The 559,410-nt window shown below is 38.5% G+C and overlaps 1 protein-coding gene and 1 pseudogene across 1 annotated transcript; one reads left to right on the top strand and one right to left on the bottom strand.

The window, feature by feature from the left end:
- Positions 1–59,847: 59,847 nt before the first annotated feature.
- Positions 59,848–60,920, bottom strand: LOC102265552 (glyceraldehyde-3-phosphate dehydrogenase pseudogene; annotated as a pseudogene).
- A 228,151-nt stretch (positions 60,921–289,071) lies between these two features.
- On the top strand, positions 289,072–554,159 carry CPNE8 (copine 8). The gene is made up of 21 exons (XM_005887727.3): positions 289,072–289,210; positions 289,614–289,784; positions 337,705–337,745; positions 339,384–339,430; positions 365,324–365,427; positions 377,309–377,348; positions 390,529–390,605; positions 413,500–413,563; positions 422,994–423,097; positions 428,641–428,745; positions 430,096–430,137; positions 465,200–465,275; positions 484,658–484,711; positions 485,302–485,363; positions 506,198–506,244; positions 517,011–517,192; positions 521,998–522,125; positions 534,020–534,122; positions 536,184–536,241; positions 540,964–541,037; positions 552,316–554,159. Exons 2-21 carry the CDS (start codon positions 289,651–289,653, stop codon positions 552,502–552,504), a joined length of 1,731 nt encoding a protein of 576 aa, XP_005887789.1. The 5' UTR covers positions 289,072–289,210; positions 289,614–289,650; the 3' UTR covers positions 552,505–554,159.
- The last annotated feature ends 5,251 nt before the right edge of the window (positions 554,160–559,410 follow it).

Raw genomic sequence — 559,410 nt, 5'->3', positions numbered from 1 at the left:
CTGAGTATAAACACATAAAGGAGCCTAAGTCTGGATCTAGTAGTTACCATTTTTTTTTAATTCTTGCAATTTAACTGACATATAATTGACATTTAGCACTGTGTAAGTTTAAGATGTAAGCATAATGATTTGAGTTTTATATATCATGGAGTGGTTATGACAGTTTAATGAACATCATCCATAATCTCGTATATATACAAAATTAAATAAACAGAAAAAAAATGTTTTCCTTGTGATGAGAACTCAGGATTTGCTCTCTGAACAATTTTCATACATAGCATATAGCAGTTTTAACTATCTGTTGTATATTACATCCCTAGTCCTTATTTATCTCATAAGTGGAAGTTTGTATATTTTGTACAAACTTTATCCAATTCCCCGTCTCCCTAACCCCACCTCTAATAATCACAAATCTGATCTCTTTTCTATTGTTTGTTTCGTGGGGAATATAATGACCTACAACACTATGGGTGTGTGCGTGCTAAGTCGCATCAGTCATGTCCAGCTCTTTGTGACCCCGTGGACTGTAGAGTCTGTCAGGCCCCTCCGTCCATGGAATTCTCCAGGCAAGAATATTGGAGTGGGTTGCCATGCCCTCCTCCAGGATATCTTCCAGACCCAGAGATCAAACCTTAGTCTCCTAAATATCCTGCTTGACAGGCGGGTTCTTTACCACTAGCACCACCAGGGAAGCCCCTACAATACTGTACTAGTTCCTGTTACACAGTATAGTGATTGCATATTTCTATACACTTCAGAATGACCACCACGATATGTCTAGTTGCAATCTGTCATCATACTAAGATATTACATAATTATTGACTATATCCCCCCATTATTATTTGAAATATTAATTTCAAATTAATTTGAAATATTATTTGAAATTAATGCGAAATTGGAAGATTATACCCCTTATATCTCCATCACCTATTTCTTTCCTCCCTGACCCACCTGCCCTCTGGCAACTGCATTTTTGTTCTATATACCTGCAACTGTTTCTGATTTGTTTTGCTTGTTCATTTGTTTTGTTTTTTAGGTATCCCATATAAGCAAAATCATACAGTACTTGTCTTTCTCTGTTTGACTTATTTCTCTTAGCATAATGCCTTCCAGGCCCGCTGAAGTTCTTCCAAGTGGCATGGTTTTATGTGGCGAGTGTATGTGTACACACACATATGCCATGTCTTCTTTACTCATTCATTTATCAAGGGGCACTACAGTTGCTCTCATATCTTGGTTACTGTATATAGTGCTGCAATGAACACCAGTGGGCATATAAATTTTCCAGTTAATATTTTCATTATCTGGATAAGTACCCAACGGAATTGTGGCATGATATGGTAGTCTTATTTTTAATTTTTTGAGCACCTTCCATACTATTTTCCATAGTGGCTACATCAGTTTACATTATGACCAAGCATTCCCTTTTTGCCACATCCTCACCAACCAACACTTTCTACTTGTTATCTGTTTGATAATAGCCATTCTGACAGGTGTGAGATCTCATATTGCAGATTTTACTTTACATTTATTTGATGATCATTGATGCTGAGTATCTTTTCATGTGCCCGTTGGCCATCTGTATTTCTTTGTCACAAAAATGTCTAAAAGATCCTTTACCCATTTATTAATTGTTTTTGTGATATTGAATGGTATAAAATTTTTGTATTTTTTGGATATCAACTCTTTATCATATATACTGTTTGTAAATATCTTCTCCCATTCAGTAAGAGGTCTTTTCATTTTGTTGATAGTTCCCTTTGCTATGAAAAACATTTTTTGTTCGATGCGTTCCCATTTTTTAATTTTAGTTTTTGCTTCCCTTGTCTGAGGAAACATCCAACATTGATGTCAAAAATATACTTCCTGTTTTCTTCTAGAAGTTTTATACTTTCAGGCCTTACATTTAAGTCTCATTTCATTCTGAATTTATTTTTGTGCATGGTGTGAGAGAGTAGTCCAGTTTGATTCTTTTGCATGTAGCAGTCCAGTTTTCCCAGCACCATTTATTGAAGAGACTTTCCCCATTGCCAGCCAACCCCACCAGTGGTGCAAGTGGTAAAGAATCTGCCTGCCAGTGCAGGAGACATAAGAGACACTGGTTCCATCCCCGGGTCAGGAAGGTCCCCTGGAGACGGAAATGGCAATCCACTCCAGTATTCTTGCCTGGAGAATCCCATGGACAGAGGAGACCAGAGGGCTACAGTCCAGAGGGTCTTGAGTGGCCCTACATGGCATGGCTCGTAGTTTCATTGAGTTAGACAAGGCTGTGGTCCATGTGATCTGATTGGTTAGTTTCCTGTGATTGTGGTTTTCACTCTGATGGAGAAGGATGAGGCTTATGGAAGCTTTCTGATGGGAGAGACTAATTGAGGGGGATATTGGGTCTTGTTCTGATGGGCAGGGCCGTGTTCAGTAAATCTTTAATCTAATTTTCTGTTGATGGGTGGGGCTGTGTTCCTTCCCTGTTATTTACCCTTCACTTTAATGTGATTGATTTCCTTTCTTTGCAGCTTTAGAAAAAAACTCATTTAAATTTTCAGATATATCTGAAAAATAGTTGCCATATCATGAGGTTATAATGTAAATTTTAAATTTTCATTGATTGAAAAGATTGACTATAGTATCAAAGACTGAACAAGGTGTTTTTTAAAAAATATTCTTTGGAGAGCTCTCTTCCTCCCATGTTCAAAAGAAACTAAGGTTGTGTTTTTCTAACAGTGAGTCCCAACACTTAGTGTATTCTGAAATAAGTTCAGTGGCTTGAAACCAATTTACTATTTTTTTAATGGATAATAAATAGTAGTTTAGAAAACATGAGAACATCTTTATTGGTAAGGGTAATATTTCTGGTGAAGTATGTATTTGGTTTTTTGCCTCTGAGTCCAGGTGACATGTTAAAGGTATTTCTCACAGTGGGTCATGATCAAAATTTTTGTTAAACTGTGGGCAAGAGGATACTGTGAATAGAACCAAGACAGAGATCAAACTACCTGGGACAAGAGGAAACTTAATCAGAGAAATTACTGATGATACATCTGATGAAATTAAGTTTCTCAGCTGTCTGGCTTAGAGAGTTAGGATCCTTAGTCAAGGGTCACTTCCATATCTCCGGAGTTGAGTTGAGACTTCCTTCTCTTATAGGATTTTCCTACTATAATCTGCACGAATGATGATACAAACACAAAGTCATATAGTATCTGTGCCACTGGGAAGTAAGGAAAACACTCTGATTAAACAAAAAATTGTAAATAATTTCTTAATTTACAATCTTGTCTTGTACAACAAGAAGCCTATTCAGAATTGAAAACAATAAAACTTGGATTCATGAAATCTTCAAAATATTAAAATGTCACCATGCAAGTAAATTATCAATGTCATACTCTATTAATGTTGCCTAGTTAACACTTGACATTCACCTGTGAATTTTGATACTCTTGAAAATTGTCCAGCACAGAAAAGAATATATATTCCTATCAATTTGTCATTTTATCAAAACCAAATAGTTCCATAGGAAAAGATACCAATTACATCTATTTTGTAGTTATTTAACACAAGAAAGAATGCCGGTGTTTTGCTGCTGAATAAAGATTATGACACAAGATAACTAGAGTGATACAGCGGCACCTCTGTATAGAGGACAAACATTATCATTAATTTTGGGTTTGTGTATTCTCTTATTTACGTTGTTATTTGAGAATACCCAGTATTTGCTTATTAAATTCTGCTGCTAAGATAATTTAGACATTGTATTATTGTATCTGTGGGAACTATGACAAGGTACATTTATCAGAGCTAGTTAATCTATTTGAGGCATCTTCTCCCTTTTGTAGCCTTGCTACTTATACCAGATGATAACCTTAACTGTAAGTGTAAATATATTAGGAGAACCCGATGATACTGATGGGAAACAGACCAAATACAGATCTGACCTTTGCATGGAGAGGTCTCCTGCTGGGTTAGAGTCAGGTGAGGAAGTATGTGAAATGTGAGCAGGGTTTCAACTCATTCATTTTATGGAGAATTCTTCTAAGTCAGTGTTGTCTGATAGAAATACAATGTGAGCAACAAACATAATTAAAAATTTTTAGCAGCTACATTAAAATAAAGTAAAAAGGATAAGTGAAATTAATTTTTAAAAAACAAATTTATTTATTTATTTGGCTCTGTTGGGTCTTAGTTGCAGCACGCAGGATCTTCATCGTGTCATGCAGGATCTTTCACTGTGGCATGCCATCCCCCACATTGCAAGGCAGAGTCTTACCACTGGATCACCAGGGAAGTCTTGGTAAAATTGTTTTTAATAATATATTTTATTTAGCACAATCTATCCATGGAACAACAGACTGGTTCCAAATAGGAAAAGGGGTATGTCAAGGCTGTATATTGTCACCCTGCTTATTTAACTCATATGCAGAGTACATCATGAGAAACACTGGGCTGGAAGAAGCACAAGCTGGAATCAAGATTGCCGGGAGAAATATCAATAACCTCAGATATGCAGATGACACCATCCTTATGGCAGAAAGTGAAGAGGAACTAAAAAGCCTCTTGATGAAAGTGAAAGAGGAGAGAGTGAAAAAGTTGGCTTAAAGCTCAACATTCAGAAAACAAAGATCATAGCATCTGGTCCCATCACTTCACTGCAAATAGATGGGGAAACAGTGTCAGACTTTATTTTGGGGGGCTCCATAATCACTATAGATGGTGACTGCAGCCATGAAATTAAAAGACATTTACTCCTTGGAAGGAAAGTTATGACCAAACTAGAGAGCATATTAAAAAGAAGAGACATTACTTTGCCAACAAAGGTCCATCTGGTCAAGGCTATGGTTTTTCCTGTGGTCATGTATGGATGTGAGAGTTGGACTGTGAAGAAAGCTGAGCACCGAAGAATTGATGCTTTTGAACTGTGGTGTTGGAGAAAACTCTTGAGAGTCCCTTGGACTGCAAGGAGACCCAACCAGTCCATCCTAAGAGACCAGTCCTGTGTGTTCATTGGAAGGACTGATGCTGAGGCTGAAACTCCAGTACTTTGGCCACCTCATGCGAAGAGTTGACTCATTGGAAAAGACTCTGATGCTGGGAGGGATTGGGGGCAGGAGGAGAAGGGGACGGCAGAGGATGAGATAGCTGGATGGCATCACCGACTCAATGCACATGAGTTTGGGTGAACTCCGGGAGTTGGTGATGGACAGGGTGGCCTAGAGTGCTGCGATTCATGAGGTTCCAAAAAGTCAGACAGGACTGAGCCACTGACTGAACAGAATCCAAAATATTATCTCAGCATATAATCAAAATAAAAAATTGATGAGATATTTTATATTATTTTTTCACTGTTTTTGTAAACCTAGGGTAATTTAACACTGATAGCATATCTCAATTCAGACATTAAAATTTCACTTTCAGACAGTAAATTTTTTTTAGGATTCTTATTGTAGAGACCATTTGAAGATGAATTAATTAAGGTGACTGAGGCTAAATCAAGATAGATACAATGTATGATTCTCCAGGCGAGAATACCTGGAGTGGGTTGGCACGCCCTCCTCCAAGGGATCTTCCCAATGCAGGGATGGAACCCAGGTCACTCACATTGCAAGCAGATTCTTTACTGTCTGAGCCACATGGAAAGCCCAAGAATACTGGAGTGGTAGCCTATCCCTACTTCAGGATATCTTCCAAACCCAGGAATCGAACCAGGGTCTCCTGAGGAACTTGATCGGCTGCAGTCCATAGGGCTGCAAAGAGTTGAACATGACTGAGTGACAGAATGATCTCTGTTCATTTCCAAGGCAAACCATTCAATATCACAGTAATCCAAGTCTATGCCCCAACCAGTAACGCTGAAGAAGCTGAAGTTGAACGGTTCTATGAAGACCTACAAGACCTTTTAGAACTAACACCCAAAAAAGATGTCCTTTTCATTATAGGGGACTGGAATGCAAAAGTAGGAAGTCAAGAAACACCTGGAGTAACAGGCAAATTTGGCCTTGGAATATAGAATGAAGCAGGGCAAAGACTAATAGAGTTTTACCAAGAAAATGCACTGGTCATAACAAACACCCTCTTCCAACAACACAAGAGAAGACTCTATACATGGACATCACTGGATGGTCAACACCGAAATCAGATTGATTATATTCTTTGCAGCCAAAGATGGAGAAGCTCTATACAGTCAGCAAAAACAAGACCAGGAGCTGACTGTGGCTCAGACCATGAACTCCTTATTGCCAAATTCAGACTTAAATTGAGGAAAGTAGAGAAAACCACTAGACCATTCTGGTATGACCTAAATCAAATCCCTTATGATTATACAGTGGAAGTGAGAAATAGATTTAAGGGCCTAGATCTGATAAATAGAGTGCCTGATGAACTATGGAATGAGGTTCATGACATTGTACAGGAGACAGGGATCAAGACCATCCCCATGGAAAAGAAATGCAAAAAAGCAAAATGGCTGTCTGGGGAGGCCTTAAAAATAGCTGTGAAAAGAAGAGAAGCAAAAAGCAAAGGAGAAAAGGAAAGATATAAACATGTGAATGCAGAGTTCCAAAGAATAGCAAGAAGAGATAAGAAAGCCTTCTTCAGCAATCAATGCAAAGAAATAGAGGAAAACAACTGAATGGGAAAGACTAGAGATCTCTTCAAGAAAATCAGAGATACCAAAGGAACATTTCATGCAAAGATGGGCTCGATAAAGGACAGAAATGGTATGGATCAAACAGAAGCAGAAGATATTAAGAAGAGATGGCAAGAATACATAGAAAACTGTACAAAAAAGATCTTCATGACCCAGATAATCACGATGGTGTGATCACTGACCTAGAGCCAGACATCCTGGAATGTGAAGTCAAGTGGGCCTTAGAAAGCATCACTACAAAAACCTAGTGGAGGTGATGGAATTCCAGTTGAGCTATTCCAAATCCTGAAAGATGATGCTGTGAAAGTGCTGCACTCAATATGCCAGCAAATTTGGAAAACTCAGCAGTGGCCACAGGACTGAAAAAGGTCAGTTTTCATTCCAATCCCAAAGAAAGGCAATGCCAAAGAAAGCTCAAACTACCGCACAATTGCACTCATCTCACACGCTAATAAAGTAATGCTCAAAATTCTCCAAGCCAGGCTTCAGCAATATGTGAACCGTGAACTTCCTGATGTTCAAGCTGGTTTTAGAAAAGGCAGAGGAACCAGAGATCAAATTGCCAACATCCGCTGGACCATAGAAAAAGCAAGAGAGTTCCAGAAAAGCATCTATTTCTGCTTTATTAACTATGCCAAAGCCTTTGACTGTGTGGATCACAATAAACTGTGGAAAATTCTGAAAGAGGTGGGAATACCAGACCACCTGATCTGCCTCTTGAGAAATTTGTATGCAGGTCAGGAAGCAACAGTTAGAACTGGACATGGAACAACAGACTGGTTCCAAATAGGAAAAGGAGTTCATCAAGGCTGTATATTGTCACCCTGTTTATTTAACTTATATGCAGAGTACATCATGAGAAACGCTGGACTGAAAGAAACACAAGCTGGAATCAAGATTGCCGGGAGAAATGTCAATAACCTCAGATATGCAGATGACACCACCCTTATGGCAGAAAGTGAAGAGGAACTCAAAAGCCTCTTGATGAAAGTGAAAGAAGAGAGTGAAAAAGTTGGCTTAAAGCTCAACATTCAGAAAACAAAGATCATGGCATCCAGTCCCATCACTTCATGGGAAATAGATGGGCAAACAGTGGAAACAGTGTCAGACTTTATTTTTGGGGGCTCCAAAATCACTACAGATGGTGACTGCAGCCATGAAATTAAAAGACGCTTACTCCTTGGAAGGAAAGTTATGACCAACCTATATAGCATATTCAAAAGCAGAGACATTACTTTGCCAACAAAGGTCCATGTAGTCAAGGCTATGTTTTCCTGTGGTCATGTATGGATGTGAGAGTTGGACTGTGAAGAAGGCTGAGCACCAAAGAATTGATGCTTTTGAACTGTGGTGTTGGAGAAGACTCTTGAGAGTCCCTTGGACTGCAAGGAGATCCAACCAGTCCATTCTGAAGGAGATCAGCCCTGGGATTTCTTTGGAAGGAATGATGCTAAAGCTGAAACTCCAGTCCTTTGGCCACCTCATGGGAAGAGTTGACTCATTGGAAAAGTCTGATGCTGGGAGGGATTGGGGGCAGGAGGAGAAGGGGATGACAGAGGATGAGATGGCTGGATGGCATCACTGACTCGATGGATGTGAGTCTGAGTGAACTCCGGGAGTTGGTGATGGACAGGGCGGCCTGGTGTGCTGCGATTCATGCGGTCGCAAAGAGTCGGACACGACTGAGCGACTTATCTCTGGTCTCATCTGAGTGACAACGCACAGCACAGAGGCTAAATCAGTGGTTGAGAGGTTACTGAGGGAAAAAAAGAAATCGAATAATAGGGACTAAGCTCCTCTGACCTTTTTAACTTGTAAGTTTCTAAAGGGTTAGTTTTTTGTTTTTTTTTTCCTGTTGAGCTTGCAGTTTTTGTCCTGGGGTTTTGATCTTTATGAGAACAGTCTCAGAAACAAATTTTAGTTTTTCCACCAGGGGGCAGTGATGTCCTCTACAATTTGGTGATTATGGGTGAAGAGCAATATTTATTTATTTCTGACTTGAAGTTGGTGTGAGTGGGAAAAGCTGATTAATTTTGACTGCCCATGAACCTTAGGGTGGATTTGGAACTGAATTCCAACAGAAGATAAGAGTGAGAAAGGTTAAATTGTGTCAACTACAAATTGGCTCTTGCCATCTACCTCTGTGCACGTGCATGCTAAGTTGCTTCATTCATGTCCAACTCTGTGTGATGCCATGTACTGTAGCCCACCAGACTCCACTGCCCTTGGGATTCTCCAGGCAAGAATGCTGGAGTGGGCTGCCATGCCCTTCTCTAAGGCATCTTCCCTACCCAGGGATTGAATTCATGTCTCTAATGTCTCCTGCACTGGCAGGTGGGTTCCTTACCACCTTACCTGGAAAGCTATCTACCCCATGTGCTGCTGCAGCTGCTGACCTTCAATACACCCTGAAGGGAGTTTAGGGTAGAGATGAGGAATGAGTTACACTGTGCTCTGGAAAACCAGCAGAACGGGTCTTCAGATAGTTAAGTATTTTCAGGAACTGATTTTATTAGATCAATTCTTGCTTGCCTCATATCTAGAACAGCACTAAATTCCTTTGTGGTGACATCTGCTCCTTCTGACTAGCAGAAATCTGCAAAGATATTATGCTTGATTGCATGAACTCCCCCTTCAAAATCATATATATATTGACGCCCCCCATCCCCCACTTCTTTGGAGCAGTTTCTCAGAGCTATCTGAGGTGCTGTCTCCTGGGCTGCAATCTTCATTTTGCCCCAAATAAAACTTAACTCACAACTCTCATGTTGTGCTTTTTTTTTTTTAGTTGACAATAACATTGGTAGAACTAGAGTCTTTTAAAATAGAATTACCACTTGATTAAAACAGTTGCCATGGTTAAATTGGGTAGCCATCTTAAGACAGAAAATTCATAATTTTTAAAGTTCTTATCTAGCAGCCATAGGAAATTTGAGGACTTTGATTTGGCAAGAATTATGTGCCCTCATGTCCTGGGCAGCCAGCGCCAAGCAGTGAGACTGCAGTGCCCTCCCACTCATGGGCATCTTCAACATCGGATCCAGACTTTCCAAGACCCCCTTCCCAGCAACTTCATCAGGACCTCTACCTTGGCCCCAAAGAGGACCAGCTGTGGGAAAACCAGGGCACTGGGCTTGTCATTCACCTTTGTGGAGTGACTGATGGGTATATCCCTGCTAGTCAGGGTCTGACAAAATGTGGTCAACTGGAGATGGAATTATCAAACCACTTCAGTATTTTTGCTTTAGAGACCCATGAACATTATGAAAAGGCAAAAATATATGACATGGAAGATGACCCTCCAGGACAGTAGGTGTCCAATATACTACTGGGGAAGAGTGGAGAAATAGCTCCAGAAAGAAGGAAGAGGCTGAGCTAAAGCAGAAACGACACCCAGTTATGGATGTGTCTGGTAGCTTCCCTGGTAGCTCAGAAGGTAGAGTCTGCCTGCAATGCGGGAGGCCTGGGTTCAGTCCCCGGGTCAGGAAGATCCCCTGGAGAAGGAAATGGCAACCCACTCCAGTACTCTTGCCTGGAAAATTCCAGTCTCTTCCAGCCTGGAGCAGGCTGATAGGCCACAGTCCATGGGATTACAAAGAGTCAGACACAACTGAGCAACTTCACTGGTTCACTGGTGGTGAAAGTAAAGTCTTATAAGACTGTAAACAGCAGTACTGTAAATGAACCTGAAATGTTAGATCCATGAATCAAGGTAAATTGGAAGTGGTCAAACAGGATATTGCAAGAGTGAACATTGTGTGACATTGTTCATGAGTGTCATTTTAGGAATTAGTGAACTAAAATGGATGGGAATAAGCTAATTTAATTTAAATGATGATTATGTCTACTACTGTGGGCAAGAATCCCTTAGAAGGAATGGAGTAGCCCTCATAGTCAACAAAAGAGCCCAAAATGCAATACTTGTGTGCAATCTCAAAAATGACAGAATGATCATTTGTTTCCAAGGCAAACCATTCAATATCACAGTAAACTATGTCTATGCCCCAACCACTAATGCCAAAGAAGCTGAAATTGAAGGATTCTATGAAGATCTACAAGACCTCCTAGCACTAACACCACAAAAAAATATGTCCTTTTTATCATAGGGGACTGGAATGCAAAAGTAGGAAGTCAAGAGATACTTGGAGTAACAGGGAGGGTTTGCGTTGAAGACAATGAAGCTAGACAAAGGTTAGCAGAGTTTTGCCAAGAGATCACACTGGTCATAGCAAATGCTCTCTTCCAGCAACACAAGAGATGACTCTACAGATGGACATCATCAGATGGTCAATACCCAAATCAGATTGATTATACTCTTTGTAGCCGAGGATGGGGAAGCTCTATACAGTCACCAAAAACAAGACCGGGAGCTGACTGTGGCTCAGATTATCTGCTCCTTATTGAAAAATTCAGCTCAAATTGAAGAAAGTAGGGAAACTCACTAGGCCATTCAGATATGACCTAAATCATACCCCATACAGTGGAGGTGACAAATAGATTCGAGTGGCTTAATCTGATAGACAGAGTGCCTGAAGAAATATTGAGGGAGGTTCATGCCTTTGTACAGGAGGTGGTGACTAAAACCATCCCCATGGAAAAGAAGTGCAAGAAGGAAAAGTGGTTGTCTGAGGAGGCCTTGCAAATAGCTGATAAAAGAAGAGAAGGGAAAGGCAAAGGACAAAGGAAAGGATATACCCAACTGAATGCAGAGTTCCAGAGGATAGCAAGGAGAGATAAGAAAGCATTCCTCAGTGATCAATGCAAAGAAATAGAGGAAAACAACAGAATGGGAAAGACTAGATAAAGATCACTTCAAGAAAATTAAAGATACCAAGGGAACATTTCATGCAAAGATGGACACAATAAAGGACAGAAATGGCAAGGACCTAACAGAAGCAGAAGATATTAAGAAGAGGTAGCAAGAATACATAGAAGAACTGTACAAAAAAGGTCTTAATGAGCTGGACAACCACAATGTTGTGGTCACTCACCTAAAGCCAGACATCCTGGAATGTGCAGTCAAGTGGACCTTAGAAAGCATTACTAGAAACAAAGCTAGTGGAGATGATGGAATTCCAGCTGAGCTATTTAAAATCCTGAAAGATGATTCTGTTAAGTGCTGCACTCAGTATGCCAGCAAATTTGGAAAACTCAGCAATGGCAACCATACTGGAAAAAGTCAGTTTCCATTCTAGTTTCAAAGAAGGGCAATGCCAAAGGATGTTCAAACTATCTCACAATTGTGTTCATTTCACATGCTAGCAAGGTAATGCTCAAAAACCTTCAAGTTAGGCTTCAGGAGTCAGTGAACTGAGAAATTCCAGATGTATAAACTAGGTTTTGAAAAGACAAAAGAACCAGACACCAAATTGTCAACATCCGTTGTATCATAGAAAAAGCTAGGGAATTTCAAAAACACATCTGCTTCATCGACTAAGCTAAAGCCTTTGACTGTATAGATCACAATAAATTGTGGAAATTTTTGAAAGAGATGGGAATACCAGACCACCCTACCTGCCTCCTGAGAATCCTGTATTCAAGTCAAGAAGCAACAATTAGGACCTTACATGGAACAACAGACTGCTTCAAAATTGGGAAAGGAGTACATCAATCTGTATATTGTCACCCTGCTTATTTAACTTATATGGAGAAATCATGCGAAAATGTCAGACTGGATGAAGCACAAGCTGGAATAAAGATTGCTAGGAGAAATATTAACAACCTCAGATATGCAGATGATACCACCCTAATGTCAGAATGCAAAGAGGAACTAAAGAGCCTCTTGATGAAGCTGAAAAGAGGAGAGTGAAAAAGCTGGCTTAAAACTCTACATATACACAATGGAGTATTACTCAGCCATTAAAAAGAATACATTTGAATCAGTTCTAATGAGGTGGATGAAACTGGAACCTATTATACAGAGTGAAGTAAGCCAGAAAGAAAAACACCAATACAGTATACTAACACATATATATGGAATTTAGAAAGATGGTAACAATAACCCTGTGTACGAGACAGCAAAAGAGACAATGATGTATAGATCAGTCTTGTGGACTCTGTGGGAAAGGGAGAGGGTGGGGAGATTTGGGAGAATGGCATTGAAACATGTGTAATATCATGTATGAGACGAGTCTCCAGTCCAGGTTCAGTGCACGATGCTGGATGCTTGGGGCTGGTGTACTGGGATGGCCCAGAGGGAGGGTATGGGGAGGGAGGAGGGAGGAGGGTTCAGGATGGGGAGCACAGGTATACCTGTGGCGGATTCATTTCGATGTTGGGCAAAACTAATACAATATTGTAAAGTTTAAAAAAAAATTAAAAAAAAAATCTACATTTAGAAAATGAAGATCATGGCTTCTGATCTTATCACTTCATGGCAAATAGATGGGAAAAAAATAGAAATAGTGACAGATATCATTTTCTTGGTCTCCAAAATCACTGAGAATGGTGACTGCAACCACAAAATTAAATGAATATTGCTCCATGAAAGAAAAGCTATGACAGTGTGTTAAAAAGCAGAGACACCACTTTACCAACAAAGGTCTGTATAGTCAAAGCTATGGTTTTTTCCCAGTAGTCATGTACAGATATTTGAATTGGACCATAAAGAAGTCTGAGTGCTAAAGAATTGATGCTTTTGAACTGTGGTGCTGGAGAAGACTCCTGAGGGTTCCTTGGACAGCAAGGAGATCAAACCAGTCAGTCCTAAAGGAAATCAACCCTGAATATTCTTTGGAAGGACTGCTGCTGAAGCAGAAGCTCCGATACTTTGACTACCTGATGGGAAGAGCTGACTCTTTGGGAAAGATTCTGATGTTGGGAAAGATTGAGGGCAAAAGAAAGAAGGGGCTGACAGAGGATGAGATGGTTGTATGGCATCACTGACTAAATAAACATGAGTTTGAGCAAACTTGGGGAGATAGTGAAGGACATGAAACCCTGGCACAGTGTAGTTCATGAGGTCACAAAGAGTTGGACATGACTTAGGGACTTAACAACAACAACAACAACAACATGTTCCATGAACTCTAAGGAGCAAAATTTGTAGAATAAATAGCAAGGGAGAATTACTTCTGAACTCGGTGAATTCAGCCTGCATCTTGTCACTAATTCCATCTTAGCTAGTTAGGGTGTTACTAAACACAAGTTCATGTGTCTGACACACAGTGAGGCTAAACAAACTGGAACATTAGAGTTTGGAGCAAAGAAAGATTTGTTGCAGGGCCAATTAAAGCAACAGGTGGCCTGTGCTCAAAACTCCTGAACTCCCAAGTGGTTTCAGGGGGCGGGGTGTTATAGACAAAATTTGGGGTGAGGGCTGCCTGCTGTGTGACTTTCTTCTGAGTGATTGGTGGTGAGGTAACAGGGCAGTGGCCCTGGAATCTTGTGCTCAGCTTGAAGTTGCCATCCTCCTTCTGGAGGGGAGCCTTAGTTCCAGCAGAAGAACACAAGATATTGTTACATATATATCCCTTGACGGAGAAGGCAATGGCACCCCACTCCAGTACTCTTGCCTGGAAAATCCCATGGATGGAGGAGCCTGGTGGGCTGCAGTCCATGGGGTCGCTAAGAGTCGGACACGACTGAGCGACTTCACTTTCACTTTTCCCTTTCATGCACTGGAGAAGGAAATGGCAACCCCCTCCAGTGTTCTTGCTTGGAGAATCCCAGGGATGGGGGAGCCTGGTGGGCTGCCATCTATGGGGTCGCACCGACCCCATAGAGTCAGACACGACTGAAGTGACTTAGCATAGCATAGCATAGCATAGCATATCCCTTGAAGAGGAACTAAGATACTGCTTTAATCATGGCACTATTGTTTCTTGATTGTTCCTCTTTTGTTTCTGCCTTTCCTTACTTCCCTGATCAGCAACTGTTTAAACCTGCCCTTTGGTATTCAGGGAAGGTTGAGGAGTTTGAAGCTTTTTTTCCTACAATCGAAGTAAGGTTATGGAGAGGATTTGTTCTCAAGAGGCCTCACAAGGTCCTGCTTGGTTTCAAGGAGATATTTGGTTGCTAGAAAAATAAGCTATGTTTCTACTCAGGTAGGTTTAATTGGCAGGGGCCTTAGCAAGACTGTAAGCAAAGATATTTGAATCCTGGTATAGCCCTTTTAATGACAGAGAACCATGACTGAACTATAATGGGTGTGGAGTAGGATCCCACAATCTGAGCTTTTTTCCTGGCTCTGCCACTAACTGTATCATCTTGACTAAGTCATTTGGGCCCTCTGCTCTGTTACAGCTCTTATCTGCAAAGTGAGTCACTTGGTCCAAGTGAGCTTCTGGATTCATCATAATTATAAAATTCTTAACTATATGAAAACACAAATCATTCACACTGTATGATATAGCTACCAGCTTAACAGCTCAGAGGAACTCTGGAAGAAGAGGTTCTTCAGCGTGATATGGAGGGTGAGTCCAACTAGTTTTATCTTGCAACACAGAATTTGAACTCAATTATAAAAGAAGAATTGAGAAGGTCGATGGCAACCCACTCAAGTACTCTTGCCTGGAAAATCCCATGGGTGGAGGAGCCTGTTAGGCTGCAGTCCATGGGGTCGCGAAGAATGGGACATGACTGAGTGACTTCACTTTCACTTTTCACTTTCATCATTGGAGAAGGAAATGGCAACCCACTCCAGCGTTCTTGCCTGGAGATTCCCAGGAATGGGGGAGCCTGGTGGGCTGCCGTCTATGGGGTTGCACAGAGTCGGACACGACTGAAGTGACTTAGCAGCAGCAGCAGCAGCAGCATAAAAGAAGGCTCCTTCTTGAATTCACTGGGCTAAGAGCTCAGAGAAATGGATCATATAAAGTTTCATTTAGAAAGCTTTTGTACTTTTATTTCTTCCCCATTACTTTACAGTTGAGGAAGAGGAGTCACAGCGAAATTCTTCAAGATTCATTCATGCAGATGCTGTTGTTAATGAAGATAGACAAAGGACATAAAGTCCCTGATCTCTTGAGTTTAAGTCTCATTTGGAGGAGAACTACCTGTATAGTGCTGTGGAGGATGGGAAATGGGAAAGTTAAAAGTAGAGTAAGGAGGAAAGGGAATCCCAGGTTTCCAATTCATTTATGTTGTCCAGGAAGGCCTCTCAATATATTTGAACAGAGCCCTGGGAATATGGGCTTCCCTGGTAGCACAGACAGTAAAGAATCTGTTTACCAATGCAGGACACATGGGTTCAATCCCTGGGTCAGGAAGATCCCTAGAGAAGGGAAAGGCAACCGGCTCCATTATTCCTGCCTGAAGAATCTCATGGACAGAGGAACCTGGTGGGCTACAGTCCATAGGATCACGGAGTCAGACGTGACTGAGCAAGTAACACCTAATTACTTATTAGGGAATACATCTGGGGAAAGATTGTTTCAGGTAGAGAGGACAGTGAGTGCAAAGGATTGGTGGCAACCCAAGAATAATAAGTAGAGCCAGGATTTGCATATTCACTTGTCCATTCATTTCAACAGTGCCTATTCTGGACTATGGACTGTTTCAGCTCCAAGTCTGGAAACTTGTTTAATTCTAAAGCATTTGTATTCAACTACTTCAAATGTTGCCTTGCCTGCAGAGTACCCTTTTTCTGAGCACCCACACTTTGGTAGGTACTTTTTAGATGTCTTATTGAAAGTAACTTTTATAACAACTCCATAAGCTTATTTCACAAAGAATAAAAAGAAACATGATACTAGGAAATGAAACCTAATGCCATTGATTTTGAGAAAGGAGATAGCTGGGCCCCCGACTGAGCAGTTGAAATTTACTCCTGTAGACACTTCAAGATAAAGATAAGGCAGGAGCAGAGAGGAGCTGGACCCTGTTTCAGTATAAGGAGGCCACATAATTATCATCCTTGGGGTTAAGGAGACCTCTCAGATCATACATACACAGAAAGGATCTTGAGGGGTCAGAGAATGGAGGGGATGCCAGCCCATAATATGTCCTGCCAACCTTCCAGAAACCCTTGTGCTAGAATCCATCTTAGCTACAAGATGCACATGCACATCAGGGAAGGCCCTGAGTAAAATCAAATATGGACACGAGCTGGAAAATTGGTCAGAGATAATCTGGAAAACTGTCCCCCTTATAAATGATTTTAACTACCCCATTGACTGTAGCCCACCAGACTCCTCTGTCCATGGTATTTCCCAGGCAAGAACACTGGAGTGAGTTGCTGTTTCCTTCTCCAGGGATTCTTTCCAACCCAGGAATTGACCCCAGGTCTCTTGCATCTCCTGCATTGCAGGTGGATTCTTTACCACTGAGCCAACAGGGAAGCCTCTTTGCTGAATTCTTTCTCAAGGAAGACAAGAACAGAGGTTCTGCTTCAAGTCTGCTGACCCTTGTAGTCCAGTAGATAGGATTCAGTGCTTTCACCATCCCAACAGGATTTGATTGCCAGTTGGGGAACAAATTTCTGCTTCAAGATGCTGTACCTTAAAGCACTCCCAGATCAATTTCAGTTCAGTTCAGTTCAGTTCAGTCGCTCAGTCGTGTCCGACTCTTCTTGACCCCATGAATCACAGCATGCCAGGCCTCCTTGTCCATTACCAACTCCCAGAGTTTACTCAAACTCATTTCCATCAAGTTGGTGATGCCATCCAGCCATCTCAGCCTCTGTCGTCCCCTTCTCCTCCTGCCCCCAATCCCTCCCAGCATCAGGGTCTTTTCCAATGAGTCAGCTCTTCGCATGAGGTGGCCAAAGTATTGGAGTTTCAGCTTTAGCATCAGTCCTTCCAAAGAACACCCAGGACTGATCTCCTTTAGAATGGACTGGTTGGATCTCTTTGCAGTACAAGGGACTCTCAAGAGTCTTCTCCAACACCACAGTTCAAAAGCATCAATTCTTTGGCGCTCAGCTTTCTTCACAGTCCAACTCTCACATCCATACATGACCACAGGAAAAATCATAGCCTTGACCAGATGGACCTTTGTTGGTAAAGTAATGTCTCTGCTTTTGAATATGCTATCTAGGGTGGTCATAACTTTCCTTCCAAGGAGTAAGCGTCTTTTAATTTCATGGCTTCAATCACCATCTACAGTGATTTTGGAGCCCCCCCCCAAAATAAAGTCTGACACTGTTTCCACTGTTTCCCCATCTATATAAATTAGATGGAAAGACTTACCATTTATCTTGTGAATAACTACTGTATTGTTATCTGAGTGACTCCATTGATAGTAAATTCACACGAGCATTTATTGAATTTATGGTTTGTGCCTAGAGTAGTATTATAAAGCTGTATAAAGTATGAAGTCACAAAAAGAGTTACATTGGAATTGATAAATCTTCCAAGTGTTAGGATGAACTCTAAGAGAATGAGCAAAGTGCCATTGATCTGAGTAAAGATCTGAGTTGTCCTGGGGAAGTCAGGAAAAGCTTTGTAAATTAAGACTTGGGCAGGAAGTTGAAGTTGTGCCAAGGGATCATGAACACACACCATGATCACAGCATGGAGCAGATATTTTAAAGGGAGATATTGGGAGGAATCTTAACAAGCAGAACATTAGTGGAGAACATACAAACTGCTGATTTCTCACTGACCCACAGTTCAGACCAAAGGGCTGCATATGTGATGGTGAACATTCAGACTGAAAGAGGTTCCAGCCCTGTAACTATGTATTTATAGGGTCAGAGGAGTAGCCTGCCACTATGTAACAAGTTGTAACATTGTTAGAAAGGCAGAACCTCTGAAGATTAGTAGCTGGTATCATCCAGGAGCAATTCAGACCTACTGACTCCTCTTTGCTAATCTAACCAAGGCAGAAGACATGAGCCTGTAGGCCCATCAGGACCTGTCTTTCTTGGATGGATGAGTAGGAGTTTCAGGGTGCTCAAAGGCATTCCAGATAGAGGGAACAGCATGTGGAGCTGGAGGGAAACCAGAGGTCATGGTGTGTTCGGATGATTAAAGTATGCAGTATGAGGGCAGTTGGAGATGGGCATCAGAAGGTGAGGGGACATCTGGAAGAGAATGATTCCAGAAAGGTTGCCCTAAAGATGCATAACTGTTAGATGACTTTGTATGTCATGTTAAAGTATTCAGATTTTGCTTTTAACAAAAAGTAAAATAACCAGTTATATAACCTAAGTGACTGACATGGGCTGGGGCTGGAGCTCAGGACACCCAGTCTATAGGAAGTAGGTGGTGTTTAGTTCCATGTGATGGCTATGTGGAAATGTGTGTCCAGTGTCACAGTTCCGTTCAGTTCAGTTCAGTCGCTCAGTCGTGTCTGACTCTTTGCGACCCCATGAACCACAGCACGCCAGGCCTCTCTGTCCATCACCAACTCCCGGGGTGTTACAAGACACTTGAATTTTTCAAGTGGAGTCGTAACTTTTGTACAACAAATATTCCAATTTTAGATGTTGAAAACTGTTTCAAATTTACTTAACAAATGTACGGGGCTGACTAAACATCGACTGAATTGATCTTTTGTTTCTAATAGATCCAATGGGAAGTGAAAGGGCATGCAAAACATTAGAAGGCATATCAATGTTACCAGATTTGCTTAGTGGAAGGATTATTCTGAATATGATGAGCAGAATAAATTGAAGGAGGCTAGAATAGAGTCAAGAAGAGTAATTACGATCCTTTTGAAATAAAAATTGAGAAGCTGAACTAAAGCAAGGTAGCAGGGATAAAGCACAGATATATTTAGAATTGGCAAGATCAGTAACCAGGGGGATATAGGTAGTGAAGAAAATTGAATGCAAAATGATATTTAGATTTATGATCTGGATGGCTAAGTAAATGATCATTCCAGTTATTTCACAGGAAATGAGGGGCAATGTTGTTTTACAAAGCAATATTAATAGTTATTTTTGTGTATGTTGAGTTTGAGGAATCTGCAGTACATCTAAATGAACATCTCATAGCCATTATAGTGAATCCGGAAGCTTAGGAAAGAAATCAAATTGGGACAACATACTGGGGAGTCATCAGTGAATGGCTGATATTCATTCTTTCAACAAATACAAATATTTTCTCACCATCTGACATTTTATTAATATCATTCACTAAAACCTACTTCATCAGAGTCTTCTCCACCTCAGCAAATGACAAATCCATTCTTCCAATTGCTTAGGCTAAAAAGCAGTAAGCCCTGTCAGTTCTACCTAAAAAGTACATCCAGAATCTAATTACTTCTTATCACCTCACTGCTACCACCTTGATTGAAAACTACTAATATTAATTATTTGGAATATGGCAATCCAAACTGATCTTCTTCCTTCAACCCATGAACTCCTTCATTCTATTCCAAAAGAGCAGCTAGAGTTATCCTGTTAAAATAGGTCTTACGTCACTTCTTTGTTAAAATCTCCCAAAGAGTTCTTGCCTCAATAGGAGTAAAAGAGAGTTAGTTATGTATGACTCTTTGTGACACAATGGACTATAGAGTCCATGGAATTCTCTAGGCCAGAATACTGGAGTGGGTATCTTACCAACCTAGGAATTGAACCCAGGTCTCCCACACTGCAGGCAGATTCTTTACCAACTCAGATATCAGGGAAGCCCTCCAAAGTTGATACAAGGTCTTATATAGTCTGTTCCTAAATACCTCATTTCACTCAATTTCTGTTTCTCTGCCCTGTGTTTGCTTGGCACCAATCACACTGGTCTTGAAGTTCTTCTAATATAACCCACACATTGAACCTCAGGGCTTTGAAATTATGTTTTCTCTGCCTGGATTGATCTTGTCCCAGAAATCTACATGGTTAACTCCCTAACTTCTTTCAGGATTTTCAGTTCAGTTCAGTCGCTCAGTCGTGTACTACTCTTTGTGATCCCATGAATTGCAGCCTGCCAGGCCTCCCTGTCCATCACCAACTCACAGAGTCTACCAAAACTCATGTCCAGACAGTCGGTGATGCAATCCAGCCATCTCATCCTCTGTCGTCCCCTTCTCCTCCCACACCCAATCCCTTCCAGCATCAGGGTCTTTTCCAATGAGTCAACTCTTTGCATGAGGTTGCCAAAGTATTGGAGTTTCAGCTTCAGCATCAGTCCTTCCAATGAACACCCAGGGCTGATCTCCTTTAGGATGGACTGGTTGGATCTCCTTGCAGTCCAAGGGACTCTCAAGAGTCTTCTCCAACACCACAGTTCAAAAGCATCAATTCTTTGGAGCTCAGCTTTCTTCACAGTCCCACTCTCACATCCATATATGACCACTGGAAAAACCATAGCCTTGACTATACAGACCTTTGTTGGCAAAGTAATGTATCTGCTTTTGAATAGACTATCTAGGTTGGTCATAACTTTCCTTCCAAGGAGTAACTGTCTTTTAATTTCATGGCTGCAGTCACCATCTGCAGTGATTTTGGAGCCCAGAAAAATAAAGTCTGACACTGTTTCCACTGTTGCCCCATTTATTTGCCATGAAGTGATGGGACAAGATGCCATGATCTTACTTTTCTGAATGTTGAGCTTTAAGCCAACTTTTTCACTCTCCTCTTTCACTTTCATCAAGAGGCTTTTGAGTTCCTCTTCACTTTCTGCCATAAGGGTGGTGTCATCTGCATATCTGAGGTTATTGATATTTCTCCTGGCAATCCTGATTCCAGCTTGTGCTTCTTCCAGCCCAGTGTTTCTCATGATGCACTCTGCATGTAAGTTAAATAAGCAGGGTGACAATGTACAGCCTTGGCGTACTCCTTTCCTGTTTAGAACCAGTCTCTTGTTCCATGTCCAGTTCTAACTGTTGCTTCCTGATGTGTACACAGATTTCTCAAGAGGTAGGTCAGGTGGTCTGGTATTCCCATACCTTTCATAATTTTCCACAGTTTATTGTGGTCCACACAGTCAAAGGCTTTGGCATAGTCAATAAAGCAGAAATAGATGTTTTTCTGGAACTCTCTTGTTTTTCCCATGATCCAGCGGATGTTGGCAGTTTGATCTCTGGTTCCTCTGCCTTTTCTAAAACCAGCTTGAACATCTGTAAATTCATGGTTCATGTATTGCTCAAGCCTGGCTTGGAGAATTTTGAGCATTACTTTGCTAGCGTGTGAGATGAGTGCAATTGTGTGGCTGTTTGAGCATTATTTGGCATTGCCTTTCTTTGGGATTGGAATGAATACTGACCTTTTCCAGTCCTGTGGCCACTGCTGAGTTTTCCAAATTTGCTGGCATATTGAGTGTAGCACTTTCACAGCATCATCTTTCAGGATTTGAAACAGCTCAACTGGAATGCCATCACCTCCACTAGCTTTGTTCGTAGTGATGCTTTCTAAGGCCCACTTGACTTCACATTCCAGGATGTCTGGCTCTAGGTCAGTGATCACATCATCGTGATTATCTGGGTCGTGTATTCTTGCCACCTCTTCTTAATATCTTCTGCTTCTGTTAGGTCCATACCATTTCTGTCCTTTATCGAGCCCATCTTTGTGTGAAATGTTCCCTTAGTATCTCCAATTTTCTTGAAGACATCTCTAGTCTTTCCCATTCTGTTTTTTCCCTCTATTTCTTTGCATTGATCGCTGAGGAAGGCTTTCTTATTTCTCCTTGCCATTTTTTGGAACTCCGCATTCCGATGCTTATATCTTTCCTTTTCTCCCTTGCTTTTTGCTTCTCTTCTTTTCACAGCTATTTGTAAGGCCTCCTCAAACAGCCATTTTGCTTTTTTGCATTTCTTTTCCATGGGGATGGTCTTGATCCCTGTCTCCCATACAATGTTACAAACCTCCATCCGTAATTCACCAGGCACTCTATCAGATCTAGTCCCATAAATCTATTTCTCACTTCCACTGTGTAATTGTAAGGGATTTGATTTAGGTCATACCTGAATGGTCTAGTGGTTTTCTCTACTTTCTTCAATTTAAGTCTGAATTTGGCAAGAAGGAGTTCATGATCTGAGCCACAGTCAGCTCCCAGTCTTGTTTTTGCTGACTCTATAGAGCTTCTCCATCTTTGGCTGCAAAGAATATAATTAGTCTGATTTTGGTGTTGACAGTCTGGTGTTGTCCATGTGTGGAGTCTTCTCCTGTGTTGTTGAAAGAGGGTGTTTGCTATGACCAGTGCGTTCTCTTGGCAAAACTCTATTAGCCTTTGCCCTGCTTCATTCTGTACTCCAAGGCCAAATTTGCCTGTTACTCCCGGTGTTTCTTGACTTCCTACTTTTGCATTCCAGTCCCCTATAATGATCAAATATCACATTTTCTGGCTGCTTTCTTTAAAATTACAACTCCAAACTGCCTGAACTCTTTATCCCAATTTTTCCATTTTATTTTTCTTATTCTTAGCCATTCTCATTTTATAGTATACGAAGTGTTTTACTTATTTCTCTATGTCCTTCTTTATAATGCAAATTCCATGAGATTAAGCATTGACTGTTTAATTTACTATTGTATTCACAGAATTTGTAAGCATCTGGCACATAATAGGATATCAATAATTATTTTTCAAATGAAAGAACACAGAGTTAGGGAACCAGCAAAAGAGCAACCCTTTCTAGGAAAATTCATTTTCAAGAAAAGAGTGGATAATAATCCTCAAAGTACAGAAACAATAAGAACTGAAAGATAAACTATATATTTGGCCAGTGAGAGGCCACTAGTAACTATAGTGAGAAAGAGTAAGGGAAGTGGAGGTTGTTAGAGTGCTACAAAGAACCAAACCAGAAAGAGTGGTGAGGAAGCAGCAGCAAAGTATGCAGACCTTGCTCATGAATCAGGCTGGGAATTAGGGCAATAGCTAGAGTGTTGTTAAATAGAACAGGACAGAGAGACTTGAGGTCTTAGTGTTTCTTTATAGTAGTGAGATGCAGTCTCTCAGATTTGATTGTGCTAGACTTTGTAATTTCCCAAGTTCTCCGAATTTTTACCTGTGATAAAATAAAGTGGGGTGGAATTGTTAAGTTCTTGAATACTTCAGAAATAGTTTCAAATGTCCCAGGTATTTTGAGGCTTGTTTGTGTTCAATCAGTGTTTAATCTTTGATTATCTTAGTTTTGTCAACATACAAGTATCTTTTCAATAATGTTGTTAGCCACTTATGTTATTTTGGTGTTTTCCCTGGTCAAAGCTTATGTGAATTGCCGCTAGACTTCTTTGTTGATTTGAAGGACCTGGCTTGGTTTGATTAAAAACCTAATTAAAAAAAATAAAATCCATTATTTACTGACAATTGTTTTTTAATCTCTTGTGACAGAGTATACTTTCTTCACCCTAGATCAATCATTAAAAGTCATTTTCTAAACTTTGATGTATTGAGATACATACAAAAATAAGATCAGACTACTTTTACAGTCTGTATTATTTTCTGTCAGAAAATATTATAAAATATTATAAGTATTATAAATATTTATATTATATTATAAATATAAAATATATTATAAAATACTTTGTGTCAGAAATGTCAGAATTTAACTGACTTTTATCTCTTTTTTGGGGGTTGTCCTGGTGGCTTAGACAGTAAAGTGTCTGCCTGCAATGTGGGAGACACGGGTTCGACCCCTGGGTTGGGAAGATCCCCTGGAGAAGGAAATGGCAACCCACTCCAGTACTCTTGCCTGGAAAATCCCATGGACAGAGGAGCCTGGTAGGCTATACTCCATAGGGTCGCAAAGAGTCGGACACGACTGAGCGACTTCACTTCACTACCTTTTTTGCTTTCTCTTTTATTTTTTTGAATGTTTAAGACCCTATCCATGGGTGCTGGGCTGTACTGCTTATTAATGTGGTTCAAGATAACAGAAACCCATTACATTCCTCAAAAAAGAAAAAAAAAAAAAAGCTTCTTTCTAAGGAGTAGAGGTGAACCCAAGTAGAAATTCAATTTCTGACTAAGAGTCAGCCTGTATTTTTTTAAGAAAGAAGAGGAAAATAAAAAGATAGAAAATTTGACCTCAGAATTACAATTTCATGCTTCTATATAAAATGAAACCCTTATGGTAGAAGACAAGTTGTCACTAATTCTATGGAACAGATGGATTTTTTCAAGTGACAAAAGAACCTACATCTTTATTCTTAAACTATTATGAAGTGGAAGAAAGCAAGATTTATTTTCATCATCATTTTCCATTTCACTGATGTTTTTTTAAAAATCACTAGGCATCAGCAGGAAACTCTTAAATAAATTAGCATTAAAACACAAAATTGTTGCATCATCCATTTTATAGGAAACACAGATATTTTTTAAAGTGCATTTACTCTTAGTTTGCTTTTTTATTTCTTCATTCATTTCCATTTTCTTTTCTCCTTTTCACTAATTTAAATTTTTAAATTTAATTCCATAAACAATGAAAAGCAATAAAGTCTTATTTACCCCTACCTATTCTTCAAACACATACTTTAGAAGTAAACTCTTTGGTAATTTCTGTTTTTGCCTTTTGGTGATTACTTCAATGAACCAGAAAATATGACTATCTTTCTATTTTTACTTCACCAATAAATAATTACCAATTTAGATGGAAGTGTAAAATAGATAACATTGATGGAAGTTCTGTTGTGAAAGATGAGGCTGTGGTTTCACTGACTCCTGTTTCTTTCTATTTCTTCCTGTCTATGTCTAATGGTTATATTACTCTCATATTACTCAGTTACTTAACTTGGTAATTTTAAATAGAAACTTTGATTGTTTCTTACTTTCTTTATTTCCATTGGGTGTTTTCACATCCCATTGTGTAAGATACATATATTGGCATCTTTCTCCTTTTGTCTGATCTTCCTCCCTTCTGTATCGTCTACTATAAAATCAATTAAGATTTTGCTTTATGTTATATAGGTTATTAGGAGAAGGAACTGGCAGCCCACTCCAGGGTTCTTGCCTGGAAAATTCCATGAACAGAAGAGCCTGATGGACTACAGTCCCTGGGGTTGCAAAAAGTAGGCCATGACTGAGAGACTGAGCACATTAAAGGTTATTAAAATTTGTTTTTTTGTTCAGAAACCATACCCAAATCTTCCAAGTTTTTTTCCATATATTAAATCAAATGTTGGACAATGGTATAGAAAATTATATTGCTATAACAAAATGCATAAAATTTAATTTGTGACCAGAGTATGCATTGATTACAATTCTTCTCTTCTAGTGTAAAGACATGAACCAATTATCTAAAATAATGCTGCATTTAATTTTGTTTTATATTTGGACCTTGACTTTTTGTAGTGCCTTTTTTGTTCCCCTTTGTTCTCTATTTTAGGAACTTTCTGTAATCAGTGTTCAGAACTTATTGCCAAATCCTGTATCTTTTTCCTTCGTATTATCTGTCACTTCTTTTTTGCTACATATCTTGGAAAATTTATTGGACTCTTTTACAGTATTTAAAAAAATATTTTTAAATTTACTTTGTACAATTTGTGGTACCAGAACTCATAATCATACAGATGTCTAAGAAGATACTGAGACTAGAGACCACACTCTCATTCTTCTCAATTCCCAAAATTAGCCATGTAGGTCCTCCCAAAACTAGAAGCCATTTTGGGAAACAGGGGTATGAGGGATATACTTTGAGAGAAAAGACAAAAATTTTGTGAGAAATTTTAAACTGTCACAGTTTTTAGCATTTCTTCAGAAGAGAAAGCATCCTCCCCTACTCATAGACATTAAAGCCAGAAGAAACAGAAAAAACTTTGTTAAATTTTCAGTAAAAATTAGGCTCTAGAACAAAATGATATCAACTTTAGAAACAAACATAACTACTTGATTTTGCACATGTGAGACTCATGAATAAATTTGACTCCTATATTATAATTTCTTTGAGTATTCGGTTCAGTTCAGTCAGTCATGTCTGATTCTTCGTGACCCCATGGACCACAGCATCCCAGGCCTCCCTGTCCATCACCAACTCCCGGAGTTTACTCAAACTCATCCTCATTGAGTCCATGATGCCATCCAGCCATCTCATCCTCTGTCATCCCCTATTCCTCCTGCCCTCAATCTTTCCCAGCATCAGAGTCTTTCAAATAAGTCAACTCTTCACATCAGGTGGCCAAAGTATTGGAGTTTCAGCTTCGACATCAGTCCTTCCATGAACACTAAAGATTCTTAGGATTGACTGGTTGGATCTCCTTGCAGTCCAAGGGATTCTCAAGAGTCTTCTCCAAAACCACAGTTCAAAAACATCAATTCTTCGGTGCTCAGCTTTCTTCACAGTCCAACTCTCACATCCTTACATGACCACTGGAAAAACCATAGCCTTGACTAGATGGACCTTTGTTGGCAAAGTAATGTCTCTGCTTTTCAATATGCTATCTAGGTTGGTCATAACTTTTCTTCCAAGGAGTCCATGTGTAGTCTTCTTTTATGCTGTTGGAAGAGGGTGTTTGCTATGACCAGTGTGTTCTCTTGGCAAAACTGTATTAGCCTTTGCCCTGCTTCATTCTGTACTCTAAGGCCAAATTTGCCCATTATTCCAGGTGTTTCTTTACTTCCTACTTTTGCATTCCAGTCCCCTATAATGAAAAGGACATCTTTGTTAGGTGATAATTCTAAAAGGTCTTGTAGGTTTTCATAGAACTGTTCAGCTTCTTCAGCATTACTGGTTGGGGTGTATACTTGGATTACCGTGATGTTGAATGGTTAGAGTACTTTTATATACTCTCAAGTTGAGAGTAAATCAGAATCTCTGGGGATGAGACCCAGACATCAGTAATTTTTAAAGGTCCCAGATCACTTCAATCTAAAGCCAAGTCTGATAAGTAGTGAAGTAGAATTGTGACAGATTGATATTTGTGAAGTGGTTTTGTTGGTAGTGTAATGCTAATGAGATATAGTTTTACCTCCAAATTTATTAAAACTTTGGAAGCTCGAAAATACACCTTGATTTGAAAAAGCTTTGCCAAAATCCTTCTTATATTAAATTTTATAGGTAGGCTAGGTGAGTTCAATGTTTGAGGATATACGTATAAACATCTGTAACAAGTTGTCTGAAGAACAATCCCAAAGTACATTGGGATTGAAGAACAATCAGTAATGGGCAAAAATAGAGAAAAAGTTTGTTCAACTTTCCTGTAGTTTCTATAAAGCTACAATTTATATTTTTTGCTTTGGAGAGTAAAATTGAAGAAATGTAATCACAGCAGCATGGAGGAGCAATAAGTGGTATTTAGAAACATTGTCTCAAAAGTTTCCATTGAACTGGGCTAAGATAGGAAACAAAGGGCTCAGCCAGTGTTTACAGGGCAGTGATTTCAGGGAAGTCAGCTCCTGGTGGTGATTCCCTGCCACCACTGAGCATTTTCTATCTTTCTATCTCCTTCCTACCAAACATCTTAATAGATACTGTTTGGCAGGCTTAAGTAACCCTTTCTACCCTGGATTTTTTTTAATGCATCAACATTTTAGGGTTATATGCCTTTTAACCTTAATTCTTGTTTTCTTGCTGTTGATCTCAGAATATGCAGTTGATGGGAAAGCTTTCTTACCAAGTTGCTCTGTGGTCCCAATTAACAAGCCACAGGCTAAGAGGAGTTTTAAGTGTTTAATGCTGAGCTCTTATTATATTTGATATATCAGTTTGGGTATCTGACTCCTATAGCTTTTTTAATATTTATGTACCATTGCCAAAGACTCACAGAAGAACCATCAGGAAGTGACTCCATTTCCTGTTTCTAGGTAAGATAACCCTTTTCTATACAAGTGATAGTATCTTTGTGTGTAGCAGGCAGTTTCCATAGTAGTCTGTTACAGTATTTCACAATTTAGCAACCACATCCCTAATGTTATATATCTATTTAACACAGCAAGAATTCTCATTTTCATATATTGTGGATCTTTTGAAAAGTCATAGTACTCTTTCAGTTAATTTATTTTCTTCATTTTCTCTTTTCTTTTGCTTGGCAGCATCATACAGCACATGAAATCTTATTCTTAGGCCAGGAATGGAACCCATGCCCCATGCAGTGGAAGCTTGAAGTCTTAACCACTTGACAGCCAGGGAAGTTCCTAGAGTAAGTTCTTGACTATTAAAATAATTGGCAGAATCTGTAAGCAAGAGAGCCAAAGGAAAACCCTAAGGAAAAATATAGATATATCAGATTACATAAAACACAGATATTTGTTGCCAAAAGATTCCACAAACAAGCTCAAAAGAGAAAACTTAGAATGGAATCCTTTATATATAAAGAAGGTAGGTAAATGTGGGGACTTCCCTGGCAGTACAGTGATTAAGATTTTACACTTCCATTGCAGATGGCATGGGTTAAATCCCTGATTGGGGAACTAAGATCCCACATGCCATGTGACATGGCCAAAAATAAATAAATAAAGAACAAGACACATCAAACTGATAATATTAGTTATTTCATGGAGATTGAAATTGGGGGTGGTGTTGGGCTAGAGACTAAAGATAATGGAAAATGTCTTCGTTTTTGGTCTGTTTTCTTGTTACAGTTAATTCATATAACTTTTATAATAACAAACCTTTAAAATAACATGTGTTAAAATGGAAGAGTTAAATGTAAAATCAAGCTATGGTACATATCAGAGTCTAAATGTGATTTGGAAGATAGACTATGACGTAAAAATTTCCTAGTAGATTTCTAGAAACAATAGACCATTCAAAGTGAATAAAACGGTTGGACAGTTAGGATGATGGAGTTTAGGAGAGACTTGAAAAGAAGTACTTCGGAGAGAGTTGCCCAAGGTAGTGGCTTTCCGAGTGGCTCAGTGGTAAAGAATCTGCCTGTCAATGCAGGGATGCAAGAGATGCAAGTTTGATCCTTGGATCAGGAAGACTCCCTGGAGGAGGGCATGGCAACGCACTCCAGTATTCATTCTTGCCTAGAAAATTCTATGGACAGAGGAGCCTGGTGGGATATAGTCCATGGGATCGCAAAGAGTTGGACAAGAGTGAGCACTGGGCCGTAGAGAATGACCAATCCTGCAAACAAGCCTAGTAGGGAATGGGGGCTTCAGTGGAAATCCTGAAGAGCTTTATGTGTGATCTTCCCTTCCTCCCTCCCATTTTTCAGGGCTCCTTGGCTGTTGTCTGATTTGTGCCTGGAGAATCTCATGGCCAAGAAAGAAGTTCCCTTTGCTTCCCTGGTGGCTCAGATAGTAAAGTGTATCCCTACAATGCGGGAGACCCGAGTTCGATCCCTGTGTCCGGAAGATCCCCTGAATAAGGAAATGGCAACCCACTCCAGTATTCTTGCCTGGATAATCCCATGGACTGAGGAGCCTGGTAGACTACAGTCCATGGGATCGCAAAGAGTTGGACACGACTGAGCGACTAACACTAACACACTTGAAGCCCAAGCAAAAGAGAGTTGCTGCTCTCACAGAGTATTTTGGTAAAGGATGGGCAATGAGATTCCAGTAGAGAGAGTTCCATGGAGTTGACTACTGGAAACCTGAGGACTGATAAGAGAAAAGCAAGAATAGAATCCATCAACAGCTTTACAGGAATTTCAGTCAGATAATTTTCCCCCAGAATAAGCATTATCATTAAATGGGTTGCCCAGAGATTTTGAGAACAAAGGCTTCTTATATTTTAAATGAAGTAAGAACTTTTTTACTACTCTTCAGAAACATGCCCAGGCAGCTGTGGAGGGAGGGGCTGAAAAAGGGATGTTAGTTTCAAATCAAGTGTGGAGTTTTGATTATTATCTAGAATCAAAAATGTTTATAAATGCTTAGAGACTATGTTGGTAATTTGAACTGGAAAATACTAGGGAGCCTGATGGAGAAATAACTCCAGTAGGAGATGTGATTTGAAAGTATATAGAAACTGGTCATTTAATTGAATCTTCTGTCCAAAATAACTGAGATGAGGCTAAAATATATATTCCTTTAATTAATTACATTATTATTTGAAATCTTTCTGATAGGGAACAATTATTAGTGAACCACTATGGTCATGAACTGAAGTCTATTCCTGAGAAATAAAGGGCTTTCTTTTCCTTAAAGGAGGTACTCAATGAAAAAATGATTACTAGTTCTAACACCCAGGTGTTTTAATGTCATACTCCTCAGGTGAGTTCCTATTTATGATGTCTCCTCCAACTCTCGGGAAACTGGCTGCATAAAAGTCCTAAAACCTTGGCTCCAGTTTACGAACAGATATCAGTTGTTGAGATTGGTGTCTGAATCACTAGCATCCAACTCAGGGAGACTGAATTCCTCTGTTCTCTAGGTCTTGATAGAATTTACTTCAAAAAAGCATAATGTTAGCATATTGCCAATAAAAATAACAAATGATTACATTAATTGAATTGGGTACATTTGTGACAGTTAAGTTTGTTTCCTCAACTCCTATTTTAATGTTAGTGCTAGTAGTACTCTTTCTGTTCCCTGTACTTCAAATTACTGGATCTCTATGGCTATTGATGAGAACTTCATCTAGCCTTTTCCTTAGGCTAACATTTAGGATCTGCTTTATGCTAAGCACTGTCTACAGACATTTCTTCTTGTACTCAGAATAAGAGATGTTAGAGTTCTTTAGCTTTCATTTCTGTTTTAGTTATGCTTATTTTTCCTTTACTTTTTTGAAAATATGGATTATATTTATAATACCTGTTTTAACGTCTTTCTTTACTAGTTTCATAATTGCTATAAATTCTAAATATATTTCTATTGATTCTTTCCTTCTCCCCCCACCATTTATGTGCCATATTTTCATATTCAATTAATTATTTTTTACTGCATGCTAGACATTGTGTTACAATATTCATTGCTGTATTTTGCTATATTATTTTAGATATGATGTTGGATGTCTTTCTGACATAAATTTTAGTTAATTAGAATCTGTTAGATCTTCTCAGGGCTCTTTTGGTGGCTCATTTGTAAAGAATCAGCCTGCCAATGCAGGACATATGGATTTGATCCCTGGGTTGGGAAGATCCCCTGGACAAGGAAATGGCAACTCACTCCAGTCTTCTTTCCTGGAAAATTGCATGGACAGAGGAGCCTGCTGGGCTATAGTCTACGGGATCACAAAAGAGCTGGACATGACTTAGCAACTAAACAACAACAAAGATCTTCTCAAGCTTTTTAAGCTTTATTAGGATAAGTCTTGGAGAAGGCAATGGGACCCGACTCCAGTACTCTTGCCTGGAAAATCCCATGGACGGAGGAGCCTGTAGGCTGCAGTCCATGGGGTCTCTAAGACTCAGCCACAACTTCACTTTCACTTTCACTTTTCACTTTCATGCATTGGAGAAGGAAATAGCAACCCACTCCAGTGTTCTTGCCTGAAGAATCCCAGGGACAGCAAAGCCTGGTGGGCTGCTGTCTATGGGGTCACACAGAGTTAGACATGACTGAAGTGACTTAGCAGCAGCAGGATAAGTCTAATGACCTTTTAAGTCTAGGGTCAATTTAGCCCATTACTATAGCTATATCATTTTTAGGATATAGTCAGTGTCTGATTCTGTGTGGGCTCCAAATGTTCTGCTGTTGCAGAAGTTGAGAAACAAAGCACTGCACTCAGAGAGTTGGAGAACTCAAGTTTATTACACTGGCGGACCCAGAGGAGTTAATACTCCAAGCTCTGAGCCCCGAACAGAGGGGTTACAAGGATTTTATAGACAGTGCATGACATCAGACTATAGTGGGCAATGCTAATTGTTAATAGGCTGGTTTAAACCGAGGGTTTCACGTGTGCGGGAATAGCAGTTAGGACACGGCGGGGAACGCCTGACCTTTATACAGACAAGCATAGTTAAGCAGGATTATAGGGTCTGGGCAATTGAAAAAGCAGGGCAAGGGTGAGTGAGATAAGCTTCAGTGCCTAGCATTGTTGTCTAAGTCTCCATTTTCTCAAGGTTAAGTGACTTTCCTAACGTTGGAAGGAACAAGTGGAGTTACAGAAGCAGAACGAGCAGGAAGTTATTGTAAATTTTAACTTTTCCTCTTCATCCCACACCACGCCCCCACCCCCCCCGCCATGCTCCTTAAATCTTATAAGGCATCAACCTCTAGATCTTCTTGGCTCAGGGGCTGATAACCCTTCAGGGCTAGGAGGTATGTGGTGGCCCTCCTGTCCGTGATGGTCTCAGGTAGACTGGAAATGGCCTTCGTGAATAATGACAAGAGGCAAGGTAAGAGGAGATAGGTGCCAAGGAGGAGCAGGACTAATCCCACTAGAGTTTTGAATATTCCTAGATAAGAAAACCATTCCCCAAATAGCTCTCCAGGATTGCATCCTTTCCAAGTCTGGACTGGGACATGAGCTCTGTTAGTCATCTTTCTGGTTATTTCTTCTATAACCTTGCCCTTATCATCTATCTGTAGACAATAGTTGCTAAGACTGAACTTTCCACAGACGCCCCTGTCTAGGTGGTGAACTTCTAACTAATTTTCACTAGGAGCAACCAGGGGTCAAAACAAATATATTGGCCTTCTTGTTGACAAATAGAATAAGTTGTTTTGTTATGTATGCAAGTTTCCTTGACCTCTCCTTGGCAAAGGAGTATGGTAAAGCAAGGTCCAAGTAACCCCTTGACCTGATCTAGTCACATGGATGCATGGAGTGCATGTGGGGTCTATTTTACTTCCTGATCCACGACAGCTCAGCAGGATATAAACTGCTATTACACAAAACATTTGATTCCACTTAACAATCCCACTACTTCTGGGTGGATCATAGTCAAAGTGACCTCTTGTATCTGACCCACAGAAAGCATTAAGGCCAGTGGTGCAACCAGTCTCTATTCGGCAGGCTTTCATCATAACCCTGATTCTCTGATGTCCCTCATCCAAGGGTGGGGCTGACTGGAGAGTGATTACAAGAGGCACCTGATAAGGATGATACTTCCCACTATGATGAGATAATAGACAGCTGACAGCAGCCTCTGACCAAACTCCATTTTGGGGTACAGCTGAGGCCAGTCCTATAGCAAAGAGCATGGCAGTAATACTGATCAGGGAAAGAGTCTAAGTGTGACAATGGTAGCCGATTAATATCTTGATAAACAGATCCTCAGGTTTCTGCTGTGCATCAACCAGCCAGCTGCCGGGATGTGGCTGGAGCACGGCCAAAGAATCCTCAAGCTTCTGCTGTGTGTTGACTAGTCAACTTCTGGAGTAACTAGAGCAGGGCTCGGAGTCCTTTGTAGGTGAGGGCTGTAGCTTTTGGATCCAGACTTTGAAAGGGTTCTTGGGGTCTTGAGCTGCCTTCCAGATGTCTTTGTCATGCTGCTGTCTTGACTCTGATGTGGTGGTCCAGGCATGATACCTGTAACTTTAACAGCAGTAGAGGTCACCAGGACTTCCATAGAGGGCCATCCAAACTGGCTGAGGTGGTTCCTTTTTCCAGTCTTTAACCCATACCTCATCTCAGGGCTGATGAACCCAGTTGCCTAAAGGAATGAGTGTCCTTTCTAAGGTTTCTTGGGTAATAAGGTGGAAGACTTTTCCCAGGGCCTGGAGGTGTCGCGACATCTCCACATCAGCTAGCTGTTGGAGGTCTCTGTTGAGCTTTCCTATCACTGGGGGCATTCTCCTGTATAAGATCTCAAAGGGAGAAAAGCCTGAGGACCTTGGGGTGCACTGGGCTCAGAGCAAGGTTAGGGGTAGCATGTCAACCCAAGGTAACTGGGTCTTCTGACAGAGCTTAGCTAACGTAATCTTGAGGGTCCGATTCATGTGCTCAGCTTTATGGCCTGTAGGCAGTGTGGAGCTTCCACTTAACTCCCAGTGTCTTGGACAAAGTCCAGATTATCTCCAACACAAAGGCTGGCCCATTGTCAGACCCTATGGAGAGAGGTAGCCCATATCTCAGGATTATGTCTCTTAGTAAGGTCTTGACTACCTCTCATGCCCTTTCAGTGCATGTGGAATAGGCCTTAGCCTGTCCCAAGAAGGTGCAGACTACCACAAGTAAAGGGTTTCCCTCATAGCTCAGTTGGTAAAGAGTCTGCCTGCAATGCAGGAGCCCTGGGTTCGAATCCTGTGTCAGGAAGATCCCCTGGAGAAGGAAATGGCAACCCACTCCAGTATTCATGCCTGGATAATCCCATGGACAGAGGAGCCTGGCAGGCTACAGTCTATGGGGTTGCAAGAGTTGGACACGACTGAGCGTGTCCAAGCACACAGCACCACAAGTAAATACATATAGCCCCTATAGGGCTTGACTTCAGTAAAGTTCACTTCTAAATCTTCAAAGGGCAGTGTCCCAACTGTCTGCACCCCTGGGTTGGGTCTTGGTCCTTGGCTGGCATCGTTCTGTGCACAAGTCTCACATCTAGCACTGATCTGGGTATACAGGGTTGGGAGCTTAGGAACGAAATAGTAGTGGCTCAGTAAACTTTCGAGTGCAGTTTTCCTAAATCAGTTGTCTCATGATGCTGTTTCACCAGATCGACTGCTATATTGCTGGGGACAAAGAGTCTTTGGTCTGGGAGCTTCCACCAGCCCTCTTTTCCTTTTGTTCCTCCATCATCTAAAGCCCACTGATCTTTTTCCTTGCTATATCTCAAGGACGCAGGCAATTCTGGTGCCAAGAGGACCTTAAAGATTGGCTCAAGGTCTACTGTGGGGCTCTGTTGGGTTGCTACCTCCTTGGCTGCCTGGTCAGCCAACCAATTCCCTTTGCTGACTGAATCAGTTCCTATTTGATGGTCTTTGCAATGGATGACTGCCACCTGGGAAGGCTTCCAGACTGCCTCTAACAGCTGAAGGATTTTTTCTTTGTTTTTGATCTCCTTTCTCCCTGCTGTCAGTAGTCCTCTTTCTTTATAAATGGCTCCATGAACATGTAAAGTAGCAAAGTCATACCTCAAGTCAGTGTAGAGGTTGACTCACTTTGCTTCAGCAGGGCTTAGTGCCTGGATATGTGCCCACAGCTCAGCCTGTTGGGCTGACCACCCTTATGGCAAGGCCTCAGCCTTCACTATCTTTGTTATGGCATAGCCTACCTTGCGTTGTCCATGTTGGATGAAACTGCTTCCATCAGTGAACAGTCCCAGTTCTGGGTTCTGGAGGGGAATGTCCGTCAGGTCTGGTCTGCTGAAGTAAATTTCAACTATGACTTCCTCGCTGTTATGATTGGGGGTTCCCACTTCCATAGATAAGATGGTGGTGGGGTTCAGCGTCTGCACAGTCTCAAGGCAGATCCATGGGTTTTCACAAAGCAGTCCCTGATAGTGTGTCATCCTGGTGTTGGTCAGCCACTTATGCCCCTGGATGTCCATCAGGGCAGTGCATGGGGAACTTTTACACTTATATTTTGTCTCAGCATAAGCTTATCAGCTTCCCTGACCAGGACCACAGTGGAAGCTAATGTCCAGAGACTGGTAGCCATCCTGCAGCCATAGGATCCAGTCATTTGGACAGATATGCGACTGGGCACTGCCATGGCCGAACTGTTTGCGTGAGGACCCACAGTGCAGTGTGACTTTTCTCATGCACGAAGAGATTAAAGTCCCATGTCACATCTGGCAGCCTTAATGCTGGAGCACTGGTCAAGAGGCTCTTTATATCGCTGAAGGCTTTTTCTTTTTTAGGCCCCCACTCTAGGGTGTCTTTACCAGAGCCTGCTGTGGCTTCATACAATGGCTTGGCAATTTCAGAAAAACCCAGTATCCAGATCTGGCAGAATCCAGCAGCTCCAAGAAACTCACGGACATCTTTCTTGGTGCTTGGATGAGGTGTTGAGCAGATGGCTTGTTTTCTCTCATATCCAAGTGCCTGATGCCATTTTGAGATGACAGACCCAAGGTACTTGACCTCCTATCTGCAGATTTGAGCCTTTTTCCATGACACCTTGTACCCCGTGGTAGAGAGTAGAGCCTGTAGGATTTTGGTGCCTTTCCAGCAGTCCTCTTGGGTGAGACTAACTAGCAATAGGTCATAAACATACCAGAGTAGGGTGTAGCTCAAGGTTTCTCCAGGGAAGGCAGAAAGATCCGTAGTCAGGACTTCACCAAACAGGGCAGGTGAGTTCTTGAAGCCTTGCAGCAGTCAGGTCCAAGTCAGCTGTGTCTTTCTCCCTGTGTGGGGTCTTCCCACTCAAAGGTGAACAAGGGCTGGCTGGCCAGTGATAGCTGGAGGCAGATGAATGCACATTTGAGATAGAGGCAGGTGAACCAGCTTGCTTGAGTGACTAAAAGACTCAGGAGTGGAAGGGTTCAGGACAACTGGATGGATGGTGATCACTGTGTTGTTGATGGTGTGGAGGTCCTGGACAGGGCAGTAGTCATTTCCTCCAGGCTTCTTGACTGGTAGGAGCCGAGTGTTCCAGGGAGACTGACACTTAGTTAGGATTTTGGCTTCTCACAGGCCCTGGATGTGGTCCTGGATCCCCAGGTGTGCTTCCTGTGCTACTGGATATTGTCTCTGCCTGCAGGACAGGCCCTGGCCTCAGGTCCACCACAATGGGCACATGGTTTTGGCCAAACCTGAGGGCCCCTTTTCTGCCTAGAAAGCAGGGAATTCTTTTAGCAGGCTGGTTGGATTTATTTGTTCTCTCTCTGAAGAATAGAGGTTCCATTCATCTTCCCTGGGCATGGTCACAGCCATCATCAGAGCTGATGGCTCCCCAGGGTGAGCTTGCAGGCTTCCTGGGGTGAAGATGATCTGTGCTCCCAGTTTTGTCAGTAAGTCTCTGCCCAGCAGGGGAATGGGGCATTCTGATGAACACAGAAATTAATAATTCACTATTGGCCCCCTAATTGGTATGAGTGGGCCTTGCAAAATGAGAGGGTAGTCACGTCCCCTGTGGCTCCAATGATAGTTGCTGTTTGGCCTGTGAGGGGAGCCACAGGTGTGGTTGCCACGGAGTGTTCAGCTCTGGTGTCCACCATAAAATCATTGACTGGGCCCCCTACTTTCATGACTGTACATTCCCTGGGGCCCAGGATCAGGGAACCCGGTCCTCCCTAATGGTTCTAGGCTGGAGTCTTGCTCATGAGGTGGCACGGGGGACATGGAGGGAGGTGGACTGTCCAGCAATGGATCTAACACTGGTTGTGCTGGAACCTGTGGAGCATGGGAATATATGGCAGGGGCAGCGGCAGATCTTCCACTGGGTCTCCTTGGAATATATATTTTTTCTTCTTCCTTCTTCTTTTTGAGCAGTTGAGCCGTAAATATCCTACTCTGTCTCGTCCATTCATGCAAAATCTTGCCTATGGGTTCTGTGCTCTTTGGAGCTAAGAGTCTATGTACAGAAATTCATCTGGATGTCCTGGTGCCTTGATAACTACCCAGTACACAGCTTGGATGGTGGGCAGGTCGAGGGTGCCCTCTGGTGGCCATTCAACATCAAAGGATGGTTATTCGAGCTCACGTAAGTTATGGAGCTTCCAGGGAGTCATCTTGACTCTGTAATCTCCTATGAAGCCCTTTTCAAAGTTACCATGCAATCTAAAATCGCTGGCCTAGAGAAACTTCCCCCACGCTGACAAATGTAATCTACCTCTTTGACGAGACAGAAGAAGGGCATGCACAGGAGGGGGCCTTATAACCTAGGTAACACTGATGTTGCCACTCCTGGAAGGCCCAGTATTCCTACACAGCATGATTACATGCCTCCTTGAAGATGGCCCTAATTGCTAAATGTCCCAGAGAGAGGGGACTGAAGGAGGTGATCCCTTGTAATGGGGTTTGCAGAGGAATAGCTTCAAGTGGGCCTCCAGAGGGGGTCTAAGGTGATTGACCCTCTTGAGGACACTGAGCAGGCAGAGAGAGCAGTATGCATACTCTTTACCTAGGTAAAGGGCCTGAAATGCTCGGGGAATCAGGGGATTATGAAGGAAAAAGGTGCCAGAGGAAAGCAGCCTCATAATGAGATTCCAAAAGTATGCAGGAGCATGTCAGAGTGTGCCAGTCCACACAGGCTGGCTCAGGCTGCCAAGAGAGAGGAAAATACAGATATACCTGGCAAGTTTTCTGAAGAAAGCCTAATTTCTCAATAAGGTGACTCAAGGAGTCAGCTGACAGAGGGGAGAGTGAGCCTTAAAAATTTCAAGAAAATAATTTTGGCGGAGGGCCCTAGGGCAAAAGTGCCGTTTGGATATACACAACTATTAAATCAAATCAGTAACCAACTGTCCCTCTTCCTGTGTATCCTGTCCTATGTCAGTGGTGCAAAGGCAAACAAGGGTGGTTGCCCCCTGAAAAGAGGAGACCATTCAAGTGCCCACCTGGCCACATCCCTATAGGGAACTTAGGTGCCTCTTAGCTCTGATGGGTCAGTATAATCCCCTGATCCGGATCTGACTCACAGGGATGGACTGGGTCCCCCAGAGACAGACATTGCTTTGAGCCATATGAGGTCTCCATGGAACCGCAGGTTAGGGCCCATGCAGACTCTGTAGCCACGAAGGCCGTGGAGCCACATAATCGAGTATGAAACAGGGTGCTCATTCACACACATTTGGACCAGAGTTTATCACAGTGTTTCTCCACTCTGGGAAGGTCCCTGACTGGTGGTCTTCTTACTGAAGACTAAAGAAAGTGATCAAACTCCTCTTCCATCTGGAGCCGAGACCTGACTGGGTTCTGTGCCCTGCGGCCTTGCCTTAAACTGTGACCATTCCTGGTGAGTTGGTCTATTCCTCCAATGAGTCCGATTGGGGCTTGGCTGTCCAGAGAGTCAGAACGCAGGTCTGAAAGAGAATCCGGAAAACCATTAGGTGGCACACCTCCTTGATTGTCTCAAAGTTCCTCTGCCTAGGCCCAGCCAAGCCACTGGTCCAGCAACTCAAGGGGCTGGCATGGTTGGAATCTTGCTGGGGCCTCCAGAAATGTTGCAGAAGTTGGACCATCAAAAAACGAAGCACCGGACTTGGAGAGTTGGAAAACTCAGTTTTATTACACCAGCAGGCCCAGAGGAGTTAACACTCCAAGCTCTGAGCCCCGAACAAAGGGATTACAAAGATTTTATAGACAGTGCATGACATTAGACTATAGTGGGCAATGCTGTTAATAGGCTGGTTTAAACTAGGGGTTTTGCACACATGGGAACAGCAGTTAAGACAGGGTAGGGGAATGCCTGACCTTTATACAGGCAAGCATGGTTAAATAGGATTACAGGGGCTGGGCAACTGAAAAAGCAGAGCAAGGGTGAGTGAGACAAGCTTCAATTCCTAGCATTGTTGTAAGTCTCCATTTTCTCCAGGTTATATGATTTATGTGACTTTAGAAAGAGCAAGCTGAGCTACAGAAGCAGAATGAGCAAGAAGTTATTTTAAATTTTCAAATTTCCTCTTTACTTCCTGCTCATTTTCACTGTGAAAGTGCTGCACTCAGTATGCCAGCAAATTTGGAAAACTCAGCAGTGGCCACAGGGCTGGAAAAGGTCAGTCTTCATTCCAATCCCAAAGAAAGGCAATGCCAAAGAATGCTCAAACTACTGCACAATTGCATTCATCTCACATGCTAGCAAAGTAATGCTCAAAGTTCTCCAAGACAGGCTTCAGCAATACATGAACCGTGAACTTCCAGATGTTCAAGCTGGTTTTAGAAAAGACAGAGGAACCAGAGATCAAATTGCCAACATCCATTGGATTATAGAAAAAGTAAGAGAATTCTAGAAAAACATCTACTTCTGCTTCATTGACTATACTAAAACTTTTGACTGTGTGGATCACAACAAATGGTGGAAAACACTTAAAATGATGGGAATACCAGACCATCGTACCTTCCTCCTGAGAAACTTGTATGCAGTCCAAGAAGCAATAGAACCAGAAATGGAACAATGGACTGGTTCCACACTGGGAAAGGAGTATGTCAAGGCTGTATATTGTTACCCTGCTTATTTAACTTACACATAGAGTGTATCATTCGAAGGGCCAGGCTGGATGAAGTACAAATTGAAATCAAGATTGCCAGAGAAATATCAATAACCTCAGATATGCAGATGATATTATTCTTATGGCAGAAAATGAAGAGAAACTGAAAAGCCTCTTGATAAAGGTGAAATATGAGAGTAAGAAACTTGGCTTAAAACTCAGTATTCAAAAAACAGAGATCATGGCATCCAGTCCCATCACTTTATGGCAAATAGATGGGGAAACAATGGAAACAGTTACAGACTTTATTTTCTTCAGCTCCAAAATCACTGCTGATGATGACTGCAGCCATGAGATTAAAGGACACTTGCTCCTTGGAAGAAAAGCTATGACCAACATAGACAGCATATTAAAAAGAAGAAACATTGCTTTGACCACAAAGGTCTGTATAGTTAAAGCTATGGTTTTCCCAGTAGTCATGTATGGATGTGAGAGTCAGACCATAAAGAAAGCTGAGAGCCAAAGAATTGATGTTTTTGAACTGTGTTGTTGGAGAAGACTCTTGAGAGTCCCTTGGACTGCAGGGAGATCAAACCAGTCAATCCTAAAAGAAATCAACCTTGAATATTCATTAGAAGGACTGATGCTGAAGCTGAAATGCCAATACTTTGTCCATCTGATGCCAAGAACTGACTCATTGGAAAAGATCCTGATGGTGGGAAAGACTGAATGCTAGAGGAGAAGGGGATGACAGAGGATGAGATGGTTGGATGGCATCACTGGCTCAGTGGACCGGAGTTTGAACAACTCCAGGAGATGGTGAAGAACAGGGAAGCCTGGCAAGATGTAGTCCATGGGGTCACAAAAAGTCAGACAGGACTGTGCCACTGAACAACAATAACAAAATTCTCTTTCAGATTATAATTTATTGCAAGATATTGAACATAGTTATTTGTGCTATAGAATAGGACTGTCACTGAGCCCAAACTTGCTCTACTCACTGCACAACAGGTTTATGAGTCTGAGAGATGAGGTCTTGAGGCAAGGAAGAGACTTGTTGTTTATCTAGTTTATGTATGGTAGTTTATATCTGCTAATCCCAAACTATTAATTTATATCCCCTCCCCATTTTTCCTATAAGCTTATTTCCATGTCTGTGAGTCTGTTTCTGTAGAACTTTTATAAACAATATTTTTCTTGTAATATTTTGACTTGGCCATGGTGTTGTATTCATGTCATTTTATTTTGCTTTCTATTTTTATTTCTTATACCTGGGGTACTTTGCACTGTCTTGGTGACTCAAAGCAAAATGACCAAAAAAAAAAAAGTTTTTTTCCCCCTCCCTATTATGTTTGTATCTTAATCATTTGATCAAAGCTCAACAGCTGAAGAGGAAGTTAAACTAACTTTATTTTTTCTCTATCAGGCTATAGATATTTCTCCATCCACCCCTGCTTGATATTCACATATACGTATTATTTGTACAGTGGGGAGTTTCACTGGAACCCAGAAAGAAATACAAATCCTATTAGATGAAAATCTTTTCTAAGTTATTGTTGAAACTCAGATGGTTAAAGAAAGTCTCTTGATTTTTCTTTAATAATACTGTTCCACTAAAAAATATACTTGCTATACATTAAGATTTTAAAAATAATCTATCATGAATATTAATAATGTGATTGATTTACATATATAAGATTGATTAAAATTTAATTCCTATAAGAATTTTTTAAAGAATAATACAGAAAATTGAAAATTTTAAGTGTATCTCTTTTCTCTACACTTAACCAGGAAGTATGCCTTTATATAAGAGCTGTTGTAATTATTATATGAGAAAAATAAATATTAACCATATATCTATACATTACATAGGAAAAATATTTGTTATTCCATAGGATTACTCTAATGAATGCCAAAGTCATAAAGCAGATATCACATATTGTTTGTATGAATTTTATGTGTCTGCCTATTTCTACAAGCTATATTCTTTTCATGTTTTTATTAAAGGATAATTTAGGTACAGTAACACTCAAGTATTTTACAGTTCTGTGAGTTTGATAAATGTGTATGGTTGGGTAACTTCCACAATGATCAAGATATACAGCAATGGTTACTCCCCCCAATTCCTTTACAAATCTTTGTAATAAACACTGTACACCACTTCCAGTACCCAACAGTCACTGATCTATTTTTGTCCTTATGAAGTTACATATTCTAGAATGTCGTATAAATGAAAGTAAGTCTTTTGGATCTTGTTCCTTTCATTCAACATAGTGCTTTTGAGATTCATCCATGTTTTTGCATATATCAGTAGTTCTTTTCTTATTAAGCTGAGTGGGTTCAATCCCTGGGTAAGGAAGATCCCCTGGAGAAGGAAATGGCAACCCACTCCTATATTCTTGCCTGGAGAATCCCATGGACAGAGGAGCCTGGTGGTCTACACCCCATGGGGTCTCAAGGAGTCGGACACCACTGAGCAACTAACACACAGACACAATATTCCACTGATGGATGTGCTATAGTTGATACACTCTCAGCTTTTTCTGATATTAATATAGGTAGTCTAGCTTTCTTTTGAGTAGTGTTTATATGTCTTCCTCCATCCATTTACTTTTCTCCTATCTCCATTCATGTAAAATGAGTTTTTTGCAGACGTCTCATCATGTATCTTTTAAAATTTATCTATAACTTAATTGCCATGTTAAGAATCCTTGTATTTAATATAATGATTGATATAATTGGATAATTAGATTAAGATGTACTATCATACCAAGAGCTCTTTCTCAAAAGGAAAGTAGTTCTCTGCAGAGGATGGCAAAATTTTGTCTCAAAATTGTAAGGGCCTGGGCTGCAATTCACAGGTAGGGGCCTACTAAAGCTTCCAAACAACAAACCTATCTGCCACTGACACTTCAAGGAGTATGTCAAGGCTGTATATTGTCACAGCCTTTAAATTTCATTAGATCTGGTGATTCATATTGCCCAAGTAGCAGAGCCAATGTAGCACCCAAATGAAAAATACATTACCTCAAAAATCCAAAGATTCTCACACTGAGCATCAGTTCAGTTTCAGTTCAGTTTAGTCACTCAGTCATGTCCAACTCTTTGCAACCCCATGAACTGCAGCACGCCAGGCCTCCCTGTCCATCATCAACTCCCGGAGTTCACTCAAACTCATGTCCATCGAGTCAGTGATGCCATCCAGCCATCTCATTCTCTGTCGTCCCCTTTTCCTCCTGCCCCCAATCCTTCCCAGCATCAGAGTCTTTTCCAATGAGTAAACTCTTCACATGAGGTGGCCAAAGTACTGGAGTTTCAGCTTTAGCATCATTCCTTCCAAAGAACACCCAGGACCGATCTCCTTTAGTATGGACTGGTTAGATCTCCTTACAGTCCAAGGGACTCTCAAGAATCTTCTCCAACACCACAGTTCAAAAGCATCAATTTTTTGGTGCTCAGCTTTCATCACAGTCCAACTCTCACATCCATACATGACCACAGGAAAAACCATAGCCTTGACTAGACGGACCTTTGTTGGCAAAGCAATGTCTCTGCTTTTAATATGCTATCTAGGTTGGTCATAACTTTCCTTCCAAGCAGTAAGCATCTTTTATTTCATGGCCTCAGTCACCATCTGCAGTGATTTTGGAGCCCAGAAAAATAAAGTCTGACACTGTTTCAACTCTTTCCCCATCTATTTCTCATGAAGTGATGGGACCAGAAGCCATGATCTTCATTTTCTGAATGTTGAGTTTTAAGTCAACTTTTTCACTCTCCTCTTTCACTTTCATCAAGAGGCTTTTTAGTTCCTCTTCACTTTCTGCCATAAGGGTGGTGTCATCTGCATATCTGAGGTTATTGATATTTCTCCCAGCAATCTTGATTCCAGCTCGTGCTTCTTCCAGCCCAGCGTTTCTCATGATGTACTCTGCATAGAAGTTAAATGAGCAGGGTGACAATATACAAACTTGATGTACTCCTTTTCCTATTTGGAACCAGTCTGTTGTTCCATGTCCAGTTCTAACTGTTGCTTCCTGACCTGCATACAAATTTCTCAAGAGGCAGGTCAGGTGGTCTGGTATTCCCATCTCTTTCAGAATTTTCCACAGTTTATTGTGATCCACATAGTCAAAGGCTTTGGCATAGTGAATAAAGCAGAAATAGATGTTTTTCTGGAACTCTCTTGCTTTTTTGATGATCCAGTGAAGGTTGACAATTTGATCTCTGGTTCCTCTGCCTTTTCTAAAACCAGCTTGAACATCTGGAAGTTCACGGTTCACACATTGCTGAAGCCTGGCTTGGAGAATTTTGAGCATCACTTTGCTAGTGTGTGAGATGAGTGTAATTGAGCGGCTGTTTGAGCATTCTTTGGCATTGCCTTTCTTTGGGATTGGAATGAGCACTGACCTTTTCCAGCCCTGTGGCCACTGCTGAGTTTTCCAAATTTGCTGGCATATTGAGTGTAGCATTTTCACAGCATCATCTTTCAGGGTTTGAAATACCTCAACTGGAATTCCATCACCTCCACTAGCTTTGTTTGTAGTGATGCTTTCTAAGGCCCACTTGACTTCACATTTCAGGATGTCTGGCTCTAGGTGAGTGATCACACCATCATGATTATCTGAGTTGTGAAGATCTTTTTTGTATAGTTCTTCTGTGTATTCTTGCCACCTCTTCTTAATATCTTCTGCTTCTGTTAGGTCCATACCACTTCTGTCCTTTATTGAGCCCATCTTTGCATGAAATGTTCCCTTGGTATCTCTAATTTTCTTGAAGTGATCTCTAGTCTTTTCCATTCTGTTGTTTTCCTCTATTTCTTTGCACTGATTGCTGAGGAAGTCTTTCTTATCTCTCCTTGTAGGCCTTCTCAGACATTCATTTTGCTTTTTTTGCATTTCTTTTCCATGGGGATGGTCTTGATCCCTGTCTCTTGTGCAATGTCATGGACCTCCGTCCATAGTTCGTCAGTCACTCTGTCTATCAGACCTAGTCCCTTAAATCTATTTCTCACTTCCACTGTATAATCATAAGGAATTTGATTTAGGTCATACCTGAATGGTCTAGTGGTTTTCCCTACTTTCTTCAATTTAAGTCTGAATTTGGCAATAGCGAGTTCATGATCTGAGCCACAGTCAGCTCCCAGTCTTGTTTTTGCTGACTGTACAGAGCTTCTCCATCTTTGGCTGCAAAGAATATAATCAATCTGATTTCGGTATTTGCCATCTGGTGATGTCCATGTGTAGAGTCTTCTCTTGTGTTGTTGGAAGAGGGTGTTTGCTATGATCAGTGTGTTCTCTTGGCAAAACTCTATTAGCCTTTGCCCTGCTTCATTCCATATTCCAAGGCCAAATTTGTCTGTTACCCCAGGTGTTTCTTGACTTCCTAGTTTTGCATTCCAGTCCCTTATAATGAAAAGGACATCTTTTTTGTGTGTTAGTTCTAAAAAGTCTTGTAGGTCTTCATAGTTGAATCGATTCAACTTCAGCTTCTTCAGCATTACTGGTTGGGGCATAGACTTGGATTACTGTGATATTGAATGGTTTGCCTTGGAAACAAGTAGAGATCATTTGTCGTTTTTGAGATTGCATCCAAGTACTGCATTTCAGACTCTTTTGTTGACCATGATGGCTACTCCATTTCTTCTAAGGTATTCTTGCCCACAGTAGTAGATATAATGGTCATCTGAGTTAAATTCACCCATTCCAGTCCATTTCAGTTCTCTGATTCCTAGAATGTCGACATTCACTCTTGCCATCTCCTGTTTGACCACTTCCAATTTGCCTTGATTCATGGACCTAACATTCCAGGTTCCTATGCAATATTGCTCTTTACAGCATTGGACCTTTCTTCTATCACGGGTTACATCCACAACTGGGTATTGTTTTTGCTTTGGCTCTGTCCCTTCACTCTTTCTGGAGTTATTTCTCCACTGATCTCCTGTAGCATATTGTTTAGACTGTTTTTTCTTTTTTGGCTACACTGTTGGCCACGCAGGATATTAGTTCCTGACTAAGGATTGAACCAGTGTCCCTTGCAGTGGCAGTATGTTTTCTTAACCACTAGCTCTCAAGGAAAGTCCCTTGATCACTTATCTTTACTTCACTTAGCTCTCTTGTGATTTATCTTGTTCTTTTCCTTTGTCTCTTCATCTTGCCAAATTCTCTGTGTTTATTCTCATGTATTAGATAGGTTGGTTATATCCCTGATCTTGGAAAATGGCCTTATTAGGAGACATTCAATAGGCCCATTAGCATCACCAGAGCTATATGCTCTATGGTAGCACCTTTGTGGGCTGTGTGGACCCTTCTTTTGTAGTGGAACCAACTATAATGGGCATACAAGTAGGTGGGGCTGACCCTGGCCTCATTGGTTGTCAGGCCTTGCCTCATCTGGTGGCTATTTGACCTGCTGATAGGTGGGGCCAGGTCCTGTGGCAGCTGTGTGCTCAGCCTAAGGAGTCCCAGAACCTATGCTAGCTCACTGATGGCCTGTAAGTCTTTGGCATTAATAGTATAGAGGGAGGATATTTAAGTGGCACTTGTCAGCCTTCATATCATCATAGTAAAACATGCTTCTAAAATTGACTGTGAGTGTTCCTAGGGGGATCCCATGCTCTCTTCTGCCTCTCTGGGATGTTCTCTAAGATCAACAAGTCTAACCCTGGTTTCTTTTACATTTCTGCCTCCACCATGGGACTCAGAGCCTGTGAGATTTTTGCAAGTGCCATTTAAAGTGGAATCTTTGTTTCCTACAGTCCTCTGGCTTTTCTGTTCACAAACTGTGCTGGCCTTCAAAGCCAGACTTCAAGGGACTCATCTTCCCGGTATAGGATCCCTGGCTAGGAATCTTAATGTGGGCCTCAGACGCCTTGCTCTTTAGGGGAACCTCTGCAATTGTGATTCTGTTCTCACTGATGAGTCACCTATACAGGAGTGTGGGTCTAGACCACCACAACTCTGCCTCTTCTACATATCTCATTGTAGCCCATTCTTTATATCATTAGCTGTGAAAAATCTTTTCTGCTAGTCTTTAGGTTGTTATCACTGATAGTTGCACTTATATAGTTGTAGATTTGCTGTGTCTATGGGAGGAAGTGAGCTTGGGATCTTTCTACTCTGCCATCTTGGCCACACCTCCCTCTTCATAATCTTGATATAATTTTCTTTGGCTTTATATTCACAACTGGCATGGCTGTATCATATGGTAATTCTATTTTTAATTTTTTGAGGAACCTTCTTAATATTTTCCATAGTGGCTGTGGAAATTTCCGTCTTACTAATAGTGCTGCAGGATTCCCTTTTTCTTTATAATCACTTCATCACTTGTTATTTTTTGCTTTTTTATAATACCCATTCTAATGGGTATTAGGTGATATTGCATTGCCGTTTTGATTTGCATTTCCCTGATGACTAATGTGGAGAAGGCAATGGCACACCACTCCAGTACTCTTTCCTGGAAGATCCCATGGATGGAGGAACCTGGTAGGCTGTAGTCCATGGGGTCCCTGAGAGTCCGACAGGACTGAGCGACTTCACTTTCACTTTTCCCTTTCATGCATTGGAGAAGGAAATGGCAACCCGCTCCAGTGTTCTTGCCTGGAGAATCACAGGGATGGGGGAGCCTGGTGGGTTGCCGTCTATGGAGTCGCACAGAGTCAGATTGACTGAAGTGACTTAGCAGATGATTAATGATGTGAACAACTTTTTCATGTATCTATTGGCAATTCTGATGTTTTCTATTAAAAATAACTATTTAGACTTATTCAGGGCTTTTGCCATTTAAAAAGTTAGATAACTTCTCTCGTGTTCTTGAGATGTATGAATTTCCTATACATTTTGAATATTAATTCTTATTTTCTCCCATCCATGGGTTTGTTTTTTCATTTTATTGTTTTGCTATGTATATGCTTTTTAGTTTGATGTCATCTCACGAGTTTATTTATTTTTTTGCTTCCAGTATTCTTTCCAGAAAAATCCTTACCAAGATAAATGTCAATGAGCATATTCTCTATGCCTACTTCTAGGTATTTGCATTTTCTCTGCGTTTTCTTCTAGGAGTTTTACAGTTCCAAGTTTTGCATTAAAATTTTTAATTCACTTCAATTTTTTAGAAGCAGATTCTCAGGATCTAATGAATCACAAACTCCTCTAGTTGTAGATTTTTGATAATTCACTGGAAATAAATGTGTAGAGTTCTGGAATAAGCCTTGGCTGGGAGAAGCATGCTGGCTGCGATGGACCATGCAGAAGCATGGCCTAGAGGAGCTAACCCTCGCCCAAATCAGGGGTGGCAGCCGAGAGGAGCTACCCCACGTCTGAGGTCAGGGGCTGTGGCCGGAAGGAGCTACCCCACGCCCAAAGTCAGGAGGGGCGGCTGTGAGGAGATACCCCTTGTTCAAGGTAAGGAGCAGAGGCTGCACTTTGCTGGAGCAGCTGTGAAGAGATACCCCACATCCAAGGTAAGAGAAACCCAAGTAAGACGGTAGGTGTTGCAAGAGGGCATCAGAGGGCACACACACTGAAACCATAATCACAGAAAACTAGCCAATCTGATCACACAGACCACAGCCTTGTCTAACTCAATGAAACTAAGCCATGCCGTGTGGGGCCACCCAAGACAGATGGGTCATGGTGGAGAGGTCTGACAGAATGTGGTCCACTGGAGAAGGGAATGGCAAACCACTTCAGTATTCTTGCCTTGAGAACCCCTTAAACAGTATGAAAACACAAAATGATAGGATACTGAAAGAGGAACTCCCCAGATCAGTAGGTGCCCAATATGCTACTGGAGATCAGTGGAAAAATAACTCCAGAAAGAATGAAGGGATGGAGCCAAAGCAAAAACAATACCCAGTTGTGGATGTGACCAGTGATAGAAGCAAGGTCTGATGCTGTAAAGAGAAATATTGCATAGGAACCTGGAATGTCAGGTCCATGAATCAAGGCAAATTGGAAGTGGTCAAACAGGAGATGGCAAGGTGAATATTGATATTCTAGGAATCAGAGAACTAAAATGGACCGGAATGGGTGAATTTAACTCAGATGACCATTATATCTACTACTGTGGGCAGGAATCCTTCAGAAGAAATGGAGTAGCCATCATGGTCAACAAAAGAGTCCAAAATGCAGTACTTGGATGCAATCTCAAAAATGACAGAATGATCTCTGTATGTTTGCAAGGCAAACCATTCAATATCATGGTGATCCAAGTCTATGTCCCAACCAGTAATGCTGAAGAAGCTGAAGTTGAATCGTTCTATGAAGACCTATGAGACCTTTTAGAGCTAACACCCAAAAAAGATGTCCTTTTCATTATAAGGGACTGGAATGCAAAACTAGGAAGTCAAGAAACACCTGGGGTAACAGGCAAATTTGGCCTTGGAATACGGAATGAAGCAGGGCAAAGGCTAATAGAGTTTTGCCAAGAGAACACACTGGTCATAGCAAACACCCTCTTCCAACAACACAAGAGAAGACTCTACACATGGATATCACCAGGTGGTCAACACCGAAATCAAATTGATTATATTCTCTGCAGCCAAAGATGGAGAAGCTCTGTACAGTCAGCAAAAACAAGACTGGGAGCTGACTGTGGCTCAGATCATGAACTCGCTATTGCCAAATTCAGACTTAAATTGAAGAAAGTAGGGAAAACCACTAGACCATTCAGGTATGACCTAAATCAAATTCCTTATGATTATACAGTGGAAGTGAGAAATAGATTTAAGGGACTAGATCTGATATAGAGTGCTTGATGAACTATGGATGGAGGTTCTTGACATTGTACAGGAGACAGGGATCAAGACCATCCCCATGGAAAAGAAAAAAAAAAACAAAATGGCTGTCTGAGGAGGCCTTACAAATAGCTGTGAAAAGAAGAGAAGCAAAAAGCAAAGGAGAAAAGGAAAGATATAAGCATCTGAATGCAGAGTTCCAAAGAATAGCAAGGAGCGATAAGAAAGTCCTCCTCAGTGATCAGTGCAAAGAAATAGAGGAAAACAACAGAATGGAAAAGACTAGAGATGTCTTTAAGAAAATTAGAGATACCAAGGGAACATTTCATGCAAAGATGGGCTCGATAAGGGACAGAAATGGTATGGACCTAATAGAAGCAGAAGATATTAAGAAGAGGTGGCAGAAATACACAGAAGAACTGTACAAAAAAGATCTTCACAACCCAGATAATCATGATGGTGTGATCACTCACCTAGAGCCAGATATCCTGGAATGTGAAGTCAAGTGGGCCTTAGAAAGCATCACTACGAACAAAGGTAGTGGAGGTGATGGAATTGCAGTTGAGCTATTTCAAATCCTGAAAGATGATGCTGTGAAAGTGCTGCACTCAATATGCCAGCAAATTTGGAAAATTCAGCAGTGGCCACAGGACTGGAAAAGGTCAGTGTTCATTCCAATCCCAAAGAAAGGCAATGCCAAAGAATGCTCAAACAGCCATACAATTGCACTCATCTCACACGCTAGTAAAGTAATGCTCAAAATTCTCCAAGCCAGGCTTCAGCAATATGTGAACCGTGAACTTCCTGATGTTCAAGCTGGTTTTAGAAAAGGCAGGGGAACCAGAGATCAAATTGCCAACATCCACTGGATCATCGAAAAAGCAATAGAGTTCCAGAAAAACATCTATTTCTGCTTTATTCACTATGCCAAAGCCTCTGACTGTGTGGATCACAAGAAAGTGTGGAAAATTCTGAAAGATGGGAATACCAGACCACCTGACCTACCTCTTGAGAAACATGTGTGCAGGTCAGGAAGCAACAGTTAGAACTGGACATGGAACAACAGACTGATTCCAAATAGGAAAAAGAGTATGTCAAGGCTATATATTGTCACCCTGCTCATTTAACTTGGGGAGAAGAAAAACTTCTAGATGTTCATTTAATTGGCTTTGGCCCACATTATAAACAGCTTATTTTATGTTGGGTATACCTTTCAACATTTCCTGCAAAGATGGGCACGACAAAGGACAGAAATGGTATGGACCTAAAAGAAGTAGAAGATATTAAGAAGAGGTGGCAAGAACACACAGAAGAACTATACAAAAAAGATCTTCATGACCCAGATAACCATGGTGGTATGATCATTCACTTAGAGCCAGGCATCCTGGAATGCGAAGTCAAGTGCATCACTACAAACAAAGCTAGTGGAGGTGATGGAATTCCGGTTGAGTTATTTCACATCCTAAAAGATGGTGCTGTGAAAGTGCTACACTCAATATGCCAGCAGTTTGGAAAACTCAGCAGTGGCCCCAGGACTGGAAAAGGATCAGTCTTCATTCCAATCCCAAAGAAAGGCAATGCCAAAGAATGTTCAAACCACTGTACATTTGTACTCATCTCATACACTAACAAAGCAATGTTCAAAATTCTCCAAGCCAGGCTTCAACAGTACCTGAGCCGTGAACTTCCAGATGTTCAAGCTGGATTTAGAAAAGACAGAAGAACCAGAGATCAAATTGCCAACATACATTGGATCATAGAAAAAGCAAGAGATTTCCAGAAAAACATCTACTTCTCATTTATTGACTATGTTAAAGCCTTTGACTCTGTGGGTCACAACAAACTGTGGAAAATTCTGAAAGAGATGGGAATACCGGACCACCTTACCTGCCTCCTAAGAAACCTGTATGCAGATCAAGAAGCAACAGTTAAAGCTGGACATGGGACAATGGACTGGTTCCAAATTGGGAAAAGAGTATGTCAAGGCTGTATATTGTTACCCTTCTTATTTAACTTATATGCAGAGTACATCATGAGAAATGCTGGGCTGGATGAAGCACAAGCTGGAATCAAGATTGCTGGGATAAATATCAATAACCTCAGATACACAGATGACACCATGCTTATGGCAGAAAGCAAAGAAGAACTAAAGAGAAGAGTAAAAAACTGGCCTAAAATTCAACATTAAAAAAATGAAGATCTTGGCATCCAGTCCCATCACTTCATGGCAAATAGATGGGGAAACAATGGAAACAGTGACAGACTATTTTTGGGGGGCTCCAAAATCACTGCAGATGGTGACTGCAACCATGAAATTAAAAGATGTTTGCTCCTTGGAAGAAAAGCTATCACCAACCTAGACAGCATATCAAAAGCAGAGACAATACTTTACCAACAGAGCTAGTTGGTAAAGTCAAAGCTATCTATCAAAGCTATGGTTTTTCTAGTAGTCATTTATAGATGTGAGAGTTGGACTATAAATAAAGCTGAGAATGAAGAACTGATGCTTTTGAACTGTGGTGTTGGAGAAGACTCTTGAGAGTCCCTTGAACTGCATGGAGATCCAACTGGTCAATCCTAAGGGAAATCAGTCCTGAATATTCATTGGAAGGACTGATGCTGAGTCTGAAGTTCCAATACTTTGGTTACCAAAGAACTGACTCATTGGAAAAGTCCTGATGCTGGGAAAGACTGAAGGCAGGAGGAGAAGGGGATAACAGATGATGAGGTGGTTGGATAGCATCACCAACTTGATGGACATGAGTTTGAGCAAGCTCTGGGAGTTGGTGATGGACAGGGAAGCCTGGCCTGATGCAGTCCATGGGCTCACAAAGCTCTGGACAAGACTGAACAACTGAACTGAACTGTTACTTTTCAAGCCCAGTTTTTTTGGTCTGTTTTGTCTTTATGGTAGTATTCAAAAGCCTTCTGAAGCTAAACTATTATTTATTACTTTTTTGAAACTGCTAAGTCAGCAAATAGACTAAGTAAAGAATAAGACAACTGTGAAAACACCTGCTAATTAACTCTTAATCATTTTCTACTCCTCTTGTGTTTAATCTCTAATTATGAGCTATGCTTATTACATTTTAGTCATGTAGAAAAATATTTTACTTTAAAAAATAAATTTATATGTTTCTATAATTATATACAATGTAAATATTTTAGATTATTTCAAGTGAGATCACTGAGCTTGTTCTATTGTTATTTACATCAGTTCTTCTCAAACCTTAATTTTCATAGGAGTCATCTTAGAATCTTATTAAAATGCAGATTCTGCATTTCTAACAAATTTCCAGATGTTACTAATGTCACTAGTTCATGGGGCGCACTTTGAGTAGCACAGATTCAGGTAAAATAGACTAAATTGAAATGCATCAATTCAAATGAAATGCATCAATTCAAAAAATATCCTATTTTGGAGCTATTTAAAATAATGAGGTTAAAAATGGAGAAATCTGAAAGGTGTACTGTTTATATGAAAAAGCTAAAATGAAGAACTCAGTGTGATTTTTTCCCATCTAAATATTTATAAGTTCATTGGTTTCACAAAATTTATTTTTATCCTTAGCACAATTCTAGGAGGTAGACTCTCTGATAATCATGTTTCATCAGAATTAAAATTTCATTGATTGTAACATGCATCTTTATTTTTATGTACCATTAACCGCAAAACAAATGTGTCAATTAAACCCTATCACAATGCCTTCTTATTTATTAGAACTAGCACTTTGTACTTATTGAAATTATATTTTCTAGGCTTATTTAGACTTTTTTGGTCATACATTATGTTGTGGAACAGAAATGGAAAACATGAATGAAATAAATTGGTATTACTAAAACTTTTTCCCAAAGTCCATTTCTTCTGAATCATTGGCCTAATTGCTTACCATGAGAGGCCCTAGCCTTGCATTCTAGGTCCTAAGCAAACAAGTAACTGCTGTAATTTAGAGTGGTGTAACTCCAATCGGAGAAGGCAATGGCAACCCACTCCAGTACTCTTGCCTGGAAAATCCCATGGGCGGAGGAGCCTGGTAGGCTGCAGTCCATGGGGTCGGAATCGGAGACTGAGAGACCTTTCACTTTTCACTTTAATGCATTGGAGAAGGCAATGGCAACCCACTCCAGTACTCTTGCCTGGAAAATCCCATGGGCGGAGGAGCCTGGTAGGCTGCAGTCCATGGGGTCGCAAAGAATCGGACACGACTGAGAGACTTCAGTTTCACTTTTCACTTTAATGCATTGGAGAAGGCAATGGCAACCCACTCCAGTGTTCTTGCCTGGAGAATCCCAGGGACAGGGGAGCCTGGTGGGCTTCCATCTATGGGGTCACACAGAGTTGGACACGACTGAAGTGACTTAGCAGCAGCAGCAGCAGCAGCAGCAACTCCAATATTGAAGTTATAGCCATTATCTGCTAATTTTTCAAGAAAAATTCCAAATGCTTTATTTATACTTCATTTGGTTTGTTGATGGTTGGCATGCCCCAACACATATCTTTCAGCTAAGGAATTATTCTATTTTTAGAGAGATGAATAAGACCAGGCCAACCAAGGCCTAGTCCAGAACTGTAAACCTTTATTAATATTTCCAATGAATTCTAAAAATCTACACCTGGATGAGCCACAGACTATTCTATCACAGTGATTTTCAAATTTCAGATGCTTCAGCATTATGTGTATTGCTTGTTATTAAAAAAAACAGGATGATAGGCTTATCTTCAGAGTTTCTGATTCAGCAAGTCCTGAAAATCTGTTTCTAAGAGGATAGAGGATATATTACAGATGACTCTGAGATTATTAAGCTTTCTTGATTAGCTATTAGGCCTCTTAAGCTTCTTATTTCTCCAAATTTTGCTTTTTTTCACAACTAATCAAATTCAATGATAGTTACTGCAATATATATACTGTGGTCATCAAATAGAATAATAAACATTTTCATGCAAATAAAGGTTTCTCCTTGTGAAATTGTTTTTCACGATTTCTTTTGAGTGATTATAGCTCTTTGCTTACATTTCCTCAGCATTTACAGAAATTCACAAGTGCTGTGATTCAGTTCCCACTGAATCATGATAAAAAGGAAGACAAAACTGAAAGAACAACACAAAAATTCTAAAAATGGTGTTACCATATTTCTCTCAGGCTTTTGGAGGTAAAGGATCTTCATCTCTCCTCATCAGGTGATACAAAGAAACAGGAAAATCTGATATGAAAGCTACCCTGTGCTTTCCTCAATAGAGTACTGAGCACAGGAAGTGAGGACCAAGAGAGATGGAAAGTCAGCTTAGCCATCTAAAGCAATGTGCTTAAACCTACTGGGAGCTGGGAGCCGAAGAAGACTCACCACTCACTCACCAGTGATCTCCAGTCATTCTTCTAAGAGGGTGGAAAGTAGGCTTTTGATGCCATCAAGATGATGTTAACTGCCTTGATTCTGCAAGATGGCCAAAATGGTAAATTAAGTAATTTAAAAAATTAAACAAGTTTTTCCTATGTGGCAGGAATTATGAATGATATTGGGATAAAATGAAGAGCAGCAAACCAACATGCTTCTCATCCTCATGAAATCTATAGTCTAGCAGGACAAAAGAGATGTCAACACTTAATGGTAATGAGTGGTAATGTGGAATAAGGGGAAAAGCACAGGTTTTGGAGACAAACATACTTGGATTGGGTTTTTGTCTCCGTCACTTGTCAGGTGTTTAAGGTAGAATAGACTTTTCAAAAGGCTTTTCATACTGGCATGCTGAGAATAAAAACTCAGGGAAACAATAGAAGTTTCCAGATTCTCAAGGCTATTTTTCACTGTCACAAAAATAACAAGGCCAATTCCATTTTTTTTTTGCAGGGGGTAGAACATTAATACAAAATGTCCAGATCACTCTGCCATTGTTTTCCATTTCTATGCACATCCTTCAAGTGGTTTTGACTTGAGTTGAAGATTTCATGACCAGATGAAAATTTTAGTCAAGAAGATATACATGGTAATGTGTTAAAGAGCTGTTTAATACATAAAAATTTAACCATTTCATTATATTTTGTTTTTATTTTTATTTTGAAGAGGACAATTTTGAAAACTAACTGACAATAGGTCAAATTTAAAATTTTCAGAATTAACTACTAAAAATCTTAGAGTAACTCATTTTCTTCATAAATAATCAAATAGAATTAATGTTTTTTTCACTTTATTCCTGCTTTTCTAAGTAGTTCAGAGCAATTTTGCATAAATGGGATGATTTACCTTCAAAACTTACTTAGAATACAACTAGGGAAATGCCATCATAATCTCAAGTTTGAATACATATAAAAAAGAGAGAAATTTATCCTGGACTAGACTTAGGTGCCCTAGTTCTTTCTAATTATCTTGCTCTCCTGCCAATGAAGGCTATTGGTTCAGCTAAAAATGAGATTTTTTTCCCCTGAAAGGCATTAACTGCCTTGATTCTTCAAGATGGCCAAAATGGTAAATTAAGTAATTAAAAAAATTAAACAAGTTTTTCCTATGTGGCAGGAATTATGAATGATATTGGGATAAAATGAAGAGCAGCAAACCAACATGCTTCTCATCCTCATGAAATCTATAGTCTAGCAGGACAAAAGAGATGTCAACTGATATTAGATCAGGAGATTAGAGGCAAGGCTGGACCAAAGATCTAATTTTGGACTCAATATAAATAGTAATTGAAGCTCTAGGTAAGAATGAGATTGGCTAGATGAGTATTCCTCAACACGTTATTGCATATTAGAGTAACTTAGGGAATTTAAAAAAATTCTGAAGCTTAGATTCTATCCTAGACCAATTAACTCAGGCCATCTCCTGGGTTTGCACTCCCATACTGGTATTTTAAAAGTTTCCCAGGTAATTGCTAATATGCAGCCAGAATCGAGAACCACTTGTCTAGAGAGGACAAAAGAGACACATAAAAAAGAACCTGTGGGAATGCATAAATTCCAGTTACTAATTAGATTCTTAAAAAAAAAATCTCTTTTAAAGAGGAGTTGGCATATCAAGTTCCTAAGTGCTGAGGAAAATGATTTGATCTGCATATGTGTGTAATTTGGAGTTTTGATGACTTTCCTAAAGCATCAGGACGATAAACCATTCTCACAGCTTCCCAGAATCAGCATCGTTTTGACAGCTGTGGAATTGGCACTGGGTGTGAACTTTGACCAATGAAAGAGTCAAAATAGACCTGGAAATAACATCTCTATGCTTGACCATTTCTGTTCTTCTACTACATAAAGATTTCTGGACTTATGTGTGTCTGATTATAATACATTATCTTCTGGTGTGTTTCCTCCTACCACACAATTCAGATTTTATACCATGCACAAAAGGCTTTGGTAGGTTTTTATTTCAGGATTAATAGGTATTATTACATACGTCCAAAATCCACAGTGTAACATAATTCGTGTCTGAATTTAAATAACTCCATGTTCAATTTGGTAAGTATCTTTTATTTTAGTGTTTACCACTGTAATAAGTTCAGGAAGTGGAGAGGGAAAGAAGGGCCATCTGACCCCGCATTCTCAAGGAGCTTACCAAAATGATTAAACAGCAGATAAGTGCCACATGTTATAATAAATGTGTTAGAAGAGTTATAATGTATATGAAGAGGGTATTTTTCCCTGTGCTGTGGTAACAACTGTGTTCAGAGAAGGGCAGAGATGGAATGTCTATCTTTAACTTTGGGCTCGACAGAGGGCTTAAAACATTTCATCTCCTGAAACAGTATGACTTCCTTTCTTCTGCTGTGTGCCCATTTTGCTTAATCCAATTACAAAGAACTCTGACTATTGCCATCTAGGATCCTGTCATTTTGGTAAAGTGTTTCTTCAAACCATTCCTTCAAAAACAGAAAGATTCCCTAACTTGGGATTCTACTTCACATAAGTACCAGCTCACTGTGTGGTTTATATGTTTTTCTAAATTGCTTTTCTCTCAATAGTAGGTCATGACATTTTTCTAACTAAATGCGATCACCACCTTTGCTTTGAGTTGTGAGTGGGCAGGATCCAGGTGTCAGGCAAACTGAAGGACAAAGCCAGAGCCCTAATAGATGGCTGAGCCTGGCATTCATAGTATAAATTGGGCAGGAAAATCCATCTCTTTGTCAACCTTACCAGGCATCAGGCTCAGTGCTTTTTACTTATTGTACCATCAAGTACTCTCATGATTCCTATTGAAAAGGCCCTCTTAAACTCCATCTTAAGCATGAGAAGTAAAATATCATAAAGAATAAGGTCCCATAAATTCTTCATTGCAAAGCTTAGATTTAAATCCAAGTCTGAGTCCAGAGTACCTCATACATCCTACAGTCAAAATATGTGTCAATTCAATATCTAGAAATCTAATCTGGGGATAGGAGACAGGATCCATAGCTGGAATTTGTGTTGCAATCTCAGCAAAGTGTGGGTGTTGTAAAACCCAACAGATATGGGCAGACAACTCTATACAATTAGTGTATGCCTGTCTTCTATTTAAAACACAAATATATTTTCCCCTGACAAATGAAAAACTTCTTTTTAATACTATCCTTTCACTCAAATATTTCAGAAAAAAAAAGGACAGACACATATATCCTAGTCATATAACACTTGGTAAACATGGTGCTCTTGGCTTAGCACTAGGGATAATATAACTTCAGGCACAGAAAAGAGAAATTTTCAAAAAATAATGACACATCTCTAAAGTTGAATGAAGAATGATAAAATGTTTTCCTAAATAATTATTTTTGTGGTAACTCAAGGAGTCAACTTGCCTAGAGATTTCCATGGACAGAGAAGCCTGGCAGACCACAGTCCATGGGTTTGCAAAAAATTGGATATGACTAAGTGACTAGCATACACAGTCTAAAGAATATTCACATGGAACTCAATGCATTCCTCACTAACAAGGACATGATTATGAAGGAAGATTGTCTTTATAGTAATCAGTCAGTATTTTACTACTCCTCAAATCTTGAGCATTTCAGTGATTATTTTAGCTTTGTTTCAAACACTAAATCATATATTGGCATTTTCCGTGGTGGTGATTAGAGTATATTTCATCATCAATAAACACAGCCTAGATAAGTTACAAAATTCTGGGACTTATTAGGTCTAATGTAAACAGAATGATTTTGGTTATATCAGCCTTCATAATCATGTCCTTGTTAGTGAGGAATGCATTGAGTTCTATGTGAATATTCTTTTTTATTTTATTTTATTTTTAAACTTCACAATATTGTATTGGTTTTGCCAAATATCGAAATGAATCCGCCACAGGTATACCTGTGTTCCCCATCCTGAACCCTCCTCCCTCCTCACTCCCCATAGTGAATATTTTTTAGACTATGTGTGATAGTCGCTTAGTCACATCCAATTTTTTGCAAATCTGTGGACTGTGGTCTGCCAGGCTTCTCTGTCCATGGAATTCTCCAGGCAAGAATACCATTTGTATTTGTAGGTTGCCATTCCGTTCTCCAGGGGATCTTTCCCATCTAGGGACTGAACCTGGGTCTCCTGCATCACAGGCAGATTCTTTACCATTTGAACCACTAGGGGAAGCCCAGAGTAAGATTTTATTTGAGAAAAAGAAAATCTATAGTAAAAAAACAAAACAAAAAAACCTCAGAAACTCACTAATATAGATTATACTGATACTTCCTCAGATCATGACAGTATTTCTTTTTCTTTTTCTTTTTTCTGGGTATAGGGTACTGTTATTGATGGTACATGACAAGGCAGGTCTCTCTAAGCCCCTCCCCTTCCTTAGGGCTTTGGGGATGGAAACATGTGGAGGTCAGAAGATTCTCAGTGTGGTGGAGGAGCGAGGTGGGGAAGGACTCCCCAGCAGCTGAGGAACTCTGTCTTCCTCTCATGCTCCTGCTGGGGCTGGGGGTCTGGGGACCTTACTCCTTGGAGGCCATGTGGACCGTGAGGTCCACCACCCTGTTGCTGTAGCCGAATTCGTTGTCGTACTAGGAAATGAGCTTGACAAAGTGGTCGTTGAGGGCAATGCCAGCCCCAGCATCGAAGGTAGAAGAGTGAGTGTCACTGCTGAAGTCGCGGAAGACAACCTGGTCCTCAGTGTAGCCTAGAATGCCCTTGAGAGGGCCCTCTGATGCATGCTTCACCACCTTCTTGATCTCATCATACTTGGCAGGTTTCTCCAGGCAGCAGGTCAGATCCACAGTGGACACTTTGGGGGTAGGGATGCGGAAGGCCATGCCAGTGAGCTTCCCGTTGTGCTCAGGGATGACCTTTCACATGGCCTTGGCAGCTCCAGTAGAAGCAGGGATAATGTTCTGGGCAGCCCCTCGGCCATCATGCCACAGCTTCCTGGAGGGGCCATCCACAGTCTTCTGGGTGACAGTGATGGCGTGGACAGTGGTCATAAGTCCCTCCATGATGCCAAAGTGGTCATGGATGACCTTGGCCAGGGGGGCCAAACAGTTTGTGGTGCAGGAGGCATCACTGACAATCTTGAGGGTGTTGTTATACTTCTCGTGGTTCAAGCCCATCACAAACATGGGGGCATCGGCAGAAGGCACAGAGATGATGACTCTCTTGGTGCCACCCTTCAAGTGAGCCCCAGCCTTCTTAATGGTAGTGAAGACCCCAGTGGACTCCATCATGTACTCAGCACCAGCATCACTCCACTTGATGCTGGCAGGATCTCGCTCCTGGAAGATGGTGATGGCCTTTCCATTGATGATGAGCTTCCCGTTCTCTGCCTTGACTGTGCCGTGGAACTTGCCGTGGGTGGAATCATACTGGAACATGTAGATCATGTAGTGAAGGTCAATGAATGGGTCATTGATGGTGACGATGTCCACTTTGCCAGAATTAAAAGCAGCCCTGGTGACCAGGCGCCCGATGTGGCCAAACCCTTTCACTCCGACCTTCACCATCTTGTGTCAGGGATGTGGCTGGCACAGCACAGAAGTTACAGCTATTTGTCGAACGGGCAGGAGCAGAGAGCCCATAACAGTATTTAATTGTAGTATTTCATATAGTATTTTATATTCATATAGCATCTCATGTGTCATTTATATGCATGATGTACTCTGCATAAAAGTTAAATAAGTAAGGTGACATTATACTGTCATGACATATTCCTTTTCCAATTTGGAAACAGTCTGTTGTTTCATGTCCAGTTATAGCTGTTGCTTCTTGACCTGCATGCAGATTTCTCAGAAGGCAGGTAAGATGGTCTGGTATTCCCATCTCTTTAAGAATTTTCCAGTTTGTTGTGATCCACACAGTCAAAGACTTTAGCATAGTCAATGAAGCAAAAGTGGATATTTTTCTGGAATTCTCTTGCTTTTTCTATGATTCAATGGATGTTGGCAGTTTGATCCCTGGTTCTTCTGCCTGTTCTAAAATCCAGCCTGAACATCTGGAAATTCTCGGTTCACATACTGATGAAGCCTAGTTTGGAGAATTTTGAGCATTATTTTGCTAGCGTGTGAGATGAGTGCAATTGTGCAGTAGTTTGAACATTCTTTGGCATCGCCTTTCTTTGGGATTGAATGAAAACTGATCTTTTCCAGTCCTGTGGCCTCTGCTAAGTTTTCCAAATTTGCTGGCATATTGATTGCAGCACTTTCACAGCATCATCTTTTAGGGTTTGAAATAGCTCAGCTGGAATTCCATCACCTCCGTTAGCTTTCTTCATAGTGATGCTTCCTTAGGCCCACTTGACTTCACACTCCAGGCTGTCTGGCTCTAGGTAAGTGATCACACCATAATGGTTATCTGGGTCATTAAGATCTTTTTTGTATAGTTCTTCTGCGTATTCTTGTCACCTCTTCTGAATATCTTCTGCTTCTGTTAGGACCAAACTATTTCTGTCCTTTACTGCACCCATCTTTACATGAAATGTTCCCCTGGTTTCTCTAATTTTCTTGAAGAGATCTCTAGTTTTTCCATTCTATTGTTTTTCTCTATTTGTTTGCATTGATCACTTAGGAAGGCTTTCTTATCTCTCCTTGCTATTCTTTGAAACTCTGTGTTCAGATTGGTATATCTTTCCTTTTCTCCTTTGCCTTTTGCTTGTCTTCTTTTCTCAGCTCTTTGGAAGGCTTCCTCAGAGAATCATTTTTCCTTTTTTACATTTCTTCTTCTGGGGGATGATGGTTTTGATGACTGCCTCCTGTACAATGTAACAAACCTCCATCCATATTTCTTCAGGCATTCTATCCTTTAGGTTCCCTTTCTCTCCTTCTTAAGAGTGAAGTACCAGAAAGTACAATGAAAGATCTATGATCTACAAGTGGGCTTCATTGCAGGATGGTCAGGCAACTTGCCAACCTTGGGGGACTGGTACATATCTGAGGTAGTTCAGTTTCTGAAAGAGAGAATGAGTCTGGCTCATGTACGTGTTTACAGTTTTCTGGGAACAGGTGTGAGAAGGAGGCTGAAATATTCACTGTTTATGATAGAAATACTCATTCCATATCCTTTTTTTCATCTTGTCACCTCATTTCAGTTGTAAATGCTGCCTGGAGTCCCTGGGCATGGTGATAAATTTCTAATCTCCTGTAGGGAATATGGGAATCAAATGGGGGGAAAGGAAGTTTCCCACATTTGAAAAAGCTGGGTACAATAACATGGTTGATAGGTGGTTGATGGATTCAGATATTTTCATTTTCATAGGTAAGAACTACAAATATTGGTCCTGGGGCCATATTAGTTAGTTGTAGTAATTAAGATGAAAGTGACTTTGGGGCATACAAATTAGAATTCATTATTCTATAATCATGACTTTTGTGTATGATCATTATCAAGAGCTATATGTTTGGAGAACTTCATAAATTTATTTTTTGTAATCAAAATGAAAGAGAAATAGAGCTTGGGACATGATTAAGGAAACTGATGCTGCTTATCCACCATTAAATTTTTGAACAGTATTATATTTTAATTTTTCATTTATTTGGTTTTGATTTATCTGGAAAGAATGATTGCAAACTTTGACTAAATATTCATACTAATAAAAACAAAAATGCTGCACAAAGAAATAGACTTGTCAATTTTATTTTTAGGATGAAATGATTTTATGTATTTGAAAGTTTACCACATGGAAATAATTTAATACTTTTTACTACACCATAAAAGACAAAAAGGCTATGTTTTCCATAATTATTTCAAGACTTTTCCATTAATATACTGTCTCAAGTTTTACAATAAAAATGCAAGAATCCTATTCCTATTTCCAACTCAGCATTAAAAATCCTCCCTTTAGACACCACTACTTACATATATGCTTTCCAAGTGAAGGAGGAGACAGACAGAACAGGCTCCATCTTGAAAGCAGGACTCCATCTTGGGCCACACTCTGGGCTTTGAGCTATGTGCCCAGTATCTATGGAAATGATGTACCAAGTGGAAAACCAGACCCCCTGGATGCAAGAGCCCCAGGGCTCATACCTTCACCCAAAAGAATACCTTAATTATCTGTGTAACCGAATAGAATCATAAATTCTATTATGCTTATTGGGGTATGACCACAGGCCTATTGATAATTGTCCACTATTAACTACCTAGGCTTAAGGCATACAAATCACGGGTTTAAGGCATATGAAACACAAGTTAACTTTAATTGTATCTTTCTCTTCCTTTGTTCAAACTAGTTTCAGAGAATTTGGGGAGGTGGGTTTGAACACGTACACTTAGGGTATATAAAGTTTTCACAAAAACTGGTTGGGGTCCTTGGCTAAGAGGAGACTCTGCCTTGGGCCCGCTGGTGTAATAAACTGCACTCCACTATCTGCATTGTCCTGAGTGAGTTTGTTTCCCAGAATGCGTACACAAGAACTGGCAATTATGTATCTGTAGCCAGTTAGAGTTCATAAATAAGCATGAACTCTTTATATGTGTATTTTTCAATTTGAAGAGGTATAATTCTAAGACTTTCATAAATTATGAGTAAGAATAACATTACTTTCAAAATCTGAACTTAATGAAATTAAAGTTACGAAAATTGCTTACTGGAAGACACAAAAATTAGATGTATCTTCACAAGACAAAATTTTCTTACCTACTGTATTGATTTTCTAGGGTTGTCATAATAAAACACTAGAGACTGGGTGGCCTAAGCAATGCAACTTTAATTTTTTTATTATTATGGAGGCTAGAAATCTGGAATCAAGGTGTCTACAAGATTGCGTTCTTCTGAGAACTGTCACTTAGCTATGCAGACATCCATCCTCTCCCTGTATCTTCACATTGTCTTTCTTCTGTAAGTGTCTATATGCACACATCACTTAAAGGCAAATAAGCTCATATAATCTGTTATCAAAACGACATGTAAAAAAGCTTTCTTGAACAGAAAGAAAAACCAAATCCAAGTCTTAGCTTACTCCCAAACCAGATTCGTTCACTCAAATAAATTCAACCTAGTTTTAGGAGATTTTGATTATGTGTAACTCTTCCATATTTTTCTTGTTGATAAATTTGTGACAAAATACTGCCTTATTTATTTTAAACCCAGGCACAATTGAAGTATTATATTTAGTATATATTTAATGTCTTGATGATTCAAGACATGTCTATGTTATTACTGTTAGATCAATAAACTTATATATTAATATCAGGTACTAATTTAATATTAAATATTTAATATTTAATTAAATTACACTAATTAAATATTAAATATTTCAGTTCATGTGAACCTGAAACTCATTTAATTTAATTTCTTTTGTATTAAAAAAATTTTTTTTTTGTTTGTAAGCACTTACTTTAATTTAAGCCAATCAAATAAAGCTCTTCTGCAAATTAACCATTGCAATGTGATTTTAAAAAAATCAGGACCTATATAGACACACAGTGAGGCCTCAGCTTTTATTTTGTTTCCATTCTGAGTCAGGTACAGTAATATAAAACTCATTAGTTTACAAAAAGTTTAAAGATTGGATTATAGGCAGATTTTTATTTTTCCTATTCTAAAATCGCATTCCAAAGGACAGCAGAGATGAGACCAGATAGGACATTTGCATCTCAAAGACATACAGAAATGTAAGTTTCTCTCTACAGAGTCTCCATACAAACTCACTGGGGGCTCTGTTTAGAGCATTTTTCTCTCTTCCCTCTTATGCAGTGGTGGACAGCACTGCGGTGCCCCTGGCAAGCCTCAGGTAGGGGGATGTGTGAGTTTCACTTCCTTACAGTCATTTCATGGATAGTGTGAAATGGAATATCTCCTGTCATATCAACAAAGATGTCACATCTATCTGTGATTCTGGCCTCCCCAGATGTAAGTTTCTGGGCTCTGTGGATAAACAGCAGAAGAAGAGAGGTGGGTACACAAAGACTTCGAGAATGTTACAGTCCTTCACAGGTGGGCAGGGTCAGGTTATCTCCCTGAGGCAGGCCCTTACGTATGTTTATAATAACAAAAGTGGCAAGATAAAGGTTAAAGTCACAGAAGCAGATCCAGGGTAATTTAAAATTAACCCTTCCTGGTTACTGGACAGTGTGTGCTGCTTAGGAGCTTACTCCTCCCGTGTTGTCCCAGAGTTTTTTCAGCCCTGTCTTATGTTCCTCAGGCTTCCCAGCGTAGTACAAGACTTCCATGAGTGCTCAGATCGTGGAATGGCTACCTCTTATGTGCATCCCTGGTTGAGCAGTTTGTTAATTAAGTGAATGGGTTTCCCTACAGGAGCAAGCTGTGCATGATGTTTTGCCTCCACCACTCCTGCAAGTTTCTCAGTAGCCTGAGAAAGCTCTTGCTGGTGAGGAGAGAGTCCCTTCTTTGGAGCACAAAAGCTCTCATGAGATTTCAGTTTTATTTTGACAAACTCCATTAAGGTAGCCAATTCATGGAAAAACGACAATCCAATCTTCCCCCTAATAACTCAGTCCCACTTTACTCAGTGTTTAACTGAGCAAGGTCTTCTCATTCTCTAAAGTGAGGCTATCCACTTGGTATCCTAACTAAATCTTCCCAGTGCCTTCTCCAAGAGTCCCCTGCTTGAGCAAAATCTTCCCAGTACATTCTACACTGAAGATCTCCTATATAGTCTAAACTGAGCAACCCAGTTTCAAGGATCACATTTTTCCCCCAGTGAATAGAACTTAGGATCATCAACCAATAATGGGAGATCCTAGAACCAGGAGAGACTCACTTAAGTCCATCTCGACTTCCTGAGGAGGTGGGAGGGCACAACAGGCCTCTGCTGGTACTAAGGTTCCAAATAGAGAGTTCAGGAGTGGAAGAGGAATTTGCTCTGGGTCCCATCATGCTGGTCACCAAACCTGTCAACTAAAATATAGTCATAACCTGGGAGTAAATAGTATTTATTTGGTGGGAATTCTTAGGACTTCAAGCCCAGGAGGCATTACTTTAGGTAAAACTGTTCCAAGGAGGCAGAGGAAGAAGTCAGGATATATAGAAGTTGGCAACAAAGGGGTCAGGCAGTCTGAATGTTGCATGGAGGAATACAATTTGGACTCCATGTTGGAAACTGTTTCTTTGACTTGCTTTTACTATTACAATCATACTCAGTGGCTTGCCTGGAGGACCCTGCCCTCTGCTTGACTGTAAACTAAAGTGCCTTTGTTCAGCTCATGGAGAGATAGTTTGTCCCTGCTCACCTGTGGATAGAAGAGATGAGCACACCCCTTCGGAAGGCTGGACATTCCTTTGGAGATGTTTTACAAGCCTGAAGACCCTTTCACTTTACTTCCCCACTGCATCTCCCTCTCTATACAACCTTTTGACTTTAGTTCCTCATCGCTTCTTTCTCTCTGATCTATAAAAGAACCTGGCAACCAGGCCCCAAAAAGATGGTTATTTTGAGGCACTAGCTTGCCGTCTTCTAGGCCTACCAGCTCCCTGATTAAAGTCTCTTCCTTGCCTCGGCACCTCATCTCTTGGATTCATTAGCCTGTCATGTGGCAAGCAGAGAGAGCTTGAACTTGGTAACAGTTTGGTAACAGGAGCCTTGCTACCCATGGCTAACTGGCCCCAGTCAAGGAATATTGGGGCAAGACCATAGCAGCTGCTGGGACCATTTGTTGTCCTGAGGGTCATTCCTTCAAAATTCCCTGAAGTGGCACCTGCTGCCCCCAGTGCTTGGCTGTTGAGACAAGAAACCAACAGACTTCTACAGTTGATGGACTCAATTTTGTTTGTCGGGTAAGTCTACCCAATTCGACAGTTGGTTCAGCCAGTTCACTTGTTTTGTGTGTCCTTTTGTGTTAAGAGCCGATGAGCTTAATTTTGGAGGGTAAGTCGTTCTGGAGTGCACACCAAGAATATGTTTTCCCCTCAGTTTGAGCTTTTCCTTTACAGGATTAGCCAATTTGGTTAGGTACACATTTGCAGAGGGGAGGTGTTGTTGGACTCTACCCTGGTTCATTGGGAACTAGTCTTCGTGGGGTGAGCCCACTCAAATTGGAATTAGCTCCTTTGTAAGGTAAATTTATTTACCTGATTTGGGAACTGGTACAGTTGGAACCAGTTCATTTGGGAGCAAGTTCTTGTGAGGGTGGGTAGCCTAGTTAGAATTATTTCATTTGTTTTATACAGTACATTTATTTACCCTAGCTGGGAATTGGTTTGTTTGGATGCATCAATGCTGGAATTTGTACAGTTTGTGTAGGAATTTGTCTGCTTCTTTTGTGTTTGGTGTTATACAGCTTATAAAAGTGGGAAATATTTCATCTATTCTGAGGAAAGATCTTTGGGGTACACATTAGACATGTTAAGGTCAGAAGAACAATGGCCCTTGAATGGCTCACAATTAAACAATCTGGCAGTCAAGGAGCACATTACAAGGCTCTGATAATAAACTTGCCCAGGGGGGCTCCCTTGGACTTGAGACATCCAATTCTAAATTTCCCTACAGGAGCCCCAGGTAATTTTGACAGTGGGAACAAGCTGACTGTCTCTCTAATAGACACTACTCTCCTTTGTAAATTAAATGCTCAAATAACCTTTTGCTCAGAATAGCTTGACATCAGGGTCCCACGGTGGCCTGTTTGACCCTGTCCAATCTGGGGAGCTTTGGCTCCCATCTGAGCTGCTTTGGCTCCTATTTGGGGTGTTCTCCCTGTGAAGGGAAACTCCCTTTATAAGGCACTTTGGAGAAAGGTCATCAGTCAAATGGGACTGGGAACCCATGTTAATGAGACTTTTCGGCTGATTGGGTTTTGATTTATTCTGATCACCTTGGTGATGTGCACACATGTGGTACTGCTTCCTGTAAGGCTTTCTCTATGGTTTTCTTCTTGTTTCTTTCTCCTCACACCCTCTGGGAATAGGTCAGTGGCTGTGGAAACAACTGAGAGATTCTGGCCAGAATCACCCTCAGACATATTCCAAAGGCCCCAGTTCTCACTGGGCCCCAGTAGCTACTGCCCAAGTGGGTGAGTGTCTATCCTTCTGACTCCTTTCTGAGGACTAGGCCAGTGGCTCTCAGGGCAGATTCCTCAGTCTTCCCTATCTTTCCTGTTACATTTGCCTCTTTTGTAGGAGGCTGAGTGTTGCCCCCGCGCCTTCCAGAGAGGCTTTCTCCCTTAGGCTAGAGGAAGAGAAGTGAAGCTTTCCAACATGGATGAATAGATGTGTCAATCCTTGTTGAGGCAGCCACCCAATTCTTTTGGGAAAGGAGGGAAAAATAGAACTGTCCTTGGCTTACAAATGTAGCCTTTTAAGGACCAGAAGCATGGTTCCAAAAATTCTTTCACCACTCCCAAAACCTCTGTTCATCTTATGAAGCTTATAACTACTAAGCAAAGGGGAAACAAAGCCATCCTAGAAAAAATTTGCCTGTATCTTTGAGATGAAAATATCCTCTCTGGTCATTCTTGGACCTTATCTCTGCCATCTTTTTGAAATGCAAATTTTAGAGAGGGTAAACTCTTGAGAGTCCCTTGGACTGCAAAAAGATCCAACCAGTCCATTCTGAAGGAGATCAGTCCTGGGTGTTCTTTGGAAGGAGTGATGCTAAAACTCAAACTCCAGTACTTTGGCCACCTCATGCGAAGAGTTGATTCATTGGAAAAGACTCTGATGCTGGGAGGGATTGGGGGCAGGAAGAGAAGGGGACGACAGAGGATGAGATGGCTGGATGGCATCACCGACTCGATGGACGTGAGTTTGAGTGAACTCCGGGAGTTGGTGATGGACAGGGAGGCCTGGCGTGCTGTGATTCATGGGGTTGCAAAGAGTCTGACACCACTGAGCGACTGAACTGAACTGAAAGTAATTTAGAAATTGGCTTGTCCAAGGTAATCAGAAATTGCTTTTTCTGCAAAGATAATATTCAGCCATCTAGCCAAGTGAGCCTGACTTGTTTCATCTGTAAGAACCCCAATTTTAATCCAACCTCTTTTGTAAACAGATGGGTTTGCTGTACCTGAGTCAGAAATGAAATCTTGAAGTAAGAACTGAGGCCTCACCATTTGTGTGTGTGTGTACCTATATATATATATATATATATATATAAATATACATATATTTGAATAACATTGCCCAAGTTGACTTGTAAAAACAGCTCTATTTAATTGGCTTATATAATAATAATAAGCACTTACAAACAAAACAATTCTAAATACAAAAAAATTAAGTTAAGTGAGTTTCAGGTTCACATGAACTGGGAAATATTTAATACTAAATTAGTACCTGGTATTAATGTTTTAGTTTGTTGACCTAATTATAATAATAAAGACTTGTTTTGAGTCATCAACATATCAAATATATAATAAGTATAATGCTTCCATTGTGCCTGTTAACATAAACAGGTTATTACACATTTTACAAATTTGACAGCAAGAAATGTACTTCCTTGTGGAAAAATCTTTAGGGAAAATAAGATGTGCTTTTAGTAGAAAAAGATGTGAAGAAAAAGAAATACTGAAAATAGTTATGCATGATCACAATTTCCTAAGACTTGGATTTGGCATTTTCTCTCTGTTCAGAGGAAAGTTTTCTTTTTTTAAGTGATTTATATTTGCTTTTGAGATCTCTTGTTACTTTGATTAAAGAATAAGTATTGTTCAAGTGTCTTTATAATTTATTAAATGCTTTGCCATGACTTTTAAGTTTTTTGTCATTTGTAGATACTTTTGCACTGTCATGCTATTACAGAAAGGGCTTCACTATCAAGGAGATTTACAGGAAGGCTATGAAAGCACTTACAGCAGTTCCACATCAAAATGATGGCTATGTGAGCCAAGATAGTGCAGTAGTCGACTTCCACTAGACCTTGAGCCTCAGTGTATGCTCTTTGTAACACTGAAGGAGGAAACAGAACAGGCTCTCTCTTGAGGGCAGGACTCCACCTCAGGCCTGACTAAGGACTTTGAGCTATATGCCCCATATCTATGGAAACAACGCGCCAACTGGAAAACCAGGCACCTGAAAAGAAGAGCCCCAGAGCTCTCCATCGCCTAAAAGAATACCCTAATTATCTGTATAACCGAATAGAATCATACATTCTATTGGCTTATTGATAACTGTCCACTGTTAACTACCTAGGCTTAAGGCATATGATCGCGGGTTAACTTTGATTGTATCTTTCTTTTTCCTTTGTTCAGACTAGTTTCAGGGAACCTTAAACACTTAGGGTATATAAGGTTTTCACAAAAACTGGTTGGTGTCCTTGGCTAAGAGGAGACTCTGCCTTGGGCCCGCTGATGTAATAAACTGCACTCCACTATCTGCATTGCCCTTCTGAGTGAGTTTGTTTCCCGGAACGCGTGACTACAACGTTTGGTGCATTGGCCGGGAAACTCCTCACTTTGAGGAGACAAGTCTCATTTGGGACTACTCCAAGGCCTTGCAGCTTGAAACTTCTAGAAGGGGGAAGGCCCCTCACTCTTCTGGAAGGATTCTGCTTCTCAACGCCTGGACCTTTCACATTAGCAGGTAGTGAGCAGCAGCAGGGAAACTGAGTGCTCAGGTGAGGAGGAACCCACCTAGTAGGGTGGAAGAGGGGGCCTGTGAAGGAGTCTTTTGGGCCCGGAGAAGAAAACAACAGTCTCAAAGGCCCTTGTTGAATTATCTAACTTCGGAGAAAACAAAACAGAACTTTAGGTCCTGCCCTGATGCTCCACGCCAGTTGCATCTATCTGGGACTTATCACTCCCTGTCCATAAACCTTCCACCCCCTACACCTGTCCAGAAGACTTATCACCTCCTGTCCAGAAACCTTCCACCCCCTACACCTGCCCAGAAGACTTATCACCCCCTGCCCAACTACAAATGCCATCACAACTAAAGAATACCTGAAATATCCCACCTGATGAACGTTTCCCTTATTGCTTCCACAAACCTCCCTATAAATATGGAACCTCCCTGATCCCTCTCCATGCTCAGCCTGGTCGTTAGGCCGACTGTTGCCCCTCCTTGCCTGAATAAAGGTAACCTACTTCTTTTTTTTTATTTTTTAACTTTACAATATTGTATTGGTTTTGCCAATGAATCTGCCACAGGTATACACGTGTTCCCCATCCTGAACCCTCCTCCCTCCTCCTTCCCCATACCATCCCTCTGGGTCGTCCCAGTGCACCAGCCCCAAGCATCCAGTATCGTGCATCGAACCTGGACTGACGACTCGTTTCATATATGATATTATACATGTTTCAATGCCATTCTCCCAAATCATCCCACCCTCTCCCTCTCCCACAGAGTCCAAAAGACTGTTCTATACATCAGTGTCTCTTTTGCTGTCTCGTAAACAGGGTTATCGTTACCATCTTTCTAAATTCTAAATATATCCGTTAGTATACTGTATTGGTGTTTTTCTTTCTGGCTTACTTCACTCTGCTTACTTCACTCTGTATAATAGGCTCCAGTTTCATCCACCTCATTAGACCTGATTCAAATGTATTCTTTTTAATGGCTGAGTAATACTCCATTGTGTATATGTACCATAGCTTTCTTATCCATTCATCTGCTGATGGACATCTAGGTTGCTTCCATGTCCTGGCTATTATAAACAGTGCTGTGATGAACATTGGGGTACATGTGTCTCTTTCAATTCTGGTTTCCTCAGTGTTAAAGGTAACCTACTTCTGTTGAGGTCTTCTTTCCTTTTTCTGCCTTGGCCTGAACTATACCTTACATTCTTGGTGCTGAAACCCAGGAAGGGGCAAGGTACTCATCTCACTCTCTCTCACTCTCCCTTCCTCTCATTGTTTTCCCTTTTCCCAGAGTCAGCCTGGGAGCGTGAACATCCACCGAGCTCACTTTTCTGCCAGGGCTCAAGTTCCCCTCGGGGACTCCTAATGCCTTCGTGAGGTGTAAGCCTTGTGCTAAGGCTTTATTGGTGCTTTGCGTACCCACAGGCTTCAGCTTTACCCCCTTTTCCTCTCTCTCTCTCTCTGATGACCTCCAGAATAGGGAACTCTTGCCATTCGACTGTTTTACATGCAACACTCCACTCAAGCCGGCCCCTAGATTAAGGTAAGATCCGGACGGTGTTCTAGAGGCACCCTAGAACTCAGTCCTCTCTGGGTCTGGGGGACCCCCAGCCCGGGGCTACTCTGTAGGCTACGGTGGGGGATGCTCCACCTCGACACAGAGCTCTCTTCTCATAACTCCTATTGCGACTACCGGTGATGACTCTAGCTCTCAATAGGAGCTGCTGCTTGCCTTTCAATTATAGGGTCTGGCCAATCTGTCCCACAAGATTCCCCTCTGACCTGTGTTCTCAAAAATCTCAAACCACTCTCACTCACTGAACTCAAAGCTAACCGTTTAAAACAACTCTGTACACAGATTTGGTCTCAATACCAATTAGATAATTAAGACCGCTGGCCTGAAGTCAGCACATTTGACTTTAACATTCTTCAAAATCTCTCCGACTTCCTTAAACGAAATGGCAAGTGGTCGGAGGTCCCATATGCTCAAGCCTTTTGGGCCCTTCAGAGCAGGCCCTCCCTATGCAAGGCCTGCTCCACCCACGAGGTCCTTCTATGCACCTTGCCTCCCAAGCAAAAGGGCTCTTCTTCCTCAACTAACCGCAGACCTCGACCTTCTGCAGACCTCGACCTTCCCGCGGACGAGTTCGACCCTGTGGTCGAGCACCCTCCCTACCCGCTACCCTGCCACCCCTCTCCTTCCCCTTCATCCAACTCACCTACTGGCCCAGAAACCTCTCCTGACTCCCCCTGCACCCCGCTACCCCATCTCCCTGACTCCCCCTCCCCCCTTCCTTCCCCTGCTTCCACACAGTCAGGTACCAAACACGTTTCCCCTGAGAGAGGTGGCAAGACCAGATGGCCCCACCAGAGTCCATGTGCCATTTTCATTGTCAGATATGAGCCAGATAGAAGAAAAGTTAGGATCATTTTCTGGAAATCCTACCAGATACAGAAAAGAATTCCTGAGACTCTCCCAGGCCTATAACCTCACACGGAGTGACGTATATTATATCCTAAATGCCACTCTCACCCCTGATGAAACAGACCATATCTGGCAAGCGGCAAAAGCCCATGCTGATCATTTACATGACCAAGACTGGGATAGCCCAGTTGCTGATGAGGCGGTGCCTCAGTTAGATCCCCACTGGACTTACCAGCCTGGTGACCCAGATATCAGGAGACCCAATAATATGATTACCTGTATTCTAGATGGAATGCATAAAAATACTCATATCCATGTCAATTATGATAAAGTCAGAGAAATCACCCAAGGGGCAGACGAAAATCCAGCCTTATTCTTGGCACGTCTCACAGAGGCAGTCCAGAAGTATACCAACCTAGATATCACCACCCCTGCTCAGTTACTCTACCTTCATGTTCAATTCATCAGCCAGTCTGCCTCTAACATCAGACGCAAGCTTCGACAACTAGAAAAGCGCCCTGAGACCCCCCCAAAGAGACCTTCTAGAAGTAGCCTTCAAGATGTTCAATAATAGAGAGGAGGAGGCTAAGAAAGAAAAAGAACGTGAGAGAAAAGCGAAATATGCCTTTTTGGTGGCAGCAATTAAGGGAAGAGATCAGCCTGGCCCAAGTTACCCCAGAACGGGGCTTAAGACCTGCCCCCAGACCCTGCTTCTGATGCAACCAGTCAGGACACTGGGCAAAGTCATGCCCAAACCCGCAGCCCCCCACAAAAGTATGCCCAGCCTGTGGCCAATGGGGACACTGGAAGATAGACTGTCCCCAGGGATGCCCTGGCACCCCTGGGGAGGTCCCCACTTCCCAGACCTGGAGAGTGGAATGTCCACAGGGACGCCTTGGCACCTCTGGAGAAATCCCCACTTCTCCCCAGAACCCCAGCCCAACCCTACGAGAGTTGTTCCAATGACAGGGCCTGGGTTCCAGCCTCCCAGCCCGTGTCCTGAACACGAGCTTGGAACTTAAGGTAGACGGGGTACTGGGCAGAAAAAAGACCTCTTTTATAGTAGACACTGGAGCCACTTTCTCTCTCTTAACTTCCTACTCTGGCCCACCTCAAGACTCAGAACTCACAATCAAGGGGGTCTCTGGAGTTTCCCTAAGGCCAAAAATCAGCTCTCCATTACTCTTTCAATTTGGAAAATTGACCCTTATACACTCATTCCTCATAATGCCTCAGTGCCTGATGGCACTCCTAGGGAGACATTTATTATCCAAATTGGGGGCCTTTATTACCATACCCCCTCAACACAGTCTCTATATTCTGCATGCAGATGGCACCTGGAAGGTCCCTATCCCTCACCCCTGACCTTCCCTTGGATCTACCCACCTTAGACCCCGAAGTCTGGGACACTGATCACCCATCCATAACCAAACATCATCCCCCAGTTCACATTACCCTAAAAGACTCCTCGACTATAATCACCCAACAACAGTACTCTGTCACCCCAGAGGCCCACAAGGGACTTAAGCCTATAATAGACCATCTTCTTCAAGCCTCTATCTTAATTCCTACCCTTTCACCACACAACACCTCTATTCTGGTAGTAAGGAAGGGACCAAACTCTTGGAGATTGGTCCAAGATCTGCGAAAAGTCAATGAGGCCATCACATCAACATTCCCAGCAGTCCCTAACCCTTACACCCTTCTGTCTACCATACCCCCGACTGCAACCCACTTCATGTTATTAGATCTCAAAGACGCCTTTTTCACCATCCCCCTCCACCCCCTCTCCCAACCCTTCTTCGCCTTCACCTGGCAAGACCCTGAGACTCACGTTTCCCAACAACTAACACAGAGAGTTCTCCCCCAGGGGTTCAGAGACAGTCCCCACTTTTTTGGACAGGCTTTACAAAAGGACCTACAGACACTCGACCTAGCCCTGAGTCATCTCCTCCAATACATAGATGACCTCCTCCTTTGTAGCCCAACCTGAAAACTCTGCCTCCAGCATACTCCCAAACTCCTTGGGGCCCTGGGATCCTGGGGTTATTGGGTATCCCAATCTAAGGCCCAAATAGCCCAGACAAACGTCACCTACCTGGGGCTCTCCATATCCCATCAACAAAGAACTATTCTCTCAGATAGAATCCAGGCCTTAATTAACTGTCCACTTCCAAAAACGAAAAGGGAACTCCTATCTATCCTTGGCCTCCTAAACTTTTTCCGTATCTGAATCCCTAACTTCTCCCTAATTGCAAAGGCGCTCTATGAGTCAACTAAAGGATGTCTGGATGAGCCCCTCTTTAATCCCTTCTTGCTGGCCAATCCTTTTCGTCAGCTTACCCGAGCCTCCTCCAACTCTCCACCTGCCAGATCACACCAGACCATTCTTTCTCTTTGCACATTCCAACCGAGGACAGGCCCTGGGACTTCTGTGTCAGCGGGCCAGAGACAACTGGGCTCCCATAGCTTATCTACCAAAACAGCTTGACATGGTGACCAAGGGGTGGCCTCCCTGTATACAGGCCATGGCTGCTATCGCAGCCCTCATACCCAAAGCAAATAAACTCTCTAGACATGCCCCTTTAATAGTCTGTTCTCCACACACCTTCCAAGACTTACTATCACATAGGGCTTTCCTCTCCCTTCCCCCTTCCAGGGTACAGGTCCTACATGCCTTTCTCCTCGACCCTCAGTTCTCATTCTCCCCCTGCTCTCCCCTTAACCCCACCAGCTTATTACCCATGTCCTCTACAACAGACTCTCTCCTACATAGCTGCAGTCTAACAGTAGGTCTTACCCAAACCCCTTCCAACATTTAACATATCAGCCCATCCTAGACCCAGATACCCCACACTGGTTCGCTGATGGCAGCTCTCAAAAATCCCCACCCTTTGCAGCAGGATATGCCATCATCCAGGGGGACCTTTGTCACAATCACAGAACTCAGACAATTGAAGCTTCATTTCTGCCACCTCACACCACCTCCCAATAGGCAGAACTGATAGCTCTCACCAGAGCTTTAACTCTGGCTAAAAATCTAAGGGTTAACATCCACACAGACTCCAAATATGCCTATAATATGCTTCACTCAAACATCCTAATGTGGAGAGAAAGAGGATTCCTAACCCAAAAGGGATCCCCCATTATTAATTCAGACCTGATCCACAAACTTCTATAGGCAGCACTCTTGTGAAACAAAGCCACCATCCTCCACTGCAGGGGACATCAAAAGGGAAGTGTCATATCAGCCTACAACAATGCTGCAGACCAGAAGGAAAGGAGATAGCACTGTCCCATCCTTCCCTCCAGTCCCCTGTCATCTTAGCTCTGACTCCACCCGACCCTCCCACCACCAGAGAAATCCTCTTATCTACACTCACTTTTTCATCCCTCTTCCAAGACACTCCAACAATTCCTCCCTAACCACTTCCCCATATCCAATGCTGGCCAACAATATTTAGATAAACTTATCCGCTCCTGTTAAACATGTCAACGTACTAACCCCAATTCCAACCTCAACTGGACATCCTTTCCAATCCATCAAATGTGAGGCAGCCTCCCAGGACAGGATTGGTAGATAGACTTTACTCAAATGCCCCCTGTCCAGAGAGTCAGATACCTCCTGGTCCTTGTGGACACCTTTTCGGGATGGGTGGAAGCATTTCCCACTACAAACAAAAAAGCCCAAATCCTCCTCACAGAATTATCCCCAGGTTTGGTCGGCCTTCATCCCTACAGTCTGATAATGGCCCGGAATTTACGTCCAAGATCACCCAACAACTTGTGCAATTCTTACAGATACCCTGGAAATTTCACATTCTATACCGTCCCCAGTCCTCAGGACAGGTAGAAAGGATAAATAGAATAATCAAAGAAACTCTTACCAAACTAACCCTCAAAGTACATCTGGATTGGACTAAACTTTTGCCAATTGTTCTCCTCAGAATATGGACTTTGCCCAGAAAGCCTCTGGGGCTGAGCCCCTTTGAGGTGATGCTTACAAATAGCTGTGAAAAGAAGAGAAGCGAAAAGAAAAGGAGAAAAGGAAAGATATAAATATCTGAATGTAGAGTTCCAAAGAATAGCAAGAAGAGATAAGAAAGCCTTCCTCAGTGATCAATGCAAAGAAATAGAGGAAAAAATAGACTGGGAAAGACTAAAGATCTCTTCAAGAAAATTAGAGATACCAAGGGAACACTTCATGCAAAGATGGGCTCGATAAAGGACAGAAATGGTATGGACCTAACAGAAGCAAAAGATATTAAGAAGAGGTGGCAAGAATACACAGAAGAACTGTACAAAAAAGATCTTCACAACCCAGATAATCATGATGGTGTGATCACTGACCTAGAGCCAGATATCCTGGAATGTGAAGTCAAGTGGCCCTTAGAAAGCATCACTACGAACAAAGCTAGTGGAGGTGATGGCATTCCAGTTGAGCTATTCCAAATCCTGAAAGATGATGTTGTGAAAGTGCTGCACTCAATATGCCAGCAAATTTGGAAAACTCAGCAGTGGCCACAGGACTGGAAAAGGTCAGTGCTCATTCCAATCCCAAAGAAAGGCAATGCCAAAGAAAGCTCAAACTACCACACAATTGCACTCATCTCACACGCTAGTAAAGTAATGCTCAAAATTCTCCAAGCCAGGCTTCAGCAATATGTGAACTGTGAACTTCCTGATGTTCAAGCTGGTTTTAGAAAAGGCAGAGGAACCAGAGACCAAATTGCCAACATCCACTGGATCATCAAAAAAGCAAGAGAGTTCCAGAAAAACATCTATTTCTGCTTTATTCACTATGCCAAAGCCTTTGACTGTGTGGATCACAAGAAACTGGAAAATTCTGAAAGAAATGGGAATACCAGACCACCTGACCTGCCTCTTGAGAAATTTGTATGCAGGTCAGGAAGCAACAGTTAGAACTGGACATGGAACAACAGACTGGTTCCAAATAGGAAAAGGAGTACGTCAAGGCTGTATATTGTCACCCTGCTTATTTAACTTATATGCAGAGTACATCACAAGAAACACTGGGCTGGAAGAAGCACAAGCTGGAATAAAGATTGCCAGGAGAAATATCGATAACCTCAGATATGCAGATGACACCACCCTTATGGCAGAAAGTGAGGAGGAACTAAAAAGCTTCTTGATGAAGGTGAAAGAGGAGAGTGAAAAAGTTGGTTTAAAACTCAACATTCAGAAAACGAAGATCATGGCATCTAGTCCCATCACTTCATGGGAAATAGATGGGGAAACAGTGGAAACAGTGTCAGACTTTATTTTTGGGGGCTCCAAAATCACTGCAGATGGTGACTGCAGCCATGAAATTAAAAGACGCTTACTCCTTAGAAGAAAAGTTATGATCAACCTAGATAGCACATTCAAAAGCAGAGACATTACTTTGCCAACAAAGGTCCGTCTAGTCAAGGCTATGGTTTTTCCTGTGGTCATGTATGGATGTGAGAGTTGGACTGCGAAGAAAGCTGAGTGCCGAAGAATTGATGCTTTTGAACCATAGTGTTGGAGAAGACTCTTGAGAGTCCCTTGGACTGCAAGGAGATCAACCAGTCCATTCTGAAGGAGATAAGCCCTGGGATTTCTTTGGAAGGAATGATGCTAAAGCTGAAACTCCAGTACTTTGGCCACCTCATGCGAAAAGTTGACTCATTGGAAAAGACTCTGATGCTGGGAGGGATTGGGGACAGGAGAAGAAGGGAACAACAGAGGATGAGATGGCTGGATGGCATCAATGACTCAATGGACGTGAGTCTGAGTGAACTCCGGGAGTTGGTGATGGACAGGGAGGCCTGGCGTGCTGCGATTCATGGAGTCGCAAAGAGTTGGACACAACTGAGCAACTTAACTGAACTGAACTGAACTCAACTGATGGAAGGCCCATGCTCCCTCCTGGACTGCCGCCTTGAACCTCCTCCCATAACAAGCTTCTTACACTCCCCTCTGCTGGCGGAACTCCGCAATGCGTCTGGAAATCCATCAACCACAACTTGCCTGTCCCTGACCCCCAAGCCTCCCTGCCCCCTTTACAAACTGGGGACATGGTCTATCTGTCTGATAATCCCCAGGGTGACCTAACCCCAAAGTGGCAGGACCATTCAAAATCATCCTCCTTAACCCGACTGCAAATAAACTCAAGAAGGTCACCTCCTGGGTATACCTCTCTCGCCTAAAACGGGTCACCTCCAATGCTGCGCTGCCCTCCTTAAATGACACCTATCAGGTCTCCCTCACAGCCCCAGTTCCTTAAAATTCATGCTGCGACAACCTCTGTCAACTATCCAAGAAGACACTGAATGATCTGGACTCTCTTTAACCTACGACTGTTCCTGACCCAATTACTACAAGACCTCTGGAGCAGCGCCCTGACAGGAACCTCCTTCAAAGACCTGACTACACTGGTGTCTCAACTGTGGCTCCAGGGAACCTTCTACAACCTGACTCCAGACGAAAATGATTTCTTTACTCTCGTTCTCTACATCATTCTACATCCTAATGAACATTGTTCCTCTTCAGATTCAAACAACCACCAACTTGGGGCCTTTTCCCCTCGCCCTGACTGGCTTCTCTCTGTCTCTCTAACTATAACAGCACTCTTAATCTTAATCCTTGCTATAGGCCTAGTAACTGTCTCCCCTCAGGACTGGCCACCTATCCTTCGTCTTTCCGTGGGTATCGCCTACGTTGCTAGCTGTGTTCTAGTCTTGTGTGCTGTTTCCTCTGGACTGCCTAACTAACAGCCCCATGACTCCTCTGTTCCTTATCCTTGCTGCACTCCCCAGCCTCTGGCTACTCCCTGCCCCTGCTCTGACATTTATTCCTATGTACATTCCTCATGTTATATACAGCTCCAAAACCATGTACCATGAACCTTGGGGGTGGGAAGTCCAAATCCCTACTCACTGTTAAAGTACAAAAGAGAGGGAGTTTCGTGAGTACCTGCTATAAGCCAAATGGAAGAAACATATGTTTCTATCCCATTACCCACTGGGGGTACTCAGACGGGGGTAGGGTACTAGATCAAAATCGGGAAAAGAAACAAGAACAAGTCATAAAGAACATAATTTCCCGGTTACAGGCAACCCCTGAGCCTTATAAAAGCCTAGATCTTCTTTTCCAATTACGACCTCTCCTAAAACCTCCCTCTGGCAACCAACACCTTACCCGCCTTCTCAACTCTTCCTTCCAATTCTTCCAGTACACACAACATCCCAGTGTTGGATACGCATGTCACTGTCTCCCTCACTACACATAGCAATTCCTTTACCTTCAACCTGGCTGTCACAGAGCAACTATACCTCCCCTTCCCAACAAAAAACTACACAACTCATTGGGCCAGTCTCTGACAATGTCCTACTCTCAGCCTCTTCAAAACTAACCTGTATTAACTACTCTAGTCCCAACTACACTGGTCTTACAAACTCCGCTCCCTCCTTCTGTTCCACTTGGGTTCTCTGGAACAGCACAAACAATTGCACCAATCCAGAAATCTTCATTCTCTGCGGGACCTATGCATATTCATGTCTCCCCTCGGACCCCCCTGGACCTTGCATCTTGGTCTTCCTGACCCCGGGCCTAACATTCCTCAAAGAAGAAAAGGTAGAACAAATAGTCTACCCCCAAGGGGAACTTTCCCACAGGAAAAGACGAGCTGTCATAGCCCCCGTCCTGATCGGGACTGGCATAACAGCAGCCCTAGGCACCGGGATTGGAGGCATCTCGACCTCTGCCCATTTCTGCTACAAGCTGTCCCAAGAACTTAATGAAGACATGGAGCAGGTAGTAGAGTCCTTCGTTTCAATCCAAAGACAAATTAACTCATTAGCTTCTGTGGCCCTACAAAATAGGTGAGCCCTGGACCTTCTCACCGCAGAAAAGGGAGGGACCTGCCTTTTCCTAGGAGAGGACTGCTGCTATTTTGTTAATGAAACAGGCATTGTCCAGGGCAGAGTCAAAGAACTTAGAGACAGAATTGAACGCCACAGAAAAGAGTTTCAAAACCTTTACAGTCCCCAAAGCCTGTTCCAACAGATCCTCCCTTGGTTGCTCCCTTTCCTGGGACCACTGGTACTTATCATTCTATTCCTCTTTTGGACCCTGTCTCTTCAATCTCTTTCAAAGGCTTCTCCAAAAATGGATTCAGGTCATCTCTCAAGATCAGGTCAAGACCATTCTTCTTCTCGAGAGCCTCACCCCAAGCTCAGAAAAAGGAGACCCTGGGCCCTAGGAAGATCCTCCATTCCAGACCTAAAATTGCCGCCCCTATCCAGCAGGAAGTAGCCAGAGAGATATGGCGCCCTTTCCCCCATTTTTTTATGATTTCAGGGTCTGGAATGAAGAAGTCTTTTGGGCCTAGAAAAGAAAACAACAGTTTCAAAGGCCCTTGCTGAATCATTTTTTTTTATTTTGTTTTTAAACTTTATATAATTGTATTAGTTTTGCCAAATATCAAAATGAATCCATCACAGGTATACATGTGCTCCCCATCCTGAACCTTCTTCCTCCTGCCTCCCCATACCATCCCTCTGGGTTGTCCCAGTGCACTAGCCTTGCTGAATCATTTAACCTCGGAGAAAACAAAACAGAAGTTTAGGTTCTGCCCTGATCCTCCAGGCCAGTTGCATCTATCTGGGATTTATCACCCTCTGTCTGGAAACTTTCCATCCACTACACCTGCCCAGAAGACTTATCACCCCCGGTCCAGAAACCTTCCATCCCCTATACTTGCCTAGAAGACTTATCACCCCTTGCCCAACTACAAATGCCATCTCAACTAAAGAATACACGAAACATCCTACCTGGTTAACGTTTCCCTTATTGCTTCCACAAACCTCCCTATAAATATGGAGCCTCCCTGACCCCTCTCCGTGCTCAGCCTCCTCGTTAGGCCGACTGTCACCCCTCCTTGGCTGAATAAAGGTAACCTATTTCTGTTGAGGTCGTCTTTCCTTTTTCTGCCTCAGCCTGAACTATACCTTACAGCCTGATCAACTCCTGGGAGGGACTAGAAGGGGCATGGACCCACAGAAGCCTCGAATAGGCAGTGGTTGCTTGGTACGCAGGTCGACGAACATGTTAGGGCTTAGGAAGGAAATTTATGAAGGTCATTTAGGAGATGTGTCCATGCCGTCTTGGGGAAAATTATTACCAAGCAGTCACCAGGGGATTTAAAGAAAACTTGGTCCTTGTGTGCTCGTATTCCACCCTCCCCTAGGTGTCCCATCTGCTGTGAAATTCTTGACCCCCTTGGAACTGTCAGGCTAGAAGGAGGGGGATACATACGTGAGTATGAGTTGGCTTTTCCAGAGAAGGCCTAGACCTGGGATATTTAACCCATCTGTGTTTTTATCCGCACCTATCAAGCCCACCAAGGAAGAACAGACTTTAAGGGAGAAACAGTCTTGGACCATGTGGTGTTCTGCTTCAGCAGTGCTGCCCCACAGGTGAAGACACGCCAATCCCCCGTCTCCCTCTGGGATCTGACAGGATTTAGACAAGGATGACCCGCCCCTCCCCCATACTGGATGATGATGCACCTGCCGCCCAGTGCTCCACCAGGACCGGAGGCTGCCTTAATGCCTGATCCTAGGGCCAGGTGAAGTTCCTACAGCAGCTGCTGCTCCTCTGCCAGCTCTCCCAGAGGTCGTAGAGCTGCCACCTCGGCAGGTGCCAATCCCAGCGGCAGAAGCCTCTGGCCAACACTTCCAGGATCTGGCTCCAGCCAAACCACCCAAGCTATACCTGCCCCCAGTGAGTACTGACAAGAAGGGGAAAGGAAACACCAGAATCAAACAGAGGCTGCACTCCACTAAGGAGCCAGAGGAAAGGGCCCCGCTACAAATGCCCCTCAGAGAGTTACAGCAGCTTCTGGTTCAGGGGGCAGATGGCCACTACCATCAGCCCCCCGTAGCCTATTATTACCAGATTAGGGTAATGGAGGCTATTTTTCGAACCCACTGCCTTACATGGGATGACATAATCCAACTTCTAGTCTCCCTCTTCAGCACTGCGGAGAGACACAGGATCCTGAGGCCAGAAAATGGTTAAGAGAAATGGCACCTGAGGGTACTGCAAACCTGCAGTGGTGGGCAGAACCAGCCACCCCCGATCAGAGGCCCAGCTGGGACTGTAACACAGAGAAAGAGAGGGGCCACCTGGAGAGATATTGGGCAGCTATTTTACAAGGTCTCAAGAGGGGGGCCCAAAAAACCCATGAGTAGGGCAAAACCCTCCAAAGTGATTCAAAGGGAAAGCAAATCACCCTCTGAATTCTACAAAAGACTGTGTGAGGACTATATACTTTATACGCCAATAGATCCAGAAGCTGCTGGGTCTCAGATGGTGATAAATGAAGCCTTTGTGTTTCAAGCCTACCCTGAAAATATCAGATGGGGGGACACCAAGTGACTCATGAATTTTTATACATCCCTGAATTCCCAGTACATTTGTTGGGAAGAGACTTGCTGCCTAAATTGGGGATACAAGTGACGTCCCCCCCAACCCCCCATGAAAGACCACTTTTTGAGTGGGCTCAACCACTTACTTAAGGATGAGGAGGTAGCACGATCTCCTGGAGGGGAAACCAGACAGGCTAAACAGTTGAGAGAGAGAGAGAGTTAACTCAACAATTCCCTGAGGTCTGGGCAGAAGACAACACTCCCAGGCTTGCAAAACAAGTCCCAGTGGGAACAGAACTCAAACCCGGTATAATTATGTCAGCACCCGCCTTGGGCCTGCCAGACCTTGCTAAGCCATTTACTCTTTACATGACTGAAAAGGACAAGGTGGCTATGGGAGTGTTGTCCCAGACTATGGGGACATGGGACAGACCTGTGGCTTATCTCCTTAAATGGCTGGACAATGTTGCCACTGATTGGCTGGGATGCTTATGGGCAGTTGCTGCTGTTGCCTTACTGGTCTGGGAGGCAAGCAAGCTGACTTTGGGCCAAGATTTGATCATAAAAGTCCCGCATGAGGTCAACACTCTCCTGCAAGGGGACCTCCATAAATGGCTGTCAACATCCTGGATTACTCAATACCAGGGCCTGTTATGTGAGAACCCCCATGTTACTACTGAGCCTTGTCAATCCCTGAATCTGGCCACTCTCCTCCCTGTGGGAGAAGGTGGGCCCTCACATCATTGCAAGGAAATCCTAGAAAAGTTTATGCCAGCAGACCTGACTTGCGAGACCAGCCAATCCCGGACCCAGATTGGGTCCAATACGCCAGTGGCACCAGCCTGGTAAAAGAAGGACAACGACTGTTGGGATATGCAGTAGTCATGGAAGAAACCATTGTTGAGGCTAGCTCTCTGCCATCACACTGGACTGCCCAAAAGGTCAAAATATATGCTCTAATCCGCGTCCTCCAGCTGTCAAAAGGTAAGAAGACAAACATTTACACAGACTCAATGTATGCTTTTGCTACTTTACATGTACATGGGGTTTTATATAAAGAGAGGGGTCTTCTGACAGCCAACAGAAAGGACATTAAAACTAAAGAAGAAATTCTGACCCTATTAGATGCTGTCTGGGAACCAAAAAGGGTTGCAGTGATACATTGCTGAGGACATCAAAAAAGGATACCCCCCAGGCTTGGGGAAACAAACTGGCAGATAAGACCGCTAAACAAGCAGTCAAGGGCTTGGGGGTGACCAGTGAAGCCCCTATTAAAGCTCTCGTATTGGTGGAGCTGCTTGAGCTAACGCTGGAGTCTCCAAAATACATTGAAGGCCAAAACCAACTAGCCAAAGTGGAAGGGGCCATCAAGACTAAAAAGGGATGATGGGAATTGCCAAGTGGCCAGTTATTGGTACTGGAGGAACTGGTACCCACTCTGGTAAGCCAAACACACCAAACGACCCACCTAGGCCATGATAAACTTGGAAGAGCTAATTCGAAAATATTTTTTGGTTCCCCGCTTCTCTTCTCTATGCAGGATAGAATCTCAGAACTGCACTGCCTGCTCACAGGTTAATGCTGCCTCTCAGCACAGACAAAAACCTCTGGGGATTCAGCTGAAAGACATATTGCCCTTTGAACACCTGGAAGTGGACTTCACTGAAATGAAACCTCACTGACACTACCGTTTAAACATCAAATGGAAGCTACGTATTGCATATAGGCCCCAGAGTTCTGGGATGGTGGAACAAACCAACCAGACACTTAAAGAGACACTCTCTAAGTGTCTCATAGAGACTGACTGCTCCTGGGTGGACTTGCTTCTGACAGCTCTGCTCAGACTCAGGATGACCCCACGGTCCCAAGGCTATTCTCCATACGAAATTGTGCATGGGAGGCCCTCTCCCATAATAAAACAGGTGTCAACAAATTTGCCTCAGGTAAAGGGAGATAGGATTTCTCAGCAGATGGAACTGGGTAAGGTAATAAATCAGGTAACTAAGTTTGTACAAGAAAAGGTGCCGTTCCCTCTCGGGGAACAGATTCATGAATTTACGTATGGTGACCAAGTATGGGTCAAAGATTGGAAACATGATTCACTAGCCCCTCGGTAGAAGGGCCCTTATACTGTTATTCTAACTACCCCTACTGCAGTTAAAGTTGCAGGTGTTGCTCCTTGGATCCATCATATGAGGGTGAAGAGATCATACCACGCAGACCCAGAAAACGTTGAGTGGACTGCACAGAGGGACCCCACTGACCCTTGAGAGACTAAGATCATCCTTAAGAAGAAGAAGGAAAAGAAGATCCCGGATGAGCTCCTTCGGGATGAAACCGCATAATCAACTCCTGCTTCTTGACCTCATCGACATGAACGTTCCTACGCCAACTTCCATAATACCTCCAACTGTTGGGTATGTGGGACAGTGCCTCTGCCTGTGATGGATGGACTTTCCTGGTGAGTGTCATCCCTCTGCCAAGGAGATTTTAAACCACTCTGCTCTTTTCTGGGACAAGAAAAAGAGACTTTCCTTTCTCTTGTCAATCATAATCTCTCCCTGCTCTCTTGGTGTAAACCAGACCTACAGTCAATAGACTCGGGTCGTGGGGTTACATATTGTGTAAATACCAGTTTCATAGAAGTAAGAAAAGAGGTAATTCAAAATAGAATGGTTTTGGACATGCTCACAGCTGCTCAAGGAGGGACCTGTGCTATAATTAAGGTTGAATGTTGTGTATATATTCCTGATTTATCTGCCAATGTATCAGCTGCTTTAGACGTCATGAAAAACCAGGTAAAAGCAATGTCAAATGAAAACATTCCTTTCTGGACTTTGGTACTTTGGTAGCTTGGGTGAAGGGTGATTGATGGAAAACTATACTTACCATTGTTATAGTTGCCTTGCTAGTTCTGCTCTGTGGACCCTACAATTTACAATGTATTATGAACTTTGTAACCCAAAGATTGGTGTCGTTCTCCAAAACTGGCTATTGGAGAGCCAGGGTGCAATATATACTTATGAATGATGCTCATACTATGAGTTAAGAGCATCAAGAGCTGGGAATGAAGGAGGAAACAGAATGGGCTCTCTCTTGAGGGTGGGACTCCATCTTGGGCCAGACTAAGGACTTTGAGCTATATGCCCAGTATCTATGGAAACAACATACCAACTGGAAAACCAGGCCCCTGAAAGGAAGAGCCCCAGGGCTCTCCATCACCTAAAAGAATACCCTAATTATCTGTGTAACTGAATAGAATCATACATTCAATTATGCTTATTGGGGTATGACCACAGGCCTATTGATAATTGTCCACTGTTAACCATCACTTCGTGGGAAATAGATGGGGAAACAGTGGAAACAGTGTCAGACTTTATTTTTTGGGCTCCAAAATCACTGCAGATGGTGACTGCAGCCATGAAATTAAAAGACGCTTGCTCCTTGGAAGGAAAGCTATGACCAACCTAGATAGCATATTAAAAAGCAGAGACATTACTTTGCCAACAAAGGTCCGTCTAGTCAAGGCTATGGTTTTTCCTGTGGTCATGTATGGATGTGAGAGTTGGACTGTGAAGAAGGCTGAGTGCCAAAGAATTGAAGCTTTTGAACTGTGGTGTTGGAGAAGACTCTTGAGAGTCCCTTGGACTGTAAGGAGATCTAACCAGTCCATCCTAAAGGAGATCGGTCCTGGGTGTTCATTGGAAGGATTGATGCAGAAGCTGAAACTCCAATACTTTGGCCACCTCATGTGAAGAGTTGACTCACTGGAAAAGACTCTGATGCTGGGAGGGATTGGGGGCAAGAGGAGAAGGGGACGACAGAGGATGAGATGGCTGGATGGCATCACTGACTCAATGGACGTGAGTCTGGGTGAACTCCGGAGTTGGTGATGGACAGGGAGGCCTGGCATGCTGCTATTCATGGGGTCGAGAAGAGTCGGACACGACTGAGCGACTGAACTGAACTGAACTGAACTGAACTATCTAGGCTTAAGGCATATGATCTCGGGTTAACTTTGATTGATTGTATCTTTCTTTTCCCTTGTTCAGACTAGCTTCAGGGAACCTTAAACACTTAAGGGTATATAAGGTTTTCACAAAAACTGCTCGGGGTCCTTGGCTAAGAGGAGACTCTCCTTTGTGCCCACTGGTGTAATAAACTGCACTCCATTATCTGCATTGCCCTTCTGAGTGAGTTTGTCTCCCGAAAGCATGGCTACAACAACATATCAGCAAGCTAACTGATGCACCCACAAGTAGATGGTGTCTCAATTCAATGTAAAGAAACTTCTCCAGATATTCTACAGCTTGATAGTTAAAATTGTGCTGAAATAAGTTGTGATGAAAGGTCTGTGGAAAATGGACCACCAAAAGGATTTTGTACATGATTGGTCAGGATTTACCAAGACTAAAATAAGTTTCAACTAGATTACAGCTAGTAATACTAATCATTGTTTAAATTTGTTCTTTGTTTTCAAATTGTGCTTTGTGTCTCCCTGCTGCACTATGTCATTGTCTGCATTATTTATATCCTGTTTAATTTTTAAATAAGATTTTGGTCTCTTGCAATAGCTAATGTGTAATCAGGCCTCCAACAAAACTTCTATTGCTAAATGTTTTGAGAAAATCGCATTTGTAACATAAAATAATTGCAGTAGTGTGATTCTAAATATGGGAAGAAGCAACAAGGGAATCTGTCTTCTGGATTTTAGTCAAAATAGAGAATTTTAATTATTGATGGGGCCTGGTCCAAAACTTAACACTTGGAGTGCCATATCAAGAATGTTTGACTGAACAGGGATGAGCCTCCCAGCGCTGCTGACAAAAGTTGATCATGAAATGTCTCCCAGATAATGGCCATTCATAGCCAAAAAGGGAAGACCTGAGGAATGGAATCAGTGGTTGCAGCCCTTCAATGTGAACCAATGAGCCCCGAGGAAGGGGAATACCTGCCACCTGGCAGTCATCCCACTCCAGCCACTCCCTATGGTGAACTCTGAGGAAACTCAGAATGCAAGATTACAGGCCCCAGATGGCTGAGGTTCATACCAAGGAAATTAAATTTTAGTGAACTCTGACTCTTGCATCTTCCCATATGTAGAAAAGCGCTAAATTTCTTAACTTGAGATCTTGTCTCATGGATTTGAAGTTCAGTGTTCCTAAGTCTACAGGTATAAAATAGACACTTTCCAAAAGAGGATCAAAAAGAAGACAAATCTCAATGCTTGGAACACTGGCAAAGATGGTGGACACTCCCAGAAAGATCCATCTGACTAAGCAGAAAGGGCATCACTCCCTTTTCCCACAAGATTGTGGAATGGACTTTGACAGTGTGAAATTGTTGCAGGGTGGAAGCCAGTTCTGACTCCACATTGGAAACTGTTTCTTGTTTTTGTTATTGTAATCATACTCAATGGCTTGCCTGGAGGACCCTGCCCTCTGCTTGACTGTAAACTAAAGTACCTTTGTTCAGCTCCTGGAGAGGTAGTTTGTCCCTGCTCCCCTGTGGATAGAAGGGATGAACACACCCCTTCTGAAAGCTGGACATTTTACAAGACTGAAAACCCTTTCACTTTACCTCCCCACTGCATTTCCCTCTCTATACAGCCTTTTGAATTTAGTTCCTCATTGCTTCTTTCTCTCTGATCTATTAAAGAAACTGGCATTCAGATCCTAATAAGATGGTTACTTTGAGGTGCCTGCCTGCCATCTTCTCTGTCTGCCAGCTCCCCGATTAAAGTCTCTTCCTTGCCTCAACACCTTGTCTGTCAGATTCATTGGCCTATTGTGTGGCAAGCAGAGTGAGCTTGGACTTGGTAACATGAGATCGGAATATTATAATTTAATAAAAATCAGATGTCTCAAGGGCTTTAGCTCTCTGAACTGTGGTGTTGGAGAAGACTCTTGAGAGTCCCTTGGACTGCAAGGAGATCCAACCAGTCCATTTTAAAGGAGATCAGTCCCTGGTGTTCACTGGAAGGACTGATGCTAAAGCTGAAACTCCAATACTTTGGCCACTTCGTGCAAAGAGTTGACTCATTGGAAAAGACCCTGATGCTGGGAGGGATTGGGGGCAGGAGGAGAAGGGGATGACAGAGGATGAGATGGCTGGATGGCATCACCGACTCAATGGACATGAGTTTGAGTGAACTCCAGGAGTTGGTGATGGACAGGGAGGCCTGGCGTGCTGCAATTCATGGGGTCGCAAAGAGTCGGACATGACTGAGCGACTGAACTGAACTGAACTGAACTGATGTATAGGAAGATGCAAACATCTGGACTCACTGAATTCATTCCTTTTATGTGCATCTCAGCTATTTGGGGCCAGATCCTACTTTACATCTTTAATTACTCATTTAGTCTAGGGAGTGTTGGATGTGGTGGATGACTGTCTCTTGTGCTTTCTTGCAAGCCTCTGAGCTGCTCACCTGGGGAGCACTTACTGGGGAAGTGGCTGATGGCTGCTGCTGCTAAGTTGCTTCAGTTGTGTCCGACTCTGCAACCTCATGGACTGCAGCCCACCAGGCTTCTCTGTCCATGGGATTCTCCAGGCAAGAACACTGGAGTGGGTTGCCATTTCCTTCTCCTGGATAGCCATTATTATTTTCTTGGCTCAGAAATTTACATTTAAAAGGCTGGAGTCCCTAATGACATCCTTGTGATTGCTGTGTTTACCAATATGGCAGGAAATATTCCATTTCACACCACACTGATAAGTTGATGTTCTTAAAATATTTTTCTGGAAGAATCACTGAATAACATACATTCAACTCATTGCTGTAAGTGTGTCCTGGGGTTTGTTATAACTTTCTTAAATTAACATTTGTTAAGTGGAACACAGGATGCCAGATGGTGAACCATGGCTCAACAACTGACAATAGAAATTCAAATAGAGAAATTTATTACTCATGGGTCCTGGAGGAAATACACAGCATGCCTGGAGGGCATCAGCTTATCAGTATAGTGTGAAATGGAATATTTCCTGCCATATCGGTAAACACAGAGGTCACAAGGATGTCACCAGGGATTCAAGCAGCCATCAGCCACTTCCCCAATAAGTACTCCCCAGGTGAGCGCTGAGGAGCTCAGAGGCATGCAAGAAAGCACAGGAGGGTACAGAGAGAGTATGGAGAGATATAGGACCTGGAGTCTTTGCCTTTACTAGGTCTACAGGTAGAGTGCTTCAGTGTTCCTGGGCTAGGGTTGAATTGATCTATTCAAACTAAAATAACAAGGCTTTGATAAACCCACAGAGGTCTTATCTAAGGTGAGCACAAGGCATACAGGTAGTGGGAGGCAGAGGAAACTGTAATCATGAGGGCTGTTGCAAAAATCATATTGTTACAGCAGGCAGATATCTAGATATGAGCAGAGAAATGGGGGCAAGCCCAGATGCTTGTATCTTCACAACTATATTTTTTTCATGTGAGAAATTTAGCTTTAACAGTAGTCTTTTAATATTCAGATTACCTGCTCCTCTTTGCAAAACTTGTATATAGCTTAGCTCCTCTCCTGTCTCCTTGGAGTCAGCTTTCTCAGGGTCACCAGAGATGCTGCCTTCTGGGCTCAAGTCCTAACATTTCTACCAAATAAAACCTAACTCTCAGCTTTTAGGTTGTGCATATTTTTCTGAGCCAACAATTTGGTGACTATGAAGGGACCCAGAGCAGACTTCCTTTTTTTCACCTGAACGCTGGAGGAGCTGGAGCCCTGGTACCAGCAGAGGCCTCTTGCACCTGTCTCCTCCCCAGTTGGGAAACCTGTTTCCTTCCTAGTTGGGATGAATTGAGTAAGTCTTTCCTGGTCTTTAGATCTTTGAATGTAAGCTAGGTAAGGACATCAACCATACTGGTACTGCACAGGGACACCTGGTGGGAAGACACCAGGAAATACCCACCTGGGGGCTAGATACTGGGTGGGGCTCAGTTGGAAGATACTGAAGGGAATCGCCACCAAGTTGAAAGACACTGTTGTGGGAGGGAGACAGTTAATGACACCCAGAGTTTGGTTGGAAGAAACCAGGGTTACTTGGTGCAGAACACTGAGTGGTCTGTGCTGGATAGTTAGATAAGAGGCTCATCTGACTCTTCCTCAATTCAGATGCATTAATAGAAATTGTTGGGATAAAAGTGAAGCTACAGATATTTACATGAGAGTCTTGCTCTGAAGAAAAGGTACAAAATTACTCCCAGCTGTAAAACATTACACATAAGAACTGGCCATTCAGTGACCTGAGCACCCACAGCAGTCTTAGACTGCTGGAGGGAGAATCTGATGCACCTAAGATGAGATGAAATGATTCTGGGATGACTCCTGGAGGAGTTAAGTTCACAAGAGGTCCACCACACGACTTCAGTAGTAAATTTTATTCCTGACAAATTCAACTTAAGATGGGAAATAGTTCAGTTCAGCTGCTCATTTGTGTCTGACTCTTTGTGACCTCATGGACCAGCACACCAGGCTTCCCAGTCCATCACCAACTCTTGGAGTTTACTCAAACTCATGTCCATCGAATTGGTGATGCCATCCAACCATCTCACCCTCTGTTATCCCTTTCTCCTCCTGCCTTCAATCTTTCCCAGCATCAAGGTCTTTTCAAACGAGTCAATTCTTCACATTAGGTGGTCAAAGTTTTGGACCAGTCCTTCCAATGAATATTCAGGACTTTAGCACCAGTCCTTCTGATGAATATTCAGCAGTGATTTCCTTTAGGATTGTTTAGTTGGATCTTCTTGCAGTCCAGGGCTCTCAAAAGTCTTCTCCAACACCACAGTTCAAAAGCATCAATTCTTCCATGCTCAGCTTTCTTTATGGTTCAATACTCATATCCATACATGACTACTGGAAAAACCATAGCTTTGACTAGATAGACCTTTGTCGGCAAAGTAATATCTCTGCTTTTTAATATGCTGTCTAGGTTGCTCATAGCTTTTCTTCCAAGGAGCAAGCATCTTTTAATTTCATGGCTGCAGTCACCATCTGCAGTGGTTTTGGAGCGCCATCCCCCGCAAAAATAAAGATGGAATGTAGAATCTTCCAAAAACAAAAGAAAGGGGCATCAGAAAGCCACCCTCCAACTAACACCCCAGCCAATTTCATGTATAATATATATGGAGCTCATACTTGCAAGTACTTAATTAAATGGGGAAATTTTAGTAAAAGAGATCTCAATCTAAAGTGGCCTAATTGGGATTCATTTGATATTACAAAGCTGGTATTTTTGAATACACAATTAGGAGAAGAAGAAAAAAAAAAAACAAAAACAACCATAAGATCAAACAGATTGAATGGAATGCTTATTTTTATTCGTATTTAGAAGCTTCTAAAAGAGGAAATGACAGAGTAACTTCTTTGCAGTAAACCAACCAAAAGGTTGCTTGAAACAGAATTTTTAAAAAGCCGCAATTGTTAACCCTGTCTGTCCCCCTATTCCTCCTTTATATCCTTATCTGAGCTTCCTATCCCAGAAGCTCTCTCTCTCTTATCCATCAGCCACACCTCCTATCACTTCCTCTTCCCCAGAAAAGGAGGTCAGAAAATCAAAAGTAATTGTGGCTCTCTTCAAGGAGAAATCTAATACAGGAAGGGGCCAACTGTCCTCCATTCTTACTTACACACCCTGGACCTGAACAGAACGTAGAGATCCGTTGTTGTTGTTGTTGTTGTTGTTCAGTCGCTCAGTCGTGTCCAACTCTTTGCCACCCCATGGACTGCAGGACACCAGGCTTTCCTGTCCTTCACCATCTCCCAGAGCTTGCTGAAACTCATGTCTATTAGTCAGTGATGCCATCCAACCATCTCATCCTCTGTCATCCCCTTCTCCTCCTCCTGCCTTTTCCAGCATTAAGGGCTTTTCTAATGAATCAGCTCTTCTTATCAGGTGGCCAAAGTACTGGAGCTTCAGCTTCAGCACCATTCCTTCGAAATGAATATCAAGATTGATTTCCTTTAGGATTAACTGGTTTGATCTCCTTGTAATCCAAGGGACTTTCAAGAGTCTTCTCCAACACCACAGCTCAAAAGCATCAATTCGGAGGAGGAGCCAAGATGGCGGAGGAGTAGGACGGGGAGAACACTTTCTCCCCCACAAATTCATCAAAAGAGCATTTAAACGTCGAGTAAATTCCACAAAACAACTTCTGAATGCCGGCAGAGGACATCAGGCACCCAGAAAAGCAACCCAACTCTTCGAAAGGAGGTAGGAAAAAATATTAAAGACAAAAAAAAGAGACAAAAGAGGGAGGGACGGAGCTCCGTCCCGGGAAGGGAATCTTAAAAAGAGAGGTTTCCAAACACCAGGAAACCTTCTCACTGCCGAATCTGTGCCGAGCTTTGGAAGCACAGAGGGCAACATAACAGGGAGAAAAAATAAATAAACAATTAAAACTCGCGGACTGTGAGCCCTACGGTAACTCCCCCAGCGGAGAAGCAGCGCAGACGCCTGCATCCGCCATTAGCAAGCGGGGGCTGGGCAGGGAGGCGCGGCGCGGGCTGCATCGCTTAGAGTAAGAGTCTGGCCTGAATACCCTGAGTGCTATCTGAGCGAAATAATTTGGGCTAGCAAACCAGACTGTGGGATATCTACCACGCAAAAAGCCAGCCCTAACCTAAGACCGCCAGGCCCGCGCACGGAACAAAGGACTGAACAGAGATAGCCGGCTGCAGACCTTCCCCCTCCGGTGACAGGCAGCCAGAGCCGGAAGGGGGCAATCGCAGCCCCAGAGAGACATTATCTATAAAACTGTAAGCAGGCTTCTTTGCTAACTAAAACTTCTTGGGGGTCTGGATGGTCAACATCTGCCTGAGAAGGTGTGCCGGTTTTACACCCAGATAACCAAGTGGTGGGGAGGCAATAAGTCACAGCATTGGCGCTCGCCAAACACCTCATCACCTGAGCTGCTCGGACCTGGGAAGAGCACAAAACGCAGGCCCAACTGAGTCTGCGCCTCTGAGGACTACCCGAGTGCCTGAATCTGAGCGGCTTGGACCTGGGAGGTGCATGCAACCCAGGGCCGGCCTCAGATTGTTCCCGGCGGAAGGCGGAACAACCTAGAGCCCGAGCAGTGTGGGCAGGGTGGCTACACGCGCCGTGAGCAGGGGCAGACCCAGGGTGGCTGAGGCACTGCGAGCCCACGCCAGTGTTATTTGTTTGCAGCATCCCTCCCTCCCTCCCCACAGCGCGACTGAACAAGTAAGCCTAAAAAAAAAAAAGTGTCCTCCACCGTCCCCTTTGTGTCAGGGCGGAAACCAGATACTGAAGAGACTAGCAAACAGAAGAAGATATAACAGAGGGAAACGCCTTGGAAGCTACAGGCAATAGATCAAAACCCTGTGGTTACTACGGACTACATAGGAAGGGGCCTATAGATCTTGAGAAATATGTCTGACCAAGGAACTAGCCAAAAATGAACTGAACCCACAACACCCACAACAAAACCAAGAAAGTCCTAGATATATTTTTATTATTTTTACGATCTTTCTTTTTTTAATTAAAAAAATTTTTTAAGTCCTCTATTGTTCCTTTAATTTTCTTTTTATAACCTATTACTTTGCAAAAAAAAAAAAAGACCCTATTTTTTTCTTTTTCAGCAAACTTCATATATATATATTTTTATAATTTTTTGACCTTGTTTTTTTTTTTTTTTTTTTCTTTTCTTTAACATTGTATTTTTTTGAAATTCCAAACTCTACTCTAGATTTTTAATTTTGCTTTTTGGTATATGTTATCAATTTTGTACCTATAGTTTTTTTATATAATTTCTGTGACTTTTTTTTTTTCTTCTCTGTTTCTTTCTCTTCTTCTTTTATATAACATTGTATATCTGAAATTCCAAACTCTACTCTAGATTTTTAATTTATGTTTTTTTGGTATTTGATATCAATTTTGTACCTGTATTTTCTTTATAATTTTTGTGACATTGTTTGTTTTTGTTTGTTTGTTTTCTCTTTATTTTTTTCTTCTTTTTTTTTTTAACATTGTATTTTTTGAAATTCCAAACTCTACTCTAGATTTTTAATTTTTGCTTTTTGGTATTAGTTATCAATTTTGTACCTGTACTTTCCTTATAATTTTCACGACCTTGTTTGTTTTTGTTTGTTCATTTTTTTCTTTCTTTTCCTTCTTCCTTTCTTTAACATCGTATTTTTGAAATTCCAAACTCTACTCTAGATTTTTAATTTTTGCTTTTATGTATTTGTTACCAATTTTGTACCTTTAAGAACCCAATATTCAGGACCCATTTTTCACTAGGGAGCGAGATTACTGGCTTGACTGCTCTCTCTCCCTTTGGACTCTCCTTTTTCTCCACCAGGTCGCCTGTGTCTCCTCCCTAACCCCTCTCTACTCTACTCAACTCTGTGAATTTCTATGTGTTTCAGACGGTGGAGAACACTTAGGGAACTGATTACGGGCTGGATCTGTCTCCCTCCTTTTCATTCCCCCCTTTTATCCTTCTGGCCACCTCTGTCACCTTCCTCCTTCTTCTCTTCTCTGTATAACTCCGTGAACATCTCTGAGTGGTCCAGTTGTGGAGTGCACATAAGGAAGTGACTACTGGCTAGCCCACTCTCTCCACTATTGATTCACCTCATCTCATTTGGGTCACCTCTAACTCCCTCCTCCCTCTTCTCTTCTCCATGTAACCCTGTGAACCTCTCTGAGTGACCCTCACCATAGAGAAACTTTTCATCTTTAATGTAGATGTTTTATCAATGGTGCTGTATAGAAGGAGAAGTTTTGAAACTGCTGTAAAAATAAGACGGATAACCGGAAGCAGGAGACTTAAGTCCAAATCCTGACTCCAGGGAACTCCTGACTCCAAGGAACATTAATTGACAGGAGCTCATCAAATGCCTCCATACCAACACTGAAACCAAGTACCACACAAGGGCCAATAAGTTCCAGGGCAAGACATACCAAGCAAATTCTCCAGCAACAAAGGAACACAGCCCCGAGCTTCAAGATACAGGCTGCCCAAAGTCACCCCAAAACTATAGACATCTCATAACTCATTACTGGACATTTCATTGCACTCCAGAGAGAAGAAATACAGCTCCACCCACCAGAACACTGACACAAGCTTCCCTAACCAGGAAACCTTGACAAGCCACCTGTACAAACCCACACACAGTGAGGAAATGCCACAATAAAGAGAACTCCACAAACTGCCAGAATACAGACACCCCAAACTCAGCAATTTAAACAAGATGAAGAGACAGAGGAATACTCAGCAGATAAAGGAACAGGATAAATGCCCACCAAACCAAACAAAAGAGGAAGAGATAGGGAATCTACCTGATAAAGAATTCCGAATAATGATAGTGAAATTGATCCAAAATCTTGAAACTAAAATGGAATCACAGACAAATAGCCTGGAGACAAGGATTGAGAAGATGCAAGAAAGGTTTAACAAGGACTTAGAAGAAATAAAAAAGAGTCAATATATAATGAATAATGCAATAAATGAAATTAAAAACACTCTGGAGGCAACAAATAGTAGAATAACAGAGGCAGAAGATAGGATTAGTGAATTAGAAGATAGAATGGTAGAAATAAATGAATCAGAGAGGATAAAAGAAAAACGAATTAAAAGAAATGAGGACAATCTCAGAGACCTCCAGGACAATATTAAATGCTACAATATTCGAATCATAGGGGTTCCAGAAGAAGAAGACAAAAAGAAAGACCATGAGAAAATACTTGAGGAGATAATAGTGGAAAACTTCCTAAAATGGGGAAGGAAATAATCACCCAAGTCCAAGAAACCCAGAGAGTCCCAAACAGGATAAACCCAAGGAGAAACACCCCAAGACACATATTAATCAAATTAACAAAGATCAAACACAAAGAACAAATATTAAAAGCAGCAAGGGAAAAACAACAAATAACACACAAGGGAATTCCATAAGGATAACAGCTGATCTTTCAATAGAAACTCTTCAAGCCAGGAGGGAATGGCAAGACATACTTAAAATGATGAAAGAAAATAACCTACAGCCCAGATTATTGTACCCAGCAAGGATCTCATTCAAGTATGAAGGAGAAATCAAAAGCTTTTCGGACAAGCAAAAAGCTGAGAGAATTCTGCACCACCAAACCAGCTCTCCAACAAATACTAAAGGATATTCTCTAGACAGGAAACACAAAAATGGTGTATAAACTCAAACCCAAAACAATAAAGTAAATGGCAACAGGATCATACTTATCAGTAATTACCTTAAACGTAAATGGGTTGAATGCCCCAACCAAAAGACAAAGACTGGCTGAATGGATACAAAAACAAGACCCCTACATATGTTGTCTACAAGAGACCCACCTCAAAACAGGGGACACATACAGACTGAAAGTGAAGGGCTGGAAAAAGATTTTCCACGCAAATAGGGACCAAAAGAAAGCAGGAGTAGCAATACTCATATCAGATAAAATAGACTTTAAAACAAAGGCTGTGAAAAGAGACAAAGAAGGTCACTACATAATGATCAAAGGATCAATCCAAGAGGAAGATATAACAATTATAAATATATATGCACCCAACACGGGAGCACCACAGTACGTAAGACAAATGCTAACAAGTATGAAAGGAGAAATTAACAATAACACAATAATAGTGGGAGACTTTAATAGCCCACTTACACCTATGGATAGATCAACTAAACAGAAAATTAACAAGGAAACACAAACTTTAAACGATACAATAGACCAGTTAGACCTAATTGATATCTATAGGACATTTCATCCCAAAACAATGAATTTCACCTTTTTCTCAAGCGCACATGGAACCTTCTCCAGGATAGATCACATCCTGGGCCATAAAGCTAGCCTTGGTAAATTCAAAAAAATAGAAATCATTCCAAGCATTTTTTCTGACCACAATGCAGTAAGATTAGATCTCAATTACAGGAGAAAAACTACTAAAAATTCCAACATATGGAGGCTGAACACGCTGCTGAATAACCAACAAATCACAGAAGAAATCAAAAAGAAATCAAAATTTGCATAGAAACGAATGAAAATGAAAACACAACAACCCAAAACCTGTGGGACACGGTAAAAGCAGTCCTAAGGGGAAAGTTCATAGCAATACAGGCACACCTCAAGAAACAAGAAAAAGTCAAATAAATAACCTAACTCTACACCTAAAGCAACTAGAAAAGGAAGAAATGAAGAACCCCAGGGTTAGTAGAAGGAAAGAAATCTTAAAAATTAGAGGAGAAATAGATGCAAAAGAAAAAAAAGAGACCATAGCAAAAATCAACAAAACCAAAAGCTGGTTCTTTGAAAGGATAAATAAAATTGACAAACCATTAGCCAGACTCATCAAGAAACAAAGGGAGAAAAATCAAATCAACAAAATTAGAAATGAAAATGGAGAGATCACAACAGACAACACAGAAATACAAAGGATCATAAGAGACTACTATCAACAATTATATGCCAATAAAATGGACAACGTGGAAGAAATGGACAAATTCTTAGAAAAGTACAACTTTCCAAAACTCGACCAGGAAGAAATAGAAAATCTTAACAGACCCATCACAAGCACGGAAATTGAAACTGTAATCAAAAATCTTCCAGCAAACAAAAGCCCTGGTCCAGACGGCTTCACAGCTGAATTCTACCAAAAATTTAGAGAAGAGCTAACACCTATCCTGCTCAAACTCTTCCAAAATTGCAGAGGAAGGTAAACTTCCAAACTCATTCTATGAGGCCACCATCACCCTAATACCAAAACCTAACAAAGATCCCACAAAAAAAGAAAACTACAGGCCAATATCACTGATGAACATAGATGCAAAAATCCTTAACAAAATTCTAGCAATCAGAATCCAACAACACATTAAAAAGATCATACACCATGATCAAGTGGGCTTTATCCCAGGGATGCAAGGATTCTTCAATATCCGCAAATCAATCAATGTAATACACCACATTAACAAATTGAAAAATAAAAACCATATGATTATCTCAATAGATGCAGAGAAAGCCTTTGACAAAATTCAACATCCATTTATGATAAAAACTCTCCAGAAAGCAGGATTAGAAGGAACATACCTCAACATAATAAAAGCTATATATGACAAACCCACAGCAAACATTATCCTCAATGGTGAAAAATTGAAAGCATTTCCTCTAAAGTCAAGAACAAGACAAGGGTGCCCACTTTTACCATTACTATTCAACATAGTTTTGGAAGTTTTGGCTACAGCAATCAGAGCAGAAAAAGAAATAAAAGGAATCCAAATTGGAAAAGAAGAAGTAAAACTCTCACTATTTGCAGATGACATGATCCTCTACATAGAAAACCCTAAAGATTCCACCAGAAAATTACTAGAAATAATCAATGACTATAGTAAAGTTGCTGGATATAAAATCAACACACAGAAATCCCTTGCATTCCTATACACTAATAATGAGAAAACAGAAAGAGAAATTAAGGAAACAATTCCATTCACCATTGCAACGGAAAGAATAAAATACTTAGGAATATATCTACCTAAAGAAACTAAAGACCTATATATAGAAAACTATAAAACACTGGTGAAAGAAATCAAAGAGGATACTAATAGATGGAGAAATATACCATGTTCATGGATTGGAAGAATCAATATAGTGAAAATGACTATACTACCCAAGGCAATCTATAGATTCAACGCAATCCCTATCAAGCTACCAACAGTATTCTTCACAGAGCTAGAACAAATAATTTCACAATTTGTATGGAAATACAAAAAACCTCGAATAGCCAAAGCTATCTTGAGAAAGAAGAATGGAACTGGAGGAATCAACCTACCTGACTTCAGGCTCTACTACAAAGCCACAGTTATCAAGACAGTATGGTACTGGCACAAAGACAGAAATATAGATCAATGGAATAAAATAGAAAGCCCAGAGATAAATCCATGCACATATGGACACCTTATCTTTGACAAAGGAGGCAAGAATATACAATGGATTAAAGACAATCTCTTTAACAAGTGGTGCTGGGAAACCTGGTCAACCACTTGTAAAAGAATGAAACTAGAACACTTTCTAACACCATATACAAAAATAAACTCAAAATGGATTAAAGATCTCAACGTAAGACCAGAAACTATAAAACTCCTAGAGGAGAACATAGGCAAAACACTCTCTGACATACATCACAGCAGGATCCTCTATGACCCACCTCCCAGAATATTGGAAATAAAAGCAAAAATAAACAAATGGGGCCTAATTAACCTTAAAAGCTTCTGCACATCAAAGGAAACTATTAGCAAGGTGAAAAGACAGCCTTCAGAATGGGAGAAAATAATAGCAAATGAAGCAACTGACAAACAACTAATCTCAAAAATATACAAGCAACTCCTACAGCTCAACTCCAGAAAAATAAACGACCCAATCAAAAAATGGGCCAAAGAACTAAATAGACATTTCTCCAAAGAAGACATACAGATGGCTAACAAACACATGAAAAGATGCTCAACATCACTCATTATCAGAGAAATGCAAATCAAAACCACTATGAGGTACCATTTCACACCAGTTAGAATGGCTGTGATCCAAAAGTCTACAAATAATAAATGCTGGAGAGGATGTGGAGAAAAGGGAACCCTCTTACACTGTTGGTGGGAATGCAAACTAGTACAGCCACTATGGAGAACAGTGTGGAGATTCCTTAAAAACTGAAAATAGAACTGCCTTATGATCCAGCAATCCCACTGCTGGGCATACACACTGAGGAAACCAGAAGGGAAAGAGACACGTGTACCCCAATGTTCATCGGCACTGTTTATAATAGCCAGGACATGGAAGCAACCTAGATGTCCATCAGCAGATGAATGGATAAGAAAGCTGTGGTACATATACACAATGGAGTATTACTCAGCCATTAGAAAGAATACATTTGAATCAGTTCTAATGAGGTGGATGAAACTGGAGACTATTATACAGAGTGAAGTAAGCCAGAAGGAAAAACATAAATACAGTATACTAATGCATATATATGGAATTTAGAAAGATGGTAACAATAACTCGGTATACGAGACAGCAAAAGAGACACTGATGTATAGAACAGTTTTATGACTCTGTGGGAGAGGGAGAGGGTGGGAAGATTTGGGAGAATGACGTTGAAACATGTAAAATATCATGTAAGAAACGAGTTGCCAGTCCAGGTTCGATGCACGATACTGGATGCTTGGGGCTGGTGCACTGGGACGACCCAGAGGGATGGTATGGGGAGGGAGGAGGGAGGAGGGTTCAGGATGGGGAACACATGTATACCTGTGGCAGATTCATTTTGATATTTGGCAAAACTAATACAATTATGTAAAGTTTAAAAAAAAAAAAAGCATCAATTCTTCAGTGCTTAGCCTTCGTTATGGTCCAACTGTCACATCATATATGACTACTACAGAACTTAGAGCCCTAACTAAGGGATTTCCCAAACCTAGCCAATATTCAGTGGAATTTACTAAGGAATTTGAGCTAACTATTCGAATCTATGACCTAAGGTACTCAGATCTATATCAATTAATACACCTATTAGTTTCTGAGAGTAAAACAAAGGAATGGATAGAGAAAACAGGATGGAAAGATCCTTTAGCAGATTTTGAATTATATAAACCACAGGATCAAGAAAACTGCAAGGAATTAGCCCATAAATTACTTAAGCTTATTCCAGAGCTTTTCCCACAAGTAGAAGATTGGTCAAAGATTCAACAATGCAAACAAAGACCAGATGAATTAATTCCAGATTACTATGAGAGGTTCAATAAAACCCTTAAACAATATTCAAGCATGACACCAAAATGACCTCTAACCACCAAAATGATTCTTTACTCAACTTTGCCTTTTTAGAAGGTTTGGGTGAGGATTTGGCTGCCCTAATTAAAAGACATAATTTAGGTTGGTCTGGATTTCATACAAATGCCCTAGTCACATTGGTAGGCAATCTTTTCAGAACCATTGAAAAGAAAGAAAGAATAAAAAGAAAATAAAAATTATAAACCTTCAAATGCACCAATTAAGTACTCAACATCAGGCAAAAGTTAATCACCTCCCATTTAATTTTCAACTTAAAAAAAAAAAAAAAAGAATGAAGGGTTTCTTCTATTACAGAAAACCAGGGCATCCAAAAGGGAACTGTTAGTTAAAAAAGTGAAACCTGGGGAGAGAACTGGATTTTAAGCCAGAATTTCAAGTTAAACAAGAATAAGGCTGCTCTGAGGGTTCATGAGGAGTCTTCCTGCTTCTCTGTTCTAACACTTTTGGAGAAGTGGAAATATATATATATATATATATATATATATATATATATATATATATATACAAGAAAAAGCAATTAAAGCTTTATTAATAGATACAGGGGCCACCTTTTCAGTTTTAAATGCTACCAAAATCAAAGGCTCCATCCCTCTGAGTAAAACTTCAGTATAAATGATGGGAATTTCCACTGTGCCCATTAAGGTATTTAAATCATTACTTTCAGAATTTTACTTAGAAGAACTTAAAGGAAAACACTCCTTTTTCTTAGTAGAAAGTACCCCATTCACTTGATAGGTAGAGATCTGTTAGAAATCTATGAAGCCCACATTTCTTTTACTCCCAAGGGAGAAATGTTTTTGGACTTGAAGGATCAGATTTTTTTTTTTTTTAATCACATAATGTTCTTAGTTCAGTTCAGTTCAGTCGCTCAGTTGTGTCCAACTCGTTGCGACCCCATGGACCACAGCATGCCAGGCCTTCCTATCCATTACCAACTCCCGGTGTTTACTCAAACTCATATCCATTGAGTCAGTGATGCCACCCAATAATCTCATCCTTGGTCATCCCCTTCTCCTCCAACCTTCAATCTTTCCTAGCATCAGGGTCTTTTCAAATGAGTCAGTTCTTCTCATCAGGTGGCCAAAGTATTGGAGTTTCAGCTTCAACATCAGTCCTTTCTGTGAATACTCAGGACTGATCTCCTTGCAGTCCCAGGGACTCTCAAAGAGTCTTCAACACCACAGTTCAAAAGCATCAATTCTTTGGCGCTCAGCTTTCTTTATAGTCCAACTCTCACATCCATACATGACTACTGGAAAACCATAGCCTTGACTAGACTCATGATAAAGAAAATGCAAAAAGGGAAAAATTGATAGACTTAGTCCCCCAAAATTTATAGGCATGTAATTCTACTGACATAAGGAGAATATATTCTACATCGCCCATTAAAATTACCATAGACCAAAATAAACTCCTGCCCAATATTCACCAATTTCCATTAGGGCAGAAAGTTATAGAGGGAATAAAACCCTTGATATCAGTACACATTAATAAAGGGCTTATCATACCATGTACTAGCCCTTGTAACATTCTCATTCTACCAGTTAAAAAACCTAATGGCAAAGGTTGGAGATTTGTACAAGATCTGAGATCTATAAATGCCATAAACCCCACACCTTACTGTCCTATATTCCTGAAAATAGTGACTTCTTTTCAGTGACAGATATCTGCAGTGTATTCTTTAGTATCCTTGTACATCCTGATTACCAATGTCTTTTTGCCTTCACTTGGAACGAATGGTTATATACATGGGCTGTGATGCCACAGGGCTACATTGAAAGCCCCACTTACATTCCTCAGATATTAAAGACAGATTTAGATGATCTAGTTTTTCCTCATAAATCAGTCTTGATACAATATGTAGATGAATTGCTATTGTGTTCAAATTCTTTAATAAATAATCAGCAATACACTCTGTACTTACTCCAGAAATTAGCTTCAAAAGGACATATGGTTTCCAAAAAGAAATTTTAATTTTGCAAATCCAATGTAAAGTACTTAGGATATGTGACATCAAAGGATGGGCTTTTAATTTATCCAGATGGAGTGAAGGGCATTTTGGCCTTCCCTACCCCAAGAACAAAAATATAGCTAAGAGGATTTCTAGGGCTCTCAGGCAACTGTAGGAATTGGATCCCAAATTTTTCATTAATACCTCAATCATCATATGATTTACTTAAACAGTATCAAACTGAACCTCTTTGCTGGGAAACAGAACATTCTAATGCCATGGAGACTCTAAAAGCTCTCCTGGTAAAGACCCAAGCCTTAGGGCATGCAAACTATGGTTTATCCTTTGTCCTCTTTGTCCATGAAAACAAGGGAACTGCCCTAGGACTACTAAAACCCAACAGCATGGTGGCTACTACACAGATAGCAGCTATGCTTTTGGAGTGGCACATGGTTTTGGTATGCTATGGAAACAAAGAGGGTTTCTAATATCCTTGAAGGAGTAAAACAGGCCGACAGATTCCATCTTGGAAATTAGCCTCCATCTTGAAACTACTGTGAACTTTGGACTACATGCCTGGGTGCCTTCCCCATGGACTCTGAACTATGTGTCCGGTATCCAGAGAGACAACATGCCGACTGGAAAACAGACACCCTAGATAACAGGCCTCCAGGACTCGTACCTTGACATCCTGTCGCCAAGGGAATGTACTAATCTACCCCAAAGCAAAACAAATTGCTATTTGTACAATGCCTATTGAGATATGTTACCCTGTTTAGCCAACTAAGACTTATTGCATGTGAATCATAGTTAGCCTTGATTGTATCTCTCCTTTATATTATCCAGACTAGTTTCAAGGAATTTGGGGATGTGAACTTGAGCATATACACTTATGGTATATAAGGTTGTCACAAAAACTGGTTGGGGTCTCTGGCTAAAGAGGAAACTCTGCCTTGGACCCGCCGGTGTAATAAACTGCACTCCATTATCCGCAGCGTCCTTCCGAGTGAGTTTGTTCCTGGAGAGCATGGCTACAATATCCTCAGGGCAACCTATCAAAAATGGAAAACAAGTAGCAGAACTATTGGATGCAACCCTGCTGACAAGTCCGCTTGCCATTAATAAGGTATAGGGCCATCCAAGGACTGACACTGCTGAGGCCAAAGGAAATTCTTCAGCTGATCACACTGCCAAGGCAGCAGCCTCTCAAATCATCAGTGACCAACTAACAGCTGCTTTTCCTGTCAGCCTCCCAGTAACCTTACTAACATGTTATCAAGATTTCAGAGAACAGCACCAGACAAGGAAAAAGACACCAGGATACAGAAAGGAGGAAGATTCAACTCTAAGAGAGAGCTGTGGGTAGGCCCAAATGGGAGGCCCATCCTTCCATTTGGAGCTCAGTATACTGTTTCACAATACATTCATAAGTTATTGCAACCCAGATAAGATGGTGTGGGGTAAACAACATATTTGGAAACCATCCTTTACTGTAGCTTGGAAGGTCTATTAAGGATGCAGTATGTGTCCAAAATATAATCCAGAAAGGCCATTGCATAGTTCTCAGGGAAGTGTTCCATTACCTGCAGGTCCTTTTGAAATATGACAGATCAATTTTATACAGCTCCCTCCCTTGCAAGGTTATCAACATGTTCTTGTTAGGAGAACGTATTGATGTTCTCCTGCATGTTTTCATACTGGGTAGAGACATTCTCATACAGAAGGGCTATGGTACAATCTGTAGGGAAGCTACTTTTAGAAAGAGTGATTCCCTTCTGGGAATACCCTCTGAACTACATCGTGACAGAGGAACTCATTTTACTGGACAACTTGTTAGGGAAATTTGTAAAATTTGGCTGATTATGCAACATTTCCATTGTGCCTATCACCCCTGATCTTCTGGGTTAGTGGAAAGGACAAATGGAACAATTAAAACACAATTGGCTAAAATTACAGATGCTTATTCCCTACCCTGGCCTAAAGCCCTTTCACTGATTCTCCTCAACTTCTGATCTACTCTTTTAGGCAAACATCTTTTGTCTCCCTTTGACATTATTATAGGGAGACCAGTGAGACTAGATGAAGGATTGCATGATCCTATATTACTAAAGGGATATATATTATATTATTACAAGGATTTAATAAAATTATTGGCAGGTCATTCTTAACTTGTCTCTGAAGCTTATTACAGTAATTTATCTTCAAATGAAGACCAGATGTCTCCTGACTTACAACCAGGAGATTATGTATATTGAAAAAGACACCATTTCAAGGACTCCTTCCAACCTAAATGGAAGGGCCCTTATCAGGTTCTTTTAACTAGCTCAAGAGCAGCAAAACTGAAGAGAACTGACTCTTGGACTCATATTTCCCACCTGTACCAGACTGGTCTATAGAGAGAACAACTGATCTCAAACTCATCTTAAAGCAATGCTCTGATAATAAGGAAACACCAACACCAGGACGAGAAAAAGACAACATTAGAGGTAGACAGCTGACCCAAGATGCTGGAGACCTGTATGACTGTTCATAGCATTTGTTTCTTGATCACTGGACTCTTGCACATGAATCAGATGCTTTTTCTATCATGGGCATGATCTTATGCAAATTTTAGAAATCAATAAAATTGTTGAGTTTGTGGTCAATTACCTGCATCCAGCACCTCTGGATGGTGGGTTTCTCCCCTCCAAGGCTCTGACTGGAAGGCTGTTAGAAACCTTATTTTAGAAGAAAGGAGTTAGAGTTCTGTCTGGGCTAGTACTGACATCACTAGATGGGACACACTCACTTGGCTAATCGAACATACTTATTCTGACGCTGGCCATAAATATGACATTTTCCTTAAGATTACTCTTGCTCAGTCAGAACAACAGGCTAAATTCCACTAAAAAAAAAAAAAAAGTGTAAACTCTAGATTATTAGGAGTGATGCTTCCTCAGTTATGGATGGATTTATCTGGCTAACATCAGGCTATGGTCATCTAAGCCCAAAGGCTCCCCTATACGGGGAACAATGGCACCCCACTCCAGTACTCTTGCCTGGAAGATCCATGGACGGAGGAGCCTGGTAGGCTGCAGGTCACTAAGAGTCAGACATGACTGAGCGACTTCACTTTCACTTTCCACTTTCATGCATTGGAGAAGGAAATGGCAACCCAGTCCAGTGTTCTTGCCTGGAGAATCCCAGGGACAGGGGAGCCTGGTGGGCTTCTGTCTATGGGGTCGCACATAGTCGGACAGGACTGAAGTGACTTAGCAGCAGCAGCAGCATGCAGGGAACAATTAAACAATACCAAAGATAATCAATCTAATAACACTAGAAAATTAGGCTGAGTGTCTTATAAAAATTGCTGATATACCATTTCTCTTAAAGACAGTGATTGGTATGGGATAGTTGAGTTAGATGACCAAAAATATACTGGCTAGCACCTAAAGGAATTCAATGGCTTTGTAGATTCAATTTATGGCCCTGGCTTCTGCCAGGATGACTCGGGGAGTAAGTTAGGGTTCCCTTGGGCTCAAGGTCACTTTCATGCAAGCTTAGATGTGACTCCAACAAATTTACCATCAGCACAAGCCTGATGGGGCAAGAGATCTGTATTTCATTGGTATGATCATTTAGCAGCTATTTTTGTGCCTTCAGTAGGATTGGAAAGTGTTATTTCTCACACTGAAACTTTAACAAAAGTCACTCAAAAGGCCTTAGATGATAGCAACAAGGCTATTAGCCTACTAAATTCTGAAGTCTTTGTGACAAGAAAAGCTGTCTTACAAAATTGTATGGTCCTTTAATATCCTTACAACATCTCAGTGGGCACCTGTGCCATAATTCAAACTAAATGTTGTATTTACACACCAGATGAATCCTCTAATATAACACATTTAATGACTCACATGAAAAATCAGACTGTTGCCTTAGATGAGCCACTACCTAGCCTTGGTGATCTTTTACGAAGTTGGTTTGGTTCTGGAAGTTCATCGCTTAATTATCTACTTGTAACTTTAACAACATTATTAGCTGTATTATTTGTAATCAGTTTATCTTATAAGATTGTTGTCTTTTGTATTACCAGGCCTCTGGCCAAATTAATGATAGCTAAACATATTAAAGAAATAGATTGTATTTATAACAGAATAATTGTGCCAGTGTGATTCCAGGTATGGGAAGAAGCAACAAGGGAAATATCTCCTCGATCCTATGAGGTTAGAAGATAGAGGACTCAGAAAATCTTTTATTATCTACCAATGGGCCCAATCTGGAAATTAACACCTGGGGGGACATATAAACAAAAAGCTTTCACTTGATCTGGGATAAGCCTCCCAGCAATTTGAGACAAAAGGAAATAGTGGTCATAAAATGTTTCCCAATATGGTTGAATTTCCCAAGGGGAGGGACTGTCAGATGAAATATTTTCTGCTCTACTTTTTACCAGGAAACAAGCCTCTTCCAAATGCAAATGTCTGAGCCCAGGTGAAAGAAAGCCAGCTATTTGGAAGCCATCAACTACTTCCTCCCTGGTAGCACTGAGGAAAGTGAAAGTTGCTCAGTTGTGTCCAACTCTGTGTGACTCAATGGACTATACAGTCCATGGCATTCTCCAGGCCAGAATACTGGAGTGGGTAGCCTTTCCCTTTTCCAGAGGATCTTCCCAACCCAGGGATTGAACCCAGGTCTCCTGCATTGCAGGAGTATTCTTTACCAGCTGAGCCACAAGGGAAGCCCAAGAATACTGGAGTGTATAGCCTATCCCTTCTCCAGTGGATTTTCCTGACCCAGGAATTGAAATGGGGTCTCCTGTATTGCAAAAGCATATTCAAAAGCAGAGACATTACTTTGCCAACAAAGGTCCGTCTAGTCAAGGCTATGGTTTTTACTGTGGTCATGTATGGATGTGAGAGTTGGACTGTGAAGAAAGCTGAGTGCTGAAGAATTGATGCTTTTGAACTGTGATGTTGGAGAAGACTCTTGAGAGTCCCTTGGACTACAAGGAGATCCAACCAGTCCATTCTGAAGGAGATCAGCCCTGGGATTTCTTTGGATGGAATGATGCTAAAGCTGAAACTCCAGTACTTTGGCCACCTCATGAGAAGAGTTGACTCATTGGAAAAGACTCTGATGCTAGGAGGGATTGGGGGCAGGAGAAGAAGGGGAAGACAGAGGTTGAGATGGCTGGATGGCATCACTGACTCGATGGACGTGAGTCTGAGTGAACTCCTGGATTTGATGATGGACAGGGAGGCCTGGCGTGCTGTGATTCATGGGGTCACAAAGAGTCGGATATGACTGAGAGACTGAACTGAACTCCTGTATTGCAGGTGGATTCTTTACCAACTGAGCTATCAGGGAAGACCCAGGACCTTTGTCAACAAAGGTCCATCTAGTCAAAGCTGTGGTTTTTCTAGTAGTCATGTATGGATATGAGAGTTGGACCATAAAGAAAACTGAGCACCAAAGAACTGGTGCTTTTGAACTATGGTGTTGGAGAAGACTCTTGAGAGTCCCTTGGACTGCAAGGAGATCCAACCAGTCAATCCTAAAGGAAATCAGTCCTGAATATTCATTGGAAGGACTGATGCTGAAGTTAAAGCTCCAATAGCTTGACCACCTGATGCAAAGAACTGACTCATTGGAAAAGACCCTGATGCTGGGAAAGATTGAAGGCAGGAGGGGAAGGCGACAAAAGAGGATGAGATGGTTGGATGGCATCACTGACTTGATGGACATGAGTTTGAGCAAGCTCTGGGAGTTGGTGATGGATAGAAAAGTTTGGTGTGCTACAGTCCACAGGGTCACAAAGAGTTGGACATAACTGAGCGACTAAACTGAACTGAACTGACCACTGAAGAGCTGGGGTGATGTGAGAGATGGACATCCACCAAATCCACCATTCCTTACAGTAAACAAGGAAGTAGGAATTTAACAATAAGGAAAGCAGGATTGGCCCCAGATAACTAAATGCATATGAAAAAAAAAAAAAATGATTTCAACAAGCCCAGGTGCTTGCATCTTCAGATACATAGAAGATCACTGTTTCTTTCCATGTGAGTAATTTAGCTTTTAACAGCAGTCTTTTAATATTCAGATTACCTGCCCCTCTTTACAAAACTTGTATATAGCCCAGATCCTCCCCTACCTCCTTGGAGTCAGCTCTCATGATTGCCAGAGACGCTGCCTCCTGGGCTCCAGTCCTAACATTCTCACCAAATAAATCCTAACTCTCAGCTTTTATGTTGTGCATATTTTTTCCTTTTGACACCCTCATAACTGACTTTCCAAAGAAACCCAGTGCGGCAGTTCCTCTCCTGCCTGCCCCCTCTCCCTTTGAGGGCATATTGTTGCTAAATAAACTTCTGCTTTACTTTCTCAACCTCTCTGCTTTGTCTCTGAATCCTTTCGTGATTTCAACTACAAATTGGCACTTGCCAAAGGCATTTGCCATCTGCCTCTGTGGAGATTGAATCCTGTGCTGCTGCAGCTGGTGACCCCCAACGTACTCTGAAAGGAGTTTGAGGTGAAGAATGAGGCACTCTGTACTCTAGGGAAACTGGTGGAACAGATCTTTAGATAGTTAGACATTTTCAGGACTGATTTCATGAGCCCAATTCTTACATCTCCTCATATCTAGAAAAGCACTAAATCCCTTAATGGTGACATTAGCTCCTCATAACTAGTAGAAAACTTATTGTAAAATAAATGCTTGATTTCACTGAACTCCCCCTTCACCAAAATCATATATATTGACTTTCCCCCATGCCTTTTTTGGAGCAGGTTCTCAGAGCTATCTGAGAAGCGGTTACAGAATGAGAGTGCTTCCCCTTTCCCTGGCAGCCATATTCTCCTAAAAGAAAAAGAAGGGAATGAAAGAGTTAAAGCTTAGGCAGGCAGTCCAAAGGGCTTTAAAAAGGTGAACATTCTTGCTCATGCTTTCCTTAAGCTATGTATAACAATGTATCTTGATGGAGAACTGGCCTTTCTTTAGGTCCCAACTAATGACTACCAGAGCAATGTATTACTCATGGAAATGCTTTTCTTAGGCTCTATGTTAATGATTATAATTGTAACAAACCTTGCCTGGGAACCTGTTTTTCAAGACTTGTACCCCTGATTACACAGCAACAGTGTATCTTGCCCAGAGACTGTTGCACAGAACCCACTCTCCCTGGCTAATCTTGTGCCAAAGTTATCTCAGGATGTGTGCCTTGGGAAAGGATCTGGTGGAATTTTTACAAATCTTGAGGCATTCTTATCTATTCTCAGTCACCAGTTGAGAAGTATATTACTTAAACTAGTGAGGGTGGGTACTGTCCTGCCCCCTTCTGATGTCTAGGTCATAAGCTTTTTCTGTCACTTTCACTTTAAATAAGATGGCAAGGTGAGCTGTGAAGACGTAAATAAACAAAGATGTATTAGAAGTTCTTTGAAGTCAGTAAATGACAGTTGAATGTGCTTTGGGAAAGTAATCCAAATTAGATGTATAAGATGATAGAGTCTTAAGAAATGAGGTTTTGTGCTTTGAAGATTTCATTCCAATGAACTACAGGTCAATGTGGTCCCCAGAACAGAGATAAAACAAAGCAGGGAATTATACCACAGTTTCTCCCCTATGAAATGTCTACCAAGGAATGTGAAAGCTTTTCAATTAAATGAGGGCAAAAGAAGGAGCGGGTAAAGAGACAGGATGGAGAGATGACTGAGCTTGGATCACACAAGCAGTTGAAAGTCTCGTTAAGATGTTTGGGCTCCTTTCTAAGATAACTAGAGGATAAGAAATTGTTTTATTAAACTTCAAAAAAAAATCTACACAAAGCTCAGAGTGACTGAAACTGTCTTTGGTCCTGGAATTAACTCTTCTCCTTCAGAGACCACAAATCTTGCAGCACCATTGCACCATTCTCCGTATGCTTAAGTATCATCACTATATTTTGCTGGGCATATTTCTGTCCCCAGCCTCACTCCCTAAATGCGGGCACAGTTATTAAGGAAGAAGGGTACTAGACTAGCAATGGCCACAAAGTACAGTTGGCCCATTAATAATTGATTCACTTACTTATCAAATATACATTGAGAGCCTATTATGTATGTAACAAGAGGTTTTCTGGATCCTGGAGATAGAACAGGAAACAAAACAGACACAGGTTGGCTCTCAAGGCTTTCATGTTATTATGTAGAACACTCATATTTGTGGGTTAAAAAAATGAAAAAAACCAAATATCAGAAATTTCATATGCTCTAATTTTCTAACAACTATGTATGCTCCTGGAATTGGTGATGGACAGGGAAGCCTGGCATGCTACAGTCCATGCGGTCACAAAGGTCAGTCATGACTGAGCCACTGAACTGAATGACTGATGTAAGCATTACTTACTATGTATAAATAATTATTTGATGATGATGCTTCTTTTTAGTAGAGCCTAGAAGGCATTTTAGTTTACAAAATAGACTCGTGATGAGTGCTTGATTGCACTGGGTATATAGACAGACGTGTTCAAACTAGTTTAAATAAAAGATTTGTTGTTTTTAAGAAAACACATGGACAGAAGGAATCAAAGCAGTCTCATGAAGATTAGTGATAGAAGATAGTTTTGAATTCAAGTTGGCTACAAAGAATTCAATGGCAATAATTTGTGAATATTTATTCTAATTTTTTCTATTAACTTTCCTTGGCCTATGCATTATGGCTTTACTTCTATTAGTATTTTCATATGAGCTGGATGTTGATGACTTTATTTTATTATAGTCTCTCTGATCTGCATTCTTCCTATTGGCATACTTTCCTTCACCTTTTCTCCCCCCTCCCCCCCCCACTTTAGCCAGTGGAATTACTGGGAAAAATAATATTTTTTCCCTGCATTCCTCACTTACAGACTAAATATTTGTGTTCCTCAAATTTCAAATATTGAAACCATAACCCCCCAAAGTGATGATATTAGGAGTTGGGCCTTTGGGAGGTGCTTAGGTCATGAACATGGAGAGGGATTAGTGCTCTTTTAACTGTAGCCCCAAAGAGGTCTTTTGCCTCTTCAATTGCATGAGAGGTTATAGCAAAAAGTGGCTGTGTATGAATCAGGAAACAGGTTATCATCAGACACTGAATTTACCAGAGCCTTGCTCTTGGACTTCTCAGCCTCATGAACTGTGAGAAATAAATTTCTGTTGTTTTTAAGCTACTTAGTCTATAGCGTTTTATTATAGTAGCCTGAACTATAAGACACTCATATTTCTGATTTTAAATTACTGAAAGGAAAGGATAACATTATTTACCAAAATCAGTTTTTTCTTTCTCCCAGGTTGCATATAGTTTGCCCATGGTTAGATTGCCTTTGGGTCACAAGTTCACCCTAATTTAATAACATGTCACCAAAGTAGAATTACTTGGTCTTATTTATAGCTGCTGCTGCTAAGTCACTTTAGTCGTGTCCAACTCTGTGCGACCCCATAGATAGCAGCCCATCAGGTTCCCCCGTCCCTGGGATTCTCCAGGCAAGAACACTGGAGTGGGTTGCCATTTCCTTCTCCAATGCAGGAAAGTGAAAAGTGAAACTGAAGTCGCTCAGTCGTGTCCGACTTTTAGCAACCCCATGGACCGCAGCCTACCAGGCTCCTCCATCCATGGGATTTTCCAGACAAGAGTACTGGAGTGGGGTGCAATTGCCTTCTCCACTTATTTATAGCACTTACTTTAATACTTCTTATACAGAGCACGGTTTTTTAATAATTAGATTATTATTAGTAACTGCATTACTTCATTTGGTGAGACATAATGCTGACACATAATGCCAGCAAATATGGAAAACTCAGCAGTGGCCACAGGACTGGAAAAGGTCAGTTTTCATTCCAATCCCAAAGAAAGGCAATGCCAAAGAATGCTCAAACTACTGCACAATTGCACTCATCTCACACGCTAGTAAAGTAATGCTCAAAATTCTCCAAGCCAGGCTTCAGCAATACACGAATCGTGGAATTCCAGATATTCAAGCTGGTTTTAGAAAAGGCAGAGGAACCAGAGATCAAATTGCCAACATCTGCTGGATCATGGAAAAAGCAAGAGAGTTCCAGAAAAACATCTATTTCTGTTTTATTAACTATGCCAAAGCCTTTGACTGTGTGGATCACAATAAACTGTGGAAAATTCTGAAAGAGATGGGAATACCAGACCACCTGACCTGCCTCTTGAGAAACCTATATGAAGGTCAGGAAGCAACAGTTAGAACTGGACATGGAACAACAGACTGGCTCCAAATAGGAAAAGGAGTATGTCAAGGCTGTATATTGTCACCCTGCTCATTTAACTTTTATGCAGAGTACATCACGAGAAACGCTGGACTGGAAGAAGCACAAGCTGGAATCAAGATTGCTGGGAGAAATATCAATAACCTCAGATATGCAGATGACACCACCCTTATGGCAGAAAGTGAAGAGGAACTCAAAAGCCTCTTGATGAAAGTGAAAGTGGAGAGTGAAAAAGTTGGTTTAAAACTCAACATTCAGAAAACGAAGATCATGACATCTGGTCCCATCACTTCATGGGGAAACAGTGGAAACAGTGTCAGACTTTATTTTTTGGGTCTCCAAAATCACTGCAGATGGTGATTGCAGCCATGAAATTAAAAGACGCTTACTCCTTGGAGGGAAAGTTATAATCAATCTAGATAGCATATTAAAAAGCAGAGACATTACTTTGCCAACAAAGGTCCATCTCTAGTCAAGGCTATGGTTTTTCCTGTGGTCATGTATGGATGTGAGAGTTGGACCGTGAAGAAAGCTGAGCACCGAAGAATTGATGCTTTTGAACTGTGGTGTTGGTGAAGACTCTTGAGAGTCTCTTGGACTGCAAGGAGATCCAACCAGTCCATTCTAAAGGAGATCGGTCCTGGGTGTTCTTTGAAAGGAACGATGCTATAGCTGAAACTCCAGTACTTTGGCCACCTTATGCGAAGAGTTGACTCATTGGAAAAGACTCTGATGCTGGGAGGGATTGGGGGCAGGAGGAGAAGGGGACGACAGAGGATGAGATGGCTGGATGGTATCACCGACTCGATGGATGTGAGTTTGAGTGAACTCCAGGAGTTGGTGTTGGACAGGGAGGCCTGGCGTGCTACAATTCATGAGGTCGCAAAGAGTTGGGCACGACTGAGCGACTGAACTGAACTGAACTGAACTGAATGCAGACACTAGTTGAATTTATGAAGAATTGACTGAGATATGAAAAAATAAACAATATTATCTGTGATATAGATGATTTTCATTGAACATATTGATTAGAGAAAGTTAAAGTTGAGTAAATATCACATTTATCACTGCTTCTCTCACAGTCTTATTTTCACAGGTCTTAGTTCCTGCAACACTTGGCAGGAGAGAATAGGAAAAGCATAACCTCCAGGAATACAAGAGTATTTCTGTTTCTGTTATCTCCTGTGTGATGAAAAGTTGATTCTTTTTAATATCTTAATGAAAATAATCTAGGATATGCAAGTGCTCATTTTTTTGTAATGGATTTCTCAAATGCCTCTTTTAATCAATGCTATAGCAAGAATATTGAGTAATTATTTCTTTAAACTTTTGTCTTTTAAATGGTTTGTCCCTCATTTAATGGAAAAAAAGCATATATATATATGTATATACATATACATATATATATACTAAATAAGCTCTTAGATATCATAACAACACATAACACAATTTACACAAAATTTTATTATTTTCAAAGAACTTTTGTTAACATTGCTTCATTTTCTCTTGAAAAGAATTTCAAGAGGTAGAAAGATGTTACTTATTTTTTTCTAGTTGGAACTGCAACTAAGAAAATTTAAATGATGTAAATAGGTTCATATGACTGGTGGTTGAGAGTAGTAAAGAATCCTTTTCATTTCCAGGCTTGTGCCTTCTTTACTACTCAAGGATCTCTTATAAACAAAGAGTTTAGTTATTTTAAGGACAGATCTTCTTTGGAAAAATAGCACTGAAAGTTTGTGTTTGCAAATATGTGCATCAGATAATAAGCAAGATAAAAGAGAGGGAATTTGATAAGCCATACAGGAAAAAAAAATACCTTTGCATTTTTGAATAACGTGTTTTCAAAGAAATACATTTAATGGGAATGTTCTGATTTTCCAAACTTTAATATTATACTGCACAGACAAGTGTTAGACTGTGTGTATCATTCAAACATATGGATAAGAATTTTCTGATGAATAATATCTGATGGTAGTAATATAAGTTAAATATTTTTTGAGATTAAATTTCATTCAAGGCTATATTCTATTGGTGAATTTATTTTCTCACTTTCCTTTTTTAGATTAGAAGGTGGTCAGAAATATTTTGGACTTGTATATCTGTTTCTCAGAAGCAGGCAACTACTCTTGAAAAAAGCTGTTTAAAACAAATCAGTGCAGAAACACCTTCACAGTTGTGAGCTAAAATGTTTGTGTATACTTCAGTATTCATCTTAATTCTGTCTTTTATTCATTACTCATATTCTCTGGCATTGTCACTTTTTAAAGGATTTGCTGGGAGTAGATTGGCCAAAAGCCCCATTCTTTGAGGCTGATGTCTGTGAAAGGATTCTGATAGTGAACACTATTATATTTTTTGCTTTGTGAAGTCAGTCTAGGAAGTCTATTCCATGAATGCTGTAGTCCTTAAGAGTAAATTAAGTTCTGGCTAATGAGAAACCTTTTAAAATCAATGAATGAGGTGTCAATCTCAGATAAATATATAGCTTGAAATCTTATCTTTACATCAGAATAGTTGTTTTTCTTTTAAGTTGAAGACACATCTGTGATTTTAATTATATATTCTCTGAATTTTAAAAAATAAATACCTACACATTATAAAAAGCAAATAATTCAGAAACCTTATGGTAATAAGTTACAATTTCTTGATCACTCCTCATGTCCATTCCAATGCTACAGTGAACATTTCAAAAAGAGCTCCATTTTTTAACATTTCTAGTGACTATTTTCTTTACTATATGTACTTCTTCTTTTTTTTTTAAATTTTAAAGAATGTTTGACTCCTCCACTGGAAAAAAATAAAGTAGTAGATTACTCCTATTATATCTTTACTCTTCCTCGGTATTTGGAGAGTAGCTCATTTTTAGTGGAGGTGTCAAACATTGTCTAAAACATTTAACATTTACATTGTGTTTGCTACTCCAATTGAGATGCTTTGTCAATTGATTGACTTGAAAGGTTGACATCTTGTAAATGAAAAGATGTAACAAAAGTCTTTTTCATTATTAAGGATTATGTAAATATCATTCACTGTCCTATGCAGTGCATCAGTGTTATATTTCCTTTACTATTGGCCCAATTTCTAACAAGGCAAATAGACTCTTCCTTCTTATACTTTTCCCATACATAAAATGATACTTTTGTTTGCCTTGTTCTTGAACCAGTTTTCTCATGACTGTTCAGCATGTTCCTGATGGTGAAATTTCTAATTGCATATTATCTAATTAATAAGGTCTCCATGTCTGCAATCATTTTTATTCTGTAAATTGTATGATGTATTACACTTAATTATTTGCCTGAAAACACCCTTTGTAAGTAATTTACCATTTCATACCAATCTTAATCAGTGGCCCAGCTATGCCTGCTACCTTGCTGTCTTAGGATTTAGGATGAATTTCCAGAATTTCCGGAATTGGGTCCTAGCTTCAATTAAAAAGATCTCTGCTGAAAATATTTGTATTTCTTTTATAAAAATTGAATTATTTTTATTAATTTATTTTCATTGGAGGATAATTGCTTTATAATGTTGTGGTGGTCTCTACTGTACAACATCATAAACAGTCATAACAATATATATATACACCCTCCCTCTTGAGACTCACTCCCATCCCCATCACATCCCAACCATCAAAGTCATCAAAGAGCACCAGTCTGGGCTCCCTGTGTTATATAGCAGCTTCCCACTAGCTATTTATTTTCTACATTGTAGTGTATATATGTCAATGCTGATTTGTCAATAAGTCTGACTGTCTCCTTCCCCACTGTTTCCACAAGTTTGTTCTTTACATCTCTGTCTCCATTTCTTCCATGCAAATAGGTTAATCAGTATCATTTATTCAATCCCATGTATATGCTTTAATATACTATATATATATTTTCTCTTTCTGACTTACTTCACTCTATGTAACATACTTTATGCTCGTCCACCTCACTACAACTGACTCAAATTTATTTCTTTTCATGGCTAAGTAATATTTTCTTGTATATATGCACCACAAATTCTTTATTTATTTATCTGTTAGTGGACATCTAGGTTGGTTCTATATTCTGCCTATGTGTCTTTTTGGATTGTGCTTTTCTCAGTGTACATGCCCAGTAGTGGGATTGCTGGGTCATATCCCAGCTGGGTAGTTTTATTCCTAGTTTTTTTTTTTTTTTTAAGGAATCTCCATACTGTGCCCCATAGAGTCTGTATCAATTTATATTCTCAGCAAGAGTGAAGGAGGTTTGGAATACCCTTTTCTCTACTTCTTCTCCAGCATTTATTGTTTCTAGATTTTTTTGATAACGGCCATTCTGACTGGTGTGAGATGATACCTCATTGCAGCTTTGATTTGCATTTCTCTAATAATAAGCAATGTTGAGCATCTTTTCATCTATTTATTTGCCATCTGTATGTCTTCTTTGGTGAAGTGTCTGTTTAGGTCATCTGCCCATTTTTTTGATTGAGTTGTTTGATTATCTGATATTGAGGGTATATGAGCTGCTTATATATTTTGGAGATTAATCCTTTGTCAGTTGCTTTGTTTGCAATTATTTCCTCCTATTCCTGGTGTTGTCCTTTCATCTTGTTTATAGTTTCTTTGCTGTGCAAAATCATTTAAGTTCAGTTCAGTCCCATTTGTTTATTTTTGTTTATATTTCCATTATTCTAGGAGGTGGGTCAAAGAGGATCTTGCAGTGATTTATGTCAAAGAGTTTTCTGCTATATTTTCCCCTCAGAGCTTGTACATTCTGGTATTACATTTAGGTCTTTAATCCGTTTTGAGTTTATCTTTGTGTATGGTGTTATGAAGTGTTCTAGTTTCATTCTTTCACATGAAGCTGTCCAGTTTTCCCAGAACCACCTATTGAAGAGGCTGTCTCTTCTGCATTGTATATTCTTGACTCCTTTGTCAAAGATAAGGTACCCATAGGAGCATGGATTTATCTCTGGGCTTTCTACCTTGTTCCATTGGTCTATATTTCTGATTTTGTGCCAGTACCATACTGTCTCATTAGTGTCTTATAGTTTTATGTGTATGGGTTTTTATCTCTTTAGGTAGGTTTATTCCTACATATTTTATTCTCTTTGTTTCAGTGGTGAATGGGATTGTTTCCTTAATTTCTCTTTCTGATCTTTCATTGTTAGTGTATATAGGAATGCAAGGGATTTTTGTGTATAAATTTTGTATCCTGCAACTTTACTAAAATCACTGATTAGCTCTAGTAATTTTCTGGTGGCATCTTTAGGGTTCTCTATGTATAGTATCGTGTCATCTGTAGGCTAGGACTTCCAAAACTATATGGAATAATAGTGGCAAAAGTGGGCAGACTTGTCTTGTTCCTGATCTTAGAGGAAATGATTTCATTTTTCACCATTGAGAAAATGTGTGCTAAGGGCTTGTCACATATGGCCTTTATTATGTTGAGGCAAACAAAACCATCACAAAGAAAAAGAAAAGCAAGAAGGCAAAGTGGTTATCAGAGGAGGCTTTACGAAGAGCAGAAGAATGAAGAGAGGAGAAAAGCAAGGGAAAGAGGGAAAGGTACATCCAATTAAATGCAAAGTTTCATAGAATAGCTAGAAGAAACAAGAAGGCCTTATTCAATGAACAATGTTTAAAGGGGAAAGACTAGAAATTGCTTCAGGAAAATGCAAAATATTAAGGAATTTTCCACCCAAAGATGGGAAAAATAAAGGATAAAAATGGTAGAAGCCTAGTAGATGCTGAAGAGATCAAGATGAAATGGAAAGAATACATGGAAGAACTGTATAAAAAAGATCTTAATGAACTGGATTACTACGATGGTGTGGTTAGTTACGCAGAGCCAGACATTCTGGAATGTGAAGTCAAGTGGGCCTAAGGAAGCACTGCTGTCAATAAAGTTAGTGGATGCATTGGAATTGCAGCAGAACTATTCAAATCCCTATAGGAGGATGCCATCAAGGTTTTGCATTCATTATGTCAACAAATCTGGAAGACCCAGCAGTGGCCACAGGACTGGAAAGGGTCAATCTTCATTCCAATTCCCAAGAAGGGTAGTACCAAAGAATATCCTAACCATCAGACAATTGCACTCATCTCACATGTTGGTGAGGTTATAACTAAAATCTTGCATGATAGGCTTCAGCATTATGTGAACCAAGAACTTCCAGAACTCCAACCTGGTATTAGAAAAGGAAGAGGAACTAGAGATCAAATTGCCAACATTGGCTGGATTATAGAAAAAGCAAGGGAATTTCAGAAAAACATATATCTCTGTTTCATCAACTACACTAAACCTTTGACTGTGTGTATGTGTGTCTGTGTGTGTGTGTTAGTCGCTTAGTCATGTCCGACTCTTTGTGACCCCATAGACTGTAGCCCACCAGGCTCCTTTGTCCATGGCATTCTCCAGGCAAGAATACTGGAGTGGGTTGCCATTTTGTAGATCATGAAAAACTATGGAAAGCTCTTAGAAAGATGGGAATATCAGATTATCTTAATGTCTCCTGAGAAACCTGTATGTGGGTCAAGAAGCAATAGTTAGAACCTTTTACAGAACAACTGATTGGTTCAAGATCGAGAAGGGAATATGACAGGGCTGTCTGCTGTCACCCTGTTTGTTTAAACTATACACTCACCACATCAATTCTGAAAGAGATGGGAATACCAGACCACCTGACCTGCCTTTTGATAAACCTATATGCAGGTCAGGAAGCAACAGTTAGAACTGGACATGGAACAACAGATTGGTTCCAAATAGGGAAAGGAGTAAGTCAAAGCTGTATATTGTCACCCTGCTTATTTAACTTATATGCAGAGTACATCATGAGAAATGCTGGGCTGGATGAAGCAAAAGCTGGAATCAAGTTTGCCAGGAGAAATATCAATAATCTCAGATATGCAGATGACACGACCCTTATGGCAGAAAGTCAGGAAGAACCAAAGGGCCTCTTCATGGAAGTGTAAAAGGGGGGAGTGAAAAAATTGGCTTAAAGTTCAACATTCAGAAAACTAAGATCATGGCATCTGGTCCCATCACTTCATGGCAAATAGATGGGAAAACAGTGGCTAATTTTATTTTTCTGGGCTCCAAAATCACTGCAGATGGTGACTGTAGCCATGAAATTAAAAGACGCTTACTCCTTGGAAGGAAAGTTATGACCAACCTAGACAGCATATTTAAAAGCAGAGACATTACTTTGTCAACAAAGGTCTGTCTAGTCAAGGCTATGGTTTTTCCAGTGGTCATGTATGGATGTGAGAGTTGGACTGTAAGGAAAGTTGAGCACTGAAGAATTGATGCTTTTGAACTGTGGTGTTGGAGAAGACTCTTGAGTCTTGGACTGAGTCCGACTGCAAGCAGATCCAACCAGTCCATCCTAAAGGAGATCAGTCCTAGGTATTCATTGGAGGGACTGATGTTGAAGCTGAAACTCCAATACTTTGGCCACCTGGTGCAAAGAGCTGACTCATTTGAAAAGACCCTGATGCTGGGAAAGATTGAGGGCAGGAGGAGAAGGGGATGACAGAGGATGAGATGGTTGTATGGCATTACTGACTGAGTGGACATGGGTTTGGGTGGACTCCGGGAGTTGGTGATGGACAGGGAGGCCTGGCATGCTGTGGTTCATGGGGTCGCATAGAGTCAGACACGACTGAGCCACTGAACTGAACTGAACTAATTGAGCACATCATGAGAAATGCTGGGGTGAATGAGTTACAAGCTAGAATCAAGGTAAGTGGGAGAAACATCAACAACCTCTAATGGCAGAATGGCACAAAGTGAAGAGGAACAAAAGAACCTCTTGATGAGGGTAAAGGAGGAGAATGAGAGATCTGGCTTAAACCTAAATATTAAAAAAACTAAGATCATGGCATTTCATGGCAAATAGAAGGGGAAAATGTGGAAGTAGTGACAGATTTCCTCTTCTTTGGCTCTAAAATCACTGCAGATGGTGACTTCAACCATGAAATCAGAAGACAATTGCTTCTTGCAGGAAAACTATGACAAACCTAGACAGTTGTGTTGAAAAGCAGAGACATTACTCTGCTGACAAAGGTCCATATAGTCAAGTCCAGTGGTCATGTACGGTTGTGAGAGCTGAACCATAAAGAAGGCAGAGTGCCAAGAATTGATGCCTTTCTGACTCTTTGTGACCCCATGGACCAAAGCATGCCAGGCGTCCCTCTCCTTCACCATCTCTGGGAGTTTGTTCAAATTCAAGTCCACTGAGTGGGTGATGCTATCTAACAATCTCTGTTGCCCCTTCTTCTTTTTCCTACAATCTTTCCAAGCATCACAGTCTTTTCCAGTGAGTTGGCTCTTCGTGTCTAGTGGCCAAAGTATTGAAGCTTCAGCTTCAACATCAGTTCTTCCAAAGAATATTCAGGGTTGATTTCCTTCAGAATTGTTTGGTTTGATCTCCTTGCAGTCCATGAGGCTGGAATCAAGATAGGCGGGAGAAACATCAACAACCTCAGATATATGTATGATACCACTCTGATGGCAGAAAGTGAAGAGGAATAAAAGAGCCTCTTGATGGGGATGAAGGAGGAGAGTGAAAGAGCTGGCTTAAGGCTAAATATTTAAAAAAGCTAAGATCATAGCATCTGGCCCCATTACTGCATGGCAAATAGAAAGGGTAAAGGTGGAAGTTCATAACAAATGTCCTTAGCAGCAGGCAGAATCAACTTTTTACCAATAGTAAAGGACTTCTTAGCTTTAGTAATGCAGTTAGTTACTAAGAATGATACTCTTAATGCAGACATATTTAATAAAGTGGTGACTTTCAGTAATTGCTTCTGTTCTTCGTGTTTATTTTTTTTTCTTTTGAAAAACTCCAAAGACTTGTCTTTTAATGTTGGGGACTTGGTTACTATGTGGCAAAGAAGTTTTGAAGGTTTTGTGGCTTTGTTGCATAGCCAGTTGCTACATGTTATACAGGACAGGCTTGGAGAATGCCAAATCACCTGTTGCAATAAACCCATAATGTTTATTGGGTTTATTTAAAGGACTCAGCATTTTCTTTCAAATGGCGCTTTCTTTTTGTTGGCAGTATAATAGAGCCTTCTGTCATCTCATCATTGCATCTTTTCCCCCTTTCCAAGAAGCTCTCCAGTGATGTTTGTTTTTCACTCTTTTTGGCTAGTATTAACTTGTGGGCTTGCCAAAACTTTGACTGAGACAAGTGCACAGTGTGGGAAAGAGGCACAGATGGAACTGGTAAATAAAATAACTGGCAGATCATATATAGACTAAAATAGTGTCTATTTTTTTAAACCTGCCACAACATGCAGCTATACAATTGAAGCACATCAACTCACTTGCCACTATAAAGCCTGCGATCAGATGCCAGTCCTCATTTGCCACTCACTGATATGGTTTTGATATGAGCCTGCAAGCAATCGATTTACTATGGTCTCTGTGCAATCAAACTTCTTGGCTAATGATAATCTGCATTTACAGTCACTCCCCAGTGGTATCATCACTGCCTCAACTCCACCTCAGATCATCAGGCATGAGATTCTCATAAGGAACATGCAACCTAGATCCCTCACATGCGCAGTTCACAGTAAAGTTTGCACTCCTATAAGAATCTAATGCTGCCACTGATCTGACTGAAGGCAAAGCTCAGGTGGTAATGCAAGTGATGGGGGGTGGTTGTAAATAGAAATGAAACTTGACTTACTCACCCATCACTCATCTCCTGCAGTGTGGCCCAGTTCCTAACAGGTAGTGGACTGGTACAAGTCTATGGCCTAAGTTTGGGGACCCCTGCTCTAGACCAATGACTATAAATATGAAAAGTAAAGATATGTACTGGCTCCACACTTGGAAGAAAAATGAAAAAAAAAAAAAGATTATTGAAAGTATAGACTACCTTCCCCTTTTATGGCTGTTAGTATTTACCATATATATTGGGGTGCTCCTATGTCAGGTGTACTATATTTACAATTGTTATATCTTCCTCTTGGATTGAGCACTTGATTGATTGATCATTATTTCGTTCTTTTTATGGCTGAGGAATATCCTATGTCCAATATATATGTATATACATCTACGTATATATACATATACATCTATTCTGCCATTGATGGACATTTAGATTGCTTTCATGTCCTATCAATTGTAAATAGTGTTCTAATGAACATTAGGGTATATATATATATAATTATGTTTTTCCCTAAATATGTGCCGAGGAGTGGAAGTGCTGAATCATATGGTGACTTTACTTTTAGTTATTTAAGTAACTTTCATACTGTTTCCATAGTGGTTGTACCAATTTACATTTCCACCAGTGGTGTAGGAGAATTCGCTTTTCTCCATGCCCTTTCCAGCATTTATGAAGTGAAGTGAAATTCACTCAGTCATGACCCCATACGACTCTTTGTGACCCCATGGACTATACAGTCCATGGAATTCTCCAGACCAGAGAGTCCTTCAGGCCAAAGGGTAGCTTTTCCCTTCTCCAGGGGATCTTCCCAACCCAGGATCAAACCCAGGTCTCCCACGTTGCAGGTGGATTCTTTACCAGCTGAGCCACAAGGGAAGCCCAAGTATACTGGAGTGGGTAGCCTATCCCTTCTCCAGCAGATCTTCCCGACCCAGGAATCAAACTGGGGTCTCCTGCATTGCAGGCAGATTCTTTACCAACTGAACTATGAGGGAAGTCCTCTAGCATTTATAGCTTTTATATTTTTTGATCATGGCCATTCTGACCAGATATGATTCACTTTTCTATACAGCAGAAATTAACACAATATCGCAAGTCAATTATACTCCAATAAAAATTAATTAACTAAAAATACATGAGAACATTTTAAAGTGCAGAAATATAATTTATGAATATAATTCATGTATCAGTCTCAGAAGTATTGTTCTTTAAGACAATACTTCTTCCTATTGTGGGTAATAATGGAATGAAGGAAAGGAATCTGTTCAGATGTATTCTGTTTTAGCTTGATAAGATTAAGTCCCCAATGAGCTTACCATATGGAGTTTCCGGAAAAAGCAGTCCTCTGACTTTTGACATTGTCATCCCAGCAGACATATTATTAAATTATCTCCTTGCGTCATCACCAATTCTGTTTTCCATTCATCACAACCTTCTCCAAAGTTGCTATGACAACAGTATGGTACTTATAACAAAGAGGTTGGTTAAGTCTATGCCTATAGACAGTATGAAAGTGCTAGTTACTCAGTGGTGTCAGACTCTTTGTGACCCCATGGACTGTAGCTCACAAGGCTCCTTTGTCCATGGGATTCTCCAGGCAAGAATATTGGAATGGGTTGCCATTTTCTTCTCCAATAGACGGTATGAAGCAATTGTAAAATATCATCATCTATTGAATTTCAAGAGCTTCTGGCTGTTTTAATAATTTTAATGAAGTTTACTGAAATCCAGATTGATTCTAGGATTGAATTATTTGAACCAAGGATGTACATATCACACTGTAGAAAAAGTTTAGTATTCAAATTCCTTATTGTGCTTAGAATCCAGTACTTTTATGGCACAGGCTATGGTATAGTTTCACTGCAGTGAACAAGGGAGAAAAGGGCAAAACAAATGATAATATTTTAAACTTCTCAAGAAGGTGATCAGGTTTTTCAGATAAATAACCCTATCCAATGTTTTCTGTCCTTAATTCATTCTACAAAATAAATTATGATCCCTCTCTTTCCATCTCGATGCGTCCATCTCTTACTTTAAGTAGCACAGAGGATAATTCCTGGAGCCAATGATGAATAAACACACCTCTCTTCACTCAAGAATATATAAAGTGTTCCTAAAATTTGAAGATACAATGGTAATCAAGTTATGATTTTGTCCTTTGAGAGCTTTGGTTCAGTTATTTACGTGAAATAAAGCAGAAAAAATGAGAAGACTGAAGGCTTTGTGTCAAACACCAGGAATCTTTTGTAACTTCTCAGATGAAGAGCCTGATTCTAAGTGACATTTTTAAGTTCCTGAAAGGGTAAATCATTCATCTGAAAGATACGGCCATAAAAGTGCTTCATGAAACTTTAGAAAATCACTTTGTACTGGAGAACATTTACAACTAATGTTAAGAAAAATGAACTTGTGAGGATGTGTTCCAAGTTCCAAGGGAAAAAGAAGATATAAAAAGACATCTTCATAGTGGTGGTCTTGCTAGCTTATAAATGGCACAAGCTAGTTCCAATCCCAAAGAAAGGCAATACCAAAGAATGTTAAAACTCTCGCACAATTGCACTCATTTCACATGCTAGCAAAGTTAATGCTCCAAGCCAGGCTTCAACAATATGTGAGCTGAGAAATTCCAGATGTTCAGGCTAGATTTAGAAAAGGCAGAGGAACCTGAGATCAAATTGCCAACATCCATTGGATCATAGAAAAAGCAAGAGAGTTCCAGAAAAACATCTACTTCTCATTTATTAACTATGCCAAAGCCTTTGACTGTGTGGATCACAACAAATTGTGGAATATTCTTAAAGCTATGGGAATACCAGAGCACCTTATCTGCCTCCTGAGAAACCTGTATGCAGGTCAAGAAACAACAGTTAGAACTGAACATGAAACAACGGACTGGTTGCAAATTGGGAAAGAAGCCGTATACCGTTACCCTGTTTATAAAACTTTTATGCAGAGAACATCATGAGAAATGCCAGGCTGGATGAAGCACAAGCTGGAATCAAAATTGCCAGGAGAAATATCAATAACCTCAGATAATCAGATGACACCACCCTTATGGCAGAAAGTGAAGAGGAATTAAAGAGCCTCTTGATGAAAGTGAAAGAGGAGAGTGAAAAACTTGGTTTAAAACTCAACATTCCAAAAAAAAAAAAAATCATGGCATCCAGTCCCATCACCTCAAGGCAAATAGATGGGGAAACAATGGAACAGTGACACACTTTATTTTCTTGGGCTCCAAAATGACTGCATATGCTGATTGCAGCCATGAAATTAAAAGACACTTCCTCCTTGGAAGAAAAACTATGACAAACCTAGATAGCATGCTAAAAAGCAGAGACATTACTTTGCCGGCAAATGTTCCTTTAGTCACAGCTATGTTTTTTCCAATAGTCATGTATGAATGTGAGAGTTGGACCATAAAGAAAGTTGAGGGCCAAAGAATTGATGCTTTTGAACTGTGGTGTTGGAGAAGACTCTTGAGAGTCCCTTGGACTGCAAGGAGATCCAACATGTCAATCCTAAAGGAAATGAGTCCTGAATATTCATTGGAAGGACTGATGCTGAAGCTGAAGCTGAAGCTCCAATACTGTGGCCACCTGATGCAAAGAACTGATTCACTGGAAAAGACCCTGATGCTTGGAAAGATTGAAGGTAGGAGGAGAAGGGGATGATAGAGGATGAGATGATTGGATGGCATCACTGACTCGATGACATGAGTCTGAGCGAGCTCTGGGGGTTGGTTTTGGACAAGGAGGCTTGGTGTGCTGTAGTCCATGGGGTTGCAAAAAGTCAGACACTACTGAGGAACTGAACTAACCTGATTTAATTTGAGAATAACTGATACCAAGAGCAAGGGCACAGCTAAAGCAGTGCTGTATACACTTTTTCATTAGAAATCACTAAAGTCCAAATCAAATTAATTTTAACAAAAGTGGAAAATTTGTTAGAATACTGGGATTTCTTATAAAGTTGAAGGAAGAATCACTGGAACATAACAATACCGAAAACCTCAGGATTTTGACATCAGAGTTGGCCTGAGGATTCTCCACATTTTGTCCTCCATTTGTGCCATTTCATGGATGGGATTATTATAGCCAGGAGCTACGTTATCACATTTGTATCCTTAGAAGGGAAGAAGGCTCTATTATTTCCACATAGAAAAAGGCTGTAGATTATCTCCAACTTGACCAAATTGTTAGCAACATGCTTGAGCCAATCACTGTTGTTAAAAAAAAAACACAACACATGTTCACTAATGCATGGAATGTGTGTGTGTCAGTTGCTCAGTCGTTTCCAACTCTATGTGACTTCATGCACTGTAGCCCACCAGGAGGGTTCTATTATAATCTGAGCAAGAGATTCAATTGCACTGGGTAGACAATACCATAATTGGTAGACTGTTGTTATTTGGTTGCTAAGTTGTGTCTCACTCTTTTGTGACCCATGGACTGTAGACTACCAGGATGCTCTGTCCATGGGATTTCCCAGGCAAGAATACTGATATGGATTGCCATTTCCTTCTCTAGGGGATCTTCCTGACCCAGGGGTTGAATCTGCATCTCCTGCATTAGCAGGCAGATTCTTTCCCACTGAGCCACCTGAGACGCTCCAATTGGCAGAGTAGTCCTATTTAAATTGAGGATATCTATTCTTAGATTATGTTTATTAAGGGCTTGAATAAAACTATTTTTAAATATGATGACTAATTTTTTGTCGGAAATGTGGAGGTTTAATTTTTAATGGGGTACATGTAGCTTTTCTGCTTTGCATTCAAAACTGGGAAAGTTGGTATAAGCTTTTTTATAATATATGTCGAAATGATCATTGTCAAATCACAATATCCTTACTTGCCCTCTTGGCTCCATCTCTTTTTTCAAAGAGAATCTTGTTCATGTTAAAATAGATCATTTCTTGAGGCTCTAATTATCTACAACAGAACACACAGCTATGAATTCATCATTGTTATCGAAACTTCCATATATTACAAGTGCACACTTACAGTGTTAGCTGCCTCACAGACAAAATAATTGTCAGTAATCTTGAATTTGAATATGTTTGCCACTGGCAAGGATAAATTTGTAGGTGACTTAGAGATATGCAGATATAGGTAGATTTAAGTTCATTTGAGAATGATGGTGATAATCCCAGAATCTTATACATACATCATTGGTCAGAAGAAACCCTTGGTAACAGATTTAGCCTAGGAATGCCCATGAAGATTTTATAAGGAGATAAAAACAAAAGATAAAAACATAATGCTAAAGAATTAAACAAAAGACAAAAAAAGTTTATCTGGAAATAATGTATTTTTCTTTAAAAAAAAAAAGTAAATTAATAAATAATTTCAAATTTCCCACACCTGAAATTCATTTCATATGGACAGAATTTGGAGGACTTTTCGCTGTTCTATGCAAATTATCACAAAAAAATATGGTCTCTGCTTTTCCAAAAAAATTCATAACATTACTTCAATAATAGCTGCAATTATTAAAGAAATCATTTAAGGGAGAAAAGGTAAATAAATCAATTTTATTTAACAATTCCTATATGCCACACATTCTGTCAGATACTTAGATTTCTTATCTTAACCTCTCATGTATCTGAAAAGTATATAATCATTCCCCTTTCAAGAATATGGGAATTAAGATTCCAGAGATTAAGCGATTAGCCAAAGGAATACACCTATTAATAACCAATATTTAAATCTTATCTGCAAATTATCTGTTCATTTATTGAGCCAATATTTACTGAGTATCAATAAGAGCTAGGAGTACAAGAGGAACAACAACAAAAGACTGGAACCACTTCCCAGGGGAGCTTAACTGAGAATGCCATGAATACGGCCTCAGCTGCGATGTCTGTCCAGTGTGGACACACATCAACCAGTGTGTCTGGTCCTTTATAGTTGAGCCTCTTGATTGTCATTGGATTATTCTGAAATAGAGAAAGCCTAGTCCCACGTCTTATCCTGCAATTCTATCTGACTTTATTGATCTCTACCCTAAACCCCAGTAAGGAGTGAGAGTGAAAATCATCAACCACCTATTTGGTCAAACCAAATTATATTCCTGTTTAGTATCTGATTCTTTTTTTTTTCTTTTTTTTTTTTTTTCTTTAGTATCTGATTCTTGATTCTGGTTTTTGTTTTTTGGCTTTTTTTGGTCCTAATTGCTATTTCTGTGAGTTCTATTAGAGTAATTTTAGCTATGATGAGTATATAAATCATGTTTAATTTCATAGATTAAACCTAAGCCGCACTTAATCTATTTTAAGAAGAGGCTGACCTTTCCTAAGGCAGATTGTGAGAAGAGGCCCTTTTAATTCTAGTGTAGAGTTTTCCCTTAATTTTAATGAAATCATACAGATGTGACTAAACCTCTGAACAGAATATGGATGTGGAGGAAATCTGAGATTGTTGGCCAATTCTGCCTTGGGGAGGAGGAAATCTTTCCTAGTGACAAATTTTAATGACTGAGCAGGTTTCTGACTATAGAGCAGGGTTCAGGGCATTCAGGCCAAGATGCCGAGGAGAGCCAGAGGCTCTGAACACTAAGGCTGGGGGTGGCGGGGGTGGGGAGGTGGGTCAAATTGGCTGATTTGAGGAACTAAATATAGAGAGGTTAAATTACCTGACAGAAGCCACTTGTTACAACCCAGTTTTTTATTTAAATTTAATGTTTGTTTTTTTTCTGATAAAGCATTCCTTCTTATGTTTTAAAAAGTATTTTAATGTATTTTATTCTATAGTGCCAATTTTAATAGGAATATAGTGTTTTTATTACCTGTTACCTGTCTCTGGTACCTTCCTGAGAAACATGTATGTTTCCTGAGAAATTGCTATGTGGGTCAACAAGCAGCAGTTAGAACCGAACATGAACAATGGACTGGTTCAAAATCGAAAAAGGAGTCCATCAAGGCTGTATATTGTCACCCTGCTTATTTAACTTATATGTAGAGTACAGAATGCAAAATGCCATGTTAAATGAATCCAAGCTGGAATCAAGATTGCTGGGAGAAATACCAACAACCTCATATATGCAGATGATAAACACTCTAATGACAGAAAGTGAAGAGGAGTTCAAGAGCCTCTTGATAAGGGTGAAAGAGGAGAATGAAAAAGCTGGCTTAAAACTCAACATTCAAAAAACTAAGATCATAGCATCTGATGCCATCATTTTATGGCAATTAGAAGGGGAAAAATTGGAAGCAGTGACAGATTTTATTTTTGGGGGCTCCAAAATCACTGTGGATGGTGACTGCGGCCATGACATTAAAAGACGCTTGCTGCTTGGAAGGAAAGGTGTGACGATCTAGACAGCATATTAAAAAGCAGAGACATCTCTTTGCAGACAAAGGTCCATACAGTCAAAGCTGTGGTTTTTCCATTAGTCATGCACCGATATGAGTGTTAGACAGTAGAGAAGGCTGAGTGCTGAAGAATTGATGCTTTCAAATTGTGGCAATGCAGAAGACTCTTGAGAGTTGCTTGGACAGCAAGGAGATCAAATCAGTCAATCCTAAAGGAAATCACCTCTGAATACTCATTGGAAGGACAGGTACTGAAGCTGAAATTCCAATACTTTGACCATCTGATGTGAAGAACTGACTCACTGGAAAAGGCCCTAACGTTGGAAAGATTGAGGGCAAAAGGAGAATAGGCAGCAGAGGATAAGATGGTTAGATAATATCACTGACTCAACAGACAGGAATTTTTAAAAATTATTTATTTTAATTGGAGGATAATTACTTTATAATATTTTGATGGTTTTTGCCACACAGTGACATGAATCAGCCACAGGTAAACTTGTGTCCCCCCCATTCTGAACTCCCTCCCTCACCATATCCCTCTGGGCTGTCCCACAGCACTGGCTTTGGGTGGAATGCTTCATGCATCAAACTTGCATTGGTCATCTGTTTTACATGTGGTAATATACATGTTTCAATGCTATTCTCTCAAATCATCCCACCCTTGCCTTCTCTCACAGGGTCCAAAATCTATTCTTTACATTTGTGTCTCTTTTACTGCCCTGCATGTAGTATCTTCATTACTGTCATTCTAAATCCCATATATATGTGTTAATATATAGTATTTGTGTTTCTCTTCCTGACTTACTTCACTCTGTATAATAGACTCCAGTTCATCCACCTCATTAGAACTGACTCAAATGTGCTCCTTTTTATAGCTGAATAATATGCCATTGTGTATATGTACCACAACTTCCTTATCCATTCATCTGCTGATGGACATCTAGTTTGCTTCCATATCCTAGCTTTTGTAATTAGTGCTGCAATGAACATTGGGGTTCATGTGTCTCTTTAAATTCTGGTTTCCTCAGGGTGTACGCACAGCAGTGATATTGCTGGGTCATATGGCAGTCCTATTCCCAAATTTTTAAGGAATCTCCACACTGTTCTCCATAGTGGCTGCACCAGTTTGCATTCCCACCAACAGTGTAAGAGGGCTCCCTTTTCTTCACACTCTCTCCAGCATTATTGTTTGTAGACTTTTTGATGATGGCCTTTCTGACTGGCATGAGATGATACCTCATTGTGGTTTTGATTTGTGTTTCTCTAATAATGAGTGGTGTTGAATATCTTTTCATGTGTTTATTAGCCATCTGTATACCTTCTTTGGAGAAATGTCTGTTTCATTCTTTTGCCCACTTTTTGATTGGGTTGTTCATTTTTCTGGTATTGAGCTGTATGTGCTGCTTGTATATTTTGGAGATTAATCCTTTTCAGTGGTTTCATTTGCAATTATTTTCTCCTATTTTGAAGGCTGTCTTTTCAATTTGTTTATAGTTTCCTTCATTGTGCAAATTATTTAAGTTTAATTAGGTTCCATTTGTTTATTTTTGTTTTTAGTTCCATTACTCTGGGAGGTGGGTCATAGAGGATCTTGCCGTGATTTATGTCAGAGAGTGTTCTGCCTATGTTTTCCTCTAAGAGTTTTATAGTTTCTGGTCTTATATTTAGATCTTTAATTAATTTTGAGTTTATTTTTGTGAATGATGTTAGAAAGTGTTCTAATTTCATTCTTTTGTGTGTGGTTGATCAGTTTTTTCAGGATCACTTGTGGAAGAGACTGTCTTTTCTCCATTGTATATTTTTGCCTCCTTTGTCAAAGATGATGTGTAGTGGACATGAATTTGAGCAAACTCTGGGAGATAGTGGAGGACAGCTGAGCCTGTTGTACTGCAGTACGTGGTATCGCAGAGTTAGACATGACTTAGTGACTAAACAACAGCAACAACAAATGCTTTTATTTGGCATCTTTAATGAGTTTGTTTTGAAACAATTCTGTATTGTACCAGATTTGATGATTATTGATACCATTTGTTTGGGTAACTCTGCCAACAGGGGACAAGTTCCATTTGATTTCAATTTGTCTTGCTGTATATATTGATACAGCAACCTGGAGAGTGGGTGTGTGCTCAGTCACTCAGTTGTATCCGACTCTGTGACCCTTTGGATTGTAGCTTACCAGGCTCTTCTGTTCACGGATTTTTCAGTCAAGAATACTGGAGCAGTTTGCCATTTCCTCCTCCAGGTAATCTTTCTGATCCAGGGATCACCAGCTAATATAGTATTATCATATTTGTCACGAGAACCAGTTACAACCTCTGGTGTCTCTGCTGTGTCATTATTTGCTGAATACTTTAAACTTGGAGATGACTTAGTGTGCTTTTTGTCAAGGGAAATGTCAAGAAGTTGAAGATGGAGCTGCAACAACTGTAGCTGGTTCTGTGAAACTCTTTTCCAGGTAAACTTGCCAATATTTTTAAAAATTGTAATAAACACATAATGAAATCTACCCTATTAACAGTATTATTAACTATAATCACAGTGTCATACAGCAGAACTTTAGAACTTATTCAGTTTGAATGACTGAAACTCTATGTCCACAGAATAACAACTTGTCATCCCTCAAGCAACCACTTCAAATGTAATTCTATTTTTTTCTGTGAGTTCCACCACTTTATAAACCTTATGTAAGTGGACTCATGACACCATTCTTCCCTATTTTTAATCAGGTTATTTTTTAGTTTTTAAAATTATTTTATTGAAGTATTGTTGACATACAATATTATTTAAGTTCAGTTCAGTTCAGTTCAGTCACTCAGTCGTGTCCAACTCTTTGCAACCCTATGAATCACAGCACGCCAGGCCTCCCTGCCCATCACCATCTCCTGGAATTCACTCAAACTCACATCCATCGAGTCGGTGATGCCATCCAGCCATCTCATCCTCTGTCGTCCCCTTTTCCTCCTACCCCCAATCCCTCCCAGCATCAGAGTCTTTTCCAATGAGTCAACTCTTCACATGAGGTGGCCAAAGTACTGGAGTTTCAGCTTTAGCATCATTCCTTCCAAAGAACACCCAGGGCTGATCTCCTTTAGGATGGACTGGTTGGATCTGCTTGCAGTCCAAGGGACTCTCAAGAGTCTTCTCCAACACCACAGTTCAAAAACATCAGTTCTTCAGCGCTCAGCTTTCTTCACCGTGCAACTTTCGCATCCATACATGACCACTGGAAAAACCATAGCCTTGACTAGACCGACCTTTGTTGGCAAAGTAATGTCTCTGCTTTTGAATATGCTATCTAGGTTGGTCATAACTTTCCTTCCAAGGAGTAAGCATCTTTTAATTTCATGGCTCCAATCACCATCTGCAGTGGTTTTGGAGCCCCCCAAAATAAAGTCTGACACTTTTTCCACTGTTTCCCCATCTATTTCCCATGAAGTGATGGGACTAGACACCATGATCTTCGTTTTCTGAATGTTGAGCTTTAAGCCAACTTTTTTGCTCTTCTCTTTTACTTTCATCAAGAGGCTTTTGAGTTCCTCTTCACTTTCTGCCATAAGGGTGGTGTCATCTGCATATCTGAGGTTATTGATATTTCTCCCGGCAATCTTGATTCCAGCTTTTTCTTCTTCTAGCCCAGCGTTTCTCATGATGTACTCTGCATAGAAGTTAAATAAGCAGGGTGACAATGTACAGCCTGACATACTCCTTTTCCTATTTGGAACCAGTCTGTTGTTCCATGTCTAGTTCTAACTGTTGCTTCCTGACCTGCATATAGGTTTCTCAAGAGGCAGGTATGCAATATAGTAATTCACAATTTTAAAAGGTTGAAATCCATTTATCGTTATTATAAAATATGGGCTATATTTTTTGTGTTGTATAATATATACTTGTATATATCTTTTGTCCCCTTCTCTTGTGATTTGATGACTATGTTCAGTGTTATGTTTGGTTTACTTTGTGTGTGTGTGTATCTATTATAGATTTTTGGTTTATGGTTACCTAGAGGTTTCTATACAGCAATATATATCTATTTCTCTATATCTATTTGTCTACATGATTGTTTTAAGTTGCTGATCTCTTCATTTCAAATGCCTTTTAAAAACCCTGCATTTGTACTCTCCTCTCCTCATGATTACTGCTTTCACTATCATACTTTACATCTAATTGTTCTGTATACCCTTTAACTGATTATTGTAGATATAGAATATTTTTTACTACTTTTCGTCTGGAACATATTTTTTGGTTACCTCATTTTGTCTTAATTTCAATTTATATTTTTATATATGTAATAGGTGAGTTATGTTTCTCAACCTTGGGCTTTCTGTAGCAGATCTCTTATGCATCCCAGCAGTACATTCTCCTCTCATGACCTAAGCTATATGCTCTAATAGTACCCCCTGATAAGGTTGTGTGGATCCTTCTGTTGTGACAGGCATATTGTGTGGGCAGTCTTCCAGACTTAGTTGCCCCCTGGCCTGTTCATTGCCAAACCCTCTTTGAGTGCCTGCTGGTTAGTGGGGCCTGGTGTTGAGATGGCTAACTGCAGAACCCCAGGGGTCCCTAGCTCAATGGTGGGTGGAGTCAGGATCCAGAAGATGCTGAATGTGTTGCCCATCCACTGGTAGGTGAAGCCAAGCCTTGTGGGTAGTGCTGGAATACTGGCAGGCAGAGCTGGGTCTTAGAGTCTGGTTGCTGGGCCTGCTGCTGCTGCTGCTAAGTTGCTTCAGTCTGACTCTGTGCGACCCCATAGATGGCACCCCACCAGGCTCCCCCATCCCTGGGATTCTCCAGGCAAGAACCCTGGAGTGGGTTGCCATTTCCTTCTCCAATACATGAAAGTGAAAAGTGAAAGTGAAGTCGCTCAGCCGTGTCCAACTTGTAGCGACCCCATGGACTGTAGCCTACCAGGCTCCTCTGTCCATGGGATTTTCCAGGCAAGAGTACTGGAGTGGGGTGCCATTGCCTTCTCTGGGTTGCTGGCCTAGGGATCCAAAAACTAATGTCAGATTGCTGGTGGGGGAAGGCAGTTTTTTACATAGTTGGGTATGGAGTTTGGAGTGTTCTGAAGATTATGTTGGGCTGCTAAGGGGGCAGTTCTGGGGCCCACTAGACCCAGGGTAGGGTCAGGCCTGCTATAGGTGGGCTGGGTCCACAGGCTTTGAAATTGTGATTTTCTTGCATTGAGTATCTAGACTGTGGTTGGGGAGGTTGGTCTAGAGGCCGTGCAGGCTTCCTGGAAGGCAAGGCTAGTCCCTGCCTATCAGCAGGTGGAGCTGGGTCCTGGCCCTCTGTTGGGCAAGGCCATGTCTAGAGGAAGCTGTGGGCTCAGGAAATCTTTAGGTAACCTGTCTGTTGATGGGTGAGGCTGTATCCCTGCCCAGTTAGTTGTTTGGCTTGAGGTGTCACAGTACTGGTACCTATAGGTTGGATAAGGTCAAGCCTTAGTGACAGTGAGCTTGAGGATGGGCCCCATGATGGCATCTGCCTATGGAAGAGCCCATTCAGGAGAAAGCTCCCAAATATAGCTGCTGCCAGTGTCCATGTGCCTAGAGAGAGCTATACCTGCCTCTGCCTCTCCTGGAGAAGCACCAAGACCAGCAGGTAGGTATGGCCCAGGCTCCTATTGAATTACTGCTTTTGCTGGGTCCTGGTGCTCATGAGATTTTGTGTGTGTCCTTTAAGAGTGAAGTTTGTGTTTTACCCAGTCCTTTGGAATTCTCCAAATTAAGCCTTTCTGGCCTTCAAAGCCAAATGCTTTTGAGGTTTATCTTCCCTGTTCAGGACCCCAGGCTGAGGAGACTGACATGAGGCTCAGAACTCTCCTGTGGCAGAACCTCTGCAATATAATTATTCTCTAGTTTGTGGGTCACCCACTAGGGGATATGGGACTTGATTATATTACTAGTCTAGCCCCTCCTACCTCTATTGATAGTTGTATTTCCTTCTTTATATATTTATTTGTAAATCATTTCTGATAGCTTCTGGTCTTTTTTGTTGATGATTGTTCTGCAGATATTTGTGTGTTCATGAGAGGAGGTGAGTTCAGGGTCTTCCTACTTTGTTATTTTGGCCATTCTCAATCTACTAGAGAAGCTTTCTGTGGAAAGAACCTTTCATGGTCTTGGGTTCCAATGAGGTGCAGACTTTATCTTGCCAAAGAGCTGCTTTTCCACAGGCCCAGTCTTTCCCTGTAGTCAACTAACTGATCATAGTCTTCGACAGAATACTTCTGAAACTCTAATCAGGTTATTATTATTATATTTTATATATTATTATTATTATTATCAGGTTATTGTTATTACTGCTATTATTTGTTACTATTGAGTTGTATGAGCTTCTTATATATTTTAGATATTAACCCCTTATTAGATAGATGGTTTACAATAATTTTCTCCCATCCCATAGGTTGCCTTTTACTCTGTTGATTTTTCCTTTGCTGTGTACAAGCATTTAATTTGGTATTATCCCACTTATCTATTTTTGCTTTTGTTTCCTGTGTTCTTGGTGGTATCCAAAAAATTGTTGGCCAGATATAGCTCTTTCAGTACTTTTCTTCTCCTAGTCTTACAGTTTCAGGTCTTGTGTTTAAGCCTTTAAACTATCTTGAGTAGTATAAGACAGGGGTCCAATTTTATTCTTTTGCCTATGGATGTCTAGTTTTCTGAATATCATTTATTGAAGAGAATATTATTTCTTCATTATATAGCTCTTCTGGCTATAGCAAGCTGCTCCCAACTCATGTTAGTTCTCAATGGCCCCTAGGTTTCCAAACTATGCTAGGTGTACCAGTGCTCTGAATATACTGCTAGTGTTATGTGAGGCAGAAAGAAACCAGTCCCTTAGGTAGCCTGTCAAAAAGCTAAAATATTGGATGTAAGCTCCTCTCTTTATTTTCCTCTCTGAGTGAGAAGTTGGGGAATTCTCTCCTGGTGCTAAACTATGGCAGGTTTGGGAAAGGTCTGTATGGGGAGAGAGCAAACTAGCCAAGATGATGTGTTCAGGCTCTCTCACTCCACGGTTTGTAAATAATGACTATGTAACAGCTAAGATAGTTTACAGCACTGCGCATGCACATCACAAGGTACTCTCCTGATGACAGGTTTGTGTGTGGTACACTTGTATAAATGGGCTTCCACGGTGGCTCAGCAGTAGAATCTGCTTGCAATGCAAGAGATGTGGGAGATGTGGGTTCGATTCCTGGGTGGCGGGGAGAAGATCCCCTGGAGGAAGAAATGGCAACACACTCCAGTATTCTTGCATGGAAACTCTCATGGACACAAGAGGCTGGTGGCTACAGTCCATGGGGTCTCAGAATTGGACAAGACTGGGCAACTGAGCACAGTACACCTGTATAAGCTTCACCTGGAAAAGCCCTGAAGGGCTGTATGCGATTATGTTGTGTTACGTTACGTCTGCTGCAATAACTGCTATGCCAGCCATGAGAGAATAAATGTGTCTGCAGTTCCTATGGCTCCTCCTGTCTTCTTCCAGCCTTTCAGCTCAAGCCTTGCCTACTCTGGGTTCAGTGAACAGTGCACACAGTGAGATATAGTGAGACAACTGGCATCACAAACGGGATCAGCAATATAATTGGCATAGTCGACAGGATCCCCAGCAGGTAGAAAAGCCTGAGGTTCCATTGGATGGAGAAAGTCAGTGGCCACCATACAGCATGTGGCACCGTGTGGCCACAGTCCTCTCAGGGTGGACTCCAGCGGAAGACTGGAAGGCAGTGGACAGGTCACCAGATAGCATTGAAAAGGTGTTATAGGTGGTGAGTTCCCATTTGCTGAACAAGGTGGCACAGACTGCTGCTGGCACCATGGGGTGGATTTTCCTGACTGCCCTGAAGGCAAATATGGATAGTGCTCTCCATGATGCCACACCAGCGTGCAATGTGCAGAGATGCTTGGAAGAACTAGAGCAATGAATATTGACATTAGAGCAAGAACCCCATGGCCCTGAAGAAGCCAGCATCTCTGACAGTAAGGTGCTAAGTGACGGTGAAGGTGAACATTATGAGACTGTGTCTACCTGCTTGGCAGCAAGGCCCATTGTGCAGAAAAAAGTGAAAACTGAGCAGCCTATGGCAGAGGTGGGGGCATCCTCAAGGAGCCCCCAATGTGTCTGAGTTCACGGTGTATCAACCATATACTCAGGAGGAAATGGTTGACTTGAGTAAGCAGTTTCAGCCAATGCACGGGGAAACTCGGGCAGCTTGGCTTTTGTGACTCTGGGACACAGTGTTGGGCCCAGCACCTGTGGGGGTTTTGCAGGTCCTCACTGAGACAAGCAGAGGCACGACACGTGAGACACCACTTTGAAAGTATGAAGACCCCAAAGGGGGCCTAAGCTGGCAAGGATCCCATCGGGTATGCAGATGCAAATGTGGGCTGATTTGTGCAGAGGTATTCTGTAAAGACTGTGTCCTATATTGAACATAGTACTGTAAGGCTGTGTCCTATGATGTAGATTTAGTAGAACACAGTATACTGTAAAAGCTGTGTCCTGTGATGTAGGTTTAGAACAGTGTACTGTAAAGGCTATGTCCTGTGATGTAGATTTAGTAGAACGGTGTATAAAGTCTGTGTCCTATTATGTGCTACTAACCTCTGACTCTCTGGCAGATTTAGAACAGTGTGAAAGCATTTGGAATCCTGTGGGTGGGCTGCAAATGCCACAAAAATTCCCTCCTTGAAGGGGTGAGCCTGGCACCTGTGGGGGCTTTTGCAAGGTTCTTAATAAAAAACTCCAGAGAGGAGGAGTTGCCTCTCTGGAAGCTTTCCTGCAATTTCACAAGGACAGACAGTAGACTGGACTTGGCCATGGAAGATAAAGGTACTCCAAGTGCAGTGGGTGGCTCTTCTAGCCCCATAAGGGCAAGGAGTGCAACATGAGTTCCAGGTGATACCTGGCATTGGGTTTTGTTGTGTACCGGGGTTGTAACTGTTTGTTGTTGTAGCTACTGCTGTTGCAAAACATAAATCCAAGGGTCAGTGTTACTCGCCAAGGGAATATTGCAGAAGATGGACTATGCAGAATGTGAGGTGAGAGACCATGAAGGGGTGGAGTGTGGTGAGAGAGGAAATTAGCCGAGATAGTGTGTTCAGGCTCTCTTGCTCCACATTTTGTAAATAATGACTGTGTAACAGCTGAAATCATTTATAGCACTGTGCATGGACATCATGAGGTACTTGCTTTTATGGCTCCCTGCGCCTTCTTCCAGCCTCTGAGCTGGAGCCTTGCCTACTGTGGGTTCAGTGAACAATGTGGACAGTGTGAACAGCAAGACAATTGCAGCTCTGAGCAGGATGAACTGCGAGACAGTGTCACAAACAGGATCAGCAACACAGGCTGGTCTCAGTGAAGTACAATTCCTCTTACCCATTTCAGTCTGAGTGTTCTAGATTTTTGCTCCTGTGGGATACTACAACTTCTTAACTGGATTCTAGAGATCTCATAAGGTATTTCAGCAGGTCTATCTTTGGTAAATCAGTGGTTCCAGAAGGAAATAAAGGCTGACTTTCTATTCTGCTGTCTTGCTGATATCTGTTTTTAAGTTTATATTACCTAGGAAATTATATTACAATGATAGGTAAATAGAGCAATTCCCTTATGTTCAATAGAGCTTCTCCAACTTCATCATAAAATTCTCAGATAAAGTGATAATAAGCTTACATGTTCAACAGGGTTTTACTTCATGTGGCTGTTAAGTTACTATCAAATAACTGCCAACCTCTGTAAAATATTTCTGAATAGACTATTTAAAATTTAGTTAATAAAATATTTAGACTTCCAGTACTAATGTAAGATAGGAAGTCTTTCTTATCAAGTGTACGGAATAAGTACAGGACTGTGAAACAAACTACTTGAATTTGAATCCTAGCTCTGACCTTTGTTAGCTTTTCAAATTTGGACTGGTTTTTTAACCTGTTTCCTAAAGTTTACTTGTAAAATGAGGATAGTGAAGCTACTTACTAACTTATATCATCTTGGGGATATTCCATACATATACAATATCAATATATGTAAAAATTTAGAGTAGTACATCAGATCAGATCAGATCAGTCGCTCAGTCATGTCCAACTCTTTGCGACCCCATGAATTGCAGCATGCCAGGCCTCCCTGTCCATCACCAACTCCCGGAGTTCACTCAGACTCACGTACATCGAGTCAGTGATGCCATACAGCCACCTCATCCTCTGTCGTCCCCTTCTTCTCCTGCCCCCAATCCCTCCCAGCATCAGAGTCTTTTCCAATGAGACAACTCTTCACATGAGGTGGCCAAAGTATTGGACTTTCAGCTTTAGCATCATTCCTTCCAAAGAAATCCCAGGGCTGATCTCCTTCAGAATGGACTGGTTGGATCTCCTTGCAGTCCAAGGGACTCTCAAGAGTCTTCTCCAACATCACAGTTCAAAAGCATCAATTCTTAGGCACTCAGCCTTCTTCACAATCCAACTCTCACATCCATACATGACCACAGGAAAAACCATAGTCTTGACTAGACGGACCTTTGTTGGCAAAGTAATGTCTCTGCTTTTGAATATGCTATCTAGGTTGGTCATAACTTTCCTTCCAAGGAGTAAGCGTCTTTTAATTTCATGGCTGCAGTCACCATCTGCAGTGATTTTGGAGCCCAGAAAAATAAAGTCTGACACTGTTTCCACTGTTTCCCCATCTATTTCCCATGAAGTGGTGGGACCGGATGCCATGATCTTCGTTTTCTGAATGTTGAGCTTTAAGCCAACTTTTTCACTCTCCTCTTTTACTTTCATCAAGAGGCTTTTGAGTTCCTCTTCACTTTCTGCCATAAGGGTAGTGTCATCTGCATATCTGAGGTTATTGATATTTCTCCTGGCAATCTTGATTCCAGTTTGTATTTCTTCCAGTCCAGCATTTCTCATGATGTACTCTGCATATAAGTTAAATAAACAGGGTGACAATATACAGCCTTGACGAACTCCTTTTTCTATTTGGAACCAGTCTGTTGTTCCATGTCCAGTTCTGACTGTTGCTTCCTGACCTGCACACAGATTTCTCAAGAGGCAGATCAGGTGGTCTGGTATTCCTATCTCTTTCAGAATTTTCCACAGTTTCTTGTGATCGACACAGTCAAAGGCTTTGGCCTAGTCAATAAAGCAGAAATAGATGTTTTTCTGGAACTCTCTTGCTTTTTCTATGATCCTGCGGATGTTGGCAATTTGATCTCTGGTTCCTCTGTCTTTTCTAAAACCAGCTTGAACATCTGGAAGTTCACGGTTCACATATTGCTGAAGCCTGGCTTGGAGAATTTTGAGCATTACTTTACTAGCGTGTGAGATGAGTGCAATTGTGTGGTAGTTTGAGCATTCTTTGGCATTGCCTTTCTTTGGGATTGGAATGAAAACTGACCTTTTCCAGTCCTGTGACCACTGCTGAGTTTTCCAAATTTGCTGGCATATTGAGTGCAGCACTTTCACAGCACCATCTTTCAGGATTTGGAATAGCTCAATGGTAATTCCATCACCTCCACTAGCTTTGTCTGTAGTGATGCTTTCTAAGGCCCACTTGAGTTCACATTCCAGGATATCTGGCTCTAGGTCAGTGATCACACCATCGTGATTATCTGGATCATGAAGATCTTTTTTGTGCAGTTCTTCTGTGTATTCATAGTATATAATAAATGCTATGAATTAATTATGGCTATTATCTGAATTTTATTAAATAAAGTTTAATAAAAGATGCCATTATCTTTTGTTTTGAGGCAACAAAGTCAGTTCAGAATCTCACATATTTTGTTAGAGGAAATCTTTCTACAATTTATGAAAATATTTAAATAAATTTACATGAACCAGTGAAACATAATAAAATATATGCAAGATAATAATGAGGCAGTTTTAAAAGATGAAAACCTTAATCATTTGGAGATAGGAAATTATAATTGACATCTAACAAAACTCAGTTTGTTTAATAAATCAGCAATGAAGACTACAGATAGAAAACAATAATCACTGGTTTGGAAGCATGGATAAAGATTTGTTAGACTCTGTATCTGAGACTGTATCAACAGAGATTGAAAGAAAAAAGGATTATTAATTTGTCATTAAAATTTATAAAATATTTGATATTGACATTTAAAGAATCTATAGAATTTTCTTTTCTTCATTTAAAATGGAAAGTGTATGGCACATTGATAACATTAAAATTATTTAAATTTCCCTCCATTTTGATCTTTCATAAGCATTCCTAATGCTAACTTACATGAGTGGCTCTGTTGAGGTTGAGAAATATATTAGACATTGTTGATTTCCTATGCAGCTACTCTTTCTATACTCAACCATTTTCTTCTTAATGAAATCTTGTTGTATTCGGAATATCAGGGACTCATGAATTTCAGAGGAAACTAGGCCACCTTTGATTTCAAGGGATGCATCTTGCTTTTTTATTCAATTTTTAAAAATCTGATAAAATACACATAACAAAAAATTTACCATCTTAACCATTTTTAAGTGTAAAGTGGAAACAGATACAGTCATGATGTTTTGCTATCATCAGTACCATGGAGGGAGGAATCTTGGTTAATCTAATGCACTCATGGAAATTCTAAACCCTCTTGTCAGAAATTGGTTTAACTATGAGCATGTGATGCAATTCTGGCCAATGAGATATGAAAAACAGTACTTCTAGAGGGCATCAGAAAGATTTCCTCATCCTAAAAATAAGACACAAAAAAGAGGTACTCTGTCTTCTAGCTTTCAATCATAAAAAGAAGTGTCTGAGGACAAAAATCAGCAGACCAAAGATGGCAGAAATAGAAGACGGAAAGGACAGGGGTCTATGATGAGGTTATAGAGTTCTTGAACTAGATTTCTCTGGAATCATCTAATTTCAGAATTTTTCTTTTTATGAGTTAATAACTGTCTTATTGTTTAAGGCTTTTTTAGTAGGTTTTCTGTTACTTGACACTGAAAATTTACTCAAGAAAAAAGGGAGAAAGGAGTATATGTGTTGTGCATTCAGTCACTCAGTTGTGCCCAACTCTTGGTGACCCAAAGGACTGTAGCCCACCAGTCTCCTCTGTCCATGGGATTTCCCCAGCAAGAATACTGGAGTGGGTTGCCATTTCCTCCTCCACAGGATCTTCCCAACCCAAGGACTGAACCCGAGTATCCTACATCTCCTGTGCTGCATCTCCAGGTGGCTGGATTCTTTGCCCCTGAGCCATCTGGGAAGCCCCATGAATGGAGTATATCTGCATGTAATAGAGAATGTAGTCTTCACCTACTAACAGAAGAAAACTTGTCATAGTTGAGAAAGAAAATTTCTCACTTTTATAAACTAAATGGGGTTTTTGGTGAAAAGAAACAACAAAACAATCACAAGACTTTTCAGGATCTTCTTGGTAGAAAATCTGTAGGTTTTATTATATAGTACAGTCTTCAATCTTATGGGAGCTTGCACTGAAGCTTTGGATAGAAACAATGACTATACCACTTACTTGCTGTGTCAGTTCAGTTCAGTTTAGTTCAGTCACTCAGTTGTGTCCGACTCTTTGTGACCCCATGGATTGCACCACGCCAGGCCTCCCTGTCCATTACCCACTCCCAGAGTCTACTCAAACTCATGTCCATTGAGTCGATGGACTCAACCATCGACTCAACTCAACCATCATCCAACCATCTCATCCTGTGTCGTCCCCTTCTCCTCCCGCTTTCAATGTTTCCCAACATCAGGGTCTGTCAGTCTCCGGGAACCACATTAAGCATTACTGACAAGGGTCTTTTCAAATGAGTCAGCTCTTTGTATCAGGTAGCCAAAGTACTGGAGTTTTAGCTACAGCATCAGTCCTTCCAATGAATATTCAGAACTGATTTCCTCTAGGATGGACTGGTTGGATCTCCTTGCAGTCCAAGGGACTCTCAAGAGTCTTCTCCAACACCAATTCAAAAGCATCAATTTTTCAGTGCTCAACTTTCTTTATGGTTCAACTCTCACATCCATACATGACTATAGGAAAAACCTTATAGCCTTGACTAGACAGAACTTTGTTGGCAAAGCAATGTCTCTGCTTTTTAATATGCTGTCTAGGTTGGTCATAACTTTCCTTCCAAGGAGTAAGCATCTTTTAATTTCATGGCTGCAGTTACCATCTGCAGTGATTTTGAAGCCCCCCAAAATAAAGTCAGCTACTGTTTCCACTGTTTCCCCATCTATTTGCCATAAAGTGATGAGACTGAAATGTTGTTGCTGAACTACAAAAAGATGCCAGATCCTTTTATCTGCTCTATTTTAAAAATAAACTTGTTAATAACTATGTATAATTATATATACATAGAACCCTGCCCCAAAGTGAGCACATTCATAAAATAATCACCCAGAACAAGACATATAAAGTAACCAGCACCTCATAAATTCCCCTTGTGCACTCATTGCCCCAAAGGAACCACTATCTTGATTTCTAATACCATACTCTTTTTTAAATTTATATGAAATTTATATGAATGAAATCATATAGTCAACCATCATGGCCTTATGTTTTCCTCAACTTGATTAAACTTGAGACAAGTTTCATTCTGACTCTAGGCCCCTAACCATCTTTCAGTTCAGTTCAGTTCAGTCACTCAGTCGTGTCTGACTCTTTGCGACCCCATGAATTGCAGCACGCCAGGCCTCCTTGTCCATCACCAGCTCCCGGAGTTCACCCAGACTCACGTCCATAGAGTCAGTGATGCCATCCAGCCATCTCATCCTCTGTCATCCCTTTCTCCTCCTGCCCCCAATCCCTCCCAGCATCAGAGTCTTTTCCAATGAGTCAACACTTTGCATGAGGTGGCCAAAGTACTGGAGTTTCAGCTTTAGCATCATTCCTTCCAAAGAAATCCCAGGGCTGATCTCCTTCAGAATGGACTGGTTGGATCTCCTTGCAGTCCAAGGGACTCTCAAGAGTCTTCTCCAACACCACAGTTCAAAAGCATCGATTCTTGGGTGCTCAGCTTTCTTCGCAGTCCAACTCTCACATCCATACATGACCACAGGAAAAACCATAGCCTTGACTAGACGGACCTTTGTTGGCAAAGTAAAGTCTGTGCTTTTCAATATGCTGTCTAGGTTGGTCATAACTTTCCTTCCAAGGAGTAAGCATCTTTTAATTTCATGGCTGCAGTCACCATCTTTAGAGCATTTATTTTGGAAAATTTGTGATTGTAAATTCTTTCTTTACCCCCTTAAAATGCATACAAATCTTCTCCCAACCAATTGAAACGTTGTTGAACCGTGAAAGACACCGAGATTCTTGGACTCTGGAGGACAGGAAATCAATCCAAAGCCAGTGAGGAGGCTTGATCGCTCAGAGCTTTTGTGTAATAAAGTTTTATTAAAGTATAAAAGAGATAGAAAAAGCTTCTGACATAGACATCAGAAGGGGGCAGATAGAATGCCCCTCTGCTGGTCTTTAGCCAGATGTTTTATGTCTGTTAGAAAGCTATTAATCAGATAAGAGAGACACCTCAAGGCTGACGGAGTTTCACCAGGCCCTTTTCCCACAATATGCATTTTTGAGACAGAACGGCCCTAGGGGTGTCATCCCCCAGTCATAAAACAATTGATATGAATACTGGTTTGTTGAGCTATTATCAGCCCAAGGTTTTAGAAAGGAAAAAAGTTAGTCTTAGGTGGAACCATTTTGAAGAAAGGCAAATTCCAAAGCAAATACACAGTTTCATTAACATAATTTAAGAAAAACATTTCCATAAGAAAAACACATTGGTTAGCTCAAGGTTTGAGAAAAGTTTAAGTTCAGATGTAATCAGGTGTCATCATGGCAACACAGAATTTTTTTTTATTGTTTCAATTATTTCTTTATTTTGCTGCATTGTTTCTCATTTTTCAATGTTTTCTCGTGACATACATGGAAACTGATATTTTGTTTTTACCTCCTTAATAATTTCTTTTCCATATTTTTAAATATTCCTCTTCAATTAAAGAATTTTTAAAAGAAAAAAATCTGACACTTGCGGTCTATTTCCTCAGTTTGGAGATCCTTGCCCTTCCTGCCTGTTGCCCTCTCACTATGACCAACTTTATGGTGCAGGAATATCTTTCCCAACGACCTGGGTGTCATCCCTTTGAAATGTACTCGTTTACCACAGATAGTCTAATCACAGAAAAACACATTTGCCCACTCAATATATTGGACACATCCCATTGATCAACCTCTCTCCTTGTTTCTTTTTTGTCCCATTGAACCAGTTGGAACTGCCAGTAAAATGTAGGATACAAGTTGTGAGATTAATTTGCCTAATTCCCAATGTCAATGAGAGAGATGTAAATATTTCACTGTTACATTTTATGTCTATTGTAGGCTTTTCATAGTACTCATATCAGAATGAAGTTCCATTCTATTCTTAATTTATTAAGAATTCTTTTCATCTGTACATGTTCATTTCTTTTCAAATGTTTTTAATTTGCAACATGTATTCATGTGATTTTTTTCTCCTTTATTCTGTTAAAATGGTGGATTATAATAGTTGATTTCACACCTTAATATCTTGCATTCTTGTAATTAAAACAACTTAGTTGTGAGATATTATTTTATTTTATATATCTCTGGATTCATTTGATAATGTTTTGGCTTAGTATTTTGTGTATGTTTATGAGACATAATGACCTGTAATTTTTTTACAATTAAAAAAATTTGATGTCAATTTATGCTGGCTTAGAAAAAATAAATCCAACTAGGAAATGTTCATTTTATATTTCAGAAAAAATTTGTGTATTTTTTCTGGGAAGCCATTACAGCCTGTAGATATACTTGTGGGACAATAATAGATTCACCTTCTGTAATATATATAGGAGAATTCTGATATTCTATTTCTTCTGTCCATTTCAGTAATTATGTCTTTCAAGAAATTTATTTCATGTAAATTTTATTTTTTTCTGATATAAAGTTGTTTATAATTTCTTATTTTCTTTCTAATGTTTTCAAGATATGTGATGTTATATTGGGAATGTCGGAAAAGCCATTTCTTTCCCATTGAGCTGTCTTGGGACCCTCTTGTAAAGTTAATCATAAATGGAAGAGTTTTCTTCATTCTACTGCATTGATCAATGTGTTTAGCCTTATGTCAGTACCACACTATCTTGGTTACTTAGCTTTGAAATGAGTTTTGAAATCCAGTTGTGAAGGAGTAAACAGACAGAATAGGCTCCATCTTGAAATCAGGACTCCATCTTGGGCCGGACTGTGGACTTTGAGCTATATGCCCAGTATCTGTGGAAACGATATACCAACTGGAAAACCAGACCCCCCAGATGGAAGAGTCCCAGGGCTTGTACCTAGACTCTTCTTTGACTAAAATAATACCCTAATTACCTGTGTAACCAAATAGAATCATAAATTCTATTATGCTTATTGGGGTATGACCACAGGCCAGTTGATAATTGTCCACTGTTAACTACCTAGACTTAAGTCATACGAATCACAGGTTAACTTTGATTGTATCTTTCTTTTCCTTTGTTCAGACTAGTTTCAGAGAATTTGGGGAGGTGGGTGTGGGCACGTACACTTAGGGTATATAAGATTTTCACAAAAATTAGTCGGGGTCCTTGGCTAAGAGGAGACTCTGTCTTGGGCACCCCTGGTGTAATAAACTGCACTTCACTATCTGCATTGTCTCTCTGAGTGAGTTTGTTTCCCAGGATGCGTAGCTACAACATTGTAACTCCTTCATCGTTTTTCTTTTTAAAGATTTTTGAGCTATTCTGAGTTCTTTGTATTTCCATATAAAGTTTAGTAGTAGCTTTTCCATTTTGCAAGAGAGGCAGCTGAGATTTTGATAGAGATTACATTGAGCTATAGATCAATATGAAGATTATTTCCATCTTACAATATTAAGTCTTCTTATTCATAAGTATAAGATATTTTGATCTTTAATTTCTTTAAAAAGCATTTTGAGATTTTCACCATCCCCTACAGATAACACTTCTGATGTATTGGTCACTATAGTAATGGAGCTGAAGTTGTTTTTCAGGAATTCAGAGTCAGCTTTTGTCCAGTTCAAGCTCGCTGAAACTGATGGCTTGGAGCACCAAGCCTAAAACTGGGCCTGTTCATTTGTCAGATGAATGGCCTTTTCATGGCAGAGAGTTAAAAATTCCTACCTCAGATCATGCTAAGTGCCTTCATTTTTTGAACATACTTCCTGTAAAGAAGGATGTCATTCAGATATGCTTGTACAGAACAATGATTACCTCATATTTTTCCTACCTCTGTTAAACTTTCACAACACCTACTCTTCACCCATAAATACGCAAAGGTTCTATTATTTGGGGGAGGTTAATTTGGATCCTAATCCCATCTCATTGTTTAGCTGTCTTGTGACAGCTTTCTCTGCTGCAAAGCTCGGTGTCTCAGTGTTTGGCTTTGTGTTTTACATTTTGGCTTAGTTTGTCTCATCTGTTTACAACTGACTGTCTTGTCTGCTAAGAACTGGCTATCTGGGGCTGAGTTTTTTGGTGGTCCTAGCAAAACTCCCCTATGAATCAAATTTATGAGGGTCTTTTAATTCCAAAGAAATAGGCACTGTTCTTCTCTGGTCTTTTGGGATATTTCTAGGCAACTGGGGGATTTAAGGATATGTCAGGCATCTGCCTGTGACATATAATGTCCTCACAGAGACCTCCTTGTAAGAAATCACATCTTTCAGGCCTTTATCATTCACAGCAAAGCAGTTGGCTATGGCAGCTCATGTAGGGCCGACTTTCATGGAATTTGTTGGCTCTGAATAGTTTCTGCAAACATTAGATAATCAGGACTTAATTGAAACCCTTAAAAGATCATATTGCTGTAGCAACCTGGAGGAAAACCCCTTCAAAATGGGAAATGGCATTTTGAAAGACTAACTGACACCACCCTTATGGCAGAAAGTGAAGAGGAACTAAAAAGCCTCTTGATGAAAGTGAAAGTGGAGAGTGAAAAAGTGGCTTAAAGCTCAACATTCAGAAAACTAAGATCATGGCATCTCGTCCCATCACTTCATGGGAAATAGATGGGGAAACAGTGGAAACAGTGTCAGACTTTATTTTTGGGGGCTCCAAAATCACTGCAGATGGTGACTGTGGCCACGAAATTAAAAGATACTTACTCCTTGGAAGAAAAGTTATGACCAACCTAGATAGCATATTGAAAAGCAGAGACATTACTTTGCCAACAAAGGTCCGTCTAGTTAAAGCTATGATTTTTCCAGTAGTCATGTATGGATGTGAGAGTTGGACTGTGAAGAAAGCTGAGTGCCTAAGAATTGATGCTTTTAAACTGTGGTGTTGGAGAAGACTCTTGAGAGTCCCTTGGACTGCAAGGAGATCCAACCAGTCCATTCTGAAGGAGATCAGCCCTGGGTGTTCTTTGGAAGGAATGATGCTAAAGCTGAAACTCCAGTACTTTGGCCACCTCATATGAAGAGTTGACTCATTGGAAAAGACTCTGATGCTGGGAGGGATTGGGGGCAGGAGGAGAAGGGGATGACAGAGGATGAGATGGCTGGATGGCATCACCGACTCGATGGACGTGAGTTTGAGTGAACTCTGGCAGTTGGTGATGGACAGGGAGGCCTGGTGTGTTGCAGTTCATGGGGTCGAAAAGAGTCGGACACAACTGAGCGACTGAACTTAACTGAACTGAACAGCTCCTAGATGGGCAGCCACTCACTAGAATTGCAATTGGCTTCATGCATAATTGATAGAGAACTAACACTTACAAGTACTTACATAATTGGGAACTGAAAGAACTCTCACCCTGAAAATGGCCAGATGGGGCTTCTTTGACATTCCCAAACTAGTCTCTGTATATGCATTTTGAGAAAGTTTTGATACAATACCTTTCCCAAATTATGAAGTTTAAGAAACAGAAGTATTCTTAGGAGACAATTTTAAGTTATAAGTTTTATGATCTTGAAATGCAAACACAGCCCACATTGCCTGAGATTACAGTCTTTACTCAATTAGAAGAACCTAAAACTGAATGACACCACCCTTATGGCTGAAAGTGAAGAGGAACTAACAAGACTCTTGATGAAGGTGAAAGAGGAGAGTAAAAAAGTTGGCTTAAAGCTCAACATTCAGAAAACGAAGATCATGGCATCCGGTTCCACCACTTCATGGCAAATAGATGGGGAAACAGTGGAAACAGTGTCAGACTTTATTTTTTGGGGCTCCAAAATCACTGCAGATGGTGATTGCAGCCATGAAATTAAAAGATGCTTACTCCTTGTAAGGAAAATTATGACCAACCTAGATAGCATATTCAAAAGCAGAGACGTTACTTTGCCAACAAATGTCTGTCTAGTCAAGGCTATGGTTTTTCCTGTGGTCATGTATGGATGTGAGAGTTGGACTATGAAGAAAGCTGAGTGCTGAAGAATTGATGCTTTTGAACTGTGATGTTGGAGAAGACTCTTGAGAGTCCCTTGGACTGCAAGGAGATCCAACCAGTCCATTCTGAAGGAGATCAGCCCTGGGATTTCTTTGGAAGGAATGGCGCTAAAGCTGAAACTCCAGTACTTTGGCCACCTCATATGAAGAGTTGACTCATTGGAAAAGACTCTGATGCTGGGAGGGATTGGGGGCAGGAGGAGAAGGGGACGACAGAGGATGAGATGGCTGGATGGCATCATCGATGGACATGAGTCTGAGTGAACTCTGGGAGTTGGTGATGGACAGGGAGGCCTAGTGTGCTGTGATTCATGGGGTCACAAAGAGTGGGACACGACTGAGCGACTGAACTGAATTGAAAGAAAAAAAAAAAGGTGAAAAGAGGCCTTTTAAAATCAAGTGAGTAAACTTAACTGATTCCAACTGTTATTTATAAACTAATGAGTTTTATATTACAATACCAGATTCATGACTGTCTTAAAAAGAAGCTACAAGATCTCTGATATTGTCTACCTTTATGTCTGTGTCTAAATTGCAAGTATGTAATATCTTAAACTCTGGATGATTTTACCAAAATTAATTTGTAAATGAGCTCTAATTGGCTTAAATGAAAATAAGTGATAGAGAAATTCTCGGAAATTTAAATAAAACTACTCTGAATGAATTTCAAGTTCACATGATCTGAGAAATATTCAGCATTAAATTGATATCTAGTATTAAAGTTAGCTTAAGTTTGTTGTTTTAATTACTACAGACATGTATTTAGAGTCATCAGTCTTAAGTATGATATTTTTATTTTGCCTACGTTTATGGAAAGACAGTAAGTTCCTATTATTTTTGCTGTAAATTTTCTCAGCAAGAAAAATAACATGATATGATAAAATTTTAAGTAAATAAAATGTAAATGAGATAATGTTTTTAGGTGAACTCTTTAGAAATGATTATGTTTTAGGGCTATCTTCTTAAAAATAGTTTTTTCAGATTTTTGATAACGTGAAACTTTAGAGTTTTGCTAAATTAAGTAGAAAGATGAGCATTCATTGAATATTCAGGTCATTCCAAATAAGATAAAACACTGGAACAATAATCACTAAACAGGTCTATCTCCTTTGTCTCCTTATGAGAGAGCAACTAAAGATGTTTGGTTTTATTATACACATATCTTGTACCACATTAAGGAAAGAAATTATGTTGTGAGAAAATGCATATTTCTAGAAGTTGTCATATATGTTCATAAGTTTACCAAACAGGAAATGCTAGTATGACAAACCATCAACAGTTATTTACTTCTTGGTTTTTGCTAGAAATTAAGGTTTGTGAGGGTTAAAAATTGTAACATATAATTAAGTTCACTAAAAATAGTAAGGGAAACATTTCAATATGCAAGAAAAGTAGGACATGTGTTTCAGTAAAATAAGGCATAAGGAATGAAAATGCACTTGTTAAAGGAAAAGAAAGTGATTTTTTAAAAAAGCTGGTTATTTATAAATGTGAAACAAAAAAGGGAGAAACTAATATGGACACAAAAAATTATAAAATTTGGTAGACAAGGAACCCTGAGGAAAAATGTTTTGTACATGGTCAGGACTGGCTAAGATTAGATTGAATTTAATTAAGTAAATGAATTTTGTTATTAAAAGTGAGCTGATCCAAGACTGGAGTTTGGTTTTCTCTCTCTGTTAAGAGATCTAAGTTTTCTTGGACTATTGAGCTGTTTTTTTATTACAGATTGTAAATTTCTTTACCTTTTAAGTGATCTTTTGTAACATTCTGTGCTTGCATTTCAAATATTTTATTGTCACTATGGTTGAGTGAATAGGTATTATTTCACAGTGACCTATGATCACATTTATCCAAATATTTTAAAGCCTTTTTGATATCTTTAACATACATCCCAAGGATTGAATTCAAATTGAAATTCTTGTGACCTCTAGCTAACTCTGGGATTCTTCAGAGGACCCCTTGGAGCATTTCAGAAAAAAAAAAAAAAAAACTGAACTAATTAGAAGTATTTTGTACATTAAATTACATGAAAAATATTATCACGGGGTCGTGATGAATCTTCTTTGGTTATCTTGTATGGTAAACGTCATAAATATTATGGAAATTATATGAAATTTGTAAAAATTAGTTATGTCCTGGTATAATGTGATAGTCATCTTAAAATGTATGTTACAGCAATAGCTAATTTTTTTGTCTAGTACGTTGTAATCAGATGTATCCTTTAGTCTTTTGTCATTCATAGACAGCTATTGTGTCACTGATGCTTTTACAAAAATGTTTTATCTTCAAGACATAACAATAGAAAGGACTTTTTGACAAGTATAGATTTCTGATAACTTTCATATCATATGGCTGAAATTAAAGAAATCTAATAGGTCTAAGGGGAACCCTGATGGCTTCATAAAACTGCCAAAAACTAAGATCAAGGATTAGTTACATATGGCCTAGTGAACTGATGAATATGATTATAGTTTTTATAGTTTTTGTCTGATATACTATGTTTTTTGGATATAAGGAAATGTCATACCTTAAGTAAATTATGACTTAGAACATCTTGGACCTTATACCTTTGTAACTAGAATTGAAACATTTATCTATTCTAACCTAGTTCTCCCAGAATATGGAAACTCCTAGTGAGTATTCTTATTTTCATGGATATGGTTATTTGCATGAGTTTAGAAACAATCTCTTCTCATTATAACAGGACACAGTGGAAATATGGGTATATTATCATGGCTTTGACTGAAAATGTCATATTTGGAAATATACATAAAATAAAATATAACCAGATAGTTTTAAAGAACTAAGGTGACTCTTTGGAGGTATAAAATTTCTTGGAAAGACAACCTAGTACCTACTTACAGAGTTCCCAGAAGGATTTCCTGGTAAGTAAGAAAAACCACTTCTTTGTAGGTACAGGAACCTATATATTTTGGATCCCAAGAAGAGAGGCAGTCACCCAAATCTATAGATATTGCAGGCAAAATCTGTAATGTTCTTGGCCTTGAGAACTCTTTTAAAAAATTCAACTTGAAATTCCTTATGAAAAGTCCTAGCAAAAACCCATTTTAAAAGAACCTATGTGATAAATTACACTTACAGAAATAATCAGGCAAAATTTATTGAAACCAGGTTATATTGTAAGCAAATTGGTCTTCATCTGACTATATTTGGTAGAAATGATAATAATTTATGGAAAGAAATTATGTTTTAATAATATACTTTTGTGGATATTGAGTTTTCACATACACTGAGGTTTTGCATTTATTATTGTGTATAAGACGGCTCCTTGTTGTTATGATACATGATTGTAAGGTTCAACTGAATTATTAAAAGGATGTTCTCAGCTTGTTTCTGAAGCTGATCATAATAATTTAGCTTTGAAGATCAGATGCCTAATGGCTGGCAACCAGGAAATTTTGCATATTGGAAAATAAATTACTTAAAGAATTCTCCAACCTAGATGAAAGTATGCTCATGAGGTATTCTTAAGTAGCTCATACACAGTGAAACTGAAGGTAATTTACTCTCCAATTCATATTTCCCACTTACGAAGGGTTTTGGCATTGGTCTAGTCTCTTACAAGGACTGTTGACCCCAAATGACATCAACACCAGGACGAAAAGATGACAGCAGTGGTAGACAATTAACTCAAGAATCTAGACTGGACCTGTAAGAACCATGCTTCTAATTCAAGTAAACTGTTACCAAATGTTTGTCCCTCAAACAAAATGTAAAGTTATTGTTTTACTTCTAATCATACTTTTGTCCACAGTGTTCAGGATGGAAAGAAAATTCTCTAGTGTAGTTGTCACAGAGTATAATCACTCATGACATGTACCACTGCTTGCGCTACATCTACTACTAATGGATTAAATGCCTCAACTGAAAGACACAGACTGGATGAATGTATTCAGAAACAAGACCCATGTATATGCTACAAGAGACACACCTCAGACTGAAGGACACATGTAGACTAAAAGAGGGTGGAAAAAGATATTCCATGAAAATGGGAATCAAAAGAAAGCAGTAGCAGCAATATTCATATCAGGCAAAATAAACTTTAAAATAAAAACTGTGACAAGAAATAAGGAAGGATACTATATAATAACCAAGGGATCAATCCAAGAAGATATAATATTTGTCAATATTTATGCATACAACATAGAAGCACCCCAATACAAAAAAGCACCCCAATACAAATACAATTGTTTTATACCAACAACCATAAAAGGGGAAATCACAATAATCATAGAGAACTTTAACACCCCAATTACACCAATGAACAGATCATCTGAACAGTAAATTAATAAACACAAGCCTTAAATCACACATTAGATTAGATGGACCTAATTGATATTTTCAGGACATTCCATCCCCAAACAGCAGAATGCACTTTTTTCTCAAGTACACATGGAACATTCTCCAGGATAGATCAAATCTTGAGTCACAAATCAAGCCTTTGTAAATTAAAGAAAATTGAAATAATATCAAGAACCTTTTCTGACCACAACACTATAAGATTACATATCAACTACAGGAAAAAGAAATGTAAACCACAAAAACACATGGAGGCTAAACAAGACACTTCTAGATAACCAACAGGTCACTGAAGACAACAAAAAGAAAATAAAAAATAATTAGAAACAAATAACAACAAAAACACAAAGACCCAAAACCTATGCTATGCTAAGTCACTTCAGTCGTGTCCGACAGCAGCCCACCAGGCTCCCCCGTCCCTGGGATTCTCCAGGCAAGAACACTGGAGTGGGTTGCCATTTCCTTCTCCAATACATGAAAGTGAAAAGTGAAAGTGAAGTCACTCAGTCGTGTCCGACTTTCAGCAACCCCATGGACTGCAGCCTACCAGGCTCCTCCGTCCATGGGATTTTCCAGGCAAGAGCACTGGAGTGGGGTGCCATATGGGAACAGCAAAAGCTGTTCTAGAGGGAAGTTAATAGCAATACAAGCCTACCTTAAGAAAAGAGAAAAACATCAAACACACAGCCAAACATTACACCTAAAACAACTAGAAAAAGAAGAACAAAAAACTTTGAAAGTTAGTAGAAGAAAAGAAATCATAAAATCAGACCAAAAATAAATGAAAAAGAAATGAAAGAAACAATAACAAAGATTAATAAATCTAAATGCTGGTTGAGAAGATAAACAAAACAGGCAAACTACTACTGAGATTCATTAAGAAAAAAGGGAGAAGAGTCAAATCAGTAAATTTATAAATAAAAAAGGAGATACAACAGAAAATGGGGAAATACAAATGATCATAAGGGACTACTATGAGCAACTATATGCCCCAAAAATGGACAGTCTGGTAGAAATGGACAAGTTCTTAGAAAAGTACAACTTTCCAAAACTGAAACAGGAAGAAGTAGAAAGGATGAACAACCCTATTTCAAGGACTGAAATCAGAAATGTAATAAATAATCTTTTGACAAACAAAAGCACCAGTCAGATGAAGTCATAGGGGAATTCTAACAAAAGTTTAGAGAACAAATAACACATAACAATATGGACATCACCAGATGGTCAATGTGATCATTGATGGTCAGTGTGGTCAAAGATGGTCAAAATCAGATTGATTATATTCTTTGCAGCCAAAGATGGAGAAGCTCTTTACAGTCAGCAAAACAAGACCTGGAGCTGACTATGGCTCAGATCATGAGCTCCTTACTGCAAAATTCAGTCTTAAATTGAAGACAGTAGGGAAAGCCACTCAATCATTCAAATATGATATAAATCAAATCCCTTATGATTACACAATGGAGGTGACAAATAGTTCAAGGATTAGATCTGATAGATAGATGCCTGAAAACTATGGACAGAGGTTTGTAACACAGTACAGGAGGTGGTGACAAAAACCATTCCCAAGATAAAGAAATGCAAGAAGGCACAATGGTTGTCTGAGGAGGCCTTACAAATAGCTGAGCAAAGAATGAGCCATGCAAGGCAAAGGAGCAACAGAAAGATATACCAAACTGAATGTAGAGTTCCAGAGAAATTAAAAAGGATTTATTAAGTAAACAATGCAAAGAAATAGAGGAAAACCATAGAATGGGAAAGACTAGAGAACTTTTCAAGAATATTGGAAATATCAAGAGAATATTTCATGCAAAGTAGACATCATAAAGGACAGAAATGGTAAAGTCTGAAAAAAGCAGAAAAGATTGAGAAGAGGCGGCAAGAATACACTGAAGAACTATTTAAAAAAAGGTCTTAATGACCCAGATGACCATGATGGTGTGGTCACTCACCTAGAGCCAGACAACTTGAAGGGTGAAGTCAAGTGGGCCTTAGGAAGCATTACTATGAACAAAGCTAGTGGAGGTGATAGAATTACAGGTGAGCTATTTAAAATCCTAAACAATGATGCTGTTAAAGTGCTACACTCAATATGTCAGGAAATTTGGAAAGTTCAGCATATCCACAGGACTGGAAACGGTTCCATTCCAATTCCAAAGAAGGGCAGTGCAAAAAAATGTTCAAACTACCACACAGTTTCATATGATAGCAAGGTAATGCTCAAAATCCTTCAAGCTAGGTTTCAGCAGTACGTGAACCAAGAAATTCCAGATGGACAAACTGGATTTAGAAAAGGCAGAGGACCAAGAGATCAAACTGCCAACATCCATTGGATCATTAAAATGTGAAAAAATTCTAGAAAAATATCTACTTCTGCCTCATTGACTACATTAAAGCCTCTGGAAGTGAAGATTACAACAAACTGTGGGAAATTCTGAAAGAGATGGGAATATCAGACCACCTTATCTGCCTAATGAAAAACCTGTACATGGATCAAGAAGCAACAGTTAGAATCAGACATGGAACAAAAGATTGATTCCAAGTGGGAATCCTTTCAAGGATTTCAGTATGTTAAGGCTGCATATTGTCACCCTGCTTATTTAACTTATATGCAAAGTACATCCTGTAAAATCCAGTCTGGAAGAATCACAAGCTGGGTTCAAGATTACTGTGAGAAATAACCACCTCAGATATGCAGATGACACCTCTCCAATGGAGGAAAGTGAAGAGAAACTAAAGTGCTTCTTGATAAGAGTGAGGAAGGAGACAGAAAAAAACTGGCTTAAAATTCAACATTTAAAACACTAAGATTACAGCATCCAGTCCCATCACTTCAGGGCAATAGATTAGGGAAAAGTGGAATCAGTGGCAGATTTTATTTTCTTGGGTTCCAAAATTACTGTGGATGGAAACTGCAGCCATGAAATTAAAAGATGTTTGCCCCTTGGAAGAAAAGCTATGACAAAACTAGACAAGCATATTAAAAAGCATAGACATCATTTGCTGACAAATGTCCATCTAGTCAAAGCTATGGTTTTTCCAATAGTCATATATGGTTATAAGAGTTGGACCATAAAGAAGACTGAGTACTGGAGAAGTGATAATTTTGAGTTGAGATTCTGGAGAAGACTCTTGAGAGTCCCTTGAACTGCAAGGAGATCCAACCAGTCAATCCTAAAGGAAATCAGTCCTGAATATTCATTGGAAGGACTGATGCTGAAGCTCCAATATTTTGGCCACCTCATGGGAAGAACTGACTCATTGGAAAAGACCCTGATGCTGGGAAAGATTGAAAGCAGGAGGAGAAGGGGATGAGAGAGGATAAGATGGTTGGGTGCCATCATATACTCAGTGGACATGAGTTTGAGCCAACTTTGGGAGATAGTGAAGGACAGGGAAGCCCTGTGTGTTATAGTCCATGGAATTGCAAAGAGATGGATATGACTTAGCGACTTAATAACAATTATAACAACATCTATCTTGCTCAAACTCTTCCAGAAAATTGCAGAGGGAGGAAAGTTCCCAAACTCATTCTACAATTCCAACATCACCCTCATACCAAAACCAGAAAAATGTATCACAAAAAAGAAAACTACAGGCCGATATCATTGATGAACATAGATGAAAAGTCCTCAGCAAAAAATTTCAGCAAATGGAATCCAACAACACATTAATAGTATCATACACCATGATCAAGAGGGATTTATCCCAGGAATGCAAAGATTCCTCAGTATACACAAATCAATATGATACTCCATGTCAACAAACTGAAAAATGAAAACCTAGGATCATCTCAATAGATGCAGAGAAAACTTTTGATAAAATTCAGCATCCATTTATGATTTTTAAAAACACTCCAGAAAATAAGCATAGAAGGAACCTACCTCAACATAATAAAGGCCACATACAACAAAACCACAGCAAACATTATTCTCAATTATAAAAAACCTGTAAGCATTTCCTCTAGATCAGGAAGAAGACAAGTGTCTCCACTCACCAGTATTATTTAATATAGTTTTGGAAGTCCTAGCCATGGAAGTCACAGAAGAAAAAAAAAAAAAAAGTTAAATCACCTTTTTGGAGCCTAAGAAAATAAACTCTGTCACTGTTTCCATTGTTTCCCCATCTATTTGCCATGAAGTGATGGGACCTGATGCCATGATCTTAGTTTTTTGAATGTTGAGTTTTAATCCTGTTCTTTCACTTTCCAATCTATATTTCACACCCTGCCCCCCGCCCCCACCTAGATTTCATGAGGACAAGGGTATGACATGAGATGGTTGGATGGCATCACAGAAGTGATGGACATGAGTTTGAGCAAGCTTGAGAGCTCGTGATGGGAAAGGAAGCCTAGCTTGCTGCAGTTCCTGGTGTCTCAAAGAGTCAGACACAACTGAGTGACTGAACTGAACTGAACTGGATTAGAAATGAAGTAAAACTCTCACTGTTTGCAGATGATATATTACTATACATAGAAAACCCTGAAGATTCCTCCAAAACTACTAGAGCTAATCAATGAATTTAAAAAAGATGCAGGATATAAAATTAATACACAGAAATCCCTTGCATTCCTATACACTAACAATGAAAAATCAGAAAGGGAAGTTAAGGAAACAATCCCACTTACCACTGCAGTAAAAATGATAAAATACCTAGGAATACACCTAAATAAAGGGACAAAAGATCTGCATGCTGAAAACTATAAGACACTGATGAAAGAAATCAAAGATGATAAAAATAGATGGAGACATATACGTGTTCTTGGATTTGGAGAATCAATATTGTGAAAATAAGCATACTGCCGAAAGTAATCTACACATTCAATGCAATCCCTATCAAACTATGCAGGTCAGGAAGCAACAGCTAGAACTGGACATGGAACAACAGGCTGGTTCCAAATAGGAAAAGGAGTACATCAAGGCTGTATATTGTCACCGTGCTTATTTAACTTCTATGCAGAGTACATCATGAGACATGCTGGACTGGAAGAAGCACAAGCTGGAATCAAGATTGCCGGGAGAAATATCAATAACCTCAGAGATGCAGATGACACCACCCTTATGGCAGAAAGTGAAGAGGAACTCAAAAGCCTCTTGATGAAAGTGAAAGAGGAGAGTGAAAAAGTTGGCTTAAAGCTCCACATTCAGAAAACGAAGATCATGGCATCTGGTCCCATCACTTCATGGGAAGTAGATGCGGAAACAGTGGAAACAGTGTCAGACTTTATTTTTTGGGGCTCCAAAATCACTGCAGATGGTGACTGCAGCTATGAAATTAAAAGACGCTTACTTCTTAGAAGAAAAGTTATGACCAACCTAGATAGTATATTCAAAAGCAGAGACATTACTTTGCCAACAAAGGTCCATCTAGTCAAGGCTATTGTTTTTCCTGTGGTCATGTATGGATGTGAGAGTTGGACTGTGAAGAAGGCTGAGCACCAAAAAATTGATGCTTTTGAACTGTGATGTTGGAGAAGACTCTTGAGAGTCCCTTGGACTGCAAGGAGATCCAACCAGTCCATTCTGAAGGAGATCAGCCCTGGGATTTCTTTGGAAGGAATGATGCTAAAGCTGAAAGTCCAGCACTTTGGCCACCTCATGCGAAGAGTTGACTCATTGGAAAAGACTCTGATGCTGGGAGGGATTGGGGGCAGGAGGAGAAAGGGATGACAGAGGATGAGATGGCTGGATGGCATCACTGACTCTATGGACGTGAGTCTGGGTGAACTCCGGGAGCTGGTGATGGACAAGGAGGCCTGGCGTGCTGCAATTCATGGGGTCGCAAAGAGTCGGACACGACTGAGTGACTGAACTGAACTGAAGCCAAAATTTTTTGCAATTTCTTTGGAAACACAAAAAACCCAGAATAGCCAAAGTAATTTTGAGAATGGAAAAAGGAGCTAGAGAAATCCACTTTCCTGACTTCAGACTATACTACAAAGCCACAGTCCTCAAAACAGTATGGTACCAGTATAAAAACAGAAATATAGACCAATGGGGCAAGATAGGAAGCCCAAAGATAAATCCACATACTTATGAGTACCTTATCTTTGACAAAGGAGGCAAGAATAATATACAATGGAGAAAAGACAGAGTCTTCAACATGGGGTGCTGAGAAAATTGGGCTGCTGCTGCTGCTGCTGCTAAGTTGCTTCAGTTGTGTCCAACTCTGTGCGATCCCACAGACGGCAGCCCACCAGGCTCCCCCATCCCTGGGATTCTCCAGGCATGAACACTGAAGTGGGTAGCCATTTCCTTCTCCAATGCATGAAAGTGAAAAGTGAAAGTGAAATCACTCAGTCATGTCCGACTGTTAGCGACTCCATGGACTGCAGCCTACCAGGCTCCTCCGTCTATGGGATTTTCCAGGCAACAGTACTGGAGTGGGTTGCCATTGAAAACCACGAAACTAGAACACTTCTTAACACCACACACAAAAATAAACTCAAAATGTATTAGAGACCTAAATGTAAGTTCAGAAACTATAAACCTCTTTGCAGAAAACATAATCAGTACAGTCTTTGACATACATCACAGCAAGATTCTCTTTGACCCTTCTCCTAGAGTAATGAAAACGAAAACAAAAATAAACCAATGGGACTTAATTAAACTTAATTGCACAGTAAAGGAAACAATGAACAAGATTAAAAAGAACCCTCAGAATGGGAGAAAAGAAAATAATAATAAATAAAACAACTGACCAAGGATTATTCTCCTAAGTATATAAGCAGCTCATGCAGCTCAATAACAGAAAAACAAACAGCACATTCAAAAAGTGAGCAGAAGACTTAAACAGAAATTACTACAAAGATGACAAACAGATGGATAATAAACATGAAAAGACGCTTGGCATCATTCATTATTTGTTGTTGTTCGTCACTCAATTATGTCTGACTCTGTGCTTTCCTGTCCTTCACCATCTCCCAGAGCTCGCTCAAACTCATGTCCATTGAGTTGCTGATGCCACCCAGCCATCTCATCCTCTGTAGTCCCCTTTTCCTCCTGCCTTCAATCTTTCCCAGCATCAGAGTCTTTTCCAAGGAGTCAGTTCTTCGAATCAGGTGGCCAAAGTACTGGAGTTTCAGCTTCAGCATCAGTCCTTCCAATGAATATTCAGGACTGATTTCCTTTAGGATTGACTGGTTGGATCTCCTTGCAGTCCAGGAGAGTCTCAAGAGTCTTCTTCAACACCACAGTTCAAAAGCATCAATTCTTCAGTGCTCAGCTTTCTTTATGGTCCAACTCTCACATCCATACATGACTACTGGAAAAACCATAGCTTTGACTAGACGAACCTTTGTCAGCATAGTAATGTTTCTGCTTTTTAAAATGCTGTCTAGGTTTGTCATAGCTTTTCTTCCAAGGAGCAAGTGTCTTTTAATTACATGGCTGCAGTCACTATCTGCAGTGATTTGGGCAAGCAAACCAAAGCTTAGTTTGCTACCAACTGGATCTATTAATCAGCCTGCTTTTTTGAATTTGCCTTTCAAAGCAGATTTTAAGTAAAAATATTTTTTAAAGTAGTGCCCCTACCCTGAAAGGCTAAAGTGGGAGCCCCAAATAGACATTATTGAATAGATTAGCAGCAAAGTGCCAGTGACATTTTATAATCAGAGCTTGCCAGTGTTCTTGAAATTCAAAGTGGGAGAAGAGGGAAGGATTAGAAAACTCTAATTTAGCAACACGCCTTTGCCCATCTCTAATAAGCTGCTTCCTTTCTTGCCTGGGAGTTTCCTAGGAAATAAGCTGCCTGTGACATAGTTAGGGCAACTTCAGTGGCTTTATTTTTTTGTCTCCTGATTCAATGAACAGGCAGTACACAAACCTATGAAGCTAGTCAATAATTTAATTTTGTTATCTAGCCTGGGAAGTTTACCCCTTGAAACTAAACTAAATCCTTTAAAATGATCATATCATTAATCAGCTACAGACACTGCAGAACAACCAAATGTATGGCCGTGGGAAAATCAGGCTTAGAGAAAATTCAGGGCTAAAGCAGGAAGAGTACTTCTTGCTTCAATTTTTACAGGTAAGTTACCAGTGAGGTGATTTAATAGTGTCTTCTTGCTCAGCTGTTGGAAGATATATTTTTATTATTCTTTCTCTGAACCAAAGAGCTTCCATGGTGACTCAGACAGTAAAGAATCCACCCACAATGCAAGAGACCTGGGTCCCATCCCTGGGTTGGGACAGTCCTCTGGAGAAGGGAATGGCTACCCACTCCAGCATTCTTGCCTGGAGAATTCTTTGGCCAGTGGAGTCTGGCAGGCTGTAGTCCATGGGGTTGCAAAGATATATTTTTACTATTCTTTCTTTCAACAAGTTACCACTGGGTTTAACAGTGCAGCATCACATACTATATATAATAATACCTTTTGTGAATGGATGGGAAAATGATGCTACCCAAAGTGGAGAGAGCCATCCAGAAGGACTTTGTATTTTTGGTCACTATTTAATCATTTTCTAAAATTAAGCAAGATGATTAAACCTAGATATGATTAATCATTCAGTCCATACAAAGACATAAAGTAAGGTTTCCATATGAGTGGATATTAAAAGATATATTTTCACCAAATCACTCTGGGGAATTTACTCAGAGGGAATGGGATGGAGTCCCACCTCTGCCTTTTACTGGTAGCAGGAACTTGGCTCTGTCTCTTTATCCTTGTTGGGTTTAGACTTCCCATATGCAGACAGGGATAATGATACCAGGCCTGCCTCCTCACAACTTTCTGTGAGCAACTCCTAAGAAAATAAATTTAAAAATCTTCTGGAAAGCACTGGGATACCACTGAATATGAAAGAGTAGTACTAATAATTTTATACTTTTTGCCTTAAAACTTGACAGCTAAAAGTGTATTAATTCTGTGTCAGATAAGCTGTTTTCCTTTGCAGTGTAAGCTGCTTAGTTAGTTCAGCTGAAACTGAACATAGATGTTTGTAAGAAATTGATTCTCTAATCCAAATGTCTTCCATCATTTATCTGTTGATTTCATAAGCTTCACAGAGTTGGGAAATATTTAATAATAAAATTCTGATATTGGTAGGGGTTGAGTTCCTTGGTTATATCATATTTTAGTTTGAAAAATCTTGATTATTTGCATATGATTTTTTATAGACAATTTTCTGGCTCAGAGGAAATTACAAACTTATTTTCTGTTTTCTACCCAAGTTCTGGTCCTATTTTGGTTTGACTGTAGCAGTTTGAACTTGTGAAGCTATAGTTTACATTATATGGTGAGAAAGCAATCAGCCTTGTGTTATCTGCTCTGTCCAGTTCTAACAAATGTGTAGTGTTGCATCAAGCTTCTCTGTAATTTAGATTTCCTGTGACTAACCAAAACCATTACTGTAGCTAATTTTAAAACATTTCTCCTAATTAGCTTTTTATAGCTCCCTCCTACATTTGTTACTAAGAAAAAATTTAGGCGAATATCATAACAGCGGCTTCCCAGGTGGCACTAGTGGTAAAGAACTTGCCTGCCAATATAGGAGATGTAAGAAAGGCTGGTTCAATCTTTGGATCAGGAATATCCTCTGAAGGAGGAAATAGAAATCCACTCCAGTATTCTTGCCTGGAGAATCCCATGAACAAAGGAGCCTGAGGGGCTATAGTCTATAGGATTGCAAAGAATTGGACACAACTGAAGTCACTTTCACTTTTCACTTTTCACTTTTATGCATCGGAGAAAGAAATGGCAACCCACTCCAGTGTTCTTGCCTGGAGAATCCCAGGGACGGGGGAGCTTGGTGGGCTGCCGTCTATGGGGTCGAACAGAGTCGGACACGACTGAAGTGACTTAGCAGCAGCAGCAGCAGAAGTGACTTAACACACATCATAACATCTTAAGTCATGAGTTATGTAACTCATTTGAAGTCTTTGAATTTCAAAGGAAACTTCAGAGTAAATCCATAGGTACAATCCTCCCTGAAGCTTATCAGGCTAAAAAAGTGAAAACCACTTACTCAGCTTTTGGGCTTTGCATTTCATTTCCAAAGTCTATACACTGCTGGTATGAGGCTCGCTGTAGCCAATTACAGAGGAAAGAAGAGACTTCTATTCAGCCCCTTTACTGACTAAATGAGAAGACAGAGCTCTGGAGAGATAAACTGGCTTGCTTAAAGTTACACAGCTGGCTCTGAGTACAGAGCTGGAGTCAGGATGCAGGTCTTCAGTACAGAGAAATGCTTTTTCCACTACTCTACTACTTCATGGAGCCTATCTAAATTCTTTACTGCTTCATGTGCCTTTCTATTGGAGAAGGCAATGGCACCCCACTCCAGCACCCTTGCCTGGAAAATCCCATGGTTGGAGGAGCCTGGTAGACTGCAGTCCATGGGGTCTCTAGGAGTCGGACACGACTGAGCGACTTCACTTTCACTTTTCACTTTCATGCATTGGAGAAGGCAATGGCAACCCACTCCAGTGTTCTTGCCTGGAGAATCCCAGGGACGGGGGAGCCTGGTGGGCTGCCGTCTATGGGATCGCACAGAGTCGGACACGACTGAAGCAACTTAGCAGCAGCAGCAGCAGTGCCTTTCTATAAGAAAGCTCAGAAATGCAGGAATTTTGCCTGTTTGACTACTTTATTTCCTGACAAAATCTATTTGACTACTATGGAAATGTTGATCAGTGGAGATGCAACTGAATTTTACAGCTTCCTGCTGTAAAATATAGGCTTTCTTGAAGTACAAACACAAATGGGAAAAGATAATCAAAACTTTTTAATTGTTATCAAATCAAATTATAAGAAAAGAAACTTTCCCACCTCAATGAACAACTATTCAGAGAAGCATCAACTTGAAAATACATTTCTTGATATATGAAAAGCAAATTAATTCTTCCTGCTTCTCAGAACTGATTTCTTTAACCTCTGTAAGTGCATCTAATTGACTTTGAGTAGAATAAATAATCTGATGATTTATTTAATAATAAGGAGAATTACCCATGTCCTCACTTAGTACTCAAATTCTTGCTTAGTACTAATGAGATTTTTGGTTAACAAGCATGTTTTACCTTTCTAGTTAATATATTCACATTTATGAGAGCAAAATTGTCAGTATTAGACTATGATGAATAATTCCTGAGCACTGAAATCTTTAACAGTCATCAGCTTTTTATTTACCATTAAGTTATGGATCAGGCCCACAGAAATTTGGGCATAAGAATTTTTCTAAACATACTGAAGGATTATTTGGAAGATTATTTTTTCTTTTACTTCTCTAGAAAGCATATATTAATAATGTGGGGATGTTTTTCTTGTTTAAAGATTAAGAAATTACTTGAAGTTAATTTTCAATAAATTTGAAATCACAGAATAATCTCATGTGATGAAACCATCATAGTGCAGTGGAAAGAGTAATGTATTTAGAATAAAAGCAGCTGATTCAACCTCTCATTGATTGAGAGATCAAGGGAAAGTTGTTTAAGGTTCTCATTTGTTCAAATTGAGGTAAAAATTCTTATTCAGAGTTGTTCAGACAATTGCATGAGAAGATTTTTTTTGAAAATAAATAATAGGACCTAGTGCATAGGGAATCCATAAATGAAAAATTATTCAATATAAAAAATTTAATTCAATGTAAGATAAAGTAAGGAAAGAGAAGTCATTAAAATAAAGTAGGTAGTGATGACAAGCTTTCAAGTTTATTTTTTATTTCTCAGAATATTTTGACATTTTGTTTTACTGAAGTTCTATTAATGTTAGAACTTATAACAGGATTAGTTTTCATTAGCCAAACTACTGTCTATTAAATTTTGTCTTTAATTAATGTCTTGGCCTGTAAGAGTGCTGAGTGCTGACTCAAACAGATCAAAAGGACAATGTTCAGAGCTGGAGTAAAAAATGAGGCCATTTAAACTATGTCATGTTCAGTTATACATGATTAGTAACAATTATCAAATGTCTAAAATCTTTCTTCAAAACAAAACTAAAATACTTGTTTAGAAATAAAATGTCAAAAAAACTTCTGTGACAGTGTCCAAGCTTTCTCTGCTCACCGCATGGCAGGCCAATGAATCCAAGAGACAAGGTGTTGAGGCAAGGAAGAAACTTTAATCAGGGAGCCAGCAGACCGAGAAGATGGCAGACTGCTGCTGCTGCTGCTGCTAAGTCGCTTCATCATGTCTGACTCTGTGTGACCCCATAAATGGCAGCCCACCAGGCTCCCCTGTCCCTGGGATTCAGACTAGCACCTCAAAATAAGCATGTTATTGGGGTATGGATGCCAGGTTCTTTTATAGATCAGAGAGAAAGAAGTGAAAGGTTGTTGTTGAATCACGCGAATACACCAGGATTCTTGGCCCTCGGAGGAGAAGAATTTAATCCGGGGCCAGAGACGAGGCTTGATCGCTCAGAGCTTTTGTGTAATAAAGTTTTATTAAAGTATAAAGGAGATAGAGAAAGCTTCTGACATAGGCATCAGAAGGGGGCAGAAAGAGTACCCCCCTGCTAGTCTTCAGCTGGATGTTATATAGTCACTAGCAGTCTGTTAATGAAAGAAAGGAATGTCTTAAAATTCAGAATGGCACCAGGCCCCTCACCCATAAGATGCATTTTGGGATAATCTTGGCACCAAATGGCTTATCCTGGGCCATAAAATGTTTAACTTGAATCTTGAAGAAGGGCAGACCACCATACAAATAGTTTCATTTACAATAGATTAGGGGAACAATATCTGAGTATAACATACTGGTTTGTCAAGTGGGTTCTGGGCCAAGAGGCGGAACCGACTTGGAGACAGAGTTTGGGGTAAAGGCATAGTACATTAGCATAGCTTAAGACAAACATTTCCATGAGAAAAAGGCATTGGTTATCTCTAGGCTCAAGAATAGCTAACTTCAGGCGAAACCAGGTGTCATTATGGCAACACAGTATTTTAAGAGAAACCTCCCTTTAAATTTATATAGAGAAGGAAAAAATATTGCTAGTTTGTTTCCTCCTGCCGCTTAAGAGAGATAAAAATGTCTGACACTTGCAGGCTATTTCCTCCATTTGGAGACCCCTGGCCTTCCTGCCTGTTACCCTATCATTTTCATCGACTCCAGTCCCCAGGTCCTGGTCTACAAAGACTGTGAGAAATTTGTCCTTTCTTCCTCCTTGAGAATTCCAGACCCCTCTCTCCTTGGGGACCCCTAGATTTCCTATCAACCTGCCTAGGAAATGACTCTCTCAGAAGCAATGGGGAACTAAAGTCAAAAGACAGACTAGAGAGGGAGATGCAGTGGGGAAGTAAAGTGAAAGGGTCTTCAATCTTATAAAACATCTCCAAGGGAATGTCCAGCTTTCAGAAGGGGTGTGTTCATCTCTTCTATTCACAGAAGGGCAGGGACAAACTATCTCTGAGCTGAGCAAAGGCACTTTAGTTTACAGTCAAGCAGAGGGCAGAGTTCTCCAGGCAAGCTATTGAGTATGATTATAATAATAAAAACAAGTCAAAGAAACAGTTTCAAACATGGAGTCAGAATTGGCTTCCACACTGCAACAATTTCCCACTGTCAAAGCCCATTCCACAATCTTGTGGGAAAAGGGAGTGACAACCTTTCTGCTTAGTCAGATGGATCTTTCTGGGACTGTCCACCATCTTTGCCAGTGTTTCAAGCATTGAGATTTGTCTTCTTTTTGATCCTCTTTTGGAAAGTGTCTATTTTACACCTGTAGATTTAGAAACACTGAACTTCAAATCCATGAGACAAGATCTCAAGAAATTCAGTGCTTTTCTACAAATGGGAAAATGCAAGAGTCAGGGTTCACTAAAATTATTTCCTTGGTATGTATCTCAGCCATCTGGGGCCTGTAATCCTGCATTCTGAGTTTCCTCAGGGTTCACCATAGGGAGTGGCTGGAGTGGCTGCAGTCCAATGACTGCCAGGTGGCAGGTATTCCCCTTCCTCAGGGCTCACTGGTTCAGGCTGAAGGGCTGCAATAGCTGATTCCATTACTGAAGTCTTCCCCTTTTGGTCACGAATACCATTATCTGGGAGACATTTCATGATCAACTTTTATCAGCAGCACTGGGAGGCTCATCCCAGTTCAGTCAAACATTCTTGATATGGCACTCCAAGTGTTACATTTTGGACCAGGTGCCATCGATAATTGAAATTCTCTGGATTCTAACTACAACCCAGGAGACATTTTCCTTTGTTGCTTCTTTCATACTTAGAATTGTTAGGTAGTTAGAATAGGAAAAAGGAGTCCAGAACGGTGGAGGCTAAAAGACAAGGAATGGAAAAGCCTATGCAAATAGAACAAAGGAAAGTCTGAGGATGGGAGTGAGGACCTCAGGTAGAACAAACAGCACTCCTGGCAATTTACATAGGGCAACCCCAGGGGGAAGAAAAAGGTGTATAAAAAGAGGAGCCAAAGGGCCGGGGGTCTCTCTCTCTCTCTCTTTTCTTTGAGTCTTTTGGTCAGCATGCCCTCACACCTCAAGGATGTATTTTCCTTTATTTTCTAAATAAATCTGAGCTGTAACACAGAGCTGTAACACTGATCTGTCCGAGACCTGTGACACAGTCTGTCTGAGGACTGTAATGCTGGTCCGCTGCTTCAAATTTTTGTTGTGATGAGACAGAACTGAGGAAATTACACACTCCTCTGACAGAATCATACTACTGCAATTTTTTATGTTACAAATGTGATTTTCTCAAAACATTTAGACATAGAAATTTTGGTGGAGTCCTAATTATACATTAGTTATTTCAAGAGACCAAAATCTTATTTATAAATTAAACAGGATAGAAGTAATGCAGACAATGCCAGAGTGCAGCAGGGAGACACAAAGCACAATTTGAAAACAAACAACAAATTTAAACAATGATCACTATAACAAGTGTAATCCAGTTGAGGCTTACTTTAGTCTTAGTCAATCCTGACTGATCATGTACAAAATCCTTTTTGTGGTCCATTTTTCACAAATCTTTCAGCACAACTTATTTCAGCACAATTTTAACTATCAAGTTGTAGAATATCTGGAGAAGTTTCTTTACACTGAATTGGCACACCACCTACTTGTGGGTGCATCATTTAGCTTGCTGATGTGTTACAAAGGGCATGTACCGAGACTTAAGGTTCAGTTGAGCCACTATCATGGCTCACATAGCCATCATTTTGATATGGAACTGCTGTAACTGCTTTCTTAGCCTTCCTGTAAATCTCCTTGATAGAGAAGCCCTTTCTTGATATCATGACAGTACAAAATAATCTACAAATAACAAAAAACTTAAATTCATGGTTAAACATCTGATAAATTGATAAAGACATTTAGACAATACTTATTCTTTAATCAAAGTAACAAGAGATCTCAAAAGCAAATATAAATCACTTTAAAAAAGAAAACTTTTCTCTGTACAAAGAGAAAAAGCCAAATCCAAGTCTTAGGAAATCCTGATCTTGTATAACTCTTTTCAGTATTTCTTTTTCTTCACATCTTTTTCTACTGAAAAGACGTCTTAGTTTCCCTAAAGTTTTTTTTCCTTAATGAAGAACATATCTTGCTGACATATTTGTAACAGATGTAATACCTTATTTATGTTAAGCTTAGGCACAATGGAAGTACTATACTTAATATTATATTAAATATGTTGATGACTCAAGATATGTCTATATTATTATAATTAGATCAGAAAACTTAAACATTAATACCAGGTAGTAATTTAATATTAAATATTTCCCAGTTCACATGAACCTGAAACTCATTTAACTTAATTTTTCTTATATTTAGAATTGTTTGGTTTGTAAGTGCTTATTGTTATTTAAGCCAGTTAAATAGAGCTCTTTTTACAAGTCAACTGGGGAAATTTTATTCAAATATATCTATATGTAGATACGGAAATATGTACACACACAAGACAAACAGTGAGGCCTCAGTTCTTACTTCAAGATTTCATTTCTGACTCAGGTGCAGCAAAGTAAAATCCATCTGTTTACAAAAGAGGTTGGATTAAAATTAGGATTCTCACAGGTGAAACAAGTCAGGCTCACTTGGCTAAATACTCTATTTGCAAAAAAAGCAATTTCTCATTATCTTGGACAAGCCAACTTCTAAACTACTTTACCCCCTTCTAAAATTTGCATCTCAGAAAGACAGCAGAGATAAGGTCCCAAGGAAGACCACAGAGGGTAGTTTCATCTCAAAGACAGAGGCAAGTTCTTCCTAGGATGACTCTTTCCCCCCTTTGTTTAGCATTTATGAGCTTCATAAGATGAAGAGAGAAGGTTTGGGGAGTGGTGAAAGGATTTTTGGAACTACCCTTCTGGTCCTGAAAAGGCTACAATTGTAAACCAAGGGCAATTGTTTTTTCCTCTTTTCCCAAAAGAATTGAGTGGCTTTCCCAAGAAGGACTGATACATCTATCCATCCATGTCAGAAAGCTTTACATCTCCTCCTCTAGCCTAATGGAGAAGGCCTCTCCAGAAGGCCTAGGGGAAACACTCAGGCTTCCACAGGAAAGAGGCAAAAATAACAGGAAAGATAGGGAAGACTGAGGAATCCATCCTGTGATCCACTGGCCTGGTCCTCAGAAAGGAGTCAAAAGGAGAGACCCTCACCCATTTGGGTAGCAGCTACTGGGTCCCAGTGAGCATTGGGGCCTTTGGAACATGCCAGAGGGTAATCCTGGACAGAGTTCCTCAGTTGCTTCCATAGCCACTGGCCTGTTTGCAGAGGGTGTGAAGAGAAAGAAATGAGGAGAAAACCATAGAGAACATCTTAGAAGAAGCAGTACCACATGTCTGCACATCACCAAAGTGATCAGAATAAACCAAAACCTAACAAGCTGGAAAGTCACATTAACATGGCTTCCCAGTCCCGTTAGACTGTTGACCTTTCTCCAAAGCACCTTATAAAGGAAGTTTCCCTTCACAGGGCAAATACCCTCTGTTGGAGCTATAGCCCGCCAGATGGGAGCCGAAGATCAGATCGCTCAAGGTCAAAAAGGCCACCATGGGATGTTGACGTCAAACTGTTCAGGGCAAAAAGTTATTTGAACATTTAATTTACAAAGGAGAGTAGTATCTATTAGAGAGACACTCAACTCCTTCCCCGCTGTCAAAATTACATGGGGCTCCTGTAGGGAAAGTTAGAATTGGATGCTGCAAGTGCAAAGGAGCCCCCGGGCGTGTTTATTATCAGCGCTTTGTAATGTGCTCCTTGAGTGCCAGATTGTTTAATTGTGAGCCATTCAGGGGCCATTGTTCTTGTGATCTAACATGTCTAATGTGCACCCCGAAAATCTTTCCTCAGAATATATAAAATATTTCCCATTTTTATAAACTGTCTAACACCAAACACAAAAGACACAGACAAATATCAACAAAAATGGCACAAATAGATTCTAGCATCAATGCATCCAGACAAAGTGATTCCCAGATAGGGTTACCCTATAAAACAAATGAATTAATTCCAACTAAGCTACCCACCCTCACAAGGACTAGCTCCCAATTAACCTGTTCCTACTGGACCAGTTCCCAAATAGGTAAATAAATACCCTACAAATGAGCTAATTCCTAGAGTGGGCTTGCCCCACGAGGACTAGTTCTCCATGAATTGGTACAGGGTAGAGTTCAACAACACCTCCCCTCTGAAAATGGATACCCAACCAAATTGACTAATCCTGTACAGGAAAAGCCCAGACTGAGGGGAAACAAATGTTCCTGGAGTGCACACCAGAATGACTTACCCTGCAAAATTAAACCCGTTGGCTCTTAACACAAAGGGACACACAAAACAAGTGAACTGGCTGAATCAGCTATTGAATTGGTTAGACTTAACCGACAAACAAAATTGAGTCCATCAGCTGTAGAAATTTGTTGGTTCCTTGCCTCAATGGCCAACCATTGGGGGCAGCAGGTGCCATTTCAGGGAATCTTGAAGGAATGAACCTCAGGACAACAAATGGTCCTGCCAACTGCTACAGTCTTCCCTGATTGGGGCCAGCTAGCCACAGGTAGCAAAGCTCCTGTTAGCAAACTGTTAGCAAGTCCAAGCTCTCTCTGCTCGCTGCATGATAGGCCAAGGAATCCAAGAGATGAGATGTCAAGGCAAGGAAGAGACTTTAATCGGGGATCTGGCAGGCCAAGAAGATGGCAGGCTAGTGCTTCAAAATAACCATCTTATTGGGCCCTGGATGCCAGGATGTTTTATAGATCAGAGAGAAAGAAGCAATGCAGAACTAAAGTCAAAAGGCTGAATAGAGAGGGATATGCAGTGGGGAAGTAAAGTGAAAGGGTCATCAGTATTGTAAAACATCTCCAAGGGAATGTCCAGCCTTTAGAAGGGGTGTGTTCATCTCTTTTATTCACAGGTGGACAGGGACAAACTATCTCTCTCTGAGCTGAGCAAAGACAGTTTTGTGCCTTTTGCAGTCAAGCAGAGATGCAGGGTCCTCCAGCAAGCCATTGAGAATGACTACAACAATAAAAGCAAGTCAAGGAAACAGTTTCCAACATGGAGTCAGAATTGGCTTCCTCACAGCAACACTTCTTTAAAAAATATAAAAATTAAACTCAGAAAATTAAGAAAAATTGAAAAGAAAATTAAGCTCAGAAAAAAATAATGCAACATTGATACAACTCAGCTGACATCAAAAGCTAATCTGCCATTATCAAGTGTGACTGCCTTGGGGGAGTTTTCCTTTGCAACAAAAACATGTGGCATGCAGTGAACCAGGTAACTTGTTGCATGTGTTCCAGCAATAGAATTTGTAATGGCCTCTTTCCTTAATATCAATTCTAAACATGTATGCCTAAATGCCACACCTCCAATACAAATTTACCTTTTATTATTTCCAGCCTAAATTCTCTACTTCTGTCTTTAGGCATGAATGTTACTCATTTCTGCCTGTTTCTCTTTGTACATTTCTGTTAGTTACCTATCTACCTAGGAAAAGCTATATTTTCCAGTGCTTCTATGACATTTTTTAGCTTACTCCAGGCTTTTCAAATCTTCTTTTTTAGCTCAGTCCTACTATGGCACTGATGGTGCCATATGGTATTTTATCTGTTCCAGACATTTTGGTACATGATTATCTTCTGACCAAAGAATTTCATATTTGTATATACACATATACATATATATACTTAATAGCAGACACATTAAAGGCAAGAATAAATATCATATATTTTATCAATACTTACTAAATTATTTTTTATTGAACTGAATAAACACTTGTATCTCAAGAATTTGGATATTCCTTATTGCATTTCTACCTCTTATTTACTTCCCAAAGTTCTAATATTTGAAAAATGTGTTAACTTGCAGTAATAATAAATAAGTTTTCTGTCAGAAATTGGAAATGAGAATCTTCTCACTTCTTACTGGAGGTAACCATACCATCAGAAAATAAAGATTTAACACAGGCTTTGTGTTTTCTTTTCTTTTTGTTTCTCTCTGTGTTCTTTCTATTCCATCTGCCATCTGATATTTATCATCCATCTACTTGTAGCAGGAGCTTCCCTTGTAGCTCAGCTGGTGAAGAATCCTGGGTTTGAGACCCTGGGTTGGAAAGATCCCCTGGAGAAGGGAATGGCTACCCACTCCAGTATTCTGGCCTGCAGCATTCCATGGACTGTCCGTTCACAAGTGTAAAGAAATATGATACCTAGTTGTTTGGGGCTTCCCTCGTAGCTCAGTGGGTAAAGAATCTGCCTGCAATGCAGGAGATTCAGGTTCAATTCCTGGGTTGGGAAGATCCTCTGGAGAAGGAAATGGCAACCCAGTCCAGTATTCTTGCCTGGGGAATCCCAAGGACAGAGGAGACTGGCAGGCTACTGTCCATGGGGTCTCAAGAGTCAGACACAACTTAATGACTAAACCACCACCACTTGTAGCAGGCACTATACTAAACAATTTATATGTATATCTCCCTGTTTTCTCCATTTTTTAAAATACAATGTCTCTAACATTCTCTGAACCTTGATTGTTCCACCTGTAGGATGGAAGTCATAGTATCTCACAAAGTTATAGAAGGATTACATGAGATCACGTCACACCTTGCACTCAGTCTATAAAATACAACCATCTAACTTATTATTCCATGATCCAGATAATCATAATGGTGTGATCACTCACCTACAGCCAGACATCCTGGAATGTGAAGTCAAGTGGGCCTTAGAAAGCATCACTACGAACAAAGCTAGTGGAGGTGATAGAATTCCAGTTGAGCTATTTCAAATTCTGAAAGATGATGCTGTGAAAGTGCTGCACTCAATATGCCAGCAAATTTGGAAAACTCAGCAGTGGCCACAAGACTGGAAAAGGTCAGTTTTCATTCCAATCCAAAGAAAGGCAATGCCAAAGAATGCTCAAACTACCGCACAATTGCATTCATCTCACACACTAGTAAAGTAATGCTCAAAATCCTCCAAGCCAGGCTTCAGCAATACGTGAACCATGAACTTCCAGATGTTCAAGCTGGTTTTAGAAAAAGCAGAGGAACCAGAGATCAAATTGCCAACATCTGCTGGATCATCAAAAAAGCAAGAGAGCTCCAGAAAAACATCTACTTCTGCTTTATTGACTATGCCAAAGTCTTTGACTGTGTGGATCACAAGAAACTGTGGGAAATTCTGAAAGAGATGGGAATACCAGACCACCTGACCTGCCTCTTGAAAAACCCGTATACAAGTCAGGAAGCAACAGTTAGAACTGGACATGGAACAACAGACTGGTTCCAAATAGGAAAAGGAGTACATCAGGGCTGTATATTGTCACCCTGCTTATTTAACTTCTATGCAGAGTACATCATGAGAAAAGCTGGACTGGAAGAAACACAAGCTGGAATTAAGATTGCTGGGAGAAATACCAATAACTTCAGATATGCAGATGACACCACTCTTATGGCAGAAAGTGAAGAGGAACTAAAAAGCCTCTTGATGAAAGTAGAAGAGGAGAGTGAAAAGTTGGCTTAAAGCTCAACATTCAGAAAACGAAGAACATGGCATCTGGTCCCATCACTTCATGAGAAATAGATGGGAAAACAGTGGAAACACTGTCAGACTTTATTTTGGGGGGCTCCAAAATGACTGCAGATGGTGATTGCAGCCATGAAATAAAAGATGCTTACTCCCTGGAAGGAAAGTTGTGCCCAACTTAAACAGCATATGCAAAAGCAGAGTTATTACTTTGCCAACAAAGGTTCGTCTAGTCAAGGCTATGGTTTTTCCAGTGGTCATGTATGGATGTGAGAGTTGGACTGTGAAGAAAGCTGAGTGCTGAAGAATTGATGCTTTTGAACTGTGGAGTTGGAGAAAACTCTTGAGAGTCCCTTGGACTGCAAGGAGATCCAAACAGTCCATTCTAAAGGAGATCAGTCCTGGATGTTCTTTGGAAGGACTGATGCTAAAGCTGAAACTCCAATACTTTGGCCACTACATGCGAAAAGTTGACTCATTTGAAAAGACCCTGATGCTGGGAGGGATTGGGGGCAGGAGGAGAAGGGGATGACAGAGGATGAGATGGCTGGATGGCATCACCGACTCAATGGACGTGAGTTTGAGTGAACTCCGGGAGTTGGTGATGGACAGGGAGGCCTGGCGTGCTGCGATTCATGGGGTTGCAAAGAGTGGGACACGACTGAGCGACTGAACTGAACTGAACTTTTTATAGTCTTCCTTGCTTACATAATCTTTTACTTGAAGGACAAATCAATAGTGCCGTAAAACTGCAGGCATCTAGTTATGGAAACATTTCTGTTTGTTATTTCAAAATTCCAGAGAGGTTTCTAAATGTGGTTTTTAATTAATCAACTCTTACAAGGATTTAGTATTTTGCATACAGAGACACATGTCATTTACACAGTGTCATTTTGTAAAATCAAATGTTGCGCTTAAGCTTATACTAAGGATATATCCTGTAGAAGTGACATGCTTATCTTTGTATTTTGAGATTCCCTCAGAGGATAGGTTGGATGAAATGGAATGTAAAATATAACTTGAGAATCCACTTTTTTCCTTCTTCTTGCATTTTAAATACTAGATTGATTTTAATTCTTTTTTTAAATGTTGTGTCCTCATGAGGGTTTGAATGTGAGGGCATTAGGGAGCTTTGGCATTTTGATTTTCCATCAATTTCACAATCAGGGAAGACAGGTGGAGTCATCCTTGTGTTTAAGCAATTTCTTTGCATAAAATTAGAATCTGTTTACATATCCCTATTAAATATTTCCACCCATAATACAACTCATCATCTCACTTTTCGTTAACTGTTGCAGTCAGAAAACCTTCATTTTGTGATATTTTTTCTATGCTGTGCTATAGTCCATTTATCTAGAAATATGGAATTTTTATTTTTTATGAGCAATAGGCACTTGATTTTATAAACACTCTCAAATTATTATTGTCCAAATTTCATAACTTTGACAAGTGAAAAAACCTGCCATAGCTCAGAACAAAAAATTGCTAACTTTATGATTTAAGAGAAGAACGTGAACTGAAAATCCATTTCTTTTTTCCTTTCCTGTCTCTGTTCCTACACTTTACATGTGTACTGAAGACAGGTTACTTTTCCTCCCTTAGTTTCAGTTTCATCTTTAGTAAAACTGGAAAGATAGCTTGTTCATTCCAACTGAATTTAGGTTTCACTAAAAATTTCCTTTTAAAATTGATCCTTTGAAAAGTTCCTGTAATTTTTATATTTTGTTAGTGTAACAGCAATGATTACCCAAACATAATGGTATTTGCATCCACCTTATTTTCAACTCTGCCCAGAAAAAAAATATAAGCCAGAGAAATATAAAGACATTGGAATTTTTTTTTTCTTTTCTTGGGTCTGGCAATATAGTGTTCTGGAGATGAAAATTTATCAGGTTCTGAGTCAGTTCTGATTCAAGGCTCAGTCAACTTATACAATAACTTTGACCAAAGATTTGTAACCTTTGATAATTTGTAACCAAAGATTAGATCCTTTGTGAACATCCTCACCCTAATATTTCTTTTGCATTTTTCAGCAGGCAGGATCCATGACTTTCATCAGACAAATCAAAGGGTCTATGAGATAAAACTTGTTAAGAACACTGTTTCCTGTGGTTTTCCAAATTATAGATTGCTTAGAAACTTCAGAAAGTGACAGTCAAAACACTAAGTTCAACAAAGCTGTTATAATAAAAGGAAAACAGAGTTGTAATTTTCCAGAACTTGGATACTGGAAACATTACTCTTCAGAGATGCTTCAGTATTATGAATAAGGATGTTTAGTGCTGAAAGTGAAAGTGAAGTTGCTCAGTCGAGTCCGAACTCTTTGCGACCCCATGGACTGTAGCCCGCCAGGCTGCTCTGTCCATGGGATTTTCCAGGCAAGAGTACTGGAGTGGGTTGCCATTTCCTTCTCCAGAAGATCTTCCTGACCCAGAGATTGAACCCGGGCCTCCAGCACGCAGGTAAATGCTTTACTGTTTGAGCAATCAGGGAAGTCCTTTTTAGTGCTGAGTGAGAAGGTAAACCTATGAGGATATAGCAGACCACAGAATAATGATTAGGAGCAGAACACCTTTCCTAAAGCTGAGAAACGGTAGCCTATCACATCATAGCTTGTGATATGTGTTGAATATGAGGCTGGTCTTTTTTTTTTTTTTTTACGTTAATCTCCCTTATTTTACCTAAAATATTATCATGGGATATTTGTTCTTTCTATTAAGAAGGCTGGCTTCTGAAAAAATTATATTAAAATATATGCATCTGTAAAAATGATTCTTAAAAGTCTGTTCTGGGAGGTCTATCCTAAATATATATTAATCACATTGTTTTTCAGTTACTAAGTCATGTCCAACTCTTTGCAACCCAGTAGACTGCAGCATGCCAGACTTTCCTGTTTTTCACTATCTCCTGGACTTTGCTCAGACTCATGTACATTGAGTCAATGATGCCATCCAACCATCTCATCCTCTGTTGCCCCCTTTCACCCCAGTTCTCAATCTTTCCCAGTATCAGGGTATTTTTCAATGAAAAATATTAGAGCATCAGCATCAGTCTGTCCATTGAATACTCAGGGTTGATTTCCTTTAGGATTGACTGGTTGGATCTCCTTGCTGTCCATGGGACTCTCCAGAGTCTTCTCTAGCATCACAATTCAAAAGTATCAATTCTTTGGCACTTAATCTTCTTATGTTCCAACTCTCACATCCATACATGGCTACTGGAAAATACATAGCTTTGACTATGTGCACCTATGGCAGTAAAGTGATGTCTCTGCTTTTTAATATACTATCTAGATTGTCATAGTTTTCTTTCCAAGGAACAAGTGTCCTTTAATTTCATGGCTATAGTCTCAGTCTGCAGTGATTTTGGAGATCAAGAAAATAAGATCTGATACTGTTTCCACTTTTCCCCCACCTATTTTCCATGAATTGGTGGAACCAGATGCCAGGTTTGAATCCTGGTTCTGGAAAATCCCCTGGAGTAGGGCACAGCAACTCACTCCAGTATTTTTGCCTGGAGAGTTCCATGGATACTGGAGCATGGTAGGCTGCACTACATACGGTTTTACAGAGTTGGACTTGACTGAAGCAACTTAGCATGCATGCATGCACATACACAACGGGACTGGACAGCATGATCTTCATTTTTTAAATGTTGAGTTTTTAAGCCATCTTTTCCAGTCTCATCTTTTACCTTCATCAGGAGGCTTTTTAGTTCTACTTCACTTTCTGCCATTAAAGAGGTATCATGTGCATATCTAAGGTTCTTGATATTTATTTCTCCTGGAAATCTTGATTCCAGCTTGGGATTCAGCAAGCCCATCATTTTGAGTGATGTACTCTGCATATAAGTAAAATAAGCAGAATGACAATATATAGTCTTTTTTTTTTTTTTTTTGCTCTTATTCTCTTCAATGACTCCTTTTTTTCTGTGTGTATTGTCTTGCTGTGTCGTGATCCTAGGGCTGTTTTGTCAGGTCACCTGCTTCCTTACTCCTTCTTGAGGTAGCCAGGCATGACAAAGGGAAGTCACTTAATAGTTTTTCTACCTAATCCTGACACCTTGTTTTTTAAAGCGTCTTACAAATGCTCCCACTTATCAGATCTGCAGGAAAGAGCAGCCCTTAAGCACTTGCCAATTAAATTTGGACTATTTCCTAGAATATTTCTGAGCTCCTTTGGTAGAAGGGGTTCTCTGTCTCTCAGCTCTGTTACATTTCACTCTTTATGTAGCCATTTATGCCACAAAAGTTTCCTGAACTCTGAATAATTTTTTGAGGTGGGTTTTCATAGCATGTATGACTTCAGTTTTTGCATTTGTAAGTCTTTTCTCCTTTGCAAGAAATATGGTAGAAAGAGTATTGTATTTTCTGAAAACAGACTCTTTTGAGACCCCATGGACTGTAGCCCACCAGGCTTCTCAAGAAATGTATATATACATGTATTGGAAAGGAAAATGGCAACCCCTTCCAGCACTCTTGCCTGGGAAATCCCATGGACAGAGGACCTTGTCGGGCTACAGTCCATGGGATCTCAAAAGAGTCAGACATGACTTAGTGATTAAACAATGACAATAACAAAAAGTATAACTCTTCAGCTGTTCCTTCTGCATTTCATTTTCCTATTCTGAGATCTTCCATAAAAATAATACACAAATTTGTCTATGTTTTCTATAAGCTTTGAGTGGTTGCTAAACAAATATATAGTCTTGACATAGTCCTTTTCCAATTTTGAACCAGTCCGTTGCTCCATGGTCAGTTCTAACTGTTGCTTATTGACCTGCGTACAGGAATCTCAGGAGACAGGAAAGGTGGTCTGGTATTCCCATCTCTTCAAGAATTTTCCAGTTTGTTGTAATCCACACAAAGGCTTTAACCTAGTCAATGAAGCTGAAGGGGATGTTTTTCTGGAATTTCCTTGCTTTTTCTATAATCCAATGGATGTTGTCAATTGATCTCTGGTTCCTCTGACATTTCCAAATCTAGCTTGTACATCTAGAAGTCCTCAGTTCATGTACTGTTTAAGTCTAGCTTTAAGGATATTGATCATTACCTTATTACCATGTGAAATGAGCACAGTTGTACAGTAGTCTCAACATTCTTTGGCATTGCCCTTCTTTGTTTGCAATGAAAACACTTTTATTAGTCCTGTGGCCACTGCTATGTTGGCAAAATTGTTGACATAATGAGTGCAGCACTTTAATGGGGTCATCTTTTAGTATATGAAATAGCTCAGCTGGAATTCCATCACCTCCACGAACTTTGTTTGTAGTTCAGTTCAGTTCAGTTGCTTAGAAGTGTCCAACTCCTTGTGACTCCATGAATTGCAGCACACCAGGCCTCCCTGTCCATCACCAACTCATAATCCACCCAAACCCATGTCCATTGAGTATGTGATGCCATCCAACCATCTCATCCTCTGTCGTCCCCTTCTCCTTCTGCCCTCAATCTTTCCCAACATCAGGGTCTTTTCCAATGAGTCAGCTGTTTGCATCAGGTGGCCAAAGTATTGGAGTTTCAGCTTCAACATCAGTCCTTCCAATGCACCCAGGACTGATCTCCTTTAGGATGGACTGGTTGGCTCTCCTTGCAGTGAAAGGGACTTGCAAAAGTCTTCTCTAACACCATAGTTCAAAAGCATAGATTCTTTGGTGCTCAACTTTCTTTATAGTACAACTCTCACATCCATACATGACCACTGGAAAAACCATAGCCTTGACTAGACAGACATTTGTTGGCAAAGTAATACCCCTGCTTTTTAATATGCTGTCTAGGTTGGTCATAACTTACCTTCCAAGGAGTAAGCGTCTTTTAATTTCATGGCTACAATCACCATCTGCAGGGATTTTGGAGCCCAGAAAAATAAAGTCAGCCACTGTTTCCCCATCTATTTGCCATGAAGTGATGGGACCAGACGCCATGATGCTAGTTTTCTGAATGTTGAGCTTTAAGCCAACTTTTTCATTCTCCTATTTTGTTTTCATCAAGAGGCTTTTTAGTTCCTCTTCACTTTCTGCCATACGGGTGGTGTCATCTGCATATCTGAGGTTATTGATATTTCTCCCAGCAATCTTGATTCCAGCTTGTGCTTCATCCAGCCCAGCATTTCTCATGATGTACTCTGCATAGAAGTTAAATAAGCAGAGTGAAATATACAGCCTTAGCATACTCTTTTTCCTATTTGAAATCAGTCAGTTTTCCCTGTCCAGTTCTAACTGTTGCTTCCTGACCTGCATATAGGTTTTTCAAGAGGCAGGTCAGGTGGTCTGGTATTCCCATCTCTCAGAATTTTCCACAGGTTATTGTGATCCATACAGTCAAAGGCTTTGGCATAGTCAATAAAGCAGAAATAGATGTTTTTCTGGAACTCTCTTGCTTTTTCCAATGATCTGGTGGATGTTGGCAATTTGATCTCTGGTTCCTCTGCCTTTTCTAAAACCAGCTTGAACATCTGGAAGTTCATGTTTCACGTATTGTTGAAGCCTGGCTTGGAGAATTTTGAGTATTACTTTGCTAGCATGTGAGATGAGTGCAATTGTGCAGTAGTTTGAGCATTCTTTGGCACTGCCTTTCTTTGGATTGGAATGAAAACTGACGTTTTCCAGTCCTACGGCCACTGCTGAGTTTTCCAAATTTGCTTGTTCCCTTGTTTGTAGTAATGCTTCCTAAGATCCACTTGACTTCACATTCCAAGATATTTGGCTCTAGATTCAAGCCAGCCAAGAAGTCCTTTGTCATGGTAATGTTCCATCATAGTATTAGTAACCTTCCATGCTACTTGAGTAGAATAATCACATACAGTGCTATTAGTATCATCTGAGCAGTTAGACAACCACCTACCATGGGGTCTCCAATCAACAATGGTGTAATTAAGCATTAATTTCCCTGATTTAGCTTGACATCTGTATATTCATATATATGAACAGGAGTATATTTAAAGTTCTTATATGTAAACACTTTGCATAATGATTTTTGTCCTTTTCTTAGAGTTTCAGTAGTGTTGACATGGTTCTTATAGAAAGAAAGGGCAATAAACAGTCCAAGCAATGTCCAAAAGTTCTTCTTTGGAGGCAGAACAAAAGCCCATGTTTGTCGGCTAACGTTAATGCATAATTCTGCTGGACCCATGCAGACACAAGGACTTCATACCCTAGAGAAATATTAATTATTCTCCCTTCTTCCTCAGGATGAAAGGGCCCTCCAAGCTCCAACGAGGAGGCATATGTACTGAGTCATTGGTGGATATGATTGGTCCTTTATCTGTCAATTCTACAACCTGCAGTAAAGGGGTTGGGTATATAGGCCCAGTTGCTGCTGCTGCTGCTAAGTCAGGTCAGTCATGTCCGACTCTGTGTGACCCCATGGACTGCAGCCTACCAGGCTCCTCCATCCATGGGATTTTCCAGGCAAGAGTACTGGAGTGGGTCGCCAGTGCCTTCTCCAATAGGCCCAGTAAGTATGATTAATTAATTCAGCTTGAGCAGGGAAGCAAAAGCAAGCAAAGCAACAAAAATATTTTCTGGATTCCAAGGCATTCCCTATTGAGAAACCAGATTCTCAGCTTGATTAGTAAGGGTTTTTATTTGTCCCCAAGTAGGGAGATCATGAGGTCGATGACATCGAGGGCAGTGCTTCTTGAAGATTTTTAGAGCCGCCATGACCTGTACTGGAATATTTTCCTCCTGCGGTTTTCTTTTTTGGTCTTTATTTTGAACACTGGACACTCCCCTGGGGCGGATCTTCCAAAGAGGAAGCCAACTGAGTTCGTTGGATACATCTGGAGAAATACAAGCATACCCCTTTACCTGTAAGATTAATTTCCCAGATTTCCATTGCTTAGTTAGCCCATCTTGATACCAAATGGGCAGAGGAAGAGAGGTATCCTTTAATTCCTTGAAATGTTTTTCTGCTCGTGTCAAGATATCTCCTTGTGGTAAGTTTAAAAAATTTAAAACAAATAAAGCTGTATTAACAATAGTTATAGGATTAGAGAGTATATAGTGTTGAGATCTAGTAAAATCTGCTCTGGATAAGGAAGATAGAAATGTTCCTGTGTATTCCCCCTTTTTAATTTTTTTTATTTGTAGTTTCAGTGTTTGATGTGCTTGTTCAACTATGTCCTGTCCTTGTGGATTGTAATGAATGCCTGTAATATGTTTAATAGAAAAAGGTTGTAAAAATTGTTTGAATTGCCTAGAAGTATAGGCAGGGCCATTGTCTGTCTGTTTTTATAGAGTTGGGAGTTCCCATTATTGCAAAACAATCTAATGGGTGGATTATAACGTGCCGTGTAGCCTCACCTGGAAGAGGTGTGGTCCATATAAAAAGAATTTGTGTTGATACAGACATGTAGGAAAGAAGATGGAGAAAGTTCAGGACAATGAGTTACATCCATTTGCCATAATTCATTGGGTTTTAATGCTCAGGATTAACATCCTGTGCAATGGGTCAAAAATGTAGGGGTCTACAAATAGAGCAATTATTAATGATTTCTTTAGCATGGCAGTATGGAAGTTTCTAAATTTGGTTTAAGGAGCCAGCATTATTGTACAATAGAGCATGTTGCTCCTCGGGAGTAGCAAAAGAAACAAGTTTATCAGCTTGTTCATTACCATGAGTCATAGGGCCAGGAAGGCAGGAATGTGTTCGAATATGGGTAATATAAATGCGGGAAGTCCAGTCCCTAATAAGAGACTGTAGTTCGAGAAAAAGTTGTTGAATAATAGGTGGATTGGAATTTATAATAGAGGTTATCCTAATATAAAAACTGAATATAAGGAGTCAGAGACTATATTAATAGGGTAAGGATGTAGGTGAATAACTTAAATAAGAGTATATAATTCGTTTTGTTGAGCAGAATGAAATTTAGTATAAAAGACTTTATATTCTTTGACAGACCAGAATGAGGCTTTGGTGTTTTTAGTCCCATCTATATAAAAAACATCAGCTTGAGGTATAGGTTGTAATGTGACAATGCAAGAGATAATAAATTCAGTATTTTCGAAGAAATTCCAGAGTTTGTTAGAAGGATAATGAAATGAAATATCTTTAAAATATTCCAGAAAGGCTATTTGGAAATTGGTAGACATTTGTAGTGCATTCTCAAATTGAGATTTATTAATTACAATTTTATGAGGATCGGAGCCAACTAGAGTCTTAGTTCTATTTCTCCCATTGATAATTATTAGAGCGATCAAATCAAGATAGGCCATAAGTGACCTTGTCCCTCTAAAATGGGTTTAGATCCATTCTACCGGGTGTTCTTGTTGGGCAAGAACTCCCGTGGGGGAATGGAGAGAAGGGAATATAAACAACTTGGGAGGTAATTAAAGTCTAATGAGTCAGAAACTGTTTCTGCAATTTATTTTGTATTAAACAAGGGCTATTTAAATAGGGATCTCCTTTCAAAGTATTCAATACATTAGTCAGTTGATCATTTGCAATGCCTAAAGTGGGCCTAATCCAGTTTATATCGCCTAAAAGTTTTTGAAAATCATTCAAGGTTGATAATTTGTCAACATGAATCTGTGTTAGTTGGGGAGTAATACGTTGTCTATTAACAACAGATCCTAAGTAATGGTAAGCAGTAGAGGTTTGAATGTTTTCAGGAGCAATGCTTAATCCAGTGTCTTTCAAGCATTGTTGAGCTATGCCAAACATTTGTTGAGTTTCTAATACAGATGGAGCTGAAAACAATATATCATCCATATAATGAATAACAAGAAAGTTAGGAAATTGTTTTCTCACAGGTTCAAGGGCTTTGGCTACAAATGACACATGGTGGGAGAATTCATCATTCCTTGAGGCAATACAGTCCACTGATGTCGTTTATTAGGCCCGATATGATTAGGATAAGGAAGAGAGAAAGCAAATCTCTCTGGGTCTAGAGGGTGTAAAGGTATAGTAAAAAAGCAATCTTGTAAATCTATAATAATAATATGCCAGTTTTGAGGGATAGTGGCAGGTGATGGAATTCCTGGTTGCAATGCACCCATGTTTCATAGATGTATTAATTTTTCTAAGGTCTGTTTAGAGATGCCATTTGCCAGATTTCTTTATTACAAAAATGGGAGAATGCCAAGGGGAATAAGATTCCTCAATGTGCTTTGATAACAATTGTGTATTGATAAGCTCTTTAGTAGCCTCCAATTTCTCTTTTGTGAGGGGCCATTGCTCTGTCCAAATAGGCTCATCATTCTTCCAAGTAATTTTAATAATTGCATTGATTTTTAAGTGAGCAGTGGCCCCTAGGAAAAATGTGGAATATATATTTGAGTTTGCCATTGCATAAGTAAATCTCTTCATATTAAATTAAGGGGTGTATCTATCACATAAGGTCGTAATGTTGCAGGCTGGCCTTTTGATCCCTCATATGGATATATTTGGACACTTTGATAAACCTCTTATACTTTGGTTTGAGAAACTCCTGTAATTTGGCAAGAAATTTTCTGTATAGGCCAAAATTTGGGCCCTAAGTGTTTGGAAATAATAGTAATATTGTATCAAGAAGACCAGAAAATCTTTTGCCATTAATTTTGATATTTATATTTGGTTGTGCATATTCATTACAAAAAAAGCTAGTGGAGGTGATGGAATTACCATTGAGCTATTTCAAATCCTGAAAGATGATGCTGTGAAAGTGCTGCACTCAATATGCCAGCAAATTTGGAAAACTCAACAGTGGCCACAGGACTGGAAAAGGTCAGTTTTCATTCCAATCCCAAAGAAAGGCAATGCCAAAGAATGCTCAAACTACCGCACAATTCCACTCATCTCACACACTAGTAAAATAATGCATAAAATTCTCCATGCCAGGCTTCAGCAATACGTGAAACATGAACTTCCAGATGTTCAAGCTTGTTTTAGAACAGGCAGAGGAACCAGAGATCAAATTGCCAACATCCACCGGATCATGGAAAAAGCAAGAGAATTCCAGAAAAACATATATTTCTGCTTTATTGATTATGCCAAAGCCTTTGACTGTGTGGATCACAGTAAACCGTGGAAAATTCTTCAAGAGATGGGAATCCCAGATCATCTGACCTGCCTCTTGAGAAACCTATATGCAGGTCAGGAAGCAACAGTTAGAACTGGACATGGAACAACAGACTGGTTCCAAATAGGAAAAGGAGTATGTCAAGGCTGTATATTGTCACCCTGCTTATTTAACTTATATGCAGAGTACATCATGAGAAATGCTGGACTGGAAGAAGCATAAGCTGGAATCAAGATTTCCAGAAGAAATATCAATAACCTCAGATATACAGATGACACCACCCTTATGGCAGAAAGTGAAGAGGAACTAAAAAGCCTCTCGATGAAGGTGAAAGAAGAGAGTGAAAAAGTTGGCTTAAAGCTCAACATTCAGAAAACGAAGATCATGGCGTCTAGTCCCATCACTTCATGGGAAATAGATGGGGAAACAGTGGAAACAGTGTCAGACTTTATTTTTGGGGCTCCAAAATCACTGCAGATGGTGATTGCATCCATGAAATTAAAAGACGCTTACTCCTTGGAAGGAAAGTTATGACCAACCTGGATAGCATATTCAAAAGCAGAGACATTACTTTGCCAACAAAGGTCCATCTAGTCAAGGCTATGGTTTTTCCAGTAGTCATGTATGGATGTGAGAGTTGGACTGTGAAGAAGGCTGAGCACCAAAAAATTTATGCTTTTGAGCTGTGGTGTTGGAGAAGACTCTTGAGAGTCCCTTGGACTGCAAGGAGATCCAACCAGTCCATTCTAAAGGAGATCAGTCCTGGGTGTTCTTTGGAAGGAATGATGCTAAAGCTGAAACTCCAGTACTTTGGCCACCTCATGCGAAGAGTTGACTCATTGGAAAAGAATCTGATGCTGGGAGGGATTGAGGGCAGGAGGAAAAGGGGACGACAGAGGATGAGATGGCTGGATGGCATCACCACTCGATGGACATGAGTTTGTGCGGACTCTGGGAGTTGGTGACGGACAGGGAAGCCTGGCATGCTGCGATTCATGGGGTCGCAAAGAGTCAGACACGACTGAGCGACTGAACTGAACTGAACTGTGCATATTCAGATACTATTGATTTCTATAAGGATTGTTTTTGATCTGTACTGTCAAATCCACCTGTCCATATGTCATTAGAGGAGTTAATAGAAATGTAAGTTAAAGGAAGTAGTTGGGCAGTTTTGTCCCCCTTTTTGCATTGTCATAGTATCTGAGATGACATCATAATTTGAGTTTTTCCCTTATAATCTAAATCAATTATTTTAGGATGAATAGTAATTTCTTTATAAGTCAAATTCGATCTGCCAAGTAAAAGGCTGAAGGTTTGTCGGGGTGGGGGTCCAAAAAGTCCTGTAGGTATTCTAGAGGGGGCTGCTTGAGGAAAAAGAAGAAAATCATTTAGGGGTGGTGTATTGATGGCAGCATTGCCGGATGTTGAGGGTTTGATGGAAAAGATGGAGTTTGTCCCTGGTTTTTGTTGATGGGGACCTGGGGAGTCCCCACATTGGAGTTTCTGGAAATAGGCTTCCCTTCAACATCATATTTAGATCGACATTCTCTGGCCTAATATATCCCTTTATGGAAACGAGGGCAGATTCCTGGAGGTTGTTTAACAGTTTTAATTTTTGTGTGTGTGAGTTTTAGAGCAATCTCTTTTATAATAGGTCTTGTGCCTACATGTAAAACATCCTTCATTTCCCTTTTTAAAAGAAGCAGCCATTGTTTCAGCTAACATTTGCATTTTCTGAGTTTCTGATCCTAAATTGTGATAAGACTTTAAATAATCAATAACAGTCCCAGTCTCAAGAATTGGAGCGATAGCTCTTTGACATTCCTGATTTGTATTTTTATAAGCAAGCAGTTTTCCTAGCTGCATTTTGGCCTTTTCTCTGATAACACTGTGGGAAATAGCAATTTTCAATCTAGTTAAAAAATCAGCTTAGGCTTCATTAGGCCCTTGGAATATCTTTGTATAGCTGCCTTTAGGCTCCCCTTGAGAAGTAATTTGATCCCAAGCTTTAAGGGCAACTTTTATCAATTGCTCAATGAGCCCCCAAGATGATAGCTTATGGTGAATGATTCTGCCAGATTAGTGGTCTCTGAAGGAGAGTTAACTCCAGGACTAAAGACAGGTCTCAGTCACTCAGAGTTTTGTGTGCAAAATTTTATTTAAAGTGACAGAACAGAGAAAGCTTCTGACATAGACATCATAAGGGGGAAGAAAGAGTACCTGCCTCACTAGTTTAAGTGGGACCTTATATACTTCTCAACTAGCTGCTGAGAATAGAAAAAAAGAATATCCCAACATTGTAAGAGTTCCATTAGGCCCTTTATCAAGATATGCATCCTGAGATAACTGGCACAAGATTAGCCAGGGAGAACAAGTGCCAGACAATATCTCTGGGCCAGATATACTGTTATTGTGTAATCAGGGGTACAAGTCTTGAGATACATGTTCCCAGGTAAGATTTGTTACAATTATAATCATTAACATAGAGCCTAAGGAAAGCATTTTCATGAGTAAGACATTGTGTTGTGTAATCATTAGTTCTGGACCTAAAGAAAGGTCAGTATCTCCGGTGTTGCACAAGGCTTAAGAAAAGCATGAGTGAGAATGTTTCCTCTTTACAGGGCCTTGGACTGCCTGCCTAAGCTTTAACTCTTTAATTTCCTCTTGCTCCTGAGAGAATATGGTTTCCAAGGAAAGGGAAGGAGAAATCATTCTGTAACTTCTTCCTGCTGGGAAGAGGCAAAGACCCTACATTGTTGAGGCAACATATTCTCCCTATCTTTATATTGAGGATCTCTGATCCAGGGGCCCTGAGTAATAGCTAGAGGAGCCAGTGGAAACTGCAGGAGCATGAACAATCACTTGTAACTTAAATGTCCAAGCCACTTAGATACAAAGTTCATTATATAGTTACAGATATAAAAAGCAAACAGCAAGAATAAGATGACTACAATAATTATAGTCAGGATAGTTTCCCACCAAGGAGGGCTTTGCATTTGAGCTTCTATAGCATCAAGTTGTCCTGTATTGGTTAAAATTTCAAAAGTGATTTAGTTTTGGGGAGCGCCAGCTCGAGCATTAGAATTGGCACGATCTTGGGCCACATCCTGAAACCACATTGTCCACTGAAGATATTTTCCTGGTTTAAGAAGAGCCCTTATCCAAAGTCTGTGACCAACCTGCTGCTGCGTTGCTTCAGTCATGTCCAACTCTGTGCGACCCCACAGATGGCAGCCTACCAGGCTGCTCTGTCCCTGGGATTCTCCAGGCAAGAATATTGGAGTGGGTTGCCATTTGCTTCTCCAGTGGTGACCAACCTAGACAGCATATTAAAAAGCAGAGACATTACTTTGCCAACAAAGGTCTATCTAGTCAAGGGTATGGTTTTTCCAGTGGTCATGTATGGATGTGAGAGTTGGACTATAAAGAAAGCTGAGTGCCGAAGAACTGATGCTTTTGAACTGTGGTGTTGGAGAAGACTCTTGAGAGTCCCTTGGACTGCAAGTAGATTCAACCAGTCCATCCTAAAGGAGATCAGTCCTGGGTGTTCATTGGAAGGACTGATGCTGAAGCTGAAACTCCAATACTTTGGCCACCTGATGTGAAGAGCTGACTCATTTGAAAAGACCCTGATGCTGGGAAAGATTGAGGGTGGGAGAAGGGGACAACAGAGGATGAGATGGTTGGATGGCATCATCAACTCAATGGACGTGAGTTTGGGTAGACTCTGGGAGTTGATGATGGACTGGAGGCCTGGCATGCTGCGGTTCACGGGGTCACAAAGAGTCAGACCTGACTGAGAGACTGAACTGAACTGACCTGAACTATCAAAAGTCACCAATCATAAGGAACAAAATTTCCAATAGAAGATGCCATAGCATTTAAAATTCCTTAGTAAAAGGCAAATGAGGGCCATACATAGTTACAGCTTTTTACATGTTGCATGTGAGAAAAATCAATGGCTTCGTATTGAGGTATTATTTGCCCTTGGGAGTTAGTATTCCTCAAAACAGGAAAAGCAGAGAAACCATCAGCCTCAGAGATTCGAGACTGCAAACCCAGTAACTCAGAAAGCCTTCGTCATGAAGGAGAATGAGTGGATAGTATTGTCTCATAAATACGAGTGCATGCCACAGGCTTATTGTTGTCATAAAGAAAAGTATTGTCAGCCTTACTGTCAAAAAGAACCTCAGAAGAATCATCGTCAGGGTCATCTTGTTCTTTTTCTTGAATTGAGGGGACTTTCGGTTTTGTGCCTGTTGCAAGAGGAGGATGAGGAGCACTTGGGGCAGGGCTGGTGGGAAATTTTTGAAATATTTTATGTTGCTTTAATTGAGCCTTTTGTAAAACTTCATCATCTAATTTATATTCATGTAACAAGTGTTGCACCTGTTGTCGAATATCAAGGGGGCTAGAATTACCTTGAAATGGCAAAATCACAGCTTTAATAAGAGCCCATTAGGGCCAGAAACCTATTGGAATATTTTTTCCCCATCTTGAGGCTCATTCAACATTCTCTTTAACCTGGTTCCAAATTTCTAAATCGAAACTGCCTTCATCAGGGAACCAGAGATTATGTTCAACTGTTGTTTGGAGATAAGCCTCTATTCGCTGATGGAAACTGAGTCTCTGAACTTTAAATAAATGAGGAAGTAAAGTAGAAAAGTGGTGGGACTTTCCAGCCATTTTCCCATATCCCTGCACTTACCGACCTCCGTAGATACACAGTCACTCCATCCGTTTGCCAAGGGTGTTCTTCAGGTCCCTGTTCGGGCGCCACTTGTTATGGTTTTTACAGACCAGGACCTGGGGACTGGAATCAACGAAAAGAAGGTGAAGAAAAGGACACGGGGGACCCAAGTCTCGAATAAAACAAGCGTACTTTATTTGCAGAAACGCATGCTTATATATCTTCAATAAAATGATTACTCAGCCATTAAGAATGAAATTCCATCAGTTGCAACAAAATGGATAGTCCTTTAAGTAAAAGGTCACTGAAAAGAGTCACTGAAGGGAATCCAAGCAGGTGCTCTTTCCCACGATCTCACTCCTGAGAACTGCATGCAGCTCTGCTCCTTCCTGTATTCCAGGAACTGATAAGGAACACAGAGTCCTTGAGAAATGGTACACAAAGGAAGAAAAAGCAACATATTGGATCCTTTAAAGTTGAACGTCCCCTGACAGTGCATTAAGACCTTTTTTGTATAGTTCTAAGTATCCTTGCTACCTCTTCTTAATCTCTTCTGATTTTGTTACTTCCTTGCCATTTCTGTCCTTTATTGTGCTCATCCTTGCATGAAATATTCCCTTGGTTTCTTCAATTTTCTTGAAGAGATCTCTAGCTTTCCCGTTCTATTTTTTCCTTCTATTTCTTTGCATTATTCACATAAGAAGGCTTTCTTATCTCTTCTTGCTATTCTTGGAACACTGCTTTCAGTTTTGTATATCTTTCCCTTTTTCCTTTGCCTTTCATATCTCTTCTTTTCTAATCTATTTGTAAGACTTCTTTATACAACCACATTGCCTTCTTTCATTTCTTTTTCTTTGGGATGGTTTTTGTCACTGCCTTCTGTACAGTGCTACAAATCTCTGTCTGTAGTTCTTCAGGCATTCTGTCTATCAGATCTAACCCCTTGAATCTAATTGTCACCTCCACTGTAGAGTCATAAGAAATTTGATTTAGGTGATACCTGGATGATCTATTGGTTTTCCCTACTTTTTTCAATATAAGCCCGAATTTTGCAATAAGGAGCTCATGATCAGAGCCACAGTCAGCTCCAGGTCTTGTTTTTGCTGACTCTGTAGAGCTTCTTAATTTTCAACTGCAAAGAATATAATCAATCTGATTTCATCATTGACCATCTGCAGATGTCCATGTGCAGAGTCATACTTGTGTTGTTGGAGGATGTTGTTTGCTATGACCAGAGAGTGTTCACTATTGTTATCATATACATATTATCAATTGACCTCTACCTTACAGAGAGAAGAGTCTAAAAGAGATGAAATATTTACATAAGCAAATTGAAGTTAGAGGGTAAAATTGGAAGTGCCATAGAAAATTATGGGTTAGAGTAGCAATATGGAAGAATAAGAAATTACTATCTAAGTTGTCAGTGGGATTGAGGTTTTAAGAGCAGGAATAGAATGGGGGTGATATTGGCCAAATAGTAGAAACTTTTAGTTTTTAAAATGAGTGACTTATTAGGAGCTAATATATAGCATGATGGTGCTGGTGGTGGTTTAGTCACAAGAAAAGTTAACTATCTGAGGTTATTCAGATCAGCTGAATCACTCAGTCATGTAAAATTCTTTGTGATCCCATGGACTGAGAATGCCAGGCTTCCCTGTCCATCACCAACTCCTGAAGCTTACTCAAACTCATGCCAATCAAGTCTGTGATGCCATCCAACCATCTCCTCCTTTGCCGTCCACTTCTCCTCCTGCCTTCAATCTTTCCCAGCATCAGGGTCTTTTCCAATGAGTCAGTTGTTTGCATCAGGCGACCAAAATATTGGAGCTTCAACTTCAGCATCAGGCCTTCTAATGAATATTCAGGACTGATTTCTCTTAGGATTGACTGATTTGATCTTCTGGCAGTCCAAGGGACTCTCAAGAGTTTTCTCCAATACCACAGTTCAAAAGCATCAGTTCTTCAGCACTCACCTTTCTTTATGGTCCAACTCTCACATCCATATATGACTACTGGAAAAACCATAGCTTTGACTAGATGGACCTTTATCAGTAAAGTCATGTCTCTGCTTTTTAATATGCTGTCTACCTTGGCCATAAGTTTTCTTCCAAGGAGCAAGCGTCTTTTAATTTCATGGCTGCAGTCACCATCTGCAGTCATTTTGGAGCCCCCCAAAAATAGTCTGTCACTGTTTCCATTGTTTCCCCATCTATTTGCCATGGAGTGATGGGACCAGATGCCATAAACTTAGTTTTCTGAATGTTGAGTTTTAAGCCAGTTTTTTCACTCTCATCTTTCACTTTCATCAAGAGGCTTTTTAGTTCCTCTTCACTTTCTGCCATTAGGATGGTGTCATCTGCATATCTGAGGTTATTGATATTTCTCCCTGCAATCTTGATTCCAGCTTGTGCTTCATCCAGCCTGGCATTTTGCAGGATGTAGTCTGCATGTAATTTAAATAAGCAGGATGACAATATACTCCTTTCCCAATTTTGAACCAGTCTGTTCTTCCATGACCAGTTCTAATTGTTGCTTCTTGACCTGCAAAAATTTCTTAGGAGGCAGATAAGGTGGTCTGGTATTCTCATCTCTTTAAGAAATTTCCACAGTTTATTATGATCCACAAAGTCAAATACTTTAGTGTAGTTAATGAAGCAGAAGTAGATGCTTTTCTCAAATTCTCTTGCTTTCTCTATGATCTTTTGATTTTTTCTAAGTGAGATTATAGATGTGTTAATTAATTTGATTAATCATTTTTCAAAATAAGATTATCCAATTATTACATTGTACACTACTATTATACACAGTGAATCATCTTACAATTTATTTTTAATCAGTGAAAATGATCTATTCAAATTAGTTATTTACTACACAATTTCAACACAGGAAAAGAATATTCAACATACAGCTATATATTTAAAATTAATTTGTTATATTAATATGCATATCCACCTTTTGGGAGTAGGGACAGAATAATCTCTAAATGAGGGTCCATGATGGTCTATTAATTGTCATATAGATATAGATACTTTCTCAGTTGCCAAAGGTTGAATAAAATATTTTTGTGAATTGGATCTGGTAGGTGGGCCTTCATCAGAGCAGAGATTCAACCTTCAAATGTTAGGAGAACTAAGAGATAACATGTTCCCACAATGAGAGCAAGTAGCATCAAACCATAAAAGCCCAGCTTTTATATTTCTAAAATATGATTCTTACACACACGGACAATGCCATCTCCATCCAAATGACTGTATGTTTTACTTACATAGTGGGGGAAATTGGTTTGCTCACCGTATGCAATATACAATTATTTCTGTTATTCATTTACATTTATATGGCAGAGATTAATAGTTATTTACATGTGTACATTGTACAAAAGTTATGGAAAGCAGGGTTCTGTCTTTGCACCCACAGACTTAATTGGTACTCTGTAGGAGTGAATCTTTATTGGTTTTTAGTCTATGGCTAACAGTTGGAGATACACATTGGGATTGCCAGTATTAATGATAGGGACAGAATGAAGGGACAAAATAGGTGGTTAAATAGTTAATTCCACTAGGGGAGTGTAAGTAGAAAACTGGGAGACCCCTGTTAGTTAATGATTACTCAAGAGAGCAGGTTTGCTTAACCACAAAATCAAGCAGGCTTGCTTAGCAACAAAACCATGCAGCAGAAGCACAGTACATACCCTATACAAAACAATGGTGACAGGAGACCCGTGTCCTGCCCAGTGAGCTCAGTAAAGTAATGATTTTCTAGGATATGCTTCCTATACAAAAAATCCAATATTTTGTGGACCTCGCTTTACCATGGAGGGACAAGAAAACTCCCCTGCTCAACCTGGAGGAGGAACTAATGATGAAAACACCTCTACTCAGGAAAGAAGATGAAGAAGGTCTTCTCCCCTCCTCACTTTTCCTTTGATTATAAAACTAGCCCACTAAGTTCTCAGGGTGTGGCATTTTGCGATTGCCTGCTTGTAAGCCTCACAAGTTTCCTGTTATATTAAATCACTTCTTATCTACCACTTTGCTCCCAATGAATTCTTCTCTGCACAGAAACATAAATGACTGTGAAAACCAGAGCTCTTTGGATTCCCCTGAAGTGACACCAATCAGTTTCATTGCCAGTTGGTTGTGAGTGAATTTTTAAATGAGATTCTGTTCAAAGGATTGTGAACAAATGATTAAAATTCAAATAGTTCATAAGAAATACAAGTTTCTGATAGGATAACATATGCAGAATGAGACTGGAAAAGATAACACAATTTTGTTCAGACAGTTTACAGTCATAACACATTAATTTAAAACATCTTCTGCTAGTGTGGATGTATATTTAAGGTCTTTTTCTTAACTCTTTTTTTTGTCATTAATACAAGAAATAAAATCTTTCATTCATTTAAAAATTTTTATTTATATTTTAATTGAAGGATAATGGCTATATAGAATTTTACTGTTTTTTGTCAAACCTCAACATGAATCAGCCATAGGTATACATATATCCCTTCCCTCTTGAACGTCCTTCCTATCTCCCTCCCCACCCCACCTCTCTAGATTGATACAGAGCCCCTGTTTGAGTTTCCTGAGCCATACAGTAAATTCCTGCTGGCTAATTTACATATGGTAATGTAAGTTTCCATTTTATTCTCCCCATACATCTTACCCTCTCCTCCCCTCTCCCCATGTCCATAAGTCTGTTCTCTATGTCTATTTCTCTATTCAGTTCAGTTCAGTTCATTTCAGTCGCTCAGTCATTTCTGACTCTTTGTGACTCCATGAAATTTGCTGCTGTACAAATAAATTCTTTGGTACTATCTTTCCAGATTCCATATATATACGTTAGTATACGACATTAATCTTTCTCTTTCTGACTTACTTCCCTCAGTATAATAGGCTCTAGGTTCATCCACCTCATTAGAACTAATTCAAATACATTCCTTTTATGGCTGAGTAATATTCCATTGTGTATACATATCACAACTTCTTTATCCATTCATCTGTTGATGGACATCTAGGTTGTTTTCATGTTCTAGCTATTGTACATAGTGCTGCAATGAACATTGGGATACATATGCCTTTTTCAATTTTGATTTCCTCAGTGTGTATGCCTAGGAGTGGGATTGTTGCATAATATGGTGGTTTTATTCCTAGTTTTTTAAGGACTCTCCTTAAGCATCTTCCATAGTGTCTGTATCAATTTACATTCCCACCAGCAATGCAAGAGGGTTTCCCTTTTCTTCACACCCTCTCCAGCATTTATTGTTTGTAGACTTTTTGATGATGGCCATTCTGACCAGTGTGAGGTGATATCTCATTGTAGTTTTGATTTGCATTTCTCTAATAATGAGTGATGTTGAGCATCTGTATGTCTTCTTTGAAGAAATGTCTATGTTCTTCCCACGGTTTGATTGGGTTGCTTGTTTTTCTGGTATTGAGTTGTATGAGTTGCTTGTATAATATAATAATTAATTTGGAAATTAATCTTTTGTCTGTTGTTTCATTTGCTGTTATTTTCTCCCATTCTGAGTGTTGTCATTTCACCTTACTTATAGTTTACTTTGCTGTGCAAAAGCTTTTAAGTTTAATCAGGTCCCACTTGTTTACTTTTGTTTTTATTTCCATTACTCTAGGAGGTGGGTCATAGAGGGTCTTGCTTTGGTTTATGTCATCGAGTGTTCTGCCTATATTTTTCTCTAAGAGTTTTATATTTTCTAGTCTTCCATTTAGGTTTTTAATCCATTTTAAATTTATTTCTGTGCATGGTGTTAGGAAGCATTCTAATTTCATTCTTTTACATGTAGCTGTCCAGTTTTCCCAGCACCACTTATTGAAGAGGCTGTCTTTGCCCCATTGTATACTGTTGCCTCCTTTGCCAAAAATAAGATACCCATAGGTGCATGGGTTTATTTTTGGGTTTTCTATCTTATTCCATTGGTCTATATTTCTGTCCTTGTGCCAGTAGCATACTGTCCTGATGACTGTAGCTTTGTAGTATAATCTGAAGTCAGAAAAGTTCATTCCTCCAGCTCCATTATTCTTCCTCAAGACTGCTTTGGATATTTGGGGTCTTTTGTGTTTCCATATGAATTGTGAAATTTTTTATTCTAGTTCTGTGAAAAAAGCCATTGGTAATTCGATAGGGATCACATTGAATCTGTATTTTGCATTTGGTAGTACAGTCATTTTCAAATATTGATTCTTACTACCCAGGAACATGGAATATCTGTCCACCTGTTTATATCATCTTTGATTTCTTTCTTCTGCTGCTGCTAAGTCACTTCAGTCATGTCCGACTCTGTGCGACCCCATAGATGGCAGCCCACCAGGCTCCGCCGTCCCTGGGATTCTCCAGGCAAGAAAACTGGAGTGGGTTGCCATTTCCTTCTCCAATGCATGAAAGTGAAAAGTGAAAGTGAAGTCGCTCAGTCGTGTCCGACTCTAGCAACCCCATGGACTGCAGCCTACCAGGCTCCTCCGTCCATGGGATTTTCCAGGCAAGAGTACTGGAGTGGGGTGCCACTGTCAGTGTCTTATAATTTTCTGTGTAAAGTTCTTTTGTCTCCTAAGGTAATTATATTCCTAGATATTTTATTCTTGCAATGGTGAATGGGCTTGATTCCTTATTTCTCTTTCTCAATTTTCATTGTTAGTATATAGGAATGCAAGTGATTTCTGTGTATTGACTTTGCATCCCGCAACTTTGCAAAATTTACTGATTAGCTATAGTAATTTTCTCATAGTATCTTTAGGGTTTTCTATGTTCAGTATCATGTCATCTGCAAACAGTGAGACCTTTATTTCTTCTTTTCCAATCTGTATTCCTTTTATTTCTTTTTCTTCTCTGATTGCTGTAGCTAAGACTTCCATAACTATCTTGAATAATAGTGGTAAAAGTGAACACCCTTGTCTTGTGTCTGATCTTAGAATGCTTTCAGTTTCTCATCATTGAGAATAACGTTTGCCATAGGCTTATTATATATGGCCTTTACTATGTTGAGGTAGGTTCCTTCTACACCCATTTTTTGAAGAGTTTTAATCATAAATAGGTGCTGAATTTTGTCAAAGTTTTTTTTCCATATCTACTGAGATTATCATATGGTTTTTATCACTCAATTTGGTAATACGGTGTATTACATTGATTGGCATATATTGAAGAATCCTTGCATCCTTGCAATAAAGCCAACTTGATCATGGTGTATGAAATTTTTAATGTGTTGTTGAATTCTGTTTGCTAAAATTTTGTTGAGGATTTTTGCATCTATGTTCATCACTGATATTGGCTTTCAGTTTTCTTTTTTTGGTGTCTTTGTCTGGTTTTGGTATCAAGGTGATGGTGGCCTCGTAGAATGAGTTTGGAAGTGTTCCTTCCTCTGCAATTTTTTGAAAGAGTGTTAGAAGGATAGGCATTAGCTCATCTCTGAATGTTTGATATAATTCACTTGTGGAACAATCTGTCCCTGGGATTTTGTTTTTTGAGAGATTTTGGAACACAGCTTTGATTTCAGTGCTTATAATTGGATTGTTCATGATTTCTGTTTCTTTCTGTTTCAGTCTTGGAAGATTGAACTTTTCTAAGAATCTATCCATTTCTTTCAGGTTATCCATTTTATTGCCATATAGTTGTTCATAATAGTGTCTTATAATCCTTTGTATTCCTGCATTGTCTCTTTGTAACCTCTCCTTTTCATATCTAATTTTGTTGATTTGATTCTTCTCTCTTTTTTTCTTGATGAGTCTGGCTAAGCATTTGTCAATTTTGTTTACCTTCTCAAAGAACCAGCTTTTAGTTTTATTAATCTTTACCATTGTTTCTTTCATTTCTTTTTCAGTTATTTCTGCTCTGATCTTTATATTTCTTTCCTTATGCTAATTTGGGTGGGTTTTTGTTGTTGTTGTTATTGTTCTTCTTTATCCAGTTGTTTTAGATGTAATATTAGGTCATCTATTTGATGTTTTTCTTGTTTCTTGAGGTAGGATTTTATTTCTATAAATTTCCCTCTTAGAACTGGTTTTGCTGAATCCCATAAGTTTTGAGTTGTCATGTTTTCATTGTCATTTGTTTCTAGGATTTTTTTATTTCCCTTTTGATTTCTTCAGTAAAATGTTCAGTATTTAGCAATGTATTGTTTAATCTCCATGTGTTTGTGTTTTTACAGTTTTTTTTTTTTTTTTTTTTCTTGTGGATGTCTTCCATAGCGTTGTGGTTGGAAAAGATGCTTGATACGATTTCAATTTTCTTAAGTTTATTGAAGCTTGATTTGTGACCTAAGATGTGGCCTATGCTGGAGAATGTTCAATGTGCACTTGAGAAGAAGGTGTATTTTTCTGCATTTGGATGGAATGTCCTGAAGATATCAATGAGATCCATCTTGTCTCATGTATCATTTAAGACTTGTGTTTCCTTATTAATTTTCTGTTTTGATGATCTGTCCATTGGTGTCAGTGGGGTGTTAAAGTCTCCTGCTATTATTGTTTTACTGTCAGTTTCTCTTTTTATGTCTGTTAGTGTTTGTCTTGTGTATTGAGGTGCCCCTGTGTTGCACAGATTTTTAAAGTTGTTATGTCTTCCTCTTGGATTGCTCCCTTGATCATTATGTATTGTCCTTCCTTATCGTTTGCAATACTTTTTATTTTAAGGTCTACTTTGTATGATATGAGGTTTGCTACTCTAGCTTTCTTTTGCTTTCCATGTGCATGGAATATAATTTTCCATCCTCTCACTTTCAGTCTGTATGTGTTTTTAGGTCTGAAGTGGGTTTCTTGTAGACAGCATATATATGGGTCTTGATTTTGTATCCATTTAGACAATCTGTGTCTTTTGGTTGGAAAATTTAATCCATTTACATTTAAAGTAATTATTGATATATATGTTCCTATTGCCATCTTCTTTACTGTTTGGGGTTTGTTTTTGTAGATACTTTTCTTCTCTTGTATGTCTTGACTAATAAATCCCTTTAATATTTGTTGTAAAGCTGGTTTGGTGGTACTGAATTCTCTTAACTTTTGCTTGTCTGAAAAGCTTTTGATTTTTCCATCAATTTTGAATGAGATCCTTTCCAGATACAGTAATCTTGGTTGTAGATTTTCCCCTTTCAGTACTTTAAATATATCTTGCCATTCCTGTCTGGCCTGCAGAGTTTCTGCTGAAAGATCAGCTGTTAAACCTCTGGGGTTTCCCTTGTATGTTACTTGTTGCTTTTCCCTTGCTCCTTTTAAGATTCTTTCTTTGTGTTTAATCTTTGTTGGTTTGATTAATATGTGTCTTGATATGTTTCTCCTTGGGTTTATCCTGTATGAGACTCTTTTTCTTGGATTTGATTGACTATTTTGTTTTCCTTTTTGGGGAAATTTTTAGCTATAATCTCTTCAAAAATTTTCTCATACCTTTTCTTTTCCTCTTCTTAATATGGGATCCCTACAATTTGAATGCTGGTGTGTTTAATATTGTCCCAGAGGTCTCTGAGACTATCCTCAGTTCTTTTCATTCTTTTTACTTTATTCTGCTCTTCAGAAGTTATTTCCACCATTTTATCTTCCAGCTCACTTATTCATTCTTCTGTTTCAGATATTCTGCTATTGATTCCTTGTAGAGTATTCTTAATTTCAGTAATTGTGTTTTTTGTCTCTGTATGTTTATTCTTTAATTCTTCTAGATGTTTGTTAATTGATTCTTGTATTTTCTCCATTCTGTTTTCGAGGTTTTTGATCATCTTTACTATCATTATGCTGAATTCTTTTTCAGGTAATTTGCCTATTTCCTCTTCATTTATTTGCACTTCTGTGTTTCTAGTTTGTTCCTTCATTTTTGCAGTATTTCTCTGTTTTCATTATTTTTTTTTTAACTTATTGTGTTTGAGGTCTCCTTTCCCCAGGCTTCAAGATTGAATTCTTTCTTCCTTTTGGTTTCTGCCCTCCTAAGGTTGGTCTAGTAGTTTGTGTAAGTTTCATGTAGGTTAAGATTTGTGCTGAGGGTTTTTTCTTTTCCCTCTGATGGGCAGGATTGAGCGAGGTAGTAATCCTGTCTATTGATAATTGGGTTTGTATTTTTGTCTTGTTTCTTGTTTGGATGAGGCGTCTTACACAGCGTGTTACTGCTGGTTGGTAGATGCCAGGACTTGTATGCAAGTGGTTTCCTTTGTGGGAGTTCTCACTATTTGATATTCCCCAGGGTTAGCAGTTCTCTGGTAGTCTAGGGTCTTGGAGACAGTGCTCCCACACCAAAGGCTCAAGGCTTGATCTTTGGCCAGGAACAAAGATTCCACAGGTGGTTTGTTATGACAGTAAGTGAGATTAACACAAATACCCAAAAATGAGAAATCAAAGATGAACCCCATACAAATGGCAGTTACAAAATCAGGCAAATAATAATTAAAATAATGGAATATACACATATACATATACACCCATAAGCAAAATCAAAACAGTCCAACAACAACAAAAAGTACAATAGATTGACCAGGCAAGCAAATGAAGCCAAAAGTAATACCTACCAGTTTGGTTAGTAAAACTAACCAAAGCACAAACTGGAAAACAAAACTAAAGCAAGATGTCAAGTGGGGAATAAAGCAATGAAAACAAAATGAACAAATATGGTGAGAGGAAATGAAAAAAAGAAAAGAAAGAAAGACTAGATATGCAAAGTTAAATAGAGGTAGATAAAGAAAATTTATATACATTAAAGATTAACTGCAAGAAGGAAAGAACAATAGGAAAATCAAACAAACGAATAAATGTAGAAAAAATAATAATAGGTTTTAATTTTTTTATTGGAATTAAAAAAGAGAGAGAAAAAAAAGAAAGGGAAAAAAAGAAAGAAAGAAAACTCCATGGGACTGGAAAAGACCAACGTAGTGGCAGATGTTTGTAACAACAGTAAAAAGTATGATTGAAAAAAAAGAAAAGCTCAAAAGCTTAATTAGATTTCAGATTGCTAATGAAATCAACAACTATAACAGAGGAAAAAAGAAAAGAAGAAAAAACAATCCAAAAGAAACTGCAGAACAAGTCAAAATATAAGAAAATAAAATATTTTTCTGGAGTCACTGCTGTCAGCATCCTTTCTCTTGCTGGGAGTCACAGTCCACTTTGCTCCCCTAGGGTGCAGTCTAACACTGCTAGTCTCTGAACCTGCTCTGGGGGCAGCTCGGACTCTAATCTGTTCTTACTCCTGTGTGTTCTTGCCTCCAATGTCCATAGCTGTCAGAACTAGTGCATTTTCTTTTGTGGGAGCTCTCGATGTCTTTTATATATTCCAAAGACACGGAGTCTGCCTAGTTGATCATGTGGACTTAATCTGCAGCTTGTACAGCTGGTGGGAAGGTTTTGGATCGTCTTCCTTTGCTGCACTGCCCCTTAGTTTCAATTGTGGTTTCTTTTCACCTCTGCATCTGAGTCATCCATTAGGGTTTGCTCCTGAGGCTTCCCTGAATGACTTGGGTCTGCCCAGTGAGGGCCAGGTGTGGAAGTGATGCAGCTGCTTGGGCTTCAGGGGTTCTGGCAGCACCAGGTACTCAGAGGAGTTGGCAGCTAGGGCAGCAGGAAATATAGTGCTCTAGAAGGCTATGACAACGAGTACTGGCCAACACATTCCAATATTCTTTCCTGGAGAACACCACGGACAGAGAAGTCTGGCAGGGCACAGTCTACAGGGTCACAAAGAGTTGGACACTACCAAAGAGACCCCACATGCATAGAAACAAGACTTTTTTTTTTTTTTTTTTTTTACCTGTGGCAGCTCTGCCCCAGTGAGGGTTGTGCATGAAGGTGGTGCAGCTGCTTGGGTTGTGCAGACCCTAGCGGCACCAAGTATGCAGGGACACGGACTGCCTCAGCCACAGGAGTTATGGCCCTATCAGAGTCTTTTTTTTTTTTTTTTGAGCCTTTGTTAGCTGGCAATCAGAAGGCCTCTTTGGCTAGTCTTTCTCTGTAACTCTGCCTATTCAAGCATTTAGAGAGCTCCCTTGCCTGGGACCCTTCTCTGTTGTTCAGTGCATGAGGCACATAGAGGGGTCCCCCTGGCTAGGGTCCAACTTTGTAGATTGGTGTGTCAGGCACTTAAAGGGGCATCCTAGGTGGGTTCCTACTCTGTAGCTTGATGTGTCAGGCACTTGATGGGCCAGCCTCTCTATTGTTCAGCTAAAGATGCTGGCTTATGAGGAGAGAGAGTCTATGGTGAGGGTTCCACCCTCTATGCATGACTCAGCAATATTGCCTTGCTTTCATGACTGCCTGGCTTTCTTCCACAAGCATTTCCTGCCACAATCTCTTACCTCATGTCCTCTCAGTCCATGTCTCTGCAGTCAACAAAAGCCCTTGCCCTGGGATTACTCCACAATCCATACACTACAGCTCCCAGTTGCCATACCTTCTATAGGACCTGTGTCCCTGTCCAAGGCATGTATGACTGTGGCAAGGACTGTCTGATTTTCATTCCATTTAGGTTGCCATAGATCAGTTGTTTCACTCTCAGCCTTAAATGTTTCTCCTCTGACTCAGAAATTTGCCCCAATATGGGGATCAGACCTCTGCTTCAGTTCCCGAAGCCACCAAGGGCAGATTCAGTCCTACAAACACTCCTGTTTTTCCCCCTAGTTCCTTTGCCCTACCAAATTTTGTGTGATTCTGTATATTCTTTCCTCATGATCAGGTACTCCTGGCCACTCTAAGATGGTGTTCTGCAAGAACTTTTGTGTCTGAATGTATCCATAGAGAGAGATGTACTCCTTGTCCACCTACTACTCTTCCATGTTGTTTTCCAGATATCTTTGTTTTTGAATACGCTGTCTGTTTTCATAGGTTTCTGTTCAAGGAGTAAGAGTCTTTTAATTCATAGCTGCAGTCACTGTCTACAGTGATTTTGGAAGCCAAGAAAATAAAATGTGTCACTGCTTCCATTTTTTCCCCATTTTTGCCATGAAATGATGGGACTGGATGCCATGATGTTTGTTTTTTGAATGTTGAGTTTTAAGCCAGCTTTTTCACTCTCCTCTTTCACTTCAAGAGGCTCTTTAGTTCCTCTTCATTTTCTGCCATAAGGGTGATGTCATCTGCACATCTGAGGTTACTGATATTTCTCCCAGCAATCTTGATTCCAGCTTGTGCTTCATCCAGCCTGGCATTTTGCATGATGTACTCTGCCTATAAGTTAAATAAACAGGGTGACAACATACAGCCTTGACTTACTCCATTCCTAATTTTGAACTAGTCTGTTGTTCCATGTCTGTTTCTAACTGTTGTTTCTTGACCTGTATACAGGTTTCTCAGGAGGCAGGTAAGGTGCTCTGGCATTCCCATTTCTTGAAGAATTTTCCACAGTTTGTTATGATCCAAGCAGTCAAAGGCTTTAGTGTAGTCAGTGAAGCAAAAGTAGATGATTTTCTGGAATTTTCTTGCTTTTTCTATCATCCAATAGATATTGGCAATTTGATCTCTGGTTCCTCTGCCTTTTCTAAATCCAGCTTGAACATCTGGAAGTTCTTGATCCACATACTGTTGAAGCCTAGCTTGGAGAATTTTGAGCATCTTTGCTGGCCTGTGAGATGGGTGCAATTGTGTGGTAGTTTGAGCATTCTTTGGCATTGCCCTTCTCTGGAATTGGAATGAAAACTCACCTTTTCCAGTCCTGTGGCCGCTACTGAGGTTTCCAAAATTGCTGGCATATTGAGTGCAGCACTCTCATCGCATCATCTCTAAGGCCCACTTGACTTCATATTCTAGGATGTCTCACTCTAGGTAAGTGATCACAACATCGTGGTTATCTGGGTCATTAAGATTTTTTTTTTTTGTATAGTTCTTCTGTGTATTCTTGCCACCTCTTAATATCTTCTGCTTCTGTTAGGCCCATACCATTTCTGTCCTTTCTTGCACCCATCTTGCATGAAATATCCCCTTTGTATCTCTAATTTTCTAGAAGAGATCTCTAGTCTTTTCCATTCTATTGTTTTCCTCTGTTTCTTTGCATTGGTTAATTAGGTATGCTGTCTTTTCACAACTTGTTGTTCTGTGGAACTCTGAATTCAGATGGATATGTCTTTCCTTTTCTCCTTTGGCTTTCACTTCTCTTCTTTTCTCAGCTATTTGTAAGGCCTCCTCAGATAACCCATTTTGCCTTTTGCATTTCTTTTTTTTTGGGCATGATTTTGATTACCAGCTCCTGTACAATGTTCTGAACCTCCAGCCATAGTTCTTCAGGCACTCTGTCTATCAGATCGAATCACTTGACTCTATTTGTCATTTCCACTGTATAATCATAGGGATTTGAGTTAGGTCATACCTGAATGGTCTAGTGGTTTTCCCTACTTTCTTTAGTTTAAGCCTGAATTTTGCAATAAGGAGTTCATGATCTGAGCCACGGTCAATTCCTAGTCTTGTTTTTACTGACTGTATAGATCTTCTCCATCTTCATCTGTGAAGAATATAATCAATCTGATTTTGGTATGACTATCTGGTGATGTCTGTATGTAGAGTCATCTCTTGTGCTGTTAGAGAGGGTGTTTGCTATGACTAATGTATTCTCTTGGCAAAACTCTGTTAGCCTTTGCCCTGCTTCATTTTGTACTCCAAGGCCAAACTTTTTGTTGCTCCAGTGATCTCTTGACTTTCTCCTGTAGTGAATAATCACCTTTCTAAAATATTGCTGTATATAATCTCAATAATATTTTTATATTATTTTCTAAAATATTATATTTTATTTACAGTTATTATGAATAATGGCTATATTCTCTATGTTTTACATATATATATTTGTATATATAATATATCCTTGAAGTTTATTTATTTTATATGTAATAGTTTGTACCTCTTAATCTATTCTATTTTTTACTTCTCCTGTTCCCTTTCCCCATTGGTAACCACCAGTTCATTGTCTATATTTGTGAGTCTTGGTTTTTTCTTTTTTTTTATTTACTCATTCCAATTTTTAGATTTCACATATAAGGAATATCATACAGCATTTCTTTCTCTGACTTATTTCACTTAGCTAGCATATTGGTTTCCAAGTCCATCTATGCTGTTAAAAATGGCAAAACTGCACACTTTTTAAAGTGAGGTAGCATTCCATTGTATATGCATACCACTTCTTTATTCTTCAATCTGTTGATGGACGATTAAGTTGCTTCCTTATCTTGGCTACTGTAAATAATACTGCTTTGAACACTGGAGTGCATGTATCTCTCCAAATTACTGTTTCTATTTCCTTCATGTATATACCCAGTGGGCTTCCCTTATAGCTGTTGGTAAAGAATCTGCTTGCAATGCAGGAGACTCTAGTTCAATTCCTGAATCAGGAAGATCCCCTGAAGAAGGGATAAGCTACCCACTCCAGTATTCTTGGGCTTCTCTTGTGGCTCAGCTAGTAAAGAATCTGGCTGCAATGCAGGAGACCTGAGTTCGACCCCTGGGTTGGGAAGATCCCCTGGAGAAGGGAAAGGCTACCCAGTCCAGTATGCTGGCTTGGAGAATTCTATGGACCATATAGTCCATTGGGTCACAAAGAGTCATACAGGACTGAGTGACTTTCACTCATACACCCAGCAGTGGAATGGAGGTATTATACAGTAATTCTGCTTTTAGTTTTCTGAGGAAGCTGAACTGTTTTACATGGTGGCTTCATAAATTTATATTCTCATCAACAGTGTACTACGTTTCCCTTTTTTTCACATCTTCACCCACAGGTGTTATTTATGATCTTTATGATAATATTTGTGCATTGATACCTCAATGAGGTTTTGATTTCCTTTTACGTGATGATAAATGTTGATTAAGTTTTCTTGTACCTATGGGGCACCTATATGTCTTCTTTGGGAAAATGTCTATTCAAATCTGCTCAATTTTTAATTGGGTGCTTTGTTTGACACTGAGTTATAGGAGTTTTTACATATTTTGAATATTAACTCTTTATTGATCATATCATTTGTAAATATTTTTTCCTTTTGTTTTGTCAATGGTTTTCTTTGCTGTGCAAAAGGTTTTAGGTTTAATTAGGTCTCATTTATTTTTACTTTTGTTTCCTTTCCCTTAGGAAACAAATCCAAATAAATGTTGCTGAAATTTATGTCAAAGACTGTTTTTTTCTAAGAGCTTTATGATTTGAGGTTTTACAAATTTGATCTTTAATCTATTTTTTGTTTATTTTTTCTATGGTGTTATAGAATTTCATTTCTTTATGTGTAGCTTGCCAACTTTCCCAGCATTATTTACTGAAGAGATTATCTTTTCTCCAGTGAATATTCTGGCTTCTTTTGTTTTACATTAACTGATCATAAATGCATAGGTTTATTTCTGAATTCTCTTTTGTTCATTGATACATAGATACTGTAATGTTTTTATTTTGTGCTATACTATTTTGATGATCAGCTTTGTATTATAGTATGAAGTCTGGTAGAGTAATGCCTCCACCTCTGTGTTTCTTAAGATTATTTTAGCTATTCAGCATCATTTGTGTCTCCATACAAATTTTAAAATTATTTGTTCTACTTCAGTGAAAAATGTCATTGGTATTTTGATAGAGAATGCATTGAATCTGTAGATTACTTGAGTAGTAGTATTTTAACAATATTTAATTCTTTGAATCTATGAAGATTGGAATGTGTTAATATTTCCATCTACTTGAATAATCTTCAGTATATTTCATCAGTGTCTTACAGTTTTCCCAGTACAAGTCTTTAATGTCTTTCAGTCAGTTCAGTTCAGTCGCTCAGTTGTGTCTGACTCTTTGCGATCCCATGAATCGCAACACGCCAGGCCTCCCTGTCCATCACCATCTCCCGGAGTTCACTCAAACTCACGTCCATCAAGTCAGTGATGCCATCCAGCCATCTCATCCTCTGTCGTCCCCTTCTCCTCCTGCCCCCAATCCCTCCCAGCATCAGAGTTTTTTCCAATGAGTCAACTCTTCACATGAGGTGGCCAAAGTACTGGACTTTCAGCTTTAGCATCATTCCTTCCAAAGAAATCCCAGGGCTGATCTCCTTTAGAATGGACTGGTGGGATCTCCTTGCAGTCCAAAGGACTCTCAAGAGTCTTCTCCAACACCACAGTTCAAAAGCATCAATTCTTTGGCACTCAACTTTCTGCACAGTCCAACTCTCGCATCCATACATGACCACTGGAAAAACCATAGCCTTGACTGGATGGACCTTTGTTGGCAAAGTAATGTCTCTGCTTTTCAATATGCTGTCTAGGTTGATCATAACTTTCCTTCCAAGGAGTTAAGTGTCTTAATTTCATGGCTGCAGTCACCATCTGCAGTGATTTTGGAGCCCAAAAAAATAAAGTCTGACACTGTTTCCACTGTTTCCCCATCTATTTCCCATGAAGTGATGGGACCAGATGCCATGATCTTCATTTTCTAAATGCTGAGCTTTAAGCCAAATTTTTCACTCTCCTCTTTCACTTTCATCAAGAGGCTCTTCAGTTCCTCCTCACTTTCTGCCATAAGGGTGGTGTCGTCTGCATATCTGAGGTTATTGATATTTCTCCCGGCAATCTTGATTCCAGCTTGTGGTTCTTCTAGACCAGTGTTTCTCATGATGTACTCTGCATAAAAGTTAAATAAGCAGGGTGACAATATACAGCCTTGACATACTCCTTTTCCTATTTGGAACCAGTCTGTTGTTCCATGTCCAGTTCTAACTGTTGCTTCCTGACCTGCATACAGATTTCTCAAGAGGCAGGTCAGGTGGTCTGGTATTCCCATCTCTTTCAGAATTTTCCACGGTTTATTGTGATCCACAGTCAAAGGCTTTTAGAGACATTAAAGTAGAAATAGATGTTTTTCTGGAACTCTCTTGCTTTTTCAATGATCCATGGATGTTGGCAATTTGATCTCTGATTCCTCTGCCTTTTCTAAAACCAGCTTGCTTAGGTAGGTTTATATTACATATTTTATTCTTTTTGATGTGATTATAAATAGGATTGCTTTCTTAATCCTCTTTCTGATAGTTTGTTGTCAGTGTATACAGTGCAACTGATTTCTGTATGTTAATTTTACATCTTGCAACTTTATCAAATTCATTGATGAGCTGTAGTAGGTTTTCGTGTGTGTGTGTCATTTCCTTAGGATTTTCTATGTATAGCATTATGTCATCTGTATGCCTGTACATGGTGACAGCTTTACTTCTAGCTTTTATATTTGATTCCTTTTTTTTTTTTTTCCCTTGTCTAAGTTCTGTGGCTAGGGCTTCCTACGTTATTGTTGTTTAGTCATTAAGTTGCGTCAGACCCTTTGCAACTCCATGGACCATATACTTCCAGGCTTCTCAGTCCATGGGATTTCCCAGGCAAGAATACTGGAGTGGGTTGCTATTTCCTTCTCCAGGGAATCTACTTGACCCAGGGATCAAACCTGCAATTCATGCATTGCAAGCAGATTCTTAAGAAAAGTGGTGAGTTGTTATCCTTATCTTGTTCCTGATCTTAGAAAAATGATTTCAACTTTCACCATTGAATATGATGTTAACTGTGAGTCTGTCACATCTGGCCTATGGTAAGTTATACTCCCTCTATGCTCACTGTCTGAAGATTTTTCATCATAAACAAATGCTGAATTTTGTCAAAAACTTTTTCTGCATCTTTTGAAATGATCATATGGTTTTTATTCTTCAATTTATTACTTCAATTTCTTATGCTTTGATTACACTTTGATTGATTTGCAGATATTTAAAAATTCATGCCTCCCTCAGTAATAAATACCACTTGATTGTGGTGTATTATCCTTCTGATGTATTGTTAGGTTTGGTTTGCTATTTTATTAAGGATTTTTGCATCTCTGTTCACTGGTGTACTGATAGGCAATTATTTTTTGTAATATCTTTGATTTTGGTATCAGGGTGATGCTGGCCTTATAGAATGAGTTTGGAAGTATTCCTTCCCCTGCAATTTCTTGGCAGTTTGAGGAAGATAAATGTTAGTTCTTTTCTAAATGTTTGGTAGAACTCACCTACAAAGCCATCTGACCTTAGACATTTGTTTATTGAGAGTTTTTCTATTACTGCTTCAATTTTATTACTGGTAGACTGCTCATATTTTCTCTTTCCCTGTTTTAGTATTGGGAGGTTGTATATTTCTAGGAAATTGATCATTTTTTCTAGTTTGTCCATTTTATTTGCAATATAGTTGTTTGTAGTAGTCTTTTATGATCCTCTATATATTTGTGTTTGCTATAACTGTTCATTTTTGACTTTATTAACTTGGGCCCTCACCCTTTTTTTATTGATAAATTTGGGTCAAAGTTTATTTTGTTTGTCCTTTCAAAGAACGAGCTCTTAGCTTCATTGATCTTTTCTTTCTTTTCTTTTTTATTAAGTCTCTGTTTCACTTTTTCATGCTCTGATCTTTATAATTTTTTTCCTTGCTGTAACGTGGGTTTTGTTTGTTCTTTTTCTAGTCCCTACAAGTAAAGATTTAGGTTTTTATTTGAGTTTTTCCTTGTTTCCTGAGGTAAGCTTTCATCACCCTAAACTTCCCTCTTAAAACTACTTTTGATGCATTCCATAGATTTTTGCCTCATTGTCTTTTTGTTTTCCTTTGCCTTCAAGTGTTTTTTGTTTGTTTGTTTGTTTTTAATTTCCTACCTAATTTCACTAGCAGTTCATTGGTTTTTTAGTAGCATATTGTCTAGCCTTCATGTTTTGTGTTTATTGCAGCTTTTTCCTTGTACTAAATCTAGAAAATTTCTAGTCTCATATCATTATGGTTGGAAAAGATACTTGATATGATTTTTGTCTTCTTAAATGCATGAAGGCTCCTTTTGTGGCATGTATATATATGTTAGAAATACATATACATATATTTGTTATATGTAATAAAATAAACATTTAGAAAAGAATATATATATATATGCAAATTCCTTCTAATCTAATGTCATTTATGTGCTTCCTTATTAATTTTATGTCTGGATGATCTATTTTTTTTTATGTAAATGGAGTGCTAATGTCCCCTACTATTATTTGCTGCTGTTGACTTATCCCTTTATATCTGTTGATATTTGCTTTATATGTTGGTGTGCTTCTATGTTGAGTGCATATTTGTTAACAATTGTTATATTTTCTTCTTGGATTAATCACTTGATCGTTAGGTAATATCCTTCATTTCTCTTGTAACAATCTTTAATGGCTATTTTATCTGTATAAATGTTGATACCCTGGATTTCCTTTGATTTTCATTCGAATGGAATACCTTTTTTTCATCTCTTCACTTTCCCTCTGTGTATATATCTTTATATATGAGGTGATTTTCTTGTAGACTGCACATATATGGGTCTTGTTTTTGTATTAGTTTTGCCACTCTCTATTTTTTGATTGGAGTTTTGTCCATTTACATTTAAAGTAATTATTACTATATGTGTTCCTATTGCCATTTTGTTCATTGTTTTGCAGTTTATCATTCATTTTTGTTCCTTTCTTTTGGTTTAAAGGCTCTCAGTAGGGTTATATTAGAATTCCTTTGTGTGTTTGTGTATCTGTTATAGATTTTTGGTTTATAGCTATCATGGAATATGTATATATATCTTATTTTTAAGTGTATTTAAAAACCTTGCATTTGTATTCTCCTCCCTTCATAACTACTGTTTTTGACACCATATATTATATCAGAATTTTTTGTGTATCTTTTAACTGCTTATTTTGGATATAGATGATTTTACCACTTATTTCTTTTAACTTTTCTACCAGATTTGTATGTGGATAATTTCCTAACTTTACTATATGTTTGCCTTTGTTATTGTTCAGCCACTCAGTTGTGTCCAACCCTTTGTGACTCCACGGACTGCAGAACGCCAGGCTTCCTTGTCCTTCACCATCTCTGGAGCTTGCTCAAACTCATGTGCATTAAGTCAGTGATGCCATCCAACCACCTCATCCTCTTTCATCCCCTTTTCCTCTTGCCTTCAATCTTTCCCAGAATCAGTGTCTTTTATAATGAATTGGCTCTTTGCATCAGGCGCCTAAAATATTGGAGCTTCAGTTTCAGTATCAGTCTTTCCAGTGAATATTCAGGATTGATTTCCTTTCGGATTGACTAGTTTGATCTCTTTGCAGTCTGAGGGACTCTCAAGAGTCTTCTCCAACACCATAGTTCAAAAGCATCAATTCTTCATCATTCAGCCTTCTTTACAGTCCAACTCTCACATCCATACATGACTAAAGGAAGAATCATAGCATTGACTATATGAACTTTTGTTGGCAAAGTAATGTCTCTGCTTTTTAATATGCTGTCTAGATTTTCCTTTACTGATAGACTTTACTTTCATAATTTTCAGAATTCTAGTTGTGTTCTTTCTTTTTCACTTAGAGAATTCCCTGAAAGGTTCTTGTAAAGGTGGTTTGTTGGTGCTAAACTCTTTCAGCTTTTGCTTTTATATAATTTTTATTTTCCCATCCAATCTTAATGAGAGTCTTTCCAGGTAAATTATGCTTGATTGTAGGTTTTCCCTTCATTACTTTAAATATATTGTGTCACTCCCTTCTGGCCTGCAGTGTTTCTGCTGAAAAATCAGAGGATAGACTTATTGGAATTCCTTGTATGTAACTTGATTTTCTCTTGCTTCTTCTAAGATTCTTTAATTTTTGCCATTTCAATTACAATCGCAAGATGTCCATTGTGTTCCTTTAAGGATTTTTCCTGTATAAGATTCTCTGCACTTCCTGAGCTTGACAGTCCATTTCCTTTCCAAGTTAAAGTTTTCAGCTATTATATCTTCAAGTATGTTCCCAGAGCCTTTTCTATCCTCCTTCTGCAACCCATATAATTGAATATTAGTGTCTTTGGTGGTGTTCCTGTTTTTGTTGTTCAGTCACCAAGTAATGTCCAACTCTCTGCAAGCCCATGAGATGCAGCAAGCTAGGCCTCCCTGTCCTTCACTATCTCCCAGAGTTTGCTCAAACTCATGTCCACTGAATCAGTAATGTCATCCAACCATTTTATCCTCTATCACCCCTTCTCCTCTTGCCCTCAGTCTTTCCCAGCATCAGTGTCTTTTCCAGTGAATCAGCTCTTCATATCTGGTGATCAAAGTATTGGGCCTTCAGCATCAGTCCTTCCAATGAATATTCAGGGTTGATATCCTTTAGGGTTGACTGGTTTGATCTCCTTTCTGTCCAAGGGATTCTTAAGAGTCTTCTCTAGTATCACAGTTTAAAAGCATTAATTCTTCAGCCCTAACCTTCTTTATGGTCCAACTCTCACATCTGTACATGACTACTGGAAAAACCATAGCTTCAACAATATGGACCTTTGTTGGTAAAGTGATGTCTGCTTTTTAATATGCTGTCTGGGTTTCTCATAGCTTTTCTTCCAAGGATAATTGGTAGGTTTCATGGTGTCACTAATGTCTCTTAAAAAAAAAAAAAACCTTCATTTTTTGGTCTTTTTTTTCTGTTCAAAATCAGTAATTTTCACACCTCTGTTCCAGCTCACTGATCTGTTCCTCTGTTTCATTTAGTTCAATGTTGATTCAGTCCAGTGTATTTCTCATTTTGTTACTGTATTCTTCATCTATATTTGGTTCTTTATATTTTCTTTCTCTTTGTGGAAACATTTTAACTTCTTTAAAATTTGTTGGACTTGTTGGGCTTTGTTGACCCCCAGTTCAGTTTGTTGTCATGTCATGCTTTATGTGGAGACTGTCAGCTACTGGTTGTAGGAACGGAGTCATGAGGCAGCTGACTGTGGAATCCTTGGAGTCCCTCAGCCTACAGCTGGATCACTGGTTGGTGGTATCAAGTCCAGGAAACCCTGGGGCTATTATCCACCCACAAGTGAAGCCAGGCCCTGTGCCTAGTGCCAACCTATAGTTGGGCAGAGCTAGGTCCTGTGATTTTTTTGCAGGGCTCAGGGATCCTAGAGTTCACGTCAGATTGTTTATGCTGCTGCTGCTGCTGCTAAGTCGCTTCAGTCGTGTCCGATTCTGTGCGACCCCATAGACAGCAGCCCACTAGGCTCCTCTGTCCCTGGGATTCTCCAGGCAAGAATACTGGAGTGGGTTGCCATTTCCTTCTCCAATGCATGAAAGTGAGAAGTCAAAGTGAAATCACTCAGTCGTGCCCAACTCTTAGTGACCCCATGGACTGCAGCCCACCAGGCTCCTCCGTCCATGGGATTTTCCAGGCAAGAGTACTGGAGTGGGTCGCCATTGCCTTCTCCACAGATTGTTTATGGATAGAGCTAATTACTGATATAGTTGTCATTGGGGCCATGTTATCTTGAAGCTTGTGTTGACCTGCTAATGTCTGGGACCAAGGCTCATCTAAGATCTAGCCGACTGTTGGTGGGCTAGTATCGTAGGCTGTGGCATTGTAGATTTCTTGTGTCTGGTATCTGCCCCTTGGTGGGCAAATCTCATCCAGAGTATAGAGAAGCCTTGCTAAGTGAATGGGGCTGGGGCCCAAGAAGTCCCATGGTCTGATCTATTGGTAGGCAGGCCAGTTCCTCAGACTGTGGGATTACAGTTTTCTTGCAACTGGATTCTATCTGCTGGTGGGTGATGCTTGGCCTGAGGTTAGAGCAGGCATAGGTGAATGAGGCTGGGGCCCAGTCAGTCTCAGTGCACCATCTGGCCTGCTGTTTGATGGACTAGATCTGAAGACTATATGTCTGTAGTTTTCTTGTATTTGGTTCCCTTCTCCTGATTGTTGGGACTGGACCAAATGCTAGAGCAGTCTCTGGATGGGAAAGCCAGGGCCTAGGGGATTTGGAGGCTGGTGCCTACCCACTGGTGTGTACAGCTGGGTTCCAGCATTTTCAACTGCATAGCCCTGGGGGTCTCAAGTCTAATGCCTACATATTCATGTGTAGGCTGAGTCTTAGCTCTCTGGCAAGCAAATACAGCTGTGCGCTCAGGGATTCTAGAAGTAGAATCTAAAGGATTCTGTTGATAAGAAGAATTGTGTCCCACCCCAGTTAGTTGCCTAGCCTGAGGTATCTGAGCACTGGCACTTACAGACTGTTGGGCCAGTGCAAGAAAGGGTCATGGGGCTGATCACCTAGGGAGAGGATTGCAAAACAGGGTGTGCTAGCACCAGTGCTCATGTGATGTGTCACATTCATTGATTTGCATATGTTGAATCACCCTTCTGACACTGGGATAAATCCAACCTCATCACAATAAATGATCTTCGTTATGTGTTGTTGGATTCAATTCACTGTTTTGTTCATAATTTGCATCTAAATTCATCAAAGATATTGGCTTATAATTTTTTTATAGTGTTTTTGTCTGGCTCTTATATCCATGTGGTGGTTGCTTCATAGAATGAATTTGGAAGTGTTCACTCTTTTTGGTATTTTGGAAAAATTGGAAAAGGATCAGTATAAGTTCTCATGTTTGGTAGAATTGATCAGTGAAATTATCTGATCCTGGACTTCTGTTTGCAGGGAGTTTTAAAAATTATTATTACAGATTCTATTTGACTTCTAGTGAATGGTCTGTTCAAATTGTCCATTTATTCAGTATCCCATTTTGGTGTGCTATATATTTCTAAAATATCCATTTCCTCTAGGTTGTCCAACTTGTTGCCATATAATTGTTTTTCAGATTCTCCTATGGTTTCTTTTACTTCTGTGGTACTGTTTGTTATTTCTCCCCTTTTGTTTCTTATTTTGTTTATTTGTATCCTTTCTTTTACACTTGGTGAGGCTGGTCAGAAGTTTATCAATTTTGTTTGCCCTTTCAAAGAACCAAATTTTGGTTAATTTTTTTTCTATTTTTTTAAATCTCTGTTTTATTTACTCACTAATCTTTATTATTTCCTTCCTTCCACTAAAGTTAGGCTTTATTTGTTCTTTTTCTAATTTATTTAGATGGTTGGTTAGGTTGTTTATTTGATTGATTGATTTTTTTTTTCCTTTGAGGAAGGATTTTATGGCTATGAATTTCCCTCCTAGGACTGCTTTTGTAGGCACCCTGTAGATTTTATATTGTGTTTTCATTATCTTTCATTTCAACTTTTCTTTTTTTTTCCTCTTTGATTTCATCATTGACCATTGGTTTTGTAGTAGCATGTTGTTTCTCCTCCAAGTAATCTTCTTTTTTCCTAATTCTTCTCTCTGTTTTAACTGCTAGTTTCACGACTTTGTGGTCAGAAAAAATGCTTGAAATCATTTCTATCTTCTTAAATTTGCTGAGGCTTGTTTTTGACCTGGTATGTCATCTATTCTAGATAATGTTCCATGTGCACTTGAAAAGAATGTGTATAGTGGTTGCTTTGAATGTAACATCCTGAAAAGATTAGTTAAATTATGTCACTTTGGAAAAGACTATGATGCTGAGAAAGATTGAGGGCAGGAGGATAAGAGGGCAACAGAGGATGAGATGGTTGGATGGCATCACCAGTTCAGTGGACATGAGTTTGAACAAACTCTGGGAGATAATGAAGGACAGGGAAGCCTGGTGTGCTGCAGTCCATGGGGTCTCAAAGAGTTGGACACAACTTGGTGACTGAACAGCAACATTATGTCACTTAGAATCTCTTTTGCTTTATTTATTTTCTGTCTGGAAGATCTGTTCATTGATGTCAGTGGGGTATTAAAATGTCCTATTATTATTATATCCCCTTTATTTTTTCCCTTTATGTTTGTCAGTATTTGTTTTAGGTTATTAGGTGCTTCTATAATCAATTCAGTTCAGAGTCGGTTCTTTGTATCAGGTGGCCAAAGTATTTGAGCTTCAGCTTCAGCATCAACCCCTCCAATGAAAATTCATGCCTGATTTCTTTTAGGATTGGCTGGTTTGATCTCCTTGCTGTCCAAGGGACTCTCAAGCGTCTTCTCCAACACCACAGTTCACAAGCATCAATTCTCCTATATTAAGTGCATATATGTTAATGAGTGTAATATCCTTTTCTTGTACTGATCCTTTCCTCACTATATAGTGCCCGTCTTTATTTTCCCTTATGACATTTGTTTTAAAGTCTATTTTAACTGATATGAGTACTGCCACCCTGACTAGCTTGTCATTTCCATGTACACAAAATATCTTTTTTAATCCCATCACCTTTAGTCTATGTGTGTCCTTCACCCTAAAGTGAGTCTCTTGTTTTGTTATCCATTCTGTCACTCCATGGCTTTTCACTGGAGCATTTAGTCCATTTACATTTTAAGCAATTATTAATAGGTATGTATTTATGTCCTTTTTAAACCTTGTTTTCCAGTTGATTCTGTATTTCTTCTTTGTTCTTCTTTATTGTTTTCCCTTTTGTTGTTTGATAGTTTTCCTTTGCATTTTGTGTGTTTGTGTTAGCCTCTTTTTGGTTTTTGCAAATCTACTGCATGTTTTTGATTTGTGGTTATCCTGTTTGTCATGTATGTCTACCCATTGCTATATCCACTTTCTTTAGATTGCTAGTCATATAGGCTCAGACACTTTCTTAAAAATCTGCATTTTCTTACTTCCCTCCCCCAACTTTTATGATTTTGATATCCTCTTTTACATCTTAATGTTTATTCTTTAGCTATTCATTGTAGTTATCATTTTCAAACACACACACACAATTGTTAATCTGTGTACTGGCTCTTTAAAGTGATTTACTTTCCAATTGTGATTTTTTTATTTCCTATAGATTCTTACTTCTTTTATATTTAAAGAGGATAGGTTTAGTATTCTGTATTCTTTTAGTATTTACTTGCCTTAGAAATTCTTAATCTCGCCTTCTTTTCTAAATGATAATATAGCTGGATAGAGTATCCTAGGTTGCAGGTTTTTCCCTTTCAGAATTTTGAATGCATCTTGCCACTCCCTTCTGGCCAGTAACATTTCTGTGAATAAATTAGTTGATAGTCTTATTGAGGTTCCCTTGTAAATAACTCTGGTTTTCTTTTGTTGCCTTTAGAATCCTGTTTTTATCTTTAAATTCTGCCATTTTAATTATTAATATGTCTTGATGGAGCTTTCTTTATCACGTTTGAGACCTCTGTGCTTTTTGTGCCAGATTATCTGTTTCCTTCTTTAGGTTTGGGATGTTTTCAGCCATAATTTCTTCAAATACTTTTTTAATCCCCTTTTCTTCTTCTTCTTCTGGGATCCCTATTATGCATAGATTGGTGCACTTGATATTATCTTATAGGTCTTATATATTGTTTCTATTTTTAAAAAATTTGTATTTCTGTCTGCTGTTCTGATTGGGTGATATCCATTAATCTGTCCTCCAGATCACTTATTTGTTATTCTGCATTATTTAATTTGCTGTTTATTACTTTTAGCTCAGTTTTCTTATTGGCAAATGAGTAGTATAATTTTATTTGACTACTCTTTGTAGTTTCCAGTTCATTTTTACAGTAATCTGCATTTCTATCAATAGCCTTTCTTAATTCCATCAATAGTTTTATTACTTTCTTTTGAACTTGGGGGTCTAGTAGACTGGAGTGGTCTGTTTCAGTGTTTATTCTTTTAGGGGAATTCTCTTGATTTTTAATTTAAGAATGGTTCCTCTTCTTCATTTTACTTATATTTCTCTGACTCTATGAGTTTAGAAGTTATCTATTGTGGTCTTGAACGATTGTTTTTTATGTAAGACTGTCAAGTACCTTGAATGAGCTTAATTTTTTGGCATGAAGGCTGTTTTTTATAGGGAAGATTTCCATGTCTTTCCTTGGTGTGAAATTGCTGTTGTATCATTGATAGGGGTTGTGATTGGTATTGTAGTGACCAGAACCTGAACTGAATATTGGATGGGGTCTCCTCTTTTCTCTGTGGTTGTCACGGCCCTATTGGCATGTGGTGTGCTCCCCAGTTGTTAGAGTAGAAGCTCCCAGACTTGTTTCCGAGCTGCAGTGTTTGGTAGGCAGGACTGGATCCCTCCCACTGAGAGAGGAACCCTTGAGTGTTCCTTTGTAGACGTCCACCAGAAAAGTGCACTCCATAGTGTTGCCTGTCACCTGTTGTGTGGGCTCACAAAGTACAGTTGTTGGCACTGTCCTCTGCCTCACCATATTCATCAGAATAAAAGCCATTGACCCATGTCTCACTCAAGTACTGACCTTATGAAACCAAAAGCAAAAGATCTGCAGAGGCAGATCTGCTGAAGTAGGCACTAAGACCACAGTAGTCATTCACCTGGACCCATTATATGAGCTACAGAATCAGTGCAGAGCCTGGCCCTGCATGCATTTAGGCAAAATCTGCAGCTGTTAACCCTGAACCCACCCCAACCATGGGAGCACCAGTAATCTGTCCAGACATCCTGCAGGTGCAATAGCAAAACACATTTGCTATTGGTGTGTAAATCCAAGGATTGCACATCCACTAAGTCATGCCTCAGATTTCATCCCTGCTTTCAAACTGGCATGTGGGGATTATCTCAGATTTTATCCCAGCCTCCACTCGTGGGTAACACAAAAAGGTATGTATCCTCCCAGAGCTTGCACCTGCTATGCATATGATTTTCCTTTTGTGCATCTGCCAAGAAGAGGGTTTTCATGGCAGACCCAGGCCCTGTCCTGAGCACATCACTAGCAGTGGCCCAGACCACATTCCAACCACCTCAGGCTCTCTTCATACAGCCAAACTCAGTCCTCTCCTTGAGTCCATCCACTGAACTTCAAGCCTCAGCACCCAGCCATTGCATGTACCTACAGATACACATCCCTGGCTAAAGAGTGTAGTGAAGTGGCCAGGACTTTTGTACTGGTCCCTCTCATTTCTGCTCACAGCAAACCAACACAGCACTGTTCTCTGGGCCACTAAACCTCCCATTCTGTCCCGACCAATCTCCCAGTCCTTAAAGGGGTCTCCCAGAGTGAGAGAACCCCTCCTTCTCCATAGTGCCCTCTAAGGTATACAGGACCCATCCCAATTCTCTTCTTTTTTTTCTTTTGTCTTACCCAGCCATGTGGTGATCCCTCTGTAACTTTGGTTCTATGAGATCTTGTGTTAGTGTTCAGTAGGCAACCTGTGAGAACCATTATACATGTAGAAGCATCATGATATATTTGTGGGAGGTGGCTGCTCCATGACCCTCCACACTGCCATTTTGATCTCCTCCATTAATAGCATTTATTATGTTGATATCTGTTCTCTCTATACAAACTTTGATGATGAGAGTTTTTATTATGAGTAAATGTTGAATTTGTTCAAATGCTTTTTTGGAGTCTATTGAGATGATCATGTGGTTTTTATCCTTATTTTTGTCTATATTGTTTATTATGACTATTGCTAACCCTACTTTCTTGTCATTTCCATTTCTATCCATGGCTTTTTTCATTCTTTCGCTTTCAGGCTTTGTGAATTTTTAGTTCTCAGGTGAGTCTCCTGTGAGAAATATATAGATGGATCTTGTTTTTCATTCAATCAGCCATCCTCTATCTTTTGCTTGAAGCATTTAGTCCATTGCCATTTGAAGTAATTATCGATAGGTATGTTCTCAATGCCTGCCATTTTATTACTTGTTTTCTGTTTGTTTTGTAGTTCTCTGTTCATTTTGTCATCATTACGTTTCTTCCTGTGGTTTGATGATTTTCTTTGGTAGTATCCTTGTGTTCCTTGCTTTCTAGTTTTAGCATTATCTATTGTAGGTTTCTGATTTGTGATTACCATGGGGGTTCATTGTGCTAACCTATAACTACATCTATTTGTTCTAAACAGGTAGTTGTTTAAGTTTAAACATATTCCAAAAGATCTACATTTTTTACTCCCTTCCCCCGTATTTTGAGTTTTGATTTTACATTGTCATGTTTACCCCTTTACAGATTATTATAATTATACTTGATTTTACATTTCTTGTCTTTGATAGTCATACTAGCTTATTTACTTTGACCACCTGATGTGAAGAACTGACTCCTTAGAAAAGACCCAGATGCTGGAAAAGATTGAAGGCAGGAGAAGGGGACGACAAAGGATGAGATAGTTGGATGGCATTACCAACTTTATGGACTTGAGATTGAGTAAACTCTGGGACTGGGTGATGGGCATGGAAGGCTGGGGTGCTGCAATCCATAGGGTCACAAAGAGTCAGGAATGACTGAGCAACTTAACTGACTGATCTTATTTAAGTGATTAATCCTCAGCCTTTACTATATATTTTCTTTTCATAGTGAAAATTTTGCCTTTCTTATGTATATTTACTTCTTATTATAACCTTTTCTTTTCCACTTAGAGAAGACTGCTTAACACTTCTTTTAGGGTTAGTTTAGTATTTATGAATGCTTAGTTTTTCCTTATCTTAGAAGTTATTTATCTCTCCTTCCATTCGAAATTATAATCTTGTTTGGTAGAAAATCCTAAATTGCAGATTTTTCCCCTTCAGCACTTTTAATATATTATGCCACTCCCTTCTGGCCTCCAGATTTCTCATACAAAAATCAACTGAAAACCTTATGGGTATTCCCTTAAATATGACTCTACTTTTCTCTTGTTGCCTGTCAAAATCCCTCTTTGTCTTTGTCATTTGCCATTTTAATTATATGTATTAGTGTGGGCTGTGCCTGTCTCAGGTCATTTTGTTTGGGATTCTCTGTACTTCCTGTACCTGGGTATCTGTTTCCCTCTTCAGGTTTTAAGAGATTTCAGCCATAACTTCATTAAATTAATTTTAAAATCACTTTTCTTTCTCTATCTTTTTAGAACCCCTATAATGCAAATGTTGGTTCACTTCCTGTTATCTCAAATATCCTTTAAACTGTTACCATTTTTAAAATTGCTTTTCTTTTTGCTATTCTGTTTGATTTCCAAAATTCTAAATCCCAGATAATGTGTGTATTTTTCTGTGTCACGTACTCTGCTATTCATTCCTTCTACTGTGTCTTTTGTTTTATTTACTATATTCTTATGTTTTGACTCATTCTTTTTTTATGTATTTTTTAGTTCCTTATTAAAATTCTCACTGTGTTTACCTCTTCTTTTCCCTAATTCAATTAGCATTCTTGTCTCTAATGCTTTGAATTCTTTTTCTGGTAAATTATCTATTTCTTTTTTATTAGTTCTTTTTTATTAGGAATTATCAGTTGAAATCAGTTTTTCACTTTCTTTTCATTTTGCTTAAACTCTTTCTGTCTCTATGAATATAGATGAAACAGTTACCTATGTCAATATTGATGGGATTTCCTGTTGGGAACATCCCTATATTGTCTGCAGGTGCTCAGTGGTTTTGTCGGGAGAGCTGGATTTGACATGGACAGAAGTCACATGTGCCCTCAGGTAAGGCTGGCAGCTATCACCTCAGTAGAAGATAGGGTTGGAGATGGAGTGGCTAAATTTGAGCCAAGTGTGAAATGGTGGCCATTACTGCCCCAACAGGGGTGGAGTCAGTGGAGTCAAGTCCCAGGGTTTTGAAGCAGAAGTCCTGAAGTTCAATTTTGAGTTGGCTCAGTTTCCTTTAAGGTGTGTTCTTCACTGCCCAAGCACCAGCACCTTCACTCTGAAGGGGCAGTGGTGGAGCACAAATGTCTGTTTTAGATATTCAGCAAGGTTTCAGGCACTGACTGTGGCAATCTAGTAGCCATCAAAGATCTGGTCACCTTCTGGTATGCCACTTATACAATTGCCAGTAATGGCTCCCCACTCCTGGCTAAGATGCAGCTTAGGGTTTGAGCCACCTTGAAGTCTCATGGCCAAGTTTTTTTCTTGATTGTGGTGGTCCTTGATCTACTGTGATACTACGGTGCTGAAAAGTAGGGCTGGAGCATTTGCTTGGCTCAAAATGGGGCACACCCAGGATAGTCATAGGAAACCAGACAGATACCCATGCAATTTCAATCCATCCATCTGCCATACTTCTGGAGCAAAGAATCATGTGTGTACTCCACATGAGTGGAGTACAGGCTTTCCACAGCCCTCCAATTAGTCCTACCAGCCCTCCAATCAAGTGGTCTCATCTTCTTTTTCTCAGACCCCAAAGGCTAGGGCACCCAACATGTTGCTCAAATCATTCACTCCTGAGAGAGGGTCTCCACCAGTGTAATCCTTTTTTTTTTTTTTTTTTTTTGAATCACCTCCCAGAGGAACAGGTCCTTACATGATTACTTCTTTTCCCTTCATACCGGATGCCATGTGAATGTTCCTTATTCCTTTGTTTGTACAAACCTTTCTCCTAGTCTCCAGTTAGTTTTTGGTGAGAATTGTTCCACATGTAGATGTATTTTTGATGAGCTCATGGGGAGGAGGTGCGTTCCACATCCTTCCATTCCTGCATCTTGATTTGAGTCCCACAGCATGATTTCTAACACAAATACAGATAAGCAACACAGAGCTCAATATATTGAATTTTCATTTCCTTTGTTAAATTAATAAATAATTGATAACAAAGTCATTTGAATAATAACCAATCAAAACTTATACTCTTATAATTGGACAAACTTTCTCTCTAGGGAATTTTGTTGAGTAAATTCTTTGATATCTTAATCATAATAATGATTCTTTACTTAAAGTTTTATCATTTACAAAGCACTTTTAACAACCTGATTCCATTTAATTCTCCTGGGAATATATCAATATGGTCAATATTATCATCCAGATTTTAGACAGTGAGAGAGTCATTTCCTAGGCAGGTTGATAAGGAGTCTAGGGGTCCCCAAGGAGAGAGGGGTCTGGAATTCTCAAGGAGGAAGAAAGGACAAACTTTTTTTTCTTTCTCCACATTCCTTAGGATTATATAACAATAATGTATCCTACTTAAGGACAGGTTTTGGACTAAACCTTCTGTTATCTTAAAATGTAAATTATGGGAGTAGACCTGGTCTTTACAAGGATGTATCTTGCCTGAGGACAGTGTTACCTTAAAATGTAAATTATGAGAGTAGGTCTGATGAGGTCTTTACAACCTCCAGACATTCTTTGGATTATATAACCTCATTGTTAACACTAGCAAGTGGGTACTCTTTCTGCCCCCTTCTGATGCCTATGTCAGAAGCTTTCTCTATCTCCTTTATACTTTAACAAAACTTTATTACACAAAAGCTCTGAGCGATCAAGCCCCGTCTCTGGCCCCAGATTGAATTCTTCTTCTCCGGGGGCCAAGAATCCCAGTGTATTCATGTGATTCAACAACAACCTTTCATCTTGGGGGCTTGTCCGGGATCCTTCAGGACAAGGTAAGGATGCTTGGAGCTTTAGTTCTTTGTTCTCTTAGCGAACACGTTTTCTGCCGTGCTTTACTAACTCTACGGTGTGCTTGAATGAATGAATGGCATGCCCTGCGTGAAGCAAGTAAGGGGCCCTGCTCTGCGGTTCCACGGTGATCTCATACAGCTTATGGCAGAAACCTGTCGGGGCGTTATACCGACCTGCCAATACCAAGAGGCACCCAGTGTCTCCTTCGGGAACCGACCAGAAATGGGCAAAGCGTGTGGACCAAACTCTCCTTTCTCGGTCAAAGTTTTCGGTCTCTTTGACCATTTCATAACTCCTTGGGAATTAGAAGTACTAACCTAATCTATCGGATCATAGACTTTCAAGGGACTTGTGACCTATACTCTTACTGTGTACTGTGGCTTAGGTCCCAAACTTGGATTGGTAGTCAAGAAAGTGTCTAGCCTCGCTAGGAATCGAAAGTTCGGAAGCTAGATGGAGCTCTAGCTCCCAGAACATCTCTGAGGTTAAAGGTTACTCAGATTGGGAGTGCAATGGGTTTTTTCCTTTGGTAATGCTGGCTCTTAGTGGATCAGAGGAGGCTGTTATACTGGTGTGGTGATGCTTGGAAAGAATATCTCAGTTTTATGTTCACGTCGGTCTTATTGTGGTCAAGAAATACTCAGGGTCGTGCACAGGCACTCAGGTGATGAATGTTTCCCTCGGTAGTCTTAGCTTGGGAGGCATTCTGGAAGGTTACTCTGATTCACCCCGGGTGACATCAGAGGCAAGCAAGGTTAAGGGTGAAGAGCTGGACGTCAAGTAGGGATGCTATCAAGTCTACCCCTGGTACGTCCCCACCCCATCTCGGTGGTAGAACCGGGAGGGACGAGTACGGCGCCTGCGTCGGTAAGGGACAGACTAAGTCCGACCAGGAAGGAAAAGCTTTTGGTGTAACGTCTGTCTACACCCCCATCTAGAGCAGGGAGGGACGCCTCCGGTAGAAAAAATGGTGCTGGTCGCTTTTTTTCTCTCTTACAGATGGGAGCTAATAATTCGAGCCTCACTCCTTTGAACTGTATCCTGAAAAACTGGGATAGATTTGATCCCCAGGGCTTAAAGAAGACACACCTGGTCTTCCTATGTGATACTGCATGGCCACGGTATCCATTGGAGGACGGCGAATGGTGGCCAGTTGGAGGGTCTCTTAAGTATAATACTGTTCTACTATTAGACCCGTTCTGTAAGGAACAAGGGAAATGGGTAGAAGTAGCATATGTGTTGCCCTTTTTCTCTCTGCGAAATATGCCAGACTTATGTCCTAAGGGTATAGATTTGGGCGTGAAATCTTCAGCTCCCTCCTGTCCTCTTACTTTGCCCCGTACCGGGAACTCCAAACTGGGATTCAAACTGCCCACATGGAGGTCCAAACAACTCCTGTCTCAGTACGACCTCAGACTACTCTGGTTTCAGTAGAAACTCAGACCATCGAAGTAAGAGATGAGATGGAGGACAGGAGACAAAGAGAAGAGGAAAAACAGGTTTCTCCTATCTATCCCTGGGATCATATGCGCAGAGCAGCCAGAAAGACTGAGGAACAGCCACACAAGCTGTTGCCTCTTTATGAAACACCCACCGGGAGAAATAATCAGTCTGTGAGAGTTAATAAGCCTTTTTCTTATCAAGAAATACAAAGAATCAAGGAGGATCTGGGAGACTATTTAGAGGACCCAGAAAAATATATTAGAGCTTTTAAAGGTGTTACTCTGCTTTATGACCTCACTTGGAAGGATGTGATGTATATCTTGGGACAAACGCTGACTCCTGAGTCAAAGACTTGAGTTTGGGGAAAAGCGGTTGCTTATGGAGATGAATGGCTTGGTAATGAATCAGTAGGGAAGAGGGAGAACGAGATAGCGGCCCTCCCCACTGGGAATCAGGCGGTCCCAACTATAGAACCAGACTGGGACTACAACACAGCTAAAGGAAGATGGGATCAGAGTCATTTTGTTAGATGTATTCTTGAGGGACTTAGGCAGGCGTGTTCTAAGCCTTTAAACTATGGCAAATTGGCAGACATAGAACAGGAGGAGAAAGAAGCTCCTGGTAAATTCCTAGATACACTGAGAGAAGGCCTCCACAGATTCACTGAGATTGATCCCGAAAGTGAAGAGGGAAAAGTGATCTTAAAGGATAGATTTCTCACTCAGTCGGCTTCAGATATCCTTCGTAAGCTATTAAAACAGGAGTATGGACCAAATCAGTCTTTAGATACTCTGTTACAACTGGCTCAGACAGTCTATTATGGTAGGGAATATGAGGAAAAGAAAGAAAGGCAAAAAAAGACAAAGGAAAAGGTGGAAGCCTTCGCCATGGCTATGAAAAACGTTCTTAAACAGCCTGAGAAAAATGCCCAGAGGGGCCCAGGTGAAAAGGGATGGGCTTGCTACTACTGTGGAAAGGAGGGGCACCTCAAGCGGGATTGCCCTCAGGCATCTAAGCCGCCCCTGGCTCCATGTCCAGTCTGCAAAGGACCACACTGGAAGAGAGACTGCCCCCAGAGGCGTAGGTCTCCCGGGTCGGACTCTCAAGACAATCAGGACTGAAGGTGCCCGGGGGTCCCCACACAAGCTCCCGTCCTAATTACACCTGAGGAACCCTGGGTATTAATAGTTGTGGGGGGCCAATCTGTCGATTTCCTTTTAGATACTGGGGCAACTTACTCTGTGCTTACTGAAGCCCCTGGTCCACTTTCTTCCCGATCCGCTTCCGTAATGGGACTGTCTGGACAAGCCAAAAGATATTATTTCAGTTATTCTTTATCTTGCAACTGGGATTCTGTGCTGTTTTCACACGAGTTTCTGATCATGCCAGAATCTCCCTCACCCCTTTTGGGAAGGGATATACTGAGCAAGGTCCATGCCTCTGTTTTCATGAATATGGAGCCCTCCCTTTCTCTCCCTTTAGTTGAACAAAATGTAAATCCTAGAGTATGGGCTGATGGAAAATCTGTGGGTCGAGCACAAAATGCTATTCCTGTAGTTGTTAAGCTCAAAGACCCACACGTATTTCCACATAAGAAGCAGTATCCACTGAAACCTGAAGTTAAGGAAGGGTTAAAACCCATCATCAAAAATTTAAAAGAGCAGGGACTATTAATTCCCTGTAACAGTCCTTGCAACACTCCTATTTTGGGTATAAAAAAATCGAATGGTAAATGGAGACTAGTTCAAGATTTACGAATAATAAATGAGGCTGTAGTTCCCTTACACCCCGTGGTGCCTAATCCTTATACTCTATTGTCTGAAATTCCTGAACGGGCCAAATATTTCTCAGTAATTGATTTAAAGGATGCCTTCTATTCAGTGCCTTTGGCGGAAGAAAGTCAATTCCTATTTGCCTTTGAAGACCCTACACAGCCAGCTTCTCAGTTAACCTGGACAGTTATGTCCCAGGGATTTCATGACAGTCCTCACTTATTCGGACAAAGTTTGTCACGGGATCTACAAAACTTTAATAGCTCTGAAGCAGTGGTGTTACAATATGTAGATGATATTTTGCTCTGTGCTGAGACAGAGGAAGCTTGTTCGCGAGCCTCAGAAGATTTCTTAAACTTTCTGGCAGACTGTGGTTACAAGGCATCAAGAGAAAAGGCTCAGCTTTGTCAACAATCGGTTAGATATCCGGGCCTAATCATATCAGAAGGGACTAGGGCCATAGGCCCTGAGAGAATTAAACCTATACTAAATCATCCCCTACCTATGACTTTAAGACAATTGAGAGGATTTTTGGGAATCACAGGTTACTGTCGCATTTGGATTCCGGGTTACGGGGAACTTACCCGGCCTTTATATAGGGTTATGGGGAACTTGCCCGGCCTTTATATAAACTTATAGCTGAAACTCAGCAGGCCAAAACCGACAAACTGGTTTGGTCTCCAGAAACTCAAAAGGCTTTTAAGGTTCTTCAGACTGCTCTCCTGCAAGCTCCAGCTCTGAGCTTGCCCACAGGGTCAGAATTTAATTTGTTTGTCACTGAAAGAAAAGGTGTGGCATTGGGAGTTTTGACACAACCCCAAGGGCCTCACCAGCAACCTATTGCTTATCTAAGCAGAGGATTAGATGTAGTTTCACGTGGGTGGCCCCACTGCCTAAGAGTAATTGGGGCAGCAGCTTTATTAGCACCTGAAGCTTTAAAAATAATTAATGGACGAAAACTTACTGTACTGACTTCTCATGATGTGAGTGGAATCTTAACTTCTAAGGTTAATATTTGGATGACAGACAGTAGGCTTCTTAAGTATCAGTCATTGTTGTTAGAAGGACCAATAACTAAGCTTAAAGTTTGTGGAAATTTAAATCCTGCCACTTTCCTTCCTGAGAAGGAAAATGAAACACCAGATCACGATTGTTCTCAATTCCTAACTTTAAATTATGCAGCTCGGGAGGATCTAAAGGATACCCCATTAGCCAATCCTGACATGGAAATATTTACAGATGGCAGTTCTTTTGTTCAGGATGGAAAGCATAAAGCAGGTTACGCCGTGGTGACTGCTGAACAGGTTTGGAAATAAAATCTCTCCCCCAGGGAACCAGTACTCAGTTGGCGGAGCTTGTGGCTCTGACCTGAGCTCTAGAGTTAAGCAAAGGGCAGCGGATGGGCCTGATAATCTATGTGAGTCTACTTCTGCTGACTCCAAATATCCTGAGTCTGCCGTTGGATCCTCAAGACAATGTATTCCTGTTCTGGGCTCACTCCTATGCTGCATTCCACAATCGGTCTAACTGCTGGGTCTGCAGAGAGCTCCCCTCTTCATCAGTGGAAGGCTTCCCGTGGTGGACATCCCCACTTCAAGGAAAAGACTTTCTCCAAGTCTGTGAATACCTTTGACAACAATCACATGCGATGCCTCTTCTTCATCTGATGACATTTACCAACCCTAAAATGGACTGGTGCAACACTTTGCACTTTAACTATAGACATGATGTGACTTTTAATTTTGATTCTGATTGTTTTGTTCTTGCTGTTTGCTCCCTGCATCTGTAATTGTATAACTGGATTTGTTTCTAGCCACATGAAAGCTTTTAAGTTACAAATGGTTGCTCAAACTCCTGCTACTGCTGTAGCTTCCTCCAACTACTATTTGGGGCCCCTGGATCATATATCCTCAATATGAGGATTAGGAGAATAAGTTGCCTCACCAATTTAGGGACAACGCCCCTTGTCAGCTCAGAAGTAGTTATGGAATGAGAACGACGCCCCTTTTCCCTAGGCAACATAATTCTCCTAAAAGAAAAGGGGGGAATGAGAGAGTCATTTCCTAGGCAGGTTGATAAGGAGTCTAGGGGTCCCCAAGGAGAGAGGGGTCTGGAATTCTCAAGGAGGAAGAAAGGACAAACTTTTTTTTCTTTCTCCACATTCCTTAGGATTATATAACAATAATGTATCCTACTTAAGGACAGTTTTTGGATTAAACCTTCTGTTATCTTAAAGTGTAAATTATGGGAGTAGACCTGGTCTTTACAAGGATGTATCTTGCCTGAGGACAGTGTTACCTTAAAATATAAATTATGAGAGTAGGTCTGATGAGGTCTTTACAACCTCCAGACATTCTTTGGATTATATAACCTCATTGTTAACACTAGCAAGCGGGTACTCTTTCTGCCCCCTTCTGATGCCTATGTCAGAAGCTTTCTCTATCTCCTTTATACTTTAACAAAACTTTATTACACAAAAGCTCTGAGCGATCAAGCCCCGTCTCTGGCCCCGGATTGAATTCTTCTCCTCCGGGGGCCAAGAATCCCAGTGTATTCACGTGATTCAACAACAACCTTTCAACAGGAAGAAACAATCTCTTTGAATAATCTTACAGTTAATAAGGAAGTGATAGAAATCCCAATCTGCCATTCCTTTTTCCTGTTTTCTGCTCTTTCTTTTTTTCTAAATTACTAGATAAACAAAAAGTGATAACTAGGTCAAGAAAGTGAAACCACCTTCTTTGGAAAATTAGTTCCATAAATTTTGGTTTCATGTATGTGTGTGGCTGATCTTGAACAAGAGACGAAAAATCAAAGAATGACTTGATAAAGTTCTGTAGGATACAACGATCTCTTGTATAAGGCGTTTAGTTGGAGGACTCTACAAATATATATTGTTAGCATGTCAATCACTTAACAACTGTACCTTATTCCAACTTGTGCGTGTGTGTATATATACATATATTATTTTATGATATATCTTATGCATATGTATTATTACATGTAAATGTAAAAGTTACCACTTAATACTTGGTAACATCTCATTATCTTTATAGCATCATAAGTTAATTGCAGTGACTTCAATTTTAACTGAAGTTCTTTACACTGATTTTCTTTTGCTTATTCATTTCCTCTCTCACCTGTTACAGAAAATCACTATATGTAATCTGCAGTCTTTTCCCAGGATCTGACTATTCTATTTGAGTACTGAAAATATTTTAAAAACAACCACCAAAACAACAGTAGTGAAAAGTTGTCTACAACAGTTAAAATTTTTGGAACAGTGGTTAAATTGCAGTTTAACTTGAACAGTAATACAATTTAAATATTCAAACTTGTGTGTTGTTTGTGTGATATTACTCAAATTTTCTGACAGTGTTTTTTACAAAAACTGACAAAATACTACACAAAACTGCCTCCACCTTGTAAGGACTGATATATATTGAAATGATGAACAGATAAGATTGTTTCCTGGTCTTCAAAACACGTCTTTGAAAAATGTATTGTGAAGTCTTTAGCTGAGTAGAATGTTTGTGAGTCCAATGAATTTCAGCTTCTAACAAAAGGTAACGTTTTGTAAATCCTAATTTTTAGCAGAAAAATGTGTTTCTTTTTTTAACTGGAAACATATATTTGATTTCCATTTTAGATTACATAAGTTTTCCCTTAGAAGTAAAATAATAAAATAAAATTTCTAGTTTTTGTGACTTGAAGAAATATCTGTACACAAATTTACTCATGGGAGTCAAGTGTTTCAAGAAACTGTTTAACTTTTCAAAGCACTAGCATAATAATTTATTGCATCAAGTTAACTATTCAATGGTGATTATGGTATTAAGGTAGGAGGAAGCCAAGAGAGATTCTCCTAAGAGTCAAGTGAAAAAAATCTTTCATGACTATCATAAAGGATATATGCCTCTGGAAAAAATGTGTGGATAAATTAAGTAAACAGGCTGTTCAAAAGTGACCATTGGATTGGGCAAGATAGCTTTTGTTGGTTAACATGACATGAGGGAATCAAGTGCACTAGAGTAGTTCTAGGAGAGTATATGAAGGAGGATTGAGTGTAAACAAATTATTTAGAGAAAGTTGTTAGGGGAAGCCAATATCAGGCAAAAGTTAGAGGAAATCTGGGTACAGGGTTGTTTCCATGCTTGTTTTTTAAAATGGAACTTTTTCAACATAACTGATAGGAAAAATGATATGAAAGATAGAAATAGAAATTAATAACAAGGATTAAGAGAAGGAAAACCTCAGGAGCTAAGTCTTTAAATAAGTGCAAGTAGATGAAATTTAATGGTCAAGCAGAGAATTTGGAATTAGAAACACAAAGAGTTCCTTCATCACCAAAGCATGGAAAATAGAGTGTGTGTTGGTGGACATATAGCTTGATTTGGCGGTGGGAAAGTGTGGACATTCTTTTTTTAATAGTTTCTGTCTTCTCAATTAAAGAAGAAGCAATGTCACCAGCTGAGAATGAGGACAGGAAAAGTAGAATTAGAGAGAAGGTGGGAGAGAAAGAAACAGTAAGTTGATGGAGTTATAAAGGAATTGCTTCTTATCACTAAGATCTCACTTAGATTGGTTGGTAATTTCTCCAGCCAAATTCAGCTGCTTGGATGCAAATGGGAACTAGCAGGAGAGTAGAATTTAACTGAGGCGGGCACTTTGTCAGGGGACTAAAAGGAAGGAGAGGGGGCAAAGAAGCTGAAGGATACAAGAGAATGATTATAATGATGGATCTGGAGTCCAGTTTGGTAAGGAAAGAAATGAGGACATACAGAATGTGAGGTACAAAAAACAGGGAGTGGGGAGTGGTCAATAGATCAGAAATCCCAGTAAGCTGGAGGAATTGTTGGGGAGGGTGGTTGGGAAGTTGGCAGTGGGGCAACGGGTTTCTTGAACTTAATTTTATGTGAACAGAGTCTATTATATGAATACTGGTCATATGTGCTGTATCTGTGTTTAGATGTTTCCTCTGTTTGAACTTGAGACTGTGATTAAAAAAAAAAATTCAAACAACAAAACCCACTACACACCTAATTGAATGGCTAAATTCTACTAAAAACTGCTAGTAACAGCTACTCATGAGGATACAGAACAATAAAAACCCTTATTTAGGACTGCAAAGTTGTAAAGTCGCTTTGGAAGACAGTTTAACATTTTCTTATAAAACAAAACATAGAATCACCATAAGTGACCCAACATTTATGCTCCCAGGTATTTGGGTTGGAGGAAGCACACGCTGGGATCAAGATTGCCTGGAGAAATATCAATAACCTTAGATATGCAGATGACACCACTCTTATGGCAGAAAGTGAAGAACTAAAGAGTCTCTTGATGAAAGTGAAAGAAGAGAGTGAAAAAGTTGACTTAAAGCTCAACATTCAGAAAACTAAGATCATGGTATCTGGTCCCATCACTTCATGGCAAATAGATGGGGAAACAGTGGAAACAGTGGCAGACTTCATTTTAGGGGGCTCCAAAATCACTGCAGATGGTGATTGCAGCCATGAAATTAAAAGATGCTTACTCCTTGGAAGGAAAGTTATGACCAACCTAAACAGCATATTAAAAAGCAGAGGCGTTACTTTGCCAACAAAGGTCCATCTAGTCAAGGTTATGTTTTTTCCAGTGGTCACGTATGGATGTGAGAGTTGGACTATAAAGAAAGCTGAGCACCGAAGAATTGATGCTTTTGAACTGTGGTGTTGGAGAAGAGTCTTTAGAGTACCTTGCACTGCAAGGAGATCCAACCAGTCCATCCTAAAGGAGATCAGTCCTGGGTGTTCATTGGTGAGACTGATGTTGAGGCTGAAACTCCAATACTTTGGCCACCTGATGCAAAGAGCTGACTCATTTGAAAAGACCCTGATGCTGGGAAAGATTGAGGGCAGGAGGAAAAGGGGACGACAGAGAATGAAATGGTTGGATGGCATCACCAGACTCGATGGACATGGGTTTGGGTAGACTCTGGGAGTTGGTGATGGACAGGGAGGCCTGGCGTGCTGCGGTTCATGGGGTCACAAAGAGTTGGACACGATTGGGCTACTGAACCGAACTGATTTACTCAACAGATTTGAAAATTGCTGTTCAATAAAAGCGTACATGAAAATATTTACAGCAGTTTTATTCATAATCACCAAGCCAGAAGCAACAGAGATATATTTTAGTAATCTTTCTTCTTTTTCCAGAACTTCTTTACTTTTTGGCATTATATTATACTCCAGATTATCTTATATATTTTCTGTCCCAGGCTTAGGCCTATATGTTCTCTAGATATATTGTGTTGAAAATGACACTCCACCCTCTGTTACTATTATTCCTCAAAACTTTAACCCTAGTCTAACTATGAGAAAAACATTAGATGAATCAAACTTAAGGGATATTCTACAAAATACCTGACCAGCACTCTTCAAAAACTAAGATCATTAAAACAAAAGAAAGTCTGAGAAATTGTCACAGTCTAGAGAAAAGAATGGTGACAAATGTCGTGTGATCATGTGTCATCGTGTGATGACAAATGTCATGTTAGATAGGCTCCTGGAAGAGAAAAATATCATTGAGGAAAAACAATGAAATCATATAAACTATTGATACAATGTATCAATATAGATTAATTAATTATGACAAGTGTACCATAGTGATATAATATGATACCAATAGGAGAAACTGGGTGCAGAATACATAGAAATGGTCATAATATCATTAAGACTTTTCTGTAAGACATTTTTTTCTGCAAAGCTTTTCTATTAAATATCCTAAAATAAAAATGTTTATTAAAAAAGAAAACATATTAAGTTTCACAAGAGTTCACATAGTTGCTAGAAATTTGATGTCAACTTCCTGGTAGGAATCACTCTGGTGGTGGTTTAGTCACTAAGTTGTGTCTGACTCTTGCGACCCCATGAACTGTACCCTGCCAGGCTCCTCTGTCCATGGGATTCTCCAGGCAAGAAAACTGGAGTGGGTTGCCATTTCCTTCTACAGGGCATCCCCAGGGGTTGAACCCAGGTCTCCTGCATTGCAGGCAGATTCTTTACCAACTGAGTTACAAGGGAAGCCCCAGATATCACTCTAGTCACTATTAAGTTATCTCTTCATGTTATAACCATTTCAGCTTCCCATTCAACATGGCATTTGTAATGAGATAATTGGTTACCTTAAGTTTGTGTACAGTGTAAAACAATTATAAAACTATAATTATATTTTTAAGTTCAGAAGCTTCCAGTTATATATACTATTTCTAATAAAACTTTATTGAAATATAAATTGTTCCAGTATTAAATTTATGTTCTACTTAGAATTAAAAAGATATAATAAATAAATGTGGATAGGGCTTCCCTGGTGGTTCAGATGGCAAAAAATCTGCCTGCAATGCAGGAGACCCAGGTTTGATCCCTGGGTCAGGAAGATCTCCTGGAGAAGGGAATGGTACTCCAGTATTCTTGCCTTGAGAATTCCATGGACAGAGGAGCCTGGCAGGCTACATACAGCCCATGATGTTGCAGTCAGACATGACTGAGTGACTAACACTTTCACTTTCACACTTAATGATACAGTTTCTGTCTTCTAATATGATCTTTCCAACCCAGGGATCAAACCTGTGTCACTTTATATCTCTTGCATTGGCAGGTTAATTCTTTACCATTAGTACCACCTGGGAAGGCCCACTGATATTGCCAGCATGGGCTAAATCAACTCATTTATTTATGAGGTCTGTGTCATGGACCTCATATGGGACAAGCATTTTGCTAACTGCTAGGGATACAAAGGGGAAAGACATTATCTCAGACCTTTGGTCTATTACATTTACATCCTCTTTAATAAAACATGTCAGGGTCAACTGGAAAGGAGAGTGCAAAGATCAAGCATCTTGCCAAATCCTTTAAAAGTCTCAGATGCTGATATTGACTCAAGATCCCCAGATTAAAAAAAAAGTCTTTGGGCAGAATCAGTTCAGTTCATTTCAGTTCGGTCGCTCAGTCGTATCCGACTCTTTGCAACCCCATGAACTGCAGCACGCCAGGCCTCCCTGTCCATCATCAACTCCCGGAGTACACTCAAACTCACGTCCATCGAGTTGGTGATGCCATCCAGCCATCTCATCCTCTGTCGTCCCCTTCTCCTGCCCCCAATCCCTCCCAGCGTCAGAGTCTTTTCCAATGAGTCAACTCTTCACATGAGGTGGCCAAAGTACTGGAGTTTCAGTTTCAGCATCATTCCCTCCAAAGAAATCCCATTTCCCAAAATCCTAGCAAGGACTCCTGCAGGTCAGGAGAGACAATGGGAGATTTTAAAAAGCTATTCAGGCTTTGATGAACAAGGGGAAAACATCAAATATTTATCACTGTTGAGGAACATCTTACCCTATAAATTTACCCCAGAGACATTTTAAATTTCAAGAACTTTTAAAGAACTACATAAAACAAATATTTCTTTTCAGAAGACACAAGCCACACCACTGGCAGCATGTCACATTCCATCAAAACATCACATCATGACTATCTCCCTGAACAAGCTTTCTGCTGTAAGAATCTTTGAAGTGACTCCATTGAATTCTTAGCAACATCATCAAATTTCTCTCATGCTACTCTTTTCAAAACAAATGTGATTTTAAAAAGAGGAAAAAAAGAAACGTATTGAAATGAATCACTTGACTATCACCTTTAAAATGGCTTTTGAACTGTTCTCTGCCACTTTGTTAAATCAATCTCCTTGCACTTTTAAAAATCTTAGATCACATAGAGCTGTCACAAAATCCTTTATGCAACATCCATTAATAAAGGTTTTTATGGTTTCTTTGTTTTTATTTCTACATGATATATAATATTAATGTATTTTACTAGAAACAAGCATTAAACAAAAATAAAATTAAATGAAAATATTATGACTGTCAAGCCTAACTCTACCAGGAAAAATGGTATTAATTTCTTTTCAAATATATTCTGAGGACTAATTACAGTCTGTATTGTTTTGATAGCACATATCGAAATAATATTTAGTTCAGTTCAGTTTAGTCGCTCAGTCGTGTCTGACTCTTTGCGACCCCATGAATTGCAGCACGCCAGGCCTCCCTGTCCATCACCAACTCCTGGAGTTCACTCAAACTCATGTCCATCGAGTCGGTGATGCCATCCAGCCATCTCATTCTCCGTCATCCCCTTCTCCTCCTGCCCCCAATCCCTCCTAGCATCAGAGTCTTTTCCAATGAGTCAACTCTTCGCATGAGGTGGCCAAAGCATTGGAGTTTCAGCTTCAGCATCATTCCCTCCAAAGAAATCCCAGGGCTGATCTCCTTCAGAATGGACTGATTGGATCTCCTTGCAGTCCAAGGGACTCTCAAGAGTCTTCTCCAACACCACAGTTCAAAAGCATCAACACTTCAGCACTCAACTTTCTTCACAGTCCAACTCTCACGTCCATACATGACCACTGGAAAAACCATCGCCTTGACTAGATGGACCTTTGTTGGCAAAGGAATGTCTCTGCTTTTGAATATGCTATCTAGGTTGGTCATAACTTTCCTTCTGAGGAGTAAGCGTCTTTTAATTTCATGGCTTCAATCACTATCTGCAGTGATTTTGGAGCCGCCCAAAAATAAAGTCTGACACTGTTTCCACTGTTTCCCCATCTACTTCCCATGAGGTGATGCAACCAGATACCATGATCTTCGTTTTCTGAATGTTGAGCTTTAAGCCAACTTTTTCACTCTCCTCTTTCACTTTCATCAAGAGGCTTTTTAGTTCCTCTTCACTTTCTGCCATAAGGGTGGTGTCATCTGCATATCTGAGGTTATTGATATTTCACCTGGAAATCTTGATTCCAGCTTGTGTTTCTTCCAGCCCAGTGTTTCTTATGATGTATGCTGCATATAAGTTAAATAAGCAGGGTGACAATATGCAGCCTTGACATACTCCTTTTCCTATTTGGAACCAGTCTGTTGTTCCATGTCCAGTTCTAACTGTTGCTTCCTGACCTGCATACAGATTTCTCAAGAGGCAGGTCAGGTGGTCTGGTATTCCCATCTCTTTCAGAATTTTCCAGTTTCTTGTGATCTACACAGTCAAAGGCTTTGGCATAGTCAATAAAGCAGAAATAGATGTTTTTCTGGAACTCTTTTGCTTTTTCGATGATCCAGCAGATGTTGGCAATTTGATCTGTGGTTCCTCTGCCTTTTCTAAAACCAGCTTGAACATCTGGAAGTTCACGGTTCACGTATTGGTGAATTACCTAAGTCCAATTTCAACCCCAGAACATGTTATCACATGGGGTGAGGAAGATGGAGGCTGTGTCACAAAGTGTAATTCACATAATGATTATGAATCAAATTTCTTTATTTGCTAGCAAAACAGGGCTCTCTGCTTATTTTCCTCAGTGAATTTACACAGAAGGCAAACTCACTCTGCTTTTCCACACCAAGGAAAACAAACAATACTGCAATTGGAAGGAAATTGGTAACAATTAAGACAATCGTGCAGCTGTGAAAGAGGGCATGTTTATGCTTAGACTACTGCCGTTATGGTATGCTTAATAATGGCAAGTCTAACAATATGATATATAAATCAGGCTTATAATTTCCCACAAAGTTTTAACTTTTATTTACCAAATGGTACTATTTTTATTCTGGCTCACAAATTGGAACAGATTTGTGTAAATTATTTAAAACACATGCTGTAGTGTTCATTGTGTTGTCACATTTTTCCATTTGCATTCTCTGTTCTGTCATTTTTTTTCCTCAGAGAATTCTGTACATGTTAAAATAGATCACTTGTTGTTAATTATGCATAAGAGAAGACCCAACTGTGAATAGATTGGCATCATCAAGGGTTTTACAGTTTTAGCCTTAAATCTTTTCTTATATGTGGTAGTATTCAGAGCTAGGTGGACACAAAATAATATCAGTAGCAGATCCTGCATTCTCAGATATTTTGTAGATGGATTTGTAGGCAACTTATAGACATACAAGAAAAAGGATTCCAAATAGAGAACATATGTGTATATAATTAAATGTTGCTATTGTTCAGTTGCTCAGCTGTGTTCGACTGTTTGCAACCCATGGACTGCAGCACACCAGGTCTCCCTGTCCTTCACCATCTCCCAGAGCCTGCTCCAACTGAAGTATTTCTGATTAAATATGCATATATATATATGTATAATTAAATACATATATATGATTAAATACTCATATTACATAGAAGCTAGTTTTTTTTTTTAAGTAAGCATGATGGCATTAACATAAAGTAACTGGCTTCTCTGATTGTTAAAATTTTTGTACATGAGAAAGAATTCAGGCTTCAAATGAATTTTAAAAGTGATCTTATTGGACCTAAGGAAGGAAATTGGAGGGATCATAAAGTATAAGACAGAAAGCACTTTCAAGGTAGAAAATGTTGCAAAGCTTTCTAAAAGGATGGAAAGTAGCTTATAATGTCACCTTTGAGAAGTTCATTTTAAATCAGATCACAATTGCACTGAAGGCATTCCTCTCAGTTGAAAGGGAAATAAAAATAAGACTGTGTGTTTTTGGACATAAGAGATTAGTGGCTTTACTCTCCCATCTTTAATAACTGAAAAAAACAAAATATATGAAACATTTTGCGGGCAGTGGAAAACAGGCAGTTCAGGACAGTAATCCTTGAGACAGAAAACAAAGGAGGGAAGTTTCAGGAGTACTCCAGAGTTGACTTCAAAAATGCACAACTTGAAAGTTGCGAGTTAAGTTGTATTTGGAGCAAAATGGGAACTGTAGCCTAGGAGATAGCAACTCAGATAGTTCTGAGAAACTGCTCTAAAGAGATGGGGGGAGGACAGTATATATGTGATTTTGGTGAAGGAAGAGTACATGCAATCACAGCACATATTCCAGAAGGTTTCTACTAGTGTCATGAAACTTTCTTTTACTTACAAGGAGCAGTTGTCACCATGAAGGATATAAAGAAATACAAGAGTTGGACTCATAAAATCAGCTCTTGAAAATATCTAACTATCTGAAGACCTGTCCTGAGGTTCTCCTCCACAGAGTGACTCATTCTGCTCTTCACCTTGAACTCCTTTCAAGGAGTGTTGAAAATGAACAGCTGTAGCAGTACTTGTTTTAATCCTTGTAGAGGTATATGGCAAGTGCCAGTAGCAAATGCCAATTTGTAGTCAACATCAGCTTCCTGCCAGGACAGAGTTTCTGGCCATGGCTCACAGAAGCAACTCAAACACAGCACAGCTGACTGCCCAACTCAGGAGACAGAGTTTGGAACCCAGATGCCAAGGCAGCTAGAATTTGTAGGGCAGAGAACCAGAGAGGAGAGAGCTGCTTTATACTTCCATGAAAGGAGTCTGAGATTGTCAAATAAATCAAATATCTTTTTTTTTAATTTTATTTTATTTTTACACTTTACATAATTGTATTAGTTTTGCCAAATATCAAAATGAATCCACCACAGGTATACATGTGTTCTATCATTTTTAAATTGAGTTCTAACCTATTAATCTAAAAATCTAATACACTAATTAAAGTGAAACTGAAACAGTCCTGGCATAAGTCCTTTTGAAGGACCTACCATAATTTGATCTCAGGCCAATTTACAGGCAGGGAACACAGCCCCACCCACCAGCAGAAAATTAGATTAAAGATTTACTGAGCATGGCCTCTCCCATGAGAGTAAGACCCATATTTCCCCACACCCAACCTCTCCCATCAGGAAGTTTCCACAAGCCTCTTATCCTTATCCCTCAGAGGGCAGACAGAATGAAAACACAGTCACAGAAAACTAACCAAATTGATCACGTAGATCACAGCCTTGTCTAACTCAATGAAACTATGAGCCATGCTGTGTAGGGCCACCCAATATGGATGGTCATGGTGGAGAGTTCTGACAACATGTGGTCCACTCAAGAAGGGAATGGAAAACCACTTTAGTGTTCTTGCCTTGAGAATTCCATGAAAAATATGAAAAGACAAAAATATGTGACACTAAATGATAAACTCTCCAGGTCAGTTAGGTGTCCAATATGCTATTGGAGAATGGTGGAGAAATAACTCCAGAAAGAATGAAGAGATGAAAGTAACAGTAATTAGTCCTCAGAATGTATTTGAAAAGAAATTAATACCAAAGTGAAAAAAAGACACAGTTGTGATGTAAGAGGTGATGGAAGTAACATCCAATGCTGTAAAGAACAGTATTGCATAGGAACCTGGAATGTAGGTCCATGAATCAAGGTAAATTGGAAGTGGTAAAACAGGAGACGGCAAGAGTGAACATTACATGTACTACTGTGAGCAAGAGTCCCTTAGAAGAAATGGAGTAGCCCTCACAGTCAAAAACAGAGTTTGAAAGGCAGTACTTGGATGCAATCTCAAAAATGACAGAATGATCTCTAGGCAAACAATTCAATGTTACTGTAATACAAGTCTATGCCCCAACCTCTAATGCCAAAGAAGCTGAAGTCAAACGGTTCTATGATACCTACAAGGCCTTCTAGAACTAACACCAAAAAAAGATGTCCTTTTCATCATAGGGACTGGAATGCAAAAGTAGGAAATCAAGAAACACCTGGAGAACAGGCAAGTTTGGCCTTGGAGTAGAAAATGAAGGGCAAAGGCTAACAGAGTTTTGCCAAGAGAATGCACTGGTCATAGAAAATACAACACAAGAGACTACTTGGCACATGGACATCACCAGATGGTCAATACTGAAATCAAATTGATTATATTCATTGCAGCCAAAGATGGAAAGTTCTACAGAGTCAGCGAAACAAGACCGGGAGCTGACTATGGCTCAGATCATGAACTCCTTCTTGTAAAATTCAGATTTAAATTGAAGAAAGTAGGGAAACCCACTAGATATTCATGTATGACCTAAATCAAATCCATTACAGTGGAAGTGACAAAGAGTTCAAGGGATTAGATCTGATATATAGAGTGCCTGAATTATGCATGGAGATTCGTGACATTGTACAAGAGGCAGTGATCAAGATCATCCTCAAGAAAAAGAAATGCAAAAAGGCAAAATGGCTGCCTGAGGAGGCCTTAAAAAAGTTGAGAAAAGAAGCAAAAGGCAAAGGGGAAAATGAAGGATATATACATCTGAATGAAGAACTCCAAAAAATAGCAAGGAGAGATAGAAAGCCTTCCTAAGTGATCAAGGCAAAGAAATAGAGGGAAACAATAGAATGGGAAAGACTAGAGGTCTCTTCAAGAAAATTACAGATGCCAAGGGAATATTTCATGCAAAAATGGGCACAATAAAGGACAGAAACTATATGTACCTAACAGATGCAGAAGGTATTAAGAAGAGGTGGCAAGAATACACAGAAGAACAATACAAAAAAGATCTTAATGACCCAGATAACCACGATGGTGTGATCACTCACCTAGACCCAAATATCCTGAAGTCAAGTGGGCCTTATGGAACATCATTATAAACACTAGTGGAGGTGATGGAATACCAGCTGAGCTATTTCAAATCCTGAAAGATGATGCTGTGAAAGTGGTGCACTCAATATGTCAGCAAATTTGATAAACACAGCAGTGGCCACAGGGCTGGGAAAATTCAGCTTTCATGCCAATGCCAAAGAAAGGCAATGCCAAAGAATGCTCAAACTACCACACAATTGCACTCATCTCACACGCTAGCAAAGTAATGCTCAAAATTCTCCAAGCCAGGCTTCAACAGTACATGGTCCATGAAGTTCCAAATGTACAAGCTAGATTTAGAAAAGGCAGAGGAACCAGAGATCAAATTGCCAACATACATCAGATCATAGAAGAAGCAAGGGAAGTCCAGAAAAACATCTACTTCTGTTTTATTGACTATGCCAAAGCCTTTGATTGTGTGATCACAAGAAACTGGAAAATTCTTCAAGAGATGAGAATACCAGACCACCTGACCTGCCTCCTGAGAAATCTGTATGAAGGTCAAAAAGCAATAGTTAGAACTTGACATGGAGCAACAGACTGGTTCCAAATTGGGAAAGGAGTATGTGAAGGCTGTAATTGTCACCTTGCTTATTTAACTTATATGCAGAGAACATCATGTGAAATGCCAGGCTGGAGGAAGCACAAGCTGGAATCAAGATGCTGGGAGAAATATCAGTAGCCTCAAATATGCAGATGACACCACCCTTATGGCAGAAAGCAAAGAGGAACTAAAGAGGCTCTTTATGAAGGTGAAATAAAAGAATGAAAAAGCTGGCTTAAAACTCAACTTTCAAAAAACCAGTATTATGGCATCCTGTCCCATCATTTCATGGTGAATAGATATGGAAACAATGGACACAGGGACAGACTTTATTTTCTTGGGCTCCAAACTCACTGCAGATAGTGACTGCAGCCATGAAATTAAAAGATGCTTGTTCCTTGGAAGAAAAGCTATGACAAACCTAGACAGCTTATTAAAAAGCAGAGACATTACTTTACCAACAAAGCTCTGTGTAGTCAAAGTTGTGGTTTTGCCAGTAGTCATGTATGAATGTGAAAGTTTGACCATAAAGAAAACTGAGCACTGAAAAATTGATGCTTTTGAACTGTGCTGTTTGGAAAGACTCTTGAGAGTCCCATGGACAGCAAGGAGATCAGCACATTCAATCCTAAAGGCAATCAATCCTGAATATTCATTGGAAGGATTGATGCTGAAGCTGAAGCTCCAATACCTTGGCCACTTGATGGGAAGAACTGATTCATTGGAAAAGACCATGATGTTGAGAAAGATTGAATGCAGGACTAGAAGGGGATGACAGAGGATGAGATGGTTGGATGGCAATACTGACTTGATGGACATGAGTTAGAACAAGTTCCGGGAGTTGGTGATGGAAAGGGAAGCTTGATATTCTGCAGTCCATGGGGTCTCAAACAGTGGGACATGACTGAGCAACTGAGTTGAACCAAACTCTAAAATACCCACATCTTTCAAATGCTCTTAAATGGTACAATTTCCAATCTGTAATAGTTTATCCTAAAATCCAATTCTGTCACAACCTTCCGCTGAACAGGGGTTATAATTTGTTGAATTCCTCACTCTCTTCTTCAACTCTTCAAACTTCAGCAAGAGGCAAGAGTGATCCTAGCTTTTGCTCTCCTGTTCCCTCCCTCTCCTCTCCTGTCACCCACCCCTCTAGATTTTTCCTACCCTTTCTCTATATTTTACAGTACAAAATCCCAACAGCTAGTATCTCTTAAAATTCTCTTTTAATGGAGGGGAAGATAAGTGGGCTAAGACAGATCTGAGCAGTACTGATAGAGCAGAGAGAGGGCAAGAAACATTTGCAGGTGAACAAATCCTGTCCCTCTCCTACAAAGATAAACTGTTATATATACTTCTTATTCTTTTTTGCATTTAAATAAATGACCTCTTCAATGGGAGCAGTTAATAATATTTAAGACTGAATACTGTGGTCAAGCAATTAATCACACATCTCCATAGTCTTTCTTGGGATCAAACTGGTGGGAAGGAATTTTTGGACAATTTTCAGGCTTCCCTTGTGGCTCAGCTGGTAAAGAATCTGCCTGCAATGTGGGAGACCTGGGTTTGATCCCTGGGTTTGGAAAATCCCCTGGAGAAGAGAAAGGCTATCCACTCCAGTATTCTGGCCTGGAGAATTCCATGGACTGTATAGTCCATGGGGTCACAGAGAGTCAGGCACTACTGAGCGACTTTTACTTCTTGCAAAGCCTAATAGTATTGAATCTATTTGAGAGAAATAAATTTACAAGTTGGAACAAAACTACAAGGTTATGTTTTTCCTTGAATAGCAGGTCATTTATATTAGCCAGATTCCACACATATATACAAAAATGCCAGGTTTTCCTCACATAGATTTTATCAGTAAATAGTGAAACTTTAAATAAATCTCATAATCAATTCTATCTGAAAATTTCAAAGGTGATAATGAGCAGACAGAATTATTGATATGATAAAAACCTATGAAAATGTGTTAATCTCTATTGAAAAGATGGGCAATCAAATGAGATAATTGTACATTCATGTACTCCAGCTGCCAAATCCTGAGTAAAATTCCTTGATCACAAATTTTGAAGCATAAGTTTGAAGCTTAATTTTATAACTTATGATAACTTAATCAGAAATCTCTTAAGGAAAAATATTATTAAAAAAGAAATATATGACTATCTTCATATTTAAATTCTTTGATTTAAATGGCACCAGCCAAAGAGCCTCATGGGATCATAATAACCTATAGCAAAAACTTTTTCTCTTCAGAACCTTGATTTTTGTCTTAACAACAAAGACAATTTTTGTTCCCACTTTTAGGATTCAGTGAAGTGTGTTACAGCATCTTACTACAGAAATAGTAAAGATAATTTATTTACATCATCTTAGGCACAATTAGTATCAGGAAAGAAATAGTACTTACCAAATGGAGGATGCAAAGATGCACATAAATGGAGACGATCTGCTCACCTACAGCAGTGAACAGTGTATGTCCTAGGCCTTATGTAAAGATTCTTATCTGTACTGGGAAAAGTCATGAGACATTTAGAGGGAGAGGAAATCAATTGGAGCTAAACAGAGACAGGAGAAAAGAGATGCCAGCATGACTAGGATTCACCATGTAGGAACTTTTATCATAATTCTCTGGTAATATTCCCAAATGAAATGAAGAAAAAAAAGGGTGCGGCCCCATATTGTAACCCCTCTGACATAGACCCAATGCCATTTTTATGGTACAATAAATTCCTCCTCATTATTTTCATATCACATAATTATATTCCAATACTGAAGAATCCTTACATGCCTGGGATAAAACCAATTTGATCATGGTGTATGATCTTTTCAATGTTTTGTTGGCTTCTGCTTGCTAGAATTTTGTTGAGAATTTTTGCACTTATGTTCATCATGATATTGGCCTGTAACTTTCTTTTTCTTTTTTTGTGATACCTTTATCTGGTTTTGGTATCAAGGTGATAATGGCCTGGTAGAATGAGTTTGGAAGTCTTCCTTCCTTTGCAATTTTTTGGAAGAGCTTCAGAAGGATATACATTAATTCTTCTCTAGATATTTGATAGAATTCACCTTTGAGATCATCTGGCCCTGGGCTTTTGTTCTTTGAGATATTTTTTATTACAGTTTTGATTTCAGTGCTTATGAATGACTTGTTCATAGTTTCTATTTCTTCCTCTTTCAGTCTTGGAAGGTTGAACTTTACTGAGAATCTGTCCATTTGTTCCAGGTTGTCCATTTTATTGGCATATAGTTCATATAACTGCTCATAATAGCCTCTTATGATCCTTTGTATTTCTGCATTGTCTGTTGTAACCACTCCTTTTTCATTCCTAATTTTGTTGATTTGATTCTTCTCCCTTTTTTCTTGATGAGTTTGGCTAATGGTTTGTCAATTTTGTTCATCTTCTCAAAGAACCACCTTTCAATTTAATTTGTCAATATTGTTTTCTTCGTTTCTTTTTTCATTTATTTATTCTCCGATCTTTATGATTTCTTTCCTTCTTACTAATTTTAGGGGTTTTTGTTCTTTTTCCAGTTGTTTTAGGTGTAAAGTTAAGTTGCCTATTTGATGTTTTTTTGGTTTCGTGAGGTAGGATTGTATTGCTATAAATTTCCCTCTTAAAACAGCTTTGTTGCATCCCATATGTTTCAGGTCATCATGTTTTCATTTTTTCCTAGGAATTTTTGGATTTCCCTTTTTATTTATTCAGTAACCTGCTTGTTATTTAGAACTATATTGTTTAATCACCATGTATTTTTGGTTTTTAGTTTTTCTTTTCCTGTAATTGATATCTAGTCTCATAATTGTGGTCAGAAAAGATGCTTGATATAATTTCAATTTTCTTAAATTACTAAGGCTTGATTTGTGACCCAAGATGTGGTCTCTCTTGGAGAATGTTCCATGTGCACTTTAAGAGAAAGTGTATTCTTCTGCATTTGGATCAAATGTCCTGATGATATCAATTAGGTTCATCTGGTCTATTGTGTCATTTAAAGCTTGTGTTTCCTTATTAATCTTCTGTTTTGATGATCCGTCCATTGGTATAAATGGGATGTTAAAGTCCCCTACTATTATTGTGTTACTGTCTATTTCTCCTTTTATGTCTGTACTCCAGTACTCTTGCCTGGAAAATCCCATGGACAGAGGAGCCTGGTAGGCTGCAGTCCATGGGGTCGCGAAGAGTCGGACACGACTTAGTGACTTCACTTTCACTTTTCACCTTCATGCATTGGAGAAGGAAATGGCAACCCACTCCAGTGTTCTTGCCCGGAGAATCCCAGGGACAGGGGAGCCTGGTGGGCTGCTGTCTATGGGGTCGCACAGAGTCAGACACAACTGAAGTGACTTAGCAGTAGCAGTGTTTGCCTTATGTATTGAGATGCTCCTATATTGGGTGCATAAATATTTACATTTGTTATGTCTTCATCCCAGAAGTCTCCAAACTTATCTTTTTAAAATTCTTTTCCTGTTGTTGTTCAGTTGGTGATTTTCACTACTCTATCTTCACTTCAGTTCAGTTCAGTCACTCAGTCATGTCCAACTCCTAGCGACCCCATGAATTGCAGCATGCCAGGCCTCCCTGTCCATCACCAACTCCCGGAGTTTCCTCAAACTCACGTCCATTGAGTTAGTGATGCCCTGCTTTGCTTTCTGCTATAAGGCTGGTGTCATCTGTGTATCTTGATTCCAAATTCTGCTTCATCCAGCCAGGCATTTCTCATGATGTACTCTGCATGTAAGTTAAATAAGCAGGATGATAATATATTGCCTGGATGTACTCCTTTCCCAGTTTGGAGCCAGTCTGTTGTTCCATATCCAGTTCTAACTATTGTTTCTTGACCTTCATACAGATTTCTCAGGAGACAGGTCAGGAGGTCTGGTATTCCCATCTCTTGAAGAATTTTCCACAATTTGTTGTGATCCACAGAGTCAAAGGCTTTGGGATAGTCAATAAAGCAGAAGTAGATGTTTTTCTGGAACTCTCTTGCTTTTTCAATGATCCAACAGATGTTGGCAATTTGATCTTTGGTTCCTTTGTCTTTTCGAAATCCAGCTTGAACATCTGGAAGTTCATGGTTCATTTGTTGAATTGTGGCTTGGAGAATTTTGAGCATTACTTTGCTAGCGTGTGAGATGAGTGCAATTGTGCAGTAGTTTGAGCATTCTTTGGCATTACCTTTCTTTGGGATTGGAATGAAAACTGACTTTTTCCAGTCCTATGGCCACTGCTGAGTTTTCCAAATTTGCTGACATATTGAGTGCAGCACTTTCACAGCATTATCTTTTAGGATTTGAAATAGCTCAACTGGAATTCCATTTTAAACTTTAGCATCCTAAATTCCTGCTGCTGTATTATCATAATTGCTTTGAATTTATACAGTAATTTCATAAATTTGGCTTTAATTTATTGACAAAAGTAAAATATATCTATTTAATTGAAGCTTCTTTTATACTATTCAATCAAATTCAATAGTTTTATTCCTAGAGCTTTTAGATAATTTTCATGTTTATTTTAGCTCTGGAAAAGGAAATTTAGAAGATGAACATAAATCTTATCTTTTCATACCACCAAGCAAGAAGCTATCAAAGAGTCATGTCAAAAAAGCTTAGGATCCAAGTTGAATAGGCTCTTAGGCTACAGATGAGAAAAAGTGGTTGCCAACCAAAGCAGTATCTTCAGTGGCTTTAGACAAGAATATTTTAAAATTGATACGTTCATAATAGTAGTAGAAAGTCATTTGTTAATTTTGAGATTGCTAATGAAAGCATTATTTGGAAAGCTAAGAGACAAAAGGAAAAAATAAGTCGTCATGCTTTTCTTATACACACTGTACTTCAGGTAACCAAATATTTAATGATGGATGTATTAATATTAATATTTAAAGAGACAAAGAGCCACTAGATCTATCAATTTCTAAGAAATACAGAGGGTAGAAGAATATGTTAATATATAAATCACAGATGTACTCAGCAAAATAATGACTGTAATAAACTCTAATAGGACAAACAACACAGTTGTTTAAAACACAATAAACCCTCTCCAGAAAAAAAGAAAAGTCACAAGAAAAAATATGCAGGGGAAAATTGAGAATAAAAGCGATGTAAAAGATTTATCAAACAACTAAACTGTATGTGTGTCCGTCTAGACAAGGCTATGGTTTTTCCTGTGGACATGTATGGATATGAAAGTTGGACTGTGAAGACAGTTGAGCACTGAAGAACTGATGCTTTTGAACTGTGGTGTTGGAGAAGACTCTTGAGAGTCCCTTGGACTGCAAGGAGATCCATTCTGAAGGAGATCAGCCCTGGGATTTCTTTGGAAGGAATGATGGTAAAGCTGAAACTCCAGTATTTTGGCCACCTCATGCGAAGAGTTGACTCATTGGAAAAGACTCTAATGCTGGGAGGGATTGGGGGCAGGAGGAGAAGGGGACCACAGAGGCTGGATGGCATCACTGACTTGATGGACGTGAGTCTGAGTGAACTCCGGGAGTTGGTGATGGACAGGGAGGCCTGGCGTGCTGCGATTATTGGAGTCACAAAGAGTCAGACACGGCTGAGCAACTGAACTGAACTGAACTGAAACACTAAAAGACAATGTAAACTAGCTGGATATAAAATAATAAAAGAAATGTGTTTCTTTTTAAATTGTATAGCAAAATTGAAATTATGTTTTAAACTTTATCCTGAACAAATATTGACCTTGTAGTCAATAATGTAACCTAGCTACATTTATATTGCTATATGTCCATTTGCTAAAGTTTTAATACTTTATCACTTTTCACATTGCCACACTCTTTTTTCTGAGTTTAGTTCAGTCGCTTAGTTGTATCCAACTCTTTGTGACCCCATGGACTGCAGCACGCCAGGCTTCCCTTTCCATCACCAGCTCCCAGAACTTGCTCAAACTCATGTCCACCGAGTTGGTGATGCCATCCAACCATCTCATCCTCTGTCATCCCCTTCTCCTCCAAGTGCCTTCAATCTTTCCCAGCATCAAGGTCTTTTCCAATGAGTCAATTTTCGCATTAGGTGGCCATAGTATTGGAGTTTCAGCTTCAGCATCAGTCCTTCCAATGAATATTCGGGACTGATTTACTTTAGGATTGACTGATTTGATTTCCTTGCAGACCAAGGGACTCTCAAGAGTCTTCAACACCACAGTTCAGAAGCATCAGTTCTTTGGCACTCAGGTTTCTTTAAATCCAGTAATATGCTGTGACTATAATAAGTTTAAATTTTCTTTCAGTACATTATTTTTAGCTTAATGCTTTTTATTTATTTTTTAATTTTATTTTATGTAGTATTCTACTCATTCTTCCCTCCCCCTCAGACATTAGTCATTTTTTTTTTGACTGAATTCAGTGATTCTCTTTCACAAGGTTGATTTTCCCTAAATTATTACAACTGTTTTTTAGAGTCTTAATATTTTAAATATGTGTGATTTCTAAGGTGAAATCTGACATACAGGTGAAAATTAGCTAGGTAAGACAAGGAGAAAAGCAGAGAGTGATAAAGTGAGGGAAAACTCAGGATGAATACAAAAATGTACATTGCTTAGTAGAGCTGAGATAAAATTTGTAAAGGGCTGTGATTATTATTTTGGGGGGGTAGGTGGAAATTTTTAATAAACAAGGGAACTTACATACAACGCTTGCCTTGGATAGCTACGGATAAGTAGATTTTTGCACCCGCCAGACAGGATCTCAATGTTTTTATAGAGGTCTTAATGGGGTATCCAGTCAGATAGAAATACCACATTTCTTTCTCAAAGCTGTATCCTCAGAACGCTTATGGAAGTGGAGAAGGCAAGCAGAAGGCACATTCCAAGCAAGGGAGGTGATAAGCTGCCAATTGCTGGGGTAAATGTGTGCAATTATGATAGAGTAGGCTAGAGAGTTAAAAAAAAAAAAAAAAGAAAGGCTTTATATGTAATGCTAAGACACTTTGGACTGTATTATACAATTTATGTGGAGTAATAATTGTGGCTTACAGAAATTACTTAGAATAAATTGTTTTCAAGGAAATGTAAGGCTTTTTTTTTTTTTTTAAGAGAATGAGATTTGAAGACAGGCTTGATTTGATAGCTAGCTTCACAACTTGCAAACTTCACAGTGTAAGGCAAGCTATATTACCATGCCTTGCTAAATTTCAATGCCTTTAAAAAATTTCAGCTAATAATACTCATCTCATGTGTCCTATAAGAATTAAGTTAGTCTTACATGGCACTTACAAAAATAATATACTAAGTTCTCAAGGAATTATGGGCTTCCTGGGTGGTACTAGTGGTAAAGAACCCATCTGCCAATGCAGGAGACATAAGAGATTTAGGTTCAATCCCTGGGAGAGGAACATCCACTGGAGGAGGGCATGGCAATCCACTGCAGTATTCGTGCCTGGAGAATTAAATGGACAAAGGAGCCCGGTGGAGTATAGTCCATAGGATTGCAAAGAGTTGAACACAACTGAAGCAACTTAGCATGGCACAGCAAGGAATTATAGCTATTATGATTATTATCATGCTGGTAAATCTTTCTGTAGATACTCTGAGTTGGAGTTGCTGTAGGTTATTACATTAGTCCCCTATTTACAAACCTTCAAGCTGTGTACTTTCAAAGATGTGGATGTGCCTTCACATGTCCAGTCACATAAATTAGTTCACACATCTGGCATACATTGCATGCACATACATCCTCTACAAATGGTTGTGCTTTTGTGTACTTTACAGTACTATATAGAGTACATAGCAGATTATCTTTATTTCAAGCCCAGGATGTCCAGAAACAGGTACAAAATAAGCAGTGATATAACTGGTACTGCTGAGAAGTGCCAAGCAATAACAATGGAAACAAAAGTAAAAATAATTGAAAGAGTGAAGCCAGGCAAAAGATGGTAGACATCACTCATTCTTACAACATGAATCTTTCAACCGTCAGCACAATTCTAAAAAATAAGGACAAAATCATGGAACACGGGAAGTTTGCTGTCAATATGATGTTGACAATAATAAAGAAGTGTGAAAAAGTAATGGAGGAGATGGAGAAATTTCTCAGTACATGGATGTAGGATCAGTATCCGCTTCGAGTCCCACTCAGCTTAGTGCTGATTCAAGAGAAAGCTAAAATCTTTTATGAAGACTTAAAAAAACACAGCAAAGAATCAGTGGACATATCTTTTACTGCTACCTATGGCTGACTTCATTGGTTCAAGCTAGAACCAACCTTCACAACCTAAAAGTAAGTGGTAAGGCAGTGAGTGCAGATATGGTAACTGCACAGCAATTTCCTGAAATGTTCTGAGAAACTATTGATGAAGGCACTCATTTACCTGAGGAGGTTTTTAATGTGGATGAGACAGGGCTGTACTGGAAGAGAATTCCAGGCTGAAGTTACCTCAGTAAGAAGGAAAAGTTGATTCCAGGCTACAAAGCAGCAAAGGATAGGCTAACTCTGTTTTTTGGCAGTGCTTCTGGCAATATGAAGCTGAAGCCTCTCTTAGTTTATCGTTCAGAAGACCCAAACCCATTAAAAACAAAGCCAAGGGCTCTCTTCCTTTTGTGTGGAAGAGTAACCCAAAAGCCTGGGTTCAGTTCAGTTCAGTTCAGTTCAATTCAGTCACTCAGTTGTGTCCGACTCTTTGCGACCCCATGAATCGCAGCATGCCAGGCCTCCCTGTCCATCACCAACTCCCGGAGTTCACCCAGACTCACGTCCATCGAATCAGTGATGCCATCCAGCCATCTCATCCTCTGTCATCCCCTTGTCCTCCTGCCCCCAATCCCTCCCAGCATCAGAGTCTTTTCCAATGAGTCAACTCTTCGCATGAGGTGGCCAAAGTACTGGAGTTTCAGCTTTAGCATCATTCCTTCCAATGAACACCCAGAACTGATCTCCTTCAGAATGGACTGGTTGGATCTCCTTGCAGTCCAAGGGACTCTCAAGAGTCTTATCCAACACCACAGTTCAAAAGCATCAATTCTTCAGCGCTCAGCCTTCTTCACAGTCCAACTCTCACATCCATACATGACCACAGGAAAAACCATAGCCTTGACTAGACGGACCTTTGTTGGCAAAGTAATGTCTCTGCTTTTGAATATGCTGTCTAGGTTGGTCATAACCTTCCTTCCAAGGAGTAAGCATCTTTTAATTTCATGGCTGCAGTCACCATCTGCAGTGATTTTGGAGCCCCCAAAATAAAGTGACACTGTTTCCACTGTTTCCCCATCTATTTCCCATGAAGTGATGGGACCAGATGCCATGGTCTTCGTTTTCTGAATGTTGAGCTTTAAGCCAACTTTTTCATTCTCCTCTTTCACTTTCATCAAGAGGCTTTTGAGTTCCTCTTCACTTTCTGCCATAAGGGTGGTGTCATCTGCATATCTGAGGTTATTGATATTTCTCCCGGCAATCTTGATTCCAGCTTGTGATTCTTCCAGTCCAGCATTTCTCATGATGTACTCTGAATATAAGTTAAATAAGCAGGGTGACAATATACAGCCTTGACGTAATCCTTTTCCTATTTGGAACCAGTCTGTTGTTGCATGTCCAGTTCTAACTGTTGCTTCCTGACCTGCATACAAATTTCTCAAGAGGCAGGTCAGATGTTTTGGTATTCCCATCTCTTTCAGAATTTTCCACAGTTTCTTGTGATCCACACAGTCAAAGGCTTTGGCATAGTCAATAAAGCAGAAATAGATGTTTTTCTGGAACTCTCTTGCTTTTTCCATGATCCAGCGGATGTTGGCAATTTGATCTGTGGTTCCCCTGCCTTTTCTAAAACCAGCTTGAACATCAGGAAGTTCATGGTTCACATATTGCTGAAGCCTGCCTTGGAGAATTTTGAGCATTACTTTACTAGCGTGTGAGATGAGTGCAATTGTGCAGTAGTTTGAGCATTCTTTGGCATTCTCACACAGGCCATTTTCCAGGACTAGTTTATCCCAGAGGTAAAGAAATATTGTTCGGAGAAAGACATCTCATTCAACATTCTTTTGCTCCTCATCAGTACTCCGGACCACCCAGGCATTCATGGATAACTTTCATCCCAACGTCAAAGCAGGGCATTTGCCACTGAATACTACCTTGTTCCTTGTTCATCCAGCCTATGGACCAGGGAGTTACAGTGACTTTCAAGAAATATTACTTATGTCACAATTTTTGTTAGGCAGTAAATGCAAGTAATGAATCAGGAATGGCTTTGTGATAATTGGAAGGACTATACAACTCCAAAGTTATAAAAAAAAAATCATTGACTTTGCTTGTCTTGAGATTATGGCCATCTCCATGAATGGGGTTTAGAAAAACTTTTGCCTGCAGTTTTTTCAGTTTTCATGGAATTGAGAAGGTGGATGAGGAGTCTGAAGAGGTCTTCAGCAAGAAGATGAAACTGGATCTACAAGAGGGCAACTTCACTGAGCTCCTTGCTCTGCAGCATGAGGCGCTTACTAACGAAGACCTGATGGAATTGAAGGCCCAGAGAAAGAATGAAGAAAGACAGAGGAAGAGGAAGTAACTGAACAACTGAAGAGATTCATGATACAAGAAATGACAAGGGGATTTTCTTCATTTGAGAAGATACTGTTACTTTTTGAGGCACAGGACCAGAATATAGAATGGCACACAAAGGTCGCAGCAGCTGTTCAGAATGCAATCTAGTGCTACCATGTCATCTATGATAAGAAATAAAAAGCTACTACCCAGACATCACTGGATAATTTTTTCATGAGTGTAGATAGAATTGAATCTAGTAAGGAACAAGCACCTATGCCATCATCATCAGGTATGAGTGAAATTGCAGCTAACCCTGTGTCTCCCATTGCTGATGATCCTTCAGCTCTACCGTCTGCCACATCTCCTTCCTTCTCCAGTCAGTAACTCTTCTTGCCTGTTCACTTGGTGCCAGCCCCTGAGGATCAGGTGTTGTACTTCCTACTGTACTTTTCAAGGTACTATACTGTAAGATTAAAAATGTTTCTGTTATTTTTTTATGCATTATTTGTGGGAAAGTATGAAACCTATTACAGTACAGTACTATATAGCCAATTGTGTTAGTTGGGTACTTAGGCTAACTTTGTTGGGTTTATGAATTAATTGGACTTAACAAATATGCTCTCAGATCAGAACTCAGTCATATGTAGGGCACTTATCACATTAAAAATCAAGGAGTTGACATTTTAATTTGGGCAGAGATTCTTAGTGCAAGCAAAATGTTCTATATTTCCTTGTGTCTCGTTCAGTAAATTTGGGGCCATTTAATTAGTTATAGCTACTGAAATCTGAGATGTGATATATGTCCATACCATAAAGAACTTATAACAGTGAGAGAATTTCTTTGGTATTGTTCTCCAGTGCACCCACCCACCCAGTGGATATGGAATTTGATTTTATTATGATTGCACCTGCCCCCCCACCACCATCTCATTGTGTCTTCCTTTGTCTTTAGACATGGAGTATCTTCTTCTGGTACGTTCCAGTGTCCTCCTATGATGGTTGTTCAAAAGCTAGTTGTGATTTCAGTGCTCTCGCGGGAGGAGGTTAGCACACATCCTTCTGCTTTGCTCAACGACGTCCTACTGTATGGCATAGGGAACTTGGCTCAATGTATTATGCCAGCCTGGAAGGGAGGGGAGTTTGGGGAAGAATGGATATCTGTATAGGTATGGCTGAGTCCCTGTGCTGTCTACCTGAAACTATCATAGAATTATTAATTGGCTATACTCCAATATGAAATAAAGAGTTCAAAATACACACACACACACAAAGACCTTATAGGTCATATGTTGCATATGTCATAGCTAAAATATAGAAGTGAGATACATGATTTACACAGGCATTTGATATTGTTGTAGCCACGCTTTCCGGGAAACAAACTCACTCAGAAGGACAATGCAGATGGTGGAGTGCAATTTACTACACCAGCGGGCCCAAGGCAGAGTCTCTTGTTAGCCAAGGGCCCCAACCAGTTTTTGTGAAAACCTTATATACCCTAAGTGTACGTGCCCAAACCCACCTTCCCAATTCCCTGAAACTAGTTTGAATAAAGGAAAAGAAAGATACAATCAAAGTTAACCTGTGATTCATATGTCTTAAACCTAGGTAGTTAACAGTGGACAATATTCAATAGGCCTGTGGTAATACCCCAATAAGCACAATAGAATTTATGACTCTATTCAGTTACACAGATAATTGGGGTATTCTTTTAGGTGAGGAAGAGTCCAGGTACAAGCCCTGGGGCTCTTCCATCAGGGGCAGTGGGGAGGGGGGGTCTGGTTTTCCAGTTGGTATGTCATTTCCATAGATACTGGGCATATAGCTCAAAGCCACAGTCCAGCCCAAGATGGAGTCTTGCTTTCAAGATGGAGCCTGTTCTGTTTCCTTCTTCAATATAAAGGAGAAATAAAACTTTGTTTTGTTAATTTTTGTTGTTTTGTTAAGTCACTCAGGTTTGAATGTTTACCTGTTACTGAAACCTATCTGATAGTACTAATAGTAAAATATGATCAAATTATAAATGGTAGAATGGGGGACCCTGGAGAAGGCAATGGCATGCCACTCCAGTACTCTTGCCTGGAAAATCCCATGGATGGAGGAGCCTGGAAGGCTGCAGTCCATGGGGTCGCTGAGGGTCGGACATGACTGAGCAACTTCCCTTTCACTTTTCACTTTCACACATTGGAGAAGGAAATGGCAACCTACTCCAGTGGTCTTGCCTGGAGAATCCCAGGGACGGGGAAGCCTGGTGGGCGGCCATCTGTGGGGTCGCACAGAGTCGGACACAACTGTAGTGACTTAGCAGCAGCAGAAGGGAGTAAAGTTTAGAACATAGTAAACATGTTGAAAGGGAAGACTCCAAGGCCCCAGTATAGATTTTCTGATTGAGAATTTGTTTAAGTGATAACTTAAATATTTCACAAGTGACTAAAATGAAATTTAATCTGTACTGTAAACTTTGATAGTCCCTGATCTGAAATATGGCTTTAAGACATTCAAATTACTAGAAGAAAGAATGCATGTGTTGACTGTAAAAAATAGTCAAAACCTAAAGTTGAGAGATATGTTTTATTTGGTGAGAATTTTTAGGACTTCAAGCCCGGAGACAGCATCTCAAGTGACCCTGAGAGAGGTGTTCTGAGGACGTGGGGGAAGGAATCAGGTTATAGAATTTTGCAGCAAGGTGCAGGTCGTGTGAACATCAAAAGCTTATTGTTAATTAAGGAAAACCATATAACCCAAGTTAAGAACTTTAGTACTTTTCTGTGCAGAAGCATTCAGAAGAGGCAAGAGTCTGGGCTTTCTGAAATCATTCCTGTCATATGCATCTCAGCTTTCTGGGGCCAGTTCTCACCATGAGGAGTGGCTAATGGTGCTACCTGAGCTTTTTTGCATCCTTGATGGCTTCTGGATATTCAGTATTGCTCTTCCTGGGCACAGAAATTCACATTGCAGGGCCAGAATTGCTGATTGCTGTGACATCCTTGTTTATTGATATAGCAGGAAATACTTCATTTCGCACATAAAAGTAAAATGGTAGAAGAGCTGTTGACTTAAAAAATAGTCACTACCTAAAAGTTGAGAGTTATGTTTTATTATGTGGATATTTTTAGGACTTAAGTCCGGGTGGCAGCATCTCAAGTAGCCCTGAGAGAACTGTTCCAAGGAACAAGGGAAGGAGCCAGGTTTAAAAATAAAATAAAATTTAAAAATAAAAATAGAAGATGTGGGTCAACATCAAAAAAAAAAAAAGAAGAAGAAGAAGTCTTACAGCAAAGGGCAGGTAGTCAGAACATCAAAAGATTATTGTTAATTAAGGAAAACTAGATATCCCAAGTAAAGGAATTTAGTGCTTTTCTATGTACATAAATATGCAAGAGTCTGGGCTCACTGAAATCATTCCTTTTGCATGCATCTCAACTATCCTGGAGCCAGTATCCTGTGTTTTTCACATTCTGAGTTTCTTGGGTTCAGCAAAGGGAGTGGCTGCAATCTGATGGCTGTTAAATAGTGGGTATTTTTCTCATTCCTGAGTGCCCCAGAGAGCTGGAATTGCTGATGACTGTAATATCCTTGTTTATTCATATGGAAGGAAATATTTCATTTCTCAGAGCTGAGTGTATATTTCTAAGATGTTTTGTGTTTAATTCTGTTTTAGACACTGGAGAAGATGTGGAGGTGTTTGTATTTGAGATGGGGGATAAAAGTGTCAGGCGAGTGTAATTTCCTCAGTTCTGTCTTGTCACAACAAATATTTGAAGTGACGGACATTAAAGCCCTCAGTGTATCACAGCTCTTGGACAGACCGTGTTATAGCTCTTAGATAGATCAGTGTTACAGCTCAGTTTTATTTTTAAAATATCAGGAAAATACATCCTCGAGGCATGAGGGAATGCTGACCCAAAGACGAGAAGAGAAGAGAGAGCCCCAGCCCTTTGGCTCCTCTTGTAATATGTTTTCTCCTCCCACTGGGCCTGCCTTATGTAAATTGGGCTATCCAGGAGTGCTGTTTGTTCTACCTGAGGTCCTCACTTTGGTCCTCGGGCATTCATTTGTTCTATTTTCTCAGGCTTTTCCATTCCTTGTCTTTTAGCCACCGTCATTTTGGACTCCTGTTTTCTATTCTAACTACCTACCAAAACTATGATAAAATTCTGATAGATGAACGTAGGCAATTCAGGTGAAGGAAATGATATAAGCCAAAGGACACTGATTCCAAACAGGAAAGGAGTACGTCAAGGCTGTATATTGTCATCCTGCTTATTTAACTTATATGCAGAGTACATCATGAGAAACACTGGTCTAGAAGAAGCACAAGCTGGAATCAAGATTGCCGGGAGAAATATCAATAACCTCAGATATGCAGATGACACCACCCTTATGGCAGAAAGTGAAGAGGAACTCAAAAGCCTCTTGATGAGAGTGAAAGAGGAAAGTGAAAAAGTTGGCTTAAAACTCAACATTCAGAAAACGAAGATCATGGCATCTGGTCCCATCACTTCATGGGAAATAGATGGGGAAACAGTGGAAACAGTGTCAGACTTTATTTTGGGGGCCTCCAAAATCACTGCAGATGGTGATTGCAGCCATGAAATTAAAAGATGCACACTCCTTGGAAGGAAAGTTTTGACCAACCTAGACAGCATATTCAAAAGCAGAGACATTACTTTGCCAACAAAATTCTGTCTAGTGAAGGCTATGGTTTTTCCAGTGGTCATGTATGGATGTGAAAGTTGGAATGTGAAGAAAGCTGAGCGCCAAAGAATTGATGCTTTTGAACTGTGGTGTTGGAGAAAACTCTTGAGTGTCCCTTGGACTGCAAGGAGATCCAACCAGTCCATCCTAAAGGAGATCAGTCCTGGGTGTTCTTTGGAAGAAATGATGCTAAAGCTGAAACTCCAGTACTTTGGCCACCTCACACGAAGAGTTGACTCATTGGAAAAGACTCTGTCCAGGTTCGATGCACAATACTGGATGCTTGGGGCTAGTGCACTGGGACGACCCAGAGGGATGGTATGGGAGGGAGGAGGGAGGAGGGTTCAGGATGGGGAACACATGTATACCTGTGGTGGATTCATTTTGATATTTGGCAAAACTAATACAATTATGTAAAGTTTAAAAATAAAATAAAATTAAAACAAAACAAAACAAACAAACAAACAAAAAAGACTCTGATGCTGGGAGGGATTGGGGGCAGGAGGAGAAGGGGACGACAGAGGATGAGATGGCTGGATGGCATCACTGACTCGATGGACGTGAGTTTGAGTGAACTCTGGGAGTTGGTGATGGACAGGGAGGCCTGGTGTGCTGTGATTCATGGGGTCGCAAAGAGTCGGACAAGACTGAATGACTGAATTGAACTGAACTGAAAGGACAGTAGGCAGCCCAGATGGTGAAGGATCACCTGCAATGTAAGAATTGAATCCAGGATTCAATGCCTGGATCAAGAAGATCCCCTTGAGAAGGGCATGGCTACCCACTGCAGCTTCTTCCCTGGAGAATTCCATGGACAGAGGAATCTGATGGGCTACAGTCAATCAGTTCACAAAGAGTGGGGCATGACTGAGCAACTAACACTTTGACTTTAGCTATCATTTTCAAAGGAGAGTAGAGGTAGATATTGAACTTGCACCAAAGGCAATCTAAAAGATAATCTTTGTAAATTGCTTACAAATTTTATGTCGAAGATTCTTAAAGATAGCTCTCCAACTTTGATTTCTCTCCCTATGTTGTAGCAGGATGGTAGCTAGGTATGGGCAGAAAAATGGGGGCAGGGGCCAGGTGGTGGGAAATTATACATCTTGCAAAAAGCTGGGGCCCATAGGCAGACAAAGGAAAGCAGGAACCTCCACACTGACAGGAAACCACGTATTTGGGGTGATAAGGGTTTAGGTAGCAGACAGAGAAAGGTGGCAAAGGGCAGGAATCTGCTGCATCCAAATGTAACTTGATCAGTTTGTTAGGGTCCATAAGTGGCTCATAGTATATTGTTTAAAAATGGCCCATTGTGGTGACCTGAAAAACAAGGGATGAAGTGACAGTGGTCACGTGGCCCTAATGGCATTCCATTTTTTCCTTAAGACGACATCCTGTTTCTCCATGTTGGTGCCAGTTTCTCAAGACTACATGACCACCCAACTATGAGACCCCTCTGAAGACATGATCATAAGACCCCAGCTGTGGGCTAAAGATAAACTAAGGCCCCCTCCCTTTGGGGCACAGTTTCCCATCAATAGGGTATAAGAAGTGTGACTGTAAAGGGAGAGCCCTGATTTTTCACTAAAGCCAGTCACTTTCTCTCTTCCTATAATAAATCCTTCTCTGCCTGACTGCCCAGCTTGTTCTCTTTTTCTCTGCTTTATGATGTTCTTATTGCAATAGAAATAACCTTACAGATAAGAAGTGCCCATCATGCACTGACATCATGACACTTTCTGATCTAAGCTAAATAAGGATAAAAATCCCTCCTCCCCTTGGGAAATTGGAGGTGGGATGAGAATCCTGGGAAGATGACCCCCAAACTCCTCCTTCCTTAGTAAATATTCTGCCCCTTCGTTTGTACATCCCTCATAACCAGCTTGCCAAAGAAACCTAGAGCAGCAGCTTCTCACCGGTCTGCCTGCTCTCCCTCAGAGAGCACACATATCCTTGCTTAAGTAAACTTTTACTTTGCTTTCTTAACTTCTCTGTTTCTTCTCTGAATTCTTTCATGATGAAGAACCTTAAATTCACTGGCAACATCAACATCCTGTTGCAAAGACAAAGGTTAGAGTTTCTGATTTCATATAGATATTTGATTTTACCTATAATACTTTAGAACTACCTTTTGAAATTGATAATTTTATAATTAAAGAAGTAATAATTTTCTGCTAATATTGTAGACTGATTTTATTATAAATTTATAATGCTGTAATAGCAAGACTTAAACTTATTACTTGTTTATATTTTTTTCCATAAATGGATGGATTACTAATCCTTCTTGCTATGACAATTGTTAAATTTTCCTAGCCCTTCAACTAAATAACAGTTTTTAGAACTCTCCTTAGATTCTGAGTCATGAAAGATCTCCAAGATGTGTTAATTAATGACTTACCATGGAAACAAAGAAGGAGATTGTGGAGGAGTGATTGATATTTACATCCTGTGGTACTTCAGTTCAATTATACCATTGAAACCTAGAATAATGCAATACTTTAAAGACCAGTTTTTTGCATTCTTAAATGTTCTATGCCTACTTATTCTAGAGAATTGTAGGTTATTTACAGGCTCTGGGAGGAAGGCCTTTGTGTTTTAAGCTAGGTGAGAACTCATTATTTGGTGTCTATTATTTTTTATGACACCTCATCATCAACGACTACTGCTAAGGCATTTACGCAACATTACTCTAACTCCTGTTTAGTGAGTTACTATAGAAACACATGTTCATGTAAAAATATCTCTTTTGACTTAAAAATTAAATTTTTGCTCAATTTACTACTTACTTGTTACATTCCTTGAGTCAAATGCATGGAATCCTTTGGAATAAGTGTCGTAACGTGAAGTACAATAGGAAATATATTTTTCTAAAGACGAATTCTCCATGTAAACCGTTTTGTGTTAACGTTTCCTACCTTTCAGCTAGAGAAAATGACTTGTGTTATTTCCTACAATTATTGGTAGGAACTGTATAAAAGCATACAATGAATAAAACTTTTCAAGTCACCATCTTGCAAGAAAAGCAAGTCTTGGAACAAGGCTCTTTCTGATCAAATTTTAAGTATAGTAACACAGTGCTATTTAATACCAAAAATCAAAGTAGGAAGTAAGGAGAACATGAAATAAGTCATCCCTGGTGTCAGCATTTATGGTTCACTTGGGTAACATTTCAGAATGCTGGTCTTGTGATATTAGCTTTTTCCGCCAAGTGGCACATAGTGTTGTGTTTTCTGGTCTAAATTCCAGACTTAGAATGAGTAGCTTAGAAACTGAGGCAAAAGGGTGCCTGCTAACATCTAGTTTAATTTTAGAAATGTTTTTAATTGTAGTCAGCTTAATTTTTACTAAGGATATGCATATAAAATAATGGAGGAGATGGATCAGTTCATTACTGTTGACATTGCACAACAGAATCAGTCTGCTAATGTGTTTCTTCTTTATTTATTCAATCATTAAGCACTTTTGAGTATTTATTTCTATGCCAAGATTACTATCAAAGTTGCTGAAAAGAAATAGAAACATGAATAAGGCATGGCTCCTGGCTTCCAGAAATCAGTACAGGCTAGTGAGAGTTTAATATTGCCCGTGCATGTATGCTGCTGCTGCTGCTGCTAAGTTGCTTCAGTCGTGTCCGACTCTGTGCGACCCCATAGACGGCAGCCCACCAGGCTTCCCCGTCCCTGGGATTCTCCAGGCAAGAACACTGGAGTGGGTTGCCATTTCCTTCTCCATTGCATGTATGGGGGGATTTTAAATTGTTGATCATTTAAATTAAAATTTGGCATTTGCAACTGACTAAAAATAGAAGAGCATAATTGGAAGAAGTTTATTAAGAGTTGCCAGTCCAGGTTCTATGTAAGAAACTGGATGCTTGGGGCTGGTGCACTGGGACGACCCGGGGGGATGGTATGGGGAGGGAGGAGGGTTCAGGATGGGGAACACATGTATACCTGTGGCGGATTCATTTTGATGTATGGCAAAACCAATACAATATTGTAAAGTTAAAAAATAAAATTAAAAAAATGGAAAAAAAAAAGATATTCTAAATCACTAATGCAGAGAAGGAGCAGATTTCTCATTCTATGAGACTCATATCCCTCTCAAACTGAGGTTACTCACAATCTTAAGTTCCTATTCTAATTAAGTTTACTCTTTAGGTAAGCTCAATCAATGTTTGGTATTCTCCTGTCCTCTCTCCCTTGGTAAGCATTTAATTTTCTTGAGGCTCACATAGCATCATGAGAGCATAAGGTGGAGGTAAGAAAGTTTGAATTCACTCATGCTTGATTCCTGTCCCTGTATTCTGGCCTCTACTTCATAGTAATGAAGATACATTCCTTGGATAGAAGTATGTTATATGGCATGCCATGACAGTGATTAATGTTTGGCTGTATGAGCACTTGATGCAGAATGCTTTCAACTAGTCCACACAGTAATGGTTCTTTTGAATTAGAGCTGTGTCTACCAGCTGGGAAGATGATTGTTATCTTGCTTTTTGAAGTTATTCAGTCAATCAGTATTCATGAGATACATATTTGTGATACAGTGAGTTGATGTGCATGGGTTTTCCTGGGTTTACCATATACCCTAACATTGAGAGAGTTTCCCTGGTAGTTAAGCTGGTAAAGAATCTGCCTGCAATGCAGGAGACCTGGGTTTGATTCCTGGGTAGGGAAGACCCACTGGAGAAGGAATAGGCTACCCATTCCAGTATTCTTGGGCTTCCCTGGTGGCTCAGCTGGTAAAGAATCCGCCTGCAAGGCGGGAGACCTGGGTTGGATCCCTGAGTGGGGAAGATCTCCTGGAGAAGGGAATGGCTAGCCACTCCTTATTCTGGCCGGGAGAATTCCATAGACTGTATACTCCATGGGGTCACAAAGAGCCAGACACAACTGAACAAGTTTTACTTTCACTACCACTGAGAAGCAGTTTGTCTTATAAAAGAGTAGAAAACTCAGGAACAGTTGGGAGTCAAATTCCTGTGAGGTTGTGAAGTGTTAGTCACTCAGCTCAGTGATGTCCAACTCTGTGATCCCACGGACTGAGGCTCACCAGGCTCGTCTGTCCGTGGGATTCCCCAGGCAAGAATACTGGATTGATTGCCATTTTCTTTTCCAGGGGCTCTTCCCCACTCAAGGATAGAACCCATGTCACTTGTGACTCCTGCATTGGCAAGTAAATTATGTACCACTAATGCCACCTGGGAAGCTCCACTTTAAAGATTATTGAGACAAAATTATGTTGGAATAAGAAAAGCCATGAGCATCCTCTAAGAGAGAATCTTGAAACAGATTACAGTAACTATTATGTCTTTGTGGTGGTAATGAGTGTCCATTTGATGTGCAAGGCATAGTTACCATGTGTTATATGTAATCATACAAGTGGGTATATGCATCCAAATACATATTTAGAAAATTTGTATTTAGAAATTCAGTGAAATTTGTATTTAGAAATTCAATGAAATACAAAGAAATTTATATTTATAAATGTCCTCAATATGATCTATCTGATGGTTAAAAATGCCCCCCTGTGGACTCACTTAATTATAATACCATCCTCCAACTAGACCTCTTTTGTAGATGAGAAGGAAAATGGTCAGAAGTCCCATATATACAGGTTATCTTTGTTTGGAAATAAAAAAACCTCTAATGCAGGAGTTGTGGGCTTGTTTCTTCTATACTCCCTATAATTTCCCCAAAACTTTCAGGTTCAAACTGTCCCCCTTATCCAGGGCTGCCCAAACCTAGCCCACAGGAGCCTCCACAATCTCTGGTAATGCCTCCATCATGAGCAGTAGCAGCTCCTATCCCAGTGGATCCTAACCCAACTCTGATAACCTCTAGGCTATATCCTTCTGTCCTTCCAGTACAGGAAGTTCCTAATGGGGACTTGGGATCCATGCGAGTCCATGTCCCTTTCCCCCTCCAAGATTTAAGACAAATTAAATTAGACCTAGGAAGCTTTACTGAAGATCCTGACAACTATAAAGTGTTTTCCAGGATCTAACACAATTTTTTGAAATGGCATGGAAAGATGTCATGCTAATCCTGACTAGCACCCTTACTGACAATTAAAGTAGTAGACTAAAAATGCCCAGTAATGGGGAGATGAATGGTATGCTACTAGCATGCAGGGGAGATCTGACAGTCAATCAGCCTGGTTACCTACAGGGTTCCAGGCAGTGCCCATCAGTTCAGTTCAGTCGCTCAGTCGTGTCTGACTCTTTGCAACTCCATGAGTTGCAGCACGCCAGGCCTCCCAGTCCATCACCAACTCCCGGAGTTCACTCAAACTCACGTCCATTGAGTCGGTGATACCATCCAGCCATCTCATCCTCTGTTGTCCCCTTCTCCTCCTGCCCCCAATCCCTCCCAGCATCAGAGTCTTTTCCAATGAGTCAGCTCTTCGCATGAGGTAGCCAAAGTACTGTAGTTTCAGCTTTAGCATCATTCCTTCCAAAGAAATCCTAGGGCTGATCTCCTTCAGAATGGACTGGTTGGATCTCCTTGCAGTCCAAGGGACACTCAAGAGTCTTCTCCAACACCACAGTTCAAAAGCATCAACACTTCAGCACTCAGCTTTCTTCATAGTCCAACTTTCACATCCACACATGACTACTGGAAAAACCATAGCCTTGACTACACGGACCTTTGTTGGCAAAGTAATGTCTCTGCTTTTCAATATGCTATCTAGGTTGGTCATAACTTTCGTTCCAAGGAGTAAGCATCTTTTAATTTCATGGCTGCAATCACCATCTGCTGTGATTTTGGAGCCCCCAAAAAGTAAAGTCTGACACTGTTTCCACTGTTTTCCCATCTATTTGCCATGAAGTGATGGGACCAGATGCCATGATCTTCGTTTTCTGAATGTTGAGCTTTAAGCCAACTTTTTCACTCTCCACTTTCACTTTCATCAAGAGGCTTTTTAGTTCCTCCTCACTTTCTGCCATAAGGGTGGTGTCATCTGCATATCTGAGGTTATTGACATTTCTCCCAGCAATCTTGATTCCAGCTTGTGCTTCTTCCAGCCCGGTGTTTCTCATGATGTACTCTAATCTTACTGCACTGTGGTCAGAAAGGATGATTGGGATGATTTCAATTTTTTGAATTTACCAAGACTAGATTTATGGCCCAGGATGTGATCTATCCTGGAGATGGTTCCATGTGCACTTAAGAAAAGGTGAAATTTATTGTTTTGGGGTGAAATGTCCTATAGATATCAATTAGGTCTAACTGGTTCATTGTGTCATTAATTTATTTATTTTAAATTTTATTTTATTTTTAAACTTTACATAATTGTATTAGTTTTGCCAAATATCAAAATGAATCCGCCACAGGTGTACATGTGTTCCCCATCCTGAACCCTCCTCCCTCCTCCCTCCCCATACCATCCCTCTGGGTCGTCCCAGTGCACTAGCCCCAAGCATCCAGTTTCGTGCATCGAACCTGGACTGGCAACTCATTTCATACATGATATTTTACATGTTTCCCAAATCTTCCCACCCTCTCCCTCTCCCACAGAGTCCATAAGACTGTTCTATACATCAGTGTCTCTTTTGCTGTCTCGTACACAGGGTTATTGTTACCATCTTTCTAAATTCCATATATATGCGTTAGTATACTGTATTGGTGTTTTTCTTTCTGGCTTACTTCACTCTGTATAATAGGCTCAAGTTTGTGTTTCCTTGTTGATTTTCTGTTTCGTTGATCTATCCATAGATGTGGGTGGGATATTAATATCTCCCGCTATTATTGTGTTATTGTTAATTTCCCCTTTCATATTTGTTAGCATTTGCCTTTCATATTGTGGTGCTCCTATGTTGGGTGCATATATATTTATAATTGTTATATCTTCTTCTGGGATTGATCCTTTGATCATTATGTAGTGTCCTTCTTTGTCTCTTTTCATAGCCTTTATTTTAGAGCCTATTTTATCTGACATGAGTATTGCTACTCCTGATTTTTTTTTTTTTTTTTTTTTTGGTCTCCATTTGCGTGAAATATCTTTTTCCAGCCCTTCATTTTCAACCTGTATGTGTCCCCTGTTTTGAGGTGGGTCTCTTGTAGACAACATATATAGGGGTCTTGTTTTTGTATCCATTCAGCCAATCTTTGTCTTTTGATTGGGGCATTCAACCCATTTACATTTAAGGTAATTATTGATAAGTATGATCCCGTTGCCATTTACTTTGCTGTTTTGGGTTCGAGTTTATATACCCTTTCTGTGTTTCCTGCCTAGAGAAGATCCTTTAGCATTTGTTGGAGAGCTGGTTTGGTGGTGCTGAATTCTCTCAGCTTTTGCTGGTCTGTAAAGCTTTTGATTTCTCCTTCATATTTGAAGGAGATTCTTGCTGGGTACAGTAATCTGGGCTGTAGGTTTTTCTCTTTCATCACTTCAAGTATGTCCTGCCATTCCCTCCTGGCCTGAAGAGTTTCTATTGAAAGATCAGCTGTTATCCTTATAGGAATCCCCTTGTGTGTTATTTGTTGTTTTTCCCTTGCTGCTTTTAATATTTGTTCATGTTTGATCTTTGTTAATTTGATTAATATGTGTCTTGGGGTGTTTTTCCTTGGGTTTATTCTGTTTGGGACTCTCTGAGTTTCTTGAACTTGTGTAACTATTTCCTTTCCCATTTTAGGGAAGTTTTCAACTATTGTCTCCTCGAGTATTTTCTCATGGCCTTTCTTTTTGTCTTCTTCTGGGACTCCTATGATTCAAATATTGGGGCATTTCACATTTTTCCAGAGGTCCCTGAGGTTGTCCTCATTTAATTCTTTTTTCTTTTTTCCTCTCTGCTTCATTTATTTCCACCATTCTATCTTCTACCTCATTTATCCTATCTTCTGCCTCAGGTATTCTACTGTTGGTTCCCTCCAGAGTGTTTTTGATCTCATTTATTGCACTATTCCTTATTGATTGACTCTTTTTTATTTCTTCTAAGTCCTTGTTAAACATTTCTTGCATCTTCTCAATCCTTGTCTCTGGCTATTTTTCTGTAACTCCATTTTGTTTTCAAGATTTTGGATCATTTTTACTATCATTCTTCTGAATTCTTTTTCAGGTAGACTCCCTATCTCTTCCTTTTTTGTTTGGTTTGGTGGGCATTTGTGATGTTCCTTTACCTGCTGAGTATTTCTCTGCCTTTTCATCTTATTTAGATTGCTGTGTTTGGGGTGGCCTTTCTGTATTCTTGCAGTTTGTGGTTCCTCTTTATTGTGGAGGTTCCTCCCTGTGGGTGGGGTTGGATGAGTGGTTTGTCAAGGTTTCTGGTTAGGGAAGCTTGCGTCTGTGTTCTGGTGGGTGGAGCTGGATTTCTTCTCTCTGGAGTGCAATGAAGTGTCCAGTAGTGAGTTTTGAGATGTCTATGAGTTTGGTGTGACTTTGGGCAGCCTGTATATTGAAGTTCAGCTATGTTCCTGCTTTGCTGGAGAATTTGTGTGGTATGTCTTTCTCTGGAACTTGTTGGCTCTTGGGCGGTGCTTGGTTTCAGTGTAGGTATGGAGGCTTTTGAATGATCTCTTATTGATTAATGTTCCCTGGAGTCAGGAGTTCTCTGATGTTCTCAGGTTTTGGGCTTAAGCCTCCTGCCTCTGGTTTTCAATCTTATTCTTACAGTAGCCTCAAGACTTCTCCATCCATACAGCACCAATGATAAAACTTCTAGGTTAATGATGAAAAGATTCTCCACAGTGAGGGACACCCAGAGAGGTTCACAGAGTTCACAGAGTCATGGAGAAGGGAAGAAGGAGGAGGGAGATGGAGGTGACCAGGATGAGAAGAGGGGGAATCAAAAGGGGAGAGAGCAATCCAGCCAGTAAACAATTCCCTATGTGCTCTCCACTGTCTGGAACCCTCAGAGAGGTTCATGGAGTTACACAGAGAAAAGGGAGGAAGGAGATAAAGGTGAGGGGGAGAAAAAGGGGAATCAAAAGGAAAGAGATAGATCTAGGCAGTACTCTGTTCCCTAAGTGTTCTCCACAGCCTGGAACACACACAGAGATTCACAGAGTTGTGCAGAGAGGACAAGGGGGAGGGAGGAGATAGAGTTGACCTGGGGGAGAAAAAGGAGGGTCAAAAGGGGGATAGAGTAATCAAGCCAGTAATCACACTCTTAAGTAAAAATGGGTACTGAAGATTGGATTCTTAAATGTACAATATTGATAACAAATACCAAAAAGCAAAGATTAAAAATCTACAGTAGAGGTTAGACTCTCAAAAATACAATATTAAAAAAAATCACAAGAAGTATAAGAAATATATATGAAGTTTGCTTTAAAAATAGGGTCTTTTTTTTTTTTTTTTAAGATAATAATAGTAGATTATAAAAATGAAAATTAAAGGAGTAATAGGGGACTTTAAAAAAAGAAAAAAATTTGATTAAAAAAATGATAATAGTAAAAATATATCTAGGAATTTCTCTGGAACTGTTGCGGGCAGTGTGGGGTCAGTTCAGTTTCAGATAGTTCCTTGTTCCCGCTTATACTTCTCAAAATCAATAGGCCCTTTCCAGTGTAGTCAGTGTTAACTACAGGGATTTTAATCTGTTGCACCTGTCACTTCCAAAGCGGTTGCCTCTGTTTATCTGGCTTCTTCTGTTTGCAGGTCTCTTCAGTGTCTAATTTCTGCCCTGACACAAGAAGGTGAAAGTGGTCTCTTGTTTAGGCTCACTTGTTCAGTCGTGCTGTGGGGAGGGAGGAACACTGCAAAAAAAATATCACTGGCATGTGTGGGGAGTGTTCGCAGTGTCTCAACCGCACTAGGTTTGCCCCGGCTCATGGTGTGTGTGCTTTCCCAGTCTATACTGCTCAGGCTCCAGGTTGCCCTGCAGGGAGTGGGCCCTGGATTGCGTGCACTTCCCCACTCTAAGCCACTCAGGTTCAGGTTCTTGGGAAGTCCACAAAGGCACAGACTCAGTTGGGCCTGTGTTTTGTGCCCTTCCCAGGTCCAAGAAGCTCAGGCAACCAGGTGCTTGGTGAGTGCACTCTCCTCAGGTGGCGAGTGTGTCTTATCACCTCCCTGGTCCCAGCTGCTTGGTTTCCTGGGTGGCAGTGGTGCACCCATCTCCAGTGTGCCATGTGTCTCTTCGGGGAAGCTGAGCTCTGGCTGCGACCCTCCCGGCGGATGTCAACAGTCTGGAATCCCAGGAAGTCTTGGTTAGAAACCGGAAGCCTGTTCGCAGTTTGGTAGGGAATGCCATCTCTGGGGCCAAGTTTGCCCCTTTCTGGCTATGGCTGGTGCCCATCTGCCCCCTGCCTCCAGGGGGGTTGGACTGGTCCATAGCCTGCTAGCTCTCCTCTGGTATTCATTCAGTCCTTTGTTCTGTGAGAAGGCCTGGCAGTGCCTTAGGTCAGGGCTTTTGCAGGATAGTTCTGTCGCTCTCTCTCTCTCTCTCTTTTTATCCGCTCTCTCTCTCTGGCTATCCCACAGTTTAGGTTGCTATCTCATGTTAGCATTCAGGCCCAGTCCTTACCCCAAGCAATGCAGCCTGCTCCTCCATGTTCAGCCCCCTCTTGCTGGTGCCAGATGTGAGCGTCTGGGGTACTTCTCTCCTGGGAGTTGCCATTAGGCACATAATCTGTGGGTTTTATTTATTTATTTATTTTTCCTCCTGGTTATGTTGCCCTCTGAGATTCCAAAACTCCCCACAGACCCGCCAGTGAGAGGGTTTCCTGGTGTTTGGAAACTTCTCCTCTTTGAAGACTCCCTTCCCGGGATGGATCTCTGTCCCTAACTCTTTTGTCTCTCTTTTTATCTTTTATATTTTGTCCTACCTCTTTTCGAAGACAATGGGCTGCTTTTCTGGGTGCCTGATATCCTCTGCCAGCATTCAGAAGTTGTTTTGTGGAATTTGCTCAGCGTTCAAAAGTTCTTTTGATGAATTTGTGGGGGAGAAAGTGGTGTCCCCTTCCTATTCATCCATCATCTTAGGACCGCACCCCCCCAACCACACACACACACACACACACACACACACACACACTCCAGTATTCTTGTCTGGAGAATCCCCACGGAAAGAGGAGCCTGGAGGGCTATGAATGGTCCATGTGGTTGCAGAGTCAGACACGACTGAGCAACTAAACACAGCACAGAGATATATAAGACTTTGTAATCCTATATATACAAGATAGAATAAATAAGAATCATAGAGTCACTACTCCTATGGAAAGCTACTACAAATAACAGTGTCTCGTGGGCTGTTTAAATTCCTGTCGTATAATATGACACTAATAATTTATGAAAAGGAAACAGAAGAAGGCAGAAAGGAAGGAATGGCTAGACAGGAAGTTAGAGAACACATACCTTCAAGCAACTTGCTTTTGTGGTCAGTGGAATTGGAAAGGAGGCCAGCCAAGAGTGAAAAATGAATAATAGTTGGTACAGTCGAACTGGCTGAATCTTTTCCCAAAGATCTAAGAAACATTTATAAAATATTTAAAGAGGTAAAAGTTTTAGCTAACTGTGTATATCATAAAATAGATATCCTTTAATTGACTGAGGTCTAATGATAGTCTTTATATTTCAAGGTTGGAGGATATAATTTTCTGGTGCCATGAAATATTCCTCCACTTAAGAGGCCTAAATCTTCTTGTTTTCTCTCTGTTATTCATGTCATTTATTCTCTTGGGTCTACTAGTACTTTATTTAGCTAAAGTCTATCTACATGATGAAAGTGAAAGAGGAGAGTGAAAAAGTTGGCTTAAAGCTCATCATTCAGAAAACTAAGATCATGGCATCCAATCCCATCACTTCATGGCAAATAGATGGGGAAACAGTGGCTGACTTTATTTTTTGGGGCTCCAAAATCACTGCAGATGGTGACTGCAGCCATGAAATTAAAAGATGCTTATTCCTTAGAAGGAAAGTCATGACCAACCTAGATAGCATATTCAAAAGCAGAGACGGACCTTTGCCAACAAAGGTGTGTCTAGTCAAGACTACGGTTTTTCCAGTGGTCATGTATGGATGTGAGAGTTGGACTATGAAGAAAGCTGAGCACTGAAGAATTGATGCTTTTGAACTGTGGTGCTGGAGAAGACTCCTGAGAGTCCCTTGGACTGCAAGCAGATCCAACCTGTCCATCCTAAAGGAGATCAGTCCTGAGTGTTCATTGGAAGGACTGATGTTGAAGCTGAAACTCCAATACTTTGGTCACCGGATGCAAAGAGCTGACTCATTGGAAAAGACCCTGATGCTGGGAAAGATTGAGGGCAGGAGAAGAAGGGGACGACTGAGGATGAGATGGTTGGATGGTATCACTGACTCGATGGACATGAGTTTGGGTAAACTCCGGGAGTTGACGGACAGGGAGGCCTGGCATGCTGTGATCCATGTGGTTGCAAAGAGTCGGACACGACTGAGTGACTGAACTGAACTGATTTTATACTAGCAGACAATGAACTAACTCTTTAATATGCCTACCTAATATTCAGTTGTGAAACATGATTTATTTATCAAGATCCTTACTGGTGAGCATTTCACTTATTTACATTCTTTTGGTATTATTAACTGTGGTATAATAACTTATCATGGGAAAATATAATTTCACACACTTGTAAATACTGATTTTTTGTAGAATAGAATAGATTTCTGAATTGCAATTTCCAGGTCAAATGGTATATGCATTTTAAAAGCAGCTTTATTGAGGTTTTATTGACATACAATAGACTATACATGATTAAAGTGTTTGTTCAATTTAATAAATTTTGATGTATATGTACAACCATGATCCATGATCACAATCAAGATTATGAACATATCCATCTCCTGCCAAAATATATTCATGCCCCTTTGTATTCTGTCCTAGTCTGTCCTTTTGCCCAACACCTTCTGGTTCTTAGGCAACCAGTGATCAGCTATATTTCACTGTGGGCTAGTTCTAGTTTACATTTTATAAAATTTTATGTAATCAGAATTATGCAGTATGTAATCTTTTGTTTGGAGTTCTTTCATTGGAATAATTATTTTGAGATTTATTTGAGTTGTTGCCTCTATCAATAAACCATTGTTTTTATTGTGTGCCTGTCAGCATATCTGGAAGTTCCAGCAGTGGCACAGGACTGGAAAAGATCAATCCTCTTCCCAGTTTCCAAGAAGGGTAGTAGTAAAGACTGTTCAAACCATCAGACAATTGCACTCGTCTCCCATGCTAGTAAGATCATGCTTAAAATCTTACATGCTAGGCTTCAACATTGTTCAAACCAAGAACTTCCAGACATCCATGCTGAGTTTAGGAAAGGCAAAGGAACCAGAGATCAAGTTGCCAACATTCTCTGGATCATAAGCACGCAAGGGAACTCCAGAAAAACATCTACCTGTGTTTCATCTACTCAGCTAAAGCCTTTGACTGTGTGGATCATAACAAACTATGGAAAGCTCTTAAAGAAATGGGAATACCAGACCATCTTACCTGTCTCCTGAGAAACCTGTATGTGGGTCAAGAAGGAACTGTTAGAAACCTGTATGGAACAATTGACTAGTTCAGGACTGAGCAAGGAGTACAACAGGGCAGTCTGCTGTCATCCTGTTTGTTTAACCTACATGCTGAGCACATCATAAGAAATGCTGAGGTGAATGAATTACAAACTAGAATCAAGATAGGTGAGAGAAACATCAACAACCTCTAATGGCAGAATGGCAGAAAGTGAAGAGAAATGAAAAGAGCCTCTTGATGAGGGTGAAGGAGGAAAATGAGAGATATGGCTTAAAACTAAATATTAAAAAAACTAATATCATGGCATCTGGTCCCATCACTTCATGGCAAATAGGAGAAAAGTTGAAAGTAGTGACAGATTTCCTCTTCCTTGGCTCTAAAATCACTGCAGATGGTGACGTGACTTCAGCCATGAAATCAGGAGATGATTGCTTCTTGCAGGAAAGCTATGGCAAACCTAGACAGTTGTGTTGAAAAGCAGAGACATTACTCTGCTGACAAAGGTCCATATAGTCAAGGCTATGGTCTTCCCAATGGTCGTGTATGGATGTGAGAGATGGACCATAAAGAAGGCAGAGGGCCAAGAACTGATGCCTTGTCTGACTCTTTGTGACCCCATGGACCGAAGCATGCCAGGTTTCCCTCTCCTTCACTATCTCCGGGAGTTTGTTCAAATTCAAGTCCATTGAGTGGGTGATGCTAACTATCTCACCCTCTGTTGCCCCTTCTTCTTTTTTGTTCAGTCTTTCCAAGCATCACAGTCTTTTCCCTTGAGTTGGCTCTCCGCATCTAGTGGCCAAAGTATTGAAGCTTCAGCTTCAATATCAGTCCTTCCAATGAATATTCGAGGTTGAATTCCTTTCAGACTGACTGGTTTGATCTCCTTGCAGACCATGGGACTCCAAGAGTCTTCTCTAGCATCACAATATGAAAGCATCAATTCTTCAGTGCCCAGCCTTCTTTATGGTCCAACTCCCACATCCATACATGACTTCTGGGAAAACCATAACTTTGACTATACAGAATTTTGTCAGCAAAGTGATGATTCTGCTTTTTAATGTGCTGTCTAGGTTTGTCATAGCTTTCCTTCCAAGGAGTAAACGTCTTTGAATTTCATGCTTGCAGTCAATATCAGCAGTGATTTTTTAAATGTTTACCTTTTTTTAAAATAGATGGTCAAATTATTTTGTCTATATTTTGCTATCTTATTAATATATTTAAATTGAAACATAATTGATTCACATAATTATATTAGTTTCAGGTGTACAGCATACTGATTCAATAATATAATTATACTCCTCTTAAAATTACTGCAAGATAATGACTATATTTCCCCATGCTATATAATGTATCCTTGTTGCTTATCTATTTTACAAACAATAGTTTGTGTCTTTGAATCCCATGTCCCTGTCTTGCTCCTGCTTCCCATCCCCACTGGCATCTACTAGTTTGTTTTCTATATCTGTGAGTCTGTTTCTGTTCTGTTATATGCATTCATTTATTTTATTTTTTAGATTCAACACACAAGTGATAACATACTGTCTTTCTCTGACTTATCTCACTAAGCATAATAATATCTAGGTCCATCCACACTGTTGCAAATGGCAGAATTTCATTCTTTTTAATGGCTAATTAATATTCCATTATGTGTGTATATATGTGACATTTTTCTTTATCTTTTGATGGGTACTTAGATTGCTTACATATCTTGGCTATAGTAGCTAGTGCCGTTATGAGTATTTGGATGCATGCTTCTTTTTGAAATAGCATTTTCATTTTCTTTGGATATGTTCCCAGCAGTGGAAATGCTAGATCATATGGTAGATCTCCTTTAATTTCTCTTCCTGTGTTCCATACTGGCTGCAGTAATTTACAATCCCACCAACAGTGTACTAGGGTTCCATTTTGTCGACATTTTCATAAACATTAGTTATTTGTAGACTTCTTGGTGATAGCCATATATACAGGTATGAAGTGATAACTCACTGTTGCTGTTTTATTTTTTAATCTGTGTATCTCTGATAATTAGTGATGTTTTACTTTTTTTTTTCATGTACCTGCTAGCCATCTGTATATATTCTTTGAATAAATGTCTACTTATTTCTTAATGAGTGTCTTATGAGCTGTTAATATGTGTTGAATATTAACTACTTGGTCATATGATTTGCAAATAATTTCTCCCATTCAGTTGGTTACCTTTTCATTTTATTAATGGTTTCCTTTGCCACACAAAAGTTTTTAAATTTAAGCTGGTTTCACTTGTTTATTTTTGCTTTTACTTATTTTGCCTTAGGAGATAGATCCAAGAAAATATTGTAATGGTGACCTTACAGAATGAGTGTTTCTGAACAGATTGGCAATGGGTATTAGATCTTCTTTATATGTTCCATTGAATTCCCGTGTGAAGACATTTGGCATTGAACTTTAAACAAAAAAGTTTTGTCTGCACTGTTTTTATTGCAAAGCACAGGCCCTTTGTTGATGCACATGGGTTTTCTCTAGTTGTGGGACATGGGCTCTTGAGTGAGTGGGCTCAGTAGTTGAGATGTGTGGGCTTTGTTGCCCCATGGCATGTGGGATCTTAGTTCCTTGACCAGGGATCAAACTTGAATACTTGCACTGGAAGGCAGACTCTTAACCACCGTACCACCAGGGAGGTCTGTAGTTTTGAACTTTTGTTTGCAGGGAGATTTTTGCTACAAATTCAATTCCACTACTAGTGATCAGTTTGCTCAGATTGTTTATTTCCTCCTGATTCAGCTCGAAAGGTTGTATGTTTCAAGAAACTGCCAGTTTCTTTTTGGCTGTACATTTTATTGGTATATAACTTAAAAAAATTCTTATTGCAAAAAAAATTTTTGGCAAAACTATGTTAAATCATAGTTTCCTTTCATTTTTTTTTTTCTCTCTCTATGGTATTGGTTGTGATTTCCCCTCTTTTATTTCTTGTTTTATTTGTTCAGGTCCCCTCTCTTTTCTTCTTGATGAGACTGGATATAGTTTATCAAATTTGCTAATATTTTCTAAGAAGAGCTCCCAGTTTCTTTGATATTTTCTGTTGTATTTTAGTCTCTATTTTATTTATCCCTCTCTGATCTTTATTTTTCCCTTTCTCTTGCTGACTTTGGGCTTTCATTGTTTTTCTTTTCCTAATTCGTTTAGTTGAAAGGTTAGGTTTGTATGGTGGGTTTTTTCTTGTGTGAGGTAGGCCTGTAGTCACTATTCTAAAACTTCCCTTTTTGAACTGCTTTTGCTGCATCCCATTTTTGTCTTGTGGTATTTTATGATTTCCTATTTGCTTCCTTATTGCCCTTTGGTTTTCTGGCATTTGTACTTTTCCCATTTTCTTTCCTGTGATTGATTTCTAGTTTCACTCATTGTAGTCAGGAAAAAATGCTTGATATAATTTCTGTCCTCTCAAATTTGTTGAGATGTGATTTGTGGGATAACATATAATCTATTCTGTAGAATGTTCCTTGTGCACTTGAAAAGAATATGTATTCCGCTGGTTTGGATCAACTGTCTTATAGATATCTATTAAGTCCACTGGTTTATTATGTTATTTAAGACCACTGTTGCCTTATTGGTTTTCTGTCTGGGTGATATGTAGATTGAGGTAAGTGGGTCATTAAAGTACCCTTCTCTTAATGTATTGTTTTCAATTTTCCCTTAATGTCCATCAGTATTTGCTTTATATATTTAGGTGCTCCTTATTGGGTCCATTTATATTAACCAGTGTAATATCCTATTTTGGTATTGATCCTTTCATCATAGTATAATACTCTTCTTTGTCTTTTGTTAAAGATTTTGTTTTAAAGTCTATGTTGCCTGTTATGAGTATTGCTAATCCCACTTTCTTGTTATTTCCATTTCCATCTAATGACTTTTTCCATTCTCTCACTTTCAGGCTCTGTGAATCCTCAGTTCTCAGGTGAGTCTTCTGTGAGCAATATATAGATGGATCTTGTTTTTCATTCAATCAGCCATCCTCTATCTTTTGCTTGGAGCATTTAGTCCATTGTCTTTTAAAGTAATTATTGATAGGTATGTTCTCAATGACTGCCATTTTGTTACTTGTTTTCTGTTTGTTTTGTAGTTCTTCTCTGTTCATTTCTTCATCATTATGTTTCTTCCTTGTGGTTTGATGATTTTCTTTGGTTGTATGCTTGTGCACCTTTCTTTTTCATTTTGCATTATCTATTGTAGGGTTTTGATTTGTGATTACTATGGGGTTCCTTTAGTAAGTCCTAAAGGAGATCAGTCCTAGATGTTCTTTGGAAGGACTGATGTTGAAGTTGAAACTCCAATACTTTGGCCACCTGATGCAAAGAGCTGACTCATTGGAAAAGACTCTGATGCTGGGAAAGATTGAGGGCAGGAGAAGAAGTGGAAGACAGAGGATGAGATGGTTGGATGGCATTACTGACTCAATGGACATAGGTTTGGGTGAACTTTGGAGTTGGTGATGGACAGGGAGGCCTGGTGTGCTGCAGTTCATGGGGTCGCAAAGAGTCAGATACAACTGAGTGACTGAACTGAACTGAACTACTATGGGGTTCATTATGTGGACCTATAACTAGATTTATTTGTTTCAAATAGGTATTCCTTTAAATTCAAGCACATTCCAAAAAAGCTACATTTTTAACCCCCTTCTCCTACATTTTGTGTTTTGATTTTACATTATCATGTTTATCCCTTCACTGATTATTGTAGATATACTTTATTTTGTATTTTTCTTTAAACTTAATACTATCTTATTTAAGTGATCAATCTCCAGCCTTTATTATATATTTGCCTTTCATAGAGAAATTTTGCCTTTTCAATAGATATTTAACTCTTATTATAGTTTTTTATTTTCCACTTTGAGAACGGCATTTAATATTTCTTTTAGGGTTCTGTGCGTGATGTCACTTCAGTTATGTCCAACTCTTTATGACCCCATGGACCATAGCCTGCCAGGCTCCTCTGTCCATGAGATTCTCCAGACAAGAATACTGGAGTTTTTTCCCACGCCCTCCTCCAGGGGATCTTCCTGACCTAGGGGTTGAACCCACATCTCCTAAGTCTCCTGCATTGCAGGTGGATTCTTTACCACTGAGCCACAAGGGGAGTCCATTTTAGGGTTAATTTAGTATTTATGAGCTCTTAGTTTTTCCTTGTTTGAAGCTGTTTATCTCTCCTTCAGTTATCTGTCTTCCATGGTGGCTCAGACGGTAAAGCATCTGCTTACAGTGCGGGAGACCTGGGTTTGATCCCTGGGTTGGGAAAACCCTCTGGAGAAGGAAATGGCACCCCACTCCAGTACTCTTGCCTGGAAAATCCCATGGATGGAGGAGCCTTGTAGGGTACAGTCCATGGGATCACAGCAGAGTATCCTAAATTGTAGGGTTTTCCCTTTTGGCACTTTGAATATATTATGCCACTCCCTTCTAGCCTTCAGATTTTCTGTGGAAAAGTCAGCTGATAGCCTCATGGAGACTCCCTTGGATACAACTTTTTGTTTTTCTCTTGCTTCCTGTAAAAATCTCTCGTTATATTTATCCTTTAGCATTTCAATTATATATATCAGCAAGGGTCTGTCTCAGTTCATCTTATTTGGGACCCTCTGTGTTTCTTAAACCTGGATATCTCTTTCCTTCTTCAGGTTGAGAATTTTTCAGCCATAATTTCATTAAATTCATTTTCAACTCCCTTCTCTTTCTCTTCCCTTCTAGAACCACTATATTGAAAATGTTGGTTTGTTTCCTGTTATCTCAAACATCATTGAAACTGCTATCATTTTGTAAAGTTACTTTTGTTAGTACTATTCTGATTGGGTGAATTCTATTATTCTAAATTCCAGATCATTTGGGTGTTGTTCTGTATCACCTACTCTGCTGTTTATTCCTTCTACTCTGTTTTCCATTTTACTTACTGTATTCTTCAATTCTGACTTATTCTTTTTATGTTTTTTTTTAGCTCCTTGTTAAAATTCTCACTGTGTTTATTTATTCTTTTCCAAAATTCAGTTAGCATTCCTGTTTATGAGAGGGTTAACAGGTAGGAAGGCCAGAGGTCGCCAGGCAGCAAGAGGAAATAAACTGCAAGTGGCAAACTTTTTCTTTTTTCCTTCTCTATTGGTTCAGAACATCTGGTTCTGTATGAACTTAAATTTTCTCAAACCTTGAGCTAACCAATGCATTTTCCTTATGAAAACATTTTGCTTAAGCTATCTTAATGAACTATACAAAAAAGATCTTCACAACCCAGATAATCATGATGGTGTGATCACTCACCTAGAGTCAGAAATCCTGGAATGTGAAGTAAAGTGGGCCTTAGGAAGCATCACTATGAACAAAGCTAGTGGAGGTGATGGAATTCCAGTGGAGATATTTCAAATCCTGAAAGATGATGCTGTGAAAGTGCTACACTCTATATGCCAGCAAATTTGGAAAATGCAGCAGTGGCCACAAAACTGGAAAAGGTAAGTTTTCATCCCAATCCCAAAGAAAGGCAGTGCCAAAGAATGCTCAAACTATCACACAATTGCACTCATCTCACACACTAGTAAAGTAATGCTCAAAATTCTCCAAGCCAGACTTCAACAGTACATGAACCATGAGCTTCCAGATGTTCAAGCTGGATTTAGAAAAGGCAGACGAACCAGAGATCAAATTGCCAGCATCCTATGAATCATTGAAAAAGCAAGAGAGTTCCAGAAAAATATCTACTTCTGCTTTATCAACTACGCCAAAACTTTTGACTGTGTGGACCACAAGAAACTGTGGAAAATTCTGAAAGAAATGGGAATACCAGACCACCTGACCTGCCTCTTGAGAAACCTGTATGCAGGTCAGGAAGCAACAGTTAGAACTGGACATGGAACAACAGACTGGTTCCAAATAGGAAAAGGAATATGTCAAGGCTGTATATTGTCACCCTGCTTATTTAATTTATATGCAGAGTACATCATGAGAAACACTGGGCTTGGATTCCAAGTATCCTTGCACCAGAGGGTAGCAACGCTGCAGTAAGAGAGGTCCACGTGGGCTTTTGGCTTGTAACAGGACATGGGCTGTGACGGGCTGGCCTCAGACAGAGGTTTGCTCTGCCTCTGTTGTGCAGTCTGTGCAACCACCAGCAATGTCAGACCCACTGTATCTGAGTCTCTTTTATATCTCACAGCTGTTGACCCCAGCTTCCAGTGCTCCCACTCCTTTGTGGCATTGATCTCTAGGGCATGCAGGGTCTGTGTGGGCTCTCAGAATGTATGTGGTATGAGTCCTGGCTGTCTGGATGCTGTCAAAGTTTGGGACCATCTATAAACTCTATCTGTGCAAGCAACTGCAATGGCCACCTGCAGTGTGTTCAGATACTACCCCTAGTCCAATTCACCTCTGAGTCCCATAGTTGAACTCTCACTCAGTTTAACTATAGGCACACATAGGAAAGTCATGGGAAACTAGGCAGTCACTGGAACAGTCCTCAGTCTGCCCTCTCTCCTCTGCCTCAGTGGCAAGCCAGTGCTCATATGCTCCTCGTGAGCAGAGCTCAGGATTCCCAAAGCCCTCCTGTTAGTCTAAGTTTCCCTCCAACAAACCATGGGGGATCCTCTTCCCTGTGTCTGACTTCAGGGCTGGCACACCCAATATATGGCTTATAGCTCACTCCCAAGGGTAGACCTCCACAAGTGTATTTTCCCCTTTACTCTGAGTCCTCTCCCAAGGACAAAAGTCCCAACCCGATCACATTTATTCCCTTACTATTCAATTCTGTGTGAGTATTTCTTACACCTTTGGTTATAAAGGAGTCTTTCTGCCAGTTTCCAGTTAGTTTTCAGTGGCATTTATTCTACACATAGATACATTTTTGATGTGTTCACAGAGGTAATTGAGTTCTATGTACTCCTACACTACCATCTTGGTCAACTTCTCTATGTCGAACTTTTAAGGAACTACCAAACTGTTTCCCAAAGTTGTTATATCATTTTATGTTCCCACTGGAGGTATTTGAAAGTTCCAGGTGTTCTAGACCCTTGTCAATGTTATGTATGGTAAATCTCTAACTTCAACATTCTAACAAATGTGTAGTGGTATCTCATTGCGATTTTAATTTATAGTTTTCTAATCAATAATGTTGAGCATTTTTTCATGTTCTTATTTGCTATTTGTAATCTTTGGTGAAGTTGTTAGTTCTTATAGATTTTGAGTGTTCTTTATATATTCTGGGTGTATGTTATTGATCTATATATATTTTGTAAAATATTCCCCCAGTGGGTGCTTTGTCTTTTTATTTTCCTTATAATATCTTTCAAAGAAAAGGAAAATTTTAATTTGAAGTTCACTGTAATAGTGTATTCTTCTATGGATCATGATTTTTGTATTATATCTATGAAATCTTTGCCTAACTCACATTCATAAAATTTTTCTCTTATGTCTTTTTCTAGAAATTTTATAATATTAGGTTTTATGTTGAGATATATGAGACATTTTGGGTAATTTTTGTATATGGTATAAGGTATGGATTAAATTTTATTATTTTTTCAAATAGATATCCAATTAAACTATTTTTCACATTGTTCTCTTTAAGGGTCATACAATTTAAACTTCTAACAAAAATGTATGAGGGTGTCTCTCAGTCTGACAATACTTGTATACTAGGAAAGAGTAGTATCTTCATCTATTGTTGAATTGCTTTTTAAAATTGTGAGGTTAAGCATCATTTTTTATATTTTAGAACTATTTCATTTCCTTTCTGTGAACTAATTATTTCTGTCCTCTGCTCATTATTTTCTATTGGGATGTTGGTCATTTTTTTCTGTTTTAGGAAATTAATTTAAAATGTTGAATTCTATTTGATTGCTTTTGTAAAAATAAAATAACCTTCAGAGTATAATACATGAACACTGAGTTTGTAAAAAGTATTTGAACTTTTAACACTCCAAAATAGTGTTTTTAAAGGGCATCTCAAACGGTTTCATTAGAAAACTATTACCGAGTTAAATGTAGGACTTTGTAAGATTCAGATCTCTTCATTCACCAAGATAATTTTCAGTAACATGGACTGATTAAAACAGCATTTGAAAAGTCCAGAGACACTGTGAGGCCATCTAAATAAGCTGCTTTGACTTAAACGGGCTATTGCTTTACTGTCTATATTTGCAAAACAAGACCTCAAAATAAAAAAGCCTGACTCCAGTCAATAAGATGTGTGGGTCTCAACTGACTGATTTCCTACTATGAATCTCTTTAACAGCATCAATATTATTTGGCAAATATATCTATGGGGCTTTGGTCCCTCAACATCCATAGGCAAAACAGGAATATATTATGATGTTAAAACATTAAGATTTCTTGGACAGCTGTTGATGGATGAATTTTAACTAAGGAGGAACTTAATAAATGCCATAAATTATCTTTCATTAAAGCAGAAACTAAACCGCAACACATTTTCATAGAATAAATAACTTAGGTTCTTCTTCTTAAAACAAAATCATCATTCTCAGTGTCTATGTAAACTTTTTCTGAGCATCAAAAACTAAAATCCATGTTTATTTCTATTAACTTACAACATTCTAAGAGACTCACTTGAGAAACATAGTGATTTAATTATTTGAATTTGAATAGAAAATACCCCATTTAATGTGACAAATCATGGTAAATTTAACAGCAATTGTTAAGGTATGAGACAGTTTTGTGAATTACAGAATTTTGCCCAAATCTCTTGAGCATTAGGGGAAGTTCCATTGAAATAACTATTTTAAAATATATCAAAAAAGGTGCTAAGTGTTAATATCACTAAATTATTAAATATGTAAAATTTATATACTTATCTTGTATGCTTCTCTAGTTTCCAATAAAACTTTCATTTTAATGCACCTTCTAATTGTCCAAGCAGGTAAGAAACCAGAGTATACTCTGACCATATACTAATTAATGCTTATCTGCCCTGCTCTAAGAAAGGTCTAAATAAGGTTTAAAAATTAGGCATTAGCTCCTTACACATTATGCCCATAAAATGCCAGAAAGCTTGTTTCTGTGTGAGGTCCTCAGCAATGCAATTACTTACTCGATGCGTAGCTTTTGCACTAATGACTTCCAGAATGGGGTGGGCTTCATGCTCAAGGCAGTAAAATGGGGCTAGAGGTGAGCTTCCTGAAGCATTTCAGCAGAAGAATCTGGAAAATAAACCTGGAATAATAATTGAAAATCTTTAGTATTTTGTAATATCAGTAATTGTCCAAGTAAGAGAATGAGGCAAGTGCAGCATCAGAAAAACACAAGGCAGTAATGTGACCTCTGCAGGATCTGCTACAATGATCCTGTTGGTCTTTTTCTCTTGAGAGCCTCTTCTTCCTTTTCCTTAGTATCTTTGTCTTGTTTTCTTTTTTCTTTCCTATTTGTTCAAGTGCTTCTTCCCTACCCATTTATTTGGTGGGATCCTTCTTTGTCTTTCATCCAGGGCAGATACTCATCCTACTTGATTCTTATTTTCATATTTCTTTCTCCTTTTTTCCCTGGAGTGTTCACCCATATCCTTGGATTCAACTCTAACTCTAACCCATTGACTCCAAGCTCAGCAATCCTATTTCTTCACCATAGCTTCAAAAGCCTCTTGTACTTTTCACCTGAGTGTTCAGCTCTCATTTTAACTCAATGTAGCAAAGCAATTTTGACACATTCAACAGTTGCTGGCCACACAGCACCTGAATCACATCTTCTTAACTCCATCATTTAGTTCAGTTCAATTCAGTTCAGTAGTTCAGTCTCTGTCATGTCCGATTCTTTGTGACTCCATGGACTGCAGCATGGCAGGACTCCCTGTCCATCACCAACTCCCAGAGTTCACCCAAACCCATGTCCATTGAGTCAGTGATGCCATCCAACCATCTCATCCTCTGCCATCCCCTTCTCCTTCTGCCCTCAATCTTTCCCAGCATCAGGGTCTTTTCCAATGAGTCAGCTCTTCGAATCAGGTGGCCAAAGTATTGGAGTTTCAGCTTCAACATCAGTCCTTCCAATGGACACTCAGGATGGATCTCCTTTAGGATGGACAGGTAGGGTCTGCTTGCAGTCCAAGAGACTCTCAAGAGTCTTCTCCAACATCACAGTGCAAAAGCATCAATTCTTCTGCATTCAGCTTTCTTTATAGTCCAACTCTCATGTCCATACATGACTAATGGAAAAACCATAGCCTTGACTAGATGGACCTTTGTTGGCAAAGTAATGTCTCTGCTTTTTAATATTCCATCTAGGTTGGTCATAACTTTCGTTCCAAGAAGTAAGCATCTTTTAATTTCATGGCTGCAGTCACCATCTGCAGTGACTTTGGAGCCCCCAAAAATAAAGTCAGCCACTGTTCCACTGTTTCCCCATCTATTTGCCATGAAGTGATGGGACCGGATGCCATGATCTTCGTTTTCTGAATGTTGAACTCTAAGTCAACTTTTTCACTCTCCTCTTTCACTTTCATCAAGAGGCTCTTTAGTTGTTCTTCACTTTCTGCCATAAGGGTGGTGTCATCTGCATATCTGAGGTTATTGATATTTCTCCTGGCAATCTTGATTCCAGCTTGTGCTTCATCCAGCCCAGCATTTCTCATGATGTACTCTGCATATAAGTTAAATAAGCAGGGTGACAATATATAGCCTTGACATACTCCTTTCCCAATTAGGAACCAGTCTGTTGTTCCATGTCCAGTTCTAACTGTTGCTTCCCGACCTGCATACAGATTTATCAAGAGGCAGGTCAGGTGGTCTGGTATTCCCATCTCTTTCAGAATTTTCCACACTTTCTTGTGATACACACAGTCAAAGGTTTTGGCATAATCAATAAAGCAGAAATGGCTGTTTTTCTGGAATTCTCTTGCTTTTTCAATGATTCAGAGGATGTTGGTAATTTGATCTCTGGTTCCTCCGCCTTTTCTAAAACCAGCTTGAACATCTGGAAGTTCACAGTTCACATATTGCTGAAACCTGGCTTGGAGAATTTTGAGCATTACTTTACTAGTGTGTGAGATGAGTGCAATTGTGTGGTAGTTTGAGCATTCTTTGGCACTGTCTTTCTTTGGGATTGGAATGAACACTGACCTTTTCCAGTCCTGTGGCCACTGCTGAGTTTTCCAAATTTGTTGACATATTGAGTGCAACACTTTCACAGCATCATCTTTCAGGATTTGAAATAGCTCAACTGGAATTTCATCACCTCCACTAGCTTTGTTCGTAGTGATGCTTTCTAAGGCCCACTTGACTTCACATTCCAGGATGTCTGACTCTAGGTGAATGACCACACTATCGTGATTATCTGGGTCATGAATATCTTTTTTGTACAGTCCTTCCATGTATTCTTGCCACCTCTTCTTAATATCTTCTGCTTCTGCTAGGTCCATACCATTCCTGTCCTTTATTGAGCCCATCTTTGCATGAAATGTTTCCTTGGTATGTCTAATTTTCTTGAAGAGATCTCTAGTCTTTTCCATTCTATTATTTTCCTCTATTTCTTTGCACTGATCATTGAGGAAGGCTTTCTTATCTCTCCTTGCTATTCTTTGGAACTCTGCATTCAAATAGGTATAGCTTTCCTTTTTTCCTGTGCCTTTCACTTCTCTTCTTGTCACAGTTATTTGTAAGGCCTCCTCAGACAGCCATTTTGCTTTTTTGCATTTCTTTTTCTTGGGGATGGTTCGTGATCCCTGTTTCCTGTACAATTTCATGAACTTCCATCCATAGTTCATCAGGCACTCTGTCTATCAGATCTAATCCCTTGAATCAATTTCTCACTTCTACTGTATAATCCTAAGGGATTTGATTTAGGTCATACCTGAATGGTCTAGTGGTTTTCCCCACTTTCTTCAATTTAAGTCTGAATTTGGCAATAAGGAGTTCATGATCTGAGCCACAGTCAGCTCCCGGTCTTGTTTTTGCTGATGGTATAGAGCTTCTCCATCTTTGGCTCCATCATTACTTAGTCAAATTTCAAGCATCCCTTATGGCCTATATGTGTCCAATAAATACCTTTGCATTGTTTTTAAATAACTAATCTGACAGGACAACTTTATGCATACAGAAGAATCAAAGATGAAATTCTATGATTCTTTTATCTAACAAGAAAATGGCAGTTTACATTTCTTCTAGAATTATTGATGTTCATCTGAATATGATTATCTATCTAGTGATAACTAGCCAACTTTAAGAACTTTCACAGAATAAACCCTACGTTTCTTGAAATACTTAAAATGTCTTTAAAAGATGCTTTAAGAATTTTACAAGAACATGTTTTCATGATTACTAAACACAGAACAGGTCTTACATTTATTTCTTCAATAGGCTTCTATAAAAGTATGGTTAGCTTAAAAAAATATACTTAAATCTCTTTCCCAAAACTAATTTTGGTAGCACAGTGGAAATGTCTAGAGTTTTAGGGCATGTCCAAACAGGGAAAGGGAAAGAAGAACAGAGAACTTTTAACTAACTAAAGGGTGACAAGTGCTGGGTGGGGGTGGGGGGTGAAAGGAAAGGAAACCAAGAATGGAAGGTAGGAAGGATTCTTGGGAGCATAAAGCCTCAAGACTGCACCCACACATCCTCATCTGCAACTCTATAGATTTTCTAGTCAGGTGGCTCCCAGTTGTATTAAAATATTACAACGTAGGGCAGGTCCTCAACGACGAAAACGGTTTGCCCCCTGAGTCAGTCTTGCCAGCTGGTAACTCAGTTATTGGTGTTATAAAGGAAGATGGATATGTCCACACTCATTGTCCCTCCTCCAGTCCCCGCCCCTCTCCTGCTTTTGCAATACTCCGAGTGCTGATCTCTGTCTCCCCCTGGTGGCAACCGTCCAGGGACAAGCAGGCGCTCGGGCAAGGCAGGAGGGAACATGCCTATAATAAAGATCGCGGCAAGGGAGCTGGGCGGCGGGTACCTCCTTTTGCAGCTTCTGCATACTGGTACAAGTCTGGCCTTCCCAGAAAACAGTTCCCCAAAGGTGGCGCTCACTCCAGCTTAGTTCTGTTTTTATCTGTCCAGCTTCATTCAGGTCTTACCGGTTGAGAGTCCTATTTTGTCGTGACTGTCAGGTTTTAGGGCGTAACTTCCACCCATTTGGAAGCGAGGGGGCGCAGGAGAGTCCAGACGGTAAAAGGATTATAGACATTAGCACCCCCCGCCCTTATTTCGAAGAACTGAGGGAAGAGGGAAATCAGATTGCTCCCTTAAATTCCAAATAGTACCCCCTCCCCGCCCCTCGCTCCACCTTAGGTTTCCCCTGCTCTCGGCTTGTTCCATATATTGATCTGTTACTTTACCACTGCTTGGAGAAGGTTGGAGATCGTCTCGAAGCCTGTCTCATTGTCCTCAACCCTTAAGTGGCCGAGAGTGGGCAGTCCAGAAGCGAGGATTCGGCTCATCTGCTGTAGGGCACAGTGTAGGGGAGGACCTCCGTGGACTCCGAGGGCGAGATGAGGATCACCGGTAAATGGGAAGGGGTGGGTTTATGACGCGGGATTTAGGAACAGGCGTGGGTGTAAAGAGGCGGAGATAAAACACAAACCGCTTGCCAAGCCGGCCAGGGGTTGTTCTACTAGACGGTTGGGGTCTGTGTCTGATGCCCCCAACCCCGCTAGGCTGCCCAGTGGCTCCGCCGAGCCTGAAGCCTAGAGCGAGTAAAGGATCGCGGAGTGTCCTCAGCTCGGGCTGAGGGGGCAGGGAAGCCGAAAGCCCCGTGCGCCACTTCCTCAGCAGCTTCAGCTTCTGCGGGCCTGTTCCCTCGCGGCTTTACCCTGAGATCCGCCTCTTCTCTGCCTCCCCCTTTCCGCGAACTGCCTCCGCCTCCTTCCTCTGCCTCCACCCTCAATCCCCAACCCTGTTTGTCTAGAGCTGGGCTGGGAGCCCTCAGTCGGCCAGAGCTCTGGATGTGGGTGCCAGACAATTCTACGGCGCCTCTCAAGATGGACAGCCGCTACACCAGCTCCGCGGGCCTCGGGGATTTAAACCAGCTGAGCACGGCCATCCCGGCCACGCGAGTGGAGGTGTCCGTATCTTGCAGGTGAGGACGCAGCCCTTCCCCTCCGTCCTTTGCCCCCACATCTACTGGGTCGGTAGCGTTTGGAAGCGCGCAGGGTACGCCGAGGCTCCGCGAGGGTGAGAAGTTGCGCCATGAGTGGGAAATAGCTCAGTCGTGGGTCTCGAGTCACCGCCGGGTTGAGTCGCAGAGCGAAGAGCCAGAACTAGGAGCGAATAGTGGGATATGGGACTGAGACTTTCTTTCTGGGAAATGCTGTAAAAGTTGGCTGGGCTGTGACTCAGCGGCGGGAACCCCCGGCCGCCGCCCACTTTACGAGCCCTTTTTCACGTCCCAAACTCGAGCCGTGGGGTTGGGTGATGACAGGAATCGAAGGGCATAGCATTGCCAAAGCGCTTGTGGCCAATGCGCGCAGTGGCCCAGGATTCCCTCTGCTAGGCTATGCAAACCTGAGGTTGGCACAGTTGGCTCCAAACCGGGCAGCTTCCTTCCCACCCACTTCCTGGAGCCATCCAGCTTGCTTCCCCGCCTCCTCGCCCTCACCTCCCCCGGGGGAGCCTTTTTGCCTTTGACCTACTACGTAGAGATTTCCACCGCAGCCTTACCTAAACTGTGGGAAGTCACGACTTTGTGCCTGCAAGTGGATACATTTGAGTGCCTGTAAAAACCTACACTCTGCTGTACATTTCAAACTCCTTTGGCTGACGTTCTTTGGGTCAGTTTGCTTGTAAATAAAGTAGCGTAATTGCTATATCGCAGATGATTTTAAGATGACAACACTGAATGGAGCCCACTCCCATGTTTGCAGCCTTTGATCTTTCTCAGTGGAAAACTCTTAACCTGAACACTTTTCACTTGTTTTTAAAGCCCTCAAATCCTTTCCTTCCTTTTTTTTTTAAGGAAAAAAAAAAAAGAAGAAATCTTGAAGAAATCTAATAAACATGGTTAAGTATCGATGTAAATAAGCACCTAGGCTTAAAATACTATCAATCTAGTGATATTTAATTTTGCATTGTCACAAGAGTAAACCTGAAAGCCAGAAGAATGATTTCTTAAGGCCGACTTCAGACCATTGAACACTAATGCTGATAGTGATAGCTAAATGCTGCCTGAGATTTCTGTCAGTTGAACAAGTGAAACTGTATGGAAAATTCTTCTTAGACATTAATTTCTAGATCTTTTTCTCTTTTCTGAAGCTGGCTTTGGATGCTAGGGGGAGGTTATCAGTATTTAACAGGTAATGAATGCGTAGCCTGAAGTCCTACAATAACAGCATTTTCTAGAGTTCTTATTTTCTGCTGAAATCCTATAAATCTGAATGGCATGTGGCCTGTATGAGGAATGAATACAAATGTCAGTCAAGTCTGAGTTGCCTATAAACTTTTTAGGGGTTGTGGGGAAATGATACTTTAGTCTTCCTGCCAATAAGGTCCATATTTAACCGCTCTCTCTCCCGCCTCTGATGCTTGTTTGCTGTGGTGCTGGCAATCCTGGTCAACTGGCTTTAATCCAGTTTCTTTCAGCTTGCTACCTCAGAACCTGAAGATCCCCTTGTTTCACCCCCTTTTTTTGATACCATTGATTTCATGTATTGTTTTTAATTTTTCATGTTCAAATAAAAAAGTTTTGGAAGAGAACCCAAATACTTGTAGTACTTATCTTATTGATAATTGAATCTTGTGATGATAGATGATGGTGTCCCTGGGGCTTTGGCATAAGAGATCTGGTTATACATTCTGGCTTTATATATATTCTGATGTCTAAAATGAAGATAATTTGGGCATTTATCTTATATAGGGTGTTATCAGAGTTTAATAAGATGATATCTGAAAAACACTGACAATGTAGACATGAAAGAAAGGGTTAAAAATATTAGCTATTATTATGATATTGGAAATAGTATTTATTGAATCAGTATATTGCATATGGTTCAACTATGGAATTCTGTAAATAGTCCTTCTCTTTTGAACTTCAATAAATTGGTTAAAGAAGACACAGATAGAGGCAGCCTCAGGATATCTGTTCTTTCTTTCTCTTTCTTCTTTGATATATATATAAAGAGCATATTTCCTAGATTGCCTGTGGGGATTTTATCTAGCAGCAAGGCACAGTTGTAGGTCCCTTAGCCTTACCATGGGCAAGCAGAGCAAGGAATCACCTTGCTTTTTTATATTGAAGACTTCTGATGATTTGCTGATGACCTTTTTGATAACCTCCTTTCATTGTGCCCAGCCTAAAATTTTTTAAAAGCTTTATGATGTTTGCATCTTCATTTTGAGTGAGGTGAGAAAATCAACAATTGAAGCTTGAAGTAAAATATAATTTGTGGAAATCATTTAGTCTATTCACTTAAGGAAGTGTTTGAGTGTCTTTAATGCTTAGCACTATGCCATGTTCCATGAGAAATGCATGAGAAGTTCTCTAAAAAAGTGAAATCTTCTTGGGAGATAAATATTATATAACACATAATTACATAGGACTAAATCCAAAGATGAGGTTCATGAAGAGGAATGGAACATATCATTGTGAAACAGAGTACTTGGAATGTGCTACAAAGAGGAAATGGGGCATGAGGGGAGACAAGACAGATGACATGGTTTTATGAGAAAAAGAGCAGTGGAGTTTCTGTAGTAGCTACAAAGTTGGTGTGTTAAAGTGACAAATATTTTCTAGCTATATTTATGCAGAGATAAAGCTCCAACTCTTTAACTTAACTTCTACTCATTATTCAGCTCTTCTTGCATTCATTTTTAAATTTTGTGTTAATTTGTAAATTTAAAGATTTTTAAATTATTGAGTTACCTAATTAAAATGTCTATAGATGAAATGACACAACCTTAGAAACATAAAACAACATTCCTGTTTTATTCTGAAAACAGATTAATATAAAATAAAGGTAAAAACAATGGGAAAAGTAATACACAGTAATTAACTGTTTTCCCTGAGACCTTGGTTTGTTGCACTGTTTCTTACACATTGTTTTGATGATTTTGTTATTGTCATGTCATTTTGATAAGCCAGTGAGAAACTGGCTTATCAAGTATAAAAGCAGGGATAGCAGTCTATATTTCTAGACTTTGTAGATTAGATATCACAAATGAATCTTATTGAAGCAATAATCCTATAATGGTAATAAAATTAATTTTAAAATCTAGTGTGGAAGGAAGAATACAAAGTGGAAAGTAATGAGTGCCTATTTTGTACTCAGTTCAGTTCAGTTCAGTCGCTCAGTCGTGTCCGACTCTTCGCGACCCCATGAATCGCAGCACGCCAGGCCTCCCTGTCCGTCCCTAACTCCCGGAGTTCACTCAGACTCACGTCCATCGAGTCAGTGATGCCATCCAGCCATCTCATCCTCTGTCGTCCCCTTCTCCTCCTGCCCCCCAATCCCTCCCAGCATCAGAGTCTTTTCCAATGAGTCAACTCTTCGCATGAGGTGGCCAAAGTACTGGAGTTTCAGCTTCAGCATCATTCCCTACAAAGAAATCCCAGGGCTGATCTCCTTCAGAATGGACTGGTTGGATCTCCTTGCAGTCCAAGGGACTCTCAAGAGTCTTCTCCAACACCACAGTTCAAAAGCATCAATTCTTCGGCGCTCAGCCTTCTTCACAGTCCAACTCTCACATCCATATATGACCACAGGAAAACCATAGCCTTGACTAGCCGGAACTTTGTTGGCAAAGTAATGTCTCTGCTTTTGAATATGCTATCTAGGTTGGTCATAAATTTCCTTCCAAGGAGTAAGCGTCTTTTAATTTCATGGCTGCAGTCACCATCTGTAGTGATTTTGGAGCCCCCAAAAATAAAGTCTGACACTGTTTCCACTGTTTCCCCATCTATTTGCCATGAAGTGATGGGACAGGATGCCATGATCTTTGTTTTCTGAATGTTGAGCTTTAGGCCAACTTTTTCACTAGGAATTCTATTTTGTACTAGGAATTCTATTTTGTACTAGGAGTTCTAAAAAGCACTTCCTGACCTGGCTTTAGGAGAAGACAATGGCACCCCACTCCAGTACTCTTGCCTGGAAAATCCCATGGACGAAGGAGCCTGGTAGGCTACAGTCCGTGGGGTTGCTAAGAGTCGGATGTCACTCAGCGACTTCACTTTCACTTCTCACTTTAATGCATTGGAGAAGGAAATGGCAACCCACTCCAGTATTCTTGTCTGGAGAATCCCAGGGATGGAAGAGCCTGGTGGGCTGCCGTCTACGGGGTCACACAGAGTAGGACACGCCTGAAGCGACTTAGCAGCAACAGCAGACCTGGCTTTAGCTGTCTTGCCTAATCTCCCACTACTCCTCACATAAGCTCTATGACTGAACATAGTGTCGACTTAAAAAATAGTCACAACCTACTAGTTGAGAGTTATGTTTTATTTGGTAGGAATTTTTAGGACTTCAAGCCCAGGAGACAGCTTAAGTGACTCTAAGAAAACTGCTCCTAGGAGGCACAGGGAGGAGTCAGGTTATATGAAAGTTTGCAACAAGAGGAAGGTAGTCTGAACATCAAAAGATTATTGTTAATTAGGGAAAACCAGATATCCCAAGTTAAGGAATTTAGCACTTTTCTATGTATGGGAAGATGCAAGAGTCTGCGCTTACTGAAATTATTCCTTTCATATGCATCCCAGCTATCTGGGACAAGGTGCTCACCAGGGGAACTGGCTGATGGCCGCCGGATTGTTTTTCTTGGGTGCCCTCTGGGCTCAGAAATTCACATTTGGAGGGCCAGAATCACAGATTGCTGTGATATCCTTATTAGTTGATACAGCAGGAAATATTCCATTTCACAATAGCCTGACATCTATGTGCTTAGTATATGCAAAAGTTGGTGCCAGATAAAAGTTGACTACAGAACAGTACTAAGAGGTACAGTCCCAAAGCATGTTCTGTTATCCTGTTGAACCAAACTGTCTTTGCGTGTGTGGCTGTGCACATGCTTTTCTCTGACCTGAATGTCCCTTCCTCCACTCTCTTCCTTTCTTGATTAGCATTGTCTCCTTCTTCCAGACTCAGATATAACATAATTTTCTATCACGATCCTCTCCCAAGCTGTATTTTGCTATATTCTCAGTGCAGCTGGAAATGGCAGCCTGCTCCAGTATTCTTGCCTGGGAAATCTCATGGGCAGAGGAGCCTGGCAGGCTACAATCCGTGGGTTGCAAAGAGTCGGACATGACTCAGCAACTAAGTATTCAAAGCAACTAATATGTACCAATATCATGGTTATAATTACTGGTCTATGTAGTCTTCTTGGGGACAAGTTTTGTCTCTTTCCTGTCTGTGCATTCTGAACTTGGCACAGAATAAGTAGTCAATAAATGCTAGATTCTGTAATTCTCTGAATGAATCATCTGGCATGGGATAGAGGTTTGCTTGTTAAAATATAGACTCAGATTCCAAACTAGATCTACTGAATGAAAATGCCTGGAACTACGGCCCAGGAATCTGTACCTTTAGCATGTTTACCATGTGCTGGCTACACACATTAAACTAAAAAAAAATATTGGTGGAATGAACAAATCTGTGAATAAATCAACACTGAACCTAGTAGTCAGAAGTTTCTGTTTGCTTTGTATAGTGTCATTAGTGATTCATTCTCAACTTGTACCACACGCCCCAGCAAGCTGACAAGATGTCAGGCTCTCTTGGCACTGCATTCTTCTCAGACACCTCATATATACATATGTTTTAATTGGAAGATAATTGCTTTACAATGTTATGTTGGTTTCTGTTATACAACAACTTGAATCACCAGAGAGCATGGAACTTAGTCCCCTATATTATACGGCTGCTTCCCTCTAACATCTATTCTACACACGGTAGTATATTTGTCAGTGCTATTCTCTCAGTTCGTCCCACTCTTTCCTTTCCCCACTGTGTCCACAAGTCTGTTCTTTACACCTGCCGTGCAATAGGTTCATCAGCACCATTTTTCTAGATTCCACATATATGTGTTAATGTATATTTGTGTTTCTCTTTCTGATTTACTTCACTCTGTACAACAGGCTGTAGGTTCAGCCACCTCACTACCACTGACTCAAATTTGTTCCTCTGCTGGCTGCATGATATTCTATTGTGTACCACAACTCTTTTATCCATTCATCTGTTGATGGATATATAGGTTGCTTCCATGTCCTGGCTATTGTAAATAGTGCTGCTATGAACATTGGGGTACATGTATCTTTTTGAATTATGGTTTTCTCCGGGTATATGCTCAGGAGTGGGATTGCTAGGTCATATGGTAGTTTTATTCCTAGTATTTTAAGAAATCCATATTGTACTCCATAGTGTTGTATCAGTTTACCTTCCTACCAGTAGTGCAGAAGGATTCCCTTTTCTTCATCCTCTCTAGCATTTATTGTTTGTAGATTTTTTGATGATGGCCATTCTGACTGGTAAGAGGTGATACCTCGTTGTAATTTTGATTTGCTTTTCTCTAATATGTGATGTTGAGCATATTTTCATCTATTTGTTGGTCATCTGTATGTCTTCTTTGTCAGACACCTCATATTACATAAAGCTTATGGATTGTCTTTGGAAGTTTTTTATCAGACTGTTTTTTTTTTTTTCTTTTACTATTTCTCTCTACACCAAAAGTGTTAATTTACTAATTTGATGAGTTTATGTCTCTATGACTATAGTTACTTGGTTTGGATGAACAATACTGTCGATTAAAAAAGACACACATGCAACCTAAAAGTTGAGAGTTAGGTTTTATTTGGTGAGAATGCTAGGACTCAAGCCTGGGAGACAGTATCTCAGGTGACCCTGAGAGACACTGACTCAGAGGAAGCAGGGGAGGAGCCAAGGTATATACAGGAGGGGCAGGTAATCTGAATATTAAAAGATTACTGTTAATTAAGAGAAAGTTAAATCTTTCAAGAGATTTAGAGGTTAAATCTAAAGAGATTTCGTGATCTAATGAGATAAAGTGATCTTTTATGTATAGGAAGAGATTTAGTGAAAGTGAAAGTGAAGTCGCTCAGTTGTGTCTCTTTGCGACCCCATGGACTGCAGCCTGCCAGGTTCCTCTGTTCATGGGATTTTCCAGGCAACAATACTGGAGTGGGCTGCCATTTCCTTCTCCAAGGGATCTTCCCAACACAGGGATCAAACCCAGGTCTCCCACATTGTAGGCAGATGCTTTTACTGTCTGAGCCACCAGGGAAGTACATAATGCCAGAGATTTAGAGATCTTCTAAATAAAGAGATTTAGTGATCTTCTATATATGGGAAGCTGCAAGCATTTCGGCTTGTGAAATCATTTCATTCATATGCATCTAGCTCTCTGGGGCCAATCCTGCTTTCTTTATTATTCACATACTAGTTCCTTGTATACTGTAAAAGATGGTGAATGTGGCAGATGGTCACCTGCCTCTCACTTCCCCCTAGCTCCTGTGTGCTCACTGGGGAGGAAGTAGCTGATGGCTTTCAAATAACTGACTTTCTTTCACCTGAGCTCAGAAATTTGCATTTGGAAAAAACTTTTTTACTGGTAGAGCATAGAGGAGAAAACATTTCATTTCATAGTCTCTCCCCATGGTTGGAAATTCGACCATATTGGGAGATATTTCATAACCATTGTTTCTTTTGTCCCATGGTGTTGGGAGACTGATCTTAGGTCAGGTGGAAATTTTTTGTTGGTAAGTCATTCCAGGTGTTAATTTCTGGATTAGTCCCATTGATGGATAATAAAAAGATTCTCTGAATCCTCTATCTTCTAACTTAATAGGATCCAGGAGATATTTCCCTTGTTGTTTCTTCCTATACCTAGAATCACACAATTGTAGTGTAATCACACAATAATTGTAATGTAGAATATTACAGTTATTCTACATTATAAACGTGACCTGTTTCTTCAAGCTGTTTAACTGTCATTAATTTGGCTGGGGCCTGGTTATACATCATCTAATACAAGAGACAACAATCTTATGAAATAAACAGATTACAAGCAATATAGCTAATAACTTGTTAAAGTTACAAGTAGGGGTTCAAACCATGAGCTTCCGACACCAAACTGTCTTCCTAAAAGATCACCAAGGCTAGAAAGTGGATCATCTAAGGCAGCAATATAATTTTTCCTGTGAGTCATTAAATGTGTTATATTAGAGGATTCATCTGGTATGAAAACATAACATTTAGTTGAATTATAGCACTGTTGCCTCCTTGAGATGTGCTAAGGATATCAAGGGCCATACGATTTTGTAATACGGCTTTTCTCCACATAGAGACTCAGAATTTAGTAGGCTAATAGCCTGGCTGCTATCATTTAAGGCCTTTTGAGTGAATTCTCTTAAGGCTTCAATGTGAGAAATAATGTTTTCTCACATTGTAAAGAAGGTGCAAAAGTAGCTGCTAAATGATCATACCAGTGAAATACAGATCTCTTGGTTCTTCAGGCTCATATTGGTGGTAAATTTGCTGGAGTTACATCTAAGTTGTACATAAATGGCCTTGAGCCTAAGGGCATCCTAAAGTATACCTTCCTGGCCCTCTTGGCAGAAGCCAGGGTCATAAATTGGATGCACAAAGCCATTGAGTCCCATTAGTTGCCAGCCAGCTTATTTCTAGTCTTCTAAGCCAATCTATTCCATATCAATCACTGTCTTGAAGGACATAGTACACTGGCAGTTTTCATAAAATACCCAGCCTAATTTTCTAGTTTTATTAAGTTGATTTTCTTTGGTATGGTTTAATTGTTCTAAGCATAGGGGGAGCCTTTAGGCTTAGGTGACCATAGCCTGGTGTTAGCAGATAAAGCCATCCCATAACTGAGGAAGTGTCCCTCCTAAAAGTCTAGAGTTTACATTGTTTTGTTTTGTTTTTTTAGTGGAATTTAGTATGTTGTTCTGACTGAACTAGAATAATCTTAAGGGAAAATTCATATTTATGGCCAGGCTTAGAATAAGTGTGTTTGACTGGGCAAGTAAGTGAGTCGCATCTAGTGATAGTAGCCCAAGCCGAAAACTGTAATTCCTTTCTTCTAAAATAAACTTTCTAAGAGCCATCCAATCAGAACTTTGGAGGGGAGAAACCCACCAAGGTAAACCAGAGGTAATGGACGCAGGTAATTGACCACAACTGAACAATTTGATTGATTTCTAAAATTTGCATAAGATTTTGCCAATGATAAAAAAAAAAAAAAATTGATTTACATGCAAGAGTCCAAGAGAACAAGAAGAAAACATAATGAACAATCATACAGGTCAGGTCTAGGATCTCGGTTCAATTGTCTACTTATGATGTCATCTTCTTGTCCTGGTGTTGGTCTTTCCCTGTTTCAGAGCACTGCTCTAAGGTGAGTTTGAAAGTCAGCAGTTCTCTTTATATACCAGTCTTATGCAGGAGGCCTTTTTAGGTGAGAATTATGAATTCAAGAGTCAACTCCCTGTCTCCCAGGCTCGAGTTCTAACATTCCCACTGAATAAAACTTAACTCTCAACTTTTAGGTTGCACATGTTTTTAGTTAACAATACCTTCCTCAATAGGGTGTTAGAAATATTCTTTTCAATGACATGCTGCAACTGCTTTAATGGGATTGAAATAATTTATGTGCTGGTAGTTAAACAAACGGAGAAGGCAATGGCAAGCCACTCCAAGTACTCTTGCCTAGAAAATCCCATGGATGGAGGAGCCTGGTAGGCTGCAGTCCATGGGGTCGCCACGAGTCAGACGCGACTGAGCGACTTCACTTTCACTTTTCACTTTCATGCATTGGAGAAGGAAATGGCAACCCACTCCAGTGTTCTTGCCTGGAGAATCCCAGGGATGGCAGAGCCTGATGGGCTGCTGTCTATGGGGTTGCACAGAGTCGGACACGACTGAAGCGACTTAGCAGCAGCAGCAGCAGCAGTTAAACAAAATGATTGTAAAAATGTAAGTTATATAAGCCTAAAGTTAAATAGATTACAGTAAAACAAAGTTAAGGCATACTCAAAAGTTATTACTTTCTGTTTTAGTAACTACATTTTGTTAGACATCTAGATTCTTTGCTATCATCTTTGCTCTACTTTTTTAATCTGTGGGTTGAGAATATTATGCATTCGTGTGCTACTGCTCATCTCACTTCAGTCCATGTTCAGTGACATCACGATTGGTGGCTTGAAATTGACCATAGTGGGAATATTTATAAGTGACAAACACTGCAAATCAGAGTTTGAGTTATTGTTTTGTTGTTGTCTACACATAAGACATTCTGTGGGAATCAGTTGGCTCCACAGAATTTATAAGAAAAGTATTATATATATTATTATTTGTAAATTGTGTGCTCATCTACACATACTTTATATCAATAAAATTTATAATAAATTATGTACACACAGCATGTACATGCATTTAGCTTTTTTGGGGAAAACCTGTGGTTAAAGATATTTGCACATCACTGTTTATAGGCCTTTTATAAAACATACAGCATATACAGGGGGAAATTATTGCTTTTGTTAGATTGTCACTATTAGAGATGGTGATATCAAGTTTGGCTCTGTCTCTGGTTTTACTCTTTACTATAAGTGGGGTTGTGTGGTCTTTTATAATCTATGAAAATTTTGGCCGCCTGCAAGTATCAGTTCAGTTCAGTCACTCAGTCGTGTCCGACTCTTTGAGACCCATGAACCGCAGCACTCCAGGCCTCCCTGTCCATCACCAGCTCCCGGAGTTCACTTAGACTCATGTCCAAAGAGTCGGTGATGCCATCCAGCCATCTCATCCTCTGTCGTCCCCTTCTCCTCCTGCCCCCAATCCCTCCCACATCAGTCTTTTCCAATGAGTCAGCTCTTCACGTGAGGTGGCCAAAGTACTGGAGTTTCAGCTTTAGCACAATTCCTTCCAAAGAACACCCAGGGCTGATCTCCTTTAGAATGGACTGGTTGGATCTCCTTGCAGTCCAAGGGACTCTTGTGAGTGAAATAAGAAGATGATTGAAATTTTGTATACTTTTTCCTTTCTTCTCCTTTTTATGTGGTCCTTTCTGTATTCTTATTCTTCTTTACTTTGAAGAGTTTTTTGTTTCTCCATCTACTAGTGGAATGTACTTTGCAAATTTAGGTGTTACAGTTCCAGCTCATTTAGTGATTCACTGACCACTGGGGGAAGCAAATTGAGATTTGAAGAGACAGAATCTGATTGGGCCAGTGAGAAATGGTCTAGTTTGAAACAGATGCTGATACTGTTATGAAATCTTTGGTGAAAGAGAATCAAAGTGCTCAAACACAATTGGCAGCTCCACCCCAGTCCATATTGGTTTATTTCTTAGACACACTTTACCATTCTTTTGTCAGACAAGATGTTTGATGTTAGCATGTAAGTAGTGTTTCAAATGATCTGAGCTAGGAAAATAAGTATAATGTGGGAGTTGCCTAGGTATATCTCAGCAGAGAAAAGCTTTGCTCATGTTCTGTCAGTAGTTTGGTCCACCCTGCATGTATGTATGTATGTGTATATGGACATATATAGATATATTAATGCTAATATATATATATATTAGCACTTGAAATGTTCAAAACAGCCTTGTGATGTCGAGAATGTACATCTAGAAGCAATTCACAAAGCAGGGCCCCATGAGAGAGGATGCTAAAGCTGTGCCTTTTTAGGTATGCTGTTTGTGGCATAACAGTCAGAAACCTGAATTCCTCACTTGATTTTAGTCAAGTCAGAGAAGAAAAACAATTCCTCTCAAAGAAGTTTTATTCATTTGTTAGCCTGTTTTATAACAATAGCCAGCTTGCTTACTCTTGAGGAGCATGGGTGTGGAACTAGACCACATGAACCTCTTTGTTTCCCAATTTCTTCATTTGTAGAGTGCAGATAACAATAGTCCCTACCTCTTATATTTGTTTTGAGGGTTACATAAGCTAATGCAGCTACATGAGTTAAAATAATGTTTGTCATATAATTGCAAATAGACATAAGCACAAAATAAAAATCACTCAGTCTTTCATCAAACTATATCCGTTTAGTTCATTTCTCTCTGTTAGGAGGTGAAGATGTTGAGTAATAGCCTCCGAACTGAGAAGGAATTTTGAGACTGAAAAAAGGAGCAAGCAAATGAAGTTTCTATTATGAAGTTTACTGTGGGTAACATATAGGCAGGAAAGATCTGGTGGACAGAAGATCCAGTGGCATTGACAACTGTACTCTGTGCTGCCAAAGGGGATACAGGGGGTTCTAAAGGAGCCAAAGGTAAAAACAGAATCTGACTACCAAGTGAGAAGCATATCCACAGTCTAGAACTGGGGGCACCCACCCTACTTAACCATCTCAGCAAAAGGCACTCTTCCAGCTTTCACTTTAAATGAAGGCAAGGGTAAAAGGGAACTCAGTCTGGCTTGAGTGCATTAGTTTGTGAGTTAGGCTAAATCTCAGTCAGGTGGAAAGGACTGCAGACCTAGATGGAGCTGAAAAGGTGGAGCCAGAATGGTTCAGCTACACACTCCACCCCCACCATCTATATGGCCTATCTTTATCCACCATTCTTCCAAGAATACTCTAGAGCCAGATAGGAGGAGTTTACCTGCCATCCCCACACATTGTCCCCATGTCATAAGGTTGAAGACAACGACCCCGACATTACTTCAGGAGTGGACATTGGCAGCAATCTATACACCTGTAAGTCAGAGCAATTGTGGATGTCAGCATAGGTGGTGGCCCAGGGCAGGAAGGCAATAGTGGAGGTATGTGGCACTAATCCTAGAAGGAAAACGCTAAGGATAATAAGTGTTTTAAAGGTTGTGCTTGCCTTAGTTGTTCAACCATGTCTGACTCTTTGCAACCCCACTAGGCTCCTTTATTCATGGGATTCTCCAGGCAAAAATACTGGAGTAGATAGTCACTCCCTTCTCCAGGGGATCTTCCTGACCCAGAACCTAGGTCTTCTGCATTGCATGCAGATTCTTTATTGTCTGAGCCACTGGGGAAGGTCTTTTAAGGGTAGCAAGAAAGACAAATCTTCATTCAGAAACTACGCTGTAGTTTGTTCTCCATGAGCCAGGATCACCCTGGACTTTGGCACTTTTCCCATGAGCAAATTCCTTTACATTAGAACCAGGCAGGGAGATATTATATGTGGGGGCTTTAGTAGGGCCCATAAAAGAAGCCCTATTTCAGTCTCCCATTTGATTTCTATATGGGAGATCACCTTGGTTATTCTGGGCCTTCACTTAGAAAGATTGAGAAATTACTATGTCAAGGCCTAGCCTTGCCCTTGTCCCCAAGGTAAAAGAATGCCAAACCCCTATGAGGGGTATACCATTACATCTCCAATCTCAAATAATCTTCCCAGGTAGAAGGTTGTGTGGCACTCCTAGGATAAGACCTGCATCCCACTGGATAAGTCTCAGTCCTTCTTCTAACACTTGAAAATTTAAGGATCTAGTTGGTAGAATAGGTACAGTCAGCCTCTCAGAAGCAGACATGTGGCCTGCTGTGGTTTGGTGTTTAACAGTCAGATGGCCTCTAATAATAGTCAAGATAGCCTCTTAAAGACTCATCTGGAGAAAGTTTCTTCAATGTCTCTTTCAGTTCTTTCTACCAACCCTGCATCTGTTGGGTTATATGGCAGATGGAAGGTCTATAAAACCTCATGGGCTTCAGCCCATTCCTTTATGTCATGCCCAGTGATATGGGTCCCTTGGTTGCTATCTATATAAATGGGGACCGGGTACATATTTTCTAACTTGGTCAAGCCCCTAATAGTGGCTTTTTGATTTGCTCTTCTACTAGGAACAGCTTCTATCAGTCAGGTCTCTGTATTTGCACAGGTCAATCACACTTGTGTCCTTCTGATAAAGGCAAGGGGTTGATGTAGTCCACTTATCCTCTGGTCACTGGGCTAGTGGCTAATCTGATGTGACCAGGAATATGTCTCAAGGGTTGTCACCACAAGCTACAGTGGGGCAGTCCCTGTCAAATGCCTGCCTGTCAGTGTATTTGATGTAGAGGTGGAACCTCTTGGCTATCTCCCAGATGGTTTTGGGGCCTCAGTGTCTCATCGGTTTTCAGTGAAGCCACTGTGCCATATCCAAGGAAGTCTTTAAGTCTTCTAGGAGAACAGCTCCTGCCTTGGCTAAGGTGTCTGCTTTGTGGTTCCTGGGTAGTGTAGTTGGAGAATATGCAGAGATGCGTCTTACCTTGATGGCAGCACTGGGTCGTGTGCACACATCCCGTATGTCCCTCCATAGGTCAGCTCCCCACAGGGGCTGTCACAAGATAGTCTAACTTTTCTGATATGTTGTGGCATCCACATGGTCAGACCCTTCACACAGTCCACCTGTCTGTGTTTGTGTACAAGGGCATAGATTCCTGAGTTACCATAGTCCTTACTACCCTCAGTTTAGCCCATTGCCTGCTGTGCTTAATGTCTTCTTCAAACCAAGTGACACTGAAATCCAGGAGAACTGCTGCAGTGGGCCAAGTGTAAGTATTGCCTTGACTGCTGCCATTGTGAAACAGGTCTCAGAATGGAGGGAGTCGTAATTCTCCTTTTGACTTGGCTGAGAAGGGGAGAGATGGGTGGTGTCTGAGTGGCCATATCTGGATGCATGTAAGACACTGGCCCAAAGACGGAATGTAATCCCATAGACGGCAGATTTGAATTGTGCACATTACCTTGTTGCAGATACGGGTACCACTTTTGCAGTGTGCTTACTTGGGCACAGTTACTTTTTGGTTTAAGAACTTACTGGCAGTAAAGTTTGAAAGTTGAAATCAGTCCTGGGTGTTCATTGGAAGGACTGATGCTAAAGCTGAAACTCCAATACTTTGGCCACCTCATGCGAAGAGTTGACTCATTGGAAAAGACTCTGATGCTGGGAGGGATTGAGGGCAGGAGGAGAAGGGGACGACAGAGGATGAGATGACTGGATGGCATCACCAACTCGATGGATGTGAGTTTGAGTGAACTCCGAGAGTTGGTGATGGACAAGGAGGCCTGGCGTGCTGCGATTCATGGGGTTGCAAAGAGTTGGACATGACTGAGAGACTGAACTGAACTGAATAGGTCAATGGTGAGGCCTGTTTGCTGCAGGGCCAGGATGACTATCAGGAGCTGTTTTCCAATAGAACTTTACTTCACTTGGGGTCCCTTCCACAACTGAGACTAACATCCTAGTGGGATGCGTTTCCATTCCTGCCTTTCCCACAGACCCTAGCCAAAATTTCTAGATACAAGCTTACATCTAATTTGCAGACAGCATTCCATATACATATGCCCAGAGCTTGAACTTGTTTTACTACAATTTTGGCCTTTTCAAAGGCTTCCTAATGGTGGATGCCCTAATCCCATTTTTGCCCCTTTCTAACCAGAGAGTACTATGTGAAAAGAATGTCACTCAGTTGTGCCCGACTCTTTGTGACCCCATGGACTATACAGACCATGGAATTCTCCAGACCAGAATACTGGAGTGGGTAGCCTTTCCCTTCTCGAGGGGATCATCCCAACCCAGGGATCGAACTCAGGTCTCCTGCAATGCAAGTGGATTCTTTTTGAGCCACCAGGGAAGCCCAAGAATACTGGAGTGGGTAGCCTATCCCTTCTCTAGTGAATCTTCCTGACCCAGGAATCGAACCATAGTCTCCTGCATTGCAGGCAGATTCTTTACCAACTGAGCTGTCAGGGAAGCCCAGAGAGTACTGTAGGAGCCAAATTATTTGTGCCAAATACAGTATGGAAGGATCACATTCCTGTGATCCCAGAAAGGATTGTAATTCCTTGACTGGCTGGTGTGGCTAAGGCTTGAATTTTATTGATAACCGAGGCTGGGATAACTTTTGTCCTAACCTGACCAAATATCTCCCCAAAACTTTACTTACTACCTGGGTCCCTGGATCTTGTCAGTGTTTACTTCCTATCTTTGGTTCTGTAAATGTGTCTATAAAAAGGCAGCAGTTTGGGAGAGAAGGGACAAGTCATCACAGGTTAACAGTGACATCTATCTAATGAAATAATTCCAACTCAGGGTGGGACGTTCATCATATATCTAGGTCCTGACTGACCAAACTATAACAAATGATAGGATTGTAAATAACCCTGAGGCAACGCCTGAAAGGTTCACTGCCTCTCATCCCAGATGAAGACAAATTGATCTTGAAAGCTAGCACCCAAAGGAATGTTGAAAAAAGGGATTACGCAGGTCAAGCACACAATGGAAAGTTTTCAGTGCAGAGAAGAGCTGTTGTAACATAGCAGCAACATTGGAGACCTCCACATGAATGAAACAACACTGGTCAAGAATCAGCAATTAGAACCCTGTATGGAACAGGGTTCAGGACTGAGAAAGGAGTACAGCAAGGCTGTTTGTTTTCACCCTGTTTGTTTAACTTATATGCAGAGTACATCATGTGAAATGCCAGGCTGGACGAGTTAAAAGCTGGAATCAAGATTGTCAGGAGAAATATCAACAAGCTCAGCTATGCATATGATACCACTCTAAGGCAGAAATCGAGGAGGAACTAAAGAGCCTCTTGATGAGGGTGAAGGAGAAGAGTGAAAAAGCTGACTTAAAACTCAATATTAAACTAAGATCATGGCATCTGGTCCCATCACTTCATGGCAAATAAAAGGGGAAAAGGTGGTGGCAGTGATAGATTTCCACTCCTTGGGCTCTAAAATCACTGCAGATGGTGACAGCAGCCATGAAATCAGAAGATGATTACTTCTTGGCCAGAAAGCTATGACAAACCAAGACAGTGTGTTAAAAAGCAGAGACGTCACTTTGTCGACAAAGGTCCATATGGTCAAGGTTGTGGTCTTTCCAGTAATCACGTACAGATGTGAGAGCTGGACAATAAAGAAGGCAGAGCACTGAAGAATTGATGCTTTTGAACCGTGGTGCTGAAGAAGACTCTTGAGAGTCCTTTGGAAAGAAAAGAGATCAAATCAGTCAATCTTAAAGGAAGTCAACTCTGAATATTCTTTGAAAGGACTAATCCTGAAACTGAAGCTCCAATACTTTGGCCACCTGATATGAAGAACTGTCTCACTGGAAAATACCCTGATGCTGGGAAAGATTGAAGGTAGGAGGAGAAGGGGATGACAGAGGATGAGGTGGTTGTATGGCATCACTGACTCGATGGACATGAGTTTGAGCAAGCTCTGGGAGTTGGTGATGGACACGGAGGCTTGGCATGCTGCAGTCCATGGGGTCACAAAGAGTGGGACACAACTGAGCAACTGAACTGAACTGAAGGTTTACTCAGCTGTGGTGTCTACAGCGCTAAGATTTTTTGTTTCTGCTTAGTAAATCAATCAATAAATCACCACACAAAGCAGAGGGCAACATTGTGCCAACTCCTGGTTACTCTGCATGTAGGGAATCTACTCTGGGGTTCTACTTCCAGTGATGGGACTCTGGGACACATTGCCACACATTTATGGTCAGTAGACATAGGAGTGAACTGTCTTTTGTTAGGGCTTTCTGCAAAGATAACAGGACTGAATTATGTGGTTTATCTGTCTTCTTTGGAGTCCTTGCTACTAATAATCCTACCAAATTTGTTTCCATGTCAGCTGTGTTGGTCCTTTCTCTGTTTTTTCTCCATCCTTTGTTTCACCTTTCTTTCTTTTTTTTTTTTAATTCTTTTTTTTAAATTAATTTTATTTTATTTTTAAACCTTACATAATTGTATTAGTTTTGCCAAATATCAAACTGAATCCACCACAGGTATACATGTGTTCCCCATCCTGAACCCTCCTCCCTCCTCCCTCCCCATACCATCCCTCTGGGTCGTCCCAGTGCACCAGCCCCAAGCATCCAGCATCGTGCATTGAACCTGGACTGGCATCTCGTTTCATACATGACATTTCACATGTTTCAATGCCATTCTCCCAAATCTTCCCACCCTCTCCCTCTCCCACAGAGTCCATAAGCCTGTTCTGTACATCAGTGTCTCTTTTGCTGTCTCGTATACAGGGTTATTGTTACCATCTTTCTAAATTCCATATATATGCATTAGTATACTGTATTGGTGTTTTTCCTTCTGGCTTACTTCACTCTGTATAATAGGCTCCAGTTTCATCCACCTCATTAGAACTGATTCAAATGTATTCTTTTTAATGGCTGAGTAATACTCCATTGTGTATATGTACCACAGCTTTCTTATCCATTCATCTGCTGATGGACATCTAGGTTGCTTCCATGTCCTAGCTATTATAAACAGTGCTGCGATGAACATTGGGGTACATGTGTCTCTTTCCCTTCTGGTTTCCTCAGTGTGTATGCCCAGCAGTGGGATTGCTGGATCATTTTTTTTAATTCTATATTTCCCTGGTGGTGGACTCTCTCTGTTTCACTGAAATCTGCTATAATTGCAGCTATCAGAGCTACTGACCATTGGTGCCAGGACTGATAATAAGCTGCCACACCAAACACCAGGAGCAAGACTGTAAGATGCAATCCTTCATGTGTGTGTGCTTAGACGCTCAGTCATGTCCGACTCTTTGCAACCCCATGGACTATAGCCCACCAGGCTCCTCTTACCATAGGGATTTTCTAAGCAAGAATACTGGAGTGAGTTTCCATGCCCTTCTCCAGGGAATCTTCCCAACCTAGGGATCGAACCCAGGTCTCTTGCATTGCAGGCAGATTCTTTATCATCTGAGCCACCAGGGAAGCCCAAGAATATTGGAATGGGTAGCCTATTCCTTCTCCAGGGGATCTCCCTGACCCAGGAATCGAACCAGGGTTTCCTGCATTGCTGGTGGATTCTTTACCAGCTGAGCTACCAAAGAAGCCTGAAATCCTTCATACCTGCTGTAGATAGCTATTTATCTGGCCCCTAAAGTTTTCTGCGTATATAGTATGTCTCATTGGAGAAGGCAATGGCACCCCACTCCAGAACTCTTGCCTGGAAAATCCCATGGACGGAGGAGCCTGGTAGGCTGCAGTATATGGGGTTGCTAAGAGTAGGGCATGACTGAGCAACTTCACTTTCAGTTTTCACTTTCATGCATTGGAGAAGGAAATGGCAACCCACTCCAGTATTCTTGCCTGGAGAATCCCAGGGACAGAGAAGCCTAGTGGGCTGCTGTCTATGGGGTCGCAGAGAATCGGACACAACTGAAGCGACTTAGCAGCAGCAGCAGCAGTATGTTTCATTCTCAATTCTCTAATGAAGTCATAATTCTTCTATTAGAGTTTTACCTGAGTCCTAATTCAAGTAACCAATTCAGCTACCCATCCTCAGTTTGTCTCATTCCAGCAGCATATGACCTTTACCTCAGGACTGGCTATTCTTTCACTGAGGCTATTTGGACATCTCTAGGTCATTTAGTATGAAATTGTCTCCATCCTTGTCCCATAGGCAGTTGCCATGCAGCTACTTCTTGCCTCGTCTCTTTTTGAACTTAGTGTCAACTTAGCTACTTCTGCAGAGGAGTATTTCGTCATAGTTATCTTTTGGCTAGTTATTATCTGTTGTTGATTCACAAATTACCTTAGTCTTTGTTTAAATGAGGGAGTGAACCCTTAGGTCATTTTTTTCTTCAATAATTTTATCTTCCTACTCAGAGGAATCATTATACCTTGGATCCACTATTTGGGATTCTGGTCTTCCTGTGTTCACTTTCTTGGTGAATACAGGTGCTGTATATGTGTTTAGTTGCTCAGTGGTGTCTAACTCTTGGCGACCCCATGGGCTGTAGCCTGCCAGGCTCCTCTGTCTGTGGGATTCTCCAGGCAAGAATACTGGAGTGGGTAACCATTCCCTTCTCCAGGGGATCTTCCCGACCCAGGGGTTGAACCTGGGTCTTCTGCATTTCAGGAGGATTCTTTGTCATCTGAGCCACCAGGAAAGCCCAAATACAGGTGCTACCCTTGCATTTTTAGTATGGCTTCCAGGTGTTCTTGTTGTTATACCTTTTTGGCTAGTAGATCCCATCTAGAGGAACAAGCCACTTGTAGATCTTATTCTCATGCCAGAGCTTCTTTAGATTTTTCTAGTTCCTACCTGAGCTGGAGCTCATTTTCTCTATCAGTTGCAGGACCCAAAGCAGAGGGCATAACCTACCTACTTTCACACCTTAGTTTCTTTTTCCCTATTGTTTTGGTTAGAATGTCTAGTAACTCTTTTGGTGTTTTCAGGGTGTCCTCAAACTCATGTGACTATCTGGAGCATTCCAAACTTGGCAAGATATCCCTACATGGAGGAAGTTAGCCATCCTTGGATTTCCACCAAGGACAATGGGCTTTCCCTCGAAACAGTTTCTTTACCTATGCCTGTTTCATTTTTGGTCTCTGGCTGGCTTGCCAATTGTTGGGAGGCTGAGATATTGAATAATATCTCCCCAAATGAGAAGGAACTTTGAGACCAAAAAACAAAGCAGGCAACTCCATAAAGCTCAGTGGATGGAAGGGAAGGGAGTAGGCCTGGGGGCTTAAGATGGAGCTGACAATGGAGCCAGTGTGGTTCAACCACATACTGTCATTTATAGTATCATATTTATACTCCCTCTGTCTGTGTTATTATGTGTATGTTCACACACATTGTATAGTGGGATTATACTATAATTCTATATAATATATCTTTTGCACTTCTCTATTAATTTTATGTCATGAAGATGTTATTAGTTCTTTTGCAAATACAACCCTCTATACCTGTGTTGTATTCTGTTATTTGGGTGTACTGTATCAGGGCTATGGTTTTTCCTGTGGTCATGTATGGATGTGAGAGTTGGACTGTGAAGAAGGCTGAGCACTGAAGAATTGATGCTTTTGAACTGTGGTGCTTCTGAACTGTTGGAGAAGACTTTTGAGAGTCCCTTGGACTGCAAGGAGATCCAACCAGTCCATTCTGAAGATCAGCCCTGGGATTTCTCTGGAAGGAATGATGCTAAAGCTGAAACTCCAGTACTTTGGCCACCTCATGCGAAGAGTTGATTCATTGGAAAAGACTCTGATGCTGGGAGGGATTGGGGGCAAGAGGAGAAGGGGACAGCAGAGGATGAGATGGCTGGATGGCATCACTGACTCGATGGACGTGAGTCTAAGTGAACTCCGGGAGTTGGTGATGGACATGGAGGCCTGGCGTGCTGCAGTTCATGGGGTTGCAGAGTCGGACACGACTGAGCGACTGAACTGAGAACTGAACTGAGTATTTATTTAACTTATCTCTTATTTTCCAAAAGTTACTGTTCAAAATATGCTTCAGATGAGCATTCTTAGTTATAAACACATGAGTACATTCTTTTTTTCTAGGGAATAATTTTCTAGAGCTGAAGTTATTGATAAGCTATCTCCTCAGGGGGATTTTAATAGCTTTTTTTGGTTATTTCTCCCTATTCCTCTTTTAATAAACAGAGCCAAGTATAAACTTCTTGCTGTACCTTTCTAAATGCTTTCATTCCCATGAGTAAATTGCACTTAATGATTAATGAGAATTTGGGGCAGCAGAGCGAAACAGCAAGAAAATTGATTTAGGGGTCAGAAGGTGTCTTTAAATCTCATTATTATCAGTTTTTGTAATGTTATTTTGGATAACATTTCAACTTCTGGAATCTTATTTCCCAATCAGTAAAATTGAAATGCTTAAAAACCAAATTAGTAGGATTATTGGGGAAGTAAATGAAGTAAAGTCTATAAAATGCCTAGCATTTTATAGCCACTGAAAACTGTTAGTCTTATGTCAGTTTCTTATCAATATATTGCCATGTGGCATACAGGCAATAGGGCTTCCCTAGTGGCTCAGACAGTAAAGAATCTGCTTGCAATGTGGGAGACCTGGGTTTAATCCCTGGGTCAGGAAGATCCCCTGGAGAAGGGAATGGCAACCCATTCCAGTATTCTCCAGTATTCTTGCTGGGAGAATTTCATTGACAGAGGAACCTGGCACAACTGAGTGACTTTCACTGTGTATTTTTCATTTCAGTTTTTGTGTTCTTTATCTCTGTTTGGTTCTCTTTTGTATTTTCTAATTCTTTGTTTGAGCATTCTTTGGCATTGCCTTTCTTTGGGATTGGAATGAACACTGACCTTTTCCAGTCCTGTGGCCACTGCTGAGTTTTCCAGATTTGCTGGCATATTGAGTGAAGCACTTTCACAGCATCATCTTTCAGGATTTGACATAGCTCAACTGGAATTCCATCACCTCCACTAGCTTTGTTTGTAGTGATACTTTCTAAGGCCCACTTGACTTCACATTCCAGGATGTCTGGCTCTAGGTGAGTGATCACACCATCATGATTATCTGGGTTATAAAGCTCTTTTTTGTACAGTTCTGTGTATTCTTGCCACCTCTTCTTAATATCTTCTGCTTCTGTCAGGTCCATACCATTTCTGTCCTGTATCGAGCCCATCTTTGCATGAAATGTTCCCTTGGTGTCTCTGCTGCTGCTGCTGCTGCTAAGTCGCTTCAGTCGTGTCCGACTCTGTGCAACCCCATAGACGGCAGCCCACCAGCTCCCCCGTCTCTGGGATTCTTCAGGCAAGAACACTGGAGTGGGTTGCCATTTCCTTCTCCAGTGCATGAAAGTGAAAGTGAAGTCGCTCAGTCATGTCTAACTCTGTGCAACCCCATAGACGGCAGCCCACCAGGCTCCTCCGTCCATGGGATTTTCCAGGCAACAGTACTGGAGTGGGGTGTCATTGCCTTCTCCGTTGGTATCTCTAATTTTCTTGAAGAGATCTCTAGTCTTTCCCATTCTGTTGTTTTCCTCTATTTCTTTGCATTGATCGCTGAGGAAGGCTTTCTTATCTCTCCTTGCTATTCTTTGAAACTCTGCATTCAGATGCTTATATCTTTCCTTTTCTCCTTTGCTTTTCACTTCTCTTCTTTTCACAGCTATTTGTAAGGCTTCCTCAGACAGCCATTTTGCTTTTTTGCATTTCTTTTCCATGGGGATGGTCTTGATCCCTGTCTCCTGTACAATGTCACGAACCTCCGTGCATAGTGATTCATGGGGTTGCAAAGAATCGGACACAACTGAGCGACTGAACTGAACTGAATTCTTTGTTGAAAATCTCCAACTTCTTGCTCTATGCCTCTACTCTCAAGTTTTTCAAACATTTTTATGATCATTACTCTGAACTCTTTCTCAGGTAGATTGACTTATTTCCACTTCATTTAGTTATTATTTTGAAATTTTATCTTGTTTCTTCGTCTGGACTTTATCCCTCTGCTGCCCATTTTGTCTAAGTTGTTATTTTTATTTTTGTATCTGTGGTGTCTTAGTTATGTTTCTTGACCTTGAAGAAGTGGCCCTCTCTAGGAGACATCCAATGTATCCCAGTGATCTACTCTCTTATTGCCCAAGTTATATCTTCTAGGGAGAATGCTGCATAGATTCTTCTGTTATGGCAGGCTATGAGGGAAATTAGATGGAGGTAGTCTTGTTCAGACTTCAGAGACAAAGAAAGTAGAGCAGGCCTCTGACCTTGCTTCTGACCTGCCTGGATACTGCCCTGACTAAGTGCCTGCTGTGAGTACAAGCAACATGGCACCACAGAGAAGATAAGGGAAGGATCTTGAGATTGTTGAGACCCTGGAGCGGGTCTGGCCAACCATTCTAGAGGCTTAACAACACTCCAAGATTTACAAAGCAAAGCAAACAGCATTAACATGAAACCAGAGCTGCAATTTGCTCACAAGTTAATGAGGATATCATTTTGAGGCCTGGGATTATAAATGAGAATCCTCAAACTGCAATTTTGAGGTCTCACCTGTGGAGTGGATGTGCTGCCCAGCACCTTTCCCAGGTAGAATTCTGGATTGCTGTGACACAGAGATTTCCCAGTGCTGTTTGAGTTCTACATGTTGGTCAAAATACAACTTGGTGAGGTTGTCTGCTGTTCTATTTCTCTTTCCTTTTAATGATTGTTTATTGAAAGTAAGTTAGATAATTCTCTATTAAATATTAGAATTGTTTATTTGTGTGTAACAAGTGGTTTATTTTCTTAACAGATCCTTTGAACCTGAGATGAAAGTTAATAGAACTTTGGAGAGAACACAGGCTATGTGGGTAGTCTGATAGGCTTGGTTGGTCCCTAGTCTGATTGGTTGCCAGATCCTGCCTTGTGCAGGTGCTGCTGGATGCTGTGGTCACAGAGTGACTGAGTTGTAGAACCCTAGGAGGTCCTAGGGCTACTGCTGGCTCACTGATGGGTGGAGTCATGGTCCCACAAACTGGGGCCCACCACTGGCAGGTGAAGCCAAATTATGGGGTTAGTGCTAGCAGGCAAGGCCACTTCCTGGAGTCTGATTTCAGGGCCCAGGAATCCCAGAGCTCATTTCAGTTCATTGGTCGGGGAGGGTCAGTTCTTAACATAGCTGGGTATGTGGTCTTGGGTGTACTAAAGGTCATATTGGTCTGCTATTGGGCAGGGTCAGGGACCAGCTGGTTCTAGGGTAGGGTCTGGCTTGTGTTATGGGATCATAGGTTTCTTGATTCTTGCATCTGCCCCTTGGTGAGTGAGGCTGGTCTAGAGGCTTGTGCAGGTTTTCTTGAAAGAGGGACAGTGCCTGCACATCAGTGGGTGGAGCTGGGCCTTGGCCCTCATGTAGGCAGGGTGGTATCTAGGGGCATGTCTGTAGGCAGCTGTGGGCTCAGGAAGCCTTTAGATATCCTGTCTGCTGATGGGTGGGTGGGGCTATGTTCCTACCCAATTAGTTGTTTCCCCTGAGGTGTCTCTGCACTGGAGCCTATAAGCTCTTGGATGAGGCCAGGTCATCTTGCTAATGATCTAATAGGTCCGCCTCCAGAAGTATTCATCTGGTTGAATGTTCCCTAATATATGTGTCACCCATGTCTGTCTTCCATTTAGCCACAGCTGCCCACTGCCTCTCCAGGAGACTCCTCAAGACCAGCAGGTAGGTCTGGTCCAGTGTCTTATCAAGATACTGCTTATACTCTTATATGAGTCCCAGTGCAAGTGAGATTTTGTGTTTGCCCTTTAAAAGTGAGATCTCTGTTCTCCCATTCCCATGGGACTAGTGAAATTAAAAACCCTACTGACCTTCACAGACAAGTGCAGTGGGGGCTCATTTTCCTAGTGCTGGAGCCCCACACCAGATGCTCAGAACTCTCCTTTGGGAGACCCCCTGCAATGTAATTATTCTCCAGTTTGTGGATTGTGCACCCATGAGGGATGGCATTTGATTATATCACAAGTCTGCCCCTCATACCTATCTCACTGTAGTTCCTTCTTTATGTCTTTAGCTCTAGAAAATCTTTTCTGCTAGGCTCCAGTCTTTTTTTCTTCCTTTTTAAATCAATGTCCATTTTACAGATAGTTGTGATTTTGGTGTGCTTGTGAGAGATGAGCTCAGGGTCTTTCTACTTCACTCTCTTGGTCACTCTCCCCTTTGATTTTAGTTTGACTTTTCATTTTAAAAGTATGTCTATAATATCTTTATTTTAGGATTTAAGGGTAGAGGTGCTTCCTATGAGAATTTAGGTGTTGGTGACTGAAGAGAAACCACAAAGCTGGGAGAAATCATTATAGTAGATGATTATCAATACTATCACAAAGGGATGTATGGAATTCTTTTGTATTTTTTCCATCATCACTTGGTGAGACTATGGGGAGAACAATTCAAATGAGTGACAAACTTTGATAATTTGAGTTTTATTTCCCAAGTATTGATTCTTACCTTTTTTCACTGCTGAGTTACCTAATGAAGGAGAAATTAAGTAAGGAGAGGACTATTTAACTAGAAACCAAAAGGCAGGGTGAGATGAAAGCTAAAAGAGAAAGGTGATGGAGTGGGCAAATGAAAAGTGTAGGAATATTAATTGAATTATTCTTCAGAATTCAATGTAAATAAAATAATTACTTAGATTTTGAAAATGTCACTATAGTATTATGACTGAGTTGTGACATGAGTTTATAAAGTCAGTATTTTCTATGTTGCTAATTAGCTGCTCTCTTTCTTTGAGTCTATATGTGTGTGTGTGTGTATATATATATGTATAATGTATATACACATACACAATATATATATTTATAATATGTATATAATAAGTACAGACTTTATTTTCTTGAGCTCAGAAATAACTTTGGATGGTGATTGCAGCCATGAAATTAAAAGATGCTTGCTCCTTGGAAGAAAAGCTGTAAGAAGCCTAGACAGTGTATTGAAAAGCAGAGACATCACTTTGCCAACAGAGGTCCATCTAGTCAAATCTATGATTTTTCCAGTAGTCATGTATGGATGTGAGAGTTGGACCCTAAAGAAGTGCTGAACAATTGATGCATTTGAACTATGGCTCTGGAGAAGACTCTTTAGAGTCCTTTGGACTGCAAAAAGATCAAATCAGTCAATCCTAAAGGAAATCAACCCTGAATATTTATTGGAAGGACTGATGCTAAAGCCCCAATACTTTGTCCACCTGATGCATAGCCGACTCCTTGGAAAAGACCCTGATGCTGGGAAAGATTTAGGGCAGGAAGAGAAGGAGGCAACAGAGAATGAGATGGTTGGATGGCATCATTGACTCAATGGACATGAGTTTGAGCAAACTCTGGGAGATAGTGAAGGACAGGGAAGCCTGGTATGCTCCAGTCCATGGGGTCACAAAGAATCAGACACGATTGAAAGATTGAACAACAACAACAAATATAATAAATAACAAGTGATGCATTAGTTTTGTTAAGGTGGTAGTGGTGGTTGAGTTGCTCAGTCATATCCAACTCTTGTGACCCCATGGACTGTAGCCCGCCAGACTCCTCTGTCCATGGGATTTACCAGGCAAGAATACTGCAGTGGGTTGCCATTTTCTTCTCCAGTTTTATTAAGAATGATCTTAAATGTTATTAGAGAATGTAATGAACCAGATATGTTTATATTGTCATAAATGGTTAAAAACAACACATTTCTATAGTGATTTTAGAATCATTTTGAGAAATTTGTTCCTCAATGTGTATTACTCTGTGAGCATTCTTACAAACTTTAAAAAAAAAATCTAAATGAACTCCCATAAAGGGAGTATCATATTATTTATGGTTTTCTGGGTAATTGAAAGCTCAGTTGTTCCTCTTTAATGTCTTCTGTCAGTTTTAATGTTTCTCTGCTATAAAGCAAAGAATATAAAAGCTAGAGAGAGAGCTAGTAGAGTGAGAGCTACCGAGACTAATACTTCAGAATTGTATCAGAAATAATACGTTTATTTGCTAAGCACTTCTAAATGATCTAAAGCTATTTTGAACATAGCTTATTTTCTGACTTTCCTTGATATCTCAACTTTCAAATTAATCATGAAAGCAGAAATATTAAGAAAATTGATTGCAATTGATTTTTATGCTGGTGGTTTCATCTAGTGGGGTTTGGTAGGCATTGGGAGACGATATATCATCAATATTAAGTTATTAGTGAAAGCTTTTCTTAATGGTAAGTTCAGTTAGTAAATTGAAAAATATATTTTGGGACTTCTCTGGCTTACCAGTGTTTAGGACTCTGCCCTTCTAATGCAGTGGGCATTTGGATTAACCCCTGGTCGAGGAGCTATGATCCAATAGACCTCACAGCATGGCCAAAAATTAACTAAATAAAGTACAAAGTCATACAACATATTTTTAAAAATAAAAATATATTTGTAGTGAAGTTTGAACTATACTTTTAGCTAAAAGATTGATTTTCAACTTGATATTTGCATCATGGGGTTCTCAAAGCAAGAATGCTGAAGTGGTTTATCATTCCCTTCTAATTGGGAAAGGAGTATGTCAAGGCTGTATATTGTCACCCTGCTTATTTAGCTTGTATACAGAATACATCATGCAAAATGCCAGGCTGGATGAAGCACAAGCTGTAATCAAGATTGTTGGGATAAACATCAATAACCTCAGATAAGCAGATGACACCACCCTTATGGCAGAAAGAAAAGAGGAACTAAAGAGCCTCTCGATGAAGGTGAAAGAGGAGAGTGAAAAAGCTGGTGTAAAACTCAACATTAAAAAAAAAAACAAAACAAGATCATGGCATCTGGTCCCTTTTACTTCATGGCAAATAGATGGGGAAACAATAGAAACAGTGAGAGACTTTATTTTCCTGGGCTCAAAAAATCACTGTGGATGGTGACTGCAGCCATGAAATTAAGATGCTTGCTCCTTGGAAGAAAAGCTATGACCAACCTAGACAGCTTATTAAAAAGCAGAGACATTACTTTGCCAACAAATGTCTGCATAGTCAAAGCTGTGGTTTTTCCAGTAGTCATGTATGGATGTGAGAGTTGGACCATAAATAAGGCTGAGTGCTGAACACTTGATCTTTTGAATTGTGGTGTTGCAGAAGATTCTTGAGAATCCCTTGGACTGCAAGGAAATCAAACCAGTCAATCCCAAAGGAAATCAGTCAAGAATATTCATTAGGACTGATCCTGAAGCTCCAATACTTTGACCACCTCGTGTGAAGAGCCGACTCATTATAAAGACCCTGATGCTGGGAAAGATTGAAGGAAGGAGGAGAAGGGGACGACAGAGGACAGGATAGTTGATGGCATCACTGACTGAATGGATATGAGTTTGAGCAAGCTCCAGGAGATGGTGAAGGACAAGGAAGCCTGGCATGCTGCAGTCCATGGGGTTGCAAATAGTTGGACATGACTAAGCAACTGAACAACTGAACAGCAACCACAAAATTTGCCTCATAATTTAAATTAAATGGTTTCAGTTTCTTTGTTTCACTTAAGTCATTTTGCCATTTTAATGTCCTTTATATGACATTGTTTCCTCACAGAATATGTCAGCAAGTACAGTGGAAATCTCTGAGTTTTCATTATGTTTCTGACACTGGTTTTATGACCTTTGACAATCTCACCACTTCTTGGGTATTTGTTCCCATGGAAGCTTGAAATCTTTTTCTAATTGATTTGATATGTCACCTGGAACTTAATAATTATTAATAATAACATCACATGCTTAATAATAATAGCATCTATAATTTTAGATATGGGAAATTGTGTGTTTTAGTCACTCAGTCCTGTCTGATTCTTTGCGATCCCATGGACTGTAGCTCACTGGGCTACTCTGTCCATGGAATTCTCCAGGCCAGAATACTGGAGTGGGTAGCCTTTCACTCCTCCAGGGGATCTTCCCTATCTAGGAATTGAACCCAGGTCTCCTGCATTGCAAGTGTATTCTTTACAGTGTGAGCCACCTGGGGGTATCAGCCAGAAGAGAACCTTGAAACAGAGTGTAAACATGCTCTGTTTTAAGAAAATGTGATCGTCAATGCACATTTGAAAACTTAGGCTTTAATTCTAGTGTCTGAGTCTTTAGAGGAATATTTTGGTAGATTTAGAATAATGTTAACTACTTTCTACTTCAGAGCCCTCATTTTACTTAATATTCTCCCTCAGGGATGCCAAGTTCTGTTGTTGCTGTTCTAGTTTTTCCTCTCAATAGGGATCTACAGCTAGCTTGCTTCATCATGAAAATGAATGTTTGATATTAATAGATATCTGTACCTTTTTGCAATTTACTTTTGTAATATGTTACCATTTTCTCTCTCCCCTCACCATTTATATCTCTGTGGCAAATCTAGGGCTTATGGTGGAGAAGGCTGAAGTTGCACCTAGAAGGGCTTTTGAGGGAGTATCTGGGCTTTGTGGGAAAAAATGCAATAGTTGACTTTTGAAGTAAAGTAAATGTGGCTTGTAAACTATTGCTTTTTATTCTTAACCTTTGATTTACTGACTGATCGGTCACTGAAACTTGTCTATTCAGCAGTTTGGAGTATCTGTTGCTTCCCTCCGTTTCTATTTCTGCAGTCACCATTCTTGTTCAGGAAGTTGTCACCTTATCCCAGACTACTAGAATGTTTTCTGAATTATTCTCTGTGACAACAGAATTCTTGTCTTTGATGTGTTTTTCACATGTTGTGTAGTTAGCTTCTCAAGCAAACATTGAATTGTGTGATTTTTCTTTACAGAAACTTTCCAGTGTTTCCCCTTTGCTTACAGAATGGGACCCAAGCACCTTAACATACTGTTCAAAGTCTTTCCTCATCCTGACCACATGACCCTTCCAGTCATGTCTCAGACATGAGATCTAGCAAAAGTGGAGTATTTGCTAAATGCCAAATCTCGTGTGTGTACGCTCACTTCCCACTATTGTTGGTACTTTCCTTTGGGGTGAGACTTCACCTTCTTCCTGGCAATTTCTGTACCTATCCTTGCTTATCAAGGTTAACTCATGATGTTTTACTGGATTTCTGAAACTGGAAATAATTTTCCTTCTTTGAGTTCTCACACTACATTTCCTGTAAGTTCAGTTCAGTCACTCAGTTGTCTGAATATTTGAGACCTCATGGACTGCAGCATGCAGTTCCCTGTCCATTACCAACTCCCAGAGCGTACTCAAACTCATGTCCATCACGTCAGTGATGCCATCAAACCATCTCATCCTCTGTCATCATCTTCCCCTCCTCCTTTCAGTCTTTCACAGCATCAGGGTCTTTTCCAATGAGTCTGCTCTTCACATCAGGTAACCAAAGTATTGGAGTTTCAGCTTCAATATCAGTCCTTCCAATGAATATTCAGGACTGATTTCCTTTAGGATTCACTGGTGGGATCTCCTTGCAGTTCAAGGGACTCTCAAGAGTCTTCTCCAACACCACAGTTCAAAAGCATCAATTTTTTGCCACTCAGCTTTCTTTACAGTCCAACTCTTACATTCATACATGACTACTGGCAAAACCATAGCTTTGACTAGATGGACCTTTGTTGGCAAAGTAATGTCTCTGCTTTTTAATAAGCTGTCTAAGTTGGTCATAGCTTTTCTTCCAAGAAACAAGCACCTTTTAATTTCATGGCTGCAGTCACCATCTGCAGTGATTTTGGAGCCCAAGAAAATAAAGTCTCTCACTGTTTCCATTGTTTCCCCATCGGTTTGCCATGAAGTGATGGGACCAGATGCCATGATCTTAGTGTTTTTAACGTTGAGTTTTAAATCAACTTTTTCACTCTCTTCTTTCACTTTCATCAAGAGGCTCTTTAGTTCTTCACTTTCTGCTGTAAGGATCGTGTCATCTGCATTTCTGAGGTTATTGATATTTCTCCCAGCAATCTTGATTCCAGCTTGTACTTCATCCAGCCCAGCGTTTCTCATGATGTACTCTGCATATAAGTTAAATAAGCAGGGTGACAATATACAGCCTTGACGTACTCCTTTTCCTATTTGGAACCAGTCTGTTGTTCCATGTCCAGTTCTAACTGTTGCTTCCTGACCTGCATACAGATTTCTCAAGAGGCAGGTCTGGTGGTCTGATATTCCCATCTGTTGAAGAATTTTCCACAGTTTGTGGTGATTCACACAAAGGGACTCAGGCATACATATATGTGTATTCTTTCTCCCCCAAGTCCCCTTCCCATCCAGGCTGGCACATAAATTTGAGCAGAGTTCCATGTCCTATACTATAGGTCTTTGTTGTTTATCTGTTTTGTATATAGTAGTGTGTATTGACCTTTTCAAAGTCCCTAACTATCCCTTTCCCCCAGGCAACCATAAGTTTGTTTTCTAAGTCTGGGAGTCACTTTCCCTTTTGTAAGTAAGTTCATTTGTATCATTTTCTTTGGGATTCCTCATATAAAGGATGTCATATGATATTTTGCCTCTATCTGATCTACTTCACTCAGTTTGACACTCTCTAGGTCCATCCATGTTGCTGCAAATACATTATTTCATTTATTTTAATGGCTGAGTACTGTTCCATTGTAATTATATACCACATCTTCTGTCGATGTACATCTAGGTTGCTTCCATGTTTTGGCTCTTGTAAACAGTACTGAAATGAACACTGGGGTGCATGTATATTTTGGGCCTTGTTTTTCTATAGATATATGCCCACAAGTGGGATTGCAGGGTCATATGGTACTAATATATTTAGTTTTTTAAGGAATTTCCATACTTTTCTCTATAGTGGCTGTACCGGTTTACATTCCCACCAACAGTGCAAGAGAGTTCCCATCCATCCACATCCTCTATAGCATTTGTTATTTGTAGATTTTTTGATGATAGGCATTTTCACCAATGTGAGGTGATATATCATTGTAGTTTTGATTTACATTTCTGTAATAACTAGTGATGTTAAACATCTTTTCATGTGCCTGTTGGCCATCTGTGTGGCTTCTTTGGAGAAATGTCTATTCTGGTGTTCTGCCCATTTTTTGAGTGGGTTGTTTGTTTTGATGCTATCATCATAAGCTGTTTGTAAATTCTGGAGACCAATCCCTTATCAGTCATATCTTTTGCAAATATTTTCTCCCAATCTGTGGGTTTTCATTTCCTTTTATTGTTTCCTTTGCTGTGCAAAAGTTTTTGAGTTTAAGAAGATCCTTTTTTTTGTTTTTTGTTTTTTTTTAATTTTTGCTTTCATTTCCATTTAATTTATGGAGATGGATCAAAAAAGATACTGTTGTGATTTATGTCAGAGATTGTTCTGCCTCTGTTTTCCTCTAGGAATTTTGTAGTGTTCAGTCGCACATTTAGGTCTTTAGTCCATTTTGAGCTTATTTTTGTGTATCGAGTTAAGGAATGATTTGGTTTCATTTTTTAACATGTGTACTCTATGTGCACTATATTTTTACCCTTGCATTATATGTTAAGAGACTATTTTTCCAACATTGTCTTGCCTCCTTTGTCATAGATTAATTGACCATAGATGCATGGGCTTATTTCTGGGTTTTCTATCCTGTTCCATTGATGTATATTTCTGTTTTTGTGCCAGGACCATACTGTTGTGATGACTGTGGTTCTGTAGTATAGTCTGAAGTCAGGGAGCCTGATTAGAACTGCTTTTGCTGCATCCCATAAATGTTGGATTGTTGTGCTTTCATTTTTGTTTGTCTCTAGGTAATTTTTTAATTTCTTTTTCAATTTCTTCAGTGATCCAGTGGTTGTTTAGTATCATATTGTATAGCTGCCACATGTTTGTGTTTCTTAGAGGGTTTTTTTGTAATTTATTTCTAATCTCATAGAATTATGATCAGAAAACATGCTTGATATGATTTTGATTTTTTTAATTTACCAAAGCTTGCCCGCCCTGTGGCCCAGCTTGTGGTCAGTCTTGGAGAATGCTCCATGATCGCTTGAGAAGACTGTGTATTCTGCTGCTTTTGGATGGAATGCTCTATAAATATCAGTTAAGTCCAACTCATCTAAAGTGTCATTTAAGGCCTATGTTTCCTTATTGACTTTCTTTCTGAATTATCTGTCCATTGATGAAAGTGGTAAAGTCTCCCATTATTATTATATTATTGTCGATTTTGTCCTTTATGTTTATTAGTATTTACCTTACATACTGAGGTGCTCCTTTATTGGGTGAATTTGGATTTATAATTGTTATATCTTCTTCTTGGATTGAACCCTTGATCATTATGTAATGTCCTTCTTTGTCTTTTATAACAGTCTTTGTTTTAAAGTATATTTTGTCTGATATGAGTATTGTTCCTCCAGCTTTCTTATGATTTCCATTTGAATGAAGTACCTTTTACCATTCCCTTACTTTTAGTCTGTAAGTGTCCACAGGCCTAAGGTGGGTCTATTGTAGACAATATATGTATGGGTCTTGTTTTTGTATCCACCCTTCCAGTCTATGACTTTTGGTTGGTACATTTAATCCATTTACATTTAAGATAATTATCGATATGTATGAACCTATAGCAACTCTGTTCATTGTTTTGGATTTGTTTTTGTAGATTTTTTCCTTCTCTTGTGTTTCCTGCCTATAGAAATTCCTTTAGCATTTGTTGAAAAGCTGGTTTAGTGGCGTTGAATTCTTTTAACTCTTGCAAGTCCTGAAAGTGCTTAATTTCTCCATGAAATCTGAACAAGAGTCTTATTAGGTAGAGAATTCTTGGTTGTAGGTTCTTCCCTTTCATCACTTGGAATATATCGTGCCATCTGCTTCTGGCATGTTGTTTCTGTTGAGAAATTGTCTGATAACCTTATGGCGTTTCCCTTGTATGTTGTCTTTTTGTCCCTTGTTGGTTTTAATATTTTATGTTTGTTTTTAATTTTTTCAGTTTGATTACTGTGTGTCTAAGTTTGTCCCTCCTTGACTTTATCCTGCTTTGAACTCTGCCTTCCTAGACTTAGTTGACTATTTCCTTTCCTATATTGGGCAAATGTTCAGCTATTATCTCTTCAAATATTTTCTTGGGTCCTTTCTCTCTTCTCCCTCTGGAACCTCTATATTGTGAATGTGCATTTAATGTCATCCCAGAGGTCTCTTAGGCCGTCTTCATTTCTTTTCACTTTTTTTTTTTCTATATTCAATTTTGCAGCATATGCTTCCACCATTCTGTCTTCCAGGTCACTTATCCATTTTTTTGCCTCAGTTATTCTGCTATTGATTCCTTCTAGTGTATTGTTCGTTTCTGTTTGTTTGTTCTTTAGTTTTACTAGATCTTTGGTAAACATTTCTGTAAATATTTCTGATATCTTCTCCATCCTAGATCATCTTCGTTATCATTATTCTGACTGCTTTTTCTGGAAGGTTGCTTATCTCCACTTCATTTAATTGTTTTTCTGGGTATTTATCTTGTTCCTTCATCTGGAACATAATCTTATTTCTTTTCATTTCTGTAAGGTTTCTGTGATTGTGTTATTACTGCTGGAGGCTGCTTGGATTATAATTCTTGTTTCTTCTGCCATCTCTGGATGAGGATAAGTGGCCTGTGTGGGCTTCCTGATGGGAGGAACTTGCTGTGGGGAAACTTGTGGGCAGGGCTATGCTCAGTAAAACTTTAATCCAATTGTCTGCTGATGGGTAGGGCTGTGTTTCTTCCCTGTTAGTTGTTTGCCCTGAGGCAACCCAGTCCTGGAGTTGCTAACTCCAAGAGGGCTTAGGCCTGATAGGTACCTCCCAGGACTGTTGCTGCTAGTGCCCCTGTCTCCATGGTGGATCACTGCTGATCCATGCTTTTGCAGGAGACTTTCAAACACTCATAGGTAGGTCTGGTTCAGTCTCTTGTAGGGTCACTGTTCCTTTTCCCTTGGTCCTGGTACACATAAGATTTTGTTTGTGCCCTTCTAGATTGGAGTCTCTTTTTTCCCCAGTACTGAGGAAGTAATATAATCAAATCCCACTGGCCTTCAAAGTCAGATTCCTTGGGGATTTCCAGTCCATTGGCTGGATCTGTAGGCTGGGGAGCCTGATGTGGGGCCTAGAACCTTCATAACAGTGCAAGAACTTCTTTGGTATTATTGTTCTCCAGTTTGTTGGTCACCCATTTGGCAGGTATAGGATTTGATTTTATCGTTTGTGTCCTTCCTACCATTGTGTGTGTGTTGGGGGAGTGTTCCACTGTGCGGGGAGAAATATCAGTAACCTCAAATATGCAGATAACACCACCCTTATGGCAGAAAGTGAAGAACTAAAGAGCCTCTTAATGAAAGTGAAAGAGGAGAGTGAAAAAGTTGGCTAAAAGCTCAACATTCAGAAAACTAAGATCATGGCATCCAGTCCTATCATTTCATGGCAAATAGATGGGGAAACAGTGGCTGACTTTATTTTTGGGGGCTCTAAAATCACTGCAGATGGTGATTGCAGCCATGAAATTAAAAGACGGTTACTCTTTGAAAGAAAAGTTATGACCAATCTAGAGAGCATATTAAAAAGCAGAGACATTACTTTGTCAACAAACATCCATCTAGTCAAGGCTATGGTTTTTCCAGTGGTCATGTATGGATATGAGAGTTGGACTATAAAGAAAGCTGAGCACGGAAGAATTGATGCTTTTGAACTGTGGTATTGGAGAAGACTCTTGAGAGTCCCTTGGACTGCAAGGAGATTCAACCAGTCCATTCTGAAGGAGATCAGTCCTGGGTGTTCATTGGAAGGACTGATATTGAAGCTCCAATACTTTGGTCACTCTATGTGAAGAACTGACTCATTTGAGAATACCCTGATTCTGGGAAAGATTGAGGGCAGGAGGAGAAGGGGACGACAGGATGAGATGGTTGGATGGCATCACCGATTCAATGGACATGGGTTTGGGTGAATTCCGGGAGCTGGTTATGGCCAGGGAGGCCTTGCGTGCTGCAGTCCATGGGGTTGCAAAGAGTCGGACACAACTGAGTGACTGAACTGAACTGACTGTCTTCCTGTCGATGGTTGTTCAACAGCTAGTTTCGATTTTGGTGCTCTGGCAGGAGAAGATGCCTAACTGATTTTTATCTTGATGATCTCTCCACTGATGTCAGTACGGTGTTGAAGTCTCCTACTTTTATTGTATTGTTGTTGATTTCTCCCTTTATGTCTGTCAGTATTGGCTTTATATATTTAGACGCTCCTCTATTGGGCATACATATGTCAGTAAGTGTCATTTTCTCTTCTTCTAGCAATCTTTTTATCATTATACAATGCTCTTCTTTTTCTTTACAGTATTAATTTCAAAGTCTGCTTTGTTTGATACAAGTATTGTTTAGTACAAGTATCCCTGCTTTCTTGTTATTATTTATTGTAGGTAAAGTGTTGAAGTTTTTTTTTATTTTAATCTAATAAGACATTCTATATTTTTTGATTGGTGCATTTAGTTCATTGGTATTTAAAGTAAGTATTGATAGTTTGTATCTATTACTATTTTTATTCCTTATTTTTCAGATTTTTTAGTTCTTTGTTTTAGTTCTTTAGTTCTTTGTTTTGTTTTTTTCTTTCTTCTTTGCTTTTTTTTTTTTTCCCATTGTAGTTTCATAATTTTCTGTGGTAGTATGATTGAGTTCCTTTTTTTTTTTGGTTTTCTTGAATATTGAGGTTTTCAATTTGTGGTTACCATGGAGTTCATGTATCTTGACCTATAATGATATGTACTTCTTTAAATTGATTATCACTGATGTTCAACACATTCGTAAAGTTCTACATTTGTTACTCCACTTCACATTTTGTGTTTGATGTTATGTTTTCATCTTCATGCTTATCCTTTTACTGTTTATTGTAGCTATCGTTTTTACAATCTTTTTTTTTTTTTTTTTAATCTGTGTACTGGCTTATTTTGCTCTTCCCCCATGGCTCTATGATAAAGAATCTGCCTCTAATGCAGGACTCGGGATTGAACACTGTCTTGGGCGGATCCCCTGAGAAGGAAATACAACCCACTCCAGTATTCTTGCTCGGGAAATTCCATGGACAGAGTAGGCTTGCTACAGTACGTGGGGTCACAAAGAATTGGACATGACTTAGCAACTAAAGAACAACAATTCAAACTGGCTTATTTAAGTGCTCTTCAATTCTTACCATATACTTGGCCTTCCTGTTGTGGATTCCTATTGGGATTCTAGACGCTTCAAGATTTCTTTTAGGGTAGGTTTGAAATAGCTGAATTCTTTTAGTTATTGCTTGCCTGAGAATTCTTTTCCTTTGCTTGTATTCTAAATGATAAAATTTTGTGGTAGAGTATCCTAGGTTGAAGGCTTTTCTTTTTCAGGACTTTGACTATATTCTGTGACTCCCATTTGGCCTGAAAAGTTTCTATAGATAAATTAGCTGATAGTCTTATCCTTTTATATAGAGAATGCCCTATATGAGTGGTTTTCTCATGCTTCCTTTAGAATTCTCTACTTTTAGCTTTTGCAGTTTTAATTATATGTCTTGGTGTGGGTTTTTGTTGTTGTTGTTGTTGTTCTGGTTTGGGAGCCTCTGTGCTTCCTGAACTTGGATATCTGTTTCCTTCTTTAAGTATGAGAAGTTTACAGCCATAATTAATTCATATACATTTTATTCCTTTGTCTCTCTTTCTGGAATCTCTGTTATATGTAGTTTGGTATGTTTTGTATTATTCCATAGATCTTGTATGTTGTTTTGTTTTCACTTTTCTATTTGCTGTTCTGTTTGGGTGATTTCCATTATTCTGTCTTCCAAATCACTTTTGAAAACTTTTGTGTCATTTATTTATAGTTTGCTATTCATTGCTTCCTGTCTTAGAAATTGAGGTATCTATTTTTATGTCACTTTTATAATTTTTAATTCCTTGTTAAAATTGCCATTCTTTATATCAATAAACTTTCTCAATTCATTTAGCATTTTTATTACTGACATTTTGAACTCATTGTCTGGTAGACTGATTATCTCTGTTCAATATTTTTTCAGGGGTTTTCTTTTGCTGTCTCAGTTGAGAATAGTTTCTCTGCCTTTTTATTTTATTTAACTTTCTCTGTGAATTCACAAGAAACAGTTATCTTTTGCGGTCTTAAAATGTGTTTTTATGTAGCAGCATCCCTGAGCAGGCTGTGTGTGTTCAGTGACTTTCATATGATGGGTGGTTTTGATATGGACGCCTGTCATGTCTTTCCTTAGGATGTGCTGGCCACTGTCTGTCACTGCCCTATCAGAGGGGGGTGTTCTCTGCAGTTGTTTGACTAAAAGCCTTGAGGGTGAAGGTGATCAGGTATTATTAATCTTTAGTGTCTGTCCTGTACCAACAGAAAGGATTGCTGAGGCAAGTCCCATGCACTCACCAAGGTCTAATGTGCTACTTATCTAGGCATCTGCAGGTCTTCATCCTTGATCTAATACAAGTCTATGGCATGGAATGGATTGGTCTAGAGCATTTGCTGGACTAGATTTGGATTTTAAAAGTCCAAAAGGACTGATGCTGAAGCTGAAACTCCAATACTTTGGTCACCTGATGCAAATAACTGTCTCATTGGAAAAGACCCTGATGCTGTGAAAGAATGAAGGCAGGAGGAGAAATTTTTTAAATTCATGAAAAATTTTAAATTCATAGCTGCAGTCACCATTTGCAGTGATTTTGGAGCCTAAAAAAAGAAAATCTCTCACTGTTTCCGTTGTTTCCCCATCTGTTTGTCATGAAGTGATGGGACTGGATGCCATGATACTCATTTTTTGAATGTTGAATTTTAAGCCAGCTTTTTCACTCTCCTCTTTCACTTTCATCAAGAGGCTCTTTAGTTCCTCTTTACTTTCTGCCATCAGCATAGTGTCATCTGCATATCTGCAGTTATTGATATTTCTCCCAGCAGTCTTGATTCCAGCTTGTGCTTCATCCAGCCAGGCATTTCACATGATGCATTTTGCATATAAGTTAAATAAGCAGGGTGACAATATACAGCCTTGATGTACTCCTTTCCCAATTTGGACCCAGTCCATTGTTCCATGTCCTGTTCTAATTATTGCTTCTTGACCTTCACACAGAATTCTCAGTAGGCAGATAAGGCTGTCTGGTATTCCTATCACTTGAAGAAGTTTCCACAGTTTCTTGTGATCTACACAGTCAAAGGCTTTGGTGTACTGAATAAAGCAGAAGTAGATGTTTTTCTCATAATCTTTTGCTTTTTGTATGATCTAATGGATGTTGGCAATTTGATCTCTGGTTCCTCTGCCTTTTCTAAATCCAGAGTGAACATCTGGAGCTTCACAGTTGAATACTATTTAAGCCTGGCTTTGAGAATTTTGAGCATTACTTTGCTAGCATGTGAGATGAGTGCAAATGTGCAGTAGTTTGAACATTCTTTGGCATTGCCTTTCTTTGGGATTAGAATGAAAACTGCCATTCTACAGTCCTGTGACCACTGCATGGTTTTCCAAATTTACTGGCATATTGAGTGCAACACTTTCAAAACATCATCTTTTAGGATTTGAAATAGCTCAATTGGAATTCCATCACCTCCACTAGCTTTGTTCGTAGTGATGCTTCCTAAGGCCCACTTCGCATTGCAGGATGTCTGGCTCTAGGAGGGTGATCACACCATTGTAGTTATCTGGGTTGTGAATTTCTTTTTTGTATAGTTCCTCTGTGTATTCTTGCCACCTCTTCTGCTTCTGTTAGGTCCATACCATTTCTGTCCTTTATTGTGCCCATCTTTGCATGAAATGTTCCCTTGGTATCTCTAATTTTCTTGAAGGGATCTCTCGTCTTTCCCATTCTGTTGTTTTCCTCTATTTCTTTGCACTGATCGCCGAGAAAGGCTTTCTTATCTCTCCTTGCTATTCTTTGGAACTCTGCATTCCAAATGGATATATCTTTCCTTTTCTCACTTGCTTTTAGCTTCTCTTCTTTTCTCAGCTATTTCTAAGGCCTCCTCAGACAACCATTTTGCCTTTTTGCATTTGTTTTTCTTGGGGGTGGTGTTGATCACTGCCTCTTGTTCAATGTCAGGAACCTCCGTCCATAGTTCTTCAGGTACTCTGTCTATCAGATCTAATCCCTTGAATCTATTTGTCACTTCCACTGTGACAAATTAGTGCTTTGTGTTTTTTTTAGGTCTTGAACATAGAGTAAGTATTTGCTTGACAAATACTTGCAATATAACATTGAAGTTTAAATGGAATTGCTATTTTCCTATTAGAGAAAAAGAAGCCTCAGATGTCGCTTTTAGGGGCTAGTTGGCTGTTCAGTCTTGGTATGCCACTTAAGAATAAAAACTCTAACGGTCAAGAAAACTGTAATATTCATCTTGGCCACTCCACACAGTTCTGTGCTAATATCTGTATGAGAAGCTATCTTAAAATTGGCAGGTGGCTTGTTGAGCCTAAAATCAGAGTAAGCAAGGTTGTCTAATGAGGTAACTGGCTATTGTCATCAAGGGAAGGTCGCTATATGCATTGGTCTGTTTTAAGAGACTAGTATCAGTGATGATTGAATAATAAAGGGAAAAGTCAGGGAAGCTTTTCTCCTGGATGGTGCTGGAAAGATGTTACTAAACTCTTGCTTATCTTTTCCTATTTCAGGCTTCATGCAAAATATGCTCTAGCATTAACCTAGTATTTCTTCATACAGGTTAGAGTTTAATTCATTAGGCTTCAGCTTTAGTTGTGCTGTTTCAACCATACTCTTAAGTCCAGGCATTTTAATTGCAATTTGAGATGAGTGGTTACTGGAACAACTCATGCAGTTCACAGATCAAAGTTTTGATTAGGTTACTTCTTCAGGTAAGTTTTCTAACTCATACACTCTATTTTTCCATAATTTCTTTTCAGGAGTTTGTTCTCTTCCTTGATTTATCTACATCAAGATTTATAGAATAGAAGGGGCTGTTCAAGATTTTAACTTAATGTTCAGTTCAACTTCACATTATAAAATTGTAGGCATAATATTAAAGGCATCCTAACTCAAGCAAATAACAACACCATGGAGGGAAGTGTATTTAGCCTTCCTATATAAGAGCTGATGAGGAGTGGTATGTGTGTGTGTTATTTTTTCTTAAGAACTGTTTTATGTAGAAAAAATAATATTTTTCTGCAAGTAAATACAGTTATGTTTGGCTTCCTATCCTAGTTCTGTTTGTTCATTGCATAGGTGGCATCTCTCTTCTCATTAGTCTATAAACAATATTGTATGTATACTCTTTTGACACAACCAAAAGGTATAAGATGAAACCTTTCCTTTCACAATTCCAACACTTGTAGGAAAACAGGTGTTTCTCTCAGACTTCTCCAGACAATGTAGCATTTTGTAAAGTTGAGAGAAATTGGGTTCCAAAAGTTGACTTCTTTGGAATATTTCATACAGGGCTGTGTGCTCTTATTCATTTACTCAATTTCTTTGAGCCTCAACTTAGTTTCTATTTCTTTTTTTTTTTTTTTAATAAAATAGCCATTGGAATAATACTTCTTGTTTAACTTAATGTGGGTGTTTTGCATCTATATTAGGGAGAAAAAAATTGTTGCATTTCTGTCATCAATCCAAACTTTGTGATTCATTTTGATAATCACTGGTCTTTTGCAGTGTGTATAGCATTTAAGAATATTTGTCTTTTCCAAACTTTAAAAATCATACAGTTCAATTAGTTCAGTCACTCAGTCATGTCCGACTCTTTGTGACCCCATGGACTGCAACCCGCCAACCTCTCTGTCCATCACAAATACCAGAGTTTACCCAAACTCATGTCTATTGAGTCGGTGATGCCATCCAACCATCTCATCCTCTGTCATCCCTTTCTCCTCCCGCCCTCAATCTTTCCCAGCATCAGGGTCTTTTCCAATGAGTCAGCTCTTTGCATCCGGTGGAAATGTATTGGAGTTTCAGCTTCAACATCAGTCCTTCCAATGAACACCCAGGACTGATCTTTACAATGGACTGATTGGAGCTGCTTGTAGTCCAAGGGACTCTCAAGAGTCTTCTCCAGCACCACAGTTCAAAAGCATCATTCTTTGGTGCTCAGCTTTTTTTATAATCCAACTCTTACATCCATACACAACTACGGGAAAAACCATAGCTTTGACTACATGGACCTTTGTTGGCAGTGAAGTCTCTGCTTTTTAATATGCTGTCTACGTTGGTCATAGCTTTTCTTCCAGGAGCAAGCATCTTTTTATTTCATGGCTGCAGTCACCATCTCCAGTGATATTGGAGCCCAAAAAATAAAGTCAGCCACTGTTTCCACTGTTTCCCCATCTTTTTGCCATGAACTGATGGGACTGGATCCCATGATCTTAGTTTTCTGAATGTTGAGCTTTTAGCCAACTTTTTCACCCTCCTCTTTCACTTTCATCAAGAGGCTCTTTAGTTCTTCACTTTCTGCCATAAGGGTGGTGTCATCTGCATATCTGAGGTTATGGATATTTTTCCCAGCAATCTTGATTCCAGCTTGTGGTTCCTCCAGCCCAGCGTTTCTCATGATGTACTCTGCATTTAAGTTAAATAAGCATGATGACAATATATAGCCTTGACATACTCCTTTTCCTATCTGGAACCAGTCTGTTGTTCCATGTCCAGTTCTAATTGTTGCTTCCTGACCTGCGTACAGATTTCTCAAGAGGCAGGTCTGGTGGTCTGGTATTCCCATCTCTTTCAGAATTTTCCAGTTTATTGTGATCCACACAGTCAAAGACTTTGACATAGTCAATAAAGCAGAAACAGATGTTTTTCAGGAACTCTCTTGCTTCTTCGATGATGCAATGGATGTTGGCAATTTGATCTCTGGTTCCTCTGCCTTTTCTAAAATCAGCTTGAACATCTGGAATTTCATGGTTCATGAATTGCTGAAGCCTGGCTTGGAGAATTTTGAGCATTACTTTACTAGCGTGTGAGATGACGGCAATTGTGTGGTAGTTTGAGCATTCTTTGGTATTGCCTTTCTTTGGGAGTGGGATGAACACTGACCTTTTCCACTGCTGAGTTTTCCAAATTTGCTGGTATATTGAGTGCAGCACTTTCACAGCATCATCTTTCAGGATTTGAAATAGCTCAACTGGAATTCCATCACCTCCACTAGCTTTGTTGGTAGTGATAGTTCTAAAGCCCACTTGACTTCACATTCCAGGATGTCTGGCTCTAGGTGAGTGATCACACCATCAGGATTATCTGGGTTGTGAAGATCTTTTTTGTACAGTTCTTCTGTGCATTCTTGCCACCTCTTCTTAATATCTTCTGCTTCTGTTAGGTCCCTACCATTTCTGTCCTTTATTGAGCCCATCTTTGCATGAAATGTTCCCTTGGTATCTCTAGTTTTCCTGAAGAGATAACTAGTCTTTCCCATTCTATTATTTTCCTCTATTTCTTTGCACTGATCACTGAATAAGGCTCTCCTCTCTCTCCTTGCTAGTCTTTGGAACTCTGCATTCCAAATGGGTATATCTTTCCTTTTCTCCTTTGCTTTTCACTTCTTTTCACAGCTATTTATAAGGCCTCCTCAGACAGCCATTTTGCTTTTTTTGCTTTTCTTTTTCTTGGGGATGATCTTGCTCCTTATCTCCTGTACAATGTCATGAACCACCATCCATAGTTCATCAAGCATTCTGTGTATCAGATCTAGTTCCTTAAATCTATTTCTCACTTCCAGTGTATAATCATAAGGGATTTCATTTAGGTCATACCTGAAAGGTCTAGTGGTTTTCCCCACTTTCTTCAAGTTAAGTCTGAATTTGGCAATAAGGAATTCATGATCTGAGCCACAGTCAGTTCCCAGTCTGGTTTTTGCTGACTGTATAGAGCTTCTCCATGTATGGCTGCAAAGAATATAATCAATCTAATTTCATTGTTTGCCATCTGGTGATGTCCACGTGTAGAGTCTTCTTTTGTGTTGTTGGAAGAGGGTGTTTGCTATGACCAGTGCATTCTCTTGGCAAAACTCTATTAGCCTTTACCCTTCTTCATTCTGTACTCCAAGGCCAAATTTGCCTGTTACTTCAGGTGTTTCTTGACTTCCTACTTTTGCATTCCAGTCCCCTATAATGAAAAGGACATCTTTTTTGGGTGTTAGTTCTAGAAGGTCTTGTAGGTCTTCATAGAACCATTCAACTTCAGCTCCTTCAGTGTTACTGTTTGGGGAATAGACTTGGATTACCATGATATTGAATGGTTTCCCTTGGAAACAAACAGAGATCATTCTGTTGTTTTTGAGATTGCATCCAAGTCCTGAGTTTTGGACTCTTTTGTTGACTAAGATGGCTACTCCGTTTCTTCTGAGGTATTCTTGCCCACAGTGTAGATATAATGGTCATCTGAGTTACATTCATCCATTCCAGTCCATTTTAGTTTGCTGATTCCTAAAATGTCCTTTTTCACTCTTTTTTTTTTTAAATTTAACTTTATTTTTATTTTATTTTTTAACTTTACAATATTGTATTGGTTTTGCCATATATCAACATGAATCCACCACAGATATACACGTGAACCCATCCTGAACCCTCTTCCTTCCTCCCTCCCCGTACCATCCCTCTGGGTCATCCCAGTGCACCAGCCCCAAGCATCCAGTATCGTGCATCAAACCTGGACTGGCGACTCGTTTCATATATGATATTATACATATTTCAATGCCATTCTCCCAAATCATCCCACCCTCTCCCTCTCCCACAGAGTCCAAAAGACTGTGTCTCTTTTGCTGTCTCGTACACAGGGTTATTGTTACCATCTTTCTAAATTCCATATACATGCATTAGTATACTGTATTGGTGTTTTTCTTTCTGGCTTACTTCACTCTGTATAATAGGCTCCAGTTTCATCCACCTCATTAGAACTGATTCAAATCTATTCTTTTTAATGGCTGAGTAATACTCCATTGTGTATATGTACCACCGCTTTCTTATCCATTCATCTGTTGATGGACATCTAGGTTGCTTCCATGTCCTGGCTATTATAAACAGTGCTGCGATGAACACTGGGGTACACGTGTCTCTTTCCCTTCTGGTTTCCTCAGTGTGTATGCCCAGCAGTGGGATTGCTGGGTCATAAGGCAGTTCTATTTCCAGTTTTTTAAGGAATCTCCACACTGTTCTCCATAGTGGCTGTACTAGTTCGCATTCCCACTAACAGTGTAAGAAAGTTCCCTTTTCTCCACACCCTCTCCAACATTTATTGCTGGTAGACTTTTGGATCACAGCCATTCTGACTGGCGTGAAATGGTACCTCATAGTGGTTTTGATTTGCATTTCTCTGATAATGAGTGATGTTGAGCATCTTTTCATGTGTTTGTTAGCCATCTGTATGTCTTCTTTGGAGGAATGTCTATTTAGTTCTTTGGCTCATTTTTTGATTGGGTCGTTTATTTTTCTGGAGTTGAGCTGTAGGAGTTGCTTGTATATTTTTGAGATTAGCTGTTTGTCAGTTGCTTCATTTGCTATTATTTTCTCCCATTCTGAAGGCTGTCTTTTCACCTTGCTTATAGTTTCCTTTGTTGTGCAGAAGCTTTTAAGTTTAATTAGGTCCCATTTGTTTATTTTTGCTTTTATTTCCAATATTCTGGGAGGTGGGTCATAGAGGATCCTGCTGTGCTGTATGTCAGAGAGTGTTTTGCCTGTTTCCTCTAGGAGTTTTATAGTTTCTGGTCTTACGTTTAGATCTTTAATCCATTTTGAGTTTACTTTTGTGTATGGTGTTAAAAAGTGTTCTAGTTTCATTCTTTTATGAGTGGTTGACCAGTTTTCTCTTGCCATCTCCTGTTTGACCACTTCCAATTTGCCTTGATTCATGGACCTAACATTTCAGGTTCCTATACAGTATTACTCTTTATAGAATCATCCCTTGCTTCTATCACCAGTCACATCCACAACTGGGTGTTGTTTTTGCTTGGGCTCCATCCGTTCATTCTTACTGGAATTATTTCTCCATTGATCTCCAGTAGCATATTGAGCACCTACCGACCTGGGGAGTTAATCTTTCAGTGTCCTATCTTTATGGCTTTTCAGTGTTCATGGGGTTCTCAAGGCAAGAATACTGAAGTGGCTTTCTATTCCCTTCTCCAGTGCACCACATTTTGTCAGAACTCTCCATCATGACCTGGCTGTCTTGAGTGGCCCTACATGGCATGGCTTAGTTTCACTGAGTTAGACAAGGCTGTGGTCCATGTGATCAGATCATGGTTTCAGTCTGTCTGCCCTCTGATGTACTCTTTCAGCACCTACTGTCTTACTGGAGTTTCTCTTACTTTGGACTTGGGGTATCTCTTAACGGCTGCTCCAGCAAAGGGCAGCCACTTCTCCTTACCTTGGTTGTGGGGTATCTCCTCTCCACCGTTCTCCTGACCTTGGATGTGGGGTATCTCCTCTTGGCCACTTGCCACTCCAGCACTGCACAGACACCTCTCGCCACTCCAGCCCCTTGTAGCCACTGCATAAATTAATCTTTGGGGAATTAAATCTAGTCAGAAGTAGCCTGTTCCATGTTGTTCATATGATCAATGTATAGCTGAAATTTATTATCAAAGAGCAATGAGAAATTCAAACTGCAAAGTTTAGGGACTAAGTTATGAAGAGTTTATGGAGTTTTTTTTCTCATATTATAAAGGATCTAAATTTTTTGTTTGTTTTTGACCTTACCACTATATGTTATGGATCCTAATGGCTAAAAGAAATAATGTTCAAATAAAGTTTATGATTAAGAATATTTATCTTTATCGTTGTTAGAAATCCATGATAACCCTGTGTACGAGACAGCAAAAGAGACACTGATGTATAGAACAGTCTTATGGACTCTATGGGAGAGGGAGAGGGTGGGAAGATTTGGGAGAATGGCATTGAAACATGTAAAATATCATGTATGAAACGAGATGCCAGTCCAGGTTCGATGCACGATGCTGGATGCTTGGGGCTAGTGCACTGGGACGACCCAGAGGGAGGGTATGGGGAGGGAGGAGGGAGGAGGGTTCAGGATGGGGAACACATGTATACCTGTGGCGGATTAATTTTGATATTTGGCAAAACTAATACAATTATGTAAAGTTTAAAAATAAAATAAAATAAAAGAAATCCATTATTTTCTGTTTGTGGTTAAAAATTGTATGGGTTTTTTTTTAAGATAAGTAAGGTACTAGAATCACATTATTTTCATTTATATGTGTATAACACAGTTTTTGAGTTCTAAGCTCCCTGCAATATTTGTACTGTCTCTCCTTGATTTTTATGATCTCTGAAAGAAAGAGCTGAATTACATTTTTTAAGGACACTTAATGAGCAAAACTAGACACAGGGAAAACTAGAAAATTTCCACTTAAGTGGAGCACTTCCTTTTTAAATATATAACAAAGTATATTCTCAAATGGAAATGTTTTAAAATGTTACTGTTTTTTCAGTCACTGCTGAAGTCATAGTGTCTGCTTAAGGGACAAGTGGATTATTTTAATTTGATTTCTGACTAGTGGTCTTTGAAACTACAGTTCCAAATACAAACATTTCTGATAGTTTCTTTTCTTTTTGAGAATATTTGAAGATGTAGTCTGATTTTCTTTTTTTTTTTTTTGGTGTGTGCTGTTCTGTTGATTGTATTTTCTCAGTGTATCATGATTCCATGGAAAGAGTAATTTTTAAAAACCTGGAATATGAAAGTGTATCAGGTTGATATAAAAAAAGCATTTCAAATATTAAGCATGGTACTGATAAATGCACATGGGTGGTACTCTTGGTAGAAAAATAGGACAGGGTAAACATGAGATTTTTTATTGTAAGTATTAAATATAAAAATGTAAAATAGCTTTTATAAATCATTACCAGTTAGTGGAGGATGAATATCCAGCACAAATTTAAATTTTAGAACTTGTAAGTCATTACATTACATTTATATGTTTATACATTTATATAAATATTTTGATATTACATTTATCTAGTATTTTCTTTTTTCTTCAACAGAAATCTTCTGGACAGAGACACGTTTTCTAAGTCTGATCCAAGTAAGTATTTAACTTGCTTTTTGAAATAGTCTATTCAGGAGGAGAAGGGGGCAACAGAGGGTGAGATGTTTCAATGGCATCACTGACACAATGGACATGAGTTTGAGCAAACTCTGGGCGATAGTGAAAAAAAAAGGAAGCTTGGTGTGCTGTGGTTCATGGGGTCAAGAGTTGGACACGACTTAGCAACTGAACAACAACTTATTTTACTTAATTGATTTTGTAAAAAGTTGTATGAAAATTATAATTTTTACTTAAATATTGTCTTAAAGACTAGAAAGTAAGGAGGAATATGGTCTCAGGCCCTGCATTCTTATCTACGTGGGCAGTACTCTGGCTAAAGAGAGGGAATTGCTTAGCACTTAGAGACTAAGAAGAAAACGCAAATGACTCCAATGCAGGACAATTCATTTTGAAATTAAAACCTCGTTGTAAAGCCATATGGTAGAAATTATATTTGAAAGACAGCTGTAATGGGCCATAATTCTAAGTGATCAAGTCACAGAGTAACAATTTTCCTTTTTTTGTGAATAAAGGAAGTATATAAAGTCATGTATAACCAAGTGAATTATATAACATCTTGAATGAGTTGAATTTTTTTATTACTAATTACATATATATTGAAAACTGGAGATGAATTGTACAATGAAAGCCAATTTTAATTAGAAAACAATAGAAATAATGTATAAGTCAAAAAAAGAAGTTGATATCTAGTTGCTCTCCATCTGTACAAATGTATGAAACTGTGTGGTTTAATGACGGGAGAGAGGTGTTTTCAGTTGATGAAAGAATTCTTGAGATTATCACTGGAGAAAAGGCATTACAATTGTGAGTATTTAAAGTTCCCAGGACTCATTAGTAAGTGAATGGGATATTTTTATCCCTTAATCTTTACTCTAGACTCTTAATCTACTCTTTTTGGACTTCTTTTTGTGGTTGATAGGATTTCTTGTTTACAAACATTGAGGATAGGAGTTGCAGATATTAAGTTTAGCATTTGATTTGGTGCAGATTTTCCTTCCTATGATGCTTCTGAGGATTTTAAGCATCCTAGGAAGAGCGTGACCTATGACTGGTAACATACTGAAATACTTCAAAACTGTTTGCGTGTGTGTTAGTTGCTCAGTTGTATCCGACTCTTTGAGACCCCATGGACTGTAGCCCACCAGGCTCTTCCATCCATGGAATTTTCCAGGCCAGAGAACTGGAGTGGGTTGCCATTCCCTTCAATAGGGGATTTTCCTAACCTAGGAACTGAACCCTGGTCTCCTACATTGCAGGCAGATTCTTTACCAGCTGAGCCCACAGAGAATTCACAAAACTGTTTTACCTTAGTTTTTAAAAAAAATCATCTACATTTGTAGCATAATGTAATTGAAGATGTTAGCAAATAACTATTATATTTTTGTGCCAAGACCTATACATGTTAAGATCTAAAGACCTGTTATAGTTTTTTTGCTTATTTACAAAAATTTTAATCATGTGATGATTTATTAGCAATTTTCCTGCCAGAGTAAGGTGAGGTATTAAGAACTAATTTTAACATACCTGTTGGACAGCGGAAAAATAAATTGGGTTTGTTCACTTGATATTTATGAAAAATGTTTAGATATATTTATTTTTTTCATCTTTTTATAGTTTGTGTCTTATATGTACAAGGAGTTGGAAATAAAGAATGGAGAGAGGTAAGAATTGGAATTTTAAAAATATGATTTTTATGCTGTAAGACATGGCATAAGTTACAATGTAATCAAGATGATACTTTCTTGTTTTTGGTTATTTTAAGTCATCTTCAACCCAAAGATTGAATTTCTTTTTAATTTTATTTCATTTTAATTTGATGAAAGCAATTTTGTTTTGTTTTATTTTATTTAACTTTACAATATTGTATTGGTTTTGCCATATATCAAAATGAATCTGCCACAGGTATACATGTGTTCCCCATCCTGAACCCTCCTCCCTCCTACCTCCCCATACCATCCCTCTGGGTCGTCCCAGTGCACCAGCCCCAAGCATCCAGTATCATGCATCGAACCTGGACTGGTGACTCATTTCATATATGATATACATATTTCAATGCCATGTGTTTTGTTTTTAATAGTCTTCAATGTTTAGCTCATTTATGATCTTTCTGTGAAATAATCTAGCCTTGATTTGTGTTCTCCTCAGTCTTACATAAATTTAGTGTGATCCAATTCTTACACAGTTGAAGTGTGGGTTCAGTCTCACTTTTTGAGGTCAACTGCTGATTTTATAAAATATTGCTTTAAAGGATTTTAAGTCTGGTGATTGATATCAATTATCTGCCCTTTGACAGGTAGTAACTTGTTATTTGAAAATAAAGTAGAAACTCAGTTCCCTATTGCTGCTGCTGCTGCTAAGTTGCTTTAGTCGTGTCTGACTCTGTGTGACCCCATAGACGGCAGCCCACCAGGCTCCCCCATCCCTGGGATTCTCCAGGCAAGGACACTGGAGTGGGTTGCCATTTCCTTCTCCAATGCATGAAAGTGAAAAGTGAAAGTGAAGTTTCTCAGTCGTGTCCGACTTTTAGCGACCCCATGGACTGCAGCCTACCAGGCTCCTCCGTCCATGGGATTTTCCAAGCAAGAGTACTGGAGTGGGGTGCCATTGCCTTCTCCTATTAGGTTGGTGCAAAAGTAACTGCAGTTTTGTGTTGTTGAAATTGGCCATTTGATATTGGAATACATTCAAAATAAAGGTTATGTCATGCATCATTATAATGGGCATTTCTCTATTTTTTTGCTAATGACTTATTGCTTGGTGTAATATTATTACTTGTTTATTTTATATTTATTTTAAACCATGTAAGTGATGTTAGACAAATTGCAAATTCGGGCAATTTTCTTATTTGAGTACAAAAATGGGTTGTAAAGCAGCTCACAACATGAACAATGCATTTGGCCTGGGAATTGTTAACAAATGTACAATGCAGTGGTGGTTCAAGGAGTTCTGCAGAGGAGGCAAGAGTCTTGAAGTTGAGAAGTGTAATCACTGGCTATCAGAAGTTGAGAACAACCAATTGACAACCATGATCGAAGCAGATCTTCTTGCAACTAAATGAGAAGTTGCCCAAGAACTTAACATCAACCATTCTATGGTCATTTGGCATTTGAAGCAAATTGGAAAGGTGAAAAAGCCTGATACATTTATCATGCCTCATGAGCTGACCAGAAATCAAAACAAGCATTTTTGAAGTGATGTCTTATTTTACACAATAATAATGAGGCATTTCTTAACTGGATTGTGATCTGTGACAAAAACTGGTTATTTTTGTGATGACTGGCAATGACCAGCTCAGTGCTTGGATGAGAAGAAGCTCTATAGCACTTTCCAAAACCAAACTTGTACCAAAAAAAATCTCATGGTCTGCTGCTGGTCTCATCCACTACAGCTTTCTGAATCCCAGTGAAATCATTACATCTAAGAAGTATGCTCAGCAAATTGATGAAATGCATTAAAAACTATAACGCCTGCAACTGGCACTGGTCAACAGAAAATATCCAATTCTTCTCCATGGCAAACCTGACGGCATGTTGCACAACCAAAGCTTCAAAAGTTGAACAAATTAGGATATGAAGTTTTACCTCATCCACCATATTTGCCTAACCTCTCACCAACCACCACTTCTTCAAGCATCTCTATAATATTTTGCAGGGAAAACACTTCCACAACCAGCAGGATATAGAAAATTCTTTTCAAGAATTTGTCAAATCCTAAAACATGGATTTTTATGCTACAGGAATAAGCAAACTTATTTCTCATTGGCAAAAATGTGTTGATTGTAATGGTTCCTATTTTGATTAATAATGGTATATTTGAGCTTGGTTATAATGATTTGAAATTCACAGCATGAACGCATAATTACATCTGCACCAATCTAAATACAAATTAGGGAATATTTCATGCAAAGATGGGCTCACTAAAGGACAGAAATGGTAGGGACCTAACAGAAGCAGAAGATATTAAGAAGAGGTGGCAAGAATACACAGACTGTATAAAAAAGATCTTCACGACCCAGATAATTGCAATGGTGTGATCACTCACCTAGAGCCAGACATCCTGGAATGTGATATGGAATGGAATGGAATGGAAAGTCAAGTGGGCCTTAGGAAGCATCACGATGAACAAAGCTAGTGAGGTGATGGAATTCCAGTTGAGCTATTTCAAATCCTGAAAGATGATGCTGTGAAAGTGATGCACTCAATATGCCAGCTAATTTGGAAAACTCAGCAGTGGCCACAGGACTGGAAAAGGTCAGTTTTCATTCCAATCCCAAAGAAAGGCAATGCCAAAGACTTTATGGCCAAACTACCACACAATTGCACTCATCTCACATGCTAGTAAAGTAATGCTCAAAATTCTCCAAGCCAGGCTTCAGCAATACGTGAACCATGAACTTCCAGATGTTCAAGTTGGTTTTAGAAAAGGCAAAGGAACCAGAGATCAAATTGCCAACATCCAGTGGATCATCAAAAAAGCAAGAGAGTTCGGGAAAAACATCTATTTCTGCTTTATTGACTATGCCAAAGCCTTTGACTGTGTGGGTCACAATAAACTGGAAAATTCTGAAAGAGATGGGAATATCAGACCACCTGACCTGCCTCTTGAGAAACCTATATGCAGGTTAGGAAGCAACAGTTAGAACTGGACATGGAACAACAGACTGGTTCCAGATAGGAAAAGGAGTACGTCAAGGCTGTATATTGTCACCATGCTTATTTAACTTATATGCAGAGTACATCATGAGAAACGCATTATTTATTTCAGTATAGTTGATGTGTAATATTGTATAAGTTACACATGTACAATATACTGATTTGCAGATTTTAAAGGTTGTACTCCAATTATAGTTATTATAAAGTATTGACTAAATTCTCTATGTTTTGTAGAATATCTTTATAGCTTATTTCATACATAATGGTTTTTACCTTAGTCCTTAGTTTAAGGATCTTTTCACTTTAGTCTTGGTTCTCTACCCCTGAACTGCCCCTCCCACTCTCTCTCTCCCCATTGGTCACTGCTAGTTTCTTCTTTCTATCTGCGAATCTTTTTCTCTTTGTTATATTCACTAGTTTGTTGTATTTTTTTATATTCCACATATAAAGTAGCTTATTTCACTTAACAAAATATTCTCCAAGTCCATTCATGTTGTTGCAAATGTAAAATTTTATCCTATTTATATGGTTAATGTGCCATTATATGTATGTGTGTATATATATATATAGAGAGAGAGAGAGAGAGAGAGAGATACAGATATAGATATATCTGTATATATCTATATCATGTCTTCCCGTTCAAGAACATGGTGTATTTTTCCATCTGTTTCATCTTCAGTTTCTTTCATCAGCATCTTATAGTTTTCTGTGGATAGTATCATTTCAACTACAAACAGTGACAATCTTACTTCTTATTCCTTACCAATTTGGATTTCTTTTATTGTTTTTTCCTGTTTACTTTCTGTGGTTAAGATTTCCAGTACTGTGTTGAGCAAAACTGGTGAGAGGGGGCAACATTTTCTTGTCCCTGATCTTAGAGGTAATTCTTTCAAATTTATACTGTTGAGTATGATATTAGCTATTGGTTTTTCACATATGGCCTTTATTATGTTGTGGTATATTTCATCTATGCTCAGTTTCTAAAGAGTTATTATAATTAATGGATATTGAATTTTGTCAAAAGCTTTCTTCTGCATTTATTGAGATGATCATATGGTTTTTAATCTTTAGTTTATTAATGTGGTGTATCACATTGATTGATTTGTGGATAATGAAAAATCCTTGCATTCTTGTCATAAATCTCATTGGTCATGACGTATTGTCCTTTAATTTATCATTGGAGTCAGTTTGCTAGTATTCTGTTGAAGATTTTTGAATCTGTTTATCAATGATATTGGTCTGTACTTTTCTTTCTTTCCTTTTTTTTGGTCTAATATTAGTACAAAGGTGATGCTAGGTTCATAGAATGATTTTAGAAATATTCATTTCTTTGCAATTTTTGGATATATTTTTAGAAGAATAGGTGTTAACTCTTCTGTAAATGTTTGGTAGAATACACCTCTGATGTCATCTTCCCTTGGACTTTTGCTCATTGGGAGTGTTTTAATTATTGATTCAGTTTCAGTACTGGTTATTATTCTGTTCATATTTTCTATTTCTTCTTGGTTCAGTCTTGGGAGATTATATGTTTTTAAGTATTTGTCTGTTCTTTCCAAGTTTCTATTTTATTGCCATTTAGCTGTTGTAGTTTTCTTGTGATATTTTTTAGTAATATTTCTCTGGTATTGGTTGTAACTTCTCCTTTATTGTATCTGATTGTAGAGATTTTATTCCTCTCCCCCTTTTTCTTTTCTTGTTAAGTCAGGCTGAAGGTTTATCAATTTTGTTCATTTTCTCAAAGAACCAACTTTTAGTTTAATTGATTTTTTCTATGGTTTTTTATACTCTGTCATTTATTTCTTCTCTGATCTATACTTTCTCTCCTAGTAATTTTGAATTTTATTTGTTCTTTCTCCAAGTTCTTTAGGTGTAAGTTTAAATTGTTTATTTGAACTTATTCTTAAATCCTGATGTAAGCTTGTATTGCTGTAGACTTCTCTCTTAGAACTGCTTTTACTGTGTCCCATAGGTTTTGGATCATCATATTTTGTGTTCATTTGTCTCCAGGTATTTTTGTTAATTTCCTCTTTGACTACTTCAGGGATCTGTTGGTTGTTTAGTAGCGTATTGTTTAGCATCCACGTGTTTGTGTTTTTTTGCAGTTCTTTTCTTATAGCTGATTTCTAATCTCAATCACTGTGGTTTGAAAGATGTTTGATATTATTTCAATTTTCTTAAATTTCATAAGGTTTGCTTTGTGGCCTACTATGTGATGTGTCTGAGAGAAGGCTCCATGTGCACTTAATAAGGATGTATATTCTGTTGCCTTCAGATGGAATATCATATATATAAATAAATATATATATATTTATGATTTATCTGGTTTAATGTGTTATTTAAGGCAAGTGTTTCCTTATTGATTTTACATATGGATGATCTGTCCATCAATATAAATGGAGTTTAGAGTTCCTTACTATTGTGTTACTGCTGTCAACTTCCTCTTCTATGTCTGTTAACATTTGCCTTATGTAATTTATTAATAGGTTCAGCATATATACTTATTTGCTGTTTAGCAATAATAAGTTCATATATATATATGATCTGTTAATATATATACTTACAGTTGTTATATCCTCTTGGATCTATTGCTTCATCATTGTGTAGTGTCTCTCTTTGTCTTTTGTAGCAATAATTATTTTATAGTCTATTTTACTAAGTATTACATCTTTCTTAATTATTAATCTTTCTTTAAAGGTTCTAATTTCTCATTATTCTTCTGAATTCTGTGACCATCTTTACCATTACTACCTGAACACTTTCTTGAGTAGATTGCCTATCTCTATCTCACTTAGTTCTTCTGGAGTTTCTCTTTACTTTTGTTCCTTCATCTCATACATATTCCTTTATTGCCTCAGATTTCCTAAGGTGCTATTTGTGTTTTCATGTTCTTAAAGTTCTGTTATGTTTCCTGACCTTAGAGAAGAGGGCTTATGTTGCTGCTGTTGTTGTTCAGTCGCTAAGTCGTGTCCAGCTCTTCGTGACCCCAGGTCACAAGTGCAGCACTCCAGGCTCCCCTGTCCTTCACTGTCTCCTGGACTTTGCTCAAGCTCATGTCCACTGAGTCAGTGATGCTATCCAACCATCTCAACCTCTGTGACCCCCTTCTCCTCCTGCCCTCGGTCTTTCTGAGCATCATGGATTTTTCTAATGAGTCGGCTGTTTGCATCAAGTGGCCAGAGTGTTGGAGCTTCAGCTTCAGCATCAGTTCTTCCAATGAATATTCAGGGTTGATTTCCTTTAAGACGGACTGGTTTGATCTCCTTGCTGTCCAAGGGACTCTCAAGAGTCTTCTCCAGTACCACACTTTGAAAGTGTCAGTTCGTTGGCATTCTGTCTTTTTTATGGTCTAGCTCTGACATCCATACATGACTACTGGAAAAACCATAGCTTTGACTATACGGACCTTTGTTACCAAAGTAATGTCTCTGCTTTCTAATACACTGTCTAGGTTTGTCATAGCTTTTTTTCCAAAGAGCAAGTGTGTTTTAATTTTGTGGCTGCAGTCACCATCTGCATTGATTTTGGAGCCCAAGACAATAAAATCTGTCACTGTTTCCACATTTTCCACTTCTATTTCCCATGAAGTGATGGGACTGGAGGCTATGATCTTAGGTTTTGTAATGTTGAGATTTAAGCCAGCTTTTTTTCCGCACTCTTCTTGCACCTCATCAAGAAGCTTTTAGTTCCTCTTCAGTTTCTGCCATTAGAGTGGTATCATCTGCATATCTGAGGTGGTTGATATTTCTCCCAGCAGTCTTGATTCTGCCTTGGGGTTCATCCAGCCCAGCATTTTGCATGATGTACTCTGCACATAAGTTAAATAAGAGGGTGACAGCATACAGCCTTTTTGTTGTATTCCTTTCCCAATTTTGAACCAGTCCATTGTTCAATGTCTGGCTTAACTCTTGCATCTTGACTGCATGCAGTTTGCTCAGGAGACAGGTAAGGAGGTCTACCATCTTAAAGGTCCTATCTCTTTAAGAGATTTTCAGTTTGTTGTGATCCACACAGTCAAATATTTTAACGTAGTCAATGAACAGGAGTAGGTGTTTCTCTGGAACTTCTTAGCTTTCTCAATAATGCACCAGATGTTAGCAGTTTGATCTCTGCTTCCTCTGCCTTTTCTAAACCCAGCTTGTACATCTGGAAATTCTTGGTTAATGTGCTACTGAAGCTTAGCTTGAAGGGTTTTGAGCATTACGTTGCCAGCAGGTGACATGAGCACAGTTGCACGGTAGTTTGAACATTCTTTGGCACTGCCCTTCTTTAGACTGGGATGAAAACTCACCTTTTCCAGTCCTGTGGCCACCACTGAGTTTTCCAAATTTGCTGACATATTGAATATACTACTTTAACTGGATCATATTTTAGGCCTTATGTAGCAGATGTCATCTTTGCCCCACAAGCACATTCCTCTTTTGTCACCCAATATGTTTGCTCTAGGAGTTTCCTCTAAGACAGCTATGTGCATCCTTTTTTGGTTAACTGACTATGTGTGACCCCAGGGACTGCAGCACTCCAGGCTTCCCTGTCCATCAGCAAATCCTGAAGCTTGTTGAAACTCACGTTCATCAGGTTGGTGATGCTGTTGAAACATCTCACCCTCTGTCGTCCCCTTTTCCTGCCTTAAATCTTTCCCAGCATCAGGGTCTTTTCTAATGAGTCAGTTCTTTGCATCAGGTGGTCAGAGTACTGGAGATTCAGCTTCAGCATCAGTCACTCCAATAAATATTTCAGGACTGATTTCCTTTAGGATTGACTGGTTGGATCTCCTTGTAGTCCAAGGGACTCTCAAGAGTCTTCTCTAACACAGCAGTTTAAAAGAATCAATGCTTCAGCACTCAGCTTTCTTTATGGTTCAACTCTGATATCCATACACAATTCCTGGAAAGAAACATAACTTTGACTAGATAGACCTTTATTGGCAAAGTATTGTCTCTGCATTTTAATAAGCTGTCTAGGTTACTCATAGCTTTTCTTCCAAGGAGCAAGCGTCTTTTAATTTCACGGCTACAGTCACCATCTGCAGTGATTTTGGAGCCCAAGAAAATAAAGTCTGTCACTGTTTCCATTGTTTCCCCATCTATTTGCCATGAAGTGATTTTTCCAGTAGTCATGTTTGGATGTGAGAGTTGGGCTATAAAGAAAGTTGAGCTCCAAAGAATTGGTGCTTTTGAACTGTGGTGTTGGAGAAGACTCTTGAGAGTCCCTTGGATTGCAAGGAGATCCAACCAGTCCATCCTAAAGGAGATCAGTCCTGGGTGTTCATTGGTAGGACTGATGTTGAAGCGGAAACTCCAATACTCTGGCCACCTGATGTGAAGAACTGACTCATTGCGAAAGACCCTGATGCTTGGGAAGATTGAAGGGGGGAGAAGAAGGGGATGACAGAAGATGAGATGATTGGATGGCATCACCCACTCGATGGACATGAGTTTGAGTAAGCTCCAAGAGTTGGTGATGAACAGGGAAGCCTGATGTGCTCCAGTCCATGTGGTCGCAAAGAGTTGGACATGACTGAGTGACTGAACTGAACTGATGGAACCAGATGCCATATTTGTTTTTTGAATGTTGAGTTTTAAGCCAACTTTTTCACTCCCCTCTTTCACTTTCAAGAGGCTTTTTAGTTCCTCTTCACTTTCTGCCATTAGGGTGGTGTCATCTGCATATCTGAGTTTATTGATTTTTCTCCCGGCAATCTTTATTCCAGCTTGTGCTTCATCCAGCCCAGCATTTCACATAATGTACTCTGCATATAATTGCAATAAGCAGGATGACAGTATAGAGTCAAGGCTTTGGCATAGTAAATAAAGTATAAATAGGTGTTTTTCTGGAATTCTATTCCTTTTATTATGATCCAACCGATGTTGGCAATTTGGTCTCTGGTTCCTCTGCCTTTTCTAAAGCCAGATTGAACATCTGAAAGTTCTCAGTTCACATACTGTTGAAGCCTAGCTTGCAGAATTTTGAGCACTACTTTGCTAGCATGTCAGATGAATGCAATTGTGTGGTGCCTTGAACATCCTTTAGCATTGTCTTTCTTTTGGATTGGAATGAAGACTACCCTTTTCCAGTCTTTGGCCTCTGCTGCATTTTCCAAATTTGCTGGCATATTGAGTGCAGCACTTCCACACTTCAAATATTTTAGGATTTGAAATAGCTCAGCTGGAATTCCATCCCCTGCACTAGCTTTGTTCATAATGATGCTTTCAAAAGCCCACTTGATTTCACACTTCAGGTTGTCTGGATCTAGATGAGTGATCTCACCATTGTGGTAATCTGGGTCTTTAAGATCTTTTTTGTACAGTTCTGTGTATTCTTGCCACCTCTTCTTAATATCTTCTGCTTCTCTTAGGTCCATTAAATCTATACCATTTCTATCCTTTATTGTGCCTATCTTTGCATGAAATTTTTCCTTGATATCTCTAATTTTCTTGAAGAGATCTCTAGTCTTTCCCATTCTGTCATTCAGATGGATATATCTTTCCTTTTCTCCTTTGCCTTTTGCTTGTCTTCTTTTTTAAGCTATTTGCAAGGCCTCCTCTGACAACCATTTTGTCTTTTTGCATTTCTTCTCTTTGGGGATTGTTTTGATCATCACCTCCTGTACAATGTTACGAACCTCTCTCTATAGTTCTTCAGATATTCTATCAGATCGAATCCCTTGAATCTATTTGTCACTTGCACTGTATAATCAAATTGAATTTACTTATCTTCCACTTACTATATGACTGAATTATAGTAAGACACTATATGATTAAGGCTACAATGGTTCTCTAAGAGATCAAAATACCTTTTTAAGAATAAAAAAACTGGTAAGTGGCTGGTAAGTAAACTCCTACATTATAATATTCTGTAAAGTTTATTGCAGAAGACCAGCTGTCAATGGGAAAATTGCCAGTGGGATTTATTTGGCTTCAAACCTAATATGATGCTTTGGTGTTACATAGCTGTTAAAAAAGCTAATGGGATTGGAGAATTTATTGAGTAATATTCAATACTTACATTAAGGAACATAATGCTATTATGCTGAACTGTATGAAACTGTCATTATTGTAGCTCAAAAATTGAGTGTTTGCAATTTCGTGTGATTTCAATTAAATACCCTTATATTTTGCTCTGGTAGAAGCAAATCTGGAGTGTTTGTTTTCATTTCTCCATTTGAGATTATTGAATGCCAACTATATATCTGAGGAGGGCCACCATCTTAAATAAAGTGATAGATGTAATATGAATGAAGGAATGTTTAACCTGAAAAATGCAAAGTCTCTGAATAGGCATAATAATTGTCTTCAAATTCTTATAGTATTTTGCTCTAGACATGGGGGTACAGTTACTTGATGTTGAGACAAGAAAGCAGAAAATAAAATATAGGCTCAAAGGATGAAGAGACAGAGCTGCATTATTTTGTTCACTACAGGGAAGACATTTGTAACATTTAGAGTATCTCATGGTAGAATGGATTTCTTTGAGTAGTATTCTGGAGCTAGAACTATAGTGGGTGCCCTGTGTTCAGTCTGGGGTTGGACTAATTCATCAGGAAAAAATAATTGAACTTGTTTAGTTCTAACTACTTGCAAGTCTAATATTATGATGCTATAGAAGTCATAGTTTTGTATTCTTATCAATTTTCTCATTATCTGTTAAGTATTGAACATTATTTTACAAAATAATAGCAAGAACCACCCTTTTCTGATCTTCTGTTTGTGCTAAGTCCCTTCAGTTAGTGTCCAACTCTTTGCAACCCTATGGACTATAAATCGTCAGGCTACTCTGTCCATGGGATTCTCCAGGCAAGAATACTGGAGTGGGTTGCCATGCCCTCCTCCAGGGGAATCTTCCCAACCTAGGAATCGAACCTGCATCTCTTGTCTCCTGTATTGGCAGGCCGGTTCTTTACCACTAGTGCCTCCTGGGAAGTCCCCCTTTGATCTTAAAACATTCATTTCTCTCATGAAGGAGTTATTTAAAAAACAAAATAAACAGCTAGAATTTAGAGGGGATGAAGTTGAACAAAGGAGTGAAATAACTGTAGATGTTCTACTTCAAAAATTTTCTGACATCTGAGCCAGAGGACTTTCTGCATCTATCAGTGACTTCCTCTTTATGTGTCACAGGAAGAGTTCAACATGCGTTACTAAATCCATTATATTTTAAGACCATTTCCAATAGCTGCTACCATAAATGAAGAAATCCATTTATTCAAGGTTACTTATGGAGAATTAATCACACAAAAAACCACTCTAATAATTACTCTTAGTATATTTGGAATTAGACAAGTAAAATAATATTATAATATTATAGATACTTTGTTAAATAGTTTAAAATATCTATGTCAGTAATATACTGGTCATGTTTTTATTTGAATTTGGATGTATCCTGGAAAATTATGTATTAACTAGGCACATGATTTTATTTCTGTGATGAATTACTTTTATATAATAAGGAGGGGAAAAAAAGGAGCTTAAAATATGTGGAGACAAATGCTCCAAATAAAGTTGTAAAATTACTTAAAATTAATCTGTAGTTGAAATCTGCAAATTAAAAATTATATCTTACACTATTGCAATTACCTGCATATCTTCAATAAATTCTAATGATTATGAGTTATCAAAGTAATTGATCTTTTAAAACTAAAATGTTATTTCAGTGAATAATAATTTTGGAGCTAGAAATGATGAAGTGACATGGATTTTAAAAATATGAAAACTCTTAGTGGCAAATGGAAATAGCAAAATATCTCTAAAGAGGCACACGTATTTGGTTTTGAGAGTTTCTGAAAATGTTAGGATTAATTTCTTTGAGTTAAATTTGAGTCATCCATAGGTCATGTATTTTGTGAATTCTTTTAAACACTTAAAATTATAGAGTTGGTTCCCAATTCCCTAAGTTTGTGTGTAATGAAGCAACCTGAAGTTGTTTATAACACACTTTGTGAGTGTAGTTTGGAGGCAAATCTACTGCCAAATGCTGATTACTGAATTTTGACATTATCTCTGTTCTGCACCATTCCATTGACAGTGAGCTGTTTTAATATTTATTCATGTCCATGCTGAATAATATATGTATAATACATAAATGCACACATATTCAGAAAGGATTAGAAACTTATTCATAGCTCACCTTAAATGTTACTTTACCCATTAGTCTTTTCTAACCTTCACAACTAGAATTTCCTCCTTTCACCTTTATGAAATACCATAACTTAAATAACTTTCTTATGGTCCTTGTCACCTTCTACTTTATATCATTCAACAAATATCAAAGACTTTTTTTGAACTTATTGTCCCTTATGTCTTAACTTCACTTCTTAATTCAGTGCTGTTTAAAGGTCAATCTTCTCTGCTACAGCATTTAGGATATGGCTTTTGTTCTTAGAAGATGCTCAGTTAAGATTTGTTGAAAGGATACATTTGAGGATACCCTCAAATATGGGCTAACACTTAACAACTGTCCTTTCAGAAATTATGAGTTGCAGGAATCATCTGTAGATAATTTTGTACCAGTGTTACATTTGTCAGATGAGAACATTTGTGTCGCATGCTAAATAAGTTATAAGAGCTCAGTGCTTATTCTGATGCTTTTTGTCATAACTTTAACTACATATTTAGGAATTTGAATTATAGCATCTATTGAAAAACATGCTTTTTACATCTTAAAGCTTAGGCTTGAAAGCTCATTTCATTCTATCTTTTTGTTCTATGAAAATTATAGAGGGAAGCATCTGAAGTTATTGATACAGCAAAGAGGAAATTCCCCACAGTCTTTGGGCAATCACGTGTTGCTAAACTGTTACGTGTCCTGCATTTTTACTGACACCGTCTTCACTATTGGATTCATGCTGTAGAGCATCTGAATATTTTTGTTTGGTTTGCTTTTACTTTCTGACTCATAAAAGAGATTTTAATTACAATATACTGCAGAACATTCAGTCTATCGATACTATATTCCTGTAGTAGATATTTGAAGGTTTCTTAATGTATGTATCATGTCTCCATTACTGTAATTGAGGGGATCTTAACAGAAGAGAATTGATGAGAAGCTGTGTGGCATGTGGTTGAAAGAATTTCATAAAAACAACATTTTCTGTGGAAGATATAGTCAGTTTTAAGGCATTGCTGTTTTAGTTTCTTTTTCCCCAAGAAAAGGAAATGCAAAAAGGCAAAATGGCTATCTGAAAAGGCCTTACAAATAGCTGAGAAAATAAGAGAAATGAAAGACAAAAGAGAAAAGGAAAGATATACCCATTTGAATGTAGAGTTCCAAAGAATAGCAAGGAGAGATGAAAAAGAGTTTCCTAAGTGATCAATGCAAAGAAATAGAGGAAAACAATAGAATGGTAATGACTAGAGATCTCTTGAATAAAATTAGAGATACCAAGGGAATATTTCATGAAAAGATGGGTACAATAAAGGACAGAAATGGTATGGACCTAACAGAAGTAGAAGCTATTAAGAAGAGGTGGCGAGAATACACAGAAAAACTATACAAAAAAGGTCTTAATGACCCAGATAACCACAATGGTGTGATCATTCACCTACAGTCAGACATCATAGATTGTGAAGTCAACTGGGGCTTAAAAAGCACTATTAACAAACAAAGCTAGTGTAGGTGATAGAATTCCAGGTAAGCTGTTTCAAATCCTAAAAGATGATGCGACTAAAATGCTGCACTTAATATGCCAGCAAATTTGGCAAATTCAGCTGTGGCCACAGGAATGGAAAAGGTCAGTTTTCATTCCAATCCCAAAGAAGGGTAATGCCAAAGAATGTTCAAACTACTGCACAACTGCACTCATTTCACATGTTAGCAAAGTAATGCTCAAGATCCATCAAGCTTGGCATCAGTATTATGTGAACGAAGAACTTCTAGATGTACAAGCTGGATTTAGAAAAGGCAGAGGAACCTGTGATCAAATTGCCAACATCCATTGGATTATAGAAAAAGCAAGAGAATTTCAGAAAAACATCTGTTTCTGCTTCACTGACTAGGCTAAAGGCTTTATATATGTTCCTTGTGCCAGAGATTATTGTAATCAGGTGTGTAGGTACTTCTAAAAATTCAGTATTGTTGATATTCAGAAAAAGATGTTTTAGGATACTGGTTGCATTTTTTTTAAGTAGCTGTTTCTGGTTGTATACAATTACCAAATATTAATATTTCTCTTTCCTCAAATTGTAACTCTTTGTGGCTGCTGTCAGGGAGTGTTTAACAGGAGGATTCCTATGTGCTGTTTCTCACAAGTCCTTTGTTTCTTTTCAGATGGAGCAGCACGCTGCTCCCAGGAACCAAGGTCGTTGTGTGAGACAGGCTTGAGTCTTCTTTAGTAAACATTCTCGTTATGACAAAACTGCTTAGTCTCGATCCCCTTTCTTGAGATATGGATGGTCTTCTGACTTTGTGACCATTATTAATCCCTTTTTCCCTTGGTAACGGTTGCTGTACGCTGGGTTTTCTGATCTTTATCATAGTCATAAGAAACTTCTTGTACCACAGCTTATATATACTCATAGAAAAATCATTAAAGCACCTTTGCTCCATCAGAGCTTAGGTCCCCATGTCTTTCTTTCTTTCTTTCTCTCTCTCTCTCTCTCTGGCTGATTCCTGATTCCTTGAAGCACAGAGACCCGTCTTGCTCACTCTCCTTCCCGGGCTTCTAAGACTCTCTCCAGAAGGTGCCCTGTGCCTTCACCCCACCTCGAGAGGGCGCCCGGTGCCTTTGTGAGAGGCGCAAGTCCTGTGTCAAGGACTTTATTGGTTTTCTGCGTAAACAAGGGAGTATCAGCCTCTTTCTCTCTTTCACTTTCTTATGGTCGCTTCTGGACTGCCAGGTCCTGGTCCATTAAAGGACCCCAACAGCCTGCACAGAATAATATGCAGCTGTGCATTTTCCAAAGAATTAAAAAATTTTTATTTTGTGATTTAAGTTATCAGCTAAGACCTAAACTTGAGTTTGAGCAAACTTCAGGAGATAGTGAAGTACAGGGAAGCCTGGTATGCTGCAGTCCATGGGGGTTGTAAAGAATCAGACACGACTTAGCAACTAGACAAAACAACAACAACAACACAAATTTTATTTAAGTCAAGAAGATTAATCACTTGGTTGATAGTTAATTCCACCCTCTGGGTAAAAATTAGCATTTTTTTCTGTGAGATGAATTGTCATAATTTATCTGTAAATTTCTTATTATGCCAGTTTGCACTTTTTATGAGGAAGCTTCCACAAACCTCTTATCCTTATTCCTTAGAGGGCAGAGAAAATGAAAACCATAATCACGGGAAACTAACCAAATTGATTGCATGGATCACAGCCATGTCTAATTCAAATGAAACTGTGAGCTATGCCATGTAGGGCCACCCAACACAGATGGATCATGCTGGAGAGTTCTGACAAACTGTGGTCCACTCGAGAAGGGAATGGCAAACCAGTGTTCTTCCCTTGAGAACCCCATGAGCAGTGTGAAAAGGCAGAAAGATTTCACTCTGACACCCCAGGTTGGTAGGTGCCCAATATACACTGGGAAAGAGTGGAGAAATAACTCCAGAAAGAATGAAGAGACAGAACCAAAGTGAAAACAATGCCCAGTTGTGGATGTTTGGAGATGTTTGGAAGATGGATTGGAGATGGAAGTAAAGTCCGATGTGTTAAAGCCGATGTGTTAAAGAACAATATTGCATGGGAAAACGGAATGTTAGGTTCATGAATCAGGGTAAATTGGAAGTGGTCAGACAGGAAATGGCAAGAGTGAACATTGACATTTTAGGAATCAGTGAATTAAAATGGACTGGATTGGGTGAATTTAATTAGGATGACGATTACATCCACTACTGTGTAAGAATCACTTAGAAGAAAAGGAGTAGCACTCATAGTAAACAAAAGAGTTCAAAATCCAGCACTTGGGTACAGTCTCAAAAATGACAGAATGATCTCTGTTTGTTTCCAAGGCAAACTATTCAATACCACAGTAATCCAAGTCTATGCCCCAACCACTAATGCCAAAGAAGCTGAAGTCAAATGGTTCCATGATGACCTATAATATCTTCTAGATCTAACATAAAAAAAAAAAAAAATGTTCTTTTCATCATCAGAGACTGGAATGCAAAAGTAGGAAGTCAAAAGATACCTGGAGTAACAGGCAAATTTGGCCTTAAAGTACAGAATGAAGCAGGGCAAAGGCTAACAGCCAAGAGAACACACTGGTCATAGCAAACACTGTCTTCAAAAACACAAGAGAAGACTCTACACATGGACATCACTGGATGGTAATATAAAATCAGATTGCTTATATTCTTTGCAGCCAAAAATGGAGACGCTGTATATATTCAGCAAAAACAAGACCAGGATCTGATTGTGATTCAGATCATGAACTCCTTATTGCCAAATTCAGACCTAAATTGAAGAAAATAGGGAAAACCGCTAGGCATTCAGGTATGACCTAAATCAAATCCCTTACAATTATACAGTGAAAGTGACAAACAGATGCAAGGGATTAGATCTGATAGATTGTCTGAAGAACTATGGACAGAAGTTCATGACATTGTACAGAAGGTGGTGATCAAAATCATCCCCAAGAAGAAAAAATGCAAAATGGTTGTCAGAGGAGGCCTTATAAATAGCTGAGAAAAGAAGAGAAGTGAAAGGCAAGGGAGAACAGGAAAGATATATGCATCTGATGAGGAATTCTGAAGAATAGAAGGAAAGTAAAGAAAGCCTTGCTAAGTGAACAATGCAAAGAAATAGAGGAAAACAACAGAATGGGAAAGACTAGCGATCTCTTCAAGAAAATTAGAGATACCAAGGGAATATTTCGTGGAAAGACAGGCACAATAAAGGATAGAAATGTTATGGACCTAACAGAAGCAGAAGATATTAAGAAGAGGTGGCAAGAATACACAGAACTATACAAAAAAAGATCATAATGACCCAGATAACCACGATGGTGTGATCACTCAATTAGAGCCAGACATCCTGGAATGCGAGGTCAAGTGGGACTGAGGAGGCATCACTATGAACAAAGCTAGTGAAGGTGATGATATTCCTTCTGAACTATTTCTAATCTGAAAAAATATCCTCTGAGAGTGCTCCATTCAATATGCCAGCAAATGTGGAAAACTCTGCAGTGGCCACAGGACTGTAAAAGGGCAGTTTTCATTCCAATCCCAAAGAAAGGCAATGCCAAAGAATGTTCAAACTACTGCAGAATTGCACTCATCTCACACACTATCAAAATATGCTCAAAATTCTCTAAGCTGGCTTCAACAGTATGTGAACTGAGATGTTCAAGCTGGATTTAGAAAAGGCAGAGAAACTAGAGATCAAATTGCCAACATACGTTAGATCATAGTAAAAGCAAGAGAATTCTGGGAAAAAAAAAAAAAAACCCACACATCTATTTCTGTTTTATTGACTACATGAAAGCCTTAGACTGTGCGGTCACAGCAAACTGGAAAATTCTTCAGTTCATTTCAGTCACTCAGTCATGTCCGACTCTTTGTGACCCTATAGACTGAAACACTCCAGCTTCTCTGTCCATCATCAACTCCTGGAGCTTGCTCAAACTCATGTCCGTCGAGTCAGTAATGCCATCCAACCATCTCATCCTCTGTCATCCCCTTCCCCTCCCATCTGCAATCTCTCCCAGTATCAAGGTCTTTTCCAGTGAGTCAGTTCTTTGCATCAGGTGGCCAAAGTATTGGAGTTTCAGCCTTAGAATCAGTTCTTCCAATGAATATTCAGGACTGATTTCCTTTAGGATGGACTGGTTGGATCTCCTTGCAGTCCAAGGGACTCTCAAGAGTCTTTTCCAACATAACAGTTCAAATTCATCAACTCTTTGGCACTCAGCTTTCTTTATAGTTCAACTATCCCATCCATACATGACTACTGGAAAAACCATTGCCTTGACTAGATGGACCTTTGTTGGTAAAGTAATATCTTTGCTTCTTAATATGCTGTCTAGGTTGGTCATAACTTTTTTTCCAATGAGTGAGCATCTTTTAATTTCATGATTGCAGTCACCATTTGCAGTGATTATGGAGCCCCCAAAATAAAGTTACTGTTTCCACTATTTCCCCATCTAATTGCCATGAAGTGATGGGACCAGATGCCATTATCTTAGTTTTTTGAATGTTGAGTTTTAAGCCAATTTTTTCACTTTCATCAAGATGCTCTTTAGTTCTTCTTCACTTTCTACCGTAAGGGCGGTGTCATAATTTTCCACAGTTTGCTGTGATCCACACAGTCAAAGTCTTTGGCGTACCCAATAAAGCAGAAATAGATGTTTTCTTGGAACACTCTTGCTTTTTTGATAATGCAACAGATATCGGCATTTTGATCTCTGGTTCCTCTGCCTTTTTAAAATCCAGATTGAACATCTGGAAGTTCGTGGTTCATGAACTGTTGAAGCCTGGCTTGAAGAATTTTAAGCATTACTGTGCTAGTGTGTGAGGTGGGTGCAATTGTGCAGTAGTTTGAGCATTCTTTTGACATTGCATTTCGTTGGGATTGGAATGCCAAACATTCTTTGTCATTGCCTTTCTTTGGGATTGCATTGGAAAATTCTTAAAGAGATGGGAATACCGGACTACCTTACCTGCCTCCTGAGAAATCTGTATGCAGGTCAAGAAGCGACAGTTAGAACAGGACATAGAACAATGGACTGGTTCCAAATTGGGAAAGGAGTATGTCAAGGCTGTATATTGTCACCCTGCTTATTTAACTTATATGCAGAGCACATCATGCAAAATGCCGGGTTGGATGAAGCACAAGCTGGAATCAAGAATTCTGGGAAAAATACCAATAACCTAAGACGTGCTGATGACACCACCCTATGTCAGAAAGAACTGGGATTGTAGCTGTGGTATAAAATAAATATTTCAGTTTAAATGTTAGTTGTGAGGACCCCATAAGAAAACCACATGTATAAGTCAACAAGATAGTTGTATGCATGAGTCTTTGTTGTTGTTGTTCAGCCACCATGTCATGTTGTGACCCCACAGACTGCAGCATGCCAGGCTTCCCTGTCGCTCACCACCTCCTGGAGTTTGCCCAAGTTCATGTCCCTTGAATCTGTGATTCCATCCAACCATCTCATCCTCTGTCACCCTCTTCTCTTTCTGCCTTCGATCTTTCCCAGCATCAAGGCTCTTTAGTTCCTCTGCTTTCTGCCATGAGAGTGGTATCATCTGCATGTCTGAGGCTGTTGATATTTCTCCCTGCAATCTTGATTCCAGCTTCTGCTTCATCCAACCTGGCATTTTTGCATGATGTGCTCTGCATATAAGTTATCTAAACAGAGTGACAATAAACAGCTTTGTCCAGTGGTTTGGACATTTTTTAGTACTGCCCGTCTTGGGAATTGGGATGAAGATTGAACTTTCCATTCCTGTGGCCACTGCTGGGTTTTCCAAATTTGCTAACATATTGAGTGCAGTGCTTTAACAGCATCATCTTTTAAGATTTTAAATAACTCAGCTGGAGTTCCATCACCTCCACTAACTTTATTGGCAGCAGTACTTCCTCACACCCACTTGACTTCACACTCCAGAATGTCTCGCTCTGAGTGAGAGATCACCATTGTGGTTATCCGGGTCATTAAGATCCTTTTTGTACAGTTCTTCTGTGTATCCTTTCCATCTCTTCTTGATATCTTCTACTTCTATTAGGTCTTTACTGTTTTTGTCCTTTATTGTGCCCATCTTTGCATGAAATATTCCTTTGATTTTTCCAATTTGCTTGAAGATATTACTAGTCTTACCCTTTCTTTAGTTTTTCTCTGTTTCTTTGCATAGTTCATTGAAGAAGGCATTGTCTCTCCTTGCTATTCTGTGGAACTCTGCATTTAGTGAGTGTACCTTTCCCTTTCTCCCTTGCTTTTTGCTTCTCTTCTTTCCTCTGCTCTTTGTAAAGACAACTAGTTTGCCTTCTTTGTCAGACAACCACTTTGTTTTCTTGCATTTCTTTTTCTTTGGGATGGTGTTGTTCACTGCCTCCTCTACAATATGATGGACCTCTGTCAGTTCTTCAGGCACTCCGTTTACTAGATCCAATCCCTTGATTATATTCGTCATATCCACTGTATATTTATGGGGGATTTTATTTGTCATATCTGACTGGCCTAGTGGTTTTCCCTGCTTTCTTTAGTTTAAGTCTGATTTTTGCTGTGATGATGATCTGACCCACAGTCAGCTCCAGGTCTTGTTTCTGCTGACTGTATACAGCTTCTCCATCTTTGTCTACAAAGAATGTAATCAATCTGATTTCGGTATGACCATTTGGTGAAATCCATGTGTAAAGTCATCTCTTGTATTGTTGAAAAAGGATATTTGCTATGACCAGTGTGTTTTCATGGCAGAATCCTGTTAGCTTTTCCCCTGCTTCATTTTGTACTTTGAGGCCAAACTTGCCTGTTACTCCAGGAATCTCTTGACTTCCTACTTTTGCCTTCCAATCCCCTATGATGAATAGGACGTTTTTTGTTTGTTTGTTTGTTTGTTTGTTTGTTTTGCTATTAGTTCTAGGAGATCTTCTAGGTCTTCATAGAAGTTATCAACTTCAGCTTGTTCTACATCCATGGTTGGAGCATAGAGTTGTATTACTGTGATGTTGAATGGGTTGCTCTGGAAACGAATTGAGATCATTCTGTCATTTTTAGGGTTGCACGCAAGTACTGCATTTCAGACTCTTTTGTTGATTATGAGGGCTACTCCATTTCTTCTAAGGGATTCTTTCCCACAGTAGTAGATATAATAGTCATCTGAATTAAATTCATCTATTCCCATCTACTTTAGTTCACCGATTCCTAATATGTCGATGTTTATTTACTCTTGCCATCTCCTGCTTAACCACGTCCAATTTACCTTGATTCATGATCCTAACATTCCAAGTTCCTATGGAAAACTCTTCTTTTCAGCATTGGATTTTACTCTCATCACTAAGCACATCCAAAGCTGAGGGTCATTTCTGCTTTGGCCTTGCCACTCCATTCTTTCTGGAATTATTAGTTGTTGTTCTCCGCTCTTTCCCAGCAGCATATTGGACACCTTCCAACCTGAGGGACTCATCTTTTAGTGTCATATCTTTTAGCCTTTTTATACAGTTCATGGGGTTCTCATGGTTAGTATACTGGAGTGGTTTGCCATTCCCTCCTCCAATGGATCACGTTTTGTCAGAGGTCCCTGCTATGACCCATCCATCTTTACTGGGAGGAAAATCTGAGTTGATGATATACATTTGGAATTTATCATCATGTAGATGGGATTTAAAGCCAAAGAACAGAGTAAGTAATCTAATATAAGAGTGAAGATAGACAGATGAAGAAGGCCTGGAATTGTACTGATGAGAGATTGCATATCTCAGAATCTAAGAAGAAGAGAAAAATGGGGGAATGTGGTGTCAAAGAATCAGAAGAGGCTGCTTCAAAAAGGAGGAAATGGGCAATTCTGTTCAATGCTGCAGAGTAGTCTGATATAATGAAAGCTGAAATGTGACCACTTAATTTAGCAATATGAAGGTGACGTTGTTAAAAGCAATTTCAGGGCTATGTGTCAGGAGGCATATTAGATGTTCATATTTAATAGATGCTTAGCTAAAATTTTAATGGCTTCATGTTAATTTTCTGTTGAGATAGCAGAATATACTCAGCCACCCATATTGCTGAAAAGCCATTGTCCATTAAGACAAACTTGTTTTAATGGCTCAGAGGCCCTTCTTCCAGATATTCAAGCTGAATTTAGAAAAGGCACAGGAACCAGAGATCAAATTGCCAACATGTGTTGGATCATTGAAAAAAACAAGAGAGTCCCAGAAAAATATCTACTTCTGCTTTATGGACTATGCCAAAGCCTTTGACTGTGTGGATCACAACAAACTGTGGAAAATTCTTCAAGGGATGGGCATACCAGACCACCTTACCTGCCTCCTGAGAGATCTGTATGCAGGTTAAGAAGCGACAGTTAGAACCAGACATTGAGCAACAGACTGGTTCCGAATTCAGAAAGGAGTACGTCAAGGCTGTATACTGTCACCCTATTTATTTCACTTATATGCATAAACTTATATAAGTTTAACTTATATAACTTTCATCATGTGAAATGTTGGGCTGGATGAAGCAGTAGCTGGAATCAAGATTGCTGGGAGAAATATCAATAATCTCAGATATGTAGATGATACTACCCTTATATCAGAAAGCGAAGAGAAACTGAAGAGCCGCTTGATGAAAGTGAAAGAGGAGAGTCAAAAAGTTGGCTTAAAACTCAACATTCAAAAACCTAAGATCATGGCATCTGTTCCATCACTTCATGGCAAATAGATGGGGAAACAATGGAAACAGTGACAGACTTTATTTTCTTGGGCTCCAAAGTCACTGCAGAAGGTGACTGCAGCCATGAAATTAAAAGATGATTGCTCTGTGGAAGAAAAGCTACGACCAACTTAGACAGGATATTAAAAAGCAGAAGCAGAGACTTGACTTTGGCAACAAAAGTCTATCTAGTCCAAGCTATGGTTTTTCCAGTAGTCATGTATGGATGTGAGAGTTGGACTGTAAAGAAAGCTGAGCGCTGAAGAATTAATGCTTTTGAACTGTGGTGTTGAAGAAGACACGAGAGTCCCTTGGACTGCAAGCAGATGAAACCAGTCAATCCTAAAGGAAACCAGTCCTGGATATTCATTGGAAGGACTGATGCTGAAATTGAAGCTCCAATACTTTGGCCACCTGATGTGAAGAACTGTCTCATTGGAAAAGACCCTGATACTGGGAAAGATTGAAGGCGAGAGAAGGGGATGACAGAGGAAGAGATGGTTGGATGACATTACCATCTTGATGGACATGAGTTTGAGCAAGCTCTGGGAGTTGGTGATGGACAGAGTAGCCTGGTGTGCTGTGGTCCATGGGTCAGAAAGAGTCAGACACAACTGAGCGACTGAACTGAACTGAACTGAGGCCCAAATTGCTTCCTTACATGCAACTCAGTCAACCTTACCATGAGAATTCCACACTATCTTCTTCTTTCTGAGTGAGAGTTTGTGTTAAAATCCACACGAAGGATTGGAGTGCTGAGGAATATGGGTACTGGCTGAGTTTCTCTTTGAGAGTGTTATACATTTGCTCATTTGATACATTTTGCTTTGGTCTGAGAACCATCTTGCCTCCTGGCAGGACAAAGGCTGGGAGGGCCCTGATTCTCTCTGATTCAGATTTTTACTTCTTGACCTCTGCACTGCTTTTGTTGGGTGTGTGGGTTCTCCTGGGTTATTTGGTACATGTCCTTATTCCCCTTTCTTTAAAATTAAAGACCAAGGATAGGCTTATTTTTTAATCTTCCCAGGGCCTAATATATTCTGTGTTGAAATAGAGAAGAGTCCTAGAAAGAATGAAAGTAAATTTTGTAACCAAAGTGGGTTAGGTTGGGACACTATATATCAATTTTCTCATCTTTAAACAAGAATACTAATACCTACCTTGTGGAGTTATGATAAAGATTTAAAATAATGTGTGACAAGTGCTTAAAACAAAGTAAGTGAAAGTGTTAGTCTCTCAATTGTGTCTGACTCTTTGTGACCCCAGGGACCATAGTCTGTCAATGGGAATTCCAGGCAAGAAAACTGCAAGGGGTTGCTGTGGGGAAAGAGCAAATTAGCCAAGATGGCTGTTCAGGCTCACTCACCTCAGGTTTTGTAAATACTGTGTAACAGCTGAGGTCATTTGTAGCACTGTTCATGTGCAACATGAGGTACTTGTTTGGTCACAGGCTCCTTTGTGCTGTAATATGTGCACACCGATATATGAGTTCCACCTAAAAAGCAGTGGGCATTACTGCTGCATCACAGCTGTGTCAATTGAGTCAGCCAGGAGAAGAGAGAGTATAGTGTGTCTACTGCTACAGCTGCTGCATCAGCCAGCAGTGAATACTGTTATGGCCTCTGTGCCAGCCAGGAGAGAGGTTTGTGTTGTGTTAGGTTATGCTGTGGCTGCTGCTTTGTCTGCTATGTCAGCCAGGAAAGGATAAATGTGTCTGCAGTTCCTACCTCTCCTCGAGTCTTCTCCCAGCCTTTTACTTCGTGCTTTGCCTGCCATGGGTTCAGCAAACAGTACAGACAGTGTGAATATCAAGACAATTGGCACTGTCGGTAGCATCAGCAATACAGTTGCCATTCCAGTATCCAGGGGATCTTCCCAAGCCAGGGATCGAACCCATGTCTCTTACATCTTTCACATTGGCAGGGAGATTACCGTCTGAGCCACCAGGGAAGAACAAAGTAGAGTACTCAATAAATAGTGACTGTAATTACTATTATTGTTCAGATAAATGTTTAATATTTCTGAAATGAATTAGTTACCTGGTTTATGATTGCCTTTATGATTTTGGTCCAAGATATAAAACATTGCCCAATGCATAAGCTTCTGCAACCTAGTTCTTTTTTGGATAGTTAGCAATAGCCATAATGAATCTTCATCATCAATTTTTCTATCATAGTTTTATTATCACAATTTATGTGATAAACTCATGACCTTTACTTTATGATGGATTGATAATTTTCTTGTTGTTTAGTCACTAAGTTGTGCTGGACTCTTTTGTGATCCTATGACTGTAGCCTACCAGGGTCTTCTGTCCACGGGATTTCCCAGACAGTATTCTACTGGAGTGGGTTGCCATTTTCTTCTCCAGAGGATTGAACCTGGGATTCAGTCTTCTCCCTGGGATTTCCGGCCCAGGCACTGAACCTGCATCTTTTGCATTTGCAGGCGGATTCTAGTTGTTTTATTATTCCTAATAAAAAGTTTTTCTTTGAACTTTAGTAAGTTAGTTCTCTGATAAGACAGCATGATTAATATTTTCATGGGGTTCTCAATATGCAAATAAATGACTCATTGGGAAAGACCCTGATGCTGGAAAAGATTGAAGGCAGAAGAAGAAGGGGATGACAGAGGATGAGATGGTTGGATGGCATCACTGGATGGATATGAGTTTGAGCAAGCTTCAGGAATTGGTGATGGACAGGGAAGTCTGGTGTGCTGCAGTCCATGGGGTTGCAAAGTTATGGACATGACTGAGCCACTTAACTGAACTGAAGTGAACTGACAATATTGTTCAGAACTAAAGATTAATATTCCCTCTTTAGAGTTCCATGGCAGTAGAAGGGGAAGAAGGAAAGCCAAATACAAAAAAAGAGATATGAGATTTGCATTTTTGATCATCTTTGAAAGCAGTGCAGATGACCTTCCTTCACATTGCGAAGAAAGAGTACTAGATATGGAGTTTTGTTTATTGGTTTCCATTTCCCCTAAGATGGAAAAAAAATTTTTTAAGCAAAAATAATACAGTAGCTTAAAAACATGCAAGAATCATAGGTCTCATTGTGACTCTCTAGATACTTTAAGAATTAAAAGAGAAGGAAACAAACAAAAAAAATGACTGAAGTGTGTAATATATTATAAGAAAGTTCTTCCCAGAACATAGCTAAGAAACTATTCTATGTAGAGGACTACTTGATTATGAACTGAATATGAACACGGTGCCCTCCAGTTGTAAGAATATGCATTGGTTGGCTTAGTTATGCACTAGGTTAAGAAGAATATTTGTGATAAACTAAAGATAGAAATAACTTCTTTTGAATGGAAAAGGATTTGGCTTTCAAGTGGGGAGAAAAGTGGAGGAAGTATACAGTTGTTATGTGAATTTTCAGAAGCTGCTTTTCTAATAAATTTGTATGAACTCAGGGCTCATTTTCTGAATTCCCTGAGTGTTGAAGAGGGATGATTTTATCTTTAAAACCTTTTCTGAAGGGCTTTATCCAGCATTTGAATATTTATTGTGTTTTCAAGGAAATATATTAAGTTCTATACTGCAATAACTAACCATGCAAAGCTTGATTTTAACCTCTCTTTTTTTTCTCAACAGTTTGGAAGGACTGAAGTAATTGATAATACTTTAAATCCTGATTTTGTAAGAAAATTTATTCTGGACTACTTTTTTGAAGAAAGAGAGAATCTTCGTTTTGATTTGTAAGTTCCAGGAAAACTTGTATTTGGGGAAAAAAAGATTTTTAAAGACTACATTCATAACATGATGCTGGGTGCTACAGTTGTACTAAATAGATATTAGCAGGAAATTAGATTAAATCTGCTTAGAGTGTGGCCTGAGCACTGTCCCCAGCACTGCTTTGCATATTATAGATTATTTGCTATTTATTAAAAATATATAAAGTAATTACTTTACCTTGTTGAAATGCTGGGTGGAATATATGGGCATTCTTTCAAATCCTCCTGTGGAATAGGTGTCTTACAAATTCTGCATATACTCCAGAAGGATCCTCATATATTTCCATGGCTGACTTTCTCAGATCTTTAGATTTCTCTCAGTTGTTTCTTTGTATGGTACATGGTGTGTGTGTGTATATTTGTGTGTGCATACTCAGTCATGTCTTGACTCTTTGCAACCCCATGGACTGTAGCCTGCTGGAGACTGTAGCCTCCAGACTGTAGACTGGAGCCTCCTCTCTCCATCAGATTTCCCAGTCAATAATACTGGAACAGGTTGGCATTTCCTCCTCCAGGGGATCTTCCCAACCTAGGGATTGAACCCACATCTCCTACATCTCCTGCATTGACAAGTGGATTCTTTACAACTGAGCCACCTGGGAAGCCCCATATTACATGGATCTTTACCTAATTATGGCTCCCTTTATTTGTTCATGGACTCATATTTCTAAGCTTAGGCTGCCAAAGCTAAAATTTTTAATATTCTTGTTATTTTGATACTGAATCAGGCATATTAAACTATTATCTTTAAATTCAACTCCCTGTCCACAGAGAATCTGGAGTCACTCTATAACTGAATTATTACACTTCTGTTCCCCAGACGTGAACTATAGTGATTGTTGAAGGAAATCTATTGAAAGGGAAAACTATAACATGTATTACAGTATGTGCTTTATATATAAAAATAACCAGAGACTTTTTGAATATCACAAGTATTTAAAAAGAAAAATGTCTTAAGTAGCTGAAAACAATACAGTATACATGCTGTAACAGCTTATAGATATTTTTGATAACAAAAGCTATCAGTGTCTTATTTGAAAATGCTATAATTTTCCTCCTAATGAAAAACAAAAGTTCTTTGCTTTTAGTAGTCTTTCTCATTTTCTTCTAAAATGTGTACAATAAAATAACCTGTAGTGTTTCTGTTTAAAAAAGGAGAATCTTAAACCACTCCCTTTCCTCATGATCTATAGGAGTTCTAAGTATTTATTATTTTATCAAACAAAATTTATTAGGCCTCATTTATTTCCTTGAAACACTTTTCCAAATAATAAAAATGAGGTTCTTGAGAAAAAACTTAAAAGTGGAATGTAATGATTCCCTGACCTTATTTATCATGGTGATTGCATACAGTGTTACTATTTAAAAATCATACAGAACACGGTTTCATTCTTCCATTGTTCAAGGCCTCCATAGGAATCGTTTTTAAGAAATTTCCTTCTTTCTCAGAATGGTACTCCCTTAATTTTTAACAGTTACATTCAGATCTAACTTTATTATGTTAGTCAGTATTTCATGATTCTTTATTCTCATTCTTTATTTTCCTTTCTCTCTTATTTTCTTTCTCAATTATCTGTATTGTTTTCCTGCATTTAAGAGAAATACATTCTTATTATAAACTTTAAATACAGGCATTTATAAAGTGAAAGTTCCCTGTAACCCCAGCACCAAAACATACACATATGCACAAACAACCAAAACTGTAAATGCATTTGCAGATCCCTTTTCTTTAAATATATCCCTGTATATGGAATCTCAATATTTTGAATATCTCAAATACTTTCTAGTTACTTGTATTATTTAGACATCTTTCTATGCCACTAAATATATAGATATTCTTTCATTAATTTAATGATTGCATAATTTTCATTATTCAAAGAAATGCGGTTTACTTATCCAGACATTTATTGATGAACATTTTGGCTGGTTCTATTTTCACTATTACATGTAATCCTGCAGTAAGTATTTTTTGCAGAAACATTTTGCTGTTTTCTTGCCTTTTCAGAATATATATTACTCAGTAATATTTTAAAATGAAATGATATGGCCAAGACTGCTTCTAACCTTTGAGACCATCTTAAAGATCATATGTGCTTTGTTGGTTCTTTAAACTCTTTGTCTAGATATTTGCTCTGATTTTCAGAACCATCATTCTGTTTTCTTTTGGTTACTGTCTGTCATCAGAACCCTGTCATCATCATGAGCAGCTGCTGCCAGGGGACTCTACTCACTCATTTTTTCCACAGTGTCTCCTTTTGCCCTCCTTTTATTGGTTTCTTAAGTTCATGTCATTTGACATTCATAATTGTGGCTATTATAGAATTGTATGAGTAGAATGAAAAGAAGGAAAATGTTGGTCTCAAAAGGATGATAGCAATCAAATGCAAGTCAGTAGACTAGAGAGCAAAATTTAAGAGCTGGGCAGGTCATTCTGGAAAGAAGTAGGTAAAGAATGATTTACCTGAACACAGATGGTGATCACATGCTCATCTCTACTGAACTTGAGATGAAGGAAGCTAATGTATTTTAAAGAGTTTCCAGTAAGAAAATAAATTTCACTGAATTCAGTGTTGGTTAGTCATTTAAATATTATGCCTGTTTTGCTAAATATCATTTCAAGAGTTACTTTCACAAATTAATGACTCAAATGAGAATATATTAGGTTTAGGAAGCACCAGATACTTGTACCATGTTTGACAGGCTTACTTAGGTATCCTTAGCATGGACAAAGAAGTCTTAAAGGTAGGAAGGAAGTTAGGGCATTGATAGAACTTAATATACATCTGTAGTATTTTGTCATAAATCAGTAATATTGTTTAACTTGACTGTACAAGATTCAGGGAATTAAAGAAAACAAAACTTCAACACACTCACTGATGGAAATATAGAAGAGAAGAATGATTGGATGGATTAATATGTTTGTTACTAATATCTTCCAGTTATTTTTAAGCTAAAATAATTATAGAAACTCAATGTAGTTTGAGGGTTAGTATGTAAGTTCTGTAAGTACCAGACAAAAAGATGTGGTGTGTGATAGTAATACTACTGCTATTGTTTACAGTTTGTAGTAGAATCATTAATATATGTACATAGATTTAACCAACCCAATAAATTTATGAGGCAGAGTTATCCCATTGTTATAAAAGAGAATACCAAGGCCTGGATAGGGGTTTAACTTGACATGCTCAAGGGTCTGAGCTTTCCAATATAGAGTCAAATTTTGCATAAAAATAGTTAATTTTTTTTAATCTTCTTTGTCAATTGGCAGAATCAATCATCTTTCTTATTTACTTTTGGTTGTCCTGGGTCTTTTTTGCTACGTGAGGGTTTTCGCTAGCTGTGGTGAGTGGGGACTACTCCTTGTTGTGGTGTGTGGTCTTCTTATTGCAGTGGCTTCTCTTCCTGTAGAGCTCTAGGCATGTGAACTTGGGAGTTGTGGGTATGCAGGCCCTAGAGCATAGGCTCAGTAATTTTTGTGCACAGGCACAGTTGCTCCATGGCATGTGGGATCTTCTCGGATCAGGAGTCAAATTCAATTTCTCTGCATTGGCAGGTGGATTCTTAACCATTGGACCACCAGTAAAGCCCATGCCTGAAATAGTTTATAATTTAATGGTACAAAACCTGAATTTCTAAAACTTTATGGAGAGTAAGTAATGCCTGAACTATGTAATTTTAATTTTCCTCTTGGTTATCTAAAACAAATGAAAGTATTATGGTTGAAGTGTTCTACTTTACTCTGAATATAACAACAGAATATATTTACTCTAACTATGCAAAAGTAGGAATATGTAGGAAAGTAGTATGTTTGATTAGAATGGAAAATATTGTATTATTTTATCATAGTGTAACAAGAATAAAGAAAGTACCAAAGCAGTGTACATGAATGATATATTTTAACTTCTTCAACTTTTTTCTTTTTTCCAAAAATAATATAGTATTTCTCATAGAAATTGTATAATGTTTGAAATGTGAGAGCATGTTGTAAAATGTAATTAAGCATCAGTAAATACGTATCTGTAAATAAGCAACTGATGTAAATAAGCATCAGTTAGAGGAGGACATAGCAACCCACTCCAGTATACTTGCCAGGATAATCCCATGTACAGAGAAACCTGGTGGGTTACAGTCCATGGAGTTACAAAGAGTTGGACACAACTGAATGACTGGGCATTTCAAGCGTCATATAAACTTTTGAAGGTAATTGGTTAATTTCAGAAGTTTGAGTCAAGTAATATTATCTTCCTCCTTGGAAGAAAAGTTATGACCAACCTAGATAACATATTGAAAAGCAGAGACATTACTTTGCCAACAAAGGCCGTCTAGTCAAGGCTATGGTTTTTCCAGTGGTCATGTATGGACTGTGAAGAAAGCTGAGCGCTGAAGAATTGATGCTTTTGAACTGTGGTGTTGGAGAAGACTCTTGAGAGTCCCTTGGACTGCAAGGAGATCCAACCAGTCCATTCTGAAGGAGATCAGTCCTGGGATTTCTTTGGAGGAATGATGCTGAGGCTGAAACTCCAGTACTTTGGCCACCTCATGTGAAGAGTTGACTCATTGGAAAAGACCCTGATGCTGGGAGGGATTGGGGGCAGGAGGAGAAGGGGACGACAGAGGATGAGGTGGCTGGATGGCATCACTGACTCGATGGACGTGAGTCTGAGTGAACTCCGGGAGTTGGTAATGGACAGGGAGGCCTGGCGTGCTGCAATTCATGGGGTCACAAAGAATCGGACACAACTGAGCGATTGAACTGAACTGAATATTATTTGAATTTTATATGATCTCTAAAACATTCAGAAAATTAAGACCTGATAAAGGGATGCCTAGATAAGATTATCAAGAAAAGTAACAAATATATTTTCTTAGTTTATGCACTATTTTTGGTATCACTTTAACTTGGAAGGAAAGTTATGACCAACTTAAACAGCATATTAAAAAGCAGAGACATTACTTTGTCAACGAAAGTCCATCTAGTCAAGGCTATGGTTTTTCCAGTAGTCGTGTATGGATGTGAGAGTTGGACTATAAAGAAAGCTGAATGCAGAAGAATTGATGCTTTTGAACTATGGTGTTGGAGAAGACCCTTGACAGTCCCTTGGACTGCAAGGAGATCCAACCAGTTCATCCTAAAGGAGATCAGTCCTGGGTGTTCATTGGAAGGACTGATGTTGAAGCTGAAATTCCAATACTTTGGCCACCTGATGCTAAGAGCTGACTCATTTGAAAAGACCCTGATGCTGGGAAAGATTGAACGCAGGAGGAGAAGGGGATGACAGAGGATGAGATAGTTGGATGACATCACCGACTCCACGGACGTAGGTTTGGGTGTACTCCAGGAGTTGGTGATGGACAGGGAGGCCTGGCGTGCTGTGGTTCATGGAGTTGCAAAGAGTCGGACATGACTGAGTGACCAAACTGAACTGAACTAACAATTTCTTCTAATTATCCATTTATATAAGTATACAACCTGTGAGAGCAGGCTTTCTTTCTTTTTCTAACACTGATTTTTCTACCATATCTATCTAAATAAATGTGAAAAGTAGTGTAATCTTTCTCTAGTTATGAGTACCTATTTATCCATTGTTCCTAACTGATTAGTTTTTACATTTTGTCTTAGCAATGTGTTGCTTCTAGGAAAAAATATTCATTGCTGAAAATGTGGAAAATTAAAAAAGGATAAAGTAGTTAATGAAGTTACCTGTAATCCCAACCTGGGGCTTCCCTGGTGGCTCAGTGGTAAAGAATCCACCGGCCAATGCAGGAGACAGGGGGTCGATCCTTGGGTTGGGAAGATGCCCTGGAGATGGAAACGGCAACCTACTCCCAGTATTCATGGACAGAGAACCCTGGTAGGCTACAATCCATGGTGTCACAAAAAGTCAGACATAACTTAGGAACTAAACAGCAACAGCAACAACAATCTCAACCTACCTCACTCAGAGCACTAATGGAAACACCCTGACATACTTACAGTAGCATGGCCTTTTGAAGGAGCAACAGTGTTGAATAATACAATAGTCTAAATTGGACAACATAGATGTAATTGGTTTTCAGAATTGTTTTTTATTTATTAACCTTTATGTTAATTTTACAAATTTCTATTATTTTTTTACTGAAAAGAAGCTTTTCAGTTGCACATTATGGAAGGTTTGAAAATGGCTTTCAGAAGATTTTTTTAGTTAACTTTTAATGCTGATGGAAAATTGCTATCAGAGAGAGAGAGAGAAAATGAATGAATATATATTTCTGGCAGCACTGGCCCAAATTCCAGTAAGTTCTGATTAATCCAAAATTATTATTATGGTGATTTGGTTGAGATATTTTAAGGTTAGTTTGTCAGCTATGAGTTGTAAAATTCTCCTGCCTGTTTAATTTGATGTAGCATTCAAGAGACATGGTTTCTGTTATTATGCTGTTTTATCACAGTGCTATGCTTTATCACAGATAAAGTCATAACTTTAGCATTCATTTATTTTGTTATAATTGTTACATGTGTAATAGTATTGATACATTATAATTCTCCTTGTTGTCATAATTGAAAACTTTATTATTGGTAGAACAGTTGTCATTGAGAAAGAAATGTGGATAGCTGTTTCAGTATGTAGTATTTTCTGAAGAATACAAGAAATCATATATAACTACTTATGCTCTAATTTTTCCATTTGGGTACACCAACAAGGGAGTTACAGGTCTAAATCTGACTTAGGTGAAAAGTGAAAGTGAAAGTGAAGTCATGAAGTCGTGTCCAACTCTTTGCGACCCCATGGACTGTAGCCCACCAGGCTCCTCTGTCCATGGGATTTTCCAGGCAAGAATACTGGAGTGGGTTGCCATTTCCTTCTCCAAGAGATCTTTCCAACCCAGGGATTGAACCGGATCTCCCACATTGTAGGCAAATTCTTTACCATCTGAGCCACAGTAGATGATTTCCCTCCTTTGTAAATGAATGGTGATAATTATGGAATTATCAAAATTCAGTTGAAGCTCAAACTCCAATACTTTGGCCACCTGATGCAAAGAGCTGACTCATTTGAAAAGACCCTGATGCTGGGAAAGATTGAGGGAAAGAGGAGAAGGGGACAACAGAGGATGAGATGGTTGGATGACATTACCTACTTGATGGACATGGGTTTGGGTGGACTCCGGGAGTTGGTGATGGACAGGGAGGCCTGGAGTGCTGCAGTTCATGGGGTCGCAAAGAGTCGGACACGACTGAGCGCCTGAACTGAACTGATAATTATGGAATGCATATTGTTATTGCAATCTATTTTTGAAGATTCTCAACACTTTGAGGGAAAATATGTTCCTTTATTTCTTCCAATAATTGTCCCAACACCGCCAATTTCGGTTTCTCCAATTGGTTAAGTGTCGTCTTAACAATGCCAAGGTCTAACTGCATGACTTTTTAGTCACTTTGTATATTAGAACTATCTCATTTGTTAATAGTTATATAGTATTCATTTTAAAACTTTAATCTCACACTTAATCCAAAATTCTTTGCTTTCTCTCCCTTCAGTTGGAGATACTGTAATAGCTACTTACAAGAGAGAAGGGGGTTGGGATAGCAGAAAGGTAGGGGAGTTGGGAAGCAGATAAGTGTGTCTTTCTCCTGTGTTCTGAAAAACCTAGGCCTTAGAGTATACTGGCCTCAGGGGATACATATCAAACACTCTGTCCTCCTCACTGTGGAGGAGGAACTAAAAAGTTGTGCATCAGTGCTAAATCAAATCTCAGAGGTATAGTTTTGGATGAAGTAGAAAAAAAAAAAAATAGCTTTATTGCTTTGCCTGGCAAAGGAGGACACAGCAGACTCCTGCTCTTGAAAACTTGTGTCCTATCCTGGGAAGATGTGATGAGGAATTTTATAGCAATGGTTCAAGGGTGGTGTTGTTGATAAGACTAGGGTGTGTGAAGGGCCTGTACTCTTCTAATCTGGTCTCAGGTCATCTCTTGATTTGCTTCTGTAGTTCCTTTAGTCTGGCCTTGGGTGGTATTCTCTGGGAAAAACATCTTCCATTTGTTGAAAATTTTACTTCTATAAAGAGCTTAATGATATTGTTAAGTGGAATCAGCACCCTGCTCCAAGGCTTCACTATTGTTTCTTGGCTGCTCCTCCTCTGTCTTTGCATCCCTTCACTTCCATGATTAGCAACTGTGAAATCTGCAATTTTGGAACTCAGGAAAGGTCATGGAGGTGAGAGTCTGTTCCTTACCAACAAGAAATAGGAGACATGGAAGGCTTCCACACCCAGGAGCCTGACAGGTCCTGCTTGATTTCAGAAAGACGTCATTCTTTGTACGTCAGCTTTCAGAAGGCACTTCCCAGCATTGTCAGCTAACATTCTCTTCCACTGGCAGCCAAGGATGGACCTATTGTTGTTGTTCAATTGCTAAGTCGTGTCCAACTCTTTGCAACTCCATGACAGAGGGCTAGATGCTATCCTCCCCTTCACACAATCATCCTAGATTTTGGAGCTCCCCTTCACCTTGCTTTGGGGAATGGAAAGAACCTCCTCCTGCCCCTTCAGAGATAGTGAATAGCCTGTCACTTCATGAGTAAGCTTTGTAGAGAAGGGTTTGACCCTAATGAGAGTGACTTACTGGCAGCTCTGAGCTAAGCATGAGAAGGAACTTAGTATCTCTTGTTTTCAGCTTTGGGCCTTAGTTGGAATTTCAGAAATACAAGAAAAATTCCAGTCAACATCTGTTACCCTATATTAGAAAACATAATCATTAGAAGTCACCCAAATCAGTTACTGCCAGTTCAGTATTTTACTAAGATTTCAACAGCAGAATGAAGTGGTTTACAAAATTCCTGTTAGTAAATTTAGGCACAAGTGTACAATCCTGGGGATAAACTACTGAACTTTTGCTTTGCAATATATCTTTTCTTATTTAGCGGGATTATGGTATTCATAAACATAGATACACACCCACACTCACACTCCCCAGCCCCATGCACACAGATATATTTTTACCATTTAGGATGTAGTGTTTATGTTCTGACTTATGAGAGTTAAAGCCAGTGATATTTTTAGAAAGTTAGAAGGAAAATTCCCATAAAAGAAAAATCATGGTAATTTTGAAAGCATTGTAATACAACATATTACAATGGGAATTACCTATTTTTGAGATAATAGCATTATAAAGCTTTGTTAAAGACAATTAAGGAGGATTGTATTTGAAAATACTTAAATTCTTTGTGATGAAAACACAAACACTTCATTTTTGCTTATTGAATTGAACTAAATATACCATGTTCATTTCTGTTCAGTTCAGTCGCTCAGATTTCCCCTCCTTCAGATTTCCTTTTCCCTTTAGGTTCACCACAGAGCACTGAATAGAGCTCCCTGTGCTATGCAGTATGTTCTCATTCAGTCCAGTCGCTCAGGTGTGTCCGACTCTTTAAGACCCCATGGACTGCAGCACGACAGGCCTCCCTGCCCATCACCAACCCTCGAGTTTATTCAAACTCATGTCCATTGAGTAGGTGAGGCCATCCAACCATCTCTTCTCCTCCTGCCCTCAATCTTTCCCAGCATCAGGGTCTTTTCCAATGAGTCAGTTCTTCGCATCAGGTGGCCAGCGTATTGGAGTTTCATCTTTAACATCCGTCCTTCCAATGAATATTAAGTACTGATTTCCTTTAGGATGGATTGGTTGGATTTCCTTGCAGTCCAAGGGACTCTCAAGAGTCTTCTCCAACACCACAGTTCAAAAGCATTAATTCTTCAGTGCTCACATCCATACATGACCACTGGAAAAACCATAGCCTTGACTAGACAGTTTTTGTTGGCAAAGTAATGTCTCTGCTTTTTAATATGCTGTCTAGGTTGGTCATAAGTTTTCTTCCAAGAAGTAAGCATCTTTTATTTCATGGCTGCAGTCACCATGTGCAGTGATTTTGAAGCCCCCCAAAATGAAGTCTCTCACTGTTTCCACTGTTTCCCCATCTGTTTGCCATGAAGTGATGGGACCAGACGCTGTGATCTTAGTTTTCTGAATGTTGAGCTTTAAGCCAACTTTTTCACTCTCCTCTTTCACTTTCATCAAGAGGCTTTTTAGTTCCTCTTCACTTTCTGCCATAAGGATGTTGTCATCTGCATGTTTGAGGTTATTGATATTTCTCCTGGCAATCTTGATTCCAGCTTGTGCTTCTTCCAGCCCAGCGTTTCTCATGATGTACTCTGCATATAAGTTAAATTAGCAGGGTGACAGTATACAACCTTGCTGTACTCCTTTTCCTATTAGGAACCAGTCTGTTGTTCCATATCCAGTTTTAACTGTTGCTTCTTGACCTGCATGCAGATTTCTCAAGAGGCAGGTCAGGTGGTCTGGTATTCCCATCTCTTGCAGAATTTTCCACAGTTTGTGGTGATCCACACAGTCAAAGGGTTGGGCATAGTCAATAAAACAGAAATAGATGTTTTTATGGAACTCTCTTGCTTTTTCAATGATCCAGTGGAATTTGGCAATTTGATCTCTGGTCCCTCTGCCTTTTCTAAAACCAGCTTCAACATCTGAGAGTTTATAGTTCACGTATTTTTGAAGCTGTCTTAGAGAATATACTATGCTATTTCTCTCCAATCCACACTAAACCCTTTATAGAAAACATTTTCCAGGGATGATACTTGAGAAGGGTCCAGGAGAGTTATACTTTACATATGATATTGCTACAGTTGCTAATTTTAATCTTACCCTCAAAAATTGTCTTGAATAAGAATTTTTTTTTTACTAATATTGTAGGTCTTTAGTAGATGTTGGCAATTTGCTGATTCAGAACTCTAGTTTACAACTGTTGAGAGTGATCAAACTGCCCTGATATGAAGGAAAGTAATGTGTAACTCTATTTGTAATTCTTCTGAGACTGTCATTTGCATCACACAAATTTAAAGCCAGTTTGTGGCAAACATTCTTTACTAGGGAGTAAGCGTACCTGTGCCAAGAATCAGTATACACAGTGAACTCTGTTTCTATGCTTTTTTTTTGACTGAGATGCTTTTCTTCCTCTGGGAAAACATTCTTGTTATGTGAGATGGAAGATTTTAATGAGCCATTAAAAAAAAAAAAAGTTATTTTTTTGTAGGTAGCTATGCACAGTAATGTGAAAAGAATATGATTTGGGAGAAAGATTGGAGCCAGTACAAATATTTTCCTATTCAAGAATTCAGCAAATTGAGGTTGATTTAAATGTTAGCAACCTTTCTGCTTTAAAAAAAAAAAAATTAAAACGAGGGACTAAGTGATAGTGAGTGATATTTTCCCAGGATATCTTCAAAAAATAATTTGCTTCCAGTACCAACTAATCAAAAATAGGAAAATAGTAGTCTTATATAAACACATTTTTCTTTCTATAAAATACATGTTTTCCCTAAATCATATGATTGGAGAAAATTAATTTCTCATTACTTTTGCCAATTTCAAAACTAATAAGAGTATTTAGGATATTAAATAAGAATTATTATATATACAAATGACAGCCTGTTATCAGCACTTTTTTAAAAGAGAAATTTCAGTTTTTAGGGAGGATTATGAATCTATTGATTCACAGAAAAGGGAAATTTTAAAATTTTCTTATCAAGAAGAAGAGTTGATGACTGTGAAAGTATTAAAATTAAGACTTCTACTTAAGTGGTAGAAATAAAAGGACCCAGGGTTTATGAATTCTGCCTTTAGTATGTAGGCCAGAGTTTATGAGATATTTCTAAATTTGCTAAATTTTTCTCTGTATCATATACTTTTGATTCATTTTTTTATATCATTTGTATTTTGGGGAAACACTAATGTTTTTCTCTAGCTTCACTTGTGGAAATAATTTAAAGTGTATATTTTAATTTTTTAGGTATGATGTTGATTCGAAGAGTCCCAACCTGTCCAAACATGTAAGTTTATACCTTTATGTTTTTTAAGATGATTAAAAATTAAATTCGTGTATCATGATTTCACTGGTATTTATGTTAATTGAGTCATATTAAAGTTGCATACAGAGAAGGCAATGGCAACCCACTCCAGTACTCTTGTCTGGAAAATCCCATGGACGGAAGGGCCTGGTAGGCTGCAGTCCATAGGGTCGCTAGGAGTCGGACATGACTGAGCGACTTCACTTTCACTTTTCACTTTCATGTATTGGAGAAGGAAATGGCAACCCACTCCAGTGTCCTTGCCTGGAGAATCCCAGGGATGGGGGAGCCTGGCGGGCTGCTGTCTATGGGGTCACACAGAGTCGGACACGACTGAAGTGACTTAGCAGCAGCAGCAGCAAAGTTGTATGTCCACAACTTACCTAATAATTACATTGAAAATAAATAACATTTTATTTACATTTAATTTTTTTAATTAGACCATAGTTACTTTGCAATATTGTGATGGTTTTTGCCATACATCAACATGAATCAGCATTAAGTATACATATATTCCCTCCTAATTCAACACCCCCTCCCACTTCTTTCCCCATTCTGCCCCTAAGGTCACAGAGGCTTTTGGTTCCCTGTCCCATGCAACAAACTCTCATTGGCTATCTGTTTTACATATGGTAACATATATTTCAATGCTATTCTCATATACCATGCCACCCTCTCCTTCCCTCACTGTGTCCAAAACGTCTGTGTCTCCTTTGTGCTCTGCAAGTAAGATTTTCAGTACTGTCTTTCTAGATTCCTCATACATGTGTTAATATATGATATTTGTCTTTCTTTTTCTAACTTATTTTTCTCTGTATAATAGCCTCTAGATTCATTCACCTCATTAGAACTGACTTAAATGCATTCCTTTTTATAGCTGAGTAATATTCCATTGTGTACATGCCATAACTTCCTTATCCATTCATCTATTGCACATCTAGCTTGCTTCCAAGTCCTAGTTATTGTAAATAGTGCTGCAATGAACATTGGGGTGCATGTGCCTTTTTCACTTATGGTTTCCTCCAGAAATATGCTGAGCAGTGAGATTGCTAGGTCATATGGTAGTTTTATTCCTAGTTTTTTAATGAAATGTCTATTCTCTTCTACATAGTGGCCATATCAGTTTTTATTCCCACCAATAGTATAAGAGAGTTCCCTTTTCTCTACAACCTCTCCAGCATTTATTATTTGTAGACTTTTTGATGATGGCCATTCTGACCTGTGTGAGATGTTTCCTCATTATAGTTTTGATTTGTATTTCTCTAATAATAAGCAATATTTAGCATCTTTTCATGTGTTTATTAGCCATCTGCATGTCTCCTTTGGAGAAATGTCTGTTTATGTCTTCTGTCCACTTTTTGATTGGATTGTTTGTTTTTCTGATATTGAGCTGCTGAACTGCTTTTTGTATTTTCTCCCACTCAAGGCTGTCTTTTCACTTTATGTATAGTTTAATTTGTTGTGCAAAAGCTCTTAGATTTAATTAGGTCCCATTTGTTTATGTTTGTATTTCCATTACTCTAGGAGGTGGATTATAAAAGATCTTGTTGTGATTTATATCAGAGAGTGTTCTGCCTATGTTTTCCTCTAAGGGTTTTATAGTTTCTCATCTTCTCTTTGGGTCTTTAATGCATTTTGACTATATTTTTGTGTATAGTGTTAGGAAGTGTTCTAATTTCATTCCTTTACAAGTAGCTGACCAGTTTTCCCAGCACTGCTTGTGGACAAGAGTATCTTTCCTCCATTATACACTTTTTGCCTCCTTTTTTAAAGATAAAGTGTGCATAAGTGCATGGGTTTATCTCTGGGCTTTCTATCTTGCTCTATTAGTCTATATTTCTATTTTTGTGCCGGTACTATACTGTCTTGAGGACTGTAGCTTTGTAGTATAGTCTTAAGTCAGGAAGGTTGATTCCTCCAGTTTCATTCTTCTTTCTCAAGATTGCTTTGGCTATTCAGTATCTTTTGTGTTTTCATACAAACTGTGAAATTATTTGTTCTAGTTTTGCAAAAAATACCTTTGGTAGTTTGATAGGGATTGCATTGTATCTAAGTTGGTACTATAGTTGTTTTCACTATGTTGATTCCTCTAGTCCAAGAACATGGTATATCTCTCCATCTGCTTGTGACATTCTGATTTCTTCCATCAGTGTCTTACAGTTTTTTGCATACAAGTGTTTTGTCTATTTAAATAAATTTATAACTAAATATTTTATCTTTTTGTTGCTGCAGTGAATAGGATAGTTTTCTTAATTTCTCTTTCTGATTTTTCATTGTTAGTATGTAGGAATGCAAAAGGATTTCTGTATATTAATATTATATACTGCAAGTTTACTATATCCATTGATTAACTCTAGTATTTTTCTGGTGGCATCTTTAGGGTTTTCTTTGTAGATATTCATGTTTTCTGCAAACAAAGTTTTACTTCTTTTTCAATCTTGATTAATTTTATTTCTTTTTCTTCTATGATTGTTGTAGCTTGGACTTCCAAAACTATTTTGAATAATAGTGGTGAGAGTGGGCACCTTTGTCTTGTTCCTGATTTTAGAGGAAATGCTTTCAGTTTTTCACCATTGAGTATAATGTTTTCTGTGGATTTGTTGTGTATGGCCTTTACTATGTTGAGTTGTTTCTTCTTTGCCTACTTTCTGAATTGTTTTTATCATAAATTATACTGAATTTTGTCAAAGTCTTTCTCTGCATTTGTTGAGATGATCATATGGTTTTATCTTTGAATCTGTTAGTATGGTGTATCACATTGACTGATTTGTGGATACTGAAGAATCTTTGTATCCCTGATATAATGCCCACTTAAGCAATGGCACCCCACTCCAGTACTCTTGCCTGGAAAATCCCATGGATGGAGGAGCCTGGTAGGCTGCAGTCCATGGGGTCGCTAAGAGTTGGACACGACTGAGCGACTTCACTTTCACTTTTCACTTTCATGCATTGGAGAAGGAAATGGCAACCCACTCCAGTGTTCTTGCCTGGAGAAACCCAGGGACAGGGAAGCCTGGTGGGTTGCTGTCTCTGGGGTCGCACAGAGTCGGACACAACTGAAGTGACTTAGTAGTAGTAGTAGTAGTAATCATGATGTATGGTCTTTATAATGTGTTGTTGGATTCTGTTTGTTAGAATTTTGTTGAGAATTTTTGCACCTATGTTCATCAGTGATATTAGCCTGTAATTTTCTTATTTTGTGGATCTTTGTCTGGTTTTGGTATTATTATGATACCAGGGTATAGAATGAGTTCATGAATTTTCCTTCCTCTGTGATTTCCTGGAAGAGTTTGACTAGGACAGGTGTTAACTCTTCTCTAAGCTTTTGGTAGAATTTGCCTATGTAATCTGGAAAAGGAAATGGCAACCCACTCCAGTGTTCTTGCCTGGAGAATCCCAGGGACGGGGGAGCCTGGTGGGCTGCCATCTATGGGGTCGCACAGAGTCAGACACGACTGAAGTGGCTTAGCAGCAGCAGCAGCCTATGGAATCATCCACATGTGTGCCAAGTTGCTTCAGTCGTGTTCAATTCTGCAACCACACGGACTGCAGCCTGCCAGGCTCCTCTGTCCATCGGATTCTCTAGGCTAGAATACTTGAGTGAGTTGCCATGCTGTTCTCCAGGCGATCTTCCTGACCCAGGGATTGAACCCGTGTCTCTTATATCTCTTACATTGGCAGGCAGATTCTTTACCACTAGTGCTGCCTGGGAAGCCCATGTAGCCATCTAGCCCTGGGCTTTGTGGGAAGATTTTTTTATTATAGTTTTGATTTCTACGCTTGTGATTGGTCTGTTTGTATTTTCCTTTTCTTCCTGGTTCAATTTTGAAAGATTATACATTTCTAAGAATTTGTCGATTTCTTCCAGGTTGTCCAATTTTATTGGCATATAGTTGTTCATGGTAGTCCCATGGGCCTTTGTATTTCTGTGTTGTTTGTTGTAACTTCTTTTTCATTTGTAATTTTATTGGTTTGTGTCTTCTTCCCTTTTTTCTTGATAAGTGTGGCTAACGGTTTTATAATTTTGTTTATCTTCTTAAAGAACCAACTTTTACTTTTATTGAGCTTTTCTAGAGTCTCCTTCATTTCTTTTGCATTTCTTTTGCTATGATCTTTATGATTTCTTTCCTTCTACTAACTTCAGGTTTTTGTTGTTGTTGTTGTTTGTTTTGGTTTGTTGTTTTTGTGTTTGTTTTGTTGGTGTTCTTCTTTTTCTAGTTGCTTTAGGTGTAGTATTACATATATTTGATGTCTCTTGCTTCTTGATGTAGAATTGTATTGCTTTAAACTTCCCTCTTAGCACTACTTTTCCTGTGCCCCATAGATTTTAAGTTGTCATGTCTTTGTTGTCATTTGTTTTTAGCCATATTTTCATTTCCTTTTTGATTCTTCAGTGATCTGATGGTTCTTTTTAAGTGTATTGTTTAGCCTCCATGTGCTTGTGTTTTTCATAGGTGTTTTTTTTTTTTTTTCTATAATTGCTATCTAATCTTACAAAGCTGTGATCAGAAAAGATACTTGAAATTATTTCAGTTTTTAGAAATTTACCAAGGCCTGATTTGTGGTCCAGGATGTGATCTAGCCTAGAGAATATTCCATGTGCATCTGAGAAAAAAGTGAAATCTATTTTGGGGGGTTGAAATGCCAATAGATATCAATTAGGTCCAACTTGTCCTATGTATCATTTATAGCTTGTGTTTCCTTACTAATTTTCTGTCTGGGTAATTTGTCCATTGATGTGACTGTTGTATTAAAGTCTCCCACTATTATTGTGTTACTGTCAATTTCCTCTTTAATAGTTGTTAGCATATGCCTTACATATTGAGGTGTTCCTATGTTGAGTGCATGTATACTTATAATTTTTAGGTCTTCTTGGAATGATCCCTTGATCATTGTATAGTGTCCTTTGTCTCTTATAACAATCTTTGTTTTAAAGTCTATTTTATCTAATATGAATATTGCTGCTCCTGCTTTCTTTTGATCTCTGTTTGCATGGAGTATCTTTCCAGCTTCTCACTTTCAGGCTGTGTGTGTCCTTAGGTTTAAGGTGTTTCTCTTGAAGATAGCATATATAGGGATCCCCCTTTTGTACCATTCAGCCAATCTGTGTCTTTGGGTTGGAGCATCTAGGCCATTTACATTTAAGGTAATCATTTATAAGTATGATCCTGTGAACATTTAATTTATTGTTTTGAGTTTGTTTTTATAGGCTTTTTCTGTCTTGTCTAGAGACACTCCTTTAGCATTTATTAAAGACCTGCTGTGGTAGTGTTGAATTCTCTTAGATTTTGATTGTCTGTAAAAGTTTTGATTTCTCTTCCAAATCTGAATGAGATCCTTGCTCAGTAGAGTAATCTTGGTTGTATGTGTTTTTTCTTTCATCACTTAAATATATCCTGCCATTCCCTTCTTGCCTGCAGAGTTTTTGTTGAAAGATCAGCTGAAAGATCATTATGGAAATCCCCTTGTATGTCATTTGTTGGTTTTCCTTGCTACTTTTAATATTTGTTCTTTGTGTTTAATTTTTGTTAGTTCGATTAACATGTTTTTTGGCATATTTCTCCTTGGGTTTATCATGGATGGGACTCTCTGGGCTTCCTGGACTTGGGTGGCCATTTCCCTTCCATTTTAGGGAAGTTTTCTACTATAATCTCCTCACATATTTTCTCATGCCCTTTCCTTTTGTCTTCTTTTTCTGGGACTCCTGTGATTTGAATGTTGGAGCTCTTAGTGCTGTCTCAGAGGTCTCTGAGGCTGTCTTCATTTCTTTAACATATAAGATAAGACACTTTTGGATTTTATAATGATGCTCAAAATGAGCATTTGTACTGACCAAGAATGTAAAGCAGTTTGGGAAAGAAAATATATTATTTTATTCAGATATTTATAATATTTCCAGTACTATAATCTAGTGGCTAGTGGAACGTTTAGAGCATATAGTAATATTCTTTAATTCCAGGAAAGTAGGGAAAGAGAGAGGAGGCATATTTTTATTAAATACTTACTATGTTCCAGGTATTTATTCTAAGTGTTTTGAATATGTTATCTAACTTGGATCTCCCAACAATTTAATTTGTAAATATTATTTGTAAAATTTATTTTATAGATTAGAATACTGAAGGTAAAGGCTTTAATAAATCTTTCAGTCAAAATACAAACACAGGTGGTCTAGGTTTGTTCAATATGGTTTACAGACATTTCAACAGACTTCAAAACTAAGTTCTATCCATATATTATTTAGACTGTAAAATAATGATGAATACATTTAACAGATATTTGTTGACCTCCTGGTCAGTTTTTTAAAAGTCTTATAGTTAATATGTTGAAATTATTTGAAGCATTCTCAATTGCAAGGCAATGGCAACCCACTCCAGTACTCTTGCCTGGCAAATCCCATGGATGGAGGAGCCTGGTAGGCTGCAGTCCATGGGGTCTCTAGGAGTCGAACATGACTGAGCAACCTCACTTTCACTTTTCACTTTTATGCACTGGAGAAGGAAATGGCAACCCACTTCAGTGTTCTTGCCTGGAGAATCCCAGGGACGGGGGAGCATGGTGGGCTGCTGTCTATGGGGTCGTACAGAGTTGGACATGACTGAAGCAACTTAGCAGCAGCAGCAGCAGCAGCCACTCTAAAGTGTATTTGGTCTATGTGTTTGTTAGAGTTCTAGTAAAGTACTTGGATTTATTACTGGAAATTCTATTATGATCTAATTATAGTGGCTCATCAACTGAAATGCAACACTATAATAAGAAACAATAAAGCGGTTTCTATTTTAGCTAGTCTTTATTTCTCTATCTAAATACAGAGCAAATATCTAAAAATATCCATTAAGGGACACTAATATACTACTACTTACTTAGAGTTCATTATATCTACTACCCATTATATCTACTACTGTGGGCAAGAATCCCTTAGAAGAAATGGAGTAGCCCTCAGAGTTGACAAAAGAGTCCGAAATGCAGTACTTGGGTGCAATCTCAAGAATGACAGAATGATCTCTGTTTCCAAGGCAAACCGTTCAGTATCACAGTAATCCAAGTATATGCTCCAACCATTAATGCTGAAGAAGCTGAAGTTGAAGAACTCTATGAAGACTTACAAGACCTTCTAGAACTTATACCCCAAAAAAGTTGTCTTTTTCATCATAGGGGACTGGAATGCAAAAGAAGGAAGTCAAGAGATACCTGGAGTAACAGGCAAATTTGTCCTTAGAGTACAAAATGAAGCAGGGCAAAGGCTAGCAGAGTTTTACCAAGAGAACACACTGGTCATAGCAAAGATCCTCTTCCAATAACACAAGAGAGTCTACACATGGACATCACCGGATTCTCAATACCTAAATTAGATTGATTATATTCTTGGCAGCCAAAGATGGAGAAGCTCTATACATTCAGCAAAAACAAGACTAGGATCTGACTGTGGCTCAGATCATGAACTCCTTATTGCCAAATTCAGATTTAAATTGAAGAAACTAGGGAAACCATTAGACCATTCAGGTATGACCTAAATCCAGTCTGTTACAATTATACAGTGAAAATGACAAACAGATTCAAGAGATTAGATCTGATAGACAGTGCCTGAAGAACTATAGACAAAGGTTTGTGACATTGTACAGGAGGCAGTGATCCAGATGATCCCCAAGAAAAAGAAATGCCAAAAAGCAAAACAATTGTCTGAGGAGGTCTTACAAATAGCTGAGAAAAGAAGAGAAGCAAAAGGCAAGGGAGAAAAGGAAAGATATACCCATTTGAATGCAGAGTTCCAAAGAATAGCAAAGAGAGATAAGAAAGCCTTCCTCAGTGATCAATGCAAAGAAATAGAGGAAAACAATAGAATGGGAAAGACTAGAGATCTCTTCAAGAAAATTAGAGATACCAAGGGAACATTTCATGCAAAGATGAGCACAATAAAGGACAGAAATGGTATGGACCTAACAAAAGCAGAAAATATTAAGAAGAGGTGGCAAGAATACACAGAAGAACTATACAAAAAAGATACTCATGATCCAGATACCACGATGGTGTGATCGCTCACCTAGAGCCAGACATCCTGGAATGCAAAGTCAAGTGGGAATTAGAAAGCATCACTAGGAACAAAGCTAGTGAAGACGATGGAATTCCAGTTGAGCTATTTCAAATCCTAAATGATGATGCTGTAAAAGTGCTGCACTCAATATGCCAGCAATTTTGGAAAACCCATCAGTGGCCACAGGACTAGAAAGGTCCGTTTTCATTCCAGTCCCAAAGAAAGGCAATGCCAAAGAATGTTCAAACTACCACATAATTGCACTCATCTCACACACTAGCAAAGTAATGCTCAAAATTCTCCAAGCCACACTTCAGCAGTACGTGAACTGTGAACTTCCAGATGTTCAAGCTGGATTTAGAAAAGGCAGAGGAACCAGAAGTCAAATTGTCAACATCCACTGGATCATCAAAACAAGAGAGTTCCAGAAAAATATCTAAGTGTTAAGTGTTAGTCACTCAGTCGTGCTTGACTCTTTGCAACCCCATGGACTGCAACCCACCAGGCTCCTCTGTCCATGAGATTTTCCAGGGAAGGATATTGGAGTGGGTTGCCATTTCCTCCTCCAGAGGATCTTCCCAACCCAAGGATCAAATCCAGGTCTCCTGTACTGCAGGCAGATTCTTTACCAACTGAGCTACAAGGGAAGCGTCATAAAAATATCTACTTCTGCTTTATTGACTGCGCCAAAGCCTTTGACTATGTGGATCACAGCAAACTGTGGAAAATTCTTCAAGAGATGGGAATACCAGGCCACCTTACCTGCCTCCTGAGACATCTGTATGCAGTTCAAGAAGCAACAGTTAGAACTGGATATGGAACAATGGACTGGTTTAAAATTGGGAAAGGAGTACATCAAGGCTGTACATTTTTACCCTGTTTATTTAACTTATATGCAGAGTACATCATGCGAAATGTGGGGCTGTGTGAATTACAGGCTGGAGTCAAGATGGCCAGGAGAAATTTCAATAACCTCAGATATGCAGATGACACCACCCTTATGGCAAAAAGCAAAGAAGAACTAAAGAGCCTCTTCATGAAAGTGAAAGAGGAGAGTAAAAAATTTGGCTTAAAATGAAACATTAAAAAAATGAGGATCATGGCATCTAGTCCCATCACTTCATGACAAACAGATGGGAAAACAATGGAAACAGTGAGAGACTCTTTTCGAGGGGCTCGAAAATCACCTCAGATGGTGACTGCAGCCATGAAATTAAAAGACATTTGCTCCTTGAAAGAAAAGCTATGACCAACCTAGAGAGCATATTAAAATGCAGAGACATTACTTTGCCGACAAAGGTCCATCTAGTCAAGGCTATGGTTTTTCCAGTAGTCATGTATGGATGTGAGAATTGGAGTATAAAGAAAGCTGAGTGTGTAAGAATTGATGGTTTTGAACTGTAGTGTTGGCAAAGACTCTTATTGAGAATTCCTTGGACTGCAAGGAGATCCAACCAGTCCATCCTAAAGGAAATCATTCCTAAATATTCATTGGAAAGACTGATGCTCAAGTTGAAACTCCAATACTTTGGCCACCTGATGGGAAGAACTGACTCACTGGGAAAGACCCTGATGCTGGGAAAGATTGAAGGCATGGGGAAAAGGGATCAACAGAGGATAAGATGATTGGATGGCATCACCAACTCGATGAATATGAGTTTGAGCAAGCTCTAGTTTTAGTGATGGAGTCACAAAGAGTCAGACATGACTGTGACACTAAGCTGAACTGCCTGAATGAGTTACTAGTATTGTGTAAAATGCATAGGGAATGTAGACCATTGAGCTGACTTGTGGTCTTTACAGACCGGGACCTGGGGACTGAAGTCGAGGAAAAGAAAGTGATGAAAAGAAGGACGTGGGGGACCCAAGTCTCGAGTGAAACAAGGGTGCTTTATTCATGGCAGCATGTGTGTATATATTGTTATACAAGGAAGCTTTAGGCAAAAAATAAATTTGAGCAAAAACACCGAAACCAGATGCATAACTACAGTGACTAAGCGAATAACAATCGTCACAGGGCCATGACAACAGTAACTAGTGGAATAACAATCGTCACAGGGCCGGAAGACAATCCATGTCTTGAGAAATAGGAATATGATTAAGTAGTTTTACAGAAAAGTAAAAAGTTACTGAAAGGAATCCACATATGCTTTCTGTCTCATGACCTCAGTCCTGAGAACTGCGTGCAGCTCTGCTCGTTCCTGTTTTCCAGGAACTGATAAAGAACAGAGGGCCCTTGAGGAACAGAAAACAACATACAGGACTCCTTAAAATTAAACATTCCCTGACACTGGCTGAAAAATGGATTCAGTAGACCTTTTCCAACACAAGGAGTAGTTGACAAATATTAAATATTATGTGCTGATTTTTGCATTATGAATAGCACATGGATTGTATGCATATCACGACTACACGAACATAGGCAGATGTAAAACAATTACATAAGTACCATAATATTTAGGGGCAGAGATTGCAGTAGCAGTAGCTACTTTATTGCAGTAGCAATAAAATGTTTCAGTCCACACTGCATCTTTTTGATGCTCATTTTATTGATTTTATTATTTTTATTTCCTTTTAGTTCAGTTATGATGGTATGCATGTGTTCTATGCTAAATTATATATGTGGACTCTAATATGGAATGTTCAATATATCTGTTCTGTTTTCTTGAGTTACTACAGCAGTGAAAAGCTTTTAATGAGACTTGTTCTTTTATTGACAAAATCCATTTAATATGCAGAATGAGCAGCTGCCCATCAATATTAATATCCTTAGAAAACAGTTCTAGAATCCCCATGTATATTTTGCTGCTGATCTAGAAGACCAATGACATTTCAAATCTTTAGTATCAAGCTCTCATGTACAGTGTGACTTAGAAAAAGTTATGTTTGTTTTTAAAAATCCATAGACACTTCTGTAAAGTCTGTTATGAAGTTGGCAAAGACATGTTATTTTTAAGGATATTTAGTTTAAATGTGTCGGGCCTTTATCTGAAGTACATTTTACTTACTTGAAAGCAAAATTTAAAATGATTTGCAGTTTAATGAAAGTATTGATATTCTGTCAGCAATCAAGATCCAAATCCAGATTTATTTTCTTTCTCCCTCTCTTCATTGCCCCACCCCCACTATGTACAAGTATCCATGTGCTAAGTCACTTCAGTCATGTCTGACTCTTTGCAACGTGCTGGACTGTAGCCCTCCAGGCTCCTCTGTCCATGGGATTCTCCAGGCCAGAATATTGAAGTGGGTTCTCATTCCCTTCTCCAGGGAATCTTCCCAACCCAGGGATCAGATCCACATTTCTTATGTCTCACTGCATTGGCAGGCAGGTTCTTTACCCCTGTTGCCACTTGGGAGGTCCAAGTGCAAGTACAGTTTACACCAAATCCTGACATTTTTCTGCACATTTCCCAAGTGTCTTTTACAACTTTAGCTTGAGACTTAACACTTTGCTTCTTATTAACTACTGTAGCCTTTTGATTGATCTGACTTTCAGATTTTTCTTCACTTCTCAGTCCTTTCTGCAAGTTGGTAGCTAAGTAATCATGTGAATCCATTGTTCTAATGGTGTCCCTGCTTTGCTGAAAGGTTGCTGAAAGGCTGCCAATTGCTTCTAAGGCTTTTTTTTTTTTTTTTTGGCTTGGCCAAGAGGGCTCACCACAGTATTGGTTCTTCATCTCTGTTTCTGCCCTTTATTTAAGGTCTGCTCTTTTTTTCATAGTACTCTTGTCTGTTATTCTGATTTATTCTCTAGGACTGCAATGCTCCAACTTTCCTATTCATAGTCTGAATCCTATATGGCTCTCAAGGCTTATGTACTTTGGAAAAATATTCCCTTGATTGTCCTAGTCTACAGTGACCTTTTTTTCTCTCATGAGATTTAGGGCAGCTTCCTGTGAATAACACAGTTTTTACTTTTGTGGCTTGTTATGTACTTTGGAAAAATATTCCCTTGATTGTCCTAGTCTACAGTGGCCTTTTTTTCTCTCATGAGATTTAGGGCAGCTTCCTGTGAATAACACAGTTTTTACTTTTGTGGCTTGTTAGGTATTTAAAAGTTTTATTTAGTAAAACTTAAAGCAGCATTTTGTTTGCTATCATTCTTTCTTAGGGATTTTCCTAGGCCAGTTCACAGTACAGTTTAGACAGATCTCCCACTTTCTCCTTTAAGGCAGCTTGGGATCATACACAGGCAATGATATGCTTCTCCCTGAACCACCTCTGTTTTCTTGACGCACATATCTGGATGGTGTTGGAACCCTTATTTTATTAACATGGGGAGTTGCACTGTATTTATGATATTCAAATCTTTAGGCAGTATTTCAGTCTTGAATCAGAATATCTGGGTTAGTTTTATCTCTGCTATTCATTGACTGCTTAAAACATGAAGGAAAACCTCTTAGATGATTAGTTTCTTTATATGTGAAATTTATTAATAGTATTAGTAAGAAACCTCTCATTTTGCAGGATTATTCTGAGTCTTGAAAATAAGACTTAATATTATACTTAACCCATTTGGGGGCACTTAGTATCTACAAATATCATCTCATGCAATAATAACTCATTGAACTCACAATAGCTCTTTAAGGGGGCAACTACGTGTTTGAGGAAACTGGACAGCATAATAACTGCCATTTCATAAATGGTCAGTGGTCGTGCTGGAATAGACATCTGGCAGTGTGACTCTGGATCCTGGTTGTAGCCGTGCTATCACACTGCTTCTCTGTAACCAGTAGCACTGTTAGTGTTAGCCACCACTGCCCTGTGCGTTTTTGATTTGCCTTCTCAGACAAAAGTTTAGTAATTTCAGGGACATCTCAAGTCAATTCAGTTGTGAATTCAAATCCTGGAACTTGTTTTCCATTTTCATTTTAATTTAAAAAGAGAAAGAAAGCAAATACAATGTCTGAGCACTCATAATAACAAACTAACTTAGTGATTAAAAGAATAGAAGGCTGTGCAAACTTAGGGGACAATCATATGCTAAAATCCATGCATTTTGAACTCATTTTGTTTATTATTGGAAGTTAGAGAATTCAATATCTTAACAATGAAAACAATGCAGATATGATGTACAGAATACGTAAAGACAGTTTGGGAACTTAAGCGCCTTAATCTTTTTATCTATTTTAGGACTTTCTGGGACAAGTGTTTTGTACATTGGGGGAGATTGTTGGTTCACAGGGAAGTCGCCTGGAAAAGCCCATAGTGTAAGTATTTTTTTTTAATTTTAGACAATGAAATGTTAACTTTTCATTTTCTATTTTGAAAGTTTGGAATTGATGAATATGTGGTTGTAGACCAAAACTGTGTTTTAAAATCTTGAGTTTTTTTACCTCCAACAAATCATTTTGACATTTTTGTAAAGGATAATTTGTATTTCAGCTGTCATATGCCATGCTACAAAATGTTCACAAAATGAAATGAGAAAATTTAAGCAAGAAAACATGTTGTCTTCCTTTTGGTTTTAATATTATTTCTTAGATACAGTACTTTTTAAAGACAAGATTTTACTTCTTTGGGCCAATGAGTATATGTAGTACCACCTTTTATGTTTAATAAATGCATGTTTAGTGATTGAGATTTTAATAATAATTTTTACTGAAAAATTTGTCTGAAAAGAAGGCAATGTATAAATGTTAAGAAAAGGTGTTCACTAAGAATTATATTTTTCATATTCACCTTCAGTTATGGAAATAATGTTTATTTTCCAGATTAATTGCATAGGCTGATCTATTTTCTCTAGTTCCATATAAGACAGTAAACAAACTATAGACATTCTCCCTAATCTTTTCCTCTTCTCTTCATCCTTCTTCTCCCATCCCTAAATTTTGATGTTTTGGATTCAGTTAACTGTTTTTAAACATCAAAAGATCTAGGAAGATCTAACGCAACTGCAGACTGAACCACAGTGTCTAAAGATTTGGGGAGTTTTGAAGTCTCTATTTCACCAATCTTTTAAGAATCTCAAACTCATAATATAATGATGTCAAAACCCATCAAATGTATTCACCTTTGACATCAAAAATTGAAATGATTAAAGTGTCATTCTCACATTCCCTGTATATAATGAAACGTTATACTTAATGTGTTTTTCTTAGGTTAATAAGAAGTCTATAAATTCTAACTTCTTTTATTTATAACTTGATTTTCTTAGAAAATTATTGTGAAATATCAGTAAGAAAGCTTTTGCATACCAACTGCCTTTTAAACATTATTTTCACATATAATTTGTTTTTTATATCACTGTAGGATTTGGAAGGATTATAGGATTTGGTTCACATATATTTATGCTCACTTAAATAAACCAATGATAAATAATCTATAAAGAAAATATAAATATTTTTATTAAGCATATGTAATTCTTATTGCATTGTCTAGACTAGTGAGATAGGCCCATAAGCATTCTTAGAAAATTACTAAAACACCCTTTCTTTTGCTAAAAGAAATAATCAGTATTATCTATTCAATGCCACCTTAACTATGCCTTTAATATTCTCTGAGAGAAAACAAAAGAAGTAAAAATGTAAAATTTTTATTTCAGAGTAACAGAACAGAGATTTTTAAGATTTCACTCATATTTTAAAATTGCTAATTTTATTAAACAGTTTTATTTCATTTTATTTTTTCCATAAAAGGAAATCATAATTCATTTCAGAAAACTCTTAAATATCATAAAATTTTCCCAGTGGAAAATCAGCTTTATGTTAGTCTTCAGTACAGTTCAGTTCAGTCGCTCAATCGTGTCCTACTTTTTGTGACCCATGGACTGCAGCATGCCAGGCTTCCCTGTCCACCAACTCCCAGAGCTTGCTCAAACTCATCTTCATCAAGCTGGTGATGCCATCCAACCATCTCATCCTCTGTCATCCCCTTTTCCTCCTGCCTTCAGTCTTTCCCAGCATCGGGGTCTTTTCCAGTGAGTCAGTTCTTTGCATCAGGTAGCCAAAGTACTGCAGTTTCAGCTTCAGCATCAATCCTTCCAATGACTATTCAGGCCTGATTTCCATTAGGATTGACTGGTTTGATTTCCTTGCAGTCCAAGAGACTCTCAAGAGTCTTCTCCAACACCACAGTTCAAAAGCATCAATTCATTGGTGCTCAGCTTTCTTTATAATCCAGCTCTCACATCCATACATGACTACTGGAACAACCATAGCTTTGACCAGATGGAAACATGCAAAATATTAGCCTTGAAAGATAAATAAATAATAAAAAATGTTAGTCTTGAAATGTGCAAAAAGTTGTTATTATATTGACTGGGGTATGTCATAAATAGAATGTAGTATAAGATGTGGTCCTTATTCAACTAATTCAGTAAGTTCTACTACACAAGACCAACAGAAGCAAATTCATGCTATGGAGTGAAGATTCCTGGAGTAATGATTGGCAGAATATGCCAATTGTAGGGAGTATTTGCCCACAATTGAGTCATAATGATTTTACATAATCAGAAAGGATAAAATGCTCTTTAGATTTTTCTAAGCTTCTGCTGAGGCTGGAGTAGCACAAATGAAGCAAAACCTTGGGAACCTTTTCAGACAACATGGATCATTATAACTGCATGTTTTATCTATAGGATATTTTGTAATTTAGTCAAGTTTATCATAAGTGTTAATATTATACCTTATTGAAAAAGATGTAATTCATTCACTTTTTAAGTATGTGTAACTAACCTTATATTCAAAGTCTCCCTTAGGCTTTATTGGGCAACTTTACCAGATACATTCACATTAAGGAAGGGGCTGAAACAATAAGGGCTTATTGTTAAAATTGTGGAAAATGTTTTGATTTTCTAAATAAGTTTAGCTAGGCAAGTGTTAGTACTAAATGGGTAATGAAGTGTAGAGTTTGAGTATAGCAAATAAATTGGCTACCAAAAGAACCAAAGAAGAAACTATAAGAATTGTAGAGTGGTGGCCTGTTACATGAAGGAATTAAATTAGATACTTGAGATAAAGAGAACAGAGGAAAGGGATGAGAGGATTCTGAGGAGATTAATCAGAAATAGGACAGTACAACAGTACAAGTGAATACATTTAGCTTGCTAGCAGAAGGATATTTTGGACTTACTCATCAAAACATCAGGTAACATGTTCTCTCACCTGAGCAGTTACTCCAACCCAGGTGGATACTGGATTAGATAAAACACACAAACAAATATTTTGTAGTCACCCACCCTCTTACTTGAGAAAATACTGGCTTTTATTAAAAACTCTGTGTGTGTGTATCTGTGCTAAGTCATGTATGGCTCTTTGTAACCCTATGGAGTATAGCACACAAGGCTCTTCTGTCCATGGAATTTTCCAGGCAAGAATACTGGAGTGAGTTGCCATTTCCTACTTCAGGGGATCTTCCTGACAGGAATCAAACCCATGTCTCTTGTGACTCCTGCACTGGCAGTTGGATTCTTTTCCACTGTGCCACGTGGGAAGCTTTAAAAACTCTAGCTATGGTGCACTGAGATAACCCAGAGGGATGGTACGGGAGGGAGGTGGGAGGGGGGTTCAGGATGGGGAGCACGTGTATACCTGTGGTGGATTCACGTTGATGTATGGCAAAACCAATACAATATTGTAAAGTAATTAACCTCCAATTAAAATAAATAAATTTAAATTTAAAAAAATAAATAAAAATAAAAGCTCTAGCTATGAGAAAGGTATTTGTCTAGAGAAAGGGGAACATGTGAATTAAAGAACCAGGTACACTGGCTAAGCATTCTGTCCTGGGTCTTGGAAGTTCAAGTTCTTTGAAAAAAGATACAACTTCTATTCAAATGGCATGCCACCTCTTTACCTCAACTTCAAATGAAAAGCAATCTAAACTATTCATAGTTTTTGTTTGAAAGAGCATGGTTTGCTGGTTGAGGACAAAAGTGAAGCTGTATTGCTCATAGTGTCTAAGTAAGGCTTCATAGCAGCTGGTGCCCTCCATGGATGTGTTCAGATTCCACACTTTTTCCTGCTATCTCCTGATCAGTGCCACCTTTTTTCCATGTATTTGACTATTTTGAACAAATCTAATGGATAGATGGTAGGGAGAGATGGGAAGATTGGAAGATATGGCATTTCAGTGCAGAAGGGAATGGCTTTGGAAGAAAAGATAGAGCCAGGTTGGGTACTGGAGTTGATGCAAAGTCAGGAAAGTATTTTCCCTGATAACTTCTAAAGATTTCTTGTTTTATCACATGATATATAAAAACAGTGGAATAAATGAAAGCCTGGTAGAAATGATGAAGTTCATATTGGACAAATAGTATAATATATATTTAACATGCAGATCTTAAATCTATTTCTCATAGTCCGTTTTGCTTTCTCCCATCTTTCATCTCCCTTGTGAACAGCTCTAGCCAGACTTAGCTGTTTAGGGCAAAGATAATATTGCAGGATGGTCATTAAAGATGTTTTCATGGTCTATTTCTCACAGCTGGAGATAGAAAATTTGTAAACTCTCCTGCAGCTATTACCTTTGGCAATTTTGTTCAAGAGTTAGGCAATTTTTTGTGTGTGGTTAGGTATAGACTTAAGAATAGTAGCACAGGACACCCCCTGAGGCAGATAATCTACCTGCAATTAATACAAATGGCTCATTGTGAACTTGTGTCCCATATATTATTTATCTTAACATGATTCAAATGATTTAGTGTTTTAGATTAGAGTTTTGTTTTCCAAATAGTATCTCATTTATAAGTTATTAAAAATATTCCCTTGTTTTCTTCTCTATAAATGGCCTAGTTTAAATTATTTTTGGCTAAGGTATTGAGAAGAATGTCTGTCGCTTCTTAGTTGCAGTTGTGTGATAATATACCCTCAGAGATGGCCTTTTTAAAAATGATGTTAAATGTGAAACCTGGAATTTTAGTATGACCAGTGCCAAGGGACTGCCAAATTGCCAAGGGAACACACTGGGTATAGCAAACACCCTCTTTCAACAACACAAGAGAAGACTCTACACATGGACATCACCAGAGGCTCAATGCTGAAACCAGATTGGCTATATTCTTTGCAGTTGAAGATGGAGAAGCTCTATACAGTCAACAAAAACAAGACCAGGAGCTGACTGTGGCTCAGATCATGAACTCCTTATGGCAAAATTCACACTTAAATTGAATTCAGTAGGGAAAAGCACTAGGCCAATCAGTATGACCTAAATCAAATCCCTTATGATTATACAATGGAAGTAACAAACAGATTCAACGGATTAGATCTGATAGAGTGCCTGAAGAACTATGCAGGGAGGTTCAGGGCCTTGTACAGGAGGTGGTGGTCAAAACTATTCACAAGAAAAAGAAATACAAAAAGGCAAAATGCCTGTTTCAGGTGACCTTACAAATGGCTGAGAAAAGAAGTTAAAGGCAAAGGAGAAAAGGAAAGATATACCCATCCGAATGCAGAGTTCCAAAGAATAGCAAGGAGAGATAAGAAAGCCTTCCTAAGTAAACAATGCAAAGAAATAGAGGAAAACAATAGAATGGGAAAGACTAGAGATCTCTTCAAGAAAATTAGAGATATCAAGGAAACATTTCATGCAAAGATGGATTTGGACAGAAATGGTATGGACCTAACAGAAGCAGACGATATTAAGAAGAGGTGGCAAGAATACACAGAAGAACTATACAAAAAAGATCTTCATGACACAGATAACCACAATGGTGTGATCACTTACCTAGACCCATACATCCTGGAGTGTGAAGTCAAGTGGACCTTAGGAAGCATTACCATGAACAAAGGTAGTAGAGGTGATGGAATTCCAACTGATTTATTTCAAATCTGAAAAGATGGTGCTGTTAAAGTGCTGCACTCAATATGCCAGCAAATCTGGAAAACTCAGCAGTGGCCATAGGACTGGAAAAGCTCAGTATTCATTCCAGTCCCAAAGAACGGCAATGCCAAATAATGTTCAAACTACCACACAATTGCACTCATTTCACACGCTAGCAAAGTAATGCTCAAAATTCGCCAAGCCAGGCTTCAAAAGTACATGAACAAAGAACTTCCAGATGTTTAAGGTGGATTTAGAAAAGGCAGAGGAACAACAGAATCAAATTGCCTATGTCTGTTGGATAATAGAAAAAGCAAGTGAATTCCAGAAAAACACATGTTGCTTCATCGACTACTCAAAATTCTTTGACTGTGTGGATGACAACAAACTGTGAAAAATTCTTAAAGAGATGGGCACACCAGACCACCTCACCTGCCTCCTCAGAAACCTGTATGCAAGTCAAGAAGCAAAAGTTAGAACTGGACATGGAACAATGCACTGGTTCCAAATTGGGAAAGGAGTACGTCTAGGTTGTATATTGTCACCCTGCTTATTTAACTTATATGCAGAGTACATCATGTGAAATGCCAGGCTTTATGAAGCACAAGCTGAAATCAGGGTTGCTGGGAGAAATATCAGTAACCTCAGATATGCAGATGACACCACCCTTATTGCAGAAAGTGAAGAGGAGCCAAAGAGCCTCTTGATGAAAGTGAATGAAGAGAATGAAAAAGTTGTCTAACAACTCAACATTCAAAAAATGAAGATCATGTTATCTCGTCCCATCACTTCATGTCAAATAGATGGGGAAACAATGAAAACGGTGACAGACTTTGTTTTCTTGGGTTCCAAAATCACTGCAGTTGCTAACTGCAGCCACACAATTAAAAGATGCCTGCTCCTTGGAATAAAAGCTGACCAACCTAGGCAGCATATTAAAAAGCAGAGACATCAGTTTGTTGACGAAGGTCCATATAGAGTTGGACCATAAAGAAGACTGAGCACTGAAACATTGATGCTTTTGACCTGCAGTTTTGGAGAAGACTCTTGAGAGTCCCTTGTACAGCAAAGAGCTCAAACCAGTCAATCCTTATTATTCATTAGAAGGACTAATGCTGAAGCTGAAACTCCAATACTTTGGCCACCAATGTGAAGAGCTGACACATTAGAAAAGACCCTGATGCTGGGAAAGATTGAAGGCAGGAGAAGAGGTTGACAGAGGATGAGATTGTTGGATGGCATCATTGACTCAATGGACATGAGTTTTGAGCAAGCTCTGGGAGACGGCGAAGGACGGGGAAGCCTGGCATGCTGCAGTCCATGGGGTGGCTAAGAGTAGGACATGACTGAGTGACTGAACAATGCTGCTGCTGCTGCTGTGTGACCCCATAGACGGCAGCCTACCAGGTTCCCCTGTCCCTGGTATTCTCCAGGCAAGAACACTGGAGTGGGTTGCCATTTCCTTCTCCTATGCACTGAACAATGCTAGAGCTTTAAATTATTTATTATTAATCAAGACTTTGAAAATTGTTATGTTGACTAAAAAGGAAAAATGGTTTCTTGGACATAGCTTGATAACCTATTAAATAATCAGAATTTGAATATAAACTTATTCAACTTATTCATTTTCTGTGTTTTAGTTACTGCTGTCACTTTTAAAAGTAGATTTTTCTCATTTTTATGAGAATAAAATTAATTTTTAGCATTTTATAGGAAATTTTATTTGGAATTTTTAAAAATTGGTGTTGAAGAATTCCTAGTATCTCATAATTTTCATAATTTCCAACAGTGTTTCCTGTTGGATTCATGTTTAAGCAAACACATTTTTTACATTTCTTGTATTCCATCCTACACTTGAATCTTTTCTGTGAACTCCTGAAGTGAGTCTTGTGCTGCTTAATTTATCTGCAACATTTACTGTGTCTTCCTATGACTCATCCACTTTACGTCATCCCTTTATTATGTACCATTAAACCCACTCAGCAGTGTGTTTTCTCATGCTGTGAGATTATAGCCAGTTTTCTTCAGAGAAATCTGTCAGAGAACCTCTATCTTTAGAGATCTCATTCATGGTACTGCAAAACCTTCCAAAATACTAGCATCAGCACCAGTTTAATAATGATTGCCATTGTCTCTCTGGAAGGAAAGCATTTATTATATTTATAATGTAATATACCTGTTTGTTCCTGTTACTCACATCCAGACTTGACTGATTCCAAATAAAAGAATCAAGTAAAAAGGTAGGGACAAGTTGTGGTTAGAAAGAAGATTCTTACTCTGGGGAAGACGGGAAATTCCAGGGGTTATGGAATCAAGAGCTCTTTTGGCTACAGGGAAAGGTTATGTTCTTTATAGGTTGACTATAGCAGCTTGTGACCTGGCAATGAGTAGAAATAAAGGAGGGATCCAAGAGGGATTCATGAGTGTCCTAAGAGGTGTGAAGAGTACAGAGATAGGAACTTGAAGGCAGGTGATAATTGGAAGAGTAGCTTTTAGTTGTCTGATTGATATTGGAATCTCAGTTCTAACATAGAGTTCAAGGGTGAAATGAAGTGAAAGTGAAAGTCGCTCAGTCGTGTCCGACTCTTTGCGACCCGTGAACTAGTCCACGGAATTCTCCAGGCCAGAATACTGGAGTGGGTAGCCTTTCCCTTCTCCAGAGATCTTCCCAACTCAGGGATCGAACCCGGGTCTCCCGCATTGCAGGCGGATTTTTTACCAGCTGAGCCACATGGGTAGAGCCCATTATATGCTTAAGTTCAACAGGAGAAATCTGGGAAGAGGAATAAACCAGAAAGAGAGCTTGAAAGTAAGGCAGAAGATTCAAATAAAAGAATAGGGCTTGAGGGAGACCTTAGAACCTTAAAGCGTTGGCTTAGAGATCTGTCTCAAATGTAGCCTTGCCCTGAATGCTATGCTGAGGTGGTAAGTGTATGTAAAGGTCAAGAATCAACATGAGGAAGAAGAGGAGTACAAAGAAGGATAGAAGAATGGTTAGTCTTAAAGGTGAGCCACATACAAATTTACAATAAAGCAGTGCATGTCTTTATTGTGCAACTTTTGCATATGAAAATATAGTCAACTTGGGATGAAATTTTGACTTTCAAAGTCTTCTTGATTTTATTAAGTTCTCTAAAAATTAGATTGATACAGTTACTCTGTCTGGTTTATTTTGTTAGAAAAAATATGGGTCTGGGAATCAGATGATGTTTAAAATCCCAACTCTGCTACTAACTTGCTATGTAATATTACAAATTGATACATTTGTGTTTTATATATATATATATACATACACACACACACATATATATATGTCACATTTTTAGTATGAAGAATTTAGTCTCGGAGAAGGCAATGGCACCCCATTCCAGTACTCTTGCCTGGAAAATCCCATGGACGGAGGAGCCTGGAAGGCTGCAGTCCATGGGGTCGCTGAGGGTCAAACAGGACTGCGCGACTTCACTTTCACTTTTCACTTTCATGAATATGAGAAGGAAATGGCAACCCACTCCAAGTGTTCTTGCCTGGAGAATCCCAGGGACAGGGGATATGTCACATTTTTAATATGAAGAATTTAGTCTATAGATAAGTAAATAGCCACCATAGTGAAGTTGATAATACATAAACTTTGGGGGCAATCAGACATGGGTTTCATAGATATATAATTCGAGGAAATTACTTAAAATTCCTGAGCTCCAGTTTCCTCATCTGAAACATATGAATAATACACTTTCAAAAGGATTGTTGTTAAGAAGTAGAAATACTTAATATAATACATTTGTCATGGATAACACTGGAATTTAATAAACACTTAATAGTGGTTATTATTATTGTTTTTGTCATTATTAAATATAGTCAATATCTTTTAAGAAAAGTCTCTTAAATTGACTCACTCAATAATCTTCCTTCCATGCTGTCTCATGGAGTGTTCCATTTAGTCATTGAAAAATAATGACAAATAAGTATAATTACATATTGATATAAACTATGAAACAGAGAAGGGCATGGCAGCCCATTCCAGTATTCATGCCTGGAGAATTCCATGAACAGAGGAACCTGATGGGCTTTCAGTCCATGGGGTCACAAAGACTGAGACATGACTGAAAGGCTATAACATGCACTTAAGCTATGAAAATTAAGGTACAGACTAAAAATTAGGCTGTTTTTAATACTTTGAATTTTATCATAGATGCAGTTGAAAAATTCATGATTTTTATTCAAAGATGTTCATTCCCTTCTTTGTAGAAGAAGATTGTGGGTGATTAAAAGAATTATCAGCTATTTAATTATTGATGAAATAATCTAGTTTGGAGAAGACAAGTACTCCAGACTAAGAAGATAAGGAGAAATGAACAGATTAAAAACATACTTTGAAGGCTGATTTTTTTTTTTTTTTTGTCATGCAAGTTGTTTTTAAGAATGGGCTTTGTTCCTGAAAAAATGATGGAAATAATATCATGTATGAAAAGTTAAATATTGAAGAATTATCCATTCCAAAGAACATTTTTTGCAACTTTTTTATTGTGGTGAAAAAACTATTTTTCTAATTGTGAAACATGAGAACGGCTTAAGACTTTTCCACAAAAGTAATTTGTAACTGTATTCTGACCAGGTCAGATATTCTGTATTCTGACCTGGTCAAATAAGCGTTATTTGAGTTCTCCATTGATTACTCTTTATAGCATCATAGCCTTGATTGTTGATAAGTTGATAGTCTTGGTTCAAGAGGAAGATTTCAAGGATGACTTTCAGATTTCTTATACAAGTAACTGAGTGGATAGATGTACCATATTCTTACAAAGAAAGGATCATCCATTTCCAGGTTGAGTGGATGGGTGTACCATATTCTGACAAAAAGAAAATCATTCATTTCCAGGTTTATCACTGATCAGTAAGCTTTAGGAGTGATGGGTCATTTCAGTCTTCTGTTGTAGATGCTTGTGTTCACCTAGAGTGTAATCATCTACAAAACTTTGCTTCTGTTTGTATTTGCCTAGTCTTACTGGGTTGGGCTGATAACCTGGTGGAAAATCCTAATGGAACGAAAGAAATGATGAGACATGATCTGTGTTATTTTGAAAGTGTGTGTTAGTTTCTCAGTCATGTCGCACTCTTTGCAACCCCATGGACTGTAACCAGCCAGGCTCCTCCATCCATGGGATTTTCCAGGCACGAATACTGGAGTGGGTTGCCATTTCCTTCTCCATTATTTTGAAAGATGGTTTCTAAATTATATAGTACCTGCCTTTATTGAATAAACATTCTTAGTTTTACTTAATTTTAATTTTGGGTGAGTTTCTAAAGGGTAACTGCAATGACAATGTTTAGATACCACATTGGTGTAAATCTTCCAAAGAAATCAGTTTCTTCTTCTTCATTGCTCCTTTCTTCCTACTTCCCTTCTGTATATGGTCTTAATTTGCTAATTCTGGAGTTGAAAAATGCAGGCTTGGAATATTAGTTCTACAATTAAGCAAGGTAACTGGTGCCTTGCCCATAAGCATCTTGGTCTAAATTCTAACATACTGATGAAATCAATGTTTGGAACAAACATGTGGGGATTACCTCAGTTCCTGTGCTTAGACTCAATAGGTTCTTTATCATGAAAGCAAGTGAGATGGAGTGGTGAATTGTTTTATTTTAAATAATATCAGGGCCTAACTTGATTGAGTTCTTAGTTTAATTCAGTTCAGTTCAGTCACTCAGTCCTGTCCAGCTCTTTGCAACCCCACGGACTGCAGCACACCAGGCCTCCCTGTCCATCACCAAGTGCCGGAGTTTATTCAAACTCATGTCCATTGAGTTGGTGATGGCATCCAACCATCTCATCCTCTGTTATCCCCTTCTCCTCCCACCTTCAATCTTTCCTAGCAATAGGGTCTTTTCAAATGAGTCAGCTCTTCGCAGCAGGTGGCCAAAGTATTGGAGTTTCAGCTTCAACATCAGTCCTTCCAATGAGTATTCAGTACCGATTTCCTTTAGGATAGACTGGTTGGATCTCCTTGCAGTCCAAGGGAATCTCAAGAGTCTTCCCCAACACCACAGCTCAAAAGCATCAATTCTTTGGTGCTCAGCTTTCTTTATAGTCCTACTGTCACATCCATACATGACTACTGGAAAAACCATAGCCTTGACTAGATGGATCTTTGTTGGCAAAGTAGCATCTCTGCTTTTTAATATGCTGTCTAGGTTGGTCATAATTTTTCTTCCAAGAAGTAAGCGTCTTTTAATTTCATGGCTGCAGTCACCATCTGCAGTGATGTTGGAGCCCCAAAAAATAAAGTCTGACACTGTTTCCACTGTTTCCCCATCTATTTTCCATGAAGGGATGAGACTGGATGCCATGATCTTCATTTTCTGAATGTTGTGTTTTAAGCCAACTTTTTTACTCTCCTCTTTCACTTTCATGAAGAAGCTCTTTAATTCTTTTTCACTTTCTGCCATTAGGGTTGTGTCATCTGCATATCTGAGTTATAGATATTTCTCTTGGCTATCTTGATTCCAGCTTGTGCTTCATCCAGCCCAGGGTTTCTCATGATGTACTCTGCATATAAGTTAAATAAGCATTGTGACAATATACAGCCTTGACGAACTCCTTTTCCTATTTGGAACCAGTCTTTTGGTCCATGTCCAGTTCTAACTGTTGCTTCCTGACCTGCATACAGATTTCTCAAGAGGCAGGTCAGGTGGTCTGGTATTCCCATCTCTTTCAGAATTTTCCACAGTTTCTTGTGATCCACACAAAGGCTTTGGCATAGTCAATAAAGCAGACATAGGTGATTTTCTGGAATTCCCTTGCTTTTTCGATGATCCAGTGGATGTTGGCAATTTGATCTCTGGTTCCTCTGCCTTCTCTAAATCCAGCTTGAACATCTGGAAGCTCATGGTTCACATATTGTTGAAGCCTGGCTTGGAGAATTTTGAGCATTGCTTTACTATGGTTTTCTTATTTAGTCATTAGTTATTCTGCCAGCTAATACATATAGTAATTTCTCTCATAGAACCATTATGAGGTTCATTAGAAGATGCACTGAAACAAGGACTCTGGTGAAACTAACATACAAATAAAGGTTAAATATGCACATCTGATATACCTATCTGAATGCAGAGTTACAAAAAATACCTAGGAGATATAAGAAGACATTCCTAAGTAAACAAAGCAAAGAAATATGGGAAAACAATAGAATGGAAAAGACTAGAGATCTCTTCAAGAAAATTAGAGATACCAAGAAGACATTTCATACAAAGATGGGCACAATATAGGACAGAAACGGTATGGACCTAACAGAAGCAGAAGATACTAAGAAGAGGTGGCAAGAATACACAGAAGAACTATAAAAAAAATGATCTTAATGACCCAGATAATGACAGTGGTGTGATCACTCACCTAGAGTCAGACATCCTGAAGTGTGAAGTCAAGTGGGCCTTAGGAAGCATCACTATGAACAAAACTAGTGGAGGTGATGGAATTGAAGCTGAGCTATTTCAAGTCCTAAAAGATGATGCTGTTAAAGTGCTGCACTCAATATACCAGCAAATTTGTAAAACACAGAGTGGCCACAGGACTGGAAAAGATCCGTTTTCATTTCAATCCCAAAGAAAAGCAATGCCAAAAAATATTCAAACTACCACACGGTTGCACTCATTTAACACTCTACCAAAGTAATGCTCAAATTCTCCAAGTGTGGCTTCAACAGCATGTGAACAAAGAACTTCCAGATGTTCTAGATGGATTTAGAAAAAGAGAGGAATCAGAGATCATATTGCCCACATAATTTGGATCATGGAAAAAACAAGAGAATTCCGAGAAATCATCTACTTCTGCTTCATTGCCTATGCTAAAGCCTTTGACTGTGTGGATCACAACGAACTATGGAAATTTCTTAAAGAGTTAGGAATACCAGACCACCTTACCTGTTTCCTGAAGAACCTGTATGCAAGTCAAGAAGCAACAATTAGAACTGGACATGGAACAATGGGCTTGTTCCAAATTGGGAAAGGAGTACATCAAGGCTGTATATTGTCACCCTGCTTATTTAACTTGTATGCAAAGTACATCATGAGAAATGCTGGGCTGGAGGAAGCACAAGCTGGAATCAAGATTGCCAGGAGAAATATCAATAACCTCAGATATGCAGATGACACCACTCTTTGGCAGAAAGTAAAGAGGAACTAAAGAGCTTCTTCATGAAAGTGAAAGCGGAGAGTGAAAAAGCTGGTTTAAAACTCAACTTAGAAAAATGAAGATCATGGCATCTGTCCCACCACTTCATGGCAAATAGATGGGGAAACAATGGAAACAGTGACAAACTATTTTCTTGGGTTCCACAATCACTGCAGATGGTAACTGCAGTCATGAAATTAAAAGACACTTGCTTCTTGGAAGAAAAATTATGACCAACCTAGACAGCATATTAAAAAGCAGAGATATTACTTTGCCCACAAAGATCCATCTAGACAAAGCTATAGTTTTTCCAATAGTCATGTATGGATGTGAGAGTTGGAACATAAAGAAGGCTGGGTGCTGAAGAATTGATGCTTTTGAATGATGGTTTTGGAGAAGACTCTTGAGAGTCCCTTGGACTACAAGGAGATCCAACCAGTCCATCCTAAAGGAAATCAGTGTTGAATATTCATTGGAAGGACTGATGCTGAAGCTGAAGCTCCAATACTTTGGCCACCTGATACAAGGAGCTGACTCATTAGAAAAGACCCTGATCCTGAGAAAGATTGAATGCAGGAGGACAAGGGGATGATAGAGGACGAGAAGGTTGGATGGCATCACAGACTCAATGGACATGAGTTTGAGCAAGCTTCAGGTGATGTTGAAGGTAGGGAAGCCTGGCGTGCTGCAGTTTATGGAGCTGCAAAGAGTTGGACAGAACTGAGTGATTGAACAACAATGACAAAAGGTTGTTTGATTTCTGAATCCATGCACTTCACTGTAGCCCTGTATTACCTTCAACAAATGGATATATCTATGTGTAACTTTTAAGTAAATTTTATTATTACTTTTTTTAATACAAAAGTAAAAAGTGTCTCTGGATGGTGAAAAGAGCTTTGAAGGGACACCCATTCTGACCCAGATCATTTCAAGGATGAAGTCCTTCTCACTATTTCTCAACCACACAACTCTTCTACAATCATAGTCTAATGTCCAATTTTTCCTTGAGGTAAACAGTACACATCTCTCTAGCAGTTTCTCCTTCTTGCACCTACCTGGGTATGAAGACTTATCTGCTATTGATTAGTCTTCCTTAGGATGTGCACTGAAACTCTTTCTTTCCTGTGGCTATTAAGAATGTGGCTTCCCAGTGCCCCCAGTCTTCACTCTAGGGGGACAGCAGTAACTCTTTCTGTGGTCAACTAAGATTAATGTACTCTTCTCTAGAGGCAGTGTTAAATTTTCTCAGAGCCAACACAGTCTTAATAGGAAGTTCATAAGTTGGAAATAAGAAATCCATATCTGGTTTTAGATAGTAGTAAGTAAGTTTATCAGTTTTTTTCTGCATCTTCTGGAGAATCATTCAGTTTGAGTTCACAATGTGCTAACAAGTCACTACATGATGTTCTTTCCTGGTTACTTCTTCCATTCAGTAATGGCAGATGACTTGCCTCCATTACTAAAAATATTGCTTTCTTCCTTTTCGAAGTTTAAAAAGGAGAGAGTATTAAACATCCTGTTAGTGTTTCCCTCTCATCCTCCCTCCTTTCTTCCCTTCTTTTTTTTTTTTTTTTTTTTTTTCAGAGCAACTTTTGTGAATATTTAGCTTTGATTAGGCCGGTTTCATTTTAGGTACAAGTAGATTCTCATGGCTTCCCTGGTGGCTCAGATGGTAAAGAATCTGCCTGCAATGTGGGAGACCAGGGTTCCATCACTGGGTTGGGAAGATCCCCTGGAGAAGGAAATGGCTACCCATTCCAGTATTCTTGCCAGAATTTCATGGACAGAAGAGCCTGGCGGGCTTCAGTCTATGATGTTGAAAAGAGTCAGACACAACTGAGCAACTTTGAGAGAGAGAGAAATTCTCATGGTTGCCTTGAGAATAAGTTCTTTGGTTGACTCTGATGAAAGACTAAACACAGAAGATGATTTAGTAAACTGACATTTCTACTAGATCTAGATCCCAACATATATTAGCAGTCACTTGCATGAATTTATTGTTTTTTTAAAAAATATACCGATTCTAGCTAACTAAATAGCTTCTCCCTTCACAGGTTGTTTTGTCCCTCTTCCTTTCACACTATTTTTGTTTGTTTGTTTGTTTTAAATTCTTTATCATCCTTTCTTATTCAAGTCCATTGGGGGAAAAAACAAACAAAAAACACCTGATATCAAGAGCCAACTCACTGGAAAAGACTCTGATGCTGGGAAAGATTGAAGGCAAAAGGAGAAGGGACTAGCAGAGGTTGAGATGTTTAGATAACACCATCAACTCAATGGGCATGAATCTGAGGAAATTCTTGGAGATAGTGAAAGATAGGGAAGCCTGGTGGCTGCCGTCCATGGGGTTACAAAGAGTCAGACATGACTTAGTGACAGAACGGTGCTCTGATTGATGTGAGGTAATACCTCATTGTAATTTTAATTTGTATTTATCTAATAATTAGTAGATAAGGAAATGGATCTTATAATTAGTGGATAAAGAAATGGAGAAGGAAATGGCAACCCCCTCCAGTGCTCTTGCCTGGAAAATCCCATGGACAGAGGGAGGAGCCTGATAGGCTACAGTCCATTGAGTTGCAAAGAGTCAGACACAACTGAGCGACTTCACTTTCACTTTGAATAATTAGTGATGTTGAGCATCTTTTCATGTTATTTTTTACTATCTCTATGTGTTGGAGAAATATCTATTTAGATCCTTTGCCCTATTTTGTTTAGGTTGTTTACTTATTTGATATTGAGTTGTTTGAGCTATTTGTGTATTTTGGAGATTAATGCCTTGTCAGTCACTTTGTGTGCATATATTTTATTTTATTTTTTGATCCACCTCCTAGAATAATGATAATAAAAATAAACGAATGGGACCTAATTAAATGTAAAAGCTTTTGAACCTCAAAGGAAACAGCAAACAAAACGAATATCTTTCTTATAAGCATATTCTCTTATAGAATCACAGTTCAATAATCAAAATCAGGAAACTTTGCAAGAAAATAATGAAGTTATATACTCCACATCTTATATTCAAATTACACCGTTTGTCCCAATTTTTATAGCTATCATTCTCTAGTCTAGAATTTTAGTCAAAAATTGTACATTGAGTTTAGTTGTCCTAATTTTTGTCACTTTTAACCTAGAATACTCAGCCTGATTTTCTTTTTTTACCTTGCCTTGTTTTGAATAAGAACTTTAGCCTTACAAAAATGTTGAGAAAATACGGCAGAGAATTTTGCATATTCCTCACCCACTTTCCTTTGATATTCATATTTTGCATTGTGTGTGTATGTTCCTTGCTTAGTCATGTCTGGTTCTTTGCAACCCCATAGACTTGTTGCAAACCAGGCTCCTGTGTCCATGGAATTCTCCATGTAAGAATACTGGAGTGGGTAACCATTACCATCTCTAGGGGAATCTTCCCAACCTAGGAATCAAACCCAGGTCTCCTGCATTGGATTTCTTTACCCTCTAAACCACGAGGGAACCCCATGTTTTACATTACTGTGATATGTTTGTCACAATATACCCATGTTGCTACACTTCCCTCATAGCTCAGTTGGTAAAGAATCTGCCTGCAATGCAGGAGACTGGGGTTCCATTCCTGGGTCAGGAGCATCCTCTGGAGAAGGAAATAGCAACCCACTCCAGTATTTTTGCCTGGAAAATCCCATGGACAAAGGAGCCTGGCAGTCTGTAGTCCATGGGGTTGCAAGAGTCAGACATGACTTAGTGACTAAACCAAACTACAGACTTTATTAGAGTTTCACTTGTTTTTCCATGAATGTCATTTTTCTATATCAGAATTCACTTCAGGATTCCTTTTTCCATGTAGTCAGCCTCTCTCCTACTATTCTCTGTTATGTGACAATTTCTTAGTCTTTCCATGATTCGGACATCTTTGGCAGTTTGAGGAGTACTAGTCAGATATTTTGTAGAATGTTTTTCAAATTGGGATTGTCTAATATTTTTAATATGTCTAGATTGTGGTTATAAATTTGAAGGGCAAGATTACAGTGGTGTAATGCCCTTCTTAGTACATCATATCAGTGTTACATGATGTCAACGTGGCTTATCACTTGTGATTGTTAGCACTGATCACTGACCAATGTGGTACATACCAGGGTAGAATTGCTCAGCATAATGGTATATCTGCCCTTTTGTTTGTATGGTCAGTTCTTAATGTATATTTCATAGATGCATGCAATACTGAGATTGTTGTATCTTCCTAATCGATTGAACCTTTTATTATTGTACAGTGATGATTTTCAGATATGTTTACCATTAATGTAGATACACTGGTTTGCACTAGTTATTTTTGTTTCCTTTAGTGTAACTTTCCATTTTTTGAATTTTCTAGATTTTTAAATTTTAATGTCTGTTTTAAATAGCTATGTATGAATTTTATTCTTTATATAGAATGACAGTTTTTGTTTTTAATCTGTAGCATTTAGTTCAACAGCTTCCCTGGTAGCTCAGTGGTAAAGAATCCACCTGCAATGCAGGAGTTGTGAGTTTGATACTTGTCATGATCATCTTGTCAGGAAGATCCCGTGAAGAAGGAAATGGCAAATCACTCAAGTATTCCTGCCTGGGAAGTCCCATCAACAGAGGAGGCTGGCGGGCTACAGTCCTATGAACAGAGGAGCCTGGCAGTCACAAAGTCAGACATGACTTAGCAGCTAAACAACAGCAATGACAGCATTTAGTTTATTAATATGTATTTTTGTAACTGTTTCTCTGGATTTAATTTGATCACTTATTTAGTGCTTCTCATGTGCTCCACTGTTTTTTCTTTAGTGTCTTTGGAATTGCTTATATTTTTAAAACATCATTCCACAATCTTCCTTATCTTTTAGATATAAAGTCCTTAAGAATTGTAGTTTCCTAAGAGTTTATAAATATTTTTATGTAACTTATCAAGTTCTATTTACTTTAAAGCATCTTGTACTTTCTTCCTGAATAATAAAAGTACATCAGGGGACTTTAACTTAAATTCTCAGTTTCCTGGTCAATGCTATCATCATTTTCATTTATTTGTTTTTAATATTACTATTATTGATTTATCAATAATATTAAGATTTAAAATATTATATTTTTCATATTTACAACTTCCCTTATTATTTCTTTATTCATCTCATGTTTGGTTATTCTCCTTCATCTTTCAGAAATTCCTGAACAAATGTGCTTGGCTATGTTTTTGTTGGTTTTTAGTTGCTAAGTCATGTTTGACTCTTTTGTGACCCCATGGACTGTAGCCCTCCAAATTCCTCTGTCCATGGGATATTCTAGGCAAGAGTTCTAGAGTGGGTTGCCATTTCCTTCTCCAAGGGATCTGCCCAACCCAGGGATTGAACTTATATCTCCTGCATAGTGAGGCGGATTCTTTACCACTGAGCCACCACAGAAGCCCATTCTTGACTATAAATTCACTCAATTCTATTTTGTTTAAAAATCTGAGGTGCATACTTGTTCTTAAAAGGGATATATACAGTCCTAGGGTAACAGTTATTTTCTTTTGAAACCATTCAAGAAATTTTTTCAATTGTCTTTTATTTTCCAATGCTCCTTCTCAGTAGTCAGCTCTAGTAGTCCTATTTTTTCTCCATATATTCCTGACTATTTTTATAGTTATTTGCTAGTTCCTCATATTTCCATTCTTCTCTTTACGTTTTAGGTATAGTATACATACTTAGAAGCTTCCCAGGTGGTGCTAGTGGTAAAGAACCTGTCTGCCAATGCAGGAGACATAAGAGACTCAGGTTCCATCCCTGGGTTGGGAAGGTCCCCTGGAAGAGGGCATGGCAACCCACTCGAGTATTCTTGCCTAGAGAATCCCATGGACAGAGGAGCCTGGCAGGCTATAGTCCATAGGGTCACAGAGTCTAACAGGACTGAATGTCGTGTATATTATGCATAATATTTTTAGTGTTTAAGTCTGTGTTAGATTTTGTAGCCTTCTTTCTCTGGAGACTCTAAAATATGGTACATTTTTTCTTTAGAGTTTTGAGATATTTTTAAATGAGCTCACATATATTTTTACACTTTAATGTGATAGTATTTTGAGATGTGGTTTGAATGCAAACCCTTCCACAGAGATTTTTCATTTACCAAGTAACTGTGATCACTTGAATTAAGCCAAATTCTCAGTTTAAAGTTTGTCACTACTCTAGTAGTGAAAATTAAGATGGCAAGCCTGATTGAGGTCTGAATTATTAGGAGACATTTTTTCTGTTTCATTAATCACCACATTTTAAGGCATGGATTTATTTTGTAGATCCTGTCAAAGAGAATGTTTATGTCTAATTCATGCTACAATCAGGCAATATAGTCTTCATGATCCAAGCTTTATGCTGTGAAATTGCTTATTTATTGAATTTCCCACCTTGTGAATCCTTACTCACCTTTTGCCTGGGAGGAGGGTTCTCATTTTTATGCCCTAAGGAGCCATAAAAAACAAGCATAAGAGTAAACACTCTAGGGTTTACTTCTGTTCATCTTTCTGGCTTTACATCTTCAGTTTCTGATTAGTCCTTACTTATTTTGATGGTTTTTCCAGAGCATTTATAAATACTATTTGCAAATTTTATTCAGCATTTTAAATTATTTTCAGGTAGATGTTCAGTCAAGATGCTTTAGTTTGCCATAATATTGAAAGTATAAATCTTGTGATTCACAAACAGAGAAAGGAATTTTTTTTTAATTCAGCAGTATTATAAAAATTAACTGATTACTGATGATGGAAGGATACTAAAAATGATGTTTTAATTATTCTAAGAAAAAATGTGCAAGGATAAAGTAACTTACCTTTTAATCATAAAGATCTGGAGAAAATGTCACATGCAAACTGGCATAGATTTTTAGAGATGAATCATATTTTTGAAGACAAAAACACTCATTTTATTCTAATTCAATAACCTATAGTTCCCTAGAAAAGCAGAAGAGTCTGGACTATGATTTGTGACAGGAAAAAAGAAACATGAAGTATACCTTTAGATCATTAGGATTAGTCTTTGAAAGATTCCCTCAGGTAAAGCAGGGAACTGTGAACATACCTTGCATTCTCCTAGTGCACTTTGCTTTTGGTGTCAGCAAGTTTTTGAGCATAAATATTATATGCCATAGACATATAGAAAGAAAATTGAGTGGAAGTATTGCTTTGCATAATTTTGCTTATGTATTATATACTTTCCTAAAACAATGAGTGCCTGTTATTAACAGATATTTAAATCTGTTGGTTTACAAGGGATTTATAGGATGAATTTTGCTCTAATAGAGTTTATAATCAACTTGAGGAAAGAGGGTTAAAAACATGGTATTGTAATAATTTAGGAAAAATTAAATGCTCAAGTTATGGAACTGGCTTTAAATGCGATAGAAATGCAGAGAAGGCCAAGTTTTGTGTGAGGTTGACTGGGATAAAGTTTCCTGGGACAAGTAAAACTTCATCTGGGATGTATGGAGTTTGAGGCAGAATAGGGAAGAGTTTATTCTTACCATCTTCTGCTTGACCACGTTCAATTTACTTTGATTCATGGACCTAACATTCCAGGTTCCTATGCTATACTGTTCTTTGTAGCTTCAGATTTTACTTTCATCTCCAGACGTATCCACAACTGGGAGTTGTTTCTGCTTTGGCCCACACACTTCATTCTTTCTGGGGCTATTTGTAGTTCTCTTCTGCTCTTCTCCAGTAGCGTATTAGACACGTTAAGACCTGGGGGACTCATCTTTTGGTATCATATCTTAGCAACAGTTAGAACCCTGGTATGAAACAACTGATTCAATATTGAGAAAGGAGTATGAAAGGGCTATCTGCTATCACCCTGTTTGTTTAACCTATACACTGAGCACATCATGAGAAATGCCAGGCTGGATGGTTACAAGCTGAAATCAAGATAGGCAGGAGAAACATCAACATCCTCAGATATGCAAATGATACCACTCTAATGGCAGAAAGCTAAGAGGAACTAAAGAGCCTCTTGATGAGGGTAAAGGAAGAGAGTGAAAGAGTCAACTTAAAACTATTAAAAAAACTAAGTTCATGGCATCCAGCCCCATTACTTCATGGCAAATAAAGGGGGAAAATGTGGAAGTAGTGACAGATTTCCTCTTCTTGGGCTCTGAAATCACTGCAGATGGTGACTGCAGCCATGAAATCAGAAGATATTTGCTTCTTGGCAGGAAAGCGATGACAAACCTAGACAGTGTGTTGAAAAGCAGAAGCATTACTCTGCCAACAAACGTCTGTATAGTCAAGACTATAATCTTCCTAGGGGTCATGTACGGTTGTGAGAGCTGGACAATAAAGAAAGTGAAGCACAGAAGAATTAATGCCTTCAAACTGTGGTGCTTGAGAAGACACTTCAGAGTCCCTTGGACAACAAGATCAAACCAGTCAGTTTTAAGGGAAATAAACCCTGAATACTAGTTGGAAGGACTGATGCTGGGGCTGAAGCTCCAGTATTTTGGTCATCTGACTGGAACAGCTGACTCATTGGAGAAGTCCCTGATGCTGGGAAAGATTGAGGGCAGAGAAGAGGGCGTCAGAGGATGAGATGGCTGGATGGCATCACTGAAGCAATAGACATGAACTTGGGCAAACTTCGGGAGATGGTGGGGGACAGGGAGGCCTGGCGTGTTGCAGTCCATGGGGTCACAAAGAGTCAGACATGACTAGATGACTGAACAACAACAGGGAAGAGTTTTAACACACTGTAGTATGCTAAGGTGTAGGAACCGGCACAAAGGAAAAATAAGCCCAAATAAATAACCATATTGAAAGAAGAAAGAAATATTGAAAACCAAATTAGGAATACATTGTAATCACATAATAGATGTCTTAGAAGTCATGGGAGAATATTTCTCATAGATACTGTGTTATATTGTATTAATTATCTATTAGAAACAGTATGAAGCTATTGGAGATTCCTGGGCAAAGTACTGAAATGTTGAAAAGATTTATTAGTAAGTGTGAATCTATTAGTAAGTGTGGATCTATTAGTAAATGTGGTTTTATTAGTAGTAGGATAAACTCAAGTTTGAAACAGGATATATTTTATTAGAGCACAATTATTAGTAGTATGCTTTTTTTTGTTTATATAAAAATAGCATATATATTTAATATTAATTTATTTTCTATATATAGAAATATCATTGTGTTTAAATATGCTTTTTTGTTGTTTTAGAGGAATTCCAGGGAAGAAATGTGGTACAATCATACTTACAGCAGAGGAATTAAACTGTTGCAGAGTAAGTAAATATTTCTTTGGATTAGACAGTAGTTCCAAAACTTCTTTGAAATGGTATTTCTCAAACTATATTTAAATGATTATTCTTGAGTAATTTTAGCAAAAATAATTAAAACTAAATTATATAATTCTATGATTCATAAAAATATTATTTTAGGTAGTACTTTAGCTAGAGAGGCTACATTCTATAGTCCAGTTTTAACAGTCTTTTTAATGAATAGAAATTGTTAAAATAAAACCTAATATCATTTTGGGGTGGCTAATCAATTGTATTAGTTAAATTTTTGTAAAAATTTGAAGATTTTATGTGTGACCCTGAAGAAATATTTCTAGTCAATTGTCTGTAACCATTTTGTGTAACATACTTGTTTTTCTGTATTTCTGACTGAATTAATTCAGTATTTATATGTGGGGTCATATTTTCTTAGCTTGGGAAGCCCACATTTATAGAAATAACCAGCTACCACTCCAACTGAGTGTAATAACATAGAGTGTATATTTATTAATCTTAGAAAATGACTAGTTTTAGTTGTGATTTGTGGACCTCATCAGCTTTCATACTTCTTGTCTCTGAATTTGTATATGTGTATGATAATCTGTGTTTATATGATGAAGGATACATATTCTTTATTGTGACATTAAAATGCTATTTTGACAAAATCTTGATATTATTTTGTATAACTGTGCTAATGAACAAACTGTTTTAAGTTCTGTTTTGTAATAGGTGTAACATATCAAGGGCATAGATTGAGAGTATTGCCAGTCTGCATCTTAAACATATTTTGCTTTCAATTCTGTTGTTTAATTTGGAGAAACAGAAAACTATAAAGCTTCCATGCAAATGAAGTGGAATATGTTATTTAGTGATCTAGAGGCATTTTCACCACTCTTTATGAAAATAAAGCTTTAAAACATCTGAAATTTCCTTTCAATATATTTATTAATAATACTAATTATTTTTTACATATTTCCCATACTTAAAAATTATAGATCTAGAATTTTTTAATTTTTAGGAATCTTGACCTAACTTCACATATGCATCTTACATTCTTATTCTTAGCTAAAGACACTGATAATCAGCATCAGTGAAATAATATAGCTGTGCTAGTAGAGTAGAAGAAACAAGTGTGTTCAAAGCAGTGATCATAGTTAACTTCAGAAGTGAGAATGTGTTTTATTTATTTTTTTAACTTTTTATTTTATATTGAAGTATAGCCAATTAACAATGTTGTGATAGTTTTAGTGGACAGCAAAGAGACTCAGCCATATATATAAATGTCGCCATTCTCTTCCAGACTTCCCTACCATTCATGCTGCCACATAACGTTGAGCAGAGTTCCCTGTGCTACATAGTAGGACCTTGTTGATTTTCTATTTTAAATATAGCAGTGTGTACCTGTTGATCCCAAAATTCCTAAATGTCCCTTCCCCCCACCCATCCCCCTAGCAACCGTAAGTTAAGTCTGTGAGTCTGTTTCTATTTTGTAGATAAGTTCATTTGTATTATTTCCTTTTAGATTCCACATATGAGGGATGTCATAGAATGTTTCTCAGTCTCTGTCTGACTTAGTTCACTTAGCATGACAGTTTCTAAATTCATCCAAGTTTTAAGTATTTTATGGTACTTTAAAAGTATCAGGCATTATCAATTAAAATTTGTCATGAAATAATTTTATTTCATATTAGAAATTATCAAATTGACAAGTACTTTCTTGAAAACACATTGCCAGTTGTTAGCTTGAGCATACAATGTAGAATCAGGACACCTAAATTTCAGTATGTCTCTTTCACTATTTGGCTGAGTGAAAAGTTTTGGAGCTTTAATTTCTACATTTTTAAACTGCTAAAAGACTTCATACAGGTGCACTTCATTTTATTGTGCTTCACTTTATTGCATAGTGCATATATTGTATTTTTTGCAAATTGAAGGACTGTCGTAGACCTGTGGTGAAAAAGTCTTTTGTCACCATTTTTCTAGTAGTATTGCTCGCTCTAATCTCTGTGTCACATTTTATTAGTTTTTTCAAAATATCAAAATTTCTCATTATAACGTTTGTTATAGTGATCTGTGATCAGGGGTCTTCAGTGTTGCTATTGTAATTGTTTTGGGGCACCAAGAAATTAATAAAAGTGTCTGTGCTGCCTGCTCCATGAACTGGCCATTCCCCCATCTCTCTCCCTCTTGCCAGGCATCCTTATTCTCTGAGATACAACAATATAGTAATTAGGACAGTTAATATCCCTATATCGGACACAACTGAGCGACTTCACTTTCGCTTTTCACTTTCATGCACTGGAGAAGGAAATGGCAACCCACTCCAGTGTTCTTGCCTGGAGAATCCTGGGGACCGGAGAGCCTGGTGGGCTGCCGTCTATGGGGTTGCACGGAGTCGGACACGGCTGAAGCAACTTAGCAGCAGCAGCAGCATGCTCTATTAATGAAACAATAAGGCCTGATTGACAGCATATCTGTTTACAACATGGTTTACTGAATTTTATAAATTAATTAATTAATTTTAATTGGAGGATAATTACTTTACAATATTATGACAGTTTCTGCCAAACATAAAAGTTTCAGCCACATGTATACAGTTGTCTCCCCATCCTGAATCCCTCACCAACCTCCCTCCCCACCCCTATCCCTCCGAGTTGTCCCAGAGCACTGGCTCTGGGTGCCCTGCTTCATGCATCAAACTTGCACTGGTCATCTACTTTACATATGGTAATATAAATGCTTCAATGCTATTCTCTCAAATCATCCTACCCTCGCCTTCTCCCACAGAGTCCAAAAGTCTGTTCTTTACATCTGTGTCTCTTTTGCTACCCTGCATGTCAGATCATCACTACCAAATTTCTAAATTCCATATATATGTGCTAATATACAGTATTTGTCTTTTTCTTTCTGACTTTCTTCACTCTGTATAATAGGCTCCAATTTCATCCACCTCATTAGAACTGCCTCAAATGTGTTCTTATTTATAGCTGAGTATTTAAGCCCATGAGCTTCCCAGGTGGTGCTAGTGATAAAGACCCCACCTGACAATGCAGGAGACATAAGAGATCCAGGTTCGATCCCTGGGTTGGGAAGATCCCCTGGAGAAGTGCATGGAAACCCACTCCAGTATTCTTGCCTGGAGAATCCCGTGGACAGAGGAGCCTGGCAGGCTACAGTTCGTTCATAGGGTCATACAGAGTCGGACATGACTGAAGTGATTTAGCACAGCACAGCACATTTAAGCCCACTGTTGTGACCTATTGCTCAGAAAAAAAAAAGGTTCCTTTCAAAATAATACTGCTTATTTACAATGCACCTGGCCACATAAGAGTTCTGATGGAGATGTATGAGTTTGATGTTATTTTCATGCTTACTAACACACTAATTCTGCAAACCATGGCTCAAGGAGTAAGTTTGACTTTCAATTCCTGTTACTTAAGAAATAATACATTTCATAAAGTTATAGCTTCCACATTCCATAAAGTTATATGAAATAATACATTCCATAAAGTCATAGTGATTCCTCTAATAGATCTGGGCAAAGTCAATTGAAAATCTTCTAAGAAGAATTCACCATTCTAGATGCCATTAAGAACATTCATAATTCATGGGGAGAGGCATAGATATCAACGTTAACAGGAGTTTGAAAGAAGTTGATTCCAACCCTCACAAGAGGATGACTTTGAGGGGTTTAAGACTTCAGTGGAGGAAGTAACTGATGATATTGTGAAAATGGCAAGAGAATTAGAATAGAAAGTGGAGCCTGAAGATATGACTAAATTGCTGAAATCTCATGATAAGACTTGAATGGATGACAAATTGCATCTTATGGATGAACAATGAAAGTGGGTTCTTCAGATGGAATCTACTGGTAAAGATGCTGTGAAAGTTATTGAAAGGACAACAAAGGTTGTAGAATATTATATGTACTTAGTTGACAAAGCAGCAGCATGATTTGTGTGGATTGACTTTGGTTTTGAAAGAAGTTCCAACTATGGGGAAAATGCTAGCAAATAGCTTTGCATGCTACAGGGAAATCAATCCTGAAAGGAAGAGTCAATTGATGGGGCAAATTTCATTGTTGTCTTATTCTAAGAAATCACCACAGCTACCCCATACTTCAAGAACCATCACCCTTATCAGCAAGCATCTGTTGACATCAAGTCAAGGCCCTCCACCAGCAAAAATATTGTGACTTGCTGAAGACTCAGATGATAGCATTTTTAGCAATTAAGTATTTTTAAATCAAGGTATGTATATTGTTTCCTTAGACATGTGCTACTGAACACTTAGTAGACAAAGTAGTGTGAGCAATAACTTTTATGCGCACTGGGAAAGCAAAAAATTGATGTGACTTGCTTTATTGTGATAGTCACTTTATTGTGGTGGTCTGGAACAGAATCCACAATATCTTCGAGATGTGTATGTATCTCCCACAGGTGGTACTTTGCAGAATTAAAAAGGGACTGTATTTCTTTCTTGAGAGAGGAAAAGAGCTGGAGGAATCAGACACCCCAAGTTCAGACTATGCTACAAAGCTGTAGTCATCAAAACAGTATGGTACTGGGACAGAAATAGACATAGAGATGAATGGAACAGGATAGAGAAAACAGAGACAAACCAACACACCTGTGCCCAATTAATGTATGAGAAAGGAGGAAAGACTATGCACTATGGGAAAGACAATCTCTTCAACAAATGGTGCTGGGAAAACTGGACACTTACATGTAAAAAAATGAAATTAGATCATTCCATATACAAAAATAAGCTCAAAATGGATCAAAGACCTAAATGTGAGACCAAACACTATGGAGTTTTATAGACAGAACACTCACTGACATGAATTGCAGCAGTATCTTTGTCTGTATCCCAGAGTAATGGGAAAGAAAACAAAGATAAACAGATGGGACCTACTTACACTCAAAAGCTTTTCACAGCGAAGAAAACAGTAAACAAAATGAAAAGATAACCCACAGATTGGGAGAAAATATTTGCAAATGAAATGACCCACAAGAGATTAGTCTCTAAGATTTACAAATAGCACATGAGGCTTAACATCATCTAAGCAAAGAACCCAAACAAAAAACACACAGAAGACCTAGATAGCCAACAGGCAAATGAACAGATGTTCAACCTTGCTAATTATTGAAGAAATATAAATCAAACTTAGAATCAAAATGGATATCTTAAAAAAATCCACCAACAGTAAGTGCTAGAGAGGGTGTTTCAAGAAGGGAACCCTCCCACACAATTGGTGGAAATGTAAATTGCTACAGCCATTATGGATAACAGTATGGAGATTCCTTAAAACACTAAATTTAGAACTACCATATAACCCTGCACTTCCATTCCTGGGCATATGTCCACAGAAAAACATTATCTGAAAAGGTACATATACTCCAATGTTCATCTCAAAATTTCTACAATAGCCAAGACAAGGAAACAACCTAAATGGCCATCAACAGAGAAATGGATAGAAAAGATATGGTACATATAAACAATGAAATATCACTTTGCTATTAAAAAAAAAAATGAAATAATGCCATTTACAGCAACATGGATGGATCTAGAGAGTGACATACTGAGTGAAGTCAGTCAGACAGAGAAGGAGAAATATTGTATTACACGCCTTAGTTGTGGAATCTAAAAAGAAATGATACTAATGAACTTATTTACAACACAGAAACAGACACAGACTTAGAGAACCAACTTATGGTTGCTAGGGGAGAAGGATGGAGGGAAGCAATACTTAGAGAGTTAGAGATCAACATGTACATACTACTATATTAGAAATGGATATCCAACAATGTCCTACTGTATTAAAAAAGGGGGCATATTAGAGAAATGGATAAATTATAAATTTATACAAATGTTTACTTGTAGTGTGGCAATCCTAATTATTTCAACTTAGTATTCCATAGTTTATTTCAAATGCAACTCTTGTGATATATCTTATCAAATTCTAGGATAGATATTAATTTTGAAGTCATATTGGAAATGTTTCCTCACTCAGTATTTTTAAATAGCTTCAAATTGTCCATAAATAATGTTTTTCATTCTGATTGATTTAACAATATTCACAAAATGTATAATATGCTATTCCATGGTAAGGAAGCTTGTAATAGAATGGCAAGAAAAATAACAACAAGCAACCTCTGTCCTTTTATTCAACACACATGTATTTTTTGAAAACAATATACATTAATCAGATGATTCTGTAGGCAAATATTGATTTTACCATGGAGAATCTAATTTATATTGGGTGGAGGTAACCAAGACTCTTTGAGAAAATTCCTTTTTAGCTTCAGTTCAGTTCAGTTCAGTTGCTCAGTTGTGTCCGACTCTTTGCGACCCATGAATCGCAGCACACCAGGCCTCCCTGTCCATCACCAACTCCTGGAGTTCACTGAGACTCACGTCCATTGAGTCAGTGATGCCATCCAGCCATCTCATCCTCTGTCGTCCCCTTCTCCTCCTGCCCCCAGTCCCTCCCAGCATCAGAGTCTTTTCCAATGAGTCAACTCTTCGCATGAGGAGCCCCAAGTAATGATAAAGATTTCCAGCAGTACAAGCAACTTATATTGGGCCCAAAGAGGGAAAGAGTGTATCCGGTGTGTGTCAGCAAGGGGATGGGAGTTGGGGAATGACTGAAATAAAACTTTATCAGATGAATATGGAAAAAGTTGGTCAGAGTTTTTTTGGTGTTGAGCTTTTGTAGACTATGTTAAAGATTCTGTGCTTATCCAAGGAAAGGCTTAAATAATTTTAAGTTATGAACAAAATTATTTATTTGATGTTTTAAGTCTATTATTCTCCCTGCTGAATGGAGAATCGATTGGATAGGTCCAAGAGCAGAAGAGGGAGAAGTGAACAAATGCCACTGTGCATATCCAGGTGATTGAAGATTTGATAAATGTTTTAGAGATAGCATCTTGCAACTTGGAGATGAACTAGGTAAGAGGTCAGGAAAGAGAATAGGCAAGGACAACTTCCTTGAGCACTTTGAGCGGATGACGAGTCACTCATTGAATCTGGAAAAATTACAGAACATGTTTGGTTTGAACTTGTTAGAACTTGTTAGAAATGTGAAACATTTAAGTGCATTTCTTCATTAGGAAGTTTGTTATATTAGCGTGGAGTGTTAAAGAAAGTCTTAAAATTCTCTCAGGGTGCATTAAGCATAAGAGTTTAGAAAAATGTAATGATGTTCTTATATTTCTAAAAGTAAGTGAATGCTTGTGTTTTCCCCAGAAATTAGATTTCGTGTTTGATATAGATGGAATCTCTCCTGTTATTATCCTGAGTAATTCCAAAAATATTTTCCACAAGTTTATATCATTTGGTGCATTGAAAGCCATATTTTATTTTGAGTTATTCATTTTCCAAGCCTTATGAAATATAATTTGAAAAACTACAATTTGGTATTACATTTACCAATGATCGGGCTTCCCAGTTGGTGCTAGTGGTAAAGAAACCCCCTGTCAATACAGGAGATATAAGAGACGTGGGTTGGATCCCTTTGTTGGGAAGATCACCTGGAGAAGGAAATGTCAACCCTCTCCAATATTCTTGCCTGGAGAATCCCATGGACAGAGGAGCCTGGTGGGCTATAGTCCATGGGGTTGCAAATAGTTGGACATGACTGAAGTGTCTTAACATGCATGCGCACGTTAACAGTGATCATATGAAAATTCATTTTACTCTTTGAAGTGTAATTCACCATCCATTTGAAATATACACAGTTCAGAATTCTACTGTGTATTTTAAGTGCATCATAATATTTTTTTGGTAATTTATGTTTTGTTTTAGGTGCTTTGGAAGAATGTCTTAGAGAAGTCATTTATTTCTGTGGCAAGACTAATGTCTTTGTCCCATGTTCTTGGAAAATCACCTCTCTCCTAAGGGCATTTTAATATATGTGAAGATGAGAGGGAAAGAAAAGAAACAGAAAAGTAAAACCAGTCCTTCCTTTTCAATTTGCCTTGATTTTATGTTTTATTTTCAGGGTGACTCTATCATTATTTCCTTAAAGAAATTTTTGATTTTTTAACCTCAAATTGATCATGGTTGCAAAGTTTGAGTTGATGGTGATATCCATATTTTTATTTTCTCTGTTCTTTCAGTTTTCTTGAAAATATTTATTGTTACTATGCCAGCTTAGGCATGTATTTCCTTCCCTATTATGGGTGTTCAACTGGTAAAGTTGAACTTCTATATGACTTCTATATGTTAAATAACAAAGTAAAATAATACCCCCCAATGCTTTTGAAATCCAGAAATCTGGAGTTATAAACTTCTCGGAAACCATCTCTTCATTCCCAGACTCTAGCCTAAGCATTCCTTGAGAAATGTTTGCTGAGTAAGAATATGAATGGATTAATCAATGAAAAAGACAGATAGCATCACCTCTTGAATGGAGTTCTGGAATTGCTGAAAGAAAATAAGGAGAATTAGGTGGATGCTTAGTAACTTTTGTTGAACTCTGCAAAATGAAGCAGTGAATGAGAGAGTGCCTTTTTAATCTTTGTCAACATTTTCACCAAGCAGTATTTAAAAATGTGACCTTTTGATTTAATATGAATTACTTTGACTCTTCCATCTTCAAAAATTAACATCTGCTTTCATTTAAAGAAAAACAAATCCAGAATACCGATTTTAATTTTTAAATTACTATATAATTTATACCTTTTAAATATGTTTATCATCACTGAATAATGTTTAACTTCCTTGATTTATGATACCTCGCCTTGTTTAAGTTAGTTATGAGGATTATAAGTCCTTGAGTATATAAATTGATAAAAATATTTGGTTTTATATAATAATTAGTATAGAATAAGTGATTTAAATTGGGGTGAAATGAAAGTGCTTAACTAAAAGCCCAATATAATACAAATTATTTTTAAATGTAGCTATGGAGAAATTGTGGTGCACTTTTGCTTAATTAAGAAGGAACCTTATCCCCCATTTAGATAGCAAACTATGTTGTCAGTCTGGATCTGTCTTATGCTTCATCTAATCATCTGATACATCTCAATATCTAATACATGGTAGATAATAGTAGATGCTTAACAAATATTTCCTGAGGAAATTAAAAAAAAAAAAAAAAAACTTCTAAAAATGTGTACCTGAATAACTGAAGATGTGAATAGAGATCTTATAATATTGGCTACACAGAGTTATCTAACTTACTAGGGCAGGAAAGGTTAAAGGATTTTAATAAATAATAATTCTGTGACTAGAACAAGAACTTCCAAGAGTCAATTTTTTAGTCTTATAGTCCCTTAAAATGTAATTTGATGTTTTCTGGAATTTTCCCACATTTGGCCATTTGTATGAAAATGGAAAATTTGTTTGCTTGTCAGGTCTTGCTTGTGATCTGCAGTTTCTAGTTACTTATAACCCAGGTTTTGAGCTTTTATATTAATTTTGTTTGTAGGATGCTGTTCTAATGCAATTTTGTGCAAATAAATTGGACAAGAAGGACTTCTTTGGAAAATCAGATCCTTTTCTTGTATTTTATCGAAGTAATGAAGATGGCAGGTAGATTTATCTTTTATGCATTTTAAGTCTATGATAAGTATGCTATTTAAATTATCATTTTTTCTAGAGAAGCTTATTAAATTGATAAACAGTACAATATTTTGGTATTCACAAGATTGATAGGATTTTTTTCATTTCAATAACAATGTATAACTTTATAAGCATTTTATATGTTTTGTTTGATATTTATAATGAATGGTTTTCAGCTTCATAGAAATATTTCCTCTTCTATTGCATTAATAGTATGGAAGTTTTATTTTTTTGTAGAAATCTGAAATGCTGAAACTAATGTATTTTGTTAATAGAACTGAACTCAAGCAGATTTCTTGGAGAGAAACATGGATTTTTATTGGTTGCTTTTTATACTACATGGTTTTTTCAATAATATATGGCATTCAAGAAAATTTTTCATTTTATTCTAGTAATTTGAATATTTTACCAGTTATGATTAGACTGGTTTCTATGTGATTTGAAAATATATTATAATTTATTTTAATTTTTATTGCAGTATTGTTGATATGTAATATTATATGTTACAGGTGTGCAAAATAATGATTCACAATTTTTAAAGGTTGCACTTCATTTATAATTATTATAAAATATTGGCTGTATTCCCTGCATTGTACAACATATCCTTGTAGCTTATTTTATGTGAAATAGTTTGTACCTGTTAATCCCTTCCAGTATTTCTCCTCCTATGTCCTATCTCCTATCTCCTCACTGATAACCGCTAGTTTGTTCTCTGTATCTGTGAGATATTTTATATCTGTATCTGTGCTTCTTTTTGTTATGTTCACTAGTTTGTTGTATTTTTTAAATTCCCCATATAAGTGACATCATATAGTATTTGTCTTTTTCTGTCTGACTTACTTCACTTAGCATAATACCCTCCAAGTCTATCTATGTTGTTGCAAATGGCAAAGTTTTATTTCTTTTTTCATGACTGAGTAGTATTCCGTTGTGTAGAGTATAATTTAATACATATGACTTTACCATGAAATACATTTGTATTAGTTTCTGTGATTCTTACTGTATTTTAAATATTAAGGAGAAAGTTTAATTGTTAAAATTATGAGCTAATAAAGGTTCTACTGCCTAGGTGTAAACTGTGACCCTGCTACTTAATAGTTATGGGACCATAGGCAAGTTTTAAAACTCATGTGGGGCTCATTTCCTCATGTGTAAAATGGGTTAATAATCATAGTTACCTCCCAGGGCTGTTGAGAGTATTAAGTGCATTACTACACAAAAATCATTAAGAGCTTACTTAACGTAAGAATTATGTTAGCTGTTATTATTATTTTATTATCTTATGGTATAATGTTTCCTGTTTTCCTTAACTATGCATAATAAAGTAGTAGCTAAAAAGAAAATGTCATTGGGAGATTAAAATGAGAGGAATTGGCTGTTTTAAAAAAAAGGTAACCTTCTATACTTATAAATGAAATTATACATGTTAATGTTATGTAATAAGTATAAAATAGTACATAAAAATAGAAAGTTTGCTATTTAAAGCGAATATACCAAAATATAAAATGATGCTTTACAGAGTGTAGAATTTTTGTTGATGCAATCACTGGGAAACTATTGATTATTTTTGTTATGGTATCATATTGTTAGATTTTGCATGCTTCTTTTGTATTTCAGTGGTAAAAATGTTAGAGTAGCATTTACATCTGAACACTAATTTTACCCATGTGAAAAATATTGGACAGTGAAGACAATAATCATATTTTTCAGTTTTTTGCAGAGTTAAAAATAAAAAACTAAAAAATCATTCAAAATTTCTTGAATAACAAAGAATAAAGTTCATGTTTACTCTTGTCTGAACAACCTATTTCCTGAATTTTCTCTTTTATTCTTACTTCTTTACTTACAAAATTAGTTGCACAATTATAGAGTTTCAGTCCACCACACATATAATGCCACTGGTAAGAGAATATTACAAAATTTTGTTATGCTTGTAAAAATGGTATTAACTTATTTATTAAATAAAATATGAATATTGAGTACAACTAATCTAAAAATCTAAAATCATTTAAAAACAACTCAATGTATTTTAATACAGGTTATTCAATAAAAATATTTTTCTTATAACACTATTTGTAATAAATATATACACATGCTTATATGTATATAGCAGTACTCCTGAATATTAGCACTGCAGAGACTCCTGTCAGAGTTTTCACTAGTGACACTAGTGCTGGAATTATTAGTGACTTTTTGTTGCCTATATACCATATAAGTTCAGTTCAGTTCAGTCGCTCAGTCGTGTCTGACTCTTTGCAACCCCATGTACCACAGCATGCCAGGCCTCCCTGTCCATCACCAACTCCCAGAGTTTACCCAAACTCATGTCCATCGAGTCGGTGATGCCATCCAACCATCTCATCCTCTGTCGTCCCCTTCTCCTCCTGCCCTGAAACCCTCCCAACAATGAGGGTCTTTTCCAATGAGTCAGCTCTTCACATCAGGTGGCCAAAATACTGGAGTTTCAGCTTCAACATCAGTCCTTCCAATGAACACCCAGGACTGATCTCCTTAAGGATGGACCAGTTGCATCTCCTTGCAGTCCAAGGGACTCTCAAGGGTCTTCTCCAACACCACAGTTCAAAAGCATCAATTCTTCAGTGCTCAGCTTTCTTTATAGTCCAACTCTCACATCCATACATGACCACTGGAAAAACCATAGCCTTTACTAGATGGACCTTTGTTGACAAAGTAATGTCTCTGATTTTAATATGCTGTCTAGGTTGGTCATAACTTTCCTTCCTGGGAGTAAGCGTCTTTTAATTTCATGTCTGCAATCACCATCTGCAATCATTTTGGAGCCCACAAAAATAAAGTCAGCCATTGTTTCCACTGTTTCCCTGTCTATTTGCCATGAAGTGACTGAACCGGATGGCATGATCTTAGTTTTCTGAATGTTGAGCTTTAAGCCAATTTTTTCACTCTCCTCTTTCACTTTCATCAAGAGGCTCTTTAGTTCTTCTTCACTTTCTGCCATAAGTGCTTTACAAATGAGAATGACAGATGACTACTTAGTTTATAAGTAGCTCACTAAGAAGGTGAGTCAGTTTATTAAGAGAAGTTTCAAAGTAATTTTGATTAATCCTTTAGAGTTTTCTCTATCATTTATGTTTCTTTTAATGTTTTTTTGCCCTGGGTGATTCCTATATTGCTTTGGGTGATTCAACTTTGAGAGCATTTGACCACATTATACAAACACATATTCTCTTGAGCTCTGTCAATTTAGTAACATGAGTTTCTTTCGACAGGTAAGGCTACTAACAGGAAGAGTGTAGTGCTAACGCCATAAATCTTAAACTGAAAACATGATCCATTCACATTATGTTTCTCTTTGATCTCGTAATGAAGAGAGACCCTTTCTTGACCGTGAAGAGGAAAATGGACTCAGTGCCCTTTCAAAATGGAATTATTTTCTTATAGGGTCTAGTTGCAATATGTTCATCATGGTGTAGTTATATAATACTCTCATGATCATGACTATACGAGGGATCCCTGCATTTAGAACACTACATGCCTAAGGGTTTAGTGAAAGTTGAATTTAGGTATTGTTCTAACCAAGATCATTTAAAACATTTTATAGCTCTTGAACTGCTGCATAAATTTGCATTGCTGCTAAGTAGCTTCAGTCATGTCCGACTCTGTGTGACCCCATAGACGGCAGCCCACCAGGCTCCCCTATCCCTGGGATTCTCCAGGCAACAACACTGAAGTGGGTTGCCATTTCCTTCTCCAATGCATGAAAGTGAAAGTGAAGTCGCCCAGTCGTGTCCGACTCCTAGCGACCCCATGGACTGCAGCCCACCAGGCTCCTCTGTCCATGGGATTTTCCAGGCAAGAGTACTGGAGTGGGGTGCCACTGGCAAGAATATTACCAGGACCTGATTGATGTCCAGAGATTAAATGGCTTGGTGGAAACAATACTGAAATTTGAATCAGAAAACTAGTTTAAGGTTTCATGGATTCTACTGCTTATTATATATTCTTTAATTGCTATCTTTCTTCCCTCTAGGAATAAGCAACAGTTTAGATTTAAAAAAAAGAACCACATATTGAATGGTCTCTACTATAAATCCATTATGTTAATCTTAAATAAGCCTTTGACCCTCCTCAGAAATCATTCCTTTTTCTTAATCCATCAATGTTCCTCTCTCCCAGACAGTTATGGACTTTTTCCCTCTTTCTTATTTACTGTTTATCTTGTTTCCTATTTAATAAGACAATGCAAGCAAATGGAGAAATTCCTTAAGATCCCATCACAATATCTACCCCTGTGTTTGGTCTTCCCAAATGCTCTGCAAAATGACTATCCAAGTGCTTCCAAGGCCTACTACTCCATTTTGATGCCCTCTGTCCTATCCACTTCCATCTACTTCAGGACATTACTCTAGCCTTCTTCCCCTTTCACTCATACATCACAAATAGTCTTTTCTCTAATGTATTTTTCCTTTAGCATACACGCTTGTTGTTCTTAACTTCATCTTGAAAAAAAAACTAAAAAGTGACAAAAAACACACCTTTCACTTGACTAATCTTTCCCCTTTAAGTTATCCTCAAGTTCTCTTTTTTCTTATTACAGCTAAACTGCTCAAAAATGTTTACACATTCTGCCTGTTTCTCTTCTCTTTCTTAGACTCATTCTAACCAGATTTTTGTGCCCAGTATTCCAATAAATTTCTCAAAATTACTGATAACCTTCATGTTTAGTGACTGATAGATACTTTTCACTGCAACATGTCACTACAATTTTTATAGAGATTATTTACACAGCAGTTTTAGGATTTATTGAATGTTCAGGTCATTTTTAGTAAACTCATTGCACAATTGCAATTTTTAATTTTTTTAATATTTTTTCATTTATTTTTGGCTGTGCTGGGTCTTTGTTGCTACACGTGGGCATTTTCTAGTTCCAGAGACCAGGGGCTATTCTCCAGTTGTGGTGTATAGACTTCTCACTGTGGTGGTTTCTCTTGTGGAGCCCGGGCTCTAGGGCATGCGGGCTTCAGGAGTTGCGGCACATGGGCCCAGTAGTTAATAGTTCAAAGGCTCCAGAGTGCAGGCTCAGTAAGCTGTGGTGCATGGGCTTAGCTGGCCCATGGCAACGTGGGATCGTCCCAGACCAGGGATAGAACTGGTGTCCCCTTCATTGCAAGGTGGATTCTTAACCACTGGGCCACCAGGAAATTCCCTCATTGCTTTATGTTATGATGCTGCTGCTGCTGCTAAGTTGCTTCAGTCGTGTCTGACTCTGTGCGACCCCATAGATGGCAGCCCACCAGGCTCTTCTGTCCCTGGGATTCTCCAGGCAAGAATACTGGAGTGAGTTGCCATATGTTATGATGAGCTAATCTTTAAAGTTTTGAAACAGCAAATCTTTTTATTGACTGATATAACAGTAACAGAGGGACAGGCAACCTGTATTCTGAACAAAATATAAAGAAAGAAATGATTGCTAAGGCATATATTAGAACTAAATCATGAAAATAACTGGAAAACTTTTTTTTTTTTTTTTACAGTTTTACAATCTGTCATAAAACAGAAGTTGTCAAAAACACTCTAAATCCTGTATGGCAAGCATTCAAGATCTCAGTAAGAGCTTTATGTAATGGCGATTATGACAGGTAAAATAAGTGTCAACTTGTCTGAGAGTTTTAATCACTGTAGATTTTGTATCCAATAGTCTAAGTTGAATTTTTAAAATTAAGATGGCTTCTTTGCCAATGTAAATGTGTATTTACCAAAGCATAGTTGACTTATTAAGAATTTTTTAAGTAACATTTTTTACCCATAATGATATGGGCAAGAGGAATAATTTGACTAATTAAATTTTGATTTGACTGAATTTTCAAAAACAAAAATGTGCAAAGTGCTAAAAATATATTGAATATTTGTTTATTTTAACATATGCAAAAGTATCCCATAATTTTTATAGCCTCAGAAAACTTTTATAGGTTTTCATTTGGTATTATCTTTCTAGAAAGGAATAAGTAAATATACAAAAGATGTAAAATTATTATTATGTATGTTATCAACCCTGTTTACTCCTGAGAATCCTATTTGACATCATCATTCTCATGGTCACTGAGTTATAAAAGTTCTACAGATCTAGAACAGGGAGATTCTGGTGTTTTACAAATAAGTAGGTCATGTGGCCCTAAAGATCTTCCCACAATATACCTGAAGATTTATTCATATCAAAGTTTTTTCTTTTTCTTATGAAGATGGATTATAAGATTACTATATAAAAACCCCTTCTCACCCCAAAACATATTTTATCTTACTACTTGTATATTAGAAAAACGAAAATTTATTCTATTAACTAAAATCATAGGAAAAACTATCCATTACCAATATGTCATTAGATGTTCTTAAAATGTATTATGCTACTTGCCTGTCACTTTATTCATTTAATAATGTCACAACTTTATTTAATTGGACTCATTCTTTCTAAGACCATGATTTGTATAATACAGTTAGCAGCATCAGCATCACCTGATGAAACTTGTAAAAATTCAAGTTCTTGGGCCCACCCCCGGGACTACTGAACCAGAAACACTTGGGCATGAGGTCACATAATTCACATTTTTACAAGCCTTCCATGTGATTCTAATATATGCTGAGTTTGAGAAATACAAACTCAATGTCAAAACACGAAGTCAATGGTTTTGAAGACTGGAAAAGTAGCTCTATGCTCCTCATTGAAGAGCTGTGTCAAACTATAAATGGTTTTCCTGTTTAATTTCCTATTCTGTTTAAAGAATTTAAAAATCTATGTGATTTTAAAAACCTATTTTAAAGTAAAAATTGAAGACTAGTATTAAAATCAGAAAATCAGCTTTATTTTGTAAAACTTGAAAGTATACAATATTTTATCTAAGAAAGTCTATAACTTATTTTTTAACTTTCAGTCATATGTTAATTTGATCTTACTAAATAACTTTACCCTGTGTGTATGTTTTCACCATGGACAGAACCGTCAAAGTAGAGGTGTATGACTGGAATCGAGATGGAAGGTAAGACATTGTCTTTTGTTTTGTTTTTGCTTTTACAAATTAATATGCTTTAAGAAGCAAATATACTGAAATGACCACATTTTCCCATTTTAAATTTTGAATTGTGTATTTTTGTCTTGTTTTTCTGTTACTAAAGTGTTCACATGATATTTTAAGAATGAGTGTATTCAATTTGCAAAATAAAATAGAGGTCTTCCTCTATTTTTAATAGTAATAAAAATATAGTAATTTTAGAAACTACTAAAATTGCTAGTAACATATTAAAGATTACTAGTAATATAGTAAAGATTTTCAACTTGGACTTGATTTCTCATTGTGTACAATTTATAGACATCTAGTTTTATAGCTGTAGAGTTGTGATTCTCAAATTTCTGCATCTCATAATCTCTCTGAAGATTTCTATAACCTTTCTACCGCACATCATCCATGGGAACACATCTGAGCTCCCCTTCCACAAAAAAGGAGCACATACCTCACAAACAAACAATAAAACAAAACTCTAGAATTATGTCTGCTAATTGCCAATAAAAATAGGTAAGCAGAGTTCTGAAATTATGGTTTCCCTCTGCATAGCGCAACATGTTAATAAGTAAGAGAGGAACACACCACTGTTTTTTCTTTAGATATATTCTCACTATTTCTAATGTTTTAAGTAAGACTGATATTGAGGTGTGTTTTTAAATTTATTTATTTTTAATTGAAGGATAATTGCATTACAATATTGTATTGGTTTCTGCCAAATATCAATATGAATCAGCCATAGCTAAACCTATGTCCCCTCTCCCTTGAGCCTTCCTCCCGCCTCCCTGTCCATCCGACCTCTTTGTTACAAAGCCCTGGTTTCAGTTCCCTGAATCATATAGCAAATTCCCATTGGCTATCTATTTTACATATAGTAATACATATGTTTCCATGTTACTCTCTCCTTACAATGCATCCTCTCCTTCCACACCCCAGCCCTGTGTCCGTTAAGTCTGTTCTCTATCTTTAGGCCTCCATTACTGCTCTGCATATAGGTTCATCAGTAGTCTTTCTAGATTCTACATATATGCATCAATATACAATATTTGTTTTGTCTTTCTGACTTATTTCACTCTGTGTGATAGGCTCTAGGTTCATCCACCTCATTAGAACTGACTCAAATGCGTTCCTTTTCAAATGCTAAGTATTTAAGCCCATGGGCTTCCCAGGTGGTGCTAGTGGTAAAGAACCTGCCTGACAATGCAGGAGACATAAGAGATCCAGGTTCGATCCCTGGGTTGGGAAGATCCCCTGGAGAAGTCCATGGCAACCCCCAGTATTCTTGCCTAGAGAATCCTGTGGACAGAGGAGCCTGGCAGGCTGCAGTTCATAGGGCCACACAGAGTTGGACATGACTGAAGTGACAGAGCACACCTAAGCCCACTGTTGTGACCTATTGCTCAGAAAAAAAAAAAAAGGTTCCTTTCAAAATAATACCTATTTACAGTGCACCTGGCCACACAAGAGTTCTGATGGAGATGTATGAGTTTGATGTTATTTTCATGCTTCAGATCAGATCAGTCACTCAGTCGTGTCCGACTCTTTGCGACCCCATGAATCGCAGCATGCCAGGCCTCCCTGTCCATCACCGACTCCCGGAGTTCACTCAGACTCACGTCCATCGAGTCAGCAATGCCATCCAGCCATCTCATCCTCTGTCATCCTCTTTTGCTCCTGCCCCCAATCCCTCCCAGCATCAGAGTCTTTTCCAATGAGTCAACTCTTCGCATGAGGTGGCCAGAGTACTGGAGTTTCAGCTTTAGCACCATTCCTTGCAAAGAAATCCCAGGGCTGATCTCCTTCAGAATGGACTGGTTAGATCTCCTTGCAGTCCAAGGGACTCTCAAGAGTCTTCTCTAACACTACAGTTCAAAAGCATCAATTCTTCAGCGCTCAGCTTTCTTCACAGTCCAACTCTCGCATCCATACATGACCACTGGAAAAACCATAGCCTTGACTAGACGGGCCTTTGTTGGCAAAGTAATGTCTCTGCTTTTCAATATGCTATCTAGGTTGGTCATAACTTTTCTTCCAAGGAGTAAACATCTTTTAATTTCATGGCTGCAGTTACCATCTGCAGTGATTTTGGAGCCCAAAAAATAAAGTCTGACACTGTTTCCACTGTTTCCTCATCTATTTCCCATGAAGTGATGGGACCAGATGCCATGATCTTCGTTTTCTGTATGCTGAGCTTTAAGCCAACTTTTTCACTCTACTCTTTCACTTTCACTCTCCTCTTTCGAGAGGTTTTTAGTTCCTCTTCACTTTCTGCCATAAGGGTGGTGTCATCTGCATATCTGAGGTTATTGATATTGCTCCCGGCAATCTTGATTCCAGCTTCTGCTTCTTCCAGCCCAACATTTCTCATGATGTACTCTGAATAGAAGTTAAATAATCAGGTTGACAATATACAGCCTTGATGTACTCCTTTTCCTATTTGGAACCAGTCGGTTGTTCCATGTCCAGTTCTAACTGTTGCTTCCTGACCTGCATATAGGTTTCTCAAGAAGCAGGTCAGGTGGTCTGCTATTCCCATCTCTTTCAAAATTTTCCACAGTTTCTTGTGATCCACACAGTCAAAGGCTTTGGCATAGTCAATAGAGCAGAAATAGATGTTTTTCTGGAACTCTCATGCTTTTTCGATGATCCAGTGGATGTTGGCAATTTGATCTCTGGTTCCTCTACTTTTTCTAAAACCAGCTTGAACATCTGGAAGTTCACAGTTCACGTATCGCTGAAGCCTGGCGTGGAGAATTTTGAGTATTACTTTACTAGCGTGTGAGATGAGTGCAATTGTGTGGTAGTTTGAGCATTCTTTGGCATTGCCTTTCTTTGGGATTGGAATGAAAACTGACCTTTTCCAGTCCTCAAATACTATAGGTGTATCATTATTTAAATTGTATATCTAAGTGTATATCAGTGCTTTTGATTCCTCTTTTTAAGGAAGAGTATTTGCTTGGTGGATTCCATCATTTTTTTTTTTCCCCTTTTTGACAGCTCAACTTAGTTTTGATCACTGGAAATACAATGTTAGTCACATATGTATTTCAAATTTTCTAGTGGCAGCATTAACAAGTGTCAGTGTAAAAAAAATAGTTACAGTTTAGAAGTTAGGAGTTATGTTTTACTTGGTGGGAATTTTTAGGACTTCAAGCCTGAGAAACATCATCTCAAGTAATCCTGAGATAACTGCTCCAAGGAGGTGGAGGGAGAGGAGTACGTTTATATAGAAGCTCATAACAAGGGGCAGATAGTTTGAACATCAGGAGATGATTGTTAATTAAGGAAAACCAGAAATCTCAAGGAACTTAGTGCTTTTCTATGTTTGGGAAGATGCAAGAGTCTAGGCTTGCTGAAATCTTTCCTTTCATATGCATCTCAGCTAGCTGGGGCCAGTGCTCACCATGGGAGTTGGCTGATGGCTTCCAGATAACAGATATTGTTATTCCTGGGCTTAGAAATTCACATTTGGAGGGTGGGAATCCCTGATGGCTATGACATCCTTGTTGATTGATACAGCAGGAAATAACTCCCTTGCACAGAAGTAAAACTAAACCAGTGAAACTTATGTACATATTAATTTTCTAGTGTCAGCATTAACAAGTAAAACTCAACCAGTGAAATTGATGTAATATTTAATTTTATATGTGCAAAATGTTTTTAATTATGCAATCAATATCAACTTATTACAGAGAAAATTTTAAATTTTTATACTAAGTCTTTGAAATCTGATATGGTATTTCATGCTTATGGTACATCTCAGTTGAGACTGGCTACAATTCAAGTGCCCTATAGCAACATCTGGTTGTCAATTGTCATATTGGATAGCACTCTGTAGAGTGTAATAAAATTATTGACCTGAAACAAATAAGCTGCCAAATATTCCTTGACCAAAGAAGGCTTTATCTTTGATTAGTATAGAATCTCAATTCAGAGACTGTGACCAGGACAACTCATGTGCAAGTCCCTGCAGGCAAGTGGAGGTGCTGATTTATAGAGAAAAGGGAGTTGGGAGGGCCATAACAATGAAAGAGTCTGTGGCTTTTGATTTTCTGAGTCCTTGTCAAGAAGGAAGAGGAAGTTTCTTCTGCTTTGCATGTATGTGCATGCTCAGTTGCTTCATTCATGTCCAACTCTGCAACCCCATGAGCTGTCATCTGCCAGGTTCCTCTCTCCATGAGATTCTCCTGGCAAGAATACTGGAGTGGATTGCTAGTTCCTCCTTCAGGGGACCTTCCTGACTAAGAGATCCAACCCGCATCTCCTACAACTCCTGCATTGGCAGGCAGATTCTTTAGCACTGAGCCACCTCACCTCGGAAGCTCTTATATTGTTGGAGCCCTTCTATTGTTACAGGGCAGGAGAGCTCCCCCTGTTGGTCTCCTTGCTGTATTTATTTGAGGTTTCTGTTTTAATAAAGTTCATATACAGTGATATAACTAACTTTATATCAATTGTCTTATTCTTAAATCAGTTTGATTTTCTGAATTTGATACAAGTTGAGAGTTTTCCCTTATAAAGTGGAGAAAAACTGGTCAGACATATGTATTATTTTGTCTATAAGTTTAATCATAAGAAGTAAATAGAGTAATTTGATGTTTCAATCCAGAAAGTATTTCAGTCAAAAATTGAAGTGAAAAATGTGTGATAGTGTTACATGCTTATATTATATTTTATTTGCTAAGGTGCATTATATAATTGAAGTGTTAATAATATTCCCTGATTGTTCTATATAGCATCAGGCTTTGCTTTCACCACGAGACACAACCACAACTGAGCATCATTTCCTCTTTGGCCCAGCCTCTTCATTCTTTCTACCCTGCTTTTTCAGTAGCATATTGGACACCTACCAACCAGGGGAGCTCATCTTCCACTGTCATAACTTTTGCCTTTTCATAGTGTTCATGGGGTTCTTGAGAAAAAAATACTGGAGTGATTTCCAGTTCCCTTCACCAGTGAACCCGTTTTGTCAGAACTCTACACTATGACCCATCCATCTTGGGTAATCCTGCATGGCATGGCTCATAGTTTCATTGAGTTGCATAGGGCGGTGATCTGTGTGATCATTTTGGTTACTTTCCTGTGATTGTGGTTTTCATTCTGGAGGCTATGGGATTGTAGTTCTTGCTTCTCCCAGAGATGACAGAGTAGAAGGACGTGGGCTCTTCTTCTCCTTCCTGTGAGTGTTTGAAGGTCTCGGGCAGAGGCATGCATCAGCAATGTCCTGCAGCAGGGACAAGGGGACTGACAGCTGCAGTTCTGGGAGGTGCGGGTTGGCATAAGTCCCTTTGAAGATTGCCTTTAGACCTACCATAAAGCCTATAGACTCTAATATTGTGTAGGAACCTGGAAGGTTAGGTCCATGAATCAAGGAAAATTTGACATGGTCAAGCAGGAGATGGGAAGAGTGAACATCAACATCTTAGGAATCAGTGAACTAAAATGGAAGGGAATGGGAAAATTTAATTAATTTGATCATTTTATCAACTACTGTAAGAATCCTTTAGAAGAAATGGAGTATCCCTCATAGTCAACAAAAGAATCCAAAATGTGGTACTTGGGTGCAGTCTCAAAAATGACAGAATGATCTTGGTTTGTTTCCAATGCAAACCATTCAACATCAGAAGAATCCAAGTCTGTGCCCCAATCACTAGACAGTTCTATGAAGATATACAAGACCTTCTAGAGCTTAAAAAGAAAAAAAAAAAAAAAAGATGTCCTTTTCATCATAGGGGATTGGAATGCAAAAGTAGGAAGTCAAGAGAACCTGGAGTAACAAGCAAGGTTGGTTTTGGAGTACAAAATGAAACAGAACAAAGGCTAACAAGTTTTGCCAAGAGAACACACTGGGCATAGCAAACATGCCCTTCCAAAAACACAAGAGATGACTCTACACATGGACATCATGAGATGGGCAGTACTGAAATCAGATTGATTATGTCCTATGCAGCTGAAGATAGAGAAACTCCATACAGTCAATAAAATCAAGACCTGGAGCTGACTGTTGCTCAGATCATGAGCTCCTTATTGCAAACTTCAGGCTTTCTTGAATAAAGTAGCTAAAATCACTAGGCTATTCAGGTATGACCTAAATAAAATACCTTATGATTATACAGTAGAGGTGATGAATAGATTCAAGGTATTAGATCTGATGGACAGGATTCATGAAGAACTATGGATAGAGGTTTGTAATATTCTACAAGACCCTGTGACCAAAAGCATCCCAAAGAAAAAGAAATGCAAGAAGGCAAAGTGATTATCAGAGGAGGCCTTACTGATAGCTGAGAAGAGAAGAGAAGTAAAAGGCAAAGAGAAAGGGAAAGATATTCCCAACTGAAAGCAGATTTATGGAGAATAGAAAGGAGAGATAAGAAAGCCTTCTTATATGAATGATGCAAAGAAATAGAGAAAAACAACAGAATGGGCAAAACTAGAGATCTCTTCAAGACCATTGGTGATACCAAGGGAATATTTCATGCAAAGATGGCCACAATAAAGGGCAGAAACAGCAAAGACTCACCAGAAGCAGAAGAGATTAAGAAGAGGTGGAAAGAATACACAGAAGAACTAGGAAAAAAAGACCTTGGTGGTCTGGATAACCACTCTGGTATGATCACTCACTTAGAGCCAGATATACTGGAGTGTGAACTATAGTGAGCATTCAGTTCAGTTCAGTCACTCAGTCATGTCCGATTCTTTGTGACCCCACGTACTGCAACACTGCAGGCTTCCCTGTCCATCGCCAACTCCTGGAGCCTTTTCAAGCTCATGTCCATCACGTTGGTGGTGCCATCCAGCCATCTCATCCTCTGTTGTCCCCTTCTCTTCCCGCCTTCAATCTTTCCCAGCATCAGGGTCTTTTCCTATGAGTCAGTTCTTTGCATCAGGTGGCCAAAGTATTCTGCTTCAGCATCAGTCCTTCTAATGAATATTCAGGACTGATTTCCTTTAGGATTGACAGGTTGGATCTCCTTGCAGTCCAAGGGACACTCAAGAGTCTTTGCCAACACCACAGTTCAAAAACTTCAAGTCTTCAGCACTCAGCTTTCTTTATAGTCCGACTCTCACATCCATACATGACCACTGGAAAAACCATAGCCTTGACTAGACAGATCTTTGTTGGCAAAGTAATGTCTCTGCTTTTTAATATGCTGTCTAGGTTGGTCATAGCTTTTCTTCCAAGGAGCAAGTGTCTTTGAATTTCATGGCTGCAGTCGCCATCTGCAGAGATTTTGGAGCCCCAAAAATAACATCTCTCACTGTTTTCATTGTTTCACCATCTATTTGCTATGAGGTAATGGGACCAGATGCCATGATCTTAGTTTTGTGAATGTTGAGTTTTAAGTAGTGGGCATTATGAAGCATTACTATGAACAAAGCTAGTGGAAGTGATGGAATTCCAGCAGAGCTATTTCAAATCCTAAAAGATGATGCTGTTAAAGTGTTCCACTCAATATGCCAGCAAATTTGGAAAACTCAGCAATGGCCACTGAACTGGAAAGGGTTAGTTTTCATTCCATTCAAAAAGAAATGCAATACCAAAGAATGTTCAAACTACAGTACAGTTGTGCTCATTTCAATGCTAGGAAGGTAATGCTCAAAATTTTTCAAGCTGGACTTCAACAGTATGTTAACTGAGAACTTCCAGATGTACAAACTGAATTTACTAAGGACAGCAGAAACAGAGATCAAATTGCCAACATCCAAGGGATCATAGAAAAAGAAAGGGATTCCCAGAAAAGCATCAACGTCTGCTTCATTGACTATGCTATAGCCTTTGACTGCATGGATCAAAATAAAGTGTGGAACAATTTTAAAGAGATGGAAATACCAGACCAGCTTCCTGAAAAACCTGTATGCAGGTCAAGACAGCTAAAACCAAGCATAGAACAATGGACTGGTTCAAAATTGGTAAAGGAGTAAGACAAGGCTATATATTGTCACCATGTTTATTTAACTTGATGCAGAGTACATCATGCGAAGTGTCAGGCTGGATCAGGCACAAGCTGAAATCAAGATTGCTTGGTAGAAATATCAACAACCTCAGATATACAGATGATACCACTCTAATGACAGAAAGTGAAGAGGAACTAAAGAGCCTCTTGTGAAGGTGAAAGATCAGAGTGAAAATCTGGACTTAAAACTCACATTCAAAAACTAAGTTAATGGCATCCAGTCCCATCACTTCATGGCAAATAAATGGGGGGAAAGTGGCAGATTTCATTATCTTGTGCTCCAAAATCACTGTGGATAATGATGGCAGCCATGAAATTAAAATATGCTTGCTCCTTGGAAGAAGAACTATGACATATTTAGACTGTGTATTAAAAATCGGAGACATCACTTTGCCAACAAAGATCCTAATGTCAAAGCTTTGCTTTTTCCAGTAGTCATGTACAGATGTGAGAGTTGGACCATAAAGTAGACTGAGCACTGAAGAAGTGATGCTTTCCAATTGTGATGCTGGAAAAGACTCCTGAAAATCCCTTTGACAGCAAGGAAATCAAACATGTCAATCCTGAAGGAAATTAACCCTGAGTATTCATTGGAAGGACTGAGGCTGAAGCTGAAGATCCAATACTTTAGCTACCTGATGTGAAGAGCTGACCAGCTGGAAAAGACTGAGGGCAGGAGGTAAGAGAATGACAAAGGATGAGATGGGGATAGCATCACTGACTCAGTGGATATGAATTTGAGCAATCTCTGAGAGATGGTAAAGGACAGGGAAGCCTGACATGCTGCAGTACATGGGATTGCAAAGAGTCAGACACAACTTAGTGACTGATTAACAGCAACAATAATATTCACTGATTAGGAACTTCAGGAATTTGTGTGATCTTTAATTTAGAAATCTGATGCTGTATTTGTCTGAAAACATATACTTGAAATTAATTCTGTAGCAAATATCTTGTGCATCTATGAGACATACAAAAATGTGATAATGCTGTTGAGCAAGCAGCCATCTGACATTAAAATGTGTATTCTGATCTTAAAATAAAAGAATTATAGTCATTGGTACTGTTTTTTAAAGTCTAAACACATTAAAACACATTAACAATGACCTGTGAACACAGAGACATTGCATCACCTTGGTATGATTATTTTAACTCTGATGCTGGGAGGGATTGGGGCAAGAGGAGAAGGGGACGTCAGAAGATGAGATGGCTGGATGGCATCACTGACTCGATGGACGTGAGTCTCAGTGAACTCCGGGAGTTGGTGTTGGACAGGGAGGCCTGGCGTGCTGCGATTCATGGGGGTCTCAAAGAGTCGGACACGACTGAGCGACTGATCTGATCTGATCTGATCTGATGTACTTAATTTCAACCAGTTATACCACTTTTCTAAAATCATTCCCATAATTCCTACCATATCTTCAAATCATGTGAGGGAAGAATATTTAAACCTCATTTTAACAATTGAAAAGCTGAAATGCTGAGAAACTGACTTGTCTAGATTACAGAGCAATCAGTAGTAGTATCCTTAAAATGATTCAAATTCTTCCAGTTGCTTCAGCTGAGTTAGTAGCTTAATTTGAAATTCAGGGTGCATTAATGGGACAGCTCTGCCTTAAAACCATGTGGTTCCAATGTAGGACTGATTGTAAAAGACTCACTGAGTAATTTGCTATCTCCCAGAAAATGATTTGATGAAACAGTTGAACTAGTGAACTTCCAGTCATAAAATCCTGGCTTGTAGTGTCCTTTGAACAGAGAGCAAAAATTTCATTTTTATTACTGTGCATTTTATCAAATGTAGTCATTTTAAAAAGTGATAAGACTTTTCTATACATCTGTGTCTCTTTTGCTGTCTTACATACAGGGTTATTGTTACCATCTTTCTAAATTCCATATATATGCATTAGTTTACTGTATTGGTGTTTTTCTTTCTGGCTTACTTCACTCTGTATAATAGGCTCCAGTTTCATCCACCTCATTAGAACTGATTCAAACCCAGAGGGATGGTACAGAGAGGGAGGTGGGAGGGGGGTTCAGGATGGAGAACAAGTGTACACCTGTGGCAGATTCATGTTGATGTATGGAAAACCCAATACAATATTGTAAAGTAATTAGCCTCCAATTAAAGTAAATAAATTTATATTTAAAAAAAAGAAAATAAAAAAATAAAGTGATAATACTTATAAATAAATAAATCTGTAAAATGCTATCCAAATGCTATCAGTCTCTTGTATGTCGCTTTTGAAAGTAATATTTGTTAAATGTATTTGATGTTTTATACACATAATTATAGGTCATCATGGTATGAAATAACAGTGATTCCTGGTTCAGTGCTTCATTCAAGAATTTAAGTTTTCTGAGTCATTATAACTCATTTACAAGGAGCCTTTTATATATACCTTTATATTTTTCTGATTTATTTTAATTTCCTCACATATTCTGATTAGTCTTTTTCTAGCAATAGACTTCAATTTGCCTGCAATTAATCTTTAGTGCCCTAAACACATATTTAATGATGGGATCAGTATATTTTCTTATTCCATTACCTATCACTTACTTGAAACTTTTAAAAATGCTAATTGTTTTTATTTATTTATGATCCAATTAATTCTATTAATTTTAGAATAAATTATTATTGTGTGCCAAACAGGTTACCATGTGATTGATTTAACAAAACACTCCAGTCTTTATGCAACAATATTTTAATTTTTTGTATTTTCATATTCTTTCACTCACTTTGATTATATATTCTCTCAGATGTGTATTTCAAGGAAAAAATATTTTTCTTATTTTCAATAAGATTTTAAAGAAAATTATATAAACATTTCACATTGGTGCTTAACTAAAAGGTATATGCAAGATAGATCTTGGGAAGTATAATTCTAATAAAGACTGGTTCCAAATCAGGAAAGGAGTACATCAAGACTATATGTTATCACCCTGCTTATTTAACTTATATGCAGAATACATCATGAGAAACGCTGGGCTGGAAGAAGAACAAGCTGGAATCAAGATTGCCAGGAGAAATATCAATAACCTCAGAGATGCAGATAACACCACCCTTACGACAGAAAGTGAAGAACTAAAGAGCCTCTTGATGAAAGTGAAAGAGGAGAGTGAAAAAGCTGGCTTAAAACTCATCATTCAAAAAACAAAGATCATGGCATCTGGTCCAATCACTTCATGGCAAAACAATGGAAACAGTAAGAAACTTTATTTTCTTGGGGTCCAAAATCACTGCAGATGGTGACTGCAGCCATGAAATTAAAAAACACTTGCTCCTTGTAAGAAAAGCTATGACCAACCTAGACAGCATATTAAAAAGAAGACACATTACTTTGCCAACAAATGTCTGTCTAGTCAAGGCTATGGTTTTTCCGGTAGTCATGTATGGATGTGAGAGTTGGACTATAAAAAAAGCTGAGCACTGAAGAATTGATGCTTTTGAACTGTGGTGTTGAAGACTCTTGAGAATCCCCTGGACTGCAAGGAGATCCAACCTGTCAATCCTAAAGGAAATCAGTGCTGAATAGTCATTGGAAGCACTAATGCTGAAGCTGAAACTCCAATGCTTTGACCACCTGATGGGAGGAACTGACTCCTTGGAAAAGTCCCTGATGCTGGGAAAGATTGAAGGTGGGAGGAGAAGGGGACAACAGAGGATGAGATGGTTGGATGGCAACACCGACTCAATGGACATGAGTTTGAGCAAGCTCTGGGTGTTGGTGATGGACAGGGAGGCCTGGCATGCTGCAGTCTATGGGGTTTCAAAGTCAGACACAACTGAGCAACTGAACTGAATTGAGCATTGAAAAACTGATGTTTTCAAACTGTGGTGCTGGAAAAGTGTCATGAGAGTCTGTTGGACAGCAAGGCAATTGAACCAGTCAATCCTAAAGGAAATCAACCCTGAATATTCATTGGAAGGACTGATGTGAAGCTAAAGCTCCAATACTTTGGCCATCTGATGCAAAGAGCCAGCTCATTGGAAAAGACCCTGATGCTGTGAAAGATTGAAGGCAGGAGAAGGGGACAACAGAAGATGAGATGGTTGGATGGCATCACCAACTCAATGGACTCGAGTTTGAACAAGCTCCAAGAGATGGGGAAGGACAGGGAAGCCTCCAGTTGAGACCACTGCTGTACTGGTTCATAGTGTTTCTGGCACATTTTTTAGGTGCCACATGTTTGCATTTTTCCCATCTTCTTTCCTTCCTGCCTTCCTCCCTTCCTTCCTTCCTCCCTCCTTCCCTCTCTTGCTCCCTCTCTCCCTCTTCCTAGCTTCCTCCCTTCTTTCTGTCTTCCTTCCTTTCTTTCTTTCATGGTTGATTTCAAACCTCATTTTTTTGTGACTAGAAAGGATACTTGATATTATTATTATTGTCTTAAATTTATTGAGATTTGTTTTGTGGTCTAGCATGTGATCTATGCTGAAGAACATTCCATAAGCTCTTGAAAAGAGCATATATTCTATTGCATCTAGATGTAATGTTCAATTTGTATCTATTAGTCCATGTGCTCTAAAGTTCAGGGTATTTTCATAGTTTTTCTGCATCTCTCTGTCAATATAAATGGAATGTAAATTCTATTATTATTGTGTTACTCTCAACTGCTCCCATTATTTTTTTTCCAAACTTTATTTAGATATAATTGACATACAACATTGTGTATGTTTAAGGTGCACAACATGATGATTTTTTAAATTATTTAATTTATTTTAATTGGAGGCTAATTTTTGTAAATATTTGCTTTATCTATTAGGAACTTGTCGGCTGGGAGAATATGTATTTATAATTGTTATATCTTCTTGTTGGATCAGCCCCTAAAATTATGTGATGTGCTTCTTTGTCTCACTTTATAATTTTGTTTTAAAGTATCTTTGGTCTGATATATGTATTCATACCATAGCCTTTTCTGTGTGTTTTGTTTTCATTCACATAAAATACCATTTTCCATCCTATCAACTTTCAGACTGTCTCTTTAAATCTGAAATGAGTCTCTTGTAGGCCACATACATATGAGTCTTGTAATTTAATTCATTGATCCACTCTATGTCTTTTTAATTGAAGTTAGTATCAGTTTGCATCTTTTTTGAAGTATAGTTGATGTATAATATTATATAAGTTACAGATGTACAACAGAATAATTCATGATTTTTAAAGGTTATACTCTATTTACAGTTACAAAATACTGACTATATTTACTGTGTTGTAGACTATATCCTTTTAGCTTATTTATTTTATATGTCATTGTTTCTACCTCATAATTCACTGCCTCTATGCTGGCCCTTCTCCCCCGCTCCCCGATAACCACTAGTTTGATCTCTGGATCTGTGAGTCTCTTTCCTTTTTGTTGAATTCCCTACTTATTTTTTAAGATTCCATACATAAGTGGTATCATACATTATTTGTCTTTCTTTGTCTGATTTATTTCACTTAGCATAATGCACTGTGAGTCCATCTATGTTGTCACAAATGGCAAAATTTCATTGTTTTTTGTGCAGTATTGCATTACAGATAGATGCTACATTTTTTATCCATTCATCTATTGAAAGACACTCAGCTTGCTTCCGTATCTTGGCAGTTGTAAATAATACGGCTATGAACATTGGAGCTCATGCATCTTTTCACATTAGTGATTTTGTTTTTCATTATACATGCATGAGTGGAATTGCTGGATCATGTAATAGTTCTATTTTTCCTTTTTTGAGAACACCATACTATTTTTCACATGATGGGCACCAACTTACATTCTCACCAACAGTATAAGAGGGTTCCTTTTGCTCAACATCGAACCACCAACATTTGTTATTTGTGCTCTTTTTCATGATACCCATTTTGACAGATGTGAAGTGGTATCTCACTCTGGTTTAGTTTGTATTTCTCTAATGAATAATGATATTGAGCATCTTTTCATGTACTTGTTGGCCATCTGTCTATATTCTTCAGAAAAAAAAATGTCTGTATAGTTCTTTGGTCCATTTTTTAATTGGTTGAGTCTTTTTGATGTTGATTTATATGAGCTCTTTATATATTTTGGATGTTAAGCCCTTATATTAGAAAATATTTTCTCTAATATTTTGTCTTTTCATTCTGTCAATGGTTTTCTTTGCAAAATTTTTTAAGTCTAAGTCCCATTTGTTTATTTTTGCTTTTATTTCCTTTCCTTTCAGGAACAAATCCAGAAAATATTGCTATGATTTTTGTTAAAGGGTGAACATGTAAAAGGGTCCATGTTTTCTTCTAGAAGATTTAGCCTTTCATTTATGTCTTTATTCCATTTTGAGTTTATTTTTTATATGATGTAAGGAAAATGTCTGGCCTCATTTTTTATATGTAACTTTCCATTTTACCAGCACCACTTATTGAATAAACTGTATTTCCCCCATTGCATATTTTTATATCCTTTGTCATAGATTAAATGACTGCTAATGTATGGATTTCCTTCTGGGCTCTCTGTTCTGTTGAGCTAAGTGTCTGATCTTGTGACAGTACCGTACTGCTTTGATTATTGTTCCTTTGTACTGTAGTTTAAAGTTGAATGTTATTCCTCCAACTCTATTCTGATTTCATAAGATTTCACAAGATTTTCAGTCTTTTGTGTCTCCATACAAATTTTAAAATTACTTGTTCTACTTTTGTGAAAAATACCTTTGGGTTCACATTAAATCTTTGGATTGCCTTTGGCATTATTGTCATTTAAACAATATTAATTCTTCCAAATCATGAATGCAGTAAATCTTTCCATCCGTTGGTGTCATCTTAAGTTAGTTTCTTCAGTGTCTTATAGTTTTCAAAATACAAGTCTTTTGCCTCCTTAAGTAGATTTATTCCTTGGTAGTTTATTCTTTTTCATGCCATTGGAAATGAGGTAGTTTCTTTAATTTCTCTTTTTGATAGTTTGTTGTTATTGTGTAGAAGAGCAACAAATTTTTTTATATTAACTTTATATCCTGCAATGTTACCAAATTCGTTGCTGCACCCTAAGTTTTCTGGTGGTATATTTACAATTTTTTATGCATAGTATCATATTATCTTCAAACAGTGAAACATGTACTTTATCCTTTGCAATTAGGATTCATGTTATTCACGTTCTTTTCTGATTGCTGTGGCCAGGACTTACAAAACTATGTTGAACAAATGTGGTGACAGTGGGAATCCTTTTGTTTCTGATCAAAGAGGGAATGATTTTACTTTTTCATTGTGAAGTATGATGTTAGCTGTGAGTTCACCATATATGGCATTTATTGTGAACAACTATTTGCCAATAAAATGAACAACCTAGAAGAAATAGACAACTTCTTAGAATTTGCTTTCTCCCAATATTGAACCAGGAAAAAAAGTGGAAAATATAAAGAGACCGTTGATGGAGACCAGTATGAAATTGGATCAGTAATCAAAACACTCCCCACAAACTAAGTCCAGGACCAGATTACTTCACAGCTGAATTCTAGCAAAAATTTTGAGAGAAGTTAACATCTATCCTTCTCAAACTTTTCACAAAATTTCAGAGAATGGAATGCTCCTCAACTCTTTTGTGAGGTCAGTTTCACCCTGATACCAAATCCAGAAAAGATAACACAGAAAAAAAGAAAATTAATGGCCTATATCAGGGATTAAAATAGGTATACACATCCTCAACAAAATATTAGCAGCCAAATCAAGCAATACATGAAAATGACCATAAAGCATGATTAATAGAATTATCCCATGGATGCAAGGATTTTTCAGTATCTGCCAAGCAATCAGTGTGATACACCCCATTAAAAAATTGAATAATAAAAACCATATCCCTTTCCCAATAGGTGCAGAAAAAACTTGCCATACTTCAACTTCCATTTACAAAACAAACTCTCCAGAAAGTGGGTATAAAGGTATCATACAATGATGAAACCAGATGAATAAATATACCACAGTCTTCAATTGGAAGAATAAATATTGTGAAAATGAATATACTGCTCAAAGCAGATTCAATGCAATCCCTATCAAATTACCAGTTGCATTCTTCTCAGAGCTAGAACAACAACAACAAAAAAAGTTGATTTGTATGGAAACACAAAAGACCCCAAATAGCCAAAGCAATCTTGAGAAAGGAAAACAGAACTGGAGGAATCAGGCTCCTTGACTTCAAACTATACTGCAAAGCCACAATAATCAAGACAGTATAGTATTAGCACAAGAACAGAAATATAGATTAATGGTACAAGGATAGAAAGCCCAGAGATAAATGAATGCACCTATGGACACCTTATCTTTGACAAAGGAGGCAAGAATATATAATGGAGAAAAGACAGTCTCTTCAGCAAGTGGTGTTGGAAAAGTTGGACAGCCACATGTGAAAGAATGAAATTAGAACATTACCTAAGACCATTCACAAGCATAAATTCAAAATGGATTAATTAGCTAAATGTAAGACCAGACACTGTAAAACTCTTAGAGGAAAACAAGAAAATCACTCTTTGACCTAAACCATATCAAGATATTTTTACACCTACCTTTTAGAGTAATGAATTAAAAACACAAATAAACAAATGTAACGTTATTAAACTTAAAAGGTTTGCACAACAAAGGAAACCATAAACAAGATGAAAAGACAGCCCTCAGGATAGGAGAAGATATTTGCAAATGAAGCAATGGACAAAAGATTAAACTTCAAAATATACAAATAGCTCATGGAACTCAATATTAAAAAACCAAGCAACCCAATCTAAAACTGGAAAGAAGAACTAAATATCTCTCCAAAGAAGACATACAGATGCCAAAGAGGCATATGAAAAGATACTCAGGCTTACTAATTATTAGAGAATTGCAAACAAAGTCTACAATGAAGTATCCCCTTACACTGGTGAGAAAGACCATCATCATAAAATCTACAAACAATAAATGCTGGAGAGAATGTGGAGTAAAGAGTACCTTCTTGTATTGTTGGAGGGATTATAAATTGATACAGCCACTGTGGAGAACAATATGGAGTTCCCTTAAAAAGCTAAAAACTACCATATGACCCAGAAATCCCTCTTCTGAACACACACCTGAGAAAACCATAATTCAAAAGGTCACATGCACCCCAGTGTTCACTGAAGCACAATTTACCCAGCACATGGAAACAACCTAAATGTACAATGACAGATGAATGGAATAAAATGTTTGTGTGTGCTCACTCAGTCGTGTCCAGTTCTTTGTGAAACTTACAGAATGTAACCCACCAGGCTCATCTGTCCATGGGATTTTCCAGGCAAGAATACTGGAGTGGGTTGCCATTTCCTCCACCAGGGGATTTTCCTGACCAGGGAATCAAGCCACATCTGCATTCCCTGCATTGTCAGACAGATTCTTTACCACTGAGCCACCTGAGAAGCCCTAAAGATGTGGTACATGTATACAGTGAAATATTAGCCACTAAAGGGAATGAAATAGGGTCCTTTGTAGAGATGTGGGATAAACCTAAAGTTTATCAGGTAGAGTAAGTCATAGAGAGAGGAACAAATATTGTTTATTAACACATATATGTGGAATCTAGAAAAATGATACAGATGAAACTATTTCAGGGCAGGAATAGAGATACAGATGTGCAGAATGGAAATGTGGATACAGAAGTGAATGGGAAGGTAGAACAAATTGGGAGATTAGGATTTTCATATATACAGTACCATTTGTATTGATAAAATAGGTAGCTAGTTGGAACCTGCTATAAAGCACAGGAAGCTCAGCTTGGCGTTCTGTGTTGACCTAGATGGGTGGGATGGGGCAAGGGAGGAGGAAGGACTAAGAGCAAGAGATATACGTATACATATAGCTGATTCACTTCATTGTACAGCAGGAACTAACAAAATACTATAAAACATTTAAATACCAATTTAAACAAAATCAAAGAAAGCAAGCAAGCAAGAGAAAGAGGAAGTGAGGGAAGGAAGAGAGAGAGAAAGAAAGGAAAGAAAAAATGAAAGAAAGAAAAAGTAAAATCATTTGTAGATATATACTTACTGTCATTTTGTTCATTGTTCTCTATTTGGTTTTGTTGTTCTTTTTTGTTTCTTTTATTTTGCTATCTTGTGATTTGATGGCTATATTGTGTTATATTTGAATTCCTGTTTCTTTTTTGTGTGTTTTTGGACAGGGAGGCCTGGCGCGCTGCGATTCATGGGGTCGCACAGAGTCGGACACGACTGAGCGACTGAACTGAATGATAATTTTTTGGTATGCGACTATATATGCTGCTAAGTCGCTTCAGTCATGTCCGACTCTGTGCGACCCTGTAGACTGCAGCCCACCAGGCTCCCCCGTCCCTGGGATTCTCCAGGCAAGAACACTGGAGTGGGTTGCCATTTCCTTCTCCAGTGCATGAAAGTGAGAAGTGAAAGTGAAGTCGCTCAGTCGTGTCCGACTCTTCGTGACTACATGGACTTCAGCCTACCAGGCTCCTCCGTCCATGGGATTTTCCAGGCAAGAGTACTGGAGTGGGTTGCCATTGCCTTCTCCGTGACTATATATATTCATATGTAAATGATTATTTTTGAATGATAGTTTTAAGTTCAAATGCATTCTAACAATCACGTACATTCATTTTACTCCTCACCCTGCCTTGTTTAAGATCTTGACATCATACTTTATATCATTTTGTTTCATATCTGTCTCATCAGTACTTGTTTTGGGTATAGTTGATTTCACCACTTTTGTCTTTTAATCTTCCTAATGATTTTATTAGTTCTTGATCTAATTACCTTTAGTGTATATATGCTGTTACCAACAAAATTTTCCTTTCATAATTTTCATATTTCTAGTTGTGGTCTTTTATTTTCCATTTAACATTTTTTTTTGTAAAATCATTTTTGATGTGATAAACTTTTTTAGCTTCAATTGCCTGTAAAATTCTCTCCTTGAAATCTGAATTGAGCCTTGCCAGACAGAATATACTTGGTTGTAATTTTCTTCCTTTTATCACTTTATATATATCATTCCACTCCCTTCTGTTCTGCCACATTTCTGCTGAAAAGTTAATTGATATTTTTACAGAGTTCCCTTGTATGCAACTAGTAGCTTTCCTTTTGCTGCTTCTAAGATTCTCTCCTTATCTTTAATTTTTTCTCATTAAAAAAAATTATTTTGTATTGGTGTAGTGTTGATTAACAATGTTGTATTAGTTTCAGTTGTATAGCAAAGTGATTTCATTATATGTATACATGAATCTATTCTTTTTCAAATTCTTTTCCCATTTTATTACAGAATATCCCACAGAGTTCCCTATTACCTATTTTAAATATAGCAGTGTGTACTCGTCAATCCCAAACTCCCAATCTTTCTCTCCCTGACACCCTTCTCTTCTGGTAACCATATGTTCTTTCTCTGTGTTTCTGTTTTTTAAATAAGTTCATTTGTAGGGCCATCTGTGACAGTACAGTGATTAAGAATTTGCCTTCCAATGCAGCAAGTACAGACTAGATCTCTGACTGGGGAATTAGGATTCCACATGTAACATGATTTGGCTGAAAAAAAAAGCATAGTAAATAAGTTTATTTGTATTTTTTTTTCAGATTCCACATATAAGAGGTATCATATGATATTTGTCTTTCTGTCTGACCTAGTTTGCTTAGTGTGATAATCTCAAGGTTCATACATGTTGCTGCAGATGACATTATTTCATCCTTTTTAATGGCTGAGTCATATTTTATTGTATTTTTGTACCATATCTTCTCTATCCATTCATCTGTCTATGAACATTTAGATTGTTTCCATGTCTTGGCTTTTGTAAACAGCACTTCAATGAACATTGGCATGCGTGTACCTTTAAAACCATGTTTTTTGCTGGATATATGCCCAGCAGTGGAGTTGCTAAATCATATGGTAGCTCTATGGCTATTTTTTGAGGAACATGTATATTGTTCTCCATTGTAGCCGTACCAATTCATATCCCCAGTGACACTGTAAGATGGTTCCTTTTCTTCATACCCACTCCGCCATTTATTGTTTGTAGATTTTTTGATGATGGCGATTCTGACCAGTGTGAGGTAATATCTCATTGTAGATTTGATTTTCATTTCTCCAGTAATTAGTGATATTGAACATCATCTTATATGCCTCTTAGCTATTGATAAGTCTTCTTTGGATAAATGTCTATTTAATTATTCTGCCCATTTTTTTAATGTTCTTTTTGGTTTTGTTTTATATCGACTTGCATGAACTATGTTTGTAAATTTTGGAGACTGATCCTTTGTCATTTGCTTCATTTGCAAATATTTTCTCCCATACTAAGGGTTGTCTTTTCATTTTCTCTATGGTTTCCTTAGCTGTGGAAAAACTTTTGAGTTTAATTATTTGCTTATTTTTGTTTCTAGTCTCATTACTGTAGGGGATGGATCCAAAAAGGTATTGCTATGATTTATATCAAAGAGTGATCTATGTATGTTTTCTTATCAGTTTCATAATATCCGATTTTATACGTTTAGATCTTTAATCCATTTCGAGTGTATTTTTGTGTATGATGTTAGGGTGTGTTCTAGTTTCTTCTTTTTTACATGTAGCTATATAGTTTTCCCAGCATCACTGGTTGAAGAGACTCTTTCCTCCATTGTATAGCTTTGCCTTCTTTCCCATAGAATAATTTACCATAGGTGACTGAGTTTATTTCTGGGCTTTATATCCTGTTCCATTAATCTATATTTCTGCTTTTGTGCCATTATCATAGTGTTTTCATGACTGTAGCTTTATAATATATAGAGTGAAGTCATGGAACCTGATTCCTTCAATGCCGCTTTTCAAGATTGCTTTTGCTATCCAGAATCTTTTGTGTATCCATGCAAATTTTAACATTTTTTTGTTCTAGTTCTGTTAAAAATGTCGTTGATAATTTGATAGGGATTGCACCAAATCTTTAGATTGTCTTTTGAGTAGTAAAGGCATTTTTAAAATGGTGATTCTTCCAATCCAAAAACATAATATATGTTCTATTTACATCTATCTGTCATCTTCAGTTTCTTTCATCAGCATCTTACAGTTTTCATTGTACAAGTCTTTTGTCTCTTTAGGTAGGTTTATAACTAGGTATCCTTCTTTTTGATGTGATGGTAAATGGCCATTTTGTCTGACTTACTTCACAATGGTATTTTTTTTTTAACTTCTCTTTCTGATGGTTCATTATTACTGTGTAGAAACACAAGAAATTTCTTTGTATTAACTTTGTATCCTGCGTCTTTACCACATTCATTGGTGAATTCTGTTAGATTTCTGGTTTTCTTTAGGGTTCTCTATGTATGTATGTATAGTATCATGTCTTCTGCAAACAATGACAGATTTGCTTCTTCTTTTCCAATTTGGATTTTTTTTTCTTGCCTTATAGCTAACACTTCAAAATTATGTTGAATAAAAGTGAAAAAAGTGGTCATCCTAAATGGTTCCTGATCTTAGAAGAAATGCTTTCAGCTTTTCACCATAGAGTATAATGTTAGCTGTAAATTTGTCATATATGGCCTATATTACATTGAGCTATATTCCCTCTTATGCTCACATTCTGTACACATTTTTATCATAAATGTGTGTTGAATTTTGTCAAAACCTTTTTCTGCATGTATTGAAATAATCATATGGTTTTTATTCTTCAATTATTTAATGTGGTGTATCACACTGATTGATTTGTGGAAAATGAAAAATCCTTGCATCCCTGGGATAAATCCCACTTAATTATGGTGAATGCTCCTTTTAAAGTATTATTAGGTTCAAATTGCTAGTATTTTGTTGAGTACTTTTATGTATATTCAAAGGGGATATTGGCCTGTTATTTTCTTTTTGTGGTGTCACCATCTGTTTTTTGTATGAGAGTGATAGTGATCTCACAGAATGCATGCAGTCATGTACATGTGTATCCATTCTCCCCCAGTCTCCTTTCCCATCCAGACCACTACATAACATTGAGCAGAGTTCCATGTGCTATACAGTAGGTCCTTTTTGATTATCAATTTTAAATACAGCAGTGTGTATATGTCCATCCCAAAGTCCCTGTCTCTTTTTTAAATCACACTTTCAATTTCAGTACTGGTAGTTGGCCTCTTTATATTTTCCAAGTCTTCCTGGTTTAGTCTTGGGAGATTTTTATAATGCCCTTCTAAGAATTTGTCCATTTCTTCAAGTTTGTCCATTTTATTGGCATACAGTTGCTTGTAGTAGTTCTTTATGATCCTTTGCTTGTCTGTGGTGCTCACTGTAACTTCTCCTTTTTCGATTCTAATTTTATTGATTTGAACATTCTCCCTTTTTTTCTTGATAAACCTGGCCAAAGGTTTGTCAATTTTGTTATGCTTTGAATGAACCAGCTTTTACTTTCATTTATCTTTTCTATTGTTTTGTTCATGTCGATTTTATTTATTTCTTCTCTGATCTTTATGATTTATTTCCTCCTAATAGCTTTCTATTTTGTTTGTTCTTCTTTCTTTAGTTACTTTAGGTGTAAGGTTAGGTTATATGTGATTTTTCTTGTTTCTTGTTATAAGATTATATTGATATAAACTTTCCTCCTGGAACTGCTTTTGCTGTGTTCCATAGGTTTTGGGTTGTCATGCTGTCATTTTCACCTGTCTCTGTGTATAGTTTTATTTCCTCTTTGATTTCTTCAGTGATCCATTGGTTCTTTACAAGCATATTGCTTTAGCTTCCGTATGTTTGAGTTTCTTACAGATTTTTTTCTTATAGTTGATTTCTAATCTCAGCATTGTGGTAGGGTAAAAAATTTGATTTCAGTTTTCTTAAATTTACTGAGGCTTGCTTTGTGGCCCAGTATTGAATCCTGGAGAATGTTCCATGTGCATTCCAGAAGAATGTTCCCTTCTTCTTGAGAAGAATGAGTACTCTGCGGCTTTCAGATGAAATGCTCTATCAATATCAATTAAGTCCATCTAATCTAACGTATCATTTAGGGCCTGCATTTCCTTTATGATTTTGTGTCTGGACAATGTGTCTATTGATACATGTGAGGAAGGTTTAAATTGCCACACTATTATTGAGTTACTTTAGATTTCTCCTTTTATGATTTTTAGTGTTTACCTTATTATATTGAGGTGCTCCTAATGTGAGTGCTCCTATAAATTGTTACATCTCCTTGGATGATTCACTGATCATTATGCAATGTCCTTCCTTGTCCCTTGTCTATTTTGTCTAATATATGTATTGCTACTCTAGGCTTCTTTTGATTTCCGTTTGTATGAAATTTCCCTTTCCATCCTCCCACTTTCAGTCTGTATGTGTCCCTGTATCTGAAGTGGTTCTCCTGTAGGCAATATATATGTGAGGTGTTTGGTTTTTTTTTTAATCCATTGAGTCAGTCTATGTCTTTTGGTTGAAGCATTTAATCTGTCTTCACTTAAGATTATTATTGTATATATGTTCTGATTGCCATTTTGTTGTTTTTTTAGTCTTTCTTCTTCCCTTCTTCTTTTATTCACTTCTCTTATGATTTGATGACTAATTTTTGTGTTGTGGTTGGATTCCTTTTTCTTTTTTGTGTATGTATCTCTTATAGGTTTTCAATGTGTGCTTACCCTGAGGTTTTGTTATAGAGGTCAATATACAAACAAGATTGTTTTAAATTTCTGTTCTTTTAATTTCAAATGTATTCCCAATATCTTCCATTTGTGCTGTCCTCAAAATTGCTGGTTTTGATATCCTTTTTGTGTGCAGATGATTTTCTACCTTTACTGTGTCTTTACTTTTACATCATTTTTCATTCATAATTCACTTTTTTCAGGTAGTAGCTTTTTATTTTACATTTAAAGAAGTTCCTTCAGCATTTGTTGTGACGCTGGTCTGGTGGTGATGAATTCTCTTCACTTTTGCTTGTTCGCCAAGCTGTTGATTTCTCCATTGAACCTGAATAAGAGTGTGCTGAGTAGAGTACTTTTGGTTGTAGGTTCTTGCCTTTCATCACATTAAATATATCGTGCCACTCTTTTCAGGTCTGCAGATTTTGTGCTGAGAAATCAGTTGATAACCTTACCTGAATTCTTTTGTATGTTATTTGTTGCTTTTCCCTTGTTTCTTAAAATTTTTTTCTTTCCTTTTAATTTTTGTCAATTTGATTACTCTTTGTCTCTGCATGTTACTCTTTGGGTTTAACCTGCCTGAGTCCTCTGTTCTTCCTGGACTTGGGTGACTGTTTCTTTTTCCATATTAAAGAAGTTTTAGCTATTATCTCTTCAAATATTTTCTCAGGTCCTTTCTCTCCCTCTTCTCCTTCTGGGACCCATATAATGCAAATGTTGGGTGCATTTAATGTCCCAGAGATCTCATATACTGTCTTCATTTCTTTTCATTCTTTTTTTCTTTATTCTCTTCTGCAGCAGTGATTTCCATCATTTTGTCCTCCAGCTTACTTAACAATTCTTCTGACTTAGTCATTCTGCTATTGACTCCTTCTAGTGTATTTTTCATTTCAGTTATTGTATTATTCATCTATATTTGCTTGCTTTTTAGTTCTTCTAAATCTTTATTAATCATTTCTTCTATATTCTCAATCTGTGCATTCCTTCTTTTTCTGAGATCTTGGATTATCTTTATTATCATTACTCTGAATTCTTTTTCAAGTTAATTGCCTATCTCCTTTTCATCTAGCTTTTCCTCAGATTTTTATTCTGTTCCTTCCTCTAGGGCATATTCATCTGCTATCTCATTTCCACAGGCTACAGGATTGTAGATTTTCTTCCTTATGCTGTCTGCCTTCTGGTGGATGAGGGTGAGCAAGAGGCTTGGGAATGCTTCCTAGTGGGAGGGACTGGTTCCTTCCCACTGATGGAAGCTGATTCTTCTGCCTCTGGTGGTCAGGGACATGATCAGGAAAAATCATAAGCAGGCTTTCTGCTGATGGGTTGGGCTGCATTCCCACCCTGTTGGTTGTTTGGCCTGAGATATCTCAGTGCTGGAGCCTACAGGCTGATGACTTGGTCTAGGTCTTGAGGAAGAGATTGTGACCTTCAAGAGGACTCCCACCAATGGATACTCCCCCAAAGTACGTCTATTCGTTCTTTGTCCCTGGAGTGAGGGCACAGTCACCTTCCACCAACAGGAGACCATCCAGTACTGGGAAGTTGCTGTTCAGTTGCTGTCATGTCCTGCCCTTTGCAACCACGTGAACTGCAGCATGCCAGGCTTTGCTGTCCTTCACTACCTCCCAGAGTTTGTTCAAGCTCATATCCATTGAGTCAATGATGCCATCCAACCATTTCATCCTCTGTTGCCCCCTTCTACTCCTGCCCTCAATCTTTCCCAGCATCAGGGTCTTTTCCAGTGAGTCAGCTCTTCGCATCAGGTAGCCAAAGTATTGGAGTTTCAGCTACAGCCTCAGTCCTTCCAATGAATATTCAAGGTTGATTTCTTTTAGAATTGACAGGTTTGATCTCCTTGGCTGTCCAAGGGACTCTCAAAGTTTTCTCCAGCAACACAGTTTGAAAGCACCAATTCCTGTGGAATTTCTGTGATTAAACCCCACTGCCTTTCAAAGCTAGATTCTCCTGGGGCTCCTCCACCCATGCCATGCCCCCATGCTGGATAACCTGACATGGGACTTAAGACTTTCACTCTTATGGAATAACTTCTGTGGTATAATTATTTTCCAGTTTGTCCATCGCCTACTTGGCAGATATGGTTGATTTTATCATAGTTGCTCCCCTATTACCATCTCATTGTGAATTCCTCTTTGTCCTTAGATGTACGTATCTCTTTTTTTTGGTACGTTCCAGCATATTTTGTCAGTGGTTGTTCAGCAATTAGTTGTGATTTTGATATTTTGTGAGAAGGGATAAGCACATGACCTTGTACACTGCCATCTTGAGCTACCATGTCAATTACAGTGTATCTTCTTGTGGACCTCTTTGGGTTCATCTTGTTTCAGAGGCTGTGCTTTTAGTCCTGGATATATGTTTCCTTTTCCAGGTTGGGAAAGTTTGGAGCTTATTTCTTCAGTGAATTTCTCTGCCTGTTTATCTCTCCTTTTTTCTTCTTGTATAAGTGTTGGTACACTCAGTGTTGTTCCAGTAGTCTCTTTAAAATGTCCTCTATTTAAAAAACGTTTTTTCCTTTTGTTCTATTCATCATGGATGTTTTTCACTACCAGTCTTCTAATTTGTTGATTTGTTCCTCTTTATCATCTAATCTACCAGTAAGTCCTTCTAGTGAGTTTTAAATTTCAGTTTTTATATTCTTAAGATTTGTTTGGTTCTTCTTTATATTTCTCTGTCTTTATAAACTTCTCATGGCATTCGTACGTCCTCTCCTGAATTTGTTGAGCATTTTTATGATCATTGGTAGTCTTGAATTCTCCTTGGTACTGTTCTGTATTCCAGTTCATTTTTTTTTCCTGAGGTTTTGTCTTACTACTTCATGTGGAACCGATTCTTCTCTTTATTTTGTTTAATTCTCTGTGCTTGTTTTTATGTTTAGGTAGGTTTGTTATGTTTCTCAGTCTAGAAGTGACTTTATGTTGGAGACATCCTATGGAGCCCAGTAGCCTACCTCCCTCTGGTCACCATATCATTCTTGCAGATCCCCCCTGTGAGCAGTGAGCAGGCCTTTCTGTTGTGTCAGTGCCGACTGCTGGAGCATGTTGGTGGGCAGGGCTGACTCCTGTCCTAGCTGCCTGCAGGCCCTGCTTTGTGTCTTGACTAGTGGCCTGCTGGCAGGTGTAGTTGAGTTCCAATACTGGTGGTTGTCTGGCCTGGAAGTTCTCAGGATTGGTGCTAACTGCTGGTGATGGGGACTGGGTCCTGGTCTTAAGAAAAAATGTCAGCCATATGTAATAAAATATCAACGTTATAAATGAATCAGTTTGGCATACCAACTCGCCACTTCCACAGAGTGACTGGATAGCTCAATTCCTAAACCAGTTCATACTTCTTTATATGTGGAGTTAAGAGACAGATGATTAAGTCAGTAAGCAGAGATTTTCCTTCTGGGACAGATACACAGTGGAGGGTATGTAACAAAGAATTCTATCTAGAAGATCTTTGGCAATAGATGCAAATTTAAGTAATAGTAGTATGATTAACTGTTATTAGAAAATGTGGTGTCTTTTTACTGAGTTACAATCTATTATTCTCTCTCAGTTAAGTCCAGAAAAATCTGGTTGCTTCAGATGAGCTTGGGAAGATCCAAAAGATGGAATTCTGTATTCCAAAAATAAATACTTAGGCTTCCCTGATAGCTCAGTTAGTAAAGAATCTGCCTGCAATGCAGGAGACCCTGGTTCAATTCCTGGGTCAGGAAGATCCACTGAAGAAGGGATAGGATACCCACTCCAGTATTCTTGGGCTTCCCTTGTAGCTCAGCTGGTAAAGAATCCACGTGCAATGAGGGAGACTTAGGTTTGATCCCTGGGTTGGGAAGATCTACAGAAGGGACTCTAGTATTCTGGCCTGGAGAATTCCATGAACTGTATAGTCCATAGGGTCGCAAAGAGTCAGACACAACTGAGTGACCCTCACTACTACTACAGTAACTACGTTTTATCCTGCTTCTCTTTATCTCTCTCAAAAATGTATTGCTTAATACACAGATTTTGGCATTCAATGTATTTCCTTTTCTCTTTCCAACCCCCACTTCCTCTTTTCAAAATTATAATCCACAGTGGAGACATGCAACAGGCTATTAGAAATATGAGACTAGGGAATTGGAGAGATGTTGAAATATAAATTAAAGGTATAAATTGGAGAACCTTATACTTTAAAAATTTGTTTGAAGCAATGTAAATATATGTGATTGCTTCATGAATGCTTTGGGAGAAAATTTAAAGCCAGTTCCTTTTTGGCTATAAAGAACTTTCAGTTAAATGAAACTTCTAGTTGTACGTGATGAAGACTTTTTGTTAATAATGATGCTGGTCCTTTATACAATATGATGATTATTGGTATGTAATGGTTACCTACTATTTTCTCTGTGATTCTAAACACCAAAATAATTTGAGATTATGTGTTAACAACATGTGTTGTGTAGCTCTGTGCTTGTCAATCATCAATTAGTGTTCCAAATACACATGAAATTAAACAGCAGTAAGTAAGTCTTGTAAAAACAGTTTATTAAAATTCAGCCAGTGAGAAGTTCACTCTATAGATTTGCCAAGTACATTTATTTTGTAATAATTTTAATATTCCATTGCAATTGGTTAGTCAGAAAGAGAGAGAAAGAAAATAGAGACGGACTAAGAATGGGAAAGAAAGAATGTTGTGGTGTGGTCTTTTTGTTGTATAAATTTCTCTGACAGAATAGTTTGATAATCCCAGTTCATTATTATTCAAGTATAAGAGTTTTAAATTTTGAAATTCCAAGCAATTGTACCTAGCCATCTCAATTGTTTTACTAACTATATAGAATAAGATATTTAATACGTAGAAAGAGTTGGCCATATATGTATTACCACTTTAGATTACATGCTAGTATATTTGTATATATTTCAGCACAGTTTAAACAAGCAAATGGATTATAGGTATTATAAATTTATATTTAACCTCAAATTAATATATTGAAACTGTACACATATGGCTATTTTTTAAGATAATACCATTCTTCCAAGAACCCAAAATATATTTCTGGTGTTCTGTTCAAAACAACTCACGTTAATCAATTCAACTTTTTTTAATGTGGATGCTGCTGCTGCTGCTGCTGCTGCTAAGTAGCATCAGTCATATCGGACTCTGTGTGACCCCATAGGTGACAGCCCACCAGGCTCCTCCCTCCCTGGGATTCTCCAGGCAAGAATACAGGAGTGGGTTGCCGTTTCCTTCTGCAGTGCATGAAAGTGAAAAGTGAAAGTGCAGTCGCTCAGTCGTGTCTGACTCCTCGTGACCCCATGGACTGTAGCCCACCAGGCTCCTCCGTCCGTGGGATTTCCCAGGCGAGAGTACTGGAGTGGGTTGTCATTGCCTTCTCCGTTAATGTGGATGAGAAAATATATTTTATGATTTTGAGTGGTGAAAAAATTTTACTAGAAAGCTTAATGATTTGCCTAGAGTCAGTAGAATTCAAAGGTAAAATCGATAGGCAAACACTATTCTTTTTTAGTTCCATGGATAGTTCTTTGCTTTCCACTAAGAAATTCACAGATTTTTAGGATAGGTTCCAAGGACAAGGTTCCTACTGTGCTTATCGCTAAAGAAGAAGGACTTCTATAAATGGATAATATATGTAAGCATAAGTACACTTGATACTTTTTATGTTGCTTAATATCTTAGATCTGTGTTTCTTGAAAACTCAGATATTCTGATATTTTGCTTCATAGTCTTCTGGAGTCTTATATTGTTAAAAATATATTAACTTATTCAAGCATCTAGCCAAAGAATTTTTGTGAGATATGTCATTTCCATATTTGAATATTTTGAAGATATTTAGGCTGTTAAAACCATTATCATAAAATGACACTGCTCTGAACATATAAAGAATTATTAAAGTCTCCTAAAATACCTAGTTTGTTTCTCCATAAGTAGTGTAGGAAAGTAATATAGATATAAAAATAAGCACAAGACTTTCTGAAGCTGAAACTCTTTCAAATATGCAAGTTCTGAGCTGCCATATGAGATCTGTGTTAAGGATTACAGTAAACTGTCAGTTTGTGAAATTTCATCAAAGTGGGATGATAATTTTCTAAATTTATAACATGTACATTTTTTTTGCTGACAATGCCTGACCTAAACAGCACAAAATAAAAGTAAATTTTTTAAATTGCTTGGTTTTATTTGAGATAAATATTCTAGGCAATTTGGATGACTACTTTCAGATTTGAATTATCTGAATTATATATACATATTTATTAAAAACTGTATCAATAATTTATAGTTTTCTACTGACTAAACACTTTTTTTAGCTTATTATATATATAGTATTTATATCTTTTAAAAATTCTGTCTGTATTAGAAATGGATCAAGGAACAGGTGTGAATCAGACTGATAAAATTAGCCTATTTCTCCTATAAATTGTTAACATTTGAGAGTAATTATACCACTTTCTTTCTTGGAGGCTCAGAAATGTAGCTGTAATCTACAGAGGGGTAAAGAAAATGTAAACTTTTTGAAATTACTTAAAATTTCAGTAAAAATAGAGATAAATAACTTCTACATTAAACACTTTCATTTATATGTTATATGTGATCATTTCTACCAGTAAAAGCAAACCAGGAAAAACAATTAGTTTTTCAGAATGTGCTTACAATCTCTGTTTACTGAGGAAGAACCAAGATAGTTCTTTAAATTTAAATTTAGACCAACTCATAATTGAATAATATTTAAAAGCATATTTCTGAACTTTTTAAAGGAAACTAACTTTTTTTCAGGACTTAAGGAAATTAAAAGGATAAAAAAGACTTGATTTTATTGAAATTTTAAGAATAAAGGAGGGTAGTGTTATGGCATGGATAAAAATGTTCCTAAATGCTGAAAAGTTATGTTAAAGTCAAAGTTTTGTCTGGAAAGAAAAGTAAAGAAATAAAAGCAAAATCAAGGACAACTGGTACGTTGTTAGCTGGACTTTTGTGATGATCATGGGAAATCAAAATTCTCATGATACATTTTACCTACAATTATGGAATTAATGTCTTGACTTCAGTCACCTCTGGGGAAAAAAAAACCCACTGCTGCTCTTCTCCTACAGTAAAAATAATATAAATTATTCTTAAATATAGCTATTGAGAAATTGTGGTACACTTTTGCTTAATTAACAAGGAACAGTAAAAAAGAAAAAAGAAGGAAACTTATCCCCCATTTAGATAGCAAACATGTTGTCAGTCTGGATCTGTCTTATGCTTCATCTTTTCATCTAATACATCTCAACATCTAATACATGGTAGATACGTAGTAGATGCTTAATAAATATTTCCTGAGGAAATTAAAAAAAAAAAACACTCTTAAAAATGTGTACTTCAATAAAAAGATATGAATAGAGATCTTATAATTCTGACTTCCAAATATCAATTCATAAGCCTGTTACCTCTTCAGATATTATTTTGATTAAAGCTTCTTTAAGACACATATAGGTATCTAGAGTCATATTACTTAAAAATCAGAAAAAAATGTATTTTAATAATGACTTGTATAAGGAATTATGTGCCTTTCACAGAAAAAAAAATCAAATGAATTATCTAGATTTATTTTCAAAACAGTAAATAGTCATTGCCTCCAATTTTTAGATGAATACATAAAGATCCCAAAGTGACTTACTCAAGACAACATGATGATAGAAAAGGGTAAGATAGATTCAGTATGTATTTGCTGTTTCTACATATATGGAATATTAATTTAATGATTGCAAGGAAAATAGGCATCATCCATTGTGCCTAAAGTAGGATTTCCTTCAGGAAAACCATTGGAAATGCCTAGAAAAGGCAATATTCTGTCTCTTTTTTTATATCTTTTGTGTGATAATGTGGGTGCATTTTTATGGGAAAATAACAGTTATCAGTTACCCTCAGAGAGAGTTGTTTCAAAGGAATAGAGTAGGAGTGGCTAATATGCTCAACATTTGTCCCATTCTTTTGTACTAATGATAATTCACGTGAAGCAAAACTGTTAATATTACTGGTAAGGTAAGATTACAGCATGATTGTGACATTGCCTTGAATATATTTGCAACATTCAATAATGCCTATGGGTTACCAGGCACTGAAGTAGATCTGAGAATATGGAGATGAAATTAACATCTTTCCTTTTCTTTTAATTTATTTGTCTGTTTTGTGATCTTTGATCTTCATTGTGGCATTTAGGATCTTTTTCTTAGTTGCAACTTGTTGGATCTTTAGTTGTGACACTGGACTCTTTGTGGCATGTATGTTCTAGTTCCCCAACCAGGGATCGAACCAGGGCCTCCTACACTGGGAACAGAAAGTCTTAGCTTCAAGACCACCAGGGAAAGTCACTCAGCTTTCATAACTTTGAGTATGTTATAAAAACTAGAAGGGGAGATTTTTAAACAACAGCTATTATACAATATAGGAAGTGTGTGGCAGATTCATTTTGATATTTGGCAAAACTAATACAATTATGTAAAGTTTAAAAATAAAATAAAATTAAAAAAAAAAAAGAGAAAGCACATAAAGGAGGAGAGATTTCTTAGAGGAGATAATACTTAAGCAGTAGTGTAAAAGGTAAGTAAAAGAAGATGTCAAAAATGGGAAAGATGGACACTTTGTTAAGTAGGGACTGTCTTACAGATTTCAGATGTAAATATAAATATGCAAAATACTCCTTTTCCACTATTAATAGAGTATAGAAATACTTATAATATTCAAATTTTATTCAAAAATCAGTCAGTTTACTCTAGACATTTTGAGAGTTGACGTACTACCTATAATATTAATCAATTTGTTCTCAATATCTGTTTATTTCTTCAGATTTTAAATAATATATTTCAATTATAAAAAATTTTGAAAAAATTAGAAATGTAAATGGACACAAATCAGATCAACCACCGTGGAGTAAACTTTATTTTGTAAATGCAGAGAGCTTTGAGACTTATAACACAGAATAATTATTTTAGTTAGAACTAAACTAACAAGAAATATCAAAGCAGTATTATTGAATCTCAGGAAAACTGTTGATTGTAACATATTATCAGAGTACTTTTCATCATATTCCTCTGTGTAGTGAGAATTATTTCAATATTTTTGTATTGACAACTATGAACAGATAAAATATTAAAATAAATTACTTTTCTTTCTTTTAATCTTAGTAAAATCCAGTAATAATTAATGATAGGGGAAAAGATAAGAATAAATCAGTGAAGAGCACCTTCAATACTTTCTTTAAAGTACTTATTTATGATTTAATATACAGTATTTGGATTACAGAAGTTCACAAAGGAAACTAAATATTCTCATTCATTTCAAGAGATCTGTAACAAAACTGACCCGAGAATTATTCACTTATGCACCTAGATTCTTGAGATGTATTTTTGAGACAAAGAACCTTATGTCTAGGCTTGGCTGTTATATTGCTGTCGCCACTCACTGCCTTGTGTTTATGACTAGTGTGGTGAGCTCTGGTATACGAAGCTTGTCCACACTTAACCAATATAAAATATTGCGTTTGAAGTGCTTTAATAGAACCTTTTCTTGGTGACCATTACTTAAGATATCAAAACACACACAGCAATGAAGAGAATAGATTCTAAGCAGAGTCTCAGAGATTTCTATAAAGATATCATGGTTATAAGCTTGCACTTCTGAAAGTCAAAGAGATTTATTTTATTTATAAGAAATATGTAGCATGAAATTACTGTTTTGTAATTTTCCCCATATAAATTGAAAGAGCAAATGCTGAGGGTTTTGGATTCACAAATACAAATGTATTTTAAGTATGGTCTTCAATCCTCTTTTCATTTACTAATTTCATGTGTGTACATCTGCTTTTAAAACAACTGTAGAAGAGGTCACGGTGATACTGGGATAAAGAGAAATGCCCTATATAGATTATTGTCATAAATGTACAAGATGTTTAAAATATGGGAGAACTGGGAAACCAGATATCTAGATGAGTTGTATCTTACATCCTAATTTTTAAAAATTTATTGCAAAAACACTACTTAATGACCACTAGTTTTTTTTTCTTTGAAATCCCAACTTTAGAAATCAGTTGTGGTTGGCTAGCAACAATTTGCTTATTGCTTGTTACTGGTTATCAGATCTATGGATTTTAATGACGCAGAGTTAAGCAAAAACCTGCCTGGATTTTGGGGGAAATATCTGTTTTTGTGGTAACACCTCATATTTGCAAGCAAATGGGCCGAGCTTAAATTCTAACACAAATAACAGCAATATCCCTTTTTGTTATACTAATTCAGCTCCTACACTCTTTTATCTTCCTCCCCTAATCTATTACACTTCAGCATTGCACCAAATACCAGCATTTTATGTTTATGTCTCACTGTGTGTTCTGTGTGTGTTCAACCTAGTTTTGCCCATAAAATTAGTGTGTGTGTGTTAGCTGCTCAGTTGTGTTTGACTCTTTGCAACCTTACACATCCACTCTAATCTGCCGAATGCATAACACTTCTTTTACAGTTGCATAAATCAAGCTCAGTAATTACATTGTTAAGTATTTTATAGTGAAAACAAACATATGCTTTCTCAATCTTTACCCTTCCATGTCTAAATTGAGAAGGCACTTGTAAAAGTTCTACTTTCTGAGAAAGCAGTGATGATTGCTTTATGGTAAAGTTCAGATTAACCATGTTTGGTATTATCAATGTACTTTAAAATTATTAGTATAAAGCTTAGTGACTATTTTCTGTCAGGGGAGTGTGTAATTTCCTCAGGTCTGTCTCGTCACAACAAAAATCTGAAGTGATGGACCAGTGTTACAGCCCTCAGATGGACCAGTGTTACTGCTCAGTTTTACTTAGAAAGTAAAGGAAAATACATCCTCAAGGTGTGAGGACATGCCAACCCAAAAGACACGAAGAGAAAAGAGGCGCCCAGCCCAATTTTGGCTCCTCTTTTTATATGGCTTTTCTCCTCCGTCTGGGCCTGCCCTATGTAAATTGGGCTAGCCAGGAATCCTGTTTGTTTTACCTGAGCTCCTCACTCCGGTCCTCAGACCTTCCTTTGTTCTATTTTCGCAGGCTTTACCCTTCCTTGTCTTTTAGCCACCGCCATTCTGGACTCATTTTTCCTATTCTAACTACCTGACATTCCATGTCAACGTGGGATTCCCTTTTAAAAATAGTGATCTATTACATACTGGTGATTGGAAGGTTTGAAGATTTTGTATATTCATGATTATTGATATGTATGGTAATAAATTTTGTGTGTCTTAAAATTTCATCCTAGTTAATGGTTAATCATTAGGATAGCATAGACAAAATGCTTTTGAAATATGAGTTATTGACACTAATAAACCTATTTGAAATACTAACATTGGTGTGATAAATGAAATATTTTTGAATACTAACAAAATTTAATTTGGGATATACATAACAAAGTATCAATGTGTTTTAAATTATCATATTAGTATTATTTTCATAGTAATATCAAGAATTTTTTCATGATAAGAATATATATTTAAAGTTTTAATATAAAATTAACAAATGTCTGAAAGCTAATACTATATGTATTTTCTCCTTAATTATAGTCATGATTTCATTGGAGAATTTACAACAAGCTACAGGGAACTTTCTAGAGGGCAATCACAGTTCAATGTATATGAGGTAAGAGGAATTTTACTTTATATTTTTCTGGAATAAGTACAATTATGCTTTTAAAATATGGATTTTTACAAAAGATAATTGCCAAAAGTTACCAATATAAATAAGAATCTTTAAACTTATTGAGAAGATTGGTTTTTGAGATTAAATAATATTTCTCTTCAAATCACATGGTCATTTGAATCTACTTTGTTGATTTAAAATTCTTGCCTATGAAACATTTTCTTATTTAAAAAACATCCAATATGGATATGTTTACTTTTCCTTGAGCTTCAGCCTTTATGTTTTGCCTTCCTACTAACATTCTCCTCAATCCTTTTTTTTAATTAATTCATTTTTTATTGAAGGATAATTGCTTTACAGAACTTTATTGTTTTCTGCCAAACCTCAACATGAATCAGTGATAGGTATACATATAACCCCTCCCTTTTGAACCTCCCTCCCATCTCCCTCCCCATCCTACCCCTCTAGGTTGATACAGAGCCCCTGTTTGAGTTTCCTGAGCTATACAGCAAATTCCCATTGGCTATCTATTTTACATATGGTAATATGTTTCCATGTTACTCTTTCCATACATCTCACCCTCTCCTCCCCTCTCCCCATGTCCATAAGTCTATTCTCTATGTCTCTTTCTCCATTGTTGCCCTGTAAATAAATTCTTCAGTATGATCTTTCTAGATTCCATATATATGCATTAGACTACAATATTTATCTTTCTATTTCTGACTTACTTCACTCTGTATAATAGGTTCTAGGTTCATCCACCTCATTAGAACTGACTCAAATGGGTTCCTTTTTATGGTTGGGTAATATTCCGTTGTGTATATGTACCACAACTTCTTTATCCATTCGTCTGTCAATGGATATCTAGATTGCTTCCATGTTCTAGCTATTGTAAATAGTGCTGCAATGAACAATGGGATACATGTGTCTTCTTCAATTTTGGTTTCCTCAGAGTATATGCCTAGGAGTGGGATTGCTGGGAGATGGGAATACCAGACCATCTGACCTGTCTCTTGAGAAATCTATATGCAGGTCAGGAAGCAACAATTAGAACTGGACATGGAACAACAGACTGGTTCCAAATAGAAAAAGGAGTACATCAAGGCTGTATACTGTCCCCCTGCTTATTTAACTTCTACGTAGAGTACATCATGAGAAACTCTGGGCTGAAAGAAGCACAAGCTGGAATCAAGATTGCTGGGAGAAATATCAATAACCTCAGATATGCAGACGATACCACCCTTATGGCAGAAAGTGAAGAGGAACTAAAAAGCCTCTTGATGAAAATGAAAGAGGAGAGTGAAAAAGTTGGCTTAAAGCTCAACATTCAGAAAACGAAGATCATGGCATCTGGTGCCATCACTTCCTGGGAAATAGATGGTGAAACAGTGGAAACAGTGGCTGACTTTATTTTTCCAGGCTCCAAAATCACTGCAGATGGTGACTGCAGCCATGAAATTAAAAGACTCTTACTCCTTGGAAGGAAAGTTATGACCAACTTAGATAGCATATTCAAAAGCAGAGACATTACTTTGCCAACAAAGGTTCATCTAGTCAAGGCTATGGTTTTTCCAGTGATCCTGTATGGATGTGAGATTTGGACTGTGAAGAAAACTGAGTGCTGAAGAATTGATGCTTTTGAACTGTGGTGTTGGAGAAGACTCTTGAGAGTCCCTTGGACTGCAAGGAGAGCCAACCAGTCCATTCTAAAGGAGATCAGTCCTGGGTGTTCTTTAGAGGGACTGATGCTGAAGCTGAAACTCCAATACTTTGGCCACCTCATGCAAAGAGTTGAATCACTGGAAAAGACTCTGATGCCGGACGGGGATTGAGGGCAGGAGAAGGGGATGACAGAGGGTGAGATGGCTGGATGGCATCACCGACTCTATGGACATGAGTTTGAGTGAACTCCGGGAGTTGGTGATGGACAGGGGGGCCTGGCGTGCTGCAATTCATGGGATCACAAAGAGTCAGACACGACTGAGAGACTGAACTGAACTGATGGTGGTTTTATTTCTAGTTTTTTAAGGAATTTCCATACTATATTCCACAGTGGTTGTATCAATTTACATGCCCATAAGAGCATTCCCTTTTCTCCACACCCTCTCCAGCATTTGTTGTTTGAAGACTTTTTGATTATGGCCATTCTGACCAATGTGAGGTGATATCTCATTGTAGTTTTGATTTGGTTTTCTCTAATAATGAGCAATGTTGAGCATCTTAGGTCTGAAGTAGGTTTCTTGTAGACAGCATATATATGGGTCTTGTTTTTGTATCCATTCAGCCAGTCTGTGTCTTTTGGTTAGAACATTTAATCCATTTACATTTAAAGTAATTATTGGTATGTATGTTCGTATTGCCATTTTCTTAATTGCTTGGGGTTGATTGTAGAGATCTTTTTCTTTCTCTTGTATTTCTTGACTATATAATTCCCTTTAACATTTGTTGTAAAGCTGGTTTGGTGGTACTGAATTCTCTTAACTTTTGCTTGTCTGAAAAGCTTTTGATTTCTCCATCAATTTTGAATAAGATCCTTTCCAGGTATAGTAATCTTGGCTGTAGATTTTTCCCTTTCAGTGCTTTAAATATATCCTGCCATTCCCTTCTGGGCTGCAGAGTTTCTGCTAAAAGATCAGCTGTTAAGCATATAGGGTTTCCCTTGTATGTTACTTGTTGCTTCTCCCTTCCTGCTTTTAATATTCTTCCTTTGTGTTTAGTCTTTGTTTTTTTGATTACTGTGTGTCTTAGCATGTTTCTCCTTAGGTTTATCCTATATGGGACTTATTGTGCCTCTTGGACTTGATTGACTATTTCCTTTTCCATGTTGGGGAAATTTTCAAATATAAATTTTATCATACCCTTTCTTTTTCTCTTCTTCTTCTGATGATGCTGACCCCTATAATTTGAATGTTGGTGCATTTGATATTGTCCCAGAGGTCTCTGAGACTCAGTTCTTTTCATTCTTTTTACCTTATTCTGCTCTTCAGAAGTTATTTCCACCGTTTTATCTTCCAGCTCACTGATTTATTCTTCTGCTTCAGGTATTCTACTATTGATTCCTAGTTGATCGTGTGGATTTAATCTGTAGCTTGTACAGCTGGTAGGAAGGTTTTGAGTCTTCTTCCTTAGCCGCACTGCCCCTGGGTTTCATTTGTGGTTTTATTTCCACCTCTACATGTAGGTGATTTACTGGAATTTGCTCCTGAGGCTGCCCTGGAGGGCTTGGGTTTGCCCCTGTGAGAGCCAGGTGTGGAGGTGGTGCAGCTGCTTGGGTTTCAGGGGTTCTGGCAGCACCAGTTACTCAGGGGAGTTGGTGGCTAGGGCAGTAGGAAATATAGTGCTCTAGAAGGGTATGGCAACCAGTATTGGCCAATACAATTCCAGTATTCTTGCCTGGAGAACCACCTCCCTGATGGAGAAGGCTGGCAGGACACAGTCTACAGGGTTGCAAAGCATCGGACATGGTCGAAGCAACCCTGCATGCACAGACACAAGATTTTTTTTTGCCTGTAGCAGCTCTGCCCCAGTAAGAGTTGAACATGAAGATCGCACCACTGCTTGGCTTGTGGGGACCCTGGTGGTGCCAATTGTGCAGGGACATGGACTGCGTCTGCCACAGAAGTTATGGCCCTATCAGAGTCTTTTTTTATGAGCCTCTTGTAATTGGCGATTAGAAGGCCTCTTTGGCCAGTCTTTATCCATAGCTCTGCCCATTCAGGCACTTAAAGGGCTCCCTTGCTGGGGTCCTTCTCTGTTGTTCGGTGCATCAGGTATAGAGAGACTGCCCTGGCTGGGGTCCTACCCTGTAGATCGGCACATGAGGCACTTAAAGGGGCACCCTGGGTGGGGTCCTACTCTGTAGTTTGCGTATCAATCACTTAACAGAGCACCCTGGGTGGGGTCCTATGCTCTAGGTCAGTGCATCAGGTGTTTGGGCCACACTCTCTATCATTCGGCTGCTGATGCTGGCGTGTGGGGAGAGAGAGGCTATGGTGATGGCTGCATCCCCTACACGTGACTCAGCAGTATCACCCTGCTTCCATGGCTGTCTGGCATTCCTCCACTGGCATTTCCCACCACAATCTCCTCTCTCACATCCCCTCACAGTCTCTCCACAGTCAACAGCAGCCCTTCCACTGGGATTGCTCCACAATCCCTAAACTCCAGCTCCCAGCTGCTGTGCCTTCCAGGGGACCAGCGTCCCTGTCCAGAGTATGAATGGCTGTGTTAAGGACTGTCTGATTCTCATCCCATTTAGGCTGCCACAAATCAGCTGTTTCACTCTCAGCCTTGAATGTTTCTCCTCTGATTCGGAAAATTGCCTTGATGTGAGGATCGGACCCCTGCTTCAGTACTCCCACCCACCGTGGACAGGTCCAGTTTTACTAACACTCCTTGTTTTCCCCCTAGTTCCTTCATCCTACCGTGTTTTGTATGGTTCTATATATTCTTTTCTGGTCAGGTACTGGTCAGGTACTCCTGTCTGCTCTCAGCTTGTGTTCTGCATGTACTTCTGTGTCTGAAGGTGTATTCCTGATGTATCCGTGGAGGGAGATGTACTCCACGTCCACCTACTCCTCCTCCATCTTGTTCTCACTCTCCTCAACCCTTTTTTAACACAAAGAGAAAAATATGCATTTTAGTTGTGTCAGCAAGGTGTTACATAATTAGTTGTTTTTTTGCTTCGTGTGTTTGAACATCTTAACTGTTATTTAGATGAAGACTGAAGGAAATGAAAAAGTATGATTCAGTCATTAAAGAAACCCGAGTTATCAAAGCAAACAGATTAGTTATTTCTGACTTAAACCTACCTTGCCAGTTAACCACCACATATTTGTTGAGCATAAGGTATGTTCTAGCACTATTAATCCTTGAGGTTTGTCATTTGTTACATTTTCTGTAATTATTTAAATTTAATATACATCAATAGCAAAGGAGAATATCCCAGTACTTAGTCAATAATGACAAATATTTTCCTCCAAACTGACACTAAACTAAAATTGGCCTCCTTTAAGTTAAGTGGAGAAATCTCCTCCTGTTGCTTTACTAGGCTAAAGCAGTTGTATTTCACACATTCATTTGTTTATTAGTTTATGAATAAGATATTTATCACATGACTTCTATATTCTGCACTCTATATTAGACCCAAAGGATGGAGAGATAAATAAAAACTTCACGGTCTAATGGGAGAAACAAACACATAAAATATGTTTACATTACCTCGATAGGTGCTATATATAGCTAGCAGATATGAGATATCTAGAGGGGAGTGCAGCAAATTTAGCCCAAGAAACCTTCCCAGACAAAGACGAAGTTGGAGTAATGGAGCAATTTTTCTATCTGAGTTTTTCAGAAACCCATGTTAAGGCTTGAAATAGACAGTGAAATTAATATGACAGGTTGTACTTATATAGATATCTGTTCTTTCTCCATACCCTTAAGGTTGAAGAGGAACAATGCAAGCATATTAGTCCTTTTGTACTTAGAACACAGGTACTTTGCCTGTGTTCAGTAATAATGCTCCAGAGATCAATTACATTGAATTTCCGTATCTTTAAAATATGTTCTTCTCTTTGGATCTCTCTTATCCAACAAAGTTTGCTTAATGAGATTGGTGTCACATCTAATAACAAAAAAGCTTAGTAACAATTGTTCCTTATTAAATACCCTGCATGAATATTTGTGCCAAAATTTCAGATAACAATGTGTTCTTATTCTTTGTGTTATCAATAGAAGAGATTAGTCTGAAGAATATCTGGAAGAACTTTGTATGTTATATATAACATATATATAGATCTTGGTCCGATATACATTGGAAACTTCATTTTTTGCACACATGTAAGGGAATTCAGTTTTGTTGAGGCAACTAGGGAAATTTTCAATCATTATTCCTTCAAATATTCTTTGCCCCTTTCTCACTTTTCCTTCTGGTACTCCAAATACTTTCTATCTATCTATCTATGTATCTATCTATATATATATATATGTTTTTATACTTGATCATATCCCACATGTCTCATATGATTTGTTCTTATTTTTTATTTTTGTTTCTTACACTAGAAAATCTCATTTGACCCATCTTCAAGTTTACTCATTATTTCTTCTGCCAACTCAAATGTTTTATTAAGCCTCTCTAGCAAATATTTCATTTGTTACTGTACTTTTAAAGTTGAGAATTTCTATTTGGTTCTTTTTAATAATTTTGATCTTACTGATTTTTCTATTTGGTGAAATGTTATTTCATAGTTTATTTCACAGTTTATTTCTTATTTATTTTGTAAATGTATTAATAGTGACTGATTTGAAGAATATATTAAATAAATTTCATATCTATAAGTTACCAAGGATATAGTCTATTGATTGCTTTTTTCTGTGTATGGACCATACTTTCTTGTTTCTTTGCATATCTTATAATTTTGGTTGTTGTTGAATGCTGGAAATTTTTAAATATATAATATAGTTACACTGGAAATCAGATCCTCTGCTTTTTCCAGGATTTGCTGTTGTTGCTGTTTATGGATTTAGTGACTTTCTTGGAGTAATTCTGTAAAAGCTCTTTTCCTTTTCTGTGTGGTTCACTGCAGTCTGTGCCTTGTTAACTAGTGGTCAGCACATAATTTGACCAAGATTTGTGTATGTTGGTGCACTTCTTATATGTTCTAAGTGTAATATTCTGCCTTGGCTTTCACTTGATGCTTAAACAAAGACTCAGAGTCAGCCATAGATGAAGAATTATGGTTTCTTCAAGGTCTTCCTTGGCCATTCACACAGTTCTACACAAGCACGTGGCCTTCTAGATCCCCAGTAATATGCCTGAGCTTTTAAAAGCCCTCCTATTTGACACTGGCTCAAGATGGTGAAAGAGTAGGCTATGGAGCTCATTTTCTCCTATAAATACATAAAAAATACATCTGCAAATGGAAGAGTTCTCATAGAACATCTATTGAATATGGGCAGAAGACCTCTGACTTCCAAAAAAGCAAGAAAATCGCTGGGCAGGGCAAAAGAAAAAGTTTTAAAAAAAAAGGGAGAAGGGGAGAAAGGAATCAGGATGGGACCTGGGACCTGTGTCCTTGGGAGGGAGCTGTGAAAGGGAAAATTTTTCTGCATGAAGGGAAGTCCATTCACTGGCAGGCAGATCAGCAGGGACAGAGAGGGAGCTTTGGAGCCTCAGAGGAGAGCATAGTAACTGGTTCACTGAGGCCAAAGCAGAGAGAGACTTGCACAGTCAGTGCTGCCCAGCACTCCCAAGCTTGAGGTACTCATCACTGAGGTAATGAGGGGCTTGTGCTTTGGAGGTAAGACCCAAGGAAGAGGACTGGGGTTGGCTGCATGGAGATAGCCTGAGGAGGCTAGGGTGTGTTGTGAGAGGAAGCCTGGGCCCACCAAGGAGGGAGGGCAATAATGTTGGACGGGTGTGAGAAGAGAGGGGTGGGCCCACCACAGGAGCTTCTTTCTCTGCAGTCACTCTGAGGTGGCAAGGCACCAGCAAAACAAGCTCCAGGGGTAGGTACGAGCCACTGCTGTCATCTCAGACTCCAGAGGTAGGATCAGACTGCTGGTGAGCATCTGTGACCAGGAGCCAACCACTGCTTCTCTCTTTCTGGGAGCCTGCTTGAGCTGTGTACCTGCACACCCCTTATCAAGGGGATAATGGCCAGCACAGGCTAAGGAAAGAGACAGCAAGCCTCCAAACCAAAAATAGCCTTCATACCAAAAAAATGTTAAACCATTCAAGCTACACAGAGAAGCTTCTGCATATAAATAGCCCTTTAAGACTACAGTAGATGATTGTTTCTGCTAAACTGGCAAGAGAAATATAAGCAAAATGACAAAGTAGGGGAACCACTCTCAGTTAATAGACCAAGAGAATTCCCCTGTGTCGAGAGCCGTGTTAGGCATTACTGACAAAGCACCCTCTCCTCATTCCTCAGGCACAAACCCAGGATGAAGGAGTTAGGCCTTGTAATTCTGACTTGTTTTTTCCTCTCCTTGCTGAGTTGACTGAAAAGGAATATTAAGGTGCTATTGTTCTTGAGAGGAGCATGAGAAGGCACAAAGCCTTCTGCAGCTGTGCTCAGAGAATAATTCATAAAGTTAATCATTGACATTTGTTTAAGGACTTTACAAAAGAGTGTTCCAGGATAAGCACATAGGCCGCAGCTCGAGGCCATGGGAGAGATTGCTTTCTGAAGCCTGTTTGTGAGAAAAATGTTTATGGCAAAGGAGTTTACTGAATTTAGGCTTAAAAATAATTAAAATAGTTAGAAGTTAAAGATTTAAGGAATGTTGTAAAGTTAGCATATTTTACTATAGCTCATAGAAGTTAGGAATTTTTAGAGACACTATAGCTAGAAGCCTTTTTAAGAGAGAGTGAGCTCAAGATGTTAGGGGCAAACAGGATTTAGGAAGATAAGTAGTAAACTGAGGAATGTAGCATGAGTTACAATGTAATCACAAGTTAACTATAGGACACATTAGAGGAAGTAGACAATAGATGGTAAGGCTGATTCTGAGAGAATCACTGAAGCAGGAACTCAGTTTGAAGAGCAACAATGATTTATGGAAATAATAAATCTGGGTGAGGGGGAACTGAAAATGTCAAATCTCTGACATAATGTTTTTGTAAAAGTATAAAAGAGAATCTTAAACTTGAAATAAAGAGGCAGTCCAAAAGAAAACTGAGAGGCTGTCTCATCACCGACACCGTTCATCTCTTCAGGTTGAATCCCTGGCTGCGGGAGCTGGACTCTGGCACCCCTGAAGGAACAATGAAACAGACCATTTGAATCTAATAGACACTTAGTTCCAAATGGAGGTAATGAAAATACTGAAGAAATTAAGAAAGGATATGGACAGAAATGCAGATTACAGTAAAAAGGACTAGAAACTATAAGGAGGAGCCAAGAAAAGTCAGAAAATTAATTTACTGAGATGAAAACTGAGCTAAAAGCAAAATTAATAATGCAGAATAAAGAATAAGTGATATGAAAGATAGAATAATGGTCAGTAACCAGTCAGAATAGCAGACAGAAAGCCAAATTGGGGAAAAAAATATTGAAAGCAATATAAGAGACCTGTGGAATAGTATAAAGTGTGCCAGTCTACACATAATCAGGGTTCTAGAAGGAGAAGAAAGAGAAAGGAGGACTGAAAATGTATTTGAAAAAATTGTGGCTGAAAACTTCCCAAATGTAATCAAGGAAACATATATTCAGATACAGGAAGCACAGAGGGTTCTAAACAAGATGAACCCAAACAGACCTACACCAAGACATGTTAAAATGGCAAACATTAAAGAAAGGATTCTAAGGGCAGCAAGAGAAAAACAAGGAGTTCATTACAAGGAAATTCCCAGAAGGCTATCAGCTGATTACCTACAGAAACACTGCAGACCAGAAGGGAGTGGCAGAATATATTTAAAGTCTTGAAAGGGAAAATCTACAACCTAGAATACTCTATCCAAAAGTTTATCATTTAGAAAAGGAGGAGACGCAAAGAATTTCTCAGACAAGTAAAAGCTAAAAAAATATGGCAACACTAAATCTACCCTACAGTAAATATTGAAACATCTCCTCTGAGTGGAAAAGAAGCAAGAAGATACAGGAAGAAGAAAATCATAATTTGAAAGTAAATCACTTAAATTAGCCAGTATACAGATCAAACAGAGATAAAGGAAAAAAATGTATTTTTGAAATCAATGATAAACACAAGGAACAGCAAAAAGATAGAGATGAAGGTGTAAAAAATAACATCAAAATCATAAAATATAAGGAAAGAGTAATAAAATGCAGATTCTTTTTTTTTTTTTACAGTGTGTTTAAGCCTATATTGCTATCAGATATAGGAAGGTGTTAACATACTTGAAAAATAGGGAAACCACAAATCAAAAACATACAATAGATTCACAAAAAATTAAGAGAACACAAGCATAAAATAAATCATCAAACCCCGAAAAGAAAGAAACAAGGAAAAAACAAAGAATCAATCAGAAAACAAGATTTAATATGTCAATAAATATTTGCTTATCAATAATTGGGCAAAGTAATCAATATTCAGAAAACTAAGATCATGGCATCTGGTCCCATCACTTCATGGGAAATAAATGGGGAAACAGTGGAAACAGTGTCAGACTTTATTTTTTTGGGCTCCAAAATCACTGCAGATGGTGACTGCAGCCATGAAATTAAAAGATGCTTACTCCTTGGAAGGAAAGTTATGTCCAACCTAGATAGCATATTCAAAAGCAGAAACATTACTTTGCCAACAAAGGTTCGTCTAGTAAAGGCTGTGGTTTTTCCTGTGGTCATGTATGGATGTGAGAGTTGGATTGTGAAGAAGGATAAGCGCTGAAGAATTGATGCTTTTGAACTGTGGTGTTGGAGAAGACTCTTGAGAGTCCCTTGGACTGCAAGGAGATCCAACCAGTTCATTCTGAAGATCAGCCCTGGGATTTCTTTGGAAGGAATGATGCTAAAGCTGAAACTCCAGTACTTTGGCCACCTCATGTGAAGAGTTGACTCATTGGAAAAGACTCTGATGCTGGGAGAGATTGGGGGCAGGAGGAGAAGGGGACGACAGAGGATGAGATGGCTGGATGGCATCACTGACTCGATGGACGTGGGTTTGGGTCAACTCCAGGAGTTGGTGATGGACAGGGAGGCCAGGCGTGCTGCGATTCATGGGGTCGCAAAGAGTCGGACACAACTGAGTGACTGAACTGAACTGAATATTGTTGTTGTTGTTTAGTTACTAAGTCATGATGAACTCTTTGCCACCGCATGGACTGTAGCCTGCCACACTCCTCTGTCCATGTGGTTTCCCAGACAAAATTTTTGAATAGGTTGCCATGTCTTTCTCCAGGAGAGCTCCCCAACCCAAGGATAGAAGCCACATCTCCTGCATTGCAGACAGATTCTTTACCACTGAGTAGACACCCTTCTTATTCACAGTCTCAATAAAATATTTGGTTTTTATTAATATTTATTGGCCTATCAGTTCAGTCTCTCAGTCCTGTCTGACTCTTTGTGACCCCATGGACTGTAGCAGGCTTCCTTGTTCGTCCCCAACTCCCAGAGCTTACTCAGACTCATGTCCATCGAGTCGGTGATGCCACCCAACCATAGTTTCTTTTAAATGTTGTTAGTTTTCTTGCTATAAAGCAAAGTAAATCAATCATACAATACATTTATCCACTCTTTTAGATTTCCTTCTAATTTAAATCACAATAGAGCAATGAGTAGAGATCCCTGTGCTAAACAGGAAGTTCTCATTAGTTGTCTGTTTTATACATAGTAGTGTAAATATTTCAGTCCCAGTTTCCCAGTTCATCCATCCCATTTTCCTCCCTTGGTAACCATGTCTTTGATCTCTACATCTGTAACTCTATTTTTGCTTTGCAAATAAGTTCATCTCTACCATTTTTTGAGATTCCACATATAAGCCATATCATGCGATATTTGTTTTTCTCTTTCTGATTTACTACATACTCTGTATGACAACCTCTAGCTACATCCATGTCTTTGCAAAAGACACTCCTTCATTCCCTTTTATGATTGAGTAACATCCCATTGTGGACTTCCCTGGTGGCTCATTAGTAAAGAAGGAAAGGAAGAGACAGCTCCTTTCCTGCAAGGAAAGAGAGACAGCTTCAATCCTTGGGTCAGGAAGATCCTCTGGAGAAGAAAATGGCAACCCACTTGAGAATTCTTGCCTGGGCAATCCCATGGGCAGAGGAACCTGGTAAGCTACAGTGCATGAGGTCACAAAAAGAGTCGGGCACAACGAGATTACAATATGCTGCCTATAAAAGACCCACTTAAGGGAAAAAGACACACATAGATTGGAAGTGAGGTGATGGAATGATTGTATAATTTGGAGATTAATCATTTATCAGTTGCTTCCTTTGCAGTTATTTTCTCCCATTTTGAGGGTTGTCTTTCCACCTTGTTCATGATTTCCTTTGCTGTGCAAAAGCTTTTATGTTTAATTATGACCTATTTGTTTACTTTTGTTTTCATTTCCATTACTCTAGGAGGTAGGTCAAAGATGATCTTGCTGTGATTTATGTCATAGAGTGTTCTATCTATATATTCCTCTAAAAGTTTCATAGTTTCTGGCCTTACATTTAGATATTTATTCCATTTTGAGTTTCTTTTTATGTATGCTGTTAGGAAGTGTTCTAATCTTATTCTTATACACGTAGCTGTCCAGTATACCCAGCACCACTTATTGAAGAGGCTATCTTTTCTCTATTGTATATTCTTGCCTCCTTTGTCAAAGATGCCAATAGATGCACAGGTTTATCTCTGGGCTTTCTATGTTCTTCCTTTTGTCTATATTTCTGTTTTTGTGCCAGTGCCATGTACTCTTGACTATAGCTTTGTAGTATAGTATGAAATCAGAAAGTTTGATCCAGCTTCATTTTTCTTTCTCAAGAATTCTTTGTCTGTTCAGGGTCTTTTGTATTTCTGCACAAACTATATAATTTTTGTTCTAGTTCTGTGAAGAATGCTGTTGGTAATTTGATGAGGCTTGCATTGAATCTGTAGATTGCTTTGGGTAGTATAGTTATTTTCACGGTATTGATTCTTGTGATCCTAGAACAGGCTATATCTCTTCATCTGTCTGTGTCGTCTTTGATTTCTTTCATCAGCATCTTACAGTTTTCTGCAACAGATCTTTTCTCTCTTTAAGTAGGTTTATCCCTAGTTATTTTATTTTATTTTTTTGTTGAAGCTTATGCAGCTCAATTTCAGAAAGAAAAAAAAAAAAAAAACAATCAGAAAATGGGCAGAAGACCTAAACAGACATTTCTGCAAAGAAGACATACAGATGGCCACCAAACATATGAAAAGATGCTCAGTATTACTCACTATTAGATAAATGCAAGTCAAAACTACAAAGAGTTATCACTTCACACTGGTCAGAATAGCCATCATTTAAAAATCTACAAACTATAAATGCTGAAGAAAGTGTGGAGAAAATGGAGTCCTCTTTCACTGTTGGTGAGAATGTACTCTGATACAACCACTATGGAAAACAGCATGGAGATTCCTTCAAAAACTAGGAATAAAACTACTATATGACCCAGCAATCCCAATTCTGGGCATATATTTTGAGAAAACCATAATTCAAAAAGACCTGTGTGCTCCAATGTTCATTTTGCACTGTTACAATCACCAGGATATGGAAGCAATGTAGATATCCATTGACAGATGAACTGATAAAGAAGTTGTGGCACATATATACGATGGAATATTACTCAGCCATAAAAATAAATGAATTTGAGTCAGTTAAAATGAGGTTGATGAACTTCAAGTCTGATATACAGTGAAGTAAGTCAGAAAGAGAAAACAGATATCATATGCTAATGCAAATATATGGAATCTAGAAAAATGGTGCTGATGAACCTATTTGCAGGGCATTTCTAGAGACAAAGATGTAGAAGACAATCTTGTGGACACAGTGGAGGAAGAAGAGGGTGAGATGAATTGAGATAGTACCATTAACATGTACACACCACCATGTGTAAAACAAGTAATGGGAAGCTGCTCTGTAACTCAGTCTGGTGCTCTGTGACAACCTACAGGGATCAGAGGAGGGAGTGAGAGGGAGAGAATGTATATACTCATGGCTGATTTGTGTTTCTATACAGCAGAAACCAATACAACATTGTAAAACAGTCATCCTCCAATTAAAAATAAAAAGTGAGGGGATGGAAAAATGTTTTATGCAAATGGAAATGAAAAGAAACTGGGAGTTGCAATACTCATATCAGACAAAATAGACTGTAAAGCAAAGACTATATAAAGAAGGTAAAAATGTATATAGAAAAAGGTAAAAAAAAATACTTAATGAAAAAAGAATCAATTACAGTCATTAGCATATATGCATCTAATATAGAAGCACCCAAATACATAAAATAAATGCTAACAAACATAAATGGAGAAATCAACAGGATAGTAGTAACAGTAGGAGACTTTGACACCCCGCTGACATCAATGGAAAGATCTTCTGGACAGAAAATCAATAAGCAACATAGATCCTGAATGATGCAATAGAGCAGTTAGACTTAATTGGTATTTTCAAGACATTACATAAAAAAAATCACAACACACATTCTTGTCAAGTGCACATCAAACATTCTCTAGGATGGACCACATACTGGGCACAACAAACTTCAACAAATTTAAGAGTAGAGAAATTATTTCAAGAATATTCTCTGACCACAACAACATAAAACTAGAAATCAACCATAGGAAAAGACATGAAAAAATATGATTACATGGAAACCAAAGTACAAGCTACTAAAAAATGAATGGATCAAAGAGGAAATCAAAAGGAAATTTTAAAATACCTTGCAACAAATGACAAAACACAGCCAACAAAATCTATGAGGTGCTACAAATGCAGTTCTTTGAGAGAAGCTCATAGCAATACAGGTCTTTATCAAAAATCAAGAAAAATCTCAAGCAACCTAACCTATCACCTAAAACAATTAGAAAAAAAAAAAAAGAACTAGCAAAACCTAAAGTCAGGAGAAGGAAGGGAATATTAAAGATCAGGAAGGAAATAAAAGACTAAAAAATAAAACAAAACTCCAATAAAACCAAGGTCAAGTACTTTGAAAGGATAAAGAAAATTGAATGCCTCTGGCCAGGCTCACCAAAAAGAAAAGTAAAAGAATCCAAATAAAATAAGAAATTAAAAAAGAGAGTATCAAAAATCTGATACTGCAGAAAACCAAAAAAATACATAAAAGAATACTATGAACGATATATGCCAACAAATCTGACAACCTAGAAGAAATGAACAACTTTCTAAAAACATACAGCCCACCAAAATTGAATCAAGCAGAAATAGATAATTGAACAGACCCATCACTTGAAGTGAAATAGAATCTGTGATTTTTTAAAAAAAGAAAACTACCTTTAAAAAGCACCCTATAAACAAAAGTCCAGGACCAGATGGTTTCATAGGTAAATATGATCACACATACAAAGAAAACTGTTTCTCTTCAAACTCTTCCAAAAGAGAGTGAACACTCCCAAGACATTCTGTGAAGCCACAATCATCCTGCACCAAAACCAGATAAGATGCCACCAATAAAGCAAATTACTGGTCAATGTGTTTTATGAATATAGATTCAAAAATTTTCAACAAAATATTAACAAATTGAATCCAACAACACATAGAAAAAGTTCCTACACCATGACCAAGTGGGATTCATTAGAAGTTCACAAGGATAGTTTAACATGCACAAATCAATTAATGCAGTACACCACATTCAAAAAGAAAAAAAACACATGATCAACTCAATAGATGCAAAAAAAAAAAGCATTTTAAAAAATTCAATATTCATTTATGATAAAAAAGAAAAACTCTTACCAAAGTGAAAATAGAAGAAACATCAGTTCAGTTCAGTTCAGTCCCTTAGTCGTGTCCGACTCTTTGTGACCCCATGAATCGCAGCACACCAGGCCTCCCTGTCCATTACCAGCTCCCGGGGTTCACTCAGACTCACGTCATCGAGTCAGTGATGCCATCCAGCCATCTCATCCTCTGTTGTCTCCTTCTCCTCCTGCCCCCAATCCCTCCCAGCATCAGGGTCTTTTCCAATGAGTCAACTCTTCGCATGAGGTGGCCAAAGTATTGGAGTTTCAACTTCAGCATCAGTCCTTCCAATGAACACCCAGGACTGATCTCCTTTAGGATGGACTGGTTGGATCTCCTTGCAGTCCAAGGGACTCACAAGAGTCTTCAGCTCCACAGTTCAAAAGCATCAATTCTTCGGCACTCAGCTTTCTTCACAGTCCAACTCTCGCATTCATACATGACCACTGGAAAAACCATAGCTTTGACTAGATGGACCTTTGTTGGCAAAGTAATGTCTCTGCTTTTGAATATGCTATCTAGGTTGGTCATAACTTTCCTTCCAAGGAGTAAGAGTCTTTTAATTTCATGGCTGCAATCACCATCTGCAGTGATTTTGGAGCCCAAAAAAATAAAGTCTGACACTGTTTCCCCTGTTTCCCCATCTATTTCCCATGAAGTGTTGGGACCAGATGCCATGATCTTAGTTTTCTGAATGTTGAGCTTTAAGCCAACTTTTTCACTCTCCTCTTTCACTTTCAGGGCACCATAAAACTCCTAGAAGAGAGTACAGGCAAAACATTCTCTGACATAAATCAAACAAATGTTTTCTTAGGTCAGTCTCCCAAAGCAATAGAAATAAAATCTAAAATAAGTTGCACCTAATCAAACTTACAAGCTTTTGCATAGTAAAGGAAACCATTTAAAAAAAAAAAAAAAAAACAATGAAAAGGCAACCTGCAGAAGGGGAGAAAATGTTTGCAAATGATGCCACTGACAAGGGCTTAATCTCCAAAATATACAAACAGGTCATACAACTCAACAACAACAACAAAAAAAAACAACCCATTTGGAAAATAGGAAGAAGCCCTTAATAGACATTTCTTTAAAGACATCTGGCCAGTAGGCACATGAAAAGATGCTCAACATCGCTAATTAGTAGACAAATGCAAGTCAAAACTGTAATGAAGTAGCATTTCACACCAGAGTGGTCATCATTAAAAAGTCTACAAATAACACATGCTAGATAGGGTATGGAGAAAAGGGAATCCTCCTACAGCATTGGTGGCAATGTAAGTTGGTGCAGTCACTATGGAAAACAGTATGGAGATTCCTTAGAAAATTAGACATAAAAGTACCATGTGATCCAGCAATCCTATTCCTGGGCATATACCCAGACAAAACTAATTCAAAAGGTATACAGACATCTATGTTCATAACAGCACTGTTCACAGTAGTCAAAATATGGAAGCAACCTAAATGTCTATTGACAGATGAATGGATAAAGAGTAGGTGCTACAAATATACAATGGAATACTACTCAGTCATAAAAAATAATGCCATTTGCAGCATCATGGATGCAACTAGAGATTATTATACTAAGTGAAGTAAGTCAGAAAGAAAGACAAATACCATGTGATACCACTTGTATGTGGAATCTAAAATATGGCACCAATGAACCTATCTACAAAATAGAAACAGACTCAGAAACGTAGAGATCAGACTTGTGGCTGCCAAGAGGAAGGGTGACTAGGATTTGGGGTTGGTAAATGCAAACTATACATTTAGAGTAGATACACAAGTCCTACTGTTTAGCACAGGGAACTACATCCAATGTCCTAGGATTAACCCATAATGGAGAAGAATATTTAAAAAGATTGTATTTATATATGTATAAAACTGAGTCACTTTGCTGTACAGCAGAGATTGGCACTACATTGTAAATCAACTATACTTCAATAAAAAATATATTATAAAAAGAAAAAAATTTTAAATATAAAATAAAACAAAATGTTAGAAAAGAATCAGAGACAACTCAAGCAGCAAGAACATTAAGGAACACATTCAAACAATTAGTAAGTCTACAAGCTGGCATTTAATCAGGTGTTTGGGTTGTTGTTTTTGACTCCAATAATAGTTAAAATCTTTTTCTACATGTATTCTTTTAAAGGCTGTGTAGAAAAAAAAGCATAAATCACACAGATTACTTTTATATTCCTGTTAAAAGTCTATAACTACTAATAAGAAGATAAGACAAAGAGGAGTAAATCCCTATGGATGGCTTCTTATCTTGCCTACCTTGTAGGGTATGATTCTCAGCCATGCAGAATTAAATGGGACAATGAAAAGCCCGTAGGTCATATCATTTAAAACCCAACTGAGAACTAAATAAAATTCCTAAAGTGAAAATACATAAGTAAATAAATAAATGCTGCCTGCTGATTTATAGACTTATTTTGTCAGGTAGAGACCTTTTCCTCATGGTTCTCCAGACTTATGGGGCTACCTTCAAAACTGCAGTTGTGGTGGTTTAGAGCTGGCATTGAAGTAATTGCTAGGTATACAGTAGGATCTACTGATGGTATGCTTGTTACTAGGGGCTCAGGTGAGTGTGGGTTAGGTTTGCTGCTGGGTGGATGAGACTGGCTCCAGTACCTTTGTTCAGTAGGGTGGTCCTGGGCCACAGTTCCTTTTCAGAGTGCACAGTTGAGACCTCAGTTGGTCAGCCTATTTCTGGGTTTGTGAATCCGTGTGACTCCCACCAGGACTCCCACCAGGACTCCAAACTTTTACACATTATTATGTGTCTGATGGAAATTACTATCATTATTAAGCAACAAGTGCAGCCCTTAAATGCCTTCCCAGGTGATGCTATGAGGGGCTTCCTCCTAGCTCAGTTGGTAAAGAATCTGCCTGTAATGCAGGAGACCTGGTTTCCATCCCTGGGTCAGGAACATCCCCTGGAGGAGGAAATGGTAACCCACTCCAGTATTCTTGCCTGGAGAATCCCATGGACAGAGGAGCCTGGCAGGAGCCTGTGTCCATGAGACCACAAGAGTCAGACACGACTTAACAACTATACCACCAACACCACCACCAGGTGACGTTAGTGGTAAAGACCACCTGCCCATGCAGGAGGCATAAGGGACATGAGTTTGATCCCTGGGTAGGGAAGATCCCCTGAAGGAAGACATGGCAACCCACTCCAGTATTCTTGCTGGAGAATTCCATGGACAAAGGAGTCTGGAGTGCTATGCTCCATAGGGTCAAAAAGAGTCAGACACAATTGAAGCGACTTAGCACACATGCACAGAGACCTTAAATAGTCAAATATTTGAAGATTTGTCATTAGTGTATATAATCAAATAAGAACTGTTATGTCTTAAATATATTTTATTTGAGAAATCTATAGTTTTTCTACAAACCAATCACTAATATTGAGACCTCACAACAAGAAGATGTATTTGGGTAGGGTAATCAATGCATAAGGTAATTGAGAAGAATATTACTGAAAAAAAGATTTTTTTTAAGAAGATAATCACTAGTCATTTTGCGGAGACGTTTTGGCTGATAGACTCAAGGAGTTGTACTAAAGACATTGCTGCTGCTGCTGCTGCTACGAAGTCAAGTCACTTCAGTCGTGTCCAACTCTGTGCGACCCCATAGACTGCAGCCCACCAGGCTCCCCCGTCCCTGGGATTCTCCAGGCAAGAACACTGGAGTGGGTTGCCATTTCCTTCTCCAATGCATGAAAGTGAAAAGTGAAAGTGAAGTCGCTCAGTCGTGTCCGACTCTTTGTGACCCCATGGACTGCAGCCTACCAGGCTCCTCCGCCCATGGGATTTTCCAGGCAAGAGTAGTGGAGTGGGGTGCCATCGCCTTCTCCAGCTAAAGACATTAGTAAGTAAATAAATCCATAAGATGTGAAGACACCAGGTTGGACTATACATTTTTAAAATATTTCAGTATAAATCCTAACATTGTAATTGTTTTATCTGCTCTTTAAGGTGATAAATCCCAGAAAGAAAGGAAAAAAGAAGAAATATACTAATTCAGGAACAGTAAGTCAAATTTTATTTATACATTAAGGATTCAAATAGATGAATTAAAAAATATATATATATATATAAAATATTTGGTATCAAATAGAAGCAACTAAAAACTGAACTCTTTCATTAGGGTTTTAATATGAAGGTATATAATACAAAATTAACTTTCTATGGGAATGATTGTATAGAGAACACCTCATAGGACATAGCAATACAGCTTCCTGCAAGTTGTTTAGGGGTTGAATTGTGTCTGAGAGAAGAGGAAGTTTCATTATGAATTCTTCATTTAATGAAATCACATGAGAAAATCAAGCAGGCCTGAAAAAGTGAAGTAACCCTGTGTCCTTGTAGATAATTTGCATGTTGTTCTTCAAAGGAAGTAAATTGGTCATAGAAAGGAGTTACTTAATTTTTAGCCCCTTTTCTTCTGATAATTTTAAATATAAGAATAATCAGTCCTAGAAGAGTTTGAAATAGATTATCTTTATTGATTTATAATTTTCTCTCTAACACTTAGAAAAAAGTCCAGTTGGGATTGCAATTAGTACTAGTACTAGTATATAATTCTCTTGTTTTTATTTTCTTTTGTTTTCTTTCTTCAGGTCACCTTGCTGTCTTTCTTGGTAGAAACAGAAGTTTCATTCCTTGACTATATTAAGGGAGGGTAAGTCATTATCTGAAATTGTTTCATTGCTTAAGCAATGCTGAAAGGCAAGTTTGAATGTGTTTAGAAACTTCATGACAACAGCTGTCAGAGACATCACTTCTGTAAACCTCTTCCAAATGATGATTAAGAGGGTTTTGTTGTTGTTCTTTTTTGTTTGTTTTTGCCAATACTGATTTATTGCTAGAGTGTTGTCAAGCCAAAGTGGAGGCAAAGGAACAAACACAGTTTCCTCCAAAACAGAGAGCTTAACCCCTATTGCTGTTTGTTAAAAAAAAAAAACAAAAGCTATACTAGCCCAAATGGGCATTCTTTGCTATATATGGGCATCTTGAAACCTGCCACTTGGACATAGATTGAGACTACAGGCTGATTGTTTCAATAAAGTCAAAGAAAAACATACTAAGAAGGAAAAATGTTTGCCAACTCTCCTTAGTATTCCAATATCTCTGAATATTGTTGTCTTTTGAAGATGGGAAAATAGACAGTTGAATTTGTCATAAAAAATATATTCCTATGTAAATAAACTCCTTGGTACAGTAGGTAAAAAGATAAAAAAGATGAACTCTCTTAGCATGCTCTTTATAAACTTTTTTTTTTTTAAGAAAAAAAAAGCACTTGATAGATCTGGCTATAATTTGCATGTTGAAATGATAATTTCAAGTTTTAAAATTCAAAATTCCTTTCAAGTTTGTTCTTTTGGCTTTGCTTTGTGAGTCTTTAAGTTAGTGGTACGTGTGTGTGTGAGAAAGAAATACCCAATATGTATTGTCAGCAGTACAAATCTAATAATATTTTCATGTGAATCTATCATTAAAGATATTTTCAGAATCTGTTACGAATAAATCAATTTTATTGGGTATTCATATTCTTCTTTTGAAGATTCCTAGGGCTAATTAGGGAGAAGGCAATGGCACGCCACTCCAGTACTCTTGCCTGGAAAATCCCATGGACAGAGGAGCCTGGTAGGCTGCAGTCCATGGGGTCACAAAGAGTCGGACACGACTGAGCGACTTCACTTTCACTTTTCACTTTCATGCATTGGAGAAGGAAATGGCAACTCACTCCAGTGTTCTTGCCTGGAGAATCCCAGGGACGGGGGAGCCTGGTGGGCTGCAGTCTCTGGGGTCTCACAGAGTCGGACACGACTGAAGCAACTTAGCAGCAGCAGCAGCAGCAGGGCTAATTAGAACAAATGGGTTTCAGTAATACCTAAGCAATAAACTTCTTGACCACTGTCATTTTTATACTGCTTACCACCTCCAAGATTTTATTTATTTTTGGCTTACATGTGTCCAACTTACAGCACTATCTGTGCTGGAAGAAATGTGACATTTCCTGCCAGATTGTTGTCTTTTAATAGCTACATTGTCTTTGGCTCCTTGCAACCCTATGGACTTTAGCATGGCGGGCTCTTTTGTCTTCCATTATTACCTGGAGTTTGCACAAATTCACGTTCATTGAGTTGATGCTGTCATCCAACCATCTCATCTTCTGCCACCACCTGCTACTTTTGTCTTCAGTCTTGCCCAACATCAGGTATTTTTCATCTCTTCGCATAGGTGGCCAAAGTATTGGAGATCCAACTTCAACAATAGTCCTTCCAGCGAACATTCAGAGTTGATTTCCTTTAAAATTGACTGGTTTGGTCTCCTCACAGTCCAAGAGACTCTCAGGAGTCTTTCGGCATCACAATTTGAGAGCATCAGTTCTTCGGCACTTAGCCTTCTTTATGGTCCAACACTCACATTAGCATACGACTACTGGAAAAACCATAGCTTTGACTATGCAGACGTTTGTTGACAAAGTGATGTCTCTTGCTTTTAAATACAATGTCTAGATTTGTCATAGCTCTTTCCAAGGAACAAGCATCTTTTAATTTCATTACTGTAGTCATCGTCTGCAGTGATTTTGGAGCCCAAGAAAAGAAAATCTGTCACTATTTCTACTTTTTCCCTTCTATTTGCCGTGAGGTGATGGGACCAGATGCCATGATCTTAGCTTCTCATTTTTTTTTTTTAACGTTGAGTTTCAAGCCAGTTTTTTTCACTCTCCTCTTTCCTCCTCATCGGGAGGCTCTTTGATTCCTCTTCACTTTCTGCCATTATAGTGATATCATCTGCATATCTGATGTTGCTGATATTTCTCCTGGCAGGCTTGATTCCAGCTTGCGATTCATCCAGCCTGGAATTTCGCATGATATACTCTACATAAAAGTTAAATAAATAAAGTGACGATATACAGCCTTGTACTCCTTATCCAATTTTGAACCAGTCAATTGTTCCGTTTCTGGCTTTGTTGCTTCTTGACCCATAGGTTTCTCAGGCAACAGATAAAGTGGTCTGGTACTCCCATCTCTTTGAGTATTTTCCACAGTTTTTTGTGTTCCATATAGTCAAAGGCTTTAGCATAATCAATGAAGCAGATGTAGATATTTTTCTGGAACTCTCTTGCTTTCTCTATGATACAGTGAATGTTGGCAATTTGGTCTCTGGTTCCTCCGCCTCTTCGAAACTCAGCTTGGAATTTCTGGAAGTTCTCATTTCATGTACTGCTGAAATCTAACTTGAAGGATTTTGAGCATAACCTTGCTAGCATGTGAAATAAGCACAATTGTGCAGTGGTTTGCACATTCTTTGGCATTGCCCTTCTTTGGGATTGGAATGAAAACTGAACTTTTCCAGTCCTGTGTCCATTGCTGAGTTTTCTAAATTTTCTGGCATATTGACTGCAGCACTTTCATAGCATAATCTTTTAAGATTTTAAATACCTCAGCTGAAATTCTGTCACCTCTAATAGCTTTGTTTGTAGTAATGCTTCCTAAGGCCCACTTGATTTCACACTCTAGGATGTCTGACTCTAGGTGAGTAACCATGCTATCCTGGTTATCCAGGTCATTAAGACCTTTCTTATTTAGTTCTTCTTCATATTCTTTCCACCTCTTCTTAATCTCTTCTGTTTCTGTTATGTCCTTACTATTTCTCTCCTTTATCATGCCTATCCTTGCATGAAATGTTCCCTTGATATCTCCAGTTTTCTTGAAAAGATTTCTAGTCTTTCCTATTCTATTGTTTTCCTCTATTTCTTTCCACTGATCATGTAGAAAGGCCTTCTAATCTCTCCTTGCTATTCTTGAATGGAACTCTGCATTCAGTTGGGTATATCTTTCGCTTTCTCCCTTGCCTTCCACTTCTCTTCTTTCTTCAAATATCTGTAAAACCTCCTCAGACAACCACTTTGCCTTCTTGCATTTCTTTTTCTTTAGGATGGTTTTGGTCACTGCCTCCTGTGCAATATTATGAACCTCTGTTCATAGTTCTTCAGGCACTGATTTAATCCCTTGAATCCATTCATCACCTCCCCTGTTTAATTAAAAGGGATTTGATTTAGGTCATACCTGAATGGCCTATTGGTTTTCCCTACTTTCTTCTATTTCAACCTGAATTTTGCAATAAGGATCTCATGATCTGAGCCACAGTCAGCTCCAGATCTTGTTTTTAATGACGTATAGGGCTTCTCCTTCTTTGGCTGAACAGAACATAATCAATCTTATTTTGATATTGATCAATCTGTGATCTCTGTGTTTAGCGTCATCTCTTGGGTTGTTGGAAAAGGGTGTTTGCTATGACCAACATGTTCTTTTGACAAAATTCTGTTAGCCTTTGTGCTGCTTCACTTTGTACTCAAAGGCCAAACTTGCCTGTTTTTCTGGGTATCTCTTGACTTCCTCCTTTTGCATTCCAATCTCCTATGTCATTTTGGTGACTGCACCGAAGTACTGCATCTCAGACTCTTTTGTTGATTATGAGGGCTGCTTCTTTTCTTCTAAGGGATTCTTGCCCACAGTAGTAGATATAATGGTCATCTGAATTAAATTCACCACTCCTGTCCATTCTAGTTCACTGATTCTGTAGATGTCAATGTTCAATCTTGCCATCTCCTGCTTGATCTTCTCCCATTTACCTTGATTCATGGACCTAACATTCCAGTTCCTATGCAGTATTTTTCTTTATAGCACTAGGTCAGATTTTACTTTCACCAGTTGATACATCCACAGCTGAGCATCATTTCAGCTTTTGTGCAGCTGCTTCATTCTTATTGGAGCTATTAGTAATTGCCCTGTGTTCTTCCTCAGTAGCATATTGGACAGCTTTTGACTTGAGCTGCTGATGATCTTCTGGCACCATATCTTTTTGCCTTTTCACATTGTCCATGGGATTCTCCAAGCAAGAATACTGGAGTGGGTTGCCATTTCATCCTCTTATGAACCACATTTTATCAGAATGCTTCACAATGACCCATCCATTTTGGGTGGCCCTGCGCACATGGCTTCAATGAGTTATGCAATCCCCTTCACCATGATAAGGCTGTGATCAGTGAGGGGGTTTCTAATAGAAGTCATGTATAAATGGAGCCCCAACCCATGAGGTATACTTTGTTCCAATCCTGGCTTCCCAAAACTTTTACAGGAACCCATTTTTTACTTATAAATGGATCATGGAGAAATAGAATTTGAAATATACTACATAATTAATGTAACTATACTTACATTTATACCTAAAAAGGACATGAAAAATATCTTCATATGACTCATTTTTATATAAAAAATTTGTATAATAAAGGCATGTATCTTTTACATATACTACAATTACACATTTACCTATTGTTCATCACTGTTTCTAATACTTAGTATTATACAGATATTGTCCCTTTTGGTGATAGAATCCAAATAGGGAATGCAAGATAGTTGTTGTAGTATGTATATTTATGTGTCTTTGCTCTTCAGGACTTGTTGTAAGCAACTGGGTATGAAATTTAAATTCTAATTTGTGTTAATAATACAGTGAGGAGATCTGGTTTTATCATGACACTCCTATCACTTCAGTTTCCTGTAGTTTACATGAGTTGCCTTCATTTCTTTCATGAGCTTAATATACCTTATTTATTTCCTTTCATTCTGAAGTTCTTATTTATATTCCTACAGAAAACTTACTCTCACCTATCAACTTATTACACAGTGTAATTTGCATATAGTAAAATTGCTAATACCTGATAGTAAGTGCCTCAAAGTAATTAACTTTACCCATCTCTCCATTGGCTCCTTTTCATTTCTGCTCACCTCCTTTCTCCTTCTCCCTCTTTCTCTCATGAGTAATATTCATGTTGATAATTTCCTCTTTTTTGAAACAAAAATAATGAAGTTTATTTAGTTGATGTACTGGTAATTTTCAATCTTTTTGGAACTAATGTTTTTTATCTCCATTGCTGCTAGTGAAAAATACAGTTTAATTAACATAGCCTAAGGAAGAGTGATGCTTTGGCATGTAGAATATCTAAAAATTTTAATATCTAAATTTCTAAAATATTTCAATAATATCTAAAATATCTCAATAATATCTAAAATAATATCTAAAATATCTCAATATCTAAAAATCAGATATTGATATTTATGAAGATTTAAGCTTTATTTAAATGTGAGTTATAGGGATTTATTAGGGCGGTTACTTCATGGATTTCCTGATAGACTCTAATTATAAGAAATGAGGAACAGAGTTTTATATTGTCATTTTCAAAATCTCTACTGGTATGAAACCATAAATTGTAGCCATTTGAAATGGAGAACATGGAAACCAATGCAGAAATGTAGCAACATCTATTCCAAATATTTCAACAGATAACATTTATTTTTCTTAATATATTTCCTATTGATTTCTTTAGACATTGTAAGAGACTTCCCTGGCAGTCAGTGGTTAAGACTTGTGCTTCCACTGCAGCGAGCATGGGTTAAATCCCTGGATAGGTATTATTTTCTTCTTTTACTATTAAGAAATCTCATCCGCTTAGTAGATAAATGCACTGCAATGTTGGAAAATTGTACTGAGCAGACACATAATAACATAAACCTTCTGAATAACAGCAAAACAGAATATGAACTGCATTCATTTCAAATTAGAATTAAGTATAATAATTGACAGTTATTATGTTTTCAATAATGTCTATTGACTATTTTGTGTATAACCTTGGCCTGGATTTCCAGTTTTTTGCAACTAAAAACATTCTGTAAACTGGTAAACAGCTCAGTAGTATTTAGTACTATTCATAATAATTTTTTCTGAAACCACAAAAACTTTGATTTTATTAGTATTTTATTTCCAAATTTAGGTAAAGAAGTATTATGTCTCCCAAATTTTAAATATAAATATCTATATTTGTGTTTCACATTGTAAATGTGAAATGGTAAAAAGAAAGTAATGTAAAATGAAAATAATCTATTATGACACTAGAATCCCATGTAATCATACTCTCTTGATAATCACTATTAGATATTTATTTATTCCCATGCACACATCATTATTTTAATGAGTGGGATCACACTGTGTACAATATTTTAATGTATATTTTCTTCATTAAATATATTGTGTATATATGTTTCTTTGTCAGTACTTATAGATTTACCATATTTTAACAGTTTTCCATCATATAGATGTACATAATTCAGTTTAAAAACCTGTTGATACACACTTTGAAAGTGAGTGTGGCAGATTCATTTTGCTATATGGCAAAACCAATACAATATTGTAAAGTTAAACAAAATAGACTTTTTAAAAAAAGAATTAAAAAAATGGGAATCATATAAAAAAAAAGAAAAGAAAGTGAGTGTTAGTTGCTCAGTTGTGTCCGACTGTTTGCAACTCCATGGAAGAATTGTGTCCATTTTATTTTCTTATTATAAACAAGGTTACAATGTAAACTCTGGTACACAGCTTTTTGTATACTTCATCTAGCATATCTACAAAGTCACATCCTAGAAACAGTACTGTCATATTTCTAAATTATTGTGCAGATAAAAGCATAAAGATAATAATTTATACTTCTCATATCTGCATATGCAAGTTTACCATATACTTTGCTGTTGTTCAGTCACCAAGTCGTGTCTGACTCTACGCAACTCCATGGACTGCAACACACCAGTCTTCCCTGTCACTCACCATCTCCCCAAGTTTGCCCAAGTTCATATACTTTGAATCAGTGATGCCATCCAACCATCTCATTCTCTGTCACCCTCTTCTCCTTCTGCCTTTAATTTTTCCCAGCATCAGGGTCTTTTCCAATGAGTCAACTGTTTGCATCAGGTGGCCAAAGTATTGGAGCTTCAGCTTCAGCATCAGCCCTTCCAAAGAGTATTCGGGGCTGATTTCCTTTAAGATTCACTGGTTTGATCTCTTTGCTTTCCAAGGGACTCTCAAGTATCTTCTCCAGCACCACAGTTTGAAAGCACCAATTCTTTGACATTCTTCCATCTTTATTGCCCCGCTCTCACATCCACCCATGACTACAGGAAAGATCACAGCACTGACTATACAGACCTTTGTCACAAAGTGATGTCTTTGCTTTTTAACACACTGTCTAGGTTTGTCATAGCCTTCCTGCCAAGAAGCAATCAATCGTCTTCTTAATTTCATGACTGCAGTCACCATATGCAGTGATTTTAGAGCCCAAGAAGAGGAAATCTGTCCCTGCTTCCACCTTTCCTCCTTCTGTTTACCATGAAGTGATCGGATCAGATGCCATGATCTTAGTATTTTTAATATTGAATTTTAAGGCTGCTTTTTTCACTCTCTTCCTTCACTGTCGTCAAGAGGCTCTTTGGTTCCTCTTCACTTTTTGCCATTAGAGTGGAATTATTTGCATATCCGAGGTTGTTGTTATTTCTCCCAACAGTCTTGATTCCAGCTTGTAACTTACCCTTACTGAATAGCTTTATTACTTTTAAACTTTGCTAATTTAATAGATAAATATTATGTCACTGTCAGTTTTTGAACCGTGGAACCTCTTTTTTAGCCGTTGTGATGTTCTTTGTAAAATTCCATGTTTAACCAGTCATATCTTTGGAAACACAGGTTTCAGAACCTTTTGTTTTTGCTTTTCCTCTGCTCCATCTTCCCTAGTCCCACAGATAGAAATTGAGGGTTTTTAGCTAAGGACTTAAGACCAAATTTAGCTGGGAGCTACGTACTTCCCTGCAGCTAACACTTCAACTAAACTTCCCCAAAACTCACATCTTAGTCTTTGACACCACTACTCTTCCACACACACCTAAAGAGACTCTTCTTAATCTGGCCTTGCCTTTTGCCCTGTGATTACATTGAAGAAGAGCAATAAAATTAACTGCATTTTGGGTTGCAATCGATGAAGCAATCCAAAGGATTATTTTAGAGATCAAAGCTATTTGCAGATTTGTGGAGTTATCAAGGTTAGTTCTTTTGAAGAGATGTTCCACCATATTTCTGAATAAGTATGACATTTCGGGAGTGATTGGAATCAAGTGTTGAATTGTTTTGTTTGTATAAAAATTATAGTAAGTACTTACTTTTAACTTAAAATATCAAGATATCAGCATTTGCTACTGGTATTTGTGGATTTTTTTGTTGCTAACTTAGGGAAGCATCATTATGCTAATTTGGTTGGCATCAATTCAGAAATTTACTCACCCTACTCTAGTTCAGGAGAAACTATTGTTATGTTTTGCTTGTGCTAAATCTTGACAAATAAAACCAGAGTTCTTCAAATAAGGTGAAAAATCATCACATAAAATATGAGTAACTAAAATTAAATTGGTACTCTAACCAGCTGTGGCTTATTCTAAATAACATTAGTTTAGGTTTTCCTGTTTTCATTTTGTTCTCTACATGAATTTAGTATAAACTATTTTCCTTACCCTGGACAACATATAGGAGCATAAGAATAGACAAAGAGGGCAAAACAGGTGACTGGTGTGGAACATGTAGGACTAACAGATTGTGATTAAGCTCTCAGAAGGAAATTCTTGAATTGCACTTTAAAATGTAATCTCTGTTTTTCATCCCACAAAAAATAATTGAACAGAAAATTGTGAAAATACTGTTTTTGCATGAATCCAGGTAGAAATTATGCATAATTAAGAAGGAACACATTTAAATATTAAACAAAATTATTTTCATAATCCTTTAATATCTTCCCCTTCAAAGGAACTCCCTTATAGGTCTAATTCTTAATATTGGATATTCTAGGTTCGCATTACTTTAGTAGTTATTGATATAAATATGTACCTGATTGCTTGTGAAATCATGTTGCTAGCATGTTACTCTTCATTCATTTTCTCAGTTCCTAACACCCTTTGTTTACCTGCAGTAGACAGATCTGTGGAAGGAAGTACATAGTGAGCAGATGAGACAAATGCATTCTCAGTTAGTCAGAGTCCAATTTTTATGGAAACATTATGTGAAATAAAAACTTAATTTTTAGCCCTTTTTTCCTTTAGCTGTTTGTTTGTTTCCTTTTTTGTTTTTGTTTTTTTCTAAGCAGCACCATGCTTTCCCTGGAGCATAAGATACAATTAGAATTCATGACTTGTGGTAATAAAGAGTTTTATTTTCTAAATAGAATAACATCCACAAAGGAGATCTTACTGTAGAGTCAAAAAAAAAAGGAAGAAAAAAAAAAAATGCCTCTTCTGGGTAGTTGACCTTGTGGTTATTATTTTTAATCATACTCTGTATGTTTTTCCCTGTGATTATTTTATTTCTTATTAAAAATAATTTTAATTCCAAAAGTCCAGTATAATTGGCAACCAAATTAGTAATTTTTAACGTATAACACTGAATATCCCAATTATATTGGTAAGGACAATGTTAGATTCATTTAAAATCAGAGACAGTTCTGAAATCCAAATACTCCTTTAAGGTAACATCACCATTTTGTAAATTTGTATAATTATTATTTGGGAAGTGGGTTTATTGACCTCTACAGACAATAGCTCACAATATAAGTATCTGAAGACAGCATCATAAATTTCAACTTTGTTTTGTCTGCCTTCCTGTCATCTGTGTCTCTCAGGTCTTTATGAAACTCCACTCTACCACTAACAGGACCAAGGAAAAAACTACCTATAAAGTTTTTCACATTTCTTTGACTGGCAGATGAATGGGGAAAACAGATCTCAAGTTCTCATGCACACTGAGTACCCCTAAGCAACCATCATGTCAATCTGAAACCCTAGTCTACATTTTTAGCAGAAAATTCAGTGTATTAGAATCTTGTAGGCCTACAGACTGTCATTTACTTCCTCTGACTAAAGCCCAAAATGTCATCTACCTGGTCCCAAATGAACCTCACAATCGCTTATATACAGTGGTTGCTAGTTTCTCTGGGTGCCATTTTAGTTGTTCATTTGTATCACTTTTCTCCTCAAATGTCACTTAGTTGTGTCCAACTCTCTGCGCCCCATGGACTGTAGTCAGCCAGGCTTCTCAGTCCATGGGTTTCTCCAGGCAAAAATACTAGAGCGAGTTGCCATTCCTTTCGCTAGGGGATCTTACTGACCCAGGATCCAACTGAGGTCTTCTGCATTGCAGTCAGATTCTTTACCATCTAAGCCACCAGGGAAGTCTTTTTCCGTAAAAAGACTGGCAATATAAAAACATTTTTATAGAACAGAACATACAGTAGACCCTGAATAAATACAGATTAATTAGAAAGCCACTTTAAGCCTGACTTCCAGCTCTTTTACCCAAATCTCTTAGCATAATGAAACATTAGAAACAAGCATGAACTTTAAGCGAAGAGTGTGACAATTTATTTTACTAGATTACAAACCTCCATGTCTGTCTAGCTCAGATTTTATCATCTGTGATCTTCCTCTTTCTATAGCTCATATCACAAGCACCAAAAAACAAAACTGATAGACTAGACTTTCCCGGAAAAGAAAAAAATGCTTTTGTGTTGCCTCTGCCAGAAATTATCTCAACTGGAGGAAGGCAAGATCAAGATTAGGAGCATGAACTGCTTATTTTCCTTACATACTAACTGAAAGGGAGCATCAGAGAAGGTAATAGGAGAGATACTAAGTGGGCAAGTTCCAGGAAAGACAAAATAAGAGAGAAATGTTTGGAAAAACATTAAGTCAAATAAATGGTTGCTGATGGTAGTGCCAGACCAAGCTTACCTGACTCCTGAAAAATCTGTATGCGGGTCAAGAACAACAGTTAGAACCAGACAGGGAACAATGGACTGGCTCCAAGTTGGGAAAGGAGTACGTCAAGGCTGTGTATTGTCACCCTGTTTATTTAACTTCTATGCAGAGTACATCATGAGAAATGCCAGGCTGGATGAAGCACAAGCTGGAATCAAGATTGCCGGGAGAAATATCAACAACCTTAGATGTGCAGGTGACACCACCCTTATGGCAGAAAGAGGAACTAAATAGCCTCTTGATGAAAGTGAAAGAGGAGAGTGAAAAAGCTGACTTAAAACTCAGCATTCAAAAAACAAAGATCATGGCATCCGGTCCCATCACTTCATGGCAAATAGATGGGGAAACAATGGAAACAGGCAATAGTGACAGACTGTCTCCTTGGGCTCCAAAATCACTGCAGATGGTGACTGACTGCAGCCATGATATTAGAAGACGCTTGCCCCTTGGAAGAAAAGCTATGACCAACGTAGACAGCATATTAAAAAGCAGAGACATCACTTTGCCAGCAAAGGTCCATCTAGTTAAAGCTGTGGTTTTTTCAGTAGTCATGTATTGATGTAAGAGTTGAACCCTAAAGAAAACTGAAAGTAAAGGTCGCTCAGTCATGTCCTACTCTTTGCACCAATTCTCCAGGCCAGAGTACTAAAGTGAGTAGCTGTCCCCTTCTCCAGGGGATCTTCCAGACCCAGGAATCAAATCAGGGTCTCCTGCATTGCAGGTGGATTCTTTACCAGCTGAGCTACCAGGGAAGCCCTAAAGAAAACTGAGCACTGAAGAATTGATGCTTTGAACTGTAATGTTGGAGAAGACTCTTGAGAGTCCCTTGGACTGCAAGAAGACCAAACCAGTCAATCCTAAAGGAAATCAGTCCTGAATATTCATTGGAAGGACTAATTCTGAAGCTGAAGTTCCAATACTTTGGCCACCTGATGGGAAGAACTCTCTCATTGGAAAAGACCCTGATGGTGGGAAAGATTGAAGGCAGGAGGAGAAGAGGAGGACAGAGGATGAGATGTTTGGAGGGCATCACTGACTCGATGGACATTAGTTTGTGCAAGCTCCAGGAGATAGTGATGGACAGAGAAGCCTGGCGTCCTGTATTCCATGGGGTCTCAAAGAGTCGGACATGACTGACTGAACTGAACCAAATTCTAAAATATTCTCATTTTTCAAATGCTCTTAAAAAGTCCAATTTCTAATCCATAATAGTTTATCCTAAAATCCAGTTCTGTCATATCCTTCAGCTGAACCGGGGTTATAATTTGTTGAATTCTGAATTTAACTGATGACAATGCATTATAATAACCAAGAATTTGGGTTCTGGTACTAACTGCCTGGTTCAAATCTTAGATCTTTCCTTGCTAACAAAACCTGTTTATGTTTCTATGAAATAGGAACATAAATAAAAATAATAATACCTATCTTATAGGCTGATTTTGTGGATTAAATGGCAAATAGCTATCGTTTTTCTGAATAATCTGAATTTGTTTAAAGTTCTAATATGTCTTTACTCCCTTGATCATCATAATATTGTTGGTGGCAAATGTCCTAATTATCAGAGACAGGAAGAGAAAAAGACATATTCAACTTCATAAAGTTAGTAAAAGTCTTTTTTAGAGTTCAACTCTGAAGGATAATGCCAGGTTATTACTTCCATTGCAGTCAACCGCCCAAACTCTTGACACTGAATCTAAAACTTGTCTGAAATTATACAGAAAAGATTTATATTCCACTCTAATTAAAAAGTCTTAGAAGAAGAGCTAAAGCTACCTATTATAAGCTCATTGTAGAGGCTCAAAGCTGGTTTCTTAATATGCCATTTTAAAGGTGAGTTGAATATCAGTAAGTGCCATTATTAACAAGCCCCATAAGGATTTTTTGAAAACTACTTGAAACATTTTATAGCATTATAAAATGCATTTATAGCATTATCAGGTGATGCTATAAAATGTTAGTTTTATAAAATTGGTGGCATTGTATTGGATATGTTATCTCAGGAAGCACATCTTGCCAGAAGATGCAGCACTTTAAGTGTTGTTTTGAAAAATGAATATACATATCTAGAGTTTTTATAGTGCTTTACACTGCTTCTTGTGGCACCTAGGTGTTTTGCATTCATCAATTAAGAGCTAAACCCTGCAGTGCTGAATGGGCATAAATATAATAAAAAATAAAGCCATTCTGCCTTCTAAAAATGCATTCACATAAAACATTATCATATCCAAACCAAAATCGTCTAAAATGTGATTTGGAAAAGAAACTTTTGGAAGTGTTAAGATACATAAGCAATATTTTGGCTAATGCTCAATTCTAATTTTTGTATAGACAAATGCAGGCTTGAAAGATGTCCAGTTATAGCCTGTAAGATTGCGATTTAATTGCCAACTTATGCTATTTTTTTCAAGTGATTCTTTTCAAAACTATAGATTTCAAAGTCAAAGAAAATTGCATGTATGTTTCATCATCAGAACCAATGCTAATTTAGCCAAAATATTGACAGTCTATTTTGTACTAAGAAGTTTCTTAGTTATGTTTCATTATCAGAGTGTGCACTACTAGCCACACTATGTCTAAAATAGTTTCTTTCTGGTGAGCAACTGAAACCTTGGGAGCCAGCGGAAAGGAAATCAGTAAAGGTGGCTTACCAGGGGCAGGCTGTGAAAGGCTGGGAAGTTATCACTGACATTGCTTAGAACTATTAAGAGTATGGGCTTCCCAGGTGGCGCTATTGGTAAAGAACCTGCCTGTCAATGCTAGGAGACCAGAAGTCATAGAAGTCATGGGTTCTATCCTTGGGTCGGAAAGATCTCCTGGAGGAGGGCATGGCAACCCACTCCATTATTCTTGCCTGGAAAATCCCAGGGACAGAGGAGCCTGGTGGGTTGTAGTCCATTGGGTTGTAAAGAGTTCGACACAACCGAAGCAACTTTTCATGCACATGCATGTTAAGAGTATGGTAATATTAAGATGTAGCCTGTATATTAGTAGATTATATTATTGTTTTTAAGTTATCTGCAGATTGTGTACCTCTTACTGCCTACACCCCTTGGGGTTCATTATACCAGTTGCGATACACCGCTTACCATCTCTATGGGAAGAATTAATTGAAAAAGAAATACCTATATGTTAATGTAACGGAAGAACTGTCTCTTCTGTCTCAACAGAGGAAAAGATTAATATGAATAAGGAAAAGACAACATGGATTACTCAAGAGATTTGTCGTCCAGCATGCAGAACATTTATTATATTCCAGTACTTCAGGATTTTATTTCTAATAACCAAATATCTTCTTCAGAGCAGCTGTTACCTATCTATCATATGAGCAAATTGAGATTCAGAGATGTGGTAATTTTGCAAATGAGTTATAACTCCAATCTATAACATAAAAGTTCATAGGTTTTCTGCTAGGCATCATTCATCTCTTCAGCAACTACCTCATTTCAAATGAGATACTAGGGAATTCCTTGGTGGTCTAGTGGTTAGGATTCAGTGCTTTCACTGCTTGGGCTTGAATTCAATCCCTTTTAGGAAACTAAAAGTCTGCCAGCCACAGCCTGACCACAAATAAAATAAAAATGGGATTCTATCGGATAGTGCTTCTATTTTTGGTTAGGTGTAATATGACTTATTTTGTTTGTTTTGATTATGTCACTTATGAGATATTTTCTAAACTAGATTTGAGAAAAGGTTGGCCATCTTGCATACCTTCTTTGTAGTTCTTGAACTACAGGATTATGAGCTTATCTGCTTGCAAAGTTGTATTTTGGAACACTTTAATTGTGTTAAAAATAACACTGAAATCAAGCTTCAAAGTCTGGAGAGTGTACACAAGTTTGTTAATTTATGAAAGGTAAATTTAATAAGGACAAAAATATTAGCATAAACAGTTCAGGAATCATATCACTTGTCTCCACTTTCTTTTTATTCTTACTTTTGACATTTCATTGATCCCGCAGAAATCCAAAATTTTAGGAAGGAAAATAAAGTCATAATAAAAGCTTATAATTACCTCCTGGAGGGCAATTTTGTTTAAAGTACCCAGATGACATCTTCTAACAAAATAGCTCTGTTTTGGGTTGAGTAGATCGGGACCTTAGAAGCCAGTATGAAGAAAAGGAAATCTAACATGGGAGGATCAGGTTCTAGAAAAACTTGAAATTCTGGTAGATCCAGAAATTTGATAAACTCTACACACTTCAGTTTTCAAAGAAATATGCTAAACTTGGATTCTAAAAAACTAACTTCAATAAGGTGATAATAACCATAACAATTCTTAAGTGCCTGCTATAAAGGACAGGTACTTTTCTTGTCCTTACAGCAACAATCCAAGAAAGATTTTGCTAATCTTATTACGAAGGAGGTTTAGGGAGGTTCTGAAAGAGATGGGAATACCAGACCACCTGATCTACCTCTTGAGAAATCTGTATGCAGGTCAGGAAGCAACAGTTAGAACTGGAAATGGAACAACAGACTGGTTCCAAATAGGAAAAGGAGTTCATCAAGGCTGTATATTGTCACCCTGTTTATTTAACTTATATGCAGAGTACATCATGAGAAGCGTTGGACTGGAAGAAACACAAGCTGGAATCAAGATTGCCGGGAGAAATATCAATAACCTGAGATATGCAGATGACACCACCCTTATGGCAGAAAATGAAGAGGAACTAAAAAGCCTCTTGATGAAAGTGAAAGTGGAAAGTGAAAAAGTTGGCTTAAAGCTCAACATTCAGAAAACAAACATCATGGCATCCAGTCCCATCACTTCATGGGAAATAGATGGAGAAACAGTGGAAACAGTGTCAGACTTTATTTTTCTGGGCTCCAAAATCACTGCAGATGGTGACTGCAGCCATGAAATTAAAAGACGCTTACTCCTTGGAAGGAAAGTTATGACCAACCTAGACAGCATATTCAAAAGCAGAGACATTACTTTGCCAACAAAGGTTCATCTAGTCAAGGCTATGGTTTTTCCTGTGGTCATGTATGGATGTGAGAGTTGGACTGTGAAGAAGGCTGAGCGCCGAAGAATTGATGCTTTTGAACTTTGGTGTTGGAGAAGACTCTTGAGAGTCCGTTGGACTGCAAGGAGATCCAACCAGTCCATTCTGAAGGAGATCAGCCCTGGGATTTCTTTGGAAAGAATGATGCTAAAGCTGAAACTACAGTACTTTGGCCACCTGATGCGAAGAGTTGACTCATTGGAAAAGACGCTGATGCTGGGAGGGATTGGGGGCAGGAGGAGAAGGGGACGACAGAGGATGAGATGGCTGGATGGCATCACTGACTCAATGGACATGAGTCTGAGTGAACTCCGGGAGTTGGTGATAGACAGGGAGGCCTGGCGTGCTGCAATTCATGGGGTCGCAAAGAGTCAGACATGACTGAGTGACTGTTCTGATCTGATTTGATCTGTAGGGAGGTTATATAGCTTTTCTAAGATCGTATTTCAAGTAGGTGAAATTATTTATATTTTAAGTTGCATTTTGTATCTCAAAGCATGATCTTATTCTAGCAGATCTAACTTGTCAAGGGCAAATAATCCTGTCAGTATTTTAATGGGCCCAGAAAGCAGGAATTTTGAAAGTGAAAATCACACAGTTGCGTCCGACTCTTTGTGACCCCATGGACTGTCCGTGGAATTTTCCAGGTCAGAATACTGGAGTGGGTAGCCTTTCCCTTCTCCAGGGAATCTTCCCAACCAGACAGCTCTAAATTTGTTATTCAGGTAGTTGGCATTCAGGTAGTCAAACTGCTTTTAAGAAAGAGGGAAAAGGTAAGACAGAAAATTTCAAAGTTTAGGCCCTGGTGAGCTAGGCACAAGAAGGGTTAGGCTGGATAATAGTTCCTGAGGAAGTGAACCTGAGTTCAGGGCAGGTCCCAGAACCCAAGAGTGAACTACAGTGCATATCAGTATATCAAGGCAGAAGCATAGTCTTGGTACTGGCATGGCAAGAATGAAAATATTAGAGGCGTGTGGGCATCTCAGCTTCATTTATGGGTTCTAGATTTCAACAGCTAGTTGGTATGCATCTGCCTCTGTCAAGATGATGAACTGCTGTGCTGTTTCATTGTTGTTTTTAATTGTATGAAGTTGAAGTGGAACTATTGAGTTCGAGGATAGTTGCTTTGCTCCCATTTTCTCTTTTTCACTTAGCACAGTCCTTGACAATCAGAAGATGCTGAATACATAATCGTAGCGTTTTGGATGGAAAAATCCAAATGGTGTGATAATAAGTTAAAGGATCATCACAACCATGAAATGATTTATGAGTCATCGTATTTTCCTTTCTGATTAGAATACTGCTGATTCAAAACAATAAAGGAGTGAGATTCTTCCTGATACACAGAATGAGGCAAGGAAGTAATCCGATCTTGAAATCAACTAAACACCAAATGATTGTTTTTACTTGTTGACTTTCTCTGTGGCACCATTATTATCAAATGGTCTTAGTTATCATTTAGTGCTAAATTCACTTATCTTTTATATAGTCTTGGAACGCCCCACCCTTCAAAGTTTCATAAGTACTCTTGGTACCGCCTGGTTCCCCTTCTCCCACCTTTTCCTCTTCCTTTTTCTTTTCCTTCCTTCCTCCCTCTCTCCCACCCTTCCTTCCTTCTCCTCTCCCCTCCTTCTTTCTTTCCTTCCTTTCTCTTCATTTCTTTTTGAATTTTCTCTCCTTTGTTTACCTTTTTTGTTGTACCTAATCTACTTGGTTTTATCGTTTAGTTTGTTTATCTAGCTGAACTTTTCAGTAAATACTTTCCTCTCGTTTTTTATCCTATGTACACTATAGTTCTTTAGTTAATAGCCTGTCTTTTCTTTGAAGTTTATGAATATGGTCTTGGAGGTTACATGTGAATTTGAATTCCAGAACTTGCATTTATAACTTAGGTGGAAAGTTAAGTGTTCAGATCAGATCAGATCAGTCGCTCAGTCGTGTCCGACTCTTTGCGACCCCATGAATCGCAGCACGCCAGGCCTCCCTGTCCATCACCAACTCCCGGAGTTCACTCAGACTCACGTCCATCCAGTCAGTGATGCCATCCAGCCATCTCATCCTCTGTCATCCCTTTCTCCTCCTGCCCCCAATCTCTCCCATACAGGGATTAATTTCCTCATCTGTAAAAAGAAGAGACAGACAGAATATTTCATGTAGTTTTTCTGTCAGTCCTTGCTTTATTGTTACTTGCCAAGCACCTGCCCTCTGAGAGTTTTTAAACTTGGCTAATAATCAAGGCTATGGTTTTTCCTGTGGTCATGTATGGATGTGAGAGTTGGACTGTGAAGAAGGCTGAGTGCCAAAGAATTGATGCTTTTGAACTGTGGTGTTGGAGAAGACTCTTGAGAGTCCGTTGGACTGCAAGGAGATCCAACCAGTCCATTCTAAAGGAGATCAGCCCTGGGATTTCTTTGGAGGGAATGATGCTGAAGCTGAAACTCCAGTACTTTGGCCACCTCATGCGAAGAGTTGACTCATTAGAAAAAACTCTGATGCTGGGAGGGATTGGGGGCAGGAGGAGAAGGGGACGACAGAGGATGAGATGGCTGGATGGCATCACTGACTCGAAGGACGTGAGTCTGAGTGAATTCCGGGAGTTGGTGATGGACAGGGAGGCCTGGCGTGCTGCGATTCATGGGGTCGCAAAGAGTCGGAAATGACTGAGTGACTGAACTGAACTGAACTGAATGTCAGCAACTGGGTTGCTGACATTCAAACCCAGTTCATTCAGACTTAAAATCTAATAAACCCTTTCTAATACACCATACTATACCCTGTATTATAGTTACTTTCTCTGTAGCAGCAGAATGACAAAGCAATGTGCTGATGACTGTTCTTACCAATTCCTCAAAGGGATTTATTATCTAAAAATATTCTCCCAAATGTTCCACTGATTCTTTTTCTAAATGTTGTATGTGTTTTAAACTGTTATGCTCCAAATTAGCCTATATTCTTAGCCTATAAACCTAATTTCTACTCTGAGAAAAAAATTACCATCTAGCTATAAAGAGGATCCATATTAGTTTTCATTAATGTAAAGCACAAACTTATTTATTCCCTAGGAAGAAGTAGTGAACTTTTTTCAACAACTGAATAATACTAAGGATTTTTCAGGCTGAATGGTTATAGAAAGAAAGAAATAGTATACTATACTTTATACTAACAGAACTACAAGGAACTCTATACTGTCACACCCGTCATCATCACCATCATCATTATCATCACCACCACTATTTAAACAACAGCTCCAACTTTGATGTGTTAGATAAATTCTACAATGTATCAAAAGTAACTTGTTGTTAAAACACACAAACATAGACTACATACTCATATTTTCAAATTACTTACTTTATAAATTAAAAGTTATTTTGTAAATTATATTTGATAGCAAGTTTTCCCATATCATTGTCATTTATTTGTGCTTTATGCCTTCTTTGGTGAGAAAGAAGTGGAATTACATATAGGAAGTGTCAGTTCAGTTCAGTCACTCAGTCATGTCTGACTCTTTGCAACCCCATGAATCGCAGCACACCAGGCCTCCCTGTGCATCACCAACTCCTGGAGCCTACCCAAACTCATGTCCATAGAGTCAGTGATGCCATCCAGCCATCTCATCCTCTGTCGTCCCCTTCTCCTCCTGCCCCCAATCCCTCCCAGCATCAGAGTTTTTTCCAATGAGTCAGTTCTTCACATGAGGTGGCCAAAATTTTGGAGTTTCAGCTTCAGCATCAGTCCTTCCAATGAACACCCAGGACTGATCTCCTTCAGAATGGACTGGTTGGATCTCCTTACAGTCCAAGGGACTCTCAAGAGTCTTCTCCAACACCACAGTTCAAAAGCATCAATTCTTTGGTGCTCAGCTTTCTTCACACTCCAACTCTTACATCCATACATGACCACTGAAGAAACCATAGCCTTGACTAGATGGACCTTTGTTGGCAAAGTAATGTCTCTGCTTTTTAATATGCTATCTAGGTTAGTCATAACTTTCCTTCCAAGGAATAAGTGTCTTTTAATTTCATGGCTGCAATCACCATCTGCAGTGATTTTGGAGCCCCCAAAAAATAAAGTCTGACACTATTTCCACTGTTTCCCCTTCTATTTCCCATGAAATGATCAGAGGTATATCCAAAAAAGTGAATTTTTACTGTGAATGCCAGTTCCTTGGCTCTAATCCAGCAAAGTAATTTTGCGTAATTACCATGTGCTGAAAATTTTAAAGCATATATAACCAATCTCGTCTATGTAGGTATTTGTATAATCTATAAATATACACATGAGCACAAGAATACTGTGAGCACTGAGGGATAGATCAGTATTTGAAACACTTGAGTTACGAAGAAAGCAAAAGAAAATCCTGTTTTTCAGGATTATTGGAAAGAATTAGTTTAAGGAAAAATATTATTAGACATGATTTTAGCAACACCATACTTTTAAGGATATAATAATTTCACATTGACTAAAGAATAGTCTTGAAAGTAAGTTAATAATAAATGTTGACATTGGATACTGGAAAATTATTATTTACAGTTTGACTTCATTATGAGCTCCTCACTTAATTATCGTGCTCTCAAACAGGATCTATATTTATTCCTGATGCTTAATTTTGTATTTTATAGTTGCATGATTGTAAAAGTATTTTGACAAGTTCTTAGCTTGTAAAACTGCCTATCTGATACTATTCAGTGTGTGCTGTAACATAGGTGTAGTAATACTATCTAAGAAAGTTAATGATATTAAAAATGTAGCAAAAGTAAAAATCAAACTTCTTTTTATGAGGTTATTCAATTATTAATGATCCTTATTTATTTATATTTTAGAACACAAATCAATTTCACAGTGGCTATTGATTTTACTGCATCAAATGGTGAGTATTATGACTGTCTTATAATAAGAATTATCATCTATTACATTAAAAATAAATATTTTCATGAGGTTTAGATGTTTTCTTTCCACATATACATACTTCTGAAGTGCTTCATAAAAATTCAGATAATTTTTCTTTTTTTAATGTTATGAAATAGTTTAGGTATATAACACTATAAGAAATACAACAAGAGTTCATAATAGTCCCATTCAAATGTATTAACTATTGAAATACTGTCTCTTTTGTTTTACATGTTTTTAAAAGGAAAACTTTAAATTTAGTTAAGCTTGTTGTGTACCCTTCCCTTTTTCTCCATACATAGCTGTAATTCTGAAGCATGTCTAACTATAATCCTCATTTTTATAGTATTTTTTGTACATTAATTTATATAAATGTAATTCAAGTACATGAACCTTCACAGCTTGCTTTTCTTTTATTCAACTGTTTTTAATAATTACATATGCTAGCACATTTATATTGAATTAATTCAGAGGGACCATCAACTAAATCCCATACTGAGTTTAGAAAAGAAAGAGGAACTAGAGATCAAATTGCCAATATTCACTGGATTATAGAGAAAACAAGGGAGTTTCAGAAAAACATCTATCTCTCTTTCATTGACTATGCTAAAGCCTTTGACTGTATAGATCATGACATATTGGAAAGTTCTTAGAGAGATGGGAATACCAGACCATCTTACCTGTCTCCTGAGAAACCTATATGTGGGTCAAGAAGCAACAGTTAAAACCCCATATGGAAAAATTGATGGGTTCAAGATCAAGAAAGATGTACAACAGGGCTGTCTGCTGTCACCCTGTTTATTTAACCTATATGCTGAGCATATCATGAGAAATGTGGGCTGGATGAGTTACAAGCTAGGATCAAGATAGGCAGTAGAAACATCAACAACCTCAGACATGTGGATGATACCACTGTAATGGTAGAAAGTGAAGAGGAACTAAAGAGCTGCTTAATGAGGGTGAAGGAGGAGAGTGAAAGAACTGACTTAAGACTAAATATTTTAAAAACTAAGATGATAGCTTCCGCCCCCATTACTCCATGGCAAATAGAAGGGCAAAAGGTGGAAGTAGTAACAGATTTCCTCTTCTTGGGTGCCAGAATCACTGCAGATTGTTGACTGCAGCCACGAAATCAGATGATTGTTTCTCAGCAGGAAAGCGATGACAAGCCTAGATAGTGTGTTGAAAAGCAGAGACATTACTCTGCCAACAAATGTCCATAGAGTCAGGCTATGGTCTTCCCAGTGGTCACGTACAGTTGTGAGAGCTGAACCACAAAAAAGGAAGAATGCCAAAGAATTGATGCCTTCAAAATGTGGTGCTGGAGAAGACTCCTGAAAGTCTCTTGGACAGCAAGGGGATCAAACCAGTCAATCTTAAGGGAGATCAACCCTGAATATTCACTGGAAGGACTGATGCTGAAGCAGAAGCAGAAGCTCCAGTATTTTGGTCATCTGATGGGAACAGAGAACTTGTTGGAAAAGTCCCTGATGCTGGGAAGATTGATGGCAGAAAGAGAAGAGAGTGTCAGAGGATGAGATGGCTGGACAGCATCACTGGTGAAATGAACATGAACTTGGGAAAACTCTGGGAGATGGTGAGGGACAGGGACGCCTGGCATGTTGCCATTCGTGGGGTCACAAAGATTTGAACACGACTGGATGACTGAACAACAACATGGATAATTTGTATATCAAACATTTTAAGAAAAGACAATGAGTGGACTTTCAATCTTATTTCAAAATGACTTTATTTCAACAGTTATTATGTATCATAAAAAAGAATATCATTATTTAACTTTTACCAAAATTTGCCATCAGTTTATATATTTATCTAGTTTTCTTCAAATTGGTTATTGTGCTGTAACTCTCACATTAAATTCCCTTTTCTTCATATTTCTCTCACATTCACTCACGTTTCACAAAATAATTGAATTTTTAAGTAAGAAAGCATCTTAGAGGTCATTCACTAAAGCCGTCATTCTCTTAGGGCTTCCCTAGTGATTCATTCAGTAAACAATCTGCCCCCAGTGCAAGAGACCACCTGCAATGCAGGAGACCCAGGCTCTATCCCTGGGATCTCCCGGAGAAGGAAATGGCAACCCACTTCAGTATTCTTGCCTGGGAAACCCAATGGACAGAGGAGCTTGGCAGGCTACAGTCCATAGGTTCTCAAGAGTTGGACATGACTTAATGACTACTACCACCATCACCCTCAGGTACTAAGAAGGATATTCAGATCTAGAAAATCTTTTACTAATAAAATCTCTGCCTTGTTAGCAGAGGTGAGGAGACCAAAGTAATATAACCTTTGACTACATGGTAAATTTATTCTTCAACATTGTGGTTTCAAGTTGATGATTTTTACATATGTGTTTTATTCAGTAAAATATGAAACATATATACCTAAAGTCAAACTGGATTAAAATGCTAGCTTTTGTTTACCAATGAACATTAGCACAAGAGCTATAAGAACAAGACTATATTCAATGGAGCAATACAAGCTACTGAAACTGTCTTAAGAAAATAGACAATCTGAAAAACCTATAATAGAGATTGAATTAGTAATTTAAAAACTATCCACAAAGTTTTGTGGGCCCAGGTTTAGATGGCTTCACTGATGAACTCTGTTTAAAGAGAAATCAATACCAATTCTTCACAAATTCTTCTAAAAAATAGAAAAGGAAGGAATATTCCTAACTCAATCCAAGAGGCATTACCTTGATACCAAAACCAGATAAAAACATAAGAAAAATCAGAAAACAATACCTTTTATGGATACAAAAGTTCTCAGCAGAATACTAGGAAACTGAATCCAGCAGTACGTAAAAAGAATTATATATTATGACCAATTAAAATTTATCTCAGTACTGCGAGGTTGGCTTAATATACAAAAGTCAAATAATGTAACACACCATACCAATCGAAGATAATGTAAAGCACACATGGCCACCTCAAAGTTTGACATACTTTTATAATGTGTGTGTGTGTGTGTGTGTGTGCGCTCAGTTGCTCAGTCATGTCTGACTCTTTGCAACCCCATGGACTGTAGCCCGCAAGGCTCCTCTGTCCATGGAGTTTTTCAGGCAAGAATACTGAAAGTGGTTGACATTTCCTGCTGCAGGGGATCTTCCCGACCTGGAGACTGAACCCATGTCTCTTGCATCTCCTGCACTGGCAGGTGGATTCTTAAGGGTTGTGCCAAATAAAAACATATAAACTGGAATATAAAGTGACTTATTAACCTTATGAAGGGAAAATATGAAAAACTATAGCAAACATCATTCTTAAGAGTGAAAATCTGGATGCTTTCACCTGAAGACGAGGAAAAGAACAAGGATGTGAGCTCTCTCTTCTATTTTACATTGTACTGAAGGCCAGGGCAATTAGGCAAGAAAAAAATGAAAGATATCCAGATCAGAAAAGAAGAAGTAAAATTATTTTTATTTGCAGATGACATAATCTTGTATGTAACACATACAAAATCCTAAGGAATCCGCTAAAAATCAATTAGAACTAATAAATGAGTTTAGTAAGATTGAAGGATGAATGATCAATATATGAAAATCAGTTCTTTTTCTATACACTTCTAATGAACAATCTGAAAATGAAATTAAGAAAACAATTCCATTTTTTAATAATATCAAAAGGAATACAGTACTTAGAAATAAATTTAACAAAAGATTCTTTACCATCTGAGTTACCAGGATAGTGAGTGCAAAACTTTTACCTTGAAATTATATGCTGAAAATTTTTGAAAGAAATTAAGTATGAAAATAAGCTGAAAAACATGCCATGTTCATTGATTAGGGAATTCAACATTGTTAAGATGGCAATATTTTCCACAGAGATTATCAAATTCACTGTAATTTCTATCAAAATCAGAAAGATTCTTCAAATTTTTTGAAGAAGTAGGTAACTTACCCAGAAATTCATATGGAATTTAAAGAGATTCAGAAGAACCAAAGCAGATTTGGAAGAAAAAAAAAAAGAATAAAGCAGGAAGATTCATACTCCTCATTTTCAAAACTTACAATAGTAATTTCAAGGAAGTATGGAGCTGGCATAAAAATATTAATAGATACATAGATCAATGAAATAGAATTGAGATTCCAAAAATAAACCCATGCATCTTAAGTTAACTGATATTGAGAAGAGTACCAAGACAATTCAATGGAAGGAAGTATATTGTCTTCAGCAAATGGTACTGGCACAACTGAATGCCATATGCAAAAAAAAAAAAAAAAAAAAAAATGAGGTTGGACCCCAGCATCATATACAAAACTAATAGAAAATAGACCAAGAATCTAAATGTAAGGGTTAAAATTTTAAAGCTATTAAAAGAAAACAGAGATATATTTTCATGATCTTGGATTTGACAATTGATTCTAGGTATGACACCAAACATATGAGCAACAGAGCAAAAAATAAATAAATTGAACTCCATCAAAATTAACTTTTTTATACTCCATGAAGCGTAATTAGCAAAGTCAAAAGACAAACCCCAGAATGAAATAAAATGTTAGCAAATCAGATATGTCACAGAGGATTTGTATCTAGAAAATATAAAGAACTCTTATAACTAAAAAAAAAAAAAAGACAAATAGCGCAATTTAAAATGACATTCCAGTTATTCAAAAGAGCTATATAAATGACCGGTAAGCCCATGAAATGGTACTTGGCAACTTATGTATCAAGGAATGCAAATCAAAATCACAATGAGATACAATTGGGTTGGCCAAAATGTTCACTCATTTTTTGTTTTGTTTTTTCTGTTAGATGTCTCTAATAGAGTTTAGTTGTCTTTAACTTCATTTGAAACAATTTTATTAGGTTGAATTGTAACAGCTGTCATATCAGTGTGCATTTAAAAAAAATCAAGATTGGTGGATTTTTGTGTGCCATTTGAATACTGAAGATGGAAGAAAAAAGCAATATTTTCAGCATATTTTGTTTTATTATTAATGTTTCAAGAAAGGTAAAAAAGCAACTGAAGCACAAAAATAAGACAGAGAGATATTTGTACAGTTTATAAAGAATGTGCTGTGATTGAACAAACATGTCAAAAGTGGTTTGCAAAGTTTCATGCTGGAGATTTCTTACTGGACGATAATCCACAGTCTGGTAGACTAGTTGAAATTGATGACAATGACATCAAAACTTTAACTGAGAACAATCAATGTTATACCACACCAGAGATAGAAAACATACTCAACATTTCCTAATCAAGCTTTGAAAATCATTTGCACCAGTTTGGTTATGTTCATCACTTTGATCGTTGAGTTCCACATAAGCTATGCAAAAATAAAACCTTCTTGATCATATTTCTGCATGTGATTCTCTACTTAAATGTCATGAAAGCATTTCACTTTTAGAACAAATTGTGACAGGTGATGAAAAGTGGACATGCTAGGATAATGTGAAATTGAAGAAATGGGAAAAGTTAAGTGAAGCACCATCAACCACATCAAAGGCTGGTCTTAATCCAAAGAAAGTAATGTGTATATGGTGGGATAGGAAGGGAGCCCGCTATTATGAACATCTTCTGGAAAGCCAAATTAATTAACTCGTTGGGTTAATTGCCACAAGTATCACTCCCAATTAGAGCAACTGATAGCAGCACTTAATGAAAAGCATCCAGAATTAGTCAACAGAAAACACATACTCTTCCATCAGGATACTGCAAGACCACATGTCTCTTTGATGACCAGGCAAAAACTGTTACAGTTTGGCTGTGAAGTGCTGATTCATCCACCATATTCACCAGACATTTCACCTCCCATTATCCATTTATTTCAGTCTTTACAAAACTACCTGCATGGAAGAAATGTTAATTTCCTGGAAGACTGTAAAAGGCACCTGAAATAGCTCTTTGCTTAAATGATAAAAAAAATTGGGAGAACATGAAATCATGAAGTTGTCTGGAAAATAATATAAGGTAGTGGAACAGAACAGTGAATATGTTGTTCAATAAAGTTCCTGGTGAAAATGAAAGATGTGTATTTTATTTTTTTTTAATTTATTTATTATTTAATTGAAGGATAATTGCTTTACAGAATTTTGTTGTTTTCTGTCAAACCTCACATGAATCAGCCATAGGTATACATATATCCCCTCCCTTTTGAACCTCTCTCCCATCTCCCTCCCCTTCCCACCCCTCTAGGTTGATACAGAACCCCTGTTTGAGTTTCCTGAGCCATACAGCAAATTCCCATTGGCTATCCATTTTACATATGGTAATATAAGTTTCCATGTTACTCTTTGTATTTCATTTTTACTTAGAAAAACTGAAGAAACTTTCTGGCCAACCTAAGATTTCATACCCACTGCTGCTAAGTCACCTCAGTCGTGTCCGACTCTGTGTGACCCCATAGACAGCAGCCCATCAGGCTCCCCCATCCCTGGGATTCTCCAGGCAAGAACACTGGAGTGGGTTGCCATTTCCTTCTCCAATGCATTAAAAGTGAAAGTGAAGTCGCTCAGTCGTGTCCGACTCTTAGCGACCCCATGGACCGCAGCCTACCAGGCTCCTCCATCCATGGGATTTTCCAGGCAAGAGTACTAGGATGACTATAATCCAAAAGTCAGAAAACAGCAAGTGTTGGTAAATATGTGAAGCAATTGGAACCCACCCTCACATAGTGCTGATGAGAATGTAAAAATAGTGCAACCACTTTGGAAAACTCTGTGGCAGTTCTACAAGTTGTTACACATAGTCACCATATGAACTAGCAATTCCACTCTTGGCTAATATATACAAGTGAGATGAAAACATATGTCCACACAAAAATTTGTACATGAACATTTATAGCAGCATAATAGCCAAAATGTGGAAACAACCCAAATGTCCATAAACTGATAAACAAGTTTGAAAATGTGGTACATTCAAACAATGGAATACTGTTCAGCAATAAACAGGAATGAAATATGGCACACTAAAACATGCTAAACACAGAGGAACCTTGAAATCACTGTGCTGAGTGAAACCTAGTTACAAAAGACCACATGTTATGCGGTTCTATTCGTAGAAAATGTCCAGAATAGGTAAATTAAAGAGACAGAAAGTAGATTAGTCATTGTTTAATTCTGGGCTGGATAGAATAATAAGGGAATGATAGTAAATAGGTACATTTTTTTGAGGTGATGAACATGTTCTAAAATTGACTGTTGATGCTTGTGCGTATCTGTAAATATACTTAAAATCATTGAATTGTGCATTCTAAATGGGTTAATTGTAAGTTATATAAATTATATCTCAATAAATTTTTTTAAAAGAGCTTGGTGGTTGTTTAGTCGCTAAATCATGTCTAACTCTTGTCACGCTATGGACTGTAGCCTGCCAGGCTCCTCTGTCCATGGGATTCTCCAGGCAAGAATACTGGAGTGGGTTGCTATTTCCTTCTCCTGTTAAAAGAGCTTATTCAAGTGTTATTTTTTTATGAAGGCATAGTGACCTCTAAAACAAAATCATGTATGTTTTATAATATGCAAGGTTTAAAATATTACAAAATCTTCGAGCAAAGAGTTATAACTAACAGTAAGAGCTATGAAATATACCTAGATTCTTATTCTAGTTTGACCAATTATTACAGTGTAATTGGGGTAAGTTACTTAGTCTGAAAGTTATTTGATATGAAAAACAAGTGTAATAAGCTTGTTGAAAAGGGACTAAGTGAAACATGAAGTAAGTTCATACATGTTATAATAGCATGTATGTTATGTTCTATGCTATTATAATTATTATTGTTATTAGCTGATAACTCAGTGTTATTAACTTACTACAAGTTTACTTTTCCATGTGCATTGCTGCTGATATGGAGATGGTACAACTGTGATCCCAGTTTCAAGAAGTTGCCAAATTCTGTGGTGCAGAACACAAAAGCATAAGAGTAGAAGAGGAAAGACAATAAAGGCCAGACTAAATAAGGAAGGTCATCTCATGCGTGTGAGACAAAAACTGTAGGAGGAGAAAGTGAATTTCAGAATTGGGTGGCAAACTGAGTGGTAGAGATGGAAAGGAAGATAGCATTAGTGATACAGTGAAGAGATTGGTCTGGGTGAAGATGCTAGAAAGAGATAGGGAACATCTTTGAATGGGTACAATTGGGCTCTGCTAGGCATGATAGCGGAGAAGGCAATGGCACCCCACTCTAGTACTCTTGCCTGGAAAATCCCATGGATGGAGGAGCCTGGTAGGCTGCAGTCCATGAGGTCGCTAAGAGTCGGCCACAACTGAGCGACTTCACTTTCACTTTTCACTTTCCTGCATTGGAGAAGGAAATGGCAACCCACTCCAGTGTTCTTGCCTGGAGAATCCCAGGGATGGTGGAGCCTGGTGGGCTGCCATCTATGGGGTCTCACAGAGTCGGACACAACTGAAGCGACTTAGCAGCAGCAGCAGCAGTCATGATAGGCCAAAGTGTTTAGATATGCTGGGGTACTAGTAGTGCTTTTAAGTTGAGGTTCTCTTAGAGAAATAGAATTAGTCGTGTATTGCAACCATTGGGTAACAACTCTTATATTTGAGAGTTGGGTTAAATAATCCCTTAGGCAAGTAGAGGCATTATTTATCTGTGGTTTCAGTAGGTCTTTGAACAAGAAACAAAAATATCTGCTTTAGAAAGAGCTGTCAAAACTTGCACCAGGGAAGTTAAACAGACAAGGAAGACTGTCAGGATTTTTGCAATCGAGACCAAAGCTACGGCAATGGAAGAAAGAAATTGAACTCTTCTCCTCCAAAACAAAAGATGAAAGAGTTTGTAAGTGCTGTTCTTAACTAGTGGAAAGGTATTGAGAGATACTGGAGCCAAAATTAGTCTGTGTGATTAGGCCATCTGTGTTTACTGCATGCTCTTTGCGACCGTTGGACTGTAGCCTGCCAGGTTCTTTGTCCATGGGATTTTTCAGGCAAGAATTCTGGAATCGGTTGCCATTTCCTCCTCCAGGGGACTTTTCTGACCCAAGGATCCAGGGATCGAACCCCAGTCTCCTGGTTTCTTGCGTTGCAGGCAGATTCCTTACCACTAAGCCATGGGGAAGCCTTCTGTGTTTTCTAATTAGCAGCTATTGAAGTTAGGCTCCTACTCTCTCATAGAGACTAAGCAACAGAGGTGGTATTTTTCTTGATTATTACATTTCAAAGAAATGACTCCCAGGTCTCTGAGAAAGACATTCCTGAAAGATTTATACTTCAAAGAAACAGAGAATGAATTCACAATTCCAAGGTTTCTAAAGTAACTGCTCTAAGAAATAAGAGGTCAAGGGCCTATAGTCAGGAGAAGCCTTTCTAAAGTTAGTCAAGCTGAAGGAAACATTAGGGCCCATCTTGATCATAACACACTTAAAAAAAAAAGAATTGTCATGTGACCCTTGAATGCTGATAACCGTTGTAAATATATAAGCATTTACACGATGAATTATCTTTAAACCAAAAATGTTCTGGGTATTGTTATATGCATTATAAACTAAAGGGAGATCTTTACTTTGTTTCTCTCCGGAACCCAAGTGCTTATTATTACTTTTTCCTTAACAAAAAAGAACTATGCTTTGCGGGTTTCCTTCTTTGGGTAATGTTTTAATGTAGAAGTGAGCTTTATGAACTGCTACAAGTCCCATTCAATTTCCATTTTCACTTAAGAAACTAAAGGGACTTTCAGGCTGCCTTTGTGCTGGTAATTAGGGCAACTGAATCTGAATCTCAGTGAGTTTGAGTCGTGGCGCATATATTGCTTTCTTTGTCAAATTCATCATTATTCATGTGAGACATCCTATATCTGTGGATGACTCACACAATAATAACAGTAGTAGTTAAACTTTACATTTCCATTTGTTTAGTCACGAAGTCCTGTCTGACTCTCTGAGATCCCATGTGCTATAGCTCACCAGGCTCCTCTGTCCAAGGAATTTTCCAGGCAAGAATCCTGGAATGGGTTGCCATTTCCTTCTCTTACATTTCTATGGTGTTTTATAATTTTTAATCACTTTCACATATATAATCTTAGTTTTTCTTCTCAGTAAACACTGTAGTAGGATTTCTAACAGGAATTTTATAGTTAGTTGTCCTACAGATGGAAAGACTTGACTTTGGGCCTTTTTACTCCTAACTTAGTGTCTAGTTAGAAACTGAATAATTTTTCAGATTCAGATTTTCAGCATAAATTTGAAAATCACCATGTTCTCCTCTTTTCAAGTAATTAAATTGGGATAGGTCTCACATATTCAATTTATGTTTGTGATACAACTTTAAGAAGGCTCATAATTGTTGAAACCTATTAACATCAATTGGGTCCTTTGATTTATAGGCATAAGGAGTCAAGCTAAAGGCACATAGTTTGTTTGTTTTAAATAAATATTACAATAAAATATGATCAACAAAATTATTTTTATGCTTCTGGGGCTAAAACTCAAGAATTGCCTATGGCATTGACAATGAGAAATAATTTTTGAAAAAAGTCTGAATATCTTTGGGAAATTTTATACATGTCTGATCTAATTTAATAAATATCTCTATGTCATGTGCATCCAAAAGAAACTATTGTGTTGACCAAAGGTCTGCTTGGATTTTTCCATAAAATGTTATGTAAAAACCTGAATGAACTTTTTGGCCAACCCAATATTTAACACATTATGAATGTAGGCAGAAAAACATATTATTGATATTTCAATGTGAAATAGATATCAAGAAAAATGTCTAAAAATTATACCTTTAGCATGATCTCTCATGTTTTCATTTTTTTTCTTTCATCAGGCAACCCTGCCCAGCCCACTTCTCTCCACTACATGAATCCTTATCAACTGAATGCCTATGGTATGGCACTGAAAGCAGTGGGAGAAATCGTTCAAGATTATGACAGTGATAAAATGTTCCCAGCTTTAGGTTTTGGTGCAAAACTGCCTCCAGATGGAAGGATATCTCATGAGTTTGCATTGGTAAGAATACATGGAAATAATTGATATTTTGGAAAAAAAATAGTATTTTGGATCTTTTCATAGGTTCATTGCTTATGCTTAATTACTCAGGTAGCAACTTCTTATAACTATACAATCAGCTCAGTTTGGTAAATGATTGATTTAGAAGTGTGATATTAATGGAAAAAACACAAATAAATTAGCAACAAGTCTACCTAAAGTGCATATGATTTAAAACCTATTCTGGTTTTTGGTTGCTACGTAAGACCTTCCATTATATTCATGATTTGTGGGTCAAGAATTTGAGCATAATACAAGAGAATGGTACGTTTGTTCAAGATACCTGGGCCACACCTGGGATGCCTTGCTTGGCTAGATATGGCTGGAATTGTTCTACTGGAGCCATATATGTGTTCCATTCTGACTGTTGGTTGGATTCCTCGGTTTTCTTCATGTCATATCTCCTGGAGCTAGTACATCCACTAAGATGTCTCATTTGCTCATGACTAATGCCTACAGCTAGGATGGCTAAAATACCTGGATTCTCTAGGCATCTTTCCTTCTTTCTACATACAGTTTATCAATGTGGTTTTGTGGGCTACTATCTCAAGGTAGTCATATTTCTTACACAGCAATCAGCTTTCTCAGAGTGGATATTCTAAAAGGCTGGGGAAGAAACTTCAAGGACTTAGAAGTCTCAGAAAGTTATTTCTCCTACATTCATTTTTGTCAAGCAAGTCACTAAGTTCAGCCCACTTTCGAGGTAGTGGAAGTAACCTTCACCTCTCAAGGGGAAGGGTATCAAAGAATGAGTAGCTATCTTTATTCTTCCATCTTCCAAAGTGTCATTTCTTTTCAAATATAAAGGATCAGTTATTGGCAGAATTATTATTTTTCAAATGTAAAGCAATAATTATAGGTATAATTAATTATGTTTTCAATATAATGGAGTAGATGTGACTCAAATATTTATCTAATTAATGTTTAATTTACATAAATCCACTCCTGTTGTATGATTACAAATAAGCAATGTACTGTATTCTACCTTTAAAATAAACTTCACACAGATAGTGCTTATAGGCCCAATCAGCCTTATTCTTGCTTGCATTTTTTTATAAAAATAATGGGAAAAACTATGTGGGAATGGTTAGATATCATTTTGGAAAAAATTTAAATTTTCCTAATAGAAATGCCTCCTTGCTTTACTCTATATATTGTGAAATTAAAGTCTTCTATGCCCAACAATTTTTGTAGGTATTTTTTGTTGTTTTTATTCTTGTTACAAAAAAAACATAATGGGATTTTTTTTTTTTTTTTGAGTTCTGCAAGAAGAATAGACAAATAATTTAATTATTTACTAATTACTGAGTATCGAGCCAGGTACTTTATGCTCATTTCTTGTTCAATCTTCATAAAATTCTTGTCTGATAGGTATGTCATGAGATGAGTTGACACATCACACTACTATCAAGAGCCATTCATATTAAATACAGTGAAAAGAGTACCCCCAGGAGTTGCATAATTTAGCCCAGAGTCACAGAATTTAATCAGGTTTCCAGAAGACAGGACTTGAACCCAGGTCAGTCTTATTATAGAATCTTTGTTCTTAACCACTACTAAACCACATTTTATAAAAGCATCTATAATAATAGCACCTCTTAGATATGTCCTTTATGAGCCCCATTATGTACACACACACACACACTTCCAGAACCTCCTATATGATGAGACTTTATCTTCTTTAATATATTTTAAGAGCTGTATTTTAATTTTTTTCCCATATGTATTCTTGATTTTTCTGTTCTATCACCCCCATTTTGGGAAAGGTTGCTGGAGGTTTTAATTTTCTTCTGTGAAATAGCCCATATACTACCACCCCCAATGTCATATAAAAAATGAATATCTGTTGCAATTTTGTTGTGTCCTAGAGAATTAAAATTTCCCAGAAATTTATAAGACCACAAAAATCACTCATGTGATCCTATGTCTTGTGTGCCTCAGGAAAAAGGTCCTGACTATTTTAAAGCTTAAGAAAGGAATAATAAAAAATAATAATTACGCTAAACTAAATGATATTAATTTTCCTTCCACAAGTTTTTCCTCACCTTTGTGTATGATTTTTTTCCATTTGTTATCTAATTCTCTCCTTTTCTGTTTTTCCTGCCTCCATATTCATTCCTTACAACCAAACCTATGCAAAGGAGAGACTTTTTATTCTTTGCATCTTAAATGATTCTTTGAACTGAACTCAAATATTTATAGAAGGTCACACTCTAAATTTATGAAAAATAGTTTCTAAAATTGAGAAAGTGATGATGATAATGCTTCATCTTTAATTTTACCTAATAACTATATGACTTTAACTTTTTTCAAAGCACTTTTTTCTTGAATAAGACAGACAAAGGTTAAGTAGGTCTTTGGAGAGATAGTACTCCATTTAATTTTTGTGTTAACCTCATCCTAAATAACTACAATATATAACTGCAGATGCTGAAAATGGCAAATAGAAAAACTTCAGTCCATGTCAATCTTGCAATTAGTGTACTACCTAATGTTACCAAACCTTCACATTTCCATGGTAAGAATTTGTGATATATATATTAACAATCGTTAATGTTTATCAAACCGAATTCAAATAATCTTTCAGATAGCAAGGGAAGTGTCTCACTATTCACACTGTTCACTGAACCTGGGGTAGGTAAGGTACAAGCAAGGAAACTGGAAGAAGATTCAAGGAGCCATAGGAACTGCAGACACGTTTATTCTCTAATGGCTGGTGCGGCAGCCATAATGCAGCCATGCTTGTATTCTCTGATGATTGACTCAGCAGACACAGCCATAACACAGCTGCAAGGGCTTTTCAGGTAGAGCTTATATAGTTTTACAGAAAAAAAAAAGTGGTCCATGACCAAATGAGTACATCATGACATGCAGGCACAGTGCTATAAATGATCTCAGATGTTACATAACCATGGAAAGTCATTGTTTATGAAATGAGGCAAAAGCAAGACGTCCTGGGGCAAGAGAACCTGACCATTGCCATCATGGCCAATTGCTTTTTCCCTACAAGAGCTCTTTAACAAAAATTTTGAATCCCTAATTGGTGAGTTTGAGGCTGGCACAAATGTTGAAGTTGAGCTTTAAACAATCAAAAGGATCTAAGGTAAACCCCATCTTTTTATTTGAAATATGTGTAGGAATAGGTATTGTGGAAAAAGAAAGGGTAAATATCCCCGTATTACCAATTTAGCACTTTTGATTGTGGAATGCCATGGCTCACAATGATATTTGATGACTCATTACACTGTACCTGAAGATATAATTACTCATTACCCTGTACCTGAAGATACTGAAGTTTTCAACAGTATGTAAACCAGGAACTTCCAGATGTTCAAGCTGCATTTAGAAAAGACAGAGGAAGCAGATATCAAATTGCCAATATCCGTTGGATCATCAAAAAAGCAAGAGAGTTCCATAAAAAACATCTACTTCTGCTTTATTGACTATGTCAAAGCCTTTGACTGTGTGGGTCACAACAAACTGTGGAAAATTCTTAAAGAGATGGGAACACCAGACCACCTGACCTGCCTCCTGAGAAACCTGTATGCAGGTCAAGAAGCAACAGTTAGAACTGGACATGGAACAACAGACTGGTTCCAAATCAGGAAAGGAGTATGTGAATGCTGTATATTGTCACCCTGCTTGTTTAACTTCTATGCAGAGTACATCATGAGAAATGCTGAGCTGGATGAAGCACAAGCTGGAATCAAGATTGCCAGGAGAAATATCAATAACCTCAGATATGCAGATGACACTGCCCTTAAGGCAGAAAGTGAAGAACTAAAGAGCCTCTTAATGAAAGTGAAAGAGGAGAGTGAAAAAGTTGGCTTTAAGCTCAACATTCAGAAAACTAAGATCATGGCATCTGATCCCATCACTTAATGGCAAATAGATGGGGAAACAATGGAAACAGTGATCATTGAGACTTTATTTTTGGGGGCTCCAAAATCACTGCAGATGGTGACTGCAGCCATGAAATTAAAAGATGCTTGCTCCTTGAAAGAAAAGCTATGACCAACCTAGACAGCATATTAAAAAGCAGAGACATACTTTGCTGACAAAGGTCTGTCTAGTCAAAGCTATGGTTTTTCCAGTAGTCATGTATGGATGTATGAGTTGGACTATAAAGAAAGCTGAGCGCTGAAGAATTGATGCTTTTGGACTGTGGTGCTAGAGAAGACTCTTGAGAGTCCCTTGGACTGCAAGGAGATCCAAGCAGTCAATTCTCAAGGAAATCAGTCCTGAATATTCATTGGAAGTTCTGATGCCGAAGCTGAAACTCCAATCCTTTGGCCACCTGATGCGAAGAACTGACTCACTGGAAAAGACCCTGATGCTGAGAAAGATTGAAGGCTAGAGGAGAAGGGATGACAGAGGATGAGATGGTTGGATGGCATCACCGACTCAATGGACATGAGTTTGAGTAAGCTCCTGGAGTTGGTGATGGACAGGGAAGCCTGGAGTGCTGCAGTCTGTGGGGTCACAAAGAGTCGGACATGACTGAACGACTGAACTGAACTGAACTGAAGTTTTTTAAAGTTTTTTAATGACTGCACATTACCACATATCACAATCTATTTAATATTGATATATTATAATCTATTGTTGATTACTCAATTTATTATTATTATTTGCTATTATATATATATAAACTGAGTTTTCTTTGAAAAAGACTTTATGGATATCAACATGTGTTGTCCTCTTTTTTAGATTATTTTTATAGACATTATTCATTCTTTTCCTGTTTTTGCTGTAACTTTCTACAGAATGGGAACCCCCAAAACCCCTACTGTAATGGCATTGATGGTGTCATGGAAGCTTATTATAGGAGTCTGAAATCTGTGCAACTGTATGGGCCAACCAATTTTGCTCCTGTAATTAATCATGTAGCAAGGTGAGTAAATAATTTGTTTATTTTAGTGTGCTGGACCAGAATGAAATCATAATTTTATTGTTGGCATGGCTCCACAAATGCAAGTTGTTTTCTAATAATTTACCTCCGAGAAAGTGAAGGAAAAGATATACAGTTAAAAGAATCTCCATTGAGCTATCATGATACTTCAATAAGAACTTTATATCAAAATATCAAATGCAAACTATACACTGGCTTATGTTAGGACCTATATTTGTTCAACTGGAAAAAAATTTTATTATTTGAATAAGCATCCATGAAAGCGATATTGATCACAATCTCAATTGTGAAATCACTCATATCTAAGATTATATTCCATAGCAACATAGAAGTAATAAGAGATTGAATTTATGAAGACAACTAATGCCTTTCAGTGATATATAGGACTTGTATATTTTGTAAATTAATTCTTTGTCAATTGTTTCTTTTGCTATTATTTTCTCCCATTCTGAATGTTGTCTTTTCACCTTGTTTGTAGTTTCCTTTGATATTCAAAAGCTTTTAAGTTTAATTAGGGCCCACTTTTTTATTTTTGTTTTTATTTCCATTACTCTAGGAGGTGGGTCATAAAGGATCTTGCTTTGATTTATGTCAATTGTTCTGCCAGTGTTTTCCTCTAAAAGTTTTATAGTTTCCAGTCTTACATTTAGGTCTTTAATCCATTTTGAGTTTATCTTTGTGTATAGTGGAAAGAAGTATGCTAATTTCATTCTTTTACATGTAGCTGTCCAGTTTTGCCAGCACTACTTTGTCCAGGCTCTCTTTGTCCCATTGTATATTCTTGCCTCCTTTGTCAAAAATAAGGTACTCATAAGTGTGCGGGTTTATCTCTGGGCTTTCTATCCTGTTCCATTGGTCTATATTTCTGTTTTTGTGTCAGTACCATACTGTCTTGATGACTGTAGCTTTGTAGTATAGTCTGAGGTCAGGAAGATTTATTCCTCCAGCTCCATTCTTCTTTCTCAAGACTGCTTTGGTTAGTCAGGTTCTTTTGTGTTTCAACATGAACTGTGAAAATTTTGTTCTAGTTCTGTGAAAAATGCCATTGGTAATTTGATAGGGATCGTGTTGAATCTGTAGATTGCATTTGGTATTATAGTCATTTTCACAATATTGATTCTTCCTACCCAGGAACATGGAATATCTCTCCATCTGTTTTTGTCATCTTTTTTTTCTTTCATCAGTGTCTTATAATTTTGTGTATACAATTATTTTGTCTCTTTAGGTAGATTTATTCTTAGATAATTTATTCTTTTTGTTGCAATGGTGAATGGTATTGATTCCTTAATTTTTCTTTCTGATTTTTCATTGATAGTATATAGGAATGCAAGTGATTTCTATGTATTGACCTTGTATCACTTTTGTACACATGCATATAAATATGTATAATGTATATAAATTTTAGAAAACATGAATTTTTGCCTAACTAAAAAAATTATGATATTTTGATTCCACTTATTTGACTTAGTATTAATAAAATGCTAGATTTCTAATTAAAAAATAGATATGCAACAAGCAACAGAAAGGTTTACCGTATAGTATAGGAAACTATAGTCAATATCTTATAATAACCTATGATAGAAAATAATTTCAAAAATAATATACGTGAATTTGTATAACTGAATCACCTTGCTGTGCACCTGAAACATTGTAAGTCAACTATGCTTCAATAAAATATATCTATGTTTCAGTTCAGTTCAGTCGCTCAGTTGTGTCCGACTCTTTGCGACCCCATGAATCACAGCACGCCAGGCATCCCTGTCCATCACCAGCTCCCGGAGTTCGTTGAAACTCACGTCCATCGAGTCGGTGATGCCATCCAGCCATCTCATCCTCTGTCGTCCCCTTCTCCTCCTGCCCCCAATCCCTCCCAGCATCAGAGTCTTTTCCAATGAGTCAGCTCTTCGCATGAGGTGGCCAAAGTACTGGAGTTTCAGCTTCAGTATCATTCCTTCCAAAGAACACCCAAGGCTGATCTCCTTCAGAATGGACTGGTTGGATCTCCTTGCAGTCCAAGGGACTCTCAAGAGTCTTGTCCAACACCACAGTTCAAAAGCATCAATTCTTCGGTGCTTGGCTTTCTTCACAGTCCAACTCTCACATCCATACATGACCACTGGAAAAACCATAGCCTTGACTACTTTGTTGGCAAAGTAATGTCTCTGCTTTTGAATATGCTATCTAGGTTGGTCATAACTTTTCTTCCAAGGAGTAAGCATCTTTTAATTTCATGGCTGCAGTCACCATCTGCAGTGATTTTCTATGTTTAGAAAAAATAAAAGATGAGGGAGCATAACAAGTAAGTGAGCTGGAAGATGGAGTAGCGGAAATCACTACCTCAGAACAGAATTTTTAAAAAAAGAATGTATAAAAAACAAGGTCCTAATATATAGTGCAAGGAACTATACTCAGTAGTCTGTGTAAACCATACTGAAAAAGAATACAGAAAATAATGTTTAAATGTGTATAACAGAGTCACTTTGCTGTGCAGCAGAGACTGGCACAACACTGTAAGTCAATTATACTTCAATAAAAAAAAGAAAAAGGAATGAAAAGAAATGAGGACAGTCACAGTGGCCTTGGGGTCTCATTTGTATTATAGAGGTCCCAGAAGGAGAAGAGAAAGAGTCAGAAAACATTTGAAGATATTGTAGGTGAAAAATTCCCTAACATGAGAAAGGAAACACTGAAGTGAAGAAGTCACAGGGAGTCCCATACAGGACAATTCCAAGGAGGAACATGCCAAGATACATATTAATAAAATTGATAAAAATTACAGACAAGGAAAATATGTTGAAAGTAAAAAGAGAAAAGCAATAAATAACATAAAAGGGAATTCACAAGAGGTTATCAACTTATATATCACCAGAAACTCTACGGGTCAAAATGGAGTGGCATGATATAATTCAAGTGATGAAAAAGAAGAACTTACAACCAAGAATACTCTTATGCAGAAAGGCTCTCATTTTGATTCAGTGGAGAAATCAAAAGCTTTACAGAGAAGCCAAAACTAAGAGAATTCAGAACCACCAAACCAGCTTTCAACAAATGCTAAAGGAACTTCTCAAGGCAAGAAGAACACCAGTAACTTAAAGCAACCTTGAACATATACAGACTACTATATCAAAACCTCACAGAAACAGCAAACCAAAATCTACAGTAGATACACACACTCCCAAGAAATGTATCCCAACCACAACACTAAAGATAGTCATCAAACCACAAGAGAAGAAAACGAAAAAATAAGGGAAGAAATACATGTATGGCTGAGTCCCTTTGCTGTTCACCTAAAACTATCACAACATTGTTTGTTAACTGGCTATACTCCAATACAAAAAAGTTTTTAAAAAATCCAAGATAATTAAGAAAATGGCAATAGGAACATACATATGGATAGACACCTTAAACAGATTAAAGCCTCCAATCAAAAGACTGGTTGAATAGATGCAATAACAAGACCCATATTATGGTGTCTACAAGAGACCCACTTCAGACCTAGGGACACATACAGACTGAAAGCGAAGGGATAAAAAGATTTTCCATGCAAATGGTGAGTAAAAGAAAGTTAGAGTTTAAATCCGTACAAACTTACCTCAGGAAACAAGAAAAAATGTCAAATTAAGAACCTAACCTTACACATAAAACAACTAAAAAAGAAGAAAAACCAAAACCTAAAGTTAGTAGAAGCAAAGAAATAATAAAGAACAGAAATAGAGACAGAAGAAACAACAGCAAAGATCAGTGAAACTAAAAACTGGTTCTTTGAAAAGGTAAAATTTGATAAACTTCAGCCAGACTAATCAAGAAAAGAGGAAGAGAACTCAAATCAATACAATTAGAAATGAAAAAGGAGCATAACCAATACCACAGAAATACAAAGAAATCATAAGAAACCGCTACAAGCAACTATATGCCAATAAAATGGACAACATACAAGAAATGGACAAAGTTACAACCTTCCACACTAAACCAAGAAGGAACAGAAAATATAAACATACCAGTCACAAATACTGAAAATGAAACTGTGCTTAGAAAACTTGCAGCAAACACAAGTCTAGGACCAGATGGCTTCACAGTCAAATTCTACTAATATTACATATTTGGAGAAGCATTAACACCTATCCTTCTCAATCTTTTCCCAAAAAATTGCAGAGGAAGGAACACTCCTAAGTTGTGTGCTCACCATCTCCCTAATACCAAAATCATACAAAGATATTACAAAAAAGAAAATTATAGGACAGTATCACTGATGAACATAGATGCAAAAATATTCAACAAAATACTAGCAAACCAAATCCAACAACACATTAAAAGGATCATTCACCATGATCAAGTGGAATTTATCCAGAGATGCAAGAATTCTTCAATATGCACAAATCAATGTGATAACACCACATGAACAAAATGAAAAATCAAATCAATATGATTATCTCAGTAGATACTCAGAAAAAACTTCTAACAAAATTCAACAGTAGTTTTTTATAAAAACTCTCCAGAAAGTAAGCATACAGAGAACAAGTTGTTGCTGCTGTTTAGTCACCCAGTCATGTCTGACACTTTGCAACCCCATGTGCTACACCACACTAGGCCTCTCTGCTTCTCATCATCTCCCAAAGTTTGCCAAGTTCATGTCCATTTCATCAGTGCCATCCAGTCATCTCATCCTCTTGACACCCTCTTCTCCATCTGCTCTCATCTTTCCCTGCATCAGGAACTTTTCCAATGAGCCAGCTGTTTGCATCAGATGACCAAAATACTGGTGTTTCAGCTTCAGCATCAGTCCTTCCAACAAGTATTCAGGGTTTCCCTTAAGACTGACTGGTTTGATCTCCTTGCTGTCCAAGGAGCTCTCAGGAGTCTTATCCGGCACCACAATTCAAAGGCATCAATTCTTTGGACCTTCTGTCACAACTGTACATGATCACTGGGAAAACCATAGGGAACATATCTCAACATAATAAAGGCCATGTATGACAAACCCACAGTAAACATCATTCTCAACAGTGACAAATGGAAAGCATTTCCTCTAAGATCAGGAACAAGACGAGGGTGTCCATCTTGCCACTTTTATTAAACATAGTTTTGGAAGTCCTAGCCAAAACAATCATATAAGAAAAAGAAATGAAAGAAATCCAAATTGGAAAATAAGAATTAAAACTGTCACTGTTTGCAGATGACATGATACTATACATAGAAAATCCTAAAGATGTTATCAAAAAGCTACCAAAGCTCATCAATGAATTTGATGCAGTTGCAGGATACAGAATTTATGCATGGAAATGCCTTGTATTTCTATACACTAGCAATGAAAGATCAGAAAGAGAGATTAAGGAAACAATCCTATTTACCATCACATCAAAAAGAATAAAATACCTCAGAATAAACCTATTGAAGGACCTATGCTCAGAAAACTATAAGATACTGAAGAAAGAAATTAAAAGATGACACAAACAGATGGAGCACTATACCATGTACTTGGATTGGAAGGATCAGTGTCATCAAAATGACTATATTACCCCAGAGTAATCTATAGATTCAACTCCTGCCAAATTAGCAATAGCATTTTTCACAGAATTAGAACAAAAACATTTACAACTGTTTGGGAACACAAAATATCTCTAAAAATCAAAACAATATTGAGAAAGATAGAGCTGAGGGAATACGGCTTCTTGACTTCAGATTAAACTAGAAAGCTACAATAATCAAGACATATGGTACTAGCACAAAAACAGAAATATAGATCAGTGAAACAGAATAGAAAGTCCATAGATACACCCATGCACCTATGGTCAACTAATCTATGACAAAGGAGGCAAGAAAATCCACTGGAGAAGAGTCTCTTCAATAAGTGGTGCTGTCCAATGGAAAACTGGACAGCTACATGCAAAACAATGAAATTAGAACATTCTCTAACACTATATAAAAAAAGAAATTAAAAAAGGATTAAAGACCTAAATATAAGACTGGATATCATAAATCTCTTAGGGAAAACATAGGCAGAGCACTCTTTGACATGTTGCAGACAGATTTTTTGATCCACCTCCCAGAGGAATGAAAATAAAAACCAAAATAAATGAATAGGACCCAGTTAAACTTAAAAGTTTTTGCACGGTGAAGCAAACCTTAAAATGAAAAGACAACCCCACAGAATGGATTAAATATTTTCAAAAGAAACAACTGACCAAGGATTAATCTCAGAAATATATAAACAACTCATGCAGCTCAATACAAAAAAAAATTTTTTTAATTGAGCAAAAGATCTAAAGACATTTCTCCAAAGAAGTCCTACAGATGACCAAAACTTACATGAAAAGATGTTTAACATCTGTAATTATTAGATAAATTCAAGTCAAACTACCATGAGGTATCACCTCACATAAGTCAGAATGTCATCATCAAAAAAAAAATCTACAAACAATAAATGCTAAATAGAGTGTGGAGAAAAGGGAACCCTCCTACCCTGTTGGTGGGAATGTAAATTGGTATAGCCAGTATGCAGAACAGTATCAGTTCAGTTCAGTCACTCAGTCGTGTCTGACTCTGCAACCCGATGAACCGCAGCACGCCAGGCCTCCCTGGCCATCACTAACTCTCGGAATCCACCCAAACCCATGTCCATTGAGTCAGTGATGCCATCCAATCCTCTCATCCTCTGCTGTCCCCTTCTCCTCCTGCCCTCAATCTTTCCCAGCATCAGGATCTTTGCAAATGAGTCAGCTCTTCACATCATATGCCCAAAGTATTGGAGTTTCAGCTTTAACATCAGTCCTCCCAATGAACACCAAGGACTAATCTCCTTTAGGATGGACTGGTTGGATCTCCTTGCAGTCCAAGGGACTCTCGAGAGTCTTCTCCAATACCACAGTTCAAAAGCATCAATTCTTTGGCACTCAGCTTTCTTTATAGTCCAGCTCTCACATCCATACATGACCACTGGAAAAACCATAGCCTTGACTAGACGTACCTTTGTTGACAAAGGGATGTCTCTGCTTTTTAATATGCTGTCTAGGTTGGTCATAACTTTCCTTCCAAGGAAAACAGTATAGAGGTTCCTTTAAAAACCTGAAAATAGTAATCAGTTCTGTCACTCAGTCGTATCCAACTCTTTGTGACCCCATGGACTGCAGCATGCCAGGCTTCCCTGTCCATCACCAATGTGATCCAGCAATCACACTCAGGAGCATATAATCCAAGAAATCTGTAGTTCAAAAAAATAACTGCATCCCAGTGTTCATTGTAGCCAGGACGTGGTAGGAACCAAAATATCCATTGATGGAGAAATGGATAAAGAAGATTTGGTACATATGTATAATGGGATATTAATCACGAAAAAGAATGAAATAATGCCATTTGCAGCAACATGGATGGACCTAGAGATTGTCAAACTGAGTGAAGTAAATCAGACAGAGAAAGACAAATATTGTAGGATATTGCTTATATGTGGAATCTAGAAATAGAAAATAGTACAAGTGGACTTATTTTAAAAAAAAATAGAAATAGTCACAAATGTAGAAAACACATTTATGTTTGCCAAGGGGGAAAGGTGAGGGAAGGATAAATTGGGATATCTGGATTAATACCTACATACTACTATATATAATGTAGATAACTTGTAATGCTGCTGCTGCTGCTAAATCACTTCAGTCATGTCCGACTCTGTGCAACCCCATAGACAGCAGCCCACCAGGCTCCACCGTCCCTGGGATTCTCCAGGCAAGAACACTGGAGTGGGTTGCGATTTCCTACTGTATAACACAGGGAACTCTACTCCATACTCTTCAATGTCTTACATGGGGAAATAATCCACAAAATAGTGAATATATGTATAACTGATTCATCTTGCTGTACAGCAGAAAGAAACTAACACAACCTTGTAAATCAACTACACTCCAGTGAAAATTAATTTTCAAAAGGTAAACAATACCCCCCCACCAAAAAGAGATCAATTAAGCCACCTAGAGTAATATTTATATTACATAATACTCAATTTTTTATAATCCATCTCGCCATTTTTAAAGCATAATTTGGTATGAAAATCATAAAAGCCATACTGTTGTTGAACTCATAGAAGCATCTCTCTCTACAATTTATTGTTACTGTTGTTCAGTCGCTAACTCACGTCCCACTCTTTGAGACCCCATAGACTTCAGGGTGCCAGGCTTCCCTATCCTTCACTATTTCCCAGAGTTTGCTCAGACTCATGCCCTTTGAGTCAGTGATGCTATCCAACCATCTCATCCTTTGACCCTCCTCCTCCTGCCAGTATCAGGGTGTTTTTCAATGAGTCAGCTCTTAGCATCAGGTGGCCAAAGAATTGGAACTTCAGCTTCAGCATCAGTCCTTCTAATAAATATATTTCCTTGCAGTCCAGGGGACTCTCAAGAGGGTTATCCAGCACCACAATTCAAAAGTATCAATTCTTCAGCAGTTGGCCTTCTTTATGGTCCAACTCTCATATCTGTACAGGATTACTGGAAAAACCACACCTTTGACTATATGGACCTTGTTGGCAATGATGTCTCTGCTTTTCAATATGTTGTCTAGGTTTGTGATAGCTTTTCTTCCAAGTAGTAAGTATCTTTTAATTTGATGACTGCAGTCACTGCCCACAGTAATTTTGGAGCCCAAGAAAAGAAAATATGTCATTGTTCCCACTTTTTCCCCTTCTATTTGCAATGAAGTAATGGGACCAGATGTTGTGATCTTTCTTTTTTGAATGTTGATTTTTAAGCCAACTTCTTCACTATCAACTTTTACCCTCTTCAACAGTCTCTTTCTTTTTCACTTTCTGCATTAGAGTGGTATCATCTGCACATCTGAGATTGTTGATATTTCTCCCTGCAATTTTGATTCCAGCTTGTCCTTCATCTAGCCCTGCATTTCTCATGATGTACACTGCATATAAGTTAAATAAGCAGGGTGACAATATACAGCTTTATTGCACTTCTTTTCTAATTTTAAATCAGTCTATTGTTTCGTGTTTGGTTCTGACTGTTGCTTCTTGACCTGCACACAGGTTTCTCAGGACACAGGTAAAGTGGTCTGGTATTCTCATCTCTTTAAGAATTTTCCACAGTTTGTTGTGCTCCACACAGTTGAAGGCTTTAGCATAGTCAATGAAGCAGAAGCAGATGTTTTTCTGAAATTCTCTTGGTTTCTTTATGATCCAGTGAAAGTTGGCAATTTGATCTCTGTTTCCTCTGCCTTTTCTAAGTCAAACTTATACACCTAGAAGTTCTTGGTTCACATACTATTGAAGCCTGCTTGAAAGATTTTGAGCATCACCTTGCTAGTATATGAAATGAGCCCAATAGTATGGTAGTTTGAACATTTTTTTTTTTCATTTCCCTTCTTTGGGATTGGAATGAAAACTGACCTTTTCCAATTCTTTGGCCACTGCTGAGTTTTCCAAATTTACTGACATACTGAGTGCAGCACTTTAACAGCATCACCTTTTGGGATTTAAAATAGCTTGCTGGAATACCATCATCTCCACTAGCTTTGTTTGCAGTAATGCTTCCTAAGGCCCACTTGACTTCACACTTCAGGATGTCTGGCTCTATGTGAGTGACCACACCATCATGGTTTATCACCAGATAACCATGATGACCTTAAAGGTCATTAAGACCTTTCTTATATAGTTCTGTGTATTCTTGCCACCTCTTCTTAATCTCTTTTGCTCTGTTAGGTGATTACTGTTTCTGTCCTTTATCATGCCCATCCTTGCATGAAATATCCCCTTGATATCACCAATTTTCTTGAAGAGATCTCTAGTCTTTTTCATTCTGTTGTTTTCTTCTATTTCTTTGCATTGTTCATGTAAGAAGGCTTTCTCATCTCTCCTTGCTATTCTTTGGAACTCTGCATTCAGCTGGGTATATCTTTCCCTTTCTCACTTGCCTTTTGTTTCTCTTCTTTTCTCAGCTATTGTAAAACCTCCTCAGACAATCACTTTGCCTTCTTGCATTTCTTTTTCTTTTCAGTGCTTTTGGTCACCACCTCCTGTATAGTTATGAACCTCCATCCATAGTTCTTCAGGGATTCTGTCTACCAGATCTAATCCTTTGTATCTATTTGTTACCTCTACCGTATAATAAGGGATTTGAGTTAAGTCATTCCTGAATGGCCTAGTGATTTTCCCTACTTTCTTCAATCTAAGCCTGAATTTTGCAGTAAGGAGTTCATGATCTGAGCCACAGTCAGCTCCCATTCTTGTTTTTGCTACTGTATAGAGCTTCCTCCTGTTAATCACATGAAATATAAACCTTATGTTTTTGAGGAATAGTCAGTAAAAAATGCTTTTTAAAAATAATGAGTACTTAAATTTTTTTTTTAATTAACTCCTAAGGGACATTATCCTATTTCTTAAGAAAAAAAATTTTAATATAAAGTAGGAGAGTAGGTTCATACTTTGAATTTTCCATTGCTTATGTTACGGTCACATTAATACAAATGTCTTAGTGCCAAGATCAGTTGTTCAGCATTGTGGGAGCACTTTTGACTATATGTTGTAGAACTGGTTCCATAGTGTATGAAACTGTCACTTAGATTGTATTCTCTTCATAAGTCTATAAAATTACCATACATTTTATTAACAGATGTGTAATTATTAGTTTCTCTTGTCTGTGGCAAAGTTGTAGTGTTTCTTGTTCATATAGTTATTAATTCTGCTTTACAAGAAATAAATTTTGCCCTGATCTATTAGGCCATTGGTTTGTCCACAATGTATTCAAACTTTATTACTATAGAGTCCATCAGGTACTGATTTTCATTGATAATCAGCAGATATTTCATTGAAATAATTTTTCTGTGATTTACTTGATGATTTTTTATAAACTGTCCTCTATGAGCTTCTTCATTACTCATACCATAATGCTTCTTCATTACTAGATATGACCATTATACTAGTTATGTACTAAAAGTCATAAAACATATTCTATTGAGAATATCATCAAGATACTCAGAATGGGAGAACAAAATGGAAAAAAAGAGAAAATATAGTAGTAAAATTCTCCTGTTTATTTCTAGTATTATTTGGTGAGAATTCTGCAGTAGAGTACAGAAGATAAGTACTAGAATATGTTCTCATTACATGCCTAATTTTTGTCTTTGTTTTTTATATCACCAACTTAACATGTATTAAAGACCTAGAACTATAGCTTTGTCAAAAAGTATTTCTTTTCTTCCATTGCATTTTTTTAATTAAGGTGAAACTCACATGACATAAAACCAACCATTTTAAAGTTTACAGTTCAATGACATTTAGCATTTTCACAGTGTTATGCAATCATCACTGCTATCTAGTTCCAAAACAAGAATAATCATTTATATAATTTAACATACATAAAAATCTACCAGTGTAAATGGTATAAATATTTACTACCATACATGAAATTTCTTTATTAACAATAGAAAGTTGCATTATCTTGATTTTAAAGATAAGAAAATAAAGTTTAGGTAGCTTATGCAATTTATGCAGAAGATCATACACATTATATGTTGCTTAGACAAGATGTCTATTTCCAAAAGCCATAGCCATTCCTCTGTGGTAACATACCTTCCAGCTCACCTTTTATTAGTGAATGAATTTCTAAGGCTTCCCAGCATTTCTGTGTGCCAGCATCCAGTATGCTGTTATTCTAGTGTGATATCTTGTATGCTGTTATTCTAGCAGCATGCTGTTATTCTAGTGTGCTATTTCAGAGGAAAAAAAAACTGTATATTTGAGAATTTGCATAATATAGGCTCCTAACAAATGTTTAAATATTTTCTTGAGATTAACAGATGTGTTGACTATTCCTAATTATACTTAGCAGCTATCATGTGAGAGAAACTGTTTTATTTTGGGTATTGTTTACCTTTTATTTGCCTTTCAGATATGCTGCTTCCGTAAAGGATGGCTCCCAGTATTTTGTGCTCCTAATTGTGACAGATGGTGTTATCTCAGATATGGCTCAAACTAAGGAGTCCATAGTTAATGTAAGTAGGAGTCATTCTGTCTTGGGCTGGCTAAATGAAAGCATGGTGCTACTTAGGTTAATTAACTGAAGTCTTCTTAGTTGACTTAACTGTGAAACAAAATGCCTTTGCAGCCAGTGCATTATCTAGACAACTCTTTTATAAATAAAAATAAATAATATCATCAACTTCATGTGCATGAGTGTGTTTATTAGTTTAATGTATATAGTCTTATAATTTGTACAGAATATTTATTAATATTTGCATTTCAGTTACAGGAGAACTGTGCTAATTTCTATGTTTATAGAACTGGGTGGGGACTAGTTTCTAATTATGTGCTACATTTATGATTAATTGATTGTCTTCTTTATTAGACTATAATCTATAAAATCTATATTTATTAGATTGCAATCTATAAAATTATATCTGGTTTTACTTACCTTTCTATATTCAAGTTGAGCAGTATTTGACACAAAGTAGACATTAGTAAAAATGGTTGTATGAAAGATTGTTTATCATATTTCATAATTATTAATGGCATATTAATGACATAATTATTACTAGCATATAATTAGCTGTTTGTGTGAGAAAAACTAGTTACATGTGGGAAAAATCAAATTTCTATAGACATATACTTAGCAAAACCAAACACAAAATGAAAGAGAGGTAAAAGCTTGCACATTATGTGGCACACTATCTTGCATAATATGTGGGAGCCTGGATGGAAAGGAAGTTTGGGAAAGAATGGATATATGTATATGTATGGCTGAGTCCCTTCACTGTTCACCTGAAACCATTGTTAGTTGGCTATATTGGGCTTCCCTGGTGGCTCAGATGGTAAAGAATCTACCCACAATGCAAGAGATCTTGGTTTGATCCCTGGGTCAAGAAGATCCTCTGGAGAAGAGAATGGCAATCCACTCCAGGATTCTTGCTTGGAGAATTCCATGGATAGAAGAGCCTGGCGGTCTACAGTCCATGGGATCACAAAGAGTCAGACATGACTGAGCAACTAACACTTTCACTTTCACTCCTATACAAAAGAAAAAGTTAAAAAAAAAACTTGAAAGGCGTTTCTCCAAAGAAGATACACAAATGATCAACAAGCTAAAAGAGCCTCAACATCACTAATATTTGGAAAATGCAAACCCAAACCCCAGTTAGATATCACTTCACACGTGTTATGGCGGCCAATATTAAAATTTTTAAAAAACTTAAAATAAAAAATAAACTAATAGGACGTGTACTGAAGAACAATTATTCATATTTCAACGACCTGATGATGTGGTTGCTATATTGTTCCATCTTTCTGCTGGTGGATCTCATAGTCTTAGCATAAAATTATTTAATCATACTAATAATAACTTTCTATAATTATCATTGTAGTCACACATTTACTATAAAAATTGCTTTTCCTAACCATAACTATAAATGAGATAGAGTACTACTTTTTCTTCCCAGGTGACCCTATTGGTAAAGAACCTGCATGCCGATGCAAGAATGGCATGGGTTCAATCCCTAAGTTGGGAAGATCCCCTAGAAGAGGGCACTGGCAACCCACTCCAGTATTCTTGCCTGGAGAATCCCACGGACAGAGAAGGCCGGCAGGCTACCGTCCATAGGGTTGCACAGAGTCAAACACAACTGAAGCAACTTAGCATGCATGCATGCACTACTTTTTCACAAATATGGTATCTTTTTTCACCTTTCAGTAACAAAAAGATCTTCAAATAGAGAGAGAACATGAAAAAAGAGACTAAAGATACCCAGAGTCAGCTTAGGAAGATTTTGCCTGAAAATAGCAAGTGTAAGCAAATACTCAGTTTTTTAAAAAAATAATATTATCCAAGACTGGTCATTCCTGAAGAAAATCCAACTGAATTAGCATATGTATGGAGTTCAGAAAGGATAAGAGTGGAATCAAGTATATTATTCTGTGTTAATATTAAATATGTCCAAAAGTATTTTAATGAACTTCTGTGAAAAAGTGTCAATACTTAGGATATTATTTTCTTCCTAATTCTTAGTTGTTTTCCTAATTCAGTTTCTTAATTGTGAACAAATTCTGTATTCTCTTTGAAGGCTTCAAAACTTCCAATGTCAATAATTATAGTAGGTGTTGGACCAGCAGAATTTGATGGTGAGTAATAAAATTTCAATAGCGTTAATTGGGAATTTATTAACTGTAACTCATCATGTACTTACATATCTATCACTCTTTTTTTTGCATATAGGGATATGAGTGTGCGTGTGGATTTGTATACTATGTCCATGTACATACAGACATAGATATCACATGATAGCGTCTATTGAAGTGAGCAAATTAAAAGAATGTCTTCTGAGTAGTTCATTATCTCTCTAGTATAGGTTAATTCAACCATGTAGTTTTCTGTTTTATTATAGATGAATTGTACCTCAAAATATTCCTTAATATTGAGTGATAAATTGAGTTTTTGTTCCTAAGGCAAAACACACTCTGGGTTCCCTAAAAACTTTTAAGGGTGAGCCCTAAGTAAATAAACCACTATGTTGTGAAGCATAATAATGGATTTTCAGACCTTGGCTAGTTGATAGACATTATCTTTAGAAATATTTATGTTCTGTCATATGAAAGACTAAAGTAAAATGAAAATGGATATGACTATCTGAAACTTAATAAGACTATATAATTATGCTAAATTCACGTATTGGGTAGTTTTCTGTTTCTGTTGGCTCAAGCCATCTTCAAATGCCAATTAGTGATGGGTGTTCATGTAACTAGTAATCTGGGTAAACTCTAAAGTTAGTCTGTTTCTTGTCACCTGATGGATTCCTTTAAGAGAACTCTATGCTAGATAGCAACTGTATAACCACATAATATTCACCTGATTCATGTGTTTTTACATTGATAATGAGAGTATTTAGCTTGGAACTTTAGAAATTAGAATAATTTAAAAATATTTGAAACAACTCTTGGTATGTTACAGGTTAATTTAGGCACATAGGTGACTAATCATAATATGATCATCACTAAGATGATTCTTGCTTAACCACCAGTGCCTCCCCAGTACGGACAGTATAGATCTGTCAGTCTCAGGTAAAACAACACAGCAGTTATATTGCTGATCTTGGAGATTCTTTCCTTTGATCCCATACTTGGCTGGTCACACTTTGCATCGTTATACTCTTCCAGTTTCTAAAGCAAAATCAGTTTAGCCCTGCCTGCTGTTGCTCCTGCTAATATTTTCTCTGTCTCTGAATATTTACATCTGTTTTCATTGTCCATCAGGCATGAATCTGAGCTACCTCTCTGGAGTCAGGAAAACTAAGACACATCTTTCTTGTTAATACTTTGTGTACTTGATCATCTGCATTGAGCAGTGATAGGCTACAATTCACAAACTTTACCAATTGCTAGGTTAAAGTAATTCATAATTTCCTTTTCAGTTACTAATTTGCTTTTGCCTCTCAATTATGCAGTTTTCACTGGGTACATCCCACGTCTCCCAGAGTCCTGTGGAAGACCATTGTTAGGTGTAAGACCTCAGTCACTTGTTCCTCAACCTCCCACACATAATATGTGAATACAGAGCAACTGACATTTCCTGGTGAATATTTCTGGTCATAGATTTCTATTCAAAGCAGCAGGCACAGCTATTTGGGTACTACCCTCATACAATAGCCACACTTATTTATTTTCCTCAATTCTTTTGTTCCCCATGAATTATTTATCAGAGTTTTGAGGTATGAAAATTCATTATTTCCCCCTCTGACTTCTTGAACTAACTAAAAAAAAATATGCAAGAGTCACTCAAATAGAAATCAAAATGTAAGTTTTATTAATAGTAGTTCAGAATTAGAGAATCTGAGTTACCCTGTGCACAAACTCAGATTTCTTGTTTCTTTTCTGCTCCAAAATTAAATGACCTCACCTTTATCTCAAGGCCTCCTCTGGACAGCAGAGCCTTGCCTATTTCTCATGCCACAGGGAGAAATTGCCTTCAACCTGAGGATAGAATACTCCAAAAAGAGATTCAAGGTCAGTTCCATCTCCCAATCTTAGTTATCCTATGAATCACTCTTCTCAAGAGGAAGAGTGAGTGAAGATTATAGACATAAGGAAGTTGCCTGCCCATAGAATTCTGTCCTGGGAATTAAAGTGAAATTTTCCTCTGGCAAGCCTACAAACAGGGAATTAGGGTCCTGAAACAGCTGATTTTTGTTTTCACCCTGATGGAAGAAAATTTCTGAGTTACATTCAAGTTGGTATTATCTTATCAGAGGAGCCTTTTTCTAGGCACTTCCAAATCTACCACAAGTAAGTTTATATAGTATGTATATAAATTAGTAGGAAAAGACTGAAGTAAAACTTGAATATTTTCTCAGTTAGCTACATAAATCCAACATCTACATGTATTTCAACCAAGAGGTTTACATAGGCAAGAAATACAACATATTGCCATCTATTCTTTGAAAGTAGAAGAAATATAAATTGACTGTTAGATTAATGAGTAATGTCTTATTTCTGAATTTAAATATCTTATTTCTAAATTTCAACTTTCTGTATACTTTTTCAAAGCAGAATTTCTTTGCCCTTAAAATGCAACAAGTCAATGTAGTATCCATATAATTGCCTTGATCCAAGTTTAGGAGAGGGGGGAAAATATAAGGGGTTCTAACATCATTTTGTCTCCCAAGGCTAGAAAGAAATACAGGTCTGTTTCTTACACATCTTTTTTCCAAAGAGGGGATCAGGTGGGGAACTGGGACTTAACGATTTCAGGCTCCTTAAGGACCAGATGATCTGAAAAATTGAAGGGTGAACATTTCCCTTCCACCACTTACATGTCATTTCTTTTCTTCTTGCTCTCAAATGTGTAGTTCCCAATTCTGCTACCTGCAGCCTTTTAACCCAAAGGACATACTGAAAAGTGGGTGATATTTTTATAGCATCTCATTCTAATACATTATTGCCTGAATAACTGCCATTTTCTTTAACTGAAATGAAACACTCACAAAGACCAATGGAGATTGTAGAGGACTGTGGAAGGTGAGGCCCAGAACATCATCTAATTTTTGTTTTCTATTTTTGAGTGAGTGTAGGGTAATCATTATGAGTTGTTAGCAAATTAGATAATATAGGAGAAAATTCTCTGATTGATGACATGTCACCATCAATGTTCATTTATGTCTCAAAGCAATATGAAAATTTTGAAAACAAACCTAGAAGAAAAAAGAAATTAATTATTGAAAATATTTGAGTATATTGAATTTTCCTATTTAGATCCCTATAAATAGGAAAGGAAAAAAAGTTTTTTTGTATTTTAAATAATTTAATTGCCTTGTTAATGGAAATTTATATAATTTACTAAATATTGACATATATTATATATCTAAGCAGATTACTAGATGATGGTTCACTATCAATTATGTGTACTGGCAATGTTTCACCCCAGATATTTATTCCTGAAAATATGTAGAAAAGGAAAACTTAAAAAACATGTTGTTAAAAAAAAAAAAGCATAACATTATAAAGACCAGTTTGATGGTTGCCAGAGGCTTGCCAGGGTTGGAGGTGGGTGAAACAGGTGAAGGAAGTCAAAAGGCACAAACTTCTAGTTATAAAATAAGTAAGTCATGGGGAAGTAATATACAGTGTGGTGAGTATAATTAATACCATGTTGCATATATGAAGGCGGCCAAGAGAATAGACCTTAAAGTTTTTATCAAAAGAAAAAGAATCTATGATCATGTGTGGTCAGTTAGACTCATTATGGTGATCATTTCACAGTATACACAAATAGTGAATCATTACATTTTACTGCTAAAAATAATATGTTATTTTTCAGTTATACCTCAATCAAAAAAAAAAAAAATAGGAAAGACAGTAAAATATCTTTAACTGAAATGCATTATCCAAGCACTGAAGAAAACAGTGAAAAGGTGAGGACTGTTTTTAGAGGGCAAAAAGCAAACAGTTGCAAATGGCTCTCTGGAGTCTGGTGAATATCATGTGTGTACAAAATGAGTTATTAGTAAGAGAATTATACTTTAAGTACAAATTAACATTCCTCATGTAATTAGTTATTTACAGAACTCTCACCAAAAAACATTAAACTCTGGAAAATGTTCTCAATTGCAGCATAACACTACTGTATACCATCAATCCTGTTATATCACAGCATTCCCAAATAACAGTTGACCTATGTAATGTCAATATTATTTTTAACCAATGAAAAAAATCATACCTCAGAAAAATTATGATTTTCCAGTCACTAAAAGATGCCTTTTGTTTTTTTTTAATTTTATTTTATTTTTAAACTTTACATAATTGTATTAGTTTTGCCAAATATCAAAATGAATCCACCACAGATATACATGTGTTCCCCATCCTGAACCCTCAAATCTATTCACAAAAAGATTGCAGACAATATGATTGCATAGTTTGTTGTAATTTCAAAGAGAATAAAGTTCAAATTATTATTGGAAATTCTATAATGATTAGTACCAAGTTTCTTAAGTCAGAAAAAAACCATTAAAACTGAATGAATTAGCCTCATTTGATGAATCCATTATGTAAGCATGTAACCCAGAGTTGAGAATTTTTAGGATGGGAGATGTACCTAAAGACTTCTACACTGTATAGGCTGTCCTCACTTTTCAAAGCATCACATGAGGTCTTCGCTTGCTTTCTGCATTTGTAAAATTGTCATTCAATTAAGTTTTGGGGAAGAAATCGCTGCGGAGATGAAAGGATCAGCAAGCTTTCTGCCTCTACATAGGACATATTGTTACTTCATACATCTTGATTTCCTTATTGCCTGCATTGTTAGAGTATAATGGCTAAAATGCATTAGATAAATTATCCTATTTTATTTTCAAGCAATGGTTGAATTGGATGGAGATGATGTAAGAGTTTCCTCCAGAGGAAAATATGCTGAAAGAGACATTGTGCAGGTAAGACATTTGATGAAAATTATTTATTTTGTTCATTATAAAGAGTCCATGTCAGTTCTGATTTATAAATGAACAGCTTAAATTGAAATCAAACCTCAGGTTCTGTTTAATTTAGGCAGATGATTATGAGATGCATGTTAAGTAACAGGGCCTAAAATAAGCACCCAATTACTTTCCCCTGTACTTCATGTTCACCACATATAAAACAGAATTGTTAATAAGTATCTTTTCTTACTTTATTATTATCAGAAAAGATCATTGAAGTCTTTAGTAAAATTAAAATTCAGAAACACAATAAACTTTTAATGATACTTATTTATTATTTAGTCCTCAATAAAGATTAAAAATATTTTAAGATAGCTGATACATATGAAGCCTAGCTAAACTTAGTAGAAACAAACCAAAAATGTAAAATTTTTTTATTTTTCTCATAGATTATTGCTAGAAAAGTAGAAAAACAGATCTTAGAATTATATATAAATACAAAAATTATATAAAGAATATGTATTAATATAGCAATATATAATAACAATAATTTGTATAACAATATAATAAAATATAGCATAATAGTAGATTATATGTTTCTTTATAAATATACATATATACACATGATTCATAATTCTGTTAGAATCAAGAAAAATACTTAACTGAAGTCTGTTCTGGGAGGGAATAGAAAGAAAAGAATCAGTTTAACCAAATTTTAACCAATACAGTAAGTTTATGATTGAAGCAATGGAGTTAAATCAATTAAACTTCTGCATACTTTAGAGTGTTTATATCTTTTAGGATGTCAGAAACAAAAAAGACTGTGACGTACACCTTTTAAATAGGAAATGGAAGTCCCTGTTACAATTTGAGCACATGATTTAAGTTTTGAAAGTGCAAATAATGGAATTCAATATTATCTCCTAAATAATAACATATATTCACCCATAATATAGTCATTAACAAAGTCTATTTGGAATCTAATAGAATTTGGTTCAAATCCTGGATTCTCCTCCGTGATAACCTGGACGAGCTTTCTAAATTTCAGTGTTCTGGCATTGTTGTAAAGATTTAATCATTAATGTATATAAAATACATTACTTAACACTCAATAAAATGCAACAAAAATAATTTTTAAAATTAGGGAAAATAATATAAAATAATCCATGAATATAATAAAAAAGATTAGTCTTGACAAAGACAAATGCATTGTTCTTTATCAGTCAGCAAAGTTGTTTTACGATAGAAACATCTGTATAACAATTTTTTAAGGAAACAATGAAATATGATTTAAACTTTTAACCTAATGTTCACATTAGGTTAAAAAGCACACACACGTGAATAATTTGTTTAAAAGCATTTGACAAAGGGAACATGGTGATACGGTAATCTATTTAAGAATCCCACAATGTTTTGTTTTTATAATTAGACACTTTATTCACCTTAACCTGGTTAGCATAATTATAGATCCAGGTAACTGCACTTTTTTTTAAAAGTCTCTCCATAATATTTTGTTCACAGTTTCCTTAAAATCAAATTACTGCAAGGGAGTATAAATTTGAAGTCCCTTAAAATGTGTTATGTTGCTGTTTTAATGCATTTTTACAAAGTTAAAAGAGGCAACTTCATCTTTCATAGTATCATCTAAATGATGCTTAAAGGAAATTGGCATTACTCTCTCCCTTATAAGGTAGCTGCCTCCCAGGTGGCGCTAGTGGTAAAATATCTGCATGCCAACACAGGAGACACAAGAGATGTAGGTTCGATCCCTGGGTGGGGCAATCCCCTGGGGGAGGAAATGGCAACCCACTCCAGTATTCTTGCCTGGAAAATTCCATGGACAGAAGAGCCCACAGGCTACAGTCCATGGGGTGCAAAGAGTCAGACACAACTGAGCACACACACACAGTAGAGGGTGGTTAAGATTGCTCATATCTTTAAGATTTCCTTTAAGATGACTAATATATTACGTTAGTGACAACCAAGTTTTTTAGTTATTTCATTTATGAAACAAAAGTTCCCTTGATCATGAAAGTCTTTTGTCTCTAATTGGATTTGCTACATTGGACAGAATATTGAGATAGGATTCAGGTCTACGAAATTAAAATGTTGTCATTCTGATCTTGAACAAGTCAATAAATTTCCCTTGAGCTTTTCTTTCATTATCTCCAGACTCCATCTTTCTCTCTCTCTCTCTCTCTCTCTCTCTATATATATATATATATATATATATATAAAATGCATAAATGCATTACAACAGCAACACAACACATTTTTAAGGACTTTAATTTTCTCATTAAAAGTCAGAATCTTGAGACTAATATATCATCATAAAGTGACACTGAGGTCACCAAAGATTTTGAAGACACCTGATGATATATAGCTAAAGACTCAAGGAATTGACTCAAGCTATTCTACCATATAAAGCTGAACTGAAAAAGTCATGAGATGGTACAGATACTGAACAGGATCTTCCCAGAGAATTAGTAGCCTCCTGAGTGACAATGGCATCTTGACTTACATGTCTATATTTATTTAAAGATATTTGATGAATCCTTTTCTAATCTTATGGAAAAGTTCCTAAATGCTGATTATCTTTTAAAAATAGTTTGCAGGGTAATCATTTACATATCACATTGTATTCAAGAAGAATTAGCATTTTTTCTCTCACCTTAATTAAAATCTCAGAACATTGCACAATTACAGGTTTCCTGGTTCTACCATTCACTAAAACATTTTTAAATGAGTTATTTTTAAGAATAAAAATATTCTTGAATATTTATAATATTGAGGTTGCAGAGACACACCAAGAATAATATTGTCAATCTTCCTACCATCAGAAAATACCTAAGTCATCATAATCAATGCTGTAAACACTGGTGGTTAAAATAATGTCAGAAAATAAGATCTATTTAGGCTGTCTTAACTTTTTGCTACTTTCAATTTCTTACACATTGCTAATCAAGTTAACACACTCCAAATGATATCCCAAATTTCTTAAGTGGACAAACAAAAGCCTAACTGTAAATGGTAGAAGGTAGCTGAGTTCCACAGAAAGTTGGGAGTGGTAGATGGGATTTTTATTATTATGTCAAATATTAAGTGGCATCCAACTTCTCCATTGCTGTTGCTGTTCAGTCACTCAGTCATATCAGACTTTTTGTGACCCCATGGACTGCAGTACACCAGGCTTCCCTGTTCTTCACTATCTCCCAGAGACTTCTCAAACTCATGTCCGTTAAGTGGATGCTGCCATCCAACATCTCATCCTCTGTCATCACCTTCTCCTTCTGCCTCCTATCTTTCCCAGCATCAGGGTCTTTTCCAATGATTGGCTCTTTGATTCAGGTGGCCAGTGCATTGGAGCTTCAGCATAAGTCCTTCCAATGAATATTCAGGGTGGATTTCCTTTAGGATTGACTGGTTTGATCTCTTTGCTATCCAAGGGACTCTCAAGAGTCTACTCTAGCACAACAGTTTGAAAGCATCAGTTCTTCGGCGCTCAGCCTTCTTTATGGTCCAACTCTCACATCCATACATGACTACTGGAAAAACCATAGCTTTGACTCTACGGAACTTTGTTGGCAAAGCATATCTCTGCTTTTTTAATATGCAGTCTTGGTTTGTCATAACTTTTCTTCCAAGGACCAAGCGTCTTTAAATTTCATGGTTATAGTCACCATCTACAGTGATTTTGGAGCCCAAGAAAATAAAATCAGTCACTGTCTCCACTTTTTCCCCATCTATTTGCCATGAAGTGATGGAACCAGATGCCATGATCTTAGTTTTCTGAATGTTGAGTTTTAAGCCAGCTTTTTTTACTCTCTTTCATCTTCATTAAGAGGCTCATTTCATTCCTCTTCACTTTCTGCCATAAGGGTGGTGTCATCTGCATATCTGAGGTTATTAATATTTTTCCCAGCAACCTTGATTCCAGCTTGTGATTTATCCAATGGGGCATTCTGTATGATGTACTCTGCATGTAAGTTAAATAAGCAGGGTGACATTATACAACCTTGACATATTCCTTTCCCAATTTGGAACCAGTCCATTGTTCTGTATCCAGGTCTAACTGTTGCTTCTTGACCTGCATACAGGTTTCCCAGGAGGCAGATAAGGTGGTCTAGTATTCCCAAATTTAAGAATTTTCCATAGTTTTTTGTGATCCACACAGTCAGAGGCTTTAGCATAGTCAATGAAGCAGAAGTAGATGTTTTTCTGGAATTCCCTTACTTTTTCTGTGATCCAACAGATGTTGGCAATTCAATCTCTGGTTTTTCTGTCTTTTTTAAATCCAGCTTGTATATCTGGAAATTTTCAGTTCACATACTATTTGAAGCCTGCTTTGAAGGATTTTGAGCATTACCTTCCTACTATGCGAAATGAATGCAATTGTGTGGTAGTTAGAACATATTTTTGCATTGCCCTTCTTTGCGATCAGAACGAAAACTGACCTTTTCCTTTATGTCAAATCTTAAGTGGCATCCATCTTATTCATATAATAATAATACTTAATCATTTATTAAGTCCTTCATATGCTAGGCAGGCTAAGAGCTATAACATTACTTCACCTTGACCTTATGAGACAAGTACTTGATTACCATATTTTATAAAAGAAAAAATGAAGTTTTATCTTTCTTGTCCATACTCACATAGCTAGTAAGAAGTAGTGAAATGAAAGTGATAGTCACTCAATTGTGTCCAACTATGTGCGATGCCATTGACTCCAGCCCCCCAGGCTCCTCTGTCCATGGAATTCTCCATGCAGGGACACTGAAATGGGTAGCCATTCCCTTCATCAGCAGATCTTCCCAATCCAGAGATCAAACACAGTTCTCCTGCATTGTAGGCAAGTTTGTACCATCTGAGCTACCCAGAAAGCCCAGTAAGAAGTAGAGTTACAGTGTAATCTTGAAATTTCTTATTCTAAAATATTTAACAAGTATTTTGTATATCTTTGATTCTAAAACCTAAACATAGCATTTAAGAGAATACATGGTCTGCCTTAATCTTCCTTTTTAGCTATACACAAATACAAGCAAACACGCATGCCCACTTTGCCCAGGCAAATAGGACAATTAATTGTCTTTGCATCACCCATTTCTCTAGTTCTGCTCTTATTTTCTCTTGTCATTTTACCTGGAATACTCTTCCACCTCATTGGGCTGACTAAAACCCTACATTTTGAAATTTCCCAGTGTACACAGCCTTTTACAAAGCTCTCCACCTGAACTCTTGAATAAATTCCCCCATTCTTTCACTTTATTAACGTATTGCTTTATATCTTCCTCAAAATACTGGCCACTTTGACTTTTAACGTTTATAAATAAGGACACTGAAGCCCAAGATGGAATATTAACCAACTTGTGAGAAATTATTTAGGTCACAAGTCTGTAGATCCAAAAAAGCCAACAGAGTTCTGATTGCAAAATCTTTTCTGTTATAATGCATCCACTCTCCTAAAAGGCCAAATTATAATTAAGATTAAGAAGATCTATTCCCCTTTTCATATCACTGTAGTAGTTAATGTATAATAGATCAATTTGAATTTAATTAATATCTCTGATACATACAACTATCTGATCTTGGGATAAGTTAATGAAACTTAAAGTTTTTATTTTCTTCTTTGTAAGTTCATAATATCCTTATAAGAACTAAATAGATATTGTACTAAATCACTCAGCAGAAAGCCTTCCAACTGCCAGTTGCTCAAAAAATTAATATCAATATCAGTTATTATTGACAGTATATTAGCATAGTCCAGTGTGAAGGCATTTTTATATCATTGTTTCCTAGCAGCCGTACCTTGGCATATGACATTGTAGTCAGTCTTATGTGTGATTATATTCATTGTCTCAAGATTCACTCTCATATGGCTATAATATAAACAGCATGCAGGATGAGATTCTATTGTTGTTATTATAAAACTTCAGTGAGTTATTTTCTAAATCAATATATGTAAAGGTTTTCCATTTACTTGCTTATGCTATGGATTGGCCATTGAATATAATGCAGTATCATTTATCCTGGCTTCATTCAGCTGCTATCCAGCCTGTCATTCCCTTAAAAAATATATTTAAATCATATCTTCCATTAAAAGGTGAATAATAACCTTGAAGGCTTAGACATGAAAAGCACTAATGGAGCTCTGCAAAGTAGGAACAACAAATTTAGGTAGTAGTACCATAATCTAAAAAATGTAATTCCTGATCTATTTGTTATTAAAACATCTGTTTTTTCCACTTTTCCAGCAAATGCTGTAAGATGTGTTAAATTTTTATTGAAGTAAATATAAATTTATTTTTAACAATGTTATGACACTCTGGAATGTCAAAACTAAGACTCAAAATCATTGTTCTCACAATACATACAGCTCTACTTATCCTTAAAACACGTTCATAAATAATGGGTAAGAAAGAAATCTTAGTTTTCAACCAAGCAGGGAGGTATATATCTCACTTAACTTATGTTTACTAAATGTGGGCACAGATTCTGTTATGTCCCTTGAGTATGGACTTTGCTCCTGAGTTAAGAGCACCTGTGATATTATCAACAGGAGTATGCCTGATCCCATATGTGTGTTGGGAGCAGAGAAAAAGATGGCTGACAATGTTCTACTCACTAACCTAAATTATCTCATCCTTTCCAAAGGAACATTCAACTCTTCAGTAAGTCAAGAAGCACTTCCCTACATGAGACATGAAAATGACAAGTGACTCTGTTTCCTTTACCTCTTATCAATGTCGAACCTCACACTATTCATGACAAAATTATACTCTCTTTCTTCTTGGACTATTGTTCATATACTTCTACAGTAACTATTTTCCACTCAACTTATCAGACCCTTCTGTTTATTGTCCCTTTTAATCACTTATTTCTGATCACTGTACCTAGGGACCTTCTGTTCAAAATAACACCCACACATTTATGAATGTATGTTGGTCACTGGTACCATAAATTAACTTGGACCCTTAAACTGTTCAGGTTAGGGGAACAAATCAATTTTTACTTTGAACAATTTGTCATATTCATACAAAGAATACCAAAAAATGCATTCTACTCAGTGGAAATATACCATATCCTTGACACTCTGCATCTTTATTTTATACTTATATCCAGTATAAGGAAAATGTTCTACAGAGTTGCTCTAACAACTAACTTTGCCTATTTGTGAAAAAAGTGAATCAGTTTGGGCAAATGAGCTTTAAGTTGCAGTTCTGTTCAATTTAGTTGTTCCTTTTTTTTTTTTTTTTTTTTTTTTTTTTTTTAAATTTTATTTTATTTTTAAACTTTATATAATTGTATTAGTTTTGCTAAATATCCAAATGAATCTGCCACAGGTATACATGTGTTCCCCATCCTAGACCCTCCTCCCACTTCCCTCCCCATACCATCCCTCTGGATCGTCCCAGTGCACTAGCCCCAAGCATCCAGTATCGTGCATCGAACCTGGACTAGCATCTCGTTTCTTACATGATATTTTACGTGTTTCAATGTCATTCTCCCAAATCTTCCCACCCTCTCCCTCTCCCACAGAGTCCATAAGACTGTTCTATACATCAGTGTCTCTTTTGCTGTCTCGTACACAGGGTTATTGTTACCATCTTTCTAAATTCCATATATATGCGTTAGTATACTGTATTGATGTTTTTCCTTCTGGCTTACTTCACTCTGTATAATAGGCTCCAGTTTCATCCACCTCATTAGAACTGATTCAAATGTATTCTTTTTAATGGCTGAGTAATACTCCATTGCATATATGCACCACAGCTTTCTTATCCATTCATCTGCTGATGGACATCTAGGTTGCTTCCATGTCCTGGCTATTATAAACAGTGCTGCGATGAACATTGGGGTACACGTGTCTCTTTCAATTCTGGTTTCCTCAGTGTGTATGCCCAGCAATGGGATTGCTGGATCATAAGGCAGTTCTGTTTCCAGTTTTTTAAGGAATCTCCACACTGTTCTCCATAGTGGCTGTACTAGGTTGCATTCCCACCAACAGTGTAAGAGGGTTCCCTTTTCTCCACACCCTCTCCAGCATTTATTATTTGTAGACTTTTGGATCGCAGCCATTCTGACTGGTGTGAAATGATACCTCATAGTGGTTTTGATTTGCATTTCTCTGATAATGAGTGATGTTGAGCATCTTTTCATGTATTTGTTAGCCATCTGTATGTCTTCTTTGGAGAAATGTCTATTTAGTTCTTTGGCCCATTTTTTGATTGGGTCATTTATTTTTCTGGAGTTGAGCTGTAGGAGTTGCTTATATATTTTTGAGATTAGTTGTTTGTCAGTTGCTTCATTTGCTATTATTTTCTCCCATTCTGAAGGCTGTCTTTTCACCTTGCTAATAGTTTCCTTTGATGTGCAGAAGCTTTTAAGGTTAATTAGGTCCCATTTGTTTATTTTTGCTTTTATTTCCAATATTCTGGGAGGTGGGTCATAGAGGATCCTGCTGTGATGTATGTCAGAGAGTGTTTTGCCTATGTTCTCCTCTAGGAGTTTTATAGTTTCTGGTCTTACGTTTAGATCTTTAATCCATTTTGAGTTTATTTTTGTGTATGGTGTTGGAAAGTGTTCTAGTTTCATTCTTTTACAAGTGGTTGACCAGATTTCCCAGCACCACTTGTTAAAGAGATTGTCTTTAATCCATTGTATATTCTTGCCTCCTTTGTCAAAGATAAGGTGTCCATATGTGCGTGGATTTATCTCTGGGCTTTCTATTTTGTTCCATTGATCTATATTTCTGTGTTGTTGTTCCTACTTTCCTAAATTTGAAAGAGATAAAAACTTGATAAAAAAATATTTCTTGTAAAGTTTGATATGAGTGTAAACAAAAGACTAGTAAGAAAATAGTCCAATATTTATATTGCATATATAAATGTATACATTAATGAATAGTAATATTGACTATCATACATATTATGAGCTTAAAACTGTTTTAAGCACTTATTTGTTGGTTTTTTTAATATAACAAACAGATAAAGAAGGTTTTATTATTATCTTCATTTTATAGAAAAGGAAACTGAGTGACAGTAGAAAATAACTTGTCCAAGATCACGCAGCTAATAAGCAGCAGGACCAGCCTCTGAACCTGGGGAGTCTAATTCCAGAGTTTGTGAGTTGAGGGAATAAAAAGATAACTGCATTTAGCTTCCATGGTCTAGGAAAAAAGTCAAAACCAAAATAAAAGTAAATAAAAGAGCAAAGTTGAGGTAAAGGAAAGACACAAGCAGGTAAGGTCTCCCTCTTCCCTAGAAAAGAATAAACTATTTGCCAGAGTGTTGCCATTTCCCTGAAATATAGGTGTTAGCTATAAATTGTTCAAAAACTGATCTCCTATAAAATAGATATAGATCTCTACTTCCCAGGTGCTGCTAGTGGTAAAGAACCTGCCTGCCAGTGCAGGAGACATAAGAGACGCGGGTTAGATCCCTAAGTCAAGAAGATGCCCTAGAGGAGGTCATAGAAATCCACTCCAGTATTCTTGCCTGGAGAATCCCATGGGCAGAGAAGCCTGGTGGGCTACAATCCATAGGGTTGCAAAGAGTCACACACAAATGAAGGGACTTAGCACACACACAGGCAACCAAACCATCACTAAATGTTTATTTTTAAAATAATATGCCTTTTAAAATAAGAATGAAATAAACAATAGCAGAATTTAGATATTTTTTCTCATCAGTCCTTCACTGTGTTCACCTTATAGTGTCAGAAAGAAAATAACCCTAACTTTGTTTGCATCTCTTTGCTTTTTTGTTAAAAATATCATATTGTCCAAATTAGATAATAACTTTACAAACATTCATATATGCCTATTTCTTTTCTCAACTGAAGATTATATTTACTCTGTCAGTGTTTTTCTTATCCTTACTTAGCTACCTTTAAGATAAGAGAAAGATTTGTCACCTTCTATCACATTTCTAAAAGTTGTGTTGTTTTCCTCTTGGTACCATAACAGGGTAAAATTATGATCATATAAGTATTCTTCTGTCTGTAGTATGCCTTATATTAAAAATAAAGAAGTACTTTTCTGATCTTCCTTAAAAGATATTGCTTTCACTGTATAAGTGGTATTACATTTGCTATTTAACATTTTAACTTGCTTTATCTATCACAAGTATCTGACTGGTTTAAAGTCTGCTTCCTAATAACAGTTGTTTTCTGAAAGCACATCTTGAGTAACTGTGTAAATCAAAAGTAAATTTCTCAAAATAAACTTAAAGTAGTTACGTATGAGATGAGAGTGTGCTCACTCCCTGATTCTCTGGGGGAAAAAAATGATTTAATTTAAACTTCAAAACATTATATTTTAAAGTTGTTCAACCTCCTGAAACGTCTTCACTGTGCCTTTTCTCCAAAACCTAAAATTACTGCATGCCCAAACTATCACAACATTACCAGTTCTCAAGTTGCTTTCAAGAATCATCATGTCTCTAAGGGGAAATTGAATCACTTCTCTCAAACAGCACAATGTTTTATTAAGTAACCTTTATAACAGAGAACAGAATCAAGCAATCTATTGTCAGAGTATTCAGTGATACAGATTCTCACATGATTGTTTATATAAAGATAGAGCAATCATTTTTATGTATTGTAAAAATAATTTTGATATTTGGTATACGTCAATAAGAAGTATACCAAAATCTATGCTGAAGTTTTCCAATTGTTTATTGTTTGCCTTTCCAAATAACATATAAAAATCAAGCATATTTCAGGTTCATACTAATATGAAATGTATAAATTTTTTATTCATTGTCCATGTGATTTGATGGTCTGGTAATATAATTTAAACTACTTAACATGTGTTCAGGAATCTTTAGCAATGTACACTATTTTTTAACCCTGAATTGAGTAATATTTCTACACTGAAAGCTGAGTTAAGCATGCATTAACTTCATTTGAGAAGAAACTGAACCCTGAGGAAGATAGTGCTCCATTCAATTGGGAGTCAGGTTAGGTGTAGAACTCAGAACTGCATAATGCATGTAGCAACATGATGGGTGTATCAGGACCAGGAGACAGTTATTGTGGGAAAAAAACATAAATAACAATCACATCTCATTTTAGAAAAATTATAAGAAAGTTGTGGTCACTGTTAGAGCTATTTATAATGAATCAAATCTCTTTAAATCATAGTAATTATTATGCATCTTGCCATTCATTACTCTAGCTTCTCTGATTCTCCTACAACCAAAAGTTCATATATGTTAGTTTTGTGTCTATTTTTTTATTTATTTAAATAGCATGGTAAGCTCTGTTAAATAACTTACTTTCAACTCTGTTTTAGTTCGTGCCATTCAGAGATTATATTGACAGAAGTGGAAACCACATTCTGAGCATGGCTAGATTAGCTAAAGATGTCCTAGCGGAGATCCCTGAGCAGTTTCTGTCCTACATGAGGGCCAGAGGAATCAAGCCATCGCCTGCACCTCCCCCATACACCCCATCTACACATGTGTTACAGACTCAAATATAACTCTGTTCCAAAATGCTAATGTAACTACACTTTGGTTAGAACTGCTGAGTCCATTCTTTTCTCCTGGTGCTCCATAATGAACCAGGGAATAAAATATTCATCTCAGTTTGGTTTCATCAGAATTGGTTAGTATGCTGTTTTCTATCCAAAATTTATTATCTTCCTAAACCAAAACTGTAAATATGGTTGTTGCATGAGCAACAGAAAAACTGTTTATATGCTTGACGCAAAATATGATGTCTTGTATGAATCTTTAAAAGTTTTTGGAAAAACAGCTAATTTCCAGTGAATTGTCGGGAAAAAGCACAACCTATGTTTTTAACTCAGATATTGTCTTAGACTGCTATGTGTATAGGAAAGCAGTCTCTCTGTATCAATGTTTACATGTTACTACTTTTTAAATTACAGTACTTTTATAACTATTCTTAAGAATACAAGTTTTGAATATTGAATCCTTTGTCTTCTAAATTGCAATAGCTATAATCACAAGAGCAATATCTTTGAATGACTGTCTGATCAAATGCAATTGCAAAGAAGGGAAAGTAAAAATAAGTTCACATTTCTCAGTGAGTTGTCTTATGAAGCTGCATCTGTTTAGTAAACAGTTTCCCTATGCTATTTGTCAAGTATGGGAATTTACACTTAGCAGCTGTGTATCCTGAAAGAACATGCACTTTTTCATCAAGTTTGGGTTCTAAATTTAAACTGCAGTTTGTTTATGTTTTGTAATAATAAGTAGAAATAATAAAAAGAAAATACTTTGTGTAAAAAGTATGTCTTTATATTGCAATACTATGTAGAAAGACTAAAATTCAGAGTATTTAACTGTGCAGCAGATGTTTTAAACACTTTTTTCCATTATACCTTGCTTAGATATTATTTTAATTCAAAGGGATACTGGCTCTTTTGATTTGTATTCCTTTCCAAGTTGCCACACAGAATGTACAGGCAAGAAGTTTTTTGTGAAATTCCCAATTAAATATATACAACTGCGTGACTTAATACTCGACACATTTGTGAAAAAAATCTGCTCCTATGTTCTGATCTGATAGTACACAGTTAAAAATTGTAAAGAGCTTTTGCATGTACAGTTTTTACGAGGATTACAGTTTTGTGGCAAGAATGACAGTTGTGTCTAAATTAAAGCATTTCTCTAGAACAAATGGCCTTAAATTCTTAAAGAATTCCTGGAAATGATTGTGAATTTCCTTTAAGTAATATAAAAGTATGTTTATTTCTTTCTTTTATGTCAACAGTGTACCTGCTTTATAATATTTTCCTTACTTATATCCTATTTATTACTCGGTTTATTTCTACTATGTGTTGTTCTATTTGTCCCAAGTTGACTAAAGGTGACTTTTATAAGCATGAAATTATTTTACAGAAAAGGAAAATATACATATATTCACATATCTAACAATAGCAATGTTATATAATTATGCAATCTTTAATTGTTCATTTTGGAATATAAATTAAAATCTTTGAAAGGATAACTGTTTGCTCTCTAAATTTTATGTATAAATGACATAGAATCTGATGATTTCCTTTACTGGTCCTAAATGTTTATGCCAGCATAGTTTATTACCCTGCAATTTTATTATTATTTGCCGTCATTCTTCAGTTCAAAAATAAAAATAAATAAAATCAATATTCTTTCCCTCTTGTAAAACATCAGTTGTTTCTTTTTGAATTGATCAGAAAAAAATGAAAGTTGTGTGCTTCTTTGTCTAAATATTAGTGTGCCCAAATCTTGAGGGGGCACAAGGTTAAGAAACAGGCTCAGTTACAAGCTTTATCCTTTGCATGGTTGAGAATAATAATTAGAAATGTGTGTAATATTAGTAACAAGCATAAGATTAGAAAATGCCTAGACTTGTCTCTTTGTTGCATAAATGAAGACACCAGGACTGAAAGGGTTAGGTGATTTATCTAAAACTGTAAAAATAGAATGGGAAAGACTAGACATCTCTTCAAGAAAATTAGAGATACCAAGGAAACATTTCATGCAAAGATGGAAAAAATAAAAAATAGAAACAGTATGGACCTAACAGAAGCAGAAGATATTAAGAAAATGTGGCAAGAATAACTGAAGAATTACACAGAAATATCTTAATGATCTGGATAACCACTATGGTGTGATCACTCACCTAGAGCCAGACATCCTGGAGTGCAAAGTCAATTGGGCCTTAGCATCACTACAAACAAAGCTAGTGGAGGTGATGGAATTCAAGCTGAGCTATTTCAAATCCTAAAGACAATGCTGTGAAAGTGCTGCAGTCAGTATGCCAGCAAATTTGGAAAACTCAGCAATGGCTACAGGACTGGGAAAGGTCAGTTTTCATTCCAATCCCAAAGAAAGGCAATGCCAAAGAATGTTCAAACTATTGCACAATTGCATTCATTTCACATGCTAGCAAAGTAATGCTCAAATTTCTCCAAGCTAGACTTCTACAGTATGTGAAATAACAATATTCAACATGTTCCAGATGTTCAAGCTGGATATAGAAAAGTCAGAGGAACCAGAGATCAAATTTTCAATATCCATTTGGATCGTAGAAAGACATCTACTTCTGCTTCATTGACTACACAAAAACCTTTGACTGTGTGGATCACAGCAAATTGTGGAAAATTCTTAAAGAGATGGGAATACCAGACCACCTTACCTGACTCCTGAGAAACCTGTATGCAGATCAAGAAGCAATATTTAGAACCAGACATGGAAAAACAGACTAGTTCCAAATTGGGAAAGGAGTACATCAAGGCTGTATATTGTCAACCTGCTTATTCAACTTATATGCGGAGTACATCATGTGAAATGCTGGGCTGATTCAACCACTTGAATCAGGATTGCCGGGAGAAATGACAATAACCTCAGATATGCACATGACACCACCCTTATGGCAGAAAACGAAGAGGAACTAAAGAGCCTCTTGATGAAGGTGAAAGAGGAGAGTAAAAAAGCTGGCTTAAAACTCAACAGTCAAAAAATGAAGATCATGGCATCCAGTCCCATCACTTCACGGCAAATAGATGGGGAAACAGTGGAAACAGTGACTATTTTCTTGTGCTCCAAAATCACTGTAGATGGTGACTGCAGTCATGAAATTAAAAGACGCTTACTCCTTGAAAGAAAAATTATGACCAACCTAGACAGTGTATTAAAAAGCAGAGACATTACTTTGCCAACAAAGGTCCATATAATCAAATCTATGGTTTTCCCAGTAGTCATGTGTGGATGTGAGAGTTGGACAATAAAGAAGGCTGAGTACCAAAGAATAGATGCTTTTGATCTGTGGTGTTGGAGAAAACTCTAGAGAGTCTCTTGGACTGCAAGAAATCAAACCAGTCAATCCTAAAGGTAATCAAGCCTGAATGTCATTGGAAAGACTGATACTGAAGCTGAAGCTCCAGTACTTTGGTCACCTGATGCATAGAGCTGATTGATTAGAAAAGACCCTGATGAAGGGCGATCCCATAATGGTGAAGGAATAGGACAGGGAGATACTTTCTCCCCTACAAATTCATAAAAAGATTATTTGAATGCAGAGCAACTTACATAAAACAACTTCTGAACACTGTCGGAGGACACCAGGCACCCAGAAAGGCAGCCCAGTTGCCTCAAAAGGAGGTAGGACAAAATATAAAAGATGAAAATAGAGACAAAGGATTTAGGGATAGAGGGCTTATCCTGGGGAGGGAGTCATGAAGGAGAAGTTTCCATGCAATAGGAAACCCTCTCACAGGCATGTCAGTGGAGAGATTTGGAATCTCAGAGGGGCTACATAACTGGAAAAATAAAAAACCACAGAGTATGTGCCTAACTGCAACTACCAGTGGAGAAGCAGCTCAGACACTCGCATCCACCAGCAGTGAGTGAGGGCTGGGCAGAGAGGCGTGAGCTGCATCATTGGTCTTTAGGGTAAGGATCAGGCTTGAATGCCCTGAGGACAATCTGATGGGGCTAATGTGACATAATAACCCAAACCATAGGATCACCAGAGACACAAAGAAAAAGAACCTTTCTGGCAAAAGGCTCTAACACCACATGGTGACCCCTGGCATGCTCACAGAAGAAAGACTTGTGCCCTACCAAATACCAAAGGAGAGCAAGCCAGCTACCATTTAGGGCCCTCTCTCCCTAGAGGCAGAGAGGCAGAAGTGCAGCAGCCAGAGCCAGAAGGCAAGGGGCTGCTCCAATTTCAGCCCCAGAGACTGCATTTTCCACCAAACTGTGAGCAGGCTGCCAGTTGCTAGGCACATCTTCCTGGCATCCTGGAAGGCTCACATCTGCCAGGAATATCACAGCCTTAGATCAGCTCCTCAGAGGAGACACACACCACACCTGGGGCTGTGCCCTCATGGCACACCCAGGAAACTGAGCAGCCAAGAATGGGGAGGTGCATAAGACTTCACAGCCCACCTGGGACAGTGCGCTCATCAAGCACCCAGTTGCCTGAGCAGCTTGGACCTGGGAAGGGCGAAAATTGCCCAGCCCATCTAGATCTGTGCTCTTGTGGAGCACCTGAGAACCTGAGTGACTTAGACCTGGGAAATGCACAAAACTCAGGGCTCACTTGGGACAGTACCCTTGCAGAGCACCCTGGAGCCTGAGCAGGGTGGACCTGGGAAGCACACACCACCTTGGACTGTAGCAAACCCACTATAGTACCACACATGCCAGTGGTATTTGTTTGCAGAGTCCATCTCCACAGCATAACTGAACAAGTGAGCCTAAATAAGGGGCCACATTTGTCCCCTCTTGTGAGGGCAGAAATTAGACACTGAAGATACTTGCAAACAGAGGAATCCAAAATAAACAAATAAGGGTGAACTGCCCTGGAAGTGCGGAGAAGGCAATGGCACCCCACTCCAGCACTCTTGCCTGGAAAATCCCATGGATGGAGGAACCTGGTAGGCTGCAGTCCATGGGGTCACTAAGAGTCGGACACGACTGAGTGACTTCACCTTTCACTTTTATGCATTGGAGAAGGAAATGGCAACCCACTCCAGTGTTCTTGCCTGGAGAATCCCAGGGATGGCGGAGCCTGGTGGCCTGCCCTCTATGGGGTCGCACAGAGTCGGATACGACTGAAGCGACTTAGCAGCAGCAGCAGCAGCCCTGGAAGTAACAGGTGCAGCAGATTAAAACCCTGCAGTTAATGCTGGGATTATGCATTTAAGGGGCAACTATAGAACTTTAGAACAAGTACAAGCCAGAACAAGGGACTATCTGCCGCTGAATTGACCCCACACTTCCCACAACAGCTCCAAGAGAAATTCCTAGATATATTTTTGCTATTATCACTTTTTAATTTTTTAAAAATTTTAATGCTTTATTACGCCTTTAACTTTCATGTTTATAACCTACTATTGCAAGGAGATCCAACCAGTCTATCCTATAGGAAATCAGTCCTGAATATTCATTAGAAGGACTGACGCTGAAGCTGAAACTCCAATTCTTTGGCCACCTGATGCCAAGAACTGACTCATTTGAAAAGACCCTGATGCTGGGAAATATTGAAGGCGGGAGCAGAAAAGGACAACAGAGGATGAAATGGATGGCAGCACTGACTTCATGGACCTGAATTTGAGTAAACTCCAGGAGTTGGTGACAGACAAGAAAGCCTAGCATGCTGCAGTCCATGAGGTCACAAAGAGTCAGACACGACTGAGCAACTGAATAGAACTGATTACCTTTCTTAAAAAATAACCTTATTTAAAAAAAAAAATCCAAATATTTTTATTAATCTTTGTGACCAATTTTGTTTTGTATTTTTATATTGTATTTTTGAGAGTCTAACCTCTATTCTAGGTTTTTAATCTTTGCTTTTTGATATTTATTATCAATTTTGTACCTTTAAAAATCTAATCTTCAGTATCCATTTTCACATAAGGATTTGATTACTAACTTGATTGTTCTCTTCCCTTTTGACACTCCATTTTCTCTTCCTGGTCACCTCTGTCTCCCCCCTCCCTCTTCTCTTCTCTTCTCTTCTCTTCTCTTCTCTATGAATCTCTCTGGGTGTTCCTGGCTGTGAAGAGTTCTTTCACCATTAACCTAGGGGTTTTATCTTCAGTGCTGTATGGATGGAGAAGTCTCAAGGCTACTGTAAAAGGAGGACCAAAGCCCAGAGGCAAGAGGCTCACTCCAGAATTTTAGAACATCAGACAACTCCTGTCTATAGGGAGCATTAATAGACAAGAGCCCAAGCAAAAGTCTCCATACCTACACTGAAACCAAGCTCCTCCCAAGAGACAGCAAGTTCCAATGAAAGACACACCATACTAATTCTCCAGTAAAACAGGAACACAACCCTGAACATTAAAAGATGGGCTTCCCAAAGCCATATCAAAACCATATACAACCAAAAGTCACTACTGGACACTTCACTGCACTCCAGGGAGAAGAGATCCAGCTCCACCCACAAGAACACAGGCACAAGTTCCCCCAACTAGGAAACCTTGAGAAGCCACTGGTCCAACCCCAACCATAAGAGGCAGACTCCACAAAGAAGAGGAACCACAACCTTCTAGCCTGTAGAAAGGACACCTCAAACACAGCAATCTAATCAAAATGAAAAGGCAGAGAAATATCCAGTAGCTCAAGGAACATGATAGGTCAGTTCAGTTCTGTTCAGTCATCAGTCACGTCCAACTCTTTGCAACCCCATGAACTACAGCACACCAGGCCTCCCTGTCCATCACTAACTCCTGGAGTTTACCCAAACTCAAGTCCTTTGAGTAGGTGATGCCATCCAGCCATCTCATCCTCTGTCGTCCCCTTCTCCTTCTGCTCCCAATCCTTCCCAGCATCAGAGTCTTTTCCAATGAGTCAACTCTTCTCATGAGGTGGCCAAAGCATTGGAGTTTCAGCTTTAGCATCATTCCTTCCAAAGAACACCTAGG

The sequence above is a fragment of the Bos mutus genome, chromosome 5, assembly GCF_027580195.1.
Source record: "Bos mutus isolate GX-2022 chromosome 5, NWIPB_WYAK_1.1, whole genome shotgun sequence".
NCBI lineage: Eukaryota > Metazoa > Chordata > Mammalia > Artiodactyla > Bovidae > Bos > Bos mutus.
This window is presented reverse-complemented; position numbering and strand designations above follow the sequence as displayed.

Bases quoted from the DNA above. Each gene is read 5' to 3' on its own strand.
- CPNE8 (XM_005887727.3), top strand. From the start codon at position 289,651: ATGTGGGTGCCAGACAATTCTACGGCGCCTCTCAAGATGGACAGCCGC. The intron at 377,349-390,528 runs GTAAGTTTATAC...TATCTATTTTAG, and splicing joins GTCCCAACCTGTCCAAACAT to GACTTTCTGGGACAAGTGTT. The intron at 413,564-422,993 runs GTAAGTAAATAT...TTTTGTTTGTAG, and splicing joins AGGAATTAAACTGTTGCAGA to GATGCTGTTCTAATGCAATT.